The following is a 495,565-nucleotide window of genomic DNA, read 5'->3' as shown; positions in this document are numbered from 1 at the left end:
ATTGATCCAGCCTTAAGAACCCTCTGCAGTAACAACTTCACAGACTTGGTACTCTCTGAGAGAAGAGGTTCCTCCTCATCTGTGTCTTAATTAAGTGACTCCTTACTCTGATGAGATTATGCCAACTGATCCTATATTCTCCCACATGGGGAAACAACCTCTTGGCATCGAAGCTATCAAGTCCTCTGAAAATTTTGTATGTTTCAATAGGGTCACCTCTAATTTTTCTCAGTGTCAATATCAACAGGCCCAACCTTCTCAATCTCTCCTCATGAGATGGTCCTTTCATACCTGGCATCAGCCTTCTCTGGACTGTCTCCAATATCTTTCCTTTGATAAGGGGCCCACGAAGGAGGAACTGAAGCCAATTAATATTAGAAGAAAAGTGCTGAGGAAGTTAATGAAACTGAAAGCTAGATACTCTACATACGAGGATGGTAACAGAAATGACCTAGAAACATTGGATTCATTGTTTGTCATCTTACACACAAAAATAGGGGAAAGGCAAGTGGTGAGGGTGACACAAAGGGAACAGGTAAAGTGTTTTATAAATCTTGGCAGATGGAATATAATGTAGGAATGCACAAAGTTATGCACTTGGCAGGAAGAATATAGGAGCTGATTATTATTTGAATGGAGAAAAATTGCAGAAAGCCATGGAAGAGAGAGATTTGAGAGTCCTCATCTAAGAATCACAAGAAAAACTAGCATCCAAATTCAATGGGTAATAGAGAAGACGAATTGAATATTAGGCCTGTACTTATTGGAATTTAGGAGATTCAGGCAAGACCTTACTGAAATATACAAGATTCTTATGGGACTTTACTGGATAGATGAACCTATGGTATTCTTTACCACATAAGGTTGTAGAGGTCAAATAACTGAATACACCTAACAACTAAATAGATATCTGGAGACTAAAAGTATCAAAGGGTATGGGGATAGAGTAGAAAAATAGCATTGAGTTAGAAAATTGGTCTTGATCAGATTGAATGGTGGAACAAGCTCAATGGGCCAAGTGGTCCACTCTTTCTCTTATTTTCAATGCTTCCAGTTTCACCCCTTACACTGTAAGCTTTTATGCCAAGTAACAGTTTGATTTTGAAGGTGCCAAGTTACTGAAGAAGTTTGGACTCACCAGAAATTGGAGGAAGAAGTCTACCCTGCCTTCTTCATAGTTCATTTTACATTTGGGAGCACGTCTTTCCTGTTTATGCTTAACAACGTGGTTCCTCTTAATGTCATTCCACAGGTTAGGGTGTTAATCTGTATTCATGGAATACTAGGAAATACAAAAACATAACCACTTGAAAGGTGCAACAATGTAATACACTCAAAACTATAATCCACTATCAGGAATCTGAATTCCCATTTCCTCACCATTAAGTTCTCACACCCTCCTACAGTCATGCAGCACAGAAACAAACCCTTCGGTCCAACTCATTCGTGCTGACCATGTTCCCCAAACTAAACTAGTGCCATTTGCTAGCTTTTGGCTCACATCCCTCCAAACCTTTTCTATTCATGTTCTTGTCCAAATGTCTTTTAAACTTTGTACTGTGCCTATATTTACCGCATTGTCTAGAAGTTAGTACATGGCAGCTCGGTGGTTAACACTACTGCTTCACAGCACCAGGGTCCAGTTTCAATTACACCCTCAGGCGACTGTCTGCATGGAGTTTGCACATTCTCCCTGTGTCTGCGTGACTTTCCTCCGGGTGCTCCGGTTTCCTCCCACAGTCCAAAGATATGCAGGCTAGGTGGATTGGCCATGCCAAATTGCCCGTTGTGTTCAGGGCTGTGTAGATTATGTGGGTTCTTGGGGGAATGGGTCTGGGGGGTGTGGTGCTCTGAGTGTTGGTGTGGGGAAAGGTTGTTCCTCAGGTCCCTTTACAATCTTTCTTCTCTCATCTTAAAAATATGCCTCTAGTTTTGAACTCCTCAGTCTAGACCTTTGGTATTCACCTTATCTTTGATCCTCATGATTTTATAAACCTCTATAAGACCACCTAGCAACCTCCTATGCTCCTTTGAAAAAAGTCCCAGCCCATTCATGATCTCCTTATAACTCAAAACCTCCATTCCCGGCAATAATCCTCAACTATTTAAAAACATCCTTCCTATAGCAGGGCAACCAACCACAGTTCTCTAAAAGTGGCCTCACCAATATCCTGTATGACTTCAACATCATGTCCCAAAACTCTGGGTGGGTCCAGAAGATTCCACCTAAGCTTTGGAGTTCAAGGTGATTCTTTTTCATAATCCTACTTCTACATTTCATTCCATTCACAATAAATAACGAGATGTCATTTGCTTTGCCAATTACTTGCTGTGCACCTTAGTGCTAACACTTGTGATTCATAAACCAAGTTACACACACCTCTCTGTACTTCAGTGTTCTGCAATCTATCTACTTTGTAGTAATCTGCTGCTTTTCTATTCTTCCTGCCAAAGTAAACAAGGGCACAATTTCCCACATTATGCTCTGACTACTGATTTTTTGCCCAGTTGTGTGAAGAGACTGGAGAAAGTAGGATTGCACTCCTTCAAGCAGAGAAGATTATGGGGAGATTTGAGAGCTGCTTTTCAAATCATGAACGATAGAGTAAGTAACAAAAACAATATTCACTGACAAAGGGGTTGGTGAGCAGAAGATACAGATTTATGTTAAAAGCAGAAACTCAGAGGCAAGTGGAGAATTTTTTCGAGGAGCATTTTGCCATGACCTAGAATGTACTGCTTGAAAGAGTGCAGAAGAATATTTAATAATAACTTTGAGCAGGGAATTGGATAAATCAAAGTCATTCACAACAGAATCTATAAGTTTTGTTGAATTGTGAAATACTCAAGGTTGCAGATTTGGAAATCTGTGGAGGTTATTGTAAGATGTAAATCAAGCTAAATGAAATCTGTTTTGTGGTTATTACATATGACTTAGACATCCATCAAATACACCCATGAAATATATTTACGGATAGTTTGCACTATGATGAGACAAGAGATTTTTTGAGTCAGCACTTAACCTCGCACAATCCGAGATAAGAATGAGAAGTAACATTGCATTAAGTTCGGTGACAAGGTCTTAAATAGCAACAGATGTTTCTGAATATAAATACTTCCCTTCTGCAACAGTAGACAATGTTTTAGAAGTGTTTTGATTGCTATTTGTGACATTCAACTATCTGAGGAAAACATTGCATCCTCAGAATGTGATTCACTGTGATTCATTTGCTGCAGACAGTATACAGTAAGGTCAGCATCCAATCATTCCTGACATGTAAGGACATAATGAGGCTCAAAAGCAGTCCGCCCCTTTGGTCACCCTGCCATCTGGCAGTTTTTGTCTTTGCTGACAAATGAAATAGCATCCCTTGATAAAGATACTGGACATTTGTTAATACCCATGGAATTGTAAAACATTATAACATAGCAGTTTTGGCGGTTGTTGGAAGGGATAATGTTTGCTGTTCATGCACTTTCCAAATATGCACTGGTGCTATGCAAATGCATGTTGTTGCCATTCTTGTCATGCTACCTTGAGATTCCTCCTTCGTAACTGTATAGAGATTTCTTTCAGAATCGGTAGTGCCAATCCAATTGAATGATTAGAATTTTGATTTCCCCTACCAAATATCAACCAGTCTTTGTAAGCAGTGATCTCATTGCTTAGTGAGATGAACATGGTCTTAAGGGGCACTGTGCATTAAGCCAAAAGGTAGTCTGCTAGTTTATTATATTGTCAGTGATGTTGACTTTCAAAAGGGATAGTTCACCATGATCCAACCTGATAAAATGGATGTAAAAATTTGCAGCATACCCCTCAAAAACAAGTACTGAAGTGTGTTCCTTATTTTATTGTCTCATAGGATGTGGGCATTGCTGGCTGGGCCAGCATTATTGCTCGTCCCTGGTACACCCTCCTGCACTCTCCATTGAACCAGGGTTGATCAGCCAGCTTGACAGTAATGGTTGAGTGGGGGATATGATGGGCCACGAGGTTGCAGATTCTGTTGAAATATGATGCTGCTGCTGTTAATGGCCCACAGCACCTCATGAATATCCAGTTTTGATTTGCTAGAACTGTTCAATGTCTATCCCATATAGCATGGTGATAGTGCTGCACAACACAATGGAGATTATTCTCAATGTGAATGCAGGACTTCATCTCCACTGAAACTGTATGGAGGCCACTCCTGCTGATACTATCATGGACAGATGCATCTGCAGCCAACAAACTGGTAAGGGTGACATTAATAGGTTTTTCCCTCATGTTTGTTCCATCATTACCTGCCGCACACCCAGTCTAGCAGCTATGCCCATTGGGACCTAACCAGCTCGATCGGTAGTTCTACTGCCGAGCTACTCTTGATGCGGACTTCGAAATTACCCACCCAGAGTTCATGTTGTGCCCTTGCCACCCTCAGTACTTCCTCCAGCTCACCATGGAGGGGTACTGAGTCATCAGACGAGGGAGGACGGCATGTGGTTTCCTTGCCTATGTTTGACCCTGATGCTATGAGACTTCATTGGGCCCAGATTCATTGTTGAAGACTCCCAGGGTAATCCCCTCCAGATTGCACACTATTGTGCCTCTACCTCTGCTGGATTTGTCCTGCTGGAAGTATCTGGGACATTGTCTGTAAGGTATTATTCTGTGAGTATGACTATGTCAAGCTGTTGTTTGACTCGTCTGTGAGACAGTTCTCCCAATTTTAGCATCGCTTCCCATTTTTAGGAAGGAGGTCTTTCTATTTTTGCTATTGTCTTTTTTGGTACCCAGGTTGATGCCAGCTGGTCCATCCAGTTTCGTTTCTTTGTTGAAACTTTCCTGGAGTCTCATGTAGGCCAAACCAGGTAAGGATGGCAGATTATTTTTCCCTGAAGGACATGGGTGAGCCAGCTGGGTGTGGCCCGGCTAACATTCCTTATTTCTTCCTCAACTAACACCATTACAACTAGTTGCCTTGTGATTTGGTGGCATGGTAGCTCAGCGGTTAGCACTGTTGCCTCACAGCCCCAGGGACCCAAGTTCAATTCCAGCCTCAGGCGACTGTCTGTGTGGAGTTTGCACGTTCTCCCTGTGTCTACATGAGTTTCCTCTGGGTGTACTGGTTTCCTCCTACAGTCAAAAGATGAGCAGGTAGGTGAATTGGCCATGCTAAATTGTCCATTGTGTTCAGGGTGTGTAGATTAGGTGGGTTTCAGAGGAATGGGTCTGGGTGGGATGCTCTGAGGGTCAGTGTGGACTTGTTGGGCCAAAGGGCCTGTTTCCACGCTGTAGGGATTCTATTTGATCTCATCATATGGGACCTTTCTGTGTGTAACTTCACTGCATCATCGCCTAAATGGCTACTGTGACTGAACTCCACAAACAATTCATTGATTGTAATGTGATTTGAATGTACCAAAGTGCTAGAGGCTCTTACTTTTTTTGCTGTGGCAAGACACCTGGCCTCCTCTTCAACATTCTGGTAGTTGAGAACATATGAAAAATCCATTTCCTACCAAAGCAATACTTTTATAAGTTTATAAGTGCCAATTAAATATTCTCTTTCCCTAACCAGTGTCATATATTTTCTCCATCTCTTTGTCTTTTTCCTCAATTATTTTCTTTTCATTTACCTAACTACCAAATTGGAGAATTGGTGCATTGTCTGGTTCATTCTCTATTTCAAATCTCCACTAAACAGTGTCCACAGGGCAACCAATCAGCCCTCTCATGCAGAATGAATGTTATTCTCCCTTTATATTCAAACTTTTCGGTCATTGTCCTGATGAATACAAGATGAAAAGCTTTGAAAAAATGTGTTTTTTTTTCAGCAAAACACATGTTCTGTGCATCCAAATGGCTGTACTCAGTTAGTCGCCTCTCTACTGTACCTTCCTTATCATATTCCTATTACCACTTCTCCTATAGTCTTCGTTCTCTTGCTCCTTCATCTCTCTGCCCTCATTGCCTCCCTCCTGACATTTAATCCTCTCCCCCTTTCTACCAGCAATCAAACTCGAGTTATTTTGATGACATCTATGATAAATTAGTGACTAATCCTGGGACTTTGATCATTTAAGTTGACCTCTGCAAATACAAAAATATAACTGCCGTGGGGTCTGCAAAGCTGAAACGTGACTCCCATTTCATAACAGTGCTTTATATGAGCACAGAACCCACAGCACAAATCACTCTCGAGGGAGTCTCATATTTCACTCAGTGTTCACAATTTAGTTTACATTGTCTTGTATTTCTGCTTTGAAATTCAAAGATATAAATTTCATGAAAGATTTTTGTTGCCCTGAACATAACAAAATCCATGTTAGTAACACCAGTTGTTTCTTAGAAAACTGGCCAATGGTTGCAGCTTGCACTTTGTTCTTAATAGTTTTTAGAATAAATACTTTACACTGAATAATCAGTGTGTAACATACACCCTATATAATGTTAACTGATATATAATGCACATTTTTGAATTTCTATAAAAGCTTTGCGTGTGAGAATGCTTTTACTCAATACTCATCTTGCTTTAAGGCAAAGGAATGTTATATAGAAACATAATTCTTAATTGTTTGCAAATGTAACATTTAAAAATTCTTTTAAGCTCCTAGGTCTTTTTTTAATAGTACTTGTTATCTTAATGCAGAAGTTCTCATTTATCAGTTTTGGTATCCTATTGGAGTGTTGAGATGCTTTGTGGCCCATTCTGTATCATATCATTTTTGAAAAAAATGTTTTCTACCCTGTAATTTTGACACCAATGAAGTATAATTTTAATGGAGAGTTACTTCTTGTAAAACTAAGGAGCAACCTTTTCTCAAAGATCATTTTCAGATCGGGCCCTGTTAGACAAGGGTTCCTGGTTGAAAGCTGGAACATGTGTTCATTGTGCCACTGTGGTCAGTCCCAGCTGTATTACTGCATCCAGTCCTGGGCTCAAAGAGGATACCAAGGTAACAGAGACAGATGGTTGGGAAAAAAATTATTAGGATGATGCAAAGAGTACCTTTCTCAAGAATGGAGAATCTCAAGAAATTTAAAAAATTTCCCAAACCCATTGCCAAATTGTGGAACACAACTATTAGTGAAGCAGGGTGTGACAATGTAGCAGAGGATGTGATAAAGTTGCAGCATGGGCATGTGATTGCCCATTAAATGCCCATTCAATATAGAGTAATAGGCATTTTGGTAGGAACAATCAGATAATCACATATTTTTACGATACCTGTAGATTTCAAGAAGCCTTTGATGGACTAGCCAGGTGAGTAGAAACACAGCTAATAGAATTCACACCAGAGAAGTGTGAAGTAAAGCATCTGAGGAAGACAAAGTAGGCCAAGTAATGCATAATAAATTGTAGGAATCTGAGAAGAATGGAGGAAGAGAGGGATGTTAAAATGCATTTCCACAGATCCCTGAATACAACAGGGCAGGCAAATAAGGTGAGCAAGTAGGCAGGAGGTTATTGACCAGACCCCAGTGTATAAGAGCTAGAGGTGATACTAGAACTAGATAAAACATTATGTAGACCACAACAAGAGTATATTTCACAACTGTGGCCATGTCATTACTGGAAGGATGTGATTGCACTCGAGAGAGTAGAAAGACTTATGAGGACGTCAGCAACAATTAATAACTTTAACTTCGAGGAATGATTGAACAGATTGAGAGTATTTTCTTTCAAAGTGAAGGCAGAGGGGAAATTTAATTCAGGTCTAATAAGTTATGATGAATTTAGAAAGAGAGAACGGGGAAATTCTATTTAATTTAGCTGGATATCATTATCCAGGGGACGTATTTAAAATTATTGTTAGAAGGATGAGAGAAGAATTCAGGAGTAATCTTTTCATGCATATGTTTATGGGGACCGGGAACTAATACCTGAAAGGGTAGTAGAAGCAGAAACACTCAACACATTCAGAACAAAAAGGATTTGCACTGGATTTGAATCATACCCACCTGCAATCTTAGATGATTCCATACATCTCTGGAGTCAATGTTTTATTCTATTTTGTTGTGGAGACATCTGAAGTATTGATACTTGAAAGTGGGAATACCAGTGCTGACCAAATGTTTGGTTACCTTTAACAATCTCTCCTTCCTTGTGGCTATGAATGAACTGTTGTTGATTAGACTGAGTGTGTTGATGCAGGATCGATGAAGTTATTTCCACAGCTAACTATACTATACATGACCTCTAAGCCTTTTATACTTTCACTGGGTTCTTGAAAGATGAGAGCATTCGACTCTTCAACCTTGACAAATGTGAGACGACACAAAGACGTTTTAGAACTTGAAACTAATGAGGATGATTCTATGATTTGATGGTTCCAACTGAGACTAGTACTTCCAGGGAATGCATTCTTGGAAAAATCAATGGCCGGTTGTATTTAATGGACAGAAAATCACAGTCTGTGTTTTCGTAATTTCTCAAGATGTGCCTTGCTCGGAGTGTCGAATGTCACAGTTATCCTACATAACTCAGTTTTAGTATTTTCATTTCATTCTATAGATCTAATGTGTGGGATGGGGAGACCATCACATGAGAAGTCATGTATTGAATTAATATCCCACCCAGTACACTCATCATGACTATATTACTTGGGAGGTCTCAGGTCAAGCCTTTTGTAGAATGTAAATTCTCTCCAGTTTTACATTTCGAGTGCTCAATTTATAGAACTTGCAAAGGGCTACTTGCTGGAATTTTGTTCACATATTTAATTATCGTGAAGTAACATAATGTTAAGAGACTAGACACAACTCTCAACACACTTGTGTACACAGACACATCTGTATGTATGCATATTTTAATAGCTCTCTGGGCAACATCTGAAGACCTCAGTAGGAGGGATAAAGGATGTGATTCTATTTGTTTTGGCCCTAAATGTTAAGAAATGCAACAATGAGTCACACAGTTAAGACAAGGCTTTGGCTTCATGACATTTTACAAGTAAAACAATTTTATAAATCGGGAATAATGGCAAAACTTTAATGTTTGACATCTTTTACAATTGAACCCTGAACAGGCTGCATACTCTAACAATACTTTTGTCTTAATTGCCTCTTTTTTAATAACTAAGTCATACGGTTAAAGAACAAAACCAGAGGTTGCTGGAAAAGCTCACAGGTCTGGCAGCATCTGTGAAGAAAAAAAATCAGAGTTAACATTTTGGGTCCAGTATCCCTTCCTCAGAACTGGGTCCACAATTCTAAGGAAGGGTCACTGAACCCGAAACATTAAGTATGATTTTTGTTTTTCACAGATGCTGCCCGACCTGCTGAACTTTTCCAGCAACTTCTGTTTTTGTTCCTGATTTGCAGCATCTACAATTCTTTTGGTTTTCGTACAATTAAAGTCTCTATTCCAATGCTTTCCAGTCTGAAATGAGTTAGGGGTTGAATGAGGCCACAGACTCTTGAGCCTGCTCTGACACATGATTAGAATGTCGTTGATATGTTTGGGTTTCAAATTGCACAATCAGGCTACCCCTGATAGTCTTCGATTCCCCAACAAAATCTATCTACATCTGTCTTGATATTCCACCTCTACTCCCTTTAGAGACCATGAGTTTCAAAGTCTCACCACCCTCTGAGAGACAAATATTCTGCTCATCTTTTTCATAAAAGATGAGCCCCTAATGTTAAAACAGTGTCCCCTAGTTCTGTAATGCCCCATAAGATGAATTCCATTTCCATGTTGACCTTGTTAAGACTGTTTAGGATCTTGCAACTTCAATCAATCACCTGTGGCTCTTCCAAACTCCAGTGGAATCAGGCCCAGTCTGTCCAATCTTCCTTCAGAAAATATTCCATTCATTCCAGGTATCAATCGTGCAAACCTTCTCCAAAAACGTCCATTTCCTTAAAAGAATCCAGGAAAGTAGTTGCCAAAGCATTTTCTGTTTGGAAATATCAAGTTTCTGTAATATTCAGCAAAGCAACATTGTGTATGTCAATCTCAATGTTAATGGGCAGGAATTTTTTTTCTAAAAACAACTCTTTCTTGAGCACGGTGCCTACTTTACAATAAATTTGTCTAGTGGGATGTTCTCGAGAAGCATGTCATGTCCTTCTGAAGAGAGGTAAAAGAAGGATCACATGACTTGATGTAACGTTTTAAAGTAGTTTCTGTGTTTGTACTGCAGGTTGATTTTACTTATTCATACAATCTCTGGTACAACTTTAGACCTTGCAGGAGGACTGTTTCCAACATCAATGGTATCAATAAGTGTTGTAAGTGGATCCAGATTTTTTGGAGTTGACTCGCTCTGACCATGGTCTTAATAAATGGCGTTAAAACCAATGTCAGAAAACTTGCACTTCACCCAATGTGCTCTTGTCCAATACTTGAACTGATGAGAACTGATGAACTTAGATCGATGATTAATAAGGAAATTTGTTAATTTTGGAGAATAATCGAAAGCAATTAAACAAGCACAATTAATTTTGACTTTTTAAAATCTTCTGTAGCAAAACAAAACTAATGGAATGCACTAAATATCTCAAATAGTGGTACAAACTTTCGCAATTGTTGTACTGGTCTTCTCTGGTGTCCCTGCTATGGGAAAGATGTTGTGAAACTTGAAAGGGTTCAGAAAAGATTTGAAGGATTGCTGCCCGAATTGGAGGGTCTGAGCTAGAGGTAGAGGCTAAACAAGCTGGGACTATCTTTCCCGGAACGTCGGAGGCTGAGAGGTGATCTTATAGAGGTTTATAAAAACATTAGAGGCATGCATAGGGTAATAGACAAGATCTTTTCCCCAGGGAAGGGGAGTTCAAATTAGAGGGTATAGGTCTAAGGTGAGAGAGGAAAGATTTAAAGGGACCTAAGGGGCAATATTTTCATGTATAGGGTGGATTATATATGGAATGAACTGCCAGGGGAGGTGGTGGAGGTTGGTACAATTACAACTTTCAAAGGCATCTGGGTGAATACATGAATATGAAGGGTTTAGAGGGATATGGGTCTCCTCTGGCAGTTCATTCCAGACATACACCACCCTCTGCATGAAAAAGTTGCCCCCTAGGTCCCGTTAAATCTTTCCCCTCTCACCTTAAACCTATACCATCTAATTTGGAATGCTGGCAGATGGGACCAGATTAATTTTGGAAATCTGGTCAGCATGAATGGGTTGGACTGAAGGTTCTGTTCCTATGCTGTATGGCTCAATGTCTACAACACTACTTTTTTTTTGGATCAGCTTATATCTGAGAAAACTGGTTTTATCCTAATTTTCAATAATTTGAATAAACACAGCTTTATAAAAACTAACTCATGTTTGACAAATTTGTTAGATTTCTTTGAGAATATAGCAAGCAGAGTTGATATTCAGGAACCAGTAAATGTGGTGCATTTGGGTTTCCAGAAGTGCCATGTGAAAAGGTTATTGCACAAGACAGCAACTCACAGTGTTGAGGGTGATCTATGGGATGGGTTGAAGATTGGTTATCACACAGAAGACAGAGTGTGGGGATTAATGGGTCGTTTTCAAATTTCAAAGGCATAACCAGTGGAGTGCCAGAAGGATCAATCCGAAAACTTCAATTATTTACTGTATATTAATGACTTGGAGAATGGAGCATTGCGTAATATATCCAAATTTGCTGATGATACAAAAACAGTTTTCTGGAGGTTGTGATGATGTCATAAGAAATCACAAAGTGGATATAGATAGATTGAGTGAGTGAATGAAAATTTGGCAGATGGTGTTTATTGTTTGAAAGTATGAGATCATGCACTCTGGAAGGTATAATGAAAAGGCAGACTAATATCTACATAAAGGGAGATTCCAAAAAGTAAAACAAAAAGTAAAAGATTTGGGAGTTTGTATGCATGAAACACAGGAAGTTAGCGTGCAGGTACAGCAAATAATTAAAAAGGCATGTGGAATTTTGGCCTTTATATCCAGTGGGTCAGAGCTTAAGAACAGTGAAATCTTGTTATAACTGTACAGAGTGTTGGTGAGGTTGCACCTGAAGTACTGTGTCCAGCTTTGTTTCCTTATTTAAGAAAGGAGCTAATAGCATTGGAAGCAGTTCATAAGAGATTCACTAGACTGATTCCTGGGATGCAGGGGTTGGCAAATTGAGAATGGTTAAATAGGTTAGGCCTTTATTCATCAGAACATAGAAGAATGAGGGGTGATCTTATTGGAACATAAATGATTCTGTGGGGGCTTGATCGACTTAGAGATTGTGAAGATGTTTCTAAACGGGAGAGGAGTACCTCAAACTGGGGGACATAGTTACACAATATGGGGACATTCATATAAAACGGAGAGGATAAGGAATTCCTTCTCTCAGAGAGTAGTGCATGTCTGAAATTCTCTACTGTGGGGAATTGTGGAGGCCAGATTACTGAAAGAGGAGGTAGATGGATTTGTGAAATATCTAGGAAGTGAGCACTCTGACAAGCTGGCACAAAACAGCACTGGATGCCTGGAGCTCATCAGCCATGATCTGGTAGAACAATGAGGCAGCTTGAGAGGTTGAACAGTCTACTCCTACTTCGTATATGTATGTTCCTGATTTACAGCATCCTCAGTTGTTTTGGTTCTTACTTCCTATATATAGTCTGAATCATAGAATCATACAGTGTTGAGGAGGCCCTTCAGCCCATCGAGCCTGCACCAACACGTGAGAAACACTTGACCTTCAGCCTAACCCCATTTACCAGCTCTTGGCGTATAGCCTTGAATGTTAAGACATGCCAAGTGCACAGTTTGCTCTCCCATTAATGAGACAAAGAGAGAGAGAGAGACAGCTCTAGGTGAGTTTAACCTGAGTGTTACCGTGCCTTCAGGAAGGACCAAGGTTGAGAATTCCACTCCTTCATTATGACCCTAGCTGGTACAAGAATTAAACCTGTATCGTTGACATTCCTCTGTATTACAAACAACTAACCAACAGAATGATTACTGATAGTAAAAATAAGCAGTACTACTGTTCTCTTGTTTTTTTTTATCCTGCCAAATTTATATAATTTCCTTATCTTTTATGGAATCAGCCAGGATATGGTTTATGGGCAGCTTGATGGACAATATCTAACTGGCATTTCTTCAAATGCACGTCCAGTTGAGAAATCTCTAGGCAATTCTACTGTTGGGAATATCATAGCTGAATCTAATACTGTCTGCTTGCTCTCCAAAACAGGAAAACCCCTCCAGCACTGGATCCTGACTAGCCATAGGAATCCTTCCTGATCCACTTTTGTTTAGGAACCAGGAAACTGGAGTCGCCTGGTCCAAATAGTTCAGCTGGCTTGTGCTTTAACCCTGGAAATGAGGAGTGGATCTGCACTGCCTCTTTATTGGTGTTTTATTCAAGTAAGCACAAGAGAGTAAGAGTGAAATTGAGGAAGTACAGATTTGTCCTGAAGAGTTCTTTCCATCTAGTTCTCCATTTTCACACATTCAGCATGCTCAGTAATGCATCTCTGCCTATAGCCAGGAAAGCAGGATGATTTAAACCACTGACCCCCTCATAAATGCCATCAGTGTTGCTCTGTAATGCAACTGTGTTTAGCTGTATCCTGTGCCAAGATGGAACTTCCTGGAAGAAATCTGACAGTGATCATCCAAGCTGAGATTGATAAAGAATATATGAGACTCAATCTGTCAAATCTTATCAGCTTTTGAGCTACTTTTTAATATATGTAAAATGATTTTTAGTCAACAAAGTAGACTTACAGCCAATTAGTCCCTATTAAGGCAGCCCACTGTAAGGCTAATGCTTAATAGGTGAAACACTTCAGATTACATTGGTGGTCTAGAGACCAGTACACAAATACTGTTTTCAATAAACAATATTAAATTAATGGTAATTTAGTAATTATTTAGCAGTTCATCCATTTTCATCATTCATGTTGTGATTCCTTATGCAAATACATGTTGCCTGCAGGGTCTAAAAAGAAAGCAAGGGCAAGTCTAGAATATAATAATGACCTGACGGTGACCCTTTTTATTACAGCTGTCCCGTCAAATCAAAACAAAGGATTCTGTTGTCAAAACAAACTAGATTGGTACAAGAACTGAAATGTGAACCTGGGATCATCCAGCAATGGCCACTTTACAGAAAAGGACTAGCAAGGTTCAGAGTCAGACCCATTCAAAGGAAATATTTCCAGTTGATTTGTTACCTAATTTGCTATGCACAATATGTTACTCTCAGGACAAACACTAAAACATGTTTGCCGCTTTTCTTTTGATCCAGCGTTTTTCTTAGCTTTAATAACATTGATTTTTTTTCTTGTTCCATATTTTCCACATAGAACAATATCTATCCCCACAGGAGCTGAGGTTAATGCAGGAAATGTGGCCAATCCCTGAGATACCTGTCATCATGCCTATCGATATTCCACTTCTGAAATAGATTAACAGCCATCTAAGTAATTTAAATAACAGCTGCAGAATCCAGTTCTGCTGAAAACCTGGCACAGCAGTGCTGATGTAAAGTAAAAAGCAAAATATTGCGAGACACTGAGATCCTGAAACAAAAACAGAAAATGCTGGAACACACAGCAGGTCAGGAAGCTTCTTTCAAGAGAACAAGGAGAATTTATACTTGGGGATGTTTACTCAGTTTTGTTTTTTTTTATTCTGAGTGTAAGAAGAGCCTATGTTGCTAACAGAGAGCCTTCTGAATTAATGATGAAGAATGATGCTGACCTTGTTGCATTCAACATATTGCCATCAGATTCTGGCAACATCAGCCTCTAGATCCTATAATGTTGATCCCCCTGAGCAGTTTTAAATTGGAAACCACAAAGCCAGCATTCACTGATAAAGCACATTTAAAAGGACAGATATACACTAGCAGCCCATATATGGGAAGCTGCTTGTTGAAGTAAGCATGCTTTTGGGTCATGCAGTGAGACACAGTTGGTGTAACAGGTTAATACTCTAAATATCTGTGCAGACTGTGGCACATAGGATGGTTATGGCAGGCCATTCAGCCCACGTTGTTATGCTGGCTTTCTGATGGAGCAATCAACCTGACACCACTGCCTTGTATTTTTGCTGCAGTCTTGAAAAACTTCCATTAGCTGGTAGCAAACTGATATCCAAATTGCAGAAAGGGAACTTGGGGAAAGAAAATATTAGACGATAAAAGGGATGAAAAAGAGGCAGTAAGGAATAAGTTATTTTAAAAAATCAAAGAACAGGTTAGATATGTTTATGCTCTGGGATAGGAGAAATTGTTGGACATTGCATCAATAATTATTGCTATTACAGCTTTGATCGGAGGCGTGTGCTGGTGAATATGCCCCAATTCTTCGTGAGCAATACCAAAAAATTATAAATGTCTTATTTAATCACCAAAACAGTCAATTGTGTTTTATTACATTTATTTCAAACAAGAGACTTTCACTAGGTTTCTTCAATAAACTCAAAAATAACTCATTTCTTAGAAATAAACGTATTCTTTAGACAAACGGCAAAACTAGTTATCAACTAAATTGTTATTTGGAAGTAAACCATATCACCTTAATTTCAAACACACATTCAGAAACAGACATGACAGGCCAAGGCAGTTCTGCAGAGATTTTTATCAGAGATAATGGGAACTACAGATGCTGGAGAATCCGAGATAACAAAGTGTGGAGCTGGATGAACACAGCAGGCCAAGCAGCATCTTAGGAGCACAAAAGCTGACTTTTCTGGCCTTTTCTGATGAAGGGTCTAGGCCCGAAATGTCAGCTTTTGTGCTCCTAAGATGCTGCTTGGCCTGCTGTGTTCATCCAGCTCCACACTTTGTTATCTGCAGAGATTTGATGGGGTTTGCAAAGGAATAGGCAACAAAAGGAACTGCATCCCTCTATGTCAAGGGGAGTAATTCAGAAAACAGAAAGGGTTGATTTCTCAGTTTTTTCAATTCCCTGACAATGAGACCAATTTGCTGACAATCACAAAATAATGAAAGATCTTGAGACCAGAAGTAAGATAATGAGAAACAGACAAGAGGCCTGGTATTTGAAACTTCTTCAAGGTTTCAAACTGCTTCCCTGAGGTAGAGTTTGTAATTGCTTTTTCTTTGAGGTTTGTCACTTGTTGACTGAGAGAAGAAGCTGCTTTCTGCTGCAATCTTCTTCAAGAATTTACATCCCATGTCTGTGAAACAGACAGCAATGTGATCCCAGAGGTTGTTATAAAGGCCACATCTTTTAATGTTTCTTTACTTTGGAAATGTGCACCAAAATGGGAAAAAAAATTGCTTTAAATCAAGGACTGAGGAAGGAGCTGCTGCATTTTAAAAAAAACAAATACAAGCTTATGGACATTAAAAAAAATTTGGTTTGTTTCACAACATTCCTGAACTCCCAGCAGCCAAAAGAAAAATACCTTTTTGATGAAGCACAATTTGTTATTTTTGTTGGATATTGATACTATTACTTAGCGTATTTACAAACCAGGCTGTTGACTCACATGGCAGATGGTGTGATTTGGATAATTTCCTGACTTGCTGAATGTGCCTTGGGAAAATCTCCCTTAATTAGTGGTATCTTCTTTCTGGAGGATTTGTGCAGGATAGAGTTTGGCCTGTAGCTCCTGGACACATTTCAGAGGCAGCTACAAGGGCACCGAACCACTAGTGTGAGGTAGTTAAACTACCCACATTTGTTCTCCAAGACTTTGTCCTTATTATTTGCTCTCATTTAGGTCCTCTAGTCCTTATCACTGCCACCCACTCACTACCCTCATCTACTCCCCAAACAATATCCATGCCAACTCATGCCCCCCACCAACCACCATGGTCCTTATAGCCAAGAATGACAACTTAATTTTAATTCAGATTCTCTGCCCTTATGCCCCCTTATACCAAGCCACCCTGTAAATATCATGGACAAAACTTAGGAGTCATGTTTAGATTAAATTAAATAAAGCTTTAAATATCTATTGTAGTCCACATGATATAAATGAAATACTCTCATTCATGACAGCCCATTCAAAACTATTAGATTACCTCAAGCACATACACCCTCATAAAACAGACTTTTGTTCATAATGTAAAATCAAAGGTAGCAAACCCTTTAATAAACTCCTTTGAGTTGTCAATAAATCTGTGAATTTAGAATCTTCTGCTGGAATGATTACAGAGTCAGAAGTCACGCAACACCAGGTTATAATCCAACACAAGCACTGTTCCTTTGTCACCTGACGAAGGGGCTATGCTTCAAAAGCTTGTGATTTCAAATAAACCTGTTGGACAATAATCCGGTGACGCGTAACTTCTGACTTTTCCCACCCAGTTCAACATCAGAACCTCCACATCTAGAATAATTATAGATTCTGGAAAACAGTGAAGCATTAATAATGACACTTAGATAGCCCTTATGTAATATCAACAAATAGCCAATGTGAGCAGATTTATTTTAACTTTACAACTGACACTGACAACATTTCTTTTAACTTTCAATAAGCTGCTGAATTAAATGACTTTGCAGTTAGATTTTTTTAAAAATATGTTTCTGACATGGATGAGCTCTTTTTGAAAAAATCACAGAGGGCTGGGTTTAAGAAACTTCACATCTTGACAGTTCCACAGGCCCTCTCCACTTTCCGAGAGCATTTACACCAACTGCAAAAATTTGTAACTCCCACACCATAGTTAAGTCTCTTGCTATTGTGAAAGTAGGGTCTGTTTTAACTCAGCACTGTGTTTAAAGCTTCCTGCTGAATTTGTTTTCCCTCATGTGTGAAACATGTGCTACCTACCTGTGAAAATGCAATCTGACAGTATTGGAATTGGGATGTCCAGCTCCATATTCATTTCACCTTTTTGGAAGGTCCTTTGAGTCTCAATAACTGTGTAAAAATATGAGCCTTTGGATTTTAACTGCTTCCATTGAATAGTGCATTTGTCTATAACAACAAACAGCAACTTACATTTGTATCAGAGATAATGGGAACTGCAGATGCTGGAGAATCTGCGATAACAAAGTGTGGAGCTGGATGAACACAGCAGGCTAAGCAGCATCTGTCTCTCTCAGATGAAGGGTCTAGGCCCGAAACGTCAGCTTTTGTGCTCCTGAGATGCTGCTTGGCCTGCTGTGTTCATCCAGCTCCACACTTTGTTAACTTGCATTTATATAGTGTCTTTATTCTCATAAAACTTTCTAAGCATGTCATAGGAGAAATAGCAAATAATATTTGGACCAAAACCTTACAAAGAAGTATTTGTACAAATGGTTTCAGGTGGGTCAAAGTAGTAGGTTTTGAGGAAAGTTTAGAAGAATGAGGGAGGGAATAAATACTTAGGGAAAGAATTCCAGAGCTTATGACTCAACAACAGAAGGCAATGGTGGGGCATATTAAATCAGTGTTACACAAGAGTTTAGAGTAGAGTGGAGATGTTGAGGCATGTTGTCCAGATTTAATGTCCTGCATTAAATCACCGACTTATAGATTATTATTATAACTTATTTTATGCTTCTTCTACATTAGGAATAGATGATCTTTAATCTTACATTTTAAATAGGTTTGGCCAGTGCTGTCACAATGAGCTGAATAGCCTTGTTCTGTTCTGTAACATCTATGAGATAACCTCAGAGCTAAGAAGGTAAATAACATTTTTAAACTTCATAGAACTTGATAAGATCTTAAAGAACAACCAAAGACTCAAGCTTTAAAAAATTTGTTTGAAGATGCTGACATACGCAAACAATGAATGCTTCCAAAAAAATTCCTTCTGAGCTGGTGGATCAGAAGGTTGCCTATTTCCTCAGCATTATTCCTATCAGTGAAACATCAAGCAAAATATTGCTAGATGTCTATCAAGTTCTGTTGAGCTTTCTAGGATCCACCCAGATGTGATCCACAATCTCTCCATCTTTAATCTTTTTACTCATTTTAATATTAATTTATCTGTTCTCATGATTTTTTTTATTCATTACAGAATGTTTCATTGTATCTTACAAACCCATTTGATTGGCTGTGTGTCAGCATTAATTTGTAACAGCTCAGTTATTTAATTTTGAAGTTCAATCAGTGTTGTCAAGTACACAGTTGTCAAATCCACTGACAACAATCTAACTTAACAGAACCTTTCACTTATGTTGCTATGTTTTTGACATAATACATCATTTCATTCACTTGCCATTCACCTTTCTGGTCACAGTGTGGCAATTCATGCATGATTGTTTTAAATAAACCAACAGTAAAACTATTTACATTTTTGATCGCTTTCCTCAACAACATGATTCACACTTTCTGTAGTTTGCTGCTTTGTTCTTGTCCACTAATCAGAGAAGCAAATAGTCACTTTAATTGTCCAATGACATTTGAAAACATGGATTGAATTTAGCGCAATGCAAAGGCACACCTAGTAATGTTTCATGCCATCAAAGCAGGGTCACCTACTTTGGTGGACTTGTAACAGGAGGATCCATTGTATGAACTCCCACCTTCAATCATCCTGCCCAACAGTCTCTCACCATGGCCACTCAACACAGACTCTCAGCAAACTATCCACTCACACCACTTGGAAAGTGAACAGATTGGAGAATTGTTGACTGTTGTCGAACAGGCCATTTTTCTATCTCCAGCACTTTTTAATTGAGATGTAATAAATTCTAATTGTTCTACAAAAAAGAATCTGAACTATTTTTGGCAATAATTGTCTTTTTCATGACTGGCTTGCAGCTGTGAGATCAATCTTTTACTCCTGGAAGCTTCAGGACAAATCTGTAGGGTTGATAACCTTCCAGCAAACAGCTAGCTAACTTTCCAAAGTGTTAGCATTAGCCTGACATGTAAATAATAAAAAAAAAGATGCAGCCAGTGGTGATTAATTTGTTCCCACAAATAGTACACTCATACCTAGCACAGTGTTGCCGTGATGAAGCAACACATGTGCCTCAGCATCAGATTACAACACGTGAAGGACACGCTGTGCAAGCATCTGTCCAATGGAGAACTTACTAAATTCTTCACCCTAGGAAACATTAGCTTTCATGTCCATGACTCTGCACACAACTATAGTTAACTCTAAATATGTTGACTCAGAACAAAATTGCTGCTTATAATGTCATAACTCAAAACAATAAAGCCTACATTTCTGATATTGAAACTTTATGTATTGTTCAAAATTGGCAATATATTTCTATATCACTGTTCCTCCTGTATTTTGTGTTAAAAACAATTAAATGAATAATATCCATAACACTGAAGAGTGTCATTAAAAACACATTGGAATTCATTGTCTTGGTTTTATTCTCTTTGACATAATCCATGTCCTAATGGCTGTTAAACTTCATACTGATGCATTGCACAATATTTCTTAGGAACATTTGCAGTAATGCCATCATCATTTTATTCAGTACACTCCATCTCCGTAAGCTACTAAACAAAAGCTCAACTAAAATCCGCTTAAATTGATAATGGACTGGATGAGCAATCCTCGCACCCTGATGTAATCCTAATATTGATTTCTTCACATAATCAACAACATCAACTTGCATTTATATAGCACCTTTCACACATAAACCACCCCAAGGCAATTTACAGGAACATCATCAAATAATACCTGGAACAATGCCTTACATCTGGTAGATGTGAATGCAGTGAAGAGAGCGCAGAAGAGATTTGCTAGATTGTTTCCAGGGTTGAGAAACTTCAGTTAAGAGGATAGGCTGAAGAAGTTGGGACTGCTTTCCTTGGAAAGGAGGAGGTTAAGAGAATGTTCAATAAAAGCTTCCCATAATTATGAGGGATCTGGACAGAGTGGACAAAGAGAAACCTTTTCTGCTAGATCAAGATCAAGAGGGCACAGATTTAAAGTAATTTGCAAGAGAAGCAAATGTGATGTGGGGAAAAATATCTTTATATAACATGTAGTTAGACAATGGAAGTGTGGTGGAAGAGACCCATCTGTGGTATTCAAAAGAGCCTTAGATGATTCTTTAAATAGAAACAATGTGCTTTGGGAGAAAAGGCAGGAGGATGACACTAAATAATAATACTTATTTGGAGAGTTAGTGCAGACACAGTGGGCTGAATAACCTCCATCTGCACTGTGACAATTTAATGTTCCTAAAATGAGAAAGCTAATTAGCTGGAAGCCAATGCAGGTCAGTGAAGATAGGGCAATGGGTGAAAGGGATACAGTGTGAGTTTAAATATAGGCAGCAGGGTCTTTAATGTTTATGGACGGTGCAAGATAGGAAGCTGGTTAGGCCAAATGTTGAATATTTGAGTCTAGGAGAGGAGGAGTAAATACTGTCGATGGTGAGCACTGAAAACAATGGACTTGGACTTCCCAAAATTTAAACGTGGGAAATTTCTCCTTATCCAATTCTAGGTGTTGTGCAAGCAATGTGACACATTGGAGGGAGTGGAGGGATTGAGAAAGTTGCTGGCTCTGGGAAGCATATTTGTGGGAAACGAAGTCATGTTTTTGGATGGTGCCATCAAGACATTGTATCTGGGTGAGAAACAGGAGGCCAAGGGAAGAGAAGCCTTTGTAAGTGGCTGGGCATCAGTATAAATAAAACTGACAAACAGTGTCACCAGCTGGATGGAGGTGCAGTGACATTAGAGGAGGGTGCTGTGGCTAACAATGTCAAAGATTGTTGACAGGTTGAGAAAGTTGAGATCAGTAGGTGGTCAGGGATGTATGGTGTGTGGAATCCTGCTTGGGATTTGGACAGGAAGAAAAGGCTCTTACATTACTGGCCCTTTTTGGAAATCAGACACTCCCCCAATGTTTGGGATTCCTGGCCCTCTCACCAGGAGCAGGAATTCTGTTCCTGGTGCCACTCTGAGCCCAAGCCCTACCCAACCCAACCCCCACCACCTCCCAACCTCCAGGCTCTCCTGTAGCCCCAGAACTAAGTGCAATGGGCCATGAGAAAACCGGGCTCCAGATACTGGGCCCTGATTAACCACTCCTTCAGGCACTGATTCCACTGCTCCTATCCTTCAATTTACAACTTCCGGCCCTTTGGCCCCAATTCAACTCCACCATTTTGGCTTTCTCTCCTCTCTGCAAGACCCCAGATACCCCTGTGTCCCAGGTCTGCAGCACTTTCACTCTGGCTAAGAACTCAGCTTTGGCAACTTATCGAGGTGCAAATTAATAATATGATTAACCAGCAACTTCCTAAAGTAGATCATCCAGCTGAATGCAACACAAGTGTTGAATGACTGTGGGGAATCCCTGATGGGCAGAGATTCATTATACATCGACTTCTCCAGTGGCAGCGTAGGAAATCCCATCTTGGGAAAAATTCTCCCTCCAGAGTTGTAAGGAAGTTTGGTGAAATGTTCGCAATAATCCTCAGCCAGAAGTGTTGAGTGGATGTCCCATTTTGACCTCCTGCACAGTCTTCATCGAATTCATTTTACTCCATGAGATATCAAGAAATAGTTGGAATCATTGGATACTGCAAAGGGTGTGGGTGCAATATTCCGGTGATAGTACTGAAGACATGTGTTCCAGAATTTGCCATACCCCAGCCAAGCTGTTCCACCACAGTCACAAATCTGGAATCTACCCAACAATATAGAAAATTAGCCAGGTATAGAACATAGAACAGTACAGCACCGTACAGGTCCTTCAGCCCATGATGTTGTGCCGATCTTTTACCCTGAGCCTAAGGTCCATCTAACCTCCACCACCATCTTATACTATCATCCATATGCCTGTCTAATAGCTGCTTAAATGCCCCTAATGAGGCAGACTCCATTACCCTCTCTGGCAATGCATTCCATGCCCCTACCACTTTTTGAGTAAAAAACATACCTCTGTCATCTCCCTGATATCTAACTTCATTCTCTTTAAAGCTATGTCCCCTTGTAATAGCTACCTCTACCCTAGGAAAAAGTCACTGGCTGTGTTACTCTATCTATACCTCATTTTGTACACCTCTATCAAGTCACCTCTCATTCTTTGTCGTTCTAAGGAGAAAAGCACTAGCTCTCTCAACCTTTCCTCAAAAGACCTTCTCTCCATCCTGATAAACCTACTCTGCACCTTTTCTAATGCTTCCACATCTTTTCTGTAATGAAGCGACTAGAACTGGACACAATACTCCAGATGTGGCCAAATCAGGCTTTTGTATAGCTGGAGTATAAATTCACGGCTCTTGAACTCAATCCCTCCATTAATGAAAGCTAACACACCATATGCCTTCTTAACAGCTCTATCCAACCAGGTGGCAGCTCTAAGGGAACTGTGAACATGAACCCCAAGATCCCTCTGCTCCTCCACACTGCCAAGAATTCTTCCGTTAGCCCTATATTCTGCTTTCAAATATATCCTTCCAAAATGAATCACCTCATACTTTTATGTCTCATGTACAAAAAGCAGGACAAATCTAAGCCAGCCAATTAATGACCCATCAGTCTGCTTTCAATCATCAGTAAAGTGTCATCAACAGTGCTATCAAGTGGCATTTTCTTAATAATAAAGTGCTCAGTGATGCCCAGTTTGGGTTCTGCCAGGGTCACTCAGCTCCTGACCTCATTACAGCCTTGGATAAAAGAGCTGAACTCCAGCGGTGAGGTGACAATGGCAGCCAATGACATCAAGACCAAATCTGACTGAGCATGGCACCAAGAAGCCCTAAAAAAACTGGAATCAATGGATATCAGGACATGCTGTCGTCTGGTTAGAGCCTTACCTGGCACATAAGAAGATGGTGGCACTTGTTCGAGGTTAGTCACCTCAGCTCTAGGATATTGCTGCAGGAGTTCCTCAGGAGAGTGTACTAGACCCAACCATCTTCAGCTGCTTTAGAAATGACCTCCCTCATCATAAGGTCAGAAGAACTTTTGCTCAGAAGTGTGGTTAAGAATGTATCAAGCGAATTAGAAGTGGGTTATATCCTTAATGGAGTCTTTTCTGCCAAGCATTTCAATGGGTTCATAATACACAAATGAATACTCCTTTTGTAATAGCGATGGTTGAAAATAAATCTTTAATACCTTCTGCTTCACTGTGACGTTACATTGAATTCAAAAAGCATAAAAGCCTAGCTGAAGATACAATTTATGGCTGTAACCTTTCATTAATTGCAAGTTCTGGGAAACACAATCTGTCTGAATTGACATCAGACTTAAATAGCATTGACATTGGAAGAGTTTTCCTAGCTTGGTGTTGAACGGTGGTAGATACATCATTCATTTAGCTCGGTACAGTAGATTTTTCTTGTTAAATCTGCACTTTGCTGTTGTGAGAACTAATCAATGGGACATTAGCCAGAACACAATGTTCATACAAGCATTGTTGTGTAGCACCAACAGCAGAATGTGTTCTGTGAACGGCAGAGTTAATTATTCTGTAAATGTTAATGGATGGCCAATTTCCTTTCGAGCTATAAACTCTCATTGAACCATCAACAGATTTAGTTTGAAGGATGTTGCCGGTCTCTAATGGCCACCAACAAGTTTCTTTGCTTGTAAACAGTCTTTCCTTTCTGGATGAACCCTTACAGCAGACTGAAGTTTTGAGCCTCTTAACTGACTAAGCTTTTGCAGTGAATTTATCCAATTTCTGTGAAATTATTTTCACTTCCAAAAATGTAGTTTTTCTGATTTTGTTTAAATTCAGTGATTAAAGCAGATTAAAGTAACTTTACTACTGAAATCTTTCTTTATTTTGCTGCCTTAGATTAATGAAGCTGTGGCTAAAGGAGATTATAATTATGTTTGGAATTTCCAGTGCAAGAGTCCTTGGGCTATAAATTTGCCTATTACTTGGAATTTACACTTTCCAGTCTGCCTTCCTTGGGTCTGTTTTGGGTAAGTTGCAACTAAATTTGTTATGGCCATCATTTTACCATGAATTTGTGTCTGGCTGGGTTTTGGTTCCACTGTGTTCAACCTATCTCTGATAGCACATGGAGCAGCCAGTCTACTGTTCTCAACGATATTCTGTCCAAATTAGAGTGAAATCGTATTTTATTATGGTGCCAGAATTTGTAAAATGGTGAATAGAATGTCGGGCCAGAGAGACGGTTCAAAGGTGCCTTATGGGCATTGGGAGAACTAATGGTGGGGGCATCAGGAGAGACAGATTCTGCAGAGAGCAGGTGTGTGGGGGTGGGGATTGGGATGGCAGGGGATTTGAGGAGGTGGTGGTCATCCTCAGAAGAGAATTTTGACAGGGAGGACAATTCCTGCAACCTGGCCCCCAGGACCGATAGCTGTTTAATGACCTCATTTGGGAATTTGAATTGCCTTAATTGTTACATGTACTCATATGAGTACAGTGAAAAGTTTACAAGTCACCAACTTAGTTACAAAGGTATCTGGCTACAGATTCTAAGTACAAATTCTTAGGGGAAGAAAAAATTAGAAAAATAAAGAAATAACTGAATTTATAATGACAGCCCTTCCACACCAGCACCCAGCCTCCAGTCCGCAATGGGCCTCACCTCGAGGCTCTTGAAGCCAGGAGACCGATCTGCAATCACCTTGAGATCCGGAAGTTTGGAATGGACCTTCAGAACATACCTCCTACCCAACAGCACCTCACACACTGCCTATCACTCCATCAGCACACTCTAGCACTGGATATCCAGAGGTTGTCTCTCACCCATGTAATCCAGCAACACTAAGGAACACTGAAGATAATGGTATAATCCTGTCTAATGTTCACTTTCAACTCTGAGCTCATCCTGAGAGCTGGTATCTTGTGAAGCAGTTTAATTTGATAGGAGGAACGAAGAGAGACTTTTGAAATTAAAGGATACATTTCTGGAAGGATTTCAGGGTCTGAGGGATCTGGGCATATTGGCGCAGGAATCATAGGTTGTAAAAGTAGTTCATATGGCAGGCTTTATAAATAGAGGCACAAAGGACAATAGCAAGGAAGTTATGATAAATCAGTTCGAGGCTCATTCTCGACCAGAGTATTGTGCTAATTTCAGGGTGGCACAGTAGCTCAGTGGTTAGCACTGCTGCCTCCTGGCACGAGAGACCCGGCTTCAATGCCACGGACAACTGTCTGTGCGGAGTTTGCACATTCACCCTGTGTCTGTGTGGGTTTCCTCCGGGTGCTCTGGTTTCCTCACACAGTCCAAAGATGTGCAGGTTAGAATTGCCGTAGTGTCCAGGGGTGTGTAGAGTAGGTAGATTAGGCATGGGAACTGCAGGGTTACAGCGGGAACGTAGTGGGGGTGGATCTGGGTGGGATGCTCTTCAGAGGGGCAATATGGACTTGTTGGGCCAATTCCGTTTCCATACTGTTGGGATTTTATGATTTTCCTATGTTACTGGGCAGCACAGTTTAGGAAGGATGTGAAGACTTTTGTGAGGATGGAGCAAAGATTCACAAGAAAGTTTCTGGGGATGAAGGACATCAGATATGTGGATAGATTGGAGAAATTGTGGCTTGTTCTCCATGGAGAATAGATGATTAAGAGGACACTTGGTAGAGTTGTTGAAAATCATGAGAGGTCTGGACAGAGTGGACAAGAAGACATAGTTTCTGTTAACAAAGGTTGGTAACTCATCTGGGGGAGAATCATTTTGAGGTGATCAGTAAAAGAAGCCATGGAGACTTGAGGAAAGCCAATACTAAAATGTGAATGGTTAGGATTTGGATTGCACTGCCAGAGAGTGATGCAGGATGTTCAATAGTAGATTCCAAAAGAGAACTGATAATTATTTGAAGAAGAAATAAGTTTGTGCTGCTATTGGGAAAAGACAAGGCTGTTCGACTATACCCTTGCAAGAAACTGATATGGGCATGCCATGCCAAACGGTCTCATTCAGAACTGTAAGCATTCTATGACATGAAGAAAAACAGCCTGTGTGACTATGGATCTTTGGATTCCCATGCCACTCCTTTCTCATACATCAACATCCCCCTTTTGACTTCCTCAGACACCCACAAGCGCCTGTCACAGGCACTTAGGGACCAAGAGAGAAAGCAACAGCCCAGTACTGATGGAAAAAATCTCATCAACATTTGTAATCAAATGTAACCAAACCAATACACATACTTTGGGAGTTAGCAGTGTACAGAGATCAGCAGATTGAAAGACCACCGGTATGTTTTGTCACAGCCTGGCCATTGGTAATGAATGGCTTGTTTGAAATTGCAGACAGGTTCTGCTGCTCAGGGCCCAGATGAAGATCTTGATAAGATGACACACAGGACAACATTTCTTGCTGAGCGCATTGGCTGATCTGCCTGAACGCCTCCCTATCACTTTGTGTGGAGCTTGTCCTCACCACAGACCCTGTTCAATCTCCTCACAATGCTGCGCAATCAGAAACACTACAACTGCTGCTTCCATAGCTGTTGCAGTCTTTGTGTGAATGGGTCACCTGCTTCTCTGTCCTCCATGCAGCAACTCTCTTTGATAATTCCAGCAAACCACTGCAACACTTCTAAACACATGTCACAGCACTTTCAGATACTTTATAATTGCAAAAGTTGTTTGGTAACCGAAAGGATCGGATTTGAATACTATTTGGATCTGTCCTGAGGTAACTTGTGACCCGTTCTGGAATAGGAAGGTTCCCCTCTCCTTATGAATGGTGAAGGACCAACTCTGGTTTGTTTCTTCAAAATTCCTTTATCTACATTATTTGTATGTTCTTTATTTCAAGACAAGTACATCTCCCTCTTCTCAGGCTCTTACACATGGCTGCTGATGTCAATGTTGCGGCATCAGAATATTACTATCCAATTAGCACACCCATTAACCCATTACTCTACATCTCCCCAAAGTATAACCTTAACTTTTTACATAACAATAACTCTCTCTGAACTTGTTCTTGTTCTTGTTCCCTGTTGATCAAATGTGATGGTCTTCAATGAGTTCACTGACTTGTTCATCATTCTTGCGTGATGAAGCAATCTGCCCTTCATCATCCTAGAGCTTGTGACATTCAAATTCATTTTTTCTTGCAGCATCAATTGATGGATCTTATCAGTTTCTCCTGAGCATGGAGCTTGAATGAGATACAATTGCAGTTGTTCAGCTTGTAGTGGGACTGGACCTTCAGAAGTTTGATTTCTGATCCACAACTGTTGACCAGGTACTAATGTTGCCAAAGGCTTCACTCTGACAGCATCGGTGGAGAGAAGAGAATTAATGTTTTGAGTCAATGATAGCAACTGGGAAAAGGTGGTATTTCTGCAGATGATGGGGTGGTGGGGAAAGAAGTGAATGGAGAAAGAAGAGAGAGAAAAAAGCAAGGTCGACAGGTAATGAGAGTTTGATAGTAAGCCAGGGAAGAGGAAAATTAGATAGGTGATAATGTGAATTATGAGCAATTGAAAATGATTTGGCTGTGTTGAAAACAATCTGTGTCAAGACAGGACCTGGGTGTAGGGGTGTATCCTTGGAGAAGCATATGGATGATGATGGGATAGTGTAGGGGGATGGACTTAGATTAGTTCACAGGCGGAAGGGCCTGTTCTGTGCTGTATTGTTCTATGTTCTATGTTCTATGTAGAGGAGGGAAGAGCTAAGTGGGCAAGTGTTACACTATAGTGATTGCATGGGAAAGTATTGTAAGGTTGTAGGGGAGGGTTGGAAGTGGAGGAGGAGTGAACCAGGGTGTCTTGAAGGGAATAATCCCTGTGGAGGGGTGACAAGGGAGGGGAGGCACAATGAATGCTGGCCAAACCAATGATATGCACATCTTGAGAATGAATTTTTTAAAAAAACTCCCTCTTCCTTTAGTAATAGTGAACCAAAGCTGTTTCTTCCATAGGCACTTTAAGAAAAGCTAGGGATTTGTGATTTGCTAAAAGAACTGACATTTTAGTTTTGATGATGAAGTCCAATAATGTGTGCTGAAAGGAACTCAGGCCCTCATAACATTTCAAAAGGTCTGCATTTTTAACATCTATCTAGGATATGGAAATGGCTTCTGTATTTATTACATGATAAAAGGCCTTTTTCTCTCAATTGCGACAATATCATTGCTTTATGCTAATACAAATCACCACTGAAAAGAAATTATGGTCTTGGTTTCATGTGCAGCAAAAATGTAGTTATTAGCTCTCCTTATCTGGTCAGCCTTCTTTGTGAATCAATCTATTTCTTGTGGCAGCGCTGTCATGATGGTGAGAGGTAAAAAATTCTAATCAGTTGATTCCGCAACTAAATCAGGAGGCTATGTTACTTGAACCATGCAGTCAAGCTCCCGTGACACACTGCCCTCATCCTGTGATCACAGACAGCATGCTTGGAAGGCCATTCATGTGCCACACACTGTCTGCAACAAGTCAACGATTCTCCTTTTCAGTGAAAGCTGCAGGAGTTTGCCATGTGTATCCATGCTCCTTGCTCCCTGCATGTCCTGCTCCCAAATATTGTTCAGGATGCATGGTGCATATTATGGTGAAGCACTTTGCAGTTTCCTGTTCGGCAATAACTGCACACAATCTGCTGATTCTTAAATGAACTGATATGGACTTGTTCGCTAATGTATGAGACAACTCTGGCTTTACAGTTAGCATGAAAGAAACAGAAATATCACAGTATTTCTGTGATCTTGGTTAGGCAATTGTATTATTGGTCTTGGTTGTCTGGTAGTTCTTGTGAATGTTGCTTTGACAGTGGTAAGATGGGCTTGAAATTTATGACTTCCACCATCTGACTTTTAATACCAAGGACCTTTCTTGTATTAAAATAGCTTTCAAAAAAAGGGAAATCAGTGAATGGTCACCTGATTAAATTGAGCCAAACTTATAAAATCATCATAAAACAAGGATCAGTCTGAGCTGAAATTAGCATCATTTTTAAAAGGCATTGAAACTCAAATCTGTATCTCTTGATGGATTCACACAATTCTGGAAGTTTTGTGCAGTTGGATGGTAATCTTTTGTATATTATCCAGTTTGAAGAGCAATGAAGCCAGATATTGAATAGCAATGTCTGGAAATAAAGCAAATTGGAGAAACATCTGTTCACTAAGACCTCAAGGATATCTGTAAGTTTCACCACTGCTGAGCATGTCTTTTGAATGGCCTCTTCTTGATTTTCCTTTTTGGACTAGTCACTTTTCCCTTTTAAAACATTATACCTGTTTGTGTATACGTGCATTTAATGCTAAGTTTCATTATTTCTCTCAAGGTTAGTAAGTAATAAAATTCCTTACTTTCACTCAAGAAAGCCTGGTAATTGGATCTTTAATTTTGATTAGTATTACATATTAATTGATGTTAGCCACTTATTACATGATACATTATTTTCAAATATAAAATCAAAATTAGCACAATTGATACCACTTCTACTAAAACACATTTTAAATTCATTCTACAAAATGGAACAGGTAAACAATTTCTACTAACATCCTAGGTCAGTACAGTTCTATTTCGCAAACACTCCAGGGACAAATGCACCTCTTTTGCTACCAGCAAACTTCAGCCAGTGCCATATCCTGACAAATAACAATTTCACCCTCATGTATAAAACTCCCAAGCATTGGATGATATTAGTTTGCTACAAGCTTCAATCACGGGCACAATATTTTCTGGAGAAACACGTGAAGCTCTCATAAAAGGTATTCATTTGACTTTCAACTTTCAGCACTCTGCTTTTGTATACCTTGTTTCATGACAAAAACGACATGTTGCTCTCCTTGAATTATTTTTCTCTCCCACACTTGTCTGAGAGGCATTTGTCTGTTCATTTATGCTATTCTTCTTATTGTAATTAGTGTCCAATTCACTATTCTGTTATTTACTTCTCTGCGAGTCAGCAAACAATTGTTTGTTGCCACCCATACATTTAAGAGCAAGTTTGTTATCATCAGCTAAGACATCTGCCTTCCTTATTTTAGAAACCTTATTGTTTCCCAGGTATTTCCTCAAGAGATAATGTTTTCAACTTCCTCCGTTAACAAAGTATTGCTATGTTTCTCAAAATCTTGATTAAATTTCAATGCTGTACCATGGGTAGAGCAGCATTTCTTTTTCTCAAATAAATTCCACAGAAGTCTGATTCTGTTTCTGCTTTAGACTTCTAAACTTTTGCCGATAAGTTTATGAAACTCATTTGTATACATTAAGCACATCAATCTTAACTGTACCATAATTTGAAGGCTGTTCATTGGAAAGAGTTGAATAAATCTCTAATGCTTTTCCTACCAAAACATTTTGTAAGAGAATTATCCAAAAACTTTTTCTCTGACTTTGTAGCAGTTTTCTCAAATGATACAAATCATATTTCACATTCTTTCTTACTGAATTTGAGCATAAAGTGAATGAATATTCCTCGTTACATCAAAGCCAGGAGTAAAACATGACTAATTATCAAATCTGTTTACCACATGCTATTCAAACAATCAAAAGTATTTTGCGGTACAGTTTAATTTTCTAGATTCCCTTTCTCTTTACTATTCAAGCCTTCCCTTTTCTATTACTCTTTGAAACTTTCTATCTCTTTCCCTATTCATTTCCTCTCTTTCTCAGTTTTCTCTTTGGAATTCAAGTTAAAATTTACACAATAAAAACCAAAAGAACTGAGGATGCCGTAAATCAGGAACAAAAACACAATTGCTGGAAAGCCCAGCAGGCTTGGCAACATCTGTGAAGGAAGAACAGAGTTAACATTTCAGGTCTGGTGACCATTCCTCAGAACTGATTGTGGCTGGGAAAATGTCAGATTATGTGCAGAAAATAGGGAGGTGGGTGATGTAGGGAGTAAATGATAGGATAGAGCCCAAAGAGAGAGAAAGACTGTTAGACAGACAAAGGAGTTGCTAACGATCAGGCTGGGAGGGTGAATAGTTGTTAATGGGGACTGTTAGTGACTAACAACAGGGGGTGTGTAATGGCAGGCTGTGGTAACAAGGCCTGGTGTGTGGGATAGGAGGCTGGGACATGGGAGAGCTTAGGCCCTAAAACTATTGAACTTGATATCGAGTCTGGAGGGCTGTAGGGTCCCCAAGCAAACAATGAGGTGTTGTTCCTCCAGCTTGCGTTGGGCCTCGCTGGAACACTGCAGCAAGCCAGAGACAGAGATGTTGGCCAGGGAGCACTGTCATGCGTTAAAATAGCAGGCAACAGGTAGTTCAGGGTCTTTTTTGTGAGCAGAACGTAGGTGTTCTGCGAAGCGGTTGCCAAGTCTATGCTTCATTTCTCCAATGTAGAGGGGACCACATTGTGAGCAGTGAATGCAGTTGAATAGATTCTGGGAAGTGCAGGTGAAGTGTTGCAGAAGGTGGACAAGGGAGGGGAGAGGAATGTATGTCTGGTGTTGAATCTTGCTGGAGGTGGCGGAAATGGAGTCTGATGATCTTCTGAGTGTGGATGCTGGTGGAATGGTAGGTAAGGGGTGTGTGTGTGTGTGTGTGTGTGTGTGTGTGTGTGTGTGTGTGTGTGTGTGTGTGTGTGTGTGTGTGTGTGTGTGTGTGTGTGTGTGCGCGCGCGTGTGTGTGTGTGTGTGTGTGTGTGTGTGTGTAAAATTTTCGCCATACACTTTCTCTTTTTTCCCTCTCTTTCAAGTTCAAGTTATTTCATTTTTCTATCCATTTCAAGTTGCTTCCCATTTGCAAATGAATCTTAACCAATTCAATCTGCACTTTATCTGGCTTTCCTTCTTTACCTCAACATTCAAATATTGAGCCAATATCTCAATATTTACGTCTTCCTAACACATTCTTAAAGTTTTCCTTCTAACTTTTCTGTCACAGCTTTTAAATTAATTTGTATTAATAATTGCAGGGCACTGAAAGACAACCTTCTGCTGCGAGTCAAACTTCACCAACAGACAAAAGCCATTTTAACTTTCCAATAAATAGGACAAAAGACATAATTGTAACAAGTGATAGAGATGTGCACTTGCGCCACAAATCTTTTAACAGTGTTTAACAATAAATCCTTCAGAATTATAATTAGAAAGTTACATATTTCTGGAAATTTCACAACTTTATATCAAGATGGTTTTCTTCAGTCATTTTTCAGCGTATTAAATGTGAGGGCTCTCTTGTGCCGTGGTACTAATGAGTCGGGAGGCCTAGGTTCATGTCTCATCTACTCCAGAGATTTGTAATAACATTTCTGGTCAGGTTGATTTAAAAAAGTTAAAAACATGGGATTGATACAGGTGAAAAGAATTCTGAAGGTTTGGAACCTCTGTATCCTGGGAGTTGTGAGGCCCAAATCTAGTGCAAAGAGAAAAGCTTTGATTATGTGCTATTACTATAGATGTGATTGCTTTGTGAGTTGGTGTTTGCTGTGCAAACATAAATGACACACACAGCCAACTTTTTTTAGCACAGAGAATCTATATTTTCAAGTTGAAATCTTTTCTAGCTGCTTCATAACTTATAAAAATGAAATATTTCTCTTGTCTGGCCCTGAGGTTATGTTCTGCTTGGGAATTACACCCAACTGGTTGCAAGTGTCTTTCAGGGAATAACTCAGAATGGGCCGTAGAAATTATGTCCTGGCTTTTTTTAATGCTGGTCATTGATCAAGGCATTGCCTCTGCATTAGTGGTGTCTTTACTTAATTAAAACTGAAAGAGTTGCAGATGCTGGAAAGCAGAAACTGAAACAGAAATTGCTGGAAACGCTCAGCAGGTCTGGCAGCATCTTTCTGAAGAAGGGTCACTGGGTCCAAAATATTAACAGTGATTTCTCTCCACAGATGATGCCAGATCTGCTGATCTTTTCCATCAATTTCTATTTCAATGTTTGAACTTGTTACGAGTATTGTGATAGCAGAACCAAAAGTGGGATTTGTTTGTGAGCCACAGAACCCCCTGGAATGCTTGTCAACTGTGTGCTTGTGCATTGCGTGTTACTGCACCATACTGGGTATAGGACGACTGGTACTGCCAATCAATACATTGTGATTGAAAATAATACAGACTGCATGAGAAATGCACAATTATCTAGAACCTGGGAATAGCTGACCTGTGAACAGCTCACAATTGAGATGGACAGTTAAATCAAAACTAATTTATAGTATAAGTAGCATTAATTCCTTGATTCATTCATAATGAATTACATATTGTACCTGTGATTGTTTTAGTAACAACCTTATAATAGTTTTGGTGCTGAATTTTTGTTATAAGGAATATCTCCAACTGTTTTTTGGAAGGTCACCTGCTGATGAGTTGCCTTAAAAATACTGAAGTGAGAAGAAATAATTTTCCACTTAAAATCAGGTCCACTTGGCAGAAGGTGACTTCCATTTAATTAACTATTTGTTTAAAGTTGTCAACTGGTGCTGCTGACTCATTTTGTCAGTATATGGTGAAGTCATAGAGTCGTACAGAAAGAGGTCATTTGGCCCATAAGATCGATGCCGGCTCTACGGAAAGAAATTCAATCAGTTCCATTCCTTCGCTCTATTTCCATATTTCCAAAAGTTTATTTCTCTTAAATTTGGGTCTTATTTCCCTTTGAAGTAACATGCCGGCTCTGCTTTCATCAATGTTGTATGCAGCTAGTTCAAGTCCATTACCAGCTTCTGTATCAATAAGTACGGAGGAAGTAGTCCTATTGGTTACATTCAGAAAATAGCTCTAACTGAAATTACCTGACAAACTCCTGCCTTCTAGGACGGCTCAACCCAATCCAGCTTTGCATCTTCTACTCCAAAGGTACAGAGGGGAGTAGGATCATGGGAAAATCAGGCTAATTTTTTTGTTATTCACTCATGGAATGTAGACATCACTGTCTGGACCATCCTTGTTTGCTATTTAGAAAATGGGAATGAGCTGCTTCCTCCTCGATCTGCTGTAGTCCATTTGATGTAGCTGGAACCACAGTGCTGTTATGGACAGACTTCCAGGGTTTTGACCCAATGACAATGAAGGAACAGCGATATCTTTCGAGTCAGGATGATGAGGAGCTTAGAGGTGAACTTTACAGGGTGGTGTTTTCCCACATATCTGCTGCTCTTGTCTTTCTAGACGGTAGTGGTTGTAGGCTTATTTAAAGAGCCTTGGTAAGTTCTGCAGTCTAGACTGTAGATGGCACACACTGCTGCTACTGAGTGTCGATGGTGGAGGGAGTGAATGTTTGTGGATGCAATGCCAATTAAGTGGGCTGCTTTGTCCTGGATGGGATCAGGCTTCTTGAGTGTTGTTGGAAATGCACCCATCCAGGCAAGTCAGGAGTATTCCATTATACTGCTGACTTGTGCCTTGTGGATGGTGGGCAGGCTTTAAAGAGCCATGAGTTCAGCTACTCAGTGGAGGATTCCTCACCTCTGATCTGCTCTTGTAGCCACAGTCTATGGATAGCCCAACTATCATTTTTTTTTCTGCCGCTATAAAGACACAAACTCAAGACACAAAGCCACAGTCCCTTGTCGGTCCAAGAACTTCCCATGTTGAATAAAAGTAGTCAAATTAATCACACTCAGTTTATATGAGTGAGGGAAAGAAAGTTATGGCTTTGTGCATAAAATAAGTAATCACATCTTTGCTCCAACACAATACAGAATTAGTTAGGAATCATCTTTCCTGTAGTGGAAAGGAGGCATCATGTTCATTTTGCGGCAATCTGTGATCCAAGCAGCATCTTAAACTACAACCTGTATAAATTGTTTCGATCCTGTTGCTACTGGACAGCAATATTACTGCTTTGCAAGAAGATTTGCCCAAAGAGGAGAAGTCTACTGCTCTTGACAGTACTTGACAACAGAATGGAAGTTGATGTCTGAGTGCAAACTGACTGAACCAACAACATATCATGCCACTGGAGCTATGTTTTTGCTACTTCTTGCTCATTTGATAGGACACATTATGTTATTCATGTGTGACTTTGATGTGCAAAGATTCAGTGATGAGTTATAAATTATTAAGATAAGAACAAATACTGAAAGCAAAAACTAAGAGAGAATTGCTAGAATAATAAGTAGGCCACATCAATTAGTAAACAGAAAAGGCAGGCTAACGTTATGATCAGAGATCCCATGATCAAAACAGCTGAAGGATCTGTCAACCCATTTCTTTTAGACAGACTGGAGGAAATGTTAAAAGTAAACTATCCTTCTTATTCAGAGATAGTAGGAATAGCCGATGCTGGAGAATCTGAGATAACATGGTGTGAAGCTGGATGAACACAGTGGGCCAAGCAGCATCAGAGGAGCAGGAAAGCTTGAAGTTTCGGGTCGGGACCCTTCTTCAGAAATGAGGAAGGGGAAGAGGGCTCAAATAAATAAGAAGAGAAGGGGAGGCAGATTGAAGATCTTCTCCTCTATCCATTTTCGATCCGCCTCCCCCCCTCTCTATTTATTTCAGAACCCTCTTCCCCTCCCCCATTTCTGACAAAGGGTCTCGGCTCAAAACGTCAGCTTTCCTGTTCCTAAAGTGCTGCTTGGCCCACTATGTTCATCCAGCTCTACACCTTGTTATCTCAAATAAAGCTGACTGCCAGCTTGAAAATGAGTGACATATCTCCCTTGCTTTCCTTGCCTCCAAAACAAATTGATACATGTAAAAACTAGCCTCTTGAGATACAAGCCCTTGAGATACAAGTTCTAGCCCTTTTTCAAATGAAATGCCTAGAGGCAATGTTCTTTGTTGGTTGGTGAAGAATTGCATCCTCCGGAGCAGTAGACAAAACAGAAAAGTAATGATAATAAAATGTGAGGCTGGATGAACACAGCAGGCCAAGCAGCAACTCAGGAGCACAAAAGCTGACGTTTCGGGCCTAGATGAAGGGTCTAGGCCCGAAACGTCAGCTTTTGTGCTCCTGAGATGCTGCTTGGCCTGCTGTGTTCATCCAGCCTCACATTTTATTATCTTGGAATTCTCCAGCATCTGCAGTTCCCATTATCACAGAAAAGTAATGAGTTGCTTCAAAGCAATATTGACAACTGCATTTTCTTTGTTTCGGTAAATTAAACCAATGGGTGTAATAAAACACATGTTCACTTGAAATCTCATTTAAGTAATTCAGTAGAACCCTTAGGGCAATGTAAATAAGCAATGATACTTAATATTTAGAGCAGTCTGCAGCGTTGAGTGTTGCCCACATATCCTGACAATTCTACAAGCCTTGAGAAACATTTCATTAGCATAGATATCAGGAAAGGACCTTTGTTTTGATCACCTTAACGATGCATTTCAATTATAATGAAATGCAAATTTAATCTCAAAATGAATATGAGGAACTTTGTTTTATCTGGGGGCACTTAAGTAATTACTAGAACATTTCTTATAAGCATTTTGGCTCCGTTATGCTTATTTAATCTTTTTGCCGTATTTTATACATGCAAACTCTTACTTGTCACTGTATGACGTACGTGCAGACAGACTGTCAAAAATTTATTAGGTTCATTATTTTCAGAAATGAAGACATAAAATGCTGGAAATATTGAGCCAATCAGCAGAATCTGTGGAGAAAGAGAGGCAGGATTACCATTTCAAATAAATGCACTTTTGCCATTGTTTTCAAATTTGTTTTAATAAAAGTTGAGTTTAAATTATTATAGCATCCAGTGTTCGCCCTTGCATGTTTCTGCTTGAGTGGATCATGCATGGCATGGGGATGGACTGGACAATGAAACGTTCCTTTAGTGAGACAGAGAGTAACTGCTTGTCTCTATCCTTTGGCTTTGTAGACAATCACCTCCTGTCTGTTATAACAAAGAGTACAGCTGGATGAACACAGCAGGCCAAGCAGCATCTTAGGAGCACAAAAGCTGACGTTTCGGGCCTAGACCCTTCTTCAGAAATGCGGGAGGGGAAGGGGGTTCTGAAATAAATAGGGAGAGAGGGGGGAGATGGATAAAGGAGAAGATAGGTGGAGAGGAGACAGACAGGTCAAAGAGGTGGGGGTGGAGCCAGTAAAGATGAGTGTAGGTGGGGAGTTAGGGAGGAGATAGGCCAGTCCAGGGAGGATGGACAGGCCAAGGGGGTGGAATGAGGTTAGTAGGTAGGAGGTGGGGGTGGGGTTTGCGGTGGAAGGAGGGGATACTTGGGAGGAAGGACAGGTTAGGGAGGCAGGGACGAACTGGGCTGGTTTTAGGATGTGGTAGGGGAGGGGAGATTTTGAAGTTTGTGAAGTCCACAGTGATACCATTGGGCTGCAGGGTCCCCAAGCGGAATATGAGTTGCTGTTCCTGCAACCTTCGGGTGGCATCATTGTGGCACTGCAGGAGGTCCAGGATAGACATGTCGTCTGAGGAATGTAAGGGGGAGTTGAAATGGTTCACAACTGGGAGGTGCAGTTGTTTAGTGCAAACCGAGCACAAAAGTGTTCCACAAAGCGGTCCCCAAACCTCCACTTGGTTTCCCCGATGTAGAGGAGGCCACAACAGGAACAGTGGATACAGTATACCACATTAGCAGATGTGCAGGTGAACATCTGCTTGAACTCCTGTCTGCTTCTTTGAAAAAGTAATATTCAGTTGGAGGAGGGCAGGCTATTAATTTTTGGACTTAAGAGTGTTGAAAGGGATAAGACTCGAAGACCCCTTGGCTGAGGGACTCAATACCCAATCTCTAATCCGCCTGCCCATAGTGTCACAGGGTATGTTTACATTGCAGCTTGACCTGTCAGAGTTTGGGAGCTGCACAATTCCCGTATTACCTTCTTATCCTCTTAGGTCTGATTGTGTCTCTCAGGCCCAAGAGAGACTCTACACAAAGCACATGCAGTGTCTTTGGATTGACTCCCCTTGGATTAACTGTTCAGTTAACCAGTACAACTATCTCTTCTTTAACACTAATAACGTTTGTTCATCAAAGCTTTTTTCTCTGGGCCACCTTAAAATTTTATTTCATATTGCATTTTCTGTCTGTACCACAATGTGTGCTGCCTTTCATCTGTAAGGAAAAGAGGCTGGATTTGTCACATCCAGCACTACCTTTTCCCTCTGAGACCATTGCTTTCGGTGGAACCGTGCTCACAATGTAGTGTTATGTGTATATAGTCCTCAAAAATAACACTTTCTCATTCCATTCTCATCTGGGCTTTAATTGCTTGACTTCGCTAGTTTTCAACATGCTTACTATTCTCAGTATGGAAACAACAATTTGTGACCTTGATCAAATTAAAAATTGGTTATTTTCCCTGGAGCATCAGACTCTGAGAGATGACCTTCCGGAGCTTTATAAAAATATGATAGACATGGATAGGGTGAATTGTCAAGGTCTTTTTCCCAGGATAGGGGAATCCCAAGCTAGAGGGTATAGATTTAAGGTGAGAGGGGAAAAATTTAAAAGGGACCGAAGAGACAACATTTTCATGCAGAGGGTGGTGCATGTATGGGATGAGCTGCCAGAGGAAGTGGTGTAGGCTGGCACAACTGCAACATTTAAAAGACATCCGAATGGGTACATGAAGAGGAAGAATTTAGAGGGATATGGGCCAAACGCTGGCAAATAGGACTAGATTAATTTACAATATCTGGTCGGTATGGACAAATTGAACTGAAGGGTCTGTTGCCACACTGTACATCTCTACAGCCATATACTCAGTTACCTTACATGATGTTTGAACAGGGTCTTCTGTTAGAAGCTTGTTCAGGAACCCTAGAATCCAGCAGTGAAGAAAATCATTGAATCTGTTAAAGGGAGCCTGACTTTGACAGTCTGTCATATTCTGGCTCTTAGATGTCTAGCAGCACAGACAGTCATTTTGACAGCTCCTGTGAAAGGATACGGTTGTCAGGTAAGTGAGGGAGTGAAGGTGCCAGCTGGGTGAGGGGACATTGGACAGGGTGCCCATTCCAGGTCAGAATGGTGCCTGATCAGGTCTTGTCTCGTGGGTGTTGGGTCAGGGGAGAGGATGCAATTGCTGAAGGTGGGAAGGGTATGTTTATGTGGTGAGCCAGAGGGTACCATTTAGTAGTTATCCTGGAGTTGGATGAGGTTATTAATCCTTCAGCTGTTCCTTGGGAGCCAATGATCATAGCTGAGCCAGAACTCTCCAATTTCAAGAGACTTGGAGGGGACTTGCCCATCGGAAGTTTCAGTTTTCCAAGCAATTCCCATTGGGAATTCCATAGGAAACTCCGTTGACAATCTGACCACTGCAGAACTTTATTATCACTTTGACAATGTCCTCTACTGGCAAAGAGCTGTTGATGGTGATCTGCTCGAGGCTGGGAATGTCCACCTTTCCTTCTCCATGAAGAGGTAGACAGCCAGGGTGACACGTCTGAGAGCAGGACGCTCCCCTCAATGAAATCTAGGAGGCACTGAGGAGTTTGGTGAGGCAATGAGGTGTTTGAACAATGAGGACTGTCAGGTACAATCAGGGGAAAGGAGTTTAGGAGAAGGAAGTCAGGCAAAGGGACAATTAATGATTACAGTGGGGCAGAGTGAGAGAAATAACTTATCATTGGGTCTGCTGCAATACAAGGGGAACATTTATGCTTCTACTAGTTTTGTTTTCTCTGAAGTTAAAAATACCTGCAGGTTAGGCTGGATGTTGGCCTCAGTATTATGCATGCACCAGGCCTGAACTGAGCTCCATTCAGGATAGCTCTCAGTTTGGGGAAGGAGGCAGATGCAAGGGGACCGATGCCCGTTTCAGGCTTAGGCCCTGGGTGCCCCAGAGGGAGCAGGCAGTGCGTTTCCAACTCAGAAAATCTGTGTGATCTGCTGGATGTTTAGGCCCTTATCATGCCAGTTAAACAAGCAAAGGGTCAACAACATTACAAGGCCATGCAACATTGTGTCACTCCACACTTACTGTTTTACACCTGAAGTACACTTAAAAACCTTATTTGAGACCAAGCTCTTGGTGTAAATGCTCATGAATCTGCAATGATCTATCAATAATCACAACAGGCTCAATTGTGGAAGGTTGTAAAAAGTAATGAAAATAAGAATAAGCCCAATAAGACACTAATCTTGTTCTTAAAAATAAGCAACATGTTCTGATCAGAAATGTATAAAATTAGTTTCTGTTTCTAAAATACAAACTGAATTTAAACTTTTAAAAAGTTATACTTCCTGTAAACATTTGGCATTTCTGCCTGACAATGATATCCACACAAGGTCTTGCTGTTAGCAATAGTTTCAGGTTCTGTTTATCTGCCACCTAGTGGTTATATTAAAAGACATCTGGGTACAGTTATCGAGGCATTGAGTCATAGAGCTGTACAGCATGGAAACAGACCCTTCAGTCCAACTCATCCATGCTGACCAGATTAATCTAGTCTCATTTGCTAGCATTTGGCCCGTATCCCTCTAAACCCCTCCTATTCATGTGCCTATCCACATGCCTTTTAAATGTTGTAATTGTCTCAGTTTCCACCATTTCCCTCTGGCAGCTCATTCCATACACTCACCACCCTCCTCATGAAAAAAATTGCTCCTTAGGCCCTTTTTTAAGCCTTTCTCCTCTCACCTTAAACCTATACCCTCTAGCTTTGGACTCCCCTACCCTGTGGTAAAGACTTTGGCTATTCACCGTATCCATGCCCCCCTCATGATTTTATAAACCACTATAAAGGTCACCCCTCAGCCTCCCATGCTCCAGGGAAAATAACCCCAGCCTATCCAGCCTCTCCCTACAGTGTGAGCTATTTTGTGACTTTTATAATGTCAAAGGGCCAGGAACATTTGTTTTCTCTGCTTGTGTGCTTGAGGCTGGGGTTGGGAAGGACACTTAAATTGGTGGGGTGTTGTTGAACCTGAAGAGTGACAATTTGTCTCCTCCACCAGAATTAAATTCTGGGGAGCAAGGTCCATGGCTGTCCTTTCCACCCTGCCTCCGATTGAAGTCCTTAAGTGTCCAGTTAAGGAGCACTGAGGAGCTTGGTGCCACTTCTGAGATTAACCCAGTTGTAAGTGCTTGTTGCCATCTGGTATGTACGGCAGGTGAAACTGTGCAGGCAATGTACCACCTTGTAGAAGTGAGGGGATATCTCAATCAGTAGCAATGAGTACTCGATGAAGCATCTGGACATGAGAAAGTGGTGGAGGAGGGAACAACAAAAGCTTATATCGCTCCTATAAACCACACACATCCTGACTGGAGGGTGAAAGCCTCGACTGAATGTCTCCAATTACGCTACTGGAAGGTCAAAGTTTTGGCACAATTGTATGCCATGATTTATGAAATTAAAGAAATGCTTGATAGAACATTAACAATAATGGTTCATGATTTTTTTGTGAGGTCTGAAGGACTCAATGCCCAGAGTGTGAAATAGTAAATTTACATGTTTTTTATTTAACCTATATTTTCTAATCAACCTGTTCAGGGGTGGCATTAGAGTAGAGCAGGTGGGACTTGAACCTCCAGGTCCAGGGCAAGGAATTCTACCACAAGAGCTGCTTTTAGCTTTGTTACAAAGCGGCTGCTTGTAAATGTAGTTGTAGGGCTACTTGCAGGTGCACCAGCAGAGCTGGCCCGAGCAATTGAAGCATCTGGGATGAGGTGTCACATGGATGCATTCCTGTTGGCTAGGATTCCAGAGGAAGGCTTTCTTCAGAAATGAAACACTTGCTGATGGAAAACTAGCAAATGTGTTTTTTTCAATTTGAGACTACTCAAGCAGGATATGAACATTAATCTGATACTTACTTTTTAACCATTTTTTGCTCCCTTTTCTTAAAGTTTTAAGAAGATCTTCTTAAATTTATTTTGTTGTGAGTGCCAGAGTACTGTAGAGGCAGTTAAATGTCAACCACACTATTGTGGCTCTGGACTAACAATGTAGACCAGACCAGGTAAGGTTGGAAAATTTTCTTCCCTATAGAACATAATAATACATCTTTGCCAATTAGAGGGAAATTATGGTTAAGAGTCTTGTGTCTGAAATAGTAGGCAGGTTTTGATTAGGTGTGCCTATGTTTGGCATTGGTTGATGGTAGCTCTCCCAGTTTTTATTCTCATCGAAATATAAAACACTTGAAGAAAACTTGCTGTAATTTGCCCACCATCAGTTGCTTTACACTGTTGCATCAAGTCAGGACAAGTTCCAGATCAGCCACGTTGGCCTAGAGTTCCACAGGTACCAACCATTGTAGCACTTTGCTACAAAACCAGGACCCATTAAAAAACCTACACAATGAACAGATGTAAGGCTTTGACAAGGGGAGCTAGACGCTGCAGCTGAGAATGATCATATTTCTGAACCACCAGGGAATGTTAAATCAGCACTGTTTCAGCCAAATTTAGCTCCTTTAATAAATTTTCCATTTTACATTGGTCTCTACAATCCTGCAGATGTGCTGTAAATGTTATTTTACAGGGGGCAGTCTTGTGGGAGTAATTCCAGTTAATGGGGTCTGCCTCAGTCCCATGGATGTAATAATTGGAAATATTTGTGAGAGTAATCAGATGGTCCAAGAATAAAAGTTTTATAGATATTAACATTACAGGATTTTTGTTCTAATCACCTTCTCAGAAAGTCATTTCAGAATTAAGAATACGTCTCCTTCTCCCCTCTCCTGATGAATTTTGCTAGGGTGTAGTTTTAAGGAATGCATCACCCAAATGGCCTCTTGTTCTATACATCATCAGCAGTAAATACTGACAGATTATTGTACACCAAGGACTCTTGCTCCAGCCCAATTTCTCGGAACAGCGGCATGAGCATTTCTTTAAGAAAAAATCTTTAATTGAAAGTAGGTGCCACTGGCAAGGCTACTATTTGTTGCTCAGCCCTATTTGCCCTTAAACTGAGTGAGTTTCTAGAGTACTGTCGAGGCAGTTAAATGTCAACCACACTATTGTGGCTCTGGACTAACAGGTAGACCTGACCAGATAAGGATGGAAACATTTCTTCCTAAAAGAACATTATAAATCAGATGAGTCTTTATGATAATCAATGAGTTTTGTAGCATTATCTTTTAGAGAGAATGGTAATGAGGAGTTGCGGGAGGGGGGGTTGTGGGGGAGGGGAGAGACAAGCATCAATCCTATAGCTGGCTGGTACTGGTGTTATCCAAGCCATTTCTGTCCATTATGCCTCCAGACTTTTTGGGGGCAAAGGTTCATATCTAACCACTGCCACCATATTGTTTAGTTGTATGCCAGTGCTGCCAACATATTACAAATGTTGGTTTCCGTTGGAACTATCTGGACTATCTTGAGTAGATTCACTTCCACCAATAACTGTTGCTGGTGTTGGTTGAGCTGTTGATAACATATGGTGAAGGATGCACGCAAAATATTTAGCAGAGCATACATTTGGTCTTGATTAAAAAATAAAGGTTTATTATATATCATTTAGTGGCTATTTGCATTATATCTAAGATATGTGATTGTCTCTTGTGAGATATGCTCAATTTAAGAGTAAGTGCACATTATGGATACATTATAGATCATTTTAATGCTGAGAACAATCGTTCATGAGCTCTCTGTAATTCTGGTGAACATTTGGGGAACTCATAGCACAGAGACATAATTCTAGTTATTAACAAGCTTCTCACATTGGTTGATGGTTGCTCTCCCAACTTTTATTACCATAGAAACATAAAACACTTGAAGAAAACTTGTTGTAATTCGCCCACCATCAGTTGTTTTATACTGTTGCATCAAATCAAGACAAATTCCAAATCAGCCACGTTGGCCTAGAGTTCCACAGGTACCAACCATTGTAGCACTTTGCTACAAAACCAGGACCCATTAAAACACCTACGCAATGAACAGATGTAAGGTTTTGACAAGGGGAGCTAGACACTGCAGCTGAGAATGATCATGTTTCTGAATAGTTTTCTTATAGACAATTTCCTGATTAATCTATTCAGTGATGCTATTACACATCTCTTGAGTAGGTAGGTCCCGAACCAGGGCCTCTTGGCCCAGAGGCAAGAACACTACCACTGCACCACAGGATCCCTTTGGCTTTGCAAACCTAACATTTTCATCACCTTGCAATCATATCCATGGCTAAAGTTTTCTCTATCCCAAGCTTATATTATGATGTCAGTTAACTTGTCAGGTCCTATCTACCATAAGCACCAGCCTCAAGTGTCCATAACTTGCTCCACTAGATTTTAATGCAAGGTATACATGGTGTAGATATTATATTAAAATGGCTGGATTCCACTGAGCGAATAGTGAAAGGAAGAAGGACATTTTTGTATGAAATACGCTAAGTACATATATTGTACACCTCTCGTATTTCACAGATGGTGAATCAATTCCCCTTGGAAGTATATCTAATGAACTATCAATTTTTGAAGAATCAGCATGATGATCCCACATTATTATTTCTGAAGCAGACAAGCCACTATTATCTGAACACTCCTCAGACAGGAAATATGGATACTGCTTGATACTGCAATTATACTTTCAGAGTGGTGATGGTAAAGGCTTTTGCTGGATTTGAACTAATAAGTCCAGATAACTCATGTCAATGTGAAATAATGTTGAGATAAAGAAAATCCATTCTGATATTCACATTTGTCTGCCCAATTGGAGCAGAGGGATAAGCTTATAATTTTGAATGTATCAGTTTCTATCATTCTGTTAAGTTGGAGATTTAGCAGCCTGCACAAAATAAAATAATCTGTCCATGTGTTGCATTTCTTAGTGGTTAAATTCCTTCTGCATCTTTGGGTAAAGCGTTTAAACTGGGGCATTTGAACGCCTGCTGACTATAACACAGCCAGGGATGTTGGTTTGTTACATTCTCACAGAAATCTTGTACACAGACACATGTCACCAACTCTCCAATTCCAAAGTGAATTAGGAAGAACTTTTTTTCTGAATTAATTGAGTGACAAAATGCTGAATCTCATTTTTCGCCTAGTCTAGCATTATACAAATAGGATTTTCCATGTGAACTTACCTCACACTCTGAGTGTAAAATAATACATGCTAGGCCCATTAAGTCCTCCCCACAGCTGTTAACCATCATGTAGTTCAGTTCCTAGTGTTTATTCTTGGAGAATAAAGACTGTTTTGTATTTTTCCCCTGTAAAATTGAGAGGCGCATGACACCAATATTTCTTCACTAACTACACCCGTTAAACTTTATCACAAAGGACAACAGTTTTATTTATTAAAATATACCCCAATAGTTATCACACAGAACTTTTTCCATAAAGTGATTCAAAACAAATACTTGAATGGGGTGTTTTTGTTCTTAAATCGATAAAACACAGCTAAAGTTAGCCGCATAGAAAAAGTGTCCTCTAGTGAGGTGGAAGACATCAGCTTGAATGTTCTTGACCCCGTAGACATCTATTTGGAGGTGGAGAGGGGCTGGAAAAATAGAGGGAACTGTGCAGATTGAGGGATTGCTTCCTGATGTCTTTCTGCCACTGGGGACGCTACTGCTGGGGAATCTGGGAACAAAGGCATTAGTCAGATCACAGCTGGAATGCATATTGGGTCCCTTGTCTAAGGAAGATATACTGGCATCAGAGACAGTCTGGAGAAGATTCCCTAGGCTTATGCCAGGTCTGGAGGTATGATCTCATGAGGAGAGGTTCAGAGATTAGGCTGTACTCATTGCAATATGTAGAAGAACGTTGCAACATACAATATTGTGAGGGCACTTAAAAGGGTCAATGCAAAAAGGTTATTTCCCTTTGTGGGAGAGTGCAGGACCAGAAGTCATAATCTCAGAATAAGACATTGCAAATTTAAGACAGAGATGAGAAGGGATTTCGTCTCTCAGAGGATTGTGAACCTGGAGAATTTTGTTCATAGACACATCAGTAATCAGTAAGGCAATCAAGCGTTATGAAAAAGCCAGGAAAATAGAAATGGGGATTATCAGGTCAGCCTTGATCTCATCAATTGTCAAGCAGATCTTGATGGGCTGAATGGCCTACCTTTGCTCCCATGATTTGTGGTCTTAAAGTTATTTACTTGCATTGCAACGATGAATTTGCAGAATACAAGGCAATGGCAATTGTAGGAACATAGGAACAGGAGTAGGCCATTCAGTCCTTTGAACCTGTTCCATCAACCAGTGAGATCATCCCTAACTTGTGGCCTTACTCCATACACCTGTCTTTGGCCCATATCCCTTAATACTTCTGTTTAACAAAAATGTATCTATCTCAGATTCAAAAGTAACAACAGATCCAATATCCACGACTATTTGTGGAAGAGAGTTCCAAACATCTTCCACCCGTTGTGTGTAGAAATGTTTCCTAACATCTCTCCTGAATAGGTTGGCCCTAAATTTTAGACCGTGTTCTAGAATGTCTCTTCAGTGAGAATAGTTTATATTTATCTACCCTGTCTTTTCCAGTTAATATCTTTTCTTTTCACTCATCTTTGGGACATGGATGTTACTGGCTGGGCAGCAATCATTGCTTGTCCCTAGTTGCCCTTGAGATTGTGATGGTGAGCTGCCTTCTTAAACTGATGCAGCCCATGTGCTGTAGGTTGACAAAATGCCTTCAGGAAGGGAATTTCAGGATTTTAAACCATTGACAATAAAAGAACAGCGATATATTTCCAAGTCAGGATGGTGAGTGGCTTGGAGAGAAACTTGCAGTTGGTGGTGCTCCATATATCTGCTGCACTTTTGTCATCCTAGATGAAAATGGTTGTGGATTTCTAAGGTGCTGTCTAAGGATCTTTGGCAAGTTTTTGCAGTGCGCCTTGAAGACGGTACTTACTCCTGTTACCGAACGTAGGTTGTGGAGGGAGTGAATACTTGTGGATGTGGTGCCAGTCACGCGGGCTGCTTTGTCCTGGATGGTGTCAAGTGTCTTGGGTGTTGTTGGGGCTGCACTCATCCAGGCAAGTGGGGAGTATTGCATCACACTCCTGGCTCGTGCCTTTTAGATTGTAAACAGGCTTTGGGAAGTCAGGAAGTGAGTTAATTACCACATTATTCCTAAGCTATATTGAAGACTTTGATCAGATGACCCCTTAATCTTTAAATTCCAGAAAGACAGGCCTAATTTGTGTAACGTTTTCTCATAAAGTAACCCCTGAAGTCCAGTTATCCTTCTTGCAAACCCATGTTTTATTCCCCCCAAGCCCAATATATCCTTCCTAAGGCGTGGTGCCCCGATCTGTTCGCAATACTCCAGAAGGGTTCTCACCAGTCTTTTGTATAGCTGCAGAATAATGCCCACATTCTCATACTCCAGCCCTTTACATGTAAGACCAAAAAATAGCTTACGCACTTTAGGTCTGGTAGGCGAAGATCGAAAGCTGTTGGAAACATTTGGAAAAGTATAATATATTTTTGAAGCATCACAATAAGCCTTTAGATATGTGAAGGGACACAGTTGGGAGAGGGTCAGAAGCCTTTTGTAGGAAATAAGGTATCCATTGGAAAAAGGTAAAGTCCTGTTTGCTTTTGTTAAACGTAGATATGAACGTCTGAAAAAGTATGCTAGCATATTGAAACTAACGAGCTCATACAAATGGTCAAGACAGCTGTCAAATGAAGCTTTCATCAAAGCTATAAAATTGAGTTGTTAAAAGATCTAAAAAACCCTTTATGTAAAAGAGCTGCCAACAGATCTGTCTGAACTGCTATTGAAAGGATTTATCAAAAAGAAACTGATAGTGGGCGACACGGTGGCTCAGTGGTTAGCACTGCTGCCTCACAGCACCAGGGACCTGGGTTTGATTCCACTCGTGTGCAGCTCTGTGTGGAGTTGACACATTCTCCCCTTACCTGAGTGGGTTTCCTGCAGGTGCTCCAGTTTCCTCTCACAGTCCAAAGATGTACAGGTTAGGTGGATTAGTCATGGAAAATGCAAAGTTACAGTGATAGGTCAGGAGGTTGTATCTGGGTAGGATGTTTTTCAGAGGGTTGATATTGACTCAATGGGCCAAATGGCGTGCTTCTACACTGTAGGGATTTTATTCGGTAAAATGGGAATCTTGTAAAATGCTGTTAAAAATAGCTATCAAAGGGAGTTTCCAAACTGTCAATGCATTTAAACCTTCTGTTATTTAAATATTTCAGAAAATACTCTCTGCAGAGTTAAAGCATCAATACTTGCGATTGAACTTTGTTTGTTGACATAGGTCAGCATGACTTTCATTATCAAAGTGGTGTACCTCTAACACACAGCTTTATTGACAGATCCAAGTAGTCAAAAACTCTTTGAAGTGGGACTATGAATCACAATACGTGTTTCCTTAGGGAATTAGAGGAAGCTACATGTAGTGAATGGCCTTTTTTAAACTTATTTTTTAAGAATGAGTTCTTCAATGGATACTTAAGAACTTTATTTTATGTCTTCTTAGCTTGATCCCTGAGGTCTGCACTGGTGGATGCTGGGTGAGCGAAAATGATAGGTACAAAGGAAAAACATAGTATATGGGAGGCATTGTTGGCATTAACATGGAGTGGTGGCTGTAGAGGGGATAGTGAGGGAAATAAGTTGCCTTGGAATATGTGCAATGATGAGGAGTGGGCAGAGGAGATGAAGTGACATGAGTTGGTTTTGATGGGGTATTGGGGAGGGTGTGAAGGAGGTGTGGGGATGTGAGAAATGAGCGCTAGCTTTTACTTTACTTCTGTTTCATACCTTTGACAAATTGCTGGTGCTCTGAGGTTGGCCTTTTACCCAGGCTGCCTTGGGACATGATAACTTCCATACTCTTACTGAGCGGCTATCCGGGAATGAAAATTCCAACTTTGGGGACACATTGTCAGAGAGACAGGAATAGTCCTGTCTTGGCAGAGTGTCATTTCAGGCTTAAGTCTCCCAATTTTCAAGTTTAACCATAGAATCCATAAAATCCATTGTTTCATTCAGTCACTGAATTAAGAGATTTTATTTGGAGCTTTAAACTTTATGCCTTTTTGTGTTTTGAAACATTCTGTGACTGAATCATTCTGTTATGATCAAGATAACTCAGAACAGCCCAAGTCTACTCAGCTTACAAATGAGTGAAAACATATTTTGGCCACAAAATTGGCAAGAACTTGGGGTGAATTTTAAAACCTTATGGCAGCTGAGGGAGAGTGGAGTAGATGTGTTGGAAATCAGACAATGCATATTTCAACTTCAATCCCCAGTGTGCAAACCAGCTTGCCATTTACACAATACACGATATGTGGCATGTTAGTAACTTGCTCTCGAGAAGCAGGGCATCTTTACATTATTGAAATGCAGCCATGCAGTTAGGAGCCTAGGATGTAAGATCATAAGAAATAGGCATTGGACTTCCACATCACACACCTTTCTGAGAACTACCTAACCATTCCTTCATTATCGCTGGGTCAAAATGCTGAAAATCCCTTTCTAACAGCAATGTGAGTGCACTGACAACAAAGAACTGTAGCAGCTGAAGAAAGCAGACCTTCACCCCCTACTCAAGGGCAGTTGGGGATGGGCAATAAATGCTGACCCAGGCAGCAACCCCACATTATACGAGCGAAAAATCAAATAAAATCCTGGGGCTTAAAAGAAGTGATTGCAGAGATAAATGTTGTAATCTTCCAAAATCTGATGGATTCTGAAAAATAATCTCAGCAGAAACCACAAATGTAACATCATTTTTCAAGAAATAGGGGAGACAGAAAGCAGAAAACTAGAGGCTAGTTGGCCTAATGTCTGCGATTGGGATATAGAGAGTTAAGGGGGTCTTGTTCAGCTTGGTAAATTGTAAGTAGTGGGGAGACATCAACTATTTACCATTGACATTCATAACTTAGATGAAGAGACAGAAAGCATTGTAATCAAATTTACTGATGCTACAAAGGTGGGTAGGAAAGTAAGTTGGGAGCAGGATGCAGAGAGACTGCAAAGGGATATAGATAGAGCTGCAATGGGCAGTGGCATTGGAAGGCTGTCTATGGATCTTCCTATTGGGGCTTTAATTAAAGGGGAGGTGCGAAGGTGCTTGGGCCCCCATCTACCACTGTCTGTCTTATTAAAAGCTGTCCCTGCCCCCAAACATATCCCCCCCTACATGGAAGGTCCTGAGGGCTGAATATGATATGATGAATTCCAGTATCGCTAGAATAGCAGCCAGAGTACCGCTTGCCTCTACGTTCCATTGCCCCAATTTCCAGTACCACTGCAGATAGTCGATGCTGAGATGTGAGAGGAAAACACAGTGTGCTTCCATGCTGGAATGTCTCTGAAAGGCCAGGCAGAATTTTCCAAAACATGCTGAGGCTAGGTGGGCACACCCTTCACAGAAGCAGCAACCCATCAGCAATGGTATCTGAGCCACTTGTGTATGTCCTGGTTGCTGGGAGCACTCCACCATGGACCATCAAAGATCATTAAGGAAGAAGGTGCTGGGCAACCATCTCAATGTAGCTGACGGGGTCCCCCTGGGCATTTTGAGACCAGTAAAAGACAGACGCGAATGCTAAATGACTATTAATGGGCCTAGTAATTATCTCAATAGCCATTGTCGTTCCTGCCTCTCAAAATATCCAGGAAAATGTTGCGTTTTCCCCTGAATGTTTCCCTCATCATTTTGCCACCCCTCTGGCCTTTTACGTGGCCTCCAGATGGTGGGTGAGATCCTGGGCATTGAGCGTGAAATTGGAAGTGAATCCCATATTGCTATGATGGAGTGTTTGAGAATTCCCAGTGATTTCCTTAGACTTGTGGGGTTGTGGAACTAATAATAATTTTTGAAATGGTAATGAAATGAGCACAGGTAATGAAAGAACGTGATAGTTCACAAAAGATTTGGATGACACAAGGATCAACAATAGGTTCATGTGCAAAGGCATGGGATGGATGACATGAGCCAGTATAAGATAACAATGCTTTAAAAAGAGGACATGCTATCACTTGTTTTTACAATGCTGCCAATACCGGAGCAAGTTAAGAATAGATACTAACAACTGCACACGGTGCAAATTAGAAGAGCAGATTACTTACATGCTGCAATATCAAAAACATAGTGAGATGGAAGAGACCAAAAAAAACTGCAGATGCTGGAATCCAAGTTCGATAAACAGGAGACTGGAAGAACACAGCAAGCCAAAAGGGTTATACCTGAAATGTTGACTGCTCCTTGCCTCCAGATGCTACCTGGCTTGCTATGTTCTTCCAGCCTCTACCTTGAGATGGAAGGATGTTTAAATAAAAACATAGATCATAGAACATAGAATATTGGACAGTACAGCACAGTACAGGCCCTTCGGACCATGATGTTGTGCCAAACTTTTACCCTAAACCTAAGGTCTAACTAACCTTCACCGCTACCTTATACTATCATCCATATGCCTGTCTAATAGCTGCTTAAATGCCCCTAAGGAGGTCGACTCCACTACCCTCTCTGGCAATGCATTTCATGCCCCTACCACTCTCTGAGTAAAGACCCTATCTCTGACGTTCCCCCTACATCCACCTCCACTCACTTTAAAACTATGTCCCCTCAGAATAGCTACCTCCAGCCTAGGAAAAAGCCTCTGGATATCCACTCTATTATATAGCAGATAAAACATATCAGAATGATTGGAATGGCACTTAATACAGACCATACTATAATCTTTTTCAAGCAAATCTGGATTCCCAGTTAAGGACAACTTCTGGAAGAAAAGGACGTGTGACATTGGTAGCTTTCCTCATGCAGTTGAAATGTTCAGGATTCAATGTCAGCACTGGTCAAGTAACCTCGACCAAGATGATATCTGGTTCAGTTCTTTCTGAGGCGCCTTGTGCATGGCAATGCCCTTTATCATGCTCTGGTACAGTAAGACATTGTAAAACCAAGGACTGAAGGGTTTCAGTATAAATGTATACAGGTGAAGCTAAATAGATCAGCCATAATCCAATTGAATGTTACAGCAGGCAAGACGGCCAGAACAGATTGCTCTTGTTCCTATCTTTTATTGTTTCTATGAACGAACTTTACCTGGAGAAGGAAGAGAAAAATAAAGCATCAGGATGAGCATGTGCAGCTGCTTGTAAAGGTGACCAATCAGGTGTGGAGTTGCTCAGGAAACTGTTAAGAAGCACTAAGTATGTTAATGGAAGAAATAGACTGGCATGTATGGACTTTTGACATTAACAAGCCACCAGTAGACTTGACTGTTTAGAAAAAAAATGCCCTTATGTCCACCAACGGCAACAAATCTTCTTAGAATATGAAATCAATGTTAACCTCTGATAGATGTTACTAATTCACAGGCTCAACATTTCTCATACTCCATGTTCCACATGTTCAAAATGTTTCCTTTCCCAAGTATGCCAGAACATTCTATGCATACAGCGGCTGGGAGAAGAAGTTTAACCCATTGAAATCCAAGGATCTTCAATGGACATGTTTACAGTGTTAAATTTTTTAGCATGTGACAACTACTTTTGGCTTTAGTTCTCAGCATAAACACAAATAGTTAATTCGTTAATATGGTAGCCATTACTATTGAATGATGTTATTTATCATAGAGGTCAGCTTGTAATTTGACATTTGAAATGCACATTAATAATTCCAAAAATGGAGATTGGCTTATAAGATATGAGTTGCCCATGTGGGTGCCCCTGCTCACCATTTAAAAAGGTGGAAAAGAGCCAGTAATTAGTATTAATTTGGCATGATTTGAGGTTTAAGGTAAGTGTGCAAAGATACCTTTAACTCTGGTGAAAGCCTTTTAAAATCCTTCAACTTAAGTGTCTTTGGCTTCCAATGTAAAAGGCTCAATGAATTTGTTAACTTTGGTGATGGCATCTTCATTGCAATCTCAAGCTGTTTCTGATGTGGCATTGAGGTTTTTAGAATCTTCCATTCACAACGTATCACCTTCCTCTCCATTCACTAAGTTGGATATTTTTCTACATTTAAAAAAAATTATTGTATGAAAGTTAGTGCACTAAAACTGCTGTATAATGACTCCTTGTCATGTCGGTATGGCTTTAAGAGGCACAGTCAAGATATTATCACTGTATCATGGCATGTGACCTAAGGGCTACTTGAAGTGTTAGGCACAAATGGAAATGAAGTACTTTGTTGTAACTTACTAGATTACTATTAGCTCAGACACTCAGACACTCTTTTCTAAAATATGTAACCAGTTTTATATGAAGTCGTCACTGATGTTGGTGCTAAAATGCAAAGCAATACAAACCAGCTCAGACCAATGTATAGCATCCCAATCATGCACAAGAAAGTGGAGAAGATTGTTTTGATGATGATATTTGTGCCATGATGTTGAGTGAGAACAACCAATGATACACAACCAAGTTATTAAACAAATACCACAGTGTACATCATGTACATTTCCAGGCAGCTATATGCTCACCAGACCAGAATGAGTTGTTCAACCTCTAAGGCATTACATTAAAATGGCAATCTTGTAGATTCTATTTTACCTGTTTGTGTAATTATCAAATTAACATAACTTGTATACAGCCATATATATCTGTCGGGATAGGTTTTAGTCTTAAAACTAAAGACTCACAGGGCGAATGTTGAAATATCTTCAAGACATGCGTTCATCACTGGATAATAACATGTGACCTGAAGATATAAAAATCTCAGATTTCCCCTCACTTCAGATCACTTGAAGCATGCATTCCACTGTGCGTATACTCCTCTGTTGTAATCTGATAGTTTAGGATTGGTCTAGACACTTATGTGCCTGAGCAATGTAATGTTCATACATAATAGTTAGTTGCAATAAATGCTTGTTGTATTATTCAGTATCAGGATGTCCACAACGATTTCTTCTGTTGCACAATGCAAACTAAACATTGCTGCACCAGGCAAAACATCCCGTTAGAGATCATTTCACGCCAATAGAATCTCGTGATTTGATATCAAAATTACGCAACACATCAAGAGGGAAATACAATGTCAACATTCATTTCAAAGGGGTTAGAAAACAAGACCAGGGATGTAATGCTGTGGCTATATAAGGCTCTGGTCAGGTCACATTTGGAATGTTGTGAGCAGTTTTGGGCCCCAAATCTAAAGAATGATGTGCTGGCATTGGTGGGAGCCCAGAGGAGGCTTGGAAGAATGATCTCAGGGATGAAGGACTTATGACATGAGCAGTAGTTGAGGACTCTGGGTGTGTACTCGATGGAGAGGCTGAATAGGTTGGAGCTATTTTCCCTGGAATGTCAGAGGCTGAGGGATGATGCTATAGAGGTTTATAAAATCATGAGGGGCATCGATAGGGTGAATAGCCGAGGCTTTTTCCCCAGAGCAAAGAAGTCCAAAACTAGAGGGCATCAGTTTATGGTGATGGCAAAAGATTTAAAAGGGACCTGAGGGGCAACTTTTCATGCAGAGGGTGGTGTGTGTACGGAATGAGCTGTCAGAGAAAATGGTGGAGGCTGGTACAATTACAATATTTAAAAGGCATCTGGATGGGTACATGAATTATTAATACAGTGTGGAGCTGGAGGAGCACAGCAGGTCAGGCAGCATCAGAGGAACGGAAAAGTCAATGTTTTAGGTTGGGACCCTTCATCAGTCCTGATGAAGGGTATCAACCCAAAACATAACTGTCCTGCTCCTCTGAGACTGCCTGATCTGCTGTGTTCCTCCAGCTCCACACTGAATCGACTCTGACTCCAGCATCTTCAGTTCTTGCTACATCTGGGTATATGAATAGGAAGTGTTTTGAGCGATATGGTCAAAATGCTGGTAATTGAGGCTAGGTTAAATTAGGATACCTGAGTGGTATGAATGAGTTTCTGTGCTGTATATCTCTATGATTCTATGAGTGTAGCCTTCCTGAAGTTTTATCTATCCAGTTTTTTTAAATATTGAGTTGACAAGAAGCTGCTGCTACAAAGGACAGCTGTGAATGTTTCCGATGGTACCATGGGATGATTCTATTGCAATAAATGTCTCACTGATCCTGAATAATGTTCCATTCAAGTCTGTCTCATGCTAATAGCAGAAAAATATGTGTACATGATTTCCATTTCCATACTTGTTGGTTGTAAGCTAAATATACTTACTCGAGATGACACTTGATGCCTGTGGGAACTTACATCATTGTATGAATGGTGCGTGAGCTTCATATAATATTGGAGCTGTTGCTTTGTGACATATCATCGAGCAGGCTTTTCCCAAGAAAAGGTATTCAAACATTTGCTTGAGGGGTCAAGAGGTGTGCCTATCTTGATCTGTCTACATTAGCCTTTGGGAGAACCAAAATTGTCATGTGGTTAATGAAAGAATTTGTTGACCAAATCTGTTAGTTTCATTATTTGCTCACCTCTGAATTAGAGGTTTATGTGTTCAAATCTCACCTCATAAACTTGTGGGAAAAGTATTTACTTCGGTGCCATACTAATCATGGGATCTCAGATGAGGCATTAGAATGACATCTTGTCTCCCTTACCTGGTGAGTGTTAATGTTTCCCTAGTACTACTTAAAAAAAAGAGAGCAGTGAATTACTTCTAATGCACTGCCAATATTGATCTTTCAAAATAAATAAAATAGATAATTTGATCATTAACTCCTTGCTGGTTTTGAGAGCTTGCTATGCAGAAATTGGCTGTCAATGATGTCAGTGACTTCAGTTGAACAATTCTTTGATTGTAAAGTGCTATGTGACACTCTACGTTTGTGAAAGGGGCTACATCGATAATGTCCTTATTCTTTCTACAATATTGACATTACTGACTTTCATTGCTGGCTTTACATCACTGTTCAGTCTGGCAACTAACCACAAAATTGCAGGTGGAATGTTTAATAAGAGTGTAGAGCTAAAGGAACAGTCAGCTGTTTGCAAATAAGCATCAAATGGTGAAAGAATTCCCTGTTAGTCAAACTGGATTACGAGTTTTGTATTGATGCAACATACAAATTGTCACAACGTCTATGATGCAGCTGAACCATCATAATGTGCTATAATATGGCAGTGCTGTTAAATGGAAGTGTTCCACCTTGCGTACCACCCAGTGCCACCCATTGGAAAATCAGATAGAAAGTAAAGCTGTCTCAATCATTAAATCAGCCTTACTCTTTTTGATGATCTTCATCATTGTATTTTTCTAAATTCTGCTGTAATATTTGAGCCGCAATTTGTTTTCTTGGTGCTGAGGTTGTACTGGTAGGATTTACATCTAATGTACATTGGCTTATACCATGCACAGGCACCTGGAGTTCTTAAGTTACTAACCAAGTAATTTAATGTGATGACTTTGTATCTGAATTTTTCCTTTTAGATAGCTTGTTTAAACATCCGGGAACTCATGTCCCTGGCTTCGGATGCTATTTCACTACTGTTCCTAGGTGTACCTAGGATGGAAAATTATAGGCCGATTAGCCTAACCTCGGTAGTTGGTAAAATTCTAGAATCCATTGTCAAGGATGAGATTTCTAAATTCCTGGAAGTGCAGGGTCAGATTAGAATAAGTCAACATGGTTTTAGTAAGGGGAGGTCATGCCTGACAAGTCTGTCAGAGTTCTTTGAAGAGGTAACAAGTATGTTAGAGCAGGGAAACCCAGTAGATGTTATCTAAGTAGACTTCCAAAAGGCCTTTGATAAGGTGTCTCACGGGAGGCTGCTGAGCAAGGTGAGGGCCCATGGTGTTCGAGGTGAGCTACTGGCTTGGATTGAGGATTGGCTGTCTGACAGAAGGCACAGAGTTGGGATAAAAGGCTCTTTTTCAGAATGGTAACCGGTGACGAGTGGTGTCCCGCAGGGTTCAGTGTTGGGGCCGCAGCTGTTCACCTTATATCTTAATGATCTGGATGAAAGGACTGGGGGCATTCTGGCAAAGTTTGCCGATGATACAAAGATAGGTGGATAGGCAGGTAGTACTGAAGAGGTGGGGAAGCTGCAGAAAGATTTAGACAGTTTAGGAGAGTGGTCCAGGAAATGGCTGATGAAATTCAATGTGAGTAAATGTGAGGTTTTGCACTTTTGAAAAAAGAATACAGGCATGGACTATTTTCTAAATGGTGAGAAAATTCGCAAAGCAGACGTACAAAGGGATCTGGGAGTGTTGTTCCAGGATTCTCTAAAGGTTAACTTGCAGGTAGAGTCCGTAATTAAGAAAGCGAATGTAATGTTGTCGTTTATCTCAAGAGGGTTGGAAAATAAAAGCAGCAATGTGCATCTGAGGCTTTATAAAGCTCTAGTTAGGCCCCATTTAGAATACCGTGTCCAATTTTGGGAGGACATACTAGCCCTGAAGCGTGTCCATTGGAGATTCACACGGATGATCCCTGGAATGGTAGGTTTAACGTATGATGAACAGCTAAGGATCCTGGGATTGTACTCATTAGAGTTTAGAAGGTTGAGGGGAGATCTAATAGAAACTTACAAGATAATGTATGAATTAGAAAGGGTGGACGATAGGAAGTTGTTTCTGTTAGGCAGGGAGACTAGGACCCGTAGGCACAGCCGTAAAATTAGAGGGGGTAAATTTAAAACTGAAATGAGACGATATTTCTTCAGCCAGAGAGTGGTGGGCTTGTGGAATTCATTGCAACGAAATGCAGTGGAGGCTGGGACGTTGGATGCCTTCAAGGCAGAGATCGACAAATTCTTGATCTCAGAAGGAATCAAGGGCTACAGGGAGAGTGCAGGGAAGTGGAGTTGAAATGCCCATCAGCCATGATTTAAATGGCGGAGTGGACTTGATGGGCTGAATGGCCTTACTTCCACTCCTATGTCTTATGGTCTTACTTTTAGCTTTCTAGTCTCAAATGTGTTAATTTACTCTCTAAACCTTTCTACCACATTCCCATTCTTTAAGACCGTCCTTAAAAATGTCCTTGATTCAGTTTCTGGTCACTCAACATAGGTGTGGAGCCCGATGTCAAATGTTGCCCAGTAAAGATTTGTTGAATAAATTGTGGTAACTTAGTGGATTGAGAGTGCTGTATAATTGCATGCAGCTATTGATTCAAATTGATTAACAGCAACCGCACTCATAGTGCCAGGTTCCCATGGTCCTGAGGCCAAGACATTGACAGTGAGGGTCCTGGAAGTCTTCTGTTGATTCCTCACTTGCTCAAACATCTCCTCATTCTGTCCACTTCAGGTTCCGAATTGACATGTCTGAGTTTGACAAACAGCTGACTGAGCTATTCAAGTCTTTCCTTGGTTGGAGAAAAATGTATGATGGCAAATGAGAAAAAGGGGAAGGAATTGGAGAGAATAACTCAAATATAGTGGTATTTTAAAGTAGTTTCATGCATATATTTTATTCAGTGATAAGCTGGAATAATATACACCGGTGAATACACATTACAGACTGTGAATTAGTATTTACATTGAATTGATAAATAGAAGTTAATTGCAAATCTCAAGGGAAAACAGATGGAAAATCCACATCCTCTTGGGTTCTATACAGTTTATACTTATGCTTACAAATAATGTAACAGGTTTTATTTTCAAAAATAATAGGAGTTTTATTTGGGTGCTTTTTTGGGTCACTGAAATGTAAATTCATCCCTGTCTTCGGTGAAAAGGTTTGACATTTCCATCACTTCAGGCCATCTGTCTGCTAAAATTGATATTGGTACAGACAAAACATTTATTCAGAAGTTTAACCTTACCTAAAAGAAAACAAAAGCATGCATTATATTATACTGAGGCGACCTTTTTTGTCAATGGCAGAGGATTAGCTGTTAGAAGGTTCTTCCATGTGCAGAAGTTTCCTGTCTCCTATATTATTTAGCATTAATGTCACAATTTGGCTTTCTGCTGAAACCAGTGAATCCCTTGACTATTGTTACAAGGATTTTAGTTAAACGGGAAATTGTTTCTATTTTGCCCACTCTAATAGTAATTAGAACATTTATAACACAATAGTGGATTTTACCATTTTGTAATTGGAATGTGTCTGGAGCTATGTAACATAAAGGTGTTTTGGTTAGAGGTCCCAGTATGGTAGTGAGGGGAATAATTTGAAATGATGAATCAGGAGTAATGCCAAGACACAAAATGCACCAAATTCTAACTGTATTGGCTTGAGCATGATGTTTCCTAAAGTAGATTAGTATCAATGGGATAAAATACAATAAATAAGAATACTTACCTTTGATAAATTGGAATCCAACCCATTAAATTTACTTCCAAATCTTTGTTGTGAAATCCTTAACTGGATCCAGTTACATCTTCACTCCTGAGTTCCAATGAAAGTGACTACAAGTTGAACTTGAGATAACCAATCAAATGGAAGACCTACGCTAACATTCATCTTGAAATGCTAATACTGCGCATAATTCAACTTTTATTCTCAGCCACTTTATTTGCTGCCCATATACATTACTATATACATAGATATACATTAATCTATTAAATTTATTTCTATACATTAAATCAGCTGTGAGCATCTTTAACTTGTTGCTAATTATAATTATACTTTGAATACTTTGTGTTCGTGTACTCAGAATGGAAACTGAGCTCAAAGAGGACTCACACTTAAAAGCTGAAACACGACTTCATAGATTATAGCTTTTTTATATGTTATTTCTATAAATGTTAGAAAAATAATGTATATGTTATCTTTAGGGAGCACATATGTTATTATAGAGTTAATTGCAATGATATGACTGAACTTAAAAGTAGTGTCCTCAGATTTATAGAAGCATAAAAGCTAATCTTGAATCCTACCATCATCAAATAAACAGTGGGCCAAAAATTTGATTGGCAAACATTGAATCTTTGAGTTTTTTTTAAACAATTATTCTGTGGTGTTTAATCTGAATGTAAGTACTGACCATTTTTGCTTTTCGAATAAAAACAAGATTGGATAGAAGCATCCAGTTGTATTAAAAGATCAGAGGTAATGGGAACTGCAGATACTGGAGAATCCAAGATAACAAAGTGTGGAGCTGGATGAACACAGCAGGCCAAGCAGCATCTCAGGAGCACAAAAGCTGACGTTTTGGGCCTAGACCCTTCATCAGATGAAGGGTCTAGGCCCAAAACGTCAGCTTTTGTGCTCCTGAGATGCTGCTTGGCCTGCTGTGTTCATCCAGCTCCACACTTTGTTATCTTGTATTAACTGAGCAGTTTACTTTGCACATGCTCCCTTGGCATCTTTTACAAAATACAGTCTGATACTTGACAGGCTATATGCAAACACTGGGCAAACTAGTCACATGCATGTTGACTGAACTTCTTTAAAAAATAATTCTCAGGGTTTGGGCATACCTAGTAAGGTGAGTGTTTATTACTCATTACTCATTGTCCTGCTAAGTTGGTAGTAAGCTTTCATTTAACATGTAAGTGAGAACAGACTCTTAATAAGCCCTTAGAAACATAGGGAAAGAAAGGATATCTCACCTTGACCTCCACATCATTTACCAGCCAATAACAACAGATTCTCAGGCTGCTACTATTGCTTCACTGTGTTCATTAAGATTCAAAATCTTGCTGTTACTTTCATTCTAATAATACTGTATAGGTTAAAAATAAATATCCATAACTTTTATTTACAGCAATAATCTTCGAGCCTATTTCTTCATTAGTATATAGTCAGTTGGAAAGGCACCAAAAAGCAATTAAAGGGTTACATTCCACTTTTGTTTAATAATCAATACAGTGCATCGGGATGTTTTTCTACATCACCGGCGCTATATTATTGCAAGTTGTTGCAATAACAGTTCACAGCAACCTCAGATCTAAAGAACTCCATGAAAGGAAACAAAAAGTGCTGATGGATTTGGTGATCTGAGTTACTGTTACTCTCCCTGTTATTTTGTGGCTTGTCCCCAGTTCTCCAAAACAAAAACAAAAGGCAGCTTGATTCATCTACAATTTTTGCAGTGTAATGGCACTGGGTGGCTGACTGTGAATGTAATTTGGATGGAATGGTCCATCTCTGGAAGGTTTTCGACTGAAAATTACATCCAAAAAATGATTTTTACAAAATTTCAGGGTGGACTGCTTATTGAATCTATTGTAGATACACAACTCATTTAGGTCAGAATCATTTAAATTCATGTCGAATAAAAAAATACATATCAGAAGTTCTTTTATGGATGTAAAATTAATGTTAATTTGAGAAACATAATTCTGCATAGATCTCGATAAAATTCGCATTGTGGTAGGAAAGATAAGAATTATAGAATCATAGATTATTATAGTGAATTATTTTTGAGTTTCTGTTCGTGGCCATGTGGAGCAATGACTTGGGTTGTCTGGTCATGGGAAATGAATGGGAAGTTAGTTGCTGAGTACTGTCTGTGGTCTTTTTTGGCTTTATTTATTGCTGGGGGGTGGAGGTCAGCAGCTTTGGAGCCCCACCTCAAATAAGTAGGCTCCTCATTCAGTTAACCACATTGAGTGGGACATGGTGGTGTCTAACCTGCACTGTATTTCCCAACATTTAGGTGGGAACACCAGTGATTCTAAAGAGCACTCATGTCAACCAGCAGCTCACCAATATCTAAGGAATCAACTATGTGATTGGGTTAAAAGTCTGTAGCAAATGAATTTTAGTTGTCTTATTTCATAAATATTTTCACTCATTGATGCTCAACTCGTTTATTTATTGATGGCTTGCAGGCATTTAAACTCTCGAGTTTTTAAGCCATTGTTCATTTCTGGTACCAATGTTAATGGATTTCTCTTAATGGCACCACATGACTTCTCCCTACTGACTGCCATTACTTGAGAGAGGATGAGGGTCCAGAGACAAGTCTGAGCGTACACTGGCAATTTGTGCCTTCACAATGGGACCCTGGCATCAACAACTGCTGACAGAGATGCTTTGGTGGCACAATTAATGCATGAGAAAGGCTCCTCTGTCAAGGTTTTCTGAATTTTGGCCCCTATACTTTGTCATATCAGTTTAAATTCCCCACTTATGCACCGGCATTTTTTTCCAATCCCCAGGCAGTTTCCTCCACCAGTTTAGATTTGCATCTGAAGTGATGCAAATGAGCTAATCTGGTAAAACTCTCTTCACATAATCTATGTCTTTTTGAGTCTGTCTTAAAATCACCACCAACAATTCCAGTCTAAATTCTAACAATTTTGGAAAACCTAGGCTGGGGGAATTCCATAATCTCAAAACGTTTGTTTTTCACCAAATATTTCACATAATTCCTTTACTGATTCATGGGATCAGGGCATCACTGGCTAGGCCAGCATTTATTGCCCATCCCTAATTGCCCTGAGGGCAGTTATGAGTCAACCATATTGCTGTGGGTCTGGAGTCACATGTAGGCCAAATCAGGTAAGGATGGCAGTTTCCTTCCCTAATGGACATTAGTAAACCAGACCTTTTTCCCCCGATAATTGATCCACGGTCATCATTAGACTCTTAATTTCCAGATTTTTTTTGATTGAATTCAAACTTCAACATCTACCAGGGCAGGATTTGAACCCGTGTCCCCAGAACATTATCGGGGTCTCGGGATTAACAGTCTAGTGATAATACCACTAGGCCACCACCTCCCCAAAAATTACTTGTAATTAGGTCGTAAATCAGTGAATTTACAAATGCCGTGGATAAGGTGAAAGCTAATGCAGTAAAACATATTGTATGTGAGCCATATTGCCATTTGATATCAGATTGACTTGGTGGGAGCTGGGCGTGGAATGCTTGATTTTCTTAATCTTGTGCTTATCAGATGTGTGCTGATGTTACCTCTGGAGAAACGAACACTCCCTAAATTTGCATGTCCAGTGTAAGCGTCAAGCATTCATAGGTCAGTCATTGCGGATTTCAATTCCTCCACTCTGCCTCAAACTCAACTTCAGAGGAGCAACTCTTTACCGCATCAATGTGGCATTTTATCAGTCATTCTCTGGACTCAAACTGGGATGGCAATTAAATAGAAAATTCAAGGTGATTTTGTGCCACGTGCCCATGTGCACCAAGTATTGTAGCTACCATTTTTAGAAGGCTGTTCTTTGTAATGAACAGCACTGCCTGTTCCAGTTCGGAAACTGGATGGTTAATAGTCATTTCGATGCCTGACTAATTTCTTCCTGGCAGTGATACAGCATTTTATCATTGTATTTATTAATATAAACAGTGTGTGCAAAGGCAGTCCAGGAGTTTGCATTTGAAAAAAAGAGTCTTGTGAAGCAGATCACAGTGTAAAATCCATAACATTCTCCCAGAATCTCTTCACTCTTGTCATCTCTCCTTCTTTTCACACAGTCTCAACCTTGCTGGGATCATAAACATCTGGAAAACAGAAATAATCTGGCGTAAAGAAAATTATGTCAGCATCTGTTTCACACTTAATTCTTATAGCCCCAAGCTTGTGCAGAATACAGCCTATGTAATCCTAGGTTATATTCTTCAATGTATATGTTTAAGCCAGTGTGGAATGATGTTCCTATGTGACACATTCATGTTATGCACATATAATTAACAGATGGACACAGTAACATGTGTTGTCTATTCTTCAGCTTCAAAATCAGTAGGGACAGGTATAAACCGTCTCTGATTAAGGCTGAGTGATAATGGGAACTGCAGATGCTGGAGAATCCAAGATGATAATATGTGAGGCTGGATGAACACAGCAGGCCCAGCAGCATCCCAGGAGCACAAAAGCTGATGTTTCGGGCCTAGACCCTTCATCATTAAGGCTCCCAGCTTTTCACATTCCTTGTCATCCACTGAAGCTCAGTTTAATTCTTATGCACTGGGGCTTCTTCCAGAGGTTCCCACACTTGGCAGAATGGACAAAAGTTACGATCTGGATTTATTTTAATTGTGGTATGCGGTAGATAAATTGTGTACGCACAGTGCTTGCGCTAAATTGAGGAGGGGTCCCGGAGTAAGCTCCAGTTTCAGTTCAAACTGTTCTCCCACTTATATGGAATTAATCAGGGTGTAGAATCTGAAGGAAAGCTTAAAATAATTTAACTGCTGCATACAAGTGAGCTGTGGCTGGGTTCAAGGTAAAAGTATGATTGATGTGGACTTTAGTAAGTTAATTGTAATCAGTAATAAAATGCATGGCTGTAAGTGCACAGATGAGTGAAAAATATCAACACTCTGGGATGTGTCTTGATATTCACTAGTAGACTTTTTTGTTGATGCATTAAACATACTGATCCAACACAAACATCGTCTCTGTTGAAGTTGCATCTATCACTGTTATGCTTCCTTAAATTCTCTCATGGGATGTGAGCCTTGCTGTATAGACAGCATTTATTCCCCATCCCTCATTGACAGAAGGAGTTAAGCAAGTGGTCAAAACATGGCAGATGGAACATACTGTGGGAAAATGTGGGGTCACATACTTTGGCAGGACGAATAGAGGAGGTCAACATTATTTAAATGGAGACAGACTGCCGAAAGCAACGGTACTGTACAGTGTACAGCATTTATCAGACTTCATGCATAAATCACTGAATGCTGGTATCAAATTGAGCACAAAGCAAGGAAGGCAAATGGAATGTTGACCTTTCTTTCAAATGGAATGGTGTATAAACATTACGAAGTTTTGCTAAATCTGTACAAGGCACTAATCCAACCACAGTTGGAACACTGTGAACAGCTTTGGTCCCTTATCTAAGGAAAGATATACTGACATTGGAGACAGTTCAGAGAAGGTTCACTTGGCTGATACCAGGTATCGGGGCGGGGTGGGGGGGGGGGGGGAACTGCCTTATGAGGAAAGGTTGACTCTACTGGCCCTGTCATTGCTGAAATAAAGAAGAAAGAGAAGTGCCATTATTGAAATGTGACAAGGCTCTTAGGAGATGCAGAATGATTGCTTTCCCTCGTAGGAGAGTCTAGGGCCTCAGGTCATAGCCTTAGAATGAAAAAATCATATATTTAAGGCAGATGAGGAGGAGTTTCTTCTCTCAGAGGGCAGTGGATCTGTGGAATTCTCTACCAGAGGGCTATTGAGACTTGTTTGTTAAGTATGACCCAGGCTAAAACTGGAAGATTATTAATTAGTAAGTGAATGAAGGGTTACGGGGGAAAGGCAGCAAAGTGGAGTCGAGGATTATCAGATCAGTGATGATCTCATTGAATGGTGGAGCAGACTTGATGAGCTGAATGGTCTATTTCTACTCCTATGTCTTTGATCTTGCTACTGAGAAAGTTGTGGTGAGCTATCTTCTTGAACTGCCTTGGTCCTGTGGTGTAGTGATAGTTAGAGTGCTGTCAGGAAGAGATTTTGACCCAATGACATTAAAGGAAAAGTGGTGTAGTTTCAATTCTGGGTGGGGAGTGACTTGGAGGAGAATTTGCAGGTGTTAGTTTTCCCATGAATCTGCTACCTCTGCACTCCCAGGTTGTGGAGGTGCAGGGTTTGGAAGGTGCTGTTGGAATGGTGTGCCAATCAAGCAGGCTGCTTTTGCTTGGGTTCTATTGAATTTCTTGAGGGTGTTGAGCTGCATTCATCCAGGTTACACAATAAGTTCGCATGGTAGGTGAAAGGCTGGGGAGTGGAAGTGGGTATTAAGTTGGCATAAGGGTATGAAAGGTAATTGGAAACACTGGATGGGATAGGTGGGAAGAGGAGAGTGTGGGGGTGAATTCTGGTGGTGTGTTTTGTATTTCTCCTCTTGTGGAAAAATAAGGTCCTACTTCTTTGAAACTGGTTCCAGGACCCCATTAGTAGAGATAAAGGACTTTTAGTGGAAGCAAGACACCCTGTGGAGTTGTGAAAATGCATGCTTGTGCATTGAAAGTGCACAAACTCATTGAGACTGGCAAAGTCATCCAGAAGCTGACAAGAGAAATGTAGAATTGAAAAAAACAGTAAGAGATATTTCAGAGGCCCTTTTCATATAAAGCCATGAATGGACTTGTGCTGTATGACTGGTTCCCAACCTACCATTTTCACAACAGGCTATCTATTGATGAACAGCAGTAACTGCTTATTGAATAGAAATTTATGTTGACATAAGGAATTAAACACTTATATAAAATGTTTGTGACACAGATTTAGGATATTCAGAAAATGTTTATTTCCATAAAGTATTAGTTCAAGCAATTTCAATGTATTGGGTTTCTTGTGTCTAAGTTTCTTTTAAATAATGACATTATAAATAGCCTGATAAAGTTATATTTAATCAGGATGCCTCTTGATTAATGTCCATGCTGGTTTACAGGTGAGTTGACATTGTCAGGGAAGCTTAAAGGATGCTGGGTGGGGTATAAGTGTCGGAATAGGGGATATAAAGGCCATGGGGATAATTTGGGGCATATGGGGTAAGGGGGTGGGGTGGAAATGGAGATGGGAAGCTTGATATAGGGTGGTACAAGAAGCCATGGTAGCTAGGTAAATTGGCATGGGTATATGATGCTGGGTGGGGTATAAGTATCGGAATAGGGGATATAAAGGCCATGGGGATAATTTGGGGCATATTGTGTAAGGGGGTGGGGTGGAAATGGACATGGGAAACTTGATATAGGGTGGTACAAGAAGCCATGGTAGCTAGGTAGATTGGCATGGGTATATGAGGGACCGTGAGTGGGTAGATTGGTATAGGAGGCACAGAGGGTATAAGGAGCCATGGGAGTTGGGTAGATTATCATACAAAGTATGATGGGTATAGGGGCACAGGTCAGATAGAGAATGAGGAGATGACAGCTGAGAGGATGTTTTCTACTTTTTTAGGTTTTCATTTTTAAACTAAGAACACAGGGCTGGAGTTCCCCAGCCTAGATTTTGTCCAGGAAGCCTCTTATGCTCTTCATGGGTCTCCCAGACCAATTCCCAATCTTGCCTCCACCACAGACTGGAAATCCGAACAACATGACCATTTTTCCATGGACTTTTCCCAACACTACACAATCAGGAATAAAAATCAGGTCACGTTGCCTGTGAGCTTGAAACTTAATAAAGGGTAGTGCAGAGAATCCAACATATCACAAAGAGATGGGAACAGCTACTGTTTACTCTCTGCGTTGTCCAAGAATGGCTTCTAACTTTGAACCATTTGTCTGGGCAATAGCAATGCTAGTCACATGGTTGGTTTTTCCGAAGTTATTTGCAATCTGATTACTCCAAGGATTGGCCGGAAACAAGTCAGTCTGGCACCTAACAGGACACAAGAGGGAACATTTCCCCAGAATCCTGCTGAACTCCAATCAACCATAGCTATCAGAGATGGGCAAAGCTGTTTCTAGCTGCAACAGAAGACTGTCTGTTCCGGAGAAGCATGACTGTAGCCTTGTCGGCACTTCAAAAACCCAGAGGAAATGACCCCCATCCAGGGTGACAGCTGCATCTTAAAGACCCTAGGTAAACACTATTTTATTTTGTTATTCTATTCATAAGTGTTATCTGTAAAAATAATCTTTTCTTGTGAGTGTGTCGCAATGTTTGAGAGAGTTAGTGCTTTGTTACATCTGAGGTCTAGGCATTGTGTGAAAAGTTTATTTTTCCATTTAAACTTATGATGAACTCTGTTTTGTGTCTATCATTAAAAGTCACAACACTCAAAGGAATTTCAAAACTTTTTCTAAAGACACCAAATCCTTGTTATCCATAAGTACAGACCTCTGGTAGCAAAAGAACGTGGACTCTGCTCCAATGTGACTCAAATCTCCTAGGTAGGACTGTATGATCAGACTGGAAGAGTCATTGGGCAAAGAAAAGATAGGGTATGGGGTATGACCTTGTGGTACAGGATCCATGGATAACAAGGCCTGTGTGTAAACAGGATGTAGAGCTGGATGAACACAGCAGGCCAAGCAGCATCATAGGAGCAGGAAAGCTTGACATTTCAGGCTGAAGAAGGGTCTAGACCCAAAATGTCAAGCTTTCCTGCTCCTATGATGCTGCTTGGCCTGCTGTGCATAATCCAGCTCTCCACCTTGCTCTCTCAGATTCTCCAGCATCTGCAGTTCCTACTATCTGTGTGTGTGAACATCTGGTGAGTAACCAAGAGGAGAAGGCAAAGTCGTCCCACCACAACTTTTTCCTGTCTGTAACGGGGATTGAGTGTGAAGTGCCATGGAAATAAACAAGGTTACTACCTCGATAACAAAGTGTGGAGCTGGATGAACACAGCAGGCCAAGCAGCATCTCAGGAGCACAAAAGCTGACGTTTCGGGCCTAGACCCTTCATCAGAGAAGGGGATGGGGAGAGGGAACTGGAATAAATAGGGAGGGGGGGGGAGGTGGACCGAAGATGGATAGAGGAGAAGATAGGTGGAGAGGAAAGGTTACTACCTCAGTTTTTCTCTAAGTGTGGATCATTGCTTCCAACAGCACATCAATTCTCTCCTGTCCAATTACCAAATCAAAGACAGTATTAACACCATAACCAGCTGCCCTCTAGTGGATAACAGCGCAATTACATCATATTAAACACAATGAGAAGAAAATAGATTTCTAATCGTTCAAAATTGAGGTGAATCGACACTTCGGGTAGGGAGGGACAAACACAACTAAAGATAGCCGCGAATGGTTGATAAAGGCCTCTTCAGCTGTCACTGAGCCCAATGTCAATTGGATGGAGAACATGCCCTTAATTGTCTCTTGAGCAGACATGGTCCATGAAATAAAACACAACTTGTAAAATGCAATCTAGAAATTATTGTTCCAAACACTCATTCAGTAAGTCAATATCAACCTGAACAAGCTGACACACTCACTGTATTCCAAAGGTATAGATTATAAGTGCTCGATAGAAACTGCCAGTCTTCCTCAGAAGCTGTATAAAAAGTTTAATGACACTGAAAATATTTATATAAGTAAATCATTTGGAACAGCTAATAAAAAAAGTCAAATGTTAAATGGAACAGAATAGCCCTCTTATAAGGGATCTAAGCTTTGGTTTGATGTTTAACGTCTACATGACTTCAAGAACATTGCAAATGAAAACAATCTGTTTCGATAAGATTGTTTACAGTGTGCTGCTCATAAGGGAACAGATCTCCTGCCAAAATAAATAGTGTCATTAGGATTCTCTAAACATTGACCCATCAAATCATTTGACATGGAGATACCTCAGATAAAAGCAGGCCTGTTGATACACAAGGTAAATACCAATTAGACCTTATCGGGAAACGTGGCCACAAGAACAACACTGTGAAACTGGGTCTGAAGTAGCAGCAGCGTCTATGCTCAATTACAGTACCCGTGTCGAGGTCATTAGCTCACCCTTATGGTTGCTTTGGGCATTGCAACACTGGATTTCTGACGACAAAAATCTCTCACTACAGCCACACAATCATTGTTCTGGGGTTTCTTGAAGCAGATCTGACTCAGTTCCAGGCTACGTATTGGGCTGCTTGATGAATGCCGGTACCTGAACAGCATCCTTGGAGGTCTCAGCCATCAGATTAGCTCGAACTATTAACCTCTTACCCTGGAGGTATGCAACAAGCTCCTAATTTTTCTCCAGGCTGTGGGAATGTGGATTTATCTTGATCAGTCTTTCGATTGTTCACATCCATTCAGGAGTTGAGTAATTCATCACTTATTGACCCCATTGACACTTTGCATATCATTTTTTCTCAATATCAATGGATCTGTCAAGCTGGTGCTTTTAGATTGCTGCCTTCACATTTTGCATATTGTCGTTATTTATCTTCTGATGCTAAATTGTAAGTAAATGTAAAAAAATGAGCACTTCAACAATTTGGCCTTCTTTATGTGGATTATTAATCTGTCTTACCTACCGACATTGACTTTCACTTTTTGTGAAGTTGTCTTGATGGCTATTAACTACTCCAAGGTTGAGTCCTCTTTCCAAATTGTTATTCTTTATTCCATGCACCACATCTAGGGCCAGTCAGACAAGATGTTGTGGCAAAGAGGGAGGAGTGGTCCTAACCTCTATTAAACCTGTCTGTCTGGCACTTAACAGCCTCCTCCTCATCTCTTTGCATAGGTGTCACCCAAAGAAAAAGTAGCCTTATAGGGACAGAGAACAAGAATAGGACACTGCCCTTCGCATCTCCTCCATCATTCACTAAGGCCATTGCTGGTACGATTCTAACCTCAGCTCCACATTCTTGCTATCCCCCGATCATCCTACATCCCCAAAGTAATCAAGAATCTATCTACCTCTGCCTTAAAATATTTAAGATTTGCATCCATTGCTTTTGAGGAAGGGAATTCCAAAGACTCATGGCCTTCTGAGAAAAATGTATTTTGTCCATCTCTGTCTTTAAATTAGCACCTCCTTATTTTTTAATGATGATTCCTAGTCCTAAAATAACAGTCTCAATGATCCAAGCTCAAGCCTGTTCATCCCACACCACTGTAAATCTTTATTCTCTGAAGAGGGCTCTGGTTGAAAGCCAGCAGGAGCTGAGTTTGGTGTATAAACATTGCAGACTGGGGATGCGCCTTATCATAAATCTTGTTATGGGTAAGTGCAGCACTGACAACTGGCCATTTTAATAACTCCTCATGGGCCAGGAGGAAAAGAGATGCTCTCCCCAGGCCACATCACGAGCTCAAATAAAAGCAGAATACTACGGATGCTGCAGGTCACAAACAAGCACAGAAAAGGTTGGAGAAACTCGGCAGGTTTGGCTGTATCTGTGGAGAGAGAAGCAATTAAGGTTTTGAGTCTGATATCAGTCCTCTTCAAAGTCTGAAATTCCAAAGTAGAGTCACCCTGGACTCAATGTTAAATCTGTTTATCTCTCCTCAGATCATGCCAGACCTGCTGAGTTTCTCCAGCACTTACTGATTTTTAAAAATTTCATAAGGAAGCGTCAACCTCCGCAGTTTCACTTGTGGTCACAAGCTCTCTGACAATGCCTATCCGCTCCGATCATGTTCCTGAATTCTTTGATTGTGTGCAGCCTTCCTGATCGTGTCTGGAGTCCGCCTCCCAAACATTGCCAGAGATTACTGACAGGGACAGTCCCCATGGATGATCAGTCTCTCTCAAAATTAAAATGCATCGTCAATAGTGAGATCAAGTGGGATGACTGTCAAAACTACTCAGCTCTAAAATCATTATAGACTCGGTCCAAAGATGGACAAAAGGGCTGAATTACAAACATGAGGTGAGAGTGACAGCCATTGATACCAAGGCCTCATTGGACTGAGTGTGGTATCAAAGAAGCCTTGCAAATCTGGAATCAATGGGAATCAGCAAGAAAACTCTCTGCTAGTTGGACTCATATCTGCACAAAGGAAGATGGCCGTTATTACTGGAGGTCAGTCATCCCAGTCCAAGTGAAGAGTTCTTTAGGGTAGTGCACAAGGCCCAACCATCTTCAGCTGCTTTTTTAATGACTTTTCCTCCATCACAAGGTCAGAAGTTGGGATGTTTGCTGATGACTGCACAATGTTCAGCACCATCTGCAACTCTTCAGACACTGAAGCAGGCTGTCTCCAAATAGCAAGATCTGGACAATATCCAGGTTATGGTCAACAAGTGGCAATTAACATTGATGTGACACAATGACCATCTCCAATAAAACAGAGAATAACCATTGCCCTTGAAATTTTCAATGGGGTTACCATTACTGAATACACCAACATCAACATTCTAGGGTTTACCACTGACCAGAGACTGAACTGGACTCACCACATAATTACTGTAGCTACAACCTGTCAGAGGCTAGGAATCACATCCCAACTAACTCACCTCTTGACTTGTCAAAGCCTGTCCACAATGGACAAGGCACAGATCAGCAATGTGACGAAATGTGTTCTAATTGGCTGGAAGGTGCAGCTCAAGAAGCTTGACATCATCCAGAATAAAACCAGAGATAGTACGAACTGTAGATGTTGGAGAATCTGAGATAACAAGGTGTAGAGCTGGATGCACACAGAGGGGTCTAGGCCCGAAGTATCAGCCTTCTTGCTCCTCTGATGTTACCAGAATAAAACCAGCTTGCTTGATTGGCACCACATCCATCCCTTTCAACATGCTCTCACTTTTCACACTCTATCCTGACTTGGGAGTACATCACTGTTCCTTCTCCCTCACTGGATAAAAATCCTGGAACTCCCTTTCTAACAGCATTGTGGGGGGTCCCTGGACCCCAGCACCTGCAACACAACTTAAGAAGGTTGATCTCCCCCACCTGCTGCAGTGCAATGAGATATGGACAATATTCAGTGACACAAACATCCCATCAACAAATTTACAAAAAGAGGCTGCTGCTGCTTTCTGCTGGTATCCTCTGACTAGGCAGCAAACCTGCTGGGGAAGCGATGAGCCAGCGATATTATTGTGGGCTGGTAATCCAGACACCCAGGTAATGTCCAGGGGAGCCAATTTGATTCCTGCCAATGGCAGTTGGGGGAATATGGATCCAATAAAAATCTGGAATTAAGAGTCTATTGGTGACCATGAAACCACTGCCAATTGTTGGAAAACCCATGTGGTTTACTAATGTCCTTTAGGGAAGGAAGCTGCCATCCTTACCTGGTCTGGCCTACATCTGACTGCAGAGCCACAGTAATGTGGTTGACTCTTAACTGCCCTGTGGGCAATTGGGAAAGGCAATAAATACTGTCTAGCCAGAGACATGCTCATCCCATGAAATATATTTCTGTGTTATTTAGATATTTTATGTATATATATTTATGAAATATCTAACTAGCTGCTAGTTGGGAATATACAGTGATGGGGACTAATGTGCACACTGGCAGCCTGCTCTACAGCAGATTGCCCATCTTGATCCCTGTGAATATTAGTTCCTTGGTTCCATTAATCGCAGTGACATTTTTGGGGAATAGTTGTAAGGCTGGGAAAAGGGTGGGAGAGCAAGCACTTGTTCAAATATTGTTGCTGTTTGTCTGCTGATAGGTCAAACCCACCAAGCTCAGAGACAAAACAGATACCATCAGCAAAACAGCAGAGGTTGCATGCCTGCCAGTATTTTAATGATGACACCATGTCCTTGAAGTGGGATAAATTGAAGCATCAAGCTACAATTTGATATTAACATCTTTTCCTGGAAAGCTGGCTATGAGGGACTTCACACGATGGAATAATACTGAGGAAGCAAATGAACCACAGGTAGTTGTCTGGGTCAATTCAAGTCATTTTTGACCATACTGTGCTTTAAAACGTAGAAACACTGAAGGAAGAGAAGTAGGCCATTCAGCCCTTTGCACCTGCTCCACTGTTCAATATGATCATGGCTGATCATCCAACTCAGTACCCTGTTCCTGCCTACTCCTCATTTCTTTTTCCTTTTAGCCCCGGGAATGAAGTCTAACTCCTCTTGAAGTCATTAAGTTTTTTGGGCTTCAACCACTTTCTGTGGTAGTGAATTGCACAGGCTCACTATCCTCTGGGTGACAATACTTCTCCTCACCTCAGTCGTAGATGGCTTGAAATATGTTATATTTTGCTTCTGCACTTGAGTGTGAAGGCTGGAAAGCACCTTGTTTGTTTAATTCGAGAAAACCTTGTGTTTTTGCTCCTATCTGAATAGGTAGTATGGCTAATTTTGATATGAAGAAACAGTTTAATTGAGAAAACGTCAGTGATTTCATCCTCACCCTGGTGCACTGCAAGGTATGCTCTATATCAGTCAGCATTGTGGTTCTGCAATAATCAAGAATAATGTTCAGAGAGTTGAAGTCTGGTGCTGATCAGATCATTCTGGTGTGAATACTCTGATCCTGGATGTCTCCAGGATCCCTTGTAGCTCCTAAAAGGTGTTACACAAGGCTCATGGTAGCAATGAACTGCAAGTAAACTCATTTCCCTTCTCATTTATTGTTCCCAGCCCATGATACCTGAGGCAGGAGGACCAGATGTCATCTCCACAGATACACTCACATTGAAAACTCCCCATCAGTTAAGATGTTCGCATTGCCCTTTCAAATAAACAGATATGTTTCAGGCAGCCTTTGGTAGAGCACTGTGACAAAACATCATAAGGTCAGTGGAAATGTATGAAGGAAAGAGAACAAGCCTAAATTATAAACTCAATGCCAGCAGAGACAGTGCACTCCAACCCCATACTGTGCTGGAAGATTCAACAGACTCCCTCCCCATGGCTTCCCAAATATGGATGACATGCAAGAGGGTCAGACAGTCAGGTTTTACAAAGATGTTCTCTTTATTCACTTTACAGTCGGGATTGTCCTCATAGCCTTGTTAAATTCCTTGTGGAATTAGTCTTTCGCTTCTGTAGTGGAGCACAGCACTGGATCATAGATATGAATGAGGTTCACCAGCCCTGTTCAAGTTCAGAGGTGGATGGTGAGTATTACGCCCCATTTACAGTGAAACTATCTCATGATGTTGGTACCCCATGATGTTGGGTGAATAGCCAAGGTCTTTTTTTAAGGTTAGGGGAGTCCAAAACTAGACGGCATAGGTTTGTGGTGAGATGAGGAAGATTTAGAAGGAATCTAAGGGGTAACTTTTTCACACAGAGGGTGCTGCATGTATAGAACAAGCCAGAGGAAGTGGAGGAGGCTGGTACAATTACAACATTTAAAAGGCATCTGATGGGTATACAAATAAGAAGAATTGAAATGGATATGGGCCAAAGGACAAAGATAACAAGGTGTAGAACTGGATGAACACAGCAGGACAAGCAGTGTCAGAGGAGCAGGAAGGCTGATGTTTTGGGCCTAGATCATTCTTCATTTCTGAAGAAGGGTCTAGGTCTGAAACATCTGCCTTCCTGCTCCTCTGATGCTGCTTGGCCTGCTGTGTTCAACCAGCTCTACGCCTTATTATCTCAGATGCTTCAGCATCTGCGTTCCTACTACCTCTGGGCCAAATGGCAAATGGGATTAGATGAATTTTGGATATCTGGTTGGCACGGTCGAGTTGAATTGCAGGGTCCATTTCTATGCTGTACAGCTCTATGACTCTATGGAATTTGAGCGTCAATGACAGTGCTAACATCCCTAATTGCCCATCCCAATTGCCCTTGAATTGATTGCCTTTCCAAGCCATTTAAGAAGAAATACAGAGTCAACTACCTGCATATCTCGATTCACAGGTCGGCCAGACTGGATAAGGATGACAAACTTCTTTTCATGAAGGACAGCCATTCCAAATATTAATCTGGCAAACCTTCTCTAAACTACCTTCAAGTCATTTACATCCCTCCCTAACTAGAGTGATTAGCACTGGATACAGTACTCTAGATGTCTCATCAGTGTACAGTTCAACTAAAGCATAATCTCCCTATTTCCATTTTGTGATCCATTTTGCAGTAAATAACACCATTCTATTAGCTTTCCTAATTATTGATCTGTCTGCATACTAACCTTTTGCAATTAATGCATTTGAACACTCAGATCCCGTTGCACCTCATAGCTGTGTAATCTATGACCATTTGGATGATTATGCCTTTATTTTATTCTCTCTGCCAAAATAGACAATTCCACAATTTTTCCACATTTTCTACCACTTGCCAGATCGTTGCCCATTTGCTTATCTATCTTCTTTCCCAGCCTCGTTGTGTCCTCTTTACAATGCACTTTCCCACTTATCTTTGTGTCATCAGCAAATCTGACAATTAGGCCTTCTTTCCCTTTATCCGAATCATTTCTAACAACGGTTGAGGGACCAGAACAGAGCTGTGTGATGTACCACTTGTTATGTCCTGTCAACCAGAAAAAGACTTATTTATGCCTTCTCCCTGCATCCTGTTAAATAGTCGATCATCTCTGCTCGATTGCCTTGAACTTACAGAAACATAGAAAATAGCTGTAGGAGTAGACCATTTGGCCCTTTAGGCCTGTTCCTCCATTCATTATGATCATGGCTGATCATCCAATTCAATAGACTGTTCCCGCTAACTAATGCTAATTACAAACAAAATTAGACTTGTACATAAAGATGACCCACCAGCTGTAGCATTCACTCCTCAATCAAACAGAGATGGCTGCCCATATTCAGGTGGCTGTGGTACACCCAACAGTGTAACTGGTAGAAGACCTTGAAAATGCCAGGGACAAGTGCAGTCCTCCTGAAAAATTCCTAGTCAGATTTCCTGGAATTACACCTGGCTGCTGGAGTACATCAAGTGGAAAATTGTAGCTTCTGGTTCAGTGTTTGAAGCGCCATGTTATATCATCTCTTGAAATCTCCGCTGTGATAGAAACGCATACAAATGTCAATGGGATAAACAGTGTAGATACAGGAAGGATGGTTCCCCAGCTGGGAGGGAATGCAGAATCAGAATAAGAAGCAAGCCATCTTGGATGAACTTCTTCACTCACAGTGGGTGGTGAATCTTTGAAATTCTGTATCCCAGAGAGCTGTGGAACCTCAGTCATTCAATAATTTCAAGACAGGAATCAACAGGTTTCTAGTTATGAGGTTAGGGATTTGAGGATAGAGTCGGAAGATGGCATTGAGGTGGAGGGCTGACCATGATCTGGAATGGTGGAGCAGCTGAGGCGTAGAATGGCCTACATCTACCCCAACGTTACTGTGTCTACTCCGTGTCCTTATCCTTCCTGATCCCACCACTACCCCCAACCCCCATCACTATCAAAACATAAACAAATTCTGTTTTGTGATTGCTTCCCCATCACCCTTATCCAATTCCACTCCCGATGTTCTTTCATAAATAAAGAGAAAGTACTGCGGGTCCTGGAGCTCTGAAATAAAAACAGAGAATTTCGGAGAAACTCAGCAGGTCTGGCAGCATCTGTGGGGAGAGAAACAGAGTTAATGTTTCAGGGCTGATATGCTTCTTCTTTGAAGCCAATGAGATAGTGCCAGACCTGATGAATTTCTTGAGCACTTTGTTTCTTTTAAAAATACACTGCTATCTCACCATAAGGCACCTCTTCTTAATCATTTAGATTTGATTGACTGACGTGATGATCTGTTAGGGCTGATTTTTTCAGTAAATCTTTCACTTGGTGTTTTCCAGCAGCCACCTCCTCTGAAGTTAAGGTGTGTCAGTACAAAGCATTGGATTTGTTCTGTTTTTAGTTGCAATATTTGTATCACCCTGGTTCTTAATGAAAAACATCCTCCTCCTACAGAAGCAGGGTAAAATATTCAGAAGGAAGAACAGAAATTGCTGGGAAAACTCAGCATCTGCAAAGAGAAAGCAGAGTTAATGTTTCAGGTCCAGTGGCCCTTCACCAGAACGGATTGTGAATATTGCAATTATTCACTGCTACTGGCTGAAGCTCCTTGCCATTATTATTCACCCTGAGCAGATATTCCCAGATCTCCTTGAGCTTGTATTCTCGCTTATCCCATAAATTTGCCTTCTCACTTACCGACAGTACTTCCATTGAGAACTGGAGCTCCCAAAGGGGCAGTAGGAATTTGAATTCCCTCACCCAAACGGCAATTGATGGAGATTCAATGAAATATTTCCTGAAGATGGAAATGGATGAATTTTGTTGGTGAGAATATCAAGGAATGGGGAATCAAAGGCATTGAGGTATGAGTCAGCCACAATCCAGTGCGTGTTCAGACACGTTTAAAAGCTTGAATGGCCTACTCCTGCTCCAATGGCTGCGTCTTTCCCAACTCCTCACTCATTTTCAAGCTGGGTAAGAAACCACTTGGTCTATATATCCAGCTATAAGCAGGGTATTACCTTTACCAGCTTCCCATTAACACAATCTTCCATTTTCTCCTCACTGATTAAATCCACCAGCCTTTGATTAAAATTGTTGATGCAAAATGGAAGAATTCAAGATTTTTGTTCTGGGTATACGCCAGATCTCTAGAAAGAGTCCAGGTGCATAATCCTTTGAAGTTTGTGCCATGTACTGACAGGGTGGTTAAAAAGGTATTTAGCGCGTTTGCCTTCGTTGCTCTATCCTTTGAATATGAAGTCGGGACGTCATGTTGAGGTTGTACAGGACATTGGCGAGGCCTCTTGAGGAATACTGTGTTCACTTCTGGTTGCCCAGTTAAAGGAAGGATATTATGAAGCTGAAGAGAATTCAGAAGAGATTCACCTGGATTTTTCCGGTTATGGAAGGTTTGAGTTATAAAGAAAGGCTGGACAGGTTGGGACTCTTTTTCACTGGAGTGCAGGAGCTTGAGAGGTGACTTGATAGAGGTTTATAAAGTCACAGGGTTATAGGTAAGGTTAATGGTAGGTGTCTTTTCCTTATGATGGGGGATTTCAAGACTAGGGGGCATATTTTTTAAGGTGTTTTTTTAGAAAAGACATATGGTGCAAATTATTTACACAAAGGATGGTTTGAATTTCCTGCGGGCACAGTTACAATGTTTAAAAGACATTTAGGTAAGTATATGAACAGGTAAGATTTAGAGAAATATGGGCTAGAAGCAGGCAGATGGGACTAGTTGAGCTGATGTGAATTGGTTGGACTGAAGGGCCTGTTTCCCTACAGTATGACTCCATGAGAGAGCTACTGGTAAATCTTTAAAATGCTGAGTGGTGGGAGGCAACCTCTGGAGTTAATCCACACTGGCTCAGCATGTCACAGCATGAAAAGAATCTGTAAAGAATTACTTTGTAAACCGTTTTTAATGCATGGCAATTTCACCAGATGCACACAACCATTACCACCGTCCATTTCCACCTTACAGTTTCTCAGGTCTATGCAAAGAACATGCATCAATTTATTAAGTGCTATTCATTCAATAGCCAAAATTTGTTTTTCTTAGCTAAGAAAATCTTCTGATTTCCAAATTAAGTGAAAAAGGATCCTTTGAAAATAGGGAACTGTGAACCCTGAGGGACCAAAGTAAAAACACTCAAGGGTATTGGGTCACCACTCTGAGAAACCTTTTAGTTAATTCAGCGGCTAAAAAACCCAGCTGTTGTACAAAGCTGTCATCACATGGTGACAGGAATGGTTTATAAGCAGCATTACAGGCAATTTCCCACATCCCAGCCTTTCTGGCCAATGTCTATCACCTACTACTTCATTTTCAGATGGTTCCTAACTGACTCTGATGTGCAATCAGTGACATTGTGGAGTTTCCAATGATCTCATCCTTTACATTAGTACATGGAAACCTTCTTCCAGCAAAATCTCAGTAAAATAAAGAGGAAAAAAAGCCCTTTCTTCCCATTTAAGCATATCCCGTTACATTCCAAACTAGGTTCATCCGTGACATTTACATTAACATTCTGGTTTAAAATTTAAAGTAAGATATTTGGTAAAAATTGTTTAAGTGGTGTACATTAGCATGGAATTTCTACCCAGCTGCAATAGGTAATTCAGTGCAATTCACCAAAATCATTGAATCGAGCAAAAAAGATACCAGAGTTTAAGTGTGAATTCAGTTCGAATAGCACAAATTAATTTTCGACAACTTTCTGCACTGATTTAAAAAGACTTGTGTGAGAAACAAGCTCTGCCCATCAAACTGGCCAAATGCCTGGATTGAATTACTTGGCAGTTTCTGCTAATTGTGCTTCTTTGCAGAACTTTGAGGAAACTTGAAAAACAAGGCACAAGGACACTAACAGACATTGTGACAATACTCTGGCTTGAAGGGATGTATTTTTGTCCTTTTTTTTACGAAGAGAGGTTGAGACAGATGCCAAGTGGTCTGTTTCATGAAAATAAAGTAAATAGTTTGTGAGGCCTTGGGTTTTTTTAAAGTTGGAAGAACAGAAGCAACATGAAGGGATGGGGTCAAGTTCCCAGAGAATTAGGTTTTTGATTTATCTTTTAGTAGTCGTTGGGGTTAAGAAGCTGGTATACATCTCTCCCTGCTTCAGCAAAATGCTTGAGTTTTCTCTCTCTCTCTCTTTCGGAATTTTCTCTTGATGTTCTTTCCTCCTGGACTGGAGAATTATATGTGAGACAATCTATTTTATGGAATTTGTCTTTGCCAAGGGTGTGTTTATGGGATTTACTGTATTGGAACAGTTACTGTTTAGTAGTTAAATAATTTATTATTCCATTAATCTCTCCAATAGAGTTAAGCTATTCTATTCTCCTTTCTTTTGTTTGTATTTTAACTATAGTGTAAGAATAAAATGTGCTTTGCTTCAAGCCTGGTAGTTTGAGCAATTGAATTGCATCCAAAACACAACGCCTTACACTTGCTTTTAAGAATAAGAAAAAATCAGGGGGTCCAGACTATCTTCTTAATATAAGTTGCGAGGTTTGGTCTGATCCATAGCAATATACTTGAAACACATTTCTTATTCTTTGCTTAAATACTAAAATTGGTTACTGTGCTCCAATGTAAATATGAAATACCACTATTCAGTTTTTAATGATCGATAAAGCTTTATTATTGTATTCAAAGGTGGAGGACAAGGGATTCAAACTACCTATTTTTGTGATAGATCTATTTTCAACTGCATTAAAAAATGATATCATTATGAGACACATCAAGAAATATTTTTAAAGCAAAAGATGTTCTGTTTTAAAATACTGCCTGTTTGTCGTCATTCATGGCAGACTTTACACTTGACCGTATGCAAATAAGTTTGTGCAGAGGCAAGAAAAATAAATTTCTCAAAATTGGTTTGACTTTAGGCATATTGTGCCCAAACAGAAACTCTACCCAAACATGTATGGTATCACGAATCAGTGAGTTGTTGTTGGCATCTCAATCCAACTCACTCATCCTTGATATCATATGTTGTATCAAAGTGCTTCAAACAAAAAAATCAATTTAATTTCCTTCATTCCAATTATCGTTGTTAAACGGAATCAAGATTAGCCTGGAAACTTTGGGAATATTGCCTTGGGGTTTATTATGTCTACCTGAAAGGTCAAAACTTCTGGTTTAAAATTCAGTTTGCAAACTGGCACCTCAAACCATGGAGCACTCCCTGTGGTGTTTACTTTGAACTAGTGATCGCCCTGTGTGTGATTCTGGAAGGAAGCCAAGAAAATTTCAGGATGTCCAGGGTCAGCAGACACTCAGATTGAAGAATTATCAGAAATAACAAATCTAGCAAAATGTACTGATTATCCTTTACTTCTAGTTACATTCTAACAAAATAATTGGAGGACACACATGGGATTAAAGTAGAAGCTGAAATATCAATCTTTATGTAAAGTGCTTTTAATTTTTGGATTTATATCTTTTTCTTAATGTTACACTCCACGTCATGAGATTAGTTTTTTTATGTCAAAGTGGTGTGTTCAGAAGGACTTATGAACATTGTACCCTGTTAATACTCCAGTTACACTTCATTCAATTTGAATTTTGCAGTGGGCAAAATGACGTAACAGGGCCAATTTGTGTCGGTTCAGGGATTTCGAACAAGTTGCAATTAATGTGGTCTTTGATGAAACATAGAATCACTGAGTAACACCTTTTAGATTTTGCCTTTGAGCTACAATTGTACCAACACAAATTAATGACAGGATTAGCACCACTGCCATAAAACCCAGGCTTTTCTTTTCGGATGTGAAGTGGAATTCAAATATATGATCTGCTGACTCAAGGGTGTGTTTATATAGCAACAGTGATAAAAATAAAATCATTTTGTATAATTGTAATTTAATCAATTGTAATCCCTCACTGACAAGTTTTTTTTTAAAAAACTACCCATCAAAGTGCACTTCATAACTAATATGTGCACACTCAGGCAAGCAATCAATACTTTCAAAGACATCTTTGTTTAGGAAAATCATATTAGCTTATCATTAAATCATTCCTTAACAGAACTTTACCGTTATCCTCTCTACACTGCAAATGTGCCTTCTGTTGCATAGTTATAATGGGAATTTAGTGAAATAGACACAGAAAATGCTTGAGAAACTTAGCAGCTCTAGCACTATCTGTAGAAATAGAACAGAGTTGGCATTTTGAGTCCAGTGTGAAACTTCTCGAGAAAGAATCGTTATAGAATCCCAACAGTGTAAAAACAGGCCATTCAGCCCAACAAGTCCACACCACCCCTCTGAAGAGCTTCCTACACAGACCCATTCCCCTACCCTTTCCCTGTAATCTGGCATTTCCCATATCTAATCCACCTAATTTACACATCCCTGGACACTACAGACAATTTAGCAAGGCCTATCCACCTAGCCTGCACATCTTTAGACTGTGGGGGGAAACAGGAGTACCCAGCAAAAACCCACACAGAAATGCGGAGAATGTGCAAACTCCACACATACAGCCACCCAAGGTTGGAATCAAACCCAAGTCCCTGGTACTGGGAGGCAGCACTGCAAACTCTCTTGTCGCAAATACTGCCAGGCCTTTTAAGTTTACCCAGCATTATCACTTTTTATTTCAGATTTCCAGCATTTGTAGTATGTTGTTTTAATTTGAGAATTGAGAGAAAGCTTACTTTACACATATAAATACATGGGCCATTCTAGATTTGCAGAAGGAACCTCAATCCTCACAGCAGCTGACAGGATATCTAGACTATCAAGTGCAGATTTACACCTGGTCTATTCATCTCCCTTCATCACTTCCAACCTATTACGAAATGAGATCTATTTTTGTTATTATTCTGCACAACTGTCCTTGTAGAATATTGACACATGTGTGTAATTCCAGAGCTGCTTGCCAATTCAGTCTTCCCTGAACAAGATATTTGACAAATTCAGACTGTAGAGGATGGTAAGAAAAATGTGGTCGCTTTCTCTTTCATCAAACTTTGTATTTTTAGTCATAATAAACTGTTCATCAAAATGATTGGTGGCTAATAATTTTGCAGCAGCTAATTTCTTGCCTCATAATTTTGAAGTTTCCAAACACAATGAAAAACTTGCATTTATACTGTGATTTTCACGAATGCAGAGCACTCTAAAGAACCTTACTGGTAACAATGTACTTTTTAAGAGTAGTCGCTGCTACAATATAGCAAATTTAGCAACCAGTTTGCACAGAATTAGTTTCCACAAATAGCAAGGAAAGAAAATCCCTTTTTCAACAATGTTGATTGAGAGAGGAACATTGCAAGGATTTACTATACTTCAAAATAGTAGCATAAGATCTTTAGGATCCATCTGTGAAGACAGAGGGAGCTTCAATTTAAACTTTCTTCTCAGTGTCCATATTTCTGAAGCAGGACTGAACCCATGATGTAAGGTGAGAGTCCTCCCAGTTTACCTTGTAATAACGCTTATCTCTCTCATCTCAGAAGATCTAACAAATTGCTAGAAAGAGTCTAATGTTGTTTACCTTGCTGTGTGGTGAGCACAATTAAAATATTTATATATTGCTGCACCAAGGAAAATCCTAACGAATGACTACTTTCCACACATTGCTACACAAAATCATTGGCAATGCTATTCAGACAGCTTGGACCCAATGTACTAATCACCTACTGGACCAAGTGTTAGTCAGCTCTCAGAGGGGCAACTTCTTTGTGGGGGTGGGGATTGTAAGAGAGATTACAATTTACCCAGGGAAGACCCAAAATTGGGAAGGGTAAATTGGACATGGTTCAGATATGGTTGATTTGCATTTCGAACAACAAGAACGGAAGAAGAGCCAAAACTATAGTTCCTTTATTGTCAAGAGAAAATAAGAGTCGGGTGAAGCAAAAATAAACTTATCAATGACAGGTTTCAGGTTCAAAATACAAGTAAAAAACAGGATGAATATATAAAGTTCAAAGCAGAAGTGAAAAAGGAAATAAGTAAGGCAAAAAGACAGAATGAGAAGAGACTGACAGCTAACTGTAAAGGAAATGCAAATGCCTTATTTAGGTAAAAAAAAAGTGAAATAGGAGCCATTCTTCGAAGTAAAGGGCATATTTCAGGTACTAAAAGGATATTGCAAGGCGAATTCTGCCAAAAGCATTGTGAACGAAGAGATAATTGACTTCAGAATTGTTTAAAACTGATAAGCAACAGTCATTACAAAGCCTGGCTTGACCTAGCATTGATAAGTTATCAATGAGACGGGATGCATTTGAAAGAAGATAAGGGTGGAAATTGCAGAGGTACTGGTTATCATCTTCCAATCTTCGTTCAATACAGGATTGGAGAATTACAATGTTCTATTCTTGTTGAAAAAGGATGCAAATACAGATCCTCAATGGTGGGAAAGCATTCGGGGTAATATTGGCAATCACTTGGACAAATATGGATGGAGTGATAAAAAAAACCAGCAAAATTTGATAAGGGCAAATCATGTTTGACAATTTGATTGATACAAGAGATGGTAGATGTGATACACATTGACTTTGAAAACCCAGTTAACAAAGGGTCACATAATATGCTTGCCAGTAATGTTAAAGTACATGGAATTAAAGGAAAAGAGTATTAGGAAACCAAGTATTTGCAAACAGTTGCTTGTCGGCCTGATGGAAGGTATGCCTTGGGTTCCTTGGGGTCAGTATTAGGACCACTGCTTTTCTTGATCTAGGCTAATGACCCAGACATCAATATATGGAGCACAATTTTAAAATCTAAAGATTGTAAAGAATTGTGAACTGTGAGGTGACTAGATATAGACAGGCTAGTGATTTGGGAAATGTATTATTTTTAATGCATCGGGGGTGTGGTCACCACTGGCTGGAATAACATTTATTGTGCATTTCGAATTGCCTTGTGGTACTGGCAAGCCACCTTCCTAAACATCTGCTATCCTTGGGCTGTAGGGACACCCTTGGTACAGGGAGTTTCAGGAATTTGGCTTGAGTAACTTGAATGGGGACCTTGCACAGAAGTGGAATTGTACTTTTAGAGATAGTGTGGAGGTGGGTCCAATTGTGGGAGAGACTTCAACACTAAGGCAGGGCAAGCTTTCTCATGCAATTACATTCTTCTCAGCTCAGTACATTTGCAAACACAGGTAAAATGCCAAATGTTCAGGGCAGGTGGTTCTGACCCCCGATCCTCTCCAGCATCTTCTAGGTTCTGACATTTAGGTGCCATATTTAGAAGGCACGTGTACATTACTTCACTCTCTGCAACTTGGGACCATCAGTCACCCTATGCTTATCACCTCCACCCACACCTGGAGATATCAGAGACCAAGTAAAAGTAGCACTGTGCGTTAGCAATGTCTCCTTGGATGTTCTCCTGAAGGCTACAGTCCAGGATAAGAGGGAAGTTCTTTTCGCTGGTGATGCCAACAAAAGACCATCCTGGACAGAGGTGGCTGCAGAGGTCAGCGCCTCCAGACAGCCCCGAGGAACTTGGCTTCAGTCTCACAAGAGGATGAATGATCTGCTGCAGCTCTGCCAGGGCTGTGTGCCACAGTCTGCTCAATGCTTCATGCTCCTATGTGTGTGAGTTAGCATTGTAAAATTGGCACTGCACAAGACTCTCACACAGGGGGATAGGTGCCGGGCATCTCCATCAGATGCTCTTTTTCCCAACATCTGCAATTTTCTGTGCAGGTACCAATATAGCACTAGTGGCCCCACAGTGGCATTGCCCCTCTCATAGTGCCAGGGTACACATTCTAAAGGAGTTACAGCACTCAATAGCTCAGGCACCTACAGCTCACTGACCTTCCTTCAAAACCAAGAAAATGTACATGTCTGAGGACTTGTCACTAAAGGTTAGCATGGGGCAAGGGTACAATCTCAGGGATGACACTTTTGTTGAGATCCTTGTTGAGTTCAGCCCCAGTGGCCTGCCCTGGTCAGGTCTGTTGGTGTTGGCTGATGTGGCTGTCTTACTCGGACAGGCTTGTCAGCTCAGTCAGGCCTCACGTCTAACAGCAAATATTCGCCAACAACAAACCAGAATTCAGATGACCGAGGCTTCTCATGGGCTGTTCAGCACGGAGACACCATTGTAGACATTTATGCTCACCTATGTTTGGAGGAAGAATAGGTTCGGGCCTCATATGTGGCAACTAAAAATAAAAGCAATTAACTGAAGTGCTGGGGTTACTGGTTTAATAGAATGCATGCATACAGTGTATGGAAGCAAGTGATTGATCCAAGTGTCTGTTTTAAATTGCTACTTTAGCAAAATACAATTGCTTTCAAATTAAATCTGCTGCTTTAAGAGGGTTTTGAAGGACTGTATTGAAGATTATGGTGATTACTCTGGTAGGTTCAGGTAGAGGTTATATAAAATTGTAATGAAAATGTTGGTGCGATGCTGTTGTGTTGTTCTTGCCTGTGTGGAAGAAAAAAACAACAAGGAATTGTTGCTAGTCTAGTTACATTGACTGACATCACATGCCACTAATTGATTCTGATACTTAGCAGGCAATTTGAACAGCAGCTACATGGCAAAAGCTGTGACGTGGCAGGTTTCTACTATAAAAATGAGGAAAGGTCACTGGACCCGAAGCATTAACTCTGTTCTTTTCCTTCACCAATGTGGCCAGACCTGTTGAGCTTTTGCAGTGGCTTTGTTTTTGTTCTACTATAAAAACTGAGTATGCTGGAGAAAATCAGCAAGCATAGCAAGATCTGTGGATAGAGAAACTGATGTTTCTTTTTGCTCAAAGATGTACAGGCTTAGTGGATTGGCGATGCTAAACTCCCATAATGTCCAGGGATGTGCAGGCTAAGTGGACTAGCCATGGGAAACGCAGGGTTACAAAGATAAGGTGGTGGGGGGGGTGGACCTGGATGGGATGCTGTTCAGAGGGTCAGTGTGGACTCAATGGGCTTTCTGTCTGAGTATCTCCTAATGTAGTCACACATTGACTTATAACACTGTGAAGTGATAAGTTCAACAATGTTAAACAATGTGCTCCATACACACAAATTGTTGTTGTCAGAGACACTGAGGGCTGAGCGGTGGCAGGTGCAGTGGGAAGCAAGCTGAAAGCTGATGTAAAAATCAATGATCAGTTGTAATGGAGATAAAGCTTGGGAAGGATGAGAAGTGGCAGGGACAGATCAGAGTTAGTTCCAACCAACTGCACAGATTGATTTTCCCAAACCAGTTATTAACTTGCTGTATGTCAGACTTTTGAAGATGTCTATGACTAATGGAAAAAGAACTATCCTGACTGAATGTATTTTCATAGGTGCTGACAATGAAAGGGGGATGGCTTGGCTCTATCCTGAGCTAATTACAGTCATGGCTATATGACTGTGTCACTGGGCTGTATGATGGGAAGGAAGGCAGCTGGGCAGGGAAGAGGAAGCTGTAAGAGGAAGCACTTACATGAAGAAGGCTGCAAAGTGCAAGGGGGTAGAGAAAAAAGGCTACAATGTTGGAAGTATGGGAGTGGTTAAGGAGACAGCAGTAAAGGAAGGAGGTAATAAAGTGTGGAGCTGGATGAACACAGCAAGCCAAGCAGCATCTCAGGAGCACAAAAGCTGACGTTTCGGGCCTAGACCCTTCATCAGGAGAGCAGTTTTAAACCCACCAATAAAGGAATACCCAGCTAACATAGAAACATAGTGGGAGGCCATTCTGCCCTTGAAGTCTGCCCCGCCATTCTTCACAATCGTTACTGGTTGTCCAACTCAATAATCTAACCCTGCTTTCTCCCCATTGCCTTTGATCCCGTTCGCCCCAAGTGCTATATCTAGTCGCCCCTTGAATACATTCAATGCTTTGGCACCAACTACTTCCTGTGGTAATGAATTCCACAGGCTCACCACTATCTGGGTGAAGTAATGCCTCCTCATCTCTGTCCTAAATCATCTACCTTGAATCCTCATACTGTGGCCCCTGGTTCTGGACACACCCACCATCGAGAACATCCTCCCTGCATCCACCCTTTCCTGTTAGAATTTTGTAAGTCTCTATGAGATCCCCCTCATTTGTCTGAAATCCAGCAAAAACAATCCCAACAAAAAGCAATCCCCCAAAAAAAGAAACCTAATCAATCTCTACCCATCCAAGAGCCAGGGAAATAGTTGAATCAGTGAAGTAATTAATTCCTTGACAACAAAGGTAGAATCTCCATAACAAGGCTGAATATATTCAGGAATGACTCTATGAGAAAAGCTGTGATGGTGCTAGCTTATTGCCTGGCTTCGATTCTTTCAGCATAAACCATTCTGCTTTACAGCAATGGCAGCCAAATACTGATCGCCGAAACAAACTTACCCAGACTATTTTGGATGGGGGCATGCACTTACTTTCTGGTATAACAAGGTGTAGAGCTGGAGGAACACAGCAGGGTTCCTGCTCCTCTGATGCTGCTAGGCCTGCTGTGTTCATCCAGCTCTACACCTTGTTACCTCAGATTTTCCAGCATCTGCAGTTCGTACTATCTCAGTTACTATCTGGTGATCTCTTTTAGGGGCTGGATCTTGGTATTCAGGGACTCCATTTTCATTCTCATTAGTGCATTTATGAGTGGTCATGTAAGAGCTACACTTTCTGTACTTGCATTGACGTAAAGTCTATTTGGACTCACAGGCATGCAGAACTTGGCGAGCAAATGAAATTTGAAAAAGAATTCAAACAAAATTGAGCAAATGAGATTGAAATGAGCAGCATACGTTGGAGAGCTAACCCACATTCCTGTTAATTATAAAATGTGAGGCTGGATGAACACAGCAGGCCAAGCAGCATCTCAGGAGCACAAAAGCTGACGTTTCGGGCCCAGACCCTTCTGATGAAGGGTCTGGGCCCGAAACGTCAGCTTTTGTGCTCCTGAGATGCTGCTTGGCCTGCTGTGTTCATCCAGCCTCACATTTTATCTTGGAATTCTCCAGCATCTGCAGTTCCCATTATCTCTGTTCCTATTAATTATTTTTCTTTTGTGCAGGTCTCTAAAGTCTGTGTACAGCAGAAACCTCCTGAACAGGAAGCTGGTGCTGTGAATGGCATTAGTCGGCTGATCACCATATGTGGGCCCTCGATGTGACTACAGTGTGGAGCCATGCAGCTAACAGGGAACATTAGCCCTAACTGAATTTCAGTCACAATCATGGGTTAATTATGTATCATAATGCCTGCAGTCCCTTTTCTAAGCTGATGAATTTAGCCCTCATGGACTCTATGTAAGGATGTGCTATAACTTACATGACACAATCATGATGCAAATACTGATTACAGTAAGTACCCCTTCATTTCCTACTGAAACCTTGCAATGTTTTTCATATAACTTCTGTATTATTCCTCAGTATTAATCAGGAGCAATTACTCCTTTTCCCCATTGCCAGTATTCAACTGATAGTCATATTGAAGTTACTGCCTTGTTGGGTTTAATTATCAGTTTTATTGTAGCTGTGATGAAATGTTTTAAAACCACTTGATAGAGAGGTATCTTGAAGAACTAACGCTGTTTATTTTATATTAGGAGAGTTTATGACTGATCAAAATACACAGAGCAAAACCTGAAGCTTTCTAATCTAAGTTTCCAGGTTTGATTTTTCTAAACATGGGGAAAACCCACAGCTGGGGACAAAAAAGAATAGTTTTAGTTTCAGTTTTGGATATTCCGAGGAAGTCTTGAATGAAGATGGATGAGTGAAACAGTGATCCTGAGAAAGGGCGAAGATATTAATAATAGGTTAACATTAGACTAGGGAGTTCAGTAACAGTTTGAGATCAAGGGTGTTTTGATAAAACCCTAAAAGAGATTATTTGAAGCTGAGAACATTTAAGCTCAGTCTATGAAAGCTTGAGGAAGAGTTTATCAGATTTTTTTAGACTGGGAGTGGAAGTCACAGTTAAAATAAGCCTATATAGGCATTAGAGAAGGCAGTACAGGAGTGTTTTGGTGATTTATGGGATAATATGTTACCACAGGTTTCAAAATCTTTAGATTTGTGTTATATATAAATAATCTGGTTTATTCTACATTTCTTCTTTTCTTTATTAAAGCACTGATTTATTCTAAAAACTGCATCTACAACATTGCATGCTTATCTGAGACCACCTTGTAAAAACCAAAGCCACAAACAAAATATGATCTATCAATCAGGATTTCACTCTGGGATCTGACATGTCTAATAATAACATCAACTGGAATGACAATAATTTCTTAAGTTTGCTAATAGTAAATTCATCACTATATTTATGATTCTATAAGTGCACATGCTCCAGTATCTAAGCCATGACATTACTGCAAGGACATACCTGCCATCTGTCTGTGCTCAGAATCACCTGTCATTGAAGATGCAACAGCTTCCAAATCTTGATCCAATGATATGGCCCCCTTCCTTGTTGTGCAGGGTTCTTCCTGAATGGTCAACATGCAGTCTGCTTCTTCTTTACCCCTCACTGTTCTACATGATTCCCCGTCGAAGTCATCACCAGAACCCATACTTTTGGTGCTGACACGTCTGACACGGGAAACCAAATCTGCTTCTTTCATTCTGGCCAGGCGGCCGAGAGCTGTTTGGCTTGGGGGAGATGATGAGATTTTGCTTTGCAATGATTCAACCTTCTCTGAAGTACTTTGATCTTTCCTGTCTCCACCTGGGGGAGAGACAGCTCTGCTTTCTGTGCTCAGACAGCAACTTGTATCAGTCCAATTATAAAACTCCTTGAAAGGTCCATGAAAGAACTCGTTTATAATGGCCCTTTTCCCCAACTCTTTGTTACTTGCAGCAAGATGCTCTGGCAATTTATTCTCATGTAAATTATTTCCACTTGAGGTTCCATACAGAGGGCTTTGTTTCCATTCTGAAAGCTTGTTACTGTCCAAAGATTTCTCCTTGATGTGGCCTGTCAGTTTCACTGAAGTGACTTTCCTGTCCACCAAAAAATGGTCACCATTATGGCCTAGTTCCACATCAGCAGGAGATTTTGGCTCATTTTCTCCTACATTCTGATGTGATGTCTTCTTATCAAGAGAAATCAAGGCTTCGCCAGCTACATCTATTCCCAAAATCCTTGCAGCTCTTTCTGCTAATGATTCATTTTTTGAAATTCCTTCCACAGGCTTTTGCTCAAAGAGGTCGTACAGGTTATCAATTTTTGGCTTTGTGCTTTTGTGGCAGTTTGGAGAGTTCAGATTGGGTTCTGAGTAACACTGATCATTGTCAAACTGTGTGAACATTTTTCTAATACTGTCATCACATTCAGTTTCTACATCTGGCTGAGTTTTGTTGCCTGGCACATCCAGTTTGTTTAATGTTTCTGGATCATTTGTGCTTTCTGTCCTTCCTTGAATTAACTGACACATAGGTGTTCGAACTCCATTGATGTTTATACATTGCCTTTTACTCTTAGTGCCTTCCAAATTGTTTTCATTTTTTAATTTAGTGAATTGTGCATTTTTTGTTGTGAACACATTTCGAATTGTGCTACTGTTGTTATCTGTTGTCCTTTTATCAATGGGCTTTTGGAATAGGTTGATTGACTGGCTGCTCGGTTTGTTATTGTCAGCAGACCATTTCGAATGGACTTGAACATTAGAGGTAATATTAGTGTAATTTGAGCAACTTTTGTCACTGCCACTGTCCTTCTTTTCTTTGGGCTTTGTCAGCTTAACTGATGATTTTTTAGGCTCGCACTGCTTATGTGTTTCGTAAGTCTGACTGTCGAAGTGTATTAACTTATTTACATTGAACTCACCATCTTCAGTTTCCTTCTCCCGTTCCTGAATATTACGATCCTCTTGTTCCTGAATCTCTTTGTTGAAACTTTCTAATTCACTAATTGCATCCCAAGGACGGCGGCTTACGGGTTTCAAGAGGAACTGACCAAACCCGACAGGCTCTCTGCCATTGTCTGATGATGTCTGTGAAACCACTCTGCTCTTTTCACCTTGACTCTCCACATTTCCACATCCACTCTCTTTCTGTGAGCACCTTGAAGCCCCATGAACATGGCTTTGGTGTGAGTTAGTGTGATTGAACTGATGCTTAGGAGCTGCCCTTGAGAAAGCACTACCAGTACAGGGATACAAGTTCATCTGACCATTTATTGAACAGTTACTCAGCTTATGTTTCTGGACATTGATGGCTGTAACTTCTGCACTCCGTTTATCCCCTTGCATTAAAGCACTGGATTCAGGTTCTGAGCAGTTCTGACTTTGAATCTGGCTACCTGTTCTAATATTTTTCACTGCACCACTGAATGACCGAGTGGTACGGGGACCTTTAACGAAGCTTGTTTGCGTTTCTTGATCTCTATACTGGTCACCTGGCCAAGAGCCAGAAGCTCTTAATTCTCTGTGTTGGTTAATATTATAGCCAACCGTATGCCTATTGCTAACTTCATTCCAGGGCTCAGGTCGCTTCAACCCATTTTCTGAGATCATGTTTCCTGTCAGTGCTTGTAATTCCAAGTCAGAGGAAGACATACTTAAAAAACTTTGCTCTGTTAAGTTTCCAGTGCTATCATTCAGTACACTATCAATGCTCCCATTTCTCACATCATTAACAAAGACATCTTCATTTGACTCTTCTTCGCATGTTTTAACTGGCACTGAAACAAGACAAAATATTGTTTCTGTCATTCTTCTTTTTGAGTGTTTGTTCTCTTGCACCTCAAAACTCTGGGAATCTGGTTCCCACTTCTTTACCTGGGTAATGGTTTCAACAGTGTCTTGAACCACATGCGGCTCTGCTTTAGAATTGGCATTTGATTGTGGATAACCAACTGGATGGTTTACAGTTGAAAAAACACTGGAATTACATTTGAATGAGCTATCAAGCTGGTTGTCCAGATACGGCTTAGAACAATGTCCAGACTTAGTACCATTCTCAAACTCTGGCTTGGATGCTACAAACCATTTGTTGCTAGTCAGAGTATCAGTAATAGGCCTCAGGCCTGCCTGAGTGGAATAATATGACCCTGATGGAACAGAAAAGGCACTGCAATGGTCTGATGGTCTGAATGTCTTGTTTCCATCTGCAACATTGTCTTTTGCATTCCACAATTCGTACTTATGATCTGCTTCAATGCATTGCTTTTCAGATGGCATTATTGTAATATGTCTTAATCGAGGATCATTAAATGGTATGTACTTGACAAAAGCCTTTTGGTCATCTGTATATCCATTATGTGATGAACTGTACGACTGTCTTTTGTGAGGGATATTTTTACCTATATCATCATTTACATTTTTGGTTTGCAGATGTTGCTTTGTGCCACTATCATGAGACATAACTTTCTGATGAGCATGATCACTCTCCTGGTTATCTAAACACCAGTGAGACTGATTGGTAACAGTATCCACTGACTGATAGGGCTGACATGTGCTATCACAAGCAGGCACTTTATCAAAACATTTTTTATCGGTTTTCTGCTGAGGTGGTGCTTTGTAAGATGGGGGAGGCACATAGACAGGAGGTAATAAGCTGCTACCAGCAGGACCTTGAGGGCAGCAGTTACTATCAACACTTGCTTCACTGTCCTTGGCAAAAGAAACCACTTGCCCATCAGTTTCCCCATGTACATGGAGATTAGGTATCATTTCTGAACTTCTCCTAATTTGCTGATACAGTTCGTACGAAGGAGGTTTCAGTGGTCTGGTCAACTTCGCTTTTGGCAACTGAGTACATGGACTAAGATTTTCTATCCATTTGGAACTTGTTTCAGAATGACAATAAGAGCCGTTATCCTGCAACACAAGATCATCTTTCAAAAATTGATTTTCTGCTCTTTTTCTGTCAAACCCAGGCATATCTACATAATATAGACCAGTCTGAAATTCCTTACCATTACTTTCTGGAATAACTCTGGGCAATGACTGAGACTTTCCCTTCTTTACGTATGGCAATCCATCTCTTTTTAATTCTTTACCATCAACCACATGAGGCAGTATGCCCTGTTTCAACCTGCTTCCATCACCATCAGATAGCTGTCTTCCTAAAGACGCTTTCCATTCCTCCGTCCCCAAGCTCTGGCACTTACGATCCTCTGGCGTTCTCCACTTGCCTTCAACCATCCCTTTCACTGTCACACTCTGACCTTCTGACATCCAACTTTTTTGCTCATTCATTCTAGTTACTTCTGGTTTATGCTGCATGTTCTTCCGTTGAGCATCCTGCGAACCTTTCCCTCGTTGTTCAGCCTTTGGATTGGGTAGAACTTTTGTCACATTATTTCCTTTGCCGCCCGAGTCTCCTTGGTTTGTGTAATCCAATAAAACACTGAAATCTTGCCCTCTTCGTCTCCAATATGTGACATCCTTTCCAGATTTGGACCTGGATGAACAAGGTAGTGGAGGACCACTGTTTAACCTAAAACAAATAAAGAAGCACAGAGGGTCGTTAAGACATTTGAAAAAAAACATTGCTTTTAGTACCAATTTCATTATTGAACACTTGTCATTTTGGTCACTAATGATTTATGGAATAAAGGAATACAGATTTAAAAGGAAATAAACAACATTTGTACCTTGAACAAACACCAATGTCTGCAGGCAGCATTTAACTATGCGTAAGAATTAAATCATGCCAAATACTGCACCCTGATTTATAGGTTAGCTTCCAGGAGTGCATATATTTCATAGAATCATGCAATAGCTTCCAGTTTATGTTCCAACTAATAGCACTATTCAATGAAAGATACATATGAAGTAAGAGTTGCAAATAAGCAAATACTGCAGAATGCAAATTTAACATTTGCAATGGATATATCTGAATTCATAGAGTTGGTATTTTAAAGTCAAACTTCAGTTTGACTTTCTAACGAGGAGACAGCTGTGTCAGGTAAAATGAGTTCTTCATTGCTAATATGCATGGAGTAGGGCAGACCTGAAGCCAGTTTTTATTGAAGAGAGGAAATTGCTTTGATGAGCAATATGCTAGTGGTTCTGCAGCAATACACCAAAACCATCCTGATATCGAAAGTACACCCGATCATGAAAAGGGGAAACAATGCAGAAAATAACATAATTATTTACTGGGGACTCAAGTGATAATGTCAGCAGCAAGTTGAGATAATCACCCCTACTTCCAATGAAAGGAAGTGATCTTATTCAGTTGTTATATGTTTCAAAACATGTTTTGGTTTTCTTGTTGCTTCCATGAGAACATTTACTAAGTCGGAGGTTCACTTAAAGGTTAGAATTTACTTTTGTGTAACATTGAAAGTGGGCCCTTTGCTCCACAATATCCATGAATTTCTGATTTATTGCTCCTACATTTTGAATCTGACACAATTCTAAAAGTCAAGCTGATGTTTGTGAAATGTGTATTTCTGCTTGGTCACAAACTCTTCTAAGGTCCTTGGCTGAATTCAATCAAAATTGCTAGATGTTACTGTGGATCAAGGGGCTTGATATGGGATGGCTGACATCTAACAATGTAATAACCTCCAAAGGGGCTTTCATCTTCTGGTATGGGATCTTGAGGTCAGCCTCGACTGCATCTGCATTGACGCCGTAACTCACTTATACTTCAACCAATCATCACCACACATTCCAAATTTATGTCGTAAATCATAAACATTTACCTTCAGTTCTACTTTTTTTTTCTTATAGTTTGTACCATATAATTTACATTCTGAGACAAGGCATGAAGTTACTTGTTCAGGGAAAGTGGCAGGCAGCATGTACAAACAGAAATAATACACATACTAGGGGAAAAAGGGCATAAAATTGAGAAAAACTAACTGGCCACAGATAAAGAAAAGATATACAAAGCAGAGTAAGAATGCAAGAAGTTGACCAAGAACAACAGAATGCAAGAACTACCAGTGCTGCAAGAAAGTGACTAAGACTCATTCAGAAAGTGGTGTCTTTGATCCTCATCACAGAATAGTGTCAGATTCAAAATGTAAGAGCAATAAATCAGAAATTCATGAATATTGTGGAGCAAAGGGCCCACTTTCAAAAGTAAATTCTAACCTTTAAGTGAACCTCCGACTTAGTAAATGTTCTCATGGAAACAACAAGAAAACCATAACATGTTTTGAAACATATAACAGCCGAATAAGATCACTAACAACTAAATCGCTTCATTTTGGTACAAGAACAACAACTTCCTTTATGGTCTCAAATCCCTCCACAAATATTGAAAGTGCAGATGGTGACATTGAAAACATAGCTGTGGATGCTTCAGTTTTGCTATGATAATGGTGTTATAAAATTCAGAGTATGAACCAACATTGAGAAGTTAAATGTAAATATAAATTTTGGCGCAGACAATTTTAACAGTGAAACTGTGGGAAGTAGGGGATAATTAGCAGAAATCATATAGTAAAATTTGAGCGTCTGATTAAACTATAGTCCATATAAGTAAAGCAAATGCAAATAAATAAATTGTGAAAAGAAATATCTTTTGCCGAGTGTTTATTAGTACAACAACTTTGTGAGAGTTTAGGTGTGTTATTTTTGTCAAATTAAAATGGTTATGAAATTAATTACGTGGAAGAAGGTACTTAAGTAAAATGATAAATGAAAACTGTTAGATACAAGTAACTCTGCAAATAAATTGCTCTATAAAAACCATTTTGTGGTCTGATTTTCAGCTTTAATATCTAGCTCATTCATTCGCTATGCCTACAAGGTGAATATTTCAGTTTTCTCAATTTATTAATACATAAAAAAATTCTCCTCATCTTGACTTCTAAAATGTTATCGCTAACCTTCATCCCTTTGCTGTTCAGGCTGCGGCTGAATAGCCCAGCCCGTTTACAGATAAAAAGCCCTGATTTTATTTGTAGCACCACAGAGGGGCCGTGAATAGTTACAAACAGTTGTAAGCTGTTCATTCTGTTTTAATTTGTTTGTGGGATGTGGCATCACTGGCTGAGCCAGAAAATTCAGTTGCCCTGAAGAAGGTGGTAGGGAGCTGCCAAATTAAACTGCTGCGATCCTTGGGCTGTAGAGACAACCACAGTACCATGAGGTAAGAGGAATCCAGGGTTTTGACACAGCAACAGTATAGGTACAGTGATATATTTCCAAGTCAGGATGAAGTGTGGTTTGAAGGAGTACCTGCAATGCTGCTGTTTTTATACATTTTCTGTCCTTGTCTTTCCAGGTGGGCGAGGCTGCAGGTTTGGTAGGTGCTGTTGGAGCGGTTTTGGCGTGTTACTACTGTGCACTTTGAGGTTGGTGTACATTGCTGCCATTTACTGCACATGCATTGCACTGAGAGGGCCATCTCAGAACATTGTGGAATTTATCAGCAGGAAGGGATCTCATTTCATTAACGTCCAGGTGATCTCTGTTCCACTTGCTGGGGGTGGTGTGTCTGCTCTCCTGGTAGCTGCCGTGATTCCTCCACCCTGGACACTCACGTGCTGGACGCATTGAGGACCCATTTGCCTCACAAGGTTGCGTCCTGAGGGAGTAAGGGCTACCCACTGCCACCATGGTTCATGGCCCCAATACACAAGTGCCTGGCTGATGCAAAGTGCAGATATGTTGCAGCCCAGGATTCGACCAGGGTCATGATAGAGAACAGTATAGGGACTGATGAAGATGCGGGTCTGCTGCTTGGTCCAGGCAGTGGGGTGGCCGTCCGGTATATTCTGGGCTGTCTGTGCAGTATTATCCCAGCATGCTGGGCTCAGCATAATGCCAGCTGGCAAAATGACAAATGCTGAGGAACTGGGGAAATGACAGCCGTCTTTGAAAGAGGATGAGGAGGACATGGGAGGAGAAAGTTGCCTTTGTGGACGACAGAGCTCAGCATAGAGGCCAGTGTCCCATCACCAAGTCACCCTTTATTTACAAGCACATAGTTCTGATACTGCTCTGCCTTCCTCAGAGCCAGCTCTCAGAGTGAACAGAACACCTGACACTCCTTTTGTGCTTTTGTGCTCCTGAGATGCTACTTGGCCTGCTGTGTTCATCCAGCTTCACACTTTGTTATCTTGGATTCTCCAGCACCTGCAGTTCCCATTATCACCTGACACTCCTGTTTATATCTGTCAGCCAGTGCTCCCTGTTTGGACCAGATTAACAGCCCCGATCAGGGAACTTGTGTGATCCACCTGGCTGTGCTTGTTGCAATCACTATACATGGCAATAGCATTCTTCCTAAAATAGGGTCCAAAATCACAAACATGGCGATTTACATGTCGTCAAATTGGGGGGTAGCAATAGCCTGGTGGTAATATCGGTGGACTGGTAATTCAGAGACCCAGATAATGTTCTGGGGATACAAGTTCGAATGACAGACGCAGTGGAATTTGAAATTAATTTTAAAAAAAACCCTGGAATTAAGACTCTATCGATGACTGTGAAACCATTGTCAATTGTTGGGAAACACCTATTCAGTGTACTAATGCCTTTTAACTGCCATCCTTGTCTGGACTACATGTGAATCTAGACTCAGTGAAGTTGGTTCTTAACTGCCCTCTGGGCTGAGAAATAAATGCTGGCCTGGCCATCAATGTGCTCATCCCAGGAATGAATATATTTTTAAAAAAAAATCAGTGTATCATTTTGGTGCGTGGAGAGGCAGCATGCCTGAACTCACTTCGATCCTCAGGTCTCATAATCACAATTCAGTCAGGCTACATGTGCCAACATGTGCCTAAATGCAACTTACCTGCCTGGGTCTAACTAATTTGGCAACAGTTACACCCAGAAGGTGCGAGTGGGGAAGGAGAATAGGTTTATCTCAGAGCAGTCTCCCTGTTGTTTCAGGGCGCCAAGAAGAGTGTTCCTGCTCTTTCCAAAATACACATTAATAAATGTGTTACCTTCTTTGAACAGCCTCCTGTGGCTCCCTTAAGAAGCGTAATTAATTGAAGATGTGGATATATACTTGTTGGGTCTTCAACAGATTTTGTTATCTTGCGGAGCCCAGGTCTGTAATGGATGTGGCAGCTGTATCATAAGATTAAAAGAGGGCAGGTGCTTATTTCAGGCAGCTGTCAGGGACCACTAAACAAATGGCCTGGATCAATTTACCAACAACTTCAAGAACAGTGCAGATTGTGAAGCGTCCTCAGTGCAAGTAGAACAGATACAACATTGTTAAATTTAGGCCCCAGGATTGTAACTGCTCTCTAATCAACGATTGAACATGCTAGCATGTTTTAATAAATATTGCTGAGATTATTATAACATCTCCACAGCATGAAAACAGGCCATTTAGCCCATCAAGACCACACCAATCCTCTGATGAGCATCCCACCTGAAGATCACCCAGACCATCTCCCTATTGCTGAAACCCTGCATTTCCCATGGTTAACCCAGCTAGCCTGCACGTCCCTGGACATCGTGAGAAATTCACCTACACTGCACATCTTTGGACTGTGGGAGGAAACCCATGCAGACAGGGGGAAAACGTGCAAACTCCATCCACACAGACAGACGCCCGAGGGTGGAATCACCCCCAGGTTCCTGGTGCTGTGAGGCAGCAGCGTTAACAACCGAGTCAATGCGCTGCCCCACAGTTGATGATATCATGTTAACTGAGCTTCAGCTAAAGATGGCAGAGCGATGCCAAGCATAAAACATCACACCCAGCATCTACTTTCTTAACATTGCTGACAAAGTGAATGGATACCTGCCCTGGTCGACCCATCGTCTCAGCCTGCTCCTGCCCCACCGAACTCATCTCCACCTATCTGGACTCCATTTTCTCCCCTTTGGTCCAGGAACTCCCCACCTACGTCCGTGACACCACCCATGCCCTCCACCTCCTCCAGGACTTCCAATTCCCTGGCCCCCAACACCTCATTTTCACCCTGGACGTCCAGTCCCTATACACCTGCATTCCGCATGCAGATGGCCTCAAGGCCCTCCGCTTCTTCCTGTCCCGCAGGCCCAACCAGTCCCCCTCAACCGACACCCTCATCTGCCTAGCCGAACTCGTCCTCACCCTCAACAACTTCTCTTTCGATTCCTCCCACTTCCTACAGACTAAGGGGGTGGCCACGGGCACCCGCATGGGCCCCAGCTATGCCTGCCTCTTTGTAGGTTACGTGGAACAGTCCCTCTTCCGCACCTACACAGGCCCCAAACCCCACCTCTTCCTCCGGTACATTGATGACTGTCTCGGCGCCGCCTCTTGCTCCCCAGAGGAGCTCGAACAGTTCATCCACTTCACCAACACCTTCCACCCCAACCTTCAGTTCACCTGGGCCATCTCCAGCACATCCCTCACCTTCCTGGATCTCTCAGTCTCCATCTCAGGCAACCAGCTTGCTACTGATGTCCATTTCAAGCCCACCGACTCCCACAGCTACCTAGAATACACCTCCTCCCACCCACCCTCCTGCAAAAATTCCATCCCCTATTCCCAATTCCTCCGCCTCCGCTGCATCTGCTCCCACGATGAGGCATTCCACTCCCGCACATCCCAGATGTCCAGGTTCTTCAAGGACCGCAACTTTCCCCCCACAGTGGTCGAGAACGCCCTTGACCGCGTCTCCCACATTTCCTGCAACACATCCCTCACACCCCGCCCCCGCCACAACCGCCCAAAGAGGATCCCCCTTGTTCTCACACACCACCCCACCAACCTCCGGATACAACGCATCATCCTCCGACACTTCCGCCATCTACAATCCGACCCCACCACCCAAGACATTTTTCCACCCCCACTCCTGTCTGCTTTCCGGAGAGACCACTCTCTCCGTGACTCCCTTGTTTGCTCCACACTGCCCTCCAACCCTACCACACCCGGCACCTTCCCCTGCAACCACAGGAAATGCTACACTTGCCCCCACACCTCCTCCCTCACCCCTATCCCAGGCCCCAAGATGACTTTCCACATTAAGCAGAGGTTCACCTGCACATCTGCCAATGTGGTATACTGCATCCACTGTACCCGGTGTGGCTTCCTCTACATTGGGGAAACCAAGCGGAGGCTTGGGGACCACCTTGCAGAACACCTCCGCTCGGTTCACAGTAAACAACTGCACCTCCCAGTCGCAAAACATTTCCAGTCCCCCTCCCATTCTTTAGATGACATGTCCATCATGGGCCTCCTGCAGTGCCACAATGATGCCACCCGAAGGTTGCAGGAACAGCAACTCAAAATCTCCCCTTCCCCCACCGCATCCCAAAACCAGCCCAGTTTGTCCCCTCCCCCCACTGCACCACACAACCAGCCCAGCTCTTCCCCTCCACCCACTGCATCCCAAAACCAGTCCAACCTGTCTCTGCCTCCCTAACCTGTTCTTCCTCTCACTCATCCCTTCCTCCCACCCCAAGCCGCACCCCCATCTCCTACCTAGTAACCTCATCCCACCTCCTTGACCTGTCCGTCTTCCCTGGACTGACCTATCCCCTCCCTACCTCCCCACCTATACTCTCCTCCCCACCTATCTTCTTTTCTCTCCATCTTCAGTCCGCCTCCCCCTCTCTCCCTATTTATTCCAGAACCCTCACCCCACCCCCCTCTCTGATGAAGGGTCTAGGCCCGAAACGTCAGCTTTTGTGCTCCTGAGATGCTGCTGGGCCTGCTGTGTTCATCCAGCCTCACATTTTATTATCTTGGATTCTCCAGCATCTGCAGTTCCCATTATCACGGATACACATACACACACACTTTTCCTGTCCAGCAATTGTATAATTGGAGGATAAAACATTAGCTTGAGTATTGAGTGAGTCACAATTCCAGATATATCCAGTGAGTTTGTAAATTAATTGCCTATAGCAGTGTCAGTACCATGATAATATTCCAATAATATTCCATAACAGGTCCCAGAACCTGAGGCAATGGCATTTACCCAGAGGATTTGAGGGATTTCCCAGATTAAATAGTAATTAAACCAAACAAAGAAATGGTCCAATGAAAGCAAAATACTGTGGATGCTGGGAAATAAAAACAGAAGTGCTGGAGAACCTCAGCAGCTCTGGCAGTATCTGTGGAAAGAGAAACAGTTAATATTTTGAGTTCAATTTTACTGTTCTGAGTTATAGATGGAGAAGGTATATTGAACTCCAAACATTAATTTGTTTCTTGCTCCTCAACCGCTGCCTGACCTGCTGAGATTCTCCAACAAATTCTTTTCTAAATTAATCGCCCATCTACGTTACCACAACATTTGTAAGACTGGGATAAAAAAGAAATTCTTATTCCATTGTAATGAAGGAATACTTCACACATTTATTCATCGCATTTTCATCGCAAACAAAAATAACGGTGGAGTTTTAAACTCCGTTTGGATTTCCAGTGAAAAGAAAACACCCATAATAAACAGGGACGAACTCTTAAGTAGTTTTTCAATATATTCCTCCTTTGCAAATAGTAATATTCAAACATGAAGCTGCATTGACTCATGCTTCGTACAAATAGCTCGTACACCCACGTTTCATATGAGTTTGTTCAACACTACCTTACCTAACTGAATAATCTGCAATGCTTGTATACTGTCTGTCTCATATTAGCTGAAGTAATGTAGCAATAGAACAAAAAAATTGCAATTAACCCCAGTACCACTGAGCACACCGACCGGGCATCACCTCCTCCGAGGGGCAGACCTCCGCTCTCAGAGGTTCCAAACCCAATCCCGAGAGTAAAGAAGGTCTGTGCGCCGAGTCAGCGAAACTGTCCGGCACAATCTGTTCAAAATCGCTTCTTACCTCAGGCAAATCATGTGCTTTGGACTGCTAACTAGAGAAAGATAGAGTCTGGAACAACGAACAAATTTTTTTAGAAGAGTCGGTCTGACTGGTTCTGTTTACAAGAAAACTGAACCCTACTGAAACACACAATAAGAGTGCTCGCAGACCTAAGTCACGCCTTGATAGAGTGAGCAGAAGTACAGCTCACAACCTTGCACCTGGAAAAGCTCCTTTCTTCCTCCTCCCACACTCCCCCTTTCCCAGCCGTACCTTCCTTCTGGGTGGGATTTTAGCGTTGAGGGCAGACTGCTGTGTGCTTAAGCTGCGTTATATAACTTCCCACAGAATTTTGGCTCAGAAATCAGACAGACGTTGAAAAAAAAACTTGGAACAAGTTTTATCCATAAGTAAAATTAATAGCTATAATAACAACGTTACAATTGCTGCACTTGCAGATTCAATGACCTTCTCTTTGGCCAGGGTTCCTTTAAACATTATCTAAACGCTGCGCCCATTCTTTTTCCCGCTCTCCAAGTGATTTTTCAAATTCCAGGCATGGGTTTTGCTGATCTGTTAAATCCGCACTGAGTTCCCCAGTATTCCAACTTATCCCGAGGTTGACAGGAACTCCCAGGCTCCAAACAGAAAAGAGCCCATGCAGCTGAAGAGGAAACTTGGTGCCAGGGTGCTCCGAACAGATACAAGCAAAAATAAACTAGCAACTGCAGAACTAATAATTTAGATGTGGAAAGTAAACAATGTGTAGATGGTCCACAACGCCTGAGGCAGTACCACTCTTGGAATACAATAGGTAGGTAAGACAGCCATGTTGCATTTGTACCGGAGAGACTTCAACATTCTCAGGACCTAGCTAGCAATAGAACAGCCACTAAAATGTTCAGTATTTGGCAAACAAACATTTGGCCAATACTTTTACATTTAGACCTTATTTCAAAATCAGACATACAAGAATTCAGGAAAAGGGAACTGAAAAGCTTCTTTCCCAAGCCTATTTGGTTCATTGCTTCCCAAATATTTTGCTGCTGTGATCCCATTTTGAGACTTGAAATTGTCCTCACCCCTCTCTAAGAGTGAGTCATGGTGGTGAGGCTGGAGGGTTTGGCTTTGAGGTTGGGGACTTGTTACAAAGGGTCACTTCTGTCACCTCTGTCACCTCTTCCTCACACTGATAAAACCTTTACTACTCACAGGACAGTGACTTGAAAGGAATTCGGGATTTACATTTCCATATTAATCAGTTAAAAACTTCTAATTGATTAAAGATTTAACAGCATCTTCAGTTTGCTTAGTACATCCTCGTCAGTGTTGTGAGCCTTTGATCTTTTACTTATAAATTCTGTGTCTGATACTAACCTCCCTCAGTAACACCTGAAGGAGGAGTGAGGCTCCAAAAGCTTGTGTTTTCAAATAAACCTGTTGGACTATAACCTGGTGTCATATGATTTCACTTTGACTGGTGAAATTACAGTGTATAAGAAAATACCTTTAATTTTAAAATTGTTTTTACAACTCATGACATTTAACTTTCAAGTCTTCATTTTCCTTTTTTATTCCAAATGAATGGCTATATTTCAGAGAATAGTTCAATCTAAAAGATACTGACCAACCTTTCTATGGAGAAGGTTGAGTACTGGTGTAACAGAAATCTTTAAATAATGAAGCAGTTTGATATGGCAGACTAGAGAAAGATAATTCCATTTGTGGGCGTATCCAAAACTAGGGAACATAAATATTAGCTAATGATCAATAATGAATTCAAGACAAGTTTCCACATATTCATGATAATCTTTGCATTTATACTGCATGTAGTAATTGAGAGGCAGAAAGCAGAGGGCGATGGTAGAGGTATGTTTCTGGAAGTCTGTTTCCAGTAGGAAACTGCAGAGAGAATCTAACAGTCAATGCCATTACCATCACTGAATCCCCTATTATAAACATCTTGCAGATTACCATTGACCAGAAATTCAAATGGACATGCCATATAAATACAGTGACTACAACAGCAGGTCAGAAGCTAGGAATATAATGGGTCACTCAACTCCTGATTTTCCAAAGCCTGTCCACCACCTACAAGGCGCAAGTTAAGTATTGTATTGGAAATTTACCTCGTTGAAAGCAGCTCCAACAACTCTCAAGAAGCTGGACACCGTCCAGGTCAAAGCAGCCTACTTAATTGGCATTATGTCAATAAAATGGTCCATCCCTCCACTACTGACATTCAGCAGCAGCAGTGTGTACCATACAGATTTGCTGCAGAAATTATTCAAGGTTCCTCAGGCAACACCTTCCAAACCACAACCATGACCACCTAGAACTACAAGACAGCAAATACGTGGGGAAGATGGGAAATACCGTCACCTGTAAGTTCCCCTCAAAGCAAATCACCATCTGAACTTAAAATATGTCACTGTTCTTTCAGGGCCATTGGTCAAAATCCTGGAGTTCCCTCCATAACAGCATAATGGATCAACTTACAGCACATGGACAGGAGTGGTTCAAGAAGGCGGCTTACCTCCACCTTCTCAAGAACAATTAGGAAAGGGCAATAAATGTTGGCCTATCCAATGGTGACTACATCCTGACAGTGAAAGAAAACATGGAGGCAAGTGGCATTGATATGGAAAAGGCAGATGCAGGTATAGACAACAGGGTGTGGGTCAATGAAATATTTGAAGAATTTAACATAGAGTGGAAGCAGTGTGAAAAGTTGGCAGCCCTCAACGAGATCTATCCAGGAACAAAAATAAAGTTGCTGAAAAAGTTCAGCAGGTCTGGCAGCACCTCTGGAGGAGAAAACAGTGTTAATGTTTTGGGTCCGGTGACCCTTTTGCAGAATAGAGACCGATCCCAGGATTTACGGAGGGAAGGGAGGAGTAACCAGGGCCCTGGCAGCAATTTTCCAATGCTGCCTGGCTACTGGTGAGGTGCCAGGGGTTTGGAGGACTGCTAATGATGTTCCATTATTTCTAAAAAAGGGAGGAAGGGATAGAATTTAAACTATAGGCCAGTCAGTCTAACCTCAAAGATGGCGATATTGTTGAAAACAATTCTGGGGGATAAATTATATCTGCACCTGGGAAGAACAGATGAGCCAGGGGCAGTCAGCATGGATGTATTAAGGCAATGTCATGTTTGACAAGTTTGATTAACTTTTCATGAGAAGGTAACCAGGGATGTTGAGGAGGGCAATGCATTTAGTGTAGTCTGTGTGGAGTTTAGCAAGGCTCTTGATAAGACAGACTGGTCAAGAAAGTAAGAGCCCATGGGACCCAAGGAAAAGTGACACATTGGATAGAAAATTGGCTGGGAGGCAGGAAATAAGGGGTGATGCTAGAGGGATGCTTCTGTGACTGAAGTCAGAAGTCACACAACATCAGTTTCAAAATCTCCCCTTCCCCCACCGCATCCCTAAACCAGCCCGGTTCGTCCCCTCTCCCCACTGCACCACACAACCAGCCCAGCTCTTTCCCTCCACCCACTGCATCCCAAAACCAGTCCAACCTGTCTCTGCCTCCCTAACCTGTTCTTCCTCTCACCCATCCCTTCCTCCCACCCCACGCCGCACCCCCATCTGCCTACTAACCTCATCCCACCTCCTTGACCTGTCCGTCTTCCCTGGACTGACCTATCCCCTCCCTACCTCCCCACCTATACTCTCTCCACCTATCTTCTTTTCTCTCCATCTTCGGTCCGCCTCCCCCTCTCTCCCTATTTATTCCAGAACCCTCACCCCATCCCTCTCTCTGATGAAGGGTCTAGGCCCGAAACGTCAGCTTTTGTGCTCCTGAGATGCTGCTTGGCCTGCTGTGTTCATCCAGCCTCACATTTTATTATCTTGGATTCTCCAGCATCTGCAGTTCCCATTATCTCAGGTTATAGCCCAACAGGTTTACTTAAATCACACAAGCTTTCGAAACGCAGTTCCTTTGTTAGGTGAAGTGAGAGAGCAGAGCACACAAACTGTTTGTAGGCAGAGAGATCAAAAGGTCATATAATTGGTGTCAGTGGAGTGTCAGATGATAAATCCCTACAGGTGGCCAAGAGTGTTAGCTGGTGAGTAAAGCGTCAACAGCTAAATAACCAGTGAAGGGATGACCTGTAATCCGATGAAGTGAGGTAGAGAGATAATTACAAAAAATTAAAAATAAGGTGGTGCTGGAGACAAACTAAGTGACTGGAATCGCATATCAAAATCAAAACTGTATGAACTAATTAAGGTACAGCGATCCCTTGTATTTGTGTGTAATTGGCATTTCCACCCCTTATCCTGTAAAGTTATTGCTGACAGAGCTGCAAGGATACTCTCAGCCTAGCTCCCATTTAAGTGACCGGAACTTGTTTAATATAAATACAAGACCATGAGGATACATAATTCAAGCAATTTAGAAAGTTAGTGGAAGCAGAAAATGCCAGTGACCACTTGAGCAAATGAAACTTGGATACTGATTGCATTTTCTGAATAGTGACTAAAGAATTGTTTTGTAAAGCTTCATACAGAAAGTGCTTTCATTAGCTCACCATCCTTTTCCATTTTCTTATTTACATCAACCAAACAGAGCAGACCAGTGCAGCAGGACTGAACTCAAATCAGTGAAAATTCAAGTATCATTCAGAGGCACATAGATGTAATGCATTTTACAGCACCAGCACCAGCTACTGTCATCCAGTAACTCCATGAGGCAATCTTACAATATTACTAGTATTCATACATCTCACCCAAGAAAAATAAATAAAGCTGACTGAGATAGTAGGAACTGCAGATGCTGGCGAATCTGAGATAACAAGGTGTAGAGCTGGATGAACACAGCAGCTTCCTGCTCCTCTGGTGCTGCTTGGCCTGCTGTGTTCATCCAGCTCTACACCTTGTTATCTCAAATAAAGCCGCCTGCCAGCTTGAAAATGAGTGACATAGCTCCCTCGATCTCCTTTCCTCCGAAACAAATTGACACACATAAAAACTAGCTTCTTGAGATACAAGAACATTAACTTATATTGAAAGTAGTATGTGAATTTGTTGTAACTTAAGCTGTTCATCTATCCAATATACCATTAGCTTTATTGCAAGATAAAGTGTCCATAGTACACAAAAATAGAATTTACAATCACAATGGATTTAGAATTTTCTGAAAGAAAGGGTAACCTCAGAACATATTATAACTTAATTTTTAAATTTTATTTATCATATTTTACAACATTTTGGAAGTTACTGCCCTTTTGTCTGATAAGCAAAGAATATTGACTTCCTCCATGTGTACGATCGAGAGTAGAGCATTGCACTTCTTTCTTTAGTACCACTACTCCACGAGTCACAACACAAATGTAATTCTTTCACCTAGTTCCTAATAAGATCAATTATAGCATTCCTCTAAATTAGACTTAAAATAAAAAGATCCACCAACCAAGTTTGTTTAAGAACCATAAATTTTTTAACATGTAAAACAAAACCTATTCCATGAAGATGCAGAGATAATGGGAACTGCAGATGCTGGAGAATCCAAGATAACAAAGTATGGAGCTGGATGAACATAGGAGGCCAAGCAGCATCTCAGGAGCACAAAAGCTGACATTTTGGGCCTAGACCCTTCATCAGAGAGGGGGATGGGGAGAGGCTTCTGAAATAAATAGGGAGAGAGGGGGAGGCGGACCGAAGATGGATAGAGGAGAAGATAGGTGGAGAGGAGAGTATAGTTAGGGAGGTAGGGAGGGGATAGGTCAGTCTGGGGAGGACGGACAAGTCAAGGAGGCGGGATGAGGTTGGCAGGTGGGAAATGGAGGTGCGGCTTGAGGTGGGAGGAGGGGATAGGTGAGAGGAAGAACAGGTTAGGGAGGCGGGGACGAGCTGGGCTGGTTTTGTGATGCAGTGGGGGGAGGGGACAAGCTGGGCTGGTTTTGGGATGCAGTGGGGGAGGGGGAGATTTTGAAGCCTGTGAAGTCCACATTGATGCCATTGGGCTGCAGGGTTCCCAAGCGGAATATGAGTTGCTGTTCCTGCAACCTTCGGGTGGCATCATTGTGGCACTGAAGGGGCCCATGATGGACATGTCATCTAAGGAATGGGAGGGGGAGTTAAAATGGTTCACAACTGGGAGGTGCAGTTGTTTATTGCGAACCGAGCGGAGGTGTTCAGCAAAGCGGTCCCCAAGCCTCTGCTTGGTTTCCCCAATTTAGAGGAAGCCACACCGGGTACAGTGGATACAGTATACTGCATTGGCAGATGCGCAGGTGAACATCTGCTTTATATGGAAAGTAATCTTGGGGCCTGGGATGGGAGTGAGGGAGGAGGTGTGGGGGCAAGTGTAGCACTTCCTGCGATTGCAGGGAAAGTGCCAGGTGTGGTGGGATTGGAGAGGAGTGTAGAGCGGACAAGGGAGTCGCAGAGAGAGTGGTCTCTCTGGAAGGCAGACAAAGGTGGGGATGGAAAAATGTCTTGGGTGGTGGGGTCAGATTGTAGATAGTGGAAGTGACGGAGGATGATGCGTTGTATCTGGAGATTGGTGGGGTGGTATGTGAGAACAAGGGGGATCCTCTGGGGGCGGTTGTGGCGGGGGCGGGCTGTGAGGGGTGTGTTGCGGGAAATGCGGGAGACACAGTCAAGGGCGTTCTTGACCACTGCTGGGGGAGGGGGGCGGGGAGGGGGGGTGGAGTTGCAGCCCTTGAAGAACGTGGACATCTGGGATGTGCGGGAGTGGAATGCCTCATCCTGGGAGCAGATGCAGCGGAGGCGAAGGAATTGGGAATAGGGGATGGAATTTTTGCAGGAGGGTGGGTGGGAGGAGGTGTATTCTAGGTAGCTGTAGGAGTCGGTGGGCTTGAAGTGGACATCAGTTTCTACCTGATTGCCTGAGATGGAGACTGAGAGGTCCAGGAAGGTGAGGGATGTGTTGGAGATGGCCCAGGTGAACTTGAGGTTGGGGTGGAAGGTGTTGGTGAAGTGGATGAACTGTTCGAGCTCCTCTTGGGAGCAAGGGGCGGCGCCGATACAGTCATCAATATAATGAAGGAAGAGGTGGGGTTTGGGGCCAATGTAGGTGTGGAAGAGGGACTGTTCCACGTAACCTACAAAGAGGCAGGCATAGCTTGGGCCCATGTGGGTACCCATGGCCACCCCCTTTGTCTGTAGGAAGTGGGAGGAATCAAGAGAGAAGTTGTTGAGGGTGAGGACAAGTTCGACTAGGCGGATGAGGGTGTTGGTGGAGGGGGACTGGTCGGGCCTGCGGGACAGGAAGAAGTGGAGGGCCTTAAGGCCATCTGCATGAGGAATGCGGGTGTATAGGGACTGGACATCAATGGTGAAAATGAAGTGTTAGGGGCCAGGGAATTGGAAGTTCTGGAGGAGGTGGAGGGCATGGGTGGTGTCACGGACGTAGGTGGGGAGTTCCTGGACCAAGGGGGAGAAAATGGAGTCCAGATAGGTGGAGATGAGTTCGGTGGGGCAGGAACAGGCGGCGACAATAGGTCGGCCAGCGCAGGCGGGTTTGTGGATTTTGGGAAGGAGATAGAAGTGGGCAGTGTGGGATTGGGGAACAATGAGGTTGGAGGCTGTGGGTGGGAGGTCACCTGAGGTAATGAGGTCATGGATAGTATTGGAGATGATGTTTTGGTGCTCGGGGGTGGGGTCATGATCAAGGGGGTGGTAGGAGGAGGTGTCGGAGAGTTGGCGTTTGGCCTTGGCGATGCAGAGGTCAGTGCGCCATACTACAACTGCGCCTCCCTTGTCTGTGGGTTTGATGGTGAGGTTGGGGTTGGAGCAGAGGGAGCGGAGGGCTGCCTGTTCTGCAGGGGAGAGGTTGGAGTGGGTGAGAGGGGTGGAGAGGTTGAGACGGTTAATGTCTCGACGGCAGTTGGAGATGAACATGCAGATTTGGTTAACGCACAGACTTTGTAGCCAAACAATATAAATGTTTAACTCTCTAACAAATCTAGAACACACACACACACACACACACACACACACACACACACACACACACACACACACACACACACACACACACACACACACACACACACACACACACACACACACACACACACCCTGTAAAGATAAACAAAAATTGCAATCACTTCTAGCCAATAAGCTTTAGTTCATGAGGACAAAAAGAATAATGTTCGAAATGTTCAGATGACTCTAAGTTTGATGTTCTGACACAGAAAGACGGATGTCACTGAACACATGCAGATGTTGCTGGGGTGCTTTGCAAGATGCAGCTTTTCAGAGAATATCAAAAAATTCTTTCAGATACTGCTCATTCAAAAGAAACTATGCCAAGGATCCAGGAAAAAATGTTTTTTTTGTATTTTCACCCAAAACAGGAGAGCTGAGCTGGGAAGCTTCTTTCTTTCTGCAGGGTGGTCACTGGCTACTCTAAACTATATCCAAAGCAGGCAATACAATCAGCCAGTCATAAACCAAGGTAGGGGGTCTCCAGTAAACAAGCAGTTATCACAAAACACGCAACTACCAAACAGTGATAATGGGAACTGCAGATGCTGGAGAATCCAAGATAATAAAGTGTGAAGCTAGATGAACACAGCAGGCCAAGCAACATCTCAGGAGCACAAACGCTGACATTTCGGGCCTGGACCCTGGTGAAGGGTCTAGGCCCGAAACGTCAGCTTTTGTGCTCCTGAAATGCTGCTTGGCATGCTGTGTTCATCCAGCTTCACACTACCAAACAGTGCCTTTATTGAGAAAATGTTCCAATGTTGTTTCATTTACCTCTTTAAAAGAAACAATGCAGGTTTTTATACTTCTTCAAACTCAACACCATGAATATTATTTAATATGAAGCCTCAGAACACCTAGAAAAATTCTAGATTTTCCAAGCATTAAGAAACAATATTAGAACAACTTCACAGGACCCAATAGCCACAACTTCAGAGAAAATGGGAACTGCAGATGGTGGAGAATCCGAGATAACAAAGTGTGAAGCTGGATGAACACAGCAGGCCCAGCAGCATCACAGGAGCACAAAAGCTGACATTTGAAGGGTCTAGGCCTGAAACATCAGCTTTTGTGCTCCTGAGATGCTGCTTGGCCTGCTGTGTTCATCCAGCTCCACACTTTGTTAGCCCCAACTTCAGATTCATCATTACGGAAGAACCAGGAGCAGAGTAGGTAATTCAGCCTCTTGAGCTTGCTCCACCATTCAAGATGACCATCGCTGATCTTATCTTGGCCTCAACTCTGCTTTCCTCCCCACTTCCCATAACATTTGAACCCAGTTCTGACTATAAATGTATCTATCTCCACTTTAAATATATTCGATGTCTTGGCATTCAATGAACTTTGGGTGAGTAAATTCCATATGTTCGTGACTCTTTAAGAGAAACAATTCCTCCTCATCTCTGTCTTTAGTCTGCCACCCTTTAGCCTAAAACTATGACCCCTCATTCTAGATTGATCCACAAGGGAAACATTCACTTTACACTTATATTGTCGATCCACTTTTTGCATCATTACCTCCATTAGATCCCTTCTCATTCTTCTAAACTGGAAAGAGTATAAGCCTAAACTGCTCAAATTCTCTTCAGAGAATATACCTTTGCACCTTTGGAATTAATCTGGTGAACTTCCTCTGAAAAAGTAAAATAATGTTAATTTTCGAACTTATTTTTAAATCATACATCAACATAATCGTAAAGCTCTTCCAGCCTCTGACCCACGGTAACACAGAAACATCCAAACAGAGATAGATTGGGCCATGGCAACAGCATGACATCAGCTCATTGAGAATGGCCGTTGATATTTCATCATACCCAATTTTATTTCTGCTTAAGTTTGCAAAACAAAAGGTCAAACACTTCTTGGAGACTTGTTTCCTGGTCTGTTGCTTTTTTCTTGCTTTGAAATTAACAATCCAAGTTGGGAATAAAATAAATACAGACACAGTGTAAATTCAGCTGCTGTTCTGCCATCAGCCCATTTCCACTATGGCTGTCAATTACTTTCGCTCAAAGTAAATCGCAGCATGTCCAAGAGTGTTAGCATTCAAGTCAGCAAAGCCACTTGATATCAAGGGTTGTATCCAACACTTGCTGATCAATGTGGCTCAGCATCAGATTCAATTCTCCTCTGCTTAACCCCAGGAAATGTTTATTCATTGGATGCAAACATGGGGAACAAGGATAGATTTCAGAGGTATTGGTCAGAGAGTCTTAGAATCATACAGTCATAGTACCACACAGAAACAGACCCTTCAGACAACCAGTCCATGCTGACCCATGATAACAAAGTGTGAATTGATGAACACAGCAGGCCAAGCAGCATCTTAGGAGCATAAAAGCTGACGCTTCGGGCCCAGACCCTTCATCAGAGAGGGGAATGGGGAGAGGATTCTGAAATAAATAGGAAGAGAGGGGGAGGCGGACCGAAGACGGATAGAGGAGAAGATAGGTGGAGAGGAGAGTATGGGTGGGGAGGTAGGGAGGGGATATGTCAGTCTGGGGAGGACGGACAGGTCAAGGGGGCTGGATGAAGTTAGTAGGTAGGAAATGGAGGTGACCTGGTTTGCTTCAGGACATGGTCGAGCAGTTTCAAGGTCAAAGAGATTACAAGAGAGTTGCAGTGGGAGACAGATCCCCTCAGGTTGGTCCGGAGGGAGGAGGGTAACTTCTTCAGGTTAGGCATCCTGGAACATGATCCCAAAATAACCTGGTCTCACCTGCTTGCTCTTGGTCCATATCTCTTTAAGCTTTTCTTATCCGTGTGCTTATCTAAATATCTTTTAAACATTGTAACTGTACCCACATCTATTACTTCCTCCAGAGCTCATTCCCCACATGAACCACTCTCTGTGTAAAAAGGATTGCCCTCACTTCTTTTTGAAATCTTTCTCCTGTCACCTTAAAAAGTGCCCTTAGTCTTGAAATCCGTCACCCAAGGCAAAAGACACCTGCCAGTCGCCTTATCCAAATCTCTCTTGATATTATAAACCTCGATTTGGTCACCCTCTTAATCTCCTTTGCTTCAGTGAAAGAAACCCCAGACTATCCAGCCTATTTTTATAACTTAAATCCTCCATTCCCAGCAACATCCTGCTAAATCTCTTCTGCAACCCCTCCAGTTTAATAATATCCTTCCTATAACAATACTCCAGAAGAGGACTCACCATAGTCCTGTACAACCTCAACATGATGTTCCAACTCTTAAACTCAAAGATCTGAGCAATGAAGGTAGGCGTGCCAAAACCCTTCTTAACCACCCTGTCTACACGTGATGCAAACTTCATAGAATTACGTACCTGAAACCTTAGGTGATGAACTTGACAGATGTGAATGAGCATTAATCAGACTGGACTCAAAACATTATCCTCTTCAAAATAATGAGTGTTTGAAGATAGACTTGGAAAATAAAATTCACTGAAAAGCTCATAAATCTGTCAAACCAGCAAAGTTTGCATTTTGATTGACATCTGCACCAAAACAGCTGATGAGTGAAGACAGTGGTGGGATTGAAGGTTAGCTGTGCATTCATAATAAACTCTACCGAAGAACAATATAAATAAAGCTGCTGAGCTGCATTCATTAATGTTTGGAACTTGGTCAAACATTCATTATGAGATTTTGTTGAACAGCTGCGTCAATAACACATCTTAAGCTAAATTCATTCAAATTTCTGAAGTTGGCCAGAAACTGAGGGATCTCTCAGATCCTCAAAACAGACAAACATCTGTGCAACACGTCAAAGAAAAATGGTTTCTTAATTCTTTCATGGGACATGAACATCACTGATAGAAATAGAGAGGCATCAACAACTACAGATCTCAGTCTTAAAGTCATAAAAAGACCACATGTGGATGGGGCAAGTTCTTACGCCAAAGTTGTTATGAAATGGAAACCAAAAACAGAAATTGCTAGAAAAACTCAGCAGTTCTGGCAGCATTTGTGGAAAAAAAGCAGAGTTAATGCTTTGGTTTCGGTGACCCTTCTTCAGAGCCGGACCTGAAACTTTACCTCTGCTTTCTCTCTACAGGTGCTGCCACCTGCTGAGCTTTTGCAGAAATTTCCATTTTTGTTTCTGATTTCAGCATCTGTCGTTCTTTGGGGTATTTCTTTTCATTATGAAATGGGATGTATCACCTGAGAAGTACGTACAACAGTAATCTTCAAAAGGGAATTAGATAAATGCATGAAACCTGGACTACCAAGACAGCTCTGTCAAAGCTCTCAATCCTGTCTAAACTGGAGACATAAGAGGTTTGAAAGTGAAAAGAAAGCTGGCGTTGATAAGAAAGATTGCAAAGATACAGGCAGAGGCTTTCTGTGTGTTGGTAAAGCAGTCAGTCAAGATGATAAATCTGAGTTGAAGAATTTGATCAGAAGAGGTGATTTGATTGAAACATATAAAATTCTGAACAAATGTGACAGGACAGATGTGGAGAGGATGTTTAATGGGAGATTCTAGAATAAGGGGATCACAGTTTCAAAAAACCAAGGGCATCCATTGGAACACAGACCTTTAATATTTCTGGAGGGCCATGAATTTTGGAACTCTCTTTCTGAAAAGTGTGGAAACAGAGTCTTTGAATAGTTTTAAGGCATGGGTGGATAGATTTACAGTATAAAAAGGGAAAAACAGAGTTAATGTTCCAGTGACCCTACCTAAGAACTGTTCTGAGGAGGGATCACTGGGCCCAAAATGTTAACTCTGTTGTTTCCTTCACAGATGCTGCCAGACCTGCTGAGCTTTTCCAGCAACTTTGCTTTTATTCCTGATTTACAGCATCTGCAGTTCTTTCGGTTTTTATATAAACTGTTAATTTGGGGAGGTGATGGCCTAGTGGTATTGTCACTGGGCTCTTAATCCAGAGACCCAGATAAAGGTCAGGGGACCTGGGTTCAAATCCTGCCACAGCAGTTGCTGGAATTTGACTTGAATAAAAACATCCGGAATTAAGAATTTAATATCAATTGTTGGGAACACCCATCTGTGACACTAATGCCCTTTAGGCAAGGAAACTGCCATGCTTACCTGGTCTGGCCTACATGTGACTGCACATCCATAGCAATGTGGTTGATGCTGAACTGCCCCCTGGGCAATTAGGAATGGGCAATAAATGCTGCCTAGTCAGTGACGCCCTCAACTCATGAATGAATAAAGAAGAAAAACTGTTAGGCCACGATAAGTTTAATTTAGCCATATTTAGAATATTGCATACAATTCTGATTACCACAAAACAAGAAGGATGTGGTGAAAGATAGTAGGAACTGCAGGTGCTGGAGAAGCTATGCCTGCTTCTTTGTCGGTTACGTTGAACAATCCCTCTTCCGTACCGACACTGGCCCTAAACCTCACCTCTTCCTCTTTTACATTGATGATTCCAACAAGGTGCTCAAACAGCTCATTCACTTCACCAACACATTCTACCCCAACCTTAAGTTCACCTGGACCATTTCCAACACATCCCTCACCTTCCTGGACCTTTCGGTCTCCATCTCCGGCAACCGCCTAGCAACCGATATCCATTTCAAGCCCACCAACTCCCACAGCGACCTAGAATACACCTCTTCCCACCCAACTTCCTGCAAAAATGTCATCCCCATTCCCGATTTCTTTGCCTCCGCCACATCTGCTCCCAGGATGAGGCATTCCACTCCTGTACATCGCCAATGTCCACGTTTTTCAAGGACTGCAACTTCCCCCCCACAGTGGTCGAGAACGGCCTCGATCATGTCTCCAGCATTTCCCGCAACTCATTCCTCACACCCCCTCCCCACAATAAAAAATACCGAAACAGAATTCCCCTCATTCTCACATACCACTCCACCAACCTCCGGATGCATCACATCATCCTCCAACACTTCTGCCATCTGCAATCCGACCCCACCACCAAAGACATTTTTCCCTCCCCACCCTTATCTGCCTTCCGGAGGGACCACTCTTCAGTGACTCCCTCATCCCGTCCACACTCCCCTCCAGCCCCACCACACCTGGCACTTTTCCCTGCAACTGCAGTAAGTCCTACACCCGCCCCTACACCTCCTCTCTCACCCCCATCCCAGACCACAAGACTTTCCACATCAAGCAGATGTTCACCTGCACATCTGCTAATGTGGTATACTGCATTCGCTGTACCCATTGTGGCCTCCTCTACATCGGGGAAACCAAGCGGAGGTGTGGGGACCGCTTTACAGAACACCTACGCTCGTTTCGCAATAAACAACTGCACCTCCCAGTTACGAACCATTTCAACTCCCCCTCCCATTCCTTAGACGACATGTCCATCCTGGGCCTCCTGCAGTGCCATAATGATGCCACCCGTAGGTTGCAGGAACAGCAACTCATATTCCGCTTGGGAACCCTGCAGCCCAATGGTATCAATGTGGACTTCACCAACTTCAAAATCGCCCCTTCCCCTACTGCACCCCAAAGCCAGCCCAGCTCATCTCCACTTTCCTAACCTGTCCTTCCACTTATCCCCTACACCCACCTCAAGCCCCACCTCCACCTCCTACCTACTAACCTCATCCCTCTCCTTGACCTGTCTGTCCTCCCTGGACTGACCTATCCCCTCCCTACCTCCCCACCTACACTCACCTTTACTGGCTCCATCCCCACCTCTTTGACCTGTCTGTCTCCTCTCCAGCTATCTTCTCCTTTATCCATCTTCTATCCGCCTCCTCCTCTCTCTCCATTTATTTCAGAATCCCCTTCCCCTTCCCATTTCTGATGAAGGGTCTAGGCCCAAAATGTCAGCCTTCCTGCTTGGCCTGCTGTGTTTATCCAGCTCTGCACCCTGTTATAGCAAGGATGTGGTGAGCTTTGGAGAGGATAATAAAACGGTTTACTAGGATGTTGTTTGGTTTTGATGGTATTAGCTAAGAAGCCAGATTGGATAAATTTGGTATGTTTTCACTTGTTAAGAAAATTGCTGTACGATTACCAGAGATATGCAGGACTCTGGATTTGAGTTTGCAATCACATCAGTCAAGATCTAATTTAATGACAGAGCAGGCAAGAGGGCTGAATGCAGCCACCACCCCCCCCCTCACCCCCCCGAGTCATATGTTCAAGGGGATCATTTAGCATTAAAAAAAGACACATGACGGCCTGAATGTTGGAAGTGCAATAGCAAACCTGTCGCATTGGTACATTTGTACAATGTCCTTCCAAAGAATTCCCACCTAAATAGGTAAAGGCAATTAATCCTCCTGCTTTACTGGTGGAGTAAATCAGTGTGCAAGAAATCAGAAAAATTTCTATTCAAGGATAAAATGTACCCAATTTTGCCCAGTAAAGCAGACCAATTTATTGTTACCTTTAGACGTACAGACTGATAATGGGAGGTGATTTGAAGATCCATTCAAATTCACTAAATTGAGAAGTCGGTTAGGGGTGTTGCCTGAAAACAGTTACCTATAAAATTGCTCAACTGTACTCTTCCCTACTTAGCCCTCTTTTCAAAGGGATGTTTTGTTTTGTAGCACCGTTTTAGCAGTTATTAACATCAATAAAATTGTGTCCAGATGGTGCAGCTGTTTCTCATCACTTGGAAGATCACTGGGAGGTCAGCGAGAATGATCGTAATCTTCCGATCAGGATACTCCACCCTAAACAACACAGAAATAATCCTCTCGCACAAAAACAATGGGTGAATAATTCAGGCAAGAGGAGCCAGGCTTGGATGTGTGCCATGGATTCAATCTCACCCTTTTCCAGGTTCCACTGCAATTAGTTAGAAGGCAAGCAGGGAAGGTCCTCACAAATAAAGAGGTTTAAATATTTAGTAAAGGTTATTAAGTGCAATTTTAAGCAAAGACGCTGGCTTTATCGGTCGGGAATGGGGGTGGATGGAGGTGGTTCTAGTTTCCTGATCTGTTAGTAATACCCAGGGGAAGTAAGGCAGGTACATGGTGGGCAATGAACAGATGCAGACATTGGCAGAGAAGAAGCTGCAGTTCTTTCTCTCGGAGACATGGCTTCAGACCAGTGACTGCTGAGTCACTTCACAGCATTCACCTTCAGCTGCTAATCTCTGCCTTCAGTCTTCAGTGTGACATGGGAAGCAGCTAGTGCAGTTCCCCAGATCCCTCTGATGTCGGATGAGAGAGGCAACAACTGCAGAAGGAACAGGTTTTCTCCTGTGCCACACGGTATTCCATTGGACCAGAGGGAATGGAAAATGAGGCTGAATTTTACCAGCTCTGGGGGCTTGATGGTGGTTGGGGTGGGGGTGAGACTGGGGCTCCAGGTCAAATATTGGGGGACTGGTGAAATATTGGGGATGGCCCTTTGATACAGTCACACCACTGGCTAGGTTTCAATCAGCCATGATCTTACTGGATGGCTGAACAGTCTCAAGGGGCTGAATGGCCTACTGCTCCTGTGTTTCCCAGCGATACAAACAGCAGTGGCATTGCCGCTCACCATGTGTAGGTGGCTGGCCAATCTGCATAACTAATGCCCCCGTTCAGGGTTGCTTTCTATGGCTCCTGAAATTTGTTGCAGTAGCTTCTCTGTGGGGGTGGGAGCTGGGGGGGGGGGGAGGTGGGGAGAGGAGCTTCCCCTCCAGTCTGCCCGGAGACCCCATCAAACATCAACCCCATGAGGACATCTCAAAATGGAGGCACTCACACCTCCCGTTGCCATGGCAGCAGGTACCTCTCTCAGTGATGGATGCTCGCTCTCTGGTTGGACTGGCAGTGTGGAAAGTCTTTTCTTAATCAACCATCTCCCGTTTGTTAATGGACAAAGGATAAAGTACAATGAATGGCACAGCACAGGAAGAGGCCCTTTTGGCCCACCAAGCCTACAATGATGCATGATGCTTTTCTAAACTAAAAACCTTTTGCCTCTACACGGCCCGTATCCCTCTACTTTCTGTCTATTCACATATCTGTCAAGATGCCTCCTAAACATTGCTAGTGTATCCACCTCCACTATCTCCTCTGGCAGCACATTCCCATTAGGTATCATGATATGTGGAAAAACTTGTCTCTCACAGCTCCTTTCAACTTTCCCCCTTTTACCCTAAAGCTATGTCTCCCTAATAATTGATATTTCGAATGGCCTTGACTATCCATTCTATTCATGCCTACCATAATTTTGTAAATTTCTCTCAGGTCATCCCACAAACTTCGACATTCAGGTGAAAACAAATCAAGTTTGTCCAATCTCTCCTCATAGCTGATACTCTCTAAACCAGGAAACATCCTGGTAAACCATTTTTGTACCTCTCCAAATTCACCACATCCTCCTGGTCATGTGGCAACCAGAACTGTGTACACCATTCCAAATATGGCCTAACTAAAGCTCCATATCGTGGACTACCAAGCAAATTAATACTGGCTCAATAACACTAGTTTCTAATTTCTGCCCCTATGCTGCTCAGCAAAGCCATTCACTTTGTATCCTCATATTAGGACTGCATTGTCACTGGCATAATCTTGCCCTGAGATTCATCTTTACAGAGACAAAACTCCAAACCAAGAGTTTGCAGACACAGGAACACTTCTCTTAATGTGGCTGAGTACAATACCTCAGGACTCTCAGGCTTTTATTTAGGGCACTGCTGACACATGTAGCCCCCGGAGCAATATCTCTTTCCTAGTAGACCAGATGGGTGTCACTGCATATACCTCCCACCTACAAGTAACAGGCCACATCCCATGACTTTAACCAAAGTTGTGTCCTGTCTTCTCCAACAAGGGTAGAAAGTAAAGAGTTCTGCGTGTTAGTAGCGACTTGTGTTGAAAGGAGAGGAGGAAGTATTTGTCAGAGGGTGACTGTGATGTATAGGTGTAAAGGGGGTAACAGATTGAGGGTGAGGGTGGGTGTCGTTTGTTCCATTAGGGTGTGAGGTGCTTGCAGAGAGGGCAGAAAGAGAGAAGTGGAGTTCTGAGGTGTGTATATCTGATGCGTGCAGAGCAGGAGAATGCTGGACAACTCAGAGTGAGGGGCTTGGCTCTGGAAGTGCACTGTCTCCAGGTTGGAGGGAATACACTCCAGCTGACATCGTCAGCCACTCACATGTCCCATAGTTTGGTTGGAGAGGTTTTCGCTCTTCCCCTGCTCCTTGGGGCAGATCTCCTCACAGTGGTCCCTCTGATCCCAGAAGAGGAACTGTAGGTAAGAGTGAGAGATGGAGGACCAACTTTGCCAGGACTGCCTCTAGATTTAGAAATTCATATGAAGTTGAATCCCTGTATAATCTCAGCTGTGGGCCCTTTAATTTGAAACTCTCCCTTTGATAGATCAGAGGGTCATCCTATTTGCCCTTCTTTCTTGAAGGGGAATGCTGATGCTGTAGCCAGCAAATAACCTGCCATTTGGCCAGGGGCTATCAGTTCAGAATTCTGCCCAATATTTCTCCCAATGCACTTTGTGTACTTGGTTTGCCTAGTTTGTACCTCTCCGAATGAAAATTATCACGGCTATATTATAGGACTAAAAAATCAAACTGCGTTTTCATAGATGAATCTGAGTCCTTTTACATTCCTGTTGGCCTACATATATTAGTGTCTAAAAATTTAAGGCTGGTGATAGATGCCAAAGACCCAGATAAACAGTGCAACAAATGGGAACAGGAATAGGTCATTTATCCATCTGGGAAATTAGATCATGCAAGATCTGTATCTTAACTATATCTACTTGACTTGGTTCACTTCATACCTTTACCTAACAAAAACTTATCACTAAATAAAAACTGTGGATGCTGTAAATCAGTAACAAAAACAGAAGTTGCTGGAAAAGCTCAGCAGGTCTGGTAGCACCTGTGAAGAAAAAGTCAGAGTTAATGTTTCGGATCCGGTGACCCTTCCTCTGAACTAAGGGTCACTAGACTCTGACTTTTTCCTTCACAGATGCTGCTAGACCTGCTGAGCTTCTCCAGCAACTTAGAACATAGAACATAGAACAGTACAGCACAGAACAGGCCCTTCAGCCCACAATGTTGTGCCGACCATTGATCCTCATGTATGCACCCTCAAATTTCTGTGACCATATACATGTCCAGCAGTCTCTTAAATGACCCCAATGACCTTGCTTCCACAACTGCTGCTGGCAACGCATTCCAAGCTCTCACAACTCTCTGCGTAAAGAACCTGCCTCTGACATCCCCTCTATACTTTCCACCAACCAGCTTAAAACTATGACCCCTCGTGCTAGCCATTTCTGCCCTGGGAAATAGTCTCTGGCTATCAACTCTATCTATGCCTCTCATTATCTTGTATACCTCAATTAGGTCCCCTCTCCTCCTCCTTTTCTCCAATGAAAAGAGACCAAGCTCAGTCAACCTCTCTTCATAAGATAAGCCCTCCAGTCCAGGCAGCATCCTGGTAAACCTCCTCTGAACCCTCTCCAAAGCATCCACATCTTTCCTATAATAGGGCGCCCAGAACTGGACGCAGTATTCCAAGTGCGGTCTAACCAAAGTTTTATAGAGCTGCAACAAGATCTCACGACTCTTAAACTCAATCCCCCTGTTAATGAAAGCCAAAACACCATATGCTTTCTTAACAACCCTGTCCACTTGGGTGGCCATTTTAAGGGATCTATGTATCTGCACACCAAGATCCCTCTGTTCTTCCACACTGCCAAGAATCCTATCGTTAATCCTGTACTCAGCTTTCAAATTCGACCTTCCAAAATGCATCACCTCGCATTTATCCAGGTTGAACTTCATCTGCTACCTCTCAGCCCATCTCTGCATCCTGTCAATGTCCCGCTGCAGCCTACAACAGCCCTCCACACTGTCAACGACACCTCCGACCTTTGTGTCGTCTGCAAATTTGCTGACCCATCCTTCAATCCCCTCATCCAAGTCATTAATAAAAATTACAAACAGTAGAGGCCCAAGGACAGAGCCCTGTGGAACACCACTCACCACTGACTTCCAGGCAGAATATTTTCCTACCACTCGCTGTCTTCTGTTGGCCAGCCAATTCTGTATCCAAGCAGCTAAGTTCCCCTGTATCCCATTCCTCCTGACCTTCTGAATGAGCCTACCATGGGGAACCTTATCAAATGCCTTACTGAAATCCATATACACCACATCCACAGCTTGACCCTCATCAACTTTTCTAGTCACATCCTCAAAAAACTCGATAAGGTTTGTAAGGCATGACCTACCCCTCACAAAGCCGTGTTGACTGTATTTGATCAAGCCATGCTCTTCCAGATGGTCATAAATCTTATCCCTCAGAATCCTTTCTAACACTTTGCAGACGACAGACGTGAGACTTACTGGTCTATAATTGCCGGGGATTTCCCTATTTCCTTCCTTTAGAAATACTTCTGTTTTTGTTGTTAAAACCAATCACTCTCTGTTTTAAAATTGCACATTGGCCTAGTCTTGGTGTCTCTGGGGACTTGTGTGAAGAAGTCCTTCCTGTGTCAACCAAAAATGACTCATGCATGGTAAAAAAATTGTCATTGGAAAAGACATGGATGAATGAGGCACAGTCAGTAAGTTTCTGACTGATTGGCTTGATTGAACGTTTTTGAGGAGGTAACAAGAAGTGTTGATGAGCCCTGTGTATTGGGTGTAGTTTCCTCAATTGTAAAAAAGCCTTAGTTCTATTTTTATTAGGAAAGGAACTTCATGAAGGACATCAGTGATTCAGATGTGTTTTTAATAATACTCTGGTAGTTTCATGATTATTATTAATGATGACCAGTAATTCACATCAGATTAATTAATGTAATTGAAATTTATCTTGCAGCCCTGGTAAAATTTGAATTTATGACTCTGGAACATTAGCCCAGGCCTCTGGATTACCACTTTGAAAGAAATATTCCCACTATGCAACTATTTTCAACATGAACGAACTATTCAAGTGGGCAGTGAAATGGCAAATGTATGGGACAAAACACTGCAGAACTGCACACCGCCCCCCGCACCGCCCCCCCCACCACCCACCCCGCACTCCCCACCAATGCATGCAAATCCAGCACTGGGCAGCTGTACGATCTACTCTGTCGAGTAACTTGAATATTTTGTATTTCTAAAAGAAAAACACTGGAGAAACTCAACAGATCAGGTAGCTCTGTGGAGAGAAAGCAGAGTCAACTGTCCAGTGACCCTTCCACAGAACTGGGCCTGAAATGTTAACTCTGTTTCTCTCTCCACAGCTGCTGCCAGACCAACTGAGTTTCTGTTTATTTTTTCAGATTGTAGTAGCCAAAGTTCTTTGTTTTATTTTCTGCTTCTATTTTGTATAAGACTTGTTTTTTCTTTCATAACAGAACAAGATAAGGGAGCTGTAACTGACATTCGTAAATGTTTATGAGAGAACTGGAATAGTTGGATTGCAAAGACTTTATTTCTGTTTTTAAAGATCTCAATAACTAAGGGCATAGAGTTGAAAGAAGAATGAAAGAGGGGTTGACAAATTGGTTTGCCCAGAGTGTAGCAGTGCTTAGAACTCACTGAGAGGGGGCTATTAAAAAATAAGTTGTCCATGGATATGGGTGTGGCAGCCCATGTCAGCCCATCCCTCAATGTAATGGAGAAGTGGTAGTGAGCTGCCTTCTCCAAAGACTGCAGTCCGTTTTGTTTCAGTAGAAACACATGCTTGTTTGGAAAGGAGTTCCAGGATTTTGACCCAGAAACAGTGAGGCAACAGTGATATATTTCCACGTTAGAATGGTGTGGATCTTGGATTCAAGTTGAAAATACAGATTGCATATGTTGGTGATAGATATTATATTATGCTTCTCTTTATCAACTCACTTACAAGCACTCAATGTTTACTATACCGCATTTCCATTCATTCATCCATAAAACTGCATTAAACTAAATAAACATCTCTTCCAATCCACTGCTACTTCTTTAAACCTTTCAAATCTTATTAACCCCATACTGCAAGCAGCGTTTAAACCTGTTTCTGTATGTGTTAATACTGTAATCTACTCAGAACAATGCCAACCCCACCATTGCATCTTCATAACTCACTTGGAACTATAGAAAGATTATAATATTAATTAGTCCTTAGCAACTGTCTCTCAGGACCTGAATAGGTTGCAAAACATCAAACAGTTTCCTCTACTAGTATGTACTTTTTAAATGCATATTAAATAGAACCGCTACCCCTTTAAGAAAATTATATCAAAACAGTGTTTCTGTGAAACTGCATGAATGAATGTGTAAAAACTGTCAAAACAACCAAAGTTAATAAAATTTCATGACCCAACTGTGGGAGATCAGTTTACTATCCTCTATACTTTTATTTAGTACATGCATAATCTCTTAATTACTTAGATCATCTAGAGCTGGTATTTTTACTAACGTTACTAACTTTAAAGACAAAAGGACTAACACCTCTTAATTACAGTATATCTGAATAGACCGGGCAGACATTCTAATCCCATTTGGAGTAACAGCCAGCATTTAGCAAGTGCTTAAACCATCTGCTGCTTCTCCAGGACAGATGTCACACAAATGTGTGTGCAATACATACAACTATATGTCATCATAATGCTAAAATTTTAATGTATATAAAAACTGTGTATAAAAGAGGCTACTGTTAAACTGTACTTTGGATTCCATCGCCACCTCAAACTGTGCTCCTGCGAAAGCTCAATAAAGAGGCTATTTCTGCCACTCACCGATCTCAGTTGTTATTGAACACGATGCTACAGTGGTGTTCCCATGCATCTGCTTCCCTTGTCCTTCTTATTGGTACAGGGGTTGAAAAGCGTTCTTGAAAGAGCCTGGGTGAGTTGCTGAATTGTATCTTGTGGATGGTACATACCATGGATCAGTGGTGAGGGCAGTGAATGTTGCACGTGGTAAATTAGGTACCAAACAAGTGGGCTGCTTTGTCTTGGATAGTGTGAAGTTTCTTGAGTGTTGTGTGAGCTGCACTCAGCTAGGCAAGTGCAGAATATTCCATCAAACTCCCGAATTGTCACTTGTATTGAAGAATTCCCAGTTTTTGATGTGCTGTAGTAGCCACAGTATTTATTTGGCAAGCTCAATTCAGTTGCTATGAAATGGTAACCCCCAGAGTGTTAGTAGTAGGGGAATGCAGTGATGGTAACACCATTGCGTATCAATGGGTGATGGCTAGGCTGTCTCTAGATGGAGAGAGTCATTATCTGGCAATTGCATGGTTTGGATTTTACTTTTCACTGATTAACCTCGATTTGAATGTCATCTGATTCTAGCTACATGGAGTGCTTCAGTATCTAAGGTGTATGAATGGTGCTGAACATTGTGTAATCATCAGCAATCATTCCCACTTGTGACCTAATGATAAAGGGAAGGTCATTCATGAAATAGCTGAAGGTGTATGGTTGGTACAGGCAAAAACCCAAGAGTCTTTGATGCAGTGACGATGTCCCTACCCCTGAATTAGAAGGTCTGGGTTCAAGACCCACCTGTTCCATGATTAGATGATAGTACATCTGAATAGACTGACTAACAATTTCTCAAGGCAAAAACCCTTATCACATTTTAAAATTATATGCACTTGAACTGCTGTAACTTATGAGGCTAAGAAGCAAGGTCAGGAAAGAGGATCTTGGACTGGTTAACTATTTTGTAGCATCCTTTGACATGGTGACTGAATAACCACCTTCTGTGCCAGACATTTTCTAATAACACCTCAAATGCCTCATTCTAAAGTCATAGTCATGTGCAATTGTTATGGACTTCGGCCTCTAGAGGAAGTAGTTTCTATCTGCCCCATCTAGTATTTCTAGCTTGTCAGAGGATACTGAAGAATCTACAGTCCTACCAGTGTTTAAGACTGAGAATTGAGCAGTCCACCCTCTACACCAGCTGAACTGAAACCATACAATCACCACAATCTATTTGGACAATCCCTCTTGCCACTAGACTAATAGAAACACAAAGTGACTGCAAACACAAAGTGACTGCAAACGTGAGATATAACTGGGTTTCAAACACCAGTATAACCAGACCCTATTGGCTATTAATAGCATTCTTGTCTCTGCTGCATGGGGGTCAAATCAAGTGTGCAGAATAACAGCAAGTTCAGTACACTGCTTGCCAATTCAGCCCTACTGCGTTTGTACCAGTGCTCAGTTCAACAGGTACGGTCTTTTCCAATTTTATTTTCTTCCCCCTTTTCTTGTAGATATTTTCAATCAATCTTTACAGAAATATTATTTCACACCTCTGGAGCAGATGGGACTTGAAACCAGGCCTCCTGGCTCACAGGTAAGGACACTACCATTGAACCATAAGCCCCCTTTTTTGTACACTTATATGTCTTTTCTTTTTGAAGATTACACAATGTGCATTGAAGCTTTAGCTTAGTCTCCACCCCAACAGCCACTTGTAAGAAAACACTTCATGTGTGGAAAGAAAATTCTTCTAGTTTCTGACTTCTTCATTTTATGATCTTATATTTATGCCCCTTGTTACTGATTCATCAGTTAGTAATTAACTTCTCAAAATGGTTCATACTTTCAAGCTGTTCTACTGTGTTCAGTGGAATTAATCTCAATAGTTCAAATCTCTTTTTACAACAAATAATTATTGGTTCTATTAACATTCCCTGTCTCTTTTCCATAACTCTATAATGCTATTTATAATTAGGTGATTAGAAATTCATAACATAAAACTATAGAGCCATTGATGTTAACATTTTAGAAGTGGGTCATTTAGCCTTTTGTGCTTTGTGCTAGCTCTTTGTTCAAAATTATTTCCTATCATCTGGTTTTCTCCCCATTTTCATGAATCTTCCTCCTAGTTTGGATTTGATTTGATTTATTGTTGTCGTGTGTACCTAGGTACAGTGAAAAGTTTTGTTTTGCATGCAATACAGGCAGATTATGCCATTCAAAGTGCATTAGGTTAATAGAACAGAGTGAAGAATGTAATGTTATGGCTGCTGAGAAGGTACACAAAGAGCGAGATCAACATTAACTTTAAAATTTGAGAGATCTATTCTGAAATCTAATAATAGTGGAGAAGAAGCTGTTCTTGAATCTGTTGGTACCTTTGTTTAAGCTTTTGTATCATCTGCCCAAAGGAAGAGGTTGGAAGAGGTCATAACTTGGGGTGGGAGAGGTCTTTGATTATGCTGGCTCTTTCCGGGACAGCAAGAAGTATAGATAGAGTCAATGGATGGAAGGTTGGCATGTGTCATATCAAGATGTGAAGTATCTGGATGATATGCTTCCTAAGGTACATTTATAAAAATACATCTATAAAAACAGTCTTTATGGACATGCTGAATTTCTTTAGCCTCCTGAGGAAGTAAGTATTCACTCAAAGGATACGGACATCTCTGGCTGGGCCAACATTTATTGCCCATCCCCAGCTGCCTTTGAGAAAATGGTGATAAGCTGCCTCCTTGCACTGCTGCAGTCAGTTTGGCATAGATACATCCACCGGGTTTCGATTATTTATTTTCCTTTAAAATCAGCAATGGTTCCAATCAAAGCAATTCCTTGTGACAAAGCATTCCAAATTCCAAGAATGCACTATAAAAAGAAATTCCCCAAAAATTTCTTAAAATCTTAACTATAATTTTATCACCGACTTCATTACCAAGATTCCAACAGGAGAGATAACATTTTTCCATTTCCATTTAAGAATCTCAGTTTCTGGTGGAGACAGTCGCAATGTCTGAAGGTTCTCATCATAACTGTAGTTTTCCATCTCTAGCATCACTCTGATAAATTTATGTCAGATGCTCCTTGTAGCTTTCTATAATAGGAACATGCTGTTATAACTGTAACCTAACCTATTATCTAATCAGTCTCATCGGTAACTCTAGGATCATATTACCTGTCAAGTACAATGAGTAATATTATAATACAATGATGTGGGCATGATAGTTGGTGACTTCGCTGTTCTGTACAATATTGCAATATTTAAATTTCAGAGTCCATCAATGTTCACACTCTGAATGGAGAAGGCAATAACTATTACCTTGTTATATTGATAATATTAGTAGCAAGACGGGATACCATCAATCTGCATTTAAGGATCGCTAATATTGGCTTATCAGCTCTGGCTCTTTGTAATCGTTAGACATCTAAAGCTGGATCTAGTATGGAGATCTCCCCACTAATTCAATAACAGTACTTTGAATTTGCAGCACAATTTTTATCAAATGGTAGGATAAGGTTCCAAATACTCGTTGCTATTTATTCTTTATTAGATCAGTTTCATTCATGCTTCACCAACTTGCTGTGATATTGCAAGTAATAAAAAATGTAACAACAAATCCAGAAAACAAATATCTTACAAATGCAAACAAATGCCAGTTAACCCCACACATAAGTGACAGTCCACATACACATGAAGGTGTTCTATGCTTGAATCAAGTACTGAGAAATCTTATGGAAAATATTAGACTGTTAGATTGAGTTCCTGCTGAGTTCCTCTCTTGAATTAGTTGCCTAAGATTGCATCTTAATACATATCAATTAGAAGCAGTCCCTGAGTTGCAACTGGGTTCCATTTTGCCGTTGTTTTCAAGTCAATTTGTATGTAAGTCGGACCACAATGCAGGGCAATCCAAAGGAACTGATTGTAAGTGCAGGCAATGTGTACATGTTGGATCTTTAAAATTGTTGTCCTGTATGAGTTAGTGTTCGCAAGTGTAAGTGTTCATAAGTTGGACATTTGTAAATCAGGAAGTCCTGTATTCTAATGCCGGATAATTTATAATGTAGTTTGGATAATTGTGTCATCATTTTTATAACTTTATATGAGTGTAACAAAGCTAGAATTAATTGTTATGGGAACCTTTCTCCAGAGTACCACATTTACTGCACACTACAGCCTGGGGCTGAGGAACAATGCTTTAGTCCATGAAACATATGGGGACTGTAAAAAATATATTCATTGAAGCTTCAGCATTTTGAGCAAAGTAGTTTGATTACTTTGAGATTCTAGGAACCAGAATATATCACATGATGGCAGCATGTGCCTGAATGCAGTTCTATACCATTTTAATTGGATTTAAGTTTGAATTAAATTGAGAGAACTCAACCTTAATTAGTGCCACAGAGAGACAGGGGAAAAACTATGTGAAATATATGGTGGTCTGACAATCCTGGGACTGAGCAGTTATGAGAAGCTGCAGCTGACCTCTGTAAACCAGGAGGTGAAGGAGATGACACGGGTAAAAGCGATACGCTCCTTAGAAGGGGCCCTCCAACCAGAAACAATAAAGATCTAGTGCAGAAACAGAAATTATTGGTAAAAGTAGCAAGTTTGTCAGCATTCATAGGAAGAACGCAGAATTAATGTTTCAAGTCCAGTGACTCTTCACCAGAACGGATAGCAGCAAGAAAAAAAGACTTATTATCTGGTACAAATGTATCCAAGTACTTTGACAGGACTCTTGGATGCTATGAAGATTTTGAATGTCACAACACTGTTCATCCGGCAAAGAAACCAATGATTCTTCCCCCATGTAGATTGTTAAAAGAACCAAAAGAAAGGCTTGATCAAGAGCTTCAAAAGATTAAAGAAAAGGTAATCACTGAAGCCATACAGCATACAGACTGGATAAATTCCATTGTGGTGAGCGAGAAGCTAAATGGGTGATTAAGAACTTACCTGGATCCCTGGACAGCTTAATCAAACAATAAAATAAGGATCCACTAACCCATTCCAACAATGCAAGAAAGCATACCAGCAGCAACATGGACAAATGTGATCAGCAAACACTCTCTGCCAGACATGGCTCCTGGAATGTGAAGCCAGATGTGAAACTTTTCTACTGAAAACATTCATTACACAATTTGGTCAGTATAAATTCCTGCATCTACTGCTTGGTTTTAAAATGATCCAGGTTATGTTTCAGCAGAGTAGATAAGACATACAGGTGATGTACAGGAGCAGTTGGCATAGATTATGAAATCAATATTGGAGAGTCATCTACCCTGGCAACACTGTGTAAGAGAACAGGTGTCTCAAATGGTTTCAGCTAGTCACTTTCTTCATTTAGAGAAAAGGCAGAAAAAAACATAAATGCAGATGATGAATCATCCTAGGCTACTCTCCAATACGCAGTGGCCGGATCAAGGCTGCATTAGTGGAGGCCTTTAGCACTTTGGTAATCTGACCTTTCAGTCATTGATTCGCATCTGACATGGGGCAGGGACATTATGAAAACAGAAAACATATTGGGAATGAAAAAAAAATGAAGAAGATTGTTCTTGTCCTTTATATTGCCATTAGTGCCAATAGCAAAAGAAATGAAACTGGACACATCACATGGCATTGACCTCAGCACCAGAAAAGACAATGGCAATAACAGGCCTGTCAACACCGCAGTCCTCCAGACTAATATCTGGGGGTTAGTGCCAACATTAGGAGAGCTGTCTCACAGACTAGTAAAGCAACAGCCTGACATAGTCATACTTCACAGAATCATACCTTACAAAATGTCCCAGACACCACCATCACCAACCCTGGATATGCCCTGTCCCATCGGCAGGACAGACCCAGCAGAGGGGGTGGCACAGTGCTATACAGTTGGAACAATGTTGCTCTGGGAGTCCTCAACATTGACTCTGGACCCTATGAAGTCTCATGGCTTCAGGTTAAACATGGGCAAGGAAACCTCCTGCTGATTACCATGTACCGTCCTCCCTCAGCTGATGAATCAGTACTTCTCAATGTTGGACAACATTTAGAAGAAGCACTGAGGATGGCAAGGGCACAAAATGTACTGGGGGGGGGGGGTGGATTTCAATATTCACCAAGAGTGTCTCGGTAGCTGCATTACTGATCGAGCTGGTCAGGTCCTAAAGGACAAAGCTGCCAGACTGGGTCTGTGGCAGGTGGTGAGGGAACCAACAAGAGAGAAAAAACACACTGACCTCATCCTTACCAATCTGCCTGCTGCAGTTGCATCTGTCCATGACAGTATCGGTAAGAGTGACCATCGCACATCGAGGAAGTCCTGCCTTCACGTTGAGAAAAACCTCCATCGAGTTGTGTGGCAATATCACCGTGCTAAACAGGATAGACTTTGCACAGATACAGCAACTCGAGTCTGGGCATCCATGAGGCGCTGTGGGCCATCAACAGCAGCAGAACTGTATTCCATTACAATCTGTAACCTCATGGCCCAGCATGTCCCCCACTCAACCATTACCATTAACCCTGGTTCAGTGGAGAGTGCAGGAGGGCATGCCAGGAGCAGCACCAGGCTTACCTGAAGATGAGGTACCAACCTGATGAAGCCACCAAACAGGAAAACTTGCACGCCAAACAGCATAAGCAGGAATTGATAGACAGAGCTAAGCGATCCCATAAGCAACGGATTAGATCCAAGCTCTGCAGTCCTGCCCCATCCAGTTGTGAATGGTGGTGGGCAATTAAACAAATCACTGGAGGAGGAGGCTGCACAAATATCCCCATCCTCACTGATGGAAGAGCCCAATGCATGAGTGCAAAACATAAGGCTGAAGCATTCTGAGCAATCTTCAGCCAGAAGTGCTGAGTGGATGATCCATCTTAGGCTTCTCCAGTGGTACCCAGCATTACAGATACCAGTCTTCACCCAATTCGATTCACTCTACATGATATCAAGAGACGGTTGGAGACACTGGATACTGCAAAAGGCAACAGGTCCTGACAAAATTCCAGCAATAGTACTGAAGGCTTGTGCTCCTAAACTTGCCGATTCCCTAGCCAAGCTGTTCCAGTACAGCTACAACACTGGTATCTACCCGACAATGTAGAAAACTGCCTGTGCACAAAAAAAAGCAAGCCAATTCTAATCTAGCCAATTACCACCCCATCAGTTTACTCTCGATCATCAGTAAAGTAATGGAAGGTGTTATCAACAGTGCTACCTGCTCAGTGATGCCCAGTTTGGGTTCTGCCGGGACCATTCAGCTCATGATCTCATTACAGCCTTGGTTCTAACATGGACAAATAAGCTGAATTCCAGAGGTGAGGTGAGAGTGACAGCACTTGACATCAAGGCTACATTCAACTGAGTGTGCATCAAGGAGCCCTGGCAAAACTGGAATCACTGGAAATTGGGGGCAAGCTGTCTGGTGGTTGGAGTCATGCCTGACACATAGGAAGATGGTTGTGGTTGTGGGATGTCAATTATCTCAGCTCCAGGACACCTCTGCAGGTGTTCCTCAGGGTAATGTCCTAGGCCCAACCATCTTTAGCTGCTTCATCAATGACTTCCATCCATCTTAAGGCCAGAAGTGGGGATGTTCATTGATGATTGCACAATGTTCAGCAGCATTCATGACTCCTTAGACACTGAAGCAGTCTATATCCACATGCAACATGATCTGGACAATATCCCGGCTTGGCCTGATGAGTGGCAGGTGGCATTCGTGCCACACAAATGCCAGGCTATGACCATCACCAATAAGAGACAATCTAACTACCGTCCCTTGACATTCAATGGTTTTACCATCACTGAATTCCCCCACTATCAACTTCCTGGGGGTTACCATTGACCAGAAACTCAACTGGACTCACCACATAAACACAGTGGCTATTTGAGCAGGCCAGAAGCTAGGAATAGTAACTCATCTCCTGACTCCCCAAAGCGTGTCCACCAACTACAAGGCACAATTCAGGAGTGTGATGGAATACTCCCCACTTGCCTGGATGGGTGCAGCCCGAACAACACTTAACAAGCTTGACACCATCCAGGATAAAGCAGCCGGCTTGATTGGCACCACATCCACAAGCATTCACTCCCTCCACCACTGACACTCAGGAGCAGCAGTGTGCACTATTTGTAAGATGCACTGCAGAAATTCACCAAAGATCATCATGCATCACCTCCCAAACCCATGACCACTTCTATCTATAGAAAGACAAGGGCATCAGACATATGGGAACACTACCATCTCCAAGTTCCCCTCTAAGTCACTCACCATTCTGACTTGGAAATATATCGCCGTTCTTTCACCGTCGATGGGTCAAATCCTCAAATTCCCTCCCTAATAGCATTTTGGGTCAACCTACACAGGAGGACTGCATCGGTTCAAGAAGGCCGCTCACCAACACCTTCTGAAGGGCAACTAGGGATGGGCAAGAAATGCTGACCCAGCCAGCAACATCCACACCCCACAAATGAATAGAATAGAACAGCTTGGAGGTAGTAGGAACTGCCAATGCTGGAGAATCTGAGATAACAAGGTGTACAGCTGGATGAACATAGCAGGCCAAGCAACATCGGAGGAGCAGGAAAGCTGACGTTTCAGGTCTGGACCCTTCTTCTTCTACACTTTGTTAGCTCTAAAATGGAACAGCTAACTTTGCTAGTTTGAACCCAGATATCAATGGGCCTGTAGACAGCTTAGACATTGCTTAGCAGAGTTAACTTTAAGCCAACTTTATAGATGGATAATTGTGAAGGAAGTTTCAAAACCATCAGAAGTCCTGCCCTTACCTCACTGCCCCCATCCATTTTGGACAGATCTAGTTGCCTTCAGGTGTTGGTGGTGTTGAAGGTGGGAGTTGGGGGGGGGGGGGGGGGGGGGTGGAGGTGAAGTATAAATCATGCACAAAGGAAACTGAACTCAGCAGAGCCATGTGCACTTCATACAGAGTTAAAACAGACTTCATTTGGGCTCTTGCAAAAGCCTTAACTCATAGTGTGGGAGTCAAGAATTGATGGGCTACATGCAAATGCTCCTCAAGGGCCGGTAAAAGTCTGTTACAATTTCAGGATCAAAGGTTTCTTAGTACTCAAGATTTAAGCAAATAAAAAGGCTGCCGTCTTTAAGGAAACCTCTGTTGAGTGATTTGATTGGCAGTACATCTGGTATAGATTAAAATAAAATGATCCTGTTTGCATAGTTTCAATAGGGCTTCCTCGTTTACATTTTCACGTTGGTTTGAATACTTGACTGAGTTTCAAAGGTGACATTTATCTAAGCAGGGGGTCTGCATTCACAGTGTAAGGAAAAACAAAATGATTGTCTGTCTTGAAGTTGGTGTCTGAGTAGGGCTTCGACTTCATGATTGTCACCATTAAGATTGGATAGGTAAGAGATATATTTGATTTTTAAGAAGAAGTTTTGTTTTCATATAATGCCTGAGATTTGCCCACAGTGATTACTGGATAAGTGGCAATGGAAGTCTCATGGAGGGTATGACAGGCTACAGAAGTAAGTGGGCAATATGCATTGGCATGAGAGATGCGAGGAGCTATTAGAGTTGGCACAAACATAAGTGGACATGGAGCTGGCATGGGGATGATGAGAGTGTGGGGTCCGTGGCATAACTGTATTGGTATGGATGTGACATTGGGGATATATGTAGGGCCATATGATGTGAGTAGACAGTGTGAGAGGTGAGCAGTATGGGACCTCAAAAGCTGTAAAATATCTGGCACAAAGACCTGGAGAACTGATGTGGGCATTTTAACAAAGTGTGGGGCTGGATGAACACAGTAGGCCAAGCAGCATCTTCGGAGCATAAACGCTGACGTTTTGGGCCTCGACCCTTCATCAGAGAAAGCTTTTTCTGATGGAAGATCTAGGCCCGAAACGTCAGCTTTTGTACTCCTAAGATGCTACTTGGCCTGCTGTGTTCATCCAGCCCCACACTTTGTTATCTCGGATTCTCCAGCATCTGCAGTTCCCATGTGGGCATTTAACCAGTTTGCCTCAACACTTGTCCACCCCCATGACCAACTAGCCTCTACTTCCAGGATCAAGGGTGGATTTTAATCTGCCCCTGCTCCCCCTGCACTCCAGCCACACCCCACCACACCTCAAAAAAGAATGGCTCACTCTCCAAGCACAAATTACACTGATCGAGGCATGCCTGGGGAATCTGGCTACTTGCCTCAGAAAGGAAATGATGGCTCATGTCTCCCAAGGTGATGGGTTTAGAATGAGAACACTCAGGGCTGAATGCCCCTCCAGACAGGCTCATTGCCAGAGAAAGGCCCCACTGTCACCCATTTGCCAACCCCACTGTGACTCTGAACTGCTTAAGCATCAATGTATTATTTAGTTATTAGTTATCATTAGGTATGCAACTGGACTGTCAGGCATTGAAACCTGGTAGCTCTGCTCTGAGTACTGATCCCTCTATGCCTGGTTTGCTGTTGGTCCTGTCCTTCAGGCAGCTAGACTACACTCTTTCACTTCAGAGAACTGGAAATTGCCTGTATCTCCCTGACAATACCTTTATAAGGAGGGGGGATGTTGTAGGAATGCAGGAGTGCAAAGCCCATTCTCTTAAAATCATTGGGAATGGGTGTGGGAAACCAGCATGATGGTTAACGCTGATCATCTTAGGTCCCTTCTGTCTCTAGTGGGATTTGAGCATTCTGCCACCACCCCTCCCCACCCCACCCTGCCTCCCCCACAGATCATTCACAGGTCTTACAGATGTGAATGATCTAGCAGCCTATTACATGATGAATTTACCCATGAAAACATGAGGGCAGCTAACCTGATTGGAAACATTTTTCCAACATTGTGATATTTTTGACGATTCCCTGGGTTGCATTCTTGAGTTCATTTGCAAGTTGATTTGTGCACAAGTTGGAATAGCATGCAGGACAATATGAAGTAACCATTCATAAGTACAAGAAATGGTTCATGTGTTGGATCTTTAAAATGGCACCCCTGTACGAAATCCGTTCCTAAGTATGAGTATTCACAAGTCTAACATTTGTAAATTGGGGACCCCTTGTATAGCAAGTGAAAATAGTATAAATTTGCATTGGAATAAACTCACAATGCAATGCAATGCAATTTGCCACATTAAAATAAGTGTTGGTGTCCTCATTGATTTTTACATTGTAATAATATTTTTAGATAGTATTAACAAATGAACTATCACAAACATCATTTCATAAGGAGCCCAGCATTTTGTTTCTGTAATTTCAATTGCTATCGATTTTAAGTCATTTGTAATGCTTCCCCTGTGCAATAATCAGTAGACATCCCTGTAAAATATTTCACATCTTCCAAATAAATTCAAGTTAAATTTAGAAACGAACAGCTTTGGAAACCATTGAACAGCTTTCAAAAGGATTTATGAAATAAAAGTAAATTCCACTCAATTCTAATGGCGTTCGATGGAGTACAGGTGACCACATTTGCAATGCACCCAGTTGTTCACAAGCATTCTTCATTCCTGTATAGGAGAGCATCAGCACATTACATCACAGCATTCAGATGTACGCTGTAAAGGCTTTTCTTTTATTTTGCAACAGCTCATCTACTCACCCTCCTTCCTTTGTGGCAAACGTGGGCAAACGCTGCACATTAGCACAGCAGCTGACACCAGCCTGTCTTCTTGCACTCCTTTCCCTGCCCTCACTGTCACTGTAGGAGCCCTCCAGACTGCGTGCGTGCCTGCTGGCAGAATAGGCCCCGGTGTCAGTCTCATATCCATTCACTGTGCCATGGCTAGGCTTGTTCTCTCTCACCTCGCAAAGGCAGCTGGTATAGATGTTCTCATCGGAAGGCAGGGGTTTGTCTTTTGAACTTTTCTTTGGGGGTCGATAGCCATGAGAAATCAGGAGGTCCTCCACACTGAACATGTTGCTACTGCTTCAGTCACAGCAGGCTGCACTGGGACAAAACCATGCTGCAGAAGTCATCACTGTATATATTAAAATAAAAGGAGAAGCAGAATGTAACTCACGAGGTGATTGTTCATTATTTTATCCATAAAGATTCACAGGTTAATAAACCTATTGCTGACAATATCAAGCTTCAGTTTTACTCCATTCCCTGGCCCTCGTACTCTCTGGTCTGACAAGCCAATTTGTAATGCTGAACTGCACACGCTCAGAAACACACTATAAATATTTTTGTACCATTTCTCCCCAGATAATATTTCTCTGCTTTTTAGCCAGAGGCAGATGTAGAGAGATGCTGACTCAGTTTGCTGGCATCAGCGTCTCACATTTTGACAACAGCATTTAGGTCTTATCGGCATTTCATAACAGGGAAACTCATTTGCGTTATCCAAAGGCTGTAAGCTATCAAAAAATTCCATGCATGAGAGCTCCTACAATCTCTACACTAAGCCACTTATTAAGAAGTATCAATGTGGCTCTTAAATATTATCAGTGTTTAAAGTTGGAACAATTAATCAAGATACAAAGGTACCATATACACAGCTGCCATTAAAATGTCCATTGAGGCTGAGTACGACTTTCCATTGCGAAAATGGCTTGCGATTAACGCTACTTTACAGAGGTTATGTAAAGATTATAGACTACCTGCCATCTGCATATTTTTGGTCAAATCTGATATATGCAGAGAATAATCATCTCTGGGAAATTCAAAGAAAGATGGGACTCCTGCAGTTCTACTGAGAATAGTTTTACAAGAAATTGGCAATGTATGTTCTGAGTGATCTGTTGCCATTGAGTGACATGAGTGTCTTATGTTATGTTTCAGCAATAACAGTGAGGCCATTCAATGAGATTTAAGTTTTAGTAACTGCCCCTTCTCTTGTTTTGTGTGCCTATTAAAATTTTGACCACATTACTTAGATACTGCTTTTTAAAAAGCTGCAGGATATCTCTGGTCTGCTATACTCTGTGACTGACTCCTGAGGGGTGTATGCACCCTGATAATTCTAAGTGCTCTAATGTGTGCCATTTTTCAACATAGGCCTTTTGCACTCACATTTCATCTTAACAGCAAAATTCCAGTCTTGAGAAGAGCTCTCAGTATTTCTCTCACTCCTGGGATGCTCAGTTTTGTATCACTCCCTCCAAATTTATCCTTTCTAGTTGTTTGGGCCCTGACTAAGGGACAATTTCTTCAGGAAAGTGTCTCACTAACTCTTTTAACTGTCAAAAGGAGAGAACTTTTAACTCCTCGAAAGTAAATTCCCTAATTCTGCAAGAAATGTCCTAGTGCTGAATGTAGACATCTGTATACAATGGCAATGCAAGCTCGAAAAAGACTTTAACAGTTTTGTTTTTGGTTTCAATGTGAAACTTTACTCACTCTAATTCTTATATATGTTCTGTGGGGTCAAATCAAGGTCACAAAGTCTGGAGCAGGTGGGACTTGTCTTCAGGTCTGGGGGTAGGGACACTGCCACTGTGCTACAAGAGGGCCCGGGGGTTACTACCCGTTGCCTTGATGCTGTTAGTTGAACAGTCAGTTTTGAGATTATTGACCTTAAAGGTTGATTGAAAAGAACCAAGACAAAAGAGTTTCAATAACTGCTGGCAGGATTCAAAGAGAGAAAGCATCTTTGCCTTATCTTTAGCTGTATTGTGGGGGAGTATGGTAGCTTCTCTCAAAGCTATAACCTTTACAGAATAGGGCATCAGGCCACTAAGACACACAAACCAGGTTTAAAGTTAGCTTTTTACCACTGTCCTTCTGCATTTTTGACAGGGGAAAACACAAAATGTCTCTCGTCCACACGACTGTCATTTTTAACTATTATGTTCTCAGTCTGAGATGATCACTGGTGATTAAAGTTTAGTTTATGCATTTCTCTATTTGAAACTTCTTTGACATTTGCTGGTGTGACATTCCAGAGTGCAGATAGCACTAGATTTATTTTTGCAGATGTTTTTGCAGCTTTTTACTCTTTTAAAAGCACATGTTGAAATTTAAATTTTCAATAGTGTTCATTAGGTAGAAGACAGATTCCTGGGATATCCTGAGATGGTGTTGATATTGATGGCCTGTCAATGGCTGCATCAAACTCTGCAGACTCAGTTCCAGGCCAACCCTCCCCATCTCAGTTGGAGCAGCACCAAAGATACGTAAAAATGAGGAATGAACCTGGTGAAGATATAACCCAGGAGTACTTGCATGTCAGCTGGTGGAAGCAGCATAGAATAGACAGAATTAAGTGATGCCACAATCAATAGATCAGAGCTGAGCTTTGCAGTTGTGTCACAAATCATAAATCATGGTGGACCATTAAACAACTAACAGGAGGTTTATACTCCATAAATATCCCCATCCCCAATGATGGGGTATCCTAGTACATCAGTGCAAGAGACAAGGCTGAAGTATTTGCATTTATCTTCAGCCAGAAGTGCCAAAAAGATGATATGTCCTGAGGTCCCAGGCATTATTCAATGCTTCTGCCAATATGATTCACTCCATATGATATCAAAAAACAACCGAAGGCATTAGATACAGCAAATGCAATGGGCTCTGACAACATTCTGGCAATGGTACTGAAGATATGTGCTTCAAAAGTTGTCATTCCATGGTTCCTAGGAGTGATGATAACCAACACTCTGTCCTGGACCTCCCAGATAGATGCGATGGTCAAGAAGGCGCAACAACGCCCCTTCTTCCTCAGGAGGCTTAGGAAATTAGGCATGTCCATAAGGCCCCTCACCAATTTCTACAGATGCACCACAGAAAACATTCTATCCAGGTACACAATGACTTGGCATGGCAACTTCACTGTCCACGACTATTAGACATTACAGAAAGCTGTGTGCACAACCCAAAACATTATGGAAGCCAACCTCCCATCCATGGACTCCACGTACACTTCTTCTTGTTGATGTGGAAAGGCTGCCAGCATCATCAAAGGCCCCTCCCACCCCGATAATACCCTCTCCCACCTCTTCCGTCAGGCAGAAGACACAGAAGCTTGAACACTTGCACCAACAGGTTCAAGAACAGCTTCTTCGCTGTAGTTATTAGACTGCTGAATAGACCTTTCTAATTTTAAATCTAAAGTTGATCTTGCTTTGTGCACCTCTTGTGCAGCTGTAACCTTGTATGCCTCACTCTGACTAGACACCCTATGATCTGTATGTCCATGTATGTTATGATCTGCCTGTACTGCAAAACAAAACTTTACACTGTGCTTAGGTACATGTGACAACAATATATCAAATAAAATCAAACACAAACTGTTCCAGTACAGTTAGACATTGGGATCTACCCGACAATGTGGAAAATTGTCCAGGTATGTTCAATGCATAAGGGACAAGGTAATCCAATCTAGCTGACTACTACTCCATTAGTCTATGCTTAATCAGCCGAAAAGTGATGGAAGGGGGTTTTCAACAGTGCTATCAAACAACAATTACATTGGAATCATCTGCTCACTAATGCACCGTATGAATTCCATCAACGCCAGTCAGAACTTGACCTCATTACAGCCTCAGTTTAAATATGATTGAAAGGTGAGGTATTTGTTCTTGTCATTAGGGCCACGTTTGACTGACTGTGGCATTAAGGAGCCCTATCAAAACTGGAGTCAATGGGAATTGTGGGCAAGTCCTACTGGTTGGAGTCATATGTGGTACAACGGAAGATGCTTGTGCTTGTTGGACGTCAGTCATCATAGCTCTAGGACGTTTTTGTAGGATTTTAACGGGGGAGGCACTAGTCTGTTAGTGTTACCACATGATTATTAATCCAGAGACCCAGGTAATATTCTAGGGATCCAAGCTTGAACCCTGCCCTGGCAAATTCTGGAATTTAAATCCAATAAAATTCTGGAATAAAGAGTCGAATGATGACCACGAAACCACTGCCTTTTGTTTGGAGAACATTGTGCCATTTTATTGTGATTCTTAGCAATTTTTAAAATTCATTCATGGGCTATGGGTATTTCTGGCTGGGCCAGCATTTATTGCTCATCCCAAATTGCCCAAAGGTCAGTTAAGAGTCAAACGTATTACTGTGGGTCTGGTGTCACATAGGTCAGACCAGGTAAGGATGGCAGTCTCCTTCCCTAAAGGAAGTGTATGGGAAGGAAACTTGTGTCCTTACCTGCTCTGGCCCATACGTGCTTTCAGATCCACAGAAATGTCAGTCATCTCAGCTCCAGGACTTCTTTGCAGTATTATAACGGGGAGGTACTTTATAAAAACCAAAAGAACTGAGGATGCTGTAAATCAGGAACAAAAACAAAGTTATTGGAAAAGCTCAGCAGGTCTGGCAGCATCTGTGGAGGAGAAAACATAGTTAAGGTTTCGGGTCCAGTGACCCTTCCACAGAACTAGGGCATTTTTATTTTCTTACTTCCAAAAAAATACTTCCTGTGAATAATTAAAAAAGAGTTGAGGAACTCTTAATTCCTCCTAGATCTCCTAACATACACACACATAAACACACACACACACACACACACACACACACACACACACACACACACACACACACAGACATGCATTCGCACGCACAAGCACTCACAGACAGACAAGCCCTCGCACATAGATAAGCACACACATACAGATACTCACAGGCATACGGGTACGTACACACAATGTGTGAACACATGCACGCACACAGACATATGCAGACACATGCAGACATGCATGCATGTACATACATGTGTCACACTCCATGATGGGCTGGCTGCCTTTTCTGATACTTTTTTAAAGCTTTTAAGGAGCTGGTGATGGGATACCTCCATGTTGAAGTGGCCTCTCAGGAAATTACCCATACTGCAATGTGTTGATCTTCTCAAGCTGAATGGCCTTTGATCATCCCTCCTGCTTCACAAACCCATTTTCTGCACATAATTGGACAGCAATTAAAGGACTATCTCCATAATGACCCCACTGAGAGATTGTTACCCCTTAGTTTGGATTTAGGACCTGGAAACTGTCCCAGCTTCTGTTTCTTGCCTGTCAACATGAAATATCAGTGCTTTGTTTTATTCCATTACAAATGTTGTGACTGAAGAAAGCATCACAGCTGAAGAGCAGGGTTGTGACATATTGAATGGGATAAAAATAGTCAGGGACAAAATATTAGGGTATTCGGCAGCTTTGAAAATGCCTATGCTTTGAATTAAATATATTTCATGTGAGTTAACAGAATCAAAGGGAAAGTAGAGGATGTTCTGTCCATCATTGCCTGATCCTCTCCATCCATAGACCCATTGCTGGAGAACTGACAAAGTCAGAACATTGTAGCACTGTTAAAAAGAGAAGACAGTATAGCCTGAGTAATGCAAGCTAGTCAGTTTAACCTTGGAAAATTAGAACATAGAACATAGTACACTATAGTGCAGTACAGGCCCTTCGGCCCTCGATGTTGCACCGACCTGCGAAACCAATCTGAAGCCCAACTAACCTACACTATTCCATTATCATCCATATGTTTATCCAATGACCATTTAAATGCCCTTAAAACTTGGTGAGTCTACTACTGTAGCAGGTAGGGCATTCCACCCCCTTCCTTTTCTCTGAGTAAAGAGCCTACCTCGGACATCTGTCCTATATCTATCACCCTTCAATTTAAACCTATGTCCCCTTGTGCTAGCCATCTCCATCTGAGGAAAAAAGGCTCTCACTGTCCACCCTATCTAATCTTGTGATCACCCAGATGGGCTGAGAGGTGGCAAATGGAATTTAATGCGGAAAAGTGTGAGGTGATTCACTTTGGAAGGAATAACAGGAATACAGAGTACTGGGCTAATGGTAAGATTCTTGGTAGTGTGGATGAGCAGAAAGATCTCGGTGTCCATGTACATAGATCCCTGAAAGTTGCCACCCAGGTTTATAGGGTTATTAAGAAGGCATACGGTGTGTTAGGTTTCATTGATAGAAGGATTGAGTTTCGCAGCCATGAGGTCATGTTGCAGCTGTACAAAACTCTGGTGCAGCCGCACTTGGAGTATTGCGTACAGTTCTGGTCGTCGCATTATAGGAAGGATGTGGAAGCATTGGAAAGGGTGCAGAGGAGATTAACCAGAATGTTGCCTGGTATGGAGGGAAGGTCCTGTGAGTAAAGGCTGAGGGACATGAGGCTGAATTCTTTAGAGAGAAGAAGGTTAAGAGGTGGTTAGAAAATTCTTGGTTATATCATTATTTCAAGAGACAGAGATCAATAAAGGAAGTTGAAGTGGGTTCAGTTGAATGGAAAACGATTGAAAACATTAAAGGGGAGGGGAGGGCTCAGCAAAGGTTCCTAATGATTCCAGAATAAGTAATAGGACAGAGAGTATGGAAAGGGTCAGGAATCTAACTTCAGGCACAGCAGATAAGGGGGCAACTATGAAAAGAGGGTGGTCAAGGTAGGTCTGAGGGTGTTGTACTTAAATGCACACAGTGTACCATACGAGTTTATAGCACAGATTAAATTTATTGGAAATGATGTCGTGGATATCACAGAGACGTAGCTCCAAGGGGATCAGGGCTGGGAACTCGATATCCAATGATACACGTCCTATAGAACGGACAGGCAGAAGGGCAGAGGGGCTGCTTGTCTGTGAGTAAGAAATAACATTGAATCGTTGGCAAGAACTCATAAAGAGTCAGAAGGTATAGAATCTGTGTGGTTAGAGTTAAAGAATCACAAAGACCCTGATGGGAGTTGCATACAGGCCTCCTGGCATAGATGTGGTGAAGAAAATAAATTAGGAAATGGAAAAGGCATGTAAGAATGGAACCATTACAATAATCATGGGGACTTTAATATGCAGGTGGACAGGGAAAAGCAGGTTGGTAACGGAACTCAAGAAAGAAAATTTGTGGAATGCCGACAAATGTTTTTTGGATCAGTTGTGTTGGAGCTCACATATCAGCCATGTTAGAATGGTGAAGCTGATTCGATGGACTGATTGGCTTAATTCTGCTCCTTTATCTTATGGCTTTATTGGAGTTGCTAGGGAGAAGCAGGCTGCAAGCAAAAGCGATGGGTGAAAAGAAGGCTACAAATGAGACAGAGTGCTACAATGGGCACGGAAAGTTATTTCAAACCCGCCAACAAAGGAACAATAAGCTAAGTGGGAACTAAGGTCATGAATTCCTTGCAAGATAGTATAGAATTTCTAGCTAAAGGTTGCACAAGTTCAGGAGATTCAAGTGGGGAAAATTGTAGTGGATGCTATTGTAATGAACACTGTCAATTGTTAAATTTAAATCAATGATTGAGTCTAAAGGTTGTAATTGATGGGGTAGAATGTTCCATCTATGTGTATGCAAAAGAAATGCTGCAGTTGTGACATTATCCAGTCTGTGAAAGACACGTTTTGGGTGATAGCTTTACATGTGCGCCAGTTTCTTCGAAAAATAAAGCTTTAGTTGATGAATTATGCATATGGTCTTATATCAATTTAAACCCGGCAGTGTCAAGGAAATTAATTGTTTTTTGCGTTGAGCTTTATGCTTAATGGAGGATTGATAATAATTGTGAATTTTGATAATTCCCTTTGTATGTAAGTCCAAATACCCTGCATGTCAACATGAATACGAAAGCCTACATTACTTGATAAATGAGTTAGTAAAATGAAAAGGTGCCCCTGAAAACCAAAAAGAGATCCCAAAAAATCAAAAGTAGCCCTTGAGAAAATTTCAAGAACTGCTATTGAAAAGAAATATATTTTGACCACAGTTCACCAGACTGATCATGAGAATGGCAAAATTGTCCCATGAGCAAACTGGGCCGATGTCCTCTAAAGGTTTGAGAATGAGAGCTGATCTCATTGAAGACATAACATTCTCACGCAGTTCAGTGGGCATATGCTGGAAGCTTTCCTGGCTAGGCTTTCAACAGCCAGGGGACACAACCCAGAAAATAGATAGACCATTTAGAACTGAGAAGAGGAGACATTTCTTGATTTAGATATTGGAAACTCTTTCGAATTCTCTATCCCGGAGTGTTGCAGAAGCTCAGTCATCGAGCAATTTCAAGATCTATGTCAAGGAATATAGAGACATGTGGGAAAATGATGCTGAAGATCTGTTTGCAGGATCAAGAGGCCTAATGACCTATTGCTACTCATATTTACTATTGTTTTGTGTTCTTTTCTTTACCGTTACTAACTACATATTAATTTTTTTATCATCCACAAGCTTCTTAATCATATCCCCCATGGTTAATTGTAAATCATTCATGCACACCATGAAAAGCAAGGAATTAATTACTAAGATTTCTTAAACACTATCAGTAACAGTGCACCTGTCATAAAAGCATCCCTTTTGCAGGTTCTTATAGCTTCTTCTTCCTCTAAATCTCCTTGCATGCTCCTTCTCACCCGCAACTCCTTTTTGCAATGCCCTACTCCCCTCCACTGTTTTTGCAACCTCTTTCTCCCCATTAGTTCCCCTCAGGCCTCCTACTACTCTTACCAATGCTTCCCTCACCTCAAACCTGGCAGATGTAACTTCTGGACCTGGCAAAATGTTTCTCCCCTTCCCCTCAGCCTTGGAAAACTGTGGTGCCTTCCCTGTATTGGAAAAATTGGCCACTTCTTGAGTTGGGAAAAGGTGTCCCACTCCAAGTCCCTATTGTCTTATTTTATTCCTTATTTTTATTTCCTTACTTCCAATGTTGCTTGTTGCTGTTGAGTCACAGGCAGTTTCTTCTGCACATTTGCTGCTGATAAGTTCACTAGTGAATCTATCAGCAGCAAACATGGGAAAGAAACAACCTCAGTTGAGACGAGCAGCTCCTCACCGACAGGTCAAATTTTCTTCAATTCGTTTCCCCCATGATTAATTTTTCCCAGGCGTTTTGGAGTACTTCAGTAGTGAATTTGCCCATCTTCTCTCTGCATTTTGAGCACTGCTGACCTTTGTTACATTCATTCAAAGGTTAGTACAACCTTCCTTATGTTAGAAGATCAATACTGTACACAATACGCAGATGCAGACTGACCAAAGCTGTACACAATTGCAGAAAGACCTTTTTACTCCTGAACTCAAATCCTCTTGCGATAAAGGCCAACATGCCATGTGCATTCATAATTGCTTGTTACACCTTCCTATTCGTTTTCAGTGACTAATGAAGAAGGATACTTGGGTTCTTCTAGACACAATCACTTATCATTTAAGAAGTGATCTGCTTTTCTTCGTTTCTGACCAAAGTGCTTCATTTTTACATTTTTTCATCTTAAATTCCAACTGGCATCTTCTTGCCCAGGCTCATATCTTGTTTAAATCCCCTTGAAGCCTCTTTGCATCTTCCATATAATTCATACTCCCACTTAGTTTGTGTTATCAGCAAAGTTTGAAATATTGCATTTGGTCCCCACATCCAAATCATTGATATAGACTGTGAATACTGGACCTCAAGTACTGATCCAGCCCGTCAACCTGAGGATGAGCCATTTATTCCTACTCTCTGCTTTCTGTCCATTAATCAATGCTCAATCCCATCCAGCAAACTACCGCCAATTCAACATGCTCTAATTTTGCTTACTAATGACCTCCACGCGAACATCGTGGAAGCCTTCTGAAAGTCATGTATTCATAGAATCATAGAGTCATACAGCACAGAAACAGAGCCTTTAGCTCAACTCATCCATGCCTAAATTTCCTAAAGTTTTGGTTTCCTGAAATGAACCAGCTCCATTTGCCTGCATTTGGTCCATATCCCTCTTAATATTTCCTATCCGTGTACGTGTCTAAATGTCTTTTAAATTTTGTAATTGGCCCCACCTCCATCACTTACTTTGCCAGGTCGTTCCATGTATGCACTGTCTGTATGAAAAAGTTGTCTCTCAGTTCCCTCTAAAATCTTTCCCCTCCTACCTTAAATCTTCGAGTTCCAGACTCCCTGATCCTGAAGTAAAAGCCTCGGCTATTCTCCTTAACTGCGCCCCTCATGACTTTATAAACCTTTATAAGGCCACCTCTCCTTATCAAACAAACTGGCCAGTCTTGGTAGTGACCTTGTAAATATTTTTTGCACTCTTTCCAGTTCAAAAACAATCTTCCTATAGTGGGCCATGCAGAATTATATGTAAAACTCCAAATGTGGTCTCATCAATGTCTGATGAGATGGAAGGAAGATCTTCATGAAGAGTATAATTCTTTGTGCCTCAATACAAGGAGGAGTATTTCCTTCATATACTCAGTGCAATTATAGTTTTCAGCTGGTGACATTGAAACAAAAGAATTAAACTAATTCTTCACATCCCATTGTGTTAAAGTGCTAGCTGCGGTTCTACAGTATTCTTCTCACTTCATCAGTTAAGAGGTTGTAGGGTCTTGCATAACCCATATTTATATTCCTGTGAAAAATTGACGGAATACTATCTCCTCCAAGATGCCAGCTTTTCTACAAAACCATGTCCAATCAGAGGAATGTAAAAGATTTTACAGTATTTTTAAACATGAACAGGGAAGTTCTCCCTGGTGTTCCAGCCAATCTAGCCTGCAACCAACATACTGGGGTGTATTATTTGATTATTTTTTCAGTGCTGTTGTGGGAACTTGCCGAATGATGATTGGATATCATATCTTCGATACTACAGTAGCAGCTACAATTCAAAATTACCCCATCAGCTTTAAAGTGCTTTGGGACATCCCCAAATTATTAAACGGATAAAACATCTTACTTTCTTCCCTCTTAGATTATCATATGTCATCAAAACCATGGAACTAGAATACTAGATCTTCAAACAAGGACCTAAGACTTACATAGAATTTAAAGCATTTTTTTGCCAACACCTTCTCAAGGCCAATTGTGAAGGAAAAGAAAATGTTGGACTAGTCAGTGACACCCACATCCTATAAGAGAATAGAACAAACAGCCCAATAGCACTACATTGGGCTTCCTTCCATCTTTCTTTATTTAATTACCAAAATATCCTTCTTTTCCCATCTCCCTCTTGTGTTTATCTACACGCCCAATAAATGTTTGATGAAAGAAAGAAAAATTTGTTCTGTGGTGTAAGCAAAATACTGTGGTTGCTCGAAATCTTAAATAAAAACAGAACATGTTTGAGTCTCAGCAGGTCTGGCAGCATCTGTGAAAAGAGGAACTGAGTTAATGCTTTGAGTTTAACATGGCTCTTCCTCAGGCATCTGAATAGGAGTCATACATACTAGACTCTGCTCTCTCTTGACAGATGTTGCGAGACCTGCTGAGTCTCTCCAGTGAGTTCTATTTTCATTTATTTATGTGGCTTTGGCTTGGAACTTTCAGCAATAGTCATTATAATGGAAAAACCTATTCAATCTTTTCCTCTTATCTGTTTGCAGCAAACCAATGTATCATTGTTAAGAAGTGAATAATAAGATAGGAATAGAAATAGGCCAGTTGGCCCATTGAGTCTGCTGCATCATTCAATGAGATCATGGCTGACCCGATAATCCTCAATTTTATGTCCTTTTCCCATAACCCTTGCTTCCCTTACTGATTAAAAATCTGTCTCAGGTCTTGAATATATTTAACAAACTAGCTTGCAGAAATTTAAAACACTTTGTTTTTAGGAAGCACATATTACCTGGTTGTGCATTTACAAAGTTATTGTGTTTACACGTTAATGTTCATTAAACTCACTAAAGGAAATTTATTCGTGTAATTAATAGTAAAAATAATTGTTGAACCGTATGATCATTTTCCATGGTCTCCAATCAACCTCTTTGAACAGGGAGCAAATGTAAAACCTTATTTATGCAGGTTATGAACTACTTAAGGAGATTTTAAAAGTGTCATATCCTAAACATTTTCTTATTTTTCTTCCCTGTTTCATTTTCTTTCTGAATCCAATCTTCCTTTTCCTCTTTTTAGCTTTCTTTGTATATCGATTTTGACATTAAATTTACTCATTCTAATTTACACTTTATCTTAACCCATCCACTGGATGTTCCTCAATTCTTTAGGCTTAATGATTGTGGAAATGACTATGTTGTTCTACAACACCCAGATGCCTACTTCCTTTCATGCACAATTATGGATTCACACACAGCAATTTTGTGGGCAAGAAATTATAAAACAAACAAGTCTGATGAAAGGGGATGAGGTGAAAAGCCCCACTTCAGCATTGACTAAACACCAGAACATATTAATTAGGGAATACTACAACTTCTACTATACAGAAAAAGATGAGGACATGGAAGTCTATTTTCATTTGTATCTATCTTGGGATCTTTTCAAATAAATAACTGACTGGAACCCTGGTCTCAGTGAAATAAAGACCCAGCTGTTTATATTTCCTGCATTACAGCTCCACTGGGATGAATGTTTATGTTGAGTCTGTTTTGCTGGAGGCATCTAAAAACACCTGGATACTATCAGTTTTAATTTATACAGAGACAGATTTTACAACACATAAATAGGTCCTCATGCAGCACGCGAGCAAGCCTTCCCATGTTATCTGTGTGTGGTTAGTTTAGGTATATCAAGTTGTCAACTGTGCAACATATGAATTTGGGACTTGCCAGGACTTAATTGTGTCTTGGTACTCCTCTCAAAAACTGTGAATAGAATTTTTTAAGGCAACTCCCTGAATAAGAAGACCGCAGTGCAAATGAAAATTTATTGCAGGGATTGAGGAGGTGGGTTGAACAAAAGCCCTCCTGGTGGTCTTTGGCTGGAATCTCTGCCTTCGTCCATGGGGAAACAAGATCTGCAAAAGGGATAAAAGTTAAGGGATCTCTTCCCACCTCTATAAATGCACAGATTGGGGTGGGAGAATAATTTTCCTGATCAGGCTTTCTTCATGTCCACCAGAAATGAGGATTATTCACTGTCCAGATATTTTCCAGTCAACCTGTTCCAGTGGTGTGTGGGATTTGAACCCAGGCTTCTGGGCCAGTGGTAGGGACACTTCCACTGCACCACAAGAGTCCTTTATTCACCACCTAAAGTTGCAGTTCCTAAGTAAAGTTAAGTAAACCAGGTGTAAGGTGCTGGGACAGACATCCACTTTCAGAGAATCTAGCTACCAGTTGAAAATAAAACAAAACAATCTGTAATGAGCTGTAAAAACAATGCAGAACACAGCAGAGATAATGGGAACTGCAGATGCTGGAGAATCCAAGATAATAAAATGTGAGGCTGGATGAACACAGCAGGCCCAGCAGCATCTCAGGAGCACAAAAGCTGATGTTTCGGGCCTAGACCCTTCATCAGAGAGGGGGATGGGGTGAGGGTTCTGGAATAAATAGGGAGAGAGGGGGAGGCGGACCGAAGATGGAGTGAAAAGAAGATGGGTGGAGAGAGTATAGGTGGGGAGCTAGGGAGGGGATAGGTCAGTCCAGGGAAGACGGACAGGTCAAGGAGGTGGGATGAGGTTAGTAGGTAGGAGATGGGGGTGCGGCTTGGGGTGGGAGGAAGGGATGGGTGAGAGGAAGAACCGGTTAGGGAGGCAGAGACAGGTTGGACTGGTTTTGGGATGCAGTGGGTGGAGGGGAAGAGCTGGGCTGGTTGTGTGGTGCAGTGGGGGGAGGGGACAAACTGGGCTGGTTTAGGGATGCAGTAGGGGAAGGGGAGATTTTGAAACTGGTGAAGTCAACATTGATACCATTAGGCTGCAGGGTTCCCAGGCGGAATATGAGTTGCTGTTCCTGCAACCTTCGGGTGGCATCATTGTGGCACTGCAGGAGGCCCATGATGGACATGTCATCTAAAGAATGGGAGGGGGAGTAGAAATGGTTTGCGACTGGGAGGTGCAGTTGTTTGTTGCGAACTGAGCGGAGGTGTTCTGCAAAGCGGTCTCCAAGCCTCCGCTTGGTTTCCCCAATGTAGAGGAAGCCACACCGGGTACAGTGGATGCAGTATACCACATTGGCAGATGTGCAGGTGAACCTCTGCTTAATGTGGAATGTCATCTTGGGGCCTGGGATAGGGGTGAGGGAGGAGGTGTGGGGGCAAGCGTAGCATTTCCTGCGGTTGCAGGGAAGGTGCCGGGTGTGGTGAGGTTGGAGGGCAGTGTGGAGCGAACAAGGGAGTCATGGAGAGAGTGGTCTCTCCGGAAAGCAGACAGGGGTGGGGATGGAAAAATGTCTTGGGTGGTGGGGTCGGATTGTAGATGGCGGAAGTGTCGGAGGATGATGCGTTGTATCCGGAGGTTGGTGGGGTGGTGTGTGAGAACGAGGGGGATCCTCTTTGGACGGTTGTGGCGGGGGCGGGGTGTGAGGGATGTGTTGCGGGAAATACGGGAGACGCGGTCAAGGGTGTTCTCGATCACTGTGGGGGGAAAGTTGCGGTCCTTGAAGAACTTGGACATTCGGGATGTGCGGGAGTGGAATGTCTTATCGTGGGAGCAGATGCGGCGGAGGCGGAGGAATTGGGAATAGGGGATGGAATTTTTGCAGGAGGGTGGGTGGGAGGAGGTGTATTCTAGGTAGCTGTGGGAGTCGGTGGTCTTGAAATGGACATCAGTTACAAGCTGGTTGCCTGAGATGGAGACTGAGAGGTCCAGGAAGGTGAGGGATGTGCTGGAGATGGCCCAGGTGAACTGAAGGTTGGGGTGGAAGGTGTTGGTGAAGTGGAGGAACTGTTCGAGCTCCTCTGGGGAGCAAGAGGCGGCACCGATACAGTCATCAATGTACCGGAGGAAGAGGTGGGGTTTGGGGCCTGTGTAGGTGCGGAAGAGGGACTGTTCTACGTAACCTACAAAGAGGCAGGCATAGCTGGGGCCCATGCGGGTTCCCATGGCCACTCCCTTAGTCTGTAGGAAGTGGGAGGAGTCAAAAGAGAAGTTGTTGAGGGTGAGGACGAGTTCGGCTAGGCGGATGAGGGTGTCGGTGGAGGGGGACTGGTCGGCCCTGTGGGACAGGAAGAAGCGGAGGGCCTTGAGGCCATCTGCATGCAGAATGCAGCTGTATAGGGACTGGACGTCCATGGTGAAGATGAGGTGTTGGGAGCCAGGGAATTGGAAGTCCTGGAGGAGGTGGAGGGCATAGGTGGTGTCACGGACGTAGGTAGGGAGTTCCTGGACCAAAGGGGAGAAAATGGAGTCCAGATAGGTGGAGATGAGTTCGGTGGGGCAGGAGCAGGCTGAGATGATGGGTCGACCAGGGCAGGCAGGTTTGTGGATTTTGGGAAGGAGATAGAAACGGGCCGTGCGGGGTTGGGGAACAATGAGGTTGGAGACTGTGGGTGGGAGGTCCCCTGAGGTGATGAGGTCATGAATGGTGTTGGAGATGATGGTTTGGTGCTCGGGTGTGGGGTCATGATCGAGGGGGCGGTAGGAGGTGTGAACACAGCAGTCCTGATCCCTTCAAGATCACTTGGAAGAAGCATTAAGTGATCTGAAGTGCAACAAAGCAGTGGGATATGAAGGGTTTAGGCCAGAAACGTCAGCTTTTGCACTCCTGAGATGCTGCTTGGCCTGCTGTGTTTATCCAGCTCCACACTTTGTTATCTTGGATTCTCCAGTTTCTGCAGTTCCCATTATCTCTGATATCACAACATTTGCTCCCAAATCCCTGAAACAACTGAACCCCTATGTTTGCGCCTTAATAACTCACTTCTATACAAGGGTCATCAGCTCAAAATCAGTCCTGAAGGTCTGGCATATGGGAAAAGTCTGCCATACCAAAAGCAGCGAATGTTTCACTTTGGCAGCCACCTATTGACTGATACCACCACTTCTTGTTTAAGATCTTGAGGATCTTATAACACTCATCATCTTTTAAGCTAATTTCCATAAGGGGCTCAGCATGGCCTTATGTTCTGGCTCAACATCCAAGGTGAATGTGACTTCCAAACAATCTAAAGACAGGCACGTAACTGCAGGCCCTTGCAGCTGCCTATGATACAGTGTGGCACACAGGTCAAAGCTGGTCCCAGTGCTTCCAACTTGGCACAGGGCTGTTATTGAAATACTTCTTTGCCAAAATAAAGAATTACACTCTACCTTGGACATGGGAGAAGAGTATGAGAAGACTGGTTAATAGATTACCGCAGGACTCAGTGCTTGCCGCAGTGCTATTCAACATATGTTAACATAACCTGTTAACAATCATATCTCTCAAATGATGATATACATTATACCAGGCAAGTTTCTTCAGAAGCTGTTGGCCTCTGATTGGCTGGAAAATCCTGGTGACCCAAAATGCTAATATTGATGCCCCTGACAGGGTGAGATACTCTCCTATGTGTTCTCATGTCATGTTTTAATGATGGGGATAGGTGGGCAAACTGAATTATCTTGCCAGCAGGACAGTGTGTTAGTTACTAACACTCATTCACACTCAGAAAAAATGTTGAAAATCTCAGCCGAATTGACTGATCAATCACTTAAACTCAAACAAAAATGGGGAGATCACTTGACTCTGGAGACTTGTAATTGCCACATAAACAATAAAATATTTATAATTTTATTGCTTAGGAACATAGGAACAGGAGTAGGCCATTCAGCCCCTCATGTCTGTTCCACTATTCAATAAGATCATCACTGATTGGTAGCCTAACTCTATTTACCTGGCTTTGGCCCATTTCCCTTACATTTTTTGTTAAGCAAATTAACTGTCTATCTCTGAATTAACTAATCCAGCATCCACTGTCGTTTGTGGAAGAAAATTCTAAACCTTTACAACTCTTCCTGTGTAGAAATGCTTCCTAACATTTCTCCGAAATGGTCTGGCCCTAAATCTCAGACTATGCTACCTAGCTCTAGAATCCCCAACCAGCGTAAACAGTTTATCCACCTTGTCTTTTTCCATTGATATCTCCTTTACTGCTTCTTTGGCAAGCAGTCCTCCCCTGACTCCTTCATTTTTAATCTAAACACATCTTCCCTGTCTCCCCTGTCAGAATTCTCAAGGAATCATACCATCCACAACAATTTTAAATGCATCTCAATCAGCTCCAACACCCTTTCCACTGCAATAAATAAAAAACCTACCCTTTTACTACCTCTCTCCTCATCATCCATGGTTTAAAGTGCTTTTACTATGCACAGAGCGGTTTACATTTACCTCTTTCAATTGAGCACTATACTCAGAGTGCAGGCTACTCTACAGTGGAGTTAAAAAATGTGGATGTAATTTATTCATTCACATGATTCAGGCATTGCTGACTAAGCCAGCTTTTATTGCCCAGAGGACAGTTAAACATCAACTTCATTGTTGTGGGTCTGGAGTCTCATGTACACCAGACCAAGTAAGGACAGAAGATTTCTTTCCCTATAGATGTTAGTGAACGAGATGGGTTTTTGCAACAATTAACAGTTGGATTGAGATAGCTTTTTATTCCGTTTTTTTTCAATTGAATCGAAATGTGACCACCTGCCATGTGGAATTCATGCCCATGTCCTCAGACAGTAATATCCCACTTCTGGATTACTCATCCAGTAACATTATTACTATGCAACTGCCTCCCCTATGTTTTAACAGTGAATTTCTAGGAGCCCTTCATTTTAATTTTCCACCCCACTCTCAGGCTGACATCCCTATTTTCAGTCTGCTGCATTGCTCCAGCGAAGCTCGATGCAAGCTTGAGGTTATTACAATCTGCCGTGGGTGAAGTTCTCCAATTTATTATTGTTCCTGATGGGATATCCCACACCGTTAAAGTCCCAAGTGGTTTAACCCTTGTTTATTGGCGTCAATTGGTATGTAAAGGGTAATTTTAGTAGGATCCCCTTCCTTATGGATACTTTTCTCCCAGACTCAAATTAACTTACGGCTCAAAGGAGTTACTGAACTAGGCTTCCTTGAATCAACAAAAAAAGTGTCTTTTAGTTACTAAACACGAGAAGGAACAGTAATGCAACATTCAGCACACAGCTTAGCAATAAAGGTGAGTCCAAACAGACATAAGTTAAAACAAAGATATATGGATCAAACTCTGAAATGATTTGATTGAAACTCTACCTTTATAACTTGTTCCGTCAAATTTTCTATCAGTTCATCTTGCCCATGCTCCACACTCTTTGCCAGATGTTTCCTTTAGTTCCCTGCCCCTCTTTCACTTGCACAAAGTCTAATACAATTCTGTCTGCTTTCGGTTTTGAGAAAGGTCCTTGACCAGGAATGTTGACTGTTTTTTGCACCACAGACATTGCTGTGTGTTTTCACCATTTTCTGTTTATGTGAAACATTGATACACTCGTTCTGCTGGGCCCAGAAGTTTAGGAATGGAAGCATTTGAAGGTTATTCTAGGGAGTGGGATAACGATAGGAAAATAATGATGTCGAAATCTGAGTACGTTACTATGTGAAACTCACCAAAAGAGGCTGAGAAGCACAGAGGGTGCCACGGTTGTGTCAAACACACACAGACGCACACCTAAATATGTATTAGGGGTGAGAGAAGTTAGAATTGGGAGGAAAGAAAGAAGGAAACAGAAGGTAAGAGTTAACAGGGACTTTGTCAATTTTAGTTTTTTACCAAAGCATTGCAAAAAAACATGAAGTTATCTGTAGATGTAAAAAAAGCTCTTTGGAATATTCTATAATTTCACAAGCTAAGGCTACTTCCATGCTGACCACTTATACTTATGTCTGTGGCCCATATAGTCTACGCTGTTAAATCTGTTTCCTGTAGTCCAGTGTCCAGTGCAGTTTCTACTGAATCAGAATTAAAAGTTTGCCATGAACGCTGCTGAAGACGTGTCTGATAGCTTTGTGCTTTCCGGTGAATGGAACTGGATAAGTTGGAAGGATTCAATCAGACGTTGGTTGAAGGATGGAAAAGGAATAACTATATATAAGTAATGTATGTACATTGTACATAGGTACATTGTATGAGGGCTTAAAGTTTAAGAGTTTGTTACATGTAAAGCAGAGGGAACATTTCCCCTGTCTATCTCTTGGCCTCCCAGTATTCATCAGAATAGAATACAAACCATTCCTCTTAGAACCTTAAGGTATGAAGGGGTCACGGCTTCTATTGGCCTGTTTATAGTCACCCCTGTGCAACTAATGACATATCTATGCAATCTCCTCCCACATTCCAATCCAAAAAGCTTTTGGGAAGTTACAGCTCACTCACCTGACTGGTAGGTTGGAAGTACACTATAATCCATGGAATGTAGTCAAGTAGAATTTCAATGTTGGGATTCAGAATATCTCTTCTACATTTTCAAATTGTATGATCTTCAGCCAAGCCTGCAAAACAAGAATTTATACGTGGTTTCTTGGATCTAAATATTTGTGAAGTAATGTTCTGTTCTGGATTCTCTTCCTTTCTCCCCTGAAGAAACAAACTTAGACAAGGCTGGTGCAGATAGCCTCTGTTGCATTCCTTAACTTCCAGTAATGTGCCAAGCAGTGATCCTTCACATTTTAACATGGATTGTGAATATCAGTGGGCTATTTCTGTGCAGTGAGGATCTCTGAGTGGTGAATGGGACAGGAGAGATTGGGGGAGGGGTAAGGGGCAAAGAAGTGTAAATATTTTGGATACTTTCCACATCTCTTCTTATCTGAGATATTTCAGTGTCAGAATTGTACATTATTTTTAAATGAGCTGTCAGCTCTTTGCAGCCTTTCAGAATATCATCACCAGCTCTGATACTGAAGCATGTGGAAAACATGTCCTGATATCATATCTATAATAGGGGAAGACAGTCATGTATTGTTGAAGGTCATTTAATAGTTCATTCACTTCAGGTTTAGCTCAGAGTTTCCTGTACCGAGAGATATTATGAAATAAAGCAATAAAATCTGTCAGAAAATGCTGGAAGTCCTCAATGAGTTGGGCAGCATTTGTGAAGAGTGAAGTTGAGTTAACTGGCTGAATTTTACTCGCAGTTTAGCTTAATCTGCGAGGTGAGGAGGCTGGCAGTATAGCACAGGAAGGTGTCTTCCCACTGCTTGAGGGGAGAAACAGTATTGTTGCAAATCAATGTACTGATAGTATTTATTGATCCTCCAATTCAGAAAATGAGTCAAACCAGTGTGTGTCATTTGCAACTTTCATCAGTTGTTCATTTGGGGTGGGCAAGGTGGCTGATGAGCTCATCCTTTCAGAAACATAGAACATAGAACATAGAACATAGAACATAGAACAGTACAGCACAGAACAGGCCCTTCAGCCCACAATGTTGTGCCGACCATTGATCCTCATGTATGCACCCTCAAATTTCTGTGACCATATACATGTCCAGCAGTCTCTTAAATGACCCCAATGACCTTGCTTCCACAACTGTTGCTGGCAACGCATTCCATGCTCTCACAACTCTCTGCGTAAAGAACCTGCCTCTGACATCCCCTCTATACTTTCCACCAACCAGCTTAAAACTATGACCCCTCGTGCTAGCCATTTCTGCCCTGGGGAATAGTCTCTGGCTATCAACTCTATCTATGCCTCTCATTATCTTGTATACCTCAATTAGGTCCCCTCTCCTCCTCCTTTTCTCCAATGAAAAGAGACCGAGCTCAGTCAACCTCTCTTCATAAGATAAGCCCTCCAGTCCAGGCAGCATCCTGGTAAACCTCCTCTGAACCCTCTCCAAAGCATCCACATATTTCCTATAATAGGGCGCCCAGAACTGGACGCAGTATTCCAAGTGCGGTCTAACCAAAGTTTTATAGAGCTGCAACAAGATCTCACGACTCTTAAACTCAATCCCCCTGTTAATGAAAGCCAAAACACCATATGCTTTCTTAACAACCCTGTCCACTTGGGTGGCCATTTTAAGGGATCTATGTACACAACAATGGAAAGTGTTGGGGAAACTTAACAGGTCCAGATTAGGGTTAGAGATGACTTTCACAGCTAGTATTTCTAGAGCTCAATTGAATTATGTAAGTAACCAAGTAAGGATCTATTCCTTCCTCTGCTGACATTGTAAATAGTGCTCTCCCAGTGAGTTACAGTTTGCAGGTTTCCTCCTTATTGAGTCCTCCTTGGCCTGTGGAGGGCTCCCAGCCCTGCAGTGTCAATGGCCACTCCTCTGGCAGCAGGGCCAAATGGCCTGAGTGTATCCTCTCCCTCACCAGGTCTTGCATATCCAGACATTGTCTGCCTTTGAGAACATGTGGCTGTCGATGAGTTTTCCTTCTGTCCATGCGCTAACAGTGGTGGGCACCACTGGTATTGGCTGTGATGAGGCTGCTGACCATCTGAATGGGCCAGCGGGCCACATTCCATCAAACGGACAGTGAGCGGAATGTGTTCTGCTACTGTACTGCCCAAATTAAGTGAGTCCACTCCATCCCACGTTGGGGTCTGGTGATGGAACTTCTGCTGCTAAAATACTATTCAGATTGGTACTTCGGGACAGAATGTGCTGGTGAAAGGTCATCACAGTTACAGCTCAAGAGGAGGCCATTTAGCCTACCATGTCTCTGCTAGCTCTCTGAATGAGCAATTGACTTTCTCCTCCCTCTTTCTCCCCATAGCCCCTCCTCTTCCCCATAGCCCCACACATTCTTCCATTCCAGATAAACACAGTCTTCGCAATGTTTTGATTGAAGCTGGCTGCATCACACTCTGAGGATATGCATTCCCGTGGCTTAACCATGCACAGGATGAAAAACATTCTTCTCATTTTTTAAAGTCATTCATCAGATGTGGACTTTGCTGGCTAGTCCAACATTTATTGCCCAATCCGAATGACCCTGGAAAGGGTGGCATCGAGCTGCCTTCCTGAACCATTCTTGAGGTGTCGGGATATCCACAGCACTGTTGGGTAGGGAGCTCCAAGAACTTTAGTCTTTTGCCATTTACTTTAAACCTGTGCCCTCTTGTGTTTGGCCCTGTCAAAGGGGCAACAATTTCTCAATATCTATATCTATACCTCGTTATCCTTCATTAACCCAATTAGAAGGTCAGCTTTGGAAATATCCCCTCACTGCTCTCACTCTCTCTACCAGAAAGTAGATTCTCAGGAGACCTGATTGTTTTTTTCCACTGGGTCAAAGGCCTATGCGAAAATCCTGTTCATAAATTCTGTTTCTATCTCCACTGATGCTGCAACACCTACTGATTATCTCCAGACTTTCTTGGTTTTAATGACAACGTTCATTTTTCACTGCTCTGTCCAAACCAACATATTTGACTCTACTGCAACTTGTGATTTATCTCCAAGATTTATTCTGAATCTATTTTTGTATGGTATTAAATCAACACGCAGTTCCTTTCTCTCAGCCTGAAAATGACCAACAATAATATGATGAAAATTGGAAAGATATGGCAAAGGTGTATCATCACTTCTTGTCACAACTGCATTGTAACTGTGTCCCCATGTTCTAATACAAAATCAGATTAATTTTATCACAGAATGTAGATATCAATGGTGCGGTCAGCACTTGATTCCCACCCTTAATTACCCATGAGCTGATTGAAATGACTGAATAAACCAAAGGATTGTTGAGAGTCAACCACATCACTGTTGGTCTGGAGCCACATGTAAGTTAGACCAGGTAAAGGTGGCAGATTTCCTTCCCTGGAGGACATCAGCGAACAAGACGACTTTCTAAAATAGTTGATGAAAGTTTTGTGGTTACCATTACTGACACTCGCCTTCGGTTTTGTTATTAATTGAATTTAAGGTTGACCAGCTGCCACAGTGGGACTTCAACCCATGTGCCCTGAACATGTGAGCGGGTTCCTGGCTTCCAGGTTCCATAAGCCCATAAGACCATAAGACATGGGAGTGGAAGTAAGGCCATTCAGCCCATCAAGTCCACTCCGCCATTTAAATCATGGCTGATGGGCATTTTGACTCCACTTCCCTGCACTCTCCCCGTAGCCCTTGATTCCTTCTGAGATCAAGAATTTGTCGATCTCTGCCTTGAAGGCATCCAACGTCCCAGCCTCCACTGCACTCTGTGGCAATGAATTCCACAAGCCCACCACTCTCTGGCTGAAGAAATGTCATCTCATTTCAGTTTTAAATTTACCCCCTCTAATTTTAAGGCTGTGCCCATGGGTCCTAGTCTCCCTGCCTAACAGAAACAACTTCCTAGCGTCCACCCCTTCTAAACCATACATTATCTTGTAAGTTTCTATTAGATCTCCCCTTAACCTTCTAAACTCGAATGAGTACAATCCCAGGATCCTTAGCCGCTCATCGTACGCTAAACCTACCATTCCAGGGATCATCCGTGTGAATCCCCGCTGGACACGCTTCAGGGCTAGTATGTCCTTCCTGAGGTGTGGGGCCCAAAATTGGACACAGTATTCTAAATGGGGCCTAACTAGAGCCTTATAAAGCCTCAGAAGCACGTCGCTGCTTTTATATTCCAACCCTCTTGAGATAAACGACAACATTACATTCGCTTTCTTAATTACGGACTCTACCTGCAAGTTAACCTTTAGAGAATCCTGGACTAACACTCCCAGATCCCTTTGCACTTCTGATTTGCGAATTTTCTCACCGTTTAGAAAATACTGTTCATTGACATCTCTGCTATCTCCCAGATGAAGAATTAAAGTAAACTTGAAATTTATGAGAAAGTGAAACATATTGGTAACCCTCACTTTAAATCACGCCCAGCCATCTCTCTCTCTCTCTAATGAGAGAGCAGGTCTTCTAGGTCTATGCAGACTTTGCCTACTCTAGTCTGACTGTAAAGGCGTTATAACCTCTTGCTTATTTGTTTTGCTAAAATGACCAATTTGTGTGGTGTGTGACTGAGACACGAGTTTACGTATTGCCCTCGATGCATGTACCTGTAGGAACATGTGAATGCTAAATCCTGTTTCATTTACAATGCTGTAACTATTGCTGGCGTTTGTTTGGTGTGTAAGGAGTACAGAGCAGGTCAATTTGTGCTCTATAATCTAACTTTAAAAACTCAGTGATGGTAAGTGTCATTCTGCAGTCTGGCCCACCCCAACTTGCCTAATTATGGATGATATAGACGATTGGAGCAACTTGTAACTTTCAGAGTAAACTGCGAAATGTTGAGCTGTTAAGGAGGATAAACTGAATAAATGAGCCAGTGTTGTTATTTCACTTGCATTCAAATTCCAGTCAAGAGCAGCTGCTGTGAAGAAACTGATGTAGAGACTGCAGATTGAGTCAGCCACTGTGTAAGTCAGCCACATGACTGACTGTTGCTCAGAAAGTGAAGGAATTAGCAGAAAAAAAATGATAAAATGAAGCCAGCACCATGAGTGTTTGGAAATGAGATTGGCAGTTCTCAGTTGGGTTACTGGATAAAATGACTCACCCAGTTTCAGACATTATGAGAATATACTGCATGTTTTGTCATGTTGATAAAACACGATGGATGAAACAAGCATAAGGAGAATTATTTGATTTCCAAATTATAACAGCAAGAACTGATACTGCGGTAGTGCTTGGTATTAGCTCCTTTCTGAGCAAAGAGGGAAGCCATTGGTCTGGGTCTGCAGTTGCCTAAAAATGCTTCACTTACAGTTTCAAGCCTTGCTGGCAGTAACACAACTGAGGCAGATTTATGTTCTCCAGCCATTTGTTGCCCTCTGCTTGCCTTAAATGTTGACTGCTTGCAACAGTTCCGTGGACGTCAGACACCATCTGATTCAGTCAAGAAAGAGCTAATTATCTGGGAGCAATGGCAGGCGAGTGTCAGCTGTTTCTTCAACAAAGGGCAAATGAGGAAACTGGCTCATTCTCTCCACTTCAGAACTGAAGGAACCCAAGGCCAATAGTTAAACCTTTACTCAGATTTGCAGCTGCCACTAGCAGACTCTACACAAGCCAGTATGACCTCTCCCTGTATGAATAATTCAGCTATTTACTGGATAAACTCACTTAGCCTTTTGAGTAACTACTAAAGCTTGTGACATCAACTTCTAACCTCTGCAATAGCAGGAATTTCAAAGATTCAAAGACAGTGACCCTAGATAGAGCTACTGTGTCAGGATAAATCTTGAGACTGTATTTACTTGCACATAACTCCAAAGAATTGACTGTCTCTCCGATATTTCACCATCTGGCTAGGTTGCATCAAAATCCAGAGGTGAAAACAATGCTTTCTAACTCACTGATCATTTCTACGAGCCTGGATACAGCTTAAAATTTAAACAGGAGGTGTAGGACAAGTGTTGAGACAACTCTAGACAGTATTTAGTTAATCCTAAGGCCTGCTCCACAAAATTCATCCACTATTTTATTCCTTTTTGCACCTTTAAAATTCTACAGAACCATAGAAGTTTACAGTATAAACCGAGGCATCTGTAAAGAGTGCTTTTAGCTCATTATGTTTAGACAAGATTGTTTGTTGGAACAATCCAAGTCTAACCCAATGCTTCATTCTATCATGATCGTTTAATGTTTTACTTTGCTGCAAATATTTATTTAATCAACTTGAGAAACATTGCTGTTTTCCTTAACCACTCCCTGTGCAGAATTAGCCATGCTCTAACAATGCTCTGCATAAAACAAATTTCACTTAGCTCTTTCCTTGTAATCATGCCATACCAATGGGGTAAATGGTGACTAGTGGTAAGGTCATTGGACTAATAACCCTGGCCATAATAAAGCTATGACATACAGCCAATCACCAGCAATAGTTACCATGATACTACTGATTGTTGTAAAAACTCATTTACTACACCAATGTCAGAGATAGTAAAAACTGCCAATGATGGAGTCAAAGATAACACAATGTGAAGTGGAGGAACACAGCAGGCCAGGCAGCATCAGAGGAGCAGGAAAGTTGATGCTTCGGTTGGGACCCTTCTTCAGAAATGAGGGAGGGAAGGAAGCTCTGAAATAAATAGAAAGGAGGGGTGGAGCTGGGGAAGGTAGGTGGGATGATGATAGGTGAGTCCAGGTAGGGAGTGGTGGGGATAGGTCAGTCGTCTCAATGTGGTCTTTACTAGCTTCAAACTCTCCCCACCCCTGGCCTTTTCACATGACCAACACTCTCTCTCATCCCCACCTCCCTGACCTGACACAACCTATCAGCCTTCTCTCCCACCTATTTACTCCTCCTACCTCACTGACCAATCCTGAAATCTCAGCTTTCCTGCTCATCTGATGCTACCTGGCCTGCTGTGATCCTCCAGTGCCACACTGTATTATCTCTACTTCACCAATGTATTGTAGGTGGAGCTACCTGGCCCCCTGACCTGGACAGGCCTGCATAAGACTTCAGACATACAGAAATGTGGTTGACCCTTAACTGGTCTCTGCAATGAATGGCCTTGCAAGCCACTCAGGTCAAGGTGCATTTAAGAGACAACAAATTCTGGCCTTGTCAGCAATGCCAACATCTTGTGAAAGAATAAAATACATATTAATAATCATTTGCAATTAGGTCCCAAGTCAAAGAAGTAATATTTCCCTGAATAATACTTCATGATTTAAAAAACCTTCATTAAATCTCCACTCAACTTCTCTCCTGCAGTGAAATGAGTCCCATTACTCTCCTTATTACCTTAAGAGTTATCTTGCTGAAAGCTGTATGTTGTGATTGCTATGGTTTTCACGTTCTTTCTATAATGGTGTGTCCAAAACTGCGTCTAATCAATTAACTCTTTACTCTTGCCTCTGTTGAGGAAAACCAAATTCTACTGGCATCCATTAAAACATACATTTGTCTAATTTTCCTTTGGCACCCTTAGATTTCCCACTGATGTTCGGTGCCTTTCTTCTCCTCTTTGAATTGCAGTTGAGGAGGATGGAGCAGAATCTTCTGCCCTGCCTGTTAGTGAACTTGGAGGCAGCATTGGGGCAGGACAGTGTCATATCTTATCTGCAATACCTTCCTACCACCAGCAAAATGAAGCTCTAATAGGGAAGGCCCAAGGTCGACCTCCCCACCGCTACCAGTTGAAGTCCTTAAGTAGCTACATAATCACCATAGAGCCTCATTCTGCTATTACTCGTATTAATGCTCACGCAGATGGACCTGTTGCCACGATGTATGAATGGTAGATAAACTAGGTAAACAGCTTCAAAAACAAAGTTTCTGGAAAAGCTCAGCAGGTCTGGCAGCATCTGTGGAGGAGAAAACAGAGTCAACGTTTCGTGTCTGGTGACCCATCCTGCGAGTCTTGTTTGTCAATTCCGAAGGATGGCTGTTCCCGTTTTCAAAGGCCCTCAGTGCCTGATGAGATGGACTTGACATGAGAGATAGGTGGTAACTGCTCAGAACCAGCACTCTGCTGCCAGCCATCCTGTATTCCACACCTCACAAGCCCACCCTCTGGTCTTCCCTCCCCCGGCTCAACTCCCCATGACTATCCTATGTCCTGTTGAATTACTCTACTATCCTGGACTTTGATACCTGAACTAGCAGGATCAGCCACTGCTTTATCAGTAGCACTGCTCCTGAACAAAACAGCCTCTGGCCTGGTCAGCAAAATCTTTGCCAGGCACCTCCTAGAAAGGTCTGCTGGTAGCCTTGCCATTTGCCATTGTCTAATGGGCTGATGGTTTGGTGGAACTTCTGATAAAGAGCCAACTCAGGTCTCTTGTCATCTCTCTAACCAGTTGGTGGAACTCCTGATGCCTCAGCAAGATTGAGGTCAGGATAAATTCTACAGATATTTTCCTAATCTACTTGTTTAGAGATGTAATGACACATTACTGGGGCAAGTGGGGCTTGAACATGCAACCCCTTGCTCAGGGACAGAAACACTACCACTGCACTACAAGAGGCCCTGGATGAACTCAATTGATCCTAATATATAGGTGAAGGTTACTGATTTTTGAGTAGTCAGTCTGAACTGAACAGAATCATGACTCTAGTTTTTCCTTGAACATTATTGTTGAATTACACAAGTCTTGTGCACATTATTAGTGCTAGCAGTGATGTAACTTGGCATAATCACTATACGATCACATTTTCCACTTTGTTCAGCTGTAATGCATCAGCTCAGATTGACTTAACATTAATTAGGCCAATTATTAGAAGGCTCACTGGGCTGAAAAAACACAGACCAAGATTTTCCCTTCATTTTAAATATATTAAATTCATTTTGCAGGATTTTATTTTGTGTTTTAGAGGAATTAGGAGCTGCTGTCAATTTTGGAACTGCACAATCCTTCATCCATGACGCACTTTACAGTTTTGAAATAAAAGTCTTGATAAATATAAGAGCATTGAAGTAGCTACCAAATATTGCAACAGTGCTTTGCATGTTCAGTTTGAATAAACATCAGGAAATTTAACATAAATTGAAATTGCATGCAATTCTCAGTTGCTTCCCTGCCTGGAAAATGACATGGGAATTGGTTGCTGGGTTTTGAATGAGGCCTAGGAGCTAAAATACAATGGATCCCATACTGGAAGCAATGGGTGACTCTTAATTTAATCATCTGCCAACCTGCAAAAAACTAGTTTTGCCTTAAAATGATATGTTACATTTCCTGCCCTTGTTACACTGTAGATCCTTTGATTTAGTAGGAGTAGTGGCACAGGAAATGTTCTTCTACATTATACACATATAGAGAGACATAGACACATAAGAACAGAAAATAATTGCCTCCTGCACCCTGACTGCTTTTTTTGAACTGCTTTTTTGACTTTAAGGGGCTTCCTTTTGGTTTTCAGTGGCTTCTTTGTCATTTTCACTAACTCATTGATAGGTGATACAGCCGTGTTGTAACATCACCTTCTGTACTTGTGTTGATATAGATGGTATTTGGACTCTCATGGATGCAGAATTAGAAGAATTCATCAATATCCTCAATAATTATCAATCATAACATCTAAAGACACAACACATGAAGAAAACACTACTATCTTATACATGACAGTGTTTAAATTAGCACATGAGAACAGGCATAAAATACATATTCCCATACTCAAAACAACATGACCCTGAACCCATCTTCCAAAGACTACTGAGACCATAAAAACAGAAAGAACTGTGGGTGCCCAAAATCAGAAAAATAACAGAAATTGCTTAGTTCTGAGGGAGAGACACTGTACCTGAAACGTTAACTCTGATTTGTCTCCACAGATGCTGCCAGACCTGCTGAGCTTTTCCAGCAATTTCTGTTTTTGTTACTACTGAGATCATAGCTGATATATTTCCATTGCAAATGCACAAAGCCAGAAGATTTAACAAAGTAGGTCTTTTTTTTAAAACTGTATCTCCAACCTCAATGTTGGATTTAAATGTAACAATCGACATAGTGTTCATCACAACAGCTTCCGCTGCATTTTCATTGTATTGTAGTTGTGGGATATACACAGCCTTAAGTTCAAGATTCCACATTCATTTGCAAGGAATCTATTACCCACAGAGGTTTCTGGTTTTCTGGCCATTTGCTGACAGGTTTAAAATGGCTCTGCCTGCTTTGTAGCCTCTCTCTTGGCCTACTTTTAGTTTCTTTCCCATGCCTTGCAGCTTCCCTCTCTCTGTGCAGCCTGTCTCTCCTACTGTCCTTGCAGCCTCCCTTCTTCTGAAAGTTGCAAATGGCCCCTGTCCAATCTTGCAGCGTTACTTTCTCTTAATGTCTTGCAGCCTCTCTTACTTCAACCCTCTCAAGTCATTTCTTTATCCCATGCAATCTCTTTCATCGCCGGCTTCCACTGTAGCCCCTTTATTCACTCCAGCCTACTTTCAGCCTCTTTCCTCTCCCCAGCAGGTGTCACTCTTACCCCCATGACCAATGTTTCTTCATCCAATGGCGGAAAGCTTCCCCACCTTTCCTGGCCCAAAATAGTTCACTTACTTGCTTTTCTTCTCTTTGTTACTCATCATTGTTGTTTGCTCCAACAACCACAGGCTGTTTCTCCTCCGTTTTTACAGCTGACGGTGAACATATCAGCAACAGGCAGGGGCAGAAAAAACCTGTGATTCAAGGAGCATCTCCTTGCCCATTCTGCCCATTCTGCTTTATGCAGCAGGAGACAGCTTTTCGCAAATTGGTCAGCCACATGATTGAATTTGCCAAGGTATTCCAGGGAGTTTTGGACTAAATTTGTTTACGGTCCTATGCATCTTGAACAATGGTATGCACAGATACATACATACTTGGACTTCCCTGCATTAATAATATTTCATATCAATATCCTGTCAGTGCTAATACCGAAATTTGTATATTGCTGATGAAAGAAGCCCGTTATCAAAGCTTTTTGTTTTGCATTTATCAGGATAATTTGCAAGAATACTAATTCAAGGGGACGACGAATACTTATGCTGCACAAGAAGAGAGTGATGATTGGCTGGCAAGTGGATTCTGATTGATAGAAGTGTTGCCTTGGAGAATGTACAAAATTAATGATGACTGTTAGTTAACTTTCAGGCTTTGTTTAAGCTTTAAATGAGACAGGTTGAGTTTTATTTGTCTGGACATTGCCTTCAGAAATGAACCAACAAATGGCCATCACTTATTTCATTGATACATATTCCTTCTGTCTGAAAAGAACAGGCCCCTGTGCACTAATATATGTAGCTTTCAGTACGAGATGCCAGCGAACAGAAGCTTAGTGCAGAGCACGGTGACCAGGGGCTTGGTGCGGAGCGCTGTGACCAAGGGCTTGGTGCGGAGTGCAGTGATTATGGGTTCAGTGAGGAGCACAATGACCAGGAGCTCAGTGCGAAGTGTGGTGACCAGGAGCTAGGTGCAAAGTGCAATGACCAGGGGCTAGGTGCCGTGACTAGGAGCTCAGTATGAAGCTCAGTGACTAGGGGCTAGGTGCGGACTGAGGTGACCAGGAACTCGGGGTGGAGTGCAGTGATCAGGAACGTGGTGACCAGGGGCTTGGTGTGGAGTGAGGTGACCAGGGGATCGGAGCAGAGCATGGTGACCAGGAGCTCAGTGACCAGGGGCTCAATGCAGAGCGAGGTGACAAGGGGCTTGGTGATCAGGGGCTCTGTGCGGAGCGTGGAGGCACTCCACCTCCCCCACCCCACCCCACCCCATCCCAACAAATGCTGGTCTAAAGATAATGATGTCTATCTTTTGAACTTTGCTCCTTGCTTTTCTGACCAATGGTTATACTGTGTATAGCTGTGATGCAACTTTTTTTTCTTCGTTTTTCTGATTGGCAACAAAGGATTTTATCGAGATATGTTTGTACGTAAGATGGGGCTGTAAGTGACGACTTACGAACTTTTCACTGTACTCATTTTAGCACATGTGGCAATAAAACTAATTCAGTTCAAATGCATCACACTGCAAGCCCAACAGTCTGATCAAATACAGTCAGTACCATGCTTGTAGTGAACAGCTGAAGGATATGCTGTTTGATATCATCTGCCAACCTCTGTTCTATACAACCTATCTGACATCACATAGTGTTGTAGAGTCATAAAGATGCACAGTGCGGAAACAAACCTTTCTGTCCAATTTGTCTGTGCCAACCAGATGTCTTAAAATGATGCTGTCCCGTTTGCCAGCATTTGGCCCATATCCCTCTCAACCCTTTCTATTCATGCACCCATCCAGATGCCTTTTAAATGTAGTAATTGCACTCGCCTTCACCACCTTATCTGTCAGCTTGCTCCATACATGCACCACCCTCTGCATGAGAAAAGTTGCTTTCCCCTCTCACCTTAAACCTATACCCTCTAGTTTGGACTCCCCTGCCCTGGGAAAATGACCTTGGCTATTCACCCTCATGATTTTATAAATCTCTATGAGATCTCCCCTCAGCTTCTGATGCTCCATGGAAAAATGCCCCGACCCATCAGCCACTCCCTATAGCTCAAATCCTCCAATCCTGGCAACATCTTTGTAAATCTTTCAAGTTTAACAATATTCTTCCTATAGCAGGAACACCAGAATTGAACTCTGTAATCTAAAAGTAACCTTACCAATGACCTGTACATGTGCAACTTGACCTCCCAACTCCTAGCACAGTGGTTAGCACTGCTGCCTCACAGCACCAGGGGGACAGATTCTAGCCTCAGGTGTCTGTCTGTGTGGAGCTTACACGTTCTCCCTGTGTCTGTGTGGGTTTCCTCCGGGTGCTCTCGTTTCTTCCCACAGTCCAAAGTGTGCAGGTTAGGTGGATAGGCCATGCTAAATTGCCCATAGCGTTCAGGGATGTGTAGCTTAGGTGGGTTATGGGAGGATGTGTCTGAGTGGGATGCACTGAGCTTTGGTGTGGACTTGTTGGGCTGAAGGGCATGTTTCCAGTCTGTAGGGATTCTATACTCAGTGCTCTGACCAGTGAAGGCAAGCATGCCGAACACCTTCTTCACCATCCTGTCTACCTATGACTTCACTTTCAAGGAATTATGCACTTGTACCCTTAGGTCTCTTTGTTCGGCAACACTCCACAGGACCTCACCATTAAGTGTGCAAGTCCTGCCCTGATTTGCCATTCCAAAATGCAGCACCTCACATTTATCTAAATTAAACTCCATCTGCCACTCCTCAGCCCACTGGCCCATCTACTCAAGGTCCGTTGTAGTCTGAGATAAACTTCTTCACTGTCCATCAATGTTGGTGGACCAGCACAAGTCACCAACTTTATCTGTTTTTTGCACACTCTTGCTCAGCAAAGGTGTTTTGCCTATTTTAAATATCTTCTCTGCAACAACAGTTGTGATTTGTGTTATGTGACTCTGTTTTTGAGATTAAGGGGGTATTGTTTGCATTCTATCTTACAGTTCAGGTTTTAATCAGTGTTTGCCACTTGTTTAAAGATAATTTTTTGTGCTATAATGAACAGATTATTCATTAAAGAAGTCTGGTAAATGTCTCTTCTAATTATTTTAATTCACGAGTTCGAATGTGTTATGATACAACTCTGGGGCAATTGGAACTTAAAACCAAACCTTAGAACATAGAAAAGTACAGCACAGTACAGGCCCTTCGGCCCACGATGTTGTGCCGTGGAATAATCCTAATCCAAAAGTGAAATGACCTAACCTACATTCTCCTCAATTCACTGCTGTCCATGTGCATGTCCAGCAGTCGCTTAAATGTCACTAATGACTCTGCTTCCATGACTACCACTGGTAAACTATTCCATGTGCTCACAACTCTCTGAGTGAAGAACCTCCCTCTGACGTCTCCTCTATACCTTCCTCCTAACACCTTAAAACTATGACCCCTCATGGCAGTCAATCCTACCCTGGGGAAAAGTCTCTGGCTATCAACTCTATCCATGCCTCTCATTACCTTGTACACCTCGTTCAGGTCACCTCTCTTCCTCCTTCTCTCCAGAGAGCAAAATCCGAGCTCAGTCAACCTCTCCCTGTAAGACAAGCCCTCCAGTCCAGGCAGCATTCTGGTAAACCTTCTTTGCACCCTCTCCAAAGCCTCCACATCTTTCCTATAATAGGGCGCCCAGAACTGGACACAATATTCCAAGTGTGGTCTCACCAGGGTTTTGTAGAGCTGCAGCATAACCTCGCGGCTCTTAAACTCAATCCCCCTGTTAATGAAAGCCAAAACACCATATGTTTCTTAACAACCTCTTCCGCTTGGGTGGCAACTTTGATGGAGCTATGCACTTGAACATCAAGATCCCGCTGTTCCTCCACACTGCCGAGAATCCTGCCTTTAATCCTATATTCAGCATTTAAGTTCGACCTTCCAAAATGTATCACTTCATATTTATCCAGGTTGAACTCCATCTGCCATTTCTCAGCCCAGCTCTGCATACTGTCAATGTCTCGCTGGAGCCTGCAATAGCCCTCGATACTATCAACAGCACCTCCAACCTTTGTGTCATCAGCAAACATACTAACCCACCCCTCAATCTCCTCATCCAAGTCATTTATAAAAACTACAAAGAGCAGAGGCCCAAGAACAGAGCCCTGCGGGACACCACTCAGCACTGACCTCCAGGCAGAATACTTACCATCTACAACCACTGTCTGCCTCCTGTCAGCCAACCAATTCTGAATCCAGGCAGCCAAATCACCCTGTATCCCATACCTCCTGACTTTATGAATGAGCTTGCCGTGGGGAGCCTTATTGAATGCCTTGCTGAAGTCCATGTACACCACATCCACTGCTCGACCCTTGTCAACCTGTCTCGTGACCTCCTCAAAGAACTCAATAAGATTTGTGAGGCATGACCTGCCCCTCACAAAGCCATGCTGACTCCCTTTAATCATGCTATGCTTTTCCAAATAGTCATAAATCCTATCCCTCAGAATTCTTTCCAAAACCTTGTTGACCACAGACGTAAGACTGACTGGTCTGTAATTTCCAGGGAATTCCCTGTTCCCTTTCTTGAAAAGAGGAACAACATTTGCCTCCTTCCAATCTTCCGGTATGACTCCTGTGGAGAGTGAGGAAGCAAAGATCTTCGCCAGTGGCTTAGCAACCTCCTTTCTTGCTTCCCGGAGCAACCTAGGATAAATCTGGTCTGGCCCTGGGGACTTACCAATCTTAATGTTCGCTAAAATTTCCAGCACATCAACTTGCTCAATCTCGATCTGTTCAAGCCTGTTTTCCTGCGCCTCAAAGTTCTCATTCACAACAAGGTTCCTTTCCTTGGTGAAAACCAAAGCAAAAAACTCATTTAGGGCTTCCCCTATTTGCTCAGACTCCACGCACAAGTTCCTTACGCTATCCCTGATCGGCCCTACCTTCTCCCTGATCATTCTCTTATTCCTCACGTATGAGTAAAATGCCTTCAGGTTCTCCCTAATCCTTCCTGCCAAGCCTTTCTCGTGCCCCCTCCGGGCCCTCCTCAGTCCACTTTTGAGCTCCTTCCGAGCAAGCCTGTAATCCTCTAAAGCTGTGCTAGAACCTTGCTTCCTCCACCTTATGTAAGCTGCCTTTTTCTTTTTGACGAGAAGCACCTCTGTACCCGTCATCCAAGGCTCCTTAATCTTACCCCTTCTTACCTGTCTCAGAGGAACAAATTTATGCATCACTCGCAACAATTGCTCCTTAAACAGTCTCTACATGTCTGTTGTGCCCCTTCTGTGGAACAATTGCTCCCAATCTGTACTTCCCAACTCCTGCCTGATAGCGTCATAGTTTCCTTTTCCCCAGTTAAATATCTTCCCCTGGTAACTTCTCCTTTCCCTTTCCATGGCTGTGTCCCAGAGACAGAGACATTACCACTGTGCTACAAGACCCTGATAGATTTCAAATCCATTGTCTTAACCACTCAGCGATGATTACAAATCCTTAAAGAAACTTGTCTTCTGGGTCAAGGAAAAGTATCACTTGGCCATTTGGGTGATTGAATCTACACGTTTAAAACGCATCATTCAAGTTCAGAGGAAGATCGTTATTTCGGTGAGGTATAGACCTTGGAAATTCTTGATACATTGGCTGGTGAGCTAACTCTAACCAGCAATCTCTTTCCTGGGAAGGGCTGATCATAATACCATTGAATTTCATGTTAAGGATTGAAATTGACAGACTTCAGTCACAATATACTCTTAATCTAAAACATTATCAATTACATAGGTATGAGGGCAGAACTGACTAAGTTTGAATGGGTAAATTGACTAACACCATACTTTGGCAAACAAACTGTGTGAAAGATTTGAAGAGGCTGTTCAAAATAATCAAAACAAATTCCAAAGTAATGTATCCCACAGTGCAGCGGTGGATGCTGACCCTCATCAGTATTTGGTTGCCTTCGCTTTCAAAGTTTCACTAGATGTTGTGATTTTCATTTCCCGCAGTGGGGTAGGTAAAATGCCTCTCATTAGAGCTGCCACAATGTTAGATACTCTGGAACAATGTGGAGATCAAAGGAATTAAATACATTAGCATTCAGCTAATCTCTCCGGGCTCCACAAGATATTCAGTCCAAGATGCGAGGAAATAAGAAAGGGTAAGCATAACACCATTAGCACAGGCTCACACTCCAACTGCAAGTGAAAAAGCCACCTTGAGACTTGCATTGAAAACTAATCCTGATTATCAAAAACATCCAACTAATTAGACCATCAGTGAAAAGTGGTGCTGCATTTCTAGCAATCAGTTCCCATGATTTCACCCCTTCGTTAGCAGACACTTGTATCTAATCTTGGAACCATCAATTACCAAAGTGAAACACTGTTTGGTACACTTTAAAAATTAAAGCAATACAGTATAACACAATCAATAAGAGTTCTTATGGCATTACAGAAAGCTGCAAGTAAACAGGAAATATTCATATAATAATATTTTTCCTATTTACAAATATCACCATTACAATTATCTTACTAATGAACACATTTATATTGGTATTGATTTTAAACCTCACCCCAATCTTACGGATAAGAGATAGTTCATGGGGGTGTTGGGGAGATAACAGTATCAGATTAGGCAACATTCCGACTCAACACAATGTTTACAATAAAAACCGAAAGAACTGCGGATGCTGTGAATCAGGAACAAAAAAAAATTGCTGGAAAAAGCTCAGCAGGTCTGTGCATCTGTGAAGGAAAACAAAGTTAACGTTTCGGGTCCGGTGGCCGTTCCTCAGAACCGGACCCGAAATGTTAACTCTGTTTTCTCCTTCACACATGCTGCCAGACCTGCTGAGCTTTTGAAGCAATTTTGTTTTTGTTACTGTGACAATGTTTACAAATGGTGATTCAGGCCCCAGACAAGGTTTTTGCTAAAGGCAAGCAGGGTCTATGTAACATGCAGAAGTTGCAGAGATTTTGTAGTCTCCTGTTTGACAGGCAGCCAATCAGAGGAGCTGGCGGTCATGTTTTGGTCTAAATGGAATCAAGTCAATGATGTCCTTTCATTTGTGTGCCCAATCTGATTGGGTTCTTCGCCTATTATTCAGCTCCCCAGCACTGTCCCACCTCCCCATTAATACTGGGATCCTTAAGTTAGATTGCAGTAGAAAGTCCCATCTTAAATTTTACATTTGATTTTGGTGAAAGGTAATATTAGAGTAGTTCTGATTCAGTAATACTGAATATTAAGGAGGGGAGGGTGGCTGGTGAGGGTTTTGTAATGAACTGTCCCAAACAAATGCGCCAAGCCTGTTTAGTTTCTTTTAACAGCCGCAAGCCCTTTTCGTGAAGAACTGGCAGATCATTCAGCAAGTTATACAGAATTGTTCTGCTATGAAGAGCTAGGAACTAATAAGCTGGGAGCTAAGAGTTAATTGTTACGGTAGACCACATTTGTAGCTGCACTAGAGAGTTATTGATGTTTGTCAGCACCAGGCTAAACCTGCTCCTTTGTACAAGGTGCAGTGTGGCAAATATTAAGCACTCTCACCTTCCCAAGTTTAAAGTGTGATTATTTCAAACATCTGGGATCGAAAGCCAACCAGAACATGTAAGGGACAGCCTATAAACCCAATGTGAAAGCTGCAAAATACGCTTTGGTCTTATGGTAATTGCAGCACAATACTTAAATTTAGTTAATTGTTCGTCTGATGAGAAACAGAAACAAAAGAGATCGAGAAAAGAGTTGAGTAAGGGAGTCACATACACAATGTAATCAGCCACAAAAATGTGTATCTAAATTTATCTAATTACTTAAACACGTGGATGTCACACAAATGTTGTGTCACACGCTTGCTACATTTAAAGACCTGACTCATCTTAAAGTAAACTCACAGAATTCCTGGAAACTTTGCATCTTTTTTCAACGTAAAAATGTCTTCTGGTTATTGATTGGCCCTACTATGTACCTCACGTTTTTAGAAAATATCTCAAATATACCCTTACATTTTGTGTGTGTAAAAAAAATCATAAAGCTCGACTGCTTCAGTCTAGCTGATGAACCAGACACAGCTGTCTGACTGACTCCCAGTCACAGTGGCTTCCTGCAACCTATTTGCAAACATGAGCTTCTGGATCAGGCAGCTCCACTTGTACTGGAGCTTGGCACCTTATCCAAAAACAGGTGACCCTTTAGAAAGGGCCTGATGACAGAACCACATGAATTTTTCTTAATGGTTCATATGCAAAATGATCCACAGGCTGATTCAAGGACTGAATAATAAAAGGCCAAAGCAAAATACATTCAGCACTTAGTTCCAGAAAGTACCAATACATTGTCATCTGTCTCTTATCAGATCCAGCACTTACAAGTCTGTGCAGCTGACCGGAGTTCATTAGTCTGTGACCATTCCAGAATTGTTAAGAATCCTTGACTGTGAGTATCGACCGTGGCATCTCAATGTTTTGACAGCCCGAGACAGCCAGCTCAGTGCCAGCTTCTTTCCCACTGACCTACCTTTTCTTCCACATGACTGTAGCCTGTGCATAAAATTCCAGCAGTCTTCGTTCCCTTGTTTTAAAAAAAATCCAAAGTGACTGCGGTAGGATTTCTGAAGGAGGCAAAAAATACTCCGTGAAGATTATGAAGAGCCAGGAGGTCAAAAGGAACCATCTGTTGAACCTAGAGCAGTTCAGCAACTTAGTGCACGAAAGGGGGAAAGAGGACAACAGCAAAGCAAATGACCGCAGAGAGAAGCATGGCCCAGGGAAAATGCTTTGTCTGAACAAAATACAAGAGAACAATTGTTTCCTACTGGTTTGAACAGACCCTCACTCTTCAAGGTTAATTGGCATGGATTCTGGCCAATGTCATTAGAACTGCATTACAGCAGTAGGACCTCACAATGTGTACATGACGAGCAAAGTATTGTCAGGAAGCAGCCAGAACTACTAGTTCAGCACAAAATATAAATGAGCCTTTGGCTAAAATACAGTTATGTGCAGTTATTTTCAAAAAGAGCTTCAGAAAGTTATAAACAACGTACAGCCACCTGTGCAACAACTTCTCAGTGCCTTACTGTGACTGTATTTTAACCAAAGGTGCCTTTATTTTTGTACATGTAGATTTCCACATACATTCAGAAACAATCAAACACACAAAATAAACTTGCTATTTTTTATTACTCATTCTGGTGTTGCCAACACAGACCAATTCTGGGTTTATTTAGTCAGGGTGTGCCTAAATCCACGAACAAACCAAGGCATAAAAATCATCTGGAATCAAAATACAACCTAATCATCTCCTTTTCATATCTGTCTGTGTTGTTGCCAAAACAAGGTTTTGAGCTGTTCTTAAGCACCGGTGCGAAGAAGCTGATGCAAAATATACACTTAAGTCGGAAGCATCAAACAACATTAATACAGACAACTTGGGTGGAATCTTCTCCCCTTAGAAGATGCTCAGCATCAGCAACATACAGGGATCTTGATCTCAACGGTGTCCAAATGCCAACCATTTGCGTGATTAATTGAGATTCCATCTCCGGGAGTCACAGCCAATTATAGGGGATAGGCTTGGCCGAGGAGAGTGCCAACTGAGAGACGAGGAGAGGAGGCTACTGCTGATGTAGGTGGGGAACTGTGAGGGCATTTCAAGATGGTGCGGTCCTCTGAAGATTTCTTCAGTTATTAAAACTTTTGATGGTGGCCATAGCTACAACAAGGTATCGATGTGGAAGAGAACTCAACTACCCAAGGCCTCGACCCATAACTGCAGCTTTCTTTCATTCATGGCTGTCAGGCTAGGGTACAACAGGAACTAAAAGAGTCCTTTACTGATTGAATTGTCCTGTTGTTTTCTTTGCAGTTAAGCTCATCCTTGGAAGCCTCATGGAAAGAGATAGACAGACAGACAAAGGTCCCTCAACCAAGATGTGAACTACAGGCTTTATTAAATGATTGCAATTTTAGTTTTAGTTTCATTCAATGTTTGTAGACACCAAATATCAATGGAATAAAGAATCCCTGCTTCATAATCTTTGTGCACTCGTTATGTTTAAATCTCACGTGACGCATGTTTCTTTGTTTCAGTGTTAGGAGTTGGCTGTATTCCTCAGCACAGGCATCAAGTCATGGTGAATGAGGTCTAAAGGTGCCTGGCCAAGATGGAGCAGATACTGCAGAAGCTGAAACTGATAGTGTTTATGAAGGAGGTTACAGTTGCCTTCAGTACTTTATGAGTGAGATTCAAACCAGGCGGAGAGAGGTAGATCTAGGTATTTATCACATCAGTGTGATCCATTCTAGAAATGTTTGTGCCCTTGTTTTTATCAGTCAACTAAACCCATCAAGCCTTTCGAAGTTGAGTAACCATTAGATTCACTAAATTAAAACCACTAAAATCACTAATAATTACCATAAATTGCTGATGAGTTCTGCTTTCATGAACTCTCAGCTTTTATCTCAGCTCCTTCCCTCCATCAAGATATCAGAAGTGGGGATCTTTATCAATGTTAGCAGAATGTTTCACACCTTTCATACTCCTCCAATACTGAAGCAGTTCATGTTCAAATGCAAAAAGATCTGGACTATATCCAGGCCAGGCATAAAAGCGGCAGGTACCATCATGTCACACAAATGCCAGGCTATGTCCATCTCTAATAAGTGTCAATCTAACCACTGCCCCTTGACATTTAATGGGATTACCATCACTGAATGCTGCACTGTCAACATTTTGGGCATTACTCAATGAGAATCACCACATAAATACAGTGGGTACAAGATGCCAGGAATGCTCTAGTGAGTAACTCACTTCCAAATTCCACACAACCTGTCCACTGCGTGCAAGGTACAAGTCATGAGTGTGATGAAATACTCCCCACTTGCCCGGAAGAGTGCAGCTCCAACAACACTCAAGAAGGTTGGCTCCATCCAGGACAAAGCAACCTGTTGGACTGGCACCTCAACCGTAAATATCTACTCTCCACACCACTATTGCTCAGTAGCAGCCATGTGTACCACCTACAAAGATGCACTGTGGTAATTCACCAAAGATCTTTAAACAGCACCTTCCAAACCCATGACCATTACTATATGGGATAGGGACAGCAGATATAATGAGAATAGCACCGCATACAATTTCCTCTCAAAGCCACTCACCACTCTGAATTGGAAATATATCACTAAGAGCAATTCGGTTAAAAACCTGGAACTCTCTTCCTAATGGCATTGTACGTCTCCCTACAGTATATGGACAGCTGAGGTTCAAGAAGGCAGCTCACCACCACCTTCTCAAGGGCAACTAGTGACGGACAATAAATACTGGCCCAACCAGAGACACTCAAGTCCCAGGAGTGAGTAAAATAAAGTAAATTTGAAAGCTACCTGAATTATAATGTGCGCTGACTTGATTTGAAGTGTTGCACCATAACCATGAGCCTCTAGGATAATTTAGGTACAAGTAAAAACACTGATGAGTAACAATGTGTCCACATGCTTAACTGCAATTTGTTCTTCAATGAAAAGTTTGCCTAATGCTGTTCTGTAATCCTCCTGTGAGGCACCTTGGCTCTGTTATTTTCTTGTTAGGCAAACAAAATAATACAAAATAGACTTGCTTCTCTAGTGGGATGGGTTTGAAGATGTTCGAAGAGCTCCAATATGTGATCCGTATACTCTGCCGATGCAGGATTGGTGGTGCTTGGAGGATCATGTTGGTGAGTTGTTTAGAAGTTTGAGCTCTTGAACCTGTTTCTCAGCCAAAGAAACTGCCATCAATTTTCAGTATGAGAGAGGATTGAAAATCTAGGTGGTCAAGGATAGTGATGAAACAAGCCTCTGACTCATTGACTACATCTCTACGTTATCCTGATAAAGTCCCTTGAGGTTTTTGGTGTCTTCTTGAATGTACCATCTCTATTTTGTTCAGTCACAAGCCCGGATCTTTCATTAGCTTTTGAGGATGATTTGATTCCTTGTTGGGTGCTTTGAGGACATCCCTAAAGTTTTTCTGCTATCCTCCTGGGAGTCCCCTGTTTTAACCATGTTTGGAGCATGGCAGTTGCTTTGGGAGCCTGATGTCAGACAAGTGAATAGCAATGTTTATGTTCAACAGAGCTGCTTTTGAGTGATTAGCAACTCAACACTGAACATATTAGTTTGGATGAAGATTCCGCTATGTTAATAGGTTTATTACAGCTAACTTGTTTTAAAAATTCAAGTTGTGGTTGTTAACGACACTCACAGTTATGAAAATGATCAGAATGAAGTCCTTTGGCAAAATGTCAAAGAAAGTTTTCTGATGGCATGGGAAGTAGGTTTCTAAATGGTGTCATATGAAGACCACCCAACAATGTTAAGACAGCTCCATGGCAACAAAATGTTTTTGGAATGAAGTAGTTTAATTAAGCCGTCTTGTTGAAAGCATCTTACAAGGCTTAAAATTTGTCCTCCTGAGTTCTCTGGAATGATGCAAGGTTTTATATTCAAGTATACACAGTGAGTGGCCTTGTCGGCTGTAAGCTGCTCGGATAAAACCTGAGTCCTCATAGTCGGCTGAAGCAGTCAGACACAAAAAGCTGCAAGGTACCTTTTTGCACCTTGAAGCCGGTGTCTGAGAATCATTTACCTCCTCCCTCCCCAGTATCCAAGGACCCAAACATACCTTCCAGGTGAAGGAATGCTTTACTTGCACTTCCCAGAATCTGGTCTAATGCTTTCGCTGCTCACGATGTGATCTCTTCTACGCTAGGGAAACGAAGCGTAGACTTGGCAACCGCTTCACAGAACATCTACATTTTGCTCGCTAAAAAGACCCTGAACTACCTGTTACCTGCCACTTTAATGCACGACAGCATTCCCTGGCCAACATCTCTGTCTCTGGCTTGCTGCAGTGTTCCAGTGAAGCCCAATGCAAGCTGGAGGAACAACACCTCATTTTCTCCTTGGGGACACTACAGGCCTCCAAACTCAATATCGAGTTCAATAATTTTAGGGCCTAAACTCTCCCATGTCCCAGCCGCTACCCCACGCAACAGGCCTTGTTACCACATAGCCTGCCATTACACACCCCCTGTTGTTAGTCACTAACAGTCCCCAATAACAACTATTCACCTTCCCAGGCTGATCGTTAGCAACTCCTTTGTCTGTCTAACTTTCTCTCTCTCTGGGCTCAATCTTATAGTTTACTCCCTACCCCACCCACCACCCTTTTTCTGCATATGAACTGACATTTTCCCAGCCACTGTCAGTTCTGAGGAAGGGTCACCGGACCCGAAACGTTAACTCTGTTTTCTCCTTCACAGATGCTGCCAGGCCTGCTGAGCTTTTCCAGCAACTTTGTTTTCTTTCCTGATTTACACCATCTGCAGTTCTTTTGGTTTTTATCTGAGATTCTTAAGACTTCTACACACACGAGGTTTATACAGACTTTCCCCAGTTGGTTGCAGTTGCTGTAGGCTCAGTTGCAACAGTAACTCTGGGTGCAATCAGCGCTAGCTGTGTACGCCTGAGCTCGGATAAGATGTTCCGAAAATTCAACAGTGAAGTAGTCCTTACATTTTCTATTTGTATTAACAGCCATAAAAATGAGAAGAAGCAACTTAAACTAAATTGTACAAATCATGGGGAAAAGAGAGGCTGCTGGGCCTGTAGGTTCATGTACGTAAATAATGGAAAGTGGCAGAACAGGTATATAACGCTGCATTGAAAAAAAAAGAAATTCTTGTTGTTATAAACAGAAATATAGGGTCGGATTTTTACATCCCCAAAATGTCAGGAACAGGTGCTGCAATCAGCAAGTTGGAGGCCGCTTTGAATTTTCCCTCAATAACAGCCGAACATGAACTTCCCACAGTCAGGAAGAAGTGAGTGCTAGCTTCAGGTTGTGACCCCTCACAAATGGTCAAGGATATTGGTTCACTATTGACAAGCCTAACGGAAACCGAACATTCCATAACATTTTCATTAGGTTCACTGGGCTTTGGAAACTGTTGGAAAATTCACCAGCTAAGAGAATTTGGAAACATGAGGGAACCCAGGTGAGGAGTTGGGAATATGTTAAATGTTTTGACAACTTCAAATATATCGGACTTGGATCGGAAATTGGCTTGCTGAAAGAATGGATCGGAAATTGGCTTGCTGAAAGAAGACAGAGGGTGGTAGTTGATGGGAAATGTTCATCCTGGAGACCAGTTACTAGTGGTGTACCGCAAGGGTCGGTGTTGGGTCCATTGCTGTTTGTCATTTTTATAAATGACTTGGATCAGGGCGTAGAAGGATGGGTTAGTAAATTTGCAGACGACACTAAGGTCGGTGGAGTTGTGGGTAGTGACGAAGGATGCTGTAGGTTGCAGAGAGACATAGATAAGCTGCAGAGCTGGGCTGAGATGTGGCAAATGGAGTTTAATGCAGACAAGTGTGAGGTGATGCACTTTGGTAGGAGTAACCGGAAGGCAAAGTACTGGGCTAATGATAAGATTCTTAGTAGTGTAGATGAGCAGAGAGATCTCGGTGTCTATGTACACAGATCCTTGAAAGTTGCCACCCAGGTTGACAGGGCTGTTAAGAAGGCATACAGTGTTTTAGCTTTTATTAATAGAGGGATCGAGTTCTGGAACCAAGAGGTTCTGCTGCAGCTGTACAAAACTCTGGTGCGGCCGGACTTGGAGTAATGCGAACAGTTCTGGTCACCGCATCATAAGAAGGATGTGGAAGCTTTGGAAAGGGTGCAGAGGAGATCTTCTAGAATGTTGCCTGGTATGGAGGGAAGGTCTTATGAGGAAAGGCTGAGGGACTTGAGGCTGTTTTCGTTAGAGAGAAGAAGGTTGAGAGGTGACTTAATTGAAACATATAAAATAATCAGAGGGTTAGATAGGGTGGATAGGGAGAGCCTTTTTCCTAGGATGGTGACAGCGAGCACGAGGGGGCATAGCTTTAAATTGAGGGGTGAAAGATATAGGACAGATGTCAGAGGTGGTTTCTTTACTCAGAGTAGTAAGGGAATGGAACGCTTTGCCTGCAACGGTAGTAGATTTGCCGACTTTAGGTAAATTTAAGTCATCATTGGATAAGCATATGGACGTACATGGAATAGTGTAGGTTAGATGGGCTTCAGATCGGTATGACAGGTCGGCACAACATCGAGGGCCAAAGGGCCTGTGCTGTGCTGTAATGTTCTATGTTCTATGTTCTATATAAATTGCTTTTGGCACTCAACAGGGCAAAACAAGAATGTCTTGCAAATAATCACAAGAATTTATACTAGAGAAGAAAGGGATGTTGAATCATTGACATGTTGATTCAGAGTAGCTAAGGTGTTGCCATGGTCAAAGCAACAGGAAACTGCAGGCAGGACTGTATCCTGGTCATTCAAAAAAATGCTGAAGCCTCCAACATATTCCTTTTATTTGTCGAGTACAAATGAATATATGTTGCTTCTAACAAGTATACATGAGGCATGTTTTGAGTTCAGTTAACAGTTTTAAATGTTTTGTTAGTATAGCTAGTTGCACACTCAGGATCATTTAGCCAGGGATGCCCAAATCATGGAATCAAACGGTGGAAGTTTTGTTTTGGGATTTGCATGCATAGGCTGGTTTGATATGGCCTGCTCTTTGCTTATTACAGGCAAATGAAAGAACATGTTGCATAATTTGATCAGCCATTCATTTTGCTATACCATCCATTGCATTGGCACTGAAATTCATTGATGATGTTGCTCAATTGTCTGTTAGGCACAACAGAATTACAGCAGCCTCCTGTTCATGGGAACTACATAAGTAGAATCCCTGCATAGTAGCAAAGGTCTACTGTTAGATATAATTTGTGATTGGGCAGAAATTCCACTAAGAACTACACTTGCAACCAGCTTAAGATGATCATTAAGGCTTGCATGTGGTTCGCTTCATTGTCAGGTGAAGTAAAGGGAAGCACACAGGTACAGAATTTATAGGCAGAGATTGCAAGATAATTCCAGCTAATTAAGAGTGTTAAAAGATAAGTATGAACAGTATGAGTGAAATGTCGACAGGCTGAATAACAAGTCTTTGCAGTGATCAAAAGTCTCAGGGGTTAAAGTGTCACTAGCTGACTAACAAGTGAAGGGATGACCTATGATCTGATTGATTGATTGAGGCAGAGAGATAATTACATAAAATCAAAAATAAGGTGGTGCTGGAGACAAATCAAATGGCTGGAATAATATGACATAGCATAAGAGTTGCATAATGAGGATCTAACCAAAGTAACAATTAATCCAAAACTGTCTCTAACACCATTTTTTCTTATTTTTTGTAATTATCTCTCTTACTTAATTAATTGGATTTTGGTCATCCCTTCACTTGCTATTCAGCTCTCGATGCTTTACTCACACCATTTGACACTTTCAATCACTTGCAGAGATTTGTTGTTCAGCCTGTCGACATTCCACTCTCACTATTCATACTTATCTGTTGACACTCATGATTACCAGGCATTATATTGCAAGGATCTCTCTGCCTATAAATTCTGTGCCTGTGGACTTCTCTCCATTGCACCTGATGAAGGAGCAGTGCTCCAAAAGCTTGTGACAACGAATAAACCTTTTGGACTATAACCTGGTGTTGTGTGGAATGCATACAATCATTACATATTTTGTGCACAACTCAGAAGCTTGAAGCATATATAGCATGTGGTTACTTTTGCCATGGAAATGCCTCAATCAATCAGAATAGATTTTTCACCCAATCAGCATTACTTCTCTGTAGGATAACTTACAACTGTTTGATATTTGGCATTTTTGAGTTTGTCTTGAAGAGTGGAAGATGAAGAGTTTCAGTAATATATCTCTTTTCAGCAATACTCAAACTCAGTACAACCAAGTGGAAGTTTCCAGATAGAATCCCTACAACGTAGAAAGAAGCCATTCAGCCCGCTGAGTCTGCACCAGCCTTCTGAAGAGTATTCCACCCAGTCCAACCCCTCCACAGTTCCTATGGCTAATCCACCTAACCTGCACATCACTATAGGGTAATCCATCTAAACTGCATATCTTTGGACTGTGGAGGAAACCAGAGCACCCAATGAGCACAGGGAAAACATGCAAACTTCACAGACAATGATAATAAAATGTGAGGCTGGATGAACACAGCAGGCCAAGCAGCATCTCAGGAGCACAAAAGCTGACGTTTCGGGCCTAGACCCTTCATCAGAGAGGGGGATGGGGGGAGGGAACTGGAATAAATAGGGAGAGAGGGGGAGGCGGACCGAAGATGGAGAGTAAAGAAGATAGGTGGAGAGAGTGTAGGTGGGGAGGTAGGGAGGGGATAGGTCAGTCCAGGGAAGACGGACAGGTCAAGGAGGTGGGATGAGGTTAGTAGGTAGCTGGGGGTGCGGCTTGGGGTGGGAGGAAGGGATGGGTGAGAGGAAGAACCGGTTAGGGAGGCAGAGACAGGTTGGACTGGTTTTGGGATGCAGTGGGTGGGGGGGAAGAGCTGGGCTGGTTGTGTGGTGCAGTGGGGGGAGGGGATGAACTGGGCTGGTTGAGGGATGCAGTGGGGGAAGGGGAGATTTTGAAACTGGTGAAGTCCACATTGATACCATATGGCTGCAGGGTTCCCAGGCGGAATATGAGTTGCTGTTCCTGCAACCTTCGGGTGGCATCATTGTGGCAGTGCAGGAGGCCCATGATGGACATGTCATCAAGAGAATGGGAGGGGGAGTGGAAATGGTTTGCGACTGGGAGGTGCAGTTGTTTGTTGCGAACTGAGCGGAGGTGTTCTGCAAAGCGGTCCCCAAGCCTCCGCTTGGTTTCCCCAATGTAGAGAAAGCCGCACCGGGTACAGTGGATGCAGTATACCACATTGGCAGATGTGCAGGTGAACCTCTGCTTAATGTGGAATGTCATCTTGGGGCCTGGGATGGGGGTGAGGGAGGAGGTGTGGGGACAAGTGTAGCATTTCCTGCGGTTGCAGGGGAAGGTGCCGGGTGTGGTGGGGTTGGAGGGCAGTGTGGAGCGAACAAGGGAGTCACGGAGAGAGTGGTCTCTCCGGAAAGCAGACAGGGGTGGGGATGGAAAAATGTCTTGGGTGGTGGGGTCGGATTGTAAATGGCGGAAGTGTCGGAGGATAATGCGTTGTATCCGGAGGTTGGTAGGGTGGTGTGTGAGAACGAGGGGGATCCTCTTGGGGCGGTTGTGGCGGGGGCGGGGTGTGAGGGATGTGTCGCGGGAAATGCGGGAGACGCGGTCAAGGGCGTTCTCAATCACCGTGGGGGGGAAGTTGCGGTCCTTAAAGAACTTGGACATCTGGGATGTGCGGGAGTGGAATGTCTTATCGTGGGAGCAGATGCGGCGGAGGCGGAGGAATTGGGAATAGGGGATGGAATTTTTGCAGGAGGGTGGGTGGGAGGAGGTGTATTCTAGGTAGCTGTGGGAGTCGGTGGGCTTGTAATGGACATCAGTTACAAGCTGGTTGCCTGAGATGGAGACTGAGAGGTCCAGGAAGGTGAGGGATGTGCTGGAGATGGCCCAGGTGAACTGAAGGTTGGGGTGGAAGGTGTTGGTGAAGTGGATGAACTGTTCGAGCTCCTCTGGGGAGCAAGAGGCGGCGCCGATACAGTCATCAATGTACCGGAGGAAGAGGTGGGGTTTGGGGCCTGTGTAGGTGCGGAAGATGGACTGTTCCACGTAACCTACAAAGAGGCAGGCATAGCTGGGGCCCATGCGGGTGCCCATGGCCACCCCCTTAGTCTGTAGGAAGTGGGAGGAGTCAAAAGAGAAGTTGTTGAGTGTGAGGACGAGTTCCGCTAGGCGGATGAGAGTGTCGGTGGAGGGGGCCTGGTCGGGCCTGCGGGACAGGAAGAAGCGGAGGGCCTTGAGGCCATCTCCATGCGGAATGCAGGTGTACAGGGACTGGACGTCCATGGTGAATATGAGGTGTTGGGGGCCAGGGAATTGGAAGTCCTGGAGGAGGTGGAGGGCGTGGGTGGTGTCACGGACATAGGTGGGGAGTTCCTGGACCAAAGGGGAGAAAATGGAGTCCAGATAGGTGGAGATGAGTTCGGTGGGGCAGGAGCAGGCTGAGACGATGGGTCGACCAGGGCAGGCAGGTTTGTGGATTTTGGGAAGGAGATAGAAACGGGCCGTGCGGGGTTTGGGAACAATGAGGTTGGAGGCTGTGGGTGGGAGGTCCCCTGAGGTGATGAGGTCATGAATGGTGTTGGAGATGATGGTTTGGTGCTCGGGTGTGGGGTCATGATCGAGGAGGCGGTAGGAGGTGGTGTCGGAGAGTTGGCGTCTGGCCTCGGCGATGTAGAGGTCAGTACGCCATACTACCACTGCGCCACCCTTGTCTGCGGGTTTGATGGTGAGGTTGGGGTTGGAGCGGAGGGAGCGGAGGGCTGCCCGTTCTGCGGGGGAGAGGTTGGAGTGGGTGAGAGGGGTGGAGAGGTTGAGGCGGTTAATGTCTCGACGGCAGTTGGAGATGAAGAGGTCGAGGGAGGGTAGGAGGCCTGGGGGTGGTGTCCAGGAGGAGGACTTGTGTTGGAAGCGGGTGAAGGGGTCACAGACAGTTACCCAAGGCTGAAATTGAACCTGGCTCCTTGACAGTGTGAGGCAGCAGTGCTGACCACTATGTCACCCTGCTGCTCCTGACATTGCCATTAAAGAAAGAAAGAAGATAGAAAATTGAGATGTACAGGCCAGTTGGGCTGACGTCAGTCATCATGAAATGCTGGAATCTATTGTCAATGATGCCTTGCATAGCCCTTAGAAAATCATTGCATGATCAGATAAAGTCAATGTGATTTTCTGAAAGGAAAATTGTGTTTGACAAATGTATTTGAGTTTTTTAGAGAATTTATCTAATAATGTAATTAATGGGGAACCAGAAGATGTGGAATATCTAGATTTCCAAAAAGCATTTGATAAGCTTACACAAAAAAGGGAAATTGGCAAGGTAAGGGATCTTAGATTTGGAGGCAATATATTGTCATGGATTGAGAATTGATTAATGAACAGGAAACAAAGATTAAGCATAAATGAGCACTTCCAAATTGATAGGCTGTGCCTTGTGGACTCCCGTGAGGATCCATGATGGGACCTTGGCTACTTACAATCTATATTAATGACTTAAACAAGGACCAACGTTTTCCACATTTGATTGTAAACCCTATTTCTCACACCCATCAGACAAAACAATATTCACCCACTCTGACATTTCTGAGATTTCTAATCTCCTGATGAAGGATTCTTTAGAACTGACTCAGTGTAGAAATCCTTGGAGGGAGCAGCTCGGAGAATCTGCACAGAGGCTACATCGCATTTTGATGGCGCTTGCTTCCATCTTCCAGTAAGCAAAGACTTTAAATGTCCAAAAGCTTTCTTGAGGAGTTACAGAGAGACAGTAAGTTTGCAAGGAGCTAGGGCAGGTTAAGTAAGTGGTCCCGCCAGACTGTGCAGACTCTGGCAGAGTCGGGAGCCGAGGATACATCTGCCAGGTTTGTCACACTCTTCAGGTGGAACTAGGCCAAAGATATTTTGGCTTCTTTCTCTGTGCAGCATAATTCACAGTTGTTAAACCCTTGGTACAGGCCAAAAGCATGCAATACACTAGTTGACAGCAGATGGTGGGGCATTTAGAAATCTAAAGAATCAAACCAGCTCATGGGATCTGAAGGACACATTATATATTTTTATATATGAAACAGCAGTGAAAATGAAATCAAAGCTCATCTCAGGATTCATATGGTGGTTATAAAGGTGATTAATCTTCCTACATGCTGCGTATAATCTGATCCTTTTGATTTAACTACCACCATGCTGCTATACTTGATTGAACTTATACTTTCTTGATAGATTCCAAATAAGTCATAAACTGAAGTAGTGTTTAAACTGTCATCTGATCCCTGATATTAAATGACAGCATCCAGCTTCATGCCCAGTGTAAATTGTTCCATTGAAAATTGCTGTTCATTTATTCAGTGCTATTAATACTTTTAGGGCCATTTTTAGATTTCCACACTGTCAGCAGAATGATTATCACAAAAGAGTCTCACTTGCAGATCTACTAGGAGTAATTACAGGGATTACATAATGTATGAAATGTATCTGTGTGCTTAATTCAAAAAGGATTGTGGATTTAAAATATGCTCCAAAGATAAAACAACAGTGATTTAACTTATACATCATTGCTAGAATAGAGAGAATTCAAAATGAAATTATATTTTTCATTCCCTCCCTTGTTATTATCAAGGCCTCTGAGAAAGTTTTATTTATGATGATGAAGGTTAGAAATTCCTTTCTTCACTGCAGATGTATCCTTTCTGTTCCTCCCCTAGCATGCAGCTTGTAGGATCTTTTTATATGAGCCAAATTCATTAAAGGATGCAAATCTAAGGATAGGACACACACAGAGAATATTGTTCGTATATATTAGTCTCTCAATTTAAATTACAACTTGTTGAAGATATTCAAATACGCAGGGTGGAATTTTCAACTCTTAGCCCTGCTGTAAGGACAGGCCCAGTTGCAAGTTGGAAACACAAATGGCGAAGCCAGAGCATTGTCAGTCTAGAATCATAAAATCCTTACATTGTGGAAGCAGGTCATTTGATCCATTAAGTTCACATTGCTCTTACGAAGAGCATCCTAACCCCAAGCCTATGTCTGTAACCGTGCATTTCCCATGGCTAATCCACCCAGCCTGCACACCCCTCGACAATGCGAGCAATTTAGCACAACCAATCTACCTAAAATGCATATCTTTGGACCGTGGGAGGAAACTGCAGAATGTGGGGGGGAGGTGGGGGAGGTGAATGTGCAAACTACACACAGGCAGTCACCCAAGGTGGGAAATCGAAGCTGTGTCATTAACACTGTGAGGCAGCAGTGCTAACCACTGAGCTACCATGCTGCTTAATTCTGTTTCCATGTTCACTCATCAGTCAAGACACCAGGCCAGGTGACCCACTGGATCTGTTGAAGGAAGGATTTCTAATCAAAAGGGATCCCAGCCTCGACGAGAAAGACTCAAGTTTACAAGGATTTCTGATGCTTCAGCAGCCAAAGGAATGGAAAGGAGAGGTAGGAAGGCTGCTCTGCTTTCCCTCTTACTTGGGGTTAATGCAAAGTTCTGAGGTGAGGCGATACTTCTGAAGGACAGGAAGAAGAGAGCAGCTTCTCTGTCTGATCAGGTGTGGGTGATAGAAGCTGAGGAGATCAGTAGCAGCAGTATGGCCCTTCCCACCTAGAAACATTGCGTCCAGGATCCAAGATATTTCACATTCAAAACATTGCATTTGCTTACTCTGTTTAAGGACAGAAGAAAATCTGGGATGAGGAATAGCCATAAGGGCCATCAGGTGAGCTGTATCTGGAGCTCATTGGCAATGTTTTATCCCCATTATGGGCAGGACCTGAAGCAGGCATGAAGGTAATTTCATGTTGCCAGTTAGTGTGCCTGTTTATCAGCACTGTCCACCTTTACAGGTGTCTGGAATGAGGCAGAATCAGGACTTCAGAAGGTAAATTAAAGCAATTCTATAATCCAGCTGGAAAATTCCAGTTAGCTTGTGCACCCCATGCAGTGGCAGGTGCTTTGCAGCAACCTCGATGCAGTGGTGGAGTAGGGGTTCAGATTGACTTAGTGGCATTTCCCATTCCACTTACTTAGCCACTGCTGCAACTGTTGGTTGCCCTGTGAGGGGAATCCCTCTCCAAATTGGTGGTCTGGCAGCTCTTGCCGTATTCCTTAAAAGTGTTCAAATTACTGAGATGGTTCTTCCAAGATGAAGACACCCTCTTTCTCTCTCTTACCTGTATTAGAAGGCTTCAGTTACTTCCAGCTTTAAGGGCCATCTACTTTCCTGCCAGTTTGAGAGTCCAGTCTCATTTCTTGACCAATTCAGGGAAAATCATCATTAGGTGACTTCTCCACCACCATACAGGTTGGAACCTTGATTTGACCTCAATGTTAGTACTCTGATCGAGAATGCAAAATCCTACCTAATGGCTCAGAATTTCCTTGCTGTTGCCCCTTCCTCTTCCTGCATGGCCTTGCAGTATATACATCTATTCTATCATGTTGTGCTATATCATATCATTAGCATGTCATCACTGTATCATAGCATGTGACCTGCAAGTATAAAATTCTCATGCTCTGCCTAACCCTGAGAGCAGTTGAAGCATGACATGCTACTGGTTGTATATTGTTCAACGCTGCTTTGTTGTAATCTAATGTCTATATAAATATTCTTGTATAAACATTAATTTATAGTTAAAGGATTAATTGTCTGTTGGATTCTTCAACATCACAATATCCAATCCCAGTTTCTTATGCTATGAGGGATAACATTGCTGCATCAGGTAAAATCCTTTATAATAAAAATAAGGTACTGTGAATGCTGAAAGTCTGAAACAAAGACAAAACAATATCTTAGTGGAGGCAAAATCACACCATATTAAGGAATTTCTTCCCCACCACTTATCGATTCCTTTGAAGAATATTGATTTCCTTTATGAATCCTGCTGGCAACTGAATAACTCTTGATCTCACTTTTTCTAAACTATTTGGCAATTTAGAATCACAAGCCTCTCAGCTGTCTGTCAAGGTGAAAGCTGTAGTTTTGGGCCCTACAAATATAGTTGATTAATTAAAGATGATTAGCAACAAAGCAACAAAAAATAACTTCAATCTTCCATTCTTGCAAAGGATTCCATTCATGCTCATGGGTAGTTAGATTTTTTTTAGAATATGAAATGAAAGGTGCTCACGTGGGATTATTCTGAATGTTATTGTGTTCTACTTGTGCTTTTTTTTTTAACTTAAGCCAACAAATTGATCAAAAAGATCCAGCTTTTCCAGTTGAGTGCCACTGTACTGTAAAGGAGATGGGCAACTGTAATGAAATTACCTGCAGAAACGCCACTGTGTGATTCAATGAGGCAGCTAATGAATGTCTGAGACAGAGCTCTCCTGGCTGACCTGCTGAATGTCTTTGTTGGGGTATTCATGAAACCAAAGCTAGAAACATGGCAAACTAGACAAGATCCTGCAGGTAGAAACTTGTAGAATGGGGCTGGGGCACATAGAGTATACAAAGCCAAGAAAACCACCCAAGCAGAACAGAAACAAACTGACTGGCTGGCTCAGGAGCTTAGAAAAAGAGGAACAATGTCATTAGCACAACAGCTGCTTCAGTAACAGACCGTGGGATGCAGGTAATAGACAGGTCTAAGAAGAGAACATCTTAAAGAAGTTGCTGAGATCCCAGGGTACAGCGTACCAGTGACGAAAACAGCACATATCAAAAACTCACATCTGGACTGCAGACGCTGCCAACTTCCTCTGATTTATTCGTCTATTGCTGTGCTCATGAAATCCCACACCAATCAGGACAATCAGTAACGACAACAATTTCACATACTGTAGTACATCTGGCTTCTTCCTCTCCACACATCCCTGGCTTTGGCCACAGATGAGAAAAATGAAAACTCACTGACAACCGTAGCGTCAGTCTCCAAGTCAACTTATCTCCAGCTTTCAGGGGGCTGAGTGTCAGCACTGTAGGATTGCTTAAGCCATCGGATATGTTTTTGATATGAACTCTCCACAGGCCTGCTAGCCGCCTCCTTATAGATACACATTCTGATTACAAATCAAAAGTACTTTAACGAGTCACATTCTGGGCTCCTTTAATGACAGACTTATCTGAATCATTTGCATCATAAGCAAAATAAGTAGCTTCAATGTATTAAATATTGAAAAGATTAGTTTTGCAGCCATTGACAAGAGCTGTTCAAAGACCATGAGAAAAGCTGTCTCTGATTTTGTTAATAACTTTCTGCTCTTGCAGACTGTTAATTAATATGCACAGACATAGTAAATCATTATAGCCTTCCTTTATAAAAATTATGATAAAACGCAACTGAAAGATTCTGCAAATGTTCCTGATCCAAATTGTACAACACTTCTGTGCTTACTTTAAATAGCAAAATATTGGCTGAAGTATAAATTACCCAGTAAATTTGTAAGGGCAAAAGATTACCATCCCAGCTACTGTAGCTTCAATTTGACAAGCCAATCCAGACTCACTCAAACTCATGCCTGAACTTGCAGAAATGCCACAAATGCATGTGGGTAATCTGAATGCAGTTTGACTGCTGGTTTCCTGATGTATACAGAACAGGGTCACTTACTTACTAAGAGCTCATCTCAAGCCCTGGCTGCCTGCTTGCTGTGCTTGGGTACGGTAATAAAACACTGCATGAAGCAACTTCTGAGCTTGCTCTGTACAGACAGCCATTCATGAAGGGAACTGTGGCTGGATTTGCTGTTCTCACCAGCTTAGTCTCTCTGAAGCAGCGCAAAAGCTGACAGAAATGACATTTAGCTAACGGAATTTTCCTCTCCTCCCTGTACCTTTCATCCTTCACTCAAATCTAAAACAGTGCTTCTTCTGATAAGACTAATTGTGCATTTTAACGTAACTCAGATCATTATCACATCTCAAAATATTTAAGGCAAAATGAAATCGCTTATTCAAGAGGATTAGAATTAAAATGCCACTCTGGGGCTATCTCATTTATTATAAACCAAGGGCTTTCAAGATTCAAAACACACACAGAGAGGGGAACTTCAGAAATTGTGTTCACGATTTTAGATGGAGCCAATGTAAGAAATGAACCTGCATGTGCTGGGAATTGGAGTAAAAATCAGGCAGGACTCCCACTCCTATTTCACCCTGAGGTAAGCTTCAGAAAGTTCAGTAGCGGAGACTGACTGATATCCTCACAGCAACATCACCTGCTTTCACCTCCACCTCTACCTCCAACCCATCGTCACTGGTACTGAAACCCTCATCAAAGTTTGCATCATTGTCTCAATGTGACCATCATCAATACCCTCTGTGCTGGCCTCCTAATCTGTCCTGCATCCAAAATTGAACTTCCTTATAATTCTGCCACTTCTATTTCACCCCCAAACACTTGGGATTCCACACCCTCATCAACTTTCCAGGCTGGTTCCTGCTCTCTGTTTTCTTGTTCAGTAAAGAGTGCTGGAAGGGCACTTTGCTGTTTTTGTAGTATCCAGCGACTTTGGGTGGAAACTAGGGAGTTATGTTTCATGGTCAAAGGTTCATATTGTGAAGAAAGGCCAGCCAAGCAAGCTGCTGATGGGCTACGAACATCCAGGGAACTTTACACAAGCAAGGGCAAGTGTTTTAAGGAAAGAAACACTTGTTTTATATAAAGGCTTCTCATGACTTCACAATGTACTAAACTGCCTGATAACTTATAACGTGTAACCATTGTTGTTAATGCAATCTTATGAACTTATTCCACAGCTGATGGCAAGAAGCTGAGTGGAATTACCTACAAAGAGATTTTGTTGAGGGTCTTCAACACACTGCCTTCATTTTCCATGGCCAATTAAGGTGATGCAATGGCCAGCCTATTCAAGAAAAGGAAGGATTCCTGATGACAGGGAGCACAGCAGGGATGACAGTGATTCGCCTGGATATTGCTTTTCCTTCACCCAGTTTGTTAATGTATAATGTGAATAGTTGTGGTCCCAACACAGACCCCTGCGGAACTCCATGGTCACTGGCTGCTATCCTGAAAAAGACCCCCTTATCCCCACTCTCTACTTCTGCCAGTCAGTCAGTCCTCTATCCATGCCAGTACATTGCCCATAGCATACGTGCTCTTTTCTTATTTAGCAGCCTCCTTTGTGACACCTTTTTAAAGGCCATCTGGAAATCCAAGTAGCGCACATCCACCGACTGTCCTTTGTCTAACTTACTCACTACCTTCTCAAACAATTCTAACAGGTTTATCAGGCATGGCCTCCCCTTGATGAAGCTTTGCTGACCCAACCCTCTTTACCATGTACTTCGAAATACCCTGTAACCACATCTGTAACAGCCAGGAATGGAAGGTCTGAGTTATAAAGATAGGCTGGATAGGCTGGGACCTTTTTCATTGGAGCGTAGGAGGTTGAGGACGTTTATAAGGTCTTTTCCTTAGGGTGGGGGAGTTCAAAATGAGGGGGCATATTTTTAAATTGAGAGGAGGAAAATTTAAAAAGGGCATAAGGGGCACCATTTCCGCTTGGGAACCCTGCAGCCTAATGGTATCAATGTGGACTTCACCAGCTTCAAAATCTCCTCTTCCCCCACCGCATCCCTAAACCAGCCCAGTTCGTCCCCTCCCCCCACTGCACCACACAACCAGCCCAGCTCTTCCCCTCCACCCACTGCATCCCAAAACCAGTCCAACCTGTCTCTGCCTCCCTAACCTGTTCTTCCTCTCACCCATCCCTTCCTCCCACCCCAAGCCACACCCCCATCTCCTACCTACTAACCTCATCCCACCTCCTTGACCTGTCCGTCTTCCCTGGACTGACCTATCCCCTCCCTACCTCCCCACCTATACTCTCTCCACCTATCTTCTTTTCTCTCCATCTTCAGTCCGCCTCCCCCTCTCTCCCTATTTATTCCAGAACCCTCACCCCATCCCCCTCTCTGATGAAGGGTCTAGGCCCGACACGTCAGCTTTTGTGCTCCTGAGATGCTGCTTGGCCTGCTGTGTTCATCCAGCCTCACATTTTATTATCTTGGATTCTCCAGCATCTGCAGTTCCCATTATCTCTCCTTTACACAGAGAGTAGTTTGTGCAATGAACCGCCAGAGGAAGTGGTGGATGCAGGTATAGTTTAAACATTTAAAAGACTTTTGGATAAGTAATGAATTGGGAAGGTTCAGAGGGATATGGGCCAAATGCAGGGAGGTGGGACTAATTTGGTTTAGGAACATGGTCAGCGTGGAGTAGTTGGACTGAAGAGACTGTTTCCACTCTGTATGACTCTATAACTTGAAAATTTTAGCATTGACCGAGGTCAGGCTAACGGGCCTTCTTTGTCTACTTCCCATCCTTCTTAAACTAAGTTGTTACATTAGCCATTTTCCAGTCCTCTGGAACCCACACTGACTCCGGTGATTCCTTAAAGATCCTCTACAATCTCCTCATTTATCTCCTCCAAAGTTCTGGGACTTAGTCCATCTGGTTCGGGTGGTTTATCCACCTTCAGACCTTTCAGCTTCCCTGGCACCTTCTTCTTAGTGACGAGCAACAACACCCATCCCTGTACCCTGCATCTCTTGAATTCTGGTATGTTACTGGTGTCTTCCATTGTGAAAACTGACGCAAAGTACTTATTCCTCCACCATTTCTTTGTTCCCCATTCCTACTTGTGTGGCCTCATTTTCCTGTGGTCTGATGTTCACCCTTGCCTCTCTCTTACCTTTTAGATACCTAAAGGAGCTGCAATTTTCTTTTATATTACAAGTAGCTAGATTACTCTCATATTTCATTTTCTCTCCCCTTATCTTCTGTTGGCTTTTTAAATCTTCCCAATCTTCTGGCTTCCCACTAATCTTCACTAAACTGTGTGTTTTTTCTTCGGTTTTTATGCTGCCCCTGATTTCTCTTGTCAGCCATGGTTCCCTCTTCCTCCCCCTTAGTATGTTTCTTCTTCTTTGGGGTGAATTTCCACTGTGCTTCCCAAAATGTGCCCAGAAATCCTGTCATTGCTGCACTACCTTCTTCCTTGCTAGGCTCCTCTTCCAATCAACCCTGGCCAGGTCCTCCCTCATGTCTTTGCAGTTACCTTTATTCATTTGTAATCCTGTTACATCTGATTCCAGCTTCCCCTTCTCAAACTGCAGGTTGAATTCTACCATATTATGGTCACTGCTGCTCAGGGCTCCTTTACCTACAGATCAGGGAGCAGGTGCTTACCCTCTATATCCAGAACTGAGGATTTTGTTTTAAACTGACACAGTTGTTTATCTTACAGATCTAAGGCACTTCACTCCTACCTTCAATCTCACCCTGGAAAAGCCTGGAAGAGAATGGACAATGGTGGGATTCTGACTTTTTTCAATATCAGGGATTTAATTTCTTGTCTGCAACCAAACCCAGAGACCTTGACTGCAAAAAAGAGATTTGTAATGTGATAAATATGGCAGCAAATTTACCCATAATATTCCCACCTTGATATGAGCAAAGAATCTGTTTTTCAATGGGTTTGGAATGAAACTTAGACAGGACACTGGGAAAACCTTCAACGTTCTTCAAAACAATGCCTTTGGATCTTTTACATCAACCAAAAGCAGGACCTCCATTTAGCATTTTAACTAAAAGACACTCCAGACAACAATACAGTCCTACTGCAGGCCTGGCCTGGAATGTCAGCTTGGATTGTCATTCATCTCAAATATCTGGAATGAGGCATAGGCTACAGCTAATGGAGAGATGAAGTGGAGCACATACTGGAGTAGTAAGTCTAATGAACAGGAAACTAATGCCACAAAATATTATAATTGAAAATTAGGAACAACAAAAAGTAAAATCCAACAGATAATCTCAAAGACTACCTGCTGCGGCAATATTCACTTTTAGATGCAAGTTGTGGTCTCAAGCTATGTACTACGCAGGGGCTCCAACATTCTTGCCATCACATTGCTGACTGGGAATGTTTCGCACTCTTACGACTTGTCATTGGTATGTGTTGGAAGGATTTGCTTGTTGATACTCAACCTGTTTGATCATATTACAAATGCCAGCAAGTCCTGGAGTTGGACTTGAACCTGGATATTTTAGCTCAGACGCAGCCAATTGCCCACTATACTTTAAGAACTCAAAGCCACTATAAAGCAGGTATTAAGCCAAATGTAAAGGAGGGGCCGGGCCAACTGCTAAAGGTGTCTTTTGACAATTTGGTCACTTTGGGAAGGTTGCATTTGGAAATTACAGAAGGAAAAGAGACTCAGCTTGCCTCAGCTCTGGAATTTATTTCCCATTGTCATTAAAAGAAATCCTTTGTATTTATCTCTGTATTTAGCTTGAGCTTTTCCTAATTCAGAGCCAAGGCAAATAAGCTGTAAATGTCTAGTTGTGTCATATTAGGGAACACAGAAACTGCTTCAACGTTTAGATAGTTTAATCAGCGCTGCTTAAAATGTGCAGCCACCTCTACATTTTAAAATACTCTGACAGCTGTACAGAGAGCAGAAATCAAATCACATGGTGAAAAGTATTTTGAAATCAGCAATCTGAAGTGCCTCTTCCTTGCACTGCCAGACTGTCTGCAGTTCAGTGGTTTTCAGAGTCCTGACCCACTTGTTGTCAACAGTAATCTCTTACGGAGCTCCTGTGCTGTTTTTAGATCAAATCTGTGTCACATGCTATATACCAGCACAGCACAAAACCCCATGACAACAGATTAGCCAGTGTTTTATCAGTCACTTCACCCACAGACTAGTCATCCTGAAACTTAACAAAAAGCTCGATAAATCTGAAACATCTTTGTTAAGCCTTTGCATTTAAACCAATTTTTATCTCCATGATATTTACTATTGTGATTGGCTTGACTGCAATTATCTTCAACTGATTTTATGCATCCTTTAATGGTAGGATAATAAAACTCTTAAGAACTAGACGACAGCCTCCCCACAGGGGCAAGTCATGTTACAGAGCAGGAGAGCTGAAGCAGAGAGAGGAAAGTCAGACCAGTGTGTGTGTTGTGCCAGCTTTCCTTTGAAAAGACATAAACCAATTTAGTTGTGGCTGTGAAAGACCTGTGTAAAAACAGTTTGAGATAATCACTGATATAACAAAGTGTAGAGCTGGATGAACACAGCAGGCCAAGCTACATCATAGGAGCAGAAAAGCTGATGTTTCGGGCCTAGACACTTCGTCAGAAAATGAAGAAAAGTCTAGGCCTGAAACGTCAGCTTTCCTGCTCCTGTGATGCTGCTTGGCCTGGTGTGTTCATCCAGCTCCATGCCTTGTTATCTCAGATTCTCCAGCATCTGCAGTTCTTACTATCTCTGAGATAATCACTGTTCGGACAATTGCAATGGTAAATATCATGGAGAAAAACATAGCTTCAAAGAAAAGGCTTAACAAAGACATTTTGGGTTTATCAAACTTTTTGTTAAGTTGCAAGCTGGCGCGTCTGTTTTTCAAGTGACTGCATGTGCATTAATACTATTGCCAAATTCATGGGAGGCCTATTTTCTGGGCCTCAGGTGGACATTTAAAACAGGTATTAGACTAAATGTAAAGGTACGGCTGGGCCAACAGCTAACGGTGACCTTTGATAATTTGGTCACTTTTGGAAGGTTGCATTTGGAAATTACAGAAAGAAAGGAGACTTGGCTTGCCTCAGCTCCGGAACTGTTATCCCATTTTCATTAGACTCATTCCGTTTTGTAGGATTTTATTACTTTCTAATTGATAATCATATTTATATCCATGACGCACAAATAATTCATTGGCCATGAGTCACTTTATTACATACAAAAGATATAAAATTTTGCTTTATAACGGAGGTTCTGGTTTTCTTTTGTGAATGTGAAACTGAGCAGATGTAAAGATCATTGAAAACTTCTTGAACTGTAGCAAAGAATCCAGTGTGATCTGTCCAGACATCAGGGGAGGAAAACTCAGTTGTATCCAGAATTGTACAGGTAACTAGGCCTTAGGATTCTTGTGCCCCTGTCGACAGCTCCTCCTTTGGCAGCTTTGGCCTCAGGTAAATGTGACGATTTTAGGGGGAAAGGTGGGGATGGGAGTAGTGGTGGAGGATACGGGGCGGGGGGGGGGGAGGGGGGGTGGGGGAGTGTCAGGTGTGTGATGTGATTGTAGCCAGCAGATGCTGTGAGGCATGGTGCCAAGTACAGGAGTAACACTGTGAAGCTGGATGAACACAGCAGGCCAAACAGCATCTCAGGAGCACAAAAGCTGACGTTTCGGGCCTAGACCCTTCATCAGAGAGGGGGATGGGGAGAGGGATCTGGAATAAATAGGGAGAGAGGGGGAGGTGGACCGAAGATGGAGAGAAAAGAAGATAGGTGGAGAGGAGAGTATAGGTGGGGAGATAGACTCCCTGACATTAGTCCAGAGGAGGAGGGTAACTTCTTCAGGTTAGGCATCCCTGGAAGAGGCTTCGCAGTGAGGTTAAAATTTTATCAGAAACAATGGGAACTGCAGATGCTGGAGAATCCGAGATACTGAGATGCTGCTTGGCCTGCTGTGATCATCCAGCTTCACACTTTGTTATCTTGGATTCTCCAGCATCTGCAGTTCCCATTATTTCTGATACAGGAGTAACATTGTCAGGATACAGTGCCAACTGAGGAATCTTGAGGGCCACATGCCTGCCACATTAACCAAAACTAGTTTTCAGTGAGTGGGCATAAAGAGATGTTTGGCCTGTTACACATGTAAGTGATTGAACCAACATTCCCTCTCGTTCACTTGTTGTGTACGGCATATTCATTTGAGTGTCCGGGCCGTTTAAATATTTTTTATGGGGTTGCACTATGTAATAGTTTACAGACACTGACTTGTACTCAGCCTGTCTTTGAGATTCCATGTAGCAGAACATTGGAACTGATGCCTATTTTAGGTGATCATTATGTTTGCCTGGGCACTAACCCAGTCTGATTTCGAGGCACATATTACTTCGACAACCCTTGAATGCAGGACAGAAGTCTCAAAATTAAACATTCCAGTTTCTACACTTGAAAGGAGGTATACATCAAGTTTCTAACCATCAGATCTTTCCACCCCCACTCACCACCACTTATGTTTTTCAAGAAATATTGCTTCAATAAGAATGAAACTATACTGCAGCTTCTCTTATTCCTTCTTTTCTTTGAAAGTGATCTCCTTGATTGATCAGTGTATGATGTCTGGCTATTCTTGCTAATGCCACGCATTTGTTCCCAATGATTCAGTAAAGCAAGATTTCAAAGAAGCGATTTGGTTGTTCCTGGGTCAAGTATTAAATGATCAAGATGCAGTGCACAGCACAACTTGAATTTGTTGTTCTTCGAGATGTGTGAGGACCGTTTCTGTTCAAAATACTCAAGTGCTAAAACCTGATTTGAACCGTATAAACACAAACATCTTATCAAAATGTTGTGCGGTGAATTTTCCTTGGATGTCATTATTGTGCACAATGATGCAATGAAAACCTGGTGAAGAGAATGCAGAGTAGTGTTTTTCCTGTGATTTTTCTAGTATTCTCATCACATCGATTTCAAAAAGTGTGAAATTGGTGGAAACAGGAGCTGCAGCTCAAACCCCTGATAATTATCATTGTGGTCACCCGTATGTAGGCGGCCACTTTCACTGAACATTCACTCGTGCTTCAATAAAAAGGAACACAGAGTAACTGTGATTGTTGGGTGAGGAGGTACATGTCTGGAATTAAGTATTCATTAGAATAAAGGTTGATTCTGGTTCAATCACCTCCTGGGCTTTCTGGATTATAACACTATCTGTATCAGTCCTATATCCTTTAATTCTCCTTTCCTTCACCTTCCTGTTTTACTTATATGCAAACTTTAACAGAGTCTCTCTGTTATGACTAACAGTGCAGCCCAGTGCATTCCTCTGGTTCATAGCTGAGAAAGTACCAGGAATGGCCATCAGGTGAGCTAGCTGATACTAGAACATAGGACATAGAACATAGAACAGTACAAGCCTTTCAGCCCATGATATTTTACCAACCTATTACCCAACTAAGTTCAAACTACCCTACATACCCTACATTACGCTATCATCCATGAGCCTATCCAAGAATAGCTTAAAAGTCTCTAATGTATCTGACTCCACTACCACTACTGGCAGCACATTCTAACCTACCGCTGACATAGAACATAGAACATAGAACAGTATAGCACAGAACAGGCCCTTCAGCCCACAATGTTGTGCCAACCATTGATCCTCATGTATGCACCCTCAAATTTCTGAGACCATATGCATGTCCAGCAGTCTCTTAAATGACCCCAATGACCTTGCTTCCACAACTGCTGCTGGCAACGCATTCCATGCTCTCACAACTCTCTGCGTAAAGAACCCGCCTCTGACATCCCCTCTATACTTTCCACCAACCAGCTTAAAACTATGACCCCTCGTGCTAGCCATTTCTGCCCTGGGAAATAGTCTCTGGCTATCAACTCTATCTATGCCTCTCATTATCTTGTATACCTCAATTAGGTCCCCTCTCCTCCTCCTTTTCTCCAATGAAAAGAGACCGAGCTCAGTCAACCTCTCTAAGATAAGATAAGCCCTCCAGTCCAGGCAGCATCCTGGTAAACCTCCTCTGAACCCTCTCCAAAGCATCCACATATTTCCTATAATAGAGCGCCCAGAACTGGACGCAGTATTCCAAGTGCGGTCTAACCAAAGTTTTATAGAGCTGCAACAAGATCTCACGACTCTTAAACTCAATCCCCCTGTTAATGAAAGCCAAAACACCATATGCTTTCTTAACAACCCTGTCCACTTGGGTGGCCATTTTAAGGGATCTATGTATCTGCACACCAAGATCCCTCTGTTCCTCCACGCTGCCAAGAATCCTATCCTTAATCCTGTACTCAGCTTTCAAATTCGACCTTCCAAAATGCATCACCTCACATTTATCCAGGTTGAACTCCATCTGCCACCTCTCAGCCCATCTCTGCATCCTGTCAATGTCCCGCTGCAGCCTACAACAGCCCTCTATACTGTCAACGACACCTCCGACCTTTGTGTCGTCTGCAAACTTGCTGACCCATCCTTCAATTCCCTCATCCAAGTCATTAATAAAAATTACAAACAGTAGAGGCCCAAGGACAGAGCCCTGTGGAACTCCACTCACCACTGACTTCCAGGCAGAATATTTTCCTTCTACTACCACTCGCTGTCTTCTGATGGCCAGCCAATTCTGTATCCAGACAGCTAAGTTTCCCTGTATCCCATTCCTCCTGACCTTCTGAATGAGCCTACCATGGGGAACCTTATCAAATGCCTTACTGAAGTCCATATACACCACATCCACAGCTCGACCCTCATCAACTTTTCTAGTCACATCCTCAAAAAACTCGATAAGGTTTGTGAGGCATGACCTACCCCTCACAAAGCCGTGTTGACTGTATTTGATCAAGCCATGCTCTTCCAGATGGTCATAAATCCTATCCCTCAGAATCCTTTCTAACACCTTGCAGACGACAGACGTGAGAGGGTTGTGAATCTTTGGAAATGCCTTGCTGAGAATCTGCTGGAAGCAGAGCCATTGAATGTTTTGAAGGCAGAGGTGGATAGATTCTGATTAAGCAAAGGGGGTGAAAGGTTATCAAAGTCTGGATTTGATCTTACTAAATAGCATCTGTTATATCTTCCTCCAATCATCTTAAAATTATGCCCCTTGTAATAGTCATTTCCACCCTGGGAATAAGTCGCTGACTATCCACTTGATCTATACCTCTCATCATCTTGTTCACCTCTGTCAAGTCACCTCTCATCCTTCTCTGCTCCAATGACAAAAGCCCGAGCTCCCTCAGCCTTTCCTCATAAGACCTGCCCTCCATTCCAGGCAGCATCCTTGTAGATCTCCTCTGCACCCTCTCTAAAGCTTCCTCATCTTTCCTACAATGATGTGACCAGAACTGAACACAATATTCCAACATTCCAAGTGCTCCTTAGAATATTAGAATATTCCTCATTCTGTTCCTCCTCTTGGCAACTTTCCTGGAATGGATTGTACTCCATGGAAATAGGCAGATGATAAAGTCAATTAAGGCCCAAATCAAGGATCATTTTTTTTGCCAGCGCTGCATCTTTCCCAGTGCCACAGAGAATAGGAATGCATTTGGGTCAGTCTTGCACTCACTGTTCTGAACTGTGACTCAGTTGGGAGTTCTCATTCTTTACTGACAGCAATTCACAAGGGGACCTCATCCCAGGCAGCAGGCAAATGCTTCTCATCACTTCATTGCTGCTCTGCAAGTGGGTGTTCTGCCTCAATGGCCGCTGCTTCGTTCATCATGATGGCACCTCCATAATCGGGCATGGCCCAAACTGTGACAGCCCAGACTGTGAGTACAGTCAGTCCAGGCTATGAACATAGACAGCCCAGACTGTGAAGGCACACAGCAGTCTGACAGGCCAGGCTGACTGGAGGTCCTTATGCTGGAACCCACACATCTCATGGGATGGGCTCTTGAGACAACTTATGTATCGCCACCAACTCTGCACGCATTTCTGAAATGTTTTGTTTTTCTAGGTTTCTGACCCAGAATTCATCTGTTATTGGGGCCATCACGATAGGGGCTTAGTTCAGTCACATGACAGACGGATATCTTCCCAGTTCACCTTGTTATAGGGAATTTTGGCGTATCTGTGTCTGGACACACACCTCTGAGAGACATATGGATGAAAGCAGGGTCAGGCACATTACATTTATAGTCCCATAATTTGATGGCAATTACTGTTGATGCTCCCATACGTATTATAGTGACTGAGGAAAGAGATTGGAGAGTATGGAATTTTTTGCTAACAGGAAGACAGCTGTAGGAGACAGGGAGAGAGGGGGTGAACAGAATTCACAGGCAAAAGAAGGATGGCTTATGACTAAATGCTACAGGGATACGAGGAAGAGGAAAGCAATTTGTGCTTCCTGCTCTTCAAGTGCGGAAGCAGCAAGTCTATTTCTAACATTCGATCAGTCTGAAATAATATGTATTTTGACAGTACCAGCTTTACCCTTAAAATTAATCTCAGTGAAAGAGCAATGCAGGAATGAGTACCAGCAGGTTTTAAAACCAATTTGTCCCTAAATTGCATCTGGCATTGTAAAAAGGGCGTTTGGGTACAAAGCTCACAGGAGCATGAGAAAGATGGGAGAAGAGGCCGGCTCCAGGAACGAGCAACTTCAGTTCTGAGGGCAGGCTGAAGGAGTTGGGGCTTCTCCTTTGGAGAGAAAATAGCTGAAAGAAGATCTGACAGATGTATTCAAAAGCATGAGTGGGCTTTTAGACTAAATAGAGTGAAGCTGTTCCCACTTAAACAAGGAGCAGAGGGCATAGATTTAAAGTGATCGGCAAAACTTGCAAATGTAAAGTCAGAAATAGCTTTTTCACTCAGCATGTGGTTTGGGTATGGAATACACTGGCTGGAAATGTGGCGAGGGCAAGTTCAACGAAAACATTCACGAGGGCATTAGATGATATTTTCGCGAGCAATAGTGTGCAAGGGTATAGGGAATGCGGGAGATTGGCACTACATAATGATGCCTGTTTGAAGAGCTGGTGCAGGCATCGGTCAGAGTCCATGATGTTAGAGACAAGATGCTAGCATGGATAAAGAACTGTGGATGCTGTAAATCAGGAACAAAAACAGAAATTTCTGGAAAAGCTCAGCAGATCTGGCAGCATGGTTGAAGCACAAAACCAGAGTTAATGTTTTCGATCTGTCAGAACCGGGGAAGGGTTAGCAAACCTGAAACGTTAACTCTGATTCTATTTTCACAGATGCTGCCAGACCTACTAGCATGGATAGGCTGTCTGGCAAAAACCAGACTGTGGGGAGTAAAGGGTCTTTCTCAGCATGACAGCAGAGTTCCACAAGGCTCAGTGCTGGGACCACAGATTTTCACTTTATACATTAATGATCTAGATGAAGGAACTGTGGGGTTCTGGCTAAGTTTGCAGATGGCACAAAGACAGGTGGAGGGCCAGGTAGTATTGAGGAGGTGGTAAGGCTGCAGAAGGATTTGGACAGGTTAGGGGAATAGGCAAAGAAGCAGTCGATGGAATATAATGTGGGAAAGTATGAGGTCATGCACTTTGGTAGGAAGAATTGAGGCATAGACTACTTTCCAAATGAGGAGGAAATTCAGAAATCTGAAATACAAAGAGACTTTGGAGTTCTAGTCCAGGATTCTCTCAAGGTAAACTTGCAGGTTGAATCAGTAGTGAGGAAGGCAAGTGTAATTTTGGCATTTATTTAGAAAGGACTAGAATATAAAATCAGGGATGTACTTCTGTAGCTTTGTAAGGCTCTGGTCATACCACATTTACAATATTCCGGGCAATTTCAGGCCCCATATCTCAGGAAGGATGAACTGGCCCTAAGAGGATGTTCACGAGAATGATTCCAGGAGTTAAAGGCTTAATGTATGAGGAATGTTTGAGGACTCTTGAGTCTATACGCAATGGAGTTTAGAAGGATCGGAGGATCACATTTAAAAATTACAGAATACTGAAAGGCCTGGATAGAGTGGACATTGGGAAGATGTTTCCATTAACAGGAGAGACTGAGGCCCAAGGGCACAGCCTTAAAGTAAAGGGAATACCCCTTAGAATGGAGATAAGGAGAAACTTCTTTAGCCAGAGGGTGGCGAATCTTTAGAATTCATGGCCACGGAAGGCTGTGGAAGCAAGGTCATTGAGTATATTCAGACAGAGATAGATAGGCTCTTGACTGTTAAGGTGTTTAGAAGTTATGGGGAGTAGGTGGGAGAATGTGGTTGATAAATTTAGCAGCCATGATTGAATGGTGGAGCAGACCCAACGGGCTAACTGGCCTAATTTCTGCTCCTATGTCTTTTGGTCTTCTGGTTTTATCTGGCAGAAACCCATGGAGCATGCCCTGTAGGTACTTGTGTTCAACATGGAGGTCCTTTGGAGCAAGTGGCATGCTCACGTTTGCAGCTAGCCTCTCTGATTTCCACCTCGCAATTACTTGATACCTCGCTTGTTTGGTGCATGTGTTAAAATGGAAAACTGATTATTAATGAGGCATCAATAAAGCATTGAACAAGCAATAGTCCCCCTTAACGGTCAACTCACCACTGCCTTATGACAAAATCTCCTCAATTCTTGGCAAAATCTTTAAAGGTGCAGCAAGACATTCCCAACATTGACCAACATATGACTCATTGGCCTTTTTGTCTGATTTTGCTGCAAATCCCGACATGACGCCTACACCCAGAGCCCTGTAAGATTCTGACCTCTCTCCTCATTTTTTAAAGCATTCTGTTTGTACTTTGGAGTGCTGCGCAAGGGATGAGATGTGGCATTAAAAATATCAAAGGAGATCAACTATTGTGGGAAAATGGTGTTGAGGTAAGATATTAACCATGATCTGGGTGATGCGGGCTTGAGGGGCTGAATATCCTACTCCTTCTTATTGCCTACATTCTTATGAAGACTCCAGTAATACAACTGAACAAAGACAAAAGAAAAATCCCTCGGAATTTATTCCAAGCTACCCAGCGTTCAAGGAATCAACTGTAGACTCTCAGTTCATTATTTTAAAGATAAAAGTCTCACAAAGGTCAGCTAGCAGAGCTCTGCTGTTTATTCATACTTAATTGATGAAATTAGAATTGGATTACATTTCGAGCTATTTCATCGCATGACATCCCTCTAGGCTGAATCCACTCAATCAGCTGTTTTCTCCCCATCCTTAATATTTTTCTTATTGACAGATAGAAGTCTTTCAGGAAATGAAGCTCAAGTATTTTTTTCTCTGCTGGGTTTCTTGCAAAAGTGTGCAAAAGATTAAGCTTCTATTTCTAAAGACCCAAGGAGAGATCGGAAGGTTTGAGAATCCTACACCTTCCTCTGAGAGCTGCCAGGATGCCACTGAGACACACTGGAAACAGATTAAAACAAAGTTCGCTACTGCGAGTGGAGTATGACCCTTGATATCTCCATGCATGCACTTGCTCCCTGAGGAACAGAAATCAGGGCATTGCTGATATTAGCAGACATTGAGCGAAAATGTAAACTAAACCTCCAGGCTTTAATCTGCTTCTATTAGTCGTGCTTCTGTCTGTGCCTGTTGCATGAAGTGCTGACTGATGAGCTCCGCAGGAAAATCAGTAACATTTAGAAAGAAGTGGCAAACTCTAGCTGACTATTTGCAGAAGCGGGCTCTTAGCACAATTCTGACTTCATTTCTTTATTGGCAAATATTGCAGTATTTTGTCAAGCACGCAAAACAGCTCGTCACTTATTGAGGATTGAAAAAGTGTACTGGAGCAGCTTTGAAGACTGAGTGATGAATCCTTTTATCTGTACTGCAGCCGTGCTTTGCATTGTGCATTCTGAGCTATGGCATTCATGGCAATCTTATCTGTTGCCTGCACCCAACACAGGATTCTTATATTTATAAAGGAAACAAAAGAATGTTATTTGTACAAAAGAATACATTTTATAATGGAAAATGCAGAAAGAACAAGATTAGCTATGCATAACCCTGCAGAAATGACAGGCTGGGATGGGTAAACTGCTCTGTTATCAGGACCCAATGCTTAATGGTAATGAGACTGATCTAGTAATCCAGTAATATTTCAGTGATATGGGTTAATAATGCAACCACAGGGGCTGGCAGAATTTAAGCACAGTTCATACAGCTATTCTCAGTAATGTTAAGTATTACCAATTGCCATAAAATCTCATCTGTTTAATTAATGATCCTTTTGTGAAGGAAATCTTATCCTTATCTGTTCTGCTGTACATGTGACTCTTAACGACTCTGCAATGGCTTAATAATATTCGGCTCCACTATTCTACCTCACGTTTTCCCACATTATACTCCACGTCAAGTTTTTGCCCATTCATTTAACTGTCTGTAGTACTTTGCAGACTGCTGGTGTCATCATTGCTGGTTGCCTTCCCTTCTTGAATTGGTGCAGTTTGTGCAGCATACATGCAGCCATAATGCTGTTGCGAAGGTATTGCCAAAATTTTGACCTAGCACCAGTGACAGTGAGTGACTTGGAGGGGAGCCTGCAGGAGTGGGTATTCCCATGTATCTATTGCTGTTGTCTTCTGAATGGTAGAGTCTGGGGGCTTGGAATATGCTGTCAGTGGGGCCTTGGTGAGATGCTGTGGCAGTGACAGTTTAAGGAAGGTGTCTTATGGGACCATTAGAAGCATTAATGTTCTTCTCATGTGATTGAGACCATTTTAAACAATGTTTACTTAGCAATTTTTGATTGATGTACAGAAAATGGTTCATTTTAGGATAAAGTTTTCTGCAGAACATGGAACTTCCTGTTGCTTAATTCCTTGACCATCTTAAAATCTGTTATTCTCAGTTGTAACACTTTTTTATTGTCCCAGAATCTTTGAAGAAAGAGAATTCCAGATTTCAAGAGCCCTTTGTGTAGAAAATGTGCTTCCTGGCTTTGCGGCTGAATGACATAGCTCTTATGTTAATCATATGTGGATATCATAGAATCAATGACTGCTTTCTGAACAGAAGGAGGCCATTCAGTCCAGCATGTATGTGAATTCAGCCAGTGCCATTTCAGAGTAGCCTTACAAACCTGATAATGATTCAATATCATTTTGAAAGCTATGACTGAATCCACCTCCACCAAACTGTCAAATAGTGCATTCCAGATCCTAAGCACTCACTTTATCCTAAAGCATTTCTTCAGGTTGCCATTGGTTCTGTTGTAAATGACCTTAGATCTCTTCCCACTGATTTTCAATTCTTCTGTTATATAAGGTAATGGTTCAGTTAGCGTTCACGTTATATTGCCTACATCCATTCTGCTGACTATGTCCGATGTACACTAAGCCTGTTGTTAGAGGCAAGGCATCTTACAGCTGATGTCTCTGTACCAGCTCTCAAAAACCTTGGGTAATTATACCTGACCAAACATAGCTGCGCTTATTAGCATGCAATAAAGCCTTTTGTTATCCCAGAACAGTGCACCTTTCCACAGATAGTCTGTGGTGGTGTATTCTTGATCACTATTCATTCAATGGATCCAAGATAAAGCTGGTACAATTACAGCATTTAAAAGGCATCTGGATGCATATATAATTAGGGAGGGTTTAGAGGGATATGGGCCAATGGGGCTAGGTTTATTGAGGATATCTGGTCGGCATGGATGAGTTGGGTATTCAGGTCCATTGTTCCCTGAAGGTGACAACGCAGGTCAATAGGGTGGTCAAGAAGGCATATGGCATGTTTTCCTTCATCAGACGGGGTATTGAGTACAAGAGTTGGCAGGTCATGTTGCAGTTGTATAGGACTTTGGTTCGGCCACATTTGGAATACTGTGTACAGTTCTGGTCGCCACATTACCAAAAGGATGTGGATGCTTTGGAGAGGGTGCAGAGGAGGTTCACCAGGATGTTGCCTGGTATGGAGGGAGCTAGCTATGAAGAGAGGTTGAATAGATTAGGATTATTTTCATTAGAAAGACGGAGATTGAGGGGGGACCTGATTGAGGTCTACAAAATCATGAGGGGTATAGACAGGTTGGATAGCAAGAAGCTTTTTCCCAGAGTGGGGGACTCAATTACTAGGGGTCATGAGTTCAAAGTGAGAGGAGGAAAGTTTAAGGGAGATATGCGTGGAAAGTTCTTTACGCAGAGGGTGGTGGGTGCCTGGAATGCGTTGCCAGCGGAGGTGGTAGACGCAGACACATTAGCGTCTTTTAAGATATATTTGGACAGGTACATGGATGGGCAGGGAGCAAATGGACACAGACCCTTAGAAAATAGATGACAGGTTAGACAGAGGATCTTGATCGGCGCAGGCTTGGAGGGCCGAAGGGCCTGTTCCTGTGCTGTAGGTTTATTTGTTTGTTTGTTTGTTTCTTTGTCTGTTTCCGTGCTGTATGTCTCCGTGACTCTATGGCAGAGAGTAAGGATGATTGGTGCCGCGAGCTTTCTCAAACTCTTACCCTGTACAACCTACTAGTACAGGAAGCAAATACCACAAAGTGCGGGCAGTGGTCATCTGGGAAAATACCACACAGTTGTAATGGTACAGATAGTGACGCCACCAAGAGATAACGGAATCTGGAATAACAAGAAGAAAATGTTCTAAAAATGAAAGAAATCAGTTTGCCACTTTAAGAGCATACTGCTTACAGAAGAGACAGTCAGTGAGCAGCTGAAATACGATCGCTGACCAGGAGACACAGCAGCAGCTACAGAAGTGCAGTTGATTGGAACCTGTGGATCTTGTTGACTACGGGATCCTTGGCTGGGGTTAGTTATCCTGGGCCAGTCAGGAAACCCTGGCTGACCAACAGAACCAGGAGAGTTGCTATGGCCACATCTGCACCCAGGTGTCTCTGGACAAGGAGCACAGGGTGTGCATTAGTGGTCTCGATGCCTTTCGGGGGAAGTGGGCACTGCGGGGTGTACCGTGCTTTGTTTCCCCCCACAAACTCTATTTTGATTTGATCCCTACCCTTCCCCCTTTTCTTTCACACAGGCATTACCCCCACAGGGACTCAGCTTGATTCCAATGCTTTGGTCACATGGGTGCTTCTCCTGATGGTGGTATGTTAATTATTTGCACAAAAAATGCGGGGTGTATGTTTGTTTTTTTAAATTGCAATGCAAAGTTGATTGTGCTAGTTAAAATGTAACTCTTCCCTGGTGCTTATTGTTGTCTTATATATTTTCAGCTGCTGTTTCTTTTAGTAATAAAAAGACACGTTTTTATTTTAAAAAATAATGAGTGGAGTAACCAGCTGGTGGCCTTCATGTGGCACTGGCTGATCCCTTTGCTCTCTCTTCACTGACATCCAGAGAATGTTGGTTCACTTCACAAAAAGACGCACTGGGTCGTGGGGATAATGGGAACTGCAGATGCTGGAGAATCCGAGATAACAAAGTGTGGAGCTGGATGAACACAGCAGGCTAAGCAGCATCTCAGGAGCACAAAAGCTGACGTTTCGGGCCTAGACCCTTCATCAGAGTGGCACAGGTTCTGAATCGCCCGACTGAGGAGGGTGCTCACTCACTTGTATGCATTCGCAACCAGGTGGTGATTTTTGGCCTTTAGGCCTTGCAGCGATAACCTTTACGCTGAGCCTCCTCCTCGGTGATGCGCATTTTTTTCGCTAGCCGCATAATCTTAACGAAGACACGCAGCTCCCTGTTTATTGACTGTGAGGGTTTGGAGATCGCCCTCAGGACGCTGCCTGTCTTTTTAGATTAGATTAGATTAGATTCCCTACAGTGTGGAAACAGACCCTTCGGCCAAACAAGCCCACACCACCCCTTGGAGCATCCCAAGCAGACCCATCCCCCTATAACCTACACACCCCTGGAACCAGGAAGCTGATCACTGCCTGGGACATGGTCAACTCACATCGCGCCTCCCCTCCGGCAGGAGTAGCGGCTTAGGAATCCGCACGTCCGTAGTCGTAGTTTCGGGTGGCTGTTGGAAGGAAGGGCGGTGGCTGCGGCGGTGATCAGAGCCGGGGACGTGCTGCATGGTCAGCCGGCCCTGGGCTGGATGCTGCCGCAGCAATTCGGCGCACAGGGCCACAGCAGGCGTCTGGTTCATGGGCACTACCATCCACCGCCTCAAACGGCGGTGCTTGGACCCGACACTGTGCCCCAGTTGGAGGGTGCCCAGGTGTGTAGTGGGATCCGCCTGCTGGGACGGAATTTCACATCGGCCCCAGGATTCCGTACCTCTCCCGGGAGCCTGGGCCCCACAACCTCCGGAATGTCGGTTTTGTACCTTTTTAAAAGTTGTAAAACGGCAGCCCCCCCACCCCCATACAGACTGTAGCTGCTGCACACTATCCGCCTCTTCTCCTTCACCCACCACCCAGGCACGCCTTGGCGTGACCATTTACCACTAGGATCCCCAGTCGGGGGGTTCTCTATGTGGGAGCCCTCTCTCTTTGCCTCAGGGATCTGGTGTGGAGGGTGTTGCACGCAGCAGTCCCATGTAACTGCAGATTGCCGTGGTTCATGGGCTCCCAGCCTGTTTTGGGGAGTTGTGGACCGTGCATATATTGGGTGCAGGCATTAGCACTCCCTTTTTAGTTATCTGCAGGATCTTCTTTGGTTTTCATTGCACTTCAGCCCCATGCTCCTGATCTTTGGACACCCAATGCAGAGGGGCATGGGCAGGTTGGAGGATCTCCTCTTGGGTCTGCACCAGCCGCTGAAAGTAAACATGCAGGTGCAGCAGGTGATAAAGAAGGCAAATGGAATGTTGGCCTTCATTGTGAGAGGTTTGGAGTACAGGAGCAGGGATGAGTTGTTGCAGTTATACAGGGCCTTGGTAAGACCACACGTGGAAATATTGTGTGGCATTGCGGTCTCCTTTTCTGACGAAGAATGCTCTTGCACTCAAGGGAGTGCAGTGGAGGTTTACCAGGCTGATTCCGGGGATGGCGGGTCTGATGTATGAGGAGAGATTGACTACGTTAGGATTGTTTTCACTGGAGTTCAGACAAATGAGGAGGGATCTCACAGAGATCTATAAAATTCTAACAGGACTGGAAAGGGTAGATGCAGGGAGGACGTTCCCAATGGTGGATGTTTGCAGAACCAGGAGTCACAGTATGAGGATTCGGGATAGATGACATTGAATGTATTCAAGAGGCGACTAGATATAGCACTTGGGGTGAATGGGATCAAAGGTTATGGGGAGAAAGCAGGATTAGGCTATTGAGGTGGACGATCAGTCTTGATCATGAAGAATGGCACAGCAGACTCAAAGGGCTGAGAGGCCCTGCTCCTGCTCCAATCTTCTACATTTCTATGTTGCTATGCTTATTTTACTTACGAAGGTGTACGAAAACTCCATCATGAATACAGAAGATGGAAAAGACTATAAAATGTAAGTAGTCACCAGTTTGATCTTTAAAAAAGTACTAACATCAGAAAATAGCAAGAAAGCCTGGTGTAAGGTACAGGGATTATAAAGAAAGAGATATCAAAAGCTTGAGAGCAATAAATTATAGCTATAATTTAAATTCTACAATAATTTAAAGGCTTATTGCAGAATTCAATTCAATGTTACAGAAACACACGGATGAATCATATTTTCTTTTAGCTAAATGCTGTTTGAGTCCAGTTTTTCAGAGGGATTATTTTGCCATTGAACTGAGCAGGTTTCTGCACTTTTTCTTATTAAACTCACTTCATTCGATACCCACGATGCCTCTTAGCATTCCTCACATCCAATTCCAGCCCTATTTTGCCACACACTGTTCCCAGAACAACTTGCTAGTGTCAGGATATCCTGGAATTAACCAGCACTATGTGCACAGGCAGCACATTTAAAAGTCTCTTGTGTGCTTGGAAAAGTGCTGTCATTTGGAGCTGCCCTGCATTACTTCTAACATTTCCCCTGGACATGGCGGATGGGCATTTTCAGATCATAACAGAAAGCTTTCAGCTGTTTTAATTCTAATTGCCAGAATCAGGGCACAATTGGACTACTTTAATTAAATGGCTATTATCTGAATCTGACTGTAAAACTGAACTTGGAAAAGGTGAATTTCCATTCTAAACTAAATATTGAGCAGTGTCCTCATTTTCCTCAGTTGAAGGGTTGTGCTTGGGGATGGAGCTTGAGTGTACAGGGGCAGGCACTCCCCTTCCCACAGGACCAGCAGTAAATGTGCTAACACAGGATTGTGCCAGCCTGGCCTAGGTTGTCAGCTGTCTGGAGGAATGCCTGGCATTGTAAGAAGAGAAGCACTAACTTTCTCCAGTCTGCCAGAGTAAATGCTAGCCGCCTTCGCTCTGAATACTCACACTCACTCTATCTCTGCTTTTGCAACCACATTCTCCTAAAGCTTGCTCTACCACAGTCACTGCTGCCTGCAACATCTTGCCCCACTTGGTCTCACCCACCCTAACCCCCACCACCACATCCACATGCCCTCTACACTGCCTCACTCACTCAGGATACTCACTGCTGTGCCACCCATGTTCATCGCCATAATTACCTGCCTCTCTCTCCTTTCAGGGGTAAACAGCCCAAGGTAGGAAAGAAAGTGGCCAGATGGGTGATGGACTGCCCGACATTCGGCACCTTACCCCTTATGTGGACAGCTGCCTGACTCTGACTGCCTTGAATGGCTGACTGACTATGTCCAGCAAGGCAGGCCAGAAATAATATGAGCCCCAGAGATAATAAGGACTGCAGATGCTGGTGTCAGAGATAACACAGTGTGGAGTTGGAGGAACACAGCAGGCCAGGCAGCATCAGAAGAGCAGGAAAGTTGACGTTTCGGTTTAAGACCCTTCTTCAAAAACATGAGCCTGCTAGCTTTGGCTGAGGGGGCAACATATTCAAAATGCAAGGCAGGGATGCTGTGAGCATCCACATAGGCTCAGAGTGAGTGAATGTTCTGACAGTGAATGACGAACCTGGAGATGTAGCCTGGCTCAGCCCAAGACCTGAGTGTGTGTCACTGAGCACACAGTATTCTTGCCGCAGCATTGTAATGAGAATTGCAAGTGCAGTCTGAGATGTGGCTTTGAAGTGCAGAAGCAGTTCATAAATGGATCGGGTATGTAGCATGAAGGATCCTAGAGGCTGATACATATTGGATGTCAATGTCTGTGGACATGGTGTGTGTGTGGCCATTGCACATGGGCATTCCCTGAGATGATTTTTCCCAGAGTAACAATGCCAACAACCTGGGGTTGATATGTAATTGACATCATGCTAAATCTAATTTTGATCCAGGTGCCAAGGTAATTATCCCAACAGAGCAGTTAGCATGGCTGAAGTCATCTTACTTCATCTCTAATTCATCTTACCACATGGCATGGGTAGACTAACTGTTAGCATGGGTATATTGCACGTTACACCACAATGCAATGCACATAACCTGCTTCAGCTTTCTCTTTTGCACTGATGTGCTGGGCTCTTCCATCATTGAGGATGGGGATATTTGTGGAGCCTCATCCCCCAGCGAGTTGTTTAATTGTCCACCACCATTCATGACAGGATGTAATGGGAATGCAGAAATTAGATCTGATCCATTGGTTGTGAAAATCCTTGGCCCTGTTTACCACTTGCTTCTTATACTTTCTGGCATGCAAATAGTTCTATTTTGTAGCTTCACCAGGTTGACACTCTAATTATGCCTGGTGCTGCTCCTGACATGCTCTCCTGCACTCTTCATTGAAACAACATTGATTCCCTGGCTGGATGGTAATGGTAGAGTGGGGCAGGTGTTGGACCATAAGGTTGCAGACTGTGAGGGAGTATGAATCTGCTGCTGCTGGTGGCCCGCTGTAGCTCATGAATGCTCAGCTTGGAGGGGCTTGGTCTGTTTATCAATAGTACTACCTTCAAACCCCTGCTGATTATGAATACCTTTATTAAATCTGCTCTGAATATTCTCTTCATCAATGACAGCTATATCAGATACTCCGAGCTGTTGAAATAATTGAAAGTAGCTGGTTAGCTCAGTTGGTTGAATGGTTGGCTTGGAATGCCAACAGCATGGGTTCAATTCCTGCAGCAGCTGGGATTACCATGAAAGACTCTCCTTTTCAGCCTTACCTAAGGTATGGTGACACTCGGGCTAAATTACCACCAGTCATCTCTCTCTAATGAGAGAGCAGGCCTGTGAGGCCTGGTGAATCTACCTTTACCTACCTGAAGTTCTTCATCCCAGAATTATCCTTGTGAACTCCCTCTGCAATCTTCCTAAAGTGTGGCTGGCAGAATGGGATATAATACTTCAGTTGAGATTTAGGTGGCATTTTTTAATAGCTAATGTTGATAACAAATGATGAGCTCGCCTGGATCAGGCTTTGAGCTGGGAATTTGCTGGAAATGACAGTGAAATATCTGATATTTCTGCTGCTAAAGACTGAAAGTGATATGACCACGTGAAGGCGAATGGCTGCAAGAATGGACCAGTGCCTTTCCACAGGCTGTCCACAGGTCATTAAATAAATTAGTGGATGGCAAAACAAATACTCGGGCAGAAAACTGTCTGAGGATAAGTGATGGAGCAAAACAGCAGTGACAAACAATGCTTAAACACTCTCAAATTGAACTGTTACTGCAGTGCAAAGCAATCATCCAAAGAGTGAAACAATAAAGCTGCCTTCACTCCAACCTGTTTTTCTAATCAACCCGTTCCGAGATATTATTACACAACTCTGAAGCAGGTGGGCCTTCAAGTGCAGCTCCGAATGCTTTCAGTTAATTAAATCCAACAGCTCTCCTTTTCTGTTGTGTGTCTGACATTTTGGAATGAGAAAGGCTGCTGAATTACTGATTTCGATCTGCAAACTGCTAACTTCAATCACTGAAAAAAGTCTTTTAGGACCCTTTCACTGTCAGCGATCTCCTTGAAGGGAAAGAAAGAAATATAGGAATAAACTTTTTTTAAAAAAAACATCATTTCAGGCCCAATAATACCATCAATCCCCATCTCAGATGGATATGTCTTAGATTCAGTACTTTGAATCTTATGTTTTCTCAGTTAAGTGTGAGTTGCATTGGGTTTTTTCAAAGGGTTTCCACAAGACCAAATGGGTTTTCTGGCCATATCTAATCAAACTCATTAACTACCTACAATGGTCCTTTGGCATCCATCACATCTAATTCCAGCTTCATATTACCACACAGCATTCCCAGAAAACCTCACCACTCAGCAGATATCTGCTCAATGACCAATAATGCTCAATGGGCGGCATGGTGGCTAAGTGGTTAGCATTGTTGCCTCATAAAGCACCCTAGTTCGATTCTAGCCTCTGGAAACTGTCTGAGTGGAGTTTGCTCATTCTCCCCATCTCTGCTTAGGTTTCCTCTGGGTGCTCTAGTTTCCTCCCATAGTGCAAAGATGTGCAGGTTAGGTGGATTAGCCATGCTAAATTGCCCCATACTGTTTAGGGTATGAAATGCAGGGATAGGATAGGGGGTGGCTCATTTGGAGGGTCAGCATGGACTTGATGGGCTGAATGGTCTGTTTCTACACTGTAAGGATTCTATGACCAACATCCTTTGTGACTGCACGGCACTTAAAAGGACACTGTGCACCTGACTGACGGCTGGCATTTTGATACCACACTCGTCATTGACTGATAGAATCTGAAGATGTTGGGAATGATGGCACCATGAATCTCTGACAAGAACTTGGAGGTCCTAGCCAACAGGTTGGTGTAAAGAAAAGGAGCCTTTCTTCTGGAGGCCATACCACCAGGTTTCCCCATTGGGCCGGTGCAGTCTTCCGTCAGTGGAGGAATGGCAGCAGTGCCATAAGAATGTCAACAACATTCAGTGCTATGCCAGTGTAAGTGCTACACTCTGCTTCATCACACTCCATCTCCGAGTCCCGAAACCACCTTCCACAAAGGCTCATGCTCTGCCTCTCTTTCTATTACCTGCAATATTGCCAGTCTTCCCCCACACCATTAACCCTCCATAGTTTTTGCTCCACCTCCTCACTCCCTCAGATCACCACACCAGCTTTTGCCCACCTGCACCAGCACTAATAACCATACCACTTCCTTTCATTGCACTCAACCCCTCCCCTTCTCTCATTACAGGAAAAGTCAGCCCCTAACAAGGCAGAGAGAGCCTGTACCAGTGGAAAAAACACTGAATATGAGGCGAGATTCCTTCCCCTCACAAGGGAAGACTGGGTCCTGCAAGGATGCTGAGGCAGCCATGTCCCACCAGCTGACTAAATACTGTTCTTCAGTCACCTGTAACTCTCACAGTTATCCTGCTGCCAGCATCATTCATTGTTCACCACTTCCATCCATTTACTGTTATTCCTTCTCTCTCTTTTGCCTTGCAGGCACCAGTGGGATGCCCACCATCGCTGTGGAGAAATGGCTGACTTCCACCAGATACCACCACCTTGACCGCTGAGGGTGAGTACTGATGCATTACAGGAAACATTAGCAAGGCTGCCTCCTGCACCTCCCACCAGCTCAGATACCTTGGGGCAACGTTAATCTGTGAGATGGCAGGAGCACGATCTGGTGAACACCTCACTGTGGCAGCTCTGCAGCTGTCTGTGGAAGAAACACTCCAGGCTGCTGGCTCTCAGAGGCCTATTAGAGACCAGGCTCAGCCCCAGGTCGGAGGGGTGGTGTCCATAACCCAGGACTTTGCCCCAGTGTACAGGGAGGAGCGGCAGAGGCAGGCGGCTAACTGGAAAATGGCTCTCATTGCCCGAAAGGTAGGAGTGCAGTGAGTCATGTGATTCTGTCTCCCTCCATGGACAGGGTAGCAGTTACCTTGGAGACCCAGGCCCTACACCTTCCCTCTCTGCAGGAGAGACTCACACACCTCCACTCGAGTCCCACCTACTGAACGTAAGGTGGCACCCAGTGGGAGGTGAAACCATACACAACCCTCTCAGAATGCTCCACATAGGACACTGCAAATGTGGTCAGTTCCTCAACCTAAGAAAACCATAATCTTAAGACAGTAAGAAATTGGATCAGGTTTGGCCCCTCAAGCCTGCTCCACTATTCATTTGGAATCATGGCTGATCCCACATTCCTCACATCCACTTTCCTGCATTTTCCCCATAACCTTTGCTTCTCCTTCTGATCAAGAACAATGTATCTCAGCCTTTAATATACACTAGAACTGTGCTCCCACAGCTCTCTGTGGCAAGGAATTCCAAAGTCTCACAACCTTCTGAGAAAAGAAATTACTCATCATCTCATTCATAAATTGGTGTTCTTTTATTTTGATACCCTACCTTCTGGTCCTTCACTCTCTCACAAGGAGAACATCCTCTCAGCATTTACCATTTTAAGCCCCTCAAGAATTCTATATATCAATGAGATCTCCTCTCATTCCTTAAAATTCCAAAGAGTAGAGTCCCAGCTGGCTTAGCCTCTATTCATAGTACAGTCCTTCCACACCAGGGAGCGTCTTAGTGAACCTTCTTTGGATGGCTTCCAATGAAATAGACAATAGACAATAAACAATAGGTGCTGGAGTAGGCCATTCAGCCCTTCGAGCCAGCAGCACCATTCATTATGATCATGGCTGATCATCCACAATCAGTATCCTGTTCCTGCCTTATCCCCATAACCCTTGATTCCACTATCTTTAAGAGCTCTATCTCTTTCTTGAAAGTATCCAGGGAATTGGCCTCCACTGCCTTCTGGGGCAGAGCATTCCATATATCCACCACTCTCTGGGTGAAGAAGTCTTTCCTCAACTCTGTTCTAAATGGCCTACCCCTTATTTTTAAACTGTGTCCTCTGGTTGTGGATGCACCCATCAGCAGAAACATGCTTCCTGCCTCCGGAGCATCCAATCCCTAAATAATCTTATACGCCTCAATCAGATCCCCTCTCATCCTTCTAAACTCAAGTGTGTACAAGCCCAGTCGCTCCAATCTTTCAACATATGATAGTCCCGCCATTCTGGGAATTGATTTCGTGAACCTACGTTGCATTCCCTCAATAGCAAGAATGTCCTTCCTCAAATTTGGAGACCAAAACTGCATACAATACTCCAGGTGTGGTCTCACCAGGGCCCTGTACAGCTGCAGAAGGACCTCTTTGCCCCTCTACTCATTCCTCTTGTTATGAAGGCCAGCATGCTATTAGCTTTCTTCACTGACTGCTGTACCTGCATGCTTGCTTTCATTGACTGATGTACAAGAACACCTAGATCTCGTTGTACTTCCCCTTTACCTAACTTGACTCCATTGAAATAGTAATCTGCCTTCCTGTTCTTGCCACCAAAATGTATAACCACACATTTATTCACATTAAACTGCATCTGCCATGCATCCGTCCACTCACCTAGCCTGTCCAAGTCACCCTGTATTCTCATAACAGCCTCCTCACATTTCACACTGCTACCCAGCTTTGTGTCATCGGCAAATTTGCTAATATTACTTTTAATGCCTTCATCTATATCATTAATATATATCATAAACAGCTGCGGTCCCAGCACCGAACCTTGTGGTACCCCATTGGTCACTGCCTGCCATTCCGAAAGGGACCCGTTTATCACTACTCTTTGCTTCCTGTCAGCCAGCCAATTTTCAATCCAACTCAGTATTTTGCCCCCAATACCATGTGCCCTAATTTTGCTCACTAATCTCCTATGCAGGACTTTATCAAAGGCTTTCTGAAAGTCCAGGTACAGTACATCCACTGGTTCTCCCTTATCCATCTTCATAGATACATCCTCAAAAAATTCCAGAAGATTAGTCAAGCATGATTTCCCCTTCATAAATCCATGCTGACTCTGACCTATTTTGTTACTGCTATCCAAATGAGTCGCAATTTCATCTTTTATAATTGACTCCAGCATCTTTCCCACCACTGACGTCAGGCTAACCGGTCTATAATTTCCCATTTTCTCTCTCCCTCCTTTCTAGAAATGATATCTTTTCTTAAATAAGGAGACTAAAATTGCTCCCAGCACACCTTGAGCCTGCCTGCTCTGTCCAACCTATGAAACGTCAGGCCAAAGAAGGTCAACATGCATCTGGCTTGTCTGGTCCATCCAGAGACAAACATCCCAAGGGTCATCATGTTACAGCTCCAGGGCCAACAGGTTCCAGGACTGAGCGGGGTCCTTCTGCTCTAAGCTGTGGAATGATGGAGTCCTCTGAGATTCGGTGGGAGGGAGAGAAAGAAGGAAATTTATTGAGGGCACTTTGATTGCACGGGTGACAATGTAGTGTACATTATTTTGCTTCTTTTTTAATAAATGGCAGTCCTTTCCCATTCCACCTGGTTACTTGATCTCTCTGTGTGTCCCTGAATGGCATTTTTCCAGCATGAGGCATAATTTCACGGCCACGCATGAGATACCAAGGTATAATGCTTGTTGTGGGAGCCTATTGCAGTATCTGGAATTAAGAGGAACAAGGCATATAGAGACTAATGGGTGCCTCTGATATCTCTGGCCTCCATGCTACAATGTCCCTTTTCTTTCTAGGTCTATATGTCAGAAAACATTGGTGTGAATGAGGGCAGTAATGTCTGGGGCAACGAAGTGAGACACAAACAGTGGTCCAATGCAATAGGATGGCCAGGGTTCAGGGACACTGCAGTTCTGTGTCCTCTACAGTACTTGAGTCTGGGGTGTAATTTTTTTTTGTTTAAAAAGCCCAAAGGTTTAGAGGCGATATGAGCAAATCTTGTTATCCATCGAGTGGGAAGGGTGGTAGAGGCAGAAATCCTCATAACATTTACGTTGTTTTTAGATGTGCAGTTGTGATGCCAAGGCATATAAGGCCATGGACCAAGTGCTGGGGAGTGGGATTAGAATAGTCAGGTGGCTGTTTTTGACTGACATGTTTGGGATGGATCAAAGGGCCTTTTCTGTGCTGTAGATCTCGATGATTCTACAACTGTGCGTGTGTGATTATTTGTTGCATGTGCAGTGTGTTTGCTTTGTAATCTGCTGGCATCTGGTACAGGCGTGAGATTGATGTGACAAAATGTCCACATCCTTGACTGAGGACTATTGACCAGCAAGGCACACTGTCTGGTGTGTGGCCACTCGAATTGGCACAGCGACAAAAGGAATGTTACGATCAAGCAGGTCGACGCTTAGTGAGCAAGGGCTAGGAGAGAAAGTTATCAGCTCTGAGGTGCAGCCTGGCCCAATCTGTGGGTGTCTGTGCAGCAGCCTTCATAAAGCTAGTTGTTGTGCATCCTACAATGCAAGTCTGTGTTTCCTGTGTGCACTGCCAGGGTATTGGAAAGGTACCATGCTGGCCATATGAGGTTGGTAAATGTTGGATGCCAATGTCTGTGGATGAATGTTGCGAATGGCTAGTGCCCATCAATTATGCCCTGCAACATGGACATCCTTCAAAGCAAGAATATATCAGTTCTGATTGACGTTGAATTTTCTCAATATCAGCTTTGCTGCATTTGATCAGTTGAATATTAATGAGGTGAGTAGGTCCATTAACAAAGTGTTTAAAGAGCAATAATCCCCCTTAATTGACAATTCACCGCTGCCTAGGGAGAAACTTGTCATACCATTTGTTAAAACCATAAAAGGTGGAGTAAGATGCTCCTGATGTCCAGATTGGCCTCAGCGGAATTCCCATCCTATTGTTCCACGCATCCCACCACAATTCCCATCACTCAGACCCCTATAATATTCTATCCTTTGTCTCCAAGACAACCTATGTATTAACTGAAAGAAAACAATTTCTTGGATAGTTCTGACATTTTTGTTCCCACAGTCTCTACTCGCTGACCTTTCATCACTGAAATTTTGTTTATGTCAATTAGTGCAAATTCAGGGCACTTTGCCAGTGCTGGTGATCTATCTTGGGGAAGCAGCTGGTCGCCACTGCCACGCCATGACTGTGATCATGGATTCCAAACATACTAGGTGCTGTTTAACTATTATGTATAATCTAAATTAAATGCTTTCATGTTGATATTCCAACACACCCTGAGTGCAGGAGAAAGGCGTCCTACTCCATGCATGAAAATCCCTAAACTAATTTACATATTTTCAGTCCTCGAGTTATACTGCATGGAACAGACCCTTCAGTCCAACCAATCTACAGTCAACCATTATCCCAAACTAAACTCGTCCCACCTGGCTGCCCATTGCCTATGTCCTTCTAAACATGGCTTATTTATGTACTTATCCAAATGTCTTTTAAATGTTGTAACTGTACCCACATTCACCACTTCCTCTGGAAGGTCGTTCCACACACAAATCACTCTCTTTGTGAAAAAATTGCCCCTCCTCTTAGAACATAGAACATAGAACATAGAACAGTACAGCACAGAACAGGCCCTTCAGCCCACGATGTTGTGCCGACCATTGATCCTCATGTATGCACCCTCAAATTTCTGTGACCATATACATGTCCAGCAGTCTCTTAAATGACCCCAATGACCTTGCTTCCACAACTGTTGCTGGCAACGCATTCCATGCTCTCACAACTCTCTGCGTAAAGAACCTGCCTCTGACATCCTCTCTATACTTTCCTCCAACCAGCTTAAAACTATGACCCCTCGTGCTAGCCATTTCTGCCCTGGGAAATAGTCTCTGGCTATCAACTCTATCTATGCCTCTCATTATCTTGTATACCTCAATTAGGTCCCCTCTCCTCCTCCTTTTCTCCAATGAAAAGAGACCGAGCTCAGTCAACCTCTCTTCATAAGACAAGCCCTCCAGTCCAGGCAGCATCCTGGTAAACCTCCTCTGAACCCTCTCCAAAGCATCCACATCTTTCCTATAATAGGGCGCCCAGAACTGGACGCAGTATTCCAAGTGCGGTCTAACCAAAGTTTTATAGAGCTGCAACAAGATCTCACGACTCTTAAACTCAATCCCCCTGTTAATGAAAGCCAAAACACCATATGCTTTCTTAACAACCCTGTCCACTTGGGTGGCCATTTTAAGGGATCTATGTATCTGCACACCAAGATCCCTCTGTTCCTCCACGCTGCCAAGAATCCTATCGTTAATCCTGTACTCAGCTTTCAAATTCGACCTTCCAAAATGCATCTCTTCTTTAAATCGTTCTTTTCCCACCTTAAAAATATGCCCTCTAGTCTTGATTTCCCACTCCCTAGGGAAGAGACACCTGCCATTCACCTTATCTATACCTTGATTTTATGATTTTATGATTTCATGATTTTATAAACCTCTATAAGGTCACCTGAAGGAAATGCATCACAAATATGGCACTAAGTGGTTCAAAATCTCCTATTTCATTAGGTTAGGTGACATGTAGACTTTAGATATGGAGTGCAGCAGTAAGTAGGAGATTAGTCCAAAATTAAGAAAAGTTTTTTTTTATTGGCTATGATAGATAAAAAGTGGTGCTGAAAATTATTAGATACCCTTGCCAGAAAAGCTGAATAAAACTAACCAGCCACAAATAAGGGAAGGCTTGCTCCCCAAATGTTGTTTAAGCATTAAGTTCTTTTATTTAACGTTATGTTAAAATCTTTTGAAATGCATTTTTCTCCATGCCCATAAATTGCTAGAATGCAAGGTTTATTCCTTTCTCTTTCCAGCCCCCAGCCCAACAATCCTCCATGCCTTGTCCTTCACAATGCCTTTTATATGCAATAGAAAGGAGTAAATAAAAAAGATTGATTTATATTTTTCAGCACTTCTGCAGCACCTTTAGATTCATTCTTCAGGGAAATGGTCTCGCATAAAAATTGAACAGCAGTAACCTCAGTGTCCTCTATAATGATTGAGACTTAGGTAATGCGCCTAATCAGCAGGAGATATAATGTTAATGTTATAAGGTGGATTTGTTCATTATATGCAATTTTCAAGTGCAAGAATTACAATCTGGAAGTTCTGCTCAAAGCGTCAAAGTCAGCAATACACAACATAGTAGAAGCCAGAAGAAAGTATCCATCAAAATATTTTTTGAAATGCTTTTGTTATTTCTCACCTCTGGATAACTGGAGGCTTTGTAAGCAGGGAATATCCTGATGTCATTGATAAAATCCTCTCAGATCATTTAATCCAAGTGACCAACATGTTGCTTTAGTCATGATGGAAATGGGTGCTCCTGCCGGCTCCATTGCTCGCAACAGTCTACATTCCTGTCTGATCTAACCCAACCACAACTACTGTACTATAACTGGGGCATCAGCTGATGCTTTGATTCAGATTTAAATGGAATAAACATTGGGTTTAACCTTTTCTTTCATGGTGTGTTTTGGTGCATTCAGCCTGTAATAGAATCTGCTGCTTCATCAGTAATGTGACTATGTCCATGTCATGTGCACTACAGCTTGTACTTGTTGTCTTTTGCCAGCAGTTTGTAAGAGATGGGCGGACAGATTTTTAGAAATGTAAGAAAGTATGGAACAAGATAAAGGGCATTTGACCCATTTATTTTTGCAGACACTACCCCATTTATTTAACCTGTGAAGGAAAACCTCTTCCATATTTTTCACCTCCTTATTTCTTAATTAAAGAAAGAATTGAAAGTCTTGTATGTACATAGCACCTTCTCTGAACAAGAAGGGTCACTAGACCCAAACCATTAACTGTGATTTTTCTCCACAGATGCTGCCAGATCTGCTGAGTTTTTCCAGAAATGTCTGTATTTGTTTCTAATTTCCAGCAATCACAGTTCTTTCAGTTTTTTCATAGTGCCTGACGTTGGCTGCAGGGCAGTTTTGGAATATTCATCACTGCTGCAATGGTAACTTTTAAGAGCATTTCACCAGCATAATTCAGACATAACTGACTTTAACAGTTTGTCACTTCACAACCAGTGATTTTACACTTGACTGAAAATAAAACTTGTAATGGCAAATTCAGAAAAAATGTCATTATAACTCATGGAAAATATATCTACTGTTGCGTGAAATTGACCAACTTGACACATTCCAGTTCACAATTCAGGTTTGCATACATAAACTGTTTGGGCTACACTTTTATTCCTTCTTCAGGTTACGTGTGGAGCTCCTCACCATCTCATGCAGATGATTAGAGGAACCAAACTAAAGATCATTACTGGGAAATGAACATTTTAAAAAGACTGCCGACCCCAGAATTTCTTCATGGTTACCTTGGTTCATCCGTGGATAGAAGGTCAAGTGATAGCTTCAGAAAAAGAGCACGCTGATCCAATGAGTATGAAGCATCAGATAGACATTGCTAAGTGTATCACGATGAGCTCTGTAGAGCTTTGCAACATGGATCAGATGATCAGCCCAAATTGAGGCCATATGTTGGAAAGATACTCATCTTTACAGGACAAACTAAGCTGAAAAACCAATGCAACAGGAAGAGAGAAGACATACACTTCCAGATAGCAACCACAAAGCAAAACCTGCTCATTTCTTGACATATACCAGAAGAGATTGTAGAAATTTCTATGGCACCAGGCCATTGACTGCTGAGCAGATCCTAAAATAATTACCAAGATGTGTTTTATGATTCTTGGATGTCTTTAGCTGAACGAGATGTTAAGTAGATGGCAGTAGGGAACAAACTCAGCACCTTCTGAATCACTTTCTTGCTGCCATCAAGTCAAGCCTGTACTACAAGATGCAGGATCTGGAAATGGAGGGAATGGTCACGAAAGTTACTATATGGATAGACTTGATTTGCTTCTTAATGGTAATGAAAATTATCCCAGAAAACGGAGGGTGAGTATGAATCCAAAAGATTCAATAAAGGTTTGAAGAGATCTCATTGTCCCATGTCACCCACTAAAGAAATCTTGCTGTAACTAGCTAATGCTAGTGTCTTTTCTGTCCTAGATATGAAGGATGGTTACTCGCAACTGGAATTCAATGAAGTTAGCTGTTTTCTAATTACATCTTGGATGCCATTTAGGAGTTTCAAGCATGTCATTGGCATTTTCACAGATGCAGAAGGATATCAACATGCGCAACACAACATAGTCAGCGATCATCCAGAAGTGGATAAAATGTGGATGTTGAACCAAACTATGGATGTGGAGACACAATGAAAGAAGGCATCACAGACCACAGTTATAATCTAGAGAGAGACAGAATGCATGAGAAAGCTTTCCAATCTAACTTGAAGCTGAACTAGAAAAGACATGATTGGAGTTACCTGAAGTCTAGTACAAATGTTACGCATTGAGCAAGAAGATTTTGCATTGAACTTGAAGAGGTGACAGCTATGGTAGAGGCATAGTATCAACCAATGTGAGAACAATGCAATGATTTGTTGGATTTGGGAACTACATAAAAAAGCTCTTAGCTAATTTGTCGTAAGAGCATTAACCTCTATTCTCGCTCATAGAACATAGAACGCAGAACATTACAGCACAGTACAGGCCCTTCAGCCCACAGTGTTGTGCCGATCTATTATCCTACTAAGATTAATCTACCCTGCATGCCCTACATTTTACTATACTCCATGTGTCTATCCAAGAGTCGCTTAAAAGTCACCAAAGTATCTGACTCCGCTACCACTGCCGGCAGCGCCTTCCGTATACCACCACCCTCTGTGTGAAGAACCTACGTCTGACAACTCCCTATAGCTTCCTCCAATCACCATAAAAGTATGCCCCCTCGTAACAGTCATTTCCATCCTGGGAAAAAAGTTTCCGACTATCCACTCTATCTATGCCTCTCATCATCTTGTACATCTCTATCAAGTCACCTCTTCTTTGCACCGATGAAAAAGCCCTAGTTCCCTCAACCTCTCCTCATAAAACCTGCCCTCCAGTCTAAGCAGCATCCTGATAAATCTCCTCTGCACCCTCTCTAAAGCTTTCACATCTTTCCTATAAAGGGGTGACCAGAACTGAACACAATATTCCAAGAGATAGTAGAAACTGCAGATGCTGGAGAATCTGAGATAACAAGGTGTAGAGCTGGATGAACACAGCAGGCCAAGCAGCAGCAGAGGAGCAGAAGGCTGATGTTTCGGGCCTAGACCCTTGTTCAGAATATTCCAAGTGTGGTCTAATCAGAGTTTGATAGAGCTGCAGCATAACATCACGGCTCTTTAACTCAATTCCCCTGCCAATGAAAGCCAACACACCATGTGCCTTCTTTACAACCCTATCAACTTGGGTAGCAACTTTGAGGATCTATGGGCATGGACTCCAAAATCCCTCTGTTCATCCATACTGCCGAGAATCCTGCCATTAACCCAGTATTCTGCATTCAAATTCAACCTTACAAAATGAATCACTTCACACTTTTCTGGTTGAATTCCATCTGCCACTTCTTTGCCCAGATCTGCATCCTGTCAATGTCCCGTTGCAACCTACAACAGCCCTCCATGCTGTCCAAAACTCGGCCAACCTTCATGTCATCAGCAAACTTACTAACCCACCCTTCCACTTCCTCATCCAAGTCATTTACAAAGATCACAAAGAGCAGAGGTCCCAGAACAGATCCCTGTGAAATACCACAGGTCACCGAGCTCCGGGCTGAATACTTTCCATTTACTACCACTCTCTGTCTTCTATTGGACAGCCAGTTTTGTATCCAGACAGCCAAATTTCCCTGAATCCCATGCCTCCTTACTTTCTGAATGAGCCTACCATGTGGAACCTTATCAAATGTCTTGCTAAAAATCCATATACACCACAACATTGCAAAAGATACAATGTGGAATTGGGGCACAGGAAAGAAGCAGCTTTCACTCACATTAAATGATTAGAGATGACAGCACAAGTGCTGAGGTACTACAATGTTAATGATGAAGGGTAATGGCAGGGAGACTGGGCTTGAAGCAATCCTTATACAGCAAACACAAACAGTTCTATTTATATCCATGGTGTTAATGCAAACTGAACAATACTGGAGAAGGAATGTCACACTAGGAATAATAGAGAACAGATGAGTAGCTGATAGCAACACACATGTATCATTAAACGACCTAAAGACTTTAAAGTTTATGGTGAAACGCATGTGCAGAGACTGGAGAAATTGGGAGGGACAGACTGGAAGAGCAAACAGTTTTTTTCATGACTGATCATTTTGTTTCGTAGTCAATGTATTTTGAGCTATTTGCAGTTACAAATGATAATACATACGATTTGCTCTTGTGTTAGTGCCGGGGGGGTGTTTGGAGAAATGCATTTTTACACTGTGCACTTGTGTATGTAAGATCAAAACTTAGATTCTTTTTATTTAAACAGTCTAAAAGTTTATGGACGAGGACAGAAAAGTGGATTGAATCGGTTCAGCCACACATGATATAGTTGAACTGCAGAGCTGGCTTGAGGGGTCACATTTCTTATAGGTTCCATTTCTTATAGGTACTTCATAACAAATAACTAACTAAACTTTCAGTTTGACATCCCATGCCTACTACATAGTTTCCCTAGTTTTTATTTTTACTGTTTATTTTGACTATTTGCTGTCTATAGCTTTCATGTTCATTTCAGTCTCTGAAATGTGATGTTGTTATTTTAAATGTTTGAGCATGTACTTTGCCACCAAGGTTGAGATGACACATCTGGAAAATCCACCCAAGTTCCCTGATAGGATCCCACTGAAAAATTACCTGGAGCACAAGCAGAACAGCACAGAATAATCATTTGTTCCACATCTCCCAGGTTTCTTCAAATGTCTCTTTGTGACTTCAAGGACCTCACAGAGTTTCAGGGCCATTTCATTTTCATTTACTGGCCCTTCAAATGGCTCTGCACACAAGTGTACAAGTTAGGGTGGGTCTGAGAGGGCTTGTTGCTGAGCACTGGCATCAGATTGTTGTGAGAGCACAGTCAGCTAGTCCATCAACACTTGCTGTGCTCTGGTGTGATGGTTACAAGTAAAAACTCACCGCCCATCACTCACTATATACACACTCACTGAATTAACACTCCTGGAATGTCTGACACATACCATGGAGCAATTATTAGCCTCCAAACTACCTTCGGGAGGAAAGGGTCGAGAAGAAGAACAAAGAGAATGGGTCCAAGATGACCAATTTTAACAGAAATATCTCACAAAAATGTGACAAAGGCAGCCACTGAAATATCAGACCATTGACTGTTACATTTTTTTTCATATTTATTTTCCTTTGTAGTATAAAGATGCTACAAAGATCAATGGCTATGATGACTCAGTGGTTATGGTACTGCACTGGAAACTCAGTCAGGGCAAGTTACAATGTTAAATTGAAATAAATATGTTAGTTTTTGCTTTACACAAGCATATAGCATAGGGAGGCTGCAGTATTCTTTAAGTGAAAAAAAAGGTCTTGCTTGATGGGAATCTACCACTGCCTTCACATTCAGGGCATTCCCAATCACGCCAAATGTACCAATGATGAACAGTACCCACTTCCCAAGAATAATTCAAAAAGGTAGAAGTTGACCTCGTATCCTAGTCTAAAAGGCTGACAATGTGCTGGCAGGTGCTGGCAATTATCTTGATATTCTGCTTTAATTGGCTTCACTCTACTATAGCCAATGATTTACCCCGTTGGGTGAAAACTAGCAAAAGCCAAACAGTGTATGAGTGTATTCTGATGAAATTGTTGTCATCGCTAATGTTAATGGAGGTACTAGTCCTTTCAGATGGCTGGATTTTCTCCCCTACTCCCCCCGGGGGCTGGCAAGGAGCACTGATGCTGGCTGCCCTCTGCTATTTGGAGCATGCCATAACTTTGATTAGCCAAGCGTGAGACTTCAAAACTGATCCCAGGAGGAAGGTTCAGCCATAGAGAGCTGCGGAGCCAGTCTGATTGGCCAACAGCTCTGTAGGCCCATCAGTGCCAGATTTAGGTGGCAGTCATTGCTGAGATGACAGGCAGTCACCAAAGAACAGGAGGCCAATAGGTATGTCTGGAGTATTCATCAGGCCTAACTGGTGGATTACAACAAAGGCGGTATGTCTGAGAGTCACTGAGTTTGAGAGATGGCTATGATCTTATGTGGGTGTCTCCAATGGGCAAAGAGGATTTCCCCAAACGAGGTCTTCCCTTCCTTATCCAACACAATCTCACCCAATAAAAGCATGGCACTGCCTCTGTCATAAGGAGATGGGGAGGGAGAGGGTGCAGGATGAGACACTAGTGGCCACGGTTTGAACTATTAAGGGCTTTGACGGAGCCACCACTTCCTGTAAAATAGGAGAATGGTCAGGTCAAGAAGATTATGTACTGCTTTTCCCATACTGCTGCTACCTTCAGACTGACTCTAAAGCTCCTTCCTTCACATAAATTTATCAAAACACACTTCTGCATGGGCTGAATCTTACCAATAAAGAAACAGGAAGCAGACTGACTGGCTGTGATTGACATATTTAAAGGTCCAATTACAATTGACTTCTTGCTGATAGCAAATCGACCCCCTATTGAGTGAGGAGGTCATAAATTAAATGGGGTTGGGGGAAAATGGAGTAGGCATAGTGAAGGCAGGCCAACAATTTCCCCATAGACATTTCTGCTCCAGCACTCAGACCTTTGTTGTTTGAATTGTCTATTGATTCTGGGCACTAATCTCATCTCCTGGTCTTGTCTCCAAGCGAGTTGAATCCTGGCCCTCTGATTGGGCCAGCAGCTCTTAGCATGATAGGCTGCCACTTCTGAAGTGGATGGTAGGCCCTGAGCCAGTCACTTAGTTGGCTGGTATCCTGCATCCCAAAGACATATGTGCAACCCCCACCCTACCTTTGACTTTGCAATAAGACCCTGCTTCCTTTGAAAAATCCCAGCCATGGTGTCAGCCTCTGATTAGGCCTGGTTCAGATCCTGAAGGCCTAAGTGGCTCATTGCTTGAAATATCCTTTGCTCAGGACATCACAATGTATTGTCCTTAAGCATCAGGATTTGATGCCTTATGAACATGTGCAAGTTCCATGACACCCTCTGTGACAAGCCTCTTAAAGCTTCAGCTGCATTTCAGGGCAATGTTTCTTTCTCAGGCTTCCTTGTGGTGTTGGACATTGTGACCCATAAATGGTTCTTAATTGGTCTTTTTCACTTAGGTAAAACTTCTGCACCAATGACCATGTGCCATTTAAATTTAGAACATAGTCACTTCATTAAGGAATAGATGTTAGCTTTCATTCATCTTCAACTTAGACGCCTGTAGAAAATATTTGGCAGAGTTCCTTTTCATTTTATGGAAAAGGAGATTAAGTCATTGAATTTACAATGTTGCTGCTCTGAAAATATGGTTTAATTTCCTCACTCCAGGGGCCATATGAGGGCTGTGAGTAAGGTATGTGTCAAGTGAATATTTATATATGATTGGTGAGGATGCCAACACAGCTTGCTAGCTACTTCAGGATTCAAGTATTAGGACAGCATTTTGAAGCAGTGAAATATAACTAATTATTTGTCAATGGGAACAAAAACAGTGATGAAGGGTCACTGGACCCGAAATGTTAGCTATAATTTTTTTCTTCACAGATGCTACCAGACCTGCTGAGCTTTTCAAGCAACTTCTGTTTTTGTTCCTGATTTACAGCATCCACAGTTCTTTCAGTTTTTATCATTATTTGCCATTGTCCATTGTCTATTTTCCATAATGACTTACTCCACTGCATTCATGGTGTAGTGTTCAAAGCCTTACCAACCCACAGACTGCCGCTAATAATCATGTGATGATCAAAAAGTAGTCAGAATTTTTCAGAAATTAAACTGTTAGTGTAGGATATAGTGGATTACTGGATCTTTCTAAGGATCCTGGGTTTGAGGAACAGAAGACAATGTGATCCATCAAGCCTGTACCGCCATTCAATATGAGTAGATCCAATCCTGAGCTTCAATTTCACTTCATTTACTCTCCATATCCCATGATTCCTTGAGAAACCAACTATTGTCCATCACAAGATTAAATATATTCAAGGATGGAAAATCCACAATTTCCTCAAATTTAAGAACTTCTAATATGAAGAAATTTCTCCTCATTTCATTCATAAATGACCAGCTCCCTAATCTGAAACTATACTCCCCTAGTTTCAATCATTAGGTAGGGAAACCATCTCTCCATCGATATTCCAGTGAATCCCTCCACAATCTTAAGTTTTTGAATGGGATCACTTCTCATTCTTCAAAACTCCAGAATGCACACGTCCAACTTATTGTCATTGTAGGATGTCCCTTTGATCCCAGGGATCAACCTAAGAACCTTTATTGTTCTGTCTCCAATGCAAGAACATCCTTCCATCAATATTCTGACCAACTAAAACAGCACATAATATTTCAGGAGTGGTCTCACCAAAGTTTGTAGTGCTTAAGATGAGAAAAGTTCCATCACCCTGAATAGATATCACTCATCTACCTTGATGAATGTAGAACTTCTTTTAAATGTATGACACGATAAAGTTAAAACAAAATTTGCATCATGTTATGTTTATTTTGGAATTTGTCCTCACGGCACCCACCATTTTAAAATCATAGCCACAAAGGGGTAGAGACGAGATTTGTCAAGCTGTGATTTGGAAAAATATGTAAATCAAGAGCATTTTTTTTTCTGTCTCTTGAAATGAGGCAACGTAACTTAAAACTGCTCTGAAACAAGTCACTGAGAAATATATCTGCAGGACATAATCAACAAAAGCAGGATGTCCTGTCAGTTTATTACTATGACAATTGAGTTGAAGCCACATCTAAACAGATCCCTAACTGTAAAAGCAGGTGAGTAAGAAAGTTTAGCAAAATCTGCATGACTGCTGCAGGGTTCTCGGGCTCTGTACAGGCATACTGAGGGGTACATAGACTGCGTATTGGAGCAAGAATGCAAAACTGATCATGTTATATTGGTTTAAGGAAAAAACAGGAACTGTGATGCTGGTAAGCTGAAACTAAGACATAAATTACTGGAGAAACTCAGTAGGTCTGGCAGCATCTATGGGGAAAAAGTAGAGTTAACATTTTAAGTTCTGCTGTCGGAAGGATTTTGTGAAACTTGAAAGGGTTCAGAAAAGATTTACAAGGGTGTTGCCAGGGTTGGAAGATTTGAGCTATAGGGAGAGGCTAAATAGGCTACGGTTATTTTCCCTGGAATGTCAGAGGCTGAGGGTTACATTATCGAGATTTATAAAACCATGAGGGGCATGGTTAGAGTAAATAGACAAGGCCTTTTTCTCAGGGTAAGGGAGTCCAAAACTAGAGGGTAAGGGGAGAGGAGAAAGATTTTAAATGGAGCTAAGGGGCAACTTTTTCATGCAGAGGCTGGCGCGTGTATGGAATGAGCTGCCAGATGAAATGCTGGAAACTGGTACAATTATAACATTTAAAAGGCATCCAGATGGGTATTTGAATAGGAAGGGCTTAGATGGATATGGGTCAAATGCTAGCAAATGGGACTAAATTGATTTGGGATATCAGATCAGCATGACCAAGTAGTGAGGATCAAGTAGTTCAAAGGGTCTGTTTCGATGCTGTACACCTCAATAACTCTAGTTCTGAAGAATGGCCACTGGACCGAAAATGTTAACTTTCCTTTATCTCCACAGATGCTGACAGACCTGCTGAGTTTCTCCAGCAATTTTTGTTAAATTGGTTATTACATGCCTGGCTCAGTATTCAATCGATTGACTTCAGTGGAACTGAGCATCTGACAGGCAGTACGACAGGCAGCTGCTGGTATACTGCCTGTTGTGTTGTATTGTCACAGACACATTTCTGCCCCAAGTGAAGGGCATCTTCATTATTAACCTGTGATAAACAAACACAGCCTCCAAAGCTTGTTCGCCAATTCTGAGCTTAAGCATTACAATTACTACAACTCTCACTGGACAATGCCTCAATAATGGTTCCCTTGCTGCTAAGTTCATGTCACATACCTGAAGTATGCAGAATGAAAAGTGATTATGCCAGTGAAGTGCAGAATAACTGTGTAGAATATTTTGTTTAGTGTTCAGTAATTAAGGGATTAAAGTGCTTGAGATTTGTTTTCGGTAAGCATCAGGGTCTATTCAGTTCTGGCCAGTGATAGCTGTTTGAAAGTTCCTGTTGATTTCTCTCAGAAGGAAATGAGCTCAGCAGCTGCTATATGTACTGAACATGTGTCTGCACTATAATGTGAACAAATGCTGTCCATTGTTTTTGTCCTGCAACATCCATTAGATATTAATACAAGGAGCTGGAATCTCATGAGGTAAATACAATAGGCACTGTGTACAACCTGAATTTCATTGAGGTGAAAACTGTACCATTCTGACAGTTTAAAAACTGTATTTTTATTGCTGGTTGCATTTTACCTCTCACCCTGGAGTCGTAAAGCACAATTCATTCCTGGATGCTCATCTCTCCTGAAATGTTGTAAACACTGATTATATAATGGTTTTCAGCAAGGAACCATGCAGCTACTTGTAGATGAGGTACTTGGAGAGATACAGAAAAATATGGCAATGGAGGGCTAAACATGAGTGTTTTTTTTTCAAAATGGCCGTCACAAGAACGCGAGGCCAAGTGGTTTCCTTCAGATCTTTTCATGGTTCAACATCTTGTGCTGAGGCTTAATGTTCCGCACATATTAACAACACAAGAACATAACAAATCAAGGCAAAAGTAGGCCATACAACCCTGTCAAGCCTGTCCTGACCTGGACTGCAGTCTCACAGCTCCACATATCCTGTATTACTAAGACCAAAATACTGTATATCCAGCCTTAAATGTATCCAATGGAGGAGACTTAACAAGCCTCTGGGCAAGAGGATTCCTTTGAGTGAAGAAGTTTCTTGTATCTGTTGTCCTACATGACTTGTCCCTTCTCCTAAGGCCAGGACCTGGTGTTTTAAATTCCCTGGCCTCTCAGCATTTACACTTCCCAGCTCCAGATGTTTCAATAAGATTACCTGTCCTTCCTCTCTGTAGCAGCGCCAGGTGTAAGGGTCCAATTCCTTTCTGTGGCTCTGATGTGTCAGGATAATCCCTGATTGCCACAGAACTGCCAACAACTCTCTGGTTGTTATACATTTCCAACTCAACCAACTGGTGTAACGTTCAGTTCACTCGCATGGCCTGATGGGTACACATTACTGGCTAAGCATTTCCAATCATGAAAGGAAACCTATGCACCACTGACACTCCGGAGGTCAGATTCACTCTGCAGGACTGAATCACAAAACGTCCTTGTAAAACATACCAGCAGCAAAAGCAAAACCAATCAGAATCCATTTCATTAGTTGAATTTTATAGAAAACCAGAGGGAGGCTAATGTAGGAAGCATAGTTCAGTAGCAATCGGTACTCTTTTGAAACTTGGAATTAAGATAATTTATCAGGATGCGTACAATAAGTTTCACTCTACATTGACCAACTCCAGGCAGCTCACCAGTACCAGGCAGGGATAAGCCTCCTGTTCACTGTATGGTATAAACTAAACAATCTCCATGGGATTGCAGACTTATCTGGAAATAAGAAGGAAGTTATCTGGCTGGCGACACAGTGTCAGTCATTGAGGTTGGTTGGCTCGCTGAGCTAGCTTGTTGTTCCGCAGACGTTTCATTATCCTGCTCGGTAACTTCATCAGAAACTGCACTGATGATGTTACCCAGCATGGTAATGAAATGCCTGTGAAACAACAAACTAGCTCGGCGAGCCAACCAGCCTCAACACCCACAACCCGAGTTACAAATCTACTCCAAAACTTTACAGTATCAGTCAATCAGGCCCTATCAGTGTGTTGGTGTGGCTGGTTACCCATTGACAGTAAACTGTACTGCAGACTTCAAGCTACTAAGCCTACCAGGTTATATCTGACCTGGGTATGCTCAAAGCTGACAGTGCCAGGGAGCCCATAAAATTTGCTGTATCTTAACAGTAACATCCTCATGAAAAGAAAACGGCAAGATGATGACAAACATCCCTCTTTAATAGAGCTGACTACAGGCTGGTGTAACCCTGGCATTCATTAGAAACCTGTTTCTTCAGTAAATCATGTCAGTGATTGCTGTTTTTAACTGGTGGAGAAAGACAGCACACCCTAACCAATCTGATTAGAACCAGATATGTGACCTTGTCTCCACTTTCAAGTTGTTGTGTGTGTTTTGAATGATAGCTCCTAAGTGTTGGTCCAATTTTCTTTCGGGTGAGACTAAGTTCCACTCCAACTACACTCTGCCAGGTTGCCTTCAATTAAACACATGTCTGCACTTGTCCCAATGCTCCATTCTCCTAAATGAAAAGCATACTTTGTCCCTGCTCCGAGTTCCTCCGTAAACGTGTGGATCCATCCTTTGTGAAAAATGCACTATCCTTTCTTTACCTGATGTAGCAGATTTTTTTCTTTTCAATTCCATATTTCAGTTATAATGTTACCATCATATCACCCTTTTGCACTCATGTAAACTGATACTGGGCGTACAGAAGAAAATGTTAACAACTGTTTCACAGCACTAAGGTCCCTCAATCAGTCAGCACAAACAAGTGATACATTGACGCCAAATTTCCCTGTTTACTGGTGTTGACTGTATGTTAGAATAGCATTAGCATTTTGTCACAAAAATGTAACAGTCAATTTCAACCCATGAGTTGCAATCACTGTGATTTTAGAGCTCCCTGGTGTATAAACAGCTTTTTCAAGCTAATCATCATGTAGCTGATCTTTGCACGGCCAGCCATTGCTAGGCATTACCTACTGAGATAACAAGGTGTAGAACTGGATGAACACAGCAGGCCAAGCAGCATCATAGAAGCAGGAAAGCTGATGTTTCAGGCCAAGGGTCTAGGCCCAAACTGTTAGCCTTCCTGCTCCTAAGATGCTGCTTGGTCTGCTGTGTTCATCCAGCTCTACACCTTGTTATCTCAGATTGTCCAGCATCTGTGGTTCCGACTGTCTCTACCATTGGAGAAACTCCCTGAATTCAATTCATGATTTCAGTGGATGAAGAAAAACTCAAAGAGCTGAATTTGTTTTTATTGGAGATAAGAATACACAAAGAAATGGATGAAGTCTCTTTGCCTTGTGGAACAGGTTGTGAGAGGCATAAGCAAGTTATTTCATTTGGAGAGAAGGATGGATATTAACAGGTTTTACACAAAATCTAATGAAAGAAGGCCTTATGTTTCCATTGCACTTAGTTACAGCACTAATGTTGCATTGACTCACATCCTCACTTAAAGAATTTTAACGACCTGTAAGGAATTGAGTGTTATAAGGCTGACAAAGCTAAAGGTTAATTGTGATCATTCCCCGGCTGCAGTACATTTTAAGATTAAACTGAAATCTAGACTGATGTTATTCTTCATTCCTTAATTTTTTAAATTCATTCATTCACAGATGTTGCTGACTGGACTACCGCTTATTCCCCATCCTTAGTTGCCCTGGGCAAGATGGTAGTGATAAGCTATTTCTTGAAAGGCTGCAGTCTTGGGGTATAAACACACTCACAATGCTGTATGGGAGGGATTTTTACCCAGCAACACTGTAGGAATGACACTGTATCTCCAGGGCTTTGACTTGGAGGGGATCTTGAAGGTGGTAGTGTCCCCAGGTCTCTGCCGCTCTTGTACTTTCGAGATGGCAGAACTGAAGTTTGGATGTGCTAGAAGGGGCAATGCTCTGAAAGATTATGATTTCAAATAAACCTGGTGGACTATAACCTGGTGTTGTGAGACTTCTGGCGTTGTCCGCCCCAGAAGAACAATAGCACTTCCACATCATTGATTGTGCTAACACAGGAGTTGTGGTAAATTATTACGGTGTATCTTGAAGTTGATACACAGGTCACTGCCGCTGAATAGAGACAGTGAATGTGATGCCAGTCAAGCTGGCTATTGTGTCCTGGATGGTGTCCTAGGTTTTGTTGAAGTGACACTTATCCAGGGAACTGGTGAGTATTCCATCTCACCTCTGATTGTGCCTTGTAGGCTGTAGACAAGCTCTGGGGAGTCAGGAGACGAGTTATACATCGCAAGATTGCTAGCATCTGACCTGTTTTTATAGCCACAGCACAAGCTAAAATATTGATGTCAGTCCCAGTGGCATGCCACTTCTATTGACCCAAAAAAGCCCCACTTATTTATCACAGCAATGGCTGAAAGTTGTTAGTAATTGGCCAGTTAAGAGGCCTCAATAGGCAGTGGGATTGGAAGGTAAAGCATGGCTTTCCCATTCTGAATTTCAGTGAAGGTAGGAAGGCGGTGACTTTCAGATGCAAACTTCCTCCACCAATCTAAATGCCCGCACCTCCAGGCTCATCCTCGGCAACAGCAGAGGCTTCTGCCTCTGCTCTTTCCTCAGAGATCAAACGGGTGGAAAGATTGGCTGAATTTTTACAGAGGAGGGGAAAGACGTACATGTTTTCAAAATATTGGGCAGGACCAGGATGTGAAAGTCCCATCCTCATTTCTGACAGATTTAATTTCAGTGGACATGAGGAAGGGGACAAGAGAAGGAGTCACACAGTTGGGAAAGGCAAATTCAGCAGTGATATTTGAAATAACAAAGTGTGGAGCTGGATGAACACAGCAGGCCAAGCGGCATCTTAGGAGCACAAAAGCTGACATTTCAGGCCCAGACCCTTCATCAGAGAGGGGGATGGGGAGAGGGTTCTGAAATAAATAGGGAGAGAGGGGGAGGTGGATCAAAGATGGGTAGAGGAGAAGATAAGTGGAGAGGAGAGCTGAATTCAAACAGTTCTGAGTTTGATTGTTTCATGAGCCTCAACCCTTGTGTGGGTGTCACTGAGTATGGGATTTTCATGAATGATATGCAAATTGATCAAGTAATTAACAATGAGGAGGATAACTTTAGATTACAGGAGGATTGTAAATGGGTTGGCCAGACCACCTGATCAGTGGGAAATGGAATTTAATCCAGATAAGTGTAAGGTAGTTCACTTGGGGAGGACACACTAATGAATACAGAATGAATGGTAGGATTCTGGGAAGCACTGAGGATCAGAGGCACCTTGGTATACATGTCTACTAGTCTCTTAAGGTAAATAAAGTGGTTAAGAAGGCTTAAGAGATTCTTCTCTTTATTAGCTGAGACAAAGAGTTTAAGAGCAGAGAATTTATGATAGAACTGTATAAACCTTCTGAGCAAGGATTACTGGATCAAAACATTACCTCTGTTTTTTCCTTCATAGATGCTGGCAGACCCGCTGAGCTTTTCCAGCAACTTTGTTTCTGTTCCTGTATATAAACAATTGGTTAGGCCACAACTAGATTATTATGTGCAGTTCTGGAATCCACATTATAGGAGGAATATGATATCACAGAGAGGATGCACAGAAAGTTTACCAGGGTGCTCCCTGGGCTGGAAAATTCCAGTTATGAAGAGAGCTTGGATAAATTGGAGTTGTTTTCTTTGAAGCAGAGGAAACTGAGCGGGGAGCATGATTGAGATGTCGAAACTTATGAGCAGCATAAATGGGCGTAAACAAGAAGGAACTTTGCCCTTGGTGCCCGGGAGGGGTTGGGGGTGGATCAATGATCAAGGGCATAGATTCAAGATAAAGGGCAAAAGGTTTGGAGAGGATGTCAGGAAAATGTTTTTCACCCAGAGAGCGGTAGGAATCTGGAACTCATTGCATGCAACAGCAGCAGAGGCAGAAATGCTCATAATATTTAAGAGGTATTTAGAAACACATTTGCTTGGACATTCTTGGACACGGAGAGAAATCCATCTAACATGCACATCTTTGGGCTGTGGAGGGAAGCCAGAGCACCCCTGGTAAGAAACCCACGCAGACACAGGGAGAATGTGCAAACTCCACAGAAACATTCACCTCAGGGTAGAATTGAACCTGTGTCCTTGGTGCTTTGAAGCAACAGTACTAATTGAGCCACCATGCTATCTGATGGCCAGCAGATATTGATTGCAAAAATGTTTTTCTCATGCAGTTTCAATAGGCTTTGTTTTTGAACTTTCACCAGGTATGGGAGTTGTTATTATTTCATAATGAACATTTGGCCAAGTTTCAAAAACAACTTGAAAGCAAAACTTGGAAAAGACACATTTGGGTCTGCCTTGTCCTTTACACCTGAAACTGAAATGTCAATGTGACCAGTATGTTCATTTTCCATTTTTACTAGCTTTATTGTTCTTTTTCATCCGTGATAAGTCTCACAGTGGGTGTTCTGTGTTCACAGTTTAATTGACAGTTTAAACAGGATAATAAAGGCTATGCTGCCTTTGATATGGAGTCTGTATAATTTACCTGCTTTTATAATAAATTAACCACTTAAAATTTAAAAACTCTTGGTGTGTTTCATGAATGGGAGTTTTCTTCAGTGTCAACTGTGTAAGAGTGAGAGTTCTAATAAATTGTTAGAAGTTTATTCACATCTCCACTTGATTTGTGAGGTCTGCCAATGAAGTCGAGTAGCTATGAAGGTGGCCTGGTGGCAATGGGACAGATGAGGGGAGTCATGATGGAAGGGGACATATGTTGGCAAGGAAGAACCACGGAGGGTTGGGTGGGCTTCTAAACAGCTGGAATGAAGCCTCAGCAAACTGAGGCAGGCTTTTTAAACAAATAAATTCCGACAGAACGGGGCTGCTGTAAATCAGGAACAAAAACAGAAGTTTCTGGAAAAGCTCAGCAGGTCTGGCAGCATCTGTGAAGAAGAAAAACAGGGTTAACACTTTGGGTCCAGTGACCTTTCTTCAGAACAGAATTTGCCAGACCTGCTGACCTTTTCCGGCAACTTCTGTTTTTGTTTCAGGGTTTTTAACCAGCCCACCTCAACACTTGCCCACCTTCATGCCACCTAATGTCTGCTTTCAGTGTCGATGGACCAGATGCTATCCCATTCACATCTCTTACCAGTAGAAGTTCGGTTTAATGGGGCCCGTTGGAACTAAGGCAGATCTGCTGGGTAAGGAAGTATCCCAGCCCGAGCCACCCATCTCAACAGCAAAAATTTGGGCAGGGAGTTGATGCACATTGTAAAATGTTTATGGAAGGAACAAACCTGTGTGTGTCAAAACTGCCTTTTCCCAGGTCAGGCTTCGCGTTCTCACTGTCTTGATTATTATTAATCTGTTGCAATATTTGAGATTTGGACTGAGTTAACCTTCTGAAGATTTGATAACTTGAAAGCATTTTTAAACTTTCTGATGATTTACAAGCCCATTGAACATCCAGACAAAACAAATGGAAGGGAGGGTTTAGCTGAATCAAGTTTAGAAGTGGATAGAGCAGTATTTGGAGTTTCAATTTAAATTTCAGGTTAAAGAAGGCTAGACTTTTATAAGTTGATGGCTGTTTTTTAATCTTTCATGGGGTGTGGGAATCACTGAGAAGAGAATTCTCTAATTACCCTTCTGGCCATTTCTGAGAGCAACCAAGAGCCAATAGCATTGCTACGAGTCTGGAGTCACATGGTAACATAAGGAGGGGCAGATTTCCTTTCACAAAGGGCATTTGTGAAACCAACCAGTTTTTAGGATGATAGATGCTAGTTGTCATGGTCATATTTACTTTGATTAGTTTACAGATCCAGACTTTATGAATTGAATTGAGGTTCCACTAGCTGCCATGGTGGGATATGAACCCATGGCCCCCATAGCTTTCCCCTTGACCTGTGGATGACTAGTTCAGGAATATTGTCAGTATGTCACCACGTGAGCTGTAAAATCTGGGATGGTTTAATTGTTCCAGCAATGACAAAGTTCAGATTTAGGATGGGGACGTAAGTGGACCAAACTGAGTGAGAAGCATATAGGTCTGAGATAGGGAGTGGAGGCACAGGAATAGAAATTCAGCGGTGTTAATACATTTAATTGCTAATGTGACTCACCAACCTTGCTTATACTTGCCACTTCCCCAACACAAAACAGTGTGACTAAGGAACTGGGCTGTTTTCATTAGAGCGTGTGCTGTTTCTGACGCAAAATGTCAGAAGAGTACAATTATCTATACCACTACATTAACAGAATGTACCTCTTCTTCATCTTCATAAAAAAAACACTCCTAGTTTCTTCATAACCATATGCAGTCCTCTTATGTTATGATACACTGCAGACATGTTTATATGGGTAAAGCTTTAGAACTGTCTTGTTTAAGTTATTGTTATGGTTTAACTCTAATGATTCATGAACATTTCTACTTTATAGCTGACATGAATAAGCAAACAGTTGTGAAAATAATGGCAGCAAAGCATTATGACATTAATCCGCTTATTTTCATGCCATAACAATGGTATTGGTGTGTTTCGCACAACCTCCAATTTTCAGTTCATGCAGACAATATGAAATGTTAAATGCACCAAAATAATAATCTCTGAACTTAAGAGCAACTGCAGTATCTGAGACAGCTACGTGTTTGAAACAAGATGAGGCCAGTGAACTGAAGTTATACCAGCAGCTTTGCATTTCTTCGTAACCTGGGAAAAACAAGTTTGATGCATGCAAAGAAATATCTGCTAAGGTTTACACACGTCTTAATCAAACGTTGAAGGAGGAAGTACTACTCTGGGTGTTAATATCTTAAACACATTTCACAGTTGTATTCCCAACAAGACTTTAAACAGAGTCAAAAATGATATTCAAAGGCAAATAGCACCTAGAGGAACACTTAGTGGCAGTCAGTTAGCTCAGCATGGTGCTAATAACATCAAGGTCATGGGCTTGATACCCACTCTGACCAAATGCATCATGTCCATGCTGCTTGTGGCATGCTTTTACATTAGGTGTACAAAATAATCAGAGATATAGATAGAGTGGACAGCCAGAGACTTTTTCCTAGAGGGGAGGTAGCTATTACAAGGGGACAGAGTTTTAAACTGAGTGGAGGTAGATATAAGGGAGATGTCAGAGATAGGTTCTTTACTCAGAGAGTGGCCGGGGTGTGGAATGCATTACAAGGGAGGGTAGTGGGTTCAGCCTCATTTGGGGCATTTAAGCAGCCATTAGACAGCCATATGGATTACAGAATAAGGTAGAGGTAGAGGTTAGATAGACCTTAGCTTTAGGGTAAAAGATTGGCACAACATCGTGGGCTGAGGGGCCTGTACTGTGTCGTACCGTACTATGTTCTATATTCCTGTACATGATTACACTATTGCTAGACAGAAGCTGAAAACTACCCGTCAGCCTTCTCAGGGAATTTGAGACAGGATGAATCCTTGTAAAGGGCTGGTTGGACTGAACCTATTTGTCAACACCACTGATTTTCACAAATTCAAATTCAGAGAAATTATCATTCCAAATCAAGTTTTAAAATTCTACTTAAATTGATTCTCCCCAGTTTATTTCATAGAATCATAGAGTCAGACAACACAGAAGCAGATGCTACAGTCCAACTCATTTAAACTGACCATAATGCCAAACTAAACTAGTCCCACCTGCCTGTGCTTGGCCTATATCCCTCCAAACATTTCTTATTCATGTATTTATCCAAATATCCTTTAAACATTGTAACTGTACCTGCATGCATCACTTCCTCTGGAAGTTTATTCCACATGTGAACCATTCTCTTTGGAAAAGAATTGCTCCCATGTCTTTTTAAAGTATTTCTCACCTCACCTTAAAAATATGACCATGGTCTTAAAATCCCCCATCCTAGGAAAAAGACATTTGCCATTCACCTTATCATCTCCCCTCATTAATTTATCAACTTCTGAGAGGTCACTTCTCAACCTCCTATACTCCAGTGAAAAAGTTCCAGCCTATCCAGCCTATCTTCATAACTCAAACTCTGCATTCCAGCAGCATACTGGTGAATCTCTTCCAAAACCTCTCCAGCTTAATAATATCCTTTATCTAACAGAATAGCCAGAATTGGAAACAGTATTCCAGAAGAGGCTGTGAGCTATGAAAACCAAAAGAACTGAGGATGCTGTAAATCAGGGACAAAAACAAAGTTGCTGGAAAAGCTCAGCAGGTCTGGCAGCATCTGTTGAGGAGAAAACAGAGTCAATGTTTCGGATCTGGTGGCCCTTCCTCAGAACAGATGGTGGCTGGGAAAATGTCAGTTTATATGCAGAAAATAGGGAGGTGGGTGGGGTAAGGAGTAAATGGTAAGATAGAGCCCAAAGAGAGAGAAAGACTGTTAGACAGACAAAGGAGTTGCTAACGATCAGGCTGGGAGGGTGAGTAGTTGTTAATGGGGACTGTTAGTAACTAACAACAGGGGGTGTGTAATGGCAGGCTACTTCTCTGGCTCTGGCTTGCTACAGTGTTCCAGTGAGGCCCAACGCAAGCTGGAGGAACAACATCTCATTTTCCACTCAGGGACCCTACAGCCCTCCAGACTCAATATTGAGTTCAATAATTTTAGGCCTAAACTGTCCCATGTCCCAGCCCCTTACCCCACACACCAGGCCTGGTTACCATGTAGCCTGCCATATAGGTTCTTGAATGCTCAATTCTGTTGTTCACCTTTGCCTTTTAGCGCTTCCTTATTAATGCTCCTATCTGCCATCCTTAGAACTAATGTTCAGAATTGGATGACTCACGTTTGACTTTGTTCTCTTCATTGCAATTTTCATATTATCTTTCTCACAATTAACATTCAGAATTTGATCACACACTATTTATCAGTTTTCTTCCACCTTCTTTAGACTCAGTATATTGTCCAAATTCATTCAGATAAGCTGACCCTTTCCATAATAAAAAATAGCATTAGATTGTCAATTGTTGCGTATTTTTCAGGATGCATCATTTTCATTGGTGATTACTCAGCAGTAAAACACAAAAGGTCTGATGCTGTATTCAAAATAATGGCAATTTGGAAATTTTTAACATTTAACTGTGATACGCATTAACTAAGAGGGATACTTATTATTCACATCCTTGCAGTGACACATTGAGTCCTGGTTTGAATTTGGCCAGTTATGCGAGAATGTAAGAACGTGAAAGATGGAACAGGTCATCCCATGCTCTAAGTGGCCATGATAATCAACGAAGCTTTCTCAACTGAATGTTAAAGGTAAAACACAGAGTTAGATGAAGACTAAGGTTGTTGGGAATGTTGTGGTTTGCTTTGAAAAGCACAGTTTAGTTTCAAAGTTGTTGGCACTGAGGATCTACATTTTGCCAAGATTATTGGGACCCTGAAATTGGTGTCCATTCTGCATCTGGAAGTGGTCCTGGAGACACAGAGCTCACTGACCTCCTGGAGACAGGAAATTCAAAAGTGACTTTTGAGAGACCTGTGGGATCGCAGACGAGAACTAGACCAGGGAATTGTAAGGCCCAGAAGATCCACTGTGCTGCCCTGGCCAGCAGTTCCATTGGGAGAGGCAAGAACTATTGAAGTAGACAGGAGATCACATGGGTAGCTAAAGAGGAGTGTTACAAAAACTTAAAATTCCCTCACGGTTATGGCAGTCAGGGCATTTTTACTGAGCTGTGGAGATGTTTATCACTTTTAGTAAAGCCTGTGCTCAGGTGATGGGAAACACATCAAAAGGTCACCAATATGCAACTTGCAACTAGAAGACATCTTCTGGTTCAACTCTGGCTTGTGGCTTGAGTTGTGATAGGGGAAGGGAGTGTCAGTCTCTCATGGGGAAGATCCAGGTAGGAGCTACATTCCTCCCCAACTGATTAAATAATGGGTTTAATGATTCATCACTGGTGCTGGGTAGGTCGCCTCAGGCACCCTCACCCTGCCTCCAACAAAGTTTACCTGGAGATACAGGTAGCTGAACCAAAGTGATATTGTCCAATTTGCACCTGGTTCCCAAGTCCAACTCCACCTAAATGGGAAAATGACGCCTAAGAATTCCCTCTGCAGCTTAAAGCTGACCTGTTCCACAGTACTGCAGAGGCACAAACCTGACTCCCAGGCCAATGTCTCAGACTGGTGAGAAATAGAGGCAACAAATGAAAAACATGATCCTGGAAGACAACAGTGACTGAAGGAAGTAAATAAATACTATTATCATTGGAGCAGAACTCGACAAGGCTCAATTATCTGAATATTTAAAGATGATCTTTATTAAATAAACCTTGTCTAAACAAATAAAAATAGAAACTGTTGGAGAATCTCAGCACATCTGGCAGCTTCTGTGGAGACAGAAGTAGTGTTAATGTTTGGATTCTTCAAGAATAGTCAAAGACTTAAAACGTTTATTCTGTTTCTCTCTCCATAAATGCTGCCAGATCTATGGAGATTCTCCAGCATTTGTCCTTTTAGACAACGGTTATTTATTTAAATCATTTCCGGCATTTTCTATTTTCATTTCAAGTTCCCAGCAGCCTCAGCATCTTGATTTTTCTCAAAAGGATTTTTCGTATAGGCCACCCTCGGTTTCTGGGGGTGGGAGGTGGAAAGTTCACAAGAAGCAGTGTGTCAGGGGCTCATCCTGGTACTTACCCGGGTTATGTTGCCAAGGACTGGTACATATTGGTGTTTTTGGGAATCATTGGAAGGGCCTTTAATTATAAGGCTTGTCACACATGTCTGTGCGATATGGGGCACATTTAAGATACCCACAAGACAGAAATGTTGCCCACATGTATATAGTTGCACTTAATATAAATCTTCAGGTCTGGGCCTTCACCACAGGTGCCACAACTGCTGTCCCTGAAATTGCAATGTCTCATTCTTAGATTATGGTGACCACAGATCCTGATCATCATGTTCCAGGCCAGAGAAGTGAGAAGACATAGCACAGGGTATCTGTGGACCTCGCCCAATCTCCATCACCAGTGATGACATCTTAATCTGGGCTCTGTTCCCATTAAAGCCATGTGATACATTTTGAGTGATCATGGGATTGCCAGAAAAGCCGCAATGATTTTTTTTTTGCCTGGGGAGTCTTTATTGATTTTTTTCCCCTTTCTTAAAGATATAACTCACGGTAGCATATGGTTCCAGAACTGCTGGCAACTCTTCGATACTATCATTGGGAACAATACATTATCTGACTTGGATACTGTCTACTCAGTTACATAGCACAAGACAATGTGAGAAATGATGTGAACAATCACTGAGACTATATGCTGATTTATAAGTCATAGACCTCAGGGTTAGGAGTTAATATGCGTTCAGATTCAAGTTAACCTGAGACTGTTCAAATTATATCCCTGATGCACATATTCTGAAACCTGGTTGTTTTGATTAGATAGGGTGTCTCCATGGTAAACACAGTTTGGATTTGACAGCACGGAACTTAAGGAATAGATCCTATTGATGGGCGACTGCACTTTACTGGGGGAGTGGGGACTTTGATCCTAATCAATATGTTTTGCTAATGGATCATTCACAAGCAAGAATAACACAAGCATGAAACATATTATTACTCAAATCAGATAGATTGGAGCCAGCAAGGTACAATACTTTAAAAATTCTTGAAATGAATAGCATAAATACTAATCATCCTACATTATAAAAGAGAGACAACACATCAAAAACTCCTCCCCAGCTATAATGCACTTTGAGACATTCTGCGGTTATGATAGTTAATGCATAAAGGCACAATCTTTCTTTACTTTAATCTGTCCCATAGGCTTTTCTTTTTGCCTGATTTGAGTTGTAGACTCACTCCTATAATGATGGTGAATGGCCTTTGTCATAACAGGATTATAAATTCCTTATTCCCTTTCATGTACTGTAATAAACTTGATATCTTGAACAGCAGAAGTTGGGACTTGTACGCTATTGGATGACACTTTACAAAACTGTTCACATAACAAGCCCAACAGCTGCCACCTGCTGGATTTTGACCATTAAAAACACTTGGTAATGAGTCTCAATCAGACATGATCTCCATTTGACAGCCATTCTGAAGGATTGCAGTCAAACACGTCAGTTGCCTTGAAATATCCCAGCCCTCAGTCCTCTGGCTCATTTAAAATTCATTTTCAATGTTCTCAAATAATTTTTACATAAAGTGATTGAGTCATTCTGCATTCTTAAGTAGATTAGATTTCTCCAGTACTTTGTGGTGTTAGATTGCACATTTCCCAGAACTCAAACAAAATGTTGTCAAAGCTTTAGATCCAGCATGTTACAAGCAGACTATCAAGACTCTTAAATTACATTAACTAAACAAGGGAAAATCAAAGGAGGAAATATTCCTTTAGCCTGTTTCCTAACACTTTTTCCAGGGCAGTTACAAAAAGATCATCATGTACAAGTCTGAAGATAAACAGGTTTACTTTCTAATTAGTTCATGGGTGGGTAACATTGGCCAGGCTACATTTATTGTTTCTCCCTAAATGCTCCAATAAGGGAAAGCAGGTCCTCATGTTGATCTACCACAATCCTTCTGCGGCTGGCTCTCGTACAGGCCTTAGATGAGAAATCACAGAATTTTGACAATAGTGGACAATAGTGGCAAATTCTTGACCACATCATATCTCCACAGTAACTTTCCAGCAGGATCACTGAACTGGACCAGGAGAGAGAACCTTGGCTGATAGTTTCTTACCCTCTTTGAGAGAGTTGAAATTGAATGTAGCTGCTTCTACCTAAAATGTTATCAAGAGGTAGATCAAATGTGACTCCTTCTTGGTGGGTTCGGGCCCAGTTACATAAACGAACAGATCTTTAGAGCTTTAACCTACAATCCATACATGGAGTTGTATAAACCATGGTAAAAGGAGCTGGGCTGGTACCACTGATGAAATATTAGAAGCATACAGCATTGAAACATAGAAACTAGAAGCCATTCAGCCCTTTTGATTTTGCTCCGGCATTCAATATGACCATGCTCGATTCTCTAACTCAATGTCACATTCTCACTTTCTCCCCATAACGTTTGATGTCTCTAAAATGGTTTGCAGTTCTGGTTGCCATACCAGAAGAACATGGACACTTTGGAGAGGACGCAGACAAGGTTTACCAGGATGTTACTTGGTCTGGAGGATTTCAGGTTTGAGGAGAAGTTGGATAAACACCTATTGTTTTCACTGGAAAGGTGGAGGCTGAAGAGGTCACCTGGTGTAGAGCTACAGAATTATAAGATGCATAGATAGGGTGGGTAGTCAGAGGCATTTTCCCAGGGTGGAATTGCCAACTACAAAAGTGCACAGATTCAAAGTGAGAGGGGGAGAGTTTAGGGGAGAAATGCAAGGAAACGTTTTCACAGAGAGGACGGTGGATGCCTCGAATGCACTGCCAGTGGAGATGGTGGAAGCACACACATTAGCAATGTTTAAGGCATGTATTGATAGACACCAGAACAGGAGGCAAACAAGGAGGCAGAAGCTGCTTATGGGCTATGAGTAGTGGGTCTGAATAAGGATTAGGGATTGGTGCAGGTTTGGGGCCGAATGGCCTATTCCTGGGCTGTACCGTTCTTTGTTCTTTGAAATGCCTCCCTGCCCTTTCACTTGTTGGTGATTGAACTAAGGGAGCCTCGATAGTGGAACTCCAAAGTCCTGTAGATTCATTCAACTATGAAATACAATATGTGTTTTAATTTACAAAAGGGGCATTTGCCAAAACATGGCTGCAATTGTAAATTCAGTGGTGGTCTGTGGACAGACACAGAGACTGAGACCATGGAATGGTCAAACTGAACCGTAACCTCCTGGGAGTTGCCTCAGACTGTGAACATGATGGGAGAAAAGACTGGGCAAGAGACGTGCATTCTGTCTCCTCACAAGAATAGGGGTTGAAAGCCAATTTAATGGCAATGACATTTTAATCTTGAAATTGACTGATTAACTATTAATTTTTTGATTTTTACTCTTCTTGAATGACCCAGGGACTAAATCTTGTATCTTTTAACTATTAACTTTATCTGAACTCATTCCTCATTTCTAAGCTGTGTATATATGTGCTGTGAGAGAGATAATGGGAACTGCAGATGCTGGAGAATTCCAAGAAAATAAAATGTGAGGCTGGATGAACACAGCAGGCCAAGCAGCATCTCAGGAGCACAAAAGCTGACGTTTCGGGCCTAGACCCTTCATCAGAGAGGGGGATGGGGAGAGGGAACTGGAATAAATAGGGAGAGAGGGGGAGGCGGACCGAAGATGGAGAGTAAAGAAGATAGGTGGAGAGAGTGTAGGTGGGGAGGTAGGGAGGGGATAGGTCAGTCCAGGGAAGACGGACAGGTCAAGGAGGTGGGATGAGGTTAGTAGGTAGCTGGGGGGGTGGCTTGGGGTGGGAGGAAGGGATGGGTGAGAGGAAGAACCGGTTAGGGAGGCAGAGACAGGTTGGGCTGGTTTTGGGATGCAGTGGGTGGGGAGGAAGAGCTGGGCTGGTGGTGTGGTGCAGTGGGGGGAGGGGACGAACTAGGCTGGTTTAGGGATGCAGTAGGGGAAGGGGAGATTTTGAAACTGGTGAAGCCTGCCCTGGCCGACCCATCGTCTCAGCCTGCTCCTGCCCCACCGAACTCATCTCCACCTATCTGGACTCCATTTTCTCCCCTTTGGTCCAGGAACTCCCCACCTACGTCCGTGACACCACCCACGCCCTCCACCTCCTCCAGGACTTCTAATTCCCTGGCCCCCAACACCTCATATTCACCATGGACGTCCAGTCCCTGTACACCTGCATTCCGCATGGAGATGGCCTCAAGGCCCTCCGCTTCTTCCTATCTCGCAGGCCCGACCATTCCCCCTCCACCGACACTCTCATCCGCCTAGCTGAACTCGTCCTCACACTCAACAACTTCTCTTTTGACTCCTCCCACTTCCTACAGACTAAGGGGGTGGCCATGGGCACCTGCATGGGCCCCAGCTATGCCTGCCTCTTTGTAGGTTACGTGGAACAGTCCCTCTTCCGCACCTACACAGGCCCCAAACCCCACCTCTTCCTCGGTACACTGATGACTGTATCGGCGCCACCTCTTGCTCCCCAGAGGAGCTCGAACAGTTCATCCACTTCACCAACACCTTCCACCCCAACCTTCAGTTCACCTGGGCCATCTCTAGCACATCCCTCACCTTCCTGGACCTCTCAGTCTCCATCTCAGGCAACCAGCTGGTAACTGATGTCCATTTCAAGCCCACCGACTCCCACAGCTACCTAGAATACACCTCCTCCCACCCACCCTCCTGCAAAAATTCTATCCCCTATTCCTAATTCCTCCGCCTCCGCCGCATCTGCTCCCACGATAAGACATTCCACTCCCGCACATCCCAGATGTCCAAGTTCTTTAAGGACCGCAACTTTCCCCCCACAGTCATCGAGAACGCCCTTGACCGCGTCTCCCATTTTTCCCTCACACCCCGCCCCCGCCACAACCGCCCCAAGAGGATCCCCCTCGTTCTCACACACCACCCTACCAACCTCCGGATACAACGCATTATCCTCCAACACTTCCGCCATTTACAATCCGACCCCACCACCCAAGACATTTTTCCATCCCCTCCCCTGTCTGCTTTCCGGAGAGACCACTCTCTCCGTGACTCCCTTGTTCGCTCCACACTGCCCTCCAACCCCACCACACCCGGCACCTTCCCCTGCAACCGCAGGAAATGCTACACTTGTCCCCACACCTCCTCTCTCACCCCCATCCCAGGCCCCAAGATGACATTCCTCATTAAGCAGAGGTTCACCTGCACATCTGCCAATGTGGTATACTGCATCCACTGTACCCGGTGCGGCTTCCTCTACATTGGGGAAACCAAGCAGAGGCTTGGGGACTGCTTTGCAGAACACCTCCGCTCAGTTCGCAACAAACAACTGCACCTACCAGTCGCAAACCATTTCCACTCCCCCTCCCATTCTCTAGATGACATGTCCATCATGGGCCTCCTGCACTGCCACAATGATGCCACCCGAAGGTTGCAGGAACAGCAACTCATATTCCGCCTGGGAACCCTGCAGCCATATGGTATCAATGTGGACTTCACCAGTTTCAAAATCTCCCCTTCCCCTACTGCATCCCTAAACCAGCCCAGTTCGTCCCCTCCCCCCACTGCACCACACAACCAGCCCAGCTCTTACCCCCCACCCACTGCATCCCAAAACCAGCCCAACCTGTCTCTGCCTCCCTAACCGGTTCTTCCTCTCACCCATCCCTTCCTCCCACCCCAAGCCGCACCCCCAGCTATCTACTAACCTCATCCCACCTCCTTGACCTGTCCGTCTTCCCTGGACTGACCTATCCCCTCCCTACCTCCCCACCTACACTCTCTCCACCTAACTTCTTTACTCTCCATCTTCGGTCCGCCTCCCCCTCTCTCCCTATTTATTCCAGTTCCCTCTCTCCATCCCCCTCTCTGATGAAGGGTCGAGGCCCGAAACGTCAGCTTTTGTGCTCCTGAGATGCTGCTTGGCCTGCTGTGTTCATCCAGCCTCACATTTTATTATCTATATATATGCTGTGTTATTATTTCTTCTTCGGTAACTAATAAACTAATTCATTAGCTCGTTAAAACGTATGTGCTATTGGAAGAAGGGATGCTAGTGAGCTGATGCACCCATGTGTAATATCCTGGATACAAGCATGCTATGAAGGCCATAGGTAGGAAAGCTTGTTAGTTATGCTTGTATTCGAAGTAAAGCATTCTTTCGCTGAGTGCTTGAAGCCAGCTAACCAGCAAATCAGTCAAAAGGAAACAGGGCGTTTTTTCTTCACCGGACCCGAAACAATTAACTCTGATCTTTTCTCCACAGATGCTGCCAGCCCTGCTGAGCTTTCCGAGCAACTTCTGTTTCTGTTTCTGATTTACAGCATCCGCAGCATTTTTGTTTTTATTCTTGAAATTGACTGTTCAACTATCAACTTTTCACTATCTACTCTTCACAAATAACCCAGGGACTGTATCATATTTCTTTTAACTTTTACCATTGTTTGAACTCACCCCTCATTTCTAAGCTGTGCGTAATTGTGTTGTGTTATTATTTCTTCTTCTGTTAGGTGACTAATAAACTCATTCATTAACTCAAGAAAGCCTGTTAAAATGATTCTTTTTGAAACATCAATTCACTTGGGTCTGGGACAAAGGGACAAAGGAAGGGTCTTCTATAAATTAGCCTTGCGGTAACCTTCTTGGCGAATAAAGAAGGGGAGCCAGATCATCCATCCTCACCTGGGAGCTTAACAATGTGGGATATCCCATCAGGAACTGTAACAATTTGGGGAATCATGCCTAGTGTCTGACTGTGATACTTGCCAGTCCTTTAATTCAGACTAACAGCTGAATAATGGAGGGACTGACTGTAAGACCAGCTGATTAGTGGAGTAACTAATAACCGTCCCATGAGAAATGAGTAACTACGGTTCCCCTATCTTCCTGATTAAAACAGTGAGCACAGAGATTCATGAATAACATGTTCTGTGCTTCTCCCTCTCGAGGCCTGTTCTCCACCAATTTTAAACAAGCCTTGAAATAGGAAGCAAGTTCTCAGTGCTCCCTCCTGAAAAAGGGCAAGTTAGACCTACAAAAGACATCGTCCCTGGGATGCAGTCCCTGTTCATTTCCCACAGAGAGAAAATGGACAAGGAAAAGGTTCGGGGAATGTTTTGTAAAGATTTTTGCCTGTTCAAAAGAAGCTGTCATTGGTTGATTTACCACTAACCCTGGCTCTTGTGACATCTTGATCAGCCAGGTCAATTTCTTCAATTCTTATTCTCCCGAAACATGTTTAATGTTTGGAACTTTCTGCCAGCTCACCACTTCCAAAGAACCTTGAAATGATTCAGGCCATTCACAAATAACATCCAGTGTGAAATGAGACTGATGGTGTTCCTTGTGCATTTTACTCTCTATTTCAAAAGAAACACTCCTGTAATTTCTCAGATAACAAAGTGTGGAGCTGGATGAGCACAGCAAGCCAAGCAGCATCTCAGGAGCACAAAAGCTGACGTTTCAGGCCTAGACCCTTCATATTTCTCAAATTGTACTAGCCTTCTGATTATGAGCTTTAAATGTGGTATGACAAACTATATCATGACAAATTGAATAGACTACCTGGTAGACTGAGGGACCTTGGTCAGAATTCCATTAGAAATCTAGGCCTCATTTTAGCCTCCTCACATAAATGCTTTGGATAGGATGCAGTGGACAGCTCGAGACTAGTTGCCATGTGGAAGCTTCCTAGTTAACAAAATCAGGTAGAAGAATCAGTACTGCTCACTTTTAAGTGGTGTGGAATTAGAAATGTTCTGATTGAGGTTTATTAGATGAAGAAAGAATTAGATATCATTCTACCTGATTATTTTTTAAAAATAAATATGACAGCAGGAGCCAATTTTAAATTAAACAAGGCCAAACCTAGGGTTGATGTCAGGGAGGAGTCCTTTTCAAGGATAATCATGGATAATATTTCAGATTGTTTTGATGGGGGTGTAGTCTGAAAGAAATTTCCAAAAGTTTTTCCCAACATTTGGCTGGGTTTTTAATCTGCTTCCTTGCTTCTGCCATGAGATCTCATGGTTTGGGTGGAGTAAAGAACATATGAATTATATTTTATAATGTATTACAATTGTGAGGGACAGACAAGATGAATCAGAGGTTTTTCTATCCATTTCACCATTACTTACATGTTTATGAAAAAGATCAGACAGAGTTTTGTTTTCGTCAAAGATAAACCCCAAGTTTCAATGAATTGAACATACAATAAGCGTGTTTAATTCTCTGACTGCTTACCTTGGAATGTTGGTTGTCCTGTTGCAGTGAGGATCCTAGCCTAACCCTGCAAGCACCAGTGATTCCATTATATTCAAATACAAGGCCAGATCTCATTAATCATATTTCAAAACATAAGAACAAACGAATTAGGAGCAGGAGTAGACAATTCAGCCCTTTGAACCCACTCTACCATTTAACATGATCATGGCTGATCTTATCCTAGTCTCAACTCCACTTTCCTGCCTGCTCCTCACAGCCCTTCATGCTGCTTCTCATCAAAAAAGTATCTATTACCTTCTTGAATCTATGGATTGGCTCTGCCACCACTGCATTCTGTGGCAGTGAGTTCTATAGATTTCAAAACCTCTGAGAGTTGTATTTTCTCTCATCTCAATTTTGAACCTACCTCCTCTCACTCAATATCTGTGCCCTATTGTTCGAGACTGTCCCTCAAGAGGAAGCATTTGTTCAATGCCCATCTTATCAATCCCCTTCAGCATTTCGCACTCCTCAATCAGACACCTGCCTCATTCTTCTGAACTCCAGTGAGTTCAAACCCAAGCTATTCAACTACTCCTTGTACATCAGCCCTTTCATCCCTGGAATCAATCTGCTGATCTTTCTTTTAACTGCCTCCAGTGCCACCATATCCCTCCTCAAGTAAGGAGACAAAAACTGGACACAATATTCTGGACATGGTCTTACCAACACCTTAAATAATTGCAACGACACTTCTTTACTTTCATAACTGTAGCAATGAATGCAAGGATTTTATTTGCTTTTCTTATTATATGCTGCACCTGCATACCCATGCAATTCATGTACAAAGATGCACTTTGAACCTGCTTCCCATTTAAATAATAATATTAGTAATAATAAGAGCATTGGAAACCCTTAATTGTCTCCTGAACAAATATGATATGGAACAGGAGGAGATATCCAGGTGCAATCCTTGCTCTGACCTCTGTAATCTCAGTTTCAATGGCTGCAGAAGACCAATACTGGGATTGACAATGGCATGCTGGGATATCAGTCAAGCGCCTACTCAGCAACATCTGTCAGAAAGTGCTTGTCTGGTCAGGCTAAACTGGGTTCATTTGAGATGCTTTCACCAATGAACACATGTTCCAGGCTGACAACATGCAGAATGGTCATTTGGGAAAGGTGCTGCATGCACATTTTGATAGGTTCTGTCACAATGTCATGATATCACTTGGGAATCTCATCAATAAACACAATTCAGTTGGAAAGGGTAGAACAAGTGTGAAAGTATTTGCTGAAAATAAATGGTCCAATAGCATTACATATTGCTAATCTATTTCTGAGATGAAATCATGGCGAAAGTTCTATGTGCAAAGTGGTTATAAATCCTTTTGAAGTGCATTTTAACTGTTAAATACATTCGCAACAATTTCATTAAGCAAACAAAGAAATCAGCACTCATCCAATCCAATGAATGAGTAAATGAATCAATAATATAAACCTATCGACTCAGTTAGTTGGGTTAGGCATTTCTTTTACAAACTTAGCAAAGAACGTATGGTTATCAGCTTCAATTTCTATCCAAAGGACAGCCTTCCCATTTGTCAACAGATTTTCACAAAACAGGGCTAAAAAAATCAAAGAAAGTACATGAAACAGGATAATATCTCAAATCTATAACACCTTAAATGTTACAATGCTGTCCATTATTGGATAGTCAAAAGATCCTGATTAAGTGAACTTCCAATGTGATCACTACAGTATAACATACAATAAATTCTGGTTGATATAAGTCATGCTGTTGTTCTCCAATGTGTTGTATTCTCAGCTGAGAAACAGTGAGGAAACAGCAATCTCTCTTAGAAGTTGTGGAATCATTTTGAAAACAACAGACTATGTTTAGAATTGTTGCCTAATTTAGGAAACACCATAAAGATAAACTTACCTGAGGTAAAAGAATTGTTTTTCACTCTGCCATCACGACTGCTGTTACTCATTGAAGTGCCCCAACAGAATAAAAATGCAGTCTGGAAAAATACACTGCTACTCTCTTCTCCAAAGTACACTCCCCTTCTTCCTGCAGCTGCTTCCTAAACAAAACTCTGCTATTGTTCTGTTATCTGCACCACAAGCATGCCCTTCTCTACAATCCCTGTGTGCAAAGGTCTGCATCAGACTTACAGGCACACACTACTGCAATGCTCATCACATGCTTGATGACTCTTGTCATGCTCCAGTTTGGCTAAAACAAAAACAAATTCTTCAAATTGGCTTGCGATAGAAATCAGTTGAGGAAGAACATTGATTTTATATAGTACTTGTGGCTGATCATTGCAACTTTGTGTTTTAAAGGCAATTGGTTAATAGTTGTTACATGAAGAAGTTTTACGACAGATGCAATAGTTGAGGATGATTGCTGAACAGAATACATAACTCAAATCAACTGGGCAACATTAAATTTACTTGGAATTATTTCTATTCTTTAAGCCTGTTCCTAATTGGAGCCATTCCTTCTTGTACCTATTTGCAATCTATGAATGAAGATGGAATAGACAGAGTTGTGAATAGATTTTGAGGGAAGGGTGCCCTTGGGTTCAGAGGCAAAGAACAAAGAGCAAAGAACAAAGAAAATTACAGCACAGGCTCAGGCCCTTTGGCCCTCCAAGCCTGTGCTGAACCAGATCCACCATCTAAACCTGTCACCTATTTTCCAAGGATCAGTATCCCCCTGCTCCCTGCCTATTCATGTATCTGTCTAGAAGCATCTTAAATGTCACTATCATGCCTGCCTCTACCATGTCCACTGGCAACATGTTCCAGGAACTTCCACCCTCTGTGTAAAGAACTTTCCACGCATATCTCCCTTAAACCTTTCCCCTTTCACCTTGAAATCATGACCCCTAGTAATTGAGTCCCCCACTCTGGGAAAAAGCTTTTTGCTATCCACCCTGTCTATACCCCTCATGATTTTGTAGACCTCCTCAGGTCCCCCCTCAACCCCCTTCTTTCTAATGTAAATAGTCCCAATCTACTCAACTTCTTGTTATAGCTGGCACCCTCCAGACCAGGCAACATCTTGGTGAACCTCCTCTGCACCCTCTCCAAAGCATCCACATCCTTTTGGTAACGTGGCGACCAGAACTGTACACAGTATTCCAAATGTGTTCGAACCAAAGTCCCATACAACTGTAACATGACCCGCCAACTCTTGTACTCAGTACCCAATCCGATGAATGAAAGCATGCCATATGCCTTCTTAATGACTCAATCCACCTGCGTTGCCAGCTTCAGGGTACAATGGACCTGAACACCCAGATCTCTCTGTGCATCAATTTTCCCCAGGGCTTTTCAATTTACCATTCAGGGCAACCCTGAAACTTGTGCAGTGGGCCAGGAGGATGGTGGAACATGTGCCCAAAGGCAAAGGAGAGATGATGGTCTCTCACAAGATACCTGGTGACAGAATTAGGAACCACACAGAGAAATGACACTTAACAATCACACATGCTGGACTGCTGTCAGTACAAACTGAAACTACAACAATTGAATACACACTGGCCCTCACAAATCACCTGCATTACTCACTCTGCCCTTTTAATTGAATGGAGAAAAACGTCACCTTAGCCACTGAGCAGCTCCCTGACATTTAGCAAAGTGCTCACCAGCTCTTGGCTAGCAGGGAAATGTGGAAAGAAAGGCAGGGAGGACCATGAGTGAGAATGTGGAGAAAAGGGGCATGAAAGTTAGGCTCTTTCAGTTCTCATCCTCTACATTTCCCCCTTAATTCCCCTGCCATTTTGCTTTGTATCCCAATGACTGAGTCTGCCTTGCACTAGTGCAGGAGACCCAGTCTTTGGCCCGGTCTTTAAGGACTCCAAAACCCAGGGAAGATCTACCATGAGCATCCGAGCAGACACACCAGGGGAGTGAGCAGTCTGTTCCTACTGCTGAAGCCACAGAGGGGTAGCAGCTTGCTGTGGTATTGGGAAACAAAGAGAAACAGTTTTCAATTTTACAAGGGGGCTGTCTTTGGTGTTAATAACAATGGTGCCATTCAATATTTCTGAAAATATTAATGAAGCATGAACTTTATTTCCGGTCTCCTCAAAATCTCTATTGCTGCTTTATCTGGCAAATTACCATCAGTCTTGAGAGGAAACCTGGGTGGAAGACAAGCTGTTGTGACAAGGCCATGGGTGAGGTTCCAGTTCTAGTCAGAACACCTCAAATTCTGAAGATCTTGGATGAGACAGGATGAGCGTTACTCTCCTTTTTGTTAGCCTGCTCCCTTTGTGAGTCACATCAAGTTTAATTTCCAAAGAACCCCTCTCTTGTGGATAACTTCCTCCGAGACCAATTGATTTGATGTTTTGAAATTTAACCAGGCATTCTTGAGTTAACAAGAGAGTGAGATTATGAGTTGATAAATGTGAGGAGAAACCATAATGCAATACACATAACATACTGACTAAGAATGAGAAGTGAGTTCAAAACAGGTGAAACAATAAAAGGTATACAAGTCAGTCTCTAGGGGTCATTTGTGAAGAGTAGATAGTGGGACAATCAGAATTCTTGGCTTTGCTTGATAGTTGAAATTCTTTTGTCCAGGTCCTTTTTAACTGGTTTGGTTGCTGGATGACTTTGAACACTCAGAGCTGCAGAGCCATCTACCTGCAATGCAGGGGAGGCTGGTAGGTCACACTTTGATTGTAAGCTTCATAACACACAGCTCTTGCAAACAGGCCACAACCTTAGTTCACTAGCACATCTTTTTCCACCAGCACACCCAGAACAAGATTGAACTGACTTGTAGCTCAGTTCTTGAGTACTCTTGAAAAGGGAAAGCAGAAAACATATCTTTCACCCAGACTCTGAAGAAGGGTCTAGGCCCGAAATGTCAGCGTTTATGCTCCTGAGATGCTGCTTGGCCTGCTGTGTTCATCCAGCTACACACTTTGTTATCTTCCACCCAGACTGCCACCCTTTTTCTCCCAATATGTTCGCAGTCTGAGATAACTCCCAGGGGACTACAATTTAGTTTGTGTTGCATTTCTCTGTTTGAAACTTCCTGAACGGCTCTTCAGGTATGATATTTTAGGATCCCTTTCGAACTGGAGACAGCCACTGAAGTTACATTCAGTTTAGGCTGAAATAAAAGCAGAAATTGCTGGAAAATCTCAGCAAGTCAGGACTGATGAAGAGTCTAGGCCCAAAATGTCAACTCTCCTGCTCCTCTGATGCTGCCTGGCCCACTGTGTTCCTTCAACTCCACACTGTATTGACTCCAACTCCAGTATCTGCAGTTGTTGCTACCCCTGACCTTCTTCAGATATACCTATTCTGTGTTCTGAAGTAAGGTCCCAGACCCAAAACATTAACTGACTTCTCTCTACACACATGGCCAGATCTGCTGAGATTTTCCAGCAATTTCTGTTGTAGTTTCAGATTTCCAGCATTTCTAATTTTTTTATATTTTTATGTCTACAATTTAGGGCTCTATGTCCTACCTTTGAAAAAATACCTGTTAGAATTAACATTTGACGTGTCCTTATGAGATCCAGGTTAAGATGTGTGATCAGGACTCAAACAAAGGGTGTTGATGTGAAGGAGGGCTGATTAACTGTGGGAGTGATTTATTTTGGGGCTGAGGGAGTCAGTAATAGGGCAGTGAGTTCAGCTATACTGTGCCATAGGGTTTGCCACATTCAGGCTTCCTGAATCACCACAGTAAAGAGACCTTTACATACTCTGACAGTGAGCTGAGCAGATCCAGGGAAACTCAGGCTGTTCCTTATCCGATACGTCCTGCAAATCTTGACACCCTTCTTGGGGCATACTGAAGGGAACCCCAAGACCTGTCCAGACACCTGAATTCAGGTTATGTTTCCCATCTGCAAAGCTACTGGACTTTATTCCAAGGAGGAACCTCCCCATGCTCTGCTGAGCTTTAAGAACCTGGAGCAGATGAGACTGTCTCCATGGGTAGGAACCATGGTAGCTTCTGGGATCTCTTACATGCAACTGCATAAGAACATGCTGGTTGTTACCAGCCAACAGGATATTTATAGTGTAGAATCCCTTTGATTGATGGAAGTTACTGGTTGGTCTGAGAGCTTCTTGTTTGCCCAATCCAAGGACCCTCGCGTTCTTTTTGACTTCATCAGTTGTGACGTGGGAGAAATTCGGGGAGCTGGGAAACATAGCATCAGTCACCAGGAAATTGCACTTCTACTGAGCAGAATGGGACACCATGGAAGTCCCAGAAGACCCACAGCAATGTGATTGACTCTTAACTGCCCCCTGGGCAATTAGGGATGAATAATAAATACTGGCCAAGGCATGGACGCTCTCATCCCATGAATAAATAAAAATAACACATGGGGGTGTTGGGGGGGTACTACTTTAGAAAACTACAGATGCCAGCAATGACCTGCTGAGACAACGTTGCTTTATTATAGCCAGAAGGCTAAGCCTTTGTCTGCATACCCTGGGGCAACACTTCCCTCAAAGTGAAGTTCATCCTCTGTCCTGCTGAATGGTGAATTGTTAAATAGAAACTAGGTGGCCTTGTCCCTGAGGTTCCTGATGCTGCTGGTGTTGTCCCTGAGGTTCTGGATGCTGCTGGTGCTGTCCTTAAGGTTCCTGATACTGGTGGCATTGTCCCTGAGGTTCCTGATGCTGCTGGTACTGTCCCTGAAGTTCCTGATGCTGCTGGCATTGTCCCTGAGGTTCCTGATGCTGCTGGAGCTGTCCCTGAGGTTCCTGATGCTGCTGGTGCTGTCCTTAAGGTTCCTGATGCTGGTGGCATTGTCCCTGAGGTTCCTGATGCTACTGGTGCTGTCCCTGAAGTTCCTGATGCTGCTGGTGCTGTCCTTAAGGTTCCTGATGCTGGTGGCATTGTCCCTGAGGTTCCTGATGCTACTGGTGCTGTCCCTGAAGTTCCTGATGCTGCTGGTGCTGTCCCTGAGGCTCCTGATGCTGCTGGTGCTGTCCCTGAGGTTCCTGATGCTGCCCCGAGGTTCCTGATGCTGCTGGTGTTGCCCCTGAGGTTCCTGATGCTGCTGGTGCTGTTCCGGAGGTTTCTGAAGCTGCTGGCATTGTCCCTGATGCTCCTGAAGACGCTGGTGCTGTCCCTGAGGTTCCTGAAGCTGCTGGCATTGTCCCTGAGGCTCTTGATGCTGCTGGTGCTGTCCCTGAGGTTCCTGATGCTGCTGGCCTGGTCCCTGAGGCTCCTGATGTTGCCCCTGAGGTTTCTGTTGCTGCTGGTGCTGTTCCTGAGGCTCCTGATGCTGCTGGTGCTGTCCCTGAGGTTCCTGATGCTGCCCCGAGGTTCCTGATGCTGCTGGTGTTGCCCCTGAGGTTCCTGATGCTGCTGGTGCTGTTCCGGAGGTTTCTGAAGCTACTGGCATTGTCCCTGATGCTCCTGAAGACGCTGGTGCTGTCCCTGAGGCTCTTGATGCTGCTGGTGCTGTCCCTGAGGTTCCTGATGCTGCTGGCCTGGTCCCTGAGGCTCCTGATGTTGCCCCTGAGGTTCCTGTTGCTGCTGGTGCTGTCCTGAGGCTCCTGAAGCTGCTGGTGCTGTCCCTGAGGTTCCTGAAGCTGCTGGCCTTGTCCCTGAGGCTGCTGATGCTGCTGGTGCTGTCCCTGAAGTTCCTGGTGCTGCTGGTGATGTCCCTGAGGCTCCTGATGCTGTTGGTGTTATCCCTGAGGTTCCTGATGCTGCTGGAGCTGTCCCTGAGGTTCCTGATGCTGCTGGAGCTGTCCCTGATGTTACTGAAGCTGCTGGTGCTGTCCCTGACGTTACTGATGCTGCTGGTGCTGTCCCTGATGTTACTGAAGCTGCTGGTGCTGTCCCTGACGTTACTGATGCTGCTGGTGTTGCTACCATTGTTCCTTTTCATTTATATTTGAGGTCCACAGTGAAAGCGCTCAAGCTGCATCCATTTAACTGTGAAAGATGACAGTGGTGAACAGCAACTCGAAATGAGCAAAGCCCGAGGTAGCAGACATGAGTGACATAGTGATCAGAGATAATGGGAACTGCAGATGCTGGAGAATCCAAGATAACAAAGTGCGAAGCTGGATGAACACAGCAGGCCAAGCAGCATCTCAGGAGCACAAAAGTTGACGTTTCGGGCCTAGACCCTTCATCAGAGTCTCTGATGAAGGGCCTAGGCCCGAAACTTCAGCTTTTGTGCTCCTGAGATGCTGCTTGGCCTGCTGTGTTCATCCAGCTTCGCACTTTGTTATCTATGAGTGACATAGTGTTTGAAATTGCTTAGGAATATCTTCAATCTGTGCCAGGAAGCAGCAATATTGTGACAAATTGGGTAGACTACCCGGTAGACTATAAGACCTTGGCCAGACTTCCATTAGAATTCTAGGCCTCATTTTAGCCTCCTCACATAAATGCTTTGAGTTTGATTTTGAAGCAGTAATATTGTTCCAGCATTTAAATTCTTGCCAGTCTGTTAATATCACAGTCCAGTCTAATTCCGCCAAGCTCTTGTTGACACTAATAAGTTTCAGAAAGATTTGGATGATGAAGCTAAGAACCTTGGTTAAAATTGCATTTGAGTTTCTTTTGGAGTATTTAATTTGCAGACCCCCACCCTCACAGGGATGTTTCCAAAAACTCACCAGTTAAATTGGAAGAAAATGGAATCATGTAAGGTTTCTGACATGCTGCCAATTTGGAATGTTTTAAGATCTGCCATGGTCTCGTAACCACGGTCCCTGCCTTGCAGGTTTAATTTTGGCCCCCATCACTTCTAAACCCAGTGCTTGATACATGCATAGACGGCTGGTTCTTGCATAATCCAAGCAATACAAGCTGAGCCATTGTGTTTCACAGACTATTTCATCATCAGTGTCTATTCATATAACCCTTAATCCTGTACTCAGACATATAATTATGCAGTTATTTTTGGAAGTCATTGATGTGATTTTATTGGAAGTCAATTCCATATATTCATTATTCTGTGGGGGAAAAAAGACTTTTAATTTCCAATCTTTCTCGAAGATGCTAATTTTGTGTTCAGGATAATGATGCTCTGCAAGTCTACAGTCAACAACCTCCAACAATTCAGCGTTTTAGTTATCCCAAATATATTAGTGTTAATTTTCTTCTCTGGTTAGAATAAATCCAATTGGAGTTCAAAGTAGTAAGATGCACTCTTATCGAAACATGGAGGAGTCTGAGAGGGCTTGACAGTGTGGATGTGGAAAGGTTGTTTCCCCTTGTAGAGGAGTCTAGGACCAAGAGCATAATCTCAGAATAAGGGATTGGACAATTAAGGTAGAGATGTGGAGGATTTGTTTTCTCTCAGATAATGGTGATACAATGGAATTCATTGCCATATCAGGCTGTTGAGGCTGGGGTTGTTATGACTGAGATTCAAGGTTCAGATAGAGTTATAATTATTAAGGGGATCACGGGCTATGAAGAAAAGGTGGGAAAATGGAGTTGAAGATTACCAGATCAGACATAATCTCATTTAATAGTAGAACAGACTCGATGGGCAAAATGGGCTACCTGTGCTCCAACACCTCATTGTCTTATGGTGTGAGCTTGGTTGCATCATAGCCCAACCCTGGTTATGTTTCGTGCCCAAGTTTGAATTATCTTCAATACATCAACATCCTTTTGAAGTCCGATGAGATATAATGCAACCTAATATTTTGTGTAGGACTTATTAATGAATCATGTAGTCCAAAAGGCACCTGTTTTTCAGAACAAAGGCAAATATTCTTTGCATTTTTTTCTCAAATTGATCAAATCAACAAAATCCACATTCTTCAAGCATCTAATTCATGATAATGACACAAAAGCCATTAATCGTAACAGAATTATCATAGAACATGCAATTGGCAGGTCACTAAGTGCCTGTTCCCTTCGCAAAAGCTTCCTGACCTGTTGGCTGTTTCAAGTATTTTATTTTGTTTCTTTATTTAGCTTCAAATTTTCAATGTCTGCTCCTATTTTTTAAAATTTGCATCCTAAAAGATGAAACTTCAACATTTGAGCAAATTTGCTCATTTAGTTCTGGAATGGAGAACTACAATGCAAAACAGCAGAGAGAAAAAAAATCCTCATTTACAAATTGAATGTGTCCTGGACTTCATTCGCAGTTGTGAACTCCGTCCCGTTTCTCGCTGTTATTCCCAGCCTCTGCTGAGATTCAGCAATCTTTAAATCTTGTCCAAAATTCAATTTGCCCAAAGCTGTCCCAATCCACAATGCTACATTAGACTTGCCCCTGGTCAGCACATGATGCTTTTCCACTGATTACTTGCAGTTGGAAATGTTCATTTGAGGTGTGCTGCCCTTGTGATTGTATTGGAATACACTTTGAAGAGTGTTAACATATTGCCTATGGTTGCTGAGTGAATAATTCAGAGATCTGAACTGATGATCCACAAACACAAATCTCACCATAGTCCCTGGGAGTTTTTAGGTTATTTGATTAAATAAATCTGGTATGAAAAGCTATTAGAGGTCACTGTAAGTAGAAAACTGCCCAGATTATCATAAAAATTAACACATTTGGTTCAATAATGCCCTTTCTGAAAGGAAATCAGCCATCCTTACTCAGTCAGGCCTGGCAGCATCTGTGAAAGATAAAAGAGAGTTAACGTTCTGGGTCCGGTGATCCTTCCTTCAGCTCCGAGTTTTTCCTTCACAGATGCTGCCAGACCTGCTTCGCTTTTCCAGCAACTTTGTTTTTGTTGCTGATTTACAACATCCACAGTTCTTTCGGTTTTTATCCTTAGTCTCTTTACTCAGAAATTCACCGTAAGCACTGGCAAAATCGCATTCAGTGCCCATCCCTGATTGTCTTGAGAAGGTGGTACTAGTTGTAATAGTTTGGTACAACAGAGTGGTGTGTTAGGCTATTTCACTGTGCCGTTGAGAATGGACACATTGTAGCTGTTCTACATTAAGAATGGAATGGACAAAACTCCTGATATTGATGTGGACTCTGAATTCCTATGGGACTAAGACATACTAAGGGGAAGCAATATATTGTAGACAGAGCTAAGTGATCCCACAACGAGCATAGATGTTGCATTGCAAAGCTCTGTGATCCTTCCAAATCCAGTTGTGAAAAGACTAGCTTTTGTGCTAAAGATTTGTGCTTAAAATTAGGTGCATCTCCAGTACAGCTACATCACTGGTGCTTACTGCACAATGTAGAAAAATATCCAGGAATCTCCCATCCCAAAATATGATCCAGACAAATCCAATCTAGTAAATTAACACCTCATCAGTCTATTCTCAATCAACCAAAAAGTGTCATATATAATGCCAACAATATCACTTTCTCAGTTATAAGCTTCTCATCAGTGTTCAGAGTTTGTCACCAAGGCCTTTGACTTCATTTCAGTGTTGGTCCAAACATGGACAAAAGAATAGAATTGCAGTGCTGAGGGGAGAGTGATAGTCAGTGAAGTGATGGCAAAACCTGACTGAGAACCATATCAAGTAGCCCAGGTAATATTGAGGTCAATGGAAATCAGGGGGGCAACTCTGGCAGCATATTTAATATGAAGTAAGATTGTTGTGGCTTTTGGAAGCCATTCATCTCCATCCCAGGACAACACTGCAGGAGTTCGGCAGGATAGTGTTTCATACACAAATATATTCAACTGTCCCATCAATGTCTTTCCCTATCACCAGGAATATGGTCAATCCTGCCCTTAAAACCTATTCTGCCAATAAATAAGATCATGGTTTAACTATTTGTTCAAAATTCCACCTTTCCTTCTACCCTGATAACATTTGATTCTCCTGCCTAAGAAGAACATATCCACATTTGCCTAAAAAATATTCAATGATCCCAGTTCCACTGTCTTCCAAGACAGGCAGTTCCAAAGCTTATGAGAGGAAAAAAAAATTGCTCATGTCTAACCTCAAAGAGAAACTGACAATGTTAGTGTACACAAGATCTGGACTGATCCACAGGAGAAAATATCTTTTTACCATCTCACCTTTTAAAGACCATCGTGGATCTTATATACTTCAAAGAAGTCACCTATCACTCTACCAAACTCTGGGAGGAATTACTTCCCATCAGATAACCAACACTTTCCAAATATCAATCTGGAAAATGTTCACTGACCCACCTCCTTAATTCCACTTCACAACTTTATTTTTCCCCTATCTTTGCATTTTTAATCATTGCGCATTCGATCCCCTTATCTATATCATTGACATCCATTGCAAACAGTTGACCGACACATTGCAGGCCACTGCAAGACCCTAGTTGTCAAATCCTGCCAATCTGAAAAAGTTGATCAATCCTCCGGTTGTGATGAGTTAAGCACTAGAATTTTAAAGGAATTAAATATAGAGATAGTGGATTCACTGGAAGTAATCTTCCAAGAATCCTTAGATTCTGGAAAAGTTGCATGGAATTAGAAAACTGCTAATGTTACACACAAAAAGGGAGAAAGATAAAATAAAAATCTACTTAATTTTATCATCTGTCACTGGAAAAATGTTCAAGTGTAAAGGATGTAATAGCAATGCATTTAGAAATGCACAATATAGTCAAGTATAGTCAGCACAGCTTCATGACATGTAATCATTGGAATTTTTTGCAAAGGTAATAAGCAACATAGATAAAGGAGATTCGATCGACGTAATGTATTTGGATTTGCAAAAGACATCTGATAAGGGACTGCATATCAGACTAATTAAGAAGAGAAGAGCCCATGGTGTTAGAAGTAACAGATTAGCATGCACAGAGAATTGGCTAACTGATAGAAGACAGAGTTGAATGAAGGGTGAATTTTAATTTGGTAACTAGTGGAGTGCTACGGGGGTCACAAATTATTTACAACAAATATGAATGACTTAGATGGCAGAAGTGAATGTATAATCACTAAGGCATTGGAGGCAGTCCAGAGAATGTTCACTCGGCTGATCCCGGATAGAGAGGGAAAGGTTGAATATGTTGAACTTGTACTTATTGAAGTTTAAAAGAGTGAGAGGCAACCTTAGGGGGCTTGATAGGACAGATGAAGAGGGCTTGTTTCTCACTGTGCGAGAGTTTAGGACCATGGGGCATGCTGTCAGAATAAAGGGTTACCTATTCAAGACAGAGATGAGGAAGACTTTATTTCCTCACAAAGAGTAATGAATTTGTGAAATTCTTTACTGCAGAGGGCTGTCGAGCTTGTGTTGTTAAGTGTATTCAAGGCAAAGATAGATAAATGTTTAACCTATAAGGAATCAACGGTTATGGGGAAATGCAGGAAAGTGGACTTGAAGTTTATCATATTAGCCTTGATTTTGTTCTTCCATATCATGGTCTTATTATGGAAAAGACCATTTTGTCCATTGGCTAGCTGGTATGTTTTCTTCAATCCATGCTAATATGTTACCCACTATACCTGAGTTCTTACTTTGCACAATAGCAACATCTGCATCGATATCGGCGCACCATCGAGGGCCGAAGGGCCTGTACTGCGCTGTAATGCTCTATAAAACTTTCTATGTGGAGCTTGTCAAATGCCTTCTGGAAATCCAAGTACATACACGAACCAGCTACCTGCAGTTTATATCACTCCTTCAAAGAAGTTTGATAAATTCATTAAATGGAATTTTCTCTTCACAAAATTTGCTGACTTTTCTTAACCACTTTATAATGTCCTTATTGATCGATTCTATAACCATCCCCACAATAGATGTCAAGTTAGTTCCCATTATCTCTGATCACAATTTCAACCTCACTGCGAAGCCTCTTCCGGGATGCCTAACCTGAAGAAGTTACCCTCCGGACCAACCTCAGGGGATCTCTCTCCCACTGCAACTCTCTTGTCCACCTATCTTCTTTTCTCTCCATCTTCAGTCCGCCTCCCCCTCTCTCCCTATTTATTCCTCTCCCCACCCCCCTCTCTGATGAAGGATCTAGGCCCGAAACGTCAGCTTTTGTGCTCCTGAGATGCTGCTTGGCCTGCTGTGTTCATCCAGCTCCACACTTTGTTATCTTGGCCTACAGTTTCCTGGTTTATGCCTCACCACCTTCTTGAATAGAAGGGTTTACTTGCTACTTTCCAGTCTGATGGAATCTTTCCACATTTTGGAAAAGTGACACCAATACATCAACTATCCCATTATCCATCTTTTTTAAGACATAGGTCTCCAGGTCCCGATGGTCGTCATCCTATCAGCCTGCAATTTCATGAGTTGCTCAGTACAGCTTCCTTACTGATTATAATCTCTCCAGGTCAAGGCATTGCCCTGAGAAGACTGAAAAGATATCATAGAAAGCATAGAAACCAAGGTGTGGAAAAAGGCCATTCGGTCCTATATGTCCACACCACCCCTCTGAAGAGCATCCCATGGTGACCCATTTCCCTACCCCTACGTACGTACCCACACTCTCAGTTTTAACTGAGAAAATAGATGACAGTATTTCACAGGTTCAATTCTCAGGTCTATTCCTTGGCCAATTAAAATCAAACTCCTTGGTTTCAAACTTTAACCAAGATTGTCAGTTAATTATCAGTCATCATCTTACAGGCACATTCTCCATCACAATGCCCTTACTAACCAACCTGCACCGTATAAATGGCTGCTTTCCCTTCACGTTATATATTTCTGCGGGTGGTCCCGCTTTGCACAAGACAAAATACTTGAAGAAAATGTTTCTTTTTCAGCAGTACTCAAGTTTCAGCATAAACAATTAATACATTATACACAATCCAACAATAACATATTACTCTGATCCAATGCTATTGCAGGAGCCATGTTGTACAAATTGGAAGCATTCGTTCTATTTAAGGAGGTGGTGTGGTTTCATCACTTTACAGGTTTTAACCATAATTCCAGTAAACAACTCAATATGTTAGAAAGAAAGAAAAATATGGATCCAAATTTATACAGCTTAACAAGTCGAGCAGCATCTGAGAAGAGAAATCAGAGTTAACGCTTTGGGTCCAATAACCTTTCCTCAAACTGATGGTAGCTGGGAAAACGTCAGTTTATATGCAGAAGGTAGGGTGGGGGGAGGGGGTAAGAAGTAAACAATAGGTGGGAATAGAGTCCAAAGAGAAAGAAGAACAGTTGGACAAGCAAAGAAGTTGATAACAATCTAGCTAGGAAGGTGAATAATTATCAATGGGCACTGTTAGTAGCTAACAATAGGTAGTGAGTAATGTCAGACTATATGATAATAAGGCTTAGAGATAATGGGAACTGCAGATGCTGGAGAATTCCAAGATAATAAAATGTGAGGCTGGATGAACACAGCAGGCCAAGCAGCATCTCAGGAACACAAAAGCTGACGTTTCGGGCCGAGACTCTTCATCAGAGAGGGGGATGGGGAGAGGGAACTGGAACAAATAGGGAGAGAGGGGGAGGCGGACCGAAGATGGAGAGTAAAGAAGATAGGTGGAGAGAGTGTAGGTGGGGAGGTAGGGAGGGGATGGGTCAGTCCAGGGAAGACGGACAGGTCAAGGAGGTGGGATGAGGTTAGTAGGTAGCTGGGGGTGCGGCTTGGGGTAGGAGGAAGGGATGGGTGAGAGGAAGAACAGGTTAGGGAGGCAGAGACAGGTTGGACTGGTTTTGGGATGCAGTGGGTGGGGGGGAAGAGCTGGGCTGGTTGTGTGGTGCAGTGGGGGGAGGGGACGAACTGGGCTGGTTTAGGGATGCAGTAGGGGAAGGGGAGATTTTGAAACTGGTGAAGTCCACATTGATACCATCTGGCTGCAGCGTTCCCAGGCGGAATATGAGTTGCTGTTCCTGCAACCTTCGGGTGGCATCATTGTGGCACAGCAGGAGGCCCATGATGGACATGTCATCTAGAGAATGGGAGGGGGAGTGGAAATGGTTTGCGACTGGGAGGTGCAGTTGTTTGTTGCGAACTGAGCGGAGGTGTTCTGCAAAGCGGTCCCCAAGCCTCCGCTTGGTTTCCCCAATGTAGAGGAAGCCGCACCGGGTACAGTGGATGCAGTATACCACATTGGCAGATGTGCAGGTGAACCTCTGCTTAATGTGCAATGTCATCTTGGGGCCTGGGATGGGGATGAGGGAGGAGGTGTGGGGACAGGTGTAGCATTTCCTGCGGTTGCAGGGCAAGGTGCCGGGTGTGGTGGGGTTGGAGGGCAGTGTGGAGCGAACAAGGGAGTCATGGAGAGAGTGGTCTCTCCGGAAAGCAGACAGGGGAGGGGATGGAAAAATGTCTTGGGTGGTGGGGTCAGATTGTAAATGGCGGAAGTGTCGGAGGATAATGCGTTGTATCCGGAGGTTGGTAGGGTGGTGTGTGAGAACGAGGGGGATCCTCTTGGGGCGGTTGTGGCGGGGGCGGGGTGTGAGGGATGTGTTGCGGGAAATATGGGAGACGCGGTCAAGGGCGTTCTCGATGACTGTGGGGGGAAAGTTGCGGTCCTTAAAGAACTTGGACATCTGGGATGTGCGGGAGTGGAATGTCTTATCGTGGGAGCAGATGCGGCGGAGGCGGAGGAATTGGGAATGGGGGATGGAATTTTTGCAGGAGGGTGGGTGGGAGGAGGTGTATTCTAGGTAGCTGTGGGAGTCGGTGGGCTTGAAATGGACATCAGTAGCAAGCTGGTTGCCTGAGATGGAGACTGAGAGGTCCAGGAAGGTGAGGGATGTGCTGGAGATTGCCCAGGTGAACTGAAGGTTGGGGTGGAAGGTGTTGGTGAAGTGGATGAACTGTTCGAGCTCCTTTGGGGAGCAAGAGGCGGCGCCGATACAGTCATCAATGTACCGGAGGAAGACGTCCTATCTGGACTCCATTTTTCCCCTTTGGTCCAGGAACTCCCCACCTACGTCCGTGACACCACCCACGCCCTCCACCTCCTCCAGGAGTTCCAATTCCCTGGCCCCCAACACCTCGTATTCTCCATGGACGTCCAGTCCCTGTACACCTGCATTCCGCATGGAGATGGCCTCAAGGCCCTCCGCTTCTTCCTATCCCGCAGGCCCGACCAGTCCCCCTCCACCGACACTCTCATCCGCCGAGCTGAACTCGTCCTCACACTCAACAACTTCTCTTTTGACTCCTCCCACTTCCTACAGACTAAGGGGGTGGCCATGGACACCCGCATGGGCCCCAGCTATGCCTGCCTCTTTGTAGGTTACGTGGAACAGTCCCTCGTCCGCACCTACACAGGCCCCAAACCCCACCTCTTCCTCCGGTACATTGATGACTGTATCGGCGCCGCCTCTTGCTCCCCAGAGGAGCTCGAACAGTTCATCCACTTCACCAACACCTTCCACCCCAACCTTCAGTTCACCTGGGCAATCTCCAGCACATCCCTCACCTTCCTGGACCTCTCAGTCTCCATCTCAGGCAACCAGCTTGTAACTGATGTCCATTTCAAGCCCACCGACTCCCACAGCTACCTAGAATACACCTCCTCCCACCCACCCTCCTGCAAAAATTCCATCCCCTATTCCCAATTCCTCCGCCTCCGCCGCATCTGCTCCCACGATAAGACATTCCACTCCCGCACATCCCAGATGTCCAAGTTCTTTAAGGACCGCAACTTTCCCCCCACTGTCATCGAGAACGCCCTTGACCGCGTCTCCCGTATTTCCCGCAACACATCCCTCACACCCCGCCCCCGCCACAACCGCCCTAAGAGGATCCCCCTCGTTCTCACACACCACCCTACCAACCTCCGGATACAACGCATTATCCTCCGACACTTCCGCCATTTACAATCTGACCCCACCACCCAAGACATTTTTCCATCCCCTCCCCTGTCAGCTTTCCGGAGAGACCACTGTCTCCGTGACTCCCTTGTTCGCTCCACACTGCCCTCCAACCCCACCACACCCGGCACCTTGCCCTGCAACCGCAGGAAATGCTACACCTGTCCCCACACCTCCTCCCTCACCCCCATCCCAGGCCCCAAGATGACATTGCACATTAAGCAGAGGTTCACCTGCACATCTGCCAATGTGGTATACTGCATCCACTGTACCCGGTGCGGCTTCCTCTACATTGGGGAAACCAAGCGGAGGCTTGGGGACCGCTTTGCAGAACACCTCCGCTCAGTTCGCAACAAACAACTGCACCTCCCAGTCGCAAACCATTTCCACTCCCCCTCCCATTCTCTAGATGACATGTCCATCATGGGCCTCCTGCACTGCCACAATGATGCCACCCGAAAGTTGCAGGAACAGCAACTCATATTCCGCCTGGGAACGCTGCAGCCATATGGTATCAATGTGGACTTCACCAGTTTCAAAATCTCCCCTTCCCCTACTGCATCCCTAAACCAGCCCAGTTCGTCCCCTCCCCCCACTGCACCACACAACCAGCCCAGCTCTTCCCCCCCACCCACTGCATTCCAAAACCAGTCCAACCTGTCTCTGCCTCCCTAACCTGTTCTTCCTCTCACCCATCCCTTCCTCCTACCCCAAGCCGCACCCCCAGCTACCTACTAACCTCATCCCACCTCCTTGACCTGTCCATCTTCCCTGGACTGACCTATCCCCTCCCTACCTCCCCACCTATACTCTCTCCACCTATCTTCTTTACTCTCCATCTTCGGTCCGCCTCCCCCTCTCTCCCTATTTATTCCAGTTCCCTCTCCCCATCCCCCTCTCTGATGAAGGGTCTAGGCCCAAAACGTCAGCTTTTGTGCTCCTGAGATGCTGCTTGGCCTGCTGTGTTCATCCAGCCTCACATTTTATTATCTTGATAATAAGGCTTGGTGTGTGGGGTTGGGGGAGCTAAGACATTGGAGAGTTTAGGTGCTAAAGTTATTGAACTCAATACTGGAACACTGCAGCAAGCCTGAGATAGAGATGTTGGCCAGGGAACAGAGTGATGTATTAAGGTGACAGGCGCCCAGTCTACACTTCATTTCCCCATATAGCGGACACTACATTGTGAGCAGCAAATGCAGTGGACTAGATTGTGGAAAATGAAGGTAAAGTGCTGCTTCACCTGAAAGGTACGTTTGGGGGCAGAGGACGTAAATGGGCAGGTGTTACACTTTCAGCAGCGGTAGGAGAAGGTGCCATAGGCTTGTGGAGGAGTGTTGGGAGTGAAGGAAGAGCGGACCAGGGTGTCCCCCAGGCACAACAGACATTGTGGAAGGTGGTCAACAGAAGGGAGAGGGATATGTGTCTGGTGGTGGCAGCATGTTGCTGGAGGTGGTGGAAATGGCAGCTGATGATATTCTGGATGTGGATGCTGGTTGGGTGGTAGGTAAGGACAAGGAGAACCCTAGTAGTGTTATGGGATGGAAGTGAAGGGGTGAAGGCGTAAGTGCAGGAGATGGGTCAGACCCATTTGAGGGCCCTGTCGACAATGGAGCTGAGGAATCCTTGGTTGAGGAAGAAGGTGGACATTTTGGAGGCTACCTTGTCGAAGTTGGCCTCATCTGAGCATATACGTTGGAGACAGCGGAACTGAGAGCAGAGTCTTTACAGGAAGTGGGGTGTGAGGATGTACAGTCCAGGTAGCTGTGGGAGTCAGTGGGTTTATTGTGGATACTAGTGGCTGGTCTAACCCCAGAAATGACTGATAATTAACTGACAACCTTGGTTTAAGTTTTAAAACAAGAACTTTGTCTTTAATTGGCAACACACAGACCTGAGAATTGAACATGTTGAGGAAGGGAAGTGAGGAGTTAGAGATTGACCAGGTGAAAGTGAGGGCAGGGTGGAAATTGGAAGCAAAATCAATGAACTCTTCCAATTCTGGATGAGAGAGGGAAGCAGCACCGATGATATCATCGATATATGGGAGAAAGAGTTGTGGGTGGGGGCCAGAATAGGACTGAAACAAGTAATGTTCCGTGTACCTCACAGAAAGACAGGTATAAATAGGGCCCATGCAGGTACTCAAGGCCACCCCTCTGACCTAAAGAAAATGAAAGGAGTTCAAGAGAAGGAGGAGTTCGGCCAAGGGGAAGAGGGTGATGTTGGGTGGAGATGGTTCAAACCTTTGCTCCAGGAAGAAGCAGAGAACCCGAAGACCATCCTGGGGAGGGAAGGATGTGTAAAGGGATTGTACATTCATGGTAAAGAGGAGGCAGTTGGAACTGGCAAAGTGTAAATTCTGAAATTGGCATTAAGCGTCAGAGGAATCATGGATGCACTTGGACGGGGACCAGACCAGGGGAGGAGTCGAGGTATGAAGAAATGAATTCTTTGAGGCAGGGGCAGGCTGAAACAATAGGTTTGCCCAGGCAGTTCCGTTTGTGGGTTTTTGGAAGGAGGTGGAAGCAAACTGTGCGAGGCTGGGGGACTATCAGGTTGGAGGGGAGGAAACCAGATGAAATGAGGCCAGGTAGCCCAGTTGATACAATGGCCGGATGTGTCATGTTGGAGTCATGGTCCAGGGGAAGATGGGATGAGGTAGCTCTCAGCTTCTGCAAGGTAGAGGTCAATATGCCAGACTACAACAGCATCACCCTTATCAGTAAGCTTAAAAACAAAGTAAAGGTTGGATCTAAGTGCACGGGGTGATATCAGTTCAGAGGGAGTTAAGTTGGATTGAGTAAGGGGGGGGGCAAAGAAATTGAGGTGACCAATGTCACATCGATGGTTCTCAATGAACAGGTTGAGTGCAGGTAAAAGGCCAGAGGGAGGAGTCCACATGAGGGTGAGTGTTGGAACTGGTCAAAGGGGTCATTGAGACAGGCAGAGGACTCTTGCCTAAAGAAATGGTCACAGAGGCGAAGACGATGAAAGGAGAGTTTGACGTCATATTGTGCTTGAAATTTGTTAAGGTGGGGACATAGAGGGATAAAGCTGAGGCCTTTGCTGAGTATAGAACGTTTGGCAGAGAGCAGAAGGCTAGGTAGGATGGTGAATACTTGGCAAGAGATGGGGTTGGAGGAGGGAATGGAATGAGAGGGAAAGGGAGGGATGGAAGGGTCCAGGCAGTCATAAGTATTTCTGAGTTATTGCATCTTGTGTACTTTGATGCCTGAAAAGAAAAGAAGTTTCTGGTTAGTCTGGCGATTGAAGTGGAACTGCTGAGTTGTGCAGACCCGAGCCAGTGAGTTGCGATGCTCTTGGAGAGAAAGGTCGCGAGTGTGCACGTGACACTGCATGGCACTGAGTGTGGATCTCAGGATGTGACAAGACCAGCTATCTGTGGAACTGAGCTTCCAGTTGCCTGCCACTTTAACAAACCACCCTCTTCCCTGGCCAAGATCTTTGTCTCTGGCTTGATGCAATGTCCCAGCACAGCTTAGTGCAAGTTGGAAGAACAACACCTCATTTTCCACTTGGGGACCCTGCAGCCCTCCAGGCTCAACATCAGGTTCAATAGCTATAGGGCCTAAACTCTCACATGTCCCAGACCCCACCCCACACACCAAGCCTTGTTGTCACAATCTGACATTACACACTGCCTATTGTTAGTCACCAACAGCCCCCATTAACAGCTATTCACCCTCCTAGCCAAATTGCTATCAACTCCTTTGTCTGTCTGACTGTTCTTCTCTCTTTCTGGGCTCTAGCCCCACTTATCGTTTACTCCTCACCCCCTCCCCCCACCCTATCTTCTGCATATAAACGAACATTTTCCTAGCTACCATCAGTTCTGAGTAAGAGTCGCTGGACCCAAACGTTAACTCCGATTTTTCTTCACAGATACTGCTAGACTTGCTGAGCTTTTCCAGCAACTTCTGTTTTTGTTCCTGATTTACAGCATCTGCAGCTCTTTCAGTATTCGCATTCATATAGCACTTTTCATAACCTCACAATCTCTAAATGTGCACTTTGGCAATGAGATACTTCTGTAGAAGAGTCACTGCTGTAATATGAGACAGAGTTCTACACTGATCTGACTTTAGGATCAATTGTATGGATCCTATCTTTTGCTCAGGAAAAAGGAGTTGAAAGGTTAAGGATGGGAGATGCCTGCTCCAGCAGCACTGGAATGGAGGCCACTTCTTTCCCTTATTCTTTCATGAGATGTGAGAGGCATTGGCGAGCTTAGCATTTGTAGTCTATCCCTTCAATTGATAGCCTTTGAATGCAGTGATGGCTTCCAACTCTTCCGTACCAGAAGATTGGAGGGAGGCAAATGTTGTTCCTCTTTTCAAAAAAGGGAATAGGGAAATCCCTGGAAATTACAGACCAGTCAGTCCTACATCTGTGGTCAACAAGGTTTTGGAAAGAATACTGAGGGATAGGATTTATGACTATTTGGAAAAGCATTGCATGATTTAAGGAAGTCAGCATGGCTTTGTGAGGGGCAGGTCGTGCCTCACAAATCTTATTGAGTTCTTTGAGGAGATCACGAGACAGGTTGATGAGGGTCGAGCAGTGGATGTGGTGTACATGGACTTCAGCAAGGCATTCAATAAGGTTCCCCATGGCAGGCTCATTCATAAAGTCAGGAGGTATGGGATACAGGGTGATTTGCCTATCTGGATTCAGAATTGGTTGGCTGACAGGAGGCAGAGAGTGGTTGTAGATAGTAAGTATTCTGCCTGGAGGTCAGTGCTGAGTGGTGTCCCACAGGGCTCTGTTCTTGGGCCTCTGCTCTTTGTAGTTTTTATAAATGACTTGGATGAGGAGGTTGAGGGGTGGGTTAGTATGTTTGCTGATGACACAAAGGTTGGAGGTGCCATTGATAGCATCGAGGGCTATTGCAGGCTTCAGCGAGACATTGACAGAATGCAGAGCTGGGCTGAGAAATGGCAGATGGAGTTCAACCTGGATAAATGCGAAGTGATGCATTTTGGAAGGTCGAACTTAAATGCTGAATATAGGATTAAAGGCAGGATTCTCGGCAGTGTGGAGGAACAGCGGGATCTTGGTGTTCAAGTGCATAGCTCCCTCAAAGTTGCCACCCAGGTGGATAAGGTTGTTCAGAAAGCATATGGTGTTTTGGCTTTCATTAACAGGGAGATCGAGTTTAAGAGCCGCGAGGTTATGCTGCAGCTCTACAAAACCCTGGTGAGACCACACTTGGAATATTGTGTCCAGTTCTGGTCGCCCTATTATAGGAAAGATGTGGAGGCTTTGGAGAGGGTGCAAAGGAGGTTTATCATGATGCTGCCTGGACTGGAGGGCTTGTCTTATGAGAGGTTGACTGAGCTCGGACTTTTCTCTCTGGAGAGAAGGAGGAAGAGAGGTAACCTGATCGAGGTGTACACGGTAATGAGAGGCATGGATAGCGTCGATAGCCAGAGACTCTTCCCCAGGATTGACTGCCACGAGGGGTCATAGTTTTAAGGTGTTAGGAGGAAGGTATAGAGGAGACATCAGAGGGAGATTCTTCACCCAGACAGTTGTGAGCGCATGGAATAGTTTGCCAGTGGTAGTCGTGGAAGCGGAGTCATTAGTGACATTTAAGCGACTGCTGGACATGCGCACGGACGGCAGTGAATTGAGGGGAATGTAGGTTAGGTTATTTTAGTTTTGGATTAGGATTATTCCACGGCACAACATCGTGAGCCGAAGGGCCTGTACTGTGCTGTACTTTTTTATGTTCTATGTTCTGACAATCATCAACCACCTTGCTATGGGTCTGGAGTTACAGGTGGGTTAGACCAGGTAAGGATAGCAACAAATTTCCTTCTTTAAAAGGATAGTAGTAAACCAGATGGGTTTTTGTGACAATTGATGATAGTTGCCATGGTTACCAATACTGAGACTAGCTTTATATTTTTGGTCTTAAATTCCACCGATGCTGAGATGGGATTTAAATCCATGCTCTCAGAAAATTAACCTTGGCTTCTGGATTAATATTCTTGTGACATTAGCAAAATACTATCACTTCCTCATGCAACACAGGTTTAGGTGAAATGGGTGTTAGGTCTTTGCAAATAAGGCCTAACTGTTTTCTGAATTGCCTGCAGTCTGTATACAGTTATGTTTGGCAAACAACAACAAACTAATGGCCCTGAAAACAACTGAAATGTTCTGTGTTAAGCATTATGCTTACCTTGATGTGCAGCCTTGTGGAGCAGAATCTAATTTCTAGGCCGCAGTCTTTTAGTTGAGATATTTAGCTGAGGCCCCACCTCCTTTGCTTGGATGGACAAAAGAATCCCTTGGCACTTTTCTACAGAAGCTTAGCAGTCTCCCAGTCTTGTGACCAACATTCATCCTCCACTCACAATTTAATAATTCATCTGGCTGCTGCTTGAGGGCCCCTGCCGGCTGAAAATTGATTGCTGTTTTGCCCAGAAACCAGCCAGCAGTGAATGCACTTCAAAAGCAAACATGCAAAATATTTTGAGAATAATTGCAAGCTTATTCTTTGCCAAAATTACTGGAAAGGTACTAACTTGGTAATTGGTATCTAAGGCAGATGTCTGCCAGTTTAACAACCAGGAACAAAATGAGGACTTGAAATTAACCCAAGCTTAATCCATTCAAAATTTAAAGCAGAAAATGATGGAAACACTTAGCAGGTCAGGCAGCACATGTGAAGACAGAAAAGGAGATAATATTTCAAGTCAATGACTTTATGTCGATGTTTCAAAATTTTTAGTTTTTATTTCAGATTTCAAGCATTTGTAATGTTTTATTTTAATGTTCCTGTTGAACTGATGTCATAGTCATTTCTATTATTTCAAACTCAGACACCTGCAGTGTCAATCAATGATATACTATTACAATTGGACAGGACTGCAACGAAGAGAGTTCTATCAGGGTGACTCAATAGATTTTGTGAGAAAGACAGTGAAGTGTAAGGGCGCTCTCACTTGTTCGAAGCTGAAATACAGAACTGAAATTACTGTACAAGTAGGACTGACAGTATATAAATTATTGTGCGTTGAGAGTAAATTAATCAAATTTTAACAATAAAAGAATTATCATTACTGATCCAACACTGAAAGTATGGTTTTCTCCTGCAGATTGTAATCTATGTCACTGCATACAAGTAGATGATTGAGGCATTCAGGTAAGTATATGCAGTGACAATCTATATAGCATGAACTGAATAGCTATTCCTGTTCTCCTGTTCATATCTAGGCTTCAAAATAATTGATCTCCAAAAAGAGACACACAAAGCAAGTGGTGAAATTGGTTCCTTTATAGCAGTTGTACTTCCTTAAATTCCTACTCTATGCCATTTCATCCTTCCCCTGAGAGCCCTTTCACGCCACATCCATCTCACTTATTTCATCCTTCTCCTATCACCTCCTTCCCATTCCCTATCCATCACTTCCTATGCCACTACGTGAGAACAAGAGTAGGCCATTCAGTTCATCCAATCTGCTCTGCCACACAACTCATAGCTGATCACCCACCTCAACACCATTTTCCCGTTCTGTTACCAAATCTCTTGATATTATTAGGTTATATTCCATGGTTCTGGACTTACCAGCCAAGATGACCATACTGTCTATATCCAGACTGTCATGTCCTATAAGACCTTTGTAAATTTCAATGGAATTCCCTCTCATTCTTCAAAATTCCACAGGATATAGACTCGATTTTTCAATCTTCCTCTTCAGAAAATCGAATCTGGTGAACCTCCATTGCACTAAGGCAAGATATCCTTCCTTGGATAAGGAGACCAAAACTGCATGGGGCCTTTGCAGTTGAACAAGATGTCCTTACCTCTGCAATTAAATCCCTTTGCGATGAATGCCAACATACCATTTGTCTTTCTTGCTGACTATTACATCTGCATGCTAGCTTTTAAGAACGAGGATGCCCAGATACCCTTGGAACAACAATTCTCAAACTGTCACCATGTAAGAAATATTCTGTCTGCCTCCTTCTACTACAGTAGATAACTTCATGGTTATTTGCAATATGTTCTATTTGTCATGTTTTAATTCATTCACTTACCCTGTCCCAGTTATCTTGAAACCTCTTTGCACCCTCCTCATAACTTACATGACTATCTTCAGTGTGATCTCTCCCATGTAATCCCACATTCTCCCTTGTGGTTGTCAATCCCCATGCAGTCTGCCCCCGCATACTGTTCTTGCCCCATGGTAACACCATACCCTGGGCTATGCATTCACGCATACCTCCTCCACACATGCGGTATGTAGAATCTCTAACTCTACAGCAAGCCACATAAAGCTCTGCAAGTGTGAAACTATTGCATTGAACGTAAATTCCACACAAAACCCCATGGCACTGTCATATCTCAAAATGTAATTGAGTACAATGAATGGCGTCAGATTTTGAAAACTTGCAGTTGTAAAAATCACACTTAGAAACCTCTTCACTGAGACAAAACTTCTGGTCTCCATCAGACTCTGATGAAATTCCACAGTTCCTGCAGTAAGCTTAGCAATCAGCACCTTCCTTACAAGATTCTTAGTTGCATGAGAGAAAATGTTATAAACCTATTAATCCATTAATCCCCAGCAGTTTGCACTATTGCTGACTTCTCTAAAAGGTAAAACAATAGATTTCTAATGGCACTCACATTTCTTTTGAATGTCCCAAAACACCTCACATAGCATTAATTATCCAGAATGGTTCCGTGAGATAAAACAGCATTTTTTTTTCCATGCAATGAGAAGTGACATTCTACAAGAAAAAAGGGTTTTTACAAATTTCATTTAGCAACTACTTCTCAATCACAACAGCAAAGTGGAAGTTTGAATTCATTCACATGTACATATAAATTAGTTAAAACTTTCCAACGGATTAAAGATTTAACAGCACCTTAGGTTTGTTTAGTTCACCCCCATCAGTTGTGTGAACCTCTGATCTTTTACTTATAAATTGTGTCAGATACTACCTCCCTCACTAACACCTGAAGGAGGAGTAAGGCTTCTAAAGCGTGTGTTTTCAAATAAACCTGTTGAACCGTAAGCTGGTTTTAAGCTGGATTATCTTGGAACCGTAAGCTGGTGTTGTGTGATTTCTGATCTTAACAATTATCTGGATATGTTTTCTCTTCTCCAGGGCTCCCTCCTATCTGTCTCCATGGCTTTCTAACTGTCCAGAGTGCAGTGGAGATGTGTTCACTAAAATATTAATTTATAGTATTATCAGCTAGACATATATATTGAACTTTCCACTTTTCAAAACTATAAGGATATTGTCTACCAGCAACAATTAGCTGGATGAATAGAATCACTGAGTGTGCAATGTTTTCAGAGGGAGGTTTGTGGAATTAAACTGTATAGGTTTTGACCACAGACAGAGAGAGAACACATACAGGGGCAACCATCTTTAACTCTCTCTCTCTTTCTCTGAATCTTCTCTTATCAAAGTTTGTGAGTTGAAAACCCATTACAAGACTTTATTGCAGCAAGTTGCCAAGCAGTGCTTAACCCCCCATACCTCAGTTATAACAATGACCTTATTCTTCTCCTGGAACATGTTTCTCAGGGCCTTCCTCTTCTCTGTTGCCTTCTTCCTGTAGCTTTCTCCCTACTCAATGACCGTTTCCTTACCCATGGCCCTCTTTTTGCCCATGGCGCTCTTTCTAGCCTTTAATCCGTAAACTCCTTATGCTGGGGGAGTGGGTGACGGAGACAGATATCTTGCTGTGCCTACTTTGTATAATTCATAACACAGGTTTTCCACATAGTCAAATAACAATAACAGGAAGTCGAACAGATTAGCCACATATTATCGCCGAAAGTCTTCAATACTGTATTCTCTCCAGTCTTACTAACATTAAAACGAGAGAAGCAGAATGTTGATGCATACACTTTATCAGAAAGGAATTCTCACTGCATTACACAACATGTCAAAAATGTTTCAGTTTGTTGATAACACTGGCTGCAAATGATCATTTGAGGCAAAATATAAGAATTTTTATCACTCAGAAGACCATTAGACAAATGAATGTTTCCCAAGAAATGGCTATTGAGATACAGACTAACTTAACTTAAAAGGGAAGTAGATAAGTTTTTTTTTGAAATCGAGACATATACAAAGATACGGAGAAGCCTTATAATTTTAGCTGAGGACCTCCGGGGCTGTAATTTTTATGGTGCTGAATGGAGGAGTGTAGCAATTAACCACTTACCCAAGAATGGTGACATTATACCAATTAAACTTTTGTCATGTAGATCCGTTCTTTACTGTATGGAGAATAGTCCGTGTGTTGGTCTAAACGTCTTAAGCAGAGTTCATTTCATAATTGTTTAAGTTAGGACATGTTAAAAATGATCCCATTCCCAGCTCTCTTCTGCGAGGTGCTGTAACATTAGAGAGAAAATAATTTATTTGACATCACTCAGTAGAGGGCTAATGTTTTCTAGAGCCTAGTCTGGCCCAATTTGCTGTTGACATCAAACTAACAGGGAGATTGCTTCTGAGGCTGCATCTTGGGACATTTACGATGATGTGGAAATATTTTTAAATGGACAGGAGAAGAACATAGAACATAGAACAGTACAACACAGTACAGGCCCTTTGGCCCACGATGTTGTGCTGACATATTATCCTACTCTAAGGTCAAACTAACCTGTATACCCTTCATTTTACTGTCATCCATGTGCCTATCCAATGGTCGCTGAAATATCCCTAATGTATTTGACTCTCTTACCACTACCGGCAGCGCATTCCACATACCCACCACTCTGTATAAAGAACCTACCTCTGGCATCTCCTCTGTACCATCCTCCAATGACCTTAAAATTATGCCCCCTCGTGATAGTCATTTCCGTACTGGGAAAAAGTCTCTGACTATCCACTCATCATCTTGTACACCTCTATCAAGTCACTCTCATCCTTCCTTGCTCCAATGAGAAAAGCCCTAGCTCCATCAACCTTTCCTCGTAAAACCTGCCCTCCATTCCAGGCAGCATGCTGGTTAATCTCCTCTGCACCCTCTCTAAAGCTTCCACATCCTTCCTATAATGAGGTGACCAGAACTGAACACAATATTCCGAGCGTGGTCTAACCAGGGTTTTATAGAGCTGCAATAACAGACAATATTTATCACAGATAAGTGAAAAGAACGATAAAATACACATATAAGGTTGAAGAGGTGACTCTCACATTAATTCCGTAAATTGCTTTGAGTTTGCTAAGGATAAAGTTTAAATGGACACAGGGTTTTAATGGGCTCGGCATTGAGCGGTCATCAAACGGTTAGTTAGTCAATACAGCAAAACAGTAGAAAAATAGTCATAAAAGATGACAACCAGACTGTGTATTCTAGCAAAACCACACCCAGGTATTTTACCCAGTTTGGTTACTGAACACATTCATGCTTCAGATACAGTTCAGTGAAGCACTATAATGTCGATTCCTATGTCTTGACTTTTCCAGGTTTGGATGGCTCAGCCAGCAAGGCCAATCTACAAGAGGTCAATGTGAGATCTGTACTATACTCCAATATTATAGCACCATATTCTATCCAAAACCTGGTAGGGCATACAGTTCAAGAGCCTTAGACTACTAGACATTCATAGGACTACTTCATTACATAATCCTACAACTGGGAAGGGCGTTTGCAGCAACCACAAGCACAGAGACACAGAGAGAGAAAGTAATGTTACAAAGAGGGAAAATGAATGGTTTAGTGAATGCATGAATATATGGATGTGAGTTTGCTCGCTGAGCGGGAAGGTTAGTTTTCAGACGTTTCATCACCATTCTAGGTAACATCCTCTTGGCATCAGGGTAGCCCACAAACCCACCAACACACTAAAACAGCAGCTAATGAACTTAAAAGACCCCATACAGACAACAAATAAAACAAATGTCATCTACAAAATACCTTGCAAGAACTGTGACAAACGCTACATTGGACACACAGGCAGAAAGCTAGCCACCAGGATACATGAACATCAACTAGCCACAAAACGACATGACCCACTATCACTCGTATCCTTACATACAGATGAGGAAGGACACCACTTTGATTGGGACAACACATCCATCCTAGGACAAGCCAAACAGACAAGCACGAGAATTCCTAGAAGCATGGAATTCCAACCGGAACTCCATCAACAAACACATTGATTTGGAGCCAATCTACCATCCCCTGAGAAAAAGAACAGGAAATGACATCACCAACGCAGGAAATGACATCACCAACCCAAGGAAACCTAAACAGATAACTAGAAAGCAAGACATAACACCAGCGCTTCATCAGAGGCTGGCTGTTGATGTTACCTAGAATGGTGACTGATTGTCTGGGAACGAACCTTCCAGCTCAGTGAACCAGCTTACATCCGGAACAAAATAAAGACCCACTCTTTTGTGCACCGAGAAGAGGAGAGGGTGACTGTGTCGGATGTGGAAGGAAGACGTCGGGTAGGCTGTGCACCCTTGCAACCGGTGGATCTTAATGCTGGCTTCGGCCTAACGCTGGTTCAAGGGAGCAGCCAACCTGCAACGATGGCTGCGGCGAGTGCTTGTGCCCCGGATCAGGGGGTCCGGAACACCATCCGTATTTCCGTGAAGAATGTGGATGAAGGTGCACCTGTGTACCGCACCTTCTTCGTGAAGAGGGTCCTGTTGGACTGTTGTGGGTTCACTGCTGCAGACATTTACTGCCTGCAGGATTTCCCCGGAGGAGGTTTCTACAATGTAACGTTCAGGAGTGCCAAGCTTTGCGAGCGCTTCCTGGAGGTTTTCAAGGAGAAAGGAGGTGAGGGCCCCCTCTCTGTATTGGCAGCTGTCCCGCTGTTTGTGATGCCAGCACAGAGGAGCCGTATGGTGACTGTACACATGTACAACCCGCATGTGCCAGCAGTTGATGTCCTGACCTTCCTCGGAAGGTATGTGAAGGTGGAAGGGGACCTAACTGACATCATGGACCCCTTCGGGATCTGGACCAGTAAGAGGCAGGTCAAGGTGATGCTGAGGACGGGCGCGGACGGGAACATTGTACACCCACCATCCTGCTTTGCGATCGGCGGGAGCAAGGGCTACCTGACCTACGCAGGGCAACCTAAAGTCTGCCATGCCTGCGGTAGGTCAGGTCACGTGGCAGCCGACTGCAAAGCGCCCATCTGCAGGAACTGCAGGGAGGAGGGACACCTTGCAAAGGATTGCCCACAAGAAAAAAGCTGCAACCTTTGCGGGGAAGCGGGCCACCTCTATAGGGCATGCCCGCAGCGGGGGACCGCCTACGCCCAGGTCGCTGGCAGGGGCAATGCGGGGCAAGCCCCCCCCGGAGGAGAGGAAGGTACCAGGGCCCTGCAAGGACCCCCCCTAATGTGCAGGAGGGCCAGGTCGTGCAGGAGGGCCCAGTCCCGCAGGACGGACCCGAGGCCAGCAAAGCGCCCCTGAAGGCTCCGCTCCCCGCCGACGAGCCGGAGTCGATGGAAGAGGTGACAGGTGACCCAGGGGAGTGGACGACGGTCCGGAAAGCGAGGAGGAAGGAGCGCCGGCAGGCCCAGGCACCGCAACCATCAGGCATCTACTGGGGGGCTATAAGAGCTCCTCTGACGAAGGAGATTCGGAGGGGGCCCGCCCAAAGCAGAAGCTAAAGATCTCAAGGGAAAAGGAAAGCAGCACCCCGCTTCCAGGTGACAGGAGGCATCCTGAGGGTCCCTCCGACACCCAGCCACGCGCCGCTGTGGCCCTGGAGGGCCCCCTGGAACTTTCACGTGGGTAGGAGGAAACAGCGTGTTCCCAGCCTGACCCAGAGCCAAACTCTCCTGCCTCCGTACCCCCGACGGGGGGATGCCACCCGGAAGGCAGCACGGACGGTTTCCTGAGCCCGGAGAGCGTCCAGCAGTTAGCCCGGGCAATGGGCATGAAGGGACAGATGGAGGGGCTGGACCTTGGACTTGGGGAGGGTACTGCAGTCACTGCACACAATGGGGGTACGAGTTGCAAGCATTAACGTGCGCAGCGTCAAGTCCACCGCAAGATGTATGTCCACGTTGGCCTACCTGACCACCATCAAGGCGGACCTCCTGTTTCTGCAGGAGTCCGGGATACCGCACCTCAGCAGGTATGGGAAATGGTCCGGCGCCTGGACCTGTGGGTCTTCAATCTGGTTGGGGGGTAACGTCTGTCGGTCCTCGTGCCTTGCTATTTCACCATCTCTCAAGTTCAGGAGGTGGTGGTGGGACGCCTCCTAGTGGCTGACGTCACCTTCAGGAACGCTCCCGAGGCTGATCAACGTGTACGCCCCAGCGGTACGGAGTGAGCGGTTGGCCGTCCTGCAGCGGCTTCCACCCCTGCTGGCTACGTCCAGGCCGGTCATCCTAGGCGGAGACTTCAACTGCATCATCGATGCAGATGGAAGATCCGGTGTGGGGACAGCGGGTGGGCCGAGTCAACTGGACGTCACGTCCAGATTCCTGATGGGCACCGTGAAGGACGCCAAGCTGCTCGGCGTCTTCAGCACCCCTGCAGACGGAGCGCAGCAGAGATACACCTGGTCGTGGCCAGACGGGTCTATCTGCTCAAGGATAGACTTCCTGTTTGTGTCACGGGCGTTCTCTGTCAGGTCCACCGGTGTCGAGCCGATGTTCTTCTCTGACCACTGCCTCCTGCTGGCCAACTGTCACTTACAGGATGACCAGCAGGCCGGCAAGGGGACGTGGAAGCTCAACACGACTCTGTTGATCCCAGAGAACGTCGAGGAGCTTAAGAGGGTTGGAGAGCCATGAACTCCCTCTTTGAGTCTCCAGACGACTGGTGGGAGACAGTGAAGGAGAACATCAAGAGGTTCTTTCTGTTCAAGGGCGTTCGGAAGGCGAGAGAGAGGCGGGGAAAGCTATCAGACTCCAGAAAAGGATGCAGAACCTGCTCCTTCTGCAGTCGATGGAGGTCGATGACACGGAGGACCTCCGCGAGGTGAGGGGTGAGCAAGCATCGCTCTTCGCTGCGGAGGCCTCCAGGATAATCTTCCGGTCCAGGGCTCCGTGGAGCAGGACGAGATGTGCTCGCGTTTCTTCTTTCAGAAGGTGCACAAAGAGATTTCTGTGCTTAGCCGGCTGAAGGAGGACGACGGCTCGGTGACGTTGTTTCGGCCCGACATTTTGAGGATCAGCAGATCCTTCTATGCCGGACTGTACGACGCAAAGCCCACGGACAGCACGGCCTCCGAGTCGTTCCTGTCGTCTCTCATGGAGGTCTTAGACAACAGCACGAGGGAGTGGCTGGACCGGCCGATATCCCTAGATGAGCTGACCAGACCCCTCAAGTCCTTTGAGAGGAATAAGACTCCTGGGAATGACGGCTTACCGGTCGAGCTGTATCCCGCTCTGTGGGACCTGGTCAGCCAGGACCTGCTGGAGGTGTACGATAGTGCGCTTCGGGCAGGGGAAATGTGCAAGTCCATGAGGAAGGGCATCATCACCCTCATTTACAAAAGGAAGGGGGAGAAGGAAGAAATTAAGAATTGGCGTCCCATTTCATTATTGAACGTGGACTACAAAATCCTGGCCAAGGTCATAGCCAACCGGGTCATGTCTGTCCTGGAGTCGGTGATTCACCCTGACCAAACCTGTGCTGTGCTGGGCAGGAAGATCGCTCAGAGCCTCGCGCTCATCAGGGATACGATCGCCTACGTGCAGGACAGGAGCATGGACACCTGCCTCATCAGCCTGGACCAGAAGAAGGCCTTCGACAGGGTCTCTCATGCTTACATGAGGGACGTCCTCTCCAAATTGGGGTTCGAGGAGGGCATCCGCAATTGGATCCGGCTGCTCTACGCCAACATTGTTAGCGCAGTCTCGATCAACGGGTGGGATTCGGACAGTTTTCCCGTCAGATCTGGAGTCAGGCAGGGCTGCCCGCGCTCTCCTGCCTCGTTCGTGTGCTGTATGGAGCCCTTCGCCGCATCCATCAGGAAGGATGTGAGCCTGAAGGGTGTGGCTATCCCAGGCAGCGGAGGCCTTCAGGTCAAGACCTCCTTGTACATGGACGACATCGCTGTCTTCTGCACCGATCGTCGGTCTGTGAGTAGGCTGTTGAACATCTGCGGCCAGTTTGAACTGGCCTCGGGTGCCAAAGTCAATAGGGGTAAGAGCGAGGCCATGTTCTTTGGGAACTGGGACGACCGCCCCTTCATCCCCTTCACTGTCAGGACAGACTACCTGAGGTGCTGGGTGTTTGGTTCGATTGAGCTGGGGCGTGCACTAAGACTTGGGAGGAACGTATCACCAAACTGAAGCAGAAGCTGAGCAGGTGGATGCTCCGGTCCCTCTCCATCGCGGGTAAGAACCTGATTGTCAGGTGCGAGGGGCTTTCGGTACTGTTGTATGTGGCGCAGGCCTGGCCTATTCCTGGACCTGCGCCACTGCGGTCACCCGGGCCATCTTCCACTTCATTTGGGGGTCGAGGATGGACCATATCCGCAGGGATACCATGTACAAAGACCTGGAAAATGGGGGAAAGGGCGTACCGAATGCCTCCGTCGCCCTGACGGCTACCTTTGTGTGCGGCTGCATCAAGCTGTGCGTAGATCCTCAGTACGCAAACACCAAGTGTCACTACTTACTGAGGTTCTACCTGTCCCCGGTGTTGCGAAGGATGGGCCTGGCCTCGTTGCTGCAGAACACTCCAAGTAGTTGGACCGTCCCGTACCACCTGTCCTTCATGGAGAAATTTTTGAAAGGAAAGACCTTTGACCACAAGGCCGTCAGGCAGTGGTCAGCACGTAGTATCCTCGAGACCCTTCGGGAAAAGGAGAGGGTGGATCCCGTTGTGTGGTTCCCCACGCAGACTACCAAAGTCATTTGGCAGAATGCCTCATCGCCAGAACTTTCAAACAAGCACAAGGACATTGCTTGGCTGGCGGTGAGAGGGGCTCTGCCAGTGAGATCCTTTATGCATGCCCGGAATCTCTTCACCACCGCACGCTGCCCTCGAGGCGGCTGTGGGGGGGACGAGACTGTCTATCAACCCCTTTTGGAGTGTGCCTGTGCGCAGGAGGTCTGGAGGTGGATGCAATGGTATTTGTTGAGGTTTTCCCGAGCAGTTCTGTGACGCAGGACTCCGTGCTCTATGGGCTGTTTCCCGGGACGCACACCGAGACCAACATCAACTGCGCCTGGAGGCCCATCAATGCGGTGAAAGACGCTCTTTAGTCTGCCCGCAACTTGCTGGTCTTCCAGCTGAAAGAACTGACCCCGACTCAGTGTTGCAGACTGGCGCACTCCAAGGTCCAGGCCTACGTGCTGAGGGACGTGCTAAAGCTTGGGGCAGCCACCACCAAGGCGCGGTGGGGAAAGACCACCATATGAAACCTCTCATCCAGAATGGAAAAAAAGGCCCTATCTGGTAACTGGGCCCAGCTGGCGCCTTCCCCAACTGGTCAGGGGGCCAACGGGGACTGTGCGGGGTGACAACTGCCGGGGTATTTTCTTTGCTTTGTTTTTTTCTTCTTTTTTTTTTTGCCTTTAGTTGGTCTACGTACCCGCTGGGTAACCCGGAGCGGCTCGCATGTCTGGGTAGGTGTATAAATGTTTTATTTTTTTGTACATTCTATGAATAAAGTATATTTTCCCAAATAAAAAAAAGTGACGAAATGTCTGAAAACTAACCTTCCAGCTCAGTGAGCAAACTCATATCCAGAAACTCAACCTGAGCTACAAATCTTCTCAAAACTCGCTAGCATGAATATATAAATGCCACAACAGGTGAGGAGGAGAAATTTACTTCCGCACATTTAATCCTTTCTCAGTCTGTTACAATAAATATTTATAATCTTAGATTGCCACTATAGCACTTGCCAATTATAAATTTAATGAACTCGATGAAAATGAAGGAGTCAATGACATTGATTTCTTGAAAAAAAGAAAGAAGAATTTTATTATCTAGTAGCCACAAGCGAAAAATATAAAAACACACACACAAATGCAGGTAATAAGTTTAAAGAAGTAGTGTCAGGTATGGGTGGGAAGATCAAAGGCTAAACAATTTATGTGTCCTTAGAGTCCTTAAGGTGCTAGATGTTTAACTGGAAACCACAGGTGTTTCATTATTGGCTGGTGTCCTTAGCAATTGTGAAATTTAAAGATGTCTTTGAGTTCTATGAATAGTTGTTTCCCAAATTTGCTTTTTTGCTGGGTACTGCCATAGAGGTGGTTCAGATTCAAACAGGGGCAATGGTGAAGGATGAAGCCAGGGACTGGAGAACAGATTTTGTGGCAGCATCCACAAACAACAGCTTCAGCCTTGCCAGTTGCAGGAAATTTCTGCTGATCCAGACAGGAATGTGAGATAAGGACTATGACAATGGAATAGTTGAGAAAGATGGTGGTGAGGTACAGCTGAGAGTTGACAACATACATGTAGACTGTTAGGTTTTTGAATGTCACTGCGGGTAACATATAGATGAGAAATAGGAGAAGGCCAAGGATAGATTCTTGGGGAACCAAGAAATAGACTTTTAAGTGAGGTCAAAGAATCATAAGTTGAAATCTAGAAAGGTAAATCAATAATTGATATCATGACCTTTATCACACAAACACTAACTAAACTTTAAATTGTATATCCAACTAAACAATGGAGGTGAAGACTTTGGAATCATATGAGAAACAATCGGACATGATGGTTAAATTTTCCAAACAAACAGATAATTCGCTAATAACAATGTGCTACCAAATAGTATGTTTACACGTGTGACAATAAAAATGCACTTCACTTCTTCAGATCAAGCAATCTCAGACCTGGAAAAAGAGCAAGGATTTAGACAGGTTTATGGCGAGAAAGCATTGTGTGTTAATCATTCTTTAGCTTGTCCTCAGCATAATGTGGCCACAGGCACAACTACAATTTTCCAAAGAAATGTCAGCAGACCTGGTGACATCTTATTTTTTTTCTCTCAATACAGCGTGGAACAGGCCCTTTGGACCTCGATGTTGCGCCGACCTGTGAACTAATCTAAGCCCATCCCCCTACACTATCCCATCATTATCCATATGCTTATCCAAGGACTGTTTAAATGTCGCTAATGTGGCTGAGTTAACTACATTGGCAGGCAGGGCGTTCCATGCCCTTACCACTCTCTGAGTAAAGAACCTGCCTCTGACATTTGTCTTAAATCTATCACCCCTCAATTTGTAGCTATGCCCCCTTGTACAAGCTGAAGTCATTATCCTCAGAAAAAGACTCTCATTGTCCACCCTATCTAATCCTCTGATCATCTTGTATATCTCTATTAAATCCCCTCTTAGCCTCCTTCTCTCCAATGAGAACAGACCCAAGTCCCTCAGCCTTTCTTCATAGGGACTACGCTCCAGACCAGGCAACATCCTGGTAAATCCCCTCTGCACCTTTTCCAATGCTTCCACATCCTTCCTGTAATGGGGCAACCAGAACTGCACGCAATATTCCAAGTGAGGCCACACTAGTGTTTTGTACATTTGCAACATGACATCATGGCTGTGGAACTCAATCCCTCTACCCATAAAACCTAACACACCATAAGCCTTCTTAACTGCACTATCAACCTGTGTGGCAACTTTCAGGGATCTATGCACATGAGCAACCAAGATCCCTCTGCACATCCACACTACCAAGAATCTTTCCATTGACCCAGTGTTCTGCCTTCCTATTATTTTTCCCAAAGTGAATCACCTCACATTTGTCTGCATTGAACTCCATTTGCCACATTTCAGCCCAATTCTGCAGTTTATCCAAGTCTCCCTGCAACCTGCAACATTCTTTCACACTGTCCACCACTCCACCGACTTTAGTGTCACCTGCAAACTTACTAACCCATCCACCTATGCCTGCATCCAAGTCATTTATAAAAATGACAAACAGCAGTGGTCCTAAAACAGATCCTTGAGGCACACCACTAGTGACCTATCTCCAGGCTGATTATTTTCCATCAACCACCACTCGTTGTTTTCTTACAGAAAGCCAGTTTCTAATCTAAACTGCTAAATCTCCCTCAATCCCGTGCCTCTGTATTTTCTCCAATAGCCTACCATGTGGAACCTCATCAAAGGCTTTTCTGAAGTCCATGTACCTCAAGTCAACTGCTCTTCCCTCATCCACATGCTTGGTCACCTTCTCAAAAAACTCAATGAGGTTTGTGAGACACGAACTGCCCTTGACGAATCCATGCTGACTATCTCCAATCAAATTGTTGCTTGCTAGATAATTATAAATCCTATCTCTTATAATCCTTTCCAAAACTTTTCCTAGAATAGATGTAAGGCTCATAGGTCTATAATTACCTGTGTCATTCCTACTGCCCTTCTTGAACAAGGACACAACATTTGCAATCCTCCAGTCCTCTGGTGCTAAACCTGTAGACAATGAAGACTCAAAGATCAAGGCCAAAGGCTCCGCCACCTCCTCCCTAGCTTCCCAGAGAATCCTAATAAAAATTCCCTCTGGCCCAGGGGAATTTATCTACCTTCACACCTTCTAGAATTGATAACACCTCCTCCTTTCTAACCTTAATCCTTTCAATTCTAGTAGCCCGTAACTCAGGCATCTTCTCTACAATATTCTCCTGTTCCTCAGTGAAAACAGATGAGGAATAATCATTTAGCACCTCTCCGATCTCCACAGGGTCCACACGCAATTTCCCACTTCTGTCTTTGACTGGCCCTATTCCTACCCTAGTCATCCTATTATTCCTCACATACCTATAGAAAGCTTTAGGGTTCTTCTTTATTTTACCTGCTAATGTCTGCTCATGCCCCCTCCTTGCTCTTCTTAACTCTCTCTTTAAATCCTTCCTAGCTAATCTATAACTCTCCATCGCCTCATCTGAACCATCTCGTCTCATCGTCACATAAGCCTCCCTCTTCCGCTTAACAAAAGATACAATTTCTTTAGTAAACCGCGGTTCCCTTACCTTATCACTTCCTCCCTGCCTGACAGGGACGTACCTATCAAGGACACGCAATATCTGTTCCTTAAACCATCTCCACGTTTCGATTGTCCCCATCCCCTGCATTTTGCTACCCCATTCTATGCCTCCTGAGTCTTGCCTAATCACATTATACTTTCCCTTCCCCCATCCATAAATCTTGTCCTATGGCATGATACTATCCCTTTCCATCGCTAAGCTAAACATAACCGAATCATGGTTACTCTCTCCAAAGTGCTCACCTACCACTAAATCAAACACCTGGCCCGGTTCATTACCAAGTCCCGGATCCAGTGTGGCCTCCCCTCTTGTCAGCACTTTGACATACTGTGCCAGGAAACCGTCCTGCACACATTGGACAAAAACTGTTCCATCCGACGTACTAGAGTTATAGCATTTCCAGTCAATGTTGGGGAAGTTAAAGTCTCCCATAATGACCACCCTGTTCCTTTCGCTCCTGCCCAGAATCGTTTTGCCAATCCTCTCCTCCACATCCCTGGAACTTTGCTGAGGCCTATAAAAAACTCCCAGCAGTGTGACCTCTCCTCTCCTGTTTCTGGCCTCAGCCCATACCATCTCAGTAGACGAGTCCTCGTCAAAAGTTCTTTCAGCCATCGTTGTACTGTCCCTAACTAACAAAGCCAGACAAATAGTTACAAATCTTACAAATAGTTTAAGTAAATTGACTTTTGATTTAAAATGGCCTGAGGTGGCATTCCTTTTAAAATAATTTAAGTATTTCACGGCAAGACTTTGTTCTTTAAAATGGAAGGAGAAAGAGCAATGGTTAAAAAAGCAAGACTTCAGATGAGATTTCACAAGCATTTTGAAGATGAAGGATCTGCAAGTTTTGAAATATTTTACAAATTTGAGTGAAATTGTGTAAAGCATTAACAAGTTTCAGAACACCGAGAAATATGTGATGAGGTAGTTAATAGGCAAGAGCACGACAAGTTTTTTCAACAATAAAGCAAGATAACAAAAGGTAGAAGCCACACACATATGTTCCAGAGCTGACCTCAGTCATCTCTAAAGTCAAACACTGCTACTCAAAGAAGCAGCTGTATTTTTTTTTACGTACACACATGATTATTTCCTCACTACACCAAAAAGACTGCAAAATTAACGATAATAACGTAAAGACAAGTATCAATGCATTGAGTAGACTGCAATCTTAAATGTCTAGTACAATTCTAATTATTTTTATCTCTTAATCAAAAGTTGTGGACTCAAGTTTCATTTGATGCATTCAGCCTAATCTTATCTGATACTTCAATTTCCTCATGTGGGAGGGAGTAATCAGTACCTTTGCCCTCAAAAACTGACTTTGTGGAGCTCACACCCCGAGAACAAAGCAGGTACTGAAAAGTTCAATGTATCTTGCATATGTTTAGTCTGTGTTTCAAGTGAGTTGCACACTGCATTGTAGAGTGCCCTGTAAAAATCTAGGCTCTCTGACTGACGGTGTTCGGTCCATTGGACCCGATGGCACCTGTTGCCAGTTTCTTGCTCCTTTGCCAAATGAGTTGCTGACTGACTGTGGCATAAGTATGCAAACTCCATTTCGTTAGGCTACAAAAAAATATAGTGACAAATTAAATAGATATATTCAACACATGATGACCTCACTATGATCCTGATAGAAATTTTACACTTTTGGGAAGAAAATCCAGCTCACAATGAGAGAATATGAAGCTTACAACTGAGTTAGGGTTGGGTTTATGAAGATTTTATTTTAAGGTTTGACATTCCCTCACAGCCTATTTCACTTTGTCATTGCAACTTATCCAGTTGTCAAGTGGAAAACCCATTTATATATATTTCTCCTGCAACTCCATGAATAACTCTGTGGGCCCATATTGATTAATACCTGAGATGCTGCTGGGCCTGCTGTGTTCATCCAGCCTCACATTTTATTATCTTTGATTAATACCAAAGTTATCTTTACTTTTAGTTTACTAAACCTAACTTTGTGATAACATCGAGCACAACGTGATGAATTTAGAAGGCCAGCCAGGAGTTCTTGCTCCTGTTTCTTAAATAAATAAACTCAGTAATCAACTTGCCATTGATGTTTTAGACAATGTTTGGTCGATGTTCCTATTTTTCTAACATTCTGCTCCAGTTCAATCAGTCATTGGTATCTTTTAGACAGGATTTCCTCAGGGGTTGATGTAGGAGCATCAATTGAAAGCCCAACTCTCTGTCTTAATCATCCTTGCGTTGTGTTTTATTTAGTCATGTAGGTGTGGATGTCACTGGTAAAGTCAGCATTTATTGCCAATTCCCAGTTGTCATTGATAGCAATTAAGGCTGTTTCTAACTAGTTTGTGGGATGGGGGCATTCCTGTCCAGTCAAGCGTGCTTGTTTGTTTTTGACAACATGGTAGAGAGCTTCCTTCTTGAACTGCTGAATCCTTCAGATGTAGCAGCACCTATAATGTTGTTGAGGATGAATTTCAAGATTTTTATTCAGAGACAGTGAAGGAACAATGGTGTAGTTCAAGTCGGAATAGCATGCTCCTTGCAGGAGATTTATAGGTGGTCATGTTACCATATATATGTTGCCCTTGCCCTTCTAGATGGTAGAGGTTGTAAGTTTGGAAGATGCTATCAAAGGAGCCATGGTGATTTTCTGCAGTGCATCTTACAGATGGCACACACTGCTGCCACTGTGCACCAGTGGTGAGGGGAATGAATACTGAAATTGTTAGATGTGTGCTATTCAAGATGCTTCTTTGTCCTGGATGGTGTCAAGCTTCCACCTCATCGGTGTGAATCTGGAATCATTTGTAGGGCAGAGCAACAGTGGATTTTCTTCCCTAAGTGGCATTTGTGAACCTGATGGATTTTTACAATCGTTCTCATGGTCACCAGTGCTGAGACCAGCTTTCATTTCCAGATTTAGTAATTAAACTTAACAGTCATTTGGCTGTAGAAGAATTAAATATTGCTGAAAAGGAGACATGATGTTGAACTCATCAGAACAGACTCAAAAATGCCAATCTGCAAAGGGAGCTATAACTTGTAGCGCATAAGAAAATGTTTCTGACTAGTTGGCAAATCAGCTTTAATTGGCTTGGGTATTGCCATGGAGATGATGCCACAAATCTATTGCGCCCTCCATTTTTGTTTAATCCAAAGAAGGTGCAATGTGTGGACAGCTCCCTGTCAATGAACAGGTCGGTTCTAACAATCATAAATGAGTTACATTGCAATCCCAACTGATAATCTTAAATTGATTGTCAGTATATCTTTTAGCATAGTCAGGATTATTCATCAAGCGCTACTCAATAACAGCTTGGCATCTAATTTCAGATTTGATAAGGGCATTCCAGCTATGATAAGGGTATTGCAGACATAATAAAGGCATTTAAGGGTCTTTTAGATAAGCACATGAATATGCGGGGAATTGAAGGTTGTGGACCAAGGGCAGGCAGAAGGGATTAGTTTCATTTGACGTCATGTTCGGCACAACATCATGGGCCAAAGGGCCTGTTCCTGTGCTGTACTGTTCTATGCTCTATGTTCTATTGCTGTACTGTTCTACTTTCTATGTTTGATTATGTTCTGAATTTAATAAGCAAAGTCTGGTTGCGTACACGTAGCACTGTGCACATTACTAGGAGTCAAAGGGCTGTGCTGTTTGATACACTCCAAGCAGCGGATTAAACTGGAGTCCTGAAAATAAGACATGCCAGACTCAAAACATCAAATCTGTTCCACTGTCCACAGATGCTGCTCGGCCTGTTGAGATTCTCCAATGTTCTCTGTGATTGTTTCAGATTTCTAACAAATGCAGTAAATTGCCTTTAAACTTCCATTCAGACCTCATGCCAAGACAGCTCATCTTTTTGAAACCTCTTTAAGATATCAATCAAACTGTGAACTCAGAGCGCCTTGCTGAGATAATTGTGGCTGTTGAAATTTAGCTATGCTTCAAAATAACATAATAATACCTCTTATTACTATGCTTTATTAGAATAGCATGACCAGATGCAAATGTATTTTCTAACCCACACTGGATTTCCTGCCCAACAAAGTTCTTCAGTACAAACATTTTCTTAACTCTTTGTGACACCTTTAGGCTTTATTAATGTTTGAAGGACCCAAACTGCAAAGGTATTTCATTGCCACAAGGTTCAAATCCTGAACATCTCTACCAATCAGCACCATGGCAGCATCTTCACCACACAGAGCGCTGTGCTTCAAGGAGAAGAATGGCCATCACCTTCTCAGGATCAGCAATACAAATTGACCTTATCAACAATGCCCACTTCCCTAGAAAACAAACATTCAGGAAGTACAAAGCCGATGAAAAACTGTCTAAAGTGCTGCAATGTGGTGACCACGCAACAGTCAGATCTCTCCTGGGTTCAGAAGGCAGCAATCCCTTGCTTCTCAAGAAAAGGAACGGGAAATATGAACAGTAATTAACGTACAAATTATGATTCGGAAAGATCATTTGACGAAAGTGGGCGAATGATCTCTCAGTTTATTATGCATATCAGCTTATGAAAGCTAGTTCAGAACTTCCGAAACTCTTCAATTCCATCATTTAAACTAAGAGAGAATCCCAGTAAAGTCATCTGCTTTATCTGTCAGCTGTTCTGGATCCTTGGTTATTTTGTGGCATTTTTCAGCTATATAATTATCAAGAGATTCTGTAATAAGAACAATCTTGTATGTAGCAATAAGAGATTAAAAGACAAATTGTGGACTGTTGTAAATCTGTTTTAAAGACGGATGCAAGTCTGCTAATATTTGTAAAGAGTAAAACAATAAATTATCAAGCAATCTGTTGTGGCACTTTACATTGCAAATCCTTCACATCACACCTTTCTCTTTCCAACAGATCACAGCCGTTTTGGCCATGGAACTGATCTGTCTCTGGTGCCTATTCAACCAGATGACATCATTCTGAATTACATCATTTGGCCTATGTGTCACTTATGACATTTTCTGGGACTGATGACAGTGAGCCCAGGCGATGTGTTAGAATCGACTCCTTCGGTTCATGGCTTATTAGTCAGAACTGTCAAAGGGGCCAACCACCTGAAACATGTTAACCTCCCTTCCTCTTTATGGATAGACTTGGTGTACATTCCCAGCAGTATCTGTCTTTGCAGTAAAGCATTACACAGGGATAATTAATACAGGGGAAAAGCGATGTACTCAACATTTAACAAATTACACATTTTGTTTCCGAGCATTATAAGACCCAGCTTTTCATTGATGATTGTATCTCTGGAGGTGATAGTTTTACATGAAGAACAGACAGAAATTTGCCCTCTGGGTTAATGAATAACCAGATTTGAGATTCCTAGCGGTTTTTAGTCCTCCTTATCTCATGCTGTTGCTGCTGTAGCTGAGAGCTGATCAAACCTTTTCTGATCTGATTTGGATCTGTGCTGCTGAGATAGTCAGCATGTGGTGCATAGTTGAGTGATCTACCAGGAGACACAACAGGATCATTTGTAAAATGCACTGAAATTCAAAAATATAGAAACATGGAAACAGAAAAGACTGTTGAAAGTGCGGTCTCCAGCCATGCCTCATGGGATAGTAAATAAAGGCTGTGTGAGCTCCTAAAAATTATACATGACATGTGTGTGCAAACAACCACGCTAGCTAAACCATTTTTTATAGTGGCCTTCTGAACCACAGTTACGACTGGTGATAAGTCACACACACAAAAAAGGTACCTCACTTTAGGCATTGCACTAACAAATTATAAATGCATCCAACCCTTTTCCAGCCACAGTATGACAAGCCTGGCATGATGTTTATTTTAGAGTTCAATCAAAGTGTGGCACTAAATCTGTTTAAAAGCTCAGGTTGCTAAAAGGTCAGCCTATGTGGAGAGCTGTCTGTAATCTTAGACATCTGGGAGTTTCACACCTGCTAAAATAATTACCCTCAATGTGTAGTTACCTACAAAGCGATTAAGGTAATTATTACCACAAAAGACAAGTAAAAGGCTTACCTCATGGGAAATGAAGAAGAACGATAATTTCTCTCCACAGCTGGGACAACAGCAGCTGATGAAGTGTCCCTGCTGTTATCTGTTGTGCATCATGCAAATCCCAAGCTTATAGCTGATGGAAAGTGATACTCTGACCTGGCATAACTGAATGCTGCAGCCTTAAAACCACAGGGTTCCATGTATTAGGGGGAGAGGGCTGAAGACCAGGTTAAAATTGTCCCATTGATGAAATTCTTTCAGCCTAATGAGAAGAACAACAAAAAGCTCGTAAAGTTCGCAATCCTTTTGCCTTGCTCACAATTCAACTCTGAAAGTCTGCTACAGTGATGTCCAAGCCAATATTCTAAGTAATGGTGGAAAATTCCAGAGCTCTAAGATAACATACTCCTGCGTTTGCAAGTAAATCAAAGGCATGTGTGGAATTTAAAGCCAGATTCAGCGCAAAAAAGGGCGTCCATTCTATACTCTAACAGATGTGGTACCATAACAGCCTAATCTGTTGAGCAGGCTTTGACTAGTATAAAGTGTAGGCTTGGCGCTGAGTAGTAATATACTCAATGCAATGTCATGTGGATAAAAGTGGCTTCTCCACTTTTTGTGATATCAAGTATTAAATCATAATAGTAAACTCCAAGTTAAGTATCTCTAGATATATTCATTTAAAACAAGCACAGATACCAAAGAGGAGAGGAAATAATTCAAAATGAGAATATTATTGAGGTTTTATTTTAAAAAGCACAGAAAATCAGTCTTCATTTGCTGTGGTTTTGCTCCCTTCCCGCACTGTCTCAGTTCCACTTTGTCTAAAGTATCTGTCAATAGATTTTGCTGCTCTACATGCTTTCAATATGAGTTAGTTTGCCTTTTGTTTTAAACTGGGCACATCCAGAACAGTTTGAACTTATTAGTATTCCAGACAAACTGCATGTGCCAAAGCAGAGCAGGCGCGACCATCACCTGCGGCTGTTTATGTAAGACGTGCTGAATACTTAAAAGCACTGGCAATAAGACAACAGCTGAGAGCTCAGTGTGATTTTAAAAGATATAGCACAGTGCAAATCCGAAAACAAAAACTTGAAACATGTGAGATTGGTCCAATGATCAGAGTGGGTTGCTGAAGCCATAGAATTTTGAAACTAGCTCCAAGCTAATTGTCTACACCTCACACAAGTGTATGACGTACTATCCCAGAGCAGAAAAATCTAGTCACTTGGGGTTATAAATAGTGTAACTGTGAAATACCAGCTACAAATTGCCTGGAAACAAAAAAAAAAGGAAATGAGTTCAAAGACAAATTTTCAGATGTTTGTTTTCAATGAAGTAACATAATAACACAAGAAATTTAAAGCAGATGTACTGCCTCGTGTTTTCTTATTTAAATTTGATTTTGCAACAAATTCATGAACCTCTCTCCATCTAGGCTTCAGTTGGTTAGTGTATAGTGCCATCCAGACCAGGAATGTCTCAGATTTCACCACTGGTCTGGACTGATTTGGCTGCTCACAGCTGAAAAAGCTGTTTATCGTTACAATAGCCACTAGAGTCTCTAGATTTAGGTAAAGACAAATCAGTCATAGCTCATAAACCTGGGACAGAATTTAATACCCTCCCTCTGGTTTGGAAGGGTGGAGTGTGGGGCCGGCAATAGGTAGGAGAATATTGAGTGGCGTCTCCAATGCCTTCCTACCTCTGTGCTGAAGTATAACCAGAATGGGAAGGATAAGCAATAGTCTTCCTGAAATGTTAAGTGGGGCTTCTAAGTGGGCAATAATTTCCCCCGTAAGCGTGTCATTCCACCGCCTCTGCTCTTCACCCAGCAGTGGCTGGAAGACTGACCATATGGGAAAAATGATAAACAAAGCCAACTAGGAATGTTTTTATGGGCTCTATACCTTTCATTGTCAGGCACTCAATGCCTGATCGTTGGATCTGTCATCAGGAAAAAGGGCAGAGCGCATCTCACTGCCCTTATTACTGTGGCAAGACATGCTGGCATCATTCCAGTGGGTACAGAATCAGCACCAGCCTCCTAACTTACAGCTGCCGGTCTGATTGGCTAATAGTTTGGAGGTGACGAGATTTCCAGTACTGTGTTCTTTGATCACAGGGAAGGGGCCCTGCTGCCCAGTTCCGTGCCAGATTGGCATTTAATTTGGCAGACCTTCCTGAATGTAAGTAACACAAGGCTCTCAATGGCCCTCCAGCTGTGACCCAATACCATTGTTAAATTTGGTCCTTAATCACTGGGGATTCCCCTAAAGAAGTTTGTGCGCATGCAACAGTTTGAGAGCGGCAAAATGAACTTGGTAACACATGAACATTAACTATTTCAGAAAGCTACTGGACTTTCTCAAAACCAGAATACATTGTCGCTGAAGAATTTAAGGAAATGGGCAGGCAACCAAAAGCTTATAGAACTGACACTTTAAAAGAGAAAATTGAGGCAAAGTGATGAAGAAAGAAGGGAATTTCAGGGCTTCGAAGTCAGGCCACCAATGATGGGATGATTAAAAGCTAAAGTATTCAGGGCACCACAATGAGTGACACACAGCTATCTCAGAGGCTTGTGGGGCAATGATAGGGAAAGGTGAGACATGGGTGGATTTGAAAACAAGAACTATTTTGGATGAAGTAGCAGAGGACTTGAGGACAGCTAATGTTGTTCCATTATTATGGTGGGGAGGAAGGGATAGAGAAGGAAATTATAAACCAGTCAGTCTAACATTGATGGTGGGAAAATTATGAGGAAGAATTTTGAAGGATAGAATATATCTGGAGAAGAGACCTGGATTAATCAGTGATAGCATGGATTCATAAAGGGAAAGGCATGTTTGGTAAATTTGATCAAACCTTTTGAGGAGGTAATCAGGAGGTTTGATGAGGATAATGCATTTGATGTGGTTCACATGGATTTTAGCAAGGCTTTTGATAGGGCCCCTTGTGACAAATGGATCAAAAAAAACAGCCTATGGGATCAAAGGAAGAATGGCACAATGGATTCAAATTTGGCTGAGAGGCAGGAAGCAGAGTGTGAAGTTAGAGAGATGTCTCTGTGACTGCAAGTCTGTTTCCAGTGGGGTTCCATGAGGCCTGGTGCTGGTGCCCTTGTTGTTTGTAGTGTACATTAATAACTCAGACATAAATGTAGGGGATATGATTAAGAAGTTTGTGGATGTCTCAAAAATTACAGAGGTGGTGAATAGTGAAGAAGATATGTGTATGCTGCAGGAGGAGTTCAACCAGGCAGAGCTATGGAAAATGGAACACAACCTGGAAAAGTGAGGGGTAATGCTTTTAGGTATATCTAGTAAGGCAGGGGATTGCAATATTAATTGTAAGACCTAGAAAAGATCAGACAGACCTTGATGTGCAGATCCACAGATCCCTGAAAGTAACAAGGCTTGACCATGGTCAGTCAGCCACATGGGGCAGTCAGAGACAGTATTCTTCTATCCAGCCACCATGTGTCTTGAATCTTTCTGCCTGACGGTGAGTATTTGCCTCCTGGAATGGCAGAGAGGTTGGTGTTAAAGGAGATGAAGGTGGGTGGCACAGCTGTTACTTTGGGTACAGGTGGGCTGTTGTATTGAGTGGGTGAGTAGGCAGCACACGGGGCATGCAGGGTTAGAAGTGTTGGAGATTAAGGTGGGTGACAGTGAATGCAGGGAAATGGTGCAGGCAATAGTGAGAGTGGTAGAGCGTGTGCTTTGGTGAGAGCTGGGATACAATAGCAGCCATTGAGAGAGTGCTTGATACTGGAGAGAAGATGGTCAAAAATCACACAATACCAGGTTACAGTACAACAGGTTTATTTGAAGACACAAGCTTTCAGAGTCTCATTCCTTCTTCAGGTGTCAGTGAGAGAGGTGGCTCAGACACAGAATTTATAATCAAAAGATCAAAGGGTCATGGAACTGATACAAATATGTTGAACAAACCTAAGATGGCTATTCAATCTTTAATCATTCAGAAAGGATTAATATGCAAATCCCAGAATTTCTTTCAAGTCACTGCCTCAAGATAACTAAAGGTTTTATCAGTATACCAGAGGTGACATCTCAGGTCTAAGGTGGACTTCTGGACACATAACACGCAGAGTCGCCAAGCAGAGGACGAGCGCCAAATTTGGCACCCATGAGGATGGCCTCAACTGGGATCTTAGGTTCATGTCACACTACAGGTGATCCCACCATACATGCACACATACACACACACACACACCCACTCACACATGCAAAACCTCACTCACACATGCACATACATACACACACATACACTCACTCACACATAAATATCTATGAGGTGGATTTGCAGATTTGTAATTGCAGGCACATTCTATTTTGTTCAAAAAGCAGACAATTTGTAGACAATGTGGCATTTTATAAATTCCTACTTTGGAAATAAAACCAGTCTGACTCCAAGTTGATACACAGCCAGACTCTAAACAAGGCCTCACAACTATAATGCAATGTCTGATCTGAGATGTCACCTCTGGTATGCTGAGGGCACTGATAAAATCTTCAGTTATCACCAGGCAGTGACGAGAAAGAAATTCTGGAATTTGCATATTAATCCTTTCTAACTGATTAAAGATTTAACAGCCACCTTAGGTTTGTTCAACACCTTCACATTAGTTCTATGACCCTTTGATCTTTTGATTATAAATTCTGTGTCTGATGCTACCTCTGTCACTGACACCTGAAGAAGGAATGAGACTCCGAAAGCTTGTGTCTTCAAATAAACCTGTTGGACTGTAACCTGGTTTCATGTGATTTTTGGCCTTTTCCACTCCAGTACAACACCAGCACCTCCACATCTTGGAGAGAAGATGTTGGCACTTATGTTGGTGGAATGGAGAACTTGCTTCCTACAGTGCTTGGGAATTCCTCCAGATGAGTGACACTACACTGAATCAGGTGGCAAGTTTGAACCAAGCTGGCATAGTCTGGTGTCGTGACCTTCACTGCCAGTCCTGGGAAGTAGAAGACATCACCAGGCCCCTACATAGAAAGCAAGTGCCAATTCTCCCTTCTCTGCCATGTTGGGGGTAAGTGTCACAAACTGTACAAGACAGTTCTGGGCTGTCAGTTCTTGTCCTGGTGTATATCAGCCTTTCAAAAATGGCACCAGTGCCAATGATGCCATTCTGTTCTGGTATCTCCCAACAATGGTGAGTTGCTCATATATAGCAAGTGGTAGAATGATGCTAGAATCAGGTGAAAGGGATATCATAGGGGTGGGGATACTCAGCCAACCAAATGCGGGATTCATCCCATTGTGACAAATTAAAAATGCAATGATGAAAATTTCCAAACAGTTCTTCTATCCAAGTTTATCTTTCATGAATTAATAATTGAGAAGCTGGCTATACACAAACGAAATATACAGAAAGACATGTCAGAAATTATACTTAATTTCAAGCATGCTGGGAACTGGAGGGCACAGAATTATAGATTCGAGCGCTGGTATTTGGAGTTATAATGTGAAATCTGCTCCTATAACATGCTGTTTGTAAAAATTACAATCAATCCTTTGATTATTAACAAATTGAAGCTTGCTGGACAAAGAATTTCAAAACCAACCTGTACCCAAACCATTCAACTGTATCTCCAGCATTTTGTATTCATTTCCACTATTTGCAGCTTTTTCATTTTTATCTCTAAGACTTTAGAAGTTCAAAGTTACAATGATTAAATCAGGAAGCAATTCACGATAATAACTAAAGTTTGAAGTGAACTCAGGCAGACAATTGTAAGATAAACACAATACAGGAGGTGGGACCATAAGAGTAAAAATTGGTCATTCAGCCACTTGAACATTTACTGCTGATTAATTAGGCCATAGCTGAACTGTAGGTCAACTCCATTTACCTACATTTAGCTGTTTGCTACACTTACCTCATAATAATCTGTTGATCTTAGTCAAAAAAATTTCAATTGACCCAGAATCTAAAGCATTTTGAGGAAAAGAATTCCTCAGACCAGAACATGCTTTCCACAAGGAGGGTGCTGGCAGAGTGGTCATGAACTTGGACAGAATGGCAGCTTGGGCATCATACCCATTCCTGACCACTCTCTTATAATTTTACCTGAGGCATACACTGGTCCTTTGGCCAACTGAGGTCCTGAAACAGCCAACTGATGACCTCTCCCTGTCCTGCCTGTATTTCACCAGCACAAGAAGTACCCATAACATGTGGTAAGTCTGTCAGGGTCCGATGAGAATGGACCCCTCCTGCTCAGGTCCCCTGTACCCAATGGTAACCAACCAAGCCCCTCCACAATTTGGACAAAACCCTTCTCCCTCTCAAAGCTCACCTCAATGCTAACTTGAACCACATGGACTTTGTATCCAGGTAGAAGAGCTAATTAGCTATTATCTAGACCCCCAAATCCATTCCATCATATGATTTAATCTCTCTATTTAATCCTAACTATTTACAACATCTGACACTGCTTTGACTTGAAAATTACTGTTGCTATAAGCAATCCCTGTGTCAGGTTCCTCAATTCTCTATTAACTGGGTGAGGAGAGATGAACTAGCTCCCCTTTCTTATTCAGCCCCTCCCTTGGTTGGTCATAATACGACAAATGTACAAAAGATCCCTTCCCTCATGAGTATCTTTTCCCTACTCAAAATGTACTTACATCTTAAAAGAAGCCAATTTAACCTTGCTTTCTTGAGCTAAAGACAGACTGGGTTTATTACCTACTGAAACATAAGAAAAGATCATAAATGGGACACACATAGAGACAGAGTAGAAATGAGGGATAAATCCAAAAGGATAAAAGTTAAGGAGGAATGTATGAGCCAGAATTTGGCTTATCTGTGATGAATAGATTGTGAAACGTTATGGCCGCTGAATTGTTAGATCCCAACAGCGCTGAGTTTGGCAATGGAGCGACTGTTTGGAGATTCCTGATTCTGCGGCGAGTTGATGATACTTTATCCAGCTTCCTTCATCAGTGGCTGTGCTGGCTTGTTTTCAGCATTCAGAGGGGAGTGCCATTGAGGGGTGGTGAGCAATGTTGGCATTTGTGTGGGGAGACTGGGACCAGAGGCAGTGAGAGTGGTGTCAGGGCGGGGACTGAGCAGTGCCAGACTGGAGAGATGGTATTGACAGGGATTAGCGGTAGAGGCTATGAAAAGTGTTGATGAGAGAAGGAAAGGTGCAGTATTGGTCAGTATTGTGGGTGAGAAGTATTGAGGTGCTGGAGTACTTGGAATCAGGGGGAGTGTCAAAGAGTTGCACTCAAAGTGGGCTTTATTCCTGCCCTATCATAACTGTGTAAAAATTAAATAAGTACTGTGCAAACAGTCCATATTCACACACTAAGGGGTCCTACTGGTACCATTAGTGACAGCTGCCCAGCTGCATTTCTTATAACAACAAGATCAGGTTCCAACACAAATCCGGAATTTCAGCTGTCCAGAATTTGCAATCACATTGCAACTATCAATAACAGCAAAGGGCTCTGTGTTTGCTTGTGCTTGGACCATGTAAACTGGGCCTATATTTTGAGGCACATAACTGGTTTAGAGCAATTAAATCCTTACAGTGTAGAAACAGGCCATTCAGCCCATCAAGTCGGCATGGCCCTCCAAAGAGCATCCCATCAAGACACTTTGCCAGCCCACCACCCTATCCCTGTTTCACATGGTTAATCCACCTACTGTGCACACCCCTGGGCACCACAAGGCAATATGACATGCCCAGTCCACCTAACTCTTTGGAGTATGGTAGGAAACCAGAGCATCCAGTGGAAACCCCGCAGACACAGGAGAGCATACAGATTCCACACAGTCACACAAGACTGGAATCGAACCCGGGTTCTAGCACTTTGAGGCAGCTGTGCTAACCACTGACCCACGGCTTCCAGCTAAGAAAGCAGGCAGGCCTGACAGGTTAAGGCTGAGAGAAATGATGGGTCAGAATGCACGTGCTTCTTTTTAGACCAGGAAAGGATATCACTGTATTTTTCTAGCCTTCTTCCTTACAAATGTTTCAACTATACTTTTTGCTCTGCCTCTGTCAGGAAATTCAACAATGGCAATATTCTTGGCCTATTCCTTTGCTTTTTGGAGAAAGAGTTGAGACATCTGGGACGCAACCTCATAAAACAGAACTGACTTAGTAGTTTTAACATTTTCCACCAGTCCATGATACTGTCTCGTGGGGCTCCACACGAAAGCCGACAAAGTGGTTCGTCTTGTTGCACTCCAATTGTAAACTGGTCAATTCTGGTTATTAATTTACCTCATGTTCTTGACTTTGTGCGGCTCTTTTGACTTGGCTTGCCCTGTTTGATAAGGTTAACATTATTCAGTAGTAATATCTGCATGTTTTTTCCATGCCTGCAGTGGATCCCTACATAATCCAGCCATACAGTAAGTATCTATTGAAGCTACCCTTTTTTTTGACTTTGGGAAAGGAAAGAGAAGCACTGGCTCACAGACAGATCGAGTGATTGTCATGTTTAGAAATCAGGCGTGTGGGCAGTGTTTATGTTCAAATATGGTAAAATGCTGTCAGGACTTACCCAACATTTGTAATAAGAAAGCATGTAAGAAGTGATGAACCAGTTAATAAACCAACTATCTGCAATCTTATGTCACCCACTGGAATTTTTGACCACCAGGTCTAAAATAGTGGAGGTATTTGAGGAGGTGGGAACTAATGGGTAAATGTACCAGCAATTTCTATGAACGTGGGCAGCAATGTCTATATGATCGTTAATGACATTTAAAGAAAAAAAAAGTGCCAAAATGATTAATAAAGAGTGATTTATGAAACCAGGGCAATTTTATACTTCCAATCATGACCACGACATCACCCCTCTGCTGCGTAGCATACCAACTCACAGTACTGATTCTCAGACCAAGGTATTATTCATATCACAATGCGAACGTATCTAGAATAAAAAGTTCAATACAATGCGATTCATTTAATTAACTCTAGGCATAAGAACTTACAATGCTGAGGTATTTAAAAACAAATGTGAGAAACCAGCCCTGATACCAACAGAAACCTTGGAAGGAGGAGAGGAGAAGGGAACAAGCTTTCTAGGCAGCAATATTTGGTCAGCTTTCTGTTGGACAAATGCTAATTGTCTGCAATATGCTTTATTCAGTACATATATAGGGCAAAGCAAGAGGGCAGAATTTGCATTCTGGGTCAGCTCCTGTACTGTGCTGCAAAACATAATTGTTGTACATGGATCTGAAAGGGTTAACAATGAGGAGTATCATTAGTATTGGGACCTGTGGAAGGAAAAGCTTAGGATCTCAGAGGAGTGGATCCTAACATCTGGTCCTTCCCAAAGTCTTGGTAACAATGTTGAATGTAACCTCTAAGCAGGTTGCAAACATGCAATAGTCTGCATCAGGTTAACCAGAAGAGGCTGTTCTGGCGAGACTTGGAAATGGTTTTCCTCTATCACACTAAACCAAGCAGGGTCTGTAGCTTCCATCATGTAAAGAGAATGATGGCTGCGATCTTCATCATGAGTTAGCATTGCCTGTACTACATCTGATCGTTAATATGCAAGTCATGTGATTTTATGTGAACGATTGGTCAACCTTGATGTAACACAAGTTGCATTACATGTGGAAATGGCACATTTAGACAGATTCCAACTCCTCAGAATGGTGAAATACAAAATATTCGACTCACATAGGGAACAAAGTGCTCCTGGTTTCAGTGGAGGCAGGCCGAGGTGGGTTGATCACTTCACTCTTAGAAAGCAGGTTGGTTGTGAAAATCGTTTGTCATAACTGTGTGATTATCGTGTACATATTTTATAAAGAAAGCTAATTTGACTTACATACGCAACCATTTAAAATTTGATTGCTCCGTGGACAACATGAAGCTCCGTAAAGATGAGAGAATTCCAAAACAACAGATGGGAAGAAATCACCACACAAACTTATAGGCAAATTTGAATTTGCTTCATGGGGCAATAATTCATTCAAAGTAAACATAGCAGCCATCTAAAGTTTGATCTGGGTAAGACTGTGAGACATCATTTTAAACGGAACTCCATGCTGTAGAATGTCATAGTCCTGAAAGGGTTGATATTGGAGATTGCATTAGGATCAGGCCAGTCTGATGATGTCACAGAGATTTATGTGGAGACCTGAGTAGTCTAGCTCTGGAATCCAATAGCTCTGTTAATTTAAATGTTAATGTCTAAGTAACCAACATAACCTGTATTTATGGTAATCCGAGATGCCATGCACCTTGCAGTAGTGTAGATTTCTGTGGGTGTAAAAGTGCATAACTTCTTTTATTCATCGACGAAATGTAGTGTTGCTAGCTAGACCAGGATTTATTGTCCTAATTGCCCTGGAGAGGGTGGTGGTGAGCTACATCCTGAAAAACCACTGCTGTCCCTGAGGAATAATCGTCATTCCTTGTCAGACTTTGGATTATTTGGATTCTTGTGGAAAGGACCTTGGCTAGATTAAAGAATCTATCACAATGATGCCTTCCTGTGAAGACCTGATTCTTAAAGCCCAAGATTGGGCACCTCCATGTTCAACTGGGCCACTTCTCACACTGAATGTTTCTCTTCCTCCATCCCTTGTCCTATCCTTTCCCACATTCTCCTTTTCCTCTAGTGAATTCAGTTTTTCCACCGTCCCTGCATCCTCAACGGTCACTGGGTCCTACTATAAAGGACACAACAGGTCAAGACCACTTGAGAAACCCATCCTGCTGCTCAGGTGTGACTAGCACAAACCTGGTGTGTGCACAGGTGATGCAAGGAGGGCGATGACCACCTGAAGTGGTAAAGTTCTCTCTTCCCTTTGACCTGCTGCTGTAAAACTTATTACTCTAAAGGGTGAGACCTTGCACACATTACAGCACTTGTGACAAGCCTGCAGAAAAAGCTTCTTCTGAGAGACTCAGCTTTGACCTGCTGTATGATTGTCCTCACAGTATCGAAACACTGAGGGTTACCAAAGTCCAGCTCACATTGACAAAGTCACAATTGGAAAAATGCTTCACTTGCCCTATTACAGGCACAGGTCAATTCCAAGGCCTGTGCTCAATCCTACTTTCCTGAACGACAGTGCACTCCTGATGATGAGCACCAGAATCTTGTTTCTTGAGTCTTTCCAACTTCTCCTGAATAATGGATGTCAACCTAAAAGACCTGTGGTTTTTTCCTAATTATTGGGAATAGAGGTGCCACAAATTGGTTTTCAGTCTAAGGGAAATACTTCCAACTCTATTGAACTATTGGAGAAATGATGTGGAGGTGCCAGTGTTTGACTTGGGTGAACAAGGTCGGAAGTCACACAACACCAGGTTATCGTCCAATAAGTTTATTTGACATCATGTATTTTGGAGCATTGCTCCTTCACCTGATGAAGGGGCTACACTCCAAAAGCTCGTGATTTCAAATAAACCTGTTGGACTATACATGGTGTTGTGTGACTATTGGGGAAATTGGCAAAGGGCAAGTACAGCATCCACCCCAACTCCTTAATCACGTTTAGATGAAAATTATCCGTCAATTTTGAGGTAGCTTCATATTCAAAACACCATTGTTATCTATTTTAATATTCTTTATATTGTTCAATATAGAGCACATGCAATATGAGCAAACATCATATACAGGAATACAGACTGATAAAATGTGATCCTTTTGAAGCTCTGCTATTACCTGAGAACCTGTGAGAATCTGTGCGCTCTAAAATATTCTTTAGTAAACTTATACAGTCTTTCATAATTTATTTTAATTCTGACAAAACTGGGGCAAGTTTTTTGCTATCATTGCAACAATTAAATGCCATTGTCCCATCATCTTAGCTAACTTTGTGGCTGTTTTTGTCTTTCTTAGTTGGATGCATGACAATTGCTAAGGAAACCATTAACTTTTAAAAAAGAAATTTCAAACTTGTAGTTGAAAGGAAGAAGGGATGATACAACTGGATTCCATGTTTCAAAACTTTTATTGTAACAAACATATAAAGAGCGTCATTGACAACGCTCTATTTTGTGGGCAACTTAAACCTTTAAATTTAAACTTCCCCTTTTTACTTTTAAAACAACAAAAAAGTTCAGTTCACCGGTGTCCTGTGAGTAACATTTGATTCTCAGAAGCTGTCCAAAGTGATACTTAGTTTGCAGTGGTTCACTGCCATTCTTTCCCTTTTTCAGTCTGGTCATTTTTAGTCTCTGAACTATCTTTCATAGTGACATAATTCAAAGTGTGAGCTCCCATTCACTTTCCTATGTAGTGTATCATGGCATCTTGTTGTCTAAAACTGCTCTCCCTCTCTCAGATCCCAGCCGACTAACAGTTTTTATGAGTTTTTGGGATACCTTAGAACCTTCACCTCACAAAGCTCATTCCATGGAAATTTGAATCATATTAGCCTTGCATTCAGATAGAAATGGTGATGAGCTATATTTGAGACCCGATCTATCTTTTACCTTGGAAGTAAATGGGCAGTATGATGCATAAATGTTTTCAACTGGGCATTCTCAACAATTTCCCAGGGCTTCAGAGACTCACTGCCTCCTCACTGTTAGGCTACAGGCTGTTGCCATTGTCTCCAAACATTAACACTTTGCACAGTCTTCCCAATGAAACAATCTGTGCCCCTTTACTCTGACGATCTAATCACTCCAGCTTGAAGTCAGGCAGACTTCAGAACAGGCCATCTGGCTTCCTTCATTTTACATTAAGTTAAAGATTTTATTCCAAAACATAACAATGGACAAAAATCTTCCGTAAAGAAATGGGAACAGGAGTAGGCTGCTCAACTCTTAGGGACTGCTCTGCCATTCATTCGAATCATGGCTGATCTAACATTCCTTAAGTCCACTTTCCTGCCCTTTTCCCATAACCCTTGATTCCCCTACTGATCAAGAATCTAACTCAACCTTAAATATACTGAAGGAGTCTGTCCCCACAGCTCTCTGTGGCAAGGAGTTCCAAAGGCTCTCAACCTTCTGATAGAAGAAATTCCTCACCATCCCCGCCTTAAATTGGTGCCCTGGGTGCTCCTTATTCTGAGACTATGTCCTATGACCCTAAACTCTCCCATGAGAGAAACATCTTCTCAATATTTATACTGTCAAGCCCTTTAAGAATGCTTTGTTTCAGTGAGATCACCTTTAATTCTTCTAATCTCCAGTGAGTAGAGTCCCATCCTGCTTAGCCTTTGCTTATAAGACAATCCCTCCAAACCAGGGATCATCCTGGACCTTCTCTGAACTGCCTCAAATGAAATGATATCTTTCCTTAAATAAGGAGACTAAAACTGCTCGTAGTACTCCAGATGTGGTCTCACCAGCATTTTATACAGTTGCGGTAAGATTTCTCTGCTGTTATGCTCCAACCCTTTGAAATAAGGGCCAACATCCCATTAGCATTCCCGATTACCTGCAGCACCTATACACTACACTTGTGTTTTGTGCACAAATATCCCCAAGTGCTTTTTACAGTTTCTGTCCATTTAAATAATACTGCTACTTGGTTCTTCCTTCCAAAATGAACAACTTCACATTTTCCATGTTTTTGCCCATTTTCTTAACTTATCATTGTCTGTTTGTAAACGATTTGCATCCCCTTTGCAGCTTGCCTTTCTACCAGCCTTTGTGTCTCTGCAAGTTTGGCTTCCTTCCTCTATTGATTAATATTTATTGTGAACGGCTGCAGTCCCAGCACTGATCCCTGTGAATCTCCACTGGGTCTCCAAACTGCAAAGAACACCTTATCACCACTTGTTATTTCCTGCCCATGAGCCAATTCTCTAGCCATGCCAATATGCCATTGCCAAGTCAGCGGGCTCTTTTCTTATGATCTAACCTTTTGTGAGATACCTTGTCCAACCCCCTTCTTGAAGTCCATATTCAACAAATCCGCTGGTTCCCCTCTATCCACTCTGGTTGAGACTTTCTCAAAAAACTCTAATAAATTAGTCAGACATTTCCCTTTCAAGAAACTATCCTGACTCTACTTAATTAGGTTATAATTTTCCAAATGAACTGTTATTACTTCCTTAATAAATGATTCCAACATTTTTCCAATGATGTCATTCGACCAATCAGCCTGTAGCTTTTCGCCTCTCTCCTTTTTTGAATTGGGGTGTCACATTGGCAGTTTTCCAATCTTCCAGCGCTTCTCCAGAATCCAAGATTTTTGGAAAATTACAACCAAAACATCCACTGCCTCTATAGTAAGGACTTGAATTAAGACACAGTTATACCACATTTACCAGTTTTGGGTCTGTTCTATACGACCTATCAGATTACACTGGGTTATTTGGGACAAGGGGAATGCAAAGCCTTAATGGAATCTGTGTGCTATGTCTTCTATTATTTTGAACAGAAGAAATGTCATTTGGGATCTGGCTTTGACGTATGATTCTGGCACTATCATTTTCCATTCCACGCAGGGGACAGATAACATTGAGGCAAGATACACAAAAAACTACCTCAGGGTATGCTGCCATTTGTGTGCAGATTACATTGTACATCTTATTTTGTTACCATCTGAACTATGTGTTTTGGTTTTAAATCTTTCTTCCTAAGAAACAGACTCCCATGGACGATGATAAAACTGTTAATGTTTGATTTCCATAAATAATTAAGAATTCATTTTCAAAATAACATGTTGGGATATAGCAGAAGTAACTGAAGGTATGTTGTATTTGTATTTGCAGCATCTCAATGTAACCCTCAGAGCCATAGAAGGCCAATGTGCATTTCCACTCCACTGGGGGAAAATACTCTTCTTTTTGCGACTTACTGCATCCACCTCCAACCCAGGCTCATGGCCTGTCACTCTCACTACTGTCCACTCAGTCTAATTTCATCACAGCTCCTTAACCCACCTTTTCTCCACATGCACCAGCCCTAACATCCATTTACAGCTTGCTCAGTCGCTCCCTTTCTCTCATTACAGGAGAATACAGCCCTCAAGATGGCAGAAAGAGCCTGTAAATGTGGAGCCCTGACTGATAAAAGATTTGTCAGCCTCTATGAGGAGAGAATCCTGCTTCTCCCGGGAGAAGATCAGAACTGCTCCTACTTGATGCCACCAGCAGAGTAAGTACCATTCTTCACTCACCTGTAACTCTCACAGTTATCCTGCTGCCAGCAAGATTCATTGTTCACTACTTCCATTCAGCGGCTGTGATTCCTTCTCTCTCTTGCCTTACAGGCACCAGTGGGATGCCCACCATTGCTGCGGAGAAATGGCTGGCTCCAAAAGCCAACTCCTTGGCCTCCGAGCGTTAGAGTACTGGAGTGTTACAGGAAGCATTGGCAAGACTTTGACACCTCCCACCAGCTCAGATAAGGGCATCTAGGGTGGGAACATTAATCTGAGAGAGTGTGGGAGCACAATCTGGTGAACACCTCACTGTGGCAGCTCTGCAGCTGTCTGTGGAAGAAACACTCCAGGCTGCTGGCTGTCAGAGGCCTGTTAGAGACCAGGCTCAGCCCCAGGTCAGAGGGGGACCTGTGGTGTCCATAAGGCGGGACTTTGCCCCAATGCACAGGGTGGAGCAGCAGAGGCAGGCGGCTATCTGGAATATGGCTCTCATCGCCCAGAAGCAACAGGAGTGCAGTAAGTTTTGTGACTGACTGTCTGCCCCCATGGACAGGGCAACAGTTACCATGGAGACCCAGGCCCCGCACCCTCAGAGTCTACTGGAGAGGCTCACGTGCCCCCACTCCACCCTCCGAATCTCAGGGCCAAAGACACGGTAACCAGGGTGTGGGTGGGGTCACGGAAACTAGCGAGCACCACAAATTCTCACTAGGCTCTCCTCACAAGGACACAGGGCAGTGCAAGAAGACACACAGCCAAAAGAGGAGGAACTGCATGCACAACCCTCAGTAATCACCTCTGAGGACACTCTAGAGATGGCTGGGTCCTTCACCTCCAGTCTACCTAACCCCTCCAACCCTCAGATTTGAAGCCAAAACGACTCTGGTAAGAAGCCTCTTGACACATCCAGGCCTTACAAACATGAAAAGCCCTGGGGCTCCACAGCCAAGCAAGTTCTGTTCAGGCTAGCTGCAGTACCATGGGAATACACTGAGGCATATTGAGGGCATCATAGTTTTTTTTATACATTCACGGGATGAGGGCATCTCTGGCTAGGCAGCATTTATTGCCCAATTAATATTGCCCAGAGAGCAATTAAGAGCCAACCACATTGCTGTGCATCTGGACGCACATGTAGGCCAGACCAGGTAAGGATGGCAGTTTCTTTCCCTAAAAGGCATGAGTGAACCAGATGAGTTTGAAAATGGATTTACGGTCATCATTTGATTCTGGATTTTTATTGAATTCAAATTGCACCATTTGTCATGGTGGGATTCGAACCCAGTTCCCCAGAGTGTTTTCTGGGTCTCTAGATTTAGAGTCCAGCATAGGTGACATCGCACTGCACACCAACTCTCAAGTGTTTATAAACGTCACTGTTTTCACAATATATCTGCTCAGTTTAGTCTCCGAGTACCCCCAATGTAAACTCTACTGCTACCTTTACATTGGGTCACCTTAATATGGTCCCACTAGCACTGGCGTTCAATCGTTGTTATTCCATCTTCTCTCAGACAGCAGCTTTTTAACAGTTAGCTTCTTATCATGGTTAGTTTTGCTGTCCTGTTACTTTGAGGCTTGGCTGCCATGAGACATTAATCTCCACGGTAAATTTCTGCTTCTTCCTGTTTAACAGCCAGAAGATGAGGTCAAGCTTTCCAATTTGGTCTATGCTGAGTGACATTTACCTCTGAGTTACACAGCACCATTAGGAACTTCATATCATGGAGGATATTGTGTTTTTGGTCTTTCTACATGAAGGCCAGGAGTGTCATTCACTTTTCGAAACAGGCCTCTTCCTCTTTAGATAAAGAGCTTGAGAAATACAGTTGTGGATAATAGTAACTTGGAGCGATTAATATTGAAAACCCTGGGTAAACAATTTTAATCTGAGGTCTTTGGAAGATCATATTGTCTTAAAAACAGATGAATCAGCTCAATTATTCAAGGCCAGGAAGCAGTTCATGATGAGTTGGCACTGTCCTTGGCATCATCAAAGTTAAGAGGATATAGTGTTGACTGTTTCTTTATATTGAGGTGTACCTATGTGGCAAATATCCTGATTTAAATGGCGATGCTATTATGTATGTAGTAAAGTCATTTGCCGAATACATCTCCTGCATAACGTGGGTTTACTGAGGCTGACTGGGTGAAGCTGAGGGTCAGCCAGGGGAAAAACTAGACGATGTGCCACCACCATCACTGACTTCATTAGCAAATGCAGGAGGACTGTGAACCAAAGAAGTCACTCCGAGTGTCCCCCAACTGTAAACCTTGGATGAATCGGGAAATCCACTCCCTCCTGAAGACCGGATGTGCAGCATTCAAGGCGTGTGACCCAGACTGATACAGAAAATCCAGACACGACCTCTGCAATGCTGGACCTACCAAAGAGACTCTCGTTGTCTACGGTGAGGCCTAAATCACATTATAGGATACAAAATGAAACAGTGTAAGATGGTGCACATTCCTCCCTGACACAGCCAATGTTTCCTATGCCTGGTTTGGGCAGAATACCACCGGCATGGTGATGCCTGCCCCCCTCTGCCCCAGACACACCTGTTCCCTCTGTCACTGCTCTAACCATCAGACCAGTCTGCGTGGGAGTTAGCCCAAGGAAAGCGAGGGGCCCGGATGGCATCCCTGACTGAGCATTCAGATGCTGTGTGGACCAACTGGTGGTAGTATTCACCGACACCTTCAACCTCTCCTTCCCAGAAACTGAAGTGCCCACCTGCTTCGAGAAGACCACCTTTATCCCCATTCCCAAGAAAACACGTGCAGTGTGCCTTAATGACTAACGCCTAATAGCTCGGACTTTAATAATCATGAAGTGCTTCGAGAGGCTGCTCGTAGCCCACATCAACTCCAGTCTCCCAAAGTGCCTCAATCCCATACAGTTTGCCTATTGACATAACAGGTTCACAAAGGATACCAGTTCCCTAGCCCTGCACTCATCCCTGGAACACCTAGACAACAAAGACACCTACGTCAGGCTCCTGCTCATTGACTTCCATTTCTGCCTTCAATACCATTATCCCCTCCAGCCTGATCTCAGAACTCTGAGACCTTTGTCTCGGCTGCGCCGTCTGCAGCTGGATCCTCAGCTTTCTGGCCCACAGGCTGCAATCAGTGAGGATAGGTTACTGCACCTCCTCCACAATAACACCCAACACTGGGGTACCCCCAAGGATGCATCCTCAGCCTCCTACTGTACTCCCTGTACGCCCACAACTCTGTGGCCAAATTCTGAACAAATGCCATCTACAAGTTTGCTGCTGATACCACCATAGTGGGATGGATATCTAACAACGATGAGTCAAACTATAGAAGGGCAATAGAGGGCTTGTTGACGTGATGTAATGAAAACAATCTGTCTCTCAATGTCAGCAAAACTAAGGAACTGATCAGTGACTTCAGAAAGAAAGGAGGAGAACACACCCCCACCATCTGCATCAATGGAACTGAGGGTGAGTGGGTGAAGAGCATCAAGTTCCTCGGAGTGACAATAACCAACGACCTGTCCGGGATTTCCCAGGTAGGTGTAACAGTTAAGAAGGCACAACAATGCCTCTTCTTCGTCAGGCAGCTCAGGAAATTTGACATGTCCATAAGGACGCTCACCCACTTCTACAGATGCACCAGTGAAAGCATATTGTCTGGGTGCATAACGACCTGGTATGACAAATACTCTGCCCAGGACCACAAGAAACTACAGAAGATGGTGAGCACAGCCCAGACCATCACGGAAGCCAACCTTCCATCAGTGGGCTCTATTTACATAGCCTGCTGCCACAGAAACGCAGCCATCATCATCAAAGGCCATTGCGCCCTGGTAATGACCTCCTAATGACCTTCAGGCAGAAGATACAGGAGCCTGACACATGCACAAGCAGGTTCAGGAACAGCTTTACTCCAGCTGTTATCAGACTGTTGAATGGACTCTAGCTTCAAATAACGTAACCTGCAATGAACCTGTCTGTCTCTAAGTCTTTTGGATCTGTACGTCCTTCGCTTGCTTTGATCTGCCTGTGATGCTCATAAACAAAGCTTTTCACTGTTTTTCAGCACATGTGGCAATAAAATCAAACAGTCAATAAAATGAATCAACAAAGAGGATAGTAGCTACTGGAGAATGTTGGTCCATTCCCATCATAACTGTACCTGAGGCAATATTCGCCTTCAAAGCTGCATTTTCTTGACAGCTTTGTGGAATGTCTCGTCTCTCCTTACATGGATGCCCTGGAGGGAGAGGCACCAGATCTGACAGGTTCTGCTGTCTGAGAAAATGGTTATTTCATGGTGGACATCTCCAGTCACCACCATTGCCCTGGGCCCTGGTTATAACTGTCCACAGACCAGCAACCATTATATCCTGAAAACTCTGAATGACTGTAGCATGCAGAGAGAAACATAACATAGAAACATAGAAGAGATGAGCAGGATTAGACCATTCAACCCCATGAGACTGCTTCACAATTTAATATGATCATGGCCGATTATTGAGCTCAATACCCTAATCCCACTCTCCCCCTAAATCCCTTGATGCCTTTAGGCACAAGACTTTTCTCTGTCTTAAATGTGCTCAATGACCTGGCACCCACAGCCTTCTGTGGCAGTGAATTTCAAAAATTCACCACTCTTCTGCTGAAGAAGTTTCTCCTTATCTCCGCTCAAATTTCTTCAGTCTCACTAGATCTCAATCCTGTATTTCCCTCCTTAATGGCTTATGGTCAACCTACAACACTTGGGCTGCCGTGGTTCAAGAAAGCAGCTCACCAACATTTTCTTAAGGACAGCTACGAACTGATAATAAATGCTGGTCAGCCAGTGATGCTCATATTTGATGAGTGGCTTCTTTTTTAAAAAAAGCATGAATCAGCATCCACTCAGCCAGGAAGAAGTCTACCTCACCAATTATACACCTAATATATATTCTCTGGTTTCTAAAGGCATATCTGTCTTGGCCATTCTTCATAAGATCACATCCGTGAACATCATACTGGTGGCCTGGTACTTTAGTGGTTATTCATACTGCTGAATGCAAAGAGCTTCCAACACTGTCAGGAATATTCTGCTGACAGAATACCAAAACAATAACCCATCATTGGGAACCTGAATTTTGGCTACCTGTGCAATCAAGCTTCCCCGTTTGCTTTCGACTCTTAACAAATTGGGCTCAGAGGATCCTGTTCTTTGTCGTCAGGCAAATATCCTTTTGACACTGATCTTTTGAACATTCTTTTGGTCAAGAGATTGTCCCAGTGTACTCAGTGATCTGAATGCAAAGGCAAATTAACAGCAGTGTTGTTGAAAAGCCAAGTTAGATAGATCAATACTGTGCTATTAGAATGTTCCTTTTAGATCACTGAAAATCCAACTGTATTTACACTAGACATAACTGGATAAAGTGATATAAATCTAGGACCAAATAAGCAACTCCAATGTGTTTTCTTTTTAATTCATTGTTATGTGATGGTATTAATACTTGCCTCTTGTCTCTACAGCTCTAGTTTGGAATGAGCTCAAAGGAAACAGGGCACCGAGGGTGGTCTGAATGTTTGAATAGTGGGTGTGGTTGACTCTCAAGAATCTCATAAATCTGAGTTGTGGAGTCTACTTAAACTGTAGCATTCATGTCTTCCTCACGTGAGCTTTGTGAAATTTTACCCCCACCCTCGAAATATCAATAAGATGCAGAATCACAGAAGGTTTAGGGTGCAAACAGGGGCCATTTGGCTGATCATATTGGCACCAACTCTTCAAATGAGCATCTTTGCCTACTGCCAATTTCCTGTTTTTACCCCATATCCTTGCAGATTACTTCAATCTAAATAATCATCCAAGACATAGGCCCTTGGAAGAAAAGGTGACAAACATCAGCCTGATCTTTTAGTTACTTCCTGCACCTTAACAATCAGCTAGATAAACTGACAACCTACCTTGATGAATACAGGGCGATTCTCTCTGGCTAACTGCCCATATCTCACTTGCAAACTCAGGCAAACAACTCAGTCTCCCACCTCAGCACCTGGCTCCTGCAATTTTCAGATGGGCTTGTAAATAAAAGGAGTAGGTCAATGATCTGCAGCCGGTAAGGTGCAATTCTTTTAAAAATAGAAGCCCTACAGCAATTGTGAAATTGCAATTTTAAGATATAAATAAGAGGAATGGTCACCAATTGTGTACCAAGAATTGAACCAATTTAGAGAAATTAAGCTCAAAAACAACTTGGGTAGCACTCACCTATCACCATCCCTCCTACCTTCCCCAGCCCTATCCCTCCTCTCTCTATTTATTTCTCAGCTCATTTTCCCCTTCACTTCCCGACCAAAATGTCAACTTTCCTGTTCCTCTGATGCTGCCTGGTCTCCTGTGTTCCTCCAGCTCCACACTGTGTTATCTCTGATTCCAACATTTGCAGTTCTTACTATCATTGGGTAGTTCTTAACTTTTTAGTGCTCTGCTGTGCTCCCAAGGGAAAAAAAACTCTAGGTTACTGTTTCTCCATGGCTATGACAACTGGGGGAGTAGGAAAACCATCGTGGGTTTCATAAATACAGTGAATGTGTTAAGTTTTTAGTGAGGTATTGCTTGAGTTGTCTAGAGCTGAATACTGCCAAAAAGACATATGATTTACTGCAGCCATCTTAAAAGATTTTGGTGTCCACTTTTTAAAGTATAGCTTTAATGCCTGTATTGAGCCTAAAACTAGCTTTACCAAATTGTTCCAGAGTTAAGTGAATTTAGCCAGCACAATAGTTGGAGAAGCTGGAGTTATTCTTCTTGGAGGTAAAGAGGTGAGGGAAGAAATAATTAGAATGTACTTAATCAAGGTTGAGAAAGAAATACTGTTCCTATCTGATGTTGTAAGGACTATAACTGCTTTGTCCCCTGCTTTTTGTTATCTACAATAATTTAGATGTGAATACAGGAATTGTTAGTACGTTTGTAGATGACATCAAAATTGGTGGCGTAATTGAAGGCTACCTCTGAGTACAACAGAATCTTGAACAGATGGGCCGATGGGCCAAGGAGTGGTAGGTGGAGTTTAACTTAAATAAATGTGAGGTGTTGCATTTTGGAAAGGCAAATCAAGGCAAGGCTTTATACACTTTGTGGTAAGGTCCTGAGGAGTGTTGCTGAACAAGTTGACCTTGGGGTGCAGGTTCATAGTTCCCTAAAAGTGGAGCCACAGGTAGACAGAATAGTGAGGAAGTGTTGGAGACTTGTATAATTGCGACATTTAGAGGGCGCCTAGAATGGTACATGAATAGGAAGCATCTGGAGGGATATGGGCCAAATGCTGGCAAATGGGACTAGATTAATATAAGATATCTAGTTGGCATGGATGAGTTGGTCTAAGCTGCCTGTTTCCATGCTGCCTCTATGACTGTAACTTACATAGCTGATCTAATACTCCATGACTAGGAGACACTAGGTTTTGGACAGGGGATAATGAAGGAGTGTAGGAAAGACCTTTGTATATGGCAAATGATACTGCCCTGAAACCTACTGCCTGTGAGGGTGGTGAAAGTGGAGACACTGAATGATTTCAGGAGGAAATCGGATGGGCACATGAGGAAAATAAACATGTCTGGCTAAATGGTTAGAGTGTGAGTATGAGATCAACCAGATATTGTACAGAAGGGTGGCATGGACTTTATGGCCTCCTTCTGAGCTCTGAGTTCTTTTATGTCTGATTCCCCAATCTTTGAGTGGTCTGCCCTAAGGTCCAACCTGCTGGTCATCTCACTGTGAAAACTGGCTGATTTCCTGACCTCACAAAACTACTGAGCTGCTGCTTGCTGGTGGCATATCAATGAGATCAGAACCTCAAAGGATTTAGCCCTTCAGCTAACTATTCAAGCATTTCACCTGCAGAAAAATAAGGGGGTTGGGAAATGAAAGGCCAATGTAGCACATTGCTTTGTTTCTCCATAAAAATTCTTTCATTGGAATGTGGTAAAGAAATTAATAGTCCAGTGTTGGAAAGAAATATTGGGCCAGCTTCTAGTGAACCATAATGCTTCCAAAGTAAAATTGTTTCAGTGAAGTCAAAGCAAACCAGAAGATCAGAAATATCTTGGCAAGACAGGTTTATTGCTGGTTTCAAGTGTAAGGCAGAAATTCTAACTTTAGCATTGAGCATGCCAAGTAAAATCTATAACGTTTGGAAGCTGTTATATTCCCTTCTAAATGAGCGCACAATTCAAAATTAACATTCTTTTGCAAAAAAAAAATTTGTGTATCTCATGTCAGATCTGAGATTAATCTGTCCGCTGTATCTGCAAGGACACAAACTAAGTTTCAAGCTGTCAAATGTCAGCTGTCATGGCTGCTTTTCAAGAAAAGTTTGAACCAAAATGGAAACATTGCTAAATTGCTTCGTGAGTCAGCCAAGAGTAAGTACTTATTAGGGGAGGCAACATGCACAGTGATTTCTCTCTGACCCTGAGTAAATGATATAAATACTACAGTTGTGCAGTCATATCAGTGCCTGCAGCTGAGTACTGTGAAAATAGGGATCTGAATTTGGATTGTGCTGCTGATGTGTGCTGGTGGAGGCAAAGCCAGTTTGGTACCGTGGAAGATTTAAATATGTAGGCAGCCATGAAAGCTTGCCAAACACTATCAATGGATGAATGAGAATGAATGAGTGACAAAGTGAAAAGCTGGAAGATATGATGGGGTGTAACTACACACTGGAGTGTTAGTTTGGGCTACATGTCAATTGGGAAACCTGGGCACAGAGCCAGGAGTATAACTCATTACAATATAACAGTAGAATAGAAGATGAGTCAAATTGAGTTGCAATGACTAGTGGAAGACTTTGAAAAAAAATCCTCTAAAATTAAAAAGGAAGGAGAGAATACAGGAGAAAACCTCTAGTTTGAGGCACTGAGAAATATCAAGGGAGAAATTTGTTTACCTATATGAAATACTGCCAGACTGGACTCAACACTCCTCTCATTTGACTGCCTCCCCTCTCCAGCATCCCACCTTACACCAGGTACATTCATGAGGGGCATTGCAGTGTTGTCATGGATCAAGGAGGACCAGTCCAGCTTCTCCTGGTTTCTCATTCAGGTTATTTTATGTGTTGTCTTCACCAGCTTCTAGAGCTCCCGTTGAAGAGCTGCTGATTAGAGCCTGAAAAGCTGGGTAGGGTCCAATTTTTAACCAATTTTAGAGATGGATTCTGAACAGACAGTGGGCCCCTCATTGGCACATTATGCCAATTTAAAGCAGCTGTCAGGGATGTCTGAACATTGCCCAAGTCAATACAGTGTCACATGTCTATTAGAGAGCCTTGGGCATGGGATATAGTGAGGTAAATAAGGTCCAACATTGTCAAATTGGAGGCAATGTGAATGCAAGTACTTGACCAAGATCATCAATAATGTGCATTTCTAAGTAATGTTTCTGGCATCACTAGCAATAAACTATGAGAAATGAGTGTGTGGGATTTGAAGACCCTGAAACTATACTCCATTACAATAACTAGGTTACTCTGTTTGTCTTTATTGCAACGTAAACCCCGTGTTGGTAATAGTGGAGATTCATTTTCAAGCCATTTCATTCATTTTCTCAAATACTTACAGTTTGCCCTATGTATTACAAACAGTTCAAACCCATCACCAAAACCCAGTATACTTAATTACACATGAAAATCCTTTGGTCTATCTAAGGTTTATGTTGTTTTTTATGACAAGAATATTATAGACATTGTTCTCTATTTCCATTGATACATTAGGATGTATATATGCTTTACATATTTTGTTACAGCACAGGTTAAACCCCAAATGAGCAAATTCAAATTAATTTTTAAAACTGAACCAGAGGCATTGTTGCCTTACATTATTTATGTTGTTTTCACAATGCATTAACCTCGGTGAATACAAGGAGATGTGGTGGATTTACTTCAGTTTGAGGGGAAATTAAGATAATATTGAAACAATAATTGACCTTAGCTCAAAAAAGTAAGATCTGGAATAGGATTAGGTAGCGATTTAAAAAGGGAAAGGAAGAGGCCACTTGTAGGAATAGCTTGTACGCCCTGAAACAGTAGTCATACTGTACATCAGAGTATACAGGAGATAATATATGGGGAGTGCCTGAGAGGTACTGGAATAATCACTGATGACTTTAACCTACATTTATAGTCAAATCAGATTTGAAAAAGTCCCCAAGAAATTGAAAAACTCCACCAAGGTCTGTATCCCATAATGAAACCACTCTTTATTGACACATGGAGAGTACCTGGCATTGATCCAGCTCTGTCAGTGCCAGTTCTCGGAGTGAACAGGATGTCTGACTCTCCTGTTTGTATCTGTCAGCCAGGACTCCCTGATTGAACCAGATTAACAGCCCCCAATCAGGGAACTCATACTCTATGGTGTCCACCCGACTGATCTTGTTACAATCACTGCTTCCGTCCCCCTCTGTGTTTGAGGATATAGGCTAGTTCTTTTCTTGTAGTGCCTCCTGGGGTGTTTTGGCATGGGGTCAGGTTCTCCAACTCTGCCTCTGACACAGATGGCATGTTTTGCACAGTAGCTTGCCTCTTGCGCCTGGAGCGTCTTGGAAGAAATTCATTCTCTTCTTCAGGCAGCAAAGGTGTTGAGATGGTGACATCCACCCCGTCGATCTCAGATTCTGAAGTATCTTCAACTCCTCACAGAGAGGGAGAAACCACCGGTTCTGGAACAGTCAGAAAGGCTGTCAAGAAGCCAGGTATATTTTGCATTTGCACCATTTGCAAGTTGGCAGCTTTCATATCGTTGTTCAGGATGACAGCACCTATTTGAACTTAAGTGTCTGTGGACCTGACCTCACATTGACCATGCCTTATACCCATGCAGTGCCACTCCTGTGGCTCCTATGCCAAACTTCATCCTTTGAATAAATCTGTCTCTGTCATTTAGTAGAGTTTTGTGTCAGGCATCGGAGTTTCTGATGCCATTTCACCTTCCTGCCCAGGTCTGGGAAGATCACGTTTTACCTGGTGCGCATTCTTCTCCCCATTAGCAACTCTGCTGGTGCTATCCCTGTAGCTGTATGAGGGGTGGTCCCATAATCAAATAGGTAACAGGACAGTTTGGTATCGGGTGAAGCTGTAGGCTGTCCCTTTAAGCCTGTCTTCAAAGTTTGGACTGTTCTTTCTGCCGGGCCATTAGATGACAGATAGTATGGTGTTGCCCTTATATGGTGAACACCATTTGACTTCAGGAGATGCTCAACTTCCCTAATGGTAAAGGATGGCCTGCTATGTGTGACCAATGCATCTGGGAGTCTGTGTATTGTAAAAGAAGCATGCAGTTTTTCTATTGTCATTTCTGTGTTTGATGAATGAACTCTATGAATATCCAGAAACGTTTAGAAGGCATCCACAATGACTGAGAACATTGAGCCCATGAATGGATTTATTGGGTCGATATGCAGCCAAGTCCAGGATTTACCCGGCCATTTTTCATTGAGTGTGAAGGAGCTGCTGATAGTAATTTTTGTCTTTGTTGGCACTCTGGACACTGCCCCACCAATGCAGCTATGTCTGCATCGAATCCCGGCCACCAGACATATCTTCTCGCCATCATCTTCATTTTGAAAACTCCTGGATGACCCTGGTGGAGTTCAGCCAGTATCTGGCAATGGTCTTTGCTCAGGGCAATCACTCTTGCTTCCCATAATAATATGCCATCCTTTACTGTGATCTGGTCCCTCCGCATCTGAAAAGTTTTAAGTTCTGGATGTCTGGCCCTTTGACTTCCCCCGTCACCAGCAGATTTTCAGTTTTACAAGGACTGGATATATCTGCATCCGAAGTCTGATATTGCAAGCTGGACTGGAAGTGTGGCAGAAAATTTAAACACAATACGGACTCTTCCCTTGACAATACCGCCAGTGGTGAATCTGCCAATGGGAGGCAACTCAATGCATCTGCTACTTGGCCTCCAAAAAGGTGTTCCAGTTGTGATTATACCCACTCAGAATTCAAGCCCACTGCTGAATTCGGTCTGAGGCTATGGGTGGCACTGCCTTGTCCTTTTTATGTAGACCTAGCAGGGTTTGTGGTCCATTATTATTACAAATTTACACCTGTAACGTTACTGTTGGAGCTTCCTGGCTGTAAATAGGATCGCAAAACCTTCCTTCTCTATCCAAACATATTCATCCACTGCCTTAGCCAAAGTTCTGAATGCATACGCTATTGGGATTTCATCTCCACTGCATTATTATGAGCTATTACTACCCAAAAACTGCGCAGGGAGGCATCTCATGACAATACCAGATCTTAGAACATAGAACATAGAACATTACAGCACAGTACAGGCCCTTCGGCCCTCGATGTTGTGCCAACCTGTCATACCGATCTGAAGCCCATCTAACCTACACTATTCAAAGTACGTCCACATGCTTATCCAATGACGACTTAAATGTACCTAAAGTTGGCGAATCTACTACCGTCGCAGGCAAAGCGTTCCATTCCCTTACCACTCTCTGAGTAAAGAAACTACCTCTGATATCTGTCCTATATCTTTCACCCCTCAATTTAAAGCTATGCCCCCTCGTGCTCGCCGTCACCATCCTAGGAAAACGGCTCTCCCTATCCACCCTATCTAACCCTCTGATTATTTTATATGTTTCAATTAAGTCACCTCTCAACCTTCTTCTCTCTAATGAAAACAGCCTCAAGTCCCTCAGCCTTTCCTCGTAAGACCTTCCCTCCCTACCAGGCAACATCCTAGTAAATCTCCTCTGCACCCTTTCCAAAGCTTCCACATCCTTCTTATAATGCAGTGACCAGAACTGTTCGCATTACTCCAAGTACAGCTGCACCAGAGTTTTGTACAGCTGCAGCATAACCTCTTGGTTCCGGAACTCGATCCCTCTATTAATAAAAGCTAAAACACTGTATGCCTTCTTAACAGCCCTGTCAACCTGGGTGGCAGCTTTCAAGGATCTGTGTACTGGACACCGCGATCTCTCTGCTCATCTACACTACTAAGAATCTTACCATTAGCCCAGTACTTTGCCTTCTGGTTACTCCTACCAAAGTGCATCACCTCACACTTGTCTGCATTAAACTCCATTTGCCACCTCTCAGCCCAGCGCTGCAGCTTATCTATGTCTCTCTGCAACCTACAACATCCCTCGTCACTATCCACAGCTCCACCGACCTTCGTGTCATCTGCAAATTTACTAACCCATCCTTCTGCGCCCTCATCCAGGTCATTTATAAAAATGACAAACAGCAGTGGACCCAACACCGACCCTTGTGGTACACCACTAGTAACTGGTCTCCAGGATGAACATTTCCCATCAACTACCACCCTCTGTCTTCTTTCAGCAAGGCAATTTCCAATCCAAACTGCTATATCTCCCACAATCCCATTCCTCTGCATTTTGTACAATAGCCTACTGTGGGGAACCTTATCGAAGGCCTTGCTGAAATCCATATACACCACATCAACCGGTTTACTCTCATCTACCTGTTTGGTCACCTTCTCAAAGAACTCAATAAGGTTTGTGAGGCACGACCTTCCCTTCACAAAACCGTGCTGACTATCCTAATCAATTTATTCTTTTCTAGATGATTATAAATCCTAACACTTATAACCTTTTCCAACACTTTATCAACAACTGAGGTAAGGCTCACTGGTCTATAATTACCAGGGTAGTCTCTACTCCCCTTCTTGAACAGGCGAACCACATTTGCTATCCTCCAGTCGTCTGGCACTATTCCTGTAGACAATGATGAGTTAAAGATTAATGCCAAAGGCTCGGCAATCTCCTTCCTGGCTTCCCAGAGGATCCTAGGATAAATCCCATCTGGCCCAGGGGACCTATCTATCTTCACCCTCTGTAGGATTTCTAATATCTCTTCCGTGTGAACTTCAATCCCACCTAGTCTAGTAGCCTGTATCTCAGTATTCTCCTCGACAACATTGTCGTTTTCTAGAGTGAATACTGTTGAAAAATATTCATTTAGTGCTTCCCCTATCTCCTCTGACTCCACACACAACTTACCACTACTATGATTGATTGGCCCTAATCTTACTTTCGTCATTCTTTTATTCCTTAAATACCTATAGAAAGCCTTAGGGTTTACCCTGATCCTATCTGCCAACAACTTCTCATGTCTCCTCCTGGCTCTTCTGAGCTCTCTCTTTAGGTCTTTCTTGGCTACCTCATAGCCCTCAAGCACCCTATATGAGTCTTCACATCTCATCCTAACATAAGCCTTCTTCTTCCTCTTGACCAGAGATTCCACCTTCTTCGTAAACCACGGCTCCTGCACTCTACAGCTTCCTCCCTGCCTGACAGGTACTTACTTATCTAGGACACACAGGAGCTTTTCCTTGAATAAGGTCCACATTTCTAATGTGCCCATCCCCTGCAGTTTCCTTCCCCATCCTATGCTCCCTAAATCTTGCCTAATCTCATCGTAATTGCCTTTCCCCCAGCTATAACTCTTGCCCAGTGGTATACACCTATCCCTTTCCATCACTCAAGTAAACATAACAGAATTGTGATCGCTATCACCAAAGTGCTCACCTACTTCCAAATCTAACACTGGCCAGGCTCATTACCCAGTACCAAATCTAATGTGTCTTCACCCCTTGTTGGTCTATCTACATACTGTGTCAGGAAGCCCTCCTGCACACACTGGACAAAAACTGACCCATCTATAGTACTCGAACTATAGTGTTCCCAGTCAATATTTGGAAAGTTGAAGTCCCCCATGACAACTACCCTGTCTTTCTTACTCCTATCAAGAATCATCTTTGCTATCCTTTCCTCTACATCTCTGGAGCTATTCGGAGGCCTGTAGAAAACTCCCAACAGGGTGGCCTCTCCTTTCCTGTCTCTAACCTCAGCCCATACTATCTCAGTTGATGAGTCCCCAAACATCCTTTCTGCAACTGTAATACTGTCCTTGACCAATTATGCCACACCTCCCCCCCTTTTACCATCTTCTCTGTTCTTACTGAAACATCTAAATCCCAGAACCTGCAACAACCATTCCTGTCCCTGCTCTATCCATGTCTCCGAAATGGCCACAACATCGAAGTCCCAGGTACTAACCCATGCTGCAAGTTCACCCACCTTATTCCGGATGCCCCTGGCGTTGCAGTAGACACACTTCAAACCAACTTCTTGCTCGCCGGTGCCATCTTGCTTCCCTGAAACTTTATTTCGGACCACCCTACACTCAACCTTTTCTGTACTCGAACTACAATTTTGGTTTCCATCCCCCTGCTGAATTAGTTTAAACCCACCCAAATAGCCTGAGCAAATTTCCCCCCCAAGGGATATCAGTACCCCTCTGGTTCAGGTGAAGACCATCTTGCTTGTAGAGGTCCCACCTACCCCAGAAAGAGCCCCAATTATCCAAGAATCCAAAACCCTCCCTCCTGCACCATCCCTGTAGCCACGTGTTCAACTCCTCTCTCTCCCTATTCCTCACCTCACTAGCACTGGCACGGGCAACAAACCAGAGACAACAACTCTGTTCTTCCTAGCTCTCAGCTTCCATCCTAGCTCCCTGAATTTCTGCCTTAAATCCCCATCTCTCTTCCTACCTTTGTCGTTGGTGCCAATGTGGACCACGACTTGGGGCTGCTCCCCCTCCCCCTTAAGGATCCCAAAAACATGATCAGAGACATCATGCACCCTGGCACCTGGGAGGCAACACACCAACCGTGAACCTCTCTCGTCCCCACAGAACCTCCTACCTGTCCCCCTAACTATGGAGTCCCCAATGACTACTGCTCTGCTCCTCTTCCCCCTTCCCTTCTGAGCAACAGGGGCAGACTCTGTGCCAGAGATCTGTGCCCCACTGCTTTCCCCTGGTAAGTCGTCCCCCCCAACAGTATCCAAAACGGTATACTTATTGTTGAGGGGAATGGCCACAGGGGATCCCTGCACTGCCTGCCGGTTCCCTTTCTGTCCCCTGACCGGATCATAGTGTGCCGAAACCTTTGAGCAGGATAGCTGTTCCTTCACTTCCCTGAAAGCTACGGCTTGGCTATGCCACCATTTCCAAGGCTAATCCTTTTTTAAGAGTTGATGCAAAAGTGCCAGGGCATCTTTGATTGCACTCACTTTACATTCCAACATGTGTAACCTGGTCTTGTTGAATCTGAAGCCTAGGTAGATCACTTGGGGTCCATGGAACACAGTTTTTCACCTTCTGAAGTGTATGCCAGCATGGGAGAAATGTGTAAGGACTATGTTAAAGTTCTCTAAGTGTTCTTTTTTAGTCTTCCCCAGTGTTAGCATACCATCCAGATAAATGGTGATCCAAGCTAGACCTTGTGAAACGTTTTCTGTCATCCACTGAAAAATTGCATAGGCTGATGATACCCCAAGTGGCAGTCTTGCATATTAGTACAACCCCTTGTAGGTATTATTTAAAGGATACTTCTGGGAATCCTTATCTAACCACAATTGCATGTACACGTGATGCATGTCCAGCTTTGTGAAGGACAGCCTGCCTGCCAGATTTGTGTATAAATCCCCTATGCTTGGGTATTTATCCAGCCGTGAAATATGGTTTACCATTTGTAGTAAAAGGCTTGGGAAGTTCTGGGGCTAGTTATTGCAAGGATATTATTAAGCTGGAGAGGTTCAGAATAGATTTGCCATGATGTTGCCAGGTATGGAAGGTTTGAGTTATAAAGAAAGGCTGGAATGTTTTTTTTTACTGGGGCGTAGGAGGGTGAGAGGCGACCTAGTAGAAGTTTATAAAATAATGAGGGGCATAGTTAGTGTTAATGGTAGCTGTCTTTTCCCTAGGGTGGGGGCTGCCAAGACTAGGGGGTTCATTCTTAAGGTGAGAGGAGATTTATAAAAGATATAAGGGGCAAAATTGTTTACACAGAGTGTGGTTCTTGTGTGGAATGAACTTCCTGAGGAAGTGATGGATGTGTGTACAATTATAACATTTAAGAGGCATTTGGATAGTTATATGGAGGGGAAAGGTTTGGAGGGATATGGGTCACGCATAGGCAAGTGGGACTAGTCTAGTTTGGGATTATGCTCGGCATGGGTCTGTTGCTGTGCTGAATGACTTTAGGGCTCTATGACTCTATGATTATCAAAAGAGCCAAGTTCAAGCTGTCTGTTGACCCGGGAGCAATTCCACTATTCCGCAAGGCCCACCCAGTGCCATTTGCCTTACAGGCAAAAATAGAGGCAGAATTCAGAAGGCTGGAAAGCAAACGAATCATCAAACAAGTCCAGTTGCAAACACACAAAATTGGCTAAGGGACATGAAACAGAGCATAAGAGAGAATATTAGACTGTGAGGAGGACATTCATAGACGTTAACAGCAGAGAAAACTACCTTTAGGCGCATTGAGTCAGCATTGGTCAAAAAAACCCAACTAACTATTCTAATCCCATTTTCTAGCACTTGGCCCAGAGTTTTGTATACCTTGGCACTGCAAATGGAGATCTAAACACCTCTGAAATATTATGAGGCCTTTTGCTTCTACCACCCTTATAGGCAGTGAGTTCCAGACTCGTACCACCCTCTGAGTTATAAGAAATTTGTTCACATCAGCAGTGTACATCTTAAGTGACTCTATCAGGTCCACCTCAATGCATTCCAGGCACCCACCACCCTCTGTGTAAAGAACTTTCCATGCATATCTCCCTTAAACCATTCCCCTCTCACCTTGAAATCGTGACCCCTAGTAACTGAGTCCCCCACTCTGGGAAAAAGCTTCTTGCTATCCACCCTATCTGTACCTCTCTTGATTTTGTAGACCTCAATCAGGTCCCCCCTCAACCTTTGTCTTTCTACTGTAAATAATCCTAATCTACTCAACCTCTCTTCATAGCTAGCACCCTCCATATCAGGCAACATCCTGGTGAACCTCCTCTGCACCCTCTCCAAAGCATCCACATCCTTTTGGTAATGTGGTGACCAGGACTGTACACAGTATTCCAAATGTGGCCAAACCAAAGTCCTATACAACTGTAACATGACCTGCCAACTCTTGTACTCAATACCCTGTACAATGAATGAAAGCATGCCGTATGCCCTCTTGGCCACTCTGTCGACCTGCGTTGTCACCTTCAGGGAACAATGGGCCTGAACACCCAGATCTCTCTGAGAAAGAATAAAGAAAACGTTTGGCATACTGCTTCAATTCTGGTCTCCCTGCTATAGGAAAGATGTTTTGAAACTTGAAAGGATTCAGAAACGATTTATAAGGACGTTGCCAGGATTGGAGGGTTTCAGCTGTAGGGAAAAGCTTGAAAAGGCTATTTTCTTTGGAGTGTCAGAGGCTGAGGGGTTATCCTGTGGAATTTTATAAAAGCATTGGCAGGTCTTTTCCCCTTGGTGAAGGAGTGCAAAACTAGAGGGAATAGGTTTAAAGTGAGAGAGGCAAGATTTAAAAGGAGCCCAAGGGGCAACTTTTTCTCAGAGGGTGGTGTGTGTATGGAATGAGCTGCCAGAGGAAGTAGTGGAGCCTGGTACTATTACAACATTTAAAAGGCATTTAAAAGATGGGTATATGAATAGGAAGGGTTTAGAAGGCAAGGGGCTAAATGCTAGCAAATGGGACTGGATTAATTTAAGATATCTGGTTGGCATGTATGAGTTGGACTGAAGGGTTCATTTCCATGCTGTGCACCTCTATGACTCTAAGTAACCACACATTTGCCTTTTTTTTACTTCTTTCCCATAGTTTGATGTACAATTTTGATAGAACATTAATAAGGTAATCATACCCTTCTGATTATATGCCTTGTAAGTATATCATGGACGCTATCATGAGTATCGCAGTTTGATAGTGGCAGATTATCAGTAACTGCCTCACGTTACAATGGCAGTGCAATAGTAAGTACCAGTAACTACTTCTAAAAAGAATTGCCACTGAAGATCAGTCAGCCCTAATTCATATAGCATTCATAAACTGACCACAATAAGTTTATATCCATAGAGATCTCCAACTTAAATAGTCAGGAGAGAGACTTAGCTTCTTTCAACATTCAGTTCGAGACCTATCAAGTCAGAAGCCTTTCACCTTCTTTATAAAAATAAAAAATGTGGTTTCAGTCTACTTCCCAACATATAAATTAAGACACAGCAATCAAGAGATTTGTGTATTTTAAAGTAAAACCCAGCCATCAAAAGTTTTCTTACAGGCTTAGGAGTAATATCAACAATCAAAAGATTTTCAGTTTAAGGGCATAGACTTCCAGTTCAATGGAATGCTATTGTAAATGCTAAAAAGTAATTTTCTAACCCACAGCAGCTTACCTGTGTGTAAGGGTTAGATGGCTGTGCCAGAACACACATGACATCATCAGTCCTTATCTGGGGTGCACTCCCTCAAGTGGCTGAAACCAGCTACGATAGGCTCATGTCTCTTAAAGTTACAGAACCACACCCATAAAACATAACAAAGCCACAACAATGAAAAATAAAGCAATATAGAAGCAAGAAAGGAAAAATAGGGGACACAATTATGCACCAAGTGAAAGAAAGGAACAAACAAGTCAGCAAATTGCATCAAACCAGTGAGATTTCTTTCTTTATAATTCACGAGATGAAGTCATCACTGGCTAGGCCAGCATTTATTGCCCATCCCTAATTTCACAGAGGACAGTTAACATTTAACCACATTATTGTGTATCTGGAGTCACATATAGGCCATACTGGTTAAGGATGGCAGTTTTCTTCCCAGGGGACATTAGCAAACCAAATGAGTTTTTCCTGATAATCAGCAATGGATTCATGGTCACTATGAGGCACTTAATTCCACATTTTCATTGAATTCAAGTTCCACTACCTGCCCTGGTAGGTAATTCAAATCTGGGTCACCAGAGCATTACAGGGGTGTCTGGATTAATAGTCCAGGGATAAGGCCACTAGGCCATCACATCTCCCACATCTGTCACAAATGTGGTTTGTCACACCCTTCCTCCCAGAAATTGTCTTGTGTTTTCTTGGACATTGGCCACACATCTTCCAAAAACTTAGTTTCAAAAGCCAATCCAGACCCCAGAACAAGCCCTGGGAGATCATGATATAATGACATCACAGAATTAGCAACAGGGAGTCATTCAAATGTACACAAACAGATCAACAAACCGAAAAGCTACTTTTGGAAGATGTCCAAGCCTTTCCTGATGTTAACCTCAGAAGCTTTTATGACGGTAAACATTGAATTCCCCAAAACGCAGGTTGACACACCCTGATTTGCAAGAACTATATATTATAATATATTATGACACATCCTCAATTTCCTCTTGGTGACCAGGAGAAAAAGGTTTGTGCCAAGTCTACCTGTCAGCCAGAATGAGAATCAAACACGTACTGTAAGTATTATTCTAAATCACAAGCTAGCCATTTAGACAATTGAGCTAGCTAGTCTGCAACGGTAGTAGATTCGCCAACTTTAGGTACATTTAAGTTGTCATTGGACAAGCATATGGACGTACATGGAATAGTGTAGGCTAGATGGGCTTGAGATCGGTATGACAGGTCGGCACAACATCGAGGGCCGAAGGGCCTGTACTGTGCTGTTATGTTCTATGTTCTATGTTCTAGTCTCTCTTATTTAAGTATACTGACTAACATGGAACTGCAACTTGCTATCAAAGTTAATATGAACTTAAATTGTTTGGATATGTTTGGTACTGTTCAATTTTAAGCTTCTGCCTCAAGTCTCCATTGACATAAGTTAGTCCTGATTTGTCAAGTTAATTGGCTCTAAGTAAAATTCTGCTTAACTAATTGAATACCTTATATTAATAGAGCTAATAGATAATAGCTAATGGAGATGACAGGGATCTTACTGCTGGCTGGAAGTCGGTGAGAGCCATATGTCATCTCTTTTCATGAGGGTCCACCAAATTAAGTGCTAATCAGACACCTAAATGGACAGCTGCAGGCCTTCCCTGGGATAAGGCCCATGGATGGTAAAGTGCCGCCATATGGAACTCACTGTCCAATCAGAGGCCTGTATCTGTTCATTGGCAGCTGCTGGCATTATATCAATCCAAGGCTAAGGATCACTGAGCAATCCAGGCTACAGGTGAATGATGGTAGAGAGTGATTTCACTGAGCGAAGGTCACAAAGTGAGGGTTTCAGGAGGTGCTCCCAGCAAGCACCTCTTTCATGATCAGAGATATTGGGAACTGCAGACGCTGGAGAATCCAAGATAGCAAAGTGTGGGGTTGGATGAATACAGCAGGCCAAGCAGCTGCATCAGTGTAGAGCTGAGTAGATAGTAGGAATCTCAAGCACTGCCCTCCCACCTAATTAAATGGCCCCATGGGGGAAGCCTGTTTGATGCAGCTTTGAATCTTACAGGAGTTGCAGTGTCTCCCATCAACTGAAAGTCATGAGCTGAATCCAGATAAAATCCAAATTCCAAAACTATGAACTGCCTGAAAGTCTGAGTACTGAAAAGCATCAAGTAACCTTAATTATAAACAAGAACGTTAACGGCTGACTGAGAAATTCTGACTGGGTGGCAACAGGAGACTTTCTGATGTTTAGCACTGAGCCCTAATTTTGATTCCATTCCCATCTGGCTCTATACTTTTGTTGATCAGAAGTTGGAAACTTTGGTACCAGACAGTTTATAATAAGTTTACAGTCTAGTAAAACAAAGATCAACACATTTCAAATTTAGCCAGGAGCTTTTGTTTCCTCTTAAGAAATGGATGCCAAGTATTTTCGTAGTTTCAATTATATTTCATTTTTATTTTGAAGACTAATTTAGAAATGTACAAATTTAATTAGATTAATTCAACTAAACATTCTCAAGTTTAATTTTATGATAAGTCTTATTCTGATTTGTTTACTCTGATTGAATTACTTCAAAATAAAATTTGTAAAAGTGGATTAAAAACTAGGAGACTTAGAAATAAACTTCCTCACCTAAAGTATCCGAAGGGTGGATCCTTGGTAATGTTTCTCATTTATTCCCAGGTTGTGAGTATAGCTGGCCAAGTCCAGTATTTGTTACCCATGACCTCGTTGCCTTTGGCAAGGTAGTGGTGAGCTGCCTTCTTGAACAATGTGCTGTAAGTAGATCCACAATGCTGGTAGGAAGTGAATTCCAGGATTTTGTTTCAAAAATACTGAAGAAACAGTGATATATTTCCAAGTGAGGATGGTGAGTGGCTTGGAGGGGAACTTGTAGACAGTGGTATTCCCATGGCACTGTGATACCAATTTAACCGGCTGCTTTCTCCTGGATGGTGTCAAGCTTCTTGAGTGTTGTTGGAGCTGCACCCATCCAGGCAAGTGAGGAGCATTCCATCACACTCCTAACCTGTGCCTTGCAGATTGTGGACATCTAGATAACCAGACTGAATCCTGGGATGACAGGACTGACATGGAGAGAGACTGGATCGTTCAGGAGTATATTCACTGGAGTTGGAGCAGCCTCATAAAAGCCATATAAAATTCTGACAGGACTGGACAAGGTAATTGAAGGAAGGGTATTCCTGATGACTGGAGAATCCAGAACTAGGCTAAAGATAGGACATTTAGGACTGAGATGAGGAATTATTTCACCTAGAGTAGAGTGGCCCTGTGAAATTCTCTGCCACAGAAAGCAGGTAAAGCTAAAATGTTGAATGTTCTCAAGAAGGAGTTTAAAATAAGTTGCAGGGCTAAAGGGATGCAAGGGTATGGGGAGAAAGCTGGAACAGAGTACTGTGTTGGACAATCAACCATGATCATCTTGAATAGCAAAGCAGGCTAAAAGTAAAAACGGCCTATTCTTCCTCCTATTTTCAATATTTCTGTGTTTCTATGACAGGCTTTGGGGAGACAGGAGGTGAGTTACTTATTGTATCAGTGATAATGGGAACTGCAGATGCTGGGGAATCCAAGATAATAAAATGTGAGGCTGGATGAACACAACAGGCCAAACAGTATCTCAGGAGCACAAAAGCTGACGTTTCGGGCCTAGATGGGCTCTGATGAAGGGTCTAGGCCCGAAATGTCAGTTTTTGTGCTCCTGAGATGCTGCTTGGCCTGCTGAGTTCATCCAGCTTCACACTTTGTTATCGTGAGCTACTTATGGCAGGTTTCCTGCCTCTCGCCTGCTCTTTTCTTTTTGATTCATTTGTGGGATGTTGGCATCACTGCCCGGCCAGCACTTATTGCCCACCCCTAGTTGCCCTTGAGCAGGTGGTGGTGAGCTGCCTTTTTGAACCACTGCAGTCCTCCTTCTGTGGGTTGACCCAAAATGCTATTAGGGAGGGAATTCCAGGATTTTGACGCAGCAGCAGTGAAGGAATGACGATATATTTCCAACTCAGAATGGTGAGTGATTTGAAGGGGAGTTTGGAGATGGTTATGTTGCCCTTGTCCTTCTAGATGGATTTGGAAGGTGCTGTCTGAGGATCTTTGATGAATTTCTGCAGCGTATCTTGTAGATAGTACACACTCCTGCTACTGAGCATTGGTGGTGGAGAGAGTGAATGCTTATGGATATAGTGCCAATCAAGCGGGTTGCTTTGTCCTGCATTGTATCAAACTTCTTGAGTGCTGTTGGGGCTGCACTCATCCAGGCAAGTGGGGAGTATTCCATCACACTTCTGACATGTGCCTTGTAGATTGTAAACAGACTTTAAGGAGTCAGGGGGTGAGTTACATGCTGCAGTATTCCTTGTTTCTGGCCTTCTCTTGTAGCCACTGTGTTTATGTGGTGAGTGCAGTCGAGTTTCTGGTCAATGGTAACCCCCAGGAGGTTGACAGTGGGGGATTCAGTGATGGTAACACCATTGAGTGTCAAGGAACATTGGTTATATTGTCTCTTATTGGTGACGGTCACAGCTGGCACTTGTGCGGCGCGAATGTCATTTGCAACTTATCAGCCCAAACCTGGATATTGTCCAGATTTTGTTGCATGTGAACACTGACGGCTTCAGTATCTGAGGAGTCACGAATGGTGCTGAACATTGTGCAATCATTGGCGAACATCCCCACTTCTGACCTTATGTTGGAGGGAAGGTCATTGGTGAAGCAGCTGAAGAAGGTTGGGCCTAGGAGGCTACCCTGAGGAGCTCCTGAAGAGATGGCCAGGAGCTGAGATGACTGACTGCCAACAACCACAACCATCTTCCTATGTGTCAGGTCTGACTCCAAACACTGGACAGTTTGCTCCCTGATGCCCATTGATACCAGTTTTGTGAGGGCTCCTTAATATCACACCCAGTTGAATGCAGCCTTGATATCAATAGCTGTCACTCTCACCTCACCTCTGGAATTCAGCTCTTTTGTCCATGTTTGAACCAAGGCTGTAATGACGTCAGGAGCTGAGTGGCCCTGGTGGAACCCAAAATGGGCATCTCTGAGCAGGTTATTGTTGGACAGGTGCTGCTTCATAGCACTGCTAATGACACCTTCCATTACTTTACTGACTTTCTAACCACTTCACTTGTAGCCACTGTATTTATATGGTTAGTCCAGTTCAATTTCTGGTCGGTGGTAACTTCCAGGATGTTGACAGTGAGGGCTCCAGTGATGTTAACACTTCTAAATGTCAAAGGAGGATGGTTAGATTCTCTTTTATTGGAGATGATCATTGCCTGGCATTTGAATAGTATCAATGTCACAGGCTGGATGGCTTCTTCTTAGTCGTTTGACCCTTTAGTGATTCTTTCTGAACTTCTTCTTCTATGATGCTGCTGGTGGGATCCCAGCTGGTGGGACAACTGGACAGGTCAGATCTCAAAGAGGAATCTGGTATATTAGATCATTGGTTTAATTTTTGTAGTTGGTTACCATGGTGGTTAATCACTGAACATGTTTACAAAAGGCTGTCAGTGTCCTTTTACCTAAAGAACACAAGTTTACTGCACTAAACAAAACTAACATACTAAGCCCTCTCTCCCCCTCTCTCTCTGTCTGTCACTTTATAATCGATAGTTTAGAAAGAACTTAACATGAACAGTAAAATAAAGTTTCAACCTGTTTCCAGGCACCTCTTTGAGATATTCAATGCCTAAGAGACATTCTTCCTATCTCAACTGTTTAATTTCTTACTTAATCGATTCTTTCCAGCTCTCTTTCTTGAATTGCTGAGACAGTTTTATAACTTATTCTCAGTTCAAACAACCTAAACCACTTTTCACATCTGACAACTTGAATTTCTGTATGAACTCTTATAGCTTGGATATTTCCACAACCTTTCTGCTAGGGTGAAAACTGTTCTGGACTGAAAACCTGATTCTTCATCTAGTTGGAAACTGTTCTCTTGATCTGAAGGCCTGACTGTTAAGTCAACCGAATTTAATGGCCTCTGGTAAGTTTTCACCATCTGTCATAAATTCAGCACTGTAAACATTTCACCAAGTAACATCACAGGTATAAGCCTTTAACTGAATCATATGCTTCCTTGGAAATGATTTGTTTCGATCACTGTTCAAAATTATTTTCTGACTGCCTTAAAACCACAATTACCTTCACAGAACGGAAACCATAAGCTATCTACCTCTATTTTTAAAAATCCAAATCTAGATAATAAATATATACGTTCAAAACATATAAATCAAGATATACTTCATGTTAAGAAAAAGTCATTATTAACAGTGGAAGACATTATGTGTAATCTTTAACCTATGCTTGGACATTTGATCTCAAACATGGCAGTAGTTTTATATTCTCAGCTAATATCATTGCTGGGCGAGTCAAATTCCAGAATGAAATTCTGCTTGGTAAATGCGTTTTCATTTAGTGAGTTGATCTGTCATTGAAACATATGTATACAACACTCTAGATCTGATTTGCCCTAGATCTGATTTTTACAGTGAAACAGAAATTTATGAATTAAGATGAAAGATAAAAACAGAATAAACCAAACTTTTCATGCATGAATTTTAAATATTTTGAAACACATTGTAAAAATGAAGTCTCATCTATCCTACCACCATCACTGCACTATATTCAAACACCGGAAAGACTTTGCCTGTCTATTAGTCTATTGTTAATTCTCTGATTCTCTATTGTTTAAACTGAACAGTTTACTTCAATCCCTGACCTTGTGTGTTTGGTGGCCTCTTCTTTGATTAATCATGACTGAATTTAAACTTTGGAACAAAAACTAGGTTCCTGGAAAAGCTCAGCAGGTCTGGCAGCATTTGTGAAAGAAAAAACAGAGTTAATGTTTCAGGTCTGGGTTCTGAGGAAGGGTCACCAGACCCGAAGCGTTAACTCTGTTTTTTACTTCACAGATGTTGCCAGATCTGCTGAGCTTTTCCAGCAACTTTGTTTTTGTTCCTGATTTTATAGCATCCGCGGTTCTTTCGGTTTTTATTGAGTTTAAAATTTCTCACCTTTGAATAGCCCCTTTTTTTATCTAGCTTTCTTTTATTAGTTCTCAGAGTGTGGGCATCCTTACTACCAAATATACAACCACATCGCTGAGGGTGTGGAATCACAGGTAGGCCACACCAGATGGTAGATTTCCCATCCTAATGGATATGAATGAAATCAGCAGTGGCTACAGGTCACCATTACACCAGCGTTATACCCAAATTTCTTTACTAAACTTATCTGCCATGGCAGGATTTAAACCCATTGCCAGAATATTAGCTTTGGTTCCTGAATTACTACAGCAGTAACATTATCACTGTATTACCACTTCCCACTATGTTACTGCACTCAAGCCTAATTAAGGGAGGGCTAGCTGACTGAAATCTCTGTCCTTTCATCTTGTTAGAATGGGCTGGGAAGATTGAGTCGTCAGTGCTGGTTGATTGGCAATGAAAAAATTAGGTCAACAGCATTTAAAGATCCTCTACGTATACCTGGTGTAGAATACACAAAACCCATTTCTTTTTGCTGGATTCAGAGCCATTGATAAACAGTTTCGAATTTACACCAGGACAGCCATTTGGAAACGATCTAACTGAGGAAGATCTTGTGATGGGCATGTGTGAAAGGAGAATGTCCTTCTTTGGGATACTAACATCGCAGGCATGAAGTGATCTGTGACAAATAAATGCTGTCTACCCATGATTAATTGAAGTAAGCCTTTTGTAACATGAGAACATACCAAGGCAAGGATAGTTATTAGCAAATATGCAGATAATTTCTTCCTTATGGCCTCTATGTAATTTACCATCAGTTTACTGTCAAACTATATTGTCTCCTTGTTGTTATGTATTTTCTTACACATAAATTGCATGGCAATTCGGTGACAGGATTTTCATTCATATAACTCTTCACAAATCATTCACAAAACAGCCTAAATGCAACCTACAAAATTTGAATGAACATGAATGTCTTTTTCAAAAAAAGATGCTATTATGCAGCTTTGAATGAAGTTTCAAAGCAGGCCAGAATCCTTTCATAAAATGTTCTCACATGTAGTGACAAGGGGCTCATTGTGTGACCTAGTGGTTGGAACATAGAACAGTACAGCACAGTACAGGCCCTTCAGCCCACAATGTTGTGCCGAACATTTTACCCTAATAGGACTGCTGCCTCTTGGCACCAGGGACCAAGGTTCAATTTCACCCTTGGGCGACAGTCTGTGTGGGATTTGCACATTCTTCTCATGGCTGTGTGGGTTTCCTCTGGGTGCTCTGGTTTCTTCACACAGTCCGAAGATGCTCAGGCTGGGTGGATTGGCCATGCTAAATTGCTCATAGAGTCTAGGAAAGCTTAGGCTGGTGGGTTAGCCAGGGGAAATGCAGGTTTAAGGGTTAGGGTGCGATGCTCTTTGGTGGGGTCAATGTGAGCTTGATGGACCAAATGGCCTGCTACCACAGTGTATGCATTCCATTAGGTGGAGGCAGGGCAATTTAATGGATATTGTTATGTGAGATTAGCTGACTACAATGGCCTACTTTTTGGTGCAGAAAAGGGAGCAGCCTGTAGGCCAGGGGTTTGATTATCTGCTCTTCACACACTGCTACAGGGACCGCCAGCTGTATTTTCACCTTCAGGTGTGGAAACCTGAAGTCAGGATCTACCCTGCAGTGAAATAGTCAGTGACCTGGAATTTTAAGCGCTCCTCTAATTGGCGTGGAGACAGGTTTACTGTCAAATTAAGGGTTTGGGCAAGCTCTCAAACCTGGAGATACAAGTCAGAAATGTCAGGCTTCAGCAGAACAACAGGTTGGATGTAAAGGTAATTGGGAGATGGTTCCGACAAGAGGATAACCTTAGGAAAAGCAGCCAGTCATGGGGATGAAGGGTGTGGGAGGGGATCTCCCCCAACAGAGCAATCTTTGGCTGCATCTCCACTCTGCCTGCCTCCTTAATCACTGGTTAAGCCAAATTACTTGCCTGACTGCTCACTAGGGGTTGCCTATCTTCCTGGCCATTGCTGGGAAAGGGGATGGGAAACTGGTTGAACTGCCTCGTCACTTTTCAGATCCATCCCTCTCTGTTCCCAACGTGAGTGAGACTCAGGAATTCAGCTGCAGGCGCCCGAGTAGTGGAGTCTATATGGGGTCGAGTTCTATGTGTTTATTTATGACTTTCTTCATGGAGTGCCAGGCTTCCAGTAATTCCTATGCCTGTCTCTGCTTAGCCTGTCCCAGGATTTTGGTGTTGTCCCAGTCGGATTGGTGTATCTTCTTATCCACGTGGATTGAGATGAGTGAATACTGGTCGTGTCTTTTTGTAGCCATTTGGTGTCCATGTTCTCTTGTTGTTAGTTTCCTTCCTGTTTGTCCGATGTAGTGTTTCTCACAGTCTCTGCAGGGGATCTTGTAGATGACATTGTCCTGTCCATGGCAGGAAGTGGGTCTTTAGTTCGGGTGAGCAGTTGTCACAGGGTTGATGTGGGCTTGTGTTCTGATGCCCAGCAGTCGTAGGAGTCTTGTGGTTCGTTCTGATGTGTTCCTGATGTAGGGTAGTGTGCTGAGTGTCAGGGCGTGTAGCATCTTCTGGGTGTTGTTTGTGTAGGCATCTTCTGACCCAGTTTTTTGGATATCCATTATCCTTGAAAACCTGGAAGAGGTATTCTTCTTCCTCTTGGCATAGTTCTGTGTTGCTGGAGTGTGTTGTTGCCCGTTTAATGAGTGTTCGCATGCAGCTTTGTTTGTGTGTGTTGGGATGGTTACTGTTGAAGTTCAGTACCTGGCCTGTGTGTGTGGCTTTTCTCTGTATTTTTATTTGGAGTTCCCCATTTGTCTTGCGCTCTACCATGACTTCCAGGAATGGGAACTGTTTGTCCTTCTCCTCCCCTCTGGTGAATTTTATTCCAGTGAGGGTGTTGTTTATAAGTTTGTGTCTCCTCCAGTTTGGTCCGTTTAATGTTAACAAAGGTACATAGTGTCCACGTAGCGTATCCATAGTTTTGGTTGGATTAGTGGAAGGGCTGTTCTTTCTAGTCTTTGCATCACTGCCTCTGCTCTGAGTCAGGAGATAAGTGATCCCATGGGTGTCCCATTGATTTGTTTATATGTTTTGCTGTTGAAAGTGAAGTGGTTGGTGAGGCATTGATCCAATAGTTTGAGCATGTCGTCTGTGGAGATGGTTTCACTGGGGTCTTGCTCTTGTTCCAGTAGTGCTGTCATTGTTTCCCTTGTTAGTGGTCTGTCTATTGATGTAAATAGGGCACTGACAACAAATGATATCATGGTCCCTTTGTCATCAATCCTTATGTCTTTGATGGAGTTGAGGAATTCTTGGGCTGAATGGATAGATTTGTTGACTAATGAGGACCTTCAACTCAACTGGGACAATACCAAAATCCTGGGACAAGCTGAGCAGAGACAGGCACGGGAATTGCTAGAAGCCTGGCACTTCACGAAGAAAGTCATTAATAAACACATAGAACTCGGTACCATAAACACTCCACTACGAAGGAAAACCGAAAGTGACGCAATCCAGCTCAACAGATCCCAGGCTTTAAAAACCAGGAGGGAAAACACACCGACGCTTCATCGGAGGCTGCCCTGGTGATATTACCCAGCAAGGTAACAAAACATCTGCGGAACATCAAACCAGCTCGGCGAGCAAGCCAACCTCAGCATAGCAGGACTTCAAGGAAGTAAGGGAGGCAGAGGTGAGAGTAGTGACCATCTTTAACGATAATGTGCTGGAGAAGTCGAAAGAACTAGGACAAATTTCTCAAGGCTCTGTGCGTGATATGGGAGGTCCATTGGCTGGGGAACTCCAAATAAAAGTACAGAGAAAATCCACACACACAGGCCAGGTTCTGAACTTCAACAGTAACCATCCCAACACACACAAACAAAGCTGCGTGTGAACACTCTTTAAATGGGCAACAACACACTCCAGCAACACAGAACTATGTCAAAAGAAAGAAGAATACCTCTTCCAGGTTTTCAAGGATAATGGATATCCAAAAAACTGGGTCAGAAGATGCCTACACAAACAACATCCAGAAGATGCTACACGCCCCGACACTCAGCACACTACCCTACATCAGGAACACATCAGAACGAACCACAAGACTCCTACGACTGCTGGGCATCAGAACACAAGCCCACATCAACCCTGTGACAACTGCTCACCCGAACTAAAGACCCACTTCCTGCCATGGGCAGGGCAATGTCATCTACAAGATCCCCTGCAGAGACTGTGAGAAACACTACATCGGACAAACAGGAAGGAAACTAACAACAAGAGAACATGGACACCAACTGGCTACAAAAAGGCACGACCAATATTCACTCATCTCAATCCACATGGATAAGGAGATACACCAATCCGACTGGGACAACACCAAAATCCTGGGACAGGCTAAGCAGAGACAGGCATAGGAATTACTGGAAGCCTGGCACTCCATGAAGAAAGTCATAAATAAACACATAGAACTCGACCCCATATACACTCCACTACAAAGTGAGGCAATCCAGCTCAACGGACCCCAGAGTTTAAAAACCAGGCGGGAAAACACACCGATGCTTCATCAGAAGCTGCACTGATGAAGTTACCCAGCAAGGTAACAAAACGTCTGCGAAACAACAGACCAGCTCAGCGAACCGACCAACCTCAACACCCACAACCCGATCTACAAATCTACTCCAAAACCTTAGAGTTCTGGTAGGCTGCTAGTGCTTTCCACTGTGAAAACTGATGTAAAGTATCTATTCACTTCCTCCGCCATTTCTTTGTTCCCTGTTACTACATCTCCAGCCTCATTTTCCAAAGGCCAACATTCACTCTTGCCTCGGTCTTACCTTTTAGATATCTAAAAGACCTCTAGTAATCTTCTTTTATGTTATTAGATTGCTTATTCTCATATTTCATTTTCTCCCTCCTTATTGGTTTTTTAAGTCTTCCTCTGCTGTTTCAAAGTCTTCCCAATGCTTTGGTTTCCCACTAATGATTGTTTGATTGATTGATTGTATTGTCACGTGTACCGAAATACAGTGAAAAAACTTTATGAGCAGTACAGGCAGATCACAGCAAGCAAAGAATGTACCTTTCCGATTCCTCAACTCTACCAAAGCAGACTCTACACCTTTCTACTCAATGACTTCTTGCTATCAACTTAATTTCATTTCTTACCAACAAGGCAATCCCATCTCCTCTGTCCATCTGCCTGTCCTTTCTACAGGGCGTGTATTACTGGATACTTAGTTCCCAGCCCTGATGCCCTTGCAGCCATGTCTCTGTAATGCCTGCAGCATCAATCCCGCCAATTTCAACCTGCATTCAAAGCCCAATTACCTTACTCTGTAAACTGTGTGTACTTGATTCCAACACCCTCAATCCTGCATTGACCATACTATTTCTCATTGTTGTCCTCTCATCTGTTGTTCCTGATGTTAGATACCTTTCCATATTCTCTGTTCTTTTACTTGGTCTGGAAAAATTAACAACTTCTCCTAAGCCATCCCCCTTTTAACCTTTTCCATTATTTTCCAAGCAACCATCCACAGCCCTAATTGTGTGATTCACCAGGACTCAGGACCTAGCATGGTCCAGGTATGGCCCATCCCATTGGAACAATTCCCTCCTTCCCTAGTACTGTTGTTGATGTCACATGAATTTGAGCCCATTTCTCTCACATCAAACTTTGAGCCATGTATTTACATCTTTAATCTTGTTGATATTGCGCCAATTTGTTCATGGCCCAGGTAGTAATCCAGAGATTATAACACAGTGTGAAGCCAGAGGAGCACAACAGGCCAGGCAGCATTTGAGGAACAGGAAAGTTGACGTTTCAGGTGGGGACCCTTCTTCAGATTTGGGTACAACCTTTATTCAGGTCTGTTTGTCTAACAAGAATCCCAAACCTTTCAGACAAGCTTAAGGATGAGGCTCCTTTAGCACTGCCTCCTGGATCCCTCTCTCCTGTCCCTGATCTCTGACTGAATTCAAGATAATCTAAGGGGTATGACTGTCTCCTGAAAAACAACATTCAGATAACTCGCCCCCTCCCCGATGTGTAGTTCAGACTCCAGCTCCTCAGCTCTGAGCCAGGTTCCTCAAGCAACCAACACTTGCTACAGGTGTGGCCAACATGAACAACATTAGGATCTACCTCCTCCCATACCATCCAGGTACAACACGTCGCTTGGCCCAACTTCTCTATTTTAATTACTTTGGCCTTAATTTGTTACTTCTTACAATTGCTACTAGTTTTTTATAGTTTGCAAGCTGTAAATACTTCACTATTTACATTCAATCTGAAAGTAACCAATAGTGGATAGTCAAATTAGCAGCTATTACCAACCAATGAACTTATGGATTTCCGGTGATGTAACTCTGTTTTGTGCTGGATTCCCATCCCTAGGCTTTCATTTATCCTGTTAAAAAACACTCTTACAAGATATGAACCAAGAAAAGCAAACAGAAAGCACCTCTTCCCCTTGCATCCAATTTCCATGCTGCCTCCAAATTCCCTGAACTCAGACTGTGCCTCAATCAGGGGGTGGTCTCTCCTTCATGACCATGTGAAACTTACTCAGGCCACAAGTGACCCTGCAAGCACTGCTATTGAAAGAGGACACAAGATATGGTCGTGAGTCAATACTGCATGAATAGGTACAGGCTCAGAAGATCTAGTACAGCCGCAGGGACTTGCTAGTCAGTAAAAAAATTGGAACGTCTATAGTTTGAAGACATAAGGTGAATCAGCAAAGCTCTGAAATATATTTGCACCCCATTTTTGGTCTTATTCCCTAGAGAGCCACACTTAGAACATAGAACATAGAACAGTAGAGCGCAGTACAGGTCCGTCAGCCCATGATGTTGTGCCGAGCTTTTACCTGAAACCCAAGTTATCTAACCTCCACCCCTACCTTATACTGTCATCCATATGCCTACCTGATAGCTGCTTAAATGCCCCTAATGAGGCCAAATCCAGTACCCTCTCTAGCAACGCCCCACCATTCTCTGAGTAAAAACCGATCTCTGACATCTCCCTTATATCTACCTCCACTCACTTTGAAACTACGCCCACTCGTAATAGCTACTTCCACCCTAGGAAAATGTCTCTGGCTGTCCACTCTAGCTATATTTCTGATCATTTTGTAGACCTCTGTCAAGTACACACACACACACACACACACGCACACACACACACTTTAAATCGGTGCCTGACAATAGACCTGGAATTGTCTCAACTATCCTGCCTCTGGGATTTAAACCAGGACCTGACCAGGAACAGACAACTTTTGGGTCTGCAGCTGGGAGCAGATCCAATTGAAGCTGATGATCCACCTTCCATAGCTGTCGGTCCATTTAGACAGATGGCACTGTTGCAAACTTGACAAGGCCAACATAGAGGTGGACATTGCTAAGGCTGCAGCAAGGAGGAAAGGCACCTCGTGGGCAAGGTAAGCCACTAAGGTTACCACGGCTGGCAATACTCTATGGTAATGGGAAAATGCTGATCAATCTTTTCCTTCCTGCTCTGAAACTTCTGCTCTATTTTCTGAGGCATCCCACTTTGCAGCTTGTCCCCAATGAGCTGGTCAAATCCAGCCCCAGTTTCAGAGAATTTGATTGTCATGTCTATCATTCTCTGACTCTCTGCAATGATCTTTTACCACCCTATCCATGAATATTACCAACTGTATTTACTGTTTCAGAAGTACAATGGCCATCGTGAATTTCATGGGGTCATCGATGCATGAACATGATCATTTAATTCACCTAAACTGCAAAAGTCAAAGGTCATTAGTCCCTTCATTTAGTAGGCATCTAGACAACAATCCCAGGGCTGCAACTGCAGATAGTTTCATTGCACGAGATACTTTATAACACTCAGCTGTAACAACATTTCATTCCCATTCTCCATTGATTAAAACGAAATAAAATCCCACCAAAATAACATCTTTATTATCGTACTGTGGATGGGGGCATTTCTTTGTCCCTTCTGGTAGATCCTGACTTTTATTTTTAGCTTTCAAACGTTCCTTTTCAGGTTCTTGGATTAAGAAAAAAGAAGGTTTTCAGAACTAGTTATGCACAGTGCGTTGATAAACAAAATAGCTCTAATGCTTGGTGTAAGTATGAAGCATCAATTTTTAACTAGGTGGGAAACACATGCTTTTCGTGACTAGATTGGCACTTCCCCTGGCCATTTTGTGGCAAGAAGCTGCTCCTGCTTGATTTCCACTATTAAATTTAAATTTCCTTTGGCACTTTGGAAGCAGGCCATTTGGCCCATCAAGTTGGTGTGAGCCCTCTGAAGGGCCTTTCCTCCTCTAGCCACCAAGTCCTAAGCTCCATTGTGATCATGAGCAAATAGTGGGACATCTTCAGCTTTACTAATTTTTGGCACTCAGAATTACTTGGGCTGAGATTTGTGATGTATCGCTGTTGTGAGGAATAACTGAGACAGGCAGAAGTGAGAATTTTTCTCAGTATGTGGCAACTAAATTATTTGCTCAGTTCTTAAGATAGCCAACTCTTTCGGAAGCTCTTTTTCTGCTCTTCTCCTGACATGGAATTGAATTGCCCTCTTTAAATCTCAGATATGGTCAGATGTCGGGCAAGTTTTCCCTGCCCCATTCCTCCACCAAGCCTACTCACAATGTGAGTTCCCCAGGAGTGCATATTAACTATAAGTTGTATGGCCTCTCACTTTTGTCCCTGGCCAAATGGTACAATTATTCCAAACATTTCACCTCTTTGGAGACTGGCTTCAGAGCCTCTACATAGATAAATACAATGCTGTGCTGGAAGGTTGGGTAATATGTAACAGCAGACCAGCCTAAAACTGTCTTTTTATTGGTCAGCATGGCAGGCTGTATCCAATACAAAGGTCTCAAACCTTTCCAATTTAAAGTGCAAGTATTTATGACATACGAGAACCAGAAGACAACAAAAAGACTATAATGTATCTCCCCATATTGCCTTCAACATTAACTCCCTCCATTACTAATGTTAGGTAGCAATGATGCACAGTGTACCATACACAAGATGCACTGCACCTTCAAGCCCATGACCTCTACCACCTAAAAGGACAAGGGCAGCAGGTACATGAGAACACCACCAAGGTATTTTGTAGGTGATGTAGATTTTGTAGATAACTGTGACAAACACTACATAGGACAAACAGGCAGAAAGCTAGCCACCAGGATACATGAACATCAACTAGCCACAAAACGACATGACCCACTATCACTCGTATCCTTACATACAGCTGAGGAAGGACACCACTTTGTTTGGGACAACACATCCATCCTAGGACAAGCCAAACAGAGACACGCACGAGAATTCCTAGAAGCATGGCATTCCAACCGGAACTCCATCAACAAACACATTGATTTGGAGCCAATCGACCATCCCCTGAGGAAAAGAACAGGAAATGACATCACCAACGCAGGAAACGACATCACCAACCCAAGGAAACCTAACCAGATAAATAGAAAGCGGGACATAACACCAGCGCTTCGTCGGAGGCTCACTGATGATGTTACCTAGAATGGTGACGAAACGTCTGAAAACTAACCTTCCAGCTCAGCGAGCAAACTCACATCCAGAGTCTTTATTCCAGACAGTAGAGAGTATACTGGTGATCAGGTTGGAGAAGTAAGAAAAGAGAAAATGCCTAGTGCATTATTTTAATTTCCCATTGCAAAACCAGCAGTCTTATTGTGATACTGGTCAGCAGTTCTGGGAAAAAGAAGGGATTGGAGATATAACGAACAAAGAACAGTACAGCACAGGAACAGGACCTTTGGCCATTCAAGCTTGTGGCGATACATTTTGCACTTATATATGAAAACTGTCTTCACTTACAGGGTCCGTATCCCTTTATTCCCTTCCTGTTCACTATTTTGTCCAGGAGCTTCTTGAATGTTGCTATTGTGCCTGCTTCCACCACCATCTCCCAGCAGCGTGTTCCAGGCACTCACTACCCTTTGTCCGAAAAACTTGTCTCACACATCCCTTTTAAACTTCATCCCTGCACCTTAAACCTGAGTCCCCCAACAACTGACCCCTCCACTCTGAGGAAAAAAAACCTTATACTTTCTACACTATCCATGCCATTCACAATCTTATGAACTTCTATCAGGTCGCTCCTCAAACTCCAGAGCTCCAGTAAGAACAAGCCCAGTCTATCCAATCTTTCTGCAGAGCTAAGATCCCCTAGATCAGGCAACATCAGAGCAAACCTTTTCTGTACCCTCTCCAAAGCATCCACATCCTTCTGGTAATGTGGTGACCAGATCTGTATGCAATATTCCACGTATGGCCTAACTAAGGTTCTATAACGTCACAGCAATACCTGCCTATCCTTTATACTGAATACCCCTTCCAATGAAGGCAAGCATGATACAGGCCTTTTTTACTACCTCACCTACCTGTGCTAGCACCTTCAGTGATCTGTGGACCTGCACACCCAGATCTATCTGCATAACAATACCCCTATGGGTTATGCCGTTCACTGTATAATTTCCAACTGTACTTGACCTTCCAAACTGTACCACCTCACATTTATCTGGATTAAACTCCATCTGCCGTTTTTCTGTCCATGCCTCCAACTGATCTATATCCTGCTGTATCCTCTGACAACCCTCTTCACTATCCACGACTCCGACAATCTTTGTATCATCTGTAAACATACTAGTTATGCAAGGTACATTTTCTTCTACATCATTTATGTAGGCCATGAACGGCAGAGGTCCCAGTCCTGGTCTCTGGGGAACAAGCATCCTCTCCCTCCACCATTGGTGCTCAGTAGCAGCAGTGTGTACTATCTTCAAGACGCACTGCAGAAATTCACCAAAGATCCTCAGATGGCACCTTCCAAACACACAATCACCTCCATCTAGAAGGACAAGGGCAGCAGACATATGGGAACACCACCAATGCCAAGTTCCTCTCCAAGCCACTCACCACCCTGAGTTGGAAATATATTTCCCTTCCTTCACTGTCGCTGGGTCAAAATCGTGGAATCCCCCCCTTAATAGCATTGTGGGTCAACACAGCACGGGGACTGCAGCAGTTCAAGAAGGCAGCTCACCACCACCTTCTGAAGGGCAACTAGGGACAGGCAGTGGCCAGCCAGTAAATTAATTTTAAAAAAGAAATCACTAGTCACAACTCTTCATTCCAAAAAGTAGTGTCGTAGTGGTGCTCCACAAGGATCAGAGAATTTATTCCCAGTCCCACTTCTATTCCTGAATCTTATTTTCCACTATCACATTAGGCTCCTTCTTCCAGTACACACTCTTAAGTGGAATGAGGACAAGATTGATGGGATATGAGGTTATTTGAATTAACTAAAGGAAACATAGAGCCATGGATGGTGGAGTGGGGGCGTGGCGTGGAGTGGGATTTTAGTTGGGATAGATCACCAAATGATCTGGCAAGGCCAATGTCAACCAGAGACCTGCAGCTCCTCAATGACAATGGATCAGTGTGAGATTTCTGGGAGAAAGACCTGCCTTTGAGTGCTCTGTGATCCCAATAGCACTGGAATTGAGTAGTGGCCACTGCTACAACTATGGGCAACCCTGGACTTCAGATAAGTTAGGGATTTGGATGGAGTTGGTTAGAGTCAGGATTTGGATGGAATTGGTTAGAGTTAGAATTAAGATTTGGATGGAATTGGTTAGAGTTAGGATTTGGGCCTCAATGAGGGGATGGGAGGGGATGAGGTTTGGAAGCCAGGGAGGTGAGGGATAAAGGAAGATTAAAATCTCTGCGTTGGATTGTACAAATGACGGGGAATGCACTCTCAGAGGAGGTACCAACCCTTTCAGCAAGGAATTTGGAAGGCTAATAAAATCTTAATGTTTATTACGAGGGAAACTTAATATAAAAGTAGCAAATTTGTGTATCATGCATGCAGGACATTGACAAGAGTTAAAGACATCAAGGGTACTGTGTACAGTTCTGCTCTTTGTACTTAAGAAACGGATTCAGACAAGGTTTATCAGACCAACACATGAAACGGGTGTGTTGTGTTTTGAGGGAAGGTTGGACATTTTCAATCCAGGTATCCGCTGGAGTTCAAAAGCGAAACAGACGATTTGATTGAAATATAAGATCCTGAGGGGTCTTGGGACAAGGTCTATTTGGAAATGATGTTCCTTGCTGTGGGAAAACCTAGAACCAGGGGGTCACTGCTTAAGAATACAGGGTCACCCATTTAAAATAGAAACAAAGCAACTTTCTTTTTCTCACCGGGGTTGAAAGCGTTTGGGGCTTTTTTTTCGGAAAAAAGCAGAAGCAAAATCTTTGAAGATTTTTCAGGCAGAAGTCTTTGATAACCAAGAGGGTGTGGGTTATCAAGGGTGTTAGGAATATGGAATAAATCAGATCAGCCACGGTCTTGGTGAATGGTATAGCAGGCTTGAAGGGCTGAGCAGCCTCTTCCTGCTTCTCTGTATGTTTCTGCCTGACAGTCATCTGCAGACTCAGTGCTGCTCGACTGCTTGCATTGCCTCTGCCTTCTCCAGCCACACATGAAACTGCAGTGGAGAAAGAATCAGGCCATTAATTGTGCCCCCCAGTAGGCCTAAGGGTAGCCAGGTTCCATGATGCACCGTTCATCCATCATAGTCTGAACAGGCCAGGCTAAAGAAGGACTCGAACCAGTTACCCATTCGATTTTACGGCCCCACACCCACCTTCAACCACGCAAAATTCACCACATAGACTTGTATTACAGTTGGCCATTCAACCCAATGAGGCCATGCCTGCTACTGGCAAAGCAATCCAGTTAGTCCTGCTCCCCTTCTTGATCCACATATATAACCCTGGAGGTTTAATTCCTTCAAGTCGCAAACCCATTTCCTTTTGAAACTCCAACCATTTTTCTTCCCTTAGTTCCCCAAAGTGCCTCTGAAGCGGCACAGTGGCTCGGTGGTTCGCACTGCTGCCTCTCAGCCGAGGGACCCAGGTTTGATTCCATGCTCGGGCGACTGTCTGTGTGGAGTTTGCACGTTCGCCCCGTGTCTGCGTGGGTTTCTTCTGGGTGCCCTGGTTTCCTTGCACAGTCTAAAGATGGCACAGGTTCGGTGGATTGGCCATGCTAAATTGCCCATAGTGGGCAGGGTAGGTGGATTGGCCATGCTAAATTGCCTATAGTGGGCAGGGTAGGTGGATTGGCCATGCTAAATTGCCTGTAGTGGGCAGGGTAGGTGGATTGCCCATGCTAAATTGCCCATAGTGGGCAGGGTAGGTGGATTGGCCTTGCTAAATTGCCTGTAGTGGGCAGGGTAGGTGGATTGCCCATGCTAAATTGCCTGTAGTGGGCAGGGTAGGTGGATTGGCCATGCTAAATTGCCCGTAGTGGGCAGGGTAGGTGGGTTAGCCAAAGGAAATGCAGGGATTACAGTGACAGGGTAAGTGGTATGTTCTTTGGAGGGTCAGTGTGCACTTGATGGGTTGAATGGTCTGCTTCCATATTGTAAAGATTCTATGCAAGTTGCTGATGCAGTGTTCAGGCAGAACTGTCTTCTATGGAATGTCCACACAGTGCAGTAATTTATACCCTTATAGCTTATGCTTAGATGATACACCAACTGGCACTCCAATGAGTATCCAAGTGAGATGACCGCAGAATACCACAAGTTATTAAATCTCTTTGTGCAGGCGGGTGCACGTCAACAAAATGTTTTGTTGGATGTAAAGTGCGGAGGAGAATGAAAGGCACCACGTAAATGCACTTCTGCCGCACGGTTGTGTATAAATCACTGTGAGGACATTCAGACCTATAAAAATCCTTCAACAGAGCTCAGTAATACTCAGCACAATGTCCCCGGTTAACCCATTGTTCAGGCACAGCCAGAGAGAAGGCTGTTCTCTAAATACTAACCTGTCAGAATAAACTAGGCGTTCAATCTGTTTGAAACATGGCTCAAAGAAACCTCTTGTTAATTGTTGTGGATAGAGAGAAGCACCAGAGAGAATCACGTGAGGCTGATGTTTCCAACATGAAAAAAAATCTTTATTGACAACCCGGGTTAAATCCTGCCCAGGTTGAATCACCAATAGTACCATTGTGGCTAGCCACCTTCCTCTGAAGTGCAAGCGTGACAGGAAGGGTTTCATTTACTTTTCCAAGTACAGTGAGCTCTCACCCCTCAGCTCAGAAACAGCAGAGAAAGGCATAAATTAACAGGAAATGCACTTCTGGCACTAATACCTCAACAAATAAACACATCGCTGGAAGGGCAGTATCACCATTGCTTTAGAAGGGAGATACACAACATTTACACTTTTTCATACAAAGTAAAAGGTCAGAATGTGACCATTTGGTGCATATCACAAATGATGCTGTCCCCCTGGTTCTGTACATAATACACTACCTCCCTCTCTCCTTTTCACACACATAAAAAGACATTTTAAAAAGGGATTGCTTGTCTGCAGGGAGGTTTAAGTGATCTAACAAGCATGCTCAATACCGTTAATATATAATTTTGAAGGCAACTATGTCTGTGGATTCTACCACCAAACCTCATGTCTATAAACTTTGGAGACTGCTGAGATGAAAGACCATTCATTCTGCAAATTACTGCAGAACTAATGAACACTTAATTAGTGCACAGAGAAAAATTAAATGATGCAACATTTTCCACAGTATTGCGAGCCCATTATCTCATTGGAATAGCTCACTCAAACAACAATAACTTGTGGCTGATTTTCCCAGCAGAAGATAAAGATTTAGGAAACAGGCCTGGGATCTACACAATAGCACAAACAATTCATGGAACTTTCTGTAGGAAGTGAGTCACATCGTAATTAGTTACACTTGCGGTCGTTTTTTTTCTGTTCTGCCTTCAGAGGGAATACTTGGCTGACTGTTCTATTAGAACAACCACGATGTGACAGGTAATTAAAGCCAAGGCCCAGGAGTGATCGTTATACAAAAGCATCATTTGCAGAGCTGTTTATGCAACGGTTCAAGCATCAACATGCCAACAAGGAGCAAATTACTCACATAAACTCAGGAAATGCTGGAACTGCAGCTCCATCAGCATCAGGATATACATTGGCTAGAGGCAAGCAACACTGATGATATCATGAGGCAGTGATAAAATGGTGGAGGTGGGAGCTAAATGTGTTTACTAATTGTTGAAAGCACACCAAGAGAAGCGATTAAAACCCGATTTTCACCTTGTTATGCCTCGCTGCGGTAGTGTGCTGACAATTAAATCCCACAGTTCCCAGAATCATTACAAAAATTAAAGATTTTTAAAAGTGTACCTGATTTACCTTTCAGACCCAGAACAGACAGGCCAGGTTTCTGCACTTAACAAGAATTATTTATTATTAAAAATAAATGATTCTTAGTCTTTTTTTAAAAAAATGAACTGTTGACAAGTTAACTATTAATTAAACCCACTTATAAGCTACCCTTCCATCCACAGATACAGACAGATGCAAGACAAAATGGTGTAATAGGCAAAGGGAAAACCGTTCAGTGGCTCCAGTTCACAAGGCTTGCAGAGGTGACCTTTCATTGATGAGAATGCTGTGCCTTGATTTTTCTTCTCCAGGTACTTTCACTTGTTTGAACCTTAGCCAAGAACAGAAGTTGAGAAGGAAGAACCTTAATGATAACCTCAGGCAGTGCAGGAATTAAGCCCACACTGTTGGCAACACTCTTATTACAATCTAACTATCCAGCCAACCAAACTGACTGACCTGCTATGATTTGGTTTCACTATAATGTCCTTTAGGGAAGGAAACTGCCATCCTTACCTGGTCTGACCAATATGTGACTCCAGACCCATAACAATTTGGTGAATCTTAACTGCCCTCTGGGCAATAAATGCCAGCCTAGCCAGCGACACCCGCATCCCATGAACAAGTAAATGAATAAATCAAAAACACAGAAAAAAATAAAAAGACATGGTCTGTATAACCTGAAGCAAAAGCCTGAAATTGTTTGGAGAAACACAGCTTGTTTGAGGAGCCCCAATATTCAGTTGAAATTGGAAGAGAAACAAGTTGCTTTCTTAAGGGTTCCAACTGCTGCTGTGCTAAGGAATTTGAACTTTGCAGGGTTCATCTATCCAGACAGTCCAATGGTGCAAAGAGTCATATGCCAATGTGTGTGTATGCCAAGCAGCCTGCCCAGTTTGGAAATAATACAGTGAAGCCCACAGTGTTTGTGTAATTATGTCTGATCACTGGATCTAGGCTATCAACTACAACAGAGAGAGTAATTACTTCAGGACTGTGTGCAGTGAAGGTCCTGAGCCCAGGTATACTCTACTTAGAGCATGCTCTGTTTGGTGTTCTTCAGATCTTTCGTTCCCAGTCTACAGCAGTTTTTCTCCTGTGCTCTCACCATGAACTAATACAAGCTTGGGTAAATGCCAGGGTAGCTGTCATTCATGTTTCCAATTCTGTACTTTAGGTGTCAGCGGTGTGCAACTTCATAGACTTAAATCATCTTTTGCACTGAGACTATCTTCCAAAACGTCTAACTTGAATGAGATTGCCCTGGCTAACTGGCAGTACCTTTTTTTTTGCTGGGTGACCCATCATTGCATGCTGCAAAGTATTCTCTGTTCTACAACTCCCTTACACCTCTTTCATTGCATCTCAGACCTGCCCTTATTTCAGGTGAGCATGTATTTTAAGTTTTGTTACATTAACCATTTCCCATCGTTCCAACCCAAATATTTATCAATATAAAGATAACATGACTGCATCATGCACAGCCACTCATTGACTCCCGGTTGTCATGCAGTTTGAGCCCATTCTGTCATTGCATCAGTATTGCTTTAATTTGCACCAACTTAAGCCAACATTTTGGCTTGTACAACAAGATGATAATGCCAGCCATAATCCTGAACTGGATAAAGACCACCCTGGGAAAGAATATTTGCTGAATGAAGCCCTTTCGTGTCCAGATGGTTCTGCTCAGGTCGACTCAAGTGAAACCTTCCACATGCATGTCTTTAGCAGAGTGCAGCCCACCTCAGGTAGGGGGAAACCTCCATCTGATCGTTCTCCTGGAATTCCTTCAGACATAGTAGGAACTGCAGATGTTGCAAGATCTGAGATAACAAGGTGCAGAGCTGCTCGAACACAGCAGGCCAAGCAGCATCAGAGGAGCAGGGAGAGCTAACATTTCAGACCCAGATGCTTCTTCAGAAATGGGGGAGGTGAAGGAGACTGCTTTGCTGGACACCTACGCTCAGTTTGCATTAAACAACTCCCCCTCCCATTCCTCAGATGACATGTCCATCTTGGGCCTCCTGCAGTGCCACAATGATGCCACCCGAAGGCTGCAGGAACAGCAACTCATATTCCGCTTGGGAACCCTGCAGCCCAATGGTATCAGTGTGGACTTCACAAGCTTCAAATTCTCCCATCCCCCTTCTGCATCCCAAAACCAGCCCAGCTCGTCCCCACTTTCCTAACCTGTCCTTCCTTCCACCTATCCCAACCTCCCTCCTCAAGCCCCACCCCCATCTCCTACCCACTAACCTCATCCCGCCCTCTTGACCTGTCCGTCCTCCCTGGACTGACCTATCCCCTCCCTACCTCCCCACCTACACTCACCTTTACAGGCTCCATCCCCGCCTCTTTGACGGGTCTGTCTCCTCTCTACCTATCTTCTCCTCTATCCATCTTCTATCTGCCTCCCCCTCTCTCTCCCTATTTATTTCAGAACCCCCCTTCCCCTCCCCAATTTCTGATGAAGGGCCTAGGCCCAAAACATCAGCTTTCCTGCTCCTCTGATGCTGCTTGGCCTGCTGTGTTCATCCAGCTCTACACCTTTTTATCTCCTGGAATTCCTCTTTGTTTTTTAGTTTCCTGAGGCAGGAGGTGTTCTAGAAAGGTCTCCATCCTAGCAGCAAAGTCATAGTGGAATTGTACCAATAAAGTTAAATTATTTTTTAAAAACCCAGTGAGTATCAGGCCTTGCTACCTCTTACTGCCACAAATGATGAGCAACATACAGGTGCAAAATCTGTAGTTCTCACAAAGGAAGTGATACTGGTGATTCTTTACTCTAAGGCACAGCCAAAGACTTTTTTTGGTCATTTGAACTTAGAGTCGTAGCGATTAGAAATTAAAAACAGCCAAGGCCCTCTCTAAATGGGCTAGGACTTGTGTTAGGTTGGAAAAGTGTGTAAATATATTTTAATAATCAGCCTGTTCAAAAATGTTGTTATGTACTTTGAGAGCAGATGGGTCTTGAATCTGATTCTCCTGGCTCGGAAACAGGGATTTGATTTGATTGGTTTATTGTTGTCACATGCACCGAGATACAGTAAAAAGAGTTGTTTTATGTGCTACACAGGCAGATCATACCGTACAAAGTGCCTCAGGGTGGCAGGACAAAGTGCAGAATACAATGCTACAGCCACAGAGAAGGTGCAGAGGGAGAGACCAGAATTAACATTTGAGCCATCAGTTCAAAAGTCCGATATTAATGGGGAATAAGCTGTTCTTGAATCTGTTTTTATGTGTATTCAAACTTTTACATCTTCTGTCAGATGAAAGAGAGTGAAAGAGAGGATAACCAGGGTGGAAGGGGTCTTTGATTATGTTGTTTGCTTTCCCAAGGAAACAACTGTTGCATCATGAGAACTCAAAGGTAAAGTTGTTCCAGTCCCACTCTCTTGAACAACTTTACCTTTGAGTTCTCATGATGCAACAGTTGTTTCCTTGGGGTCACCATGGGGTTCCTGCCTGCCCTTTCACCCTTACCTGAGGACAACTGGTGATGTGTTTAACCTGGGGGTCAGCACACCTCAGGTAAGGGTGAGAGGGCAGGCAGGAATCCCATGGTGACTTAGCCTGTACAAGGATTGAATCTGCACTGTTAACATCACACACTGCATTGCAAACCAGCTGTTCAGCCAAATGAGCTAACCACACACAGTGTGTATCCTTCATTGTTTAGATCAAAGACACCTTACAGAGCAGAGTTTAATGCAGGTTGCTTAAATTAAAATGGTTAATTAAATTCAAAATACATATAGAATGTTAAATAGAGGGAATGAAAAGTGGGATTTAGAGAAAAAAGGCAGGAAGAAAATGCTTTTAAACATCTTGTAATAGAATCATAGAGGTCTACAGCACAGAATAAAGGGCCTTTGTCCCATTGAGTCTGTGCCAAGCAAAAACAAGCACCTGACTATTCCGATCCCCTTATGCATCTAATGACTTCCTACATTATATGCGGGTTTTGTGTCTCACCCTTATAGGCAATGAGTTCCAGATTCCCAAGAGCCTCTAGGTAAAGATATTTTTCCTTACTGTACCTCTAAACTTCCTGCGCCTTCCTTAAATCCTTCCCCCGGTCATCGAACCCTCCACCAAGGAGAAACCTTTCCGGAAGCTGATGGAGTCCTTTAGAAACCATTCATTGGCCACCCAAGGACCTTGGTCTCCCCTGCCCACCATAATATTTCCAACAGGTCAAGGTAGGTGGCAGGAACACACCTGCTGGATCTTACTTGCCTCCCCATCTTCAATCTTTCTGTTGCTCCTCGACACAAAAGTTGACCACTCAGCCCCTCAAACATGTCCTGCCATTCGGTGATACTCTGGCTGAACTGAGACATTGCCTCATCTACCAGTGGGCAAGTCACCCAACTTCATAGTCTGATGTGCTTCTAAATCAAACAGTAGCTATTCCTGCTATAAATTCCAGATCATCGATAGCCACCAGTTCTCCCTTACTGGTAACGTGCTCATTTGCAAAGACCTTTTGTGCCCTCTAGTGGCAAAACATCTACTAATCATCTTTTTCAAAGAATCTTCATGTTCGATTTAGAAGGGTTGAAATTTTCCACAGGGTAAATGTTCTCCTTTCAACATGCTGTAGTAATAGTAAACCCAGAAAAATGTGTTTAATACTTTAATTACCATTTAACTGATAATATCGCTGCTTAGTATTGAACAATCGGCATACTGAAGGTTCTTTGCTACTGTAAATTTGCACAGTGGCATTCTTCACGCACACAAAGTATATTAGTATATACAGACAGCTAATATCTAGAAGATTCTCTCTGCTGACTTGCTAGCATCAGTTCATTCAATTGTTAATATTTCCAAAAAGATGGCTGTGTCGTCAGGCTAATTAAAGCCATGCTGCTTGCTGCGAAATAAAATATAGGGAAACATTGGAGTTGTTATGTACTTTAATATCAGGGACTTTTACTAGCTGTCAAGATCACCATGGACAATGGTCTAGAAACTGTTATATGCACAATTGTGCTGGAACGTAACTGTAGCATTTTCTGCTCTTGGCTGCCCAGCATACACCAGCATAACAGGAAGTTGTTGGGGGTGGGGTGCAGTGTGCAGGCAATAAAACCAGGCTGTACGCTGTAATTGCCATAGCTTCTGCTTTAATTGCCAATTACTGATCTTGTAATAATGGGATGTTATCGGTGCTTAGTCATGTATCATTGCTGTATGACTTGATGACTATGACTTCCAGACCTATGATGATCTAAGGTGGTTAAAAATGATTAATTTAACTTCATAGCTCTGCCTATTTGCCTATTTTGCTTACGTTCTGCTGTAATTCTTCATTGGGCTCAATTGCCTCCTCATATATATCACCAATTCAAAATTGAAACTGCACTTAAAATTCAAATCAGCAACACAGATCAGATTGAGGGTTCCCGCACAGATCCCTGGTGCACTCCATTTGGAATACTCTCTTGATTTGACATCTTGTCTTGGAGGACTAATTCTTCTCCTGTCTCAACAAGTCCCTGATCTAGTTCCAGGTTTTTTAACAAGATACCCTGTTTGTAAACTTGTGTGGCATGCTGTCATAGGGCCATGCAATAATCATTTGGTAGTATAAACATTCAGTATTGCAGAAAAAGACATATTCCTGAAAAATGTCCTGATGGGTACAAAATGCAAAGCTTCAACAAAATGTATATTTCTTCAGCAATTTTAAAATACCAAAAACACAAAAGTATTTTGGAATGATATACGTCTCAGATTTCCAATAATACGTGATCGACGTAAGAACAAGATGATATCTGAGCTGAGAGATATACACATCATCTCAGCATCAGGGCATCTCTGCTGGATTTCCTCAGATTAGTGCTCAAGGCCCAACCATCTTCAAGTGCTTCTTCAATGGCCTTCCGTTCATTTTAAATTCAGAAGTAATTAGAGGTCTGTTACCTCAATATCTATCATTAGGAAAACACTATATAATCAAACAGGCTCAACATGGCTTCACACAGGGACATCATGTCTGAGAAGTTGTTTCCCCTTATGGGAAAGTCTGCAATCAGGCAGCATACTCTCAGAGTAGGTAGTCACCCAGCTAAGACAGAGATGAGAATGAATTTCGTCTTTCAGACGGTAATAAATCTGTGGGATTCTTGAACTCAGAGTCCTACCAAGATTGAGTCATTAAGTACATTCAAGTCTCAGATTTCTAATCAGTAAGAAAACTAAGGCCTTCGGGGCAAGAAAGCAAGGCAGTGAAATTGAGGATAATCAGATCAGCCATGATCTCCTTGAATGGTAGCACATACTCAATAGATGGAATAGCATGCCTTTCCTTTTACATCATGGTCTTATGGTTTAAATGTGGATGTTTGTTGGTAATTGCACAGTGATAAGTTTCACTTGTAACTGCTCAAATACTAAATGCATGTCCACATGCTGCAAGACCAAGACACCTGATAAATTAGCGATTACCACATAAATACCAGATAAAAAACCATTTTGTATGAATAAAATCTTACTGATTACCCTAGATATTCAACAGCATTATCATCACAATCTCCCACAACATCATCATGGACAATCAGCATAAATTAAAAAATTAACTGGACTGTTGATCATATCAGGGACATGGAGAGATGCAAACCTGCTGTCATAACGATGAACAGAAACGTTTACAAACTACTTATACTATACTAATGAGTAGGTGGAAGAGAGACCCATACAATTTCAGTCCTAGTTCCAAGTGTGTGCCAACATTATACAGTCATAGATTCATAGAGATGTACATCATAGAAAAAGACCCTTCAGCCCAACTTGTCCATGACAACCAGATATCCAAAATTAATCTAGCCCCATTTGACAACATTTGGCCCATGTCCCTCAAAACCCTTCTTATTCATATACACATCCAGGCATCTTTTAAATGCTGTAATTGTACCAACCACCACTTCCTTTGGCAGCTCATCCCTGACAGGTACCCCTGTTCAAGAAGTGGAGTAGAGACAACCCTGGTAATTATAGACCAGTGAGCCTTACCTCAGTTGTTGATAAAGTGTTGGAAAAGGTTATAAGGGATAGGATTTATAACCATCCAAAAAAGAATAAATTGATTAGGGATAGTCAGCACGGTTTTGTGAAGGGAAGGTAGCACCTCACAAACCTTATTGAGTTCTTTGAGAAGGTAACCAAACAGGTAGATGAGAGTAAACCAGCTGATGTGGTGTATATGGATTTCAGCAAGGTGTTCCATAAGATTCCACACAGTAGGCTATTGTACAAAATACGGAGGAATGGAATTGTGGGAGATATAGCAGTTTGGATTGGAAATTGGCTTGCTGAAAGAAGACAGAGGGGGGTGGTTGATGGGAAATGTTCATCCTGGAGACCAGTTACTAGTGGTGTACCGCAAGGGTCGGTGTTGGGTCCACTGCTGTTTGTCATTTTTATAAATGACCTTGATGAGGGCGTAGAAGGATGGGTTAGTAAATTTGCAGGCGACACTAAGGTCGGTGGAGTTGTGGATAGTGACGAAGGATGCTGTAGGTTGCAGAGAGACATAGATAAGCTGCAGAGCTGGTCTGAGAGGTGGCAAATGGAGTTTAATGCAGACAAGTGTGAGGTGATGCACTTTGGTAGGAGTAACCAGAAGGCAAAGTACTGGGCTAATGGTAAGATTCTTAGTAGTGTAGATGAGCAGAGAGATCGCGGTGTCCAGTACACAGATCCTTGAAAGCTGCCACCCAGGTTGACAGGGCTGTTAAGAAGGCATACAGTGTTTTAGCTTTTATTAATAGAGGGATCGAGTTCCGGAACCAAGAGGTTATGCTGCAGCTGTACAAAACTCTGGTGTGGCTGTACTTGGAGTATTGCGTACAGTTCTGGTCACCGCATTAGAAGAAGGATGTGGAAGCTTTGGAAAGGGTGCAGAGGAGATTTACTAGGATGTTGCCTCGTATGGAGGGAAGGTCTTATGAGGAAAGGCTGAGGGACTTGAGGCTGTTTTCGTTAGAGAGAAGAATGTTGAGAGGTGACTTAATTGAAACATATAAAATAATCAGAGGGTTAGATAGGGTAGATAGGGAGACCCTTTTTCCTAGGATGGTGACGGTGAGCACGAGGGGGCATAGCTTTAAATTGAGGGGTGGAAGATATAGGACAGATGACAGAGGTAGTTTCTTTACTCAGAAGAGTAGTAAGGGAATGGAACGCTTTGCCTGCAACGGTTGTAGATTTGCCAACTTTAGGTACATTTAAGTCATCATTGGATGAGCATATGGACGTACATGGAATAGTGTAGGTTAGATGGGCTTCAGATCGGTATGACAGGTCGGCACAACATCGAGGGCCGAAGGGCCTGTACTGTGCTGTAATGTTCTATGTTCTATGTTCTATATGTTCTCATCCCATGCACACACTATCCTCTGCGTGAAGAAGTTGCCCTTTAGGTCCCTTTTAAATCTTGCCCTGCTCACATTAAACCTATCTCTTCTAGATTTGAACTCCGCCAGCCCAGGGCAAAGAACTTGCTTCCGTCCCACCACACAATGAGCAAGGAGCAGGATGTAGTGACGCTGCCTTCCTTCCATTGTTTTTGAATTCTGGATGGCCTAGCTAACTTGCAGTTAACCAAGTGGACAGCAGACTCAGCTGTAGTTCCCATGCACTAACTCTGTTTATGGAATTTAGCCTGCCGGGTTATTTCAACAGCCTTAGACAACATGGGGTCTTCTCTCAGTTGTGAGCAATCACATAGAGCCTAATTCAGGAAGCCATCTGCAATACAGTCTTGGAAAAGCTCATTTGGAAGTCCCCTGCAGTCACAGTGTCTGCAAAATGATGGAGGTCATTTATGAAACACACGGTCCTCAAAGTATGACTTCTGTCATAAAAGCAAAATGCTGCAGATCTGAAACAAATACAGAGATTGCTCTGGAAACTCAGAAAGTTTGGCAGCGCCTGTAGAGACAGAAACCAAGTCAATGATTCGAGCCTGGTATTTCTCTTTTTTAGAACAGAACAAAGCAGAATTTCTGTGAAAAGGTCAAATCCACCTCAAAACATCAGCCCTGTATTCTCTCCACAGACACTGACAGACCTGCTGAGTTTCTCCAGCCACTTTTTGTGGTTTATTCCTACTCTTGGCTGTGCCAATTAAACCCAGCTCAACCGATAACTCAGATAAGCCTTACACCTGAAGTGAGTGCTGAGTGCTGTAATTACTCTCAATATGTTATTGTATCTTATCTGTTTCAAACTTGGCAAGAAATAATTCTCCTGATGGAATACATAAAATCACACAAACCTGGTTGTGATCAGGTTTGAAAGTAAGGCTTGAGGTTGTAAAAACTTGTAAACTGTTGGTTCCACTTTATCCACTGAGAGGCCTCAAAGCCTAAAGGCTTGGGGAGGGTTAGGGCCTTATTAACTTGAATTCCTACCGGTATTGTTCAGTGGAACAGGTATGCAAGTAAATTCATCTGTGTCTGACTTACTGGGAAGCGCCTTTATATACGAACTTTCATTTGCCATCTTCTGTGGTTGGAACTGGGATTGGTTGTCAGGTTGGCCCTGATTAGGTTGTTATGAAGATAACAACAGGGAACTATGGGCTATCCATAATTCCAAATATTCAACTTTAAATTTACCATGTGCTTCATGTATTAAATGAAGGAATAGCTCACCAGGCTGCTGTGACATGGTTGGTTTAAATGAAAGAGCCAGGTGAAATGTATTAAGGCACTTGCTTCTGCTTAAAGCAGTTCCCCAGACGCAAGCTAGTTCTTGCATGTCACAGAATTTCCTGCTGACAATAAACTTCACAACGGGTGGAGAAGCATCAAAAATGTGCAGGTGAACCATGAAACAAAGTCTCAACAGGACATGCTGACCTCACAGATATAACATAACATCTGGAGGGCTTTCATGCATTTCAGAAATAATACAACTAGCAATTAAATATAATTCTGTTTATCAGGCAAACTTGTCTTCTGCTGCAGACTCTATGTTCATATCCTTGCCTATTTGGTATTAGTAACTTTTAGACTAAACCCTTAAAAAGGATAAGTAGCAATGGATATACCCAAGGAACCTCAGATGTATCTGATGGAAATGACAATATAGCTTGTTGGCAGTAGTGGTTCCTGAGAATATACCATTGTCAATAATCGATTTTGACCTGCTTGCACTAGTCTGAAAAAATTGTCAGCTCTACAAAAGTTACAGCCATCTAAGGAGGAGAAGAAAAGAAAAATATCCTGTTAGAAAACTGTAAGCATACCTTTAAATATTCAGCCGCTCAAAAGCATGCAGAGCCTATCTACTTTTGTGAATACAGCAATCTGCAGTTAAAAACAAGCCTGTTAAAACAAAATGACAGGATAAAGCCTTCCTCTAAAAGGATCAAGACAGCAAGAAATAGTGAAAAGTATTAATAATTCTTGCGAAGACCCCACAGACTCTTACCAAAGCTACAAGCCAAAAAATCAAAGTCATAAACCTCGGATACAACAGCCAATATTGGACACATGAGGTTAGTTAGGTCCTGACAGGAAGAGTAAACTTTCTTACATTTATGGAAAACAAAAATTCTAGGCTGAGAACCTTAAAAAAGGCTTACGTTATCATATTTAGTAAAGCAGCCTATCATAAACCATTTCAAATTTTCAGGCAAAGCTGCAAAAACATTTTTGATTGAAAGAGACATTTATTAACAAAATCAAGACATCAAGATGAATAGCTTTCTCAAAAGTGTCTCTTATTTCAGCAATACTCAAGTTTTAATGCACCTATACTCACTTTTCCTGCAAACTGTGTGTTTGAACTCTGCAATCTTTCACCCTTTAAAATTGCTTAAATGAATCCACTTATTCCTTGACACATTACCTTTGTCACCCCTTCTCTTTGCTCATTCCAATAATCTGCCTACATCCTCCTGATTTCTTTTTTGTTACATTCCTCCACACTGTTTCCCAAACTCATTATATTGAGTTTTCAGTCACAACCACTGAGTACATTTACAAGCAAGTTAAGGCCTACAATTGTTCTGTCATTGCTTGTTCACTTGTTTTAGCTTTTCCTGTGAGGTCAGCATGTCCTGTTGAGACTTTGTTTCATGGTTCACCTGCACGTTTTTGATGCTTCTCTGTCCGTTGTGAAGTTTATTGTCAACAGGAAATTCGGTGACATACAGGAATGAGCTTGTGTTTACCACCCAGGTCAGGACTAGTACATATTAGACATGATGTAAGCATGTGCCAATGCCTTAATGCGTCTTACTTGACTCTTTAATTTAAGTGAATCATGCTACATTAGCCTGGCAAGCAATTCCTTCATTCAACGCATGAAGTACAGCAGTAAATTTAAAGTTTTATTATTTGGAACTATGGGGAGCCTATAGTTTCCTGTTGATATCTTCATTACAACATAATCAGGATCAACCTGACAACCAATCACCATCCTTGAGATCATTTGAAATTTGATGTTCTTACATTTATCCTGATAAGTGCAAAATGAAAAGATTTGGCAACCTGTCTCTCTTTTCAGTAATGTTTAAGTTTAAACTGGTGCGTACTCATTCCAAATGCTTCTTATTCTGCAAACATGGCTGTGTTTACAGATAACTTTGTTTTAACCAGCACCTCAAATACTATAAAGTTTACTGTATTATTCTGTCAAATTATTATAGTTTTTAAAGTTATTCACCTCAATGTAAATATTGTTGTTTGATCAAATGGTCACATGAAATATTAATAGTTAATTCAATTTTGATTCAATTTCTCCTCAAACATCGCATTCTGACCAAAGTCTGAATTGTCAGCTGAGGGAAAAATCTTGTTAACATTTTGAGTCCAGTGACCCCCTTCTCGGAATGTTAACTCTGATTTCTCTTCACAGATGCTTCCAGAGCTTTTCCAGAAATTTCTATTTTTGTTTCTGATTTACAGCATCCACAGTTCTTTCAGTTTTTAACCAGGTGAGGGTATGAGTTAGAAGGCTCTCTTCCGGAATGTTTTATTATTGTTGCATTATTATTTAAGCGATTTGTGCTGCAAATAAATTATAACAGTGATTTATATACAACTTCCATTAAGTTTCTATTAATTACTGTGTTTTTACACTGATCATGTGAACTTCTTGATCAACCAGAATATTTAATCGACCAACACATTCCTGGTCCTAAAGTTAATAAAACATTTGCTGTATTTCTAAAATGTCACTAGATTTTGAATTTTGCTTCCCATACTCCCCGTTTGCTTTTTTCAAAGCCCATGTCTTACAACATTTATTGCCTCTTCAGGTCATCTCCAAACGATTGTTTTCTGTCTATTCCACACAAGTTCCTTTGATTGCAAACTCTTGAAACAGTGTGATGCTTCATTACATGAAAAATATTATTACATCGTAGAAAAATGTTGCATTGAGACACTACAATCACTTAGTGGTTGAATGGAAGTTCTGTATTAAGATTTAACTGCCAAGTTAATTGAGCAACATTTTAAAACATGCAAGTCTCTGCCACCTTCTCCTATCCTGGGCCTGATCTTAGCCACATAGTCCCTGAATCTCGTAGAATATAAGATGACGTCAGTCTGCCTACCTAACCCTATTTTCTTCCAGCCTATCCACGTCAGATTTTAATCCTGGTCCACTCTGAAACCTCCATCATAGAAATGAGTTTTGAAATCATTTTCAATTAAATCTGTGTGTGTGTTCGGATGGGATGCTTATGGATTTTGGCCAACACAACTATTCCATCATTTTCCTTTGATGGAATCAAATGATAGAGTCTACATTTGCAATTTTATTGAGAAATTTGGCTGAGATTTTATAGATGGAGTCTGAATATTAATGCCAAATGGTAAAGGTAATGGAATTATTCTACTCACCACATATACCTTGTGATCTGTGTGATTTGTCCTTTGAAATAACTAATGTCCTATATAACCTCTGTATGTTCCATTATCAGTTTGCACTCAACATCCAGTATAAATCGACAATCAATTAACTTTCTAATGCTGGTAATGAAGTTCCCTCAACAAATGTGCCTTTAAATGTGATTGCATGGCCATGAGAACACGAATCCAATGTGAGTCAGTCCTGTGTAGAAATTTTCAAGACTACACAGTTAACAATTTTGTCACTGGGGCTGTCTGGTGCAAAGGTAGTATCCCTACCTCTGGGCCAGGAGGCCTGCATTCAAATCCCATCTGCACCAGTTTTATGCCACTACACACCCAAGCAGATCGATTAAAAGCAAATACTATTAGGCTCTTGTCACACAATAGGAATGTTCCTACCACTGAGCTAGAAAGCCACTTGCTGTGGAAATGTCATGTCACATCTACAATCTTTTCCTCTGTTGAAGGATCTATTCATTACTGATGCATCATTATTAAGAACTGGCCTTCTCCAAACCCCACAAAATCCAAGTAGCTTAAATTGTTCGGAACTCCTCAGTGACAATGCCTGGGCTAAAGCATCACATGTGACCTAGTGAATGCAATGTATCAGTTCTCTTTGAATGAAGAGATTCATTAACCTCCCTTATACAACAGTGGACAGCAAACTGAAAGATGCTGCTAATATGTCAGAGGCCAGACCTATTAAAGCTTGTGGCCTGGTCACCCTCTCACCTCAGCAATTTTGTTCATACACTGTTCTAAAGTTACCTTTATGGCAGAAGTCAGTGAGGATGTACTTATCGAAAGGGAAGATTTTCTTACACGTTCTTGGCTGAGGTTCAGGTCGGAGAATTATATGTATTATTGTAATTGTACAATTTGTACACAATTGTATTTTTGTGTAGTTCCGGTCACTACGTTACAAAATGAATGTGGAAAGTTTGGAGACGGTACAGAAAAGGTTTTCTGGGAAGTTGCCTCATTTGGAGGCTATTAGCTATAAGGAGAGATTAGACAAACATAGTTTGCTTTCACTTGAACATTGAAGGATGAGAGGTGATTTGATAGAAGTTTACAAAGGTTTGAGAGGCATGGATAGAAAGGATAGTCAGAGTCTTTTCTTCCCAGAGTAGAAGTGTCAATTACTACATAGGATTAAGGTAAAGTTGGTAAGTTTAAATGAGATGTGAGAGGCACATTTCTTACACAGACGATGTTAAGTGCCTGGAATACATTGCCAGAGGAGCTGGTGGAGGCAGATATAATAGCAACATTTAAGAGGCATCTTGACAGATACATGAATAGGTAGGAAATAGAGGGATACGGACTGCAAAAAGGCAAAAGGTTTTTCATTTGTAAAGGCATCATGATATCTTCCAAGAGAAATAGCTACAGTCACGTATTTGTCTAGAACTAATGATTTGTGATGAAGATGTAAAAGCAACAAAAAGCTTCTTCAGCACCTTACATACCATTCTCTGTAGACATTTGGAATTTGGAAGATTTACAGAAATCACCAAATGTGTGTAGGATTCTAGTTAGGAAAATCTTTAAATGGTTCTTCTGTGGTCTGAGTGGAATCCTCCAAACAGTTGAATGTGTGTTCAGCTGTACAATGGTAAGTGGCATCACTGAATGGAACACTGCGCTTTAAAAAGGCCTCACATACGTCAAATCAACATTATATATGATTGACTCCATAGCCTGCCTGCATTGCCTATTCTTAGTGCATGTTAGCTGCATTGTTTTTCCTTATTAATTTACAGGAAAAGGGTGCCCCCTCCTGGCTAGGCTGCTCATCCCTCATTACCCCAGGGGGGTAGTTAACAGTCACCTACATTCTGTGGGCCTGGAGTCACATGTAGGCCCGACCAGGTAAGGATGTCAGTTTCCTTCCATCCCTACCTAAAGGACACTAGTGAACCAGATGGGCTTTTCTTGACAACCGACTCACGATAATCACTAGATTCTTAATTCCTGGTTTTTACTGAATTCAAATTCCACCAACTACTGGGGCAGGAAATGAACACAGGTTCCCAGAATGTTATCCGGGTCTCCGGATTAACAGTCCAGCGATAATACCGCTAGTACACCGCATCCCCTAACCAAGGCGATAGAGTCTGAGGAAGGGTCACTTGGCCTGAAACATTAACTGTGATTTCTCCCCACAGATGTCGTCAGACCTGCTGAGCTTTTCCAACAATTTCTATTTTTGCTCTCATAGTCTATCGTGTTCCTCAGAAGAAGTAGATGCCTATCCACAGTAACACCCATTTTTGTTTACATCCTACAGCTATACATCCAAATAAAAGCTGCAAGCAAGTCCAATTTTGCACATCAGGTCTTTTAGCACTTAACTTGAGACATTTTATCCTGAATCTGAGTTTCAACATAATTGAAGAATTATTGTATACTTCAACACTTTACCTCCACTCTCCATTTCCAGACCATTGTAATTCCATGAATGAAGTACCTGGGATGTTCAAAAGTCAGTTAATGCAGTCAGATTAGGAGAGATCTGTTATACCTCAAGGAAGAATCATCAGTGTTAACAAAATTCAAGTACAACAGCCCCAGAAGGTTGCTTTTAAGGGTGCTGAAAAAAAATCACAGAAACTGCATTTTACCATCTTGGAGACAAACACAAAATAAGTAGGCCTAAACCTGGGATTGTTAAATAACAACATCGCCACAGCTGTCAGGTCCCACCGTGTTCTGACTATGTCTGGAAGACATCCTGGTTCCCTGCAAATATACAACATCTGGGCTCCTTTTTACTTCATCTATAAAGACCTCCCCTGCAGCGTCCAAAATCTTTGCAGCTTGTACTCCCACGTTATGCCATTCTTGGCTGTTTCCCAGAATAGATTCACTTCCTGCACAAATGCTCCAGCCACAATACGCCTCCACTTTAAAGCGGTGTTAGGAAGTTATAAATTTGGGCTCTCTGCTGATATTTCCAGGCAGTAAATATTAGAACTGGCTGCACATTGAAATCATTACAATGAACAGTCAATAGGAAGTTGGCATTGGCTGCCTGCATTTCAATCAATTTGTGTAGATAGATTATTGATTCATCACGGGAGATGATCCTTACCCGTCCTTGAGGAGGTGATGTGTTGAACGATTTTATTGAATCACTGTATTCCTTGGGCTGTAAGGGCAAGCCACAGTACTATTACACAAGGTCGTCCCAGGATTTTGACTCAATGACATTGAAGGAATGGTGATAAGTTTCCAAAGTCAGGATGGTGTATGGTTTAGAGGCAAACATGCAGGTGATGCTGCTTGATGATCCTGCACCTATCTTTAGGTTTGTCCAAATTTACTGCCTTCATATGTTCCAGGGGATGTATTCACATAGAGTAGAACTCATTCCTTCAATATTCACATACTTCCCTTCAGTAACATTTAAATCAATTCAAACTTAATGGTGCTTTTATTTATGCAACTAAAATGATAGCTGTACTGGCAGCATTGATTAACCTATACTCCAGTCACACTGTACTAACAGTCCACCTTTCACATATAGCTGTACATCTGTGTCATTTCGAGCCATCAGTTTTTTTTCCCCAATTCTAGCATTTATGAAGCTACTATTCAGCATTTACTAGTATTCAAGGTTGGTGGGTCTAAATTCACAGAGGGTTAGTCATCAACTATAATGAGAACAGAGAACTTTACTAACCTTTAAGTATTTTGTTGTGCAAATAAGATGACGCTAAACTGTGCATTCAGCCAGGCTTGTATGTCTTTGCCTTGTTCCTTGTTCCCCTCCACTGTTCCTGATCCAAACACAGAAATCAACTTTCTCAATTAATGCCAGCTGTTATCCCAGACTAACAACAATCTGCTTCTGATAGTATTAGTAATAGTCATGAGAGGTGCCAGAACAAAGGCATGTGTCACAAGTAGATACATCATGACAAGGGAGTGGTTATTGAAATTTCATCTCCCAAAGAAGCAATGCAGCATTTTCTACAAATGATTGTGCTTTTATTGGCGTATTGCATTTTGCCTTATGTGCAGCATTCACAGAACTAGGCCACATACAATGTGAGCTACAGCAGCCAGAGATGTCCTGTCATAAAATTGATCACTTTGCAACGTGACTGGCAGCAGCTCACAATATGCACACTGTGCTACTCCTGACCTTTAACAATGTTGTCTGCTTCAGTAATGGTGACATTATCTTTTGGATCTCAGTTCGCCTCAAACTGCCCACGTCACAATCTAAATCCACCCAACCCATTCAATATAACATTTATCTTTATTCCTTCAAACTGGTAAGCCCAGTTTTATTGGCCTTCCCAAAGTGCTCTACAGAAGGTGATCATCTTAATTAAAATAAAGGGTGATTCAGGAGCAGAGGGGCCTGGGTGCATATGATCCAAGTGATTGGAGTTGGTAAGACAAGTGTAGAGAATGGCTAATAAAGCATATGTCATCCTAGGTATTATTTACAGGGGTACACAATGTAAGAGCAAAGAAGATACAGAACACCTATTTGGCTGCTGTACTGCTGGGTATTGCCTGCTCTGGTCACCACCTTTGAGAAAAGATATGAAAGCATTGAAGACAGTGCAGAAAAGATTCACAAAAATGGCTCGAATGATGAGGAAATGAAGAAGATAGATTGAAGATGTTGGGATTGTTTCGCTTGGAGCTGCAAAGTTCAAAAGAAAATTTGACGGAGGTCTTTGAGATCATGAGGGATCTGAACAGAGCGTTAAGGGAAAAAAATGTTCCCTTTGCTGAACCAAAAATCTCAGGTATAATGTTCTTGACAGAAGAAACAATGGTGACTTGAGGAAAAACATTTTCACTCAGTGAGTGGCTCGGACCTGGAATGCACTGCCTGAGAATGTGGTGAAGGAAGATCAATCAGGCCTTTCAAGAAGGATTTAATTATTATCTAAAAAGAAGGTACAACCATGTGGGGTGAAGGTGGGGGAGAAGCATCAGCGAAATTTAACCTACAGAGAGCTGGTGCCAAAATGATAAACTGAATAGTCAGCATGGATTCGTCAAGGGCAGGTCGTGTCTCACAAACCTCATTGAGTTTTTTGAGAAGGTGACCAAGCATGTGGATGAGGGTAGGGTAGTTGACGTGGTGTACATGGGCTTCAATAAAGCCTTTGATAAGGTTCCACGTGGTAGGCTATTGGAGAAAATACAGAGGCACGGGATTGAGGGAGATTTAGCAGTTTGGATTAGAAACTGGCTTTCTGTAAGAAGGCAACGAATGGTGGTTGATAGAAAATATTCAGCCTGGAGTCCAGTTACTAGTGGTGTGCCTCAAGGATCTGTTTTGGTACCACTGCTGTTTGTCATTTTTATAAATGACTTGGACGCAGGCATTTGTGGATGGGTTAGTAAGTTTGCAGATGACACTAAAGTCGGTGGAGTGGTGGACAGTGTGGAAGAATATTGCAGGTTGCAGGGAGACTTGGATAAACTGCAGAATTGGGCCGAAAGGTGACAAATGGAATTTAATACGGATAAATGTGAGGTGATTCACTTTGGGAGGAATAATAGGAAGGCAGAATACCGGGTAAATGGAAAGATTCTTGGTAGTGTAGATGTGCAGAGGGATCTTGGTGTCCATGTACATAAATCGCTGAAAGTTGCCACCCAGGTTGATAGTGCTGTTAAGAAGGCATACGGTGTGTTAGGTTTTATTGGTAGAGGGATTGAGTTCCGGAGCCGTGATGTCATGCTGCAACTGTACAAAGCGCTAGTGCAGCCTCATTTGGAATATTGCATGCAGTTCTGGTCGCCCCATTACAGGAAGGATGTGTAAGTATTGGAAAAGGTGCAGAGGAGATTTACCAGGATGTTGCCTGGTCTGGAGCGCAGGTCCTATGAAGAAAGGCTGAGGGACTTGGGTCTGTTCTCATTGGAGAGAAGGAGGCTAAGAAGGCATTTAATAGAGACATACAAGATGATCAGAGGATTAGATAGGGTGGACAGTGAGAGTCTTTTTCCAAGGATGATGACTTCAGCTTATACAAGTGGACATAGCTACAAATTGAGGGGTGATAGATTTAAGACAGATGTCAGAGGTAGGTTCTTTACTCAGAGTGGTAAGAGCTTGGAACGCCCTGCCTGCCAATGTAGTTAACTGAGCCACATTGGGGGCATTTAAACAGTCCTTGGATAAGCATATGGATAATGATGGGATAGTGTAGGGGGATGGGCTTAGATTAGTTCACAGGTCGGCACAACATCGAGGGCTGAAGGGCCTGTTCTGTGCTGTATTGTTCTACGTTCTATGTTCTATGTTCTATGAATGTGTTTTGCTGGAACAAATTCTGTGGTTCTGTCACAGTCAGTATACACCCAGTGGTGTTAGGTAAAGAATTTCATAATTTTGATCCATTGACATTGTTGAAATGGTGATATATTTCCAAGTAAGGTTTATTGGTAAAGGGAGTTTACAAGGGATGCTATTTCAATGTCCAATGTTTTTGCATGTTTGGTAATAAAGTGTATGCATTTTGGATGGTGCTGTCAGTAGAGCTTTGGTAAGTTGCTACAGTTTCTCTGTAGATGGTGCAGTGGGAACACTGTGTACAAGCAGTGGAGTGAGTTGAAGTTGGCCAACTGGGCACCAATCAAGTGCAGAGATAATGGGAACTGCAGATGCTGGAGAATCCAAGATAATAAAATGTGAGGCTGGATGAACACAGCAGGCCAAGCAGCATCTCAGGAGCACAAAAGCAGCTCTTGTGCTCCTAAGATGCTGTTTGGCCTGCTGTGTTCATCCAGCTCCACACTTTGCTATCACCAATCAAGTGCAGTTATTTTTTCCAGGATGGTGTCAAGCTCCTTGCATGCTGTTAGAGTAGCAGCCATCCAGTTAGGTGGGGAGAATTCCATCACATTCCTGATTTGTGCATTGTAGATGATGGACAGGATCTGAGGAGACAGGTGGTGAGTTACAGGAAGCCCACCATTGATGTTGGGCCCCTGAAAACCATTGCGTTAAGTAAAACTGCATTATTTGAAATACACAATCTTACAGAAGCCAATGTTTGAGTTATGTTTCTGGAATGTCAACCAAGCACAAAGTTAACATAGAAAATCAAAGTAAACGTGAAAATAAGCAAAAAGAATATACGTTAATGTTTCTTGCCTCAGAAATAAGATTGTATATGCAGAGCTGGCAGGATCTTTATCTGGCTCATCTGCAGCTCTGGAAATTGAAGGTTGAGGATCATCAGATTGTTCTTCTTCTTTGGAAGTGGAGAATTGAGTGTCTCTGAGGGCAGTTATGAGACATTTGTGCAGCTTTAATTGAATTGATGGCTTCTTTTCAACATTGTGTTGAATTGCACATAAATTCAAATCAGCAAGACCCCTGATCTTTGGATATCCATATTTGACTCACCATGCTTGAGTCTAGAGTACATCTAATTTACTACCTAGCAAAATGGGTTTCCTACCATTCTCAGCCACAATCTCTTTGCTTTCACAGCTTGAAAACCTAGTAGCCATGCAGGCGATGGCCAAATGAGCTGAATGAACAGGAACTTCCTCACTGCTGCTAGGAGTTGGATAAGACCGGCATTACTGAAAATAAGACATATGTTATTGGAGTAATTGGTTGTAAAGTTGAAAAAGAGGTATTATGGCAAAACCATTTAATTAAGGACTATTGAAACACTCTGTATTTTATCCTTTCTTCGATCCCCACTTGGGGCCATTGTATTTATATGGATGATTCAGTTCAGTTTCTTGTCAATATTAAGCCCAGCACGTTGTCATTGGGAGATTCTAGTGCGGTAATGCCATTCAATATCAAAGGGAGATGGTTAGAGGTCCTCTTGTTGACGATGATTTTCACCTGGCACTTCTTTGCCACTTAAGAGTCCAAATTCAAATGTTGTTCAAGGCTTGCTGTATGCAGGCACAATCTACTTCAGTATGTGATGGTACTGGACATTATGTGCAATTGTTAGTAACCATCCCACTCTAACCTAATGATGGAGGAAACATCATTGGTAAAGCAGATGAAGATGGCTGGGCCTAGGGGGTTGCCCTGAGGAACTTCTGAGGAAGTTATTTTGCTCATGTTTGTCCTAATGCCATGAGATTTGATGGGATACAGAATCAATGTTAAGGGTTTCCAATGCCACTCCCTGCTGTCTGCTATCTCTGCTTGGTCTGATCTACAAGTAGGACAGACGGTAACCAGAGAGGGTGATGGTAAAATCAGGATGTTGAATTCAACGAGCTTAAAAATGTCAGACTGTTGATCCAGTTTTGGAGTAAATCACAAAATGTTAGTCTGGAAGCATTTGCAGGGTCAACTGCGTTACTTGTGCTTTTGATGTGGGGTGTTACATTCAACCTGATTTCAATCCAACTCAATCCACATCAAATATCAAATATTTGCAGGGTCAACTGCGTTACTTGTGCTTTTGATGTGGGGTGTTACATTCAACCTGATTTCAATCCAACTCAATCCACATCAAATATAACACAACTGAAGGTAATCTAGAGTCAAAGCTAATTGAACTAAATGAAACACAGAACAATTCCTGCAGCAAAATGTTATGATCTGGATTGCATTGCCAGAATGGTTGGTGGAAGCCGAGCCAATAATGACTTTCAACAGGGAATTGAATAATTATTTCAAGGTTAAATCTCTGCAGAATATGAAGCCTTTGGTCAAACTCATCCATGCTGATCAAGTTTTCCCAAACTAAACTAGTGTCATTTGCCTGTGTTTGGCCCCTATCCCACTAAACCTTTCCTATTCATGTTCCTAGCCAAATGTCTTTTAAATGTTGTAACTGTACCTGCATCTACCAATTCCTCTGATAGTTCATTCCACATAAGAAACACCAACGTGTGAAAAAGTTGCTCCTCAGGTCTCTTTTAAATCTTTCTCCTCTCACCTTAAAAATGAGGCCCCTAGTTTTGAACCTGCACGACCTAGGGAAAAGACCTTGTCGTTTGCCTTATCTATGCCCCTCAAGATATTGTAAACCTCTATAAGGTCACATCCCACCCCCAACCTCCTACGCTCCCATGAAAAAAGCCCAAAAGAATCCAGCCTATTTTTATACCTCAAACTCTCATTCCCAGCAATACCCTATTAAATCTTTTCTGAGCCCTCTCTTCCATACTGTATGACTCTATGAAAGAGCAGGAATGTTGGATAAATATGTAGCCCTTTCAAAGAGCTCAAACAGCCTTTGCTTTTGTACTTTGAAGTTGGTTTTATTTTGTAAACAGTGATTAAGAAAATAATTCAAGTTGCATGGAACCATCTCTTGGCAAAGATCAGAGGCAATGTTGGGAGCCTTATGAGTAATCTCAGTGCAAAGACAATTACCCAGAGCAGGAAGTTTGCTCTCAAATTTCCAAACAATTTAAGTGAAGATACAATTGTTTGAAAAGGAAAAGCATAAACACTCTGAGGCATTAGAAAGAGCCCTTGAACCATTCAGAGAAAACAAAAAAAATGTAATTTACATTTACATGTAAATATACTACTGACTTAAAGCCAGTTCATCTCAGAGGATAGTTTATCTATTGGAGCAAGTATAAACCGGGTTTTTGGGAAAGCACAACAACTTCAACTTCAAACAACAAATAAGGAATTTTGGTAATGCTGAAGTCTTACTTTCATACAGCACTTACACAATCACCAAACATCTCCAAGTACTTTACAGCCAACGAACTACTTTGAAGAGTAGCCACTCTTGTAATAAAACAAACACAGCAAGTAATTTGAACATAACAACCTCTGACAAGCAGCAATGTGATAATGACTAGCAAACCAGCTTTGTCATATTGATTGAGAGACAAATATTGGCCAGACAAGAGGGATTACTTCCAAGCTTTTCATTAGAGATAAAAGCAGCGGCACAGGATGGGGAAAATATTAATACCTAAATTTAAAAAGACATGAAGAGTATGCAAATCCTAATTTTCAAATCTGTGTTTATTAATCCAGGATACTGTCATTACTGTGGAGGACTGTAACAGCTTGCAGAAAGACATTATTAAATTTGCAATATGATAACTCACAAATTAATTTCAACATATGAAAATGTCACTCAATGCATTTATCTAAGAAAAATAAACATGTCATGTCTTATTTGGAATCAGAATCTAAAAGAAGCAGAGGGCCAGATGACAGATTTTTGATAGGTAAGGGATTCAATGTTCATGGCAGCATACAAGAAAATGGAACTGACATCAGAATCAGATCAGCCATGATTTTGTTAAATGCTGCAGCAAGATCAAAGGGCTGATTGGTTTAATCCCACTCCTAAATCCTTTGTTTGTAGGAATTTAGGATACTAAAACACAAATCATTATATGTAGTGACTCAGGCTATAAATGCAACAGAAAAAATATGGTAAACCAAGTCCTGGGGTTTACTTCTGGGGGGCTAGAATGAAAAATAGAAAGTGAAAATCCCAGAGGTGTTCTCTCATTAGAAAGAGGCAATTAGTAGTGAATATAACTTGAGAGTTATCACATCACAGGTGAATTGAGGGTAGGGCCTTCATGATGTAAGCCAGTACAGGAACTAAATCTGTGTCATTAGTGTCATTGTACATTGCAAGCCAGCTAACCAGCTAGCTAAGTGAACTAAAGTCCTCATAAGATTTCCTTCACACAAGTAGCACTGCTAAGATTGAGCATACGAGTACAAAAATACAGGACCAGGAGCGGGCCATTCGGCCCCATAAATATGCCCTGCTGTTCAACAAGATCATGGCTGATTTGGCCCAGGCCTCAACTCGCTCTCCTGCCAGCTCAGCATAGCCATCATTTCCCCATATTTCAAAAATCTATCTACCTCCTCTTTACTTTGTGACCTGGTATCCATAACTCCCTGGAGTAAAAAAAATAGACATTCACTGCACTATAAGGGAAGGAATTCCTTTGTATTTCACTTTTAAATAAGTTTCACATTATTCGGTAACAATGTTCAGAAGGCTGACATTCGCCCACTGGTAGAAAAGTTCTCTCAATATCTACCCTATCAAGACCCTCAGAATCTTATCATTTTTAATAATATCACCCTGATTCTGCTGAACTCTGATGAATAAGGGCCTAACCTATTTAGCCATCCACTATAAGGGTGGCACAGTTGCCTCACAGTGCCAGGGACACAGGTTTGAGTTCAGCTTTGGCTGACTGTCTGTGTGGAGTTTGCACATTCTCCCTGTGCCTGCGTCAGTTTCCACCCACAGTCCAAAGGTGTGCAGGTTAGATGGATTGGCCATGCTGAATGGCCCATTGTATCCAGGGATATGCAGGCCAGATGGTTTAGCCATGCGAATGCAGGGCTACAAGGAGAGGATAGCAGGTTGGCTCTGGGTGGGATGCTCTTTGGAGGGTTGGTGTGGATTTGATGGCCATGTGGTCTGACCATGCACTGTAGGGATTCTATTAGTCATTCTAGGTATCAGCTTAGTGAATCACTTATGAACTGCCTTCAATACCAAAATATCCTCACTTAAACACAAGGATCAAAACTGTACAGAATACTTCAAGTGCATCTTCATCAACGCCTTATACAGTTTTAACAAGACTTTCTTATTTTTAAATTTAATCTCCTCACAATGATGGCAAAAATTCCACTTTCCTTCTTAATTACTCGCTTTATGTGCAAACACCCAAGTACCTCTTTGTTGCAATTTTGGAGGCTCTTTCCATTTAAATATTGTCTTTAGGATGTTTATAATGTCCTTCATAGTGAAGACCACTGCAAAAATATTAGTTTAAATTATCTGCTGTCTGTCTGTTCCCCGTTATTAATTCCCAGTTACTTTCAAGGGAACCACATTCATGTTAACTACTCGCTTTTTATTTACCTGCAGAAGTTCTTGTGTTAGTTCTTTTCCTATGTCTTGATAACTTTTTTCATAATCAATTTGCTTTCTTTCTATTAAAGTTTTTAGCTTGTTCCTAGAGAATTCCCAATCTTCTGACCTATCACTAGTTTTCACTACTTTGTATGCCTCAGTTTTTGATTGGAAATTCTCCTTGATTGAATTTATTAACCAGAGTTAATTCATCCTTCTCTTAGTGTTGTTTTATTTGAGAGGAAGAAATGATTGCAGGGAATTAGAAATATCAACCATTACTCACTCAACTGCTTTTGCCTTCAGTCTCACTTCCCAGAACATTTCAGACAACTCTTTCTTCATAGCTATGTAATTACCCCTTTTAAGTCATTAGTTTGAGAACAACAAACGTTGGAGATCACAGCAGTTCAGACAGCATCCATGGAGAAAGAGCAACCTAATGTTTTGAGTCTGGATGACTCTTCAGCATTTGTTGTTTTCAGTACAGATTCCAGCATCTGCAGTAATTTGCTCCGACACTAGTTTGAGACTCACATTGCTCTCTCTCAAGTCCTGATTGCTATCCTCTAGACAGTCCTTAACTACGAGATCTCTTATGAAGTAACTCTACCTCATTACTCATTGCGAGATCTAAAAAAGCTTGTCCAGGAAGGTTCTGCACTGTACTGCTTTAAGAAATGAAACTTGTAGAAATTTGGCCTTCATATTACTCTTGCCCACCTGAATAGGTGCTGATTAAATCACCCATGACAACTGTAGTGTCCTCCTTACATGCCTCCATGATTTCCTGATTTGTATATTGTGTTGCTGTGAGACAACTGTTCAGGGGCTTACAGACAACTCTCATAAATATTTTTCCCTGGCTATTCTTTAGTCCTACCCAAACTGATTCCATATCATGATCTATTCCACTGATATCACTATTCACCACTGCTTCCTTTATTAATGCTACCCATCTCCTTTTCCTTTTTGCTTGATTTTCCAGAATCTTGAATACCGAGTTCCTACTCCTTGTCACACTGGAACCACATCCCTGTAATAGATACAAAGTCATGTTCATTTATTTCCATGTGCATTGGCAATTCATCTCTCAATTCAAATACTGTGTATGCAAATACAGAACGTTCTGATTTGACCTCCAGCTCCGGCACCTTTGTGAATATTTCATATCCCTTCCTATCGTATTTGCATTATTAACTGATTATGCATAAATTGTTTACAAGGCTGATATCAGAGCTATGAGGTTCTACAAATAATTGAACAGTTTGGCTCCCTCTTCTCTTTGAAAATGAAAGCTGAGGAGACACCCAATAGAGGTCTTCAAGATTATTATAAATTTGGATTGAGCAGATACAGAGAGAATGTCTCCACTTGTGAGGATGAGCAAAACAAGATACTATCAATATGGTCACAGGAAATCAAATAGGGATGACTTTGAACACAGCATGTGAAACTTGCGACCACAGAATAATCATTTGACTAAACAATATTGACTAGTTTCAGGGGAAACTACTTATAAAATTGATGGACAATAGAATTTCGTATTATACTGATAGTGTTACATAAAGAAAAATGGAAGAAGTTTAAATTGAGCATAAATACCAATATAGACTGGTCAGGCTGTTTCTGTGCTGAATATTGCCTATTGTTTTTGTGTATCGGGGAATGTTGTAAATATAGATTTCCATTTCTGATGCTACAAGCAACAGTGAGTGCATTGACATGCACTCTGTGCTTCATTCGTGCTCCTTCACAATTCTTCGCTGTGATTCTTTCATAAGTGAAACTTCATGATTGAAGGGAAATTTTTGTTTCCTCCATAATTTATATTTTGCATAGAAAAGCAAGAGAGGCTAAAGGGGATCCAATTTATTTCCAAAATTGTGTAAATTTTTGAAGGATAAATGAAGATTGCTTCCACTGTGTAGTGAGTCAGTAACAAGGGACCATGAACTGAGATGTGTTACCATAGGCCTATGACTAAATGAGAGGGGAAATGAGAAGAAATAATTTTACAGATGGTCATTAGAACATGAAAATGTTTTGTTGCTGTCTATTGAGGTACAGGTTATGCCATTTAAGAGAGAATTGGATGATTATTTAAAAAGGAAGCACATAAAAGGTATGGAGGATGGTAGGGAAATGGGATTAGAGTAACTAGCTACAGTTGAAAAAAATTAATATTGATACAAATATGATGTCTGTATCTTCATGTCAAAAAAAATTAAACATCAATTTAGTTGATTGTGTTGGTATAGAGCAAATTCTTCAGATGCACTAAGCATTTTTTTTAACAAAAAAATGTTTAATTTGCTTCTGTCTGGTTAAACAGGTCTGAAACGTTTTGGGTTCAATGACTGCTGTTCTGTGCTAACTGAGTAACTGCACGAGGCGTCAATGACATAATCAGAACTGGCTCCAATCCCTGAGATAGAGAGAGAACAGTGAGCCAGAGCCTGTCTTGCTCATGAATGCCTATTATTGCATATTCAAATAGTCACGTTTCACTACGCTATAATCGTGACTTCAGGTCAAAATACATAACTAGTTGCGAAGCGTTTTTGAATGCCTTGGGTTTCCTAAAAATTGTCTTTTTCCTGATTGGCTCATCAAATCCCTCAAGCAAAACATATTGCATTCACCAGCATCCAATTCTTCATTGTTTCACTTTTTAAAATGTTAAAGCGTGATTAACAGGAAATCTTATTTCCATCCCTTATTCATTTACTTCCTGTACACAATAAGTAGTTCTTCTATTTCTTTATTCATTCACAGGCTGAGGGTGTCACTGGTTAGGCAGTACTTATTGCCCATCCCTAATTGCCCAGAAGGGAGTTAGTCAACCACAGTGCATGGGTCTGGTGTCATATGTAGGCCAGATCCTTGTTAAGGTTGGCAATTTCTTTCCCGCAAGGATGTTAGTTAACCAGATCAGTTTTTCTGATAATCAACAATGGATTCATGGTCATCATTAGACTCTTAATTCCAGCTTTGTTTTTATTGAATTATCGGGGTCTCTGGCTTAACCATCCAGTGATAATCCCATCAGGCTATCTCCTCCCTCCCTATTGCATATACTCCTTATTGTTGGAGGACTCATTACCATGGATCTGCATACACCACAGATTGGTATCAGACCTAACTATTTTCTTATTTTACCCCCACTGAATCATCCTGTCTGATCATACAGTACTTCGCCATACATAAGACAGTTGCATTGTAGCAGTTTGTTCTTTCTGTCATCTACAAGAGATTCATGACCCTATTCCCGACCACAACTGAGGATGTTTTTTTTTCCAAATTCAATCTTGGGACATGGGCACCACTGACTAACTCCATTTATTGCCTATCCTTAGGAGGATTTGGCATATTATAGAATCCCTACAGTGTGGAAACAGGTCATTTGGCCCAACAATTCCACAACAAACCTCAGAGCATCCCATCCAGACCTATTCACTTGCAATCCACCTAATCTACACATCCTTGAATGCTACAGCCAATTTACCTAACATCTTTGGACTGTGGGAGGAAACTAGAACACCTGGAGGAAACCCACACAGACAGGAGCACAGTGTGCAAACTCCCCACAGTCGCCCAAGAGTGGAATTGAACCCAGGTCCCTGGTGCCGTGAGGCAGTAGTGCTAAGCGCCGAGCCACAGTGCCACCCTAAGAATGGAACATATTCAATAATCTTTGATAGACTATGGATGTTAATAGCAAGGCCAGCACACCACCTTACACAATTTACTTCACTAATTGTCATTGTAATAACCTAGCAAGCCGTTTAATCCTAAACACAGTTAAGAGCTAACCATGTTTGTATAGTCCATTAACATTTGGATAGTCAAGGTTTGTTGAGGGATAGACCACATGGATTTGTGCATGGGAATTCATGTCTGACAAAACTTTGAGAGCTTTTAAGAAGAGTTAAGAAAGAAGATAGATGAGGGTAGGGCAGTGGATGTTGTCCATACGGACTTCAGTAAGGTTGCAGACGTGTTCGCTGAGGCAGTGTGTTTGATTGCAGACCTTTTGTCACCCTGCTAGGTAACATAGTCAGTGCGCCTCTAGTGAAGCACTGGTGTTTTGTCCCACTTGTTACTTATACGTGTCTGTTTGTCAGGACATTTGGTATCAATTCCGATTTTGTTCTTCTGTGTGTTTGTCAACAGAGTTGCACTTGGAATACCAGGCCTTCAAGAATTCCCTGGCATGTCTCTGTTTGGCTTGTGCTATTATGGACATAGTGTCCCAGTTGAATTCATGTCCTTTATCCATGTGTATCGAGACCAGTGAGGGGCATGTTGGTGTTTATGTATCCTTATGATCAGTTTTCTTCCAGTTTGGCCTATGTAATGTTTCTCACAGTCTTTGCATGGTATTTTGTATATTACGTTAGTTTTGTTGGTTGTGGGTATAGGATCCTTTATGTTCGTCAGTAGCTAACGCAGGGTGGCTGTTGTTTTGGGGGCTTCCCTGATACCTATGGATCTGAGTAGTCTTGTGGTCATCTCTGATTAGTCACCCTGCCATTCATCAGGGACACGTGTGTATAGCCTCGTTGTGTCCTCCTGCTGTGGTCACAAGAGACATACCAGGGAATTCCTGGAGGCCTGACATTCCAACCAGAACTCCATCAACAAACACACTGAACTGGACGTGATATACAAACTCCTTAAGAACAGAACCAGAAGTGATGCCAACCACCCCAGCAAACCGAGACATATAAATGACAAGCCAGACAGAACAAGACACTTCACCAGAGGTGCACTGACAGTATTTCTTAGTAGGGTGACAAAACATCTGCAATCAAACACATTGGCTTGATGAGAAATTCTGCAACTTCATTCACAAACAGAGCTACAAATCTTCTCAAAAAGTTTGTGCTTCAGTAAGGCCTTTGACAAGGTCCTGCACAGCAGGCCAGTCATGAAGGTTAGGTCACGTGGGATCCAGGGAGGGCTAGCTAGCTAATTGGATTTAAAATTGGCTCAATGGTAGGAAGCAGAGGTTGATGGTTGTTTCCTCAGACTCGAAGCCTGGAATGCCACAGCAATCGGTGGTGAGGTTTTTGTTATTTACATAAATGATCTGGATGTGAACATACAAGGCATTATTAGTAAGTTTGCAGGTGATACAAAATTAGGACATATCGTTGATACTGAGGAAGGTTATCAAAAATACAGAGGGGACTTGATCAGACGGGGAAGTGGGCTGAGGATTCACAAATGCAGCTCAATACAGATAAGTGTGAAGCATTGCACTTTGGAAAGTTGAACCAAGGTAGGACTTACACAGTAAATAGTAAGATCCTGAGGAGTGATGTAGAATAGAGGGACCTAGAAGTACAAGTATAACAAGTATACAGTTTGTTCAAAGCACGTCACCGACAGACAGGGTGGTGAAGGTGACATTTAGCATGCTGGCCTTCAGTGGTTGAGACATTGGAGTATAGGAGTTGGGATGTTATGTTACATTTAAAGTTTTGGCAAAGATCTGTGGCTGGGGTTGTGGATGAGGTTATTGACTTGCTCACCGAGCTGGCTTGTTTTTGTTCAGACGTTTCGTCACCATGCTAGGTGATGTCATCAGTGGAGCCTCCAGTGAAGTAATGTTATTCTGCTTCATTTGGAATTTGTACTGTCCAGTCCATTGTGGTAAGTACTGTCATTTTTGGTTTTCATCTGTATGGGTTTGTATACAGGGTCCAATTCTATACGTATGTTGATTGAAGTATGGTTGGAGAACAATTCCTCTAGGAATTCCCATGTGTATGTTTGGCTTGGGCTACTATGGTTACCCTGTCTGAGTTAAAATGATAGCCTTCGTTGTCTGAATGTGCCAATATTAAGGAGAACTTAAGAATACAACAAACTCTCCTTAATATCGTACATTCAGACAATGAAGGCCAAAAATTTAACTGGGACAAGGTAACCATAGTAGCCCAAGCCAAACGTAGATACGCAAGGGAATTCCTAGAGGCATGGTTCTCCACTCATATTTCAAATCAACAAATACATAGAATTGGACCCCATATACAAACGCACACAGATCAAAACTGGAAAAAGACAGTACTCACCATAGCAGACCTGACAGTGAAGCAGAATAACTTCGCTTCATTGGATGCTCCACTGATGACATCACCTAGCATGGTGACGAAATGTCTGAACAAAATCAAGCCAGCTCAGTGAGCAAGTCAACAACCTCATGCTGTGTTACAGTTGTACAAGTCATTGATGAGGCCATACTCGGAGAGTGTTGAGTGCAGTTTGATTACCCTGTTATTAGAAAGACATAGTTAGACTGGAAAGTGTGTAAAGATTTGAGGATGTTGCCAGGACTAGTAGGCTTGAACTATACAGAGACGTTGGCTATGATAGAACTTTATTCTTTGGAATTAGAAGCATGAGGGATGATCTTATTGAGGTGTAAAGAATCGTGAGGGGCATAGATAGGATGAATGCATATAGAGATGTTATGAACTGCAAATGCTGGAGTCAGAGATAAAACAGTATCAAGCTGGAAGAACATAGTAGGCCAGGCAGCAGAGGAGCAGGAAAGTTGACATTTTGGGTCAGTACGCTAGATGACTGCACATTGTATTTTTCCCAGGGATGGGGAATTGAAAACTAGGTTTAAAGTGAGAAGGGAACAATTTAAGAAGGACCTGACGGGCAACTTCTTCACACAGAGATTAGTGCACATATGGAATGGGCTGCCAGAGAAAGTATTCAGTCTGCTACAATAGCAACATTTAAAAAAAACATTTGGAAAGGTACATGGATGGGAACGATTTAGAGGGGTATGGGCCAAATGTGGGCAAGTGGAACCAGCTGAGTAGGCACCATGGTCAGCATGGACCAAAATGGGGCAAAGGGCCCGTTTCCATTCTGTATTTCTCTATGATTCTAGAATGCTGTGGGCCCAGAGTCACAGATAGGCCAGATCAGGTACAGATGGCAGATTTTCTTCCCTTACATTAGTGACAATCTAGTTGCCTAGCCTACATATATAGGCAGTGACTAAGCCAGATTTATTCAGTGAATTCAAGTTCCACCATCTACTGTGATGGGATTTGAACCCATGTCCCGAGAACATTAAATTATTACTCGAGAAGCCTAATGATATTAGCTCCAGCCACCATCTTCCCCTAAGAATGAGGTTGTCATCATTCTTACTCATGAAGGTTCATTACGCTAGGATATTCACGTTTTAATGTAGGAGGTGACCAAATCTCATGATTGCTAAGTATCATTTTAACACCAGGTGGCACTACCTCTCTGAATGACAGTCAGCCCATTGCCTTTACTCTGCATGATTTTTTAATCCCCCACACATTTGACAATGTATTTCTGTGAAATCACATCATGTTCTTTTCATGTGTAAAAGGCTTATGAACACTAACAATACCAATAGGCAAAGATAAAAGATCCAGGCAGCCTGTCCCACATCTAATGCCTTGCACATCACATACACCGTGCATAATCCCACCCATAAATCATGTGATCTCTTGACAGGCAAAAACTCAGCATTGAACTTCGCGTTTTCTTGGAGTTGGGTGTCTGGAAAATTTCCCCAAAAGTCTTCCTACACTCAACTGTGCATCCTGACTGATCAACTTTATAGTGGGATGGGCTAAGTCTAGGCTGGCCTGCCCTTGCCCTTGAGCTGGCAATTGCTGACCTTTTCAGGGCTGTTTGAGGCCGGCAGGAGGAATTCAGGAGCAAGACAAAAGTCTGGCAAGTCTCCGAAAAGGCAGGAAGGGATCGGGTGCCTCCTTTCTAGACTGAGAACATTGCTGCAAGTTTAGTCAAGTAACTGGTTGCTACCATCTCCATTAAATTATAATAACAACAACTAATGATCACCAATGAAACTTTGAAATTACATAATTAAATCTTCAGCAACACAGTAGGCATGGGACAAAGACAGAGACCAGTAAACAGAAAACAAATATTACGCTAGTGTATTCAGCAAGGGCATAAAATCAAAGAACAAAAATCCAATTACACATTTCAATGTTTCTGTCTAGTAAAGGTTGGCAGTTGACAAACAGTGATGCAGTAAACCTGAAATGAAAGCAGAAAATGTTGGAAAAACTCAGCATGTGAGGAGAGAGAAACAGAATTAACGTTTTGATTCCAAAATGACTTCTTCAGAACAGAACATTCTGAATAAGTTGTATTAATCTCGAAACATTAACTGCTTTTCTCTCACCAGATGCTGTTTAAAAAAATGGGAGTGTAGATAAGAAAGGTTCCATTACAGCAAATGTCATTGAATAAACATACAGAGAGAAAGCATAAACAATTTAAAAACTTGTAGGAGTGACAGAAGTCTATTATTCCTTATATTTTGGCAGTGCCTAGTTATTCAGCATTTCTGGGAATGCTTTCATAATTGCTAAGTATTAGGTTCAGAATTCCTGATGAAACTCGGTATATTCTGTTGGCCTTCCAACAGAGCAAACACAAAGAATATGGAAACATTTTGATCGTACTTATTCTTAGTAACCTAAAAAACTGAAAGTCACAAGCACATAGAAAATAATTACAGATGGTACCTAATTTTAAATTTCCCTTTACAAGGTCTCTTCTGATTCTGCAGAGGCAAAGGAAGCCTTCCAAATATTGTAGATCAAGTGAAATTTCGAAATATAAAATATACATTTTGAATGCACATCAAAAATACAGACATTGCTGGTCAGAAGAAATAAATTAAAAGAAACCAGAGTGAAGACTGAAGTGGATGGTGACACATGAGCAAGTAACTAAGTTCTTCTATTTAGGTCAAATGATAACAGAAGGTGGAAGATGTGAGGAAGAAGCTAGAAGGACAGAGATAGCCAGAGTAATTCTGTGAAGACAAAGATGTATTAATGAGAAAACTTAGACTTGTAATAAGGACAACATCTCCATGATGCTACACTCATATTTGCCTTAAGAGGCTTTTCAAATGCGATAGCTACAATGAATGATGAAAATTCCACATGCAGACTAGAAGACAGAGGTACTTGAGAATACAACAGCAAAAGTAACTCTAAAAAGTGATATCCAGAAAAGATACTTTCAGTATTTCAGCCATTTGATCAGAGCTGTGAAGCTACAGAGACTTCCTCTAGGCTGCAAAGCAGAGGATAGCTGAGAGAGAGGTCAACTAAGTGTATAATTCAATGATGGATGTCAGAATGGTTGCAGAAGAACTATAGATATGAGAGTATAGCACAGAATAGATTAGTGTGACTTAACATGACAGCAAATCGCTTGGAAGAAGCAGCTACAAACAGCCCGCATCAAAACCGAATTAGTGTCTCAATTAAAATCAGAGTACAGTCTTTCCTTGTTAACAAATGAATTTCAATATTTGGTGCTGAATGCATTTTGTCTAATGGTGAAAGTGATAGTTCTAATCAAGTTTCAGTTCTCTTCATTCAAAATCAGAGGCTACTCTCCTAAATTATAAAAACATCATAAGTACTTCAATGATTGAAAAGCATTTTATGACATAAGTTGTTTGCAATCTTTAGTAATTAAATGCATTGATGTGAGCTGAATTATTTGATCAGTGATTAGAAGTTTTACTATTCTTCAAGGCCACTTTGTCAATCCACACAGAAATCCAATGTCCCATACTTGATTCAATCCTCATCTGGATGCCTTAGCAAAAATCAGCAAACGATTTCAATACAGAATTTTCTCTTTAAACTATGTTTGAATTGAGCAATTTATACAAAGCTGAACAAATTAGTCCTACTTCCGCCACAGCTCTTACTTCTGAAGTAGACTAAAACAGATTCTACTGAGGAAAAGTAGTCAAATATTTGAAATACCCTGAAGCAATTATAAATCAAGTGGATTATTCATTTCAGTCCAAGTGAAAGGTAATTTATGGTTTGCAAAATTATTAAAACCTACTTAAATTTCCAATAGGAAATGAATAAACACAAACGAACTGATGTTTAAAAAGATCATCAACATTCAGTGATCACCTTCCAGTAGTTTATTTAAAATGTACCTGGTTCCAATATAAATTTACATTCAATTCAGAAGCTTTCTAAAACTATCTGGACACACCCATTAGCCTTTCATCTGGATAAGTAGAAAGCAGCACGCAGGAATGGTTGCTTAGGTCATCTGTTGATTCCAAGTGGATTTTTGTTTATAAATGTTTGTCTTCAAATTATTAGCTACAGCACCATCCAGTTTATGCATTATTCTCCATTAAAAGAGATCCAGACTTAAAAGTTTCAAAACTTAAATCAAATAAACTCTTTCTGCTGACTGACTGCATTATTTAACAATTCAAGCAGCACATGTAGATTTCTGGATTTGTAGTCTTGATTGCTGCAGCCTTAGTCCTTGTGGTGGTTAAGAAACATTTATATGGACATTAGTTAACTTTATTTACAAAGGGCTGCTCCGGGCAACAGTACAGAGGTGCCTTTTACTACCATTTGGTCTGTTTGAAAAGCCAGATGTTTGTTTGTTTGTCTTTAATGAATCTAACAAACTTCTAATCCTTTCACTAGCTGGTTGTCTCTTCTTTTTGCTTCTCCCCACAATGGACTGCGTGGAAGGATGAAGCAGGGCTGCTAGACCCCAGGGTTTGGTTTTGGACACTGGTTGTTTAAGCCGATCCTGCTGTAATAGCCATGCACTCTCTCTTGCTGCAGTCACAAACTTCTCCAACTGGGTTTGATTGACATTCTTGCTCACATTTAGTGCTTGTTCAAATGGGTTCTGAATGTAAAGTGGAGAGGCTTCAGGTTTATGTTGCTCTTTTCCCTGGAATGGTTACAAGAAGAAAAGTGAAAATTAATTTACAGCATCTACAGTATATTAATGTCTAGAAGAGGAGAAAAACTGGCACTCAAGGAATCTGTAGCATTGCTTGATTCTTTTATAAATCCCATTAGTTCACTTCAACCCCAGATACTGGAATTGTGCAATGTGGATGGGAGAAGAAACAGTAGAATCCTTAGCTATCAGCTATCTACCAGTGCAAATAAACAAGTTTGCTACCTTGAATTTGTATCAGGTCCTGTACTGATGAAGTTGTTGCAAATACATTTAGATTCATTTTAGCCACCCATCATTAACATAGGATTTAGAACAGAAAAAAACTGCTTATCCTCGAGAATGAACAAAGTTGTTTTATCCCATGTAAGCAAACTTGCGTATTTCCAGCGATCACAAGGTGTAGAGCTGGATGAACACAGCAGGCCAAGCACCATCAGAAGAGCAGGAAGGCCAATGTGTTGGGCCTAGACCCTTCTTCAGAGGTCTGAAGAAGGGTCTAGGCCCGAAACGTCGGCCTTTCTGTTCCTCTGGTGCTGCTTGGCCTGCTGTGTTCATCCAACTCTACACCTTGTTATCTCAGATTCTCCAGCATCTACAGTTCCTACTATCTTTATTTCCAGAGATCAGTTGTTCTGCATCTTTGCAATTCTAAGCTCATTTACATTTTACAATGTAGGCTTTTGGCAAGTTCATTAAACTCTAAGTGAACTAATAGCTCAAGAGATAAGTCCAAATAGTTCAGAAATGATGCAACAGCAACCTTAAAGCAATGTTGACACCGCATTCTTGTACAAACCCACATAAAGCTCCTGTTACTAGAACAGCAATGGCTGTATTTGATATGCCAACACCACAAACTGCACATCACAATTACTCCATTTTAGTCCAAATGCCAGCATATTTAGGATATATTTAATTATAATACTGCATTTGACAGTTGGTTAAAATATATTTTGGCTAGTAAATGCATTAGACATGCATTTTTAAGGACAATTAACAGGCAAGTTAGACAAATTATTATCAATACATGTCTGAGGAAATAAATATGAACTTTGAGAAAATACTATTATCTTTCCCTGAACAGGATGGAAATCCCTCAACACTTCTAACCTCCAAAAACGGTACATAGAGGTAACATCTCCCTTCCCTGGAAGTAAATAGATGCTAAGGATAACTTATTACCTTTCATGAGAAATTATTTGTGCAAAGCATTGTATTTTCCCCAAAAACAACTATTTCACTTCGAAGTAACTAACTGTAAAATTAGTAATCCATCAATTTATCAAAATTCACTTCAATAAATCAGAGGGCTGTTATTTAACTGAATCAAATGCACCAACTGACCAATAAAAAAAATCCTAGGCTTTATTCATAGTAACGTAGAAAGTAGTATTGGTGGGTGATTTGGCCCTTTCAGCCCACTCTGCCATTCAATATAATTATGGCTGATCATCGAACTCAGTTCCCACTTTTTCACCACACCCTTAGCCTTACGAACTACATCTACTTCCATCTTAAAAACATTCAACGCTTTTTCCCCAGGCTAACTGCTCTCTGGATGACGAAATTTCTCTTCATCTCAGTCCTAAATGGCCTACCACATATCCGGAGACAGTCAGCGAATATCCTTCCTGCATTCATCCTGTTTAGTCTGATTAGAATTTGATAGGTTTCTATGAGATCACCTAACCCCCACCTGCCCCTGCTTCTAAACCCCAGTGATTAAACTCCGAAGCAACCTATTCTTTATCCATACTGCAGTCTGCCATCCCAGGAATCAGTCTGGTAAACTTTCCTTGACCTCCCTCTATAGCCAGAATATCCTTCCGCAGATAAAAGGACACCAAAACTGCACACAATACTTCCAGGTATGGTCTCACTAAGGCCCTGTACAAATGCAAGACATTCGTCCTCCTGTATTCAAATTCACTCACTATGAAGGCCAACAAAACATTTGCCTTCTGTTGCCTGGTGCACCTGCATGCTTACTTTTCGTGGCTGGTGTAAAAAGGACACTTAGGTCTTATTGCAGCTTCCTCTTTCCCAATTAATCACCACTCAAAAAAAATCAGTTAAAATAATCATGTGGTCAAGTGTTATTTTAATAACATGGTATAACACTAAATGAATGCAAAAATGTATTTTGTCAAATTTATTTGCAATTTCATTGCAAAATGAATACAATAAATTATTGGACACCCAGGAGCACATGATCGCCCAATTCTATTTCATCTGCTCCATGGAAAAACTGATTCTTCAATAGGTATTTCACTGAAGTAAATCCAAGTTAACAGATTGGATATTCTAGCATCTATCAAACTTGTATACCATCTGTAACAGCTCCTTTATATCACCAATGCTGAATCTGGCAGCTTAGATATATTACAAAAATACCCAGCACTGCAGCTTTACACTAGCCAACTAGACAAAGCTTTATTCCAACTTTTCTAAAAATACACAAGTTTTGAGCAAAGGTATCCAAACAGTAGCTTAATAAACGCATCTTGTCACTAGTGAATTGATATATTGCAACAATGTCAGACTTATTGCATTAAAACTGCGTGAGGCAATTAATAATGGTTGTATAAAAGCAAAAACTATTATCTGACAATCGCTTGGAAGAGAGTTTCAGGAGAATGTCTCCACCATCCCAGTCCCAGTTTCCCAGGTTTCTGTTCGCTCCACTTGTAATTGCTATTCATTTCTCTTCTGTGCCTTTACTTCTACTCCAGCCTGTGATTCAGCACTGTTTCCTTTTGTTGTTTCTCAGTGAGTCATAGAGTCAGACTGATAGGGCGGGAGTTTCTGGATGGCAGAATTTCCTGTCCCATTACTTTACAGAGTTGTTAGGTAACAGATCAATGCCAATCAGAGCAGCCCTACAGCCTTCTGACATTCCAAAGAGATTTAATTGAAGGAGACAGAACTTCATTCCCTTGCTCAGATCAAATACCACCTTCGCAAGCCGATAGCTCTGTTGTTCTGGCAGTGCTAGCAGTGGCTAGAACTGGGATCACAAGCAATCCTGAGATTCTAAGTTAACAAGGTGTAGAGCTGGATGAACACAGCAGGTCAAGCAGCATCAGAGGCACATGAAAGCTGACGATCCATCGCTACACATTGTTACCTCAGATTCTCCATCATCTGCAGTTATTACTACCCCAGATTCTAAGTCTCTGATTACAGGAAGAAGCACATGCTGGGAAGAGGAAATTAGGCCCTGGGGTTGACATAATTACCCACCAAGCCCATGCTGGCTTTCTGTAGGGCCCTAGAGCTGTGGCAGTCTCAGCTTTGAGAAATGCCAACAAATGCCACTGTACTGCACATAAAGTAAGGAATAAGATATTCTTTTAATCTGAGTCCTGACAGCTACCAGTGAAAGGAGCCAGGGCAAAAAATTTTCAATTGTCCTGTTGAGACAAAAATCTTAAAATCTACTTTGCAATTACAGTATGAACCCTACTAGTAACAAGTACTGTGACGTTTGTAATGTTCTTCCATCTACACTTCACAAACAACTCAAGAGAGTAGCACATAACACTGACGTCCAACAACCACAACCATCTTCCTTTGTGCCAGGTATGACACCAACCAGTTATGGCTGAACCAAGGTTTTAGTGAAGTCACAGGCTGAATAGCTGTTCTGGCATGCAAACTGGGCATTACTGAGCAAGTTATCACTAAGTAATTGCTGTCGCACTGACCTGCTGATGATCCTTTCCCATCACTTTGCTGATGATTGAGAAGAAACTAAAATGGGGCGCTAACTATCCGAGATAATGGGAACTGCAGATGCTGGAGAATCCAAGATAATAAAATGTGAGGCTGGATGAACACAGCAGGCCAAGCAGCATCTCAGGAGTAAACTATCCGGGCTGGTTTTGTCCCTACTTTTTGTGTGCAAGACATACCTGGGCAATTTTCCACATTGTCAGCTAGTTGCTAGTGTTGTAGCTGTTCTGGAACAGCTTAGTTAAGGATGTGACAAGTACTTAGATTCACATCTTCAGCACAATGAAGTTCTGACAAAAGGTCACGGGACTTGAAATATTAACCCTGTTTTCCTCTACTGATGCAACCAATCCTGCTACGTTTCTCCATCACTTTCTGTTTTCGTTTCAGATTTCCAGCATCTGGTTCTTTGTTCTTATTTCTTCAGTACTACTGCGGGAATGTTATCAGGGCCAACAGCCTTTGCAGTATCCGTTGCTAAAGATTGCCTAGAATGTTTCAGCCGTACGTTTTGACTGATATGCTGGGCTCCCCCATTATTGAGGATGGAAATAATTATGGTGCCTCTCCCTCCAGTGAGTTGTTTAATTGTCTACCATAATTTATGACTTGATTTGGCAAGACTGCAGAGTTTAGATTAGATTAGATTCCCTACAGTGTGGAAACAGACCCTTCAGCCCAACAAGTCCACACCGCCCCTTGGAGCATCCCAGCCCCCTATAACCCACACAGCCCTGAACACTACGGGCAATTTAACATGGCCGATCCACCTAGCCTGCACATCTTGTGGGAGGACACCGGAGCACCCGGAGGAAACCCACACAGACTCAGGAAGAATGTGCAAACTCCACACAGACAGTTACCTGAGGCTGGAATCGAACCCGGGTCCCTGGTGCTGTGAGGCTACAGTGCTAACCACCAAGCCACCATGCCGCCCTATTTACATTTATATGTGATTAATTGCACAATCAACTGCTCAGCTGTTTGGCACGCAAGCAGCCCTATTTTGTAGCTCCACCAGGTTGACACCACATTTTTAAGAATATCTGGTGCTGCTCTTGGCATGCTCTCCTGCGCTCTTCCCTTGGCTCGATGGTATTGGTTGAGTGGGGACATGCCAGTGTGAGATTGCAGCTTGTGCTGAAGTATGACTCATGTTGCTGTTAGTGCCCTGTCTTGAGTTGTTAAATTTGTTTGATACCCCTTTTAGCACTGTAGTAGGGTCATACAAAATGACAAAAGGTACTTCCAATGTGAAGATGGTACTGTCTCCCCACAGGGCTGCAAAGTCGTCTTTCTTACTCATACTGTCATTGACAGATGCAGTTGCAGCTGGCAGGTTAGTAAGGATGAGGTCAAGTATGTTTTTCTCTCTTGTTGGTTCCCTCAACACCTGACACAGACCCAGTCTAGCAGCTTTGTCCTTTAGAACTTGGCCCATTTCTAGAGGTGGAGGCTCTTTGAATGATATTTCCTGGGGTCCCATTCCTGCCTCACCAGCAGTCACACCTTCCTGTCCTTGGTGACACACCAAATTTGAATTATATAATCTGAGAGGGTGACCATCTGCTAGAGCAAAGTGTCACCAAGACATTTCCTACCGCCGATACAGTGCAATGTTTGATGCACAGATTTCAGTCCTCAACGTTATCTGAAGTTCCCTGAGCTACAAACACTTGCTATAGATATGTGGATCACCTTGTTGAACAGCAGGACATCAGCAGCTGCTGCAGCAACATGTCATGCTTCCTGCGATCACTGACATTCATACATTTCTTATGTTAAAGCATTAATTGTTTGCTTAATGGCTCTTCAATTGTTGCCATTTATAAAACAGATTATGTCAAACAATATTACTCTAATGTGTTTTCAACCACTTCTTGCAACTACTGGTAAACTATTAAGGGCCATCCTGAAATGAAAGCAGCACCTGGATGATATTTCAAAACGAGGATACACATAAATATAACTACAAACATCATCACAGCATGATCTGATTAGTCCACAAATGCTGACACAAGTTTTGATCAGGTGGTTAACAATTATTATTACATAGCACCGAATTTAGTGTCCACATGCTCAATATCTGATTGCAAAGCACTGTTTTATTGGTTTTCTATTCCGATTTAATTTCTCCTTACTCAATTTTATTTCTAAAACATCAGGCATTTCATTTGTGTACTTAAAGTTTCCAGGTTCCACTGAAAAAGAATTTAAATGCAAAATGTAACAGAAAAGCTGGTATAGATAAATCATTGTAATGAGTTGCACAATATTAAATTTTGTGAAGGTAAAATGCTATCAAATGGTTTTTAAACAGCTGCAGGGAGAAGCTGGGAGAAATTGACTCATTCCACTCGTTTCGAGATCTGTCCTGTAAACTCAACCACATATCAGTTGCAGACTGTAGCTTTTGGTCATATCCAGCTGGCTGTCTGAAAATAATCTCTTCTCAAAAGCATCAGCAAACAATGCTGACCTTGCCAATAAAGTCCACATCCTAAGAATGCATTAAGCTAAAGTTACAAATTTTATTTTTGTAGTTAATTCATTCAAAAGATAATCAACGTTCAATTTTTCAATAAGGGCTCTCCTTAAAGGCAATTCAGTGATTCACCTTTGAACATTTGTACAGTTTAAGATGATCTAACTCTTAACATTTCCTAATTTTACTTTGCTCCCATGATTCATACTGAAACTCCCAATAATGATCAACTGAGATTTTTTTTAGGTTTCATTGTAACAATGTCATGTAATGCATGATCAAAACTAGATCACTATTCCACATCAGAAAATAGTAAAAAGCTAAAGTCTGCACCATACTAACCTTTCTGATATTGATGGACAGTTGGCTGAATGCAAAATTGCCATAAAATTCAAAGAATTCTTGCAGAAGTTCCTCTGTTGAGAAATCCAAACTGAAAATTACTTAACTTAAAAACCAGAATTGCAAGTCACTTCATAAAAATATCCCTGTTTAGTTCATCTGCCACTTCCATAGTTCCCAACATCAATTTTTCAGTTTCACTTTCTATAGGGCAAATGCTTATTTTGTTAAATCTTCTTTAAATATTTACAGACAGTCTTGTGATCTGATTCATACTTTCAGCATGCGTTCTCTTTTCCCCTTATGTTTTCAGTAATTTTTTTCCTCGTTTTTATATTCTGTTCAATTTTCAGGCCTGTACTGTGTTGTAATGTTCTATGTTCTATGTTCATTCTTTTAAACAAAAACTAGGAAAAGGATTAGGCAAGCCCACCCCATGAGCATGCTCTGCCATTTAATTTGAACATGGCTGATCCCATCTTGGTCTCAACTCCACCTTCTTGCCCACTCTCCATAATGTTTCAATCCTCTAATAGTTAAAAATCTACCTCCTCCTTAAGTTTACTCAATGACCAAGCACCCACTACACTCTGGGGTAGTGAATTCCACAAATTCACAATCCGTTGAAAGAAGTCACTTCTCCTCACATGTGCTGCCCCATTCTAAAAATATGACCTCTCATTCTAGATTGCCTCTCAGAAGGAAACATCGTCACTGATGTCTATATTGCTAAATCCCTTTAACATTTTCTATACCTCAATTAGAACTACTCCCATTCTTGTAAGATCCATTGAATATAGACCTAAACTGCTCAAACTCGCTTCATAAGAAAAATCCCTCATTGCTGTAATCAATTTAGTGAACCTTCTCCAGTACAACTACATCCCTCCTCAAGTAAGGGGACCAAAGTTGTATAGCCTTGTACAGTCGTGGCAACACATCTGTACTTTTATACTCTATTCCTTAAGCAATAAATGCCAGAATTCCATTTGCCATCCTTTTTAGTTGCTGTACCCGCACACTAGTTTTGTGTTTATGCATAAGGACACACAGATCCCTATTCACTGAAGCACTCTTAAGTTTCCCTTCATTTAGCTAAGTTGCCGTTCTATTTTTCTGACAAAAATGGATAAGCTTACATGTCCACTTGAAACTTCATCTGCAGAATTTTGGGCCACTCATCTAACCTATCTATATTCATTTGTAAATTTCTCAATTCTTCATTGCAATTTACTTTCCCGTTTATTTTAGGCTCATCTGCAAATCTGGCTATAGTACTTGTCATCCCTTCAAACAGTCATTCCTAAATATCTTGCATTTTTCAACACTCAGTTCTTAATCTATGAGATCCTACAACTACAACTCTGCAATGGCTACCAGATCATATTTATGCATTTCTATTTGTGCTGTCAGTTCATCGGTTTTATTCCAAATGCTATGTGCATTTGAATATGGCATCTTCAGTTTTATTCTTTTACTTGCTTTGTAAATTCTAGTCCTCACTGTTGGTTTAACTCTTCAATTCATATTCTCTATCTCTTCCTGTCATTGTCATTTCTGGTATTAATTAACATTCTCTTTGGCCATGACTCTTCTTTGACTTAACACACCTTCCTCAATTTGATCACTGTGCCCATAATTCAACACCCTCTCTACTTCCCTATCTATATGGCTGGCAAGAACATTGGCTCCAGCACTGTTCAGATATGGACCCCCACTTTTTATTTTTAAAAGAACTGTCTTGTGGAATCTGGGCATCATTGACTGGCTAGCGTTTATTGCTCATCCCTAGCTGTCCTTGAGAAGATGATAGTGAGCTGCCTTCTTGAACCGCTGCAGACCAGGTGTTGTATGTAGATCCGTACTGCCGTTAAGTGTGGGAATTCCAGATTTTAATCCAGCAATAATGAAGGAACAGTGATATATCCCCAAGTCAGGATGCTGAGTGGCTTGGAGGGGAACTTGCAGGTGTTTGTGTTCCCATGTACCTATTGCCCTTGATCTTCCAGATGGAAGTAGTCGTAGGTTCGGAAGGTGCTGTCTAAGGACCTTGGGCAAATTTCTGCAGTGCATCTTGTAGATCATACATACTGATGTTACTGATCATCGGTGGTGGGGAGATTGGATGCTTGTGGATGTGATGTCAATTAAGTGGGTTGCCTTGCCTGAATGGGAGGTCGTGCCTGACAAACTTGTTAGAATTTTTTGAAGAGGTAACAAGTAGGTTAGACCAGGGAAACCCAGTGGATGTTATCTTTTTAGACTTCCAAAAGGCCTTTGATAAGGCGCCTCACAGGAGGCTGTTGAATAAGGTGAGGGCCCATGGTGTTCGAAGTGAGCTACTGGCAGGGACCGAGGATTGGCTGTCTGACAGAAGGCAGACAGTTGGGATAAAAGGCTCTTTTCTGGAATGGCAACCAGTGACAAGTGGTGTCCTGCAGGGTTCAGTGTTGGAGCCGCAGCTGTTCACTTTATATATTAATGATCTGGATGAAGGGACTGGGGCGAAGTTTGCCCATGATATGAAATTAGGTGGACAGGTAGGTAGTACTGAGGAGGTAGGGAGGCTGCAGAAACATTTAGGCAGTTTAGGACAGTGGTCCAGGAAATGGCTGATGAAATTCAACGTGAACAAATGCGAGGTTTTGCACTTTGGGAAAAAAAGAGAGTACAGGCATGGAATATTTTCTAAACAGTGAGAAAATTCATCAAGCCGAAGTACAAAGGGATCTGGAAATGCTAGTCCAGGATTCCCCAAAGGTTAACCTGCAGGTTGAGTCCGTGTATAAGAAAGTGAATGTAATGTTATCACTTATCTCAAGAGGGTTGGAATATAAAAGCAGTGATGTGCTCCTGAAACTTCATAAAGCTCTAATTAGGCCCCATTTAGAATACTGTGTCCAATTTTGGGCCCCACACCTCAGGAAGGACATCCTGGCTCTGGAGCATGTCCAGTGGAGATTCACATGGATGATCCCTGGAATAGTAGGTTTAATGTATGATGAATGGCTGAGGATCCTGGGATTGTATTCATTAGAGTTTAGAAGGTTAAGGGGAGATCTAATAGAAACTTACAAGATAATGTATGAATTAGAAAGGGTGGATGCTGGGAAGTTGTTTCCGTTAGGCGGGGAGACTAGGAACCGTGGGCACAGCCTTAGACTTAGAGGGGGTAAATTTAAAACGGAAATGAGGAGACATTTCTTCAGCTTGAGTGTGGTAGGACTGTGGAATTCGTTGCCACGGAGTGCAGTGGAGGCCGGGACGTTAAATGTCTTCAAGGCAGAGATTGATAAATTCTTGATCTCGCAAGGAATTAAGGGCTACAGGGAGAGTGCGGGTAAGTGGAGTTGAAATGCCCATCAGCCATGATTAAATGGCGGAGTGGACTTGATGGGCCCAATGGCCTCACTTCCACTCCTATGTCTTATGGTCTTATGGTGTCAAGCTTCTTGTATGTTGTTTATTTCCTAGCTTCTGAGTTATTCTTGTATTTATGTGGCTAATCCATGAGGTTCTGGTCAATAGCTGTTAATAGTGGGGGATTCAGTTATGGTAATACTGGCATTTGTGTGACATGAATGTTGCTATGCTTGCCATTTGTCAGCCCAAAACTGACTACTGTCCAAGTCTTTCTGCATTTGGATATGGATGTCTTCCATATCTGAGGAGTCGTGAATGGGGCTGAACATTGAGCAATCATCAGCAAACACCCCCACTTTTGATCTTATGATTGTGGAAAGGTTGCTGATGAAGCAACTGAAGATTGTTGAGCTTTGGACATGACTCTGAGAAACATTTGCAGAAATGTCCTGGATTTGAGATGACTGACTTCCAACAACCACAACTATCTTCCTATGTGTGAGGTATGACTCCAGCCACTGGAGAGTTTACACTTCCCACCCCCTGGCTCTTGGATGCCACACACTGTTGAATGTGGTCTTGATGTCAAGGGCTGTCACTCTAATCTCACTTCTGGAATTCAGCTCTTTTGTCCATGTCTGAACAATGGCTATAATATGGTAAGGAACTGCATGGACCTGGCGGAACCCAAACTGGATATCTGTGAGTGGGCTGTTGCTAAGCAGGTGCTGCTTTATAACACTGTTGTTGACACCTTCTATCACTTTGTTGATGATTGAGAACAGATTGGTGGGGTGGTAATTGGCAGGATTAGATTCTTCCTGCTTTTTGTAATCAGGACGTACTGGGCCATTCTCCACATTTTTGGGTAGCTGTACCAGAACAGCTTAGATAGGGATCTGGCAAGTTCTCTGAGCACAAGTCTTCAGTACTATTGACAGAATGTTGTCAGGGTCCACAGCCTTTGCAGTACCCAGTGCCTCCAAGCATTTCTTGATATCACATTAAATGAATCAAAGTCTGGTACCTGTGATGCTTGGGACCTACACAGGAGGCCTGAGATTGGTCATCCACTCAGCGCTTCTGGCTGAAGATTGTTATGAATGCTACAGCCTCATCAGTTGCATTGATGTGCTAAAGACAAGGCTGAAGCATTCATAACAAACATGCCCCAATATTAGTGTCAGTCCCATGAATCAGAACCCACTTTTACCACATCAGTCTTTGAGCCGTGCATTCATCTCACTAGGCTGCTTTTCCCCACGCTGATTTGAGGTGGCTTATGTAATAAAGTAAAATCAGAACTGAGAAAGGGTCACTGGACCCGAAACATTAACTTTGATTTTTTCTTCACAGATGCTGACAGACCTGCTGAGCTTTTCTAGCAACTTTGTTTTTGACCCAAACCAAAGAGATGTGACTGCCTCCGATACAGGGAATCCAGGTAATGCTCTCCCTCCTTGATGTATTGGTGTCTGTAGTTCAGCCTTCAGCTCATATACCCAGCTAATGATGCTTGAGTTCAACTACTGCTGTAGATTAAAAAGGTGTACAGCTGGATGAACACAGCAGGCCAAGCAGCATCACAGGAGCAGGAAAGCTGACGTTTCAGGCCTAGACCCTTCAGCAGAAATGGGGGTGGGGGAGGAGGTTCTGAAATAAATAGGGAGGGGGGGGGAAGCGGATAGAAGATGGATAGAGGAGAAGATAGGTGGAGAGGAGTCAGACTGGTCAAAGAGGCAGGGATGGAGCTAGTAAAGGTGAGTGTAGGTGGGGAGGTTGGGAGGGGATAGGTCAGTCCAGGGAGGATGGACAGGTCAAGGGGGTGGGATGAGGTTAGTAGGTGGGAGATGGGGGTGGAACTTGAGGTGGGAGGAGGGGACAGGTGGAAGGTCAGGTTAGGGAGGTGGGGACGAGCTGGGCTGGTTTTGGGATGCGGTAGGGGGAGGGGAGATTTTGAAGCTTGTGAAGTCCACATTGATACCATTGGGCTGCAGGGTTCCCAAGCGGAATCTGAGTTGCTGTTCCTACACCCTTCGGGTAACATCGTTGTGGCACTGCAGGAGGCCCAGGATGGACATGTCGTCTAAGGAATGGGAGGGGGAGTTAAAATGGTTCGTGACTGGGAGGTAGTTGTTTAGTGCGAATCGAGTGTAGGTGTTCTGCAGAGCAGTCCCCAAGCCTCCGCTTGGTTTCCCTGATGTAGAAGAGGTCTCAACGGGAACAGTGGATGCAGTATACCACATCAGTAGATGTGCAGGTGAACATCTGCTTGATGTGGAAGATCGTCTTTGGGCCTGAGATGGGGGTGAGGGGGGAGGTGTAGCACTTCCGGTGGTTGCAGGGAAAAGTGCCGGGTGTGACGGGGCTGGAGGGTTCTCCAGCATCTGCAGTTCCTACTATCTCTGCTGCTGCAGATGTGTTTGCTTTGGACTAAACTGGCATCTAGGAACTCTCACATACTGCAGCTGTGGCACATCAGTTACCCTCCATCCTTAATATGCTCTCAGAAATTACTTATGAAGTTTTATATTTAGTTATATTTTTATATTTTATTACTCTTACCAGTATTTGCTACATTATTCTAAATCTTTGTCACTTGCTATATACTCACTTGATAACCAGCTTCTTCTTCCACAGTAGATAAGAATCAACTCCTGAGGTTGAAGGAAAGAGTTTAAGGAAAACAAAACAATGCTACTTTTCTACCTCCCCTTCATTCACTTAACTCTGGCATTCTGTCACAAGATGCTTTCAAGTCGTATGGTAATTTTAAATCTTCTTGCTTACCCAGAGTTTCTGTATTCTGGGATGGCTTTATTTTGTTATTGGAAACAAACGTGCAGTCATGACTGTCAATGATACATTCATCTTGTGCTTCTGGAAAAGAGCAGTGTCATTATCACACTTAAGTAGAAAGCAGAGAAACACGATTATGATCAGAAACTCCAGCTAAAGTTTTTTGCACAGATACAGGGGGCTGAATGGCCTACTGAGCAGTAAATTCTACAATTCCTCAAGATCCTTGCATAGTAATAGAGGAGCAATGGATCAGCTCTGGAAGGCAGCAGATGAGCTGGGAAGTTAGGGACAGAATGAAATGCAGTTATGGTGAAAAACAAGATACTGCAAATGCTATAAGTCTGTAATAAAAACATGCTGATGTTACTCAGCAGGTCAAGCAACGCGTACAGACAGAGCAGAGTTAAAGTTACTGACTAAATCAAGCAACATCTGTTGAAAAAAACAGAGTTAACACCATCAGAAGGGTCAGCAAACCTAAAACTTTACCTCTGCTTCCATCCACACATGCCGCTCAACCTGAATAACACTGACATTTTTGGTTTCTATCGTAGTTACGGTCATCCTTATTCCTTAAATATTGATGATTGCATCGAAAAATAGGTACTTTTATCAACTTAGCCGTTTGGGTGTTTAAAATTTTGGGCTCTTACCCCTTTAATAATAGCTTGGATAATACATCCTTACTTCTCTCAACAGGACATGATTGGAAACAGTCTCACAGTATGACCAAACCTCCTTCATTTCAGCCGTGTTACCATGGTCTATGAGAAACATTAAACTGTGAAATAATAGAAGGTAGGAGCATAATGAAACAGATTGCAAATCTGCCTTTGCTTAAAGTCTGCATAAAATACATTTCCAACAGTGATTTGGAGTACCACCAAGCTATTCGTTTATGACATTTTCTCCTTTTAGTCCAAGAATCTAACTGTAGCACTCTTAAAGCTACCTCTTCTGATGTTTGCACATTCATCCTACACCTGAAAACACTTCTAGATTTTAAAAAAATTGTCACACCACGTTTTATTCTCAAAGCTGCTGCAAGGTCATGAACATTGTAAAACCATGCTTCTTCTGCAGAATTTTCAGGACTCAACTTCACAATGAACACAAAGTGTCCCATCCTTCAAAACTACAAGATAGGAATTTGATCCTCATTTCTTATATCTTGCAGTTACATTCTCAATCACCTACATCCTTCTAGGAACAAACTACTTTGGCTGCACTGTTACGGCATACCCCCGAAATATTGTCTCCTTCAAAACATACAAGATTCTGAGGGGGCTCCACAGTGGGTAGATATTGATGAGATGTTTTCATTTCTGAGGGAATCTCAAGCTATGGAATATATTACAGAATAAAGGGACATGCATTTAAAATGGAGATACAGAGGGATTTCTTTTCTCAGAGGGTAGTGGACATCTGGAATTCTCTATCCCAGCGTGGTGGAGGCCAAATCATTTATTTATTTAGAGGTAGATAGATTTTTGAATTATCAGGAAGTTGACAGCAATACTGGGCTATCAAGATTGGGGAGTTGAAGCCTTGGGCAGATCAGCCATGATCTTGTTGAATGACGGCACAGGCTTGAGGGGTTGAATGGATTGCTCCTGTCCCTACTTCCTGTGGTCTTATTTTCTTATATGTTAAATTTTAACAGCACTTTACTTGTAAAGGAAATTAAGCTTCTCCGAGAGTCTTCCCTCCCCAACCATAATGACGTCTGACTTCTGGGAAAACAAACAAAACCGCATATAACTACAACAGAAAGATTCTCTGACATGACAATAATTATGCCATCAAATTCTCGCATAAACCTACTCATTAAATGACTGCCTTGAATAATAATCTTGACTGCAGTAACTGGAGGTTATCTGTTGTAGATAAATGTAACTTCATGATAATATGCATCCTCAGCGAGTGCACTCAGGATTACAGATAAATTTCCAGCTAATACTTTGGATATTTTCCTGGAGTTATATAACCAAATATAGTTCTTCATCTACACTTGGTACAGACATACTGCCTTAATTCTAGAAACAGAGGGCATGTGGAATGAAGTCAGAAAAAAAGATTAGCTCATCCTAGTCATTACACTAATTACTCAACTAATATCAGATTCAAAATAAAAGAAAATAGTTTTCAGAAAATAAGACAGTAATGGTTCATAGTTACTTAATAAACTCAAAATCTAAACATGGGGACAAAGATATAAAATAGTGAAGTTCTCATTTTATTTTAGATTCTCTCACAATGATGTAAAGAAAGAAAAAGTGACAAACAATTCCTATTCTATTTGGTTTTATGTAAATTGAACCTGAATATGAAGTTGAATCTTTTAAAAAAGAACACAGATTTCTGTTAATATTTGGAGGGGGAGGATAATGATATTTAAAGCATTTACTGCTTAAATGGCAACGAGGATAGTGCAGAACTTTTAAAGGACACAGACAGGAAGGCAGAATGGGCAATATGTAATTAAGTTCAGAATACAGTGAAGTGATATATTTTATTAGGAAGAATATCAAATTGAATGTTCAATTTCAAAGGGGTAGGAGCAGAAGACCCTGGGTATAGATGTGCATGAGTCATTTAAAGTAGGACAGGTTGTGACAGCAGTTAAAACAGGGTACTATTCATTTTAGGATCAAAATGGCATAACGTCCAAAAACTGGCAAGTTAAACCTGTATAAACACTAACTCAGCCTCAACTAGAGTGTCCGGCACAATTCTGAACACCATACATTAGAATGGAAGTGAAGGCATTAGAGGGAGTGCAGAAAAAAATTACAGGAATGGTTTAAGAAAGGAGGGGCTTAGTTCTGTAGATAGAATGGAGAAGTTGGAACTATTGTCCTTGGAGAACAGAAGTTTCAGGACAGGTTTGATGCAGGTATTCAAAATCATCAGGGATTTGTGCAGAGTAGAACGGGAAAACTGTACCCATTGGTACAAAGACCGAGAACCAGAAGGACACAATTGCTGCATGATAAAAATTACACAGTGAAGTCTTAGGATCTGGCGTTCAATGCCTGGAGGAGTGTGGTGGAGGTAGGATCAATTGAGGTTTTCATAAGAAAATTAGACTTATCTGAAAAGAAAGTAAAAAGGGTACGCACAAAAGGAATTACAGTACCACCAGCTGATTTGATCCTTCAGAATACCAGCTCAGGTGAGCTGAACAATTCTGTTCAAAAGAGCCATTACTGGTATCAATGTAAATCAGCAAAGTGATATACATAATTAAAGGCTAATGATAATGTTCCCTAACAAAGTCTGTGAGCTTTATTTACTGATTTGGATTTTGAAAGTAAAGGAGTCGCTAACGGCATAGAAGGAATTGATTCAGTCCATCAAGTTCATGGCAGCACACTGGGGAGCAGTCCAGTCAGTTTCGCCACCTGCTTCAATCCTGTGTCCTGAATTTATTTCTTTAAGTGCCCATCTAATTTCCTTTTGAAATATAGATGATTGTTTGTGCACCCACCTCCATCAGACAGCAAGTTCAAGGTCATTACCACTCACTGTGCAGAAAGATTCTGTCTCACTTCCCTCGTGCATCTCTTCACCAAGTCTTAAGCCTGTGTCTCCAAATCACTGTACAATCATAAAATGAGAAGAGGCTTTCCTGTCTACCTTACCTAAACCAATCAACCTTATACACTTCTCCCAAATCTCCTGTTAATTTCCTTTGCTCCAAGGACAACAACCGCAGCCTCTCCAATCTAAACTTGTAACAACAATACCCAAAACCTGAATCCACTCTAGGACATCTTTTCTGAAATGTGTCAAGGACTGGTACCTCTTTCCTGAACAGTGAGAGTCAGAACTGGATGCACGATACCATGTGGGAATTGACCAGAGTTTTATAAACATTTGTCATAATTTCCTTGCTTGCTTTTGTACTCAAAAATCACTGTTTATGAAGTTTAAGGTCTGATATACTTTGCTAACAACTTTCACAAAAAGGTCCTGTCACCTTCACAGATTAATGCACATTCACCCAGGTGTCTTTGATCAGCATACATTTTTTTTACCATCTATATTGCTGCTTCTGATCTCTGAGAAAATGCACTTCCTCATAATTCTCTGTTTCATTCCTTAACTTCCTTGCTGTACCTTTCAAAATTTTAAGAAAAATTAACGGGAGGGCCCTGTGACATTGATATCCTCTTTCAGAGCAAACCTCAATTTATCTCCTTCCCCAAACTATGTTTATATCACCCCTGTACACATAAATATCACATAAAGGTCCAGAAAACCTGGGTGCGCACCCCATGTTCCATCATCAATTCCGCTGAACTCAGGAACTGCCAAAAGATTTGTTAAGTTCCTGTTTATTCTGGTTTCAAGGGTTATGTCATCCTCTTCCCTGTGGAACTTACAGCCAGGTGATGGATCAAAGGGATAACAGTGGGCCCACTGAAATAGGAGTTAACCTAGATGGTATTGTAGAATCTTACAGCACTGAAGGAGGTTAATTCTGAACGATCAGCAAGAGATGGGCAATAAATGCTAACCTAGCCAGTGACAGTGGTATCCCATGAACAAGTAATTTTTAAAAATCAACAAATTGATTCAATGACAAGAGATTTTACACGGTATATAGAAACTGCCTTCACTTTTCAGTACAGTTGCACATATAAATGGACAGACTATATGAATGTTACTCATGTGTAGGTTGTTTATCATCATATGTACACCAACAATGGTGGATCCAGAAATCATCCACCATTGTTGGTGCACATATGATGTTATGCAACCTACATGAGTAAAATTCATATTTAGGTTCACGAGAATGGTCCCAGGAACAAGATGCTTAAATATGAGGAATGTTTAAAGTCTCTGGGACTATTCTCATTGGAATTTAAAAGGATGAGGTGGGGGACCTAATTGAAACTTACAGAACACTGAATGGCCTGGACAAAGTGGATGTTGGGAAGATGCTTCCTTTCGTAGGAGAGACTAGGACCTGAGGGCACAGCTTTAGAGTAAAGGGAAGACATTTTACAAAGGAGACAAGGAGAAATGTTTTCAGCCAGAGAGTGGTGAATCTATGGAATTCACTGCCACAGAAGGCTGTAGAGGCCAGGTCATTGAGTACATTTAACAATGAGATAGGAAGGTTCTTGATTGTCAAGGGGATCAAGGGTTACATGATCGAATGGTGGAACAGATTCGATAGGCCGAATGACCTAATTTCTGCTCCTATGTCTTATGGTCTTATATTAACTTATTAAATGTTTCTTGGGAAGCTAAGGAGGAAACTTCTCAGGGTAATTGTTACAGCAGATGAATGCAGCCCAGCAGATTACTCTTTCAGGGAAGTGGCACAGTAGTGACAACAGAAATTTCCACCTAAGACTTAAAAGATTTTGATATGAAAGTTGTACATGTTCTGAAATCCTAGCATGGAAAGCACACTGAAATCTCATGGCTTACATTACCTGCTAGGTCTTTGAGCTGGTCTAATGTTGGTATAATTGGTGGATTTCTTTTCTGCAGCAGGAACAGAACCATCATGGTCAAGGAGAAGTTAGTGATCCAGCATCCAGGAACACTGCTTGTAATCCCTTGAACACGAGCCCAGCACCGAACACCAAACACGAGAGCCCGTATCCGAGGGTCAATATTAGAATAGATATAAAGGAGTTCTGTGCTCCGCATAGCTATTCTGTAGCAAAAGTGAAATAAGCAGTTTGTTAAAAACTGATTCAAAGGCAAATGCTCTGCTAACCTGAAATGATGCCAATTATGTCAACCAGAAAACAACATTGTAATCTCATTGAAACAGTATGGAATTAAGCAGCCTAATATAAGATCTGTAGTATGTAATACACAATTTAATTTTGGTACTCCTCACCTATTATTGGCAGTGAGGTCACACTGAAATCCTGATGGCTGGTGGGAAAACCGCACCAATGGGCAACGCGCATTGAGTATCTTCTGTATTCCTGCACAGCCTGGGGCAAACCGATCAATGCATTCGCCTATCACTGAAAGGGTGTTTTGTGTGGCTACCCGTTCTGATGCCACTCTTTTTGTTTCATATTCCATAGAGAAGGCACTTCTTTTCTAAAAGCAAACAAAGTTAGTGAGCAAAGAATATCACTGATACTGACAACTCCATGGAACATGCTGGTGTGCAGCACTTCTAGCATACATCATATGGGAAATTGTTTCAAAGATAAAGAAAAAAAGAGTCAATCATTGAAATGGAAGCTTAAAATTCACAAGCACTTCCCAAAAAGTAAACAATAATTTCTACCTAACCTTAGAAAAATGATAAACTTTCATCTTAACACGATACATTACAATCCTTTCCTTAAAAAAAACCGAATGCTTCACTTATTGTAAGTAATGTCATAGGAAATCTGCTATCTTTTGCACAGACCTTACGATACAATAATGGAGAAGAAAGCAGTCCTGAATAAAACTTGCCACCCAGGTTGATAAGAGTTGTTAAGAAGCTGTACAGTATGTTAGGTTTTATTGGTAGAGGGATTGAGTTTCGGAGCCATGAGGTCATGTTACAACTATACAAAACTCTGGTGCAGCCACACTTGGAGTATTGCATACAGTTCTGGTCGCCGTATTATAGGAAGGATGTGGAAGCTTTGGAAATGGTGCAGAGGAGTTTTACCAGGATGTTGCCTGGGATGGAGGGAAGGTCTTATGAGAAAAGGCTGAAGGGACTTGAGGCTGTTTTCATTAGAGAGAACAAGGTTAAGACGTGATTTAATAAAGACATACAAGATGATCAGAGGATTAGATGGGGTGGACAGTGAGAGGCTTTTTACTCAGATGGAGACGGCTAGCACGAGGGGACATAGCTTTAAAATTGAGGGGTGCGAGATATAGGACAGATGTCAAAGGTAGGTTCTTTACTCAGAGTAGTAAGGGCATGGAATGCCCTGTCAGCAACAGTAGTAGACTCGCCGACTTTAAGGGCATTTAAATGGTTATTGGATAAACACATGGATGATAATGGAATAGTGTAGGTTAGATGGGCTTCAGATTGGTTTCACAAGTTGGCGCAACATCGAGGCCGAAGGGCCAGTACTGCGCTGTAATGTTCTATAAAACTAGTGAAAGCTAAAAGGATTCACACTGCTAATAAATCAGTTGTGCATTTCTAGCAATCTTTCCATTTAATGTCAACAAAATCTCTTTTCAAAGATAATGGGAACTGCAGATGCTGGAGAATTCCAAGATAATAAAATGTGAGGCTGGATGAACACAGCAGGTCAAGCAGCATCTCAGGAGCACAAAAGCTGACGTTTCGGGCCAAGACCCTTCATCAGACAGGGGGATGGGGAGAGGGAACTGGAATAAATAGGGAGAGAGGGGGAGGCGGACCGAAGATGGAGAGTAAAGAAGATAGGTGGAGAGAGTACAGGTGGGGAGGTAGGGAGGAGATAGGTCAGTCCAGGGAAGACGGACACGTCAAGGAGGTGGGATGAGGTTAGTAGGTAGATGGGGGTGCGGCTTGGGGTGGGAGGAAGGGATGGGTGAGAGGAAGAACCGGTTAGGGAGGCAGAGACAGGTTGGACTGGTTTTGGGATGCAGTGGGTGGAGGGGACGAACTGGGCTGGTTTCGGGATGCAGTTGGGGAAGGGGAGATTTTGAAACTGGTGAAGTCCACATTGATACCATTAGGCTGCAGGGTTCCCAGGCGGAATATGAGTTGCTGTTCCTGCAACCTTCGGGTGGCATCATTGTGGCACTGCAGGAGGCCCATGGTGGACATGTCATCTAAAGAATGGGAGGGGGAGTGGAAATGGTTTGCGACTGGGGAGGTGCAGTTGTTTGTTGCGAACTGAGCGGAGGTGTTCTGCAAAGCGGTCTCCAAGCCTCCGCTTGGTTTCCCCAATGTAGAGGATGCCACACCGGGTACAGTGGATGCAGTATACCACATTGGCAGATGTGCAGGTGAACCTCTGCTTAATGTGCAATGTCATCTTGGGGCCTGGGATAGGGGTGAGGGAGGTGGTGTGGGGGCAAGTGTAGCATTTCCTGCGGTTGCAGGGGAAGGTGCCGGGTGTGGTGGGGTTGGAGGGCAGTGTGGAGCGAACAAGGGAGTCACGGAGAGAGTGGTCTCTCCGGAAAGCAGACAGGGGTGGGGATGGAAAAATGTCTTGGGTGGTGGGGTCGGATTGTAAATGGCGGAAGTGTCGGAGGATGATGCGTTGTATCCGGAGGTTGGTAGGGTGGTCTGTGAGAACGACGGGGATCCTCTTTGGGCGGTTGTGGCGGGGGCAGGGTGTGAGGGATGTGTTGCGGGAAATATGGGAGACGCGGTCAAGGGCGTTCTCGTTCACTGTGGGGATCACAGTGATCGAGAACGCCCTTGACCGCGTCTCCCGTATTTCCCGCAACACATCCCTCACACCCCGCCCCCGCCACAACCGCCCTAAGAGGATCCCCCTTGTTCTCACACACCACCCTACCAACCTCCGGATACAACGCATCATCCTCCGACACTTCCGCCATTTACAATCCGACCCCACCACCCAAGACATTTTTCCATCCCCACCCCTGTCTGCTTTTCGGAGAGACCACTCTCTCCGTGACTCCCTTGTTCGCTCCACACTGCCCTCCAACCCCACCACACCCGGCACCTTCCCCTGCAACCGCAGGAAATGCTACACTTGCCCCCACACCTCCCCCCTCACCCCTATCCCAGGCCCCAAGATGACATTGCACATTAAGCAGAGGTTCACCTGCACATCTGCCAATGTGGTATACTGCATCCACTGTACCCGGTGTGGCATCCTCTACATTGGGGAAACCAAACGGAGGCTTGGAGACCGCTTTGCAGAACACCTCCGCTCAGTTCGCAACAAACAACTGCACCTCCCCAGTCGCAAACCATTTCCACTCCCCCTCCCATTCTTTAGATGACATGTCCATCATGGGCCTCCTGCACTGCCACAATGATGCCACCCGAAGGTTGCAGGAACAGCAGCTCATATTCCGCCTGGGAACCCTGCAGACTAATGGTATCAATGTGGACTTCACCAGTTTCAAAATCTCCCCTTCCCCTACTGCATCCCTAAACCAGCCCAGTTCGTCCCCTCCCCCCACTGCACCACACAACCAGCCCAGCTCTTCTCCCCCACCCACTGCATCCCAAAACCAGTCCAACCTGTCTCTGCCTCCCTAACCGGTTCTTCCTCTCACCCATCCCTTCCTCCCACCCCAAGCCGCACCCCCATCTACCTACTACCCTCATCCCACCTCCCTGACCTGTCCGTCTTCCCTGGACTGACCTATCCCCTCCCTACCTCCCCACCTATACTCTCTCCACCTATCTTCTTTACTCTCCATCTTCGGTCCACCTCCCCCTCTCTCCCTATATATTCCAGTTCCCTCTCCCCATCCCCCTCTCTGATGAAGGGTCTAGGCCCGAAACGTCAGCTTTTGTGCTCCTGAGACGCTGCTTGGCCTGCTGTGTTCATCCAGCCTCACATTATAAAATCTCTTTTCAAGTTTGCTTTTCAATAAAGCCTGTGATCCTGAAAGGTGATGAGCACGAATGCTGGTGCTGTCACCTGCCTCACTATACCTGATTAATGAGAATCGGATAAAGTCTACCTGAACTGCTTATCAAGTCTGACATTCTAAGTCTACTTTGAAATAAAGGCACAAAACACGTTAACAAAACTTGCAACTTTAGAAAAGAACATAAGAACTAGGAGCAGGAGTAGGCCATCCCACCCCTTGAGCCTGCCCCGCCATTTAATAAGATCATGGCTGATCTTTTTGAGACTCAGCTCCACTTACCTGCCCACTCACCATAACCCTTAATTCCTTTACTTTTCGAAAATTTATCTAGCCTTGCCTTAAAAACAGTGAGGTATTTTCAACCGCTTCACTCGGCAGAGAATTCCACAGATTCACAACCCTTTGGGTGAAAAAGTTCCTCCTGACCTCAGTCCTACATCTGCTTCCCTTTATTTTGAGGTGATGCCCTTTAGTGCTAGTTTCACCTGCTAGCGGAAACAACCTCCCTGCCTTCACTTATCTACTCCCTTCATAATCTTATATGTTTCTAAAAGATCTCCCCTCATTCTTCTGAATTCCAATGAGTATAATCCCAGTCTACTCAGTCTCTCCTCATAATCCAACCCTCTCAACTCTGGAATCAGCCGAGTGAATCTCCTCTGCACCCCCTCCAGTGCTAGCATATCTCTTATGAAGCAAGGAGAACAAAACTGCATACGGTACTCCAGGTGTGGCCTCACCAGGACCCTATACAGCTGCAGCATAGCCTCCCTGTTTTTTGCACTCCATCCCTCTAGCAATGGCAGACAAAATTCCGTTTGCCTTTTTAATTACCTGCTGCACCTGCAATCCTACTTTTAGCAATTCATGCACAAGGACACCCAAGTCCCTCTGCACAGCAGCATGCTGCAATTTTTACCATTTAAAACATAGTCCAATTTGCTGTTATTCCTAACAAAATGGATGACCTCTCACTTAACAACGTTGTACTCCATCTGCCAGGCCTTTACCCATTCACAGACTATCTATATCCTTCTGTAGTCTTTCAGTGTCTTCTGCACGCGTTGGTCTACCACTCACCTTAGTGTCGTCTGCAAATTTTGACAGACCACACCTAGTCCCCAGCTCCAAATCATCTATGTAAATTGTAAACAATTGCGGTCCCAACACTGATGCCTGGAGCACGCCACTAGCCACTGACCGCCAACCAGAAAAACACCCATTTACCCCTACTCTTTTCTTTCTACTGGTCAACCAATCCTCTATCCATGCCAATACATTACCTGTAATACCATGTAACTTTATCTTATGTAGCAGCCTTTGGCGTGGCACCTTGTCAAATGTCTTCTGAAAATCCAGATACACTATATCCACAGGTTCCCCACTGTCCACCATGCAAGTAATGTCCTCAAAGAATTCCATCAAATTAGTTAAACATGACCTACCCTTCATGAACCCATGCTGGGTGTTTCCAACGGGACAATTTATATCTGGATGTCTTGCTATTTCTTCCTTAACGATAGATTCCAGCATTTTCCCCACTACCAAAGTTAATCTAACTGGCCTATAGTTACCTGCTTTTTGTCTACTTCCTTTTTTAAACAATGGTGTCACAATGGCTGTTTTCCAATCTGTGGGAACCACAGTCCAGTGAATTTTGGTAAGTAATTACTAGTGCATTTGGTATTTCCCCCATCACCTCTTTTAGTACCCTGGGATGCATTTCATCAGAGCCAGGAGAGTTGTCTACCTTTAGCCCCATTAGCTCATCCAGCACTGCCTCCTTAGTGATAATGATAGTTTCTAGGTCCTCACCTGCTATAACCTTCTTGCCACTAGTTTTCGGCATGTTATTTGCGTCTTCCACTGTGAAGACCAACACAAAATAACAGTTTAATGTCTCGGCTATTTCCTCATTTCCAGTTATTAAATTGGTGTTCCCATCCTCGAAAGGACCAATGTTTACCTTCGCTACACTTTTATGATTTACATATTTATAGAAACTTTTGCTGCCTGTTTTTATATTGTGAGCTAGTTTACTCTCATAATTTATCTTTCTTTTCTTTACAAGGTTTTTTGTGGCTACCTGTTGACCTTTAAAGATTTCCCAGTCTACCAGTTTCCCACTGCTCTTCGCTTTTTTGTATGTGTTTTTTTTTTCAATCTGATACTTTATTTCCTTAGACATCCAGAGCTGGCTCTCTCTTTTCCTACTGTTTTTCCTTATCATTAGAATATACTTCTGCCGAACAGGGAACAAGTCAATATAATAAAATGTGAGGCTGGATGAACACAGCAGGCCAAGCAGCATCTCAGGAGCACAAAAGCTGACGTTTCGGGCCTAGACCCTTCATCAGAGAGGGGGATGGGGAGAGGGAACTGGAATAAATAGGGAGAGAGGGGGAGGCGGACCGAAGATGGAGAGTAAAGAAGATAGGTGGAGAGAGTATAGGTGGGGAGGTAGGGAGGGGATAGGTCAGTCCAGGGAAGATGGACAGGTCAAGGAGGTGGGATGAGGTTAGTAGGTAGATGGGGGTGCGGCTTGGGGTGGGAGGAAGGGATGGGTGAGAGGAAGAACCGGTTAGGGAGGCAGAGACAGGTTGGACTGGTTTTGGGATGCAGTGGGTGGAGGGGAAGAGCTGGGCTGGTTGTGTGGTGCAGTGGGGGGAGGGGACGAACTGGGCTGGTTTAGGGATGCAGTTGGGGAAGGGGAGGTTTTGAAACTGGTGAAGTCCACATTGATACCATTAGGCTGCAGGGTTACACATTGATACTAGTAGGCTGCAGGGTTGAACAAGTCAATCCAGTCTTCATGGTACATCACCAATGGCTCAGTAAACTACATTGGTCTAGGAGTGACCAAACGGTATCCATGTATTCTACTCAGTGCTAAAACATATTTGATAAACTCATTAAGTTATCCTCAATCAGCTTCTCAATGTCCCCTAATCAATGTTCTGCAAGAAAGATATCCGAAAATTAGACATGGTCTACAAAAATGATTCCTAATAGAAAGAAAATGTTTGTTAAAAGTTTCTAATTACTCACAGGAAGGAGACACGCTGCCAGGATTTGAATTTAATTAAAGAAATAATTATCCTAGAGATTTAAAATGCAGGAGTCCTGATCACCTGGATGTAGCCACCTCCAGGTTTACGTTTCAGTCTCCACAGATGCAGGCAGTTAGTCTTTAATTTGGCACATCTTTATAAGGTAATCCTACTTTCAACCTAGTCTTCTGGTGCAACTGAGCTTCCATTTTAGTTAATTATCTGGTGATTTCCTTTTCATATATTAATCTTAGTTTTTGTTTAAACTGCTTTAGTTTTGTTTCAAGCAATGTACAAAAAAAAGCTACTTGAAAATTTATATTTCCAATTTCCAATATCTTAGGCCCAAGGTGAATGAACGACTATTAGTTATTTCAGTCCTAAAAATTACATTAACTTCGGAATTAACCACATTTCTACTCTTAATTTTATAATCGTTAGAACCTTCATCGAAAATTTAGAGCATATTCTTTTAAATAAAAATGCAGTAAGTGAAAACAATGAATAATTTTGGTGGTAATAAATTGTACATGAATTATACCTTTTTCTCAGTATGAAAATCCTTTGGTACATTATTTGCAATATTCTTTCACGGGATGTGGGCGTAGCTGACTGGGCCAGAATTTACTGCCTGTCCCTAATTGCCCTCAAAATAATGATAGTGAAGTGTTGGCTTGAACTACAGCAGTCCATTTGGTGCAGGAATCCCTACAAATGCTCTTCAGATGGCAGTTCCAGATTTTATTTTTCTGCAAACAAATTTTTAGCAATACTAATCTTATTTTTAAAGCTTAAGTTTAAAACCACAGAGTTCTATTTCAAAAAGAAACGGTGATTAATGCTGTAATTGCACTTAAAGTCAAAACAAATGGATATTCTTGATTCTCAATAGCTCAGCTGACTACACAATTAGCAGAACCTCTCAAAATGGGAAAAATCCCAACTTCAATATGCTATTTAAAAATAAATTACTTTTCCAAATAACACTAAAAAGGGTTTTAGCATTGCAGCAATTAATGCACTTTGATGCAAAAAACAATTGCTACGGATTGACTTGTCTTCACAGAATTTATTTAAAATCTGCTAAACTGTGCTTCAAGTTTTTGTCATGCACTGTGTCTTGGAATTATTTTTAAAATGCCAAATGATGCCAATAATAACATGCAGCAGAAATGTGAACTACACAAAAGGCTAAACAGGCGTGTGAGGTTTCACAGCATGGCATGACACTTGGCAATATATCATAGGCTAAACTCACATTACATAGCAATATGTTGCTTCATAACATTAACACTGGATTTTAACTAGACTTCAGAGCTTATTAACTCTCAAACCAACAATAATTATCCATTTTAAACATAGCCATAATTTGTTCTTGCCACTGACTCAAATCCTGAAGGGATTATTCTAATATATTTAACAAATTTGCACAAATGCTACTTAAACACAATTTCCTTGATTGCAGGAGTGCCCCAAACCTATTAGACAGTCACTTTGGAAGATATAATCTTAACTCTATCACCAGTAGTCAGACTTGGCTTTAAAAGTCTGCGCAGCATGTAACAGTAACCAGACTTCTCTGAACTTGTATCAACATATTTTGAAGATGGATCGCTGCCCTATACAGTTCTAAATATTGTAACAGGAGCAGGTTATAAGTTGGGAATTCTGCAGTACCTCAGCTCCATATTCCCTAAAGACTATTCACTATCTACAATATATTTACCTAAATAACTCAAATACCAAACATCTAAAAAAAGGCTTAAAAGGGAATTCCCTGAGGCGAATAGTGAAAAAAAATTCTCATGAGTCATTGGTGACTACTTGTTAAAACTGATTTCCAAGAGAGTGTCTCACTGTCCTGACTTGTGGTGGTTATCTTGGACAAAAGTATGCCTAAATCTACATAGCTGAGTGGTTAGAAGTTTACATGGCAACTGAAACAGCTGTGATAATCATTGTTATGACTAGGTTTCTTAGAAAAATGGGATTTTGGGTCAGTTACTGTGAAAGTTTCGGAACTAATGTGTGGGGAATATTTATAGAAACTGCTCAGAACTTATTCATTGACAGATTTTTTTCGCGACTATATTTTTACGACAAAACAAAAACCACTGGAAATACTCATCAGTTCTGTTTCTGTCAAAGGAGATGAGTTAATGTTTCAGTCAACCATCTTCAGCTGCTTCCCTCCATAAGGTCAGAAGTGGGGATATTCACCGATGATTGCACAATATTCAGGACTATTTGCGATTCCTCCAATACTAAAGCAGTCCATGTTCAAACGCAGCAAGATCTCAACAATATCCAAGCTGGACTGATAAGTGTCGAGTAACACTTTTACCACACAAATGCCAAGCAATGGCCATTTCCAGTAAGTGACAATCTAACCATCACCCCTTGACATTTAGTGGTGCCAGCATCACTGAATCCCCTACAATTTTAACATTCAGGGGGTTATCATTGACCAGAAACTCAAATGAATTCACCACATAAACAGAGTAGCTACAAGAGGCTAGGAATAATGCGGCGAGTAACTCACCTCTCAACTTCCTAAAGCCTGTCCACTATATACAAGGCACAAGAGTAGAGTGTGATGGAATACTCCCCACTTGCCTGGATGGGTGCAGCTCCAGCAACACTCATGATGCTCAACACCATCCAGGAGAAGTAACCTGCTTGATGGGTACCTCATCCACAAGCATCCACTCCCTCCAGCAGTAACATTCAGTAGCAGTGTGTGCTGTCTACAAGATGCACTGCAGAAATTCAAAGATCCTCAACACCTTCCAAACCCACATCACTTCAATCTAAAAGGACAAAGGGAGCAGATGCATGGGAATATGACCCACCTGCAAGTTCCCCTTCAAGCCACAATATCCTAACTTGGAAACATATTGCTGTTGCTTTACTGCTGTTGGGTCAAAATCCTAGATGTCCCTCCCTGAAGGCATTCTGGGTCAACATACAGCACATGGACTACAGCAGTTCAAGGTGGCAGGCCATCACTACCTTCTCAAGGGCAGCTAGGGACAGGCAATCAATGTTGGCCTACCCTGCAACAATCGTATCCCACGAATAAATAAAAGTGACTTCTTAACAATTAAGTTATACCTTAGTGTCCATAAGAAACACTAACTTGAACTAAGACAACAAAATGTGAGGCTGGATGAACACAGCAGGCCAAGCAGCATCTCAGGAGCACAAAAGCTGACGGTTCGGGCCTAGAACCTTCATCAGAGAGGGGGATGGGGAGAGGGAACTGGAATAAATAGGGAGAGAGGGGGAGGCGGACCGAAGATGGAGAGTAAAGAAGATAGGTGGAGAGTATAGGTGGGGAGGTAGGGAGGGGATAGGTCAGTCCAGGGAAGACGGACAGGTCAAGGAGGTGGGATGAGGTTAGTAGGTAGATGGGGGTGCGGCTTGGGGTGGGAGGAAGGGATGGGTGAGAGGAAGAACAGGTTAGGGAGGCAGAGACAGGTTGGACTGGTTTTGGGATGCAGTGGGTGGAGGGGAAGAGCTGGGCTGGTTGTGTGGTGCAGTGGGGGGAGGGGACGAACTGGGCTGGTTTAGGGATGCAGCTGGGGAAGGGGAGATTTTGAAACTGGTGAAGTCCACATTGATACCATTGGGCTGCAGGGTTCCCAGGCGGAACATGAGTTGCTGTTCCTGCAACCTTCGGGTGGCATCATTGTGGCACTGCAGGAGGCCCATGATGGACATGTCATCTAAAGAATGGGAGGGGGAGTGGAAATGGTTTGCGACTGGGAGGTGCAGTAGTTTGTTGCGAACTGAGCGGAGGTGTTCTGCAAAGCGGTCTCCAAGCCTCCGCTTGGTTTCCCCAATGTAGAGGAAGCCACACCGGGTACAGTGGATGCAGTATACCACATTGGCAGATGTGCAGGTGAACCTCTGCTTAATGTGCAATGTCATCTTGGGGCCTGGGATAGGGGTGAGGGAGGAGGTGTGGGGGCAAGTGTAGCATTTCCTGCGGTTGCAGGGGAAGGTGCCGGGTGTGGTGGGGTTGGAGGGCAGTGTGGAGCGAACAAGGGAGTCACGGAGAGAGTGGTCTCTCCGGAAAGCAGACAGGGGTGGGGATGGGAAAATGTCTTGGGTGGTGGGGTCGGATTGTAGATGGCGGAAGTGTCGGAGGATGATGCGTTGTATCCGGAGGTTGGTGGGGTGGTGTGTGAGAACGAGGGGGATCCTCTTTGGGCGGTTGTGGCGGGGGCGGGGTGTGAGGGACGTGTTGCGGGAAATACGGGAGATGCGGTCGAGGGCGTTCTCGATCACTGTGGGGGGAAAGTTGCGGTCCTTGAAGAACTTGGACATCTGGGATGTGCGGGAGTGGAATAACTTGAACTACGCACTTTGAAGATTTTATCAAAAATGAGGTAAAATTTGGAAACCGTAGTGCAGCACAGTAAAAAAAATGTCACTGTAAAACATAATAATGGTATATTCTTATAGGTTTTCTTCCCATCTAGATCACTGACACATTCATATCCTTCCACTTTCAATAGGAGGATAAGTCAAAGCCAAAGAACGTACATTGGTAAATGAATATGTGCTTTACTATATAGGACTGAGGTTGCTAGTCCTATTGAAAAAGATTGGATAGGACTTTGCACTGGCTAAACATGACTAATTGAAAACAGTTGAGGGCCGAGTAGCACTCACAACAAGACAGGTACGGTTCAGGTTTGGACTTAAACTTTTGCCTTAAAGTATAGAATCCATTACTATCAAAGTTATGATTGCAATGTCATTACACTTGCCACTGTAGTGGGATTCCTGGAAGGCATTTAACGTTAAAAGTTATGTGCAAAGTAGAACCTCATAGTATTGGGGTAACATACTAGAACTAAGATCCCACAGGGGTCCGAGGTGGGTCCTCAACTTTTTACAATTTATATTAATAACTTTGATGAGGGGGTTTAAGGCATGGCAGCTATATTTGTGAATTACACAAAGATAGGTAGGAAAGTATGCTGCAAAGATAACTTAACAAGGGTGCAGACTAAGATAACAAGGCTCTCTGATGAAGGGTCTAGGCCCGAAACGTCAGCTTTTGTGCTCCTGAGATGCTGCTTGGCCTGCTGTGTTCATCCAGCCTCACATTTTATTATCTAAGGTGTAGAGCTGGACGAGCGTAGCAGGCCAAACAGCATCAGAGGAGCAGGAAAGCCGATGATTCAGATCTGGAACCTTCTTCGAAGCTTTATCTGGAGGAGGGTCTAAGCCCGAAAGTCAGCTTTCCTGCTCCTCTGATGCTGCTTGGCCTGCTGTGTCATCCAGCTCTACACCTTGTTACCTCAGATTCTCCAGCATCTGCAGTTCCTGCTATCTCTCCAGACTGAGATAGACAGGTTGTGAGAATGAGCAAAAATCTGGCAAGTGGAATAAAATGTGGGAAAGTTTAAAGTTGTTTACTTTGGTAGGAAGAATAAAAAGCAGAGTATTACTTAAATAGGGAACAACTGCGGAATTGAGTGGGATTCTGACAGCCTCAACCGTGATCTTTGGTTGGTGTTGCACGACAGTTGACCCCACTACACTATACACTTTCCCACACATACACACACTTTCTCTCCACAAAAACACAGACACATCAATGGGATGAATGTGCATTTCCAGATACATTCTATTTTGTTAAAAAAGCATACAATTTATAGTCACCGTCAGTCAATAGGGCATTTTATAAATTTCTGCAAACCACTCTGGCTCCAGGTTAAAACACAGGCAGATTCAAAATAAGGCTTCACACCTAAAACCTCACACCTAACCCGAGATATCACCTCTTGTTTACACTGATAAAAACTTTAATTATCTCAGGGCAATGATTTGAAAGAAATTCTGAGATTTGCAATTAAACAAATCAAAACCGGTGTCTCCTTACTAACTGATTAAAGACGTAAAGGGCAGGAGTCAGCCAGACATTTTAGGTTTATTCAATTCATTTGCATCAGTTGTACGATATTTTGATCTTTTACTTATAAAGTCTGTGTCTTGATGTGTCTCTCACTATACCTGGTGAAGGAGCAAGGCTCCAAAAGCCTTTTTTTGGATAAACCTGTTGGGCTGTAACCTGGTGTTGTATGATTTTTGACCTTGTCCAACCCAGTCCAACACCAGCACCTCCACATGAATTCCGAGTGCAGAGGGAATTAAGAGTTCTGGTGCTTGAATCACAATCGGTTAGTATGCGGATACAGCATGTACCTAGGAATGCAAAAGCAATGCTAGTCTTTACTGGGAGAAGAACTCAACACAGAAATGAGTATTTATGCTTCAGTTTTATAGTGTATCATTAAGACCATAATCTCAAACACTATGCACAGTTTTCGTCTCCTCCTTTAAGGATGTACACATGTTCAAGTTTGTTCAGAACAGGTTTTCTAGATTGATGAGCAGGGTTGACATATGAGATAAGCGTTCAGAACAGCAACCAGTGATTTGTTTGGAGTTCATAATATCTTGAACGGTCCTACAAAATGAATATAGAAAGAATATTTACTCTGTTGGGTGAATCCAAAATTAGGGGCCATCCTTGGACTGAGATGAAAAGAATTATTTTGTCTCAAAAGGTTCTGTGATTTTGGAACTTTGAGCCTCAAAAGGTGCTGGAGGCAGGATAATTGAGCATGATTAAGGCGAAGGTACATAGATTTTTGTTAGGAAAGGGAATCAAAGGTTATCCAAGATAGGCTCGATGTGGGATTCAAACCACAATCAGGTTAGCAACAATCGTATGGAATGATGGAGCAGGCTCAAGGGCTGAACGGCCTATTCCTAATACATATGTTCTACAGTGTTTAATACAGTGTTGCTGGGGCATGTCCAACAAATCCTGTTCCCAATTGGCTCAAAACAAAACATATTCATTAATCTGGTTTCCAAAACCTGAATCTTTTTTCTAATTATTCTTTATCGATGTGACTTAATTCTGAAGTGTACAACTTACACAGAATGATCAATGCGACTATTGTTGCAGACTCTGCAAAAATGGCTCAGCATTTGCTTTAACTGATCCAGTACCAATGTTCTTTTGCAATAATGGGCAAAATTCCAATTTCTTTTATTCTTTCATCGGATATGGACATCACTAGAGAGGATAACATTTCTGCCATCCTTAATTGCTCCAAATTAGTAGTCTGCTAGGCCATTTCAGGAGGTAGAAGTAACAGAATTAAAGATTCATGTCCAATTACTCTTCTTCAGACTCTAAATATTGACTCTGCCTCTCTCTTCAGGTATGTCCAGACCTGCTGAGTTCACATTGCATTGTCATCCAAAGGAATTGGACTCATGATCCATTCTTGCCAACTTTCTTAGCACTCCTCTATCAAACATACTGTTAAGTTGTGTGTGTTGATTATTATACTTACTTCTAACACTACTGCTGTCGATGAGGAAAGCTTTGACCAAGCTACACTTGAGAAATGAATGCAGCTTGACGCCCTCAAAACATCAATAAATATTAGAAAAACTCTTACTAATGGCAAACAAACAAAACATTGGCTTAGAAGTTCCAGTTGATAGCAGTAGATAATCAAGGACAAGATGATGGTCAATCTCAAATTAACAGGATATCACAAATGATAAAAAAGTGATAAATGAGACATTGTAACTCTGGATTAAATTTTGCCGACAATATTCATTTCAGTTAACCATTTAATACACTTGGCATAGTAAAAGACAGTGGAAAAGAGGTTTTAAGTAGCTACAATGATCTAAACACATTCCCTCCATTCCCTTTCTCATCCACAAGTGTGAGATTAGCTTTTGCATGCAAACACCGATGATGATGCTATACCACTCCTCTCACATCCTCTATCACCTGACTATTTGTTTGATATTACCTCTCAGGTGAATCACAACTTCCTCAAAATCAGTACTAGGAAGAATAAAGCAATTGGCTTGCACCACAATTGTTTATTTGACTCTGATTCTCCTTGGCTATTATTTCAAACTGAATTAGTTTTTGGAACCTTGTGGTCTTGTTCTACCCAAGGAACAGCATTAAAGCATCATAGTGAAGGTGTTTAAATTCACCTCTTCAACATTGCTCACTTGAACCATCTCAGTTCCTTAAATCACATTTACATATTTATGTCACCACTAAACATGACTGCACATAATACTCAAGTATTAAGTTACCACTTTACATCGTCCAGAAAGAGCAACTTGTCAAATGTCTGCTGCATGTATCATGTTCTGTAGACCTTCAATGTCATTCTCAATTATCTCTATTGACTTCCTGTCACACAACACATTAGATTTACCACCCGCACTATTTTCTTCCCTCCACAGCTCACATCCTGTTTCTACAATCTCCTTCAGCTGTGTTTCACCTGCCAAACAGTTCCATGACTTAAGCATTATTTTTATTCCTCTTTCCTGCTGTCCATCATTGCTGGCGGAATCTTGAACTAATGAAACATGACAAGCCTGAAACAATAACTCTCTCTCTACATTGATGCCATCAGACTTGCTGAGAATTTTCAGCATTTTCTAGTTTTATTCCTTTAGTGTCTATTGTCCTACTCCACAGAACTTCCGCCCTTAGTACTGTAAATTTCTCTCTAAAAACCCATCTACTCCAATCTTTTGATTGCACCTCTCTCCAATTTCTCCCTCCTGTTTATTTTCTTTGTAGCTTTAATATTTTTGACAAAAGAAATTGAAATGCTTTGTTTTATTTCAATAGGAAAAGGTGGAACTTGCATCTGTATTGCATTTTAAATCCTTGGCATAGGATCCCCACAGCCAAAAATTACCTTTGAAGTATAATCACTTGTTAAACAGCGAGTACAGAAGCCAACGTCTGCACAGCAAAGTCTCACAGCAGTGTTGAATTGTCTGTTATTTTTTAATGTTACTGATTAAGAGTAGGGCTGTTGAGGGGGTCACTTGATACATTCATGCTCTTTTATGAACCGCATTAGATTGTTTACACCAAATCAAACAGGCAGAGAAAGCCTTAATTTCATTATATTTCACCTAGAATGCAGTATCTCTGACAATGAAGCACACCCTCAGAATGACATTGCAGTGTTAGCTGAGATTCTGTGTTCAAGTTCAGGAATGGGGTTTGAACCATGGCCTTTTCAACTAGTCACCCCACCCCAGTCAGGCTTGTATATCTAATTTAGCAGAGAACTCACAAGAAATTGATAGATATAACAGTGAATTAGAACTCTCAGGCACTTAACCCCTTCCATTGATCCATTTCAGTAATCTAGCCATACTTAGATCAAGTAGCATGGATTAGTTATCAGAGATATTATCGTTCAGTAACTATTGAAAAACTTAGCTACATTTATTGCAATAATTATGCAAAAGGCTATAATTCAAAAATAGTCTAGAAAAGCAGGGAAGACAATTAGGCTTCACAGTGCCCTTAATTATCTTGAGTATATATAACTACTCACTTTGTATTACCAGAAGGTCTACAAACATTCTAAACACACACTAGTTATTCGTGACTAGCATGACATTTATCAGCAAATAGTTTTGCTGGTAATCACAGCTTATCAACTTCTGATCACCAATTTTGCAAAATCTACAGTTGCCTATTTTGCATACCACTTTACCTTTACTTGCAAGTGATAAATCATAAATTTACTAACCTTACATTAACTATAATTAAAAATCCATGCAGTAAATAACAAAGCATATGGGGAGGTATAATATTAATGAAAAGTGCTTGATAAACCTTTTTAATGTCACGAGAAGTTGTTTATCATTTTCGTCATGAGGATGTGTCACGTACAATTGAAGTAATGCTGTTTAACACGATTTCCCTCACTGTCTCCTTGCTTATACCAACAAATTGAAAATGCTTTAAGACAGCAGTACTTCCCTTCCCAGTGATTGTTCATATTCAAAGCCCTGTTAAAATATTCCACACTCCCAAAAAACTTTAACATGCCTTTGAATGAATTGCCTAAACAGCTGTGAATTTTTTTAGCCTTAATAACATTTAGTTTGTTTAAGTGAGGAGGTAACACAGGAATACCTTTTTGATGCAAATACCAATTTCTATGTGCTCTACCTCATTATCCATAAAAAAAAAGAATACTGCCTCACTACTTCACAGACGCAAAGCTCTTTTGTAGGGCTCAGAGTACAAGCATTTTATTCAACCAGCTGGATACCGGGCATGGGTCGATGATGTTGGGCAGAAAAGTCCGCATTGAGCTTCGTGATGCTTGTGATCACGTAATCCAGGCTGATTCTCCAATGCAGCACTGAAGAGCTGCTCTACTGTTAGAGACACTGTTGTTTAGAAGAGACCCTAAACTAAGATTCAGTGCCTGCCATGACACAATTCAAAGAAATCAGAATGTTTTCTTGGTATCCTGATCAAAATTATTTCCTTGAGCAAAGTCATCTTTGTAAAGAGGCAGCAACCACAGTGGAGAACACAGCTAAATGTGTAGTATACAGGGATAGTATTTTTTAAAAATAATTTTAGCTGGACATATAACCAGCTTTCTGCAGGAAGATGCTGCATTTCTCTAGAAGGATTAGTAATCTGAAAAGTTAACTCTGTTCCTCTTTTGACAGATGCTGCCAGACCTATAGAAAAGAACTATAGAAGGATTATAGCTCAGACCACTGGGCCAATTGTGACTATGTTAGCTTTCTGCAAGGGCAACTCAGCTGACCCCACTCCCCAACTTTTCCACATAGCCTTGGGAGCATTTGTTATTTAGGTGCTTATCCAATATCCTTTTGAAAGCCACAACTGAATCTGCCTCCACCACATTCTCAGACAGTACACTGCAGGTTCTGACTTCTCGCTGCATAAAATGTTTCCTTATATCAATGTTGTTTCTTTTATCAGTTACCTTAATCAGTCAACACGGCTTTGAGAGGGGTAGGTCATGCCTCACAAACCTTAGAGTTTTTTGAGGATGTGACTAGAAAAGTTGATGAGGGTTGAGCTGTGGATGTGGCGTATATGGACTTCAGTAAGGCATTTGATAAGGTTCCCCATGGTAGGCTCATTCAGAAGGTCAGGAGGAATGGGATACAGGGGAACTTAGCTGCTTGGATACAGAATTGGTTGGCCAACAGAAGACAGCGAGTGGTAGTAGAAGGAAAATATTCTGCCTGGAAGTCAGTGGCGAGTGGTGTTCCACAGGGCTCTGTCCTTGGGCCTCTACTGTTTGTAATTTTTATTAATGACTTGGATGAGGGGATTGAAGGATGGGTCAGCAAGTTTGCAGACGACACAAAGGTCGGAGGTGTCGTTGACAGTATAGAGGGCTGTTGTAGGCTGCAGAGGGACATTGACAGGATGCAGAGATGGGCTGAGAAGTGGCAGATGGAGTTCAACCTGGATAAATGCGAGGTGATGCATTTTGGAAGGTCGAATTTGAAAGCTGAGTACAGGATTAAGGATAGGATTCTTGGCAGTGTGGAGGAACAGAGGGATCTTGGTGTGCAGATGCACAGATCCCTTAAAATGGCCACCCATGTGGACAGGGTTGTTAAGCAAGCATATGGTGTTTTGGCTTTCATTAACAGGGGGATTGAGTTTAAGAGTCGTGAGATCTTGTTGCAGCTCTATAAAACTTTGGTTAGACCGCACTTGGAATACTGCGTCCAGTTCTGGGCGCCCTATTATAGGAAAGATGTGGATGCTTTGGAGAGGGTTCAGAGGAGGTTTACCAGGATGCTGCCTGGACTGGAGGGCTTATCTTATGAAGAGAGGTTGACTGAGCTCGGTCTCTTTTCATTGGAGAAAAGGAGGAGGAGAGGGGACCTAATTGAGGTATACAAGATAATGAGAGGCATAGATAGAGTTGATAGCCAGAGACTATTTCCCAGGGCAGAAATGGCTAGCACGAGGGGTCATAGTTTTAAGCTGATTGGTGGAAAGTATAGAGGGGATGTCAGAGGCGGGTTCTTTACACAGAGTTGAGAGAGCATGGAATGCGTTGCCAGCAGCAGTTGTGGAAGCAAGGTCATTGGGGTCATTTAAGAGACTGCTGGACATGCATATGGTCACAGAAATTTGAGGGTGCATACATGAGGATCAATGGTCGGCACAACATTGTGGGCTGAAGGGCCTGTTCTGTGCTGTACTGTTCTATGTTCTATTAATCCTTTGTCCGCTGGTTCTCAACTCTCACTACTCTTTGGTACACACTCAGACTGTATCCCACATGATCGAAAATGTGTCATTTAGAGTTCCTCCCAAGTATTTTCAGCATTAATGTTGATTGTCTTGCACTTCTTTAAGATATTGTAAATCAAAGAACAAAGAACAAAGAAAATTACAGCACAGGAACAGGCCTTCGGCCCTCCAAGCCTGTGCCGATCGAGATCCTCTGTTTAACCTGTCATCTATTTTCTAAGGGTCTATGTTCATTTGCTCCCTGCCCAGATATGTCTTAAAAGATGCTAACGTGTCTGCGTCTACCACCTCCACTGGCAATGCGTTCCAAGCACCCACCACCCTCTGCGTAAAGAACATTCCACGCATATCTCCCTGAAACTTTCCTCACGATAGAGTGTAAGTGTTTCATTGTGGTTGATAGAGAGGGCCTTATAACTTTGAGATAAACAAGCATGAGAAACAGCAGCTAAAGTGCTGCAGGGAGGCACAAGAGGGTATTGGGGTTTAAAATCAATACAGTTGCTCGCCCCACTCCTGTAGTGTTGCAAAACCAGAACTGAAAATGAATATGTATCGTACTTTTGAAGCCAATGATTTCCATTATCAACCCCAAAGGCACTTGCTGTTCATTGTCTGTTCCTGTATTTCACAAGCAAATGGATTGCTCCTTCCACAGTTCCCTTTCTCTACTTCTATCACACCAACATCACCACACAACAACACCACACACCTCCCTACTCCTTACATGTCCTTGCCTCAATTTCTTCTTTCTTAATTTTTGACAGTTTACCTCCAGTGAGACTGTCATCTCAAAATAACTATTTCCAGATGCGTCATTGTTCTAACTTCTCCTCAACCTTTCATCATCTAAACCACCCAGCATCCAATATCAGCAAACCATTTCTCCTGCAAAGGTCACTAAATTTACCACTGGCTAAGTCTCTCACGTAAACTCTGCTTTCTATTCCAACACGCTGTATTGTTCTATGTTCTATTACCTAATCCCACAGATGACCACTACTGTCAAGTTACAAGACTGAAACCTCACTGTAAACTAACCCGAGCGAAATACATAAAGTATACATTTCCCTTTTACAGTTGCTACGCATTAGAAAAATGACAAAACAGAAATTTCATTTCCTTTATTGATGTACTAGGATTACCTTAGGGTTATTTCTTCCACTAATACTGTCCAGATCCAAAAACATGTCTAAGTCACAGCCCATCTTCCCAAAATTATTTACAGATGATCCAAATGGTTTAATTGAGCATTCTGGAAAATAAGCAGCTGCAATGTCCTTCACTAGGGAGCATACGAGGAATCGAAGACGTGTATTCTCTTCTGTAAGCTGGTGTTCTTTGCAGACTGTGTACAATTGCTCATCTATCTAGGAGAGAAAAGATGGAAGCAAACATTCAACCACCTGCCCTCAGAAAGTAGGTCAAAGTAGCAAACGTTGATGGATTTATAATTTTTTTAAAAATCCATAACCTGACAATATTAAAAACTGGGATTTTATCAATCATTTCTGAATTGAAATAAACCTGAGATAATAAAATGTGAGGCTGGATGAACACAGTAGGCCAAGCAGCATCTCAGGAGCACAAAAGCTGACGTTTCGGGCCTAGACCCTTCATCAGAGAGGGGGATGTGGGGAGGGAACTGGAATAAATAGGGAGAGAGGGGGAGGCGGACCGAAGATGGAGAGTAAAGGAGATAGGTGGAGAGAGTGTAGGTGGGGAGGTAGGAGGGGATAGGTCAGTCCAGGGAAGACGGACAGGTCAAGGAGGTGGGATGAGGTTAGTAGGTAGCGGGGGGTGCGGCTTGGGGTGGGAGGAAGGGATGGGTGAGAGGAAGAACCGGTTAGGGAGGCAGAGACAGGTTGGACTGGTTTTGGGATGCAGTGGGTGGGGGGGAAGAGCTGGGCTGGTTGTGTGGTGCAGTGGGGGGAGGGGACGAACTGGGCTGGTTTAGGGATGCAGTAGGGGAAGGGGAGATTTTGAAACTGGTGAAGTCCACATTGATACCATTAGTCTGCAGGGTTCCCAGGCGGAATATGAGCTGCTGTTCCTGCAACCTTCGGGTGGCATCATTGTGGCAGTGCAGGAGGCCCATGATGGACATGTCATCAAGAGAATGGGAGGGGGAGTGGAAATGGTTTGCGACTGGGAGGTGCAGTTGTTTTTTGCGAACTGAGCGGAGGTGTTCTGCAAAGCGGTCCCCAAGCCTCCGCTTGGTTTCCCCAATGTAGAGGAAGCCGCACCGGGTACAGTGGATGCAGTATACCACATTGGCAGTTGTGCAGGTGAACCTCTGCTTGATGTGGAATGTCATCTTGGGGCCTGGGATGGGGGTGAGGGAGGAGGTGTGGGGACAAGTGTAGCATTTCCTGCGGTTGCAGGGGAAGGTGCCGGGTGTGGTGGGGTTGGAGGGCAGTGTGGAGCGAACAAGGGAGTCACGGAGAGAGTGGTCTCTCCGGAAAGCAGACAGGGGAGGGGATGGAAAAATGTCTTGGGTGGTGGGGTCGGATTGTAAATGGCGGAAGTGTCGGAGGATAATGCGTTTTATCCGGAGGTTGGTAGGATGGTGTGTGAGAACGAGGGGGATCCTCTTGGGGCGGTTGTGGCGGGGGCGGGGTGTGAGGGATGTGTCGCGGGAAATGCGGGAGACGCGGTCAAGGGCGTTCTCGATCACCGTGGGGGGAAAGTTGCAGTCCTTCAAGAACTTGGACATCTGGGATGTGCGGGAGTGGAATGTCTTGTCGTGGGAGCAGATGCGGCGGAGGCGGAGGAATTGGGAATAGGGGATGGAATTTTTGCAGGAGGGTGGGTAGGAGGAGGTGTATTCTAGGTAGCTGTGGGAGTCGGTGGGCTTGAAATGGACATCAGTTACAAGCTGGTTGCCTGAGATGGAGACCGAGAGGTCCAGGAAGGTGAGGGATGTGCTGGAGATGGCCCAGGTGAACTGAAGGTTGGGGTGGAAGGTGTTGGTGAAGTGGATGCCCAGTTCGTCCCCTCCCCCCACTGCACCACACCACCAGCCCAGCTCTTCCCCCCCACTCACTGCATCCCAAAACCAGTCCAACCTGTCTCTGCCTCCCTAACCGGTTCTTCCTCTCACCCATCCCTTCCTCCCACCCCAAGCCGCACCCCCCGCTACCTACTAACCTCATCCCACCTCCTTGACCTGTCCGTCTTCCCTGGACTGACCTATCCCCTCCCTACCTCCCCACCTACACTCTCTCCACCTATCTTCTTCACTCTCCATCTTCGGTCCGCCTCCCCCTCTCTCCCTATTTATTCCAGTTCCCTCCCCCCATCCCCCTCTCTGATGAAGGGTCTAGGCCCGAAACGTCAGCTTTTGTGCTCCTGAGATGCTGCTTGGCCTGCTGTGTTCATCCAGCCTCACATTTTATTATCTTGGAATCTCCAGCATCTGCAGTTCCCATTATCTACTGAAATAAACCTGATTTTGTTTTTTCAGTCGAGCTATTGGATATCTACAACTTTCCAGAGAAGAACTGTAACATAGCCTTTTGAATTAAAGCATTGTCTCCATCTCTGCCCTCAATGGTCAATCCCTTAGCCTGATAATGTGCCCCCAGGATATTGTTTCTGGGTCTAGCCCCTTCAGAATCTCATATGTTTCAAGGAGATCACATCTCAATCTTCTAAACTCCAATTAAGGTAGGCAGAATTTACTCAGCCTCATGTCACAACACAAACCTCTCTTCCCGGGGCAATCTAGTGAGCCTTTGCTGTAGCATCTTTAATGTAAGTATACCATTTCTTAAATGTGAAGACTTAAAAAGTACTCAGTACATCAGATGTGGTTTCATCAAAATTCTACACGATTACCTGGTGTACCTGCACGCTAACTTTCTGCATTCATTGTACGAGCACACCCAAAACTCTTTCAACACTACAGTTTATATTGTTCACTTATTTAAAGAAAATACTCTCTTTACAATAAGAGTGAATAATTCACACTTCCCTACATTACACTTCATCTTCATCCCTCTATGTCCCTCAGCAACTTCTATGTCCTCATTTGACTCTGTTGAGCCCATTAACAATTTTAAATGGAACAAAAACAGAAGTTGCTTGAAAAGCTCAGTGGGTCTGGCAGATACTGTGAAGAGAAAATCAGAGACAACGTTTTGGATCCTGTGACCCTTCCTCAGAACTTATGGTAGCTGAGAAAACATTGGTTAAAATGTTGCTGAGCTTTTCCAGCAAATTCTGTTTTTGTTCCTGATTTACAGCATCTGCAGTTCTTTTGGTTTTTAATAATTTTATATGATTGAAATGGATCATCCCTCATTTTTCAAAATTCCATGGAATACTTTGGACAATTTCCTTATCCCAAATAGCATTCAAATGAGATTTGAATGTTTTCTGACAAGGGTCTAGGCCTGAAATGTCAGCTTTCCTGCTCCTCTGATGCTGCTTGGCCTGCTGTGCTCATCCAGCTCTACACCTTGTTATCTCTAGCATTCTAATGAGTCTTTGATATACTCCCTCTATCCTTAAGTAAGGAAATAGACATCACAAACAGTAATCTATGTACGTGTTCGCCAAGTTGTTATATATAATTACACAAGACTTCTTCACTCTTTTCAATCCCTCCAATTCTTTTATAATAAAGGCTGAGCTGCTATTTGGTTTCTGGCAGACTCCTGTTCTTGCACATTAACTTTCTGTGATTCAAGGATCCTTAAATCTCTTAGGATACCAACGTTTCCCAGCGTCTCACATTTTTAATAAGGTTTTTATCCATTAGTTTTCTTTCCAAAGTAGCCAACTTTACACTTCAAAGTAGTAAATTCAAAAAACAGAAATTTCTACCCACAGCATGACAATGATCAAAAAAATACAATATAAAATACAATACAAAATACATTACTGTGTTCATGTAGGTATGTTTCATCCTGTCAGGGTTAAACATAGTCTCACGGTATTTAGTAATCTGGTGGAAAACTTACAGTCTCAGTCCCGGAAAGCTTCTGCAAAAGTTCATTAAGAGGGATGACAGATTGTTTAAGGCATGAAACTGAAGGCTGTGCAGCAGAAAGATCCCTGGGATGGTTATTTATTAAGTTGAAAAAACGAGATTTGAATGGAATGGCACATTCATGCTGGAGGCTTGGGATGCCAGAAAAACCTTTTAGCATTCCTATACTTTCCTTATCAGCGAACTCCACCACTGCATAAATACCCTGTGGAGAAGCAATAATAAATTAATACAAATAACTTACATAAATTATCAAACGCAATTAGTCAAACATTAAAGAATTTCTAAATTTCACTATAATAACTATGGTAAGAGATCTCTTGATGTTCAATCAGTACATACTATTGGTGGCTATGACTTAACGACCACTGTGGAAAAGGTTGCACGTGTGAACTCTATGTTCATAACAGCTGTATACATTACAGAGGTCAAATGTCTTTACTAGCATTAGAAAATTGCTTACATTGAGGTGCAAAGCATGCTACTTCTGAAATGGAAAACCACATCCATTGTAACCCTGTTGCAAATTCTGTGACCCAATTTAATAAATTAACGGTCACTAGATAACACAAAAAAACCCCTCATTTTATGAAGATTTAAACCTTAGGGCTACGCATGATGTATATAAACACATACCTAAACAGAAATAAACTGTATTTCTCTAACTCTTGCTGTCCAAAACAAAGGACTGAGCTTGGGAATATACTTCGTCTGTAGTACTGAGCATCATCAAGTATATCACAATTAACCACTGTCTCAAAGGAGAGGTCCACTGCACCAGTTTTAACATAACGGGTTTTGTACAGCAATCAAGAAAACTACAGTTAAGAATGGAAATATGTACCACAGTTTATCTTCAGAAAACAAAAAGGAAGTTTTTAAAGTTGTAAGCCATATTTCTTAAAAGTTAAGTTCTAAACATTTTAAATTATGTTCAAGGTTACTTTTCAGACCTTGATAACAATAATCCATGCTATTTACTATTTTAGTGCTTATGGGGTTTATGGCTTTCTTTCTTGGCATTGTATGATAGAACTGCATTTCAATGAAAGTACCAATACTTTCTAATAATTCACATTTGTGAATTTACTGATAGTAAAATGAAGAACCCCACTGTTAACTTAAATATTGAGAGATATACAGAAAAACAGAATGCTGAAGAAAATATATGAAATGTAAGGTTGATCTATTAATATATGTAAAGAGAACAGCAAGGCTTATGTTTAGTAATTCTGAAGAAGCACCTTTAACCATAAGTTTTAATAGTCTAACTTAGAAAAGGTGTTTCTATGAAAGATATAAGCAGAAGTACAAGTAAAATGAGTTTGCCTAGATCCCATTTATCAAAATCCCTGTCATGAAGAAGCAAGATTTGAAGTAGTCCAGAATGTATGTCAGTTGCTGGGAGCAGATGTAACCTCTACAAACAAAAGGTGCATGCGGATTAACCAACGGCTAGATTTACAGACAATTACACGATTGCAAGATTCATTATGTGCAATCACTGTGCCACCTTTGATCTTTTAAATAAAAGTTTATGTGAATATTAACCTCTGATTATCTTTATATCCCTTTCCCAGTGGATTTTCCATTATGCAGTCATAGAAGCATTATACTAGGCAACAACGTGCAATTATAGACAATGCTTTATTATGTTAAAAGCACTAAGAAGTGTCACAAAGCAAAATTAAAAACTGAACTACATAAGGCAATATTAAGATATTGAGGCACGTAACAAAATATGCCTCAGACCAAGAAGTTGAAGGTATATGATGGAAAAAGACAGACAGAGGGGTTTAAGGAGGGAAAGAAGCATTTTCGGCAGGAATTTCAAAACATATGCAGTTGACAGTATGGTCACAATGGTGGTGCGATTACACTCAGGAATAATCCACTGGCTGTTTAGAGAAGTACAGATATGCTGGAAGTAGCAAGATTGGACGAGATTAGAGATAGGGAGGGGCATGGGCATGAGACACTTTACAGCAGCAATGAAGATTTTACAGTCAAGATCGATGTTTAGATTGGATAACATTGAACACGCAGACTTCGGTTTTACACTTACAAAAGTTTCATAGAAGAAATATTTATTGACGGTCCCATGGCTTGATATGTATTTGTAGAATTTCTTTTCACTGATATTAGGAGGGCAGCTGATCAAAATGGTCCGTTCTGCTTGTTCATGCCTTTCTGCTTGCAATTCAGAAAATGTCTTGGCAGAAGTTTTCTCAGTTAAATCTGCAAATATGAAATTGGTGAGCACTCAGAGAAATTAAGTCTACTAATGCTTCCATGCATGTCAAAAAAGCAGAAAGTAATTAACACATAGAATAAACTGCACTCTCAATTGTACAAACTCATTCATGCAAGATCTGTTTCCCAATATAGTCCTCTAATGTCTTCAATATAAACTGCTAAAATGTTTTAACAAAACATTTACCAATGTTAAAAGCTAGGCAGAGTAGAAGAGAACATATGTGCTTGCAATTATGTAGAGTGTGATTTCACTCACGACACTAAATACTTGTTTCCTTTCGTACGATCAGTATCACTTAGTTACAAAGCTTGTAATAAAATGGTAAATTAAATGAATTGATGCTTATGCTTCATTTATATCATACATGAAAATCACCATTTGTTTGATATTGACCCAAAAATGGGTCAATAAAACAATCCAGAATAGGACAGCAGCTTATCTGGTCAGCAAGCAGACAAAACTGGCCTGATGAGAAAATGATGTGGAGGTTCCGGTGTTGGACTGTGGGGGTGGGGAAGGTCAGAAATCACACAACACCAGGTTATAGTCCAACAGGTTGATTTGAAAACACAAGTTTATGGAGCCTCATTCCTTCTTCAGGCGTTAGTCACCTGAAGGGAGCAGTGAGGCTCCGAAAACTAGTGTTTTCAAATAAGCCTGATGGACTGTAGCCTGGTGTCATGTGATTTCTGACCTGATGAGAAAAGCACATTTAAATATTAGGTGAAGTTAAGATTAGCAATATTATTAGTAACTCAATGTATTTTAAATAACATGACCATAAAAATATTATTTGTTGATGCCTTTAATCAATGATAACATTCAGAAAAGCCCTCCTCAGCTGTATTCCTGAAAATAAGATTTTAAGTGAAACAACTTAATGTGAAACTTTGATACACAAGGACCAATATTTAAACTGCAGGATCTTCCTTATCAGGATGAAGTATAAAATGTTTACATTGCTAAATTAAACACGAAAACTGAAATTCTTGGAAAATGCCAGGTCTGGCAACATCAGTGGAAAGAAACCAGAGATAATGTTTTGGGTTCAGTGACCCTTCTTCAGAACACCTTGAATTCTAAAGAATTCTGATCAATGAAGATGCTCCCCGCTCCTTGACTTTCCAAGTTGTGACCTCTCCCCTCAAACAAAATCAGAAGTTCTGGGTCATTTTTACAGTCAAAATGTAGCTGTCAACCAAGTGATTGCCAAGTCTGCATTTTGTCTCCCCAAGTGTACAGGAAACAACATTATGAGCAGCGAATACAGTATAGCTCACATTCTCCACATTTTTTGTATTTTGCATCAATGTTCACTGTGGACAGGATATACCTCTTCCTCTTCAGCAAGTTAGCGGCACGGTAAATCGCTCTATTTGAAGATCCACTCTGTTTGCCAGTTCCCTTTCCTTTTCCTTTCTTTTTTCTTCTTCCTTTCCTCTCTGCAGTAACTCTATCCCCCTGCCCTTCTAACCACCTACCTGAGGAGTCGGGATGAATTCAAGTTGCGACCTGAAACTGCATGGTGGGAGCTGAACATGTGGGCTGTGCTTTGCAGTGACGGTGGATCAAACATGGGCCAGAGTGATGTCAGTAGCGAGTGCAGGACGGAGAGGCAGTGGCAGCCAGAGCGGCTGGTGAGGTGGTGACAGCAGCCTAGCAATTGGAGCAGCACCAGCATCATTGTGGAGATGGGACTTGGGACTCGGGACTCGGGATTCTGAGATCTGGACTTTTTTTTCTTGCTTACCTTTTGACTCTTAAACCTTGTAATTCTTGTTTTTCTGTAACCAAATAGGCGCCAGTGAATGGCAACTTTGTGCATTTTTTGCTGTGCTTATGTATTCCTATTCTTAGTACATGTGACAAATAAATAAATACAAAAAGATAGAACACAGGAAAATAAATAGCAACATCTTGAAAAATGTCCAAATTACAGAACAGGGGGTGTTAGATGTCTTAAAACACAAAGGTGGATAAATCTCTGAGACGTGATCAGGTGGACTGTAGAACTCTTTGGGAAGCTAGGGAAGTGACTGCTGGACCCCTTGATGAGATATTTCTATCACTGATAGCCACAGTTGAGGTGCTGGAAGTCTGCTGGTTGACTAACATGGTGCCACTATTTAAGAAAGGAAATAAGGAAAAGCCAGGGAACTATACAGTGAGCCTGACGTCAGTGGTGGGCAAATTGCTCAAGGGAATCCAAAAGGACAAGATTTACATGTATTTGGAAAGGCAAGGACTGATTAGAGATAGTCAACATGGACGTGTGCATGGGAACTCACGCCTTACTAACTCGATTGAGGTTTTTTTGAAGCAGTAACAAAGAGGATTGATGAGGGCAGAGCAGTGGGTATGATCTATATAGACTTCTGTAACGCATTCGACAAGGCTCCTCACTGTACACTAGTTAGCAAGGTTAGATCACGTGGAACAGAGGGAGAATTAGCTATCTGGACACAGAGATAGTAGGAACTGGAGATGCATTTCTGAAGGCGGCTCTAGGCCCAAAATGTCAGCTTTCCAGCTCCTCTGATGCTGCTTGGTCTGCTGTGGTCATCCAGCTCTACACCTTGTATTCTGGATACAGAACTGGCTCAAAGGTAGAAGACAGAGGGTGGTGGTGGAGGATTGCAGGTCAGGCTGGAGGTTTGCGGCCAAAGGTGTGCCACAAGGATCAGTGCAGGATCCACTGCTTTTTGTCATTTATATAAATGATTTGGATGTGAACATAGGAGGTATGTTTAGTAAGCTTATAGGTGATACCAAAATTGGAGGTGTAGTGGACAGCAAAAGGTTACTTCAGAGCACAATGGCACCTTGATCAGTTGGGCCAATGGGCCGAGGAGTGGCAGATGGACTTTAATTTAGATAAATGTGAGGTATTGCCTGTTACAAAGGCAAATCAGGACTAAACTTATATACTTAACGGTAAGGTCCTGGGGAGTGTGGCTGAACAAAGAGACCATGGAGTGCAGATTCATAGTTCCACGAAAATGGAGTCAAAGATAGTGTAGTGAAGAGGTAATTTGGTATGCTTGCCTTTATCGGTCAGTACATTGAATGCAGGAGTTGGGAGGTCATGTTGTGGCCATATAGGGCATTGGTTAGGCCATTATTTAAATACTGTGTACAAATTCGGTCTCCCTAATTTGAGAAGGATGCTGTGAAATTTGAAAGGGTTCAGAAAAGATTTACAAGAACGTTGCCAAGGTTGGAGGGTTTGAGCTATATGAAGAGGCTGAATAGACTTGGACTATTTTCCCTGGAGGATTGGCAGAGAAAAAGACCTTTAGACAGACAAAGGAATTGCTAACGATCAAGCTGGGAGGTTGAACAGTTGTTAATGGGAACAAAAACAAAGTTGCTGGAAAAGCTCAGCAGGTCTGGCAGCATCCACGGAGGAGAAAACAGAGTTAACATTTCGGGTCCGGTGACCCTTCCTCATTTGTAAATGGGGCCTGTTAGTGGCTAACAACAGTGGGTGTGTAATAGCAGGCTATGTGGTAACACGGCCTCGGACAAGGGAGATCTTAGGCCCTAAAATTATTGAACTCAATATTGGGTCTGGAGGGCTCCTTTGTCTGTCCAATTGTCTCTCTCTTTGGGCCCTATCCTATCGTTTCCTCCCTAGCCCACCCACCCCCCTATTTTCTGCATATAACCTGATGTTTGCTCAGTCACCATCAGTTCTCAGGAAGGGTCACCAGACTTGAAACGTTAAATCTGTTTTTCCTTCCACCGATGCTGCCAGACCTGCTGGACTTTTTCAGCAACTTCGTTTTTATTCCTGATTTACAGCATCCGCAGTTCTTTCGGTTTTTATTCAACATAATCACAGACCCCCTCCACCTTAGTCATACTCTCTTCCACCCTCTTCCATTGGGCAGAAGATATACAATTAGATTCAAGAACGGCACCTTCTCTGCTGTTCTCAGGCTTTTTAACTGACCTCTTAAGTATTAACACTGATGTCTCTCTCTCTCTCTGCACCTTCTACGCTACTGTAATATTGTATTCTGCACTCTGTTTTGCTACACTGATGCACTTTGTACAGTACAATCTGCCTTTTGTGGTATCTTTCACTGCATCTTGGTACATGTGACAACAATAAATCAATCAATGGGGGTGTTGGGAGTGAAGGAGCGTCCCAGAGGGAATGGTTCCTGCTAAATGCTGCCAAAGGGAGAGAAGGGGAACATGTGATTGGTGGTGGCATCCTGCTGGATGAGGACAGAAAGAGCAGCCTATAATCAAGTCGTCAGCCACTTCAAGATGCCACCATGTGCCCTGGCAACATTTCTGTCTTGAACCTGCAGCAGTGCCTCAGTGAAGCTTAGTATTTCATTTTTCGCTTGGGACCCTGCAGCCTTCAGGAGTCAATGTCCAGGTTCAAAAATTTTAGAACCTGAACACCTTTTTCTATGTCTTTCACCCACCCCGACATTTCGTGCCCTGTCATGACATGGACTGATTTCAGCACAGCCAACCCATTTTCACCAACTTATGGGCCCATTATCAGTTTTTCTTTCTTCCTAGCATACTATAATCCATTCTTTTGCCGGCTAACTTGTTCTCTCTCTCTGGGCTCCATCTCCACCTATCCACTCACTTCTTTTCCCTTCCTAACCTAAACCTTACCATCCACCCACAGACATAGGAGGCGCAATTGTAATATGGCGCACTGATCTTTACACTGCTGAGGCCAGACACCAACTTTCTGACACCACCTCCTACTGCCCCTTGATCATGACCCCACCCCCAAGCACCAAACCATCATCTCCCAAACCATCCATGACCTCATCACCTCAGGTGACCTCCCACCCACAGCCTCCAACCTCATTGTTCCCCAACCCCGCACCACCCGCTTCTATCTCCTTCCCAAAATCCATAAACCCGCCTGCCCTGGTTGACCTATTGTCTCCGCCTGTTCCTGCCCCACTGAACTCATCTCCACCTATCTGGTATCCATTTTCTCCCTCTTGGTCCAGGAACTCTCTACCTACGTCCGTGACACCATCCATGCCCTCCACCTCCTCCAGAACTTCCAATTCCCCGGTCCCCAACACCTCATTTTCACCATGGACGTCCAGTCTCCATACACTTGCATTCCCCATGCAGATGGCCTTAAGGCCCTCCGCTTCTTCCTGTCCCGCAGACCCGACCAGTCCCCCTCCACCGACACCCTCATCCATCTAGCCGAACTCGTCCTCACCCTCAACAAAATCTTTCGATTCCTCCCACTCCCTACAGACAAAGGGGATGGCTATGGGTACCCGCATGGGCCCAAGCTATGCCTGCCTCTTTGTAGGTTACGTGAAACAGACCCTCTTTCACACCTACACTGGCCCAAAAACCCACCTCTTCCTCCATTACATTGATGACTGTATCGGCGCCGCCTCATGCTCCCAAAAGGAGCTCGAACAGTTCATCCACTTCACCAACACCTTCCACCCCAACTTTAAGTTCACCTGGACCATCTCCAACACATCCCTCACCTTCCTGGGCCTTTCTGTCTCCATCTCAGGCTACCAGCTACAAACTGATATCCATTTCAAGCCCACCCACTCCCACAGCTACCTGGAATACACCTCCTCCCACCCACCTTCCTGCAAAAATTCCATCCCCTATTCCCAATTCCTTCACCTCCGTAGCATCTGCTCCCATGATGAGGCATTCCACTCCCAAACATCCCAGATGTCCTTGTTCTTCAAGGACCACAAACTTCCCCCCGCAGTGGTCAAGAACGCTCTCAACCGAGTCTTCCGCATTTCCTGCAACTCATCCCTCACACCTTGCCCCTGCAATAACTGCCAAAAGAGAATCCTCCTGTCCTCACATACCATGCCACCAACCTCCGGATACAACATATCATGCTCCGACACTTCTGCCATCTACAATCTGACCCCACCACCCAAGACATTTTTCCAACCCCACAGTTGTCTGCCTTCCGGACAGACCACTTTCTCGGCAACTCCCTTGTCCGCTCCACATTCCCCTCCAACGCACCACACCCGGCACTTTCCCCTGCAACTGCAGGAAGTGCTACACCTGCCCCCACACCTCCTCTCTCACCTCCATCCCAGGCCCCAAGAGGACTTTGCACATCCGCCAATGTGGTATACTGCATCCGCTGTACCCCTTGTGGCTTCCTCTACATTGGGGAAACCAAGCAGAGGCTTGAAGACCGCTTTGCAGAACACCTACGCTTGGTTCGCAATAAACTGCTCCTCCCAGTCGCGAATCATTTCAACTCCCCCTCACATTCTTTAGATGACATGTCCATCCTGGGCCTCCTGTAGTGCCATAATGATGCCACCCATAGGTTGCAGGAACAGCAACTCATATTCCGCTTGGGAACCCTGCAGCCCAAAGTTTTCGATGTGGATTTCACCAGCTTCAAAATCTCCCCTCCCCCCACTGCATCCCAAAACCAGCCCAGCTCATCTCTGCCTGCCTAACCTGTTCTTCCTCTCACCTATCCCCTCCTCCCACCTCAAGCCGCAACTCCATTCCCTACCTACTAACCTCATCCCGTCCTCTTGACCTGTCAGTCTTCCCCGGACTGACCTATCCCTCCCTACCTACCCCCACCTCCCCACCCATACTCTCCTCTATCCATCTTCGGTCCGACTCCCCCTCTCTCCCTATTTATTTCAGGATCCTCTCCCCATCCACCTTTTCTGATGAAGGGTCTAGGCCCGAAACGTCAGCTTTTGTGCTCCTAAGATGCTGGTTGGCCTGCTGTGTTCATCCAGCTCCACACTTTATCTTGGATTTTCCAGCATCTGCAGTTCCCATTATCTTTGTTCAGTATATATGCCACCTTTTCTGAGCTACTATCTGTTCTGAATCGGAAATGTTAACTCCACTTTCTCTGCACAGATGCTGCCAGACCTACTGAGTTTCTCCAGTAATTTCTGTTCTTGTTTCAGATTTTCAGTATCTGCAGATCTTTGTTTTATTTTTGTAACCATGCTGCAACTCTGGTACTTGTACACACTCACTTTCCCTATTATAGTGAGTGAACAATTCACATTCTTTTGGTACCACTGGCTATTACGGAGATCAGAAATATATCACCAGAATTGAGAGACAGCAAGCAGCTCAAATGCATACCAACTTATTTTTACAATGGATCATGTTAAAATATTTTGACTGTTTTGCTACATTGTCCCTTCTAAAAAAAAAGCACAATTGCAGTTTCTTTGATACGCATCAGAGAAAGACTGAGAAGGCCTATCCATATTCTTTAAACAATTTGACTTCCAGTTATCTCTTGTTGTTATGGTTAATATAACAATTACAAAGAAAAGTGAAGCTTTTGTTATTGGGAAAACGCAAGAAAGTGGATACGTGGAATGTCGGATCAGCAATGAGCCTGTTGCACGGCAGAGCAGGCTCAAGGAGTTGAATGGTCTCATCTTGTTCCTACTCCTTATGGTCTTCCTGTGGTATTTTACACTATGCATACAGGTTCAGTATCAGTGGGTAAATGTGAAATTGTTCAGTTTGTCAGAAAGAATGAAATAGACTATTTCTTAAATAGAGAACACTGCAGATTTCGAAGATACAGAAGATTTTAGGTGTTCTAATGCAGAGGTCACCGAAGTTAGTTCACATGCACTCAAAGCTGCTAACTGGAAGTGAGACAGTAGAGACTGCCATTGCTGTAGTCTGAGACAACAAGGTGCAGATCTGGATGAACACAGCAGGCCAGGCAGTATCAGAGGAGCAGGAAAGCTGACGTTTTGGGTCTGGACCCTTGTTCAGAAATAGCGGAGGGTTAGGGGGCTCTGAAATAAATAGAAAGGGGGTGGCGGTGATAAGAGGTGGGTAGTGGAGCAAATAGGTGGGAGAGAAGACGGACAGGTCAAGTGGGAGGGGGGTTGATGAAGCCAGTAAAGATGAGTGTATGTAGGAAGTTGGGTGGGGTTTGGTCAGTGAGGTGGAAGGAGCGAATAGATTAGATTAGAGATTAGATTACCTACAGTATGGAAACAGGCCTTTCGGCCCAACAAGTCCACGTCGCCCTTGAAGCTTCCCACCCAGACCCATCCCCCTATAACCCACACACCCCTGAACACTACAGGCAATTTAGCATGGCCAATCCACCTAGCCTGCACATCTTTGGACTGTGGGAGGAAACTGGAGCACCCTGAGGAAACCCACACAGACATGGGGAGAATGTGCAAACTTCACACAGTCGCCCGAGGCTGGACTCGAACCCGGGTCCCTGGTGCTGTGAGGCTGCAGTGCTAACCACTGAGCCACCGTACTGCCCTAATAGGTGGGAGAGAAGATGGACAGGTCAAGGAGGTGGGTGAGAGAGGGGTCTGGTCTTGGGATGAGGTCAGAGATACTGAGATTTTGAAGCTGATGTCCACATTGAGACCAACTGGATTGTAGGCTGCCAAGGCTGAATATGAGGTGCTGTTCCTCCAGTTCTGGGTGGCATCGTGGAAGGCAGATAAGGGTGGGGAGGGAAATATATCGTGCGTAGTGGGGTCAGATTGCAGATGGCAGAAGTGGCGGAGAATGATGCGTTGAATCCAGAGGTTAATGGGGGGGTGCTGCAGAGGGAGGGGAGGGGAAAATACATGAAGACAAGAGGAATTCTGTCTTTGTTTTTATCGTGGGGAGGGTGTGTGAGGACTGAGGTGCAGGTAACGCAACAGATGCGGGCGAGGGTGTTTTCAACTACAGGCTGGGAAGATTGCAGTCCTTGAAAAACAAGGACATCCGGAATGTCCAGGAGTGGAACGCCTCATCTTGGGAGCAGATGCGGCAGAAGAATTTGGAATAGAGGATCACGTTCTTGCAGAAAGGTGGCTAAGAGGAGGTGTCGTCTAGGTAGCTGTGGGAGTCGGTGGGCTTGAAATAGATATCAGTTTCAAAGAGGTTACCAAAGATGGAGACGGAGAGGTCCAGGAAGGAGACAGCAGTATCAAAGGTAGTCCAGGTGAATTTGAAGTTGAGGTGGAAGGTGTTAGTAAAGTTGAGGAACTGTTTGAGCTCCTTGTGGGAGCACAAGGCGGCACCAATAGTCATCGATGTAATGGAGAAAGAGGTGGGGGATAGTGCCAGTGTAGCTGCGGAAGAGGGACTGTACCACGTATCCATTGTTTCAGACATACCAACCATTGATGAGACCACATTTCAAATGAAAGCAAGATTACGAAGCCAAAGGAGAAAACGTTTCATGGTATGACCAGAAGGTTGACCCAAAAACCTATTTCAACTTCAAACCTCTTGCTGAAGGTATATTCTGGATCTTATTTGAGTTATGTTCTGATGATGCATTTTTTCCAAAATCTGCACCATCAAAACCAAGCTATTTTAGACATTAAATTAACTATTTGTCAACCTCATTTGCTGCAAGGAAAATAATTCTAGATTCTCTCGTGTCCCCATTACTGAAGCCCTTCCCCTCTCTGCTGGCCGTTTTGGCTCAACTAGTTGCAACCACAATTTAATCAGAGGTTGAAAGTTCATAATTCCACACGCGAGTGTCGGTTAGTTCAGGTGCCTGGATAGTTGGTTTGCGATGCAGACAGACATCAGCAGCGTGGGTTTATTCCCCATACTAGCTGACGTCAAAATGTCCCCCCTCGCCTGAGGTGTAGTGACCCTCTCGTTAAACTCAAACCCCAGACATCACACTCTAATCATAGAGCAGCTCTATCCACACCATCTAACTCCTTTTCCTCTGCCAAAAGTGATTCTTAAAAAAAATCACACTACCCTTTCTGTTCTGAAGAGGACTCATAATGAAATCGCAAAGTTAATTCTGTTTATGTCTCCATAGATGTTGTCAAATTTCAGCATTCTCTATGTTTGCTTTAGGCCATTTCAAATTGGATTATTGAGTAGAATTTATCTTCAAGAGTAAGGGGCGTCAAAGTAGATTATACTGAAACGAACTGAGACTTGCTCCGGCTTTAAATTAAAACTTAAACACTCACACAAACAGCACTCCCTTCTCCCCTGTGGTCTGAAGAGGCTGACCCTCTGGCCAGAGGCTACACAGAGTGTTTAATCCAGAAAGAGCCGGAAAACCAGGCCCAGGCCGACCAAAGAAAAGGGTCCCACTGAAGATAGGAAAAGCGTCCTCGGGAGGTGGCAGAACGTTACCCTTACCTGACTCTTCGCTGCCGTCCAGAGCCGGTGCGGCTTTGGCCGAACAGCTCCTATGGGTCAAGGGGCTAGATCGGGGCCGGAGTCGGAGCCAGAAACGCCGCCACCAGATGGAGGAGGCCATGTTGAACGGGCCCAATGCGCCTGCGCAGCCCGCGAGCGGTGGGCTCCTTTCGGTGGAAAGATCGAGAACCGAGCCGGGAATTGGGGGGGGGGGGCAGTAAAATAAAACAGAAAGTCTTGGAGGAACTCGGCAGGTCTAACAGCATTTGTAAAAACCGAGATTAACACCTTCCGTGTTCCCTCTGCCGCTCCTCCCAGTCATTTGCGGAGAGTGGGATATAAACCGCTAATGATGGCTGCAGCATTGTATTGGGTTGTTGGTATAGATTCGGAAGAACCCGTGGAGCTAACATCGGTAAGGCCATGGATAGGAGTTAAAGATGGGGTGGGGGATTTTCACCTCAGGGCGAACCGGTGATTCAGCCGATGAAAGCGCAATCAATAGGCATAGGAGAAGGCCACTCAGCCCTTTGAGCTGGTTCCGCCATTCACTGAGATCACGGTTGCTAGGTGGTTGAACTCCGTATACGTGCCTTTGACCCACAGCCCCATAATATCTTTACTTAGCAAAAATGCAGCAGATTTAAAACTCGCAACTGACTTAGCATCGACTGCTGTTTGTAGAGGACAGTTCCAAACCTTTGCAACGTTTTGTGTGTAGAAGTACTACTTAATACCTCAGTGTAGGAGCAAATTGCTGCAGATGCTGGAATCTGAACTGAAAACAAAAACATGCTAGAGGTCACAGTGGGTTAGGAAAAGCAAGCTAACGTTTCGAGTTGGGGGTTGTGTATAAATGCTGCCCCCTCTGCACTACTTTAATTCTGATGAAGAGTCACACAGACGCGAAACGTTAGCTTGCTTTCTTTCCAAGGATGCTGCCTCACCGGCTGTGATCTCCAGCAATTTTTTTTGTTTTCGCTTCTTAATATCTCTCCTGAAGGATCTGCCTAATTCACAGACTATGCGCCTTCGTTTTGGAATCCCCCACTCAGTGGAAATGGTTCATCTTTATCTACCCTGTCTTTTCATGTTAATATCTTGAAGACTTTGATTAGATCACCCCTTGACGTTCTAAATTCTCGAGAAAACTGACCTAATTTGCATAATCTCTCGATAATTCTGCAATTGACATGTCATTCTTGTAAAACTATGTCGTATTTACTCCAAAATCAATATATTGTTCCTCAGGTGTCCCACTGTACACAAGATGAGGTTTTGTATAACTGCAGAATGATTTTTGCATCCTGATGTTCTAGTCCTTAATTTTTTTTGCACCTGTTTGTGCCATTTTATTGGCAAAGGTGTGTAATTTCTGGCGAAAAACAAAAGACTAACTTAAGAGAGAGAGACAGTAAGGACTGCAGATGCTGGAAACCAGAGTCTATAGATGTGAGGCTGAAGAAGCACAGCAGGTCAGACAGCATCTGGGGGGCAGGAACGTCAATGTTTTAGCCTGAAACGTTAACTTTCCAGCTCCCCAGATGCTGTCTGACCTGCTGTGCTTTTCCAGGCTCACGCCTGTAGACTGTAACTTAATTTTTTGTTTGTTGTTCTACACTAGGACAACTTATCCAAAGTTGTATATGGGAAATACGTCTTGCTTCAGAGAGCCTGTCAAGAGATTGATATAGATCATGACAGTGACGGGGACAAGAAGTCATTGCAAATTTCCTTGCACTGTTTAAAAATATAAAGTCTGAGTCAAGTAATTTATCTCCTGATCCCAAAGTCTGTCATGCTCAGGGAAAAATTCAGGAGTTTAATGGCATAATCCCCACTCACCTGAATAAATGCATCATGAAAACACTTCAAGAGGAGTTGACTGTCATGGTAATGTTGTGGTCTAGTAATTCAGAAGCCCAGGCTAATTCTGTGGCCACATCAATTTAATCTCACTATGGTGGTTAGTAGGATTTAAATTCAATTAATAATTCTGGAATTGAAAGCTAGTCTCAATGATAGTGAAACTATTATTAGTTGTCATTTGTTGCCAGCATTTGGCCCATATCCATCTAAACCCTTCCTATTCATACACCCATCCAGCTGCTTGGTTCACCATGCTCGTTAATGAAGGAGATCTGCCACCGTAACCTGACAGCAGCTAGGAAAATGTGATATTTGTGCTGAAGACAAGCTTGTGGGGTTGTTTGTCTTTTGTTTTGCGGGGTGTTAGCTGTGAGCAGCTAGAACATAGAACTGTACAGCCCACTACAGGCCCTCTAGCATGTGATGTTGTGTCAAACTTTTACCCTAAACCTAAGGGCTGTCTAACCTCCAACCCTACCTTGTACTATCATCCATATGCCTATCTATTAGCCACTTAAATGTGCCTAATGAGGCCGACTCCACTACCTGCTCCAGAAATGCATTCCATGCCCCTACCACTCTCTGAGTAAGGAACCTGCCTCTAACGCCTCCCTTATATCTGCATCCACTCACTTTAAAACTATGCCCCTTCATAATAGCTACCTCCACCTTAGGAAAAAGTCTCTGGCAGTCCACTCTATCTATTTCTCTGATCTGGACAGAGCCCAGAGAGAGAGAGGTATGAAAGGGATAGGTGGATGAGAGGATTGTTGATTGTAGGCCAGTACAGAAGGGAAACTGAATTAGTGATGATGAGTAGGAGAGAATGGGAAGGCTGCCCTGAAAGAAATCAATCTCATGTGATAATAGTGATGATGTGGAGGTGCCAGTTTTGGACTGAGATGGACGAGTTTGGAAGACACATGACACAGGGTTATAGTCCAACAGGTTTATTTGAAATCACAAGTTTTCGAAGTGCTGCAGAGGGACCATGTGATAATAGGGCTAAGCGTGGGTGAAAGTCAGTGGGTTGTTCTGAAAGCAACTCATGTTGTGACAATACTAGGGTATGGGGGTGGATAAAAATATGGAAGGACAACTGCTATATGAAAGATGTTGTGAAATTTGAAAGGGTTCGGAAAACATTTACAAGGATGTTGCCAGGAGGTTTGGAGGATTTGAGCTCTGGGGAGAGGCAGAATAATTTGGGGCTATTTTCCTGGAGCAAAATTGGAGGCTGAGGTGTGACCTTATTAAGGCTTAAAAAATCATGAGGGGCATGGATGAGGTAAATAGGCAAGGTCTTTTCTCCAGGGTGGGGTAGTCCAAATAGATGGCATATGTTTAAGGTGAGAGGGCAACTTTTTCACGTAGAGGCTGATGCATGTATGGAATGAGCTGCCAGAGGACGTAGTAGAGACCGGTACAATTACAACATTTAAAAGGCATCTGGATGTGTGTATGAATAGGAAGGGTTTAAATGGATATGGGCCAAATGCTGGCAAATGGGACAAGATTTATTTCGGAAATCTGGTCGTCATGGATGAGTTGGACAGAAAGGTCTGTTTCCATGCTGTATGTCTCTATGACTCTGACAAGATCAGACTCTGAAGTTATTGAGCTCAATGCTAAGTCCTGAAAGTTTCAGGGTTCCCAAGTGAAAAATGAGATTATGTTCTTCAAGCTTGCGCTGAGGCTAGCTGAAACACTGCAGCAGGCACCTGACAGAAATGTTGGAATGGGAACACAGTGCTGTGTTGATGGCAACTGGAACATCTAGGTCATTTTTATGGTGTTCTGCAAGGCAGTTACCCAGTCTGCGTTTCATCTTCCCAATGTAAAGGAGGCCACAGTGTGAACAACAGATATTGGGGTCTAGATCGAATAAAGGTGTGCCTGGGGCCTTGGATAGAAAGGAGGTTAATGAGAAAGTGTTAAACCTTCTATAGTTGTATGAGAAGATGCTGTGAGGAATTTGGGACTTATAATAAAAGGGGTAGACCAGGATGTTGTGGAGGGAACACTTCCTTGAGAATGTTGACAAAGGAGTGAAGGGGTCTATGTGTCTAGTTGCAACGTTCCACTAGAGGTAACAGAAATGGTGGCTTACAATCAGTGATCAGAGACTATGTATTCTTCAATGTTTGACCCACCTGAATGCCCGAAGCCTCTACATCCATCTACAAGGCACAAATTAGAACATTCTCTATTTGATTGGATAGGTAGAGCTGCAACATCACTCAAGAAACTCACTGCAAGGCAAAAAATAACCATCATGATTTGCTCCTCTGCTGTGCACGTAAAAATCCACTTCCTCCATTTGTGCTGCACAGTGGCTGCAGCACATTCTTTCTACACTTAGCTCTGTGGAAGATCATCTTGGCCTTTTCAGTAGCACAGTTCAAATCGACAACCCTCACCACCAAGCAGACAAAGGCAGCAGATGGAAAAGAAATGCATTAATTCCACGTACTGGGCCCAGTCTTTGACAGCAGGATCGAATGATTCAAGCTTCCCAAATAATGCCAGAAATGCTTACCCCAACTCAAAGACGACTGTGGTGAGCAAATTTTTTAGGAGTGTGCTTTTCTGTTGTCACTACTAAAATAACTCCACTGTGGAGTTATTTATATGTTAAGAGTCTTGAACACTGAGTGAACAAAACCTCTTACACTCTTCTTATCTGTCAGCCAGGGCTCCTTGATTGTAAATGTTGAGCCAGACAAATCAGGGAACTCCTATTCTGTGAGGTCCACCGGGATGACCTCGTTACAATCTCTACAGATCCTGTCAGGTCCTGGCAACTTGTCTACCTTGATGCCTTACAAAACATCCAACACTACCTTTCTTTTTATATTGACATCACCTAGATTATCAATATACTCCTCCTGAAACTGACCATCCATCAAATCGTTCTCCTCTGTGGATACCAATGCAAAGCGTTTGTTAAGGCTTCACCCACTTTCTCCAGCTCTACATATAAATTCCCTCCTTTGTCCTTCAGTGGATCCATCCTTTCCCTAACTACCCTCTTGCTCCTTATATATGTATACAACCCGTTTGGAATTTCCTTATTCCTGCTTGGCAGAGACATTTCATGACCCTTTTTAGCCCTCATAATTCTTTGTTTGAGTTCTTTCCTGCTATCTTTATATTCTTTAAGGTCTCTGACTGTATTTAGTTTCCTAAACCTTATGTATGTCTCCGTTTTCCTTTTGAGGAGGTATTTGCGTTTTAGCATGTCGGAACTAGTGATCGATGAAATGAGCATTGTATCCCATTCTTATGAGGTGTCTTTCAGCATCGTTAGGTGTCCATTGTGTTTTCCTCGTACAAACGGATCCGGTATATATGCAAGGCTTGTCCATAGGGACTGGCTCCTTTTTAACATGTTTAAGGTGGAAACTAGAGAATTGAAGTCTCATGAGGTTACCCAGACAGGCAGGGATGCCCTGAGGCATGGTATATTGGTGAGACCAGGCAGACTCTACGACAATGAATGAATGGACACCACGCAACAATCACCAGACAGGAATGTTTCCTACCAGTCAGGGAACACTTCAACGGACAAGGATACTCCGCTTCTGATCTTCGGGTAAGTGTTCTCCAAGGTGGCCTTCAAGATATACATCAAGGCAGAATCACCGAGCAGAAACTGATAGCCAAGTTCCATACCCATGAAGATCACGTCAACCATGATCTTGGGTTTATGTTGTGCTACATGTAACTGCACCATACTGTTCTGTGTTTGTAAAATCTTCCTTACCGTCCTGTTTTGACAGCATCATCTTGACAACTTGTTGTGATCTCCCTACCTTAATTAATTTGCACAGTTTTGAATTACTTGTTACTTTGGTTAGACCCTCAGCATGTTACTCATCTACCTATCATGTTATTCCAGTCGTTGGATTTGTCTCCAGCACCACCTGATTTTTAATTTTGTGTAATTATCTGCCTTAATTAATCAGATTATCAGTCATCCTTTCACTCGTTATTCAGCTATTAACACTTTACTCACACCATCTGACACTTGATCATCTGCAGAGACATTATTCAGCCTGTCGACACTCCATTCACATTATTTGCCAGCGGCACGATAGCTCAGCAGTTAGCGCTGCTGTCTCACAGTGCCAGGGACCTCGGTTGGATTCCACGCTCAGGTGACTGTCTGTGTGAAGTTTGCATATTCTCCCCATGTCTGCGTGGGTTTCCTCCCATAGTCCAAAAATGTGCAGGCTAGGTGGATTGGCCATGGAAAATTGCTCATAGTGTTGAGGGATGTGTAGATTAGGGGGATGGGTCTAAGTGGGATGCTTTGAGAGTTGGTGTGGACCTTTTGGACTGAAGTGCCTGTTTCTACACTGTAGGGATTCTGTGATTATTTGTATGATTTTTTGATTTGTCTGATTATAAATTCTGTGCCAGTGTGTCTTCTCCTCACTTCCACTAATGAAGGGGCAGTGCTACGAAAGCTTGTAATTTCAAATAAACCAGTTGGAGTATAACCTAGTGTTATGTGACTTCTGACCAGGTCTAGTATGACCCCTTCCTGAGTTGGACTATTTATATTGTTTCAAACAACAGTTTTGGACACATTAACAAACAGTCCCAACCACTCATCCAAGCCCTGGCGCTAAGGAAGTCCCAGTTAATAGAAAAGAAGTTAAAATTACCCATTACAACAATGCTTGGTTTTTACATTTTTCCATAGCCTATCTACATATCCGTTACTCTATCACCCACAGGCTGTTGGGATGCCTACTGTACAATCACAAAGTATTTGTGCCCTTTCTGTTCCTAAGTTCTACCCATATTGCTTCACCTGATGAGCCCTCCAAGGTATCCTCCCTCAATATAGCAGTGATATTCTCCCTTATCAGTAACGTAACTCCCCCTATCTATCTCGCTTGAAATATCTAAATACCGGAATGTTAAGCTATCAGTCTTGTCTGCCTATCAACCAAGTCTCTAATAGCTGCAACATCATCGTTATGTATGTTAAATCAAGTTCTCAGCTCATCTGCCTTACCTGTCATACTTCTTGCATTAAAACAAATACAGCTCAGACCGACAGTCCTGCCATGTTCAGTAACCTTTCTATGTCAGTTTTTCCTCTTAGTCTTATTGGCTTAGTCTCAGAGTCCCCCTTGATCATTTTACTTGCTGACTTACTGCTCTCATTCATGCCCTCCTGCCACAGTAGTTAAACCCCTCCAAGTGGCACTAGCAAGCCTCCCAGCCAGGATACATTTTCCCCTCCGATTTACGTGTGACCCGTTCTTCTTGTATACTTCCCAACTGCTCTTGAAGACATCCCAATGATCCACATACGTGAAGACCTCTCTCCTACACAAGCTGTTTAGCTGCATAGTTAATAGCACAATCTTCCCGGTCTTAGCCTCACTGGCACATGGCACAGGATGTAATCCTGAGAATACAAATCTAGATGTCCTGCTTTTCAACTTCTGACCTATTCCCTGAATTCCTTTTGTAGGACCTCATCTCTCTTTCTGCCAGTTTCGTTAATACCAGTATGGACCACAAACTCTGGCTGCTCACTCTCCCGCTTAAGAATTTTCTGTGCCAGCTCAGAGAAGTCCTTGTCCCTGGCAGCAGGAAGGCAAGACACCCTGGAGTCTCATCTGCAGCCACAGAAGGACCTGTCTGTACCCCTGACTATAGAGTCTCTGTCACTACTGCTCACCGACACTTCTACTCTCACTTCTGTACAACATTGCCAGTCAAGTTACTATTAACCTGTCTGCTGATACTTTCCCTGAGAGACCAAATACACTCTCCCCCCGCCTCTACCACCAACAATATCCAAAACAGTACACCTGTTTGAGAGGGGAACAGCTAAATGTGCTATCTACAACATTCCCAGCCTCATTGATGCTCCATAATAATTCCATCCGCAGCTCTAGACACTCCATTTTGCAAATCAGGAGCTGTAGCTGAGCACACTTCCTGCATACATTGTCAGCATGGACACTGGAAGTGTCCCTGATTTCCCACATAGTATAGAAGGGGTGTTCAATAGGACCCAATTCTCCTGCCACTTCAAACCTTATTGATTAAGTCAACCTTACCAACTATAGATAATAATCCAAAAAGTGATAACACAACCATATCTATTCGTCACCAAACCCAGATCTCTCATTCTCACTGTGTTCTCAGCAGACTACAACTGCAAAAAATAAATACTTTAACTTTCACAAGATACCATTCACTCAGTCTGCAAACCTTTTGAGTTGTGACATAACCTCTGAAGTTCCATGCTGCTGCTGTTCATTCCCAGGTTCACTTTTCTTCGCTTTGTTGCTGTTGCTGCTTGGACCGAGCTCGGTTCAGACCCTGCTCCTCAGGTATTTATTTTGCTGCTGCTACCACTTTTCACATTCAGGTTTGCTCTCCCTCGCTCTGTTACTGTTCCTGTCACTGCTTGGACTGACCTAAATCACAAAAGATCTAAATCCTAAGTTATTTTGCAAGTACATTAAGGGTAAAAGATAACAAAGGAATGGTTAAGGCCCAGTAAAGACCACTGTGGTTATTTAGAAAGGGAGGAAAGCGAGGCGACGAAGTTGTGTTTTTGATTAGAGAAAACATCATGGCTGTAAGTAGAGAGGATATTCCTGGGGAATCATCCAATGAAACTATCTGGGTGGAAACGAGAAATAAGAAGGGGCTGATCACTTTGGGATTGTACTGTAGGCCCCTCAATTGTCAGCGGGAAATTGAGGAACGAATAGGTAGGGAGATACCAGATATCTGTAAAAATAATAGGATTGTAGTGGTGGGGCATTTTAACTTTCCAAACCATAGACTGGGACTACCACAGTGTAAAGGGTTTGGATGGGGAGAAATTTGTTAAGTGTGTTCAAGAAAATTTTCTCATCATTATGTAGAATTACCTGCTAGAGAATGAACAAAACTTGACCTTCTCTTGGGAAATAAGGTAGGGTGAGTGACTGAGGTGTTGGTGGGGTGTGCATTTTGGGACCAGTAACGATAATTGTTGTGGAAAATTATAGGTCTTGTCCAAAATTTAAGGTTCTAAATTGGAGCAAGGCCAATTTTGACAGTATAAGACAGGAACTTTCAAAAGTTAATAAACATGGAGCTATCAAACACAGCAGATCAGACAGCATCAGAGGAAGAGGAACCTCTTCACAGGTAAAGCAATGAGTGGCGAGTGAGAGGCTTTCATGTGTGGGATAACAACAGTCAGCATGGTTTTGCTAAGGCGAGATTATGTCTGACCAACTTGATTGAATTTTTCAAAGAGGTGACCTGGGTGTGTTGATGAGATCAATGCATTTGACATAGCTTTGCTGTAATGGAAGTAAGATTTTGATAAGGTTCCACATGGGAGGCTAATAAAAAAACGTAGGAACCCATGGGATACAAGGACATTTGGCAAATTGGACCAAATTGAAACCAGAGTGTGATGGTTGAAGACTGCTTTTGTGATTCTAAGCCTGTGTCCAGTGATGTTCTTCAGGGATCAGTGTTGGGGCCTAGCAGATAATGATTTAGACTTGAATATCAGAGGGTTGATCAGTAAGTTTGCGGATAATATGAAATTTGGTAGAGTGGTAAATGGTAAGGAGGATAGCCTTAAATTACATGAGGATATAAATGGGCTGGTCAACTGGGCAGATGAGTGGCAAATGGAATTCAATCCGATGAGATGTGAGATGATGCGTTTGGGCAGGGCAAACAAGCAATGGAATACGTGATGAACGGTAAGACCCTGCGAAGAACTGAGGATCAGAGGGACCTTGGTATGCATTTCCACAAGTCTCTTAAGGTAGCGGGACAATTAGATAAAGTAGCTATGCTGGCATTTGGGATATTGGCTTTTGGTAGCCAAGGCTTGATGTTTAAGAGGAGGGAGTTCATGCCTGAACTGTATAAAATGTTTGTGGCGACTGTATAGTTCTGGGATCTACATTAAAGGAGGGTTGTGATTGCATTGGAAGAGTGCAGGGCAGATATACCAGGATATTGCTTGGGCTGGAAAGTTTTAGTTATAAAGAAGGTTTTTTTTTGGACCCCCCAGAGGAGACTCAGAAGGGATACGATTGAGATGTATAAAATGTAAATATATAAGATGTATGAGAGGCATGAGGGTACTCCTTGGTTGAGGATCAGTGATCAGGGACCATGGATTTAAGGTATGATGCAGGAACTTCAGAGGGGATGTGAGAAAAACAACTTTTAACTTAGACTGTGATGGGAATGTAGAACTCACTGCCTGTAAGTCTGATACAGACAGAAACTCATAGAACATTTAAGAAGTATTTACGTGAGCACTTTCAATTCCAAATACACAGGCTCCGTGCCAAGTGCACGTAAATGGGATGAGAATGAATGGTGGTTGTTTTTGACTGAAGCAAACTTCATGGGCTTAAGGGCCTTTTTTTGTGACTTAGGCTTCTGTGACTCTAAACTTTTCTAATCATACAACTTGACCATACCAGGTATTTGGAATGCTTTCAGGATTTACTAGCATCACCATAGTCTTGCCAAACCATTGGGCTGCTCTGTTATTAGAGTGAGAGAATTAGTGGTAGCATAACCAGAGTGTCACTATGCCTTTGGTGAGGGGAAAAGGTTTAAAAGGAGTGACTTCATGGTAACCTCAACTGGTGCAGGAATTGAACCCATGCAGTTGTCGACACTCTGTATTGCAAACAAACTGTTCATCCAACTGAGCTAACTAACCCCCATCAGGGGCAACTCCTTTGAACAACACAATTGGGAGCTGACCAGACAACAGGCTAAAGTAGGCCAGGTATTGTGCAACAGTGTAGGAATAATTAATGACCTCATGGTGAAGATGATCCGAGATAGCAGCAGTCATTTAACGATTGAATTTTTGTTCAGTTTAATGGAAAGTAGAGTGTGCCCAAGACTCGCATTTTAAATTTAAATCGATGATTTTGCATATTTCAGAATTATTCTTCTAAATCAGTCTTGGCCTCCTTGAGTGGTATGTCTGAGGATTTCTTGATATGCATGTATAATGATGAATTTCAGTAATTGCTGGTCATCTACGACGTTGCCTAATGGTGACTGTCTGTCCAAATAATTTCTGCTCGATTTGCTCATGGCTTCCTTCTGCACTGCATCAATTCAGTGATTTGCTCTTGAAATTCCTTGAGATCTGCGTGGTTGACAGTACCAATACTCAGAATTTTCCTGTACTGGCAATGATTGTTGATTTCTGTTGGAGCTTGCCTCAAGCACAAATAAGTAGTAAATGAGTTTATAGTCTCTCCAGCATTTGTTGGTCATTACCTTGGCATAAGTGATAGACATATCTGTGCAATTCCTGGTCCTGTCTATGTCATAGTCTATAAGGTGTGCCAGTGCATTGTTCTTGCGTGCGCAAAGATGTCTTAAAAGTTTCCTCTGGCAGAAATGGGTATTAGTGACCACATGATCATGTTCAGCACACAGGGTAAGAAGGTATTTATAGTTGAGATTGGACTTTGTAACTCAGTGTTCTGGAATACTGCTCAACAAAGAGTGCAGTTTACCCTTACTGTGGTATTAGTATCACCAAGAAGTGCCATAGATTCCCTACAATGTGGAAACAGGCCCCTTGGCCCTACAAGCCCACACCGACCCTCAGAGAATCCTACCCAGACCCATCCCCCTATAACCCCCCTTATAATTTAGCATAGCCAGCCCACGTAGCCTGCACATCTTTAGACTATGGGAGCACTCAGAGGAAACCCATGTAGCCATGGGGAGAACGTGCACACGTACAGTCGCCTGAGGGTAGAATTGAATCCGGGTCCCTGGCGCAGTGAGGCAGCAGTGCTAACCACTGAACCACCTTTCACAGCACAGCTGCTAGAATTGAGTTTTGTATGGAATAGTAGGTTTCCACATTACCTCGTTTAATTAGCTGCACTAATTTCAGCTCTTCAAAGAATCATACATCAATCTTTCAGCTTGACTGAACTGCCAATTGAGCCATTCAAATGGAGACAGTTTGAGGGGATTATTCTGCAGGCAGCTTATCACTAAGCTTGTGCAGATGTGACCTTGGAGGAGTAGAGCCATTACAGTAAATATGTATGGACTCAAACAAAGGAAACTTGTAGCTGAATGCTTATCAGTTAAAGTCTCTAGTAACTTTTAATTCCCGCTGTACTGTTTGCTGGATACAAAACTGACATTTCCAGCCTTCTAAAAGGAAAGAAGAGCAGACAAAAACCACAAATCAATATTAAGCCTCATTTTCTTTTATAATACTTCTTTTGCTATGACAGAAGATGGGGAGAATATTAAGGAATTCACCTCTGTCTTTTGGCCATGAGTTGTCGCATGGTTCTGACTTCTGTTCTGAGTCAAGGTGGTGTCAGGTTTCATCAAAAAAACCCAACTTCAGTGTACATTCTGGACTAAACCACTCATACAGGAGAATACTGCATTGTCAGAGGTGCCACCTTTCAGGTAAAGTATTATATTGAGCTTTTACCGCAATGTTAAGGGTTGATGTGACAACAATAAACCTTAGCATTTTTGTAATGCGTTTTGCATCGAAAAACATCCAAACTATCCTGAGTTAAAATATAAACATGTCCCTGTTACCACCACCCCCACCCACCACCGCCCCAAGCTGGCTTCAGTACCCTGCCTGGTTGAATAAAATCACCCACTCTATAACTGTAAAAATCCTGAGGAAATCACTGAAGCAAAGGGTTTAGTAAATAAATGCTTTGATTCTGCTTTTACAAATCAGAAGGTGGTGATGGTGGCCTAGTTGAAAATGTGGGTGGTGAGCAACAGAGCAGCATAGAGATAGATTACAAAGTGGTGCTAAAAAGGCTCATAGCACTCCAGGTTGACTAGTTGCACCTGGATAGGATACATCCTGGATTGCTGAGAGAGGTAAGAGAGCAAATCAAGGAGCCATTTCTGGCCTTTCTGGACACAAGGTTAGTCCCCGGGGACTGGAGGATTGCAAATGTGATGGTGTTGTTTCGGAAGGGCACAATGGATAACCCAGGAAATTATAGACATCTTAGATTGACATAAAAGTGGGAAAACTGATCAAGGTCATAATACAGGATAAGAAAAATATACCCTTGGAGAAAAATAAGTTAATACTCGACAGTCAACATGACTTTATCAAGGGCAGCTCATTTCTGAAAAATATAATTGAGTTCTTTGAGGTGACACAGGCAGTAGCTGAGGCAGTGCTGTGGATGTTGTATATTTGGATTTTCAGAAAGCATTAGATACAGTGCCACATGGCAGGATGGTTTGCAAATTAGAAATTTTTGGGATTGATGGGTCCTTCGCAGCATGGATTAGAAGTTAGCTAAAAGACAGGAAACAGAGGGTCGATATAAGATGGGCATTTCAGACTGGAGACAAATTGAGAGTGGTGTTCCCCAGGGACCCTTGCTTTTTCTGATTTATTTAAACAACTTGGAGATGAGTGTTGAGGGGACAATCTCTAAATTGGCAAATGATACAAAGCTACAGAGAATAGTGAATTCTGAGGATGATGTTGAGTGACTTAAGAGAGATACTGCCAAGTTGGCTGAATGGGCAGATATCTGGCAGATGAATTTTAATGCAGAGAAATGTGAGGTAATGCAATATGGTAGAAGAGACATGGAGAGATAATACAGGCTCAATGGTACAATTTTGAGGGAAGTACAGGAGCAGAGGGACCTCTGGCTTCAAGAGCGTACTTGGTGGCCAGGCAAGTTGAAACAGTTGTTAAGAAGGCTTATAGGATTCTTGGGCTTATAAGTAAAGGAGTAGAATATAAAAGGCAAGAAATGATGATACACCTCTACAAATTATTGCTCAGACCATATTTAGAGTATTATGTTTTTGTTCCGGGCATCTGAAAGTTGTAAGTTCCCTGGAGAAAGTGCAAAGGAGATTTGCTGATGATGCCAGGAATGAGGAATTTAGAAAGAAGAGGAGTTTGGAGAAATTGAGCTTATTCTCCTTGGAACAGAGAAAATTAAGTGTTCGAAATTATGAACAGTTGTGACTGGGTAAATAAGAATATTGATTTTCATTAGTTGGTAAGTCAGTAACTAGCATTCATGATTTCAAGATTGCCAGCAAGACAACTAGGAGTGAGATGAGGAGTAACTTCTTTACATAGAGTTGTTAGGATTTGGAATATGTTGGCTGGTAGAGTGGTTGAGGCGATTCCATATGAGATTTCAGAAGACAGCTGGATATATATTTCAAGATGATTTATTTAGTTGGCTAGGAGATTACGTGTGGAGAATGGGACTAACTTGGTAGTTCTTTCAGAAGCCAGTACGATGGGTTGAATCGCCTCCTTCTGTTGTAAAATTCTATGATTTGCCAATTCTACAATTCTGAACCAGTGTTCAGTTTTTTCAGCTCTATGGAATTGATCTTAGCATTCTTGGCAAAGAAAAATCTAGCAATAGTTTTCATCCAGCAGGAAATTAAATCTTATTTTTTTGTTGAATTTGTGATGCCTCCCCCACTGATAAGTGAGATCTCATTAGTTGCGGTTAGGACACACATATGAAGATCAGCGAATGACTCCTTACCGTCTAGTAAATAGGCAATGTTAGCGTCAGACTTCTAAATACTGTTACCCATGGAATTGCCTTTGCAAACTGCTGCCTTCGGAAGAGGAAAGGAATAGAAGATTGCTTAAAATATAAAGTACAAAAGAAAATTCTTAAAAGCAATAATCCTAATGTTATATGTACATCACACCATATATGTTAAATGCATTGAGATTTTGGATTATTAGTCCAGTGACATTACCACAACCCCATGGCCTCCCATATGTCGTATAACTGGTAGAAAATAAACTTTATGAAGTTCCCAAGCTCTACCCTAAATTACCTGGGGAATTTTTAAAATTCTAAATCTTCTTAATCTTTTAATTCTAAAGTCCTTTTCAATTTTCACATTAAACCAACTGAATGTTGACTGTTTTTAACAGTAACTATTTTTAGCATTCAGATGTTAGTACACCAAAGATTTGTTCATGCAGGCAAGTACTCAAAGTTCCATTCTCTAAGGCCAGAAAGTCATGAAAAGTTGATTGTGCTGGCTCCGTCTCTCTAAATAAGTGCTGTACTGTTTTTAACACATTGTTCATGACATAATTAAGTCTGGAATGCTCTGTGCATCTCCACACATTTGAACTTATGAATTAAGAGCAAGACTAGGTCACTTGGCCCATCAAGCCTGCTCCCAAAATCAATAAGGTTACATTTGATCTTTTTGCTCCACATTCCTATCTACCCATAATAAACTTTCACCATCACGATCACCAAAAGTCCATCTACTTCTGCCTTAAAAATATTCAAGGATTTTGCTTCCTCTTGTGCAAGAGAGTTCTAAAGGCTCATGGTCCTTTGCTACCAAAACAAAAGCTCTTTTCATCTGTTTTAAATGGGCGACCCCTCATTTTAAACAGTAATCCTTGAATCTCCCACAGACGAAATATCTTTTCCACAAGCAGCCTGTCAAAAACCCTCAGGATTCTACATGTTTCAATCAATTTGTCGCTTACTCTTCCAAACTTCAGTGGATGCAAGCCTAGTTTGCCCAACTTTTCCTCATAATACAACCCACACATTTCAGGTATTTGAATGTTTTTAGGATAGTTTCTTAGAATGGTATATTTGGGAGCTGACCAGAGAGCGCTCAATACTACACCTGGTAGGGTGCAATGAGATAAGATTAAAAAATGACCTGACAGGTAGTAGCAATCTTACAGTGATTGAATTTTACATTCCGTTTGATGCAGTGAAGTATGAATCCAAGACTACTGTTTTAAACTTAATTTATAAGGGTATGAAAGCATAGCTACCACAAGTGGATTGGCAAATTAGGTTAAAGTGTAGATCAATAGACATGCAGGAGCATACATTTAAAGGGGTATTTTAGAATGCAGTGTGAAAGAAAATTTCCAAGGGCAAAACCCACCATCTGTGATTAACTAGAATGATTAAAAATGATATCAAGCTCAAAGACAAAGTAAATCACTGCAAAGATGAGTGGCAGGTCAGAAGTTTACACAGTATATTAAAAAAGAAAAGAATGACTAAAAGGTTAATAAAGACGGAAGAATTAAAGCACCAGAGAAACGTAGCTCAAGATGTAAAGAGTTAAACAGATGAACATTGGTCCTGTAGAATGTGGGTCTGTGGAATAAGTTATGGGAAATAAGAGGATGGCGGATGAATTGAACAGGTATTTTGCATCAGTCCTGACTATAACGTATACCCCAGAATAACTAAATCAGCAAATAGAAAAAAGGGAGTAACTCAAGAAAATTACAATGACCAGGGAAGTGATACTGAACACATTTTGGAGTTGAAGTTTTATAAATTCCAGATTCCTTATGGACTTGTGACAATGGGAACTGCAGATGCTGGAGAATCCAAGATAATAAAGTGTGGAGCTAGATGAACACAGCAGGCCAAGCAGCATCTCAGGAGCACAAAAACTGACGTCTGATGAAGGGTCTAGACCCGAAACGTCAGCTTTTGTACTCCTGAGATGCTGCTTGGCCTGCTGTGTTCATCCAGCTCCACACTTTGTTATCCTTATGGACTTCGTTGGTTTTAATTTTCCAAAATTCCCTTGATTGAAGCAAAATTTTATTAGATTGGAAGATAGCAAATTATGTCCTTATTTAAAAAGGCATGAGAACAGATAGCAGAATTTCCAGGCCAATGCGCTTAACATGTATGATAGCGAATATGCCTGCAGCAAATATTAAATACATGACAGCGGACACTTATAAATTCCAAGCAATCGGACGGTCAGCGACTGATGATAATCCGGCACTGACCGGAGGCCTCAGTGTAATTCTTTTCTCCAGGTGCACAAAAAACGTTCTGTTCTTCATGAACAAAATCCTATACTTTACTAATTCTACAGAGCAGTCAATGTTTCATTTTGAATAAGGGTCACTGGTCCCGAAACATTAACTCTTCTTTCTCTCCGCAGATGCTGTCAGTCCTGCTGAGTTTTTCCAGCAATTTCTGTTTTTATTTTTGATTTGCAGCATCTGCAGTTTTGTTTTCTTTGTTTACTGTTTCGTTTTTGTTTGCTCTTGGGTTTTAATAAACAATGTAGGCTACAGAGCGCCGCGTCTAACAAAACCGAAAGAGGGAACTTCCCATTCTCCAGAATCTGTCGGGGAAGTACATAAGAAACTGCCGCCCCATCAGTAGTTTAGATATCAGAGATAATGGGAACTGCAGATGCTGGAGAATTCCAAGATAATAAAATGTGAGGCTGGATGAACACAGCAGGCCAAGCAGCATCTCAGGAGCACAAAAGCTCCTGAGATGCTGCTTGGCCTGCTGTGTTCGTCCAGCCTCACATTTTATTATCTTAGTAGTTTAGATGTGTTCTCCCTCATTTAATTGGATCAGTGGGCCTTGTATTATCAGGTTTGAGAGCGCTGGGTTCGGTAAGCACTGAGCAGTTTCGCACTTATACCTTTGTTTTGGCAATGTGGTTTCATGTGGTATTGTAAGGAGCGTTCGTGTGCTGTGATTTCCGCACTGTCTTCTTTCAATTCGCATGCCAACACGCTTCCAATGGTGAGATAGAGCAGAGAAACCGAACTGTTAAGTTTCGATTTACTTTTCTCGCATGGAGCTCACGCCTATCAGCCTTGGTTTGAATCGTGGAACACTGTCCCTATGTAATAATGATCAGGGTGAGCCAAACGTCTCATGACTGGGATTTAAATGTCAGGACGTTTTCGTCAGGACGTTTTCTTAAGGAAAGATATGACTCACTTTCATTAATCTCTTACTGTGTGCGTAATGTTTATTTGTCCAGGGCGAATGGATCCTTTAGAATTTTGATCACATCCCACAGAGGAGTCCGATCATTCCTGAGGCATTGAGAAGTTCATGGCACTGCACCCGGCTGACATCGCTGCAGCCACATGACATCATTTCAACATACAACCGTCGTGTTTATTCTTAAATATGCGTTCGTAACTGGCAGTCAGACACCACTCTGCTAAAATACTGAAAAAGATAAAGAAATCAGTCTTTGGCTGTATTTATTAAAGTGGGTGATTACGATAGTGCTGAACACAGCAGGCCAAGCAGCATCTCGGAGCACAAAAGCTGACGTTTCGGGCCTAGACCCTTCATCAGACAGGGGGATGGGGAGAGGGAACTGGAATAAATAGGGAGAGAGGGGGAGGCGGACCGAAGATGGATAGAGGAGAAGATAGGTGGGGAGGGGATAGGTCAGTCCGGGGAGGACGGACAGGTCAAGGAGGTGGGATCAGGTTAGTAGGTAGATGGGCGTGCGGCTTGGGGTGGGAGGAAGGGATGGGTGAGAGGAAGAACAGGTTAGGGAGGCAGGGACGAGCTGGGCTGGTTTTGGGATGCAGTGGGGGGAGGTGAAGAGCAGGGCTGGTTTTAGGATGCAGTGGGGGAGGGGAGATTTTGAAGCTTGTGAAGTCCACATTGATACCATTGGGCTGCAGGGTTCCCAAGCGGAATGAGAGTTGCTGTTCCTGCAACCTTCGGGTGGCATCATTGTGGCACTGCAGGAGGCCCATGATGGACATGTTATCTAAAGAATGGGAGGGGGAGTGGAAATGGTTTGCGACTGGGAGGTGCAGTTGTTTATTGCGAACCGAGCGGAGGTGTTCTGCAAAGCGGTCCCCAAGCCTCTGCTTGTTTTCCCCAATGGAGAAGAAGCCACCCTGGGCACAGCGGATATAGTATACCACATTGGCTGATGTGCAGGTGAACATCTGCTTAATATGGTAAGTCATCTTGGGGCCTGGGATGGAGGTGAAGGAGAAGGTGGGGGGGGGGGGCAAGTGTAGCACTTGCTGCGGTTGCAGGGGAAGGTGCCGGGTGTGGTGGGGTTGGAGGGGAGTGTGGAGCGGACAAGGGAGTCACGGAGAGAGTGGTCTCTCAGGAAGGCAGACAAGGGTGGGGAAGGAAAAATGTCTCGGGTGGTGGGGTTGGATTGTAGATGGCGGAAGTGTCGGAGGATGATACGTTGTATCCGGAGGTTGGTGGGGTGGTATGTAAGGATGAGGGGGATTCTCTTAGGGCAGTTATTGTGGGGGCGGGGTGTGAGGGTTCCTTCTTCTCTGCTGCATCTGGTCCCAGGATGAGGCATTCCACTCCCGCACATTCCAGATGTCCACGTTCTTCAAGGACTGCAACTCCCCGCCCCCCCCCGGCAGTGGTCGAGAACGCCCTTGACCGTGTCTCCTGCAACACATCCCTCACACCCCGACCCCACAAAAACCACCCTAAGAAAATCCCCCTCATCCTCACATACCACCCCACCAACCTCCGGATACAACGCATCATCCTCCGACACTTCCGCCATCTACAATCCGACCCCACCACCCAAGACATATTTCCATCCCCAGCCTTGTCTGCCTTCCGGCGAGACCGATCTCTCCGTGACTCCCTTGTCTGCTCCACACTCCCCTCCAATCCCACCACACCTGGCACCTTCCCCTGCAACGAAGGAAGTGCTACACTTGCCCCCACACCTTCTCCCTCACCCCCATCCCAGGCCCAAAGATGACATTCCATATTAAGCAGATGTTCACCTGCACATCTGCCAATGTGGTATACTGTATCCACTGTACCCAGTGTGTCTTCCTCTTTTGCAGAACACATCCGCTCGGTTCACAATAAGCAACTGCACCTCCCAGTCACAAACCATTTTAACTCCCCCTCCCATTCCTTAGATGACATGTCCATCATGGGCCTCCTGCAGTGCCACAATGATGCCACCCGAAGGTTGCAGGAACACATTCCGCTTGGGAACCCTGCAGCCCAATGGTATCAATGTGGACTTCACAAGCTTCAAAATCTCCCCTTCCCCCACCGCATCCTAAAGCCAGCCCAGCTTGTACGCTCCCCCCACAGCATCCCAAAACCAACCCAGCTTGTCCCCGCCTCCCTAACCTGTTCTTCCTCTCACCTATCCCCTCCTCCCACCTCAAGCCGCACCTCCATTTCCCACCTTGTAACCTCATCCCGCCTCCTTGACCTGTCCCCTCCCCACCTATACTCTCCTCTCCACCTATCTTCTCCTCTATACATCTTTGGCCCGCCTCCCCCTCTCTCCCTATTTATTTCAGAACCCTGTCCCCATCCCCCTCTCTGATGAAGGGTCTAGGCCCGAAACATCAGCTTTTGTGCTCCTGACATGCTGCTTGGCCTGCTGTGTTCATCCAGTTCTTTGGAGATTTCTGGTTTGTCAATTAGCTGAAAGGAGTTTGTCCGATTCACTTCAGCCTTTCTTAGTTGATTTGTTTTCCACAATCAGAAAAAGATTTTATTCCTTTTTACCTGCAATGCAGACGTGGCTGGTGGAAGTTCTCAGCTTCACAGCACTCTCCAGCACAATTTAACTCAAGCCATAATCTAGCATACTAGCACACAAAGACGAGGGGTTGCAGTTGGTTTTTACCACCTTTCTTGTGTATTCCTAGAAGGACAAAAACATGCTCATATATTTTGCCCAGAACTGCCCTTCATTTAAGTCATATCAGGCCTCCAGTCTGGGACACATTCCTCAGGAAATCATAGTTCAATTTTTTTGAATGGTACCTCTCCACTCAAAGTGTTGCTTTCAGAAAGTCCCTCTGCAGCATTTGAGTGCAACATTCTATGATTCCTGTTGGGACTTGCTGTCTTAGGCGATTGCTTAATGGTATTATCACTGGACTGTGAATCCACTGACCCAGAAAATGTTCTGGGGACCTGGGTTCATTCCCACCACAACAGATGGTGGAATTTGAATTCATTTTTTAAAAAATCTGGAATTAAGAGTCTAATGATGATCATGAAACCATTGCTGATTGTCAGAAAAAGCCCCACCTGATTCATTAATGTCCTTGAGGGAAGGAAACTGCCATCCTTACCTGGTGTAGTCTACATATGACTCCACACCCATAGCAATATGATTGACTCTTAACTGTCCTCTGGGCAATTAGAGTTGTATAGTAAATGCTAACCTAGTCAGTGATTCCCTCATCCCATGGATGGATTAAAAAAAAATTACTCAGGGATTTGAGACAGCCACTGAATTTACATCTTCAGCCATGTTTTGGCATGCATGTCTATAGTTTAAAGAAACACATATTGAACTTAAAATCCATAAATAATTTGGAGTAATGATCTCTTTTCATGACAGACTCATTCACTACCCACCCAAACTCCCATTCTGTCTGGCTGAACTTGTTCTTACTATCAACCATGTATTCTTTGATTCTTGTCACTTGTTCCAGATAGTTGGTGTCACTGTAAAAATCCATATATGCCCTGGTCACGTCAAACTCTGTAAAAATTAATGGCACATTCTGTATTCAAGTCTTACATACATCCCCTCTCACACATTTTATTTCAATAGATAGTTGATTGCATCTGTGCCATTTACTTCATACACTCTGAACTGGAGAATGTCCTCACTTTACGTCTAATTTCCACACCATTTTGCCGTCATGTGGTTTTTGTTGGCCTCTTCACTTCCCTGCCTAAACTTCTGTGTCTCTATTTCTGGGGATATGCTGTCAACAAATATCAACTATAGATTCACAAACATCCACTTTGCTTCCATTAAGGATTCTATTCAGTTCTGAGTTTTTTCATCTTTGTCACATCTCCTCTGATGACGCCACCTACATTCATCAGCTTTTCCAGTATCTTTTAATTTTTCCTCAACTGAGGATTACTCTCCATTATAGCTGACAGGGCCCTGATCTATATTGACATTTCTGCTCTCATCCCTTTCAGAAGCACTGTAGGATTCTCTTTCCTCCCCACCACCTTCCATATTCAAGGAATAATACTCTAATGCCATCTCTAAACCTCCCTTTTGGTATTTCAGAGATTTAATTTCCTCTGTGAACTCTGGTCCAATCTGTCAGCACTCTCCTTCCTGTCACTCCTTCCTGTGCAAGTACGGGAGAAACTTCCTTGTACTCTTCTACTTTAGTGTACTGTCTTTGCTGCTCACAATGTAGCATTCCCCACATTGAGCATACCAAGCGTACACTTAGTGGTTGCTTTTCTGAACACCTCCCTTCAGCCCACAGTATGATCTCAAGCATTCAGATATCTGTCATTTTAGCTTTCAGTCTAACCTGTCTGTCCTCAGGCTTCAACACTGTTTTAATGCAGTTGAACACCTCCATTAATTGCACAAGCTGACCCAGACCTTTAAGTAATTTGCTATTTTGATTCTCTGCCCCGTTCCCAATCTGATCCCTGAGTCTTTAGCCTACTGGAGCATTCCAGTGGATCTCTGCAGAAGCTCATTGATGCTGTACTGAAGAATTTGGGAGTCCCCGTGCATAATCAGAAAAAGAAGATATATAAATTCAGTGGGTGAAAGAGAATGCAAATGGGATATTGGTCTTTATTTTCATAAAAGTAGACAAGTCTCACTAATACCAGACAAGTCACTAGTCAGATCACAGCCTGGATGTAAACACTTTCAGACCCTTTAACTAAGGAAAGCCGTACCAGCAATGGAGGCAGTTCAGAGGCCGTTCACTAGTTTGATCTTCGGTAGAGAGGAATTGTCTTATAACGAGAGGTTGAGTACATTGGGCCCATTTAAATTGGAGTTGAATGAGAAGCAACTCTATTGGAACGTATAACACAGTTAGGGAGCTTGAAAGATAGATGTGGACAGGTAGTTTTCTGTTTTGAAAGAGTCTAGGACTAGAGGACATAATCACAGAATAAAGGGTTCCTCATTTAGGTCAGAAATGCAAAACATATTTTTTCTCTTAGCGGGTTGAGAATCAGTGGAAGTCCTCACAGTAGACGGCTTTAGAGGTTGTGTTGTTAAGTGTGTGCAAGGCTGTGACAGACACATTTTTAACCAATAAGAGATTCAAGGGTTATAGGAAAAAAATATAAGTGAACTTGAGGATATGAGGTCAGTTATGACCTCATTGAATGGCTGAGCAGATTCGATAGTCTGAATGGCCTGCTTCTGCGTCTTAAAGTCTTATGGAACGGCACTTCATCTTTTCATCAAACAATTTACAACTTGGTGTCAAGTTCAACAGCTTCCCTCTTTGTGCATTTTTGAAACCTGTTAAATCTCTAATCTCTTCCAGTCCTGACAGAAAGCTATTGACGTGAAATATTTCTTTCTTTGCAGATTCTGCCTTTCCTCCTAAATGTTTCTGATACTTGCAGTTTGTATCTGATTTCGGGCATCTGTAATATTTTACAGATGTTTTAAGTTTTAGTTTGGCACGGGTATCAACAGAAGTAGAGATAAGACCTCAGAGCTCAACCATGACTTGAATAAATAGCACAATGGGCTTGAGGGCAAAAAGGCCTATTCCTGTTCTTCTTATGCTAATCTAGCAGAATCTGTAAGCGCTGGACACATGTTTTTGGAGAGATTGGTACCCTTTGTGGAAAGGGAAGGCCAACCTCCAACCAACTAAGGACTCCTCAGGATATTACTGACCTGATTTAACCTGTATGCCTTAGTCTGTCCAAGTTCTTTTTCACCCTTTGATCTGTATGTCCTTGCTTACTATGATCTACCTGTACTGCTCACAAACAAAAACTTTTCACTGTGCTTAGGAACACGTGACAATAAATAAATCAAATCAAATCCAATGTGGGCATTGCCTCTTCTTGAACCGACAGGAACTTTCTGATAAGAACGGCAGACTTCCTTCCCTAAAAGGCATCAGTGAATGATTTGAGGGTTTTTTTTAATTGAAAATGGTCATCTTTAAGTCTTAATTATACAGATATTTATTCAATTCACATTCCGCCATCTACCATAGCAGGATTCAAACCGGTCCGTGGAACATTATCTGGATCATTGGATTAATGGACTGGTGATGATACCACTAAGCCATCACCTCCTTTTACTTAAGAAAATTAGAGCCCATGGTGTTGGTGGGGTTAGAATATTAGCATGGATAGAAGATTAGCTAATTAATAGAAGACAGGAAGTTGGCATAAAGTAGTATTTTCTGGATAGAAAAGCTATGTCCAGTAGAGGGCTACAAGGATCACTGCTGGGCCACAATTATTCATAATGTACATTCATGACTTGGATGGTGGGAGTGAATGTGCTACTGGCAAGTTGCAGATGACACAAAAATAAGTGGGGAGCCAAGTAGTGAGGATGACACAATAATCCTAAAGATATAGTCAGTTTAACTGAGTGAACAAAAACTTGGCAGTTGGAATATAACGAGGGCAAATGTGAGCTTATGCAGTTTTGCAGGATAACAGGATCTGAATATTATTTAAATGGAGAAAGACTAAAGAAAGCTGCAGCGGACGATTTGGAAGTCCTTGTCCATGAATCACAAAAACTAGCATCATAAGCATCCAAGTTAAATAAGTCAGAAAGTAAGTTGCAATGAAGTAAAAAAATTAGAAATGGATGTGGGAGAATTTGGCACATGGAGGTTGAAGTGTATAAGTGTGAGGTTATCCATTTTGTTTGGAAAAATAGAATGTCAACCTGTTATCTAAATGCAGAGAAAGTTCAGAGTCCTTTGGTGTATGAATTGCAGAAAACTAGTACACAGGCACCACGGGTAATAAGGAAGGCAAATTAAATTTTGTCATTTATTGCTAAAGGAATAGAATATAAAAGTAGGGAAGTGTAGCTGCAGCTGTACTGTGCATTAGTATGACCAGACCAGGAGTATTGCTCCCCTTGAAGGATGTCAAAAAGCCGGTGTTGGAACGCAGGTAGACAAAGTCAGAAATCACATGACACCAGGTTATAGTCCAACAGATTTATTTGAAAACACAAGTTTTTGGAGCGAAGCCCCTTCGTCAGGTGAAATGAGAAAGAAGCGCACAGGACATTGAATTTATAAGTAAAAGATCAAAGGGTCACACAACTGGTGAGAATATATTAAACAAACCTAAGATGCTGGTAATTATTTAATCATTCAGAAAGTTTTAATTGATTATATGTGTATATGTAAATCCCCAGATTTCTTTCAAGTCACTGCCCTGAGAGAACTAAAGGTGTTATTTGTGTAAAAAAGAGGTGATATTTTAGATCAGACAATGCATGTTAGGTGTGAGGCCTTGTTTAGAATCTGTTTGTGTTTTGTTTTGGAGTCAGACTGGTTTTATTTCTAAAGAAGGAATTTATAAAATGCCATGTTATCTGACTATGTATAAATTGTATGCTTTTTGGACAAAATAGAATGTATTTGCAAATACAAATTCACCCTATAGATGATTTGTGTGTGTGTGTGTATGCGCGTGTGTATGCGCGTGAGAGAGAGAGAGAGAGAGAGTTTGTGCACCTGTATGGGGGAGAGAGAGAGTGTGTGTACGGTGGGGGGGGGAGAGACAGTGTGTGTGTGTGTGTACTTGTGGGAAGGAGAGTGTGTGTGTGTGTGTGTGTGTGTGTGTGTACCTGTGTGAGAGAAAGAGAGAATATCACAGACACACCGTCTCTCACACATACACATGCATATTTTCTCTCTTTCCCACACATACACACTATACTCTCCTCTCCACCTATCTTCTCCTCTATCCATCTTTGGTCAACCTCCCCCTCTCTCCCTATTGATTTCAGAACCCTGTCTCCATCCCCCTCTCTGATGAAGGGTCTAGGCCTGAAACGTCAGCTTTTGTGCTCCTGAGATGCTGCTTGGCCTGCTGTGTTCATCCAGCTTCACACTTTGTTATCTTGGATACTCCAGCATTTGCAGTTCCCATCATCTCTGATCACAATTTAAAGACAGCCAGTCAATGTGGCATTTTATAAATTCCTACTTTAGAAATTAAACCTGTCTGAATCTAAACCATAACAAACAGATTCTAAACAAGGCCTCACACCTAACATACATTGTCTGACCTAAAATGTCACCTCTTCTTTACACTGATAACACCTTTAGTTCTTTCAGAGCAGTGACTTGAAAGAAATTCAGGGATTTACGTGTACATTTTAATCAATTAAAACCTTCTGACTGATGAAAGATTTAACAGCCTCTTAGGTTTGTTTAATACATCCTCATATTTTACTCTTGATCTTTTACTCATAAATTCGGTGTGTTCTGTGTGCTGATTTCTCACTTCACCTAATGAAGGGGTTATGCTCTGAAAGCTTGTGTTTTCAAATAAACCCCTTGAAGGAGGCTCTGGAGGCAGTTCAGAGGAGGTTCTCTCTGATTTCAGAGATAAAGGGTTTTCTTATGAAGAGAAACTGAGCAATTTATATCTATACACTGTAGAGTTTAGAAGAATGAGAGGAGATTTGATGAGGAAAATATAAGTTTTAAAGGGAATTGACAAAGTAGGAGTCGAGCGGGTGTTCCTCTAGAACAAGAGGTCACAGTTTTAGGATAAGGGCAAACAGATTTAAAGCAGAGATGAAAAGGAATTACTTCACTCAAGGGGTTATGAAACAGTGTTGGTCTCCTTATCTAAGGAAAAATATACTGGCATTGGACACTGACCAAAGAGGGTTCCTTGGATTGATCCCAGGTACGAAGGGATTTTTCATATGAGAAGTTGAGTAAGTTGGGCCTGTACTCATTGGAGTTTAGAAGAATGAGAGGCAACCTTGTTCAAATATTTTAGTTTCTTAGATTCAAAGAATCTTAGTATGCTTGAAAGGTAGATGTGGAGAGATTATTGTACAGGGGACATAATCTCAGAGGAAGTGTTCACTGATCTAAGACAGAAATGAAGAGGAATATCTTAGAGAGTAGTGAATCTGCTGAATTCTTTACCAAAGACAGCTGTTAAAGCTGGATCACCAAGAATATTCAAGGCTGATAATACAGATTTTTAGTTAGTAAAGGAATCAAGTGGCATAGGGAAAAGGCAAGAAAGGGGATTGGCCATGATCTAAACTGGGGAGGTAATGGAGAAATACAGCAGGCCAGGCAGCATCAGAGGAGCAGGAAAGTCAATGTTTCAGGTTGGGACCCTTCACCAGGAGTTGAGTCCTGATGAAGGGTCCAGACCTGAAAGTCGACTTTCTTGCTCCTTTGATGCTGCCTGACCTGTGTTCCTCTAGCCTCACATTGTATTGACTCTGACTCCAGCATCTGCAGTTCTTGCTGTCTCCTGCGAGGTAATAATCTAACTGTAATATCACTGGGCCAGTCATTGAAGGACCCTGAATAATGTTATGGGGGCATGATCTCAATCTCCCTGTGTGTTAGAGCAATGTTTTAGCCTTTACTGCTCGGGTTGGAGTTTAAAAATAAGTAAGTCCTATTACAACTGTACAGGGTATTGAAGAAGCTGCACCTTATGTACTGCATACAGTTTTGGCCCCCATATTTAGACAAGGATATACTGGCATCGGAGACAGTTCAAAAAGAGATTAACAAGGCTGATTTCTAGGATGAAGGGGTTTGGCTTACTAAGAAGATCTAAATAGCTTAGGCCTTAATTCATTTAAGTTTCAAAGAATTAGGAATTAATTAGATTGAATATATAAGATGCCAAGGGGGTTCAACAAAGTAGATTTTGATGTTTCCAGTTGTAGGGTAATCTTGAATTAGGAGATATAGTTACTGAATAAGGGATACTAAAACCAAAGAAATTTCTTTCCTCAAAGGGAGTAAATGGCTGAAGTTTTGTACCCTAGAGAGTGTGGAGGATGGATCACTGAAAGATCTTTAAAATATGAAGGAATTGACAACCTTGAGGAGTTGGCACAAAAGAGAATTTCAGGCCTTGGACAGATAAACCATATTCTTATTGAATGGTGGGACAGGCTTGAGGAGCCAAATGGCCTACTCCTGCTGCTATTTTTGTTCTTATTGGCATGCTCCTACATTTTTTAATCTGATTTGGCAGCATCTGCAGGAAAGGAAACAAAGCTAATATTTCAGGTTAATGATCTTTCATCAGAACTGGGGTTAACTTTGCTTATCTGCACAAATGCTATATTTCAAGCATTCTCTGTTTTTATTTCTGTTTTCCAGCCTTGTGTTTTCCTTGAGCAAGCTATTAGACTAAGTGACTATTCACCCCAATTCTTCTGGTGTTCTCTAAAGTTCCCTGGTCCTTGAATACTCTTATCCTGGAGACAGAAGATGCTGGAGAAACTCAGTAGGTCTGATAGCATCTGTGCAAGGAAGCAGAATTAATGTTCAAATCCAATGTGATTTCTTCAGAACAAAGTTCTGATGACTTTCTCCAGCATGTCTGCTTTTGGTGAATTTTCACTGAGAACATGAGCTGGCCTTGAGTCAAGTATAATGGTGCTGAAGTTCTTGCCATATGCAGAATAGCTGCCAAGTTTCCCTTCCCACATCACAGCCTAAGCAATTAATTGCAGTGCTGGAGACAATCGTAGAGACCTGTGTAAACCAAATTCTTCCAATCCTGGTATTCTGCCAATCTATTCACAGGTGCATCTCTGTGTTACAGTTTTACAAACACAAATGTTAATAGATCATAATATAAACTCAGTGGCTTAGTAATTGAAAGCCAAATTGAAACACTTCCAAAAATACGAAGAGTATTTGAGTCTGTGTCTGTTGTTTAAAAGGGTGAGTTATTAAATCTCCCTCATATATCTATTCTTCTCACAAGTAAAATATATTTTTCTATGTGGCGATGTCAAGAATCAGTATCACGCAGTTTCTAAAGCAAAGAATGATCCAGATTCAGATAGCTAAATTTTGAAAAGGAAAACGTATCTTCTGTCGATGGAAAAAACTGACTGTGCGTAACATTGACGTACTTCGGACAGTCTCCTGTCACATAAAGGACCAGTGAATGACCGCGCCACAAAACAGGAAGCGACTTCTTGGTAATGGAGATTACATTTTTAAGGTATATCATCTTCTAAAGAGATGATCGGCGACCCACGTTTTGAAACAGGTACAAAGCCAGTGCTAATCGTGTCCGGCATGTCAACACCCACAGCCCTGAGTATGTGGCACCATTACACCAACACTGCAGTCAATTAAGTAAAAACAATCTTTTACTTTATTATTCGGGTCGATCAGAGCCAAAATACTGTCTTCAAAGTACGGAAAATGTCAAAATGAAGCGCGAAAGTATTTAGAACAAAAATCTTAGTGATAATCACACTCAATGTTAGGTTTAAAATTTTGATGATCGGTATTTTATGACTAAGACATTGCAAAAATACTATTCTTGAAAATAAAATGCAGGCGTGCCCGTTCAACACTAAATGGAGTCAGTCTCACTTGCTGACTGAACCTGATAAGAGAAACTCTTAGACCAGGTCACGAAGAATGTTAGCGAAATTGACAGCGACTCAAGGGTTAAAACCGAAGAATGGATAACCGATATGATAAACAGGCTGGTGATGCGGTAAAGGGTAGCCTTCCATGAACTGTGGAGGACGTGTGCGCCGGAGGAATTCCCCAGTCATTGCTACTGTGAGGGCTACATGGCGCCAAGTAGTGCGCACTTGTATTTTCATTTTCTTTTCCGGTTGGGTATCGTGCATTCAATCGGAAGATGTTTTTACCCCTCACGGTTAAGTCTATTTTCGTCAACATGGGGATTTTATTATCGCGTTTACCCCAATGACATGGTGGGGAGGTGCTGTGACTGGTGGTAGAGTGAAGGATTTAGAGTGAAGGATTGGGTTTGTTCATTAATGGACAGTTAGCAACTCCCATTTTTGTAATATCCTGTTGTAGATGTCAGCTCTTTTCGGGTTAATAGCTGCAGTATGGTCCGAAGCATTTCCCCCCAGAACGTATATGTATTTTCATTGTTCGAAATAGTGTCCTAGGCTAAACCAATATTGTCTCATCGAACCCCCCCCCCCCCCCCCCCGCCATCAATATTATCATCATCAGAATGTGAATGTTCATTGGTTGCATTGTTCAATTCTGTTTGCAATTCCTCACAATAAGACTGCACTCAGTTTTGGTCTGACAATATCATACAAGTCCTAGGCACTGTACGTCTCCAACAGAAAGATTTCAACCACCACCCCGAACACTCAATGGCATTACCATTGTCAACTGCTGCACCATCAGCAAAAAAAACTCTTTAGATTAATACAGCGCAAATAAAAGGACAGAATCCAGAGGATTACCACTGATTTGAAACTGAAAGTGATCGGCCACATGCGTGCTGTGGTTACCAGAGCTGGTCAGAAGCTGGAAAGTCTGTGGAAGCAAGTGGTCTCCTGATTGCTACCCACCACGATAAGGCAGAAGGCAGGTTGATAGAATACTCTGCACTTTTCCTGCACTGGTGTAGCTCCAACAGCACTGATGAAGCCCAGCCATCTAGGACAAAGCCGCCCGCTTGATTGGTACCTCATCCTCTACCATCTTAAACATTCATTACCTCCAACAAAGTGTGTACCATCTACAATGTTCACTGCAACAGCTCAGTGTCTCTGTGGCAGCATCTTCAAAACTCACATCAGGAAGGACAAGGATAGTGTGTGCATAGCAACACCACCACCTACAAGATCCCTCTAAGCTTCACAGCATCCTAGAACTATATTGTGGTTCTTTCATTGTCACTGGATCAAAAACTTGGAGTGCCCTCTTTAAGAGCAAACTGTAGCAACACTGGATGGAGTCAGTGGGTGAAGCAGGTGGCTCACCACCACCTTCTCACGTATGAGCAATACATCCAACTGAAGTATGCTGAAGACTGAATTTTTAAACATGCACAAGTGATAATAAAAGCAAAATATTGTGGGTGCTAGAAATCTGAAACAAACTGAAAATGCTGGAGAAACTCAGCAAGTCTGGTAGTATCTGCGGAGAGAAATGCATAAGTGAACCTGTTTGTATCTTGTTATAAAGCAAATACTTGTGGACGCTGGAATCTGAAACAACAACAACTTTTCGGGGGGGGGGGTGGGAAAACTCATCTTTCTCCTTTTATCGGTGTGAGCCTCTAGCTGACCGCCCCTGCTGCGCAGCTATATTTTACGTAGAATATTACTTATTATTTACAGCATAGTAATAGGACATTCGATACAACTCCATGCCAGCAGCCTTACTTCATCTCATAAAGAAATACCTGCATTTAAATGAGGGCTGTTATTGGTAATACACCGTCGTAGAGTTATCACGGCACAGACATAGTAATGCTGTGTAATCCTGTCGAATCTGGGGCAACCCCGTCTAGGTTGTGTCCCGCCCCCTTGAGCTTGCCGCCCACTCACTCGGTTGTCAATGGCTCCGTGTACTGAAAGCTGAGCTCCACCCTTCTCACTGAAGCTGGGGAATCTCTGCTCGGTATCACATGCTTGGCAGTAGAGCTAGAGCGGGATCATGGCAGCAGTGAGACGCCGCCGCTGTTGCTGGTGTGTCTCTGCTGTGATGAGGTGCTGATGCTTTCTGCTGCATCTGTTTTGTCAGGGCAGACTGTAGTGATCGAAAGAGAAAGGCAATGGAGTACATGCTGACCCAAAGTATCGATAACGCCAGGTTGGAATTGCTGCTGGAGCTAGATGTGATGGATTACCTCGAGGCATTTTACCCCTTGGAGGACACAGCACTCTACCAGGACAATATGCTTTCGCTGGAGCAGCACTCGGATGAAGGAGTGCCAGAGAATAGGGCCAGGGACGGTCAACAGCCGACCTTCTACTCTGTCAGATATGGCACAGTGGAAGATTTACTTAACTTTGCAAATCAGGTGTCTAATACGTTCCGCAATTACCCCCAACGCTTCCGAAACCGCGAGACAGGAGTAATATTAAACAAGGTGAGCGAGGAATGTTTTGTGTACATGCAAGAGGTTGTTTAGAATACAGTAGTTTCTACTGTGTCGCCTTTTAAAAATCGCTTTTCAAATAGACTTGTGTTCCATGATTTTGTAGCGTCTCTTGAGATGGAAATTGGTCCAAAATGGATCCAAATCTTTTTGAATATACTGGATATTGACAGATAAGAATCTTGAATTTATATAGCGCCTTTCACTATCTCAGGGCGTCGCGAGTTGTTTTACAATTTATGAAGTACTATTGTAGTGCGGTCGCTGTTATAATTTAAACAGCCAGAAGCCTGTCTAATTTGCCTGAAGAAATTCTATAACAACTTGTTTAATATCAACTGAAACCATGAAGTGCAGCAAATTAGTTTTTCTTTTATTCCGTGCGCTCGGAAACAAGGTTCTTTACTTCATTTTTAAAATGCTAACGTGATCTAACTAGAACAGGTTGGGAACTGCAAATGTGATGTTAAAGAACTATGAGCAATTCCAGAGTAACAAATTGCAGGTCACCTGCGGCAAACAATTCTGTGCATAACAAGGTGTCACAAACAGTCATGCTTTTTTTTGGAAATGATATTAGTTTAGGCTGAGGACACTGGGAGAATTATCTTTGCTCTTTTACACATACTGCTAAGGGATCTTTAGCGTTTGCCAGAGAGGACAGATGAGGCATTAGTTCAGTATCACATCTGAAATACAGCATTTTATGGAGCTGTAGAGTCATACAGCATAGACATGGGCATTTCAGTCCTACTTGTCTTTGCCAACTAAATTTCCCAAACTAAACAATCCCACTTGCCTGCTTTTGGCCCATATTCTTCTAAACCTTTTTCCAGTTCATGTACCTGTCCAAATGTCTTTTAAATGTTATAACTGTACCTGCATCTACCATTTTGTCAGGTAGTTCATTCTGCATATGAATCACCTTGCATGTGAAAAAGTTTTCCCACAGGGCCATTTTAAATCTTTCTCCTCTCGCCCTAAAAAAATGCCTTGAGTTTAGATCTCCCCTACTGTAGTGAAAAGACCTTTGCTATTTACTGTATCTCTGCCCCTCATGATTTCACAGTGTTGCAATGTGTGACTGCTAGATTTCTGATGAATGGAAAATATTCTGCAGCACAACCTAGTTTTAAACTATTTTTAAATCCACCACAAGTGCTATTTGTGTGCAGATGTGCGTTTACCATTTACAGTAGGCCTATTTTCCTCAAATTGCCATTGTGGGAGGAAAAGTTAAACAAATATTCTTATTGCAGTTTCTTTTAGTGGCTTTCTATTTATTCCACAGAAGGATATAGTTATTAAAAATGGACATTATCAGATTGATTCAGAAGTCTTCCTGTTTCCATGGAAGTTTGCCCATAGGAACATTGGTCCTGGTTACATTCCTCGAGGTACTTTTGGAAAGTGCCACCTTGCACAGGACAGAGAAACAAAGAAGCGGATGGCATGTAAATTAGTAAGTCACTTAGCATTTTGTGAATACACTCTTTTACCTACTGAAAGATATTTTCAAAGCATATATCTTTATTGTTGAAACTTTACAAAGTTGTATAAGAATATAATAATTTTAGTAAGTAAAAATGTGAATTACCTTAACAAAACCAACACATTTTGAGTAATCTTAATTCTTCAACTTAATCTGTCTTGAAAAGCACATCTAGATCTCTCAGACCCATTTTATTTATATTGTTCACTTTAATGCCGCCTTCTTGTAATTTGCATGACAACTCTTTGCCAAGAAGTGGTTCCATGTGACTTCCCTTTTTATTCCTAACTTCCTAATTTTAGTTTGAGACTCCTGGTATTTGAGTCCAACAGCACAAGTAGAAATGTACTCCTTCAATCAGTACTTTTTTTGTTATTTCCTTTTGTAATCTTCAAAATTTCAATGAATAAAGGCATTTCAATGAAATAAAAATTTGACAGCATTTTTTTAAAGATGTGCACTCCATCCTGGTCCATTATGTCATTCACTGCAGCCAAGCAATCCAATGTACCTGGGCACAAACACAGGAAAGTTACCCCTGCAACTGCAATGCTTATTTTATTTGGGTGAAAGAAGTTCCTATAATTTGTATTTAAAATTGACTTTCCTATATGTTGAAAACTGTGGTTTTATAGTTAACAAACTGACTGGTTTCATTTATTTTGCTCTGCAATTCTTTTTTCCCCAACAAGCCATATTTTGTAAATATAAAAATGTATAAAACTAATAACCCCAATAGTGTCATGACCTTTATCTGATGATTTAGTGATCTAGAAAGTAAGTATATTTGCAAATGTCTTAAATGAGTTCTCCAAACATTTGCACATTGCATTTAATGAAAGCGTTAAAATGGCAAACCCAAGTTTTTTTTTTGGTTAAGATGTGTTTGGAGCACACAGCAGCAGGAGGAGTAATCACACCAAAGATGTTCATGAAGCAGATTCCCACTTTCAAATATGCTGTCAGAGGAAATGAAATCAAAAGCCAAGTGTTTCTTTTAATTTGACAGGAAATAAGTTTACAGGGTGGAGAGGAAATCATGTCCCACCATTTTCACTTGTCTCTCTGGATTTAAACAAGGGGTGACGTGGTACAAGTAAATCCGACCATAGCCCTACTGGACCATATGGCTCCTGTGTCATTAGAGAGGTTTAACCTGAGGATCGCCACGCATCAGGTGGGGGGAGAAGTTCAGAAGGACAGCACTTCATTGATAACCTCAGCTGATGTGGGAATTGAGCTCACACCACTGTGCGTCACGTGCTTGCCATCCAGCCAACTGAGCAATCTGACAACCATTGCAGCTGTGCTTGTAGCTTGGCCAGTAGGTGGCCAAGGGAAAGCTAAAATGTGCAATGGTAAACCATCAATAAGTGGAAAACAAAAAGGGTGAGAGGTGAAGGAGAAAAAGATTTTCTTGAAAATGTAAGTTGAAAGTTAAGTGATTTTAGCGTATCCTTACCTTTTCGGGGTTCTCCACATTGCTATGTGGGTGTGTGCATTATATGTTGCATTCCTGAGCTGGACAAATGACAATAAACTGAATGTTGCTACTGGTTTGTTCTGAATTAATTAATACAATGCCAGAAGTTAGTACAACTGGCCTTAGTATCACTGGGCTAATAATAGGAAAGGCTGACCATGATTCCAACTCTCATAGTGTGAAGGTGTTTAGATGCTAACTGAGGACTGTATCAGGCTGTCTAAGTGATTAAATAACCTCCTGAAGTTTACAGTCTACACTTAGACTACTGTGAACATTTTGGTCCTCTGATTTATGGAATGATATATTAGCACTGAAAGCAGTTCACTAGGTTTACTACAGGTGTGGAGTAAATTTCATATGAGTAGAATGAACCTGTAATCAGTGGAGTTTAGAAGAATTACCTGATTAAATTATAAAATATTCTTTGGCATTCACCCTGTTAAACCTCCCCTATGTAGGGGAGTCTAGGACCAGAGACTCAAAGTGAGGGGTCACACGGTTAAGACAGAGCTGAGGGGGAATTTCTTCTCCCTATAAGTAGTGAATCTCTGGAATGCCTTATCTCACAGTCTGTGGGTCTGTGTAATTATATATGTTCAAGGCTGAGAGATTTTTAATCAATAAGGGAATCAATGATCGTGGAAAAGGCAGGAAGGTGGAGTTGAGAATTATCAGTTCAACTATGATTTCATTGGTGAAGGTGACACAGTAGGCTGAATGGCCTATTTCAGCCCTTTGTATTTTGATATTATTCTCACACCATGAATGACCATTTAGGGGACGCAATATTTCAGCTTGGATTATTGCCAGTGGGACAGGGGACAAGGGAATTGATGAAATAAATGTGCTCTTTTTCTTATATAATCGACGTTTTGTTTCAAATTCAAGATACCAGTGGAATTTTTTAAGCCTGCTGATATACAAATACAAGCACAATTTCGCCATGAGAACATTGCAGAATTATATGGTGCCTTACTGTGGAATGAAACCATACATCTCTTCATGGAGGCAGGAGAAGGAGGTTCCGTTGCAGAAAAATTAGAAAGTTGTGGGCCAATGAAAGAATTTGAAATCATTTGGTTGACCAAACATGTCCTCAAAGCACTTGACTTCCTGCATTCCAAAAATGTCATACATCATGACATTAAACGTAAGTTTTTGTTTAGCCCTTCCTATGACTTTTCTTGTGTAACAGCAATTTAATAAAAAAGCCTATACTGCAAAAGCAGACATTAGAACGACTTGTTCATTTGTCTTATTATTCATGTTTTCACAGCCAGTAATATAGTTCTCATGTCAACCAAGGCAGTGCTGGTAGATTTTGGTCTTTCTGTCCAGATGACTGAAGAAACCTACATTCCCAGAGACATTAGAGGAACAGAGGTGAGAATGGTTATTGTGTTCCCAGCACTTCAGTTATGTAGGGCCACATTTTCCAAAAAATATGTTTAAACTCTTGATTCTTTGAAAATAATGCTTTTAGTTTGCCTGATTCCCTGTAAGACTTTGTGGGACTTCTCAAGTATTCATGATTACTTCTGGCATAATATCCAAATGACTTTCCCAGGTTAGCATGTTCCCCAGGTTCTCTGGAGACTGTGACTATGAATGGGCAATGGTGTTTCTTATGCACCCTCTTGTCTCAGATAAACATAAGGGTATTGAGGTCTGTCATTCTACACGTATTCAGACCTGAGGTTTCACTTCTTCAAGTCCGATTTAAAAATAAGTATGATGTACCATGTGTTTAATGTTTGGAATACATATACCTTAGGAATTTACTTTGGCATTATTGCACATATTCTTTGAATTTCTCCCATCTTCGTGGGCTGCTTTCTCGTTGGCCAATGATCTGGCCCATGTTTGGACAGCAATCCATTTCAGGTTTTGTGATAAATATGTCCAGCAGCAAACTCAACGAGGTTTTCAGAGAGGCCATAATATAGTGCACAACACAGAAGGGCCCCGACCTGAAACGTTAGCTTTCCTGCTCCTCTGATGCTACCTGGCCTGTTGCATTCCTCCAGCCCCACACTGTGTTATCTGTGGATAAGGTCAGGTTGATTTTTGGAACACAGATGGTTGAAGGGGAACCTGATAGAGATGTATAAGTGTTTGAGGGATATTGAGAGGATGGATAGGAAGTAGTTTTTCTACTTAGTTGAAGGGTCAGTTACAAGGGGCATGTTTTTAAGGTGAAATATAGGATGTTCAGTGTGAAGTTTGAAGAAATGTTTTTGCACCTGAGGGTGATGGCATCCGAAATAGCAGTAGAGGTCGTAATCTCGACTGTTAAAACCTACTTGGATAAGCACTACAAATGTAATGACATTCAAGACTAAATGCCAAGAGCTAGCAAATGAGACTGGTGTTGATGTAGAGGTAATGGGAACTGCAGATGATGGAGAATCTGTGATAACAAAGTGTGGAGCTGGATGAACACAGCAGGCCAAGCAGCATCTTAGGAGCAGAAGATGCTGCTTGGCCTGCTATGTTCATCCAGCTCCACACTTTGTTATCTAGGTTTCATTCTTATGTGTTTTTTTGATTTGATTTGTACACCAGTTGGAACACAGTACAGGACAATATAAAATAGCCATTCAGAAGTATGAGGAAGCATTTAGCATATTGGATTTTTAAAGTTAATATGATTACACCCCTGTATCATTTTGTTCATCAGTACAAGTATTCATAAGTTTGTTGTTCATAATTTGGAGACCGTCTGCACAAGAATTATTGACTAATTTGAATTTAAAAAATTCTCCTTGTCCCATTTTAATTGGTCAACTCCCTGTGCTGAGCATGGGATCACAGTCTATAAACTCTCCAGCCAGAAGAGAGACTCTCCAGTATCTGCCTTATCAAGCTTATTCAATACCTTATATATTGCAGTGAGAACACCTCACTTTTAAAGATGTTTCAAAAAGTATAGACCTAATTTACTTCGCTTGTCACCTTAGGATGATACTCTCATCCCTTCTAGTGATGTACAACCTCCAATATAGGAACATCATTCCTTGTTATGGAGACCAAAATTTCCCACAGTAGTCCAGGCCTGGTATTACCAAAGCACTGTACAACTCCAGCAAGACTTCCTTATTTTGGTGTTCAGTCTCCATGTAATAAAGGCCAACATGCCATTTGTCGACCTAATTGCTTCCTGTACCTGAATGCTAACTTTGTGTTCATTTGCAAGTGCAACAAATGCCTCTGAACATCAGCATATATAAGTTCTACGTTTCTATGCTTTCCACCAAAGAATAACCTCATAATATGGCTTTCATTATACTCTCTGTACCCCAAATGTCCTGAAAAATGGGTGATTTCAGGCTCCACTCATTCCATAACTGTGCCATGCTAACCAGGGAAAGCCCCTAGTTCAAATTACCTAATCTTGAATTAGGAAGTAGTTAAATGAGATTGCCTTCAATATCCCTGGGATACAGAGGTCAAACTATCTCTAGAGTTTTGCTTTTAACTATCCGGTATCTGCTTTGGATAACTGTGGACATAACACTGGAATGCATCAAGGCTGACAGCATCCCAAGGAACTGTGCTCCAGTATTCCTTTAGGAAAAATATGCCAAGTAAAAGTGCTGACACCAATAACTTACAAGAGTAGAAAATTAGCTTTTGATGCCAGTAGTTGGACCAGAGTCTTAAGAGACTTTACAATAAATACTAGAAACAACGCTGAAACCATGCTTCAAGGTTATTGCCAAACACAGGAGGCAATTAGATAATTCCTTAGGCTGTTAATGGATTTCTGCCAATAGGTTTTTCCCTTGCTAAACTAACATTACTTCGCACTCACGCTAGCATTATCCAGCAAAAGATATGCAGAAGGAATTGCTGAAGCTTGTTTTTGTTTTGTTCCTGTAAGTTACTGTACAAGTCTGAAGGGGGACAGTGTTTCCATTATGAATTATTTTAACAACTTACAGTTTGTTGCCATGTTGTCACTCTGCTGTTGCATATAAGCAGCAAAATAATTCTTCACTGCCATTTCATTGTGTGCTGCATTTGAACAAATGAGTTTGGTAAACAGTGTTTCATGGAGGTGGTTTTCCTTTAAATGGGACAAACATGGGTCAGGTAGAACAGGTTTTACATACCTGAAATTTAAGCAGCTTTAGTAAGTAACTCCTATAAACAAGACATTCTTTCCAGGAAGATTCCAGGTGCCTTAACAAATAATGTTCACAAAGTTTTGTAAATGCTGGGTCATACTAGCGTCATATAAAGCTAGTTCACAAATTTGTTGGAAAGTGTTGTTTATGAGTTTATTCTAATTGTCTTTCCATTTAGAATTAGTTCAGTACTATTGAACAATCTTTAATTGGCCATTATATCACCTTGGAGGGTGGTTGTGAGCTAGCAGTGACATGGAAGGTTTGAACAAATCTGTCTCAGCTGTTGATGTAGACATTGGTCTACTGTCAGCACCAAATTAAACGTGGTATACTAGAAGTCCAATGGGTGTGATTGGCTGAAAATGTATTTATGGCAAAAATGCATAAGCATTCTGATAACACAAAATTTGGAATGTAAGTGATATAAAGGCAAAGATTGATACCTGGTTTTAAGATCAAGTATAATGTTTATGATGGAATTTTTTTTATTAATAATGCTTGGAGTGTTGATGTTGCTACCATTTATTGCCCATTGCCAATTGTCCCACTTCAGTCTTCTACAGCTTAAGACAATTGAATGGCTTGGTGGGCCGGTTCAGAGGGCAGTTAAGAGTTAATGAAGTTGATGTGAAAATGAAGTTGATGTGAAACTGAAGCCATCTAGAGTCAAGCTGGGAAGCAACAGCAGGTTTCTTCCGCCAGAGGACATTAACAAACCATTGGATTTTTGCAATAATCCAGCAGCTTTCTTTTGCCAGATTTTTAAAAATGAAGTTAAAATCTTAATTGTTGGTTTTGAACTCTTGTTCTCTTTGGTAATCCAGAGATCTGGACTTTTAATCAAGAGGCATAACTCTTTCCCAACTATACCAACTTTCCATTTTATGCAGTGAATGTGCTCAGTAGACATTTTGATGCATTCTAACCTTGATGTCCTTATGACTTGTTGCAATAAAAGGCTACAGCATTTAGTGTAGATTGTACTGCCCTTAAAATAAAAACATTTAGTCAGGAGATAACAAAGGCCACTAATATTCCACAGTTTCCTGTTACTTTCACAAAGATTAACATGTCTTTAGAGCTCAATATTTCTGAAAATAATATCTGGTAACCAAGAAGTAATATGGCCACGCCATGGCTTTAATTTGGAGTACTTTACGTGCAATTGGCTTACCTGTTAATAAGGTTTGTTATGGCTAAAAATAAAAGCTTTTTGAGAATGATCTTAAGACATGAATTAACTATAGATCTACATTCTGTTTTAGTTCTATATGAGTCCAGAAGTTATTACCTGCAGAGGCCATTCAACAAAGTCAGATATCTACAGTCTTGGTTCTACAATCATCCATATGCAGACTGGGAATCCACCTTGGGTGAAGAGGTATCCTAGGTCAGCTTACCCATCATACCTCTACATTGTAAGTTCCCATGACTAAATCGAAATGAAAAAAACACCTAGTTATTAAGTTCAAGTTAAGAGCAATATAGAATAAGAAGGCTTACACAAGATGAACATGAATATAAAGAAACTGCATTGTTCTAAAACAGTGGATCGCTCTTTTAGATTTAGAAACCTGGATGAGGGGCCATGATACCTGATTCAGGTCACCACCAAATAATATGACAAGTAAAATACGTCATGTAGTAGTAATTAGACATTGTATTCTGATGGGTAGATAAGGAAATTCAGACACAACTGAGAAATTTAAGAAGTAGTCCAGTTTTATGACCCAAGGAAGCATCAATTTTAAGTTTACCTTTTTTAAATTAGGTAAAGCAATTTTATTGGCAAAGGATATTTGTCCTTTTATGGAGTCAATTTATTTGTGACTTTTAGATGCAAGACTGGAATGAAAAGATAAAGAACTACCTGCTGTCAGTTAAGGTTTTGCTATAATAGTACTTCATGATGCTTGAAGTTAGTTATTTCCCTACAACATTTTCTTTATAACATTATTACCCACAAAGTTGTAAAAAGTGCAAGCTGTCAGCAGTACAGTAAGGCAATCCAGACATCTGAGTGAACAGGACAGCAATTGGATATCTCTATAACCAATTAGAATGAATGATTTGAGAAATTAATACTGGAAAGAGTTCAACCGAGTGGGAATCAAAATGAGTAAATTTAGTATCAAGCTGGACATGGGAAGAGAAATAAAAGGAAAGAAAGGTTCGGGGGTGTTTTTTTAAAAAAAACTAAAATTTGAAAAATTTAGAATAAATAATTAAGAAGACTGAGTATGTGTAACCAAATCTCTTGTAATGGACATTGATATTGTGTATCATATAGAGCAGAAAAATCCCTGGAGTGTTTCCCAGTTTATTGGCTTGTTAATCCGTTGAGATTGAGGAATTATGAATGAGTTTCTTTGCTTTCACTAGGGAGAAGAAAGTTTACGAGAATTTCAGCTCCCACTCCCCAACTTCACGGATCCTGTCAGTGTAAATATCCATTAAGAATAGAATCAAACCAACCCTTACCTTAAAGTAAAGGGGCAGATGTGTGCAATGTACTGGAAACTGTTTTGTGTCTATGGAAACAAATGCCTCAAATGAAGAGTGGGGATGGGATACAGCTAGTGAGAAAAATACGACTGAGGGCTCAAAGCTAAATTGTAACTATACAGTTAGCTCCTTGCTTTTCTTTTTGATGGCCATTTTTGTAATTTATAAAGTTGATAAGTTCTATTGTTAATTTGTTTTCCTTTCTGAAGATCCACAAGCAAGCTCCACCATTAGAAGACATTGCAGAGGAGTGCAGCCCTGCCATGAGGCAGTTTATTGAAGCCACGTTGGAGAGAAACCCAAAGCAGAGGTGGTGTGCAGGACAGTTATTAAAACATGCAGCACTTAGCCCTCCGCCTGAAGACCAACCACGCTGCCAGAGTCTTGACTCAGCTCTCTTTGAAATAAGTCGCACCTTTAGGAGAAAAGAGCTGGAGTTACCAGAACAAATTTGTGGTATGTCCTTTCAATTTCAACCAGCTAGGGCAACAGAAGTTATTTTGAAGCTAATAACTGATCATTTTAACCCAGCTCTCCAGCTAGGAGAGCCGTGGGTCAGCTGAAACTACATTTTACACCCGCCCAATATTGCTTTCTGTTGAATCTAATCAGAGTGTGAAGCCAACATTGCACTTCATCCCATCAGTTTCTCAGTGGATGAAGGAAGTCACTATTCTCTCCCCTCCCCCCAGTTTTTTTTTCACCTGTGCTTATTGACTTGGATGAAATGTGGTTTACCTGTGACCCTCACTCTCTCCCCCACATTACCATGTTTGATCAATCTACCAGTCTTTGCTGTCTGGGCTCACATCAACAAATAAGCAATTCTTTAGAAAGTATAATCTATGACCTCAAAAGGTCCCAAATTGTGTTATTGTTTTCTAGTCAGTGACTTACTTCACTGATATATAGTTGTAATTTAGGAAACATGACAGATATTTTTCATAGGTGTTTCACAACATCAAGGACGGAATGACGGGTAATCTGAGCTATGTAAATTGAGGGATAAATGTTGGCCGGGACATGGAGGTGAACTTCCCTACTGTCCCTTGAACAATGTTATCAGACCTCCTTGAGAGAGCTGACAGAATCTTACTTTAATTGTTGGAGCAAATTACTGCATATGCTGGAATCTGTACGGAAAACTGAAAATGCTGGAGATCACAGCAGGTTAAGCAGCATCCATGGAGAGAAAGATCAGAGCCATTCAGGAGTGGAGAGAAATCATTTGAGCTGAGGGTTGTGGAGGGGAATGTGAAAGTTGCAAATTTTTAAAAAAATCCTGAAGCCCTAAACTAACTTTGGTGTTTCTTGATCCAAACCATTATGCAGTTACAAATTGAGTTGGAGTATTACTTGCACCAATAAAGACGTAAAGGATAAGAGGAAGAATATTGCAGTGACAGTGGATAGAGTCAATCCTGAGGGATAAAATTTCCACTGTTTATGAATGATAATAAATAACATGTTTGAGTAAAAATAACAAGGTTAATGGCCTTGTTTAAATAGCAAACAAAGGGATATCACTGAAGGTATTAAGCAGTTTGTTCAAAATATCACTAAAGGACATAGTACTTCTACTGATGATCGGACCTGGATAGTTAAAGCCTCCTGTTTCAACATTGTATCTGACCTATAGCAGTTTTCAACTCAGTTATCTTTACCTTCTAGTTGTAGCTTGGGAATATTTTATTCTCAATGGCTCGGTGCTATTGATGATTGTTTTCTATAAATTTCTCCCCTCCTTTCCTAAAATCACTGATTAAATTTAAGACCTCATTAAACTATAAGGCCACTAGTGTATCTGCTACCTGTTAAACCACACATGCAGCTTCTTTGCTTCTACATGGCTGTTGTTTAGCAGACCCGATGTATTCATTACACATGATTTTTGGCCGTGTGACTCCTTGGTGTTTTGTCAAAAACATGCATTTGGACAGGAGTTTATTTTAATTTCCATCCTTGCATCTCATCTCATCTTTTCCAAAGAGGTGGCTACCAAATTCAACTGTCAATTTCAAGGGAAAAGAAACAACTGTGATACTTAAAATTAAATGTAATATTGAGTTTTATTGCAAGATGAATGTTTACATTTCATAAATAATGGTTAATGATCGACAAGATTACGCTGAAGTACTTGCATACATCTTGAGCTCCATACTGTAGAAAGGTGAAAACAATTTAAACAGGTATATTGTAAATTCATTGATATCTGGCCTGAAAAGAGTAAATCAGTCTTGAGAATTTAAACTATTTGTGTTACAACATAGAAGATAACAGGATGATTTGATAAAGATTTTTAAAATGATACCCACCCTGGATCAGTTAGTACTCAAAGTAGAAAGCAGGTCGTTAATTCTGGAATAACATGAATAAGTGATTATTTAAATAGGGAATTCAGACGAATGGGAACATGGAAGTCACATGGAATTGGGAATGCTGTTTTGTGTAGAGGATGAAAGTTAAGCCAGCCTGGTTTACATGATAGGAGCTACACAAACTGAATGTGATATTCGGGTTGTTTGATAACCAAAGACAATCAGAGATCCAAACCCAAAACGTGATATCTGGTCGGCGTGGACGAGTTGGACTGCCAAGACTGTTTCAGTGCTGTTCAACTCTGACTCTATGCCCATCTCATTCTACAGCAAAAATCCAAGTCAGTATAAATCAGCAATGCTTCACATGAGTCTGTGCACTTCCTTCCTTTATCACAGATACTTTGTACTTTTTTTTAATTCCATCTTTTATTCCAAGTATTTAAAATATGTCTTAAACAGTTGGGAGTCAGTCTATTTTTCTATTTATTGTGTATGGTCGTTTGTAAATTAAATGCAGTCTGCCAGACACAGTGCTAAAAGGAATATTCTCCATAGCTAATACTGGTAAAACTAAAGCATCTGTCAGAAATTCAACAGCAAAACTATAATTAACTGTAAAGGGAAATGAAAGCAAGGCTTTGGAATAGTACTTTTTTTTAAACGACCAAGTGATATTGTAATACTTGTATATGTGATTATTCCATGGGCACAAATTTCCTTGTTTGCAATAAGTGTATATATGGGCATGTGTTCAATTTTGAGCTAATTTGACATATCGCCCACCCATCAACTCGTAAAGAGTTAATGGGCAGAGTCTTGAGTTTCTTGCCCTATCACAGGCCTCAACAGTGACATGCCAGATCTCCAGGAGCTGTCGGCTAATCAAATGCCGCTGGCTTTCCGATCGTAAAGCCCATGATTGAGGCCTACTCCTCAGGATCCAGTGACAAGAAGGTTTTTTTTCTTGCGGTAAGCATGGGGTTCAGGGACCAAAGCAGAAGCAGATGTGGGAACTTGGAGCCAAGGGTAGGGAGTTGGCTGTCAAAAGCCACCTCTTTCCCCTCCCCTGCCGCAGCATTATTGCTTGTGATTGCCCCCACATTGGGTCAATTGTAGCTCCATCCCTCAAGCAGATGAGTGACTCTGGTTCCCTGCTGTGGAAACTAGCTATCTTCTCCTGTCTTCTGGGAAGCCTGATAATCCGGAAGCGAAGAGCTGAGGGCCTTAAGTGACCATTGATTGATTAAGGACCTTAATTAGTGAGTGTTAGAGAAAATCCCCAGTGGGCTGCCTTGACCAGAATTTTATTGATATGTGACTAGAACGGGGACAACATGTCAGCTAATTATTTCCCCTCTCACCACTCGCAGGAAGAGAAAATTCTGCCCATTTTGCTGTTGCTCTTAGAGTAATAATGCAAAATAAATTGTCCCTTTTGATTTTTAAAAAAAAGAGGCTTTGTAATGTTGGGAAAGAAAAAAAATGCAGAATTTAAATGTAGCAGTTGGAAGCATCCAGTGCATTATCATCTGTGCAGATAAGAGATTAGGAAAACAATCTCATCCACTGTTACATTGACAAATGTAATCTCGTTATGATCCTTGAGGGCAGAGCTGAAAAGTAATGTTACCAAACCTGTCCTACACAGTACTGAACTCTTGAAGTCATTGTGAATGTCAACAATCAGCCCAACACCCATAGCTTTCTGATAAACATGGATCTGAGATCTTGTGGCTAGGTGAGGCACAGAACAGCCAGATTGTTCATGACTGGGAGACTGCGGTCAACACTGCCCTAATTAATAGTGCAAATTTCAGCCAAGTGGGAGGTGAGTGTGCCTTTTCCCCTTTATATACTGAGATTGCTTTAGATCGATGGTTGTAGGGGAAATTCCAAAACTACCTCAAATTTTGCCCATTGCACCCATATTAAACCCATTGAGCTCTGCTGGTATTGGCAAGTGGCTCTTTAATTTTCCACTCAGCTCTTGGGCTGGGCATTTTGTTCGAGAACAGAAGCTGGCAGCCTGCAGCGACCAGATTAAAATGACTGTTCTGATTTTTGCAGGAATATTACAAGAAATCTGCTTCATTCTTCTTCTAATAGATCACAGACCCTGGAATTTAAAGGCCATTTGGTTCAGCTCACATCTAAAGCCAGTGACTGGAAGGAGGACCTGACACTAACTGTTGCTTTCACCTCCCCCATTCATTCTGCGAAAATGTCGGAAACTGCCAGAGTTTCCCTGCGCAGAATGATTGCAAAATCTCTGAAGCTGAAATGTTGGCAGTTGAGACAGAAATGATGAAGCAATATATTTATTATTTCCTTTCCTGTAATACAGTGGCTTGGCTTTAGGAAGTTTTTAAGTGGGGAAAGCTTGATTTTCTTATCTTAACTTTATGTTAACTCCAGATACTTCTGTGAGCAGCACTGAAGAATCAACTGTAGGGAAAAGAAATCGCTCTCTCTATATTGACCTGGGTGCCTTGGCTGGATACTTCAACATCATCAGGGGTCCTCCTGGGGCAGAATATGGCTGATTTTCATTCCCTTCATCTGCTGGTTTCACAGTGTTGTAAAGATCAAACGATGGCAACTACCGGTTGTACATTCAGTGGAGTCAGACTGGGCGAGGAGTCACTGAACATTTCATCATTGTGATTATAGCATTAAGAAAAAAGTTTTTTTTTAGATGTTGTATTACTAATGTATTTTGTTTTAGTTAACGCCCCCATTGTATGTTTCCTTAGTTTGAAAGGTGCAGTGATGGAAGAGTGCAGTGTGAAGAATGTGAATGGTGTCTAACTGTTTACCAAAACAAAAGCACTCACTTCTTTTCATCTGTTATATTTAACAATTTGGTTGATGGATAAATGCTCTCAGTCCCCTTCTTTGCTTTCAGTGATTATCGCTGATTAATGTATTTCTCTAATGGAAAATTTATTCAAAATGATGAGCATAGACTTGTCAGAATACATGTGTTCCTATGGAAATAAGAACATGTATGTAATAAATGCCATGCAGATGACTAAATTGCACACAGTGTGTGCTGTGGGTTTACAGTAACCCAGTAGCTCAGTAAACATAATGAGCTAATAGTTCTGTACACCCTATGGGATGGCTAAGTCTCTGCTTTGTTCTGCAAAGGACTTGTTAAACAATAATGGAAACATATCATGCGTTAGCAGCATGAGATAACAAGGTGTAGAGCTGGATGAACACAGCAGGCCAAGCAGCATCAGAGGAGCAGGAAGGATTTCTGAAGAAGAATCTAGGCCCAAAATGTCAGTCTTCCTGTTCCTCTGGTGCTGCTTGGCCTGCTGTGTTCATCCAGCTCCACACCTCATTATCTCAGATTCTCCTGTATCTGCAGTTCCTACTATCTCTAATGCATTAGTAGCATGTTGTGTCTTACAGTTATATTTCTTTGGCTGCCGAAAGGAAGGTAGCAATTTTAGGTAGCATAACATCTAACATGTTGTTAGCCTATTTTAACATTTTTACTGATTTAAAATGTTTTGTTTTCTTTCGGAAGTCTGAGAAAATTTGCAGCTGACCTGTCCTATGTTAATTTTTGTGCTCATGCCTGCAATATTCAAATTGTTGTTCTCCACCCCCCCCCCCCCCGCAATCTGGAAGAATGCAACAACGTGGTTGTGCTATTGGATTTGTGATTAATGGTCTGAATTAATACCACAGAGAACATTTGTCAATTTGTGAATATGAATTAATCTAATGAGAAGTTTGGATACACAAAAAGATGACCATGGGGCCATAAGGTTGTATTAATAACCCAACTCTTTCATTAGTGTATCCTTCAGGGAAAGAAAACTGTTATCCAGTTGGTGCATCTATAACTCCACCAAGGCAATTGCCTCTTAACGTTCCACTGAAGTGACAAAGCAAGTCCACATTATTGCATTAAATTGCCTAAAAAGACGCACCCGTATCATCTCAGGGAAACTAGAGATGGTTAATAAATTCTAGGTTCACTTGCATTGGCAAAACTGAGAATGAATTGAAGACATGCAGAGAAAGATATTTGTCTAAATATTTCAGTGCAATATTCAAGTTAGTTAGTCTAGCCTGGTGAGATTTACTGTGTATTACTGAAACCATGGATTTGAATCTTGCAAGCACTTATGGTATATAGTTTACTTCATGTTGTGTATGGGTTTTCTCACTCTGTCTCTGCAATGCTGTTGTTCATTTTAATAAAAAAAATCCGAGATTAATGACTATAATTTATTTGCTCATGAAAGTGTTTAAAGTTCCTGCTGAGAAACTAATATTTTTCATTATTTTACATGTTTTGTTTATATTCATGTCAATCACTGCTGATATAAAATACACAAGCTACAGTCCAGTTCAGATCTCCTGATAGGGTGCACCGCTTACTCCAAGATTGAAACATGAGAAGCCTGTGATCATATGATTTGGCTGACTGTGAGGTGAAGTGAATCCACAACACATTTTTCTTTAAGGAAACATGGCAATTCTGATTAAATCAACAGAGCTGGTTGCGCCAAGAATCAATGCAAAATATCATCAAAATTGATCAACTCTGGATCTCCTTGGATTTTGGGTATTGATCATTGCAACATCCTTGGACCAAGAAAGGAGGAACATATCAGCCACTCTGATTATTGTAATTCCTGAAAAGTATGGTTTGTACACAGCCTTGTCAACCAGGTTTTGGCTTTGGCCAGAGGATCTGCACAAATTGAGGCATGTTTGCAGATGTTGATGCCTCCAGTTTGCATGATGTTGAAGAGGAGATGTTTTTGTCCACCTGCCTCTTCTGACTCCACACAGGCATATTTCCTGAAAGACATTTCTGGTGGGTTGTCACACAACAAGAAAAATCTCAACAGATTTTGCTCACAAGTCCTTTAAATGTTGTAACTAGCACATTTAATGGGGCTTCAAATGTATGTTGGATGTCCACATGAGTTGGCTTAAAATGTATGCCACATGAATTTGGGATCACTGCTTGTGTGGAGTATACAAATTAGAAAGCTAAACTTGGTGTGTTCAGAGATTAGGCATTGATGAGCAAGATAGGAGCCATAACTGCCCTGTTGACAATTCTTCAGTGACTCCTGGTTTTGTAAATGGAAAAATGCTCTTTGGTTTTGCAATAAGTTGAATGGAGCCAGCAAGGCCTCCCTCAACTCTCAAGATTTGAGTTGAAGTTAGGTGCCTGAAGAAGAATTGTTGGCTCAAGCAAACTGTCTGTGGTGATGCTACATGCACTGACAGTTCACACCAATTACAATGAAAAGGCGTGATAGCCAGTTTGTATTCGTTCTCTTGGTGTAGGTGTGTAATTGGCACGAAAATAGATTCAGGTCAAAACCTACACTGGATATACTGAAGCAATCTGATCTCTTACTGTCCAATCCGAACCATCAGTATATGAACTAATTCCCAGAATTTATCATCTGCTTCCAAGTTGCTCTGTTCCCCCCGCGTTAAATGCTCGCACAAATTCATGATACACATCATATTTCAGTTAGTAATTCATGGTTGACAACAAATGCTTTATGAGAAATGTTTCCCAGTTGTAATCAATATGAAAACATTGTGGAAACAATTTGATTGATCGTGGACCTTGTACTTGATGTACTTTTTCTTCCTTATTGTTGTCTTTTCCAACTCTTCTGAAAGTTTTGACTGATTTTAAGTGTACGATTTCATGGTCATCAGATTTTTCTTTTGCAACTTTGTATGCAAAGTAATGGTTGAATAAACATTTATTTAAATTAACTATTTTGAAACAATAGGTTGAGTTCTGAATTTTTTTTCTTAAGCAGTGCAATGTCAGTTGTGCAGGACGTGAAAACTGACAATTCGTACGTAGATTGAGGTTATTCAATCCTTGCTTATTAAGGCTATAAATTATGAACTGGTGTAGCATTTGTCTGTTCACTCATTTAAGCCATAGAGTCATTGAATAATACAACATGGAAGCAGAACCTTTGGCCCAAATTGGCCCATGCTGACCATGGTGCCTACTCAGCTACTTCCAATTGTCCACATTTAGATTCAATTGGATTTATTTATATTAGATTAGATTTATATATTTGTCACATGTACCAAGTGTAGGAGTATGCACAAAGTCGCCATTCATTGACATCCATTTGGTTACAAAAGCTAGAGTTAAAAGATTTTAACAGCCAAATGGTAAGCAAGAGAAGAAGAAAAGTCCAGATCTCAAGTTCCATCTCTACAATAGTGCAGGCCCTGCTCCAATCGCTAGAATACTCAGGTGGTCACCACTGCCAAGAGAGAGGTCTGTTCTTGCCCCCTCACCAGTCCACTATCACTGTCCCCCCATCGGCCCCAGTCTCACTGCCGAACTGGCCTGCCATCACCACTGACTGCTGCCCCCTCACCAGTGAACCGGCCGGCTCCTGATCTGCCGCCATTGTGCCGGCCCATGCTTGATCTGCTGTCGCTGCAAGACATGGCCCGTGTGTTC

General features: G+C 42.4%; 3 protein-coding genes across 14 annotated transcripts; 1 reads left to right on the top strand and 2 right to left on the bottom strand.

The window, feature by feature from the left end:
- Positions 1 to 60,617: 60,617 nt before the first annotated feature.
- On the bottom strand, positions 60,618 to 355,017 carry jcada (junctional cadherin 5 associated a). 11 transcript variants are annotated; one of them, XM_048560759.2, is made up of 8 exons: positions 354,950 to 355,017; positions 298,544 to 298,784; positions 281,833 to 282,004; positions 156,124 to 156,239; positions 141,268 to 141,385; positions 136,765 to 137,143; positions 90,332 to 94,389; positions 60,618 to 63,795 (listed from the first exon to the last, which is right to left on the bottom strand). In XM_048560759.2, exons 6-8 carry the CDS (start codon positions 137,079 to 137,081, stop codon positions 63,761 to 63,763), a joined length of 4,410 nt encoding a protein of 1,469 aa, XP_048416716.2. In that variant the 5' UTR covers positions 137,082 to 137,143; positions 141,268 to 141,385; positions 156,124 to 156,239; positions 281,833 to 282,004; positions 298,544 to 298,784; positions 354,950 to 355,017; the 3' UTR covers positions 60,618 to 63,760. The 11 variants fall into 11 exon arrangements, with proteins under 11 accessions (XP_048416716.2, XP_048416708.2, XP_048416733.2 ...); XM_048560751.2 differs by lacking the exons at positions 281,833 to 282,004; positions 298,544 to 298,784; positions 354,950 to 355,017 and adding exons at positions 155,358 to 155,418; positions 255,864 to 255,979; XM_048560776.2 differs by lacking the exons at positions 281,833 to 282,004; positions 298,544 to 298,784; positions 354,950 to 355,017 and adding an exon at positions 277,819 to 277,906.
- Positions 355,018 to 388,538: 33,521 nt separating this feature from the next.
- mtpap (mitochondrial poly(A) polymerase) lies at positions 388,539 to 446,132 on the bottom strand. Of its 2 annotated transcripts, none has more exons than XM_059639159.1 (9): positions 446,019 to 446,132; positions 435,224 to 435,396; positions 433,130 to 433,363; positions 429,308 to 429,532; positions 409,318 to 409,529; positions 408,902 to 409,128; positions 403,440 to 403,529; positions 397,287 to 397,360; positions 388,539 to 390,709 (listed from the first exon to the last, which is right to left on the bottom strand). In XM_059639159.1, exons 3-9 carry the CDS (start codon positions 433,316 to 433,318, stop codon positions 390,329 to 390,331), a joined length of 1,398 nt encoding a protein of 465 aa, XP_059495142.1. In that variant the 5' UTR covers positions 433,319 to 433,363; positions 435,224 to 435,396; positions 446,019 to 446,132; the 3' UTR covers positions 388,539 to 390,328. The 2 variants fall into 2 exon arrangements, with proteins under 2 accessions (XP_059495142.1, XP_059495137.1); XM_059639154.1 differs by lacking the exon at positions 446,019 to 446,132 and adding an exon at positions 445,559 to 445,964 and having other exon boundaries at positions 388,543 to 390,709.
- Positions 446,133 to 476,688: 30,556 nt separating this feature from the next.
- map3k8 (mitogen-activated protein kinase kinase kinase 8) lies at positions 476,689 to 494,783 on the top strand. Its single transcript, XM_048561934.2, has 7 exons — positions 476,689 to 477,132; positions 478,433 to 478,603; positions 481,008 to 481,269; positions 481,396 to 481,502; positions 485,518 to 485,670; positions 486,967 to 487,213; positions 491,494 to 494,783. Exons 1-7 carry the CDS (start codon positions 476,815 to 476,817, stop codon positions 491,619 to 491,621), a joined length of 1,386 nt encoding a protein of 461 aa, XP_048417891.2. The 5' UTR covers positions 476,689 to 476,814; the 3' UTR covers positions 491,622 to 494,783.
- Positions 494,784 to 495,565: the final 782 nt, after the last annotated feature.

This window comes from Stegostoma tigrinum, chromosome 2 (genome assembly GCF_030684315.1).
Source record: "Stegostoma tigrinum isolate sSteTig4 chromosome 2, sSteTig4.hap1, whole genome shotgun sequence".
Taxonomy (NCBI): Eukaryota; Metazoa; Chordata; class Chondrichthyes; order Orectolobiformes; family Stegostomatidae; genus Stegostoma; species Stegostoma tigrinum.
The sequence above is the reverse complement of the archived record's forward strand: the minus strand, read 5'-3'. Positions and strand labels throughout refer to the sequence as shown.

Coding starts and splice junctions, on each gene's coding strand:
- jcada (XM_048560759.2), bottom strand. CDS start 137,081: ATGTTCAGTGTGGAGGACCTCCTGATTTCTCATGGCTATCGACCCCCA. Junction 94,390..136,764: donor TTTGCCACAAAGGAAGGAGG/GTGAGTAGATGA, acceptor TATTTGTTTTAG/GTTAAACAGTGGTCCTCCAC. Junction 63,796..90,331: donor TGAGCACAGACAGATGGCAG/GTATGTCCTTGC, acceptor TCTGTTTTCCAG/ATGTTTATGATCCCAGCAAG.
- map3k8 (XM_048561934.2), top strand. CDS start 476,815: ATGGAGTACATGCTGACCCAAAGTATCGATAACGCCAGGTTGGAATTG. Junction 481,270..481,395: donor CATACATCATGACATTAAAC/GTAAGTTTTTGT, acceptor ATGTTTTCACAG/CCAGTAATATAGTTCTCATG. Junction 481,503..485,517: donor GAGACATTAGAGGAACAGAG/GTGAGAATGGTT, acceptor ATTCTGTTTTAG/TTCTATATGAGTCCAGAAGT.
- mtpap (XM_059639154.1), bottom strand. CDS start 445,679: ATGGCCTCCTCCATCTGGTGGCGGCGTTTCTGGCTCCGACTCCGGCCC. Junction 403,530..408,901: donor CCAGCTCAAAGACCTAGCAG/GTAATGTAAGCC, acceptor GCTCTTTTCCAG/AAGCACAAGATGAATGTATC. Junction 390,710..397,286: donor TGTCCATCAATATCAGAAAG/GTTAGTATGGTG, acceptor TAACCATTCCAG/GGAAAAGAGCAACATAAACC.